We start from the raw sequence: 524,719 nt of genomic DNA, 5'->3' as shown, positions 1-524,719 counted from the left end.
GTGTGTGTGTGTGTGTGTGTGTGTGTGTGTGTGTGTGTGTGTGTGTTTCTTTTTTCAGATTCAATTTAGAGATTTCAGAAATGTCGTAAAGGTTCAGAGTGCACTGCAAAGACAATATGGAATAAAGGCGCCTACTCGTCTAAAGATAATCTGCCTGCGAGATAAATATGAGGAACATAGAATTGCACAGAATATCGTCTCGGCAGTAGCACACTAATTGTAATCACCAGTCTGTGCAGTAGCACAGTGGTATGGTCACCGTCCTCCCCCACACCGGGTGGAAAAGGCCCGGGATCGAATCCCGTCGATGACGCGAGGAACTTTAATGGGCTTTCTTCACTCCGTGGCTGAGTTAGTCGGTCTCAGGCGTAGATAGAAAGGTTTTTTCCACGGAAACTGCAGTTTTTCGTCCAGCAAACAGACAAATCGACCATAGAACACACGCAATTAACAGACATAAGACACAGCACGGCAGATGAATATAATTATTCGGGTGGCCTAAATATAATAGTTTTTTTTTGTTTGTTTTTTTAGTAATTGTGATCACCGTCCTTTCCACACCGGATGGAAATCGGCCATGTTCGAATCCTGCTCAGTGAAGTGAGAAACTTTTATGGGAATTTTTTCACTCTCTGGTTCAGTCTCATCCACCGATAGATATATACTATATCACCAACATCAAAGATGATTTTAAAACCACTAAAACTAGGGCGATCAGGAAAAGTAGAAATGCAGGAATAGAAACCGAGATGAAAGCGGACATAGATAACAATAATTGCAAATCCAAAAATTCCTTCCTTGAAACTCACTGCAGAACCACTGAAAACGAAGGATCCCTCCATATTAATATTTGATGTCGATAAAGATCTCTCACCACAAAAATTAGCTGAGGAAATCTTAAACGGAACCTCCAAGGCAACAAAGAGAGAGAGCCAGGGAGAGCAACAAAGATTGATTCAATCAAAATACTCCACCAAGACAAGAGCTGGTACAACCAAAAACTGGATTGTGAAATTAACACCACCAGCCTGGCAAGTACTTAAATAGCAGTCCACGATCTACGTCGAATGGGGAAGTCACCGCTTTAAGGAACGTGTGGCCGTCTCTAAATACAATCGTTGCTGCAAATTCGACCACATTTCCCACACATGCACCCAGGTCACTCCACTTGCGGTGACTGCTGTGAGGATTGGCATGATTTTACAAACTGCCCGAATAAGACAAAAGTTCCAATCTCTGCAAATTGCAAATCCCTGAAGATTGACCATGACCACTCAATTAGGGACCCACAATGCACCACTTAAATCAAGGCAAACAGTTTCCATCAAAAAATAATATATTATGGGGGCACGCCTTAAAAACTACAACTCCATCATGCTAAAAAATCTTCCACCAAAACTCACAGAGGGCAAGAGCAGTGGCAGAACAACTCTGAAAGAAAGCAGGGGAGGAAAATGTAGACATCTTAATCCTGCAGGAGTCCTACATGGCCTGGGTTGCATGTGCCCACATCATCAGCCCACTGGGAACATTTTGTCCTTGCCTTATACTGCCGACCGGATGAAGAAATTACGTTTGCTATCAGGTACCTCCAAAGCCTCATAGATACACTCCCAAACCAGAGAATTATAGTGGGGCGGGTGTCAATTGTCACTCCCCACATAGCACAGCGCCACCCCGCCCTTGCTACAAGGAACATCACTGGTTACAACTCCGACTGCATGGTTCACAACACTTCGACCACGTCTGACCACAGAGTGATTACCTCTCAAATACTCCAATAAACGAAAATCTTGGGAACATCTGGTGGCTGAGGCAGGGAACGCTGATCCCTAGGGGATGTATAAAGTCACCACCAACAAACTTCCCGGAGGGGAGGTTATTACCCCTAATCGGTCCCCATAGGGCGGCAGAGCCACTACATGGGATGAGTCAATTGGGAACATCTTAAATGTCATATTCCAACAAGGAGCAAACCTGACCACATCGGGTTAACTCCAACTCTACCAAAACAATGATGTTTATCACACGGACCTAGAGAACCACCGTTCACCTTTGAAAAGCTCCAGGCAGCTGCAGCATTTATGAAAAACCGCAAATACCCAGGTCTGGACCTAACAGAGCCAGATATAATTAATGATTATAACTACTGATGTTGAAATAGCACCAAAACTCCTACTCACGCTATTTAACTGTTGCCTCAAAATCGGCTTCTTCCCACCTGACTGGAGAACAGCAAAAGTAAAATTGATTTTGAAGAACCCAGCTAAACCACCGGCCAGTCCAGACTCCTATCGGCCGATTGCATTGCTCCCGGTTGCTAGCAAACTATTAGAAAGGATGTTGCACGTCAGCATTCAACTACAATATATATATGAAGCAAATCTCTCAACGTCAAAACAATTTCGCTTAAATCCGGGCCTCTCTACCATCGACGCCTTTCAGACACTTATAAATGGGGCTACAGGCGCCGGCAAGAGGTAATTTCTGGTCATATCAATCAACTTCACAGGGGCTTCGACACCATATGGTGGCTAAGCATCCTTGGTAGAAGGAGAAAAGGATGCATGCTAATCAACCTGTACAATGTCATCTAAACATACCTATCCAACAGAAAGATAGAAGTAAATGCTCCCTAAAGAAAGCTCAACAGACCTGTCTTTAGGGGGTGCCCCCAGGGCTTCATCCAAGGCCCACTCCTTTGGAACCTCATCCAAGACGAATTCCTAGTGCTGGACCTGGGAGGAGTGAGATTCCAGGCCATTGCAGATGACCTCATTCTTACTCTGGCGGCGAACTCTCCAACCCAGCTGGAGATAATGGCAAGTAGGGCACTCGACTTGTTGCAAACTTCGGCTGTGACCCATTTCCTTAGAATCTCACCCAACAAGACTTCATAAATACTGCTAAAGGAACCCTTGACCCCACGTAGGCCACCGCAGATTAAAATTGACGGTAAAACTATTAAAGTGGCCAGACAAATTAAATGCCTGGCGGTCACCTCGGACTCCCATCTCTCTTTCCGACCGCATCTAATGTACATCAGAGATAAGATTCGTAAATACTCGGCGATGGTCGCTAGAGTCTCCAGAAGGGACTGTGACCTCAACAGACGAACCCTGTCACTTTATTAGCATTAGCATTAGCATTAGTAGAGGCATTCGATGCAAGAAAGCAAGCTTATGCAGCATCAGCCAAAAAAAAAAAAAAAAACCACTTCCACTTCACCCCTCTGTTCGTTCGAAATACCTGTCCAGCTGAGCCTTAAACTTATTTAGGCTATCAACTTCCACGACAAGGGATGGAAGTCTGTTCCACCAACCAACCACCCGCTGGCTAAAGGCAAATTTCCGCACGTCTATCCTACACCTGTCTTTCCTCAATTTGAATTTATACCCTCTCAGGTGATTATTCTGAGCAAGAGGAAGAATCCCATCAGCATTGAGCATGCTCAAACCATTCAGGGCTTTATACACCTCTATCAGATCACCTCGCTGGTGCCTAGTCTCCAGACACTGTAATTTGCAAAACTTAAGCCTTTCTTCGTAAGAGCACCCCTTTGTTCCATTCACTAATCTTGTTGCTCTTCTCTGTACTCGTTACAGCAGCTCTACATCCTTCTTGAAATGAGGCCTCCAGACCTGTATACAGTACTCTAGGTGTGGCCTGACCATTGCCTTATACAAGGGAATAATCACCTCCTTATCCCTGCTAGAAAAATTCCTATATATCATTGACAATACACCATGAGCTACTCTTGCAGCCCATCTGCACTGCTCAGAGAACTTCATATCTGCCTGCACAACCACCCCCAGGTCCCTTTCATTCTCTACCACTGTCGGTGTAGTACCACAGAGTTGATACGTTGCTCTGGGGTTGCTGTTTCCCATGTGTAGTACTTTACATTTGTCAATGTTAAACTTCATTTTCCACCTCTCAGCCCATCTGCTCAACCTTTCCAGATCCTGTTGCAGCAGCATACTGTCAGTAGTGTCCTTGACAACCCTGCCTACCTTTGTATCGTCTGCAAACTTCGACATTAAGCTTGATATACCATCATCAATATCATTTATAAATACAGAAAACATTACAAGGCCACCCTTATTCCAATTATAACTTACGCTGGACATGGCGCTGACTAGTTTCTGGTTAGGCGCACGTATCCTTAGTGCTCCGTTTTTGAAAAATTTTAGTGCTCCAAAGTTCTCAAAATGGATTAAATTTGTGTCAGCTGCTACTGTGTTCCCATAACAGAATGGAGTCTACTGATGTTAAAGGTTTGAAAATCGGCAAAGGTAATGGAAATTCATGACAATTTTTAATTTTACCGATACTGGCATGCTCCGCCGGTAGTCAGGATTGCATAGAAATACATTGTTTCAAATTTATCTAGTGTTTATACTGTTAAAAATGGAACAGAAATACATATGATTGACTTTGTTAGACTCAAGACTAGTAGTACAGAAAATTGGTAAAACTTTGAAAAATTTTTGAATATTCCTTGAGGTTACCGACCTGCCTTAGTTATATTGTCAATCAATGTTGTGTGATAATTACGTTGGTAACTAGCTGCTATTGCTTCTTCCCCAGCAAGGCGAACAAAGGCCTTTGTTCTTGTTGTTTTGATCACGTAACAGTAGCAGCGTGCCGGATTTGGTGGAGGGAAACTGAGTCTGGCCATCGATACACATCCAATATCGTATAAATTTATAATTTTATAAATAATTAATGATCAATATGATAAATTATAGGAGGCCAAGATGGCTGCTTTCCAGCGCGGATGCACGTTGTATTGCTTCTTCTCCCCTGTATTCCCAGTGGAGGATAGCCCAAACGTTCTAGCGTGGATGCACATTGTATTGCTCCCCCCCCTGCATTTAGTGGTGGACAGCCCAAACTTTGATAGTGCATTTAGTGACGTGCAATTGCGCTACGGACTTGCGGCAAACACTGATCGTTCTTAAATTCCCTACGTGTGAGAGACTTACCCCAACTTGGGGATAACCCCGATAAACCGAATATGCCGGAATTAGAAACTACTGATCCAGAACCTACTACAACTGAACTACAGAGTGAAATGGAAGTCACACAGTGTGATCAAAGGACTGACGTGAAAAATAAAGGATCGACCGGGGAGCAGGAACTCACCTCCACAAGTAAGAGGAAACGTAAGTTACCTGTTCCTAGATCTGACAGGAGCATGAAGAGTGCCAGTTACACGAGCTGCCAGCGATGCGGCAGGACAAGATAGAACAACAGCCAAAACCTAATGAACCAGTCCAATTGGAACTGATGCTACCGGATGGGTTTGTGCTGGAGCAGACCCTTACCCTGCACACAGCCCTAGAAAACTTAATAAAGGACTCAAATAATAGAGTCACTACAAATCTGAGAGCTGACATCGTAAATCTCTGGTCAAAGGTGGTGACCATACTCCTCCAGACTCACATCCAGCACCAGAAAGCGGTCGCAACAATTGAGGCTCTAAACCTTGATGGGAGAAATAAAATGTCACAACGCACCCCATCTTTTGTTGATGCGCTGAAGACGACCAAACCAAGCCCTAAGACACTACAGCCACAGCGACGGAAGACTCTGCTGCCCACTCCAAATCTAGTGATACTCAAGCCTGCAACAGCTGAGGCACCCAAGTCAAGTGAAGAAGTAAATAGGACGGTAATGGCCACTCTTTCAGATGACCTGAAGCATACCAGAATCAAATCAATAAGAAAGACCCGCAACACTGGAATAATAATTGAAACTGATACAAAAGAGGATGCAGAAAAAATCATAACAAATGCCAAAATACCTACCATGGGCTTACTTGCTGAGCCCCCGCGAAAGAGAGGACCATCGATCGTAATTTTCGATGTGCAGAAAGATCTGGATACAATCTCCGTAAGGGATGAAATTTACATGTGCAACCTGCAACGTGCGTTCCCGGATACTGACCCAATAGAGCTCATAACTCCCAAGTTCCAAACTACATCCAGATCGGGCGACTCCGCCAACTGGGTGGTGGAACTCACTCCAACAGTCTGGCAGGTGCTGACACACCAAAATCGTGTATATATACACTGGGGCTCAAACCGCTTCAGGGAGCAGGTAGCGGTGCCAAAGTGCTTCCGCTGCTGAAAACTCGGTCATAAGACCCACACCTGCTCCCTGAAGGAGCAAATATGTGGACACTGTGCCGAGAAGGGACATGGCTTTGAGTCCTGCCCTAACAAGGCCAACCAGTCCATCTGTGTTAACTGCAGGAGCCAGAAGCTTCCTCACACACACACTCAATAACAAAGCCAGATGCCCTGTTTATATTAAAATGAAGAGTATGCACCAACAACGTATCAATTATGGGTACTCTCCCTAAAAAATATAACGTAGGCAAACTAAAATTCCTCCGGATCAACGCTCATCGGGCTAAAGCTGTTGCTGCCCAACCTACAAAGATTGCATAAGAGGAAAACATCGATGTCTTACTCATTCATTCAAGAGCCCTACACCTATCTGAACAAAGCTAGGGATTATCCCCTGACGTATAAAATTGTTCAGGCCCCTGGCGCAGCACCCTATGCAGCGGTTATAGTCAGAAACCCGACTCTTACAGTGACACAGATTTCACATCTATGCACCCCATGGGCTGCTTGCGCCCACATAATCTCCTCTCTGGGTGCATCTAGGCGATATCCCTTTATTGCAGGCCCGGGGACGACATCCTACCAGCAATTCATTATATATAACACGTGTTGAGGAAGCTTGATGTTCCTGGTCTGCCTCCACGGGGCAGAATGTGGACAACGTTGGAACCCTTTAGGGGTCCAGCGGCTAAATGACCAGAGGAACAACGGTACACGACACTACACATATACAAAATCCATACACATTAAACCTCTGGCTTTGACAGTGTTCTGTTTCACACCCACAATGCATACTACGCGGAATTGGGGGAAACCCCTGGTGCCGTTTGACACTAAACACACTCTACACTCTCTCTCTCTCCCTATTGACCCCTTATTTCTATTTATTCCCCCCAGTCTTCAGTCTCCCTTACCCCTTACTTTTATCTTTCACTGTGCGTAGTCCCACACGTCAAAATTTATAAACATCAAAATTTAGCCCGAATTTTCAGGCACTAATATTATCCCTTCAGCGTACAAACCCAATTTACATTCTTAAAATGAATTAATTAGGCAAAACTGAACCGCGATATACCGTATACTTTTTTTCTTTTCTTATTTTTTTATAGGTCCTTGCCACCGAAATCTCTGGAAAGTAGGTGGAAGGATCTGCCAGCGAAACAAATGAATAAATGGATACACCTGGCCGGCCTCCCCGTGGCAGAGTATGGTAACGTCGGGTCCCATTAGGGGCCTGGCGGCCAACAAGCCAGAAGAACAATGGGCACAACATATTACACAACACATGATCCACACACTAAATCTCTGGCTTTGACAGAGTACTGTCCTCGATACAAAGAACATTCGCTGAGATGGGGTAAATCCCTTGTGCCGTTAGATCCGAAAATACTCTATACTCTATAACTTATGCTGTTAGACCTTAAATACACTATACACACTATAATTTACGCCTGTCTGCGCGTGTAGCACAGTGGTATCGTCGCCGTCCTCCCCACACCGGGTGGAAAAGGCCCGGGTTCGAATCTCGTCAATGACATGAGGAACTTTAATGGGCTTTTTTCACTCCGTGGTTGAGTTAGTCGGGCTCAGGCGTAGATAGCAAGGTTTTTTCTCCAGAAACTGGGTTTTTTTCGTCCAGAAAAAACAGGCAAATCGACCACAAAATAACCGCAATTTACAGACACAAATACGGGTTAATGTATTCAATTACGGGAGACCCTAAAATAATAATTTGATTTTTTTGTTTTCGTGCGGTAGCATAATGGTATCATCACGGTCTTCCCCACACCAGGTGGAAAAGGCCCGGGTTCGAATCCCGTCGATGACGCGAGGAACTTTAATCTGCTTTTTTCACTCCATGTCTGAATTAGTCCGTCTCAGGCGTAGATAGCAAGGTTTTTCGCCAGAAACTGTTTTCGTCCAGCAAAACAGGTAAATCGACCAGAGAACACATGCAATTTACACCCATAATACATATGCCTGCCTGTCATGTAAAATATGTATAATATAATTAATTATACAATGTATAATTTTTATAATTTATTAAGACAATGATATGTATATAACTTATATTTGTATACAGTATATGAATGTGCACCGCCTGTTTAATAGCTGTAAGCGGGTGTCTCTTAAGAGAAAAAAAATAAATAATAATAATAATATATGGATATATGTAAGAAATTACGGGTGAGTCTAATATAATTTGTATTTTCTTTTAATTTCTTTTCCGCGGTAGCACAGTGGTGTCGTCACCGCCCTCTCCACACTGGGTAGAAAAGGCCCGGGTTCGAATAATGTCGATGACGCGAGGAACTTTAATGGGCATTTTTCACTCCGTGGATGAGTCAGTCGGTCTGAGGCAAAGATAGCAAGGTTACCCCCCCCCCCCAGAAACTGGGGTTTTCATCCAGCAAAACAGACAAATCGAGCAAAGAACACACGAAATTAACAGGCATAAGACACACAACACGGCAGATGAATTTAATTATTCGGGTGCCCTAAAAATAATAGTTTAGTTTTTTGATACCACCTATCTGAGAGACCTAGATAGACTTCAAGACAATATTAGAGAGACCTAGATAGACTTCAAGACAATATCAGAGAGACCTAGATAGACTTCGAGACAATATCAGAGAGGCCTAGATAGACTTCAAGACAATATCAGAGAGACCTAGATAGACTTCAAGAATGGTCAGAAAAATGGCAGCTGTGCTTTAATCCAACAAAGTGTAAAGTATTACACCTGGGAAACAGTAATCCCAAAAAAACTTATTCACTTGGTGGAGTTCAACTAAACCGAGTACTGGAGGAAAGGGACTTGGGTGTTACGATACGGTCAGACATGAAATTCTCTGAGCATTGTAAACAGGTTGCAAGGAAGGCCCATGGTGTCCTATCGATGATCTATCGAACTTTTGCAAGTAGAGATAGGGACGTGATAATCCCATTATATAAGGCTTTTGTTAGACCACACTTGGAATACTGTGTTCAAGTATGGAGACCGCACCTAAAGAAAGACATCGAGCTTCTTGAAAGGGTGCAAAGAAGGGTAACTCGCCTGGTGAGATCGGCAAAAGGGCGTCCTTATGAAGAAAGACTTCGAATATGTGGGTTGCAGAGTTTGGAAACTAGACACCTTAGAGGAGGTTTGATTGAGGTGTTTAAGGCTCTGAGAGGCATCAGTAAAATGAACGAGGACGAAATTTTCAAGATTATAAATGATGCTAGAACTAGGGGACATAAATTCAAGTTACGGGGGGAAATGTTTAGATTGGACTGCAGGAAGTTTTATTTTAGCCAGCTAGTTATAAATTACTGGAATAAGTTGCCTTCATGGGTGGTAGAGGCCGACAGTTTGGGGAAATTCAAAGGTCATCTGGATAGTACTTTCGGGTAAGGGAAGCGCATAGGATGATAGGTTTAATTTCCTTTTTATTTATATTTTATTTTATTTTTTTTTTTTGTATTTATTAATTATTATTATTTAGTTATTTATTTTATTTTTTTTTGTTTTTATCATTGTTTTGTTCGGATTTTTTTTTTTTTTTTTTTTTTTTTTTTGGCTGGTGCAGCATAAGCCATAGGCTTTCTGGCACCATGCGGCCGTTACTAATACTAATACTAATCTAAAGGATCCATATGTACCCTCCTGAATTTCACACTTGATCCGGACAACGACTGAAAACTGGAAAATGCGAGACTCCAAAGACACCTGTGACAGGCGTGGCAAACGAGATTGACGGCCATCGATAAAGCAGTAGATCGCTAAAAAGTTCATCCATGGTACAATCAAAGGCCATGGTGCATTTATCTCCAAACTCACCTACTTTGGAATCACCCAGGAGCCCCTATGTATCTGTGGAGAAGTGGAGAGTTGGCATAATCTGATATTTGACTGCGAACTCTAGGAAGACGTTATATGCATTCTCATCACAAAAATAACATACCTGCCACGAAACATATAACCGCACATACCGGACATGGCGGATGAAAATAAGGAAGGCCTTTACGGAGTTTACGCAAGCACTATTTAAGCGAAGAAAAGCACTCATAGCAGTAAACTCATAACTCCCGAAAACGACCGCCCGGCTTACGTCTGCTGTTGATTGACCAAAGGGAACTCAACAGTAAACTACTGCTACTCCAAACGCTGCACTGCCCAATGTATGAGCAGTACAACGGCCTAGACGACTCAGCAATGCCACAAGAATAGACTTCATGGACGAGACAACGTTCCCATGTATGACCAAAAAAAAATCTGACAATTCTTGGATGGGACCACACAGTCCCAGGAACTGCAACCGGACTTGACCTACTTGATTTGACCATGACATCTGCAGCTTTGCTGCCAGCGCCATTCTGGCAATCCGTACCGACTCAATTGCTCGACTCAATACCTTTACTCCTTCCCCTGGTCGGGGAGAGGAGACAGAGGCCCGTATCCCCCCCCCCCATTCTTCTTCTGATGGGCCATGTCCCTCCTGAGCTGTCTGGGGTCGCCTTCTCTATCGGGTTTTTTTTTTTTTTTTTTTTTCTGTTTTTTTTTTTACAATAGGCCATTGCCACTGAAATCTTCGGAAACTAGGTGGCAGAGTTTGCCGGAGTACAAAATATAATCTACTGGGTACCTGACCTGTCTTCTTATGTCAAAGTGTGGGCAATGGTGGGTCACATTAGGGATCCCACGGCTAAAAGATAGGAAGATACATCGAACCACGACATTACACTACAGAACAATACCCATATACTTTTTATATCTCTGGCCTCCACAGAGTACTGCGTTTCACAAACAATGCATACAACGCGGAGATGGGGGAACCCCCTGGTGCCATAAAACCATGAATACTTTACCCTTTATACCATCCAAGGTATAAAGGTGTATACAATTACACTTGATACCATCCTATGCAGGGCTAGAATTACCCTCGTTCTGGAGATCTGTTTAACATCTTTAAGGATTACTTTTCTGACCGCAGAATCATGGCTCGATCTCGTTGGGAAGAGGAGTTCTGTGTTGTAGAGTGCGGGTGATCCCCGAGTTCGATCTTCCAGCCTTATATGTAGAACATGATTTTGGACGAGTTTTTGGAGTTTGATAGGGGTAACACTTGAGCCATCTCCTATGCAGAAGTCTTAGTTTTAATTCTTGCAGATGATTCTTCGAAAACAATTGAAGACAAGATTAGTTCCAATTCAAGAACTCCTAAATTAGTCAAATTTACATAAGCTACAAATTTCCAAAATAAAAACTGTGGTTTTGCTTTTATAGGGTAAGTTGAATATAGAGGTTTACTAGGCCACTTCTTGAACGCTATGAGAATGTCTCCCTGATGTATGCAAGGTGAGTCAGGTATTTGGGTTTAGATACCTGGAGAAGCGTTTGATTTTTACAAAACATGTCAAATAATTGAAACAGAAAATCAAATTATTGTATGCCAAGCTTCAGAGGGTTACTAGGGTGAAAAGAGGAATTAAGGTCGGCCTTTAAATTTATTATTGAAAATGTTTTTGTCCCCAGAATCACTTGCCGCTGGAGCTTGGCGCGTGAAGGCTGAAAACTGAATAATAAAGAAGCATCTTCTTTCGGCCCAGAGATTCGCACTTCTGAGTATTACTCGTGCTTGAAGCACCGTATCTACAGATGCTCTTCTGTTTTGTCTTGCAAACTGCCTGCAGACCTGTTGGTCATTCGTTTTGTACTTGTGTTGTGTCAGGTGAGGTAACACTGAGGGGATATTAGGTGTTCGGTCGTGCCCGGAAGGTTGTGGGTAGAAGCTTGGTAAGGCAGCGGGTTGCAGCAGAGGGGAAAAGAATCTATGATGAGCTTGTAAATATATGGCAAACTCGTTGAAACGTCTCTGATAAAGGCAGAGAAAAGTTTATATTCCTGCCCTCCATCTGTGCTGTGAGTTACAGGATTAGACCCTGGATGCAATTCAGTTTGTACACCTGTTTCCCTATGACGGAACACAGCCTAATGTCTAGGCTAAATCAATTCAGTCTCCTTCGTCCAGCAAAAACGAAAGTCCCTTCTGGCCTTTGTTTTTGCGGGGTGAAGGAGACTGGCATTCATGTCATGCTCTACTGTCCATACTACGTCATATTATGGACTGGTAAAAACTGGTAAACCTTGGATAGAGATAATTTACCAGTTTTAGGGTAATTTAAAGATTTTTTTGTTGTTATGTAGGAAACATTTTTAAGGGAAGGTTCCGGTTACTGGACCAAGTAGAACATAATACACCTCTATAAGGTTCAGGAGGGTAATTGGTGGCACAATTTATGCAGATGGACTTGTTTTGTTTTTGTGTAGATTGAGACCACGAAACCAATTTTTTTAAAATAGAGATTGATAAAATGATTAACTGAAATTAACATTGTAAATATTGTTTAAGTTTTATGGAAATTTTAAATTTGTAATTGTTGTCAGTGCTGTAGGCTAGTGGTCAGGCACGCGGGTGCATAAGTACACGTGCCTTGAGTGACCGGGGTTCAAGCCCGTGACTACTGAATACGGTGCTGTTTCTTGTATTCTATCTATCTTGTGAACTCCTTTGGTCGTCCCGGAGAATAAACAGAAAATTTATTTATTTATTTTATTCATATGGGCTAATTTCCCTGGAGAATCTGGAAGTGGCGATACAGCAGGAAACATGCAGAATGTCAACTGACTTGTGCACTGTTCTACATTGAAGAAAGATGTCGTTTATGCATGCATGCCAGAAGATAACATTTTAAACATCTTAAATTAGTTTTTTCTTATTAAACAGAAACCAAACACGTAATTCAGGTGTTAAAACACAGTATTTAAATTTACTTTAATTTATCAGCTGAATTACATGATTGGTACAAATCTTGGGTGACCTATGGTAGTGTTACCCATGCGTTGTATGTTGAACGTTGTCTAGTGTCAAGTTGTAATCAGACCATCCGTATTGTCAAGTGGATGGTTAAGGTGGATTGTCAGGTGGATATTTGGGATCTACTGGAGAAGGACATCAAATATCATCCACGAGATCACAAACATGCTCAACTGGGTTGAGATCGGCGATTTGGTAGGACATGGGAGGACAGAAAAGAATTCATTGCCACGTACCTGAAACCAATTAACAACATGGGGCCTTGAAGAATGGTACGTTATCCTGTTGATACAGTTGTCTAGATACACTGTCTTCATAAATGTGCAATTTGTCGGCGACGATAGAAAGATAGGCGTTCCTATCGAAGCGTTGATTAATGGTGATCACAGGACCAGGGGGCCCTCGTGGATAGCTCAGTTATAGGATTACCATCCTCCCACACTGGGTGGAAAAGACCTGGTTCGAGTCCCGTCGATGATATGAGGAAGTTTTATGAGCCTTTTTCACAACGTGTCTGATTTAGTCGATGTCAGGCGAGGGTAGCATTGTTTTTCTCCAGGAAACTTGTGTTTTTCGTCCAGCAAACAGAAAATGTACATCAGAACACATGCACAGAACCAACGGCAGAAACAGTCCGCAGAACATGGCCTTCAGTCTGCCGAACACCAACGGTGTATGCAAGTACTATGAACCTCATGTGAGGTCCCAATTGCGGATACGCGCATCAGCATGATAGATGTTGGGAATGGGATTCATCAGACTAAGTGACAGATTTCCATATGTGTGTGATCCGTTGTTGTTGCTGCTGCTGCTGAGGTGCCCATACAAGGTGTAATTTCTTGTGTCTGGCAGTACTGGGTGGTGGGTTGCGAGCCAACACACGACGCTCACCTTGTGGTCGACGACACTTGGCAGTTACACGTATGCAAACTACAGCCTTTCCAAATAAGGGAGTGTTTCCTAAACTTTTGGATTGTGGAATACAAAATTTCTAAAAAGTGGAGCTCGAAGCAGTTCGAAAATGAAACGTGGAACTGTTCGAAAGTTGAATGCTAACCAGTTCAAAAATGGAATGTGGAACTATTCGAAATTTGAATTCGACACTATTCTAAGGTGTAATTGTAAGAAAGTTGAATGCCGAACTATTCGAAAGTGGAAAGTGGAAATGGTTTAAATTTGAATGCGAAACTGTTTGGAAGTGTAACTGTAATAAAAGTTTCGAAAGCGGAACATGATACCAATCGAAAGTGGAACATGATACCGATCGAAAGTTGAACGTGGAACTGTTCGAACATATTTGCAGATATCACACTGGGAAAAATGCAATGAGCTTGCATTCAATACAAGAAACATCGCCTTATTCAGTAGCCACGGACACGAACCCTGTCACTCGAAGCACATGTACTTATGCACTCTTTAGCCTGAACACTCCGCTATAGCGGCCCTAACGTTTTATCGTATTTAGTCCGCGAAATACTGAACTATTCAGATAGTTCATACCCTGGGAAAACGATAAAAAAAAAAAAAAATGTAAAACTATAAAGGAAAAATGTTTGGAAGCGGAACGCGAAACTGTTAGATTGCGATAAAATTAAATTAACTGTTCGAAAATGGAAAATAAGTGTCCGAAAGTGGAACGGGGAATTATTCGACAATGTTCGAAGAAGTGTTTGAAGGTAGAACACTGAACTCTTTCGAATTAATTAATTAATTCGAAACACTTCTATTGAGTTCCACTTTTGTGTTCCTTTTACGAACTTTTCTTTTGTGTTCCAATAACGAACTAAACTTTTCGAAAGTAAAATGCGAAACTCTTCAAATAGGTTTATACAATAACATGCGAAACGATCAGAAATGCAAAGCCATAAAGGAAAAATCATATGTTCGAAAAAGTAAAATCAAACTGTTCGAAAGTAGAACGTAGTATGATTCGAAAGTAGAACATAGTACGATTCGAAAGTGGGGCGCAGTACTGTTCGAGATTGGAAAACAAAAGTGTTCGAAAGTGGAACGTGGAATTATTCGAAAGTGGAAAACTATTCGACAGTGTTCAAAGTATTCGAAAATGAAACAAAAAATTTTCGGAAGTGGAACACTGAACTGTTCGAAATTGGAACGTGGAACTCTTCGAAAGTAGACGCAAAACTAGTCGACAGTGTTCCAAAACGAAACTTAAAATTGTTCGGAAGTGGAACGCTGGACTGTTCAAGAATTTAACATGTAACTGTTAGAAATTGAAACGTGAAACTGTTCGAAGTATACAAAAAAACGGTTCGAAAGTAGAACGCAGTATTGGTTTAACGTGGAAAGATTAAGTTAACCGTTTGGAAGTGTAAACAAAAGTTTTCGAAAGTGGAACACGAAATGGCATGGAATTATTCGAATGTGAAACACGAAGCTATTCGACAGTGTTGGAATAGTTTAGAAGTGTTTTCGAAAACGAAAGGTAAAATTGTTCGGAAGCGGAACACTGAACTGTTCGAATGCGAAACACTGAACTGTTCGAAACGAAAAGTGAACGCGGTACTGTTCGAAAGTGGAACGCGGTACTGTTTGAATGTGGAAATATTAACTGTTCCGAAGTGTCACACAGAAATGCTCAAAAGTGGAATGTGGTTTTGTCTGAAGTGGAACACGGAACTGTTTAAAAGTTGAATACAGAACTATTTTAAAGTAGAACACTAAACTGTTCGAAATTGGTATGCTGAACTGTTTGAAAGTTGAAAAAGAAACTATTTGAAAGTGTTGGACGCATTCGAAAACGAAACATGAAATTGTTCGAAAGTGGAACATGGAACTGCTTTAATTCGGAACTCAGAACACTTTTGAAAACTTGTGTTCGAAAGTGGCACCCGGAATTATTCGAAAGTGGAACACGAAACTAGTCGACAGTGTGTCAAAACAAAATGTAAAATTGTTCTAAAGTGGAACACAAAACTGTTCGAGGGTGTTGGAAGAAGCGTTCGGAAACGAAACATGAAATTGTTCAAAATTGGAACACAGAACTGTTTGAGATTGGAACGCTAAACTGTTCAAAAGGTGAACGCGGAACTGTTCGAAACTGTTTGAGAGTTCCATGTTGTCGAGAGCTGTTCGAAATAAATAAGCTTAAAAAAATTTGAATAAGTGGGAAAGAAATACAAGTTCATGCTAGTAATTTCGTTCTGTTTGGATGGGGAATAAATGGAAATGATATGTTTGGTACACAAATTATAATTTTTGCCATTCATCTGCCTTGCTGGAAGAATAGCGCATTTCTTCCACGAAACGAACATTCTTGGAAATACAAAATTGTTCCTGTTTGAAACTCCGACTCTCAGAATAAAAAATTCTACCCATTTCTTTCATTTTAATTAATTTATTTATTTATTTATTTTTATTATTTATTTTATTTTTTATTATTCTTTTTTTTTTTTAATGTGGTTCATAAAATAACGGCTTTTAGCGCTTCCTTAAACTGAATTTTCTACAGTAGATATTGTATTCTGTCAATCATTTTCGGAAATAGAAAACTGAGATTTTCTTGCTGAAAAAAAAGCCTTTGAACTGTTAATTAAATATTTAATTATTCAACTAAATATTTTTTTAAAATGTGATTTTTACACCTATTATTTTCAAAAAAAAAAAATATTCATTCTACCAAATATTAAAAATCAAACAAAGGTCATGCTCATTTTTATATAAATATCAAACTACACGATAAATTAGAAACCATTCGTAATAGGCGTCCAGTTAATTAAACTGATTAGACAGTTCATTGAAGTAATTAAACAAATTAAATAAGTTCAGATTAATACTGATACTGATTAACTGATTAATACTGTGTTCTTATTATTATTATTATTAGCCATATGGTGCAAGGAAGCTTGAGGCTTATGCTGCACCAGCCAAAAAAAATTCCCATGTTACCCTGAGAGAGAGAGAGAGAGAGAGAGAGAGAGAAGCAGAAAGGAATCACCAAGAAAGAGAAGAATGATGATATCCAGCTCAGGACCCTGGGTGTGCCAAGCCCATATTCACCAGATGTGAGTTCTTAGTCTTTTGCCCCATAAAAAAAAAAAACAAAAATCAAACCTTTACTGGGGCTTCTTAGTTGATCCACTCATGCAGAAGACATTTTTATTTTTTTATTTTTTTTCAAAAAGGTGTTTTTGTTGGAGTACGTTTAGCTAGAACAACAATTTAGAAAACAAAGAAAATCACTAATATGTCGATAGCAACCATCTCGCAAGTATAAATAAAATGAGTGGATGACGAAAGGAAAATGCAACTATAAAAGTAAGAAATGCTGCGAAGTTCCAGCGTGCAGAAAATCATTGAAATTTTCAATTTTTAAATTTAGGCAAAAAAAAAAAAAAACACTTCTTTCTGTACAAAACAGAAAGATTCGGCTGGAACTGCCGCTAAAACTAGACTGTGGAACACTAAAAAAAAAAAAAAAAAAAAAATCACGTGGCCTGATGAGTCTCGATTGAACTATCCAACCATAATTCAACTAACCATTGTGATAAAAATTGTATCTTAATGGTTCTAGGAATATTTCCAAGATTTCCAACATCTATTAGATTAACAGGACTAATATATTAACAGTAACCACTGCCAGAGGTTAAAGTGATTCTTGCACTGCTTCTATTGGAATGAGCAGCAGCCTGGAAAACAAGATGCAGGGTATTTCAGAGACTGCTGGGAGTCATTACGGTACAAGTAAACACATGCGTTGTGTTAGGGCGCTAAGAATAGGAATAGGTGCATGTATACTTGCGTATACACCAATGCTAGGAGTTTGGTAAATAAATTGATGAATTTGAGGTATTGCTCAAATCATCAAAGGCAGATATTGTTGGGATATTAAAGACGTGGTTTTACATAGATATAAGGAATACAGAACTGGAATTTGGGGAGTACATTGTCTACAGAAAGGATAGGAAGGGAGGAGGGGTTATGCTATTAGTTAAGAAACACATAAAATCCAAGGAAGTGAAGCCAGTCGACATCGCTGGACTGGCACACCAAACTGTCGAGTCAGTTTGGTGTGACATAAGCATTGGGAGATCAAAATTGAGAGTAGGAGTGTGCTATAGGTCTAATGACTCTGATGAGTATAATAAGAAACTGTACAGGGAAATAGAGTGGGCCAGTAAATCAGAGAGTCTTATAATGGGGGATTTTAATTTCCCAGACATTGACTGGAATTTGTGGGTTGGTCGGTCACTCACACACTAGCAAGGCTTTTGTGGATTTATTGGATGATTGTTTTCTACATCAGCATGTTCGGGAGACAACTAGAGGGAGTAATACTCTTGATCTGATTATCAGTAGTGATTCTTCATGCATTAAGAATCTGCAGATAAAGGAACCACTAGGTGGCAGTGATCACAGTGTGCAGAAGTGGGATTTACTCAAAGATGTAACTACCATCAGGGGTAAAGGGAAGGGTTTTTGCTTTCGTAAAGGCGACTGCAGAGTTCTGAGACAGTATTTAAATTCTATACAGTGAGACCAACTGTTGATGTTACCAACAGCAAATTCAAAATGGGAAGCATTCAAAGAAATAATCTTGGAAGCTACAAGGCTTTACATACCAACTAAGAAATATTGTTCAAGGTTTAGGCCCAAATGGATGTCAGATGAACTAATGAGACATATTACAGAGAAGAAAAATGCATGGGATACATATAAATTAATGTATGTCAGATGAACTCATGAGACATATTGCAGAGAAAAAAAAATGCATGGGATACTTATAAATTAATGGGTCACATGGAAGCCTATGATAAATATAAGCTAGTCTGTAACCAAGTCACAAAGGAGATTAGGCAGGCAAAGGCAGATTATGAGAAATCTTTGGCACAGGATGCAAAGAAAAACAGCAAAGAGTTCTTTACCTATGTAAACTCTAGACGGAAAGGGATGAATCAGATTGGTCCACTTGATATTGATGGTTCAACTGTTGATGATCCTGCTCAGGTGGCTAAAAACTAAATGAGTATTTTGCATCTACATTCACATATGAGGAGTTATTCAGGGAGGGGAATGCCAGAGGTGAGGTAAACTCTGGCAGTGAGCTAGATGATTTTGTAATAACCGAGAGGAAAGTGGAGGAGAAATTGTTGAAGATAAACATAAAAAAGGCACCCGTGGTGGATGGGATCTATCCAGTTATATTAAAGGAGGCAGCAAAGGAAGTAAGCCAACCCTTAGCCCTAATTATGAGAGCTTCTTTGGACTCAGGGGAGGTACCCATGGACTGGAGATGTGCAAATGTCCCAAATTCACAAAGGAGGATCAAAGGGCGACACAAGTAATTATAGACATGTTAGTTTAACTTCTCTTCCAGGAAAATTAATGGAGGCACTGGTTAAAGAAGCACTGCAGGATCATCTAGACATCTTCAGTTATAGCTCGGAAACAGCATGGTTTTTTTTAACAGAAAGTCTTGCCTGACCAATTTGATTGGATACTATGATGTGGTCACAAAGAAACTGGATGCAGGGAATAACTTTGATATCATATATTTGGATCTTAGAAAGGCTTTTGATACTGTTGCACATGGAAGACTGCTGAAAAAATTGGAGCAGTGTGGCATTGGAGGCAAATTGCTGCTATGGATAAAGGGATGGTTGAGCGGGGAGAAGCGTGCTCATCGTGGACTGAGGGACTCCACTAATGTTATTAGTGGAGTCCCTTAGGTTTCAGTGTTGAGTCCATTGTTGATTTCTGTATTTATAAATGATATTGATGATGGTATATCAAGCTTAATGTCCAAGTTTTCAGACGATACGAAGGTTGCCAGGGTTGTTAAGGACACTAATGACAGTACACTGCTGCAACAGATCTAGAAAAGTTGAGCAGATGGGCTGAGAGGTGGCAAATAAAGTTTAACATTGAGAAATGTAAAGTACTACATATGGGAAGCAGTAACCCCAGAGTAACGTATCAACTCTGTGGTACTACATTGACAGTGGTAGAGAACGAAAAGGACCTGGGGGTAATTTTGCAGGCAGATATGAAGTTTTCTGAGCAGTGCAGACGGTCTGCAAGAGTAGCTCATGGTGTCTTGTCAATGATATACAGGAATTTTTCTAGCAGGCATAAGGAGGTGATTATCCCCCCTTGTATAAGGCAATGGTCAGGCTACACCTTGAGTACTGTATACAGGCCTGGAAGCCTCATTTTAAGAAGGCTGTTGGGTAAAATACATTTAGGGCTAAAGCTTCAAGCTGCAAGCAAATTTAGACGTAGGATGTAGGGCTGTTGGAACGAGTATAGAGAAGGGCAACAAGATTAGTGAATGGAACAAAGGGTTGCTCTTACGAAGAAAGGCTTAAGTTTTGCAAATTGCAGTGTCTGGAGACTAGGCACCTGCGAAGTGATCTGATTGAGGTGTATAAAGCCTTGAATGGTTTGAGCATGCTCAATGTTGATGGGATTCTTCCTCTTGCTCAGAATAATCACCTGAGAGGGCATAAATTCAAATTGAGGAAAGGCAGATGTAGGATAGATGTGCTGAAGTTTGCCTTTAGCCAGCGGGTAGTTGGTTGGTGGAACAGACTTCCATCCTTTGTTGTGGAGGTTGATAGCCTAAATAAATTTAAGACTGAGCCGGATAGGTATTTTGAATGAAAGGAGGGGTGAAATGGGAGCGTTTTTTTTTTTTTTTTTTTTTGGCTGATGCTGCATAGCGTGTTTTCTTGCATAATATGCCTCTACTAATGCTAATGCTATTCTGTCTGCCTAATTCTCTAGATCTGAATCCAGTGAAAAGCGTCTGGGATATTTGGGAAAGGTCAGTTCGGCTTCTTAGTTCTCTGCTGACCACAACAGAGCAACTGATAAATATCCTGATGGAAAAATAGTCAAGTCTGGAGCTAGACTCCCCCCCCGCCCCAACATACCTAGCGGAATCCATGCGACGACATGTTACGAGCTGTAATTCGTAAAAATGGTGGCAGTACTAGATAGAGGTTCTTATTTTATTTTTTGTTTTTTTTGGCCAGTTTCTCTGTTAGTCTCTTCCATTTTTCAGTTTAAAAAACTTAAAACCTGTGAAACTTTAAACCCTGCGCATTAGATGTTTAAATAGTTTAAAAAATTAGAAATGTCTTATATTATATATATATATATATATATTTAAAAATACTTCAAAATTAGATACTATTATTCATTTGCACCCCGTGAAGTGCAAGTGAATAATGGAATTTGAATATTATGCTTGTCTTTCTGAAGTGAATATCGCCTTCGCGTTTTCGTTTTTATTATTCACAAATCTTTCGCGAAGCATTCAAATTTACATAGAACCGTTGATAATCATATGAATGAGTTTTATAAATAAATACTGTATAATATAAATTACTAGAAATAAGCTATGCACCACTAGAAATAAACACACAAATCCAAACTTCGTAGCGTGCTTAAGTCAGGTTTCCACTCTTTCTACGACTGAAAAATAGAACAAACACGGTAACGTTGACCTGCTCGAGCTATTCATGCTATAACTTTGGGAAAACGGTAACAAAAAAAAAAATAATAATAATAATAAATAAATAAAATAATCAGTCACTATGACTCCTTCTGCGTCCTAGCATCCTAAAATCTGTACTTTACCACTCGAAGGACAGTTATTAAATACAGAAAGTATATATGTGGAGGATCCAAGTTTAAAAAATAGAGAAGTTATTATTATTGTCTATCCATACATTAAAAAAGTTTTCCCTCCTAGTGATATTTATTCGAGCCAATTGGAGAAGAGAGCGAGGAAATTACGTCACTACAAATGCAATTAATTATAGACAAGTGCTTCCATAACGTTCACTGCCTCGTGCACGTGATTCTCAACATTTGATGTTCCATTGTAACGTTTTATGAATATTAATGAAATTGTATATACTGTGGTTTAGTATTTTGTAAATATTTTAAATATTTGTATAGTTTGTAAATATTTCAGTTAAATATTTTAGTCCTGTTCGTTCGGATGCAACAATATTCCTCATGTATTATGGAACCCAAAGCAAAAGGCCTTTTCCTAAGTGATCAATATAAAGGCAGGTAAATAATTACACAGTGATATTGGCTGAAGTCCAGGACAGTATACACTGGCAGGTACTTCAATGAAAGCGAGGAAGACGGCGATAATTGACTGGTGAAGGCATCTCCATTTTCTGATTGTTTTGTGTCGTCGAGGAGGGGGCTTAGCTTAGGTAGGGTGTTTATCCCTCCATCCCGCTGTTTTAAATGGGAAAACGAGTTCCCGATTTAAAAAAAAAAGCGACAAATGTGGGGAAAAACACCTAGGAGGACAGTGGGCAGGGAAAGCAGTGGCATCTGCTAATTATTGCATTGTTCATATCCGTTTGTCGAAATATGGGAGTCACAACTTATCAATAACCGCTTTCCCACTGTTTTGCTTGCAGCCATGTTGAAGGGTGTACACTGTTCTGGATTTTACCGTGCTATTTATTCGATTTTGAGAATGCCGCGCATTACAAATGCACATAAATAATTACATAGGTAATTTCCTGATTTGATATCGACGAGTGTGTTTCGACAGCTGTGTCTTTTACATAGAAAAGATTTAACTTACTCTGTATACCTCTTCATTTTACATAGAAAAGCATGCCCGGGGAGTGGGCGAGCAGGGGGAGAACCCCCCTAATTATTATTATTATGATTAGCATATGGTACAAGGAAGCCTGAGGCTTCCTTGTACCATATGCTTTTAGCTGCATCAGCTAAAAAAAAATTCTGAATTACCCTGAGAGAGAGAGAACAAGAAGGGAATCACCAAGAAAGAGAAGAATGATGATATCCAGCTCAGGACCAGGACCATGGGTGTGCCAAGCTCATATTCACCAGCTGTGAGTCCCTGGGGTAAGTTCGAGAGAAATAAAGAAGAAAGGAAAGAGGAGAAGGAAAGTTAGATACCAAAAGGAAGGGGAAAAAAAGGAAGGAAGAACAACTGTTTCATGGAAAGAGGGAGGAAGGATTAAGAAAGAAGGAAAAGGAGAATAGTAAGGAGAGGTTGGCGTATATTTTTTTTTTTTTTTTTTTTGTCTGATGCTTTATAAGTTTGCTTTCTTGCATCATTTCCACTACTCATACTAATACTCTTGCTGAGTTTAATCAGTTTTTCAAAAACAGGGATCGTAAGGATCCAGAGTGTACTGGGATCGTTCCAGTTCGTCACCGTAATCGGCAGTGTCATGTATATAGATATTATTAAATATATTTTTTAACTAGAGTTCTTTCCGTTTCGTAGAATTTTCGCGTTCGACCCTTGGCTGGAAGCCAACAGCACATGCATTTCAGTTGACCGTGGTTCGAATACTGCGACCACCGATAACACGATTAATGCTTGTAGTAGTAGTAATGGCATGTGATGCAAGAAAGCAAGTGTATGAGCTTATGCAGTATCAGCCAAAAAAAAAAAAAAAAAAAAAAAAAATTTACAAAACAATTCCCTCTAAATGTTTGTCCAGTTCCTCCTTAAATTTATTTAACCTATCAACTTCCACAACGACAGATGGAAGTTTGTTCCAGCAATTGACCACCCGCTGGCTAAAGGCAAATTTCCGCACATCTATTCTACAACTGACTTTCCTCAATTTGAATTTATGCCTCCTTAGGTTCGTGTTCTGAACAAGTGGAAGAATCCATCAGAATTCAGCGTGCTCAACCCATTCAAGGCCTTATACACCTGAATCAGATCACCTCGCAGGTGCCTAGTCTCCAGCCGCTGCAATTTAAAATTTGCAAACATAAGCTTCTCTTGGTAAGAGGATCCCTTCATTCCCCTCACCAATCTTGTGCCCTTCAAGCAAATCTACATCCTTCCTAAAATGAGGCCTCCAGACCTATACGCAGTATTCAAGGCGTGGCCTGACCATTGCCTTATACAGCGGGACAATCACCTCCTTTTCCCTGCTAGCAATTCCTATATATCATTGACAAAACCCCATGACCTGCCCTGGCAGCCTGTTTGCATTGCTCAGAAAACTTCATATCTGACTGCACAATTACTCCCAGGCCTTTTTCATTTTCTACTACCTTAAGTGTAGTACCACACAGTTGGTACGTTTCTCTGGGGTTACTTCTACCCATATGCAGTACTTTGCGTTTGTCAATTTTAAACTTCAGTTGCCACTTCTCAGCCCGTCTGCCCAAATTTGCTAGATCCTGTTGCAGTAGCACACTGCCATTACCGTCATTAACAACCCAGCCAACCCTTTGTATCATCTACAAACTTCGACACTAAGCCTTATATACCTTCAACAATATCATTGATAAATATACAGAACAACAGTGGCGCCTCCGTAGCCATGTGGGAAGGAGCAGCAGTGTGTAGCACACGCTTCTTGATTAGACCTGGGTTCAAGCCCGTCACCACCAAATACGGAGGATGCGGAAAAGACAGGAATGACCACCGCATATTCACGGAGCAATATGGCATTAGTTGCTAATGCTCCTAACAAACAAAACAACAACAAACAACAGTGGACCCAACACTTGTATTCTTGTTAATACCAGTTGTAAACTCCTCTGACTGGTGGTTGTACCGGGATATAGACAAAACATCTTAAAACTAACTATTATTCGAATATTCTGTTTTAAATTTCTGCATCTTTAAATCACAGTCCTTGAATATAGATATGCATGTTGTGCAAATTTCATATTAATCTATTTATTTTAATATTAACCCGATTTCCTATTAGCAAGTGTGGAAAAAATATGTGATTCTTTACCGTTAGCTATTTGAGTGAAAATGTGTTGTATTTGATCTGTCTATACATAAAAATACTTTTTCCTCTTAGTGATATTTATTCGAGCCAATGGAAGAAGAGGGCGAGGCAATTACATCACTGCAAATGCAATTAATTATTGACAATTTTGACAACTGCCTCCATAACTTTCACCACCTCGTGCACGTGCATCATTTGATGTGCCATCGTAATGTTTTTTGTACATTAATGAATATTGTATATTTGTAAAATAGTTTAGTATTTTATAAATATTTTAAATATTTGTATAGTTTGTGTATATTTCAGTTAAATATTTTAATTCTTCTCTTTCGGATGTAACAATATTCCTCATGCATTATGGAACCCGAATCAAAAAAGCCTTTTCCTAAGAGACCTATGTAAACGCAGGTAAATAATTACATAGCGTTATTTATTCGACCTTGAGAATGCCTCGCACTACAAATACACAAGGAAATAATTACCTAGGTCATTTCCTGATTGTTGGGTTCTCTCCCAACTCCGCATTTTTACTCTGTGTAGAATTCAATACTCTGCATAAGGCCAGAGTGTGTGTTTTGTGAAGTATTAGTGTGTCCACAGGCCACCAGGCTAAGTTCTGGCCACTTAGCCTGGTGGCCTGTGGAGAGCCACTAATACCCCAGGTTTTCGTCACAGCCCCAAGGAGGCGACCCTGGACATATTGGGAGAGAAAAAAGTTCTGGAGGGGCGAAAAAAAGGGGAAGGCACAAGAGGCGGATGATAGAAGTGGAAGGATTAAAACTATTTATTAGGGTTACTGGGAAAGTATTTCACCTACCCATGTTTATTGTATCTGTGAATTGTGCTTGTTCACTGGGGTAACCTAGGCATCCAAGGAGAGCCCCCCCCCCCAAAAAAAAAGAAATTTTTATTGGAAAGGAGTAATGGGGAGATAAGAAGAGGGTGGGATAAAACTGGTAGATAACTGAGGGGGGAAGTAGTTGAGGCACCCGCCTGATTTGAAAGGGGAAATGTTAAGGGAACCCTGGTGGGGTAAGCCATGCTTTTTTTGCAGTTCTGTCCCACACTGGCCTTGGGGTTATTCAAATGGCCAGTGTCAGCATCCCATTCCATGCCAGCTAGGAAAAGGTACAGCATGGTGTCAGCTTGGATAACCATGAGGCTCTGAGGGCCTGCATAGCCATAAGTCTGTCTGGTCAAGAGGCTAAGATAGAACATGCAATTGTTAGTAGCTCTCATTCACTCAACATTTATACCATTTTACTTTTTATAGTTTTTTCTTGAACTTTCTATTTTCTTTTAAATATTAGATTAGATATCGATCACCGCGTTTCGACAGGTGTGTCTTTTACGTAGAAAATATTTGACTTACTCCGTCATAACTCAACATATTACGTAGAAAAGCGTGCGCGGGGGTTGGCGATCAAAACGAGCAGGGAGCAGAGCCCCTAGTAACTTATTATAATTATTTTGCCTTTAACAACTTTACAGAATATGCTGAAGTTGAAATTAAACTGAAAACTCGCTAGTATATATTGGCGAGTTTGCAAGTTATTTGAGTTTTGGAATTTTTTTGTTTTGTTTATCTCCCCATGAAAGAGAAGGCGAATGAAAAAGAGAAAACATAAAATATGTCAGAGGCTATTGTCGGTTGTTCCATTTTCGTCCGCTAGAGGGCGCGATATTCAAAAAAATATATTTCTGAACGTGGAGCGTCTTAAAAATGCCGACAGTCTGAAGTGTAGTGTGGATATGCCACCTGTTTCCATATTGTAAATATAATATTCAATTCTGTAACATGCATTTGGTTTGAAGGCGGGGATTACATCCGGTAAGTATGATCGACTTTTACCCATTTTTGTTCAGTCTGTGCAATTGGCAGTCTTTGTATCAAAGTGAATATATACTATCTTCCAAAGCCGAGCATGACAAATGTTTCCAGCTGCTCGGTGCTACCGAATGCCGTAAACAGGACGATGGCCTTGCCATGTATAAACTGCTACTCTGAGTGTGACGTCGAGTACCGTTGCCGAATTGTGGGTGTCTCGTGTATGACTGTGTAGGCTGAACTCAAAATATATCTATTCATTAAATAACAGTAATCTTTCTTTACTTTTAGCCGAAAAATAAAATGGTCACTGTCCCAAATGAGGACCAGAAATTTGCACTTTAGTATTCTGTCTTTGCTAAGCGTGATATTTTAGAACCATCAGAACTGTTTTGCAACTTCCTATCAATAAAATAATTTAAAAAAATGTAAGACGTTTAATAAATATACACAACTTTTTTCAGATCAATTTCATATCAGATGTTTCCTGCTAATTCCTCTGAAAGGTGTTCGCAGGAAGAACCACCCTTTTGAAACTTTAAAATATGCTTAATGATCTCAGTAGGATGCAATTCCATAAAGTCTAGGTTCATGATCTCTAGGTGATATAAAGATTAGCTTAGAAAAAGTTCGCGACTTTGTTTTTCATCATTCTCAAAAATTCACCAAGTTATTTTTTATTTTTTTTAAAATTGTGTTACCATATTTTCCTCCTCATTCCAATGGCAGGTTATACACTAGTTCATATAATGCCCTCTGTTTTTTCTCCAAAGCATGAGGCGTCAGACCTATACTTTGGAACACGTGTGTATGTTGGTTTGCCTGCAAATTGCATATATTCTAAAGGGTTGTGTTTCGTTGGATGAAAAATCCGAATTTCTGGAGGGGTGTTACCGTGCAGTCTTTACCAAAGACCGGCTAATTCGGATACAACGTATACAGAATTCATAAAAATTTCTCCTCCCTTTCCAGTCTTGGCTGGATTCGATTCGATCCTTTTCCACGCGATGTGGAAAGACAATTGTAATATGGTTCTACTGCCAAGAGAATGAACTCAAGTCCACCTCCACACGTAGCCTATTAAGAAGTGGAGGGACTGTAGTAACATAGTGTTAACTGCCTTGCGGCACTGGGGGGTTCTCTCCCAACTCTGCGTAGTATCGCTATGATGTATATAGAGTTCACTGTGTAAGTGTTGGATTTATGCAATGTAATGTTGCTTTATGTTCATCTGTCCACTTAGCCGTGGGGTGGTTGGAAATCAAGGCACCCCCGTTTCCCCCTCACTACCTCGGGGAGATGGGCCAGGGCAGTAGGTAATTAGACGTATCAGTACTCTGGCAGGGGAAAACCCTGGACGTCGCCTGAACTTGCTAGGGAGGACCCTCATTAAAAAAAAAAAAAAAGGCCAGACGAAAGAGGAGGAAATGGAAGGGAGGAAAGGGTAAAAGGGAGATAGAAAAAGAAAAAAAATCCGAAAGGGAGCATGGGGGTGACAGTTTGAGTTTGGAAAAAGAAAGGAAGACACAGGAGGCGAATGATAGAAGTGGAAGGATTAACACTATTATTAGAGTCACTGGGAAAGTATTTCACCTACCCATGTTTATTGTATCTGTAAATTGCGCGTATTCACTGGTCGATTTACCTGCTTTGCTGGAGGAAAATCCCCGGATTCCTAGGGAAAAAACCGTGCTATCTACGCCTGAGACCGATTAACTCAGCCACGGAGTGAAAAAAAGCCCATTAAAGTTTCTCGCATCATCAACGCATTCGAACCCGGGCCTTTTCCACCCGGTGTGTGTAGGACGGTGACAATACCACTGTGCTACTCGTGCAGACAAGTGGAGGGATTAGAGAACTAGGGAAAAAAGAAGGTTAATGCAGCATTATACTGTATTTATATTATAGACCAAGTGGAGCAGTATGGCCTAAGTAGCATATTGCACAGAAATAATAACAACAACAACAACAACATAGACCAAGATTGAAATGGAATCATAATTGATCGTGCATATCATTTCATTTTGCATTTATATGAATACCTTTGTTTAACATTTAAATTAATCTAAAAATCAAAGTTCTCTAATCACTCCATCACCTCTAAAATAGACTACGTCTGGTGGTGACCTTGGGTTCATTCACGTGGCGGTGCGATTATAACTACATACAGTGTTGTGCTATTTGTGATAGTCAGTTACCTCACCGCATAAGTATACGTGTGGCTTGAGTGACCGGGGTTAAAGCCCGTGACTGCTGAATACGGTGCTGTTTCTTGTATTCTGTCTATCTTGTGAACTGCTCTGACCATATGGTCGTCCCGGAGTATAAACAGAAAATTTATTTTTATTATTATTACTTGAACAACTAAAAGTCACGGCATAGAATTCCCAAAAGCAAAACTTTTCTTGGGTCTATTCTCTCGAATAAATAGAAGCCCCCTAACTGACATACGCTTAATCGACCTCCGGGATTAATCAAGTTTCCCCTTTCCTCTTCAAAACATACTGTCTGACGCCAGAGGGGATTTAACGGCGGGCGCACCGGGCGCGCGCCCTGGGCCCCGACTTCTGAAGGGCCCACGCAAAACCACAACAAATTAGTTGAACATATTAGTTCAAAACTTTGTGATTATTATTATGCTATTATTAATTATATTATACATATATTATATTCAGATTTTATTGGAAATAAAACATTAATAGTACATAATATTTTTTTATTTATTTAAAAAATTGGTTAACATGTATTTTTATTTTCCCTGTCTCTCTCTTTTTTTAAGGGGCCCAATATTTTCTTCTGCCCCCTGGGCCTCAACCGACCTTAATCCGCTCCTGTCTGACGCCCACGGAAAGATTCTGTGTGCTGTATTTGGAGTAGAGGTTTATTAGTGAATAGATTTATTTCTAACAGATCGTCACCGATCTGTTAGAAATAAATTTTCGATTTTTGGAAAACATCTGTTGAAATCGCAGACTGTGTCGAAAAGAGATGGATATGAAGAAGAATAGCCTGAATCAAATGCAAGGCTAAAAATTTCTTAAGCAGCCACCAAAAACGTCCTAGATACAGCTTTACATTATACTGAATAATCTTGACCTAAAAGTCAACGATGTCTAAAAGTCATAGATGTTTATATAAAAAAAAAAAGTGAATAAACTATGCAGCAAAATATCATCACATTTCAATTAAACTTAACTGATTTTATGTAAATTAATGTGTATTCCTAGTGAAAATAAAATCATTAAGGTAGATATGTAAATTTATGATTTCCGCTTTAACCAACTTTCATCGATTAACCGAAACTGCCGGCATCGATCACCTCAGACAAGGGGGCTTCATTTGAACAAGTAATCGAAAATTACAGAATTAAATATTTGTATACCCATGGGGCTTTTTTTTTTTTAGTAGTTGAATATTTGAGAAACTGAAATTATATTCTAGTTGGATTAAAAACGTATCACATTTTTATTATTTAGTGTTTATTTTAAATAGTGAAACATCAGAAAAACTTATTTTGGGTAAGTGTAAAGTGTTCGATGTCTAACGACCCCAGGGGTTTTTCCCATCTCCGCGTTGTGTACTCTGTGTAGCAGAGAACACTATGAAGACTAGAGGTATAAAAGGGGTAATGTGTGTGTGTGTGTGTTAGTGGTGTTATGTTGTTCCTCTGACCATTTAGCCATTGGGCCCCTAGTGGGACCCCCGTTGCCCACACCGAGCCCCTATTAAATCTGCAGCAATCAACATCAGCTATATTAGTTATGAGAATTTGCTGTGAAATTCGTGATGCCATGGGAAAGATGTGCCTAGCAAAGTGCCTTCCATTTAAAGTTAAATAGATTAGTGACGTCATTTCCGCTTCTAGAGTTTTGTGAACACCACGAAGTCGGGAATTTAAAAAACATACAGTATACAGTATTATGAAAATTAAAAATTATAAAACATACAGTGCTACAATTTACATAACATTTTGTGCAACGATTGCTTTGCATACCCCACTTCGTGATGTTCTTAAAATTCTAGATGCGGAAATGACATCACTAATCTGTTTAACATTCTAACTCAAAACCTGTTGCTCCTACTTGAAACTGAGTGTAGACTTTTCTTCTTGTATTTTAATGAACCATTCCCTCAATAAATATCAACGTCGATTTCAAGGACATATTGTATATTCTCTTTTCTGCATATTAAGATTATTTATTTCAATTAAATGCTGATAGTGTGCTGACTGTACTTCCAAGTGCTGACCGATTCATAAAGACCTCACTAGAATGGATTGGAATGGGATTGGATTGGAACTGAATTGGAAATTAGAATGAATTCAAAAAATTAGAAAGAATTCGAAAAATTAGAAAGAATTGGAATGAATAAATTGGAGCATCTTCCCGGATGATTCGCCGATTCCTGGAATAGTAGAAGTAGAACAAGAGTTTGCTTTTTTTATTTATTCTTTCAGTGATCATTAAAAAATCTAATTTTTATATATTACGCCATTGGCGTAATATATATATGGTGACCTATAAAATAAAGTTATATATATATAGGAAAGGGTGCCATTCTGGGGACGTCATTAAATTATCTTCAACTGCATTCTAAATTATAATTTGTTACGTAATTTTATAATTTATGGCTTGTTCTAAATTTTTTAGGAACGCTTCCTTCTGCAATACCCTTTTCCTCCTCCCCCCCTTTGTGTTATATGGTATATGGTAGTTTCGCCACTCAAATGTGCTGATCAGTGTCATTAATTCAGATATATCGACAACTACCAAAGTGCACATTTTTTTCGCAAAATTCTCCCACTATTGGTTGCTTTGGCATCTTATCCGCCCCTCACCTTAAAGGGTAATTGCTCACTTCGATATAGAATAAAAAGAACTCAATGAACACACATAAACACGATACAAAGAGAAATTTAGTACATACTTTTTTTTAATGAATTTTCGTTCTCAATCTTTGATTCTACATATTATATATGGTACTAGTATATAGTACAGGGCATTTAATCGGACTATTGTCGATACCATTTTATAGCCAGCCCACTATTATGACATTCCTACGTTTCCGTCTCCTGCATTCCAGAAATTCTACATCACCTTGGGGCAACCGACTTTATTATCATTATTACTGTGAGTCACATTTCTTGTAATTCGTCTACCATATATGCACCTGAATTCAGATTAGCGAAAGAGTAATGGATTTTGTTCGGAAATGTGTAGAGTCATTTCGCTTATTTGTCGACTTTCTTTACGCTACTTTATAACACAGTAATAACGATCAAGTGACAGCTCGTGGGCTCTCGTGGGTAGCACAGTTGGTATAGTCACCGTATAGCACAGTTGGAAAAGACCTGATTTCAAATCTCGTAATAACATGAAGTGGCTCAGTTAGTCGGTGTCAGCCGAGAATGTTGAAAAGATAGAAATTGAGAGCTAAGTTTTGATCATATTAATGTTGAAAAGCTTCAGTAAAAACCGATGCAGAGCTCGGTTTTCAAGCTCTTCAACATTAAAGCTTTGTTATAAGCATTTTAAAACAAATATTTTCATATTTAGTGCCTATCGCCGAGCGATAAGCTTCTCCTCTGTGAATGTCAACACAGAGCAGAGCAGTTAAGACACTAATGGCAGTTTTCATAGTAAGGGTGAACTAGTACTTTTTTTTTTTGCCAATACAGTATTTCAAAGTGAAAGTGACAATTCCAAAAACAGCACTGAAGTAGGAACGTTTCGTTGCTTTATAAACCAATTCAGACGAAACTGGGTACATTTGGCCGTCTGATGTTTAAATTTTAAATTTAAACATCATTCATATTTAAAGTTTTAAAAAAAACTTAATTTTTTTTTTTTTTTTTGCTTCACATTGGTTGTGAAAACTATATTTTTTTATCTCAATTTCTCATTTGGTATTTTTAAAAATGACCAAAGTTTTCATGATTGCCTTGTATATTATTTATAAATACAATACAATGAAAAAACTTTCCCGTCAAAGAAAATGAATAGAAATAAACTGCTTCAATTGTGTTTTGTTTATTATAATTAAAATCACATGGTAGCTTTCTGTCATGGTTTGCTATTATTATTATTATTATTATTATTATTATTATTATTATTATTATTAGCCATGTGGTACAAGGAAGCCTGAGGCCTGAGGCTTATGCTGCACCAACCAAAAAAAAAAAAAAAAAAAAGAAAATGAATAGAAATAAACTGCTTCAATTGTGTTTTGAAACACAATGAAAATCACATGATAGCTTTCTGTCATGGTTTGCTGTTGTTATTGTTATTATTATTATTATTATTATTATTATTATTATTATTATTATTATTATAGGCCATATGGTGCAAGGAAGCCTGAGGCTTATGCTGCACCAACCAAAAATAAAATAAAATTCCCACGTTACCCTGTGAGAGAGAAAGAGTCAGAAATAGAAGGGAATCACCAAGAAAGTAAGAAAGAGAAGAATGATGATATCCAGCTCAGGACCCTGGGTTTGCCAAGCCAGATACTCACCAGATGTGAGCTCCTGTCACTTAATTCAAAATAGCAAATTTATCCTTTGCTCCATGTTTATTCAAAACCATTGGATAATATTTTAATTTTAATATTCGATTACGCAAGTTGATTTGAAGAATGTTTTTAATAATACACTAGTAAAAAACGTTAGAAAATCACAGCATGTGCAAACGATATTTGTCCATACCAATGATTGGAAGTTATCTTCAAACAATGTTTGAAATAAGTTCTGATCATTGTATGTCGAAGATGTGCAACTCAACTACAGAGAGAATAGTAATTGCAGCTTCGTCGAAAAATGAAACATCAAAAGCACAGGACATGGACATATATCTAATGTACCGTACTTGTAGGAACAGTTTTAGCTTGTAAGAACAGTTTTTGTCACCGTTGTGGTTAGTACGTGCACGGACAACAACTTTAGTATGGTGTATGGTCACCAGCAATCTGCTTTGCAACGATAAAATCAAGGTGTCAATGAATTGAGGCGTAATCAGCCACCATCCTTGTGCAATTGCTCTTTCCAGCTAATTAAGTGTCACTGGATACCCCGGAGAAGTGCAGTACGCTATGTGCGCGACCTGAATCCCATCGAGCACATCTGGGATTCAGGTCGGAAGAGTAAGCAGGTCAATCCATTCGGAGATATCCTCATCTTCTAGCATTTTTGTTGTTGCTAGAAGATGAGAGTATTGACCGGCTGTGTGTCTGTGGGGTTGAGCACTGTCTTCCATCCGACCTAACTCTTCGTCTACAGCGCCAGCATAAGGAAAACAATGGGTCGCAGGATCTCATCTCTGTACCTGCGCGCAATCAGGATCCCGTTCTGATGATGTGGAAATCTGCGACCACAGAGACCAATGCCACTTCATACCAGCTATTCGCCTGTACTGAATTGGCTGGTTGGTTATTTTTTTTTAGGTTTTAGGTGCATCAACAACTTAGTCCATAACGTGCCGTATATAATATGGCTCTAAACTGCGTGTGTTCTGTGGTCCATTCGCTGTTTGTTGGATCAAAGGCTCGTGTTTTCGGGAGGAAAACCATGTTACCCTCTTCTGAGACTGACTAACTCTGCCACGTTGTGAAAAACGCCCATAAAAATTCCTCGCGTCATTGACGGGATTCGAACTCAGGTATTTTCCATCCAATGTAGGGAAATCAGTCATTATACCAACTGCGCTACCCACGAGGGAATTGACTATTACTTGTATGTATACATAGTTGTTTGAACTCTCTCTTTCACGCTACACTATAACAACGATAATTCCAATGCAGGACTCATATGAAGAGATTGTGCCTTGACTCATGAGCTGTTCCTCAATGAAATTACGATGTTCGAGTGCCCACCGTGATTACAGCTGTTGTGCTACCGCGGAAACTGTATAAACTTCGAAGTACTGTAAAACAATATCTAATCACGTTTGGCATGCCAGTTATTTGAATTATCCTTTTTTTTTTTTTTTTTTTTTTTATCCGTCCTACTCATACCGGGTGGAAAAAACCCCAGTTCGAATCCCGTCGATGACGGGAGAAAGTTTTACGGGCCTTTTTCACAACGTGGTTGAGTTAGTCGGTCTCAGGCGAGGGTAGCATGGTTTTTTTTCTCCCAGAAATTCGGGTTTTCCGTCCAGCAAACAGAAAATACAAACAAGCGGGGAGAACATGATTATATCATTCTGCTACGAACGAGAACTAAGAGTGTATTTAAAAAATTATATTAGGGTTCCCTGTAAATGATTACATCTACTCATTTATTTTGGCTGTAAATTGCGTGTATTCTCTGGTCAATTTGCCTGTTTTGCTGGACGAAAAAAACCCAGTTTCTGGGGGGAAACCTTGCTATCCACGCCTGAGACTCAGCCACGGAGTGAAAAAAGCCCACTAACGTTCCTCGCATTATCGACAGATTCGAACCGGGGCCTTTTCCAGGTGGTATGGGGAGGATGGTGACGATACCATTGTGCTACCCGCGCAGACACTAAGAGTGTATCGTGTTTGTAAATTGAGTGTGTGTTGTATGGATGCTAGATCTTTTTTCCCAGAGGTCTCGAAAAGAAAGGTCCGTGCAACTCTCGCCATCTGAACTCGCATACTATTTATTATTATTATTAGTTTATTCAACAAATACCTCCGTACAGAAGTAATCTAGGAGGGTGGTTCATACATATTCGAACATAACTTATTAGATAGTAACATATATAGTTACATAGAATAAAATATCAGATAATACATAAATAAATTAATAAATAAATAAAGAGGAATAACTACAGTCATTTTACACATGAATTGAATATCATAGTCATTCTGTTGAACGGAATATCCTCAGTCCTATAAGAGTCTTTTGAAGACACTATAAAGCGTTCATCACAGGTTTTTATGAGTTCATGGGCTTTTGAAGTCTTTTGCAATAGAACTGTTTTTTCTTGAAATGCATTCTTCATTATATATGTATTTAGTATCTATATAATATCGGTGTAGATACACCATAGATAACTCTTAAGACATGACAACGAGTTGCCATGGTATTGCACTACCTCGAATAAGTAACACTTCGCTGATAGAGAAGGCCACTGTTACTTATTCTCATCGAGTACTACCACCCAGACGGCACCGTTTCAAAGCTATTCGCTTGTCATCGGTGAGTGGGCAGGGATCCTGGTATTGCAGACATGACAACCCAATACATTTTTAAATATTATCATATAAACCTTTTGGCATCTCTCATATTGTGTGATTATCTTCACAACTGGGTTGTCATGTCTGCAATACCAGGGTACCTGCCCACCAACTGATGATAGGCCAATAGCTTTGAAACGGTGCCTTCAGAGGGAGCTTGATATTCACGGAGTTTCCGAGAATAAGTAAAGCAATCTTCTCTACAGAGAAAGCGTTGCCTATTCGAGGAATTTATGAGCTTTTGAGTAGTGCGAGTTGAAGAGGTAACTGTCCCTTTCTTCCTTCTACGGCATTCCTTCCTCTACCTCTCCTACTATCACCTTCCTACATCTTTTTTTGCTTTCCTAAGTCTAATAGGGACAGTATGAGGATAACAGAGCAGAGATCTTTATCCCATACCATATTTCGAACGGTGCCGTCTGCGTGGTGACGATATTGTTACTTATTCTCACTGAGAATAAGTAACAATAGTCTTCTCTATCAGTGAAGCGTTACTTATTCGAGGTAGTGCAATACCATGGCAACTCGTTGAGAAGGAAGAGCACTGTTGTTGTTGTTTTTTTTTTTTTTTTTTTTTTTTCAGGAGCATTAGCAACTAAGGCCATATTGCTCCGGGGATACGTACGCGATGGTCATTCCCTGACCTTTCCGCATTCTCTGTATTTGGTGGTCACGGGCTCGAACCCAGATCTAATCAAGAAACGTGTGCTACGCACTGCTGCTCCTGCCCACCTGGCTACGGAGGCGCCAGAAAGAGCACAATATGAGATACAGAGCAAATGATGCCTCCCACATTACCATCGTAGTTTCTTAAGAGTTATCTATGGTGTATCTACACCGATATTATATAGATATTAAATTCTTACTCTTAACGTATTATGCATTTAGTTATATTTAAATATGTATTTAGTGTACAAATCCGCTGAAATGGGCTTCATGTAGGTTTGTCATGGCAGTATCTGTCCGGGTCTATTTTGAAGTCTATACTAACTCGGCCACATCATGAAAACTTTCATTGGTAGCATTGAGGTTATATGCAGCGGCGAAACTACCATTCAACCAAGCTCCCCACAGCAGGGCTGGGCGACCGAGGAGTCTGGGAAGGACGACGACTGGTTTGGTATGGTTGTCAGAGATCGTGACAATATAGCAGAGAGAGAGAGAGAGAGCGAGAATTTTTAGTTTTATTACCATTATTATTACCATCATTAGCCATATGGTGCAAGAAGCCTGAGGCAAAAAAAAAAAAAAAAAATTTCTGAATTACCCCGAGAGAGAGAGAGAGAGAGAGCGAGAGAAGAGAATCACCAAGAAAAAGAAGAATGATGATATCCAGCTCAGGACCCTGGGGTTTTGTCTTTGATTATAGAGTAACGCATATAGTGATTAGTACGTGGTTGCGCGTTCGATTCCATAATCCATAGAAAAAAGCACATTATTAACTACATGTTTATGAGGGTGATTGTAAAAACCAATCAATGAATAAAAATTATAAACTTCATATCACAGTACAAGAAAACAATTTTTTTTTTTTTTTTTTTGTAAGCAGTTACAGCTTACGAGGGAAAATCCATGGGATATTAAAATTATGATCGGTCTTAATTAATTTCACAAAATTCTTAAACTGTTTAAGCGGGTGTTAGTTCCATATTTATAAAAAGCGAGCATCCTCTTTCATTCGGGTTTTATTTTTTTTCCTTTTCTCTCTTTTTTTTTTGCCCGCTATACGGTCTGTTACCCTTCTGCTGCACCTTTTTCATCGTATGGTAATTGCGCGATCTTATCAACCAGTTGTGTTCCTTTCAGAATATAAATTTTCTGTTATCCACTTTCCACTCGCGTGCTAGAGTGACATTGAGGGCCTTGCACGAACGTTCTCTTTTACTGAAAGCCGATGCCACATGGCGTCCTATCTTTAAAGGATTGTGTTACCTCCAGCTGAGCACTTATCATCCTTGGCCCCGTTGACTGAAAAAGACTCCATAGATATTACATTAAAAATTACGCATTCTCTTAATTATTCGATGATTTTCCACTGAAGAACTCAGACCGCATGTAAAAAAACCGGCTAGTTTTTTATGTTTTTTTGAACTCTTTAAAAAAGTGATAGATAAATAAATAAATAGATACTAGTAACAGATAGTCAGAAATAATTTGTGTAATTCAAATGTTGAGATAAATCCACGCCCATATTACTTTAATTAATATTAATTTAATTCATTTTTAATTAATGTGACTTTAATTAATATTAAAGTAATATGAATGAAAAGTCTGCATCAACATGGTTCCAATTCTTAACGTTAGAGAACATGTATGCAAATATCATGAAAATTTACATATTGTATTTACATATTACATAATATTTAAATAATACAATATCTTGTTTTAGCTACTGCTAGTTGTAACTGCTGTTTTTAACCACTGTATTTTAATTATTTATTTACTGAGTGGCATCGGAATATGTAAGAAAGGAATACGATAAGTTATTTATGAGGATTTTTTTTTTTTTTTTTTTGATGATGTAGTGTGGTATATGAGTTACTTGCGTGAGTAACCCAAAATTGAAAATGTTTTATTTATTTATTATTATCATCTATTTATTATTTATCTCTGGGAAAAAGGTGGACTCACTTTATTAATTTGATCCAATACTTTTTGGTTGAGTACTTTACGTTGTCCTAATTTGACTTGGGTTAACGTAAATATTTTTGTAGAAGCAATGTAGACAGTATTATACTCACTACACTAATACTCTGATTGTTTACTTATCTATCAGGCCTTTCACCCTCTCGGTAGCTCAATCATCATCCATCCGCACAATGTGGAAAAGGCATGAGTTAGAATCCCCTCTCGATTGAAGAAACTTTTTTTATCAGCTTTTCACAAACTGGCCAAGTTCATCAGTCATCTTGTCTAGGGAAAGGGTTTAATGTTTTTTTCTCCTGGAAACTCAAGTTTTTTATTTTCAGCAAACCGACCAAAGTATTCATTTACATTTAATCTATTAATTTTTCTCATTTAATCTGTTAATACATAAAACATGAAATTATTTCCATAAAAGTTCTCTCAATTAACAATATCAGCTCTCTCTACAGCTACAAACACTAAACTATCACTTCCTCATATTTCTCTTCATGAGCAATATCAATTTTCTTCACGACAGCAATCCATAAGCTAACTTAATACTAACAATTCCACGTATTTCTCTCTTAATTTAGCAGTATTAATTTTCGTTACAATTTCAACCAATAAACCAATTCAATACTAAAAATTCCCTTATATTTCTCGAAATTTCGTCAACTTCACCTTACTCTAAAATAATCTACAACTTTATCTAAGTACCCTTTCCAATACAACACCGTTCAGAGTACTTACGTTCCTTCCCTTTTACGTAGGGTTTCTTTGTGCGGATTCCGTCCACGGAGTGCAATGAAGTCTCTCTTCTTAGCTGAAATCTGCCATATAGCTCTTCCAGTAATAGTGTCTTATTTCGGGAACAGTTCTGCGTTAATACTGAAGGAAATTACCAAAGCAGCAGCAGTAAAAGCCAGAGGGCACTATCTGACTGGCTTGTTATTCAGCTTCCGGATTAATTTCTAGGGGTGCTTACACGTAGAACGCAGGTAGACGCTCACCGGAAACCAGCAGCGACATAAAGCTGAAGCTTCTCACTGGCTATGAACACACAGAAAACAGTTGACAAGTGCAACTTCTCGGTATGCGATGAGGTAAGTTTTGTACTGGTCAGCTGCTTTCTATTGTGTTCATAGCCAGTGAGAAGCTTCACCTGCATGTCGCTGCAGGTTCCAGGTAAGCGGTTATCTGCGTTCTACGTGTATGCGCCCTAAGTGTGCTTACACGTAGAAATTGCACTGGTCAACTGCTTTTTATGTTTTCATAGACAGTAAGAAGCTTCCACTTTATGATGATGCTGGTTTCCGGTCAGCGGCTACTTCCGTTCTAAACGGCTGTTTGGAAGAAAAGTAACACCAAGAGCGAAAGAGAAAACCTAGCTTTTTAGATGCAAAGGAAGCAATATTTGTAAAGTACTTATGCGAAAGGAGACTAGAAGTCAGGGTAATCCCTAATAGAGATATGGAAATTTGCTCATATCCACCATTTTTGGCTGGATATGAGCAAATTTCCAAGCAGAAGTGAAAACACCTTTGGAATAAGAAAGTGAAAAAAGCGACACAGAACAGGAGTAAACAGGAGCACAGGTTTTAAGAACAAGTGGAGAAATACCGTTAGGACATGGAGCTTTCTTAGCATCAAGATTGTTCAAAATCCTTCTGACATCCTTTTGACGGAAGACCACGGGAGGCATTTAATGGAGTTTTCTGGGAAGTGGGAGGTGCTTTACCAAGATTATCAATACACGAGTTGGAAGGAAAATAGGATGCTAGCATGTCGGCTCCTTTGGCTAAAGTGGCAATAGAACCATCTTGTTTTGACAGAGGTGAGAACAGAGATTATTATTATTATTATTAGCTACATGGTGCAAGGAAGCCTGAGGCTTACGCTGCACCAGCCAAAAAAAAACCCGAGAGAGAGAGAGAGAGAGAGAGATTCAAAAGTAGAAGGGAATCACCAAGAAAGAGAAGAATAATGATATCCAGCTCAGGACCCTGGGTGTGCCAATCCCATACTCACCAGATGTGAGCCCCTGGGGTTTATATGGGCAAAAGTTGTGGCCAATAGCTTTTTGGCAAGATACCAGAATGCGCTCCATTTAGACAAAAAGCAAGGTTTCTACTCTTAACCTGTTCGAAATCAAGTTTGAACTGTCAAATAACTGCTTTACAAATGTTTCGAGCTTTGGTGTAAGCAGAAAATGAACCTGGAGATTTGGATACAAGCCAATTACGATATGCAACATTCTTCTCTTGAACAGCCTTAACTCATTTATTGGAAAACCAAGTAAAATAGCATTAGCATTAGCATTAGTAGAGGCATTTGATGCAAGAAAGCAAGCTTATGCAGCATCAGCCAAAAAAAAAAAAAAAAAAAACCACTTCCACTTCACCCCTCTGTTCGTTCAAAATACCTGTCCAGCTGAGCCTTAAACTTATTTAGGCTATCAACCTCCACCACAAGGGATGGAAGTCTGTTCCACCAACCAACCACCCGCTGGCTAAAGGCAAATTTCCGCACGTCTATCCTACATCTGTCTTTCCTCAATTTGAATTTATGCCCTCTCAGGTGATTATTCTGAGCTAGAGGAAGAATCCCATCAGCATTGAGCATGCTTAAACCATTCAAGGCTTTATACACCTCTATCAGATCACCTCGCTTGTGCCTAGTCTCCAGACACTGTAATTTGCAAAACTTAAGCCTTTCTTCGTAAGAGCACCCCTTTGTTCCATTCACTAATCTTGTTGCCCTTCTCTGTACTCGTTCCAGCAGCTCTACATCCTTCTTGAAATGAGGCCTCCAGACCTGTATACAGTACTCTAGGTGTGGCCTGACCATCGCCTTATACAATGGAATAATCACCTCCTTATCCCTGCTGGAAAAATTCCTGTATATCATTGACAATACTCCATGAGCTACTCTTGCAGCCCGTCTGCACTGCTCAGAGAACTTCATATCTGCCTGCACAACCACCCCCAAGTCCCTTTCATTCTCTACCACTGTCAGTGTTGTACCATAGAGTTGATACGTTGCTCTGGGGTTGCTGTTTCCCATGTGTAGTACTTTACATTTGTCAATGTTAAACTTCATTTGCCACCTCTCAGCCCATCTGCTCAACCTTTCCAGATCCTGTTGCAGAAGCATAGTGTCAGTAGTGTCCTTGACAACCCTGCCAACCTTTGTATCGTCTGCAAACTTGGACATTAATCCCGATATACCATCATCAATATCATTTATAAATACAGAAAACAATAATGGACCCAACACTGAGCCCTGAGGGACTCCACTAATAACATCAGTCCACGATGAGCAGTGTCCATTGATTACCACTCTCTGTCTTCTCCCCCTCAACCACCCCTTTATCCATAGCAGCAATTTGCCTCCAATGTCACACTGCTCCAATTTGTGTAGCAGTCTTCCATGTGCAACAGTATCAAAAGCCTTTCTAAGATCCAAGTATATAATATCAAAGTTATTCCCTGCATCCAGTTCTTTTGTGACTGCATCATAGTATCCAATCAAGTTGGTCAGGCAAGACTTCCCCTTAACAAAACCATGCTGTGTCTGAGCTATAACTGAAGTCTTGTCTAAATGATCCTGCAGTGCGTCTTTAACCAGTGCCTCCATTACTTTTCCTGGAACAGAAGTCAAGCTCACAGGTCTATAATTACTTGTGTCAGCCTTTGATCCTCCTTTGTGAATTGGGGTCACATTTGCACATTTCCAGTCTATGGGTACCTCCCCTGAGTCCAAGGAAGCTCTCATAATTATGGCTAAGGGTTTGCTTACTTCCTTTGCTGCCTCCTTTAATATAACTGGATAGATCCCATCCACCCCGGGTGCCTTTCTTGTGTTTATCTTCAACAGTTTCTCCTCCACTTTACTCCCAGTTATTTCAAGATTCTGTAACTTACTGCTAGAGTTGAATACACCTCTGGCATTCCCCTCGCTGAATAACTCCTCATGTGTGAATGTCGATGCAAAATATTCATTTAGTTTGTTAGCCACCTGAGCAGGATCATCAACACTTGACCCATCAATATCAAGTGGACCAATCTGATTCATCCCTTTCCTTCTAGAGTTTACATAAGTAAAGAACTCTTTGCTGTTTTTCTTTGCATCCCTTGCCAAGGATTTCTCGTAATCTGCCTTCGCCTGCCTAACCTCCTTTGTAACTTGGTTGCATATCAACTTGTATCTATCATAGGCTTCTGTGTCATGTGTTAATTTGTAAGTATCCCATGCATTTTTCTTCTCTGCCATATGCCTCATTAGTTCATCTGACATCCATTTTGGCCTAAACCTTGAACAATATTTCTTAGTTGGTATGTAAAGCCTAGTAGCTTCCAAGATAAGTTCTTTGAATGCTTCCCATTTTGAATTTGCTGTTGGTAACATCATCAGTTGGTCCCACTGTATAGAATTTAAATACTGTCTCAGTCCATCGTAGTCGCCTTTACGGAAGCAATAACCCTTCCCTTTACCCCTAATGGTAGTTACCTCTTTGAGTAAATCCCACTTCAGCACACTGTGATCACTGCCACCTAGTGGTTCATTTATCTGCAGATTCTTAATGCATGAAGAATCACTGCTGATAATCAAATCAAGAGTATTACTCCCTCTAGTTGCCTCCCGAACATGCTGATGTAGAAAACAATCATCCAATAAATCCACAAAAGCCCTGCTAGTGTGTGAGTATCCAGCCCCCAAATTCCAGTCAATATCTGGGAAATTAAAATCTCCCATTATAAGACACTCTGATTTACTGGCCCACTCTATTTCCCTGTACAGTTCCTTATTATACTCATCAGAGTCATTAGGCCTATAGCACACTCCTACTCTCAATTTTGATCTCCCAATGCTTATGTCACACCAAACTGACTCCACACTGCACTGTCCAGCGATGTCGACTGGCTTCACTTCCTTGGTTTTTATGTGTTTCTTAACTAATAGCATAACACCTCCCCCCTTCCTATCCTGTCTATCCTTTCTGTAGACGTTGTACTCCCCAAATTGCAGTTCCGCATCCCTTATATCTGTGTGACACCACGTCTCTGATATCCCAACAATATCTGCCTTCGATGTTTTGAGCAATACCTCAAATTCATCAAATTTATTTACTAAACTCCTAGCATTGGTGTACACGCAAGTATACCTGCACCTGTTTCTATTCTTAGCTACCCTAACACAACCCATGTGTTTACTTGTACCACAATGGCTCCCAGCAGTCTCTGAAATACCATGCATCTTGTTTTTCAGGCTTCTGCTCATTCTAATAGAAGCAGTGCAAGAATCTCTTTCACCTCTGCCAGTGGCTACTGTCAATCTATTGGTCTTTGTCTCCCCCCAAGCTAGCAGTTTTCCGACCCACCTAACACTGCCTCGATAGCATCAGCAAATATTCTTGCACCCTTTCTATTTAAGTGTATCCCATCCCTGTAGAAGCAATCTCTCCTGTTAACAAGTACAGTCCAGGCTGAAAAAAATTCTACCCCTTGAGCCTTGCACAATCTTTCCAGGGCCGAATTGATCGACAAGGCTCTCATCATATACTCCCTCCTATCGTGTCTGGGCAGAATTGCAGACACTTTCAAATTCAACCCTAATTCTCGGCTTTTGTTCAACAGTGACCTGTACTTGTTAAGTAATTCTGCCGGTCTCCTACTCTTAATATTATTAGTGCCAACGTGTACAACTATATCACCTTTTGTGCCCTTAAAAGATGATATTCGCTCTACAACGTCATCAACCTTTGCCCCTGGCAGACATAGGCTTACCTCCATTACTCCTGCAAATCAGCTGCCAGAGCAGGATTGAAAAGACGTATTGGCCGCAGCTTAGTCCGGGGCCCTATTTCGTTCTGCGGTTGTCCAATGGGGCAGGGGGAGAAGGTTTGAGATCCGAGATCAGAGGTGATCAGCCTGACCTTTCGAAATCTTTGTCCATAAACCCGCCCTTATGATTCTCGCTATATAGCATGACATGCTGTCTTGCTGATATTGACAGGATCTGAAGAAGACATTCCTCGAGGAGTGATTGTCCACATTCATGACAAGGGTTGGATGGATCAGGATGGGATGAAGATCTGGTTTGAGAAAGTTTGGAGCAGATGACCAGGTGGGCTCTTACGCAAACCTGCCCTATTGGTGCTTGATTAGTTCAGGGCACACATAACAAAAAACACAAAGAAGATTGCTGCAGAGCAAAAAACAAAACTTGCCGTCATACATGGAGGCTTGACATCCCAGCTCCAACCACTTGATGTCAGCATTAACAAACCCTTCAAAGCTGCCATGAGAGACGAATGGAACCAATGGATGAAGTCTTCTGGGGACAATTTGTCACCAGCAGGAAGAGTGAAGAAACCAACTATAGGAGAAGTTTGTACCTGGGTGAAAAGATCCTGGGATAATATCAAGATTGAGATCGTTGTCTAGTCATTTAAGAAGTGTGGCATTTAAAATGCCATAGTGTGGCATTTAAAATGCCATAGATGGAACTGAGGACGAGGCAATATATGAAGACAGTGATTCGTCATCAGACACAGATCAGGACAAGCTAATGGATGGGAGTTTTGACAGTGATGAGGAGTTGTATGAATTTTTTGATGAATAAAATTTGAGTTCAATAACTTTATGTAATACATTTTTTTTTTTTTTTTCAAATTTCGGGCCCCAAAATTAAGGTGCGTCTTATACATGGGGAAATACGGTAATTTGTAATTTTACAAGGAATTAGAGAATGTTCGCATCTACACCACTATTTAGAGCGAGTTCACAGTAAGATAAGACGTATAATGTAAACATAACAGGAGCATAAACAGTCCCAACCAGTTCATTCTTCATTTCCTGCATTCTCTTTTGTTTTCATCTGTGGGCTTCACTCAACATTTATAGGTGGAGTAATGCATTTGGAAACATATCAGTCCTGTACCTCTTCTCTGCGCAAAGCTTTTCTGGGTCTGCTTGAAGATCGTTGTAGATCTTCATGGTGTTAAAAGGAAATAATCGCTGAAGGCTTCCCAGCTGTGTGAGCGCACTACTGAGTGGAGGGGATGGTGTACTATTCGCCCACCTTTGCGTCATATGGGGCCAAGTCAGCAGGTAGTTAGTTTTCGGCGAATCGAGTCTCCCGGTCAGCAGTTTTGCAAGCGTGAGAATGTTCTTGGTGACAATTAGATGAGACCAAGGCGTGACATCCAAGTTGGCATATAAAATGGCTCTTGAGATTGTAAATGGCTGGATAGTGATCCTGTTTAACCATCTCAGCATCCAATACTCTGAACCCAGGAAAGCCTTGATGGTAGCATCTGGGGCAGAAGACCAAATCTGAGATGCGTAGAGCGGGATGGGGATGACGCATCTTAAAATATATTGTTTTACAAGGTCAGGGTTCCCGATACCTACCAGTTCCTGTCTGGAGGTCCATAGCGCTGCATAAGTTTTCTTCTTTACATGCCCGAAATGGGGTGTGAAGTTTAGGTTTTCGTCCCATTTCAGACCAAGATCAATTGTGTCCTGACTTTTTTGACCACGCTGCCATTCACGCTTATTGATATGTGGTTCTTTAATACCTTGTTGGTGAAAACCATTTGTGCTGTCTTGTGTTCGTTTAGTCGGAGCCCCATGCAATTAAGGTATTCTTGCAACTTGGCGATTTTGGAGTTTGCTTCGTTGTTGCGTTGTAAGGATGTGTTTTGGTCATTCCAGGTGATGAAAAATTTTAAGTCGTCTGCATATACGACAAATTGTTTTTGATTTTGGGTCAGGAAAGGATGCAGTGCTGTTGCAAAGAGAGTAGCAAAGAATACACCACCTTGTGGGACTCCCCTGTTGACTTGGGATGTCTCTTTGGAAATTCCATTTATGGCAGTGATGTGTCTCTCCCTCGAAGAACTCGCTATTATTGCTAATACGTGTCAGTTATATGGAACTATTCCTCCAAGATGGTAGTAATAGCCGAGATGGATGTACTGTCGAAAGCGGATGCAACGTCTAAGAAGACAATATCTAATTGCTGTCTGAAGTTAAGAGCGTGTTGTATTCGAAATAATCTCCATAAGATTCGTTGTAGTAGATCTTTGTGGTATCACTGAATGAAGATGCTCTGGTCTATGCCTCCGGTCTATGAAAAAGAAAGTGTACCATACTTGTAGTATGGTACACTTTCTTTGGTCAACTGGTATTTCCTCGCTAGCTTCTGATGTATTATCCTGGCTACCTGTTACAGTGCTCTGTAACCATCATAATGTACAAAGATGGAGTTAAACTTTCGTTCAGGCGCCGTCCTACATAAGATACTATACATGTCTACATGTCTACCTAGTGTCTGGTGTTCATTACCTGATTATTATTATTATTATTTCTCCCTGATTGGGGTTCCCACCTCGTGACGGGTATTGCTACCAAGTACACAGAGTGGTTGTTGTTGTTGTTATGTCTGGTGTTACTGTTGGACGAGGAACTCTGACTATCCTATAGGTGTTCAGGATTACCGCGGCTTTCTGGAGTTCCTTGTAGGTGTTCACTGGGAGACCTATTGCTGCTAGGCTGTTATGTAGGGGTTTTTGGCACCATACCTGTGGTTGACACAATGATCGGGATGGTCGTTACTTGTTGCATATGCCACATCTCTTTGATCTTCTGTCTTAGGATCGGGTGCTTCCTGATTTTTTCCCCATGGGTTTTCTGCAGGTTGCCAGTGTTCAGTACCGCTATGTCAATCCGATAGGTAGCCTTTTCCTTCTTATCCACTAGGGTTATGTCCGGTCTGTTGTGCGGGATTGTCCTATCCGTTATTATGGCGCGGTCCCAGTACAGCTTGTGGGTTGGGGTCTCTAGTACTGCCTGGGGTTTGTACTTGTAGTACAGTACACTTTCTTCAATCAACTGGTATTTCCTTGATAGCTTCTGATGTATTATCCTGGCTACCTGGTCGTGTCTATGAGTGTACTCAGTCTGGGTGATCACTTTGCATCCCGCGGTGATGTGTTGAATCGTTTCTGAAGCCAGAAGGTGGCATCGTCGACATGTGTCATCGAACACTCCGGGCTCCTTGGCGATATATTTTCTATAGTTCCTGGTGTTGATTACCTGGTCTTGGATGGCGAGCATGAATTTTTCAGTCTCGGGGAAGAGCATCCCGCTCGTGAGCCATGCATTGGAAGCAATTTTATCTCTGTGATCTTGATGGAGATCATTGTAGTGTCTGCCACGGAGTGTCTTCTCTGCCCATCTTTCTAGCTTCGTTTGTACCTCCTGGTTAGGGGGAGCTCCTCGCTTAGGTTGAGTGGGGTATACCACTTGTCTATCTTCCTTATGGCGTGGTGGAGTGCTGCTGCTGTGTGTTTCTGGAAGTAATCCTTCAGGTTAACTATCGCTGTCTTCTGTTGCTCAATGAGGTCCATCAGGCCTCTTCCTCCTTCTTCCTGGGCGATTGTCAGTCTCTCCACAGATTTCGGGTGGTGTTGGCGGCTCTTGGTCATCATTGTCCTTGTCTTTCTCATGATATCCTCCAGCTCAGTGTTATTATTATTATTATTAGCCATATGGTGCAAGGAAGCCTGAGGCTTATGCTGCACTAGCCGAAAAAAAAAAAAAATCTGAATTACCCCGAGAGAGAAAACAAGAGTAAGAAGTAAGAAGTAGAAGGGAATCACCAAGAAAGAAAAAAATGATGCTATCCAGCTCAGGACCCTGGGTGTGTCAAGCCCATACTCACCGGATGTGAGCCCCTGGGGCTATTGTTCAAGACTGGTTCGCGGAACATGAGAAACACTTCCAGGTAGCTGAGTGGTCAGGCACAAGGGTGCATAAGTACACGTGCCTTGATTGACCGGGGTTCAAGCCCGTGATTGCTAAATACGGTGCTGTTTCTTGTATTGTGTCTATCTTGTGAACTCCTCTGACCGTCGTCCCTGAGTATAAACAGAAAATTTATTTATTTTTATTTTATTGCCCCAGCCTCAAAATTCCAAGACATCAGTCCCATCGAGCATCTGTGGTTTGTGTTGAAACAACTCCGATCTGCGGCGTCTCAACCACAGACCTTACAGGAGTTAAAGGATCTGCTGGTTACGTGTTGGTACTAGACATCACAAGACATATTTAGAAATCTTGTAACATCCATGTCTCGCCGGGTATAAGCTGTTTTGGCTGCATGTGGAGGTTATTGTTATTTTGGTTTTTAGGAGCATTAGCAACTAAGGCCATATTGCTCCGGGAATATGCGGTGGTCATTCCCTTGACCTTTCCGCATCCTCCGTATTTGGTGGTGACGGGTTCGAACCCCGATCTAATCAAGAGCGTGTGCTACGCACTGCTGCTCCTTCCCACCTGGCTATGGAGGCGCCGCACGTGGAGGACCAACATCATATTAGGTAGGTGGTCATAATATTTTGGCTTATCGGTGTATATGTATTAATAATTAATACCTGTGTTCATTAATAATAAATTAAACATTTAGTAATGCACTAAACATTTAATTGTATTATATTTATTATTAATAATATGGTTATAATTATTATATTATATTTAAAATATCTTACATTATATTATATTATATTATATTATATTATATTATAATTATTATATTAACATAAATATATATATAAAATATTAATATAAACATTATTGTTTATATTAATCACTAATGATACCATCCGCGCCAGATGCCAACAGCAACCAACCATTGCCGACCAAATCCAGAAGCGAAGGCTCAGATGGTTTGGCCACGTATGTAGAATGGGCACGAACAGAATACCATCCACACTCCTTTGGAGACAACGACCCACCCAATGGAGCATCCAACGGACCGCGCCTAGGAAAACGTGGGCCAAGCAAGTGGAAGATGACTTGAAGAGCCGACGTCTCGACCTTCACCAGGCCAGGACTGAAGCCATGGATCGTAAGGTATGGAAGAACATCACAGAGCAAGTCCGAAACCCTGCGGCACCTACAGCAGCATACTGGTTGCGTGGCCAACCGCCTCCCCCAGCTGCCAGCTAAGGACCAAAGAAGAAGAAGAATATAAACATTAATAAAATTATATATTATATTTAAAATATTATATTATATTATATTATAATTATTATATTAACATAAATATACATATAAATATTAATATAAACATTAATAGAATTATAATTATTATATTATATTTAAAATGTTAGATATTATAAAAAAAAATTTTATTTAGTGCAATCCTTTTTGTACTGACGAGGGCACTGTTAACGAGGGCTTTTCATTTCGTATGCGTAGTGCTGATGTCGTATGCATAGTGCAGTTCCAATTTCTTGATAGTGAAAGAAGAGTTGAAAAGTTTATTTTGTGTTGAAACATTGAAAAGTTCATTTTGTGGTTCACAGGTACGTTAGTTTTTCAATTATTTTTCCAATCATTGAGTTGCTTCGATATTTGCTATTGTATCATTAAACCTGGTGTCGAGTTTTAGCACTTAAAATACTTTAGTTTAAAATGCATTCATTTTTACAAAGTTATTTTCCTTTCTTAATTCCTGGTTTACATTTTTTTACCATGTATTATTCAATAGTTTTGTATAAGATATATATGCAAATTGCTTTCAAAACCGTTCTTTGTAAAGTATGCAGCGTACAAAATTTATGTGCAGACGTTTCTACACAGTTTATCACCGGGCACCAATATAATGAAGCTGCATTAGTTGGCGCCAGCAAACAACTTCTGCTGACTATTATGGCTCTATTTCACGCCATTGTAAAAATAGCAATTAGGTGCCAAAATTTAACTCATTTTAGTACGATTTAACTAATTATTTTAGATTTTCAAACCGTTTTATAGTGCCTGTTTTTTAACCATAAAAAAGTTGTAACTAGACATCTTTTGAGATTTAGACATAGAGAGAAGTGTAAATATTCTTCTCGTTTTTAGCATAAATATACTTTTTTATAATCTATAATATTTTATACGTATTTAAATAATTTAATTATATTATAATTTAATTATTTTATAATTTACTTATATAAAATAAATATAATTAAATAATTATATTTAAATATGTATAATAATAATAATGTTTTAAAATGTCATAAGTACAAATATACTTCTCGTTTCGTGTATTTGTTTTTAACATAGCTGGATTTCGCATAACCTGAAGTTTCCCGAGAACCTGTTCGGGTGCATTGTGATTTTGTGTGTGTGTGAGAGAATGAGTTTTACAGTCTATTAATTTATTTGTTTTTATTTATTAATGTGAGGGGTAGGAAAACATAAAAGGAATCCTTGGATGAGGGTTTTTAAGTTATTACATAAACAGTATTTTAATACGAATGAAGAAATATATAAGGTTGGCCCGACGTAGCTGAGAGCACAGAGTAGTAAGATACAGTGTCAACTCCCCTAGACGATAATGTTAATTCCGGTTACACGTTAAAACGCATAGAAAGTGGCGCCACCAATTTCAGACCTAAGAAACAGGCTGGAACATTGCGAGAGAGTGCGTGCAGAATTTTCTACAGCTTTGTAATTGCGATGGACAGTATATCAATTCACCGATTATTAGTATGAAATATTCACAATTAATTATTGTTTCAATACAAAAAAAAAAAAAAAAACAGTGTAAAAGACAGAAGAATAATAAAATATAAAAACAAGTAAAAATATCGGCACGCATAAATTAACGGTTATGATAGCCGCCAGGTAACGCTAAAGGCAGTCGTTTTCCTCCTTTTCAGTTCAAACCTCTGTTTCACCCTGCTACCTTTTTCTTTCCCCCTTTTGTCTCCCTACTACCTTTTTCTTTTCCCCCCTTTTTTCTCCCTTCTTATAATTTAAATTCATTTCTCAAGTATGCATATGGTAATTTACATATGTTTTCAGATTTTTAATTTAGTTCTTTTCCTTTATTTATCTATTACATACTTTTGCTATGGCATCCTATGAAATGAACACTGCATCATATAGCTGCTAACCATAGCCACTAATAATAATATATATATATTTTTTTTGTATACTACCCAAAAATACAAAGAATCTGGAATCAATGAAAAATGTGGAATACAGTTATGTGACTAAATTTTGACTGTTGCTGAGTTAGTTATTTTCTTTAATAAAATTTAGCATTCTTTCATTTAGATCACTACAGTTTATTTGAGTTAGCTTTACAACAAAAAAAAGACAAACTTCACACTTTATTATTCAAATTCCTTTAATTTATAAAGTTTCTCATTATGTATGAAAGATGTGAATTATATGTTGTCTTCTGTAAATTGAAATAGTAATGTCATCACATGAACTGTCATATTGATTTGTCATAAAATTAAAAGCAAGACTTATATGCCCAGTACAAGCAACATAAACAAATAAATTAATAATAATAAAGCACTATGTCACAGTCTTCAATACAATCCTTTATTTTTATAATAAAAATTCTTATAATAAAAATTCAGATAATTTTCATACTGGAGTTGTAAGAAAGATACTGATACAGATAAAGAGACTGTGAAACACATGCTTAAGACTTTCTTGTGGACAGTTCACTAGACTAAAACAAGTGGGAGCTGTCATCTTCAACAATATCAGAACCTTTTTTTTAAACTATGATGCCAATTCTGAACTATTTTTTTTTAATAAAAAGGAATGGGTATTTTTCATATTTACAATAATCTTCAGGTCTGGCTTTCAGAGACATTCTGAAGATTACTTTGGAATGTCTCTGAAAACCAGAAGACACTTTGGTGGTTTGGAGTTCATCAGACAATAGAATTCCATCCAATTGAAATGAAATTGTATCTTATTTGTGGATTTGTCATGTTGTATGTAGTTCAGAATAGTCAGTTAATATTGCTTTGATACAACTGATCTCTAATAATAAAATCATGACACAATTTTTCCCTCTAGCTTTCACAGCACATGTTTAACATTTCCCAGTTACATGTGCTTAACATATTTCAAATTTTTTTTTTTTTTTTTTTTTTTTAAGGGATTTTGATGCTGAACTAGACCAGTAAGCCAAGTTCACATTTTTCACTTTTTGTTTTAACATAATTTTCAAGAAAGACTGAATAAGCACTTTTTGTATATTATCTTTGTGCTTGTGGTTCCCAATCCATTCAAGGTCAATAAAGCATATTTTTTTACAAAATTTTCCTTATGAAATACCAAATCAACTTCAGAAAAGAAGATATTTGATACACATATCATTGCATTCAACAATTCCTTTGATGACCATTTCAATCCATACTCCTCACATTAAAATCTTTAAAATACAACATTTTTTCAATATCAAGATCTTTTGGGCCTAATAGTAAATTTTTACATGTTTCACAATTGTTGCTCTTTAAAATATTTATGGCTAGGTAACCTGAGGCATATGCCAGTACATTTTCATCAGAAATATCCATATCTTCACTGTACCTGGTTGATTCTGACTCTTTCACTTTGTCAGTGAGACTTACTGGTTCACTGGCATCCTGGTGAACCAATTCAAGCAAAGTATCAGTATGGTTTAAGAGGCCAAGAAGAACAGCAACATCATCAGTTTTCACAATTAGATAATGCACTTTGTTTATTCATTGCATGCACAGTTTGTCTTTTTCCGGCATAGCTGTTATTTGTTTCCTTAAACAATTCAGCAAAACAGGGCAGAATCCTGGCTTATTAGCAGTGTTCAACATTAAATGCTTCAAGGTTTTTCTGCTTGGTAAATTGAGCATCCTTCTCAATAACTTATAAGTTAAATATGGTATAAGAAGGTATGCATTAAATATGGTATGCATGGCTGAAAAACATGGACTGAACGCCTCACAATCAGTTGAGGGAGAAACTCAGTATTCGGCCAAGAAAATTTGATAAGGTTTTCCCTTTCAGTGCTTGTAAAGCACCAATCATAAAGATGAGCTCCACACAGTCTAGCATTATTATATAATAATGCTAGACTGTGTCAAATGCTATCATACTTACCAACTGCTTTCAGCCAGTCAGTAAGTAATCCAAAAAAAAAAAAAAAGTAAAAACCACAGATGATAATTTAAAAAAAAAAGGTTAATATGAGCAGGAATGGCATATAGGCATATACAGTATATAGAACTGCACATTTTATAAGGGAAGAGTAAACTCCCCAATCCAATTATTCCTTTACATCTATAAATTTTAATTATTTGATAAACTATTACTTTGATTAATATCAATACACTATTCATATTAATGTAGCTGAATGGCCAGAAGTGGGAGTGCAGTGGCACACACTGTTTGGGTAGACTGCAGTTCAAGCCCCTGACTTCTAAATATGGTTGATCTTCTAACTAGTGCATGGCAGATTATGGTCCATTTCCCTCAATATGAATTGTTTGAGGAGGCTTCCATACTGCAGTGGATTGATAATGGCTGCTGCTTACCTCTTATTCATATTAATTAATGCAATAAGTTTGGAATTAGTTAATAATTAGCTATCCAGTAGTGTGTTTTTTTTTACATTTAATTAAATATTTCCTGGTTCTATCAATTATGATAAATTGCCTTAAATGTTCTTTTGGAAATCAGTATAATTGCACTCCAGATTTATTGCATGAGAAGCACTTCTCTTCATAATGTCAGCATGAGAGGTACTTCTCGTTCATAATGTCAGCAGACAAATACAAAAAAAAAAAAATAATAATAAAAATGATAATAATGCACAAAAATAATTATAATGACAGAAACCAAAATGCAATGAAAAATTAACTCGCTACGCTAATAATAATACACTACGCCAATAATAATACACAAATAATTAAAATAATAGTAACCAAAATGCAAAGCAAAATGAACTCGCTACTTCTTCTTTATCTTCGCCTTCTTCCCACATTTATATGGGGTTGGCATTTCCATCCTTAATTCTTTTCCTCCATTCCTCCCTATCCTGGGCTTCCTCTCTCTTTTAAATCCTCTGCCACCTTGTCCTTCCATCTCAGCTTAGGTCTCCCCCTCTTCCTCTTCCCTATCACCTCCAACTTTACACACCTCTTCCCCACATACTCCTCACTTCTTCGTTCCACATGTCCAAGCCACCTCAACCTAGATTCCTGCATTTTTTTACTCGGAGGCCCCACCTTAACCGTACCTCTGATGTAGTCATTTCTTATCCTTTCCTTCCTCGTCGCACCACACATCCATCTTAGCATCCTCATCTCCGCCACTTCCATCTTTTTCTCCTGGGCCCTTGTAATCGCCCATGTCTCAGCACGTACATCAATGCAGGTCTAACCACAGTTTTATACACTCTTCCCTTCATTCTACAATTTACTTTCTTATCACATAGCACCTCACTCATCTTTCTCCAGTTCAACCATCCACATTGCACTCTATGCTGTATTTCTGCACTTAGTCCTTCATCCCTCTCAAGGTTCGATCCCAGATACTTAAATTTCGAAACTGATGGTAGCTTTTCCTCCAGCAGTTTTATAGAACTCTCATCTTCTCCATTCAATACCATATATTCTTTGTTCTACTTATCCTCATGCCTCTCTCTCTCTTCCAACGCTTTCCTCCATTCCTCCAATTTCTTTTCTACCTTTCCTTGGGATGGTTCGCACAGTACGATATCATCTGCAAACGGCATACTCCATGGTTCTCTACTCTTCACTTCTCTCACCAATACATCCATTACCAGATCAAACAGATATGGGCTGAGAGCTGATCCCTGGTGCAGTCCAACTTCTACAGAGAACCCCGCAGTCATACTTACACTACTCTTAACCTGAGTCACTGCTCCCTCATACATTTCCTTCACAAGCCTTATGTACTTTTCTGATGCACCCTTCTCCCTCATACATCTCCATACCTCTTGTCTGGACACTCTATCATATGCTTTTTCCAGGTCTATGAACACCATATGCAACTCTACTTGCATCTCCCTGTATCTTTCCATCACCTGCCTTAAAGCAAAGACCGCATCTGTTGTTCCTCTTCCCTGCATGAAACCAAACTGTACCCCTCCTCATTCAGGCTCCTGACTTATCCTTCCTTCCACAATTCTTTTCCAGATCTTCATTGAGAAATTAACTCGCTACACTCAACGAATTAATCTTTTCAAACCAGTACCAATTTTATTAGCAATGGGCATGCGCGTTAGCACTCTGTGGATTTTGATGTTAGTTTATAGATCCGAAATAAATTTCACGATTGCATGCATAAGCATCTTTTAACGGCACACACAAATTGCAACTAACACAATTCTCGTGGAGTAACAAGTTTACGAAGCTTAAATAAAAAAAAAAAAAGGAATGAAGAGAAGATTCTGAAAATTTATTTATGTTTTTTATACGATTGAACATTTCAGTAAAGTGGAAACACATTTCACCATAATAACTTAAAAACATGTAATACCAGCAATCGGTATTTTCGCAAATGCAAGAAGATCGAGTTTACTACCCGTTTATAATTGCTTGCTGTAACAGAAAAGCCCAATAACCCGAAAAGTGCAAATTGCTTTTATCGTTTTATAGTCGTGACTTCCAGAAATGTGTTTTAGAAAAATATCACAAAGGCGTTTAAAATTGATTCTTATAAGGGAACATATGATAACGATGAAAGTGTAGTGCATTTTAATGATTTGAATTGGTAACTAATACAATTTACAAACCACGCCAACGATCTTTTATGTGGCCTTAAGGTCACGCTCGTGACCTTAAGAATGACATTTTATAGAGATAAATAGCTTAGTTATACAGTGGAAATTTGAACTTCCGAGATCTTGAAACGAATTACCAAAAAAAACAATGTATTATTGGGTTCACATTACGATATTTTAACGATACGATGGTGTCTCTGTAACTGATTAATATCGTAAAGCGGGGCACACTGTATTGTATAGCTACGCACGTGGTTTGGAATGCGCTATTTATGAATGTTTAACATTCATTTTTTTGCAATTAATGTTCATATTTTCGATTTTGTTGATACTTGATACTTGGGCAAAAAAAAAAAAAAAAAAAAAACTCGTAAAGCCGGGAACTGCCTGTATTTTTTGGACGGTTGCTCTAGTCGAGTAGTATAGAAGTACAGTCACTTTGACTGCCCGTATCTAGTATCTAAAGACTAAATGCACAGGGCATAATTTTATATGGGTTTAAATTAACTATATAATATCGGTGTAGGTACACTATAGTTAACCCATAAAATTAAATAACGTATGTAGTGCAAAGGCATCGTTTTAATTATATCTCATATTGTGGCTACATTCACAACGAGATACCGGGTATTTCTCTACTTTGAATAAGTAACGCTTCTCTAGTAGAGAAGGCTACTGTTACTTTTTCTCAGTGTATACCACCACCCAGATGGTACCGGTTCAAAGCTTTTGGCCTTTCATCGGTGGGTGGGAAGTTACCCTGGTAATGCAAACATGCTATCACAGTTGCGAAGTTAATTCCACAATATGAGAAATGCCAAATGGTGAACAGAATGATACTGCATTTAAAGACTAAATGCACAGGGCATAATTCCAATATGAATTGTCAAAATAATAGAGCAAGCTTATCTGCGAAAAGATCTAAACCTCCCAAGGACTTCCTAATTCATTTCACAAATATACGTGGTCTCAATTCCAATCTCAACGATGTCCATTTCCACTTGCAGTCTTCCAAACCCCATGTACTCTTTCTGACTGAATCTCAGTTATCAGTTGATTCAACTACTGCTCATCTCAGATGTCCAAATTATTTGCTGTATGATTCCTTTCGCCTCAGAGGTGGTACTTGTGCATATGTCCGTTCTGATATTCCCTGTCAGAGACTTGGCAATTTGGAATCTCCTCTCTTTGATCTTCTCTGGCTTAAAATCTCTCTACCTCATTGTGTCAAATTCATCTGTTGTCTCTACCGTTCTCCCAACTCCACTAATCACTTGGAGCTCTTTGACTTCCTCTCTTTGCAACTTGACTTTCTCCAGTCCAACTTTCCTAACAGTGAGGTAATTTTCCTTGGTGATTTTAATGTTCACAACTCCAGCTGGCTTCCGTTTTCTAGTCACACCGACCCAGCAGGTCGAGATGCTGAGGCTTTTGCAATTACTAATGACCTAGCACAGATTGTTCATTTACCTACAAGAATACCGAACAATCCTAATCATACAGCCAATACGCTTGATCTTTTTCTCACAAACAACCCTTCTAAGTACAAGGTCGAAGTGAGAGGTCCTTTAGGCACTTCAGATCACAACTTGGTGATTGTCTCTTCTCCAATGGAACCTTTATCTCATGGCTATTCCCAACCTCGTATTGTTTGGCATTACAAGAATGCAAAATGGGATGACCTGCGAGACTTCTTTTCTTCTTTTCCTTGGTCTGATTACTGTTTCAAAACTTCTGATGTCAACGTTTGCTCAGATCGTGTCAGTGAAATTATTCTTGCAGGAATGGAATCCTTTATCCCACACTCCACTTTAAAATCTCGTCCTTTATCTAAACCTTGGTTTTCCAACAAATGTGCTAAGGCTATCCAAGAGAAGAATGTTGCATATCGTAATTGGCTTGTTTCTAATTCTTCAGTTTAATTTTCTGCCTACACCAAAGCCCGCAACAATTGTAAAGCAGTTATTAATCAGTCCAAACTAGATTTTGAACAGGCTAAGAGTAGAAAACTTGCTTCTTGCCCTAATGGTAGCCGAGCATTCTGGTCTCTTGCCAAAGCTATTGGCCGCAACTTTTGCCCATCTCTGCTCCCACCTCTGTCCAAACCAGATGGTTCGGTTGTCACTTCAGCCAAGGATAAAGCTGACCTGCTAGCAGCCCATTTTTCTTTCAGCTCATGTATTAATGACCTTGGTAAAACACCTCCCACCATTCCTAACACGCTCCATTCAATGCTTTCTGTGGTCTTCCGTCAAAAGGATATCAGAAGGATTTTGATGAATCTTGATGCTAAGAAAGCTCCAGGCCCTGATGGTATTTCTCCACTTGTTCTCAAAACCTGTGCTCCTGAACTTACTCCTATTCTTTGCCGCCTTTTTTCACTTTCTTATTCCAAAGGTGTTTTTCCTTCTGCTTGGAAATTTGCTCATATCCAGCCAGTTCCTAAAAAAGGGTGACAAATCCCTCCCATCCAATTATCGTCCAATTGCAATTACTTCTACTCTTTCTAAAGTAATGGAGAAATCAATTAACCGCCAACTCTTAAACTACCTAGAAACTTTCCGTCTGATCAACGATCGCCAGTATGGATTCCGTCAGTGTCGATCCACTGGTGATATTCTGGCTTATGTTACCCATTTATGGACTAATTCAATGGAAAGGTTCGGTGAAACACAAATAGTTGCTCTTGACATCTCAAAGGCTTTTGATCGTGTTTGGCATAAAGGTCTTCAAACAAGCTTCCATCTTATGGTTTGCCAACTGTTTTTAGTAATTGGTTATCCAGTTTTCTCTCTGATCGCTCACTGAGGGTGATGGTAGATGGCTCTGTGTCTTCTAACTTCTCCTCTAATGCCGGTGTCCCCCAAGGTTCAGTTCTTTCCCCCACTCTTTTCCTCTTGTATATCAATGACCTTCTTCCATTGACTGGAAATCCTATCCATTGTTTTGCCGATGATAGCACATTGCATTCAACTTTCCATTTTGAGAAACCTTGTCCTGCTCAATCAGCTTCAAGTTCTCGAAAATCTGCTGCCAATTCCTTAAATGCTGATCTTCAGGTAATTCTCCAGTGGGGCAAAGACAACTTAGTTGATTTCAACCCTTCTAAAACTCAGTCTTGTCTTATATCTCGCAAAAAGGATTCTTCTGCTCCTATGCTTATCTTTAGTGACACTCCGATTTCTAGCCAAAATGATATATCTCTTTTGGGGATTGCCCTGACTTCTAATCTCTCTTGGCACAAGCACATTACAAATATTGCTTCCTCTGCATCTAAAAAACTTGGTTTTCTCTTTCGCTCTCGGCGTTACTTTTCTTCCAAACAGTTGCTCACTCTGTATAAATCGCAAATCCGCCCTGCCATGGAATATTGTTCCCACATCTGGGGTGGTGCCCCCAAAACCTCTCTCAGGCTTCTTGATTCCATTCAGAAGAGGGCAGTTAGGTTAATTAATGATTCATCTCTCCGTAGCCGAGTGGGCAGGAGCGGGAGTGCAGTAGCACACGCTCTTTGAGTAGACCGGGGTTCAAGCCCCTGACTGCTGAATACGGTCGATCTGCCAACCCGCACTGGACCAGCGTGGCAGATTATGGTCCATTTCCCTCAGCATGAATTGTTGAGGAGGCTTCCACCCTGCAGTGGGTTGATAATGGCTGCACTTTACTTTTTTTTTTTTTTTACTCTAACAGAGTCTCTCCACTCGCTTTCTCATAGACGTACTGTTTCTGCTGCATGCCTCTTCTACAGATACTTCCATGGGCACTGTTCTTCTGAATTGGCTTCGATAATTCCCGCTCTCTCTTTCAAAACAGTCCGAACACGTGCCGCCACCAGCCAACATCCATTTACTGTCCAGCTTCAAATTCACAGAACCAACTTTTCATCTTCCTCATTTATTCATTCAACTGCCGTTTTCTGGAACAACCTTCCTTCATACGTATTTCCTGAAAATTACAATCTACAGAAGTTCAAGTCCAATGTCAACAAATATCTTCTTTCGTCTTTTCAACCTCAAACCCAAGCACGGTACTAAGTACTATAGGTTCTAATACCTCTCGTGTTTGGGGTTCTCATAAAAAAAAAAAAAATATATGGGTTTAAATTAACTATCTTTAATTGGCATTTCTCATATTGTGGAATTAACTTCGCAACTGTGATGGCATGCTTGCATTACCAGGGTACCTGCTGATAAAAGGCCAACAAGTTTTGAAACGGTGCCATCTGAGTGGCAGTGCCCACTAGGAATAAGTAACAGTAGTCTTCTCTATTAGAGAAACGTTATGTGGTATCTCGTTGTGAAGGTATCCACAATATGAAATTTAACTAAAACGATGCCTTTAAACTACATACGTAGTTTAATTTTATGGGTTAACTATGGTGTATCTACACCGATATTATATGTATAGCTAATTTAAACCCATATAGAATTATGCCTTGTGCATTTAGTCTTTAAATACAGTATCATTCTGTTCACCATTTGGCATCTCTCATATTGTAGAATTAACTTCGCAACTGTGATGGCATGTTTACATTACCAGGGTACCTGCCCACCCACCGATGAAAGGCCAACAGCCTTGAAATGGCCACCAGGGGGGAGCCTGATGTTCACGGAGTTTCCGAGAATAGGTAACAACAACTTCTCTACTGAGAAAGCGATGCCTATTCGAGGAGTTTTTGAGTGGTGTGAACATTGCTGTGGTTGTAAAATTAGCGGAAGGTATACTTCATGAATGTTACGAAATGCAGAGAGTATATTTTGCATATTAATCGAATTCCAGAGGGTATGTATATGGTCTTGGTGGCCCCGAGACATTAGTCTAAATCCACTTAATTTTATTATCTGTAATATCCAAACCGGAATTGCCACATGCCTGGGAGAAAATTAAAAAAAAAAAAAACTAAAATTTTATGTTGTATAAGTGTGTGTTTATACAGGGTGTCCGTAAATGATGTTTCCGATTTTGATATATTTTTATTCAGAATTACTTCAAGCTACACTCATGAAACACATACAAGCTGAAAGATCAATTCAATAAGTTTTATGAAGGTACATAAAGTCATCGGTTCGAGTTACTCATGGTAACTCGAACGATATCATAGCGATATTCAATATCCTGCCACACACTGTGCTTCATTTCACGATCAATTTTACCTAAGGCCTCTGTGATTCGTGCCTTCACATAACTCCACAAAATGAAATCCAGATTTTGTTCCATGGATTTTACCCCAGGGGCTCACATCTGATATGGGCTTGGCACACCCAGGGTCCTGAGCCGGATATCATCATTCTTCTTTCTTAGTGATTCCCTTCTCTCTCTCTCTCTCTCTCTCTCTCTCTCTCTCTCTCTCTCTCTCAGGGTAACTCAGAAATTTTATTTATAAGCCTCAGGCTTCCTTGCACCATATGGCTAATAATAATAATAATAATAAATAATAATAAAGAGCCTTCTACAGGAAACTGGGTAAAGACGAGAAAGCAGGAAACGGACCACCCGAGAAGAAGACCAACAAGGAGTTCTGGGGAAATATCTGGAGCAATGAAGTAAGACATAACAGCAGAGCACCCTGGATAGAAGTAGAACGGAAGAAAACCAAGGACATACAAGAGATGAGAGAGTGGGAGATTCGAGAAGAAGAAGTAAAACAGTCGATCAGGAACACTCACAACTGGCGAACCCCAGGAATTGATAACATCCACAGCTACTGGTACAAGAAGCTCACCTGCACACACACACGCACCTAGCAGAGCAGTTCACTCGAATGATAAGGCACCCGGAGACAATCCGGAAGTTTCTCACGGAAGGAGTAACATATCTGAAGCCTAAAGACGAAGATACAAGAAACTCGGTGAAATACAGACCAATCACCTGCCTTCCAACGATGTACAAGGTCCTGACCAGCTGCACAACCAAGAAGATATCAGGCCACTTAGAGAGTTAGAACATAATGGCCGAACAGCAGAAAGGATGCAAGCGGAGGAGCAAAGGATGCAAGGAGCAATTAACCATAGATGCCGCAGTTATGGAGCAAGCCTACAAGAAGCACCACAACCTATACACAGCCTATATCGATTACCGCAAGGCCTTCGACTCCGTACCTCATAGCTGGCTAATAGAGACACTGAAGATCTACAAGGTCAATCCGATAGTGACAAACTTCTTAGAAGCAACAATGGCGAAATGGAGTACCACCATTAAGGTCGAGAACATCACAACCAGGCCAATCCCCATTAGAAGAGGAATCTTTCAGGGAGATGCTCTGAGCCCACTGTGGTTCTGTCTAGCACTCAACCCGCTATCCACCATGCTCAACGGCAGCAAGAATGGATATAACCTCAAAGAAGGCAGAAAGAACCTGTATACCCTCACCCACCTGATGTACATGGATGACATCAAGCTCTACGCGGCAACCGAGAAGCAACTCCACAACTACTGCGAATCACCGAAGAATTCAGTAAGGACATCAGGATGGAATTTGGTCTAGACAAATGATGCAAGACCCACACACTGCACCAGGGAAAATTAGTTGGCCAAAACTACAAGCTGGTGACTGGTAAAGAGATTGACGCTATGACAGAAGGAGAGACCTACAAATACCTAGGGATGATGCAGGCTCAGCAGTTAGAGCACAAGGAAATCAAGAAGTTCCTGACCGAAAAATATCATCAGAGAATCAGAAGCCTGCTGAAAGCAAAATTGAACGGAGGGAACACAATTAAAGCCATAAACACCTATGCAGCTCCAGTACTAACATACACCTTTGGGGGTAATAGATCGGACTAACACCGAGCTAGAAGATATCATGCGAAAGACAAGGACAATGATGACCAGTGGAGAGACTAACAATAGCTCGGAAAGAGGGAGGAAGGGACCTGATAGAGCAACAAAAAACAGCGATAGTTAACGTGAAGGATTACTTCGAGAACAACACAGCACCACTCCACCAGGCCATAAGGAAGATAGATAATGGTATACCCCACTCAACCTAAGCGAGGAACCCCCTCCCGCTCAGATGGCACAAGAAACGACGTTAGAAAGATGGGCAAAGAAGACACTCCATGGCAGACACTACAATGACCACCATCAAGATCACATCGATAACATTGCTTCCAATGCATGGCTCACAAGCGGGACGCTCTTCCCCGAGACTGAAGGATTCATGCTGGCCATCCAAGATCAGGTAATCAACACCAGAAACTATAGAAAATACAATGCAAAGGAGCCTGGAATGTCAGATGACACATGTCGACGATGTCACCTGTCCTCAGAAACGATCCAACACATCACTGCGGGGTGCAAGGTGATCACACAGACTGAGTACACTCATAGACATGACCTAGTAGCCAGGATAATACATTAGAAGCTAGCGAGGAAATACCAGTTGATCAAATAAAGTGTACCATACCACAAGTACGAACACCAGGCAGTACTAGAGACTCGAACCCACAAGCTGTACTGGGACTGCACCATAATAACGGATAAGCTCATCCCACACAACACACCGGACATCACCCTTGTGGACAAGATGGAAAAGGCTACCTACCTGATTGACATAGAGGTGCCGAACACTAGCAATGTCCAGAAAACCCATGAGGAAAAAATTAGGAACTACACAAACCTGAGGTGCCTCCATAGCCAGGTGGGAAGGAGCAGCAGTGCATAGCACACGCTTCTTGATTAGACCTGGGTTCGAGCCCGTCACCACCAAATACGGAGGATGCGGAAAGGTCAGGGAATGACCACCGCATATCCCGGAGCAATATGGCCTTAGTTGCTAATGCTCCTAAAAACCAAATAACAAACAAACAAACAACAATAACACAAACCTGAGACATGAGGTCAAGGAGATGTGGCATATGCAAGAAGTATCGACCATCCCGATCATCGTGTCAACCACCCGTATGGTGCCAAAGACTCTACATAGCAGCAATAGGTCTCCCAGAGAACACCTACATGGAACTCCAGAAAGTTGCAATCCTAAACACCTGTAGGATAGTCAGATTTCCTGGACCAGCAGTAACACCAGACATTACAACCACTCTGTATACTTGGTAGCAGTACCTGTCACGGAGTGGAATCCTCCAATCAGGGAGAAATAATATACAAATTTTTTTAACGAAACAGGCCTACGCGCTCTGGATTCATTAAGAAATTTATTATAGTTACACACAGAGCGTACAAATAAAGAAGAAATATATGAGCTTTCGGCTATATGGTAGCCTTCATCAGAATTAAAAATACATGAAGGCACATACCTGAGGACTACAGTTTATCGTAAGCCCATGTGTGCTGGCCAGTTTACCAACTTCCGGTCAGCACACGCGCGAGGCCACCTCCTCTCCACTGCCCGAACCTTGCTTACTCGCGCCTGGACACACTCCAGCTCCGCTGATGAAAGACGCAAAGAGATCACCAGGGTCAAAGTAGACCTTACGAGGTGTGGCTACCCCATTGACGTCCTCGACAGGTGTGATCTACAGACACGTGACATCGTGACGACCAGCTACAACACCAACAGTGACGAGCCATCCACGAGGGCATTTATCCCATACTACCCCAACCTGTCACAACAGATCGGTAGAATCCTAAGAACGCACGGAATAAAGTGCATCCAACTCCCAGGCAAGAAACTGCGTTCTTTCATTTCCAACGTGAAAACACCTGTCCCCACCCTTCTGCAGAGCGGTTTGGTCTACCGCATCTCTTGCCGTGACTGCACTAGCTGCTACTTTGGAGAGACTGGACGTCGACTCGAGAAACGTCTCTCGGAGCACAAAAGAGCGATCCGTTTAGCGGATACAGAACACTCAGCTATCGCCGAACATGTCTGGACAACCCACCACGACATCGACCCACACCGCGATGTCGTGGTGGTAGACAGATCCCACCATTACCTAAAGCGTACCTGGTTGGAATCGTTAAATATAAAATCTTCGGATAAATCCTTGAACAGGAACAGTGGTTGCCAAGTCAACCCGATCACAGAGTCAGTAGTTCTATCATTGGACAAACGCTGGCCACGTCATCATGCGTCACAGCCACAAACGTCAACAAACAATTAAACCTCGCGTCTCACGCACCTGGCAGTGCACATCTCCATTCCAACTGCCATTCATGTATTTTTAATTCTGATGAAGGCTACCATATAGCCGAAAGCTCATATATTTCTTCTTTATTTGTACGCTCTGTGTGTAACTATAATAAATTTCTTAACAAATTTTTTTGTATAAGCAAGCAATAATAATAAATGCTAACAGAACGCTTTCTCCAGCCCTCTTGCCATTTTACTGTTCTGGCGAATATAGCGCTTTGTAGCGGGTAGAATGCAAAACTGACAGTCGAGTGCCAATTTAAAAAAAACTTATTCAATTGATCTTTCAGCTAGTATGTTTTTCATGATAGTAGCTTGAAATCATTCTGAATTTAAAAATATAAAAATCGTAAACGTCATTTATAGACACCCTGTGTTGTATTCAGGCTACCTAGCCTCCAGCAGCAGCCGACACCTGGGCATCTGCTGTCTAGCGTCCGCCATCCGGCTCCCTGGGTGCCCACTCCAGAAAGCCTGCAAAAAAAAAACAAAACAATAAATAAATAAATAATAAAAAATAAATAAATAAAATAAGATAAAAAATAAAATATGATAAAAAATAAAAAATAAAAAAGATAATAATAAAAAATAAAGTTAAAAAATTATAAAAAAGACAATAAAAAATAAATAAAATAAGATAAAAATGAATAAAATAAATAAAGATAAAAATAATAAATAACAAAAAATAATAATAATAATAATAATAAAGAAGCAAAATAAATAAAACAAAAAAAATTCTAAACCTGCATGAGTAAAATCTAGCACCAGCTGCCTTCCCTGGTGCCAACAAAAGAAACAAAAAAAAAAAAAAAAAACTAAAACGAGTTTGTTACCTTTAGTGTGCAGAAACTGTAGAAAAACAAGTTCACAATCGGTGCACAGCACCTGAAAGAAATTAAAATAAAAACAAATAACAAAAATAAATTTTATAAAAAAAAGTGCGCGTGCGGGGGAAGAGTTAAAAAAAAACTCGCACCCCAGCACACAATAAAAACAAAAGTACAATTAATTAGCCGACATCAGTTGCTATAGGAATTCGCTTTCTTTTTGTAAAAGCCTTTCTACAAAATTCTTGTAAGGCCAAAAAGTAATCCGCAGTTAACAGTAACAAAGTTTAAGATTCTCTACCAAAATTTGGTATCAGAGATCTTAATGTACGTCTATACTCTTCATAAATGGAACAGTCATATAGTACATGATCCCACGTTTCCAGCATACTACAAATACAGTACGGTTGTTCTACTAGACCCAGTTGGAATAGCTTATTTTTAATGAGCCATGATCAGTGATTACATAGGAAGTCTCCATGTAGGGATAAAACCACCCTTTTGATTTATCGTTGAAATTATAGCTTACTTTTGGAATAGCAAATACGTTGTCCTACTAGTTACACTGTTATCCCATCTAACTTGCCACTGATCCACTAATTTCTTAATGATATTTTTCTTTTCTTTTTTAATTTCTACAGAGAGAGAGAGAGATTATTAGCAATGTCCATAAAAAGCAATCTGTCTACCTGTATTCATAAAATAACAGAAAGCTCTAAAAACTACAACTAAATCTAATGGAAGAGCCCCTGCAATTACTTGTAGGGCATTGGTTGACACTGTTTTACTCTGTATGGACAATAACTTCTGCCGAAATTTGACAACCCCTACCGGGACATACCAAAGAGAGGCCGCGTAACTCACTATAGGGATAAATATCATCTTATAATAAAGAGTAAGAATTCTTTTATTCAAACCCCAATCTTTCTTAGTAATCCTGGAGACCTTTCTCAATTTATGTTTTTTTTTTTGCAGGCATTGTAGTATCTTACACAGTAAGATACTACTAATTTAGCCAGGCCATTGTGGAGGATGTATTATTATTATTATTTTAATTTATTTTATATATACAGTATATATTTTTTATTTATTTATTTTATATATACAGTATATATTATTTATTTATTTATTATTATTATTTTATTTTTATTTTTATTTTTATTTTATTTTTATTTTTATTTCTATTTTATTTTTATTTCTATTTTATTTTGTTTAATTTATTATATATATATTTTTTTAAAATTATTATTATTATATATTTTATTATTTTATTTTTTTCATTTTTTTTTTTTTTTACTTTATTATTATTTATGTTTTTTTGCTGGCTTTCAAGCGTCGGCGGCCTGGGAGCGGGATTGCTGGCACCCACTGGTCTAGCACTTCTACTGGCGGGTGCGCGATTTTTGTGCGGCTAGCACAGAGTGATGGACCCTGGCCTGGCTTCATATGCCTGGGGACGAGCGCCTGGCAGCGGTTTTTCGGGTATTGACTGATCCGTCGCCTGAATACTACGCAAGTAATACACATACTACACTAACCCTACACAACACTCATTCAGTCCCATTCATGTAGTTTTGTTTAAATTTGACAGTGGCAGTAGGTGGAATTGGACTTAGGAGCCACCGTAAAACATATATATACATACATACATACATTCAATGGAGACCGTATATTTTTCAATTTTATTACTCAAATGATCCAAATGGGGTGTAAACAGTAATTTGTCGTCTAAAATTACCTCTAAACATTTGACACAGGAGACTAATGGTATTTGTTTATTATTAATTACTAAACGAGGCCTATTATAGTCTAATCTTCCTTTCAGTGACATCATAACTGTTTTATTTGAAGACATTTTAAGTTTATTCGTTGAAGCCCAGTCCACAAGATCATCAATAATAAGTTCCAACCTACCCTCAATGACACGCCTGGACTTACCTGGCAACACACAATACTAAATCGTTTGCGTAAGTTACCTTATGTCAATTAGAAAAATCTCCCTTTGCAACCACTGATCGAGGACCAGGTCCCAAAACTGACCCTTGTGTACATCCTCGATTAATATTCCTTTTAAAAGTAAGGTGTTGCGATCTTACAATAATTTTCCTTCCAGCGAGATAACTCTTTATAGTTAAGTATAATGACATAGGGCATTATAATGTTCTTAAAGGACACTGATACCAAACTGTATCAAATGCCCCCTCAAAATCATTAAAGAGGGCTAATACATGTTTCTCATATTTCTCGTTAGAATTTAAACTATAAGTAATCAAATCCTGAATGGCATCCTCGGTTGAACAGTTTCTTTTAAATCCGTACTGATACGGAAAAGCCAGTTTCGTTTTCTGAAACAATTCTTCCAACCTTAACAACATTAATCTCTCAAATATTTTGCGTAAGTTAGCCAGTAAAGATATCGGTCTATATCCACGAGGGTCAGTCATTAGTTTATCGGGCTTTTGTAACAACTTAAGCAGGGCAACCTTCCAGAAATCTGGAAAAATCTGGAAAAGTTCCCTTTAATAAACATTTATTAAACATATTGACCAAAACCTCAGGAAAAGGTCTACTAGTTTAATAATAAAAATAATACATTGTTTTCCACCAGAGGGTATACCCGTCTGTGTTTATATATATATGAAATATAATATTAAATCATGTTATAAGTCTAATAAATTTTGATGTTGGTGCAAAGATGGAAGTGAAAAATACACAAGGTGCCAAAAACTAGAAGGGTGAGGATAGCAGGAATAAGAAGTATTGTAGGTTTGTAAAAAGAAAGAAATAATGTGAATATCCTATATATTATGATGAATTTAGAGAATTATAGGCTGAATTGCAAAGCCAATTAGAGGTGAGGGAATTGTAAAGTAAAATGATTAATACAAAAAGGTTAATATAAAAATGGTTAAACAAATAAAATAAAATAAAATAAAAGGTGAGATAGGCATCATCAGAAATGGATGGGCCAATTTAGTTATAAGTCGAAAAAAGGGGATAGCAAAAATGCAAAAATCTGATGTTAGCTAAAGTAAATAAGAAGTACCTGGCCTGATGAAATAACTGACCATGTATCAATATTTATTTTAGCTAACATCAGATTTTTTTCATTTTTGCTATCCCCTTTTTTCGACTTATAACTAAATTTGCCCACCCATTTCTGATGATGGCGATCTCATCTTTTATTTTATTTTATTTGTTTAACCATGTTGTACTAACCTTTTTGTATTAATCATTTTACTTTACAGTTCCTTCACCTCTAATTGGTTTTGCAATTCAGCCTATAATTCTCTTAATTCATCATAACATATAGGATATTCACATTCTTTCTTTCTATTTACAACCTACAATACTTTTTATTCCTGCTATCCTCACCTTCTGGTTTTTGGCACCTTGTGTATTTCTTATTTTTTCACTTCCATCTTTGCACCTACAACAGTTTCCATTCGAAGAACAGCATTTTCTCTCCAGCAGAACGTAACATGTCAATTGGAACAGCCAGCACATGACGTCTAATGCTGTCCTTCAGATCTGCCAGAGTTTGAAATCCTTCCCAATACACCTGGTTCTTCAAAAAATCCCACAACCCGAAGTCGCATGGGGTGAGGTCCGGTGATCCGGGTGGCCAAGATGTCTGGCAACAACGGCTGATGACCCATTCGTCTGTAAAGTATTGCCTTAGGAATATTTGGACACAACAGTGGATGTGGAGTGGCGCACCATCTTGCATGAATATAGTATCCCGAAGGCACCCACGTTGTTGCAGCTCTGGTATGCGAAATTTGCCAACATGTCATAATATCGCTGTCTAGTGACGGAACAGGTGCGGGGTCCAGTCGGTGTTACCTGTTCAAAAAAATATGGTCCAATCATGAATGTGGCCGTAAATTCACACCACACAGTCACTTTTGGGGAATGCAACGGGACGGGACCTCTTGGATAACTCCAGGGTTTTCTGTTGCCCAAATGCGACAGTTATGCGTATTCACTAGCCCATTTAAGCAGAAGTGGGCTTCATCACTCAAGAATGTTCCATGGACAAGTGATATCCACTGTCATTCGCGCCAGAAACTGAAGTGCGTATGTGAAACGAATATCTGCATCACCATGGTTTAGCTGCTGTAGCATGTGCATTTTGTAAGGATAGTACCGCAACACCTGACGCATTACTAGCCTTACAGTGGAATACGGCATGTCCATTTCAAGAGAAACAGCTGGCACACGGAGATTGACTTGATAAATCCACGACAGCCATAGCCACATCTTCAACACGAGAGTATCCACTCGTTTTCTTTCGATCTCTATCTTGTTGAACACTAAGATGTCCTGTCACTTCAAATTTCCAATCATCCACGCCTTATGCGCTTCTGACGCCGGAATTCTCTGATAGCCGCAGCTGCATTGTTGCTGTTTTGATAGTACAGCTTCACTAATACGCCTTTTCCTGCAACGTTGTTGGCATTGCTGCTGTAGTGCAGGCAAACATCTACTGTATGATTTTGAAGAGACAGCTTTGCTTTTGTACAGTGCAGTAGAGCTGAGTAGTAGCGCTGTGGCAGTAACTTACGATTATGCAAATAACGTAAGTTATTTGCATAATCGTAACTAAGATAGTTACGCGCCATACAGTGACAGCGCCATACAATGACAAATTTTGTAACTAATTTTTTTTCCCAATAAATGGCGAGCGCATTCGTTATTGTACCTGTTGTCCAAATTTCTCTTCAGTACGAGCCTTAGAACTCGCCCCACAGCCCTCTACATAGGGATACTTTGATTTTAACCACCCTGTATATTAAAATAATAATAATAAAATTATAAGTATTGCCTAAGAATCAAATGCTAATAAATTTATTTTTTAATTTACAGTAAATATTTTAATATTTATTTTTTCAAATCTTTCAAAAACCAGAAGGTATACGCTATTCGCCTTTAAAAAATCCAGAGACTACAGCCATGGGTGTGAGTTGAAGGAGTTACTGCCCCTTTCATTCTTCTATACCGTTTCTTTTCTTCTTCCGCTCCTACTATAACTTTCCCTCTACTTTTCGCTTTTCTTAGTCTAATAGGGACAAGTGGATAGTAGAGTTATTATCCCACACATATACAAACAAGCTAAAATAGTGCAATACCTGGTATCTCGTTGTGAAGGTAGCCACAATATGAGATATAATTAAAACGATGTCTTTACACTAAATATGTAGTTTAATTTTATGGGTTAACTATGGTGTATCTACACTGATATTATCTAGTAGTAGTAGTAGTAGTAATGGAGGCATGTGATGCAAAAAAAGCGAGCTTATAATAGCATCAGCCAAAAAAAAAAAAAAAAAAAAAAAACAATTTCACACATCCATTCCCTCTAAAAGTTTGTCCAGTTCCTCCCTTGAATTTATTTAAGCTATCAACTTCTACAACTACAGATGGAAGTTTGTTCCAGCAATTAACCACCCGCTGGCTAAAGGCAAATTTCCGCACGTCTATTCTACAACTGTCTTTCCCCAATTTGAATTTATGCCCCACCAGGTTCATAATCTGAGCAAGCAGAAGAATCCCATCAGAATTCACCATGCTGAACCCATTCAAGGCCTTATACACCTCAATCAGATCACCTCGCAGGCGCCTAGTCTCCTGCCGCTGCAATTTGCAGACTTAAGTCTTTCTTGGTAAGAGGACCCCTTCATTCCCCTCACTAATCTTGTTGCCCTTCGCTGTACACGCTCAAGCAACCCTATATCCTTCCTAAAATGAGGCCTCCAGACCTGTACGCAGTACTCAAGGCGTGGCCTGACCATTTCCTCATACAAAGGGATAATCACCTCCTTTTCCCTACTAGCAAAGTTCCTGTATATCATTGACAATACCCTCATAACCTGCTCTGGCAGCTTGTCTGCATTGTTCAGAAAACTTCATATCTGACTGCACAATTACTCCCAGATCTTTTTCATTTTCTACCACCCTAAGTGTAGTACCACACAGTTGGTACGTTTCTCTGGAGTAGTATCGTATTTAGTATTGTAAATAGCAGTGCTTTTTTTGTAAAAAAAAGTAGGTGCCGGTACTCATTCTTTGCTATCAGGAAAATTAAAAGGACATGAAAAGTACAGTACGCTAAAAAATTATTTCCTGATATTGTTACTTAGTAGTAATGTTTTTGGAATAAGAACAACAAATTAAGTATATTAACACAGTTTATTAAGCATAAATTTATTATTCAAGTATATAAAAAAGTAAGTAAAAATTAGTAAAAAAAAGTAAGTAAAAATAATTTCATAATAAAGTTTTTATAGAATATTCCAAATTTTCATTGAGTTCTCATCCAACACACTATAAAAAAAAAGGTAAAGTGCAGCCATTAATCAACCCACTGTAGGATGGAAACCTCCTCAACAATTCATGCTGAGAGAAATGGACCATAATCTGCCACGCTGGTCGGCAGATCGGCCGTATTTAGCAGTTAGGGGTTTGAACCCCAGTCTACTCAAAGAGCGTGTGTTACTGTACTCCCACTCGGCTACGGAGGCCTATGCCGACTTCTTACTGTTTGTGTTTGTTGCCGAATGGCGTTTCCGAAGCAGCCACTAATCGACATATTTTGCTGGATCGAATCTAATCGAAAAGACGGTTTTCGGAAAAATTGAAGGGCATTTGATGAACGCTCTGCGTACGATACCAATTTCATCAAGTGAATGTGAATGAGGATTTTCACAAATGAATCACAAATGGATTTTCACAAATCGAAGTGGGTCAGCGGTGGGCCATAATTTTAAGAAACTGTTTTTGTCATCAACGAGCTCTGGTTGGGCTGACGATCAGATTCATTTGTGAAAATCCTCATTCACATTCACTCGATGAAATTGGTATCGTACTCAGAGCGTTCATCAAATGCCCTTCAATTTTTCCAAAAACCGTCTTTTCGATTAGATATTCCCGAAATGGACGAATTGTATCTCTTTCATTTAACTTAAGCCTAATTGACAATTTTCTAAATTCATTCTCACCAAATGCCAACATTTCGTGTTTAGAAGGTTTAATACCTTCGTTGTCCTCATTTTCCTTCTCTCGTCATCGATATTGTCACTAGTTCTTAAATTTGAATTTTTCTTTTTTTGAAATTGTCCAAAATGTCAGTGTCATTCGGATATTCAGCTACTGTGGCCATGTAAACAGAGATAGAGAAAGTTTACGGAAAAATGTGAATAACGCACTTCTGCGAAACAACAGATGATTATTTGTCGGGGTAAAAGAAAATCACTCCTTGGTAGGAACTAAGAGAACGGTTGTGTGGGGGGGGGGGAAGGACCGAACGTCCATTTAAAATTATCGAATACAGTACGTTGATTTCATTATGTATTTTTATCAAACGAACAAGCAAGAAACAAGCAGTACTCAATTTAATTCCTGTAATTACTTTCGTATAATTATTCAATTGCTCATGTAAAATTTTATAACAGCTAATAAAGTGTGATTGATAGATAAATTTGAAGATATACAAAACAATATATTTAGTAAGTATTATTATTACATCTGTTTATTTCTTACAAATATTTTCTCTGATATAATTTGGCACTTTATATAATTATTAGTGACATAGTGTTTGTTGTCTGACGGCACCGGGGGTCTTCCCCAACTCCGAGTAGTAACTCTATGATACTTACAGTTCACTATAAAGGCCAGAATGTGTATGTATAAGTGTGTTGTTGTGTTGTTCTTCTGGCCATTTATCGGCCGGGCCCATGCTGGGACCCCACGTTGTCTGTCACCACCACGTGGAGGTAGGCCAGGTAATAGAGAAGAATATTAACTCTCTGGCTGGAGCTGACACAGTGGCCTAAGATTTCTATGTCCAGCCCAAAAGAAGAAGAAAAAAAGCGAGAGTAAGGGAGATAGATAATTGGAGAGGAGTTAAAGTAGGTAAAAAAAAGGGAAGACAAAGAAAGCAGGCATCCTCCAGTGTGGTGGGAAAGGTTGAAGAGTTTAGGATTTACCTGGATTGGGGAGACCACAAAGACGCAGGGAAAGAAAGAAAGGTTGCAAGGCTAGAGTGCCGTGCAAATTTGAGCGCCATTTTTGCATGGGGCATCCGAAGATGTTGTTCAGAGACTGCTGAAATCCTACCCAGTCCAAGGACTGAGTTAGCAGATCCTACCTTGAAGTCAGGGTTTACATGTTGGAGGGGCTAGTCAAGGAGTCTGCAGAAATCCAGCAACTAAGGTGGCTCAGATGGGGGTCTGGTTTCGGGGGATTAGGAAGTGCACTCGTATTGTTCGGTTTCGGCATTGGGGGAAATTAGAAAATTATAGGGTGGGTCCCACTATTCTTCTTCTAATGAAGAAATCTTGCATAAAGTAGGAAAGGCTTTGTATTAGTGAGAAATTTCATCACTATTGTAAAGACGTTCCTATGCACAGGAATTGTCTTGGATCCTGGATTCTTATGCAGTCCCTACAATAGGTGCACGTAGATAGTCCAGCGAAGACCTTCGTAGCTTGGACATTCACAGGTAAGGCGGTTCTAATTCTCAGTAAGGCCGCGATGGTAGCGGAGATCCGCGATGATGCCCACGGAGGCCAACGTGCTATTGATAGAACTATGACCAGTGACAAGGAAAGTGGTGTGGAGTCCAGGGGAGACCCAAGGAGGAGGTTTTGGAAAGACCCGGGAAACATTGGGGATAAATGTCTTGATGAAGCCTTTTGGGGTCTCAGTCCATCGTGTTTTCCAAGCCTGTAGAAGGAACGTAGCAAGGCGCTTTTGCTCTATCTTAGCGTCATTTTTGGCAGGATTTATAGAGCAGGGCCGAATGGTGGCTGGAACTCCCTTGGAGAGGTGGTAATGCAATGCACGTCGAATGACCTCCAGGTCCAGAGGGACGCGCCAAGCAGAACCTCGAGATCCGGTGTGCTCACTGTGCAATAGGTGCACGTGATGGTCAAGAGGATGGCGTATTGTATGGTAGCAAGTTTCTTTCTTTCTTTTTTTTTATTTTTTTACTAGGCGTCCACTGTCAAAAACTGGTATTCCCGCCATATCATACAATACCGTGCTTAAGAGACATAGATGAATCCACTTATACAATATACACATAAATACATTTAAAACACAGCTCCAGTTAGTCCAGTTCAGTAAAAGACGCTCAGGAACTAAAATCCCAGGAGCGTATCGACAAAAGCTCTGTCACGTCGCTCGTAACAACGGCATCTCTCAAAAAATGCTAACAACGGTGGACACTTCTAGCTTCATCACACAGAGAGAGAGAGAGACTCCGGTTTGCCCTATGTGGAACTGTGTGAACCTCCTACTCTGTCTGTATTTTTCAAGAGCAAGTAAGAAATGGTGCCAAAGTTTCTGACAAACCTTTCCAATTTGTTCCTTCTTAATGACTCTGACATGAAACTTTTTCTCTTTAGATCTGTTTTGATTTATCACAATAATTAGCTCGTGCCGCTCTGTAATTAAGGAGGAAGTCGGCAAAATTTTACATACTGCAGCGCATAGGACCAATTTGCCGCGCTACAAATAACCTTGACATAGTTAGTTGGATAGGGCTGTTGTCGGCACCGTTAAAGCTTAACACAGCACCGAACATCTCAACAAGGCTAAAAGGAGCACGAAAACACTGCCAAGCAGCAGGTGAGCAGTACAAGTTAATAATATTCATCCAGTTCGTCACGAAAATTTCACCTTAACATAATCACTTTTTGTAGTAGCCACAACAGACATTATTTTCAAATCGTAGAAACACTTCTGAGTGGCAAGAAAAGGGATGCTTTCTCAAAGTAATTTCTGTAAACTTCTATTCTTTACCACTTTGTAAAACTGATTTCAGCTGTTTTTAAGCAAAAGCGTAAATATTTTGAGATATGTAATGTTTTTAAATGTAACGCTTTTGCTTCTTATTTCAGAAACCCTTTTTTTGGTGGAAATATCAATCATTATAAATATTATGTTGTTGTTTTTTAAAGGCAGCTGCTTCTGCGTGTCTGGAGAAATTATTATTATTATTATTATTATTTTTAGCCATGTGGTGCAAGGAAGCCTTTGGCTTATGGTGCACCGCCGAAAAAAATTTGACTACCCTGAGAGAGAGAGAATCACCAAAAAAGAGAATGATGATATCCAGCTCAGGACCCTGGGTGTGCCAAGCCCATACTCACAAAATGTGAGCCCCTGGCCCTACTTTTAACCGTCTGCATATTAGGTGAGAGAATTTAATACAGAGAATGTATATTTTGCCTGTATGGGTGATCATACACCGAATTTCATGATTTTCGGGATGAAAAGCCGTATAATTTCTATTCTATCACTTAAGATTGGCAAATTAAAATTATGACGGAAGGTGAAAGCGAAATGATGTTATGAATAAAAAATAAAACTAAATGATGTTATGGATAAAAAAAAATGAGGAAAAAAGGGGAGGACACAGTTATACAGAATTAAAATGCGCAGTAGCGGAATATGGCGGTATTGAAAAATACACTGCTATTGTAACTAACGGTGCCAAATCCATGATTGCATTTGTTCGAAATACAATTGTGCAAAAAGAAGGAATTAAATGTCGAATATTGCATTCTAATGTTCACCACACTTTGTGTGGAACTTTGCTGAAATTATAGTGGCGAACAAAAAAACTGCATCACTTGTGAATTTTGCAAATAATGTGTTTTGCGCTGCATTGTGGGTTGCAGAAATGTTCGAAATGCATTTGTTAGATGGGATATATATCTGTGTGAATGAAATCCAATAAGAAAACTCCACCTGATATACTTAATTGCCATAAATATCTTCCCGAAGGTAAAATGCGTAATTAATGGAAATATGCGAAATCATGCAAATTGCAATCACGACAACCAAACATACATTTTATTGCATTTACGTGTACAAACTAAAATGACAAGTTAACGTAATAGTATCATGTATTGTAAATCAGCAAAATAAGTCCTCAATATTTTGTTGTTCCTCCTCGAGCTGCAATTACAGCCTTGAAACGATCTGGCATAGAGTTAATCAACTTCTGGATATACGGTTGCCCAATTTCGTGGTACCACACCCTTACAGTGCTCTCCTGCAGCTGAATCTTACTTGTTGGCTTCTTCTGAGAAATTTTAGACGACATTATGTACCAGCAATTTTCAATAGCGTTCAAATCTGCACTGTTGCCAGGCCAGTACAACATTGTAATGCAGCATTTCTGAGGTATGGCTGCACCTTAAGGGAGAAAAACGAGGGAAAACATTGGTGTAAGTATGTTTTAAGCGTTGTGAGACAAGAAGCAAAACTCATCATTAAATCTAAATAGCATAAAACTTACCAATTTTGTTATGTGGCAAGGTGCTGAGTCCTGTTGGAAAATGCAGTTTTGGACGTTTGTGTGGTGATCCTTAATAACGGGTTTCAAGCACTCCTCCAAGATAGCAGTGTAGGTTTCTGCATACACCGTTCCGTTAATAAACTTAATTCGCCCCACCCATTTGCTTGTTATGGATCCCCAGACTCTGACTGGCGGAGAACTTTACGGTCGGTGTTATGCAATCACGATGGTATGCCTCGGATTTTCGTCTTCTGACATATCGCTTCCCATCCTAGCCATGCAGGTTGAATTTCGATTCGTCAGAAAAGATGACGGTGTCCCATTGCTCTTTTGTCCTTGAAACATGCGTTTCAGCCCAAGCAAGTCTCTTCTTCCTCATTTGTTGGGTCAACAAAGGCGTCTTCTTGGGCCGATAGGCATGAAGACCACATTAGGGTCCGTTGGATAGTTCGTGCACTTGTTTCAACACCAGAGGCCATCTCAAAGTCCAGTTTTAGATCAGGAGCACTAGCATGGAAATTACGAAATTTCAAATATCGATCTTGGGAAGGCGTGGTCACTATCTTACTGCCTGATCTAGGTCTTCTCTTCACATCACCGGTTTCACGCTTTAATTTCAGCACCCGGGATACTGTTGACTGGTGGCCGCCTATTTTATCAACGATAGCACGCGTAGAAAGCCCTTCCTGGCACAGAGCAACAGCTACACTTTTTTTTTTCTTGGTGTCAACTGAATATATGAAGCCATGTTTACACCTCCGCAAAACAGGATACTAATGAGCGTGTATACCCTTCCAACGCCATATTTATAGAAACGGCTGATGCAATAGAAGCATTATCTGACGCAATACCTTTGGTTTGCGACAAGCAAAATGACTTTAATCAAAGTGGATTGCTCCGGTGTGTGTGTGTGTGTGTGTGTGTGTGTGTGTGTGTGTGTGTGTGTGTGTGTGTGTGTGTGTGTGTGTGTGGCTGAACTTTTTGAACCAGTAGTTGTGGATGTTATCTATTCTTGGGGTTCACCAGTAGTGTGACTTTCTTATTGACTGTTCTTCTTCCTCCCAAATCTGTCTGCGCGGTAGCACAGTGGTATCGTCACCGTCCTCCTCCCCACACCGGGTGGAAAAGGCCTGGGTTCGAATACCGTCGATGACGCGAGGAACTTTAATGGGCTTTTTTCACTCCGTGGCTGAGTTAGTTGGTCTCAGGCGTAGATAGCAAGGTTTTTCTCCCCCAATAACTGGTGTTTTTTCGTCCAGCAAAACAGGCAAATCAACCATAGAACATACGCAATTTACAGACACAAATACGGGTTAATGTATTTAATTACGGGCAACCCTAAAATAATAATTGATTTTTTCCCTCCCAAATCTCCCATTCTGTCATCACTTGTACATTATTGGTTTTCTTTCTTTCTAGATCTATCCAAAGGCATGGCCGTTATGACTAACTTCGCTGCTTCACAAGTGCCTTCTGGTTGGGAGGTCCGTTGCCTTCCCTCTCCTTTTTTTTTTTTTTTTTTTTGTTCGTGTCAGACGGCACCTGGGATTTCTCCCGTCTCCGCGTGTGTTTCGCTGTATCGAGGACAGTACACTATCAAGCCAGAGACTTGAAAGTGTGTGGGTCGTGTCTGTGCAGTGTGATATGTTGTGCCCATTGTTTATCCGGCTTATTGGCCGCCAGGCCCCTAATGGGGCCCGACGTTGCCCATAACCCTGCCACGTGGAGGCTAGCCGGGTGTATCCAGTATCACAACAATTTGCTCTGCAGGTCCTGCCACCTAGTTTCCTGGGATTTCAGTGGCTAGGGCCTATTTATAAAAAAAAAAAAAAAAGTTTATGCATTTGACATTAATGCTTAATGGGATTGCTGTTAGGAAATCGCTGTTAGGGCTGAACACTAAAGAGATGTGTTAAAGGCCAAATAGGTCGGGCAAAATTTTGATGTTATTAAATTTAGACATGTAACGCTAGATAAAAGCTGATAGTGTTAGATATCTTAGAGATTTGCACAAAACCGGTAGAATTTAGACGTTGGTTATAATTTGGCGGCATTGTTAAGGGTACACCCCTTAACAATCGACCTTAACTCGGTCGATTTAGTGAGAGAGAGGGGGGGGAGATTGAAGACTGGGGAGGAAACAGATAGAAGAATAGGGACGGATAGATTAGGCATCCCCAAAGAGGTCAGTGGAGACGAGCTCCACCAGGCGAAATATGGGGGATAGGCAGGGAGGAGAGGAGACAGAAATCCGTCTCCTCCATTCCCTGCCTGGGGATGGGGGTTTTAAAGGGAACCAGGTTAGAGTACCCAGTTCGGATCGCCAATGGCGTGTTGGCAGCAAAGCCGCAGAATGTCTTCGTCGTGTCATGTCCAAGGAGTGTCGAATCCGGTATGAAGGTCCAGCTGCCATCCCGCTCTGGGGGTGGGATATGTTAGCTGGCGGTGGGGAACCTATCAGGTGAGGGGGGGGGGGGAGACACACATTTACTTCATTCGTAATGTGCATTCTCACTCTACTTGCATTCTTTTTTTTGTTTAAATTTATTTTTATTTATTTATATTTTTAATACTTTTTTTCTTATTTTTATAATTTTTTATATATATATATATTTTTTTTTTATTTATTTATTATTATTATTTTTTATTTCACTCAACTTATTCATCTTTTTCTCACACACCAGGAGGGGATGCAATGATGGGTAGCGTAAATTTAAATACTAATTAAAACCAGGGTTAGTGTGTACTTAACTTAGCATTTGTGGTTTGTGTTCTTTTCTCTCACGCTTACACTTTTATTCATTCTTCTAGCTCTCATCTCATTTATTCGACTCTTTCTTTCTGCACTGCACTCTCTGGGCACCGTAACTTATGTCCCTCTCCTTTTGTGCGATTTTCCTATAGAAGGCTCACCTTGATTTATTTTTAATATAGTTCATGTTCGAAATTATTTGCCCGCAGAAATTCGTCGAGCCAAAAACTGAAAGAAGCCCTAACGCAAATATTTTCGGCGCCTCTGTAGCCAGGTGGGCAGGAACAGCAGTGCGTAGCACACGCTTCTTGATTAGACCGGGGTTCGAGCCCGTGACCACCAAATACGGAGGATGCGGAAAGGTCAGGGAATGACCACCGCATATCCCCGGAGCAATATGGCCTTAGTTGCTAATGCTCCAAATAACAACATAGTGTGCATAGTGTTAGGGTCGGGCGCCACCTGTGGTTTCCCACATCTGCGCCATATGTACACTGTGAAGAAATACAGAACACTGTAAATGCCAGAAAAAGTGTAGTGTGTTGAATGTGTAGTTTTGTGTTGGGTTCTGTTGTATGTCCTGGCATTTGGCCGCAGGGCCCCTGGTGGAACCCCACGTTGCCCGCACACACCACTAGGAGGTAGCCAGGCTGCCCATTATTCTCTGGCAGGTCTCCGTCAGAGTCGCCTGAGCTTCCTGAACGGAGACCAATTAAAAAAAAAATAAATAAAATAAAAAAAAAATAAATAATAATAATAAATAAAATAAATAAATAAAAAAAATAATAAAAAAAATAAAAAAAATAAAAATAAATAAAAAAATAAAAAAATAAAATAATAAATAAAAAAAAATAATAATAATAAAATAAAAAATTAATAAAAAAAAAATAAATAAATAAAAAAAATAATAAAATAAAAAAATAAAAAAAAAATAATAAAAAAAAATAAATTAAATTAAAAAAATAATAATAATAATAAAATAACAACAGCAAATATTTTCAAATTTGTATGTGTCCGGTAAGCTCTCCACGCATCGAACAGAATTTGGTCTTGCTTTTTCAACTCGTCTATCGCCAACCATTTGTGTAGAATTGCAAGATAATTGATAATTTATTTGATAATTTATTAATCCCTATTTTGTGTTACAATTGTTGGGAGATAACAGCAAGAAGGGAGGGAGAATACATAAGCCAGAGGCTTTTTAGGGGGTGTTCCCTTTGAAAAAGATAACAATAAAAACAGATACATCATGAATCGGACATGTTTCTACATTCCATTACAGAGACTACGTAAACGAACCGCACATGTCGCGTGGTTAACAACAGTACTTATAATTACATTGTGAGTACTTTTACAATAACAAGTATGAAAGAAAAAAATATGAGATAATTGCGTAGAGTGTTACAAGCTTTTTGACAGCTATTCCTTCAACTTGTTTACACAATTTCCAAACTGGTATGCATTGTGGAAAGTTCAGGAGTTGAGTGGAAGGTGATTTAGATCAGACATCCCTGGTGATGTGTTCAGTCAGGAGCTTCTTGAACTTGTTTAGTGAAATGGCATTTTTGATGTTTTCAGGAAGATTATTCCAGGTTTTTGCGCCTCTGTATTTTATATTTTCTGGCCTATGGCTTTTCTGAAAAGCGGAACCTTCAGGTTCGCTTCATTTCTTAAATTATATCTTATTCCTTCTTCTTATATTGTTATAAAAAAAAGGATCTGAAGAGAGGAGGAAAGTTCGGTGTTTTCAAAGCATTGTAGACAAAGACCGCCTCAGCTTTTTGTATCAGTTGGTAGATGCTTAAGAGTCTCGCTTCCTTATACAAAGGGTACTAGGAAAGTTTTGCAATACAGCTTTGTTTATTTAATTTTTTCAAAGTAATTTCCTCTACATTCAATACACCTCTCCATCCTCCGAAACCAATCTTTAAACCAGTTCTGCCAAGTTTCACTAGGGAGTAAAGCACACTCGTTGTCCCAAGCCCGTAGAAGGTCCTCATCACTGGAAAACCGCCTCCCTTTTAGCTTCATTTTCACATGCGGGAACAGTGCAAAGTCGCAGGGAGCAAGGTCTGGCCTGTAGGGAGGGTGCTCCAGAAGTTTCAGTCCTGTAGTGGTCAAATATTCGGTGCAGGCTTTGGCGCGGTGAGCTGGAGCATTTTCGTAATGGAGGTACCAGGTGTCCATTCTTGACTTTGGCCGCAGATTCTTCGTAGATCCAATGACTTTAGGCAGGCATTGTTCAGTATACCACTTAGCTGTGACTGTCTTCTGCGTGTCCAAAACGACACGTTCCACAATTCCACTCGATTTGAAAAATACAGCTATCATTTTCTTCTTTACAGATCGGGATTTTCTGACAATTACGGGTGTGTCGTCATCATCAAAGACCCAAACTTTGTTTTGAGCCTTGGTCGGCAGATCGTAATAGTACAGCCAAGTCTCGTCACCTGTCACGATGTTGTTCACATACCGAGATTGTCCCTTATCAAACTTTTTTAACATCTCCCGGCAACAAGTCACACGTCGTGTCATCTGCTCTTCAGTCAGTTGATGCGGCACCCAGAGAGAACAAAGTTTCTTCACGTGCAAATGATCTTGCAGAATCGAACGAATTGCTGGTGCATTTAGGCCCAAAGTATCCTCTATCTGCTGGTAGGTCACTCGTCTGTTTTCGTCAAGCATTTTCCTCACAGCAGTAACGTTTTCCTCCGTAACTGACGTTCGTGGCCTTCCCGGCCTCTCAGAATCCTCCAGAGTGAAATTTCCCCTTTGGAATTCTCTATACCACCTGAATATCGTTGTACGATGTGGACAATCATCATCTAGTGCAAGAGTCATTTCTTCTAAGCACTGGTCTATGGTTAAACCACGCACGAAATTATACCGCAAAACTGTCCTTATCTCATTTCGTGACCACGATGCCATCGCAAGCACTTTACACTCTCACTACTAATGAATAACTGAGCCCATCGACTTGGCACGGCGGCTACTATGCACGTATGAACATGTCTCAACATGCAGCAACAAGCAGCTTCCTGTGATTCATTGTTGCGTCATATTGCAAAACTTTCCTAGTACCCTTTGTATCTCGAAGTCACCGATGCATTCCAGGGAAGGCCCAAAATTGAACGAACACATCGATTGACAATTGAATTGATTCTCGTAAGGTTATATTGACTGGTCGTACCCCATGAGATGATTCCATATGTGAAGTGAGGCTGTATTAAGGAAAGGAATACTAATCTGAGAAGGGAAGGAGGTACCCAGGCAGAGGCTCGGGCGAGTATTCCTGCTAGTGACGAAGTTTTCTTTCGTAAGGTGATCATTTGTTTATCCCAACTCAGCTTGTCATCTAGCCAGATTCCTAGAAACTTGGTATCATTCACCCTTTCCAGTTGTTTTCCTTTGTATGTTATTTCGAAATCAATATTTAATGGTTTATTTTTCGTCCTAGACACCATATATTTGGATTTTTCTGGGTTTAGTATCAGCTGATTCTTTTGAAGCCAACTATGCATTTCAGAGAGCAGGGCAGAGATCTTGCATTGAAGTTGGTTAGGATCTTTATCAGTGATTAGAATGGAAATGTCATCGGCATACGCTACTAGGTGGGAAGATGGAAGATGAGAGAGAAATTCATTAATGTAAAGAACAAATAGGATAGGTCCGAGAAGTGAGCCTTGAGGTACTCCCCTGGAGAAATAAGAAATGTCTGAAAAAGACTGGTTTGTTTTAACGACAAATGGCCTATCAGTAAGGTAGTCTTCAAGGAGAAGGTTAATTTTTCCTCTCAAGCCAAGATTGTTGAGCTTGTTGAGTAGGATATTATGATTTATGCAGTCAAAAGCTTTTGATAGCTCTAGAAACAGTGCTATTGCATAGTGACCCTTTTCAAGACAGTCCGTGATCCTGGAGCAGAAGTGAACAATTGCCAGGTCAGTGGATCTTTTTGAACGATAAGCGTACTGTTGTTGTTGGATAAGCTGATTGACTTCCAGGAAGCCCATGAGTCTGCCGTGAAGAATTTTTTCGAATAATTTTGCAAAAACTGAGAGTAGAGCTATTAGACGAAAATTGTTGATAGAGTTACAATTTTTCCCCTTAGGAACAGGAACAATAACTGCTTTTTTGAATTGAGACGGGAATTTGCCAGATTGAACGGAAAGATTGTAAATATACTTCAGTGGTGTTAGAATTGAGTTAAGGACCTTTTTCAGCAGAGCAGGAGATATTTCATCAAAGCCAGGGGCTCCCTTTTCTTTTAATTGATGTCCTGCTTCTAAAATCTCTTGATCTGAGAGCGGAGCGAGGAAAAAAGAGCTCCTCATTGAGTGCTTGACAGATTCTCTCGTTGCATTATCTCTAGAGTCAACTTCGTCTTTAAAACGGTTATTCACGCTTGAGATAGAGTGATTACGGAATGCTGCACCTTTTTCCTGGTCATCCGAAATGAGTACCTCGTTCTCAACTACATCTCCAACGTAGCTCTGTGATTTCGTTTTTCTTCCAGGTAGTAGCTTGTTCAAGACTGTCCACTTTTCCTTGCTTGTAATGACGCCTTTAAGTTGGGAACTATAATATTTCCTTTTCTCCGACCTGATACTGTCGGTGACTTTGTTTCTGTACGTTGTGTATTTGTTTTTATCCGCCTCCTTTCCTGTTTCTCTAGCAATTCTTGCAAGTTTGTCCCTTTTCTTTAGCATGTGACAAATTTTGTTTGACATAAATGGGCAGCCTTTTGCTTCTCCAAATCCTGAATTTCGGTTTTAAGGCATTTTAGTCTTGCACTCCACCATGTCCTTGATTTTTAAGTTTTCTAACTCCATTTCAAATTGGGCTACATGTGGGCTAAAAGTTAAAGAGCCGCATGTGGCTCGCGAACCGGTGGTTGCCGACTCCTGTATTAGGGTATTGTAATGTCATTTGTTTATTAATTTAAAGTGTTAATAAATAAATAATAAGTCAGAATTTGCTAGATTTTTTTTTATAATTTTTTTTTTGTCTCCATAATCAATAGTAACTGCTGTCAATTATGGAGACAAAACCAGGGAGAAAAAAACAGAGATTAATTGATTACCATTTTATTTTGAGTATTAATTGTTGTGCTGTATCGTTACTTAAAGATTAATTAATATATATGTAGATAGATAGACAGCATTAGTATTAACCATATGTTGTAAGAAAGTCCTGGGCTTTACTGCAGCAGCCAATAACATAAATAATTAATTAATTAAAAAACAAACTGTTACATTAGGGTCACCCGGAAAGTTAATTCATATAACCCATATGTATTGTGTCTGTAAATTGCGTGTGCTCTCTGGTCGATTTGCCTGCTTTGTAGAACGAAAACTCCCAGTTTCTGGGGGGAAATCTTGCTACCTACTCCCGAGACCAACTAACTCAGCCAAGGAGTGAAAAAAGCCCATAAAAGTTCATGGCGTCATTCGAACCGGGGCCTTTTCTACCCGGTGTGGGGAAGACGGTGTCGATACCACTGTGCTACCCTCGCAGACAATTAATTAATTAAAAAATAATAAATGATTCAATAATAAAATGAACTACCTATTGACTCCACTTCTTCATGCTCTTTCTGTTCAGCTGACCTTTGAATTTCGCCAAGCTCTCGGCCTCAATCATGTATGGAGATAACTTATTCCAGTAAGTAGCAATTTTATTCGAGTAATTAATAATTTATTCCAGTAATTAATGCTAAATAATATATAGGTAGGGGGCAATGTATTGCTCTCTGGCGAATATATTTCTAATGTTATTATTAAATTAACACGCGGCACATAGCGTCGGGACCACCATCCTAGATGTCCTTTCTAAATTTACACTGTCATTTTATTACTATTATCATTACTTCATAACCTTATACTGCTTTACGTTAGCTTGTATGTACGAAACACAATATCCCGGGTGGATTTTCACTGTTGTGGTCCCCGGATGATGTTTGCCGGAATATCCCATCTTCTTCTCTTCTCAGTACTGATGTTTAAAACTTTTTCAGCTTTCCTTGGCCTTTGAGTCTTTTTTTTTTTTTTTTCTTTGAACAACAAATTTCCTCAAAACATACGCGTGAGTACTGAGACTGTAAAGTGTATAACAATGCAGATGAAATTATCTTATATCGCTTATACTTAGTTTTTTTTCCCACCTATTTTATGTTTTCTGAAATCTCCTTTTATCATATTTCTACTTTCCTTTTTCTTTAATTCATTTAGGTTGGCCTAGGCCGCCGTAGCCGAGCGGTCAAAGTGCATAAGTACAACTTCTTTGAGTGATTGTGTTCAAGCCTTCGTAACTGCTAAATACGGTGCCGTTTTTGTGTGCCATCAATTTGGTGAACTTCTCTGACCGTCTGGTAGTATTAGTATTAGTAATGGCCATATGGTGCAAGGAAGCCTAAGGCCAAAGCTGCACCAGCCAAAAAAAAAAAAAAAAAGAGAAAGAAAAGAGTAAAATAATAGTAATAATAAAATAAATAATAAAAGAAAACGAAATAGACAACCTATGCATGTCCCTCCACCCGTGTAAAGTGTGTTTAGGGTCAAACGGCACCAGGGGTTTCCCCCATCTACGCGTAGTATACATTGTCTTGTGATACAGAACACTGTAAAGGCCAGAGATTTAAAAGTATATGGTATTGTTTACGTGTAGTGTTGTGTACCGTTGTTCCTCTGGCCATTTAGCCGCCAGACCCCTACTGAGACCCGACGTTGTCCGCACTTTGCCCCGTGGAGGCAGACCAGGTACATGAGTGGTTTAAGAAGTCACTCTGGCAAGTCCTGCCACCTAATTTCCTAAGATTTCAGTGGCTGGACCTATTAAAAAAAAAAAAAAAAAAAAGAAGCTCGCACACACGTGGAATGATCGCGGCAGGGATAGTGCTAGAATTTGAGGGGCCGAAAGTTTTGTGGGAGAAGCAATTTGGACGTGTAGGGCGTTCGTTGTTTTTACCTGAAGTTGACTCTCTTACGGATAAAAAATCTACAGTCTGGTTTAGCCTTGACTTGTTTGCCTCCTATTTGATATCAGGACATGGATCATTAAATAAGAAACTGTTTAAATTTCGCTTGTCTCCTACGGAACTCTGTCATTGTGGCGGATGGCTGTTAACTGACTGTGATTTTGTTATTGGTGATTGATTGTGAGTTTGCTACTAATGACTGCAGGACTTACTGGATTTAACCTCAACTGTTTATAAGGTTTGTGCCTGCTTCTGGGCTAAAATGCTTGTGTAAAGTTTTGTTGGCTGAATGGTACTGTTATCCTTAATTAGTTTCTTTGATCTTGTTTTTTTTTTTATTTATGTTAATATACAAAAGATTACTTGCATTGTTTACTTTGAAACCTCAAAGGATCATCTGTGTTTTCCTCAATCTGATGAGGTTATCTTGTGTACAGTATTTAATTTTTATATAGTTGTATAAGTTCCTTTTTTTTTTTTTTTTTTTACTATTTTTGGCTCGTACTTTGTTGGGCTCTTGGCGTCCCTCTCTTCTGCTACCGCCGGTTGGTAGCCTGGTCTACCTTCCCGTGGTGGTTGCGCTTCCGACCTGCTGATTCCGGGTAGCCAAACAGCCAGTTCACTTCTGGCCATTTCTGCAGAATCCTCTAATTTAAAAGTGAAACGAGGCGGAGATGAACTAACGTTCCAGGTGCCGCCCAAGACAAATACATACATTCATACATACATGACCCACACACTTTTAAATCTCTGGCTTTGACAGGGTACTGTCACCGATACATAGAACATTCGCGGAGATGGGAGAAATCCCAGAAGTCTCTAGACCCTCAATATATCTCATACCTCATATGAACCCATAATTTATTCTGGTTTGTTGGGCACTTTTGGCTTTTAGGTAAACTGGGCATTTACTATCTCTTATTGAATGGGTGTGCTGTAGATTTTGTGCCTTACAATTGGCGCAGGTTGGATCGTCCGCTTTGTTCTGGCATGTATTGTAGCCATGATCTTTTTGTCCACAGTGACCACAGGTGGGCTCGCTTTGAGTGCATGTGTGAGTCGTGTGGCCAAAGCCACAACATCTAAAGCATTTGGGGACGGCCACGTGTTCTTTAAAACGGCGGCTGCCCCAGTTTAGAAAGACTCATGGTTGCTGGTGTATTACCTGCCACGCTCTGGGGGCGAATTCCTACAGCCAGTTAGTTGTCCCTCCCGTGCGCGACTTGGTCTGGTACTTTGGTGTGACCAAGGAAGTGGGGTCCTTGTCTGGGAAGCTTTGTTGAAGATTCTTGTGGTAGAATTCGTTTCTTATTATTTCTGGTTCTGTGTCCTTTGCAGTGTCAAATATTATGATTGCCGGTCCTTTTTGTCTTGGAGGCTTAGCGCTCAGGCCCAATGTAGGGATTTTGGTGTTGTTGAGGATTTTGGCTGCGTCTTCCTCAATCACAGTTTCTATTATCACTCCCGTGTTTCTTGTTTTTCTAATGGACTTGATTTGTGTATTTTTTAGATCGTTGGATAGGTTGGTGATTATCTTGTCCTTCATCTGCTCACTTGTTTGTGGTGCTTCAGAGGTGGTCGGTTTGAGAACTAGGTGTGGTGTTGGTAAAAGAGTTTTTCTTTTTGCTGGTTGACTTGTGCTTGGTTTACTAGATGGATTCCTCAGCGTCTCGGCATATGTGGGGACGCGCTGTGGCATTTGGTTTGCCCCACACTTCATGTATGCTTGGAGCTTTGCCATCACTCGTTCGCCCTGTAGGAATGTTTCTATTAGGAGCGTATCGAGCTTATTCCACAAGTTGACAATCTGGGCTCTGAGGCCTGTAGTTACCCTGTTTGTTCCTTAAACAGGGTTTCCAGGGCAGCCTTTAGGAACATTGACTTTTCATGTACAGTGCCGGGAGGGTAGAGTCCAGGGGGATCCACGGTGGCTTGTCTTCAGTGGCATCTTTTTCATTTGTTTGGTAGTCTTGTATTTCTTTTATTTCCTTCAGCTCTGTTTGTGTTGAATGATGTCCGGATTATCGAGCCGATTCGGTTGATCGAGATTATTGTGATTTCTGGTGAAAGTGCTTGTTAAGGGATGCAGACGTCACCCGCTACAAGTTCGTAGCTTTAGTATGAGGTTGTTAATACGCTTTTAAAGTTTTGGGCTGTCACCCACTGTCACGTGGGGGGGAGCAACATCCGTACGTTAAAATTCCCCCAGAACAACTGGACTACTTCCCTATAGGGTTTCAGTGGGTGCCGAAGATGTTGGTGACATCGAAAATACTATAAGATGCACAGGAAAAGTTCACATATTACCATGGCAGCCACTGGATACGTGTTTTCTCGGTTGTATAACACAGTTTCAGCACAATTTGTTGGAGCAGTTCTCAGCTCGGGATTACACAGCCACACGTGCAGGATGATCTTGGGGGAGCAGTAACTGAACCATTTGGAGATGAAAGGGGTGTAAGGAATCGTCTTGCCAGACATGCTGTACATTGCAACGAGACACTCCTAAGGCAGAGGCAACGGCATGGGTGCTGGTAGTAGGATTATTCTGGACGGCATTCAGCACACGTTCTTCCATGGCGGGAGTTCGCGTCGAACGTGGTCTGTCCGCACTACTCCTGTTACCTCTAAATGACCCATGATCGCACAAATTTTGATGGACACGTGCAAACAAACGGTGGTCCGGTACATGTCTGTCTGGGAAGCGTTCTCCATAAATTCGTTGAGCGGCTCGTCCATTGCCCTCTGCTAATCCATACACTAGGTGCATGTCTGCCAGCTCACAGTTCGTATATCGATGCATGCTCTTCGTGCGGCGACTACTGCTTGAATGAGTAAACCAGAAATTTTTCCTCTCATGAACTGATGAACAGCGCCGTCTACCGACTTATGGTGACGTTTCCGCTTATGGGTTCCTATGCGATTCACATTCCTTTAGATGTTACCTACCTCCCCTAAACGTTTGTACCAATATTTTTGAGACACCCTGTATATGAGTACATTAGGTAACACATTATTGTTTTGTAAGTGCTTAATGACACGTAGGATAGGCAAGTATTCCTTAATTTCACTGTTAGACAGATCATAGGAGCACAAATGACCAAGTATTTCTTCTCACGACGAGGTCAAATCCATGATGGCACTCCCTCCTCCCGTAGGTAATCCAGCTGACCTTTCAATTTCCCCAAATTGTCAACCTCAACCACCCATGTAGGTAACTTATTACAGTAATTTATAACTCGCAAGCTAAAATAAAACTTCCTGCAATCCAGTCTAAAAATCTCCCTCTTAACTTGAATTTATGGGCCCTAGATCTAGAATCATTTATAACCGTGAAAATTTCGTCCTTATTCATTTTTATTTTGCCTCTCAGAGTCGTAAACAACTCAATCAAGTCTCCTCTAAGGTGCCTAGTTTCCAAGCGGTTGGAACCACATATTCGAATTATGGACGCCTTTTGCTGATCTCACCAGGTGAGCTACTCGTTTTTGGACCCTTTTCAGGAAGCTCGATGTCTCTTTTTTAGGTGCGGTCTCCACACTTGAACACAGTATTCAAAGTTTAGTCTAATAATAACCTTATATAATGGGATTATGACGTCTTTATCTCTACTAGAAAATGTTCGATAAATCATCAGTAGGACACCGTGGACCTTCCTTGCAACCTGTCTGCAATGCTCGGAGAACTCCATGTCTGACCGTATCGTATCTCCCTAGTCCCTTTCTTCCACTACTGACTTCAGTTCATGTCCACCAAATGTATAGGTTATTTGGGGGTTGCTCTTCCCCATGTGTAAGACCTTGCATTTTGCTGAATTAAAGCATAGCTTCAACTTTTCTGACCATCCACGAAGTCTGTCCAGGTCACTATGAAGAAGCTGTGCTTGGCAGTGATCATTAATTACTCTACCGATCTTTACATCATCTGCAAATTTAGACATCACGCCCTCTAACCCTTCATCGATGTAATTTTAAGAAAATCAAAAACAGCAGTGGTCCCAATACTGATCTTTGGGGAACCCCACTTCTTACATTAACCCAATCTGAAGAATAACCATTTATCACAACCCTCTTCTGCCTTCTGCCCTGAAGCCATCCATCTAAGGATTTTCCCTGTGAATCCAACCTGTTCCAGCTTATACAGTAACCGCTCATGTGGGAATGAGTCAAATGCTTTGCTGAAATCTAAATAAACAATGTCGAAATTATTCCAAAAATCCAGCTCATGAGTGACCCTGTGAAAATAGCCACCCAGATTTGTTAAAGATGATTTTCCCTTTACAAAACCATGCTGTGTGTCCTTTAGAATTCCATTTCTATCTAAATGATCCTGAATTCCACTCTTGATCATTGCCTCCATGATTTTCCCTGCTACTGAAGTTATGCTGCCCAGTCGGTAATTTCTCACTACACTCTTAGAATCGCCTTTATGTATTGGCGATAAATTGATACTTTTTCCTATCCAACGGAATCTCTCCTGTGTCCAGTGATGCTCTCATAATTAGCCTTAATGGTTCAATGTACTCACTTGCCACCTCCCTTAAAATTATAGGGTATATGCCATCAACCCCAGGAGCCTTACTAGCCTGTAGGCTCGAAAGTTTTTTCCTTAAATAATCATGTGAAATTTCGACTTTTCAATGTTTTTCAACTTCACTCCCATAATTTTCCATTGACACATAGATTTTTTCTTCTCTGAATGTAGAATCCAAGCAACTGTTGAGTTCATCTGCAACATCAGCTGGGGTATCTAATACTGTCCCACTTCCATTACTAAGGGTCCGATCTGATTTGCCCTCCTCTTCTTAGCATGCATATATATGAAGAATTCCTGATTCCTACACTTTGCTCTCTTTGGCAGCGATTTCTCATAATCTGCCTTTTCCGTTGCCCTGTTACAGATCAATTTGTAACTGTTATAGGCTTCACTAGTTTTATTTGTCTGTAACTTTTCTCTGCCGTCTTTTTCGGCTCAAGTAACCTGGCAATTCGTTATTCATCTAACTTAGAATTCTCTTCATGGATTATATTTTAATGGTATATACGCATTCAAGGCTTCTGAGATTAATTTTTTAAAGGTGTGCCATAATTCGATTGTATTCGCTCTCTGTGAGATATCTACCCAGTTAATAGAGGCCATTTAGTACCGCAAGCCGTCGTAATTTCCTTTGCCTTTAACTACTGCTATTCTCTCTTCATCGTCCACCGCAGAACTCCATGATCACTTTCTGGCTACTGGTTCCTGTACCGGCAGCCGTATTATGTTATCTCTTTCATGGGCGATAATCAGGTCTAGAATATTCTTTTCCCTAGTACTTTCCCTGACATGTTGATACAAATGTAGCCGAGTGGTCAGGAGCGCGAGTGAACCGGGGTTCGAACCCGTGACTGCTAAATACGATTAACAATTTGTATTGATTGATTTATTGTAAACGCTACTGACCTGGTGGTCGTGCCGGAGTATAACAAGAACAAATAACCATCATCTAGTTCAGTGCTTCCCAACCTTTTTCGCCCCAGGGCACACTTCGAAAATTTGTACTGCACACAAAAAAAAAAAAAAAAAAAAATAGGGCAGATTTTGGGGTGTCTATAACGACTTTGTGAAAAAATTTATTACATTTGCGTTATATTATATATATAAATACTACGGAAGATATTAAATATTTAATACTAAATTCATACAAAACTAAAAAATAAAATCTTTTTAATGAGGAACTTAAGCTTGCTTCTGTGAACATAATATTTTTATATCAGGTTTTATTCTTGAAATGGCTACGCTTTACTCCTGATCCAGACTTTTTAATAATGAACTCTTCGAATTCTTGATATTCACCATCGGCGCGGCGAGAAACTTTGCTACCACCTATTTGCACAAATAGGTGGTAGCAAATGGAAGAAGAGTATCAATTGCTTTTTCTCCGAGGGAAGGAAACTTTTTTCTCGCCGTTAACCGAAATTCGGATAACTCGATTTCTTTAAATTGTACTTGAAGATGCGATCATTTCTTAAATCTCTCTTCGTTTTCTCTCATGATAAATGTAATGCTAGAATTTCTAGGGATAATGCGAATGTATTTCGAATCCAATCAAATTTTTTACGTCAAGTACAATATTTCAAAATAGTGAAGTTTTTCCTCAGGCAAACACAGACGTTGCTTTACAGATTCTACTTTAGGATTTAAATTATAACACCGATTAAAAATCATTAGTGATCCGTTTTTAACCTCATTTTTCCAAAGTTGAATTTTTTTTCTTTGAATCCATAAACTTGGTCCGTACACGTTAGTATGTTTTCATGTGATCCTTGCAATTTTCGATTTAGCTCATTCAGGTGCTCAAAAATATCAGTTAAGTAAGCTAGTTTCTGGAGCCAGTAACTGTCCTTCATTAAATCTGAAAAGTAAGAATTTTTCACAAAAAAAAAAGTTTTAATTCTTCTCTTAGCTCATAAACCTTTGATAAAACTCTTTCTTTGGACAACCAACTTACTTCAGAGTGAAATCAAATTATTATATTACGGTTATCCGTAATTGATTACATTAACTCGTATTTTTGTCTGTAAATTGCTTATGTTCTCTGGTCGATTTGCCTGTTTTGCTGTTGAAAAAAACCCTAGTTTCTTGGAGGAAAACCTTGCTATCTACGCCTGAGACCGACTAACTGAGCCACGGAGTGAAAAAAGCACATTAATGTTCCTCGTGTCATCGACCGGATTCGAACCCGGGCCTTTTCTACCTGGTGTGGGTAGGACGGTGACGATACCACTGTGCTACCGCGCAGACTACTTCAGTGTGAAATAGCTGAGAGTAGTATTCCGATCCCATTTCTTCACGCAAAGCTAAAAACAGACGTGACTTTAACGGCTTGGATTTTATTTAAATTCGCCATCTTGATAATGTTATGTAATGTGGATTCAGATATAAACATTGATTTTTGAATGACGGCCCGCAGTCATTGTTTTTAGATATAAACATTGATTTTTATTTCTAAAAGTAAGCAATAACTTATTATACGTTTATATTTTCAGTAGAAAAATGTAACTGTAAAATGTAAACAGTAGAAAAATAAAAATTTTCTGATTGTTTTAAATCAAAAATTTTTTCTTGCATAAGAAATGATTTAAATCGTTTTTTGCCTTGCATTAAAAAGATATTTTTCAAATTTTAAGTCTAATAAAGAAGAGTAAATATAAAAAAAAAAAAAAAAAAAAGAAAACGCGGTTTTTATACTTCCAACAAAGGTCAAACTGAAGTGCTTATAAACTAAAATTAGTGGCTGGTGGAAATCGCATTCAGCTATATCCGGTTAGCGGCGCCACAATTCATTCTAATTAGACTCTAATATTTTTTCGCATAAAAAAATTACAAACCAATAAAATTTCGAACGGTTTTACAAAATTTTTTATAACTATGAAAATTTTATAAAATCAAATCTCTCGCGGCACCCCAATTGGGAAGGTCTAAAACTAGATTCTAGTTGATTTAAAATTTTTGTCCCTCATGTAGAGTTTCCTTCCCAATTGCTCCAATCAATCAGAGGCAAATTAAAATCACCCATAATAAGACATTCAAGCTTACTTGCCCATTTACTTTGCATGTAGAGGCTCTCATCATAACCTTCACAATCACCTGGCCTGTAGATTACTCCCATTCTCATTATATCTTTGCTTCCAGATATCTCACACCATACAGATTCTATAAAAGCATGCGAAACATCTGAATCCGGGAAAGCTTTCGTCGCGTTCAGACTGCTCTTAATAAGAAGCATGATCCCATCACCCCATTTATCTGCCCTGTCCTTCATTAATGCATTGTACATACCATACTGAAACTCATCATACTCTATTTCCGGGTTGGCACCACGTTTCCGTTAGCCCTATTATGTCAACGTTACTTGTCCTAACGCTGTTCGACTTCACTCATTTTATTGAAGACACTTCTGAAATTACTGGATAAGCAATTAAGACTTAGTGTTCTTGTATAGTCTAGTAACTACCTTGTCACACTCCTTGAAGTTATTTAAGCTTGCTTCCCTGGTATTAGCTACCTGCTCATTCGAAACGTTTCTGCCCTCAGAACACCTTACTAATATGATCTGTTGCGGTAACAAACAAGAACTATTGAGGTATATGCAAGCGTTACTTTTACCAATATCATCAGATAAACTTGCATCTATTACCCCCCCCCCCCCAAACTAGCAGTTTCCCTGAACCCTTAAGGTACCCTCAATATCTTGCCAAAACCCTTACACCACCTTTGTTTTAATGTATTCCGTCTCTCCAAAACAGATTCCATCTCCCTACAGGTGCGTGCAAAGCTGATAAAAATTACTCTTCCCCCCCCCGAAACCTTGCAGAGTCCTTCCAGTCTTGAGTTAATCCACAAAGCTTTCAGCATCTCTCCTATCGTTCCTGGGCAGAATTGCAGACATAGACTTTCTGACCTAACGCAGCATTTCTTCAATATGGTCCTATGTTGGTCTAACAAATCGTCAGATTGTGTGTGCTTAATATTATTAGTCCCCAGATGAATAATAATATTCTCTTTATCCTCCTTAAAATCTGACAATCTGTTGGTGACATCATTAATTCTTGCTACTGGCAGACATACCCTGGTTCACCTATCCTTATTACAAAAAAAAATTATCGATTTCCTGACAATGGCGTCTCCTAACTGAACTACATTGTATTAGGTTCTGTGGCCCGGATCTGGAGCGCATCACTTGGTGAATCAAGAGTCTTGAGTCGCTGACGAACTCCCAGTTACATTTTTCTCGAGGGCAAGCACCTGTTTTTTCAGTGACTCAGATTCTTCTAGCAATGCATCAAATTTTAACTTTAGATTGGTACACTCTGTACAACAGTGACAAAGATAAGAATCACCAGGTGGGCTATGATTATCCACTAGGTCGACCTTTGAGTACATGACACAGTTCTACAAACGATAAAATCATGATTCATCCGGAAATCGCCATTGACTATTTCTATGAGTCATGATACCTTCTGACGAAGTATTCAACGTGGATCTTGTCGCAACCATTGTTAAGTTTACTAAGCATCACTAAGCATCACAGAAATGAAAGGAACTTTTAAAAAATATTATATTTATAATATAAAATTAAATTTACAAACTGTTACAGGGAAAAAAAACTGATATCAAAATAAACGTTATAATATATTAAAGAAATTAATTAAAAGCAATTATCTAACCTCTCTAATCGTCCCAGAGTATAAACAGAAAGTTTATAATGGCCGCCGAATTTTGTGGTCAAGCGTGAGGGTACATAAGTACATATGCTTTGATTGACTGTGGCTCAAGCCTATAACTACTAATTCTGGTATTCTGTTTCTGGTATTCTCTCTCTGTCTTGTGAATTTCTCTGACCGTGTGGTCGTCCCGGAGTATAAACAGAACATTTAGCCGACAGGGCTAGCCAGGTGAGTAAAGTGCCTGCCTGCCAACCCAAAGGTAAGTGTAAGTGTAAGTGTATTTAGGGTCAAACGGCACAAGGGGGTTCCCCCCATCTCCGCGTAGTTTACATTGTGGGTGAACCAGTTGACTGGAAAAGCCAGAGATTTAAAAGTGTATGGACTTTGTATATGTGTGATGCCTTGTACCGTTGTTCATCTGGTCATTTAGCCGCTGGGCCCCTACTGAGGCCCAACGTTGCCCCACTTACGCCCCGTGGAGGCAGACCAGGAACCCAGTAGTCTGTTTCACTCTGGCAGGTCCTGCCACTTAATTTCCTGAGATTTCGGCAGCTAGGACCTTAAAAAAAAAAAAAAAAAAAAAACAGAAACGCGTCGACGTAGGGGTAGAATCGCTTAGTTTTGCTAGGCCAAGTTATGGGCGTAAGGTAATTTAGATATGTTAAGTTTTTGGGTAGGGCTTTCGCTAGCTTATAGATAGAGAGGGGGGGAGACAGAAGGCTGGGGGGAGAAAGACAGAAATATGGGGCCAATAGAGTAGGTAGCCCCAGTTTTCAGTGGGACATGCCCATGTCCCACCAGAGTAGAAGATAGAGGGTGGAGAGGAGAGGAGGACGAAAATGTCCCCCCTCCCCCCAGGGAAGTAGATTTAAAGGTGAAGGGGGCTAGAGTGCCCTCTTCAGATCGCCATATGGCTATTGGCAGCTATTGTTTCAAGTTTCTTTACTCATGGGGCAAGCTCCGTCCTTGTGCTTGTGTCCCTCATCTTTAGTTGCAGCCTTTACATTGTGCTGGCTGGTGTCTCAATAGTGGTACTTGATGTCAGTCATTGTAGATGGTGATTAATGTCCTTCTCCTGATGAAGAGGTCTTGTGCGAACTGGGATAATGCTCTATATTCATCCTCAGTATCTATGAAATGGGATTCCAATCCTTTTGGTAGGTATCTTATTTTTGTTATAAGTACCCCTCTGAGGTCTTCATATTGTGGGCACTCGTACACTATGTGATTCCAGCTTTCTGTCTCCCCGCACGTACAGTTTGGGTCCTCAGTGAGTCCGAATCCGTGCAGCTTCTCATTGTAGGGTCCGTGTCCTGTTATTAGAGATGTCAAATGGTACCCTGGGAAGTACCAGGTCGGCTGTTTTGGGTAGATTTTCTGGAGGTCAGGTAGATATCTTCTGGTTATCTCACCCTTGGTGGTCTCCGTCCATCTTCTCTGCCATAATTTTAGCAGGTGGTTCTGTAATCTAGTTTTTTCCGTTTTTAGGTTGTTCGCTGGGTCAGTTGTGTAGTCCAGATGTGTGGCCGCCACTCCCCTGGATAGCAAGTATAGCAGACCTGTGCGAACGACCTCCAGGTCCAAAGGAAGCGCTCCAGCGAGTACCTGTAGTGCTGGAGTACTCACTGTACTACACGCACGCGTCGTAGTTAAGAGTATGGTCCTTTGGATCATGTCCAGAATTCTTCTATTCACTGCCAGTGCAGTTTTTGGGAACCAAATTGCTGAGGCGTAAGTAATTGCTGGGAGAAACGTTGTCCTGTAATATAGCGTCAGGGCTCTTTTTTTGAGTCCCCAATCTTTCCTAGTAACTCTGGCTACCAGTGCAGAATAGCTCCTGATTTTTTTTCTTATGTACTTTAGGTGCAGCTGGAACGAGAGGTTGTTGTCCAGTACCACGCCTAGGTACTTAAGTTGGTTTACAAACTTAATGGTGACATTGTTAATTTTTATTTGCGGTGGTCGTCGCAATTGCAGGGTTCCTTTAAGCAGGATTGAAGAGGTCTTTGTGGGTGAAATTGTTAGCTGGTGTTTTGCGGCCCATTGCTGGAGTTGCTGCAGTGCTTGGTTTGCGTGGGTTTCCAACTGGGCCCGGGAATCCGCTCCCACTGTCAATATCAGATCATCAGCGAATGCTTGTGTCCTGACGGGTCCCAGATCCATCACTAAGAACTCATCTAACACCATATTCCACAGGAGTGGTCCCAGCACCGACCCTTGCGGACAGCCTCTGTGTACTTCTCTTGTAACCTTATGGTATTCTACATTGATCTCCACTCTTCTATGTGATAAATAGTTTTCCATGACCTTGAATAGGTTTGTTGGCACCCGTGCCTCCCTCAACCTCGCCAGGACGCTTGGCCACCAAAGTGAGTCAAACGCCCCAGCAAAGTCAACTGAGATGAGAAGCAGGTACTTGTTTCTACATTCTTGTACCGTCCTGAGTAGGTTTCCCAGTGCGTCCACTGTCGAGGTCCCTGGCTTGAAGCCATACTGATTCGCGGCATGGAGTCCAGCTTTTCCGTAGTGAGCAATTATTCTTCTGTGAAGTAGTCTTTCGAATACTTTACTTACCACCGAGAGCAGTGCGATGGGTCGATATGCATCTGGGCTTTCTGGGTTTTTTTGGGGTTTTTTTGGAATTAGTTTTAAGTTGGCCGTTTTCCATGCTTTTGGAAAGTGGCCGGCTTCCAGGCATCTGTTGTATAGGGTGAGCAATAGGTACGGTGCGTATTCAACAGTTTTCTTTAAGATTTCAGGCTCAATCATGTCGAGACCTGGGCATTTCTTGCTTCTTACTCGACTAGCTGCCACGCTGAGCTCGTCATTGGTAAAGGGGGGCTCCATTGCCTGATTGGTGTAACTGGCATTGCTCTCGCATATTTCTCTCTGTGCTGTTAGTATCGGCATCGCTGGTTTCTTGTAGATTGTGTCCAGTATATTGTCCATCGACTGCTCCCAGGTCGTGGTAAGGTTTCCCTGCCGGGTCCTGGTGGTGGCATTCACCTCCCCTCTGGGCATTTTGTTGGTGGTTACCTTATAGACTAGGCCCCAGGTGTTAGTGTTTCCTTCTGTGGATACTAAGAGCTCCCAAGAGCGTCTTTTGCTCTTCTTAATGGCATCAGTATAGCGGTTTCTTATCTCCCTATATTGTTGTCTCAGGACTTCGACTTCGTTTGCAGGCCATGATCTGCGGGCCCTCTGAAAGTCCTTCCTTGCTTTTATCGTTTGCCGCCGGAGCATGGCAATTTCTCGAGTCCACCAGGGTACTGCCCCCAGTTGGGGGTGTTTTTTTCTTATTGCTTGGTTACTGATAGTTGTCATCAGTTCCGTAGTAACTTTCTGCAGGTCGTCTGGGCTGTTCAATGGGTTCAGGGTTAGTGGGTTACTGTTGATCGCTGTGGTCAGTAGTTCTTTGAATAGCGGCCAGTCCGCTTTGGCAACTGCATATCTATGGCATCGTTGGTTGATTGTTGTTGCTCTTGTCATTGTTCTTGTTATTGTGCAAGTTATAACTCGGTGATCCGAGGTGGTCCAGGCTTCCTCCACCCTCCAGTCGGCCACGTGGTTCGCCAGGTTCCTAGTGGCTAAGGATATGTCGATTGTGGCCTCCCAGAGGGTGTTACAGAATGTCGGTAACTGGTGTGGCTGGTTTAGGACCGCTAACTGTGATCCTGTCAGGTAATTCTCAAGCTGCTGTCCGTTTGCTGTCCCTTTTCTATCATCTGTAGCGCTATACCATAGCGGGGAGCGGCAGTTTACATCCGCGCCTATTATGATTCTTTCGTTTGGCAGGATGTTCTGTAGGTAGCGTAGGTAGTTGATGGCGATCTCTATTTCTTGTCCCGGTCTACTGTATAGAGCCACCACGTAGAGGGAACCCAGTGCTGTGATGAGTTGGGCACAGGCTGCCCAAGCCGTGCGGAGTTGCGTTATTCTTGTTGCAGTAATATTCTTGTTTCTGACCAATACCGCCGCCCACGGGGTGTCTTCTTCTGTGTGGATCACTTTATATTGTAATGGGTAGCCCGCCACCCGCCTTGCATGGACATACGGCTCCTGTAATATAATAACGTCTATGTTCTCTTCATCGGCCTTGACCCGAATCTGGTCAGCCACCGCTTTTGCTCGCTGGGCATTTGTTTGTATTATTTTGATCATGGTTGTGTCATATTTCTTAATTTTTGTACCCATAATCGATTCTGTTTTGGTAGGTGCTCTTGGCTTTTATATAGATTGGGCAGTTAGGATCCCTGATTGAATGTGTATATTCGAGTTTCATTGTTTTACAATTTGCACATGTGGCTTCCTTGTCTTTGTGTGGGCATTCTTTATATTCGTGGCCCTTTTCAGTGCAATGTCCGCATGTTGGGACTGTCTGGGAACAGACGTGGCTGGAGTGGCCGAACTTACAGCATCTAAAGCATTTCGGTACTGCCACCCGCTCACGAAAACGATAGCTTCCCCATTCTATGTAGACCCTTGTCCGGTCCTTTAGGACTTGCCACGCTTCCGGGATTAGTTCCACACTCCAGCTGTTTTTTAAGCCTCCTCTCGCCTCTATGTGGAACTTTGGTGTTATCACTTCTTGTGGCTGCTTGTCCGGGATCTCGCGTTGGAGGTTTCTGTGGTAAAGTTCTTCAGCTATCTGGGTGGCTGTAATTTCTGGGCTAACGTCATAAATTAATATATTTGGTCCCTTCCTTTTGGGCGGCTGGGCCGTTAATCCAAGGGCTTCAATCTTGGGGTTTTCAATGATGCTCTGGATTTCTTGCCTCGTCTCTGTCTCTATTACCAGCCCTACGTCTCTCATCTTTCTCATCCCTTTTATTCGTGTTAGCTTCAGGTCCTCCTTCATGTTATTTATTACTTTTGCTTTGAGGTCTTCGCTTGTGGGAATTTTTCCTGTTTGTTTCGGTCTAAGTATCACCAGGTTTGGTGTTGGTAGGAGCGTCTTCCTCTTCTGGTGCGTTGTTATTGTCTGGTGCGTTGTTGTCTGTTGCGTTTCCGTTGGGGTCCTCAGCGCTTCTGAATATGTCGGGGCGCGCTGTGGCATTTGTCTTGCCCCGCATTCGATGTAGGCGTGTAGCCGTGTGATGGCTCTCTCGTTTTCAACATGTGTGTCATGCAGGATTGTCTCCATCTTGTGAAAGATGGTGACAATCTGTGATCTCAGGCCAGACGATATCCTACTGGGATTCTCCTTAAAAATGGTTTCGAGGGCCGTTTTCAGAAAGAGAGTTTTCTCGTATACGGAGCCTTCTGGTATGGTATGGTCCAGACATAGTTCTTGTTGTTTTTCATCATTTCTTCCTTTTTGCGATGCATTGGCTTCTGGCTGTTCCCTTGTTTCAACCCGAGATCGTGTTTCGCGTTCCGGTTCGGGAACCAATCGCTTGCGGGTTTTCCGCTTGGTTGGGGGGGTCCCAGGTCGGGTGTCCTCTATATCCTCCAGTTGATCAATAATGATGGGATCATCATTTTGTGTCTCTGTCAGGGAATGTTTGTGCTTGTCTTTCCCCTCCATATCCGTGGATTCCGGATTACCGGGACTGTTCGGTTAATCGGGTTCACAATGTTGGGGTTAGATGGTTTGTTAAAAATGATGGCGATTGATGCTAACCACAAGTTCGTGGGTGTATTTGAAGGCACACAGTGGACTGTGGAAGTTTTGGGTCTCCCCACAGCACTTTGAGCGGGGGGGGGAAACGCCGGATATATAAATTCTCCTAAAAGGACGGGATTACTTTCCCAGCGGGATATCTAGTAGCGGCGAAGACGTTCATGGCATTCAGGTTTCTGGTAGAAGCACAGGTGCGAAGATAGCCTCTCTCTCTCTCCATGGAGAGTTTATGGTGGGGGGGGGGGGAAACGCCGGATATAGAAATGCTCCTAAAAGGACGGGATTATTTTCCCAGCGGGATATCTAGTAGCGGCGAAGACGTTCATGGCAGTCAGATTTCTGGTAGAAGCACAGGTGCGAAGATAGCCTCTCTCTCTCTCCATGGAGAGTTTATGGTGGGGGGGGAACACATTAAATTCATATTTCTTTGGTGATATTATTCGGTAAAGGCACAGATTGATAGAGCACAACAACTGCTCAGTTTGCACTAGTTGGGGCACCTCCCCAGTCAAGGTGTCAAGTGGAAACGCGGCCGCCGTGTTATATCGGCAGCCTCTCTATAGCCCTGTTGTCAGCGACATGGTGACCATGCGGTCTGGCAACAAAGGATACAGATAAATAACGCTTCAACCTGACCAAATTCCCAATATATAGGCAAAATTTTCTCACCAGTAGAATCCAGTCCAGTTTGTCTTCAAGTGAGGATACATTTCATGGCACTGACAGAAGTAAAACACATTTTTTAAACTGAAATTTCACGGAGCGATGAAACACACGTCTGTTCACAACGGCAGCCATATTGGCGATCATGTCCAACCCAAAGGTCGCGAGTTCGAATCCTGCCTCGGGCTTGGATCAGAGTAAAGTGCCAAAACTTTGGGAGGTGCATTATGGCCACAGAAGTCGATGCGCCAACAACTAAAAAAAAACTAGAAAATTTATTTATCTCAAACACAAGAAAGACCTCAATCTACCATTTTCACTTGAAATTTTAATTTATAATTCACAATTACAATAAACCCTCGCTAACCCGGATTAGTAAAGCAAAAGATAGCCTTGAAAGAACAAAAACTTAGAACACAAATAAATGGAAAATTTAATAAATAAAATATAGGTAGTGTTGATGAAACTAAATAAAAAAAAATATCGCTGTAGAGCTTTTATTTAAAAACTATAAAAATACAATACATTTATTCATCTTTTTTTTTTTTTTTTTTCATGAAAACCCCAAACACGAGAGGTATTAGAACCTATAGTACTTAGTACCATGCTTGGGTTGGAGGTTGAGAAGACGAAAGAAGATATTTGTTGACATTAGACTTGAACTTCTGTAGACTGTAATTTTCAGGAAATACGTGTGAAGGAAGGTTGTTCCAGAAAACGGCAGTTGAATGAATAAACGAGGAAGATGAAAAGTTGGTTCATTGAGTTTGAAGATGGATAAATGGATATTGGCTGGTGGCAGCACGTCTTTGGACAGTTTTGAAAGAGAGAGCGGGAATTATAGAAGCAAATTCAGAAAATCAGTGCCCATGGAAGTATCTGTAGAGAAGGCATGCAGCAGAAACAGTACGTCTATGAGACAGCGAGTGGAGAGACTCTGTTAGAGAGGAGTCATTAATTAACCTAACTGCCCTCTTCTGAATGGAATCAAGAAGCCTGAGAAAGGTTTTGGGTGCACCGCCCCAGATGTGAGAACAATATTCCATGGCAGGGCGGATTTGCGATTTGTACAAAGTGAACAGCTGTTTGGAAGAAAAGTAACGCCAAGAGCGAAAGAGAAAACCAAGTTTTTTAGATGCAGAAGAAGCAATATTTGTAATGTGCTTGTGCCAAGAGAGGTCAGAAGTCACGGTAATCCCCAAAGGAGATATATCATTTTGGCTAGAAATCGGAGTGTCACCAAAGATAAGCATAGGAGCAGAAGAATCCTTTTTGCGAGATATAAAACAAGACTGAGTTTTAGAAGGGTTGAAATCAACTAGGTGGTCTTTGCCCCACTGGAGAATTACCTGAAGATCGGCATTTAAGGAATTGGTAGCAAATTTTCTAGAAGTTGAAACTGACTGAGCAGAGCAAGGTTTCTCAAAATGTAAAGGGGAATGCAATGTGCTATCATCGGCAAAGCTATGGATAGGATTTCTAGTCAATGGAAGAAGGTCATTAATATACAAGAGGAAAATAGTGGGGGAAAGAACTGAACCTTGGGGGACACCGGCATTAGTGGAGAAGTTAGAAGACAGAGAGCCATCTACCATCACCTTCAGTGAACGATCAGAGAGAAAACTGGATAACCAATTACTAAAAATAGTTGGCAAACCATAAGATGGAAGCTTGTTTAGAAGACCTTTATGCCAAACACGATCAAAGCCTTTGAGATGTCAAGAGCAACTACTTGTGTTTCACCGAACCTTTCCATTGAATTAGTCCATAAATGGGTAACATAAGCCAGAATATCACCAGTATATCGACACTGACGGAATCCATACTGACGATCGTTGATGAGACGGTAGGTTTCTAGGTAGTTTAAGAGTTGGCGGTTGTTTTCTCCATTACTTTAGAAAGCAATGGAGAAATTGCAATGGGATGATAATTGGATGCGAGGGACTTCTCACCATTTTAGGAACTGGCTGGATATGAGCAAATTTCCAAGCAGAAGGAAAAATACCTTTGGAATAAGAAAGTGAAAAAAGGCGGCAAAGAATAGGAGTAAGTTCAGGAGCACAGGTTTTGAGAACAAGTGGAGAAATACCATCAGGACCTGGAGCTTTCTTAGCATCGAGATTCGTCAGAATCCTTCTGACATCCTTTTGACGGAAGACTACAGAAGGCATTGAGTGGAGGGAGGTGCTTTACCACGATCATTAATACATGAGTTGGAAGAAAAATGGGATGCTAGCAGGTCAGTTTTATCCTTGCCTGAAGTGATTACAGAACCATCTGGTTTTGACAGAGGTGAGAGCAGAAATGGGCAAAAGTTCCGGCCAATAGCTTTGGCAAGAGACCAGAATGCTTGGCTACCATTAGGGCAAGAAGCAAGTTTTCTACTTTTAGCTTGTTCAAAATTTAGTTTGGACTGATTAATAACTGCTTTACAATTGTTGCGAGCTTTGGTGTAGGCAGAAAATGAAACTAAAGAATTGGAAAGAAGCCAATTCCGATATGCAACGTTCTTGTCTTGAACAGCCTTAGCACATTTATTGGAAAACCAAGGTTTAGATAAAGGACGAGATTTTAAAGTGGAATGTGGAATAAAGGATTCCATTCCTACAAGAATAATTTCACTGACACGATCGAGCAAAAGTTGACATCAGAAGTTTTGAAACAGTAATCCGAACATGGAAAAGAAGAAAAGAAATCTCGCAGGTCATCGCATTTTGCATTCTTGTAATGACAAACAATACGAGGTTGGGAATAGCCATGAGATAAATGCTCCATTGGAGAAGAAACAATAACCAAGTTGTGATCTGAGGTATCTAAAGGACCACTCACTTCGACCGTGTTCTTAGAAGGGTTGTTTGTGAGAAAAAGATCAAGCGTGTTGGCTGTATTGTTGGGATTGTCCGGTATTGTTGTAGATAAATGAACAATCTGTGCAAGGTCATTAGTAATTGCAAAAGCCTCAGCATCTCGACCACCTGGGTCGGTGTGACTAGAAAACGGAAGCCAGCTGGAGTTGTGAACGTTAAAATCACAAAGGAAAATTACCTCACTGTTAGGAAAGTTGGACTGGAGAAAGTCAAGTTGCAAACAGAGAAAGTCAAAGAGCCCCAAGTGATTAGTGGAGTTGGGTGAACGGTAGAGACATCAGATGAATTTGGCACAATGAGATAGAGAGATTTTAAGCCAGACAAGATCGAAAAGATGAGATTCCAAATTACCAAGCCTCTGACAGGGAATATCAGAACGGACATATGCACAAGTACCACCTTTGAGGCGAAAGGAATCATACAGCGAATAATATGGGCAACTGAGATGAGCAGTAGTTGAATCAACTGATAACTGAGATTCTGTCAGAAAAAGTACATGGGGTTTGGCAAACTGCAAATGGAAATGGACATCATTGAGATTAGAATTGAGAACACGCATATTTGTGAAATGAACTAGGATCTATCGATGGATAAATGTATTGTCTTTTTATACATTTATTAGGTGGCGATGGCGTAGCACGCCAACGCCACTTGATCTTTGCTATGAATACCACTTAAATTCAGCTTCTTCCAGCAACAATTCTTTTGGCTTTTTTAATTTCTGTCTATTTGATGCACTGCTTTTATCACTTCCCACGTTGAATTTTAAAGAAAACATCTTTATAGATTCTTTTTGTTTTTAATATCTGACACAGTCTATTTGCCAATATCAAATTCTTCAGCAATTTTTTTCCAGGAACACCATTTTCAAGTTGCTCCATCACTTTGATCCTGTTAATGATGGTTAAAGTAACATGTTTTCTTTTTATTCCACTCTTTTTTAATACGCTTTATAATTCTTTAGAACCCATAATTATATAAAATATGTTAACTTGTGTACATATATACGTATAAAGAAGTACGCAAATGTGAGTGATATAAGCAATAACATCCGTCCGACTCAGAGTCAGCAACGATACTGAACAACACGCAAGACAATGTAACGTATGGTCCATCTCTCTCTGCGCAGTCAGAGTGACTCATCTGCCTTTCTAAATCCTGTGTGTTTCAAAGTACAGTACTCAACTATGAACAGAATTTTTCATATTGCGATCCGTATTAACTATAACTGGATTAGCGAGGGTTTACTTGTACATATTTTTATTTATTGGGTTTACTGTACATTTTTTTTAATTTATTTATTTACTAACCAGGATAACAATCTGCACGGTTGCATTGCTCTCTTGGGATGTTTATTTATATTTATAACTGAAGATTTCAATTTTACTTAGAGGAAATTCAAGGAACATCGAAAAGGGAAATTTTCCTCCACTTTTGAGACACTAGAATTAAATTTCATTACAGATGTAACAAAATAATCTAATACCAGGTCATTGGGCATGTTTTCCTTAAGTTGAATATATAACGTATTTTTTATATGTAAAAGAAAATCGGTTGTTATTTTCAGTTTTATTTTAATGCTTGTTGCTAATAAAGAAATGACAGCACTGCTCGGATATAATTATAAAGTAAACCGTTAGAGGACGTCCCTTTCAGCTATCGAGGCCCAGAACACCAACTAACAAAAACATTACGAGCTCTCTACGCCTCCTTGCTGCGAGTAAATTATCCCTTTTATGCCTTAAGGCCAGTGAGTTCTCTATTATTAATAATCACGGCCGCACTTAAGATTTAGCTGACTGCAGAGAGACTGTCCACTGGTCGTTTGTCTCCATGCAAACTGAAATCAGACGACAAAACTAGCTCTGTCAATTGTCATTCGTGCAGGTGAGGAGAACATCCCTTTGCTTAATTAGCAGGAGTTGTTCTCTTCCTGGCAATCGGTCTGTGCGCCAGTTCGGGCCTTCGGGTGCACGTGCATGTGGTTCTGTCCAAAATAAACTGAGTCACGTAGGACTAAAAATAGCTGACGGACTTGTTTCTTAGGGAGCGGGATGACGTTCAAATCCTTTGCGCAGAAATATTACGGATTTGAATGTGCGAACGTATTTATTTTGTGTGGTCATGCCAAATGTTTTCAAGAATATGATATGATATGATTGATTATTTTAATTGTATTATTCGTGGAGTGATACATCCGGGATAAAATATTTGCTACATTTGCCCTCTTTAGGTGTGGATGCCAAGCAACATGGCGCGGAGACATACTCATGAAACTACGATTTACATCAAGCCAACCCCTTACCGGGTAAGTTCATATTTTATTTTCCCTAAAATAAATCTGCTTGATGAAAAATTTTTGAAGAGTGCAATCATGTGGACTGCATAAGTATTTGGCCTCCAATTTTTATTTAGAATTTAGAACTCCACTCCAATTTTATTATTAAAAATAGAGATTAGAGATGCTTGCGCCTTCTTTCTTGGAACTTGTTTTTTGTCATTTTAAAATTACAACAGCTGGATTGTTGTTTCATACTGATGAGTGATTTGCAACTTTCCTTGAGATTTTAATATATTTTTAATAAACCTGTTGTAAATAAAGAAGTAATTAAACGTTGCACATAATTGCAACGTCTTAATATTCGTAATACATACATTTCACTAATTGTAAATTTATTAAATCAATAAAAATATAGATATGTGCATTTTTTGCAAGCATCCTGAGTCAGTGCTGTTTCGCTATTTCCGATAAACAGTATGTGCAATTATACAAGCGTCACGTACCGTCAAGGTTAAGTACCATTTTTTTTTTTTTTTTTTTGCCCCAACTGAGTTTGACAATCAGGTGAGAGATTTATAAAAGAATAGTTTGAGTGCTGGAACCTGTATTGCTTAATTTTATGTACTAGAGTAGGTACATCAACGAAAATAGTTACATTTTTGTGATATCATTTTCATTGTTACAACACAGAATTCATAAATAATATTAATTAAAAGAATAGATAAATATTCTTTTCAAATTAATTAAAATTTAAGATTTCTCGTGATTACCTATAATACTAATGATAATACAAGTTTATATTATGAGAGTAATGTACTTAGTTGGAACGCAACAGTATAATAGCAAAAATATTTTAAGGATAAATTATTATACATAACATTTTGTTATATGTAATAACATAATATTACGCATAATTATAATACATAAATATTACGCATATAATACATAAATATTAACACATAATATTTTTGTATCATGATTAGTAGTATATTGAATATTATGAATTGCACAACGTATTGATAACGCTTCCTCTCTGTAAATGTGAGATAATCTAGCCGAGTGCAGGAATGCACTCGGCGTTTGAGTTGACCGTAATTCGAGTCCCATCTATTAAAGTACGGCAGTGATTGCATTCTTGTCAAAATTGATTAATTATAAATTCCTCTGACTTACGTCGTCGTTCTGGACTCTAAGCAAAACTTTTTTTTTTAATACTGCAGTTATTGGGGCCGAGATGATAAAACTTGGCAGTCATTTTCTGTTTATCACTGGTATTTAAATTGAATAAAAGTTATATCGCAGTTGAAATTCATTATTTCAATTGTAACTTTATATTGTGATGATTATGTAAAGTATATTTCATAAAATCTACATTTGCACTGGTAGAGCCGTCTCGTGGGTCGACCCAGTGAGGCTCGACTGAGCCAGTCGAGATCAGCTCGAGCAGCAAAATTTTAGGGCACACACAAAAAAAAAAAAAAAAATATATATATATATATATATATATATACACCTCAGATTTGCTTGTCGTTATACACAAGTTTCTCCGTAAGTTTGGACTTCTTAGTAAGGCCAAATGATGCAAGGAAGCTGATGATTTTTGCATCAGCCAAAAAAATAAATAAATAGCAATAATTCTAGAAAACGAGAAAAATTATATTTGTGCTCCCTTCTCTCACCTATGATGGTGAAAATAGACCTTTTTTCATTCATTTTACTCAACCTTTTCGACGCTTTACAACCTCAATCAGATCTTCCCTTAGATGTCTAGTTATAAAACTTTGCAGCCCATAACTTCTAAGCCGTTCTTCATATGTGCATCGACTTGCACTCATCACTAAGCTGGTAGCCAGTTTTTGAACCGTGTCCAGAATTTCAATGCTTTTTATTTAGCTGCGACCTCAACATTTGCACAATATAGTACATTATTCCAAATGTATTCTAACCATCGACTTGTGTAGAGGGATAATGGCACCCTTCTCCCTATTAAAGGTTCTGTAAATCATAGACAGGATGCCATATGCCTTCCTGGGCCCCCCACAGCTTATACATGACTGCAGGATTTCTGTTCACCAAATGCATAAACCTTAAAAGTGTTAAACTGTAGTTTGTTTTTCGGACCATATATGCAATAGTGTAAAAAATAAATAAATAAATAAATAAAAATAAATATATATATATATGCAACCATATTATGCAACTGATCCAAGTCTTTTTGAAGCATCGTGGCCTAGCTCGAATTGTTAACCACTCTTCCCATATTCAAATTGTCAGAAAACTTTTAAAGCTTTCCTCTGATACTCTCGTCATTATAACTTATTAAAACTAGAAATAGGAAGGAAACCAACACCGAACCCTGAAAGACCCACTTGTTACACTCATTCACTCTGAAGACTGGCCATTTATAAGAAACCCTCTGTTTCTCACTTTCAGTTAGCCTGCGATTCAGCATAGGATCTTATCCATAACCATCTGCCAGCGAAGGATGGCATTAACATGTCATTAAACAGTATAATGTCAAAATTGTTACTTGCATCTAACTGTTTAATGACTACATCAGTAATTTACGAGATTGGTCAGGCATGACCTCGTATATTTGACATCTTATATTTATGGAACTTGACCATTGGTATGAATTCTGTTTGTGGCTTCAAAGATAAATCAATAATATATTTGTATCCGACTACATACAGTAATTTCTCTAGTTAATCGATCCCAAGAAATATTCATTCCATTATAGTCCTCTATAATGGAATAAAATTTTGAAATTGAAGCTCTCTCGCCTTTTACCAAATAACTTTCTTTGGTAAACATACGTGGTAAAGGCGAGACAACCCGTTTTTGTTTTTTTGTTTTTTTTGTGGTCACTGCATGTCATTGGGTCCACCACTTAAGTTTTTGATACAATTGGACTCCTTTTGACGGTGAGGAGGACTTATATTAGAGTCCAATCATCCAGTTTGTTCACAAAACTTACCATGCAGTGTATATCCTGCCCATATATATGATGTATATGGACAGGATAATAAGATGTATTAATCTTTGATGCTCATCGCAGCTTAAGCAGGTAGGAATATTGACGCTCCAATAATGATATAGCCGTACTTAGTACAGTGTACTCCTCATTAAATTATCTTCATCTCGTATCTCTGAGTGGCACTTTGTCTCACTGTCCCAACTTCATCAGCCCCCAGTTGACTTTATCAAGAACTCAGATTCATTTAATTTATTTGTTTACAATACTCCTATCATTACTGTATAAACAAATTACGTTCCTTACTTTATTACTTTTGGCAAACGTGGTTATTGAAATGGCTGCTCCCAGAAATCATACAAATATAACTTTTGTTTCTAGCCGTTGACTTCAGTCGATCGTTTGCCACTTCTCTACCCCCCTCCCCCGAATTAGCAAAATCCTTTGTGCCCTTACTGTTTAAATCCTGATGCCCACGATATAAATATAAATACAGATATAAATAAGTTCAGTTGTTCGATCTTAATATACATTGAAACGTGCTCAACCAATAGATATACTTATCTAAAATCCCGCATTCCTCAATCCTCAAGGGTGCCGGATTTTAAAGCGTTTACTTATTACTGTTTACGGTACCGGATTTTAAAGCGTTCGGTAATACTCCAGAACACGGTGCCCCTTTGACAATTACGTCGAGAAGAAGAAGGGGAAAGCAGTGACGTACGGTTCGTAACTCCACCCACTCACTGCGTTCCCCCTCTTCTTCTCGACAACTGCACGTGGCGAATGTCACGCGACATAACAGTATGGCGGAACCGAAAAATAACGAAATTATCGGCAACAGTAATTTTTTCGGTGCAGCAGGCAAAATAATTGCAAATTAAACACACTAATTTCGTTCTTCAAAACGAAAAAAAAAAATAATGAGACGCAGCAAACGACCAATTTTCGACAAATAACTGGCGAAGTCCCGCAAAAAGGTAACCTACCATTTTTAATTAAACACAAACGAAAGACAATTAAAAACTTAATTCCCAATCGAAAAACGTTCTTCAAAACAGAGACGCAGCAAACGACCAATTTTCGACAAATAACTGGCGAAGCCCGCAAAAAGGTAACCTACCATTTTTAATTAAAAATGGTAGGTTACGAAAGACAATTAAAAACGTAATTCCAATTGAAAAACGTTCTTCAAAACGAAAAAGAAATAATGAGACGCAGCAAACGACCAATTTTCGACAAATAACTGGCATAGTGCCGCAAAAAGGTAACCTACCATTTTTAATTAAACACAAACGAAAGACAATTAAAAACGTAATTCCCAATCGAAAAACGTTCTTCAAAACGAAAAAATATATAATGAGACGCAGCAAACGACCAATTTTCGACAAATAACTGGCGAAGTCCCGCAAAAAGGTAACCTACCATTTTTAATTAAACACAAACGAAAGACAATTAATTAAAAACGTAATTCCCAATATACATTTTTTTTTGTATGGCCACTAATACATCTGAATTAACACGTGCAACGAACAATAAAATTGCTCTTTGCATAAGCACAAAACGGCAACATAGAATTTTTTCTTTTTTTAAAAAAAAAAACGCAACGGACACAATACTACGTTAATAATACGTGAAAATAACACAGAAACACAAGACAAGACAAACTAAACTCACCTCACAGCAGAAAGAAACAGTTTACCAGCAGGATGGAACGGGATAACGACAAACTGAAAAGCACGAGGCAATAACCAGAAAATGAAGAAGTAACAACTCACCTCCGTACGCACTAAAAACCAACATTCAAAAGAAAGAATATACGCAACGAATTTCGCATTTAGCGCTCCAGTGACGTCGTGTCACGTGACATCCACGTGAAACGAAGAGGGGACGCAGTCAGTAGGCGGGATCAAAACCTGTCAATCACTGCTTTTCCCCTGTTCTGACAACCAATTACAAGGGGGCACCGTATATTGGAGTATGGCCAAGCGTTCATTTTGGGACGAGTCTACACGTCTGGTATATGCAACCCATTGTGTACGGTACTTACCGTCCTAGGGCGGTTCCTTAATGGAAATAAACGAATAATAATATTAAGAGAAACGATAATAATACTCAATTCGCTATCCACCGTGCTCAACGAGAGCAAGTATGGATATAATCTCAAGGAAGGAAGGAAAACCACGTGTACACTCTTTCCCACCTAATGTACATGGATGACATCAAGCTCTGCGCGGCAACCTCCGGTGGGGAACCTCCGGCCCGCAGTCATTTAAAAAATATAATTATTATTATTATATATATTTTTGAATTAATGGAATTTCTGATGTAAATTTATAAAATACTCTGTGCTCGATGAAGTCTATCAGGCCCCATCCTCCCTCTTTCCAAGCTATTGTCAGTCTCGCCACGTTTGCTACCAGGACCTCTACGACAAATATCGATTACAAATAAACAGTATCAAATCTCTCATTAAATATTATAAAAATAAAATATTGCGATTTTTGTTACTGGAATCGTATTTGCATTTTGTTACTATAATTTTATTTTTGTAATTTTATCTTGAATTTGTATTTCGTTTTTCTTATTAAAAAATTAATTATATATAGTTTATGCATAAATATTACAATAAATAACATAAAACTGTTTATGACAATTTTGTCATTACACATCATTTTAATAATTCTAAAAATCGTGGAAAATTATAAAAAAAAATTCGGCCGGCGCGTACCTCACAGACATTTTATTTGGTCGGTCATTTATAAAGGTTGCCCACCCCTGGTCTAGACAAATGCAACACCCACAGATGCATCAAGGGAAATTAGTCGGCCGAAACTACCAGATACAGACTGGTAAAGAGATTGAAGCCATGACAGTAGTAAGAGACCTACAAATGCCTGGAGGGTGACGCAGGCTCAGCAGTTAGAGCGCAAAGTGATCAAGGCCCGCCTGACCGAAAAATAGCATCAGAGACTCAGAAGCCTGCTCAAAGCAAAACTGGACGGAGGGAACTCGGTTAAAGCCATAACCACCTAGGCAGTCCCAGTGCTGACATACCCCTTCGGATTATAGATTGGACTAACACCGAGATGGAAGATATCATGAGAACGATAAGGACAATGATGACCAAGAGCCGCCAACACAACCAGAAGTCATCCGTGGCGAGACTGACAATAGCTTGGAAAGAGGGAGGATGGGGTCTGATAGACTTCATCGAGCAACAGACAGTGATAGCTAACCTGAAGGATTACTTCCAGAAAAACATAGCAACACTAGACCATAAGGAAGTACAGACAAGCGGCATACCCCCACTCAACCTAAGCGAGGAGTCCCCTCTCGCCCATACGACACAAACAAAGCCAGAAAGATGGGCAAAAAAAGTAATCCATAGTAGACATGACATTACAATGATATTACAAATACATTAAATTCCGTCAAGACCACACAGATAAAATGATCTCCAATGCATGCCTCGCGAACGGAACGCTCTTCCTCGAAACTGAAGGATTTATGCTCGCCATCCAAGATCAGGCAATGAGTGTAGTGTGTTGTTGTATTGTTGCTGTTGTGTGACTGTTTGCTATCGGGAGCTGTAACTCATTGGAGAACCTAAGCGAGGTCCCGTCCCAGTCGTAGTAGGGCCGGGCTACACACACACACACACAGGAAGGCCTTGTTCGTAACTCCGTTTGTCTATAATATGAACACCACGGTCCATGATAGCTCACTCCAGCTTATATCCCTGTTAAGTCAGTTTGTTTTGTGTATATATTGAGAAATTTCTTATAAACTTCATTGGAACCTTAATACTACTTTTAATTATTTAAATATTTTCAAGAATAATTTAAAAAAGCAAAGCTTTAATACACTTCTTACTATTATAAATAAAATTAATATAAATTTTAAAATTAAATTTATATGTAAGTGTGAAAATTATACCGTGTTCAATTAATCTAAACGGCTTGCAGCAACAACTGATACTTTTGTGTTAGTAAAGAAGAAGGCTAAAATCCTACTCAATGGGAACAAAAGTTGAACATTATTCACAGGGTTGAAGCTAGTGGACATTGTAAAACATTTATCCATGCCGCCAACCTAATTGAGATCTGCGTGCAAAAAAAGCAGTGGTATTTTAGAAAGGCTACATACAAATGTAGAGTGTTGCTTCCACGAATGTCATCAAATGGACAAGAAGAAGTAATGTTATGGAAAATCGGAAAATGTTGAGCCATCTGGATTGAAGACTATTATTATTGTTGTTGTTGTTATATTATTTATCACCATCAGGGAGAAATAAAATAACAACATAACATAATACAGTAATATGACCTGATGTTATATTATTATTATTATTATTATTATTATTATTATTATACACTGAAAGGATAGAATTCATGGGATACCTGGTTCCTCGGCAATGCGAACAAGAAGAAGTAATGTTATGGAAAATCGGAAAACGTTTAGCCACTGGATTGAAGACTATTATTATTGTTGTTGTTGTTATTATATTATTTATCACCATCAGGGAGAAATAAAATAACAACATAACATAATACAGTAATATGACCTGATGTTATATTATTATTATTATTATACACTGAAAGGATAGAATTCATGGGATACCTGGTTCCTGGGCAACGCGATGCTGTCACCTGTCTCGCTAGTGGATGAACCCGCCGCTTGGCAGATGTATAGGAACGCTACATTCACGTGGACGGTAAATCGATGTCAGTATGGATAAACGTCGTGCGTTAATCGACTTTGAAAGAGAGATGATAGTGGGTGTCCAAGGCATGGTCATTCTATCGCGGAAGTGGTACAGAAGTTGCATTATCCCCGTTCGACAATATCAAGAGTGTATCGGGAATACGCCATTTCTGAAATAACACCTTATCGTGGTGGTGGATGAACGTGGCCGTCAGCGTCTGTCTCGCATTGTTTCAGCCAACCGGAGAGCGACAGTGGCACAAATCACCGCCGACTTCAATGAGAGAGGTGTCAGAAACGCCTCCACTAAGACCATCAGGCGATCATTAGCCGCAATAGGGTTAATGGAGCCGTCGACCCACCAGAGTTACATTGCTGACACCACGACACAGGACTCTACGTCTCAACTTGGCGAAAGAACTTCGGCATTAGACCTTGGATAATTGGAGATGGGTCTCCTGGTCAGAAGAGTCCCGTTTCCAGTTATTTCGAGTGGACGGGAGGGTGCGTATCTGGCGGAAACCGCACGAAGCTATGCACCCGTTATGTCAACAAGGAACTGTTCAGGCAGATGGACCGTCGGTAATGGTCTGGGGTGTGTTCAACTGGCGCACGTTGGGAACTGTGGTATATTTAGAGTCTAGATGTACACGTAACCTGGACCGTTAGAGATTTGTCTAGACTCTAGAAGCATCTCTGAACGGTCCAGGTTATGTGTCTACCCTTGCAGACCATCTGCATCCCTTCATGGTCATTGTGCACCCACAGGGAAATGGATTCTTCCAGCAGGACAATGCGCTTCCACACACACACAGCCGTTGTGATTGGAACATGGTTCGAAGAGTATTCTGCAGATTTTACCACCATGGAATGGCCTCCCCGTTCGAGCTTTGGATCCTCCAGCTAGAAATGCGACGGAATTATGAACAGCAGTGCAGTAGCATGGATGAAAACACCAGTGGAACGCTTTTCTGAACTAGTGTACTCAATGCCTCGCCATGTGAGGCATTGAGTCCACTATGCCTCGCCATGTGACTGCCCGGCGGAAGCTGGGCCTACACGTTACTAGGTAGGTATCCCATGATCTTTAGCCACTCAGTTTACTTGTGTTATTATTTCTCCCTGACGGGGATTCCACACCGTGACGGGTACTGGAACCAAGTGCACAGGATGGTTTTCACGTCCAGTTGTTATTACTGTTGGTTCAGGAATCCTGTGATTATTCGGATTGTGACTTTCTGAGGTTGCTTATAGGTGTTTTCTGGAAGATCTATTGCTGCTAAGCTCTTATGCAGGGTCTTAGGCACCATACTGGTGGTTGACACGATAATCGCGATGGTCGTTACTTGTTGCATATGATACATCTCCTTGATCTCTTGTATTAGGTCCGTGAACTTCCTAATTTTTTCCTTGTTTGTTTTCCGGGGGTTGTCAGTGTTGAGCACCGCTATGTCAATCAGATTGGTAGCCTTTTTTCCTCCTTCTTGTCGACAACAGTTATGTCTGGCCTTGTGCGGGATTGTCTTGACCGTTATTATGGCAAGATCCCAGTAAAGGATTTTGGTTTGCGGTGTCTAGTACTGCCTGGGTTTCGTATTCGTAATACGGTATACTCTCTTTGATCAACTGGTATTCCTCGCTAGCTTCTGATGTATTTATCCTGGCTACCTGGTCATATCTACGAGTGTATTCTGTCTGGGTAATCACCTTGCATCCTTCGGTCATGTGTTGGATCGTTTCTGAGGCCAGGGATTCGTGTGAAATTTTGTCGGTTGTTGTTAAATGGTACTGGTCTAGGCCTTTTTTTTTTTTTTTTTTTTTTAGGGTGGGGATTATTATCTTTAATTATTTTTTTTATCTTGTATATAACCTTTAATTTTTGATATTTGTCTTAATTTTTAAAATTAACGACATTACTTGCGTTGTTGAGTTTAATCTTTTTGTACAGTGTTTAATTTTTGTATAATTGTTAAGATACCTCTCCTTGTTTTTTTTTTTTTTTTTTTTTTTTAACAATTTTTGGCTAGAGTCTTTGGCTTGAACTTTATTGGGCTCTTGGCATTCCTCTCTTTTGCTGCTGCTGGCTGGTAGCACCTGGGCTACCTTCCCGTGGTGGTGGCGTGTTTCTGACCTGATGATTCCGGGTAGCCAAACAGCCAGTTCATTTCTGGCCATTTCTATAGAATCCTGTATCTTAAAAGTGAAACGAGGCGGAGATTAACTAACGTTCCAGGTGTCATCCTACACAAATACATACATACATACATATAGTTTCTGTTGTTGACTACCTGATCTTGGATGGCGAGCATGAATCCTTCCGTCCTGGGGAAGAGCGTTGTGTGGTCTTAACGGGGGTCATTGTAATGTCTACCATAGAGTATCTTCTTTGCCTATCATTCTAGCTTCGTTTGTGGCCTCTGGGCGGGAGGGGACTCCTTGCTTAGGTTGAGTGGGATATGCCGCTTATCTGTTTTCCTTATGATCTAATAGAGTGTGCTGTGTTTTTCTGGAAGTAATCCTTCAGGTTAGCTGTCACTGTTTTCTGTTGCTCAATGAGTTCTGTCAGGTCCCTTATCGTGAAAAAGCCACGGACAGTGGCTTTTTCACGATAAGGGACCCGATAAGGGACCTTATCAAGAGCCGCCTACACCATATCCTCCATCTCGTTGTTAGTCCAATTTATGATTCCGAAGGAGTGTTAGCAATGGGACTGCATAGGTATTTATGCTTTAACGGTGTGTTCCCTCCATGCAGCTTTGCTTTGAGCAGGCTATTAAGTCGTCTTTAATAGTACTTTTCAGTCAAGCAGGCCTTGATTTCCTTGTGCTCTAACTTCTGCGCATGCATCATCCCAAGGTATTTGTATGTCTCCTTACCAGTCTGTAGCTGGTAGTTTCGGCTGACTAATTTCCCTTGAAGAATTTCGTGGGTCTTGCATTTGTCTAGACCAAATTCCAACCTGATATCATTGCTGGATTCTTCGGTGATCCGGAGTAGTTGCTTCTCGGTTGCATCATAGAGCCTGATGTCATCCATGTAGATCAGGTGGGAGAGGGTGTACAGGTTTTTCCTTCCTTCTTTGAGGTTACCATCTCGTATATCCAGACTTGCTGTTGTTGAGCGTGGTGGATAGCTGTGTGAGTGCTATACAGAACCACAGTGGTCTCAGGGCATTTCCCTGAAAGATTCCTCTCCTGATGGGGATCGGTTTGGTTACGATGTTCTCGACCTTGATGGCGGTACTCCATTTTGCCATGGTTGCTTCTAGGAAGTTTATCACTGTCGGTTTGACTTTGTAGATTTTCAGCGTCTCTGTTAACCAGCTATGAGGCACGGAGTCGAAGGCCTTACTGTAATCGGTGTAGGCCGTGTATAGGTTGCGGCCCTTCTTGTAGGCTTGCTGTATAACTGCAGCATCAATAGTTACATGCTTCTTACATCTTTTGTTCATCTGCTTGCATTTTCTGCTGTTGGGCCATAATGTTCTGGCTCTCTAAGTGGTCTGAACTGTTCTTGGTTATGCCGCTGGTCAGGATGTGATTATTATTATTATTTTTATCAGTTTATTTATGAACAGAAACGTGGACCATCCTGGGACGGCAATGTGCCAGTCGGGTGTGCTATATAAAGGCTGAGGTACGAGGTACCACATCTACAATGTATTGCTACTAGGGTACCTGCGGATCGACTCGGGATATTCACAGAATTTTACTTATAAATAAAAGTTGAAATAATACAGAAATTTGAAAATTACACATATAGTCTTTAGTTAAACAAAATTATTTGTAGTAAGACATTATTGGTCAGGTGCAAGTGTCCATCACAGATTCACCAGCTGATAACAGGGTTTTCTCTGGAGTTTTCTTTTGTAGAGCTTATATTCCCAAGACTTGTCTGGATGGATGGATGGCTACTTTTCTAAGATCTCAAGGCTATTAGCAAGAAACATGCCCCTTAGCAAATCAAGATTGGTCAACGTTAGCCCCAGAGGGAGACAAGCGTCAGGGCGATCTCTTCTCGCCGTCTTTGGTCCGTAGATTAATGATGATGTAAGTGGAATATCTGTTCGCCCCATTATAAGCCGAGATAGCATTAGGACATTTCTTGTACTCATCAATGACTGCAGGGAGTGGTAGCCAGATTTGCTTGGAGGAGGGATCTGCAAATAGTAAGAGGGTTGCCCAAAACCCTGTCCATCCGTCTTAACAAACAATATTCCAATCCGAGTATCTGTTTAGGTATAAGGTAGGAGCAGAGGACCAAATTTCAGAAGCGTAGAGCGGTATAGGTGTAATACACTTCAGGATGTACTGACAAAGGTTGGCTGGATTATGCACATAGTGCTGTGTAAAGTCTTCTTTTTCATCCTGTCAAAGTGAGGTTGGAAAGTGAACGCTTCATCCCAGGTGAGGCCTAAGTCTGTGTAGGATGTCACCCTTTGCACCGTTCAGTGCCTACAAAGATTTGGATATCATTTTTAACTCTTTTATTTTAATCGGTATTTGAGCTGATTTTGATGGGTTCAGGTGCAGCACAATTGTTTCAAGATGTTTTTATAGTCTCGTATTATAGTCTCGTATACGCGTATTTGCGTATATCGTAAGTCTGCACTGTAGGAGAACCTTTGTAAGTACAAAGGAGCAAATACGATTCTATTCCTCTGATGAGCGGTAGCGCAGCCGCGCGGGGCCTATGCAGCGTAGTATGTGTATAGTACGCAGCGTAGTAATGAAATAATGAAAATAAGCGAATATAAACATACTATCAGGTTTTACCGCCGATTGTAAACTTGTACGTAATTAAAATTGCACATATGAAACCAAACTTGGTGTCATTAGAAAAAAGTGTAAAGTTGGGGTTTTGAGGGGTCCTTCAGAAGTCGGGGCCAGGGCGCGCGCCGTTAAATCCTCCTCTGCTGGTACAGCTTCGGCAGTCCGCTAGTCTATCCGTAAAAACAGATGTAATGTGTGCAAACAAAATGAACACTTTTTTTTTTTTTTTTAGGAGAGGGTGCATCGGGCAAAAATTTGATAAAGAATATTTTTGATTTAAATCTCGCTAGGAATCACATGTTTAGGTCTGAGGACAAATTTTTCCGCGATATATATATATATATGTGTTTATATTCTTTGTGTGTGTGTGTGTGTGTGTGTGTGTGTGTGTGTGTGTGTGTTTAAAATTCGCAGAACATTATGTAATGATTTATTTAAGTTGGATTTTGCAGTTCTAAGTACATGTGATAAATTCCAGCAGTGATTTTAAATGATGAGGAATCTTTTGAAGAAACAAACTTGGACAGAATGTTCAAGCTGATACTTCAAAAGAGTCATTTGAAGAAACAACTTGAACAGGACGATAAAAAAATTCGAAGATTAGCTAAGACACGATGTATTTCCTTTAGAAATGCGCCTTAACTGAAACTTAAACTGCAATACTTCATATAAGTATATGAAGTTTAAGTAATACATATGCACAGTTAAGTAATTACTAAATTGTGTATTTATTACGCATTCAAAAATGTGACTGTTCACAGAAAAAAAACGTTATGTGAAGTTTCTAAAAAGTTTGCCAACTTTGCGTGAGTCAGTGAAATTATTCTGTAAGCAAACGTCCAACAAGCAGGTGATTAAAGCACTGTGCTCTGCGTAGTGAACATTGCACTCCTCGTAACTTATATGGTCTCTACTCAGTGTGTGTTATCCCAATATTACTCACTTCCTTATTTATTGAACTTCTCAATGGGGTGGCTTCTAGACCTTGATATAACTCCGGATATGAGTAATTTACATCCGTTTGCTCGGAATTTCTTTTACTTAATATTTCAGTCCGGTGTAAATGCATACAATGATTCCTAGACACGTTGTAGGACCGAGGGAGGTCCTACAACGTGTCTAGGACCGAGGGAGGTCCTACAATTTTGCGACAGGTACGAGCCATAACTAAATTTAATTTATTGACATCAATTGTCGATTGGATAGTTGCTTTTTAAGAACAACCGAATTGTCATAGAATGGAATGCATGCTATCTGATGGATGGATCAAGAGAAGAATATACTTAACAATATCTTCATCAAGTGTAATTTTTCTTATATAAGTGCAGTAGTTTCAAACAAATGCTTGATGTTGTATCAGTCACCGAGATATCATAATGAACATAAACCTCATTGCAAAATATACGGTTTTTTGAAAGTGTCATTTAGAGATTTATTTATAAAAAATTGGAATGTTGATGTAGCGGGAAGTTTGTAAACAGAACTGGAGAATAAGTATAACTCTCGAATATTCTCTTTTATGAGGTTCTTTGGATTTATAATTAATACTGTAGTATTTTAATAAAATTTACGTAGTAAATATATTGCTATAGTAGCTGGTAATAGTGTAGTGTTATTACAATTGTACGTATGACGTAGCTTTATTGTAGCAGTACTTTAGTATTCAGTGTTGCATGACTGTCAGTTTGTTTTTTTTTTCACTAAAATTAGGACTAGAGCAGAAAAGTATATAATATCAATGAGATTGCCTATTCATTTCCACCCTGGGCGGGTGGAAATGAAATTGAGGTATGTGAGCGAAACTTTAGAAGATGAATTTCAAATGTATGAAATGAAAGAAGCTCTTAAATTGGCTAAGAACAAGAAAGCTCTAGGTACGGACGAGATATATGTTGAAGTGGTTAAGATTTTTGCAAAAGAATGGTGGGATATCCTGTTATCTATGTATAATGCTTGTCTAAGTGAGGACTGTTTTTCCTCTTTGTTGGAGACAGACATTAATAAGGATTTTATTGAAAATTCAGGATAAGGATGTAGCAGATCCGAAATATATAGGCCTATAACCTTATTGTCAATTTTACGAGAAAGATCTTGGAAAGAATGGTCATTAGAAGATTTCATATGAGGTATCAGGAGATTGGATTGCCTTCCGAGTGGCAGTTTGGGTTTAAGCAAGGTAGGTCTGCCGAGGATGCAATTACGTGTGTATTTGACAAGGTTAAATATAATATGAATAAGTATGCACTAGGAATATTTGTTGACTTTGTGGGAGCCTTAAACTCCTTGTGATGGGAAAGCATCTTGCGTAGGCTTCGACAAATAGTGTCTACTGAATATTTATAAGCTGATGCAATGCTACTATTCTGAGAGAGAACAGTTATGAATAACTACACAAGGGTTTTTAATAAGGTAGAAAGAGGTGCTCTACAAGGTTCAATTTTTGGACTTAAGATGTGGACATATGTAATGGATGAGGTATTAAATCAAGAGTGGCTTGATGTGGATATAGTAGCATATGCAGATGATGTGGTACTAATTGCGTATGGAGACTGTAGATTGTCAGTTGAGAGCAAAGCTGAGGCAGCATTGGAAAAACTTCAGAAGTGGGCAGGTGTGCACAAATTGAACATATTCCCAACAAAGACGAAATGTGTTATGTTAAAAGGAAAATTAAGAAACAAGAAATAACAAGAAGGCATCCCACTTTGATGACGAGAGGACTCACCATAAATGATGAGACCCAAGTTAAGTATCTTTGCGTCATATTATATGAGAAGTTGAGTTTCATAGCCCATTATTTGAGAGATCAAGTGGTTGCAAATTATAATAAAATTAGAAGAAGAATAGTCACATGTGGGTGGGAGATAAAAGGTGCAGCATTGAGAATATTTATCCCGATTGTAACATTAACATTAGCATTAGTAGAGGCATTTGATGCAAGAAAGCAAGCTTTCTTGCATCAGCCAAAAAAAATAAAATAAAATAAAAATAATAATAAATAAATAAATAAAAAATAACCACTTCCACTTCACCCCTCTGTTCGTTCGAAATACCTGTCCAGCTGAGCCTTAAACTTATTTAGGCTATCAACTTCCACGACAAGGGATGAAAGTCTATTCCACCAACCAACCACCCGCTGGCTAAAGGCAAATTTCCTCACGTCTATCCTACATCTGTCTTTTCTCAATTTGAATTTATGCCTTCTCAGATGATTATTCTGAGCAAGAGGAAGAATCCCATCAGCATTGAGCATGCTCAAACCATTCAAGGCTTTATACACCTCTATCAGATCACCTCTCTGGTGCCTAGTCCCCAGAAACTGTAATTTGCAAAACTTAAGCCTTTCTTCGTAAGAGCACCCCTTTGTTCCATTCACTAATCTTGTTGCCCTTCTCTGTACTCGTTCCAGCATCTCTACATCCTTCTTGAAATGAGGCCTCATATCGTTGTGACGCATGGGGATCAGCAATCCAACAAGTGCATATACGGATTCATCTTTTGGTAGCTCTCCTTAGGTCACGCGAGCATGTAGGACTGTTTCTAGCGACGCTCTGCATGTGTTATCTGGAGAAATTCCGATAGATCTTGTGATTGAACAGTATTATTTGAGTTATAGGACAAAAAAGAACTGTCCAAGAGAAATATTTGGCATAAGATCTTGCCCAGATTTAAGAAGGGATTTTTGGTAAGGGGGATGTGAAAACAGAAAAAATTAGAATAGAAAGAGAAATCTTACAATAATGGTAGAGTCACTGAAACAGTTCAAGTGTTGGGAGAGTGACCCATCTCTCGGTACCGAATGTAATCACAATGAGGAATAATAACAAGTGGCCAACATTAGGATTACATCAATTCAAGATCTGCACTAGACATGGGTTGAAAGTCACACTTTATGAATTTCAATTGGAACAGAAAATGCTATGTCGATGTGGAGAACCTGAAACTTCTATGCATGGTATGATGTACTGTATTGTTCGTTATATGATCGGTGTAGGCTGAGCTCTCTAGGAAAGTTGGAAATTTAGTAGAGTCTGAACAGTCGAAGCTCTTTAAGGCCAGAGAGTCGTATGTGGCTCTTTTAATGTTTGTGAATGAAGTTTTTAAAATTTTATGAGTAAATATGTTTTTAATACCGTATACAAAGTTTTAGGTGTAAATAGTTATACATTCGTTTAAATATAATATTGTTTTGTGTTTAACTTATGTGTGATTTTAAATGTATTGTGAGACAAATGTCATGTAAACTAGATGGTAGAAGACCCACCTCCCCGTAATAGGGGCTGAGTGTTCAGTCGGTGTCGGGGGCGGGGGGGGCTAAGAGGTGTTGTTGTGTGGTTAAATTATTGTTATGCGAATTGGCGTTGATGAGCTATAGCTCAAGAAACGCTTAAGTGTAATGCCACAGGAGATGGCTTTGTGTGTAGATGCAGAGAGAGAAGCGAGTAAATTAAGCGGCACTTTAACGTTTTGTTTGACAAATTTTGAGGGCTTGAAGAAAATGATCTTTGCTCTCAAAGGAATTAAATTAGGGGACTCATCAAGCACGACTGCTCTCCGTAACGTTGGAGCCTACCTTATGCATTTGGTTCCACGGCGGGATCACTTCTAGCTGGACGAGCTGGTTCCACAAGATGTATTCTTTGTAATTTATTGTCAAGCGAAGCAGTGAATATTTTATTCAATAAGAATAAGTGGAATACGACCAAGGTATTTTTGCCTGGGGCAAAAGACTGTAGAACTATTGTCATCTTTTAAGAATAAAAAATGTGATGTTATTATACATGTTAATACTAATGATGTTAAAAATTTATAGTAAAGATATATTTATCTTAGATTTTGACGATAATAATTTTCATTTAATTTAGGGCAGAAGAGGTGAAAATATGTCTGTTTGAAGGTTGTCATGGCTCTGTTTTTCTTTTTTTTTATGTAAACCCCAAACACGATAGGTATTAGAACCTATAGGACTTAGTACCGTACTTGGGATGGAGGTTAGACAAAAGAAGATATTTGTTGACGACTTGAACTTCTGTAGACTGTAATTTTCAGGAAGTTTTTATGAAGGAAGGTTTTTCCAGAAAACAGCTGTTGAATTAATAAACGAAGAAGATGAAAAATTGGTTCTGTGAGTTTGAAGTTGGACAGTAAATGAATGTTGGCTGGTGGTGGCACTTGTTCAGACTGTTTTTAAAAAGAGAGAGTGGTAATTTTAGAAGCCCATTCAGAAGAACATTGCCCATGAAAGTATCTATAGAAAAGGCATGCAGCAGAAACAGTACGTCTATGAGACAGAGAATTGAGAGACTCTGTTAGGATGAATCATTAATTAACCTAACTGCCCTCTTCTGAATGGAATCGAGAAGCCTAAGAGAGGTTTTGGGGACACTGCCCACATGTGGGAACAATATTCCATGGTAGAGCAGATTTCCGATTTGTACAGAGTGAACAGCTGTTTGGAAGAAACGTAATGCCGAGAGTGAAAGAGAAAACCAAGTTTTTTAGATGCAGAGGAAGCAATATTTCTAATGTGCTTGTGCCAAGAGAGATTAGAGTCAGGGTAATCCCCAAAAGAGATATATTATTTTGCCTAGAAATCGGAGTGTCACTAAAGATAAGCATAGGAGCAGAAGAATCCTTTTTTCGAGATATAAGACAAGACTGAGTTTTAGAAGGGATGAAATCAACTAGGTTGTCTTGGCCCCACTGAAGAATTATCTGAAGATCGGCATTTAAGGAATTGGTAGCAGATTTTCGAGAAGTTGAAGCTGATTGAGCAGGGCAAGGTTTCTCAAAATGGAAAGTGGAATGCAATGTGCTATCATCGGCAAAACTATGGATAGGATTTCCAGTCAATGGAAGAAGGTCATAAATATACAAGAGGAAAAGAGTGGGGGAAAGAACTGAACCTTGGGGGACACCGGCATTAGTGGAGAAGTTAGAAGACAGAGAGCCATCTACCATCACCCTCAGTGAGCGATCAGAGAGAAAACTGGATAACCAATTACTAAAAACAGTTGGCAAACCATAAGATGGAAGCTTGTTTAGAAGACCTTTATGCCAAACACGATCGAAAGCCTTTGAGATGTCAAGAGCAACTGCTTGTGTTTCACCGAACCTTTCCATTGAATTAGTCCATAAATGGGTAACATAAGCCAGAATATCACCAGTGGATCGACACTAACGAAATCCATACTGGCGATCGTTGATCAGACGGAAGGTTTCTAGGTAATTTAAGAGTTGGCGGTTAATTGTTTTCTCCATTACTTTAGAAAGAGTAGAAGTAATTGCAATGGGACGATAATTGGATGCGAGGGACTTCTCACCATTTTAGGAACTGGCTGGATATGAGCAAATTTCTAAGCAGAAGGAAAAATACCTTTGGAATAAGAAAGTGAAAAATTGCGGCAAAGAATAGGAGTAAGTTCAGGAGCACAGGTTTTGAGAACAAGTGGAGAAATACCATCGGGACCTGGAGCTTTCTTAGCATCAAGGTTCGTCAATATCCTTCTGACATCCTTTTGACGGAAGACCACAGGAGGCATTCAGTGGAGCGTGTTGGAAGTGGTGGGAGGTGTTTTACCAAGATCCTTAATACATGAGTTGGAAGAAAAATGGGATGCTAGCAGGTCAGCTTTATCCTTGGCTGAAGTGACAACCGAACCATCTGGTTTGGACAGAGGTGGGAGCAGAGATGGGCAAAAGTTTCGGCCTATAGCTTCGGCAGGAGACCAGAATTCTCGGCTACCATTAGGGCAAGAAGCAAGTTTTCTACTCTTAGCCTGTTCAAACTCTAGTTTGGACTGATTAATAACGGCTTTACAATTATTGCGAGCTTTGGTGTAGGCAGAAAATGAAACTGGAGAATTAGAAACAAGCCAGTTACGATATGCAACATTCTTCTCTTGAACAGCCTTAGCACATTTATTGGAAAACCAAGATTTAGATAAAGGATTCCATTCCTGCAAGAATAATTTCACTGACACGATCTGAGCAAACGTTGACATCAGAAGTTTTGAAACAGTAATCCGACCAAGGAAAAGAAGAAAATAAATCTCGCAGGTCATCCCATTTTGCATTCTTGTTATGCCAAACAACACGAGGTTGGGAATAGCCATGAGATAAAGGTTCCATTGGAGAAGAGACAATCACCAAGTTGTGATCTGACGTGCCTAAAGGACTTCTCACTTCGACCGTGTACTTAGAAGGGTTGTTTGTGAGATAAAGATCAAGCGTGTTGGCTGTATGATTAGGATTGTCCGGTATTCTTGTAGGTAAATGAACAATCTGTGCAAGGTCATTAGTAATTGCAAAAGCCTCAGCATCTCAACCACCTGGGTCGGTGTAACTAGAAAATGGAAGCCAGCTGGAGTTGTGAACGTTAAAATCACAAAGGAAAATTACCTCACTGTTAGGAAAGTTGGACTGGAGAAAGTCAAGTTGCAAAGAGAGAAAGTCAAAGAGCCCCAAATGATTAGTGTAGTTGAGAGAACGGTAGAGACAACAGATGAATTTGACACAATGAGGTAGAGAGATTTTAAGCCAGAGAAGATTAAAGAGAGGAGATTCCAAATTGCCAAGTCTCTGACAGATAATATCAGAATGGACATATGCACAAGTACCACCTTTGAGGCGAAAGGAATCATACAGCGAATAATTTGGGCATCTGAGATGAGCAGTTGTTGAATCAACCGATAACTGAAATTCTGTCAGAAAAAGTACATGGGGTTTGGAAGACTGCAAGTGGAAATGGACATCGTTGAGATTAGAATTGAGACCACGTATATTTGTGAAATGAATTAGGAAGTCCTTGGGAGGTTTAGATCTTTTCGCAGAAAAGCTTTTTCTATTAGTTTGACAATTCATGGTGTATTCAATAGTAAGAAAAAGTGGACGGGACATGCTGTATGAAGTAATGAAATTTTTGGATATGGCGTACACATGGTAAGAATATACCCAGATCCTTGACATAACGTGGCCTTGACAATGCCCCCCGCATACACACAACTCGGACTCCCTCCAGTCACTATCTGGCAGAGTAGACGTAGCAAGATTATACACTAGTTGATCCGGAAGCCTCCTAGAGAGTTGCTAATAGGTTCGGTTCGGTGTACTAACTAGCGGCCGGCCTACGAACACCGTTTTAGAGCTGTACCCTCGAAATGTAAGGAATATTGGATCTCGCCACGATGTTCATCATAACCTCAAAAGTCATCAATCATACTGCAAAATAATATTTATGCTGTAGTTAATTAGTGAGTAGATGGTGTCAGTGAAATCTTTGAAAGAGAGTTGTAAAACATCAAACATTTTAAAATCCCTGTTAAACTACTATACCTGTGTTCATAGTTTGGGTGGCATGGCTAAGTAGGACACTCCAGCATCGATCACCCTAGTCCAGTGTTCTCCAAACTTTTTTGGTCGCTCACCCTTATTTTACTTAAAAGGACTAGCGTGCACCCCAGAATAAAAAAATTAAATATATAAGATTAATATATATATATATATTTATAAATCATCTACATGGAAGGCATTATGTCTAAAATCACATTTATAAAATCACATATAATTATAAGCGATTAAATCACGTATAAGCGATTAAAATTTAAAAGACCGGGTCGCCGTAGCCTAGTGGTCAGGCGCGCCAGTGCATAAGTACACGTTCCTTGAATGACCGGAGTTCAAACCCGTGACTGCTGAATATGGTGCTGTTTCTTGTATTCTGTCTATCTTGGGAACTCCTCTGACCGTTTGGTCGTCCTGGAGTATAAACAGAAATTTTTTTTATTTTATAAAAAAATACAAAACAAAATTAAATTGAAGTTCAAGTACAAAATGCATGTACTTGAACGTGCATGATCTATGGCATGATAAAACAAAGCCGCATATTGAAGTATTAAAAAAACATTTCTCTATAATTTTTATTTTCGATTACGTTTCGAAAAACTGAAGTTTTCATTCATAATTAATAAATATCGATTTATTGGGGATTATCTCGCGCACCCCCCTTTTTTGACCACTGCCCTAGACGAACGTGTTGGAAATTTTCCATTCAGGTGGCACGTGGCGAATCACATTTCTCTTATAATAACACCGATCTGCATTTTAAGAAAAGCTATTTGATGTTTTACTGCTGACAAGAAATCTAAAGTAAATTTTAATGGAAATTTCACTCTATCACGTCAATGTTTTACAAAAAAACTCGAAAATATTGGGAGGTTCTCCTGTTTTTTTTTTTGTATTTTCACAGAATTTAAAGTTATTTTTATATAAAAATACGTACAATATCAAAGGCTAAGCTCCTGTCAAGCATAGATGTCCGCAAGATGAATTTCTTGTTCACTACGCTAGGTTAAATCTACACCTTTTTGACTTAGCCAGGCAGCTAGTTTCGGTGCCTGTTCCTCTTATTAGCATCCAGCGGTAGTCGGCCATCACATTGACAATGACATTCCATCCACATTGATAACTTTTTTCTCCATTTATTTTGTATTCTGGTGGAATCTTTCCCGCTGCTCTTCACTTAAACTACCTAAATTTTTTGAAAAATCGTTGAAACAAGAATATAGGAAGTGTATTTAATATTCGTATTAAGTACACTTAATACGAATAAGGCGTAGACAGCATACGTTAACGCTTGTTTAAATGAATTACGTTACTGGTTGAACAAAGGTAAAAAATTCGATGCCGTTTGCAATACCCGTGACATGGAGGAAGCCAAAAAGGATGGTGATTATTACTTTTGTAATATAAATGTAAATGGGTTCTAAGCGAGGAATAAGCACCAGATTGTTTATCTAAACTTGGATGCATCGATGAGACCAATCTCTCTCACGATGATAATATGACAATTGCAGTACCTCCGCGTTAGATTCTTTAGAAGACGAAATGGCATGCAATGAAGGTGCAATTGGGGGAGCCCTGATAACTTCAGCCAATCCTGAGCACACACACACACACTCACCCAACGAAGAGACATCGCGGCCGGAGCTGTTTACACAAGGAGGTGAATTGAATGCCTTCATTAAAGATCTTGCCCTCTACATCTATAAAGCCGAACTTCTCCTCTCGAAATTAAAGCAGAAACACTTCTTTAAGAACGTAAAAGTGAGACACTTTGACGTTCTTCTTAACCAAGTGTTAAAAATAAAATTGCGAAAACGAAACCAAGTTTTGCCGATATTATTTACAGTAGACAGTCTTCTCTGCTGCTGCTATGATATCAATGGAGCTTTTGGGGAACTTTCCCAAGTACACATTACATCTGATTGGCGCCTTTTCATCGGTTCCTCACAGCGAAGTTTGAAACTGTTCTCATGCATAACAGGAACTTCAAGCCATTCATCCGTTCTCTTCGTTTAAATGAGACATACTATAAATGAAGACACTGCTCAATGCAATTCAGTACAGCAGTCATCAGTGGAATATGTGCGGTGACCTCAAAGGCACTGGTATGTTAATGGCATGCAAGGAGGGTTCAAAATATTTTTTTTCTATGCTTATGGCATAGCCGTTGAGTGCAGACCATCACATCTGAATTGACTGGCTTCAAAGAAGCACATCTGGGCCAGAAAAGTGGCGTGCAGCATGTTCCATTAGTGGATCCAATGAAGATTTTCCTTTCACCTCTCCGCATCAGACTTTGTATAATGAAGAGTTTTATGAAAGTGATAGGCAAGATGAATTCGAGAGGATCTCATTACGAAAGTGAGAAATTTCCAAATGATCTGCAAAGATTGATCATAATTTTAATCAAAAAAGCAAAAAGGTATAAAATAGAAATACAGTATCCATAGGGAAAACAAAGAGCCTAACAATAGCAAAAGAGCCACTCAGATGTAAATTAGAATTAAAAGGGAAAATGTAATAAAGTTTAACTACCTAGAAATACAGATAAATAGTTCAGGAATAACTCAAGTAGAAGAACCAGCATTGAAAGTGAGTAGAATATCGGGGGAGGGGGGTAGTAATATAATTTGGAACAATCCAAACATCTATTGGGATGGTAAAGTTAAAATATATAATATAGTGAGACTGATAATAACATATTGTTCATGTGTTCATGTTCATGTTATTTCTCCTATTCACAAGGATGATTCAAAGGGTGAAGCTCGTAACTGTATACCTGTAAGTTTAACCTCTGTGCCAGAGAAAATCATGCACTCAACAGTTAAAGAAGTAATGCAAGATGATCTTGATAGGAGCAGCCATAAGGCAATTGCAGATATTTAGATATTTTAATGGGAGGTCATGCCTCACCAATCTGATTAGCTATTATGAGGTTATTCAAAGGAACTGGATGCAAAAAAAAAAAAAAAAAAAAAATTGACATCATAAAGCGTTGATCCTATACCTCATACAATTGTTGTATAAATTGGAGCAATGTGGCATTAGGGGCAAGTCACTACAACAGATAAAAAGATGATCGAGTGGTAGAAGAAAAGGAGTTCTTGATAAATGGCCATTGCCTTTTACGCACTAATGTGATGAGTAGGATTCCACTAGAATTGGTGTTGGCCCCTTACTGTTTCTAATATTTATTAATGATAGAGATGTAGGTATTTCAAGTTTGATGTACACGTATAAGTTTACTGGTGGTACAAAGGTGGACACAGTGGTTAATGATTGTAATCGGGATATGCTACTTCAAGAGGATCTGAATGACTCACTAGATGAGCTGGAAAATGGCAGTCTAGGTTTAACAGTGATAACTGCAAAGTCTACTGCATTTTGTGTAGAGTAATCCCATAATGACATACCATCTTGGTGGTTCCAAACTCAAGGTAGCGGAGTATGAAAAAAAGTTCCTGGTCTAATTGTACATTCTGACATGAGATTCTCTGAGAATGTAAACAAGCTGCTTGAACACCCACACGGCTCTGCGAATGATTTACAGGAAGTTTTCCAGCAGCTATAAATATATAATTATCCCATTTATACAATGGTGTATTATATAAATTTGGGGATGAAGCTGGTGTGATTGTACACTATTAGCGACCTTCAGCTCGATTCTTTCTCATTCTACCCGACAAGAAATGCAACCATCGATTATGCGTACAACTTTTAATAAAATAAAATGTATATAAAATCATAATTAAACTATCAAATATAGTGGACTAATGAAGCATATAAATATGTAAAAGAAAAAAATATAAAATCTGCTATGGTAGCATTTCGAGTACTAGGGGTGTTCTTCATCAACCTGGAACCGAACAAAATTTGTGAAATTTTTAGGTTTTTTAAGGAAAGGAAAGATGCAAGATGAGAAGGAATGTGAAAGGAAAGAAAAAGGATAGTACTGATGAAAGACATGAAGGATGAGAATACCAATGAACGAAGAAATAAGGATATAAGGTCACTTCTAGGAAAATCACGAAAATAGCAACCCAAATGATCGCATATCGTAAATTTTGTTTAGGCTTAGTCCATTGGATTGCCGCATTATTTATCAAATAAAGCCAAGAAACAACAACAGAGAATAGACGAAGCGCAACCATCCGGTTTTGGAGTTGTGTGCTCCGAAGAAACCCATAATGGGCTAGCCTCCACTGCCTTGCGTTCTCTACTTGATAGGCCACTATGGTCCGCGCGGGTATCACAGTGGTATCATCACCGTCCTCCCCACACCGGGTGGAAAAGGTTCGAATTCCGTTGATGACGCCAGGGACTTTAATGGGCTTTTTTTCACTCCGTGGATGAGTTAGTCGGTCTCAGGCGTAGATAGCAAGATTTCACCCCTCCAGAAACTGGGGGGATTCGTCCAGCAAAGGCAAATCGACCAGGGAACACACGCAATTTACAGACACAATACACCTGGGTATATGAAATAACTTTCGCGGGTGACCCTAGCTTATTTATTTATTTATTTTTATGATTATTATTATTTATTTATATATATTTTTTGATGGTCCACTATAATTTCGTTTCATGGTGCATATGATATGCCTTCTCTTTCTTGGTTTCATTTATAACGTCTTTTTTTTTTTTTTTTTTTTGTTACTTCTACTTTCTTCTTTCTCCACCTTGATTAAAGAATAATTAGAACTGTTAAACGTGTTACCGGAACTCACTCCAAATTTCCTTCTTACATAAGTTGAGCCGTGTAATGGCGTTGGACAGTTTCCAAATATCTTATGTTGCTTTGTTTCGACACAACTGAGTTTGATTAAATGCCACATTGCGAGATCCGTGGAGCACAACAGTTGTTAAATTCCCGCAATGAGAAGTGTAGAGGAACAGTTCCGAAAAATAAAATATTGATACAGGTACACCTGTTATAAACATCATTCATTCCTTTCCTTGTCACTTTTAAGAAGAATTAGTGAGGGTTGCCTTTGTGCCATATAATGCATGAGTAAGAGTTCATTAAAAAGTCACCATGTTAATAGATTCTTACTCATTATGCATTTTTAATTAAATGATCTTCAAAGACATTTCGATAAATGCAAAATAAAAAGATAAAGAAGAGGCTGATCATCAGGATTAATTATCCAGTGAAAAGTTTCCTCCTTTTAAAAAAGCGTTGAAAACAGTTCAAGGCTAGTGATGCTATGCAAAAGGCATGCTGGCCAAACAATAGTGAAATTAGCACTGTGTGGCAAACTTTTTGGTTTCACTTAAACAAAAGTTAAGGAATCTGAGCTGCAAACAAAAATACATTCTGCATTTGTTTAGTTTTCCGTTAAAATGGTAATCAAAGCATTCACAAAATGCACTATTATTAAAGTTAATGCAATTTTCTAAGGCTTTTAGGTAATGAAGTCACATTATTAACATTACTTTTCCATTTCTCTGTAATTTCCATTTACATCCAGAACGGAGTTAATTTATGCATGGGTACGGCACTTCCATCATTTCTACTACCCAGGTAGTATAAATGCATCGTTTATTTGTATCTCATATTGTGATCCCCTTCATAACGAGTTGCAGAGGTATTGCACTGCTTTGAATAAGTAACTCTTCACCAGTGGAGAAGACTAATTTTACTTATTCACGGCGGATACCACCACCCAGACGGCACCGTTTGCAAAATGGCATGGGATAAAATCTGTATTATCCACATACTATCCCTATTAGACTTAGGAAAGCAAAAAAAGATGTAAGAAAGTGATAGTAGGGAAGAGGAAGAAATGCTGTCGAAAGAGGAAAGGGACAGTTATTCATCACACTCACTCACCGAACAAAACCACTCATGAATCCCCCGAATAGGCAACGCTTAACCATTATGGAAGACTGTTGTTACCTATTCGCGGTAACGAGGGCCTCATCAAGAATTTGTCTAGACCAAATTCCATCCTGATATCATTGCTGAATTGTTCAGTGATCCGTAGTTGCATCTGAGTTTCCGCATAGACAAAACCACAGTGGGCTCAGGGTATCTCCCTGAAAGATTCCTCTCCTGATGGGGATTGGTCTGGTTGCGATGTTCTCGACCATAATGGTGGTACTCCATTTCGCCATGTTTTTTTTTAGGAAATTTGTTGTTGTCAGATTGACTATGTAGCTCTTCAGCGTCTCTGTTAGCCAGCTATGAGCGGAGTCGAAGGTCTTGCAGTAATCGATGTAAGCCGTATACTAATTGCGGTGCTTTTTGTAGGCATACTCTATTACTGCGTCATCTTGGTTAATTGCTTATTGCTTGCTTTGATTATCCACTTGCATCCTTTCTGCTGTTCAGTCATTATGGGGAGACCTTTAAGTTTTTTCCCGAGGTTGTTGATTACGGCAAGAAAATGGACTGGTTCAATCCTGGTTTATACGTTACGTTTTTATATACCGGTCATGGAAGTCTTAACTTTAAATTGTTCTCACTAGGATTAAGTAACACTCCTCTCTGTAGTTGTGGTGCTCAAGAAACTGTTGAGCATCTCGTCTTTCATTGTCCTCTGTACGACGATTTAAGACTAGACTTTCAACTTCTCACAAATGTGTTTGACTGCTCCGAACTGCCAAGATTGGTTAACTGTTCTGAATATTATACTGCCTTCTCCACCTATGCAGAGAAACTGTTTAAACGGAGCAAAAGAATTCTTGCTACTGAGGTTCAGTAAAATGCTAGACTGTTTCTTTGGATTACTCTTACCCGATGTATTGATCAGTCTGCTGGACTCCGAAGCCCAGTATTTATTTATGTATCATCATTGTATATAGTCTTGTACTTTTCATTGTACTTTTCATGTATAATTAATCATTATAAATTGTGCACAATGTATAGATTACTTTCAGCGGTGAATAGGGGAAACCCTGGAGCCCGCCAAAAAAAAATAATAAAATACTTTGAACTTGAACTTTGTTCAGTCATTATGACTGGTCGGACGCATGATTTCGGTGCTCAGTGTTTAGTGTACTTTTTTAGTGAGTTTTTTGATTGAGCAAGTATTTAAAAGTGTCCATTGGATTCTTATTGGGCCGGTGAGTCGTTTGTTACCATTTTTATGGCAAACTTCTTTGGTGTTAAGTTTTTTGAATATTTCAAAATTTGGGACAGATACTGACCGCCATGTGGGTGTTCATAACGGCCACGCCGCATAGGTTATGCCGTCGATATTACCTAAATTTTTAATAATGCAATTTAATGAAAATAATGTGGTAACTAGATCTAAAATGTGCATCATCAGTATTGACTATATAATGTTAAGGGCTAATTTTTTGAAGTTGAACAGCTTCTAAGTGCAGTTGTTGGGGTACAGTAGTTAGTCTACGGAAAATAACATTCCATTCGTACGGCCATTCCTTCTTTCGGGAAGTAGAAGAACAAAGGGTTTGCTCCCAACAACAAGTCATGTGATAACGTAGGATCGTTACAGCTGGCTGTTCCTTGCTGGTGACAAACTTGGAGGAAAGGAATGTTAGCAAATTACTAAATTTTCGGAATTCTATCAGAGCCCCCTGGTGGTAACTACCAAGTTTACAGAATTTCAATATTTAACCACTTTTTCATGTTTTCTACTATAACCAAATTGGTTTTTTTTTTAGTGCAATAAGTGCATTTATTTATATTTCTGGATGTAAAGAATAAAAAAAAAAAATAGCTGTTGGGCTCTGGTGAGTGAATTTTTGAGTTTAACTGTCCCCCTTGCTTGATTCTTCAATCAAGAATAACCAAAACCGTGTCCATTTTCCTTCTCAACAAGAATTGTACTGTTTGTTTGCTCTATTCCCTGTGTTAGAGGTATAAAAAATTTCTGTTTATACTCCGGCACGACAACCAAGTCAGTAGAGTTTACAATAAATCGTCAATACAAATATTTATCGTATTTAGTAGTCACAGGCTTGAACCCAAGTCCACTCAAGGAACGCGTGCTATGCACTCTCGCTCCTGACCACTAGGCTACGTCAGGCCTAAAGACAATATGAATGAAAAATCTTCCTCTTCTCATGGTGCTGAGAGAAAGCCCTCGGACTTTTCGTCTGATCATAATTCCAGACGGGTTGCAGATTTCCCGGCAAAGTCTATCCGGAAGACACGTCCCAAGGTCTTTTCAGATTCGAATCCCTGTCCCTCTATGAAGATGAATGAAAATCGAGAAAAAAAAAATAGCGAAAAGAGTCAAAAGGAACTAAGTGATTCGGCTTCAAACTACATTCAAGGTTTGTGGTCGGATCTTGAGACGGTCTAAAATGTGTATCATCAGTATTGAAGTTGCTCTGTTTGTTGAAAATGAACGGTTGAAAGTCAAGACTGCAGAGCTCCAAATAAGAGCCAACCATTTTGACAATCTTTTTTTGAGACCAGCCTAAACGAGGCACATTAGCAGATAAATTTAAGAGGTACTGTTGGTGCTGATCGTGGGCATCAGCTTCCGCAAACTTCCAGGGCCCAGACTTCTCCTCAAGAAGATAAAAACCAGCCTTCTGAGCAAATCCCTGTATCTGGTAACTCAAGATTGTACAATGCAAGGGTTAGCGACCCCAATAATATAATCATATTGAGGCCATTGCCTGAAAGCAATATCGCTTCCAGCCAAGATATTCGTAATACAGTTACTGAAAATATTAGGAAGGAACACCGTAATATTAAGATTAAAAACATCAGATTGCTTAGGAATAAGGGTTTATTGGTAGAAATCACTGATTCCAATATGATTCGAAAATCGGCTACTCTGATTGTGGCCGTCCGTTTTATCGATGGACAAACCGAGATTTCAAAACCCCACGATTCTGATATACAGTGTACCAAAGGATTACTCTAAGGAAGACATCTTAGGATCTATATATAAAGAATTTTCAAGATCAGGGTTTTGTCCGGGATGAAGTGCACTCAGGGCACTATTTTCCGTTTCAGTTCTGGCTCTGGTATCAAGACCGTAAACTGAGTTATTGGCTTTGTCCCAAAATTGATTAATTACCTTCTGCAAAACGACCACATCTATTTGGGCTTCACTTCCCACGGGTTCCGCCGTTTCACGGTGGTCACAAATTGTTTTCGTTGTTTGACCTTTGGGCATTCGGCCCAAAATTGTACCCATAAAACAGTTTCTTGTAGCCATTGTGCCAATGCGCCATATTTTTGCAGACTGCCCACACAAAGATGATGATCCAAAATGCGTCAATTGTAAAAGGAGAAATAAAGATTTCCATCATTCAATCCATGACAGCCAATGTCTGGAATATATAAAGGCTGTTGAAATTGTTGTTGTTTGCTACTTTGGTTTTTTAGGAGCATTAGTAACTAAGGCCATATTGCTCCGGGGATATGCAGTGGTCATTCCCTGACCTTTCCGCATCCTCCGTATTTGGTGGGCACGGGCTCGAACCCTGGTCTAATCAAGAAGCGTGTGTTATGCACTGCTGCTCCTGGCCACCTGGCTACGGAGGCGCCGGCTGTTGAAATGATCAACAAGGTAACCCAATATGAGTAATACGATCTACTCAAATCCTCTGCTAGATAGTATTAATTTTGAATCAACATCCTGCAAATCAATGAACAGAGATCTAGAGCTGTGATGGACGAGATCAGAGCTACAGCAATAGAGCATAAAATTGATATCATCTGCTTGCAAGAACCATTTTATTCTAGGCAGGTTGTTGGAGCAGTTAATATAGTCATGGGTTTTTCTTTGTTAGTCAGATTAATACACTCATTGGATTATCCTCCTAGGGCAGCTATTATTATCTTGAATAATGATTTTGTTGTAACTACGATTTCAGGAGATTGTGTGATGATTTCTACAATATCAACTGCCTTCTATCTAGCATCTGTACATTGTCCACCATTTGAGGAATTCCAACTGTCGTTTCATCGCCTTGACAGTATATGTTCAAAATTTTCATCTAAAAACTTAATTTTAGCGGCTGATACGAATGCAAAATCCAATTTTTGCCATAGCAGAATTATTGACCCTAGAGGCTTGGCCTTAGAGGACTTTATCCTATCTTTTAATCTTTGTGTCCAAAACTTATCCGACAATCTCCCACCTTCTTCACATCCAGCGGATAATCTGATATCGACGTAACCTTAACATCTGCTAAAATGGATGGTTTGATTGTGGACTGGGATGTAATTCCAGGACTTATTAATAGTGACCACTAGGCTATTATTTTCGGGGTCTCATCTAGATACACTTGATGAACAACCTAAAGCTCTTCGACGATTTTCTGTGAAGTCGACAAAATGGAACAAATCCATTTTGAATATCCAGTGTCAGAACGTTGTCCTGACACTGGATATTCAAAACGCCTTAAACTCAATGACAGCACTCGAATATGTCAACTTTATCCAGACTCATCTTTTCTTTGCTATGCAATACGCCAGCAAAAGAAAACAGTTCAAGAAACCTTTTGTACCGTTGTGGACGCCTGAACTGCCACACTTACGAACACAAGTCCTTCAAGCGCGGAGGAACCTTCAGAGAAATATACATCTGTCAACTGTGGATGTGCAGACTTGTAAGGAAATTTATGGCAGTCGCAGGAAAAGATACCATAGGGAGATTGCCAATTCCAAGAGCAGTTGTTGCCAAAACTTAGTTAAAGAAATAGGGAACACGGAACCGTGGTGTTTAATTTACCGCATTACAAAAAATAAAATGATGGCAGGAGACGTGTATAATACTGTTATGGAGCAAGGGCAGGAAACAAGTGACTGGATTCCCACAATAAGGTCTATTCTCTCCAATCTTTTCCCTTTGGACTCCCCTGAATTTGATACACCAGAACAAGAGGAGATAAGACACAGTAATGGAATGTATAGTGGTCCTACGGACATCGTCCCCTTTACCCTCTTGGATCTTGGTGCTGCTGCTGTTAGTAAATTAAACAATCAAAAATGTCCTGGGATTGACCTTATTGAGAATGGTGTTATTGTTAAATTTTTTGACCTGTTTGAACGTATGAACAAATCGTATGAACAAATGTCTCCTTAGGGTATTTTTCCAAACAATGGAAAGTGGCTTTGCTGAAATTTCTTCACAAGCCAGGGAAACCAACATCCGATCGCCGTGCTTACAGACCAATTTCATTGCTTGCGAATCTCGGAAAACTCTTTGAAAGACTTCTAGTCCCGAAACTCCATAAGATGTTACATGAGAAACAACTTTGTTGTAACTTACAATTTGGCTTACAAAAAGGGAAATTTATGGAGGAGGCCATATCTACTCTAACTACTTATGCTCAGAATTCTACTTCAAAGTATGTTTTGGCTGTGTTTGTGGATTTCGAGGGTGCTTTCGACTCCCTTTGGTGGGAGAGCGCCCTCGAGTCCTTAAGAGCTGCTAATTGTGATGATTATACCTGCAAGGGCTTAAGATTTTATTTCAGTGATCGTATGGTAAAGGTAATTGCAAAGCACCTGACATATAGTTCCCCTATATCCAGAGGATGCCCTCAAGGATCGGTGTTGGAGCCTCCTCTCTGGAATGCAGTTCTAGACAAATGGCTTTTGAGGATCATCAAGGTGTACTTAAAATTGCATATGCCGATGACTTAGTGGTGGCCATCGAGGGGAGATCCAGAAAAGTGCTTGAGGAGTGTATGCAACCAATTATTGACGATTTGGTAACATAGGCGAATACAAACAAATGAAAAATTTTACCAAGTAAGACGACTTTTATGACTTTTGGCAATCACTTCAACTATAACAGACCTCCTAGGATCCTTCTTAATAACATACAGATACCATATGTCTCTGAGACTAAATATTTAGGAGTTATATTAGATGACAGATTACGTTTTCAGTCGCATGTTTCAAAATTGAAGAACAAAATTCGAAATTTTACTGCCTCGGTGGTTAGGATCTCTAAGAAAGAATATGGGGTCTTACTAGGAAGACGTTATCATTTTATTATAAGATGATATTTTTGCCTGTAGTTTCTTATGCCGCCAGCATTTGGCATCAGAATGTTACCAAAGTCAAGATAAAAACAAAGCTAATATCCTTGCAAAGATCCGTCTTACTAACCATTCACCGCATTCCAAGAACTACTTCTAACGATGCCTTGCAGGTTTTGGGAGGAGTAATGCCACTTGACCTCTATATCATTTATCGAGGAATGTTGTACAATCTTAAAAAGGGACTTTCGATCACATCGTACGGAATAACAACCTACCCCGCAAATAACATAAAGCAAGAAAAGGCTAGAATTTGGAGTGAATTAACTGGAATTTGGCAACGCAGATGGGATGAAAGCCAATTTGGTCTCATCACTAGGAAATATATACAAAAGGCTGACTACCTAACATCCCCAGCTATCAACTTAAAGTTTACACCAAATATGTACACTTCCTATCTGCTCACGGGGCATGGCTCCTTACGGGCTAAGCTCTTTGAACGTGGACTCGAACCTGATCCATACTGTACATGTAATGACCTCGAAACTTGGATACATGTTCTCTTATTTTGCCCGGAATATGAACAGTTTAGACAGACTTTAGTTGGTCTTGTTCCAGAGTTAACAGAAGAAAACGTCAGTATTCTTGTTGAGTGCGCCAGTAACTTTAAAGCCCTTCAAGATTTTGCTACAAATGTTTTCAAGAAGCGTCTTTAACTAAGATCCCTGGCTCTCAGAGGATCTAATTAAGTGATCTCCTCAACTTCTTTCTCTCTCTCGCTTTCTTTTTTCAGTAAGGATTTTATTATTCATTTTTTTATAACTATTTTTATTTTATTTTATTTTTCTTTCTTTTTTTTTTTTTTTTTGCTGGCTCCCGGGTGTGGGCTACCTGGGAGCGGGATTGCGGGCACCCACTGGTATTGCTCTATCTCCAGTGGGTGCGAGATTTAATGCTTTTCGCACATCACAGGTGATAATAGACCCAGTCCTAGATTCTAGTGCCAGGGTTGGACACCAGGCAGTAGCTGTTGGCTGCTCCCTAGTGTAAAAGTGGCCTGACACAAAACAAACACACACACACACTAACATCTAACACCCAAACAATTATACTTTTCCAGGCCCGCTATACAGAGTTCCTGTACCAAAACAGAGGACAAGGTGGAGATGGGCTTTTAGCCCAGGGCCAGGAGCCACACACACACACACACACACACACACACACACACACACACACACACACACACACACACACAATTTAAATATACAGAATGTATATTTTAAATTGAGTATAAATCTTGTATAAAAAAAATTAATGTGTAAATCTTGAAAATGTACATAAAACTGTGTGTATAAATAAATGAAATGAAAAAAATAAATGAATGTTCAGCTATTATGCTCTGGGTCTCCAAGTGGTCTGATATCTTCGTTCTGCATCTGCTTAGGATGCTGTACATCGTTGGGAGACAGGTGATAGGCCTGTATTTCGGGGTTTCTTGTATCTTGTTTTGGTCTTCGACTTCAGATACGTGATTCCTTGGTCTCCACCTTCTTTAGCCTTCAGATACATGATTCGTTAAGTAACAAACTTGGGGATTGTGTCTGGGTGCCTTATTATTCGGGTGAACTGCTCTGCTAGGTATGTGTGTGTTTGCGTGCGCGTGCGTGCATGCACGCGCGTGTGTGAAAGTGAGCTTCTTGTACCAGTAGCTGTGTACGTTATCTCTTCCTGGGATTCGCCAGTTATGGGAGCTCCTGATCAACTGTTTTACTTATTCGTCACGAATTTCTCATTTTCTCATCTCTTGCACGACCTTCGTTTTCTTCCGGTCTAGTTCTGTCCCGGGGGCTCGGCTGTTATGTTTTACTTTACTGATCCATATGTTGCTCCAGAACTCTTCGATTGTCTTCTGCTCAGGTTGTCCGTTTCTGTCTTTCCCGCCTTCTCTGAGACTCCTATAGAAAGCTCTTTGGTCTTCATTAAAGATTCTGTTGTTTATTGTTCTCTGGGAGCTCTCTTTGTATCGCCATAATGTCTTGCTGAATGCGAGTAGGTTCTGCTTTAGTGTGTCCAAATATTCTCCTATTCTCTGATTTTTGGTCTCGTGTTTCCTGTGGACGCTGTCTCCCTTGAGGATGCTCTTCACTTTTTCGATCAATTTCTTACTCCTACTACTCTGTTGGTACTAGTCCTTTGGCGTACTTGTGGGAAACCACCGATGGCTTCCGCTCCCAAAACACTATGTACTATGGCCTATTTTGACTCTTAATTCTTCTACCTTCTGCTGGCCTTCTTTCCCAAGCTGGTGTTTCCTTCTTTTTTCGGTTCTTCTGCTGCTCCCTCGTTTCTCTTCCACTATTCCTAGTGGCTGACAGAACAGTATACAGCTGTGCAAATGAGCTTCACAGGATTCTGTTCAGTCTCTGCTTCGGTATCACGTTGGTCTGTGTTACCCATTCCTTCGAATTCTCTTAGGCATTTCTTCCACTCGTTTTCTGTTGTGAATATCATGACCTCGTCTCTTTCCTCTTCAGCTGCTCTGGGTTGTATTTCTTCTTGCCCTTCCTCCTCTAGTTCCCGGTTGTCCATATTCTTTGTTCTTTGCAGTTGATCGCTCATGTCCTGGTTGATTTTTCCAAGATTGCTGGAAGTATCAGGTTCTTCGTGACGATGGTCCTTCTCTGGTCCACTATTCACTGTTTAGTGACTTGAATACCCAGGAATCGTTCCAACCACTTGATATGTAGTCTCGACCTGTACTCATATCGGTCTCTAGCTTGGTTTTTTCTTAGTGTGCTTGCATTATGTACGTATTCATTTCGATGCTCCACTTCATGTATTGGCATTTTCTTCCTTTCTGGGTGGTCACTAGCGTGCTTTTGCAGGAGCCACATCCAGTTGGTTGGGCTCTATGGTCTAGCCCTTCCCATGTGGTAGCCATACACAGGACAGCGCCACTTGTTCCACTGTTGTCCTCTGCAGACCTCTAACTTTTCGAACCGGCCCCTCTGTTTAATGCCTAACGCCAGTGACCACACACGAGGCTGTATGATTACTATTTATCTTCGACATCATCCATCGATGGAGGTGACCTCAGTAGTCACTTCCGCCTTGGGGAAGGTAGGTCCGCCGAAGCGACTTATTATTATTACTTTTTTTAAACACTGTCTGCGCATGTAGCACAGTGGTATCGTCTCCGTCCTCCCCACACCGGGTAGTAAAGGCCCTGGTTCGAATCCCATCGATGATGCAGGGAACTTAAATGGGCTTTTTCCACTCCATGGCTGAGTTAGTCGGTCTCAGGTATAGATAGCAAGGTTTTCCCTAGAAACTTGAGTTTTTCGTCATGCAAAACAGACAAATCGCCCAGAGAACACACGCAACTTAGAGACACAGTACGCATTGGTATATGTAAGAAAATACTGGGTAATCCTAACTATAACAGTTTGGTTTTTTTAGTTAAACACAAGGTTTTCCCCTATACGGAAAACAAGGAGTACTCAATACAAGTTATAATGCATATATTCAGGGAAACAATACGGTCATGGCAATATGTAAGTTTTACAGATTACTCTATCAGTATCTGAATTCCCAGTAGATATGCCACACATAGACAAAATCTTTACTTTCCTGAAAGAGATACAACTCTATAACACTCTAAATTTCAACCACAATTCATATCGATAAAAAAATAGAGCCTTGAACTTTACGCTAGTTAGTCGCATTATGACCATGTTTCCCTTGCGCCGTAAAGTCAAACTATCACTATCACCTATATACTTATTTAAAATGATAACTACAAATTCAGCTAGGATTACACACAGTTTTACAGGATGTTTATATGGCATTTTCACTGACACCTCTTCTGAAAGCGCAATGTAAGCTTCCTCATGTTTTTAACACTTGTAGTCTGACAGAGTATTCTAAGTTTTTATGGAAAGTTGGCCATCACAATCAAGTGGAACCTGTTTCACATTACAGATAGGTACTGTGCTATATTTCAGTGAACTGCTAGTCATTCCGGAGTGTGTGATTCTTGTTGCTGTTGTCTTCACAAAATTCTTCGAGAGCAATATAGAGACCATTTGCGTGAGATGGGAACATGTTCTTGAGACACATAACAATTACAGTTTGTCCCACTTTGGTAGTGTGTGTTGTTCCGCTTTAACAGTTCCACATTCGACCAGCTAGAATACAGGATACGATAGGCATAATATACTAATACTGCTTAGCCTTAACTGCCCTGAAATTACTGATTGGAAGTGAAACAACGTATTCCACTTCCAATCAGCATGTTGCACTGCTCTGAAATGGAACAGTTCAAAAATGGAATAGGCTGGAAGTGTTCAAAAGTGGAATGCCATCGAAGTGTGCCTAAGTGAAAAACATTGTTCAAAAGTGGAATGCACTATTTTAAAGTTTGAACATACTGTACAAAAGCGAAACAAGCGGTTTCCATGTGGAACTTCATCCTCATTCAACACACCACCAGGTAACACGCTCCCTGAGCCGAAGTCCAACGATGTTTATCATATCTTAAATATTGTTAATTTTTCTCTTTTGATCCTTAGCCATGCTCCCTCTCCTGACAAGTGAAGCATAGGGGAGCACGTTGCTGATCCTGCTATGAGGAGGCAGATCTCTGCTATCTAACACTTCACTTTTAACTCAGCGTTTAACGATCATTAAACTTCTATTAGTTTGATTCTTTCAAACATTTACGAATCGTTCAACTCCAAGTATAACTTTAAATACAACTGTATAAATAAGACACAACTTTTTTTTTATAAATCCTAAACTTCCAAAAACATAAAACCCAACTCCAAACTCCAACTAAACACAAACTCTAGAAACTCTCTAAACTTTAAAACATTCTATTTACATATTTGCATCCGTCCCTCCCTTCCTTCGCAAGCCAGCGGCAGCTGCAAAGTTCAGGAAGACCCTATATTTCTCAATATCCGGAAGAGCTCACAGTAGCTGTATCAAATAGTGCCTGCCTTTTGTTCAAAATTGCTCCTCAATTCTTGATAAAGCACATATTGCCTCAAGATGTGCTCAGTGTCTTCTCCATCACCACATCAATAGAGGATATTGTTCTCAATCCTACCAATCTCCTTCTCGAGCCATTCCCCATCATTAAAGCTGTAGAAAACATATATACTGTTGGCTATTGCTTGTTCTCTAATACAGTGCCAGCCTTAGGAATAAACTCATAACCGACTCAGCCCATAGCAGAACTGTCACATCTCTCTCTATATATTTATTATTTAATTTTGGAACCTTTTACTTTCATCTTTTAGACCTTGCCTTCCATACTGTCTCCTTATTTCTGGACATGGTTTTATTCCAAAAAGTTTCAAACAAATGATATTCTTTGTTGTATACTCCAGTGTCTTTTTCACTATAACTAAATCTATTGGTTCTTTACCAGCTATCACTTGGAGTGCATCATTTGAGACAGTTCTGCAAGCCCTGGTCACTGCAAGAAGAGCAAACTTCTGGGCAGACAAGAGACTCCTTCAAACATGGCTATTGACAATCCTGTCACCCCAAGCCCCGCATGCATATATTACAATTGGTAAGAAAATACATTTAAAAAGAAGGTCAAGGGGATTTCCCCTTGATCCCCCCAACTCTACTCTTACAATTCTTTTGATCTTTGCATATATCATTCTTACCTTGTCCTTCAAATACTGGTCATGAGGCAAGAAAGTGAACTGTTCATCTACTGTTACCCCTAGGTGTAAAGAGTTCGTTGTCTGACGGCACCAAGGGTTTCCGCCAATCTCTTCGTTATATACTCTGTTTGTGTAACACTTCTGTGTTACACAAACTCTGTGAAAGCCAGAGATTTTTACAAAAGTGTAGGGTATTGTTCTGTCGTGTTATGTTGTTTCTCTGACCATTTAGCTGTTAGACCCTCAGTGGGACTCCCCGTTGCCCACACTTTGCCCCGAGGAGGCAGGTCAGGCAACCAGTAGAGGGATCTTTAGTACTCTGGCAAGCCCTGCCAACTAGTTTCCGAAGATTTCAGTGACAAGGTCCTATTGTAAGAAAAAAAAAAAAAAAACATTAGCGTTAGGAATAAAGTTACAGCCGAATTTGCATTTAAGTTGAAGTTTGAGTTAAGTTAAATTTTGTTGGTAGTTAAGTTAAACATTTAACAGACAGAAATATGGGGACGATATGGAAGGCTACCCCAGAGAATCAATGGAGACAAGCCCCACCAGGAGAAAGGAGAGGGGAGAGAATAGAACAGGAAACACCGTCCCAAAATCGAGTTGGCAGCAGAGTTGCAGTCATCAATATCGATGATCCAAGTCAAGTCGTGGTGGAGTCGAGTTTAGTATCGTAGTCATTCATACAGTCATGCCCAGAAAGACTTCCTGGGACAAGGCCCTCGTCCCACGTTTGTTGCTCCATTTTCTTGTGTTGGCATCACAGCCGGGAGTCTCATTAGGTGATCAGTTCTAGATTCTGTTCTTGGAGGTCTGAATCCTAGGGATCTGGAGTAGAGTCAGGGATACTCCGATCGTGAGACGGAGTTCGTTGCTTCTGTGATCATTATTTAAGTTCGACTTCCTGGGACAAGGCCCCCCGTCCCACGATTGTTGCTCCATTTTCTTGTGTTGGAGGCGCCTCCATAGCCAGGTGGGAAGGAGCAGCAGTGCGTAGCACACGCTTCTTGATTAGACCGTGGTTCGAGCCCGTCACCACCAAATACGGAGGATGCGGAAATGTCAAGGGAATGACCACCGCATATCCCGGAGCAATATGGCCTTAGTTGCTGATGCTCCTAAAAAAAAAAAAAAAAAAAAACTAAATAACAAATTCTTGTGTTGGCATCACAGCCGGGAGTCTCATTAGGTGATCAGTTCTAGATTCTGTTCTTGGAGGTCTGAATCCTAGGGATCTGGAGTAGAGTCAGGGATACTCCGATCGTGGGACGGAGTTCGTTGCTTCTGTGATCATTATTTCAGTTCACTTAGGTGATGTCACGTTCTTAAGAGCTAGGATTCAGACTTTGGGTCTGTTCCTAAGTTGTCATGTACTGGTAAATCTGAAGAAATCCAGCTGTGGTGTTGACACAATTCGGAGAGTCTGGGTCGATGCACACCTCTCTTTCAGATGTGAATCAAGTGTGCCAATGTTTGGTTGGCCAGGCCAGTGTCTGTTCTTATTGGGATTGGGTGTCAGTTTTGATTCCTGTGAGTTATGGTCCTCTTCAAGGACAAAGTCAAAGCTCGAACATGGATTCTAGTGGAGTTGCGCTAGCGGTCTTAATCAGGTAAACATCCCTTTGCGTAAATTGAAAGAAGGCCCAGTAGTGCTTTTCCTCCTGCAGCACAAGGTGCACCTGATCTTTTGGATTGAAGTGTACCTTTGTTATAAGGAGACATCTTAGGTCCCCATAAAGGGGACATTCATACATTAAATGAGTCCACGTCTGGTCCTCACTACAATGGCACAGGGGTGATTCAGTGATGCCAAAGATAGACAGCTTGGAATTGAAGGAACTGTGTCCTGTAAGTAGGAAAGTGGTAAAGATACCCGGCGAGAACCAAGCCAGCTGCCGGGGATAGACCTGTGTAGAACTTGACATCACCCAGGATAAACTCCCGGGATATGGCACTTTTAGTTGACTCTGTCCATTGGGATTACCAGGTTTGCTGAAGATGTCTGATGAAACGTTTTCTCTCTGTACTGGTATTGTTGGTTGGGTCTGGGGTGAAGCCAATGCAGATTACGGTTCTTCCTTTTGCAAGCTGGTAAAGCAGACCGCAACGGACAATCTCCAGATCCAGGGGGAGTGATATCACTAGGAACTGAAGCACATGCAAGTTAACTGTACAACATGCTCTAGTGTCCATTGTAACCACAGCAGGCCACTCCTAGTGCATGCGCACTAGGAGTGGCCTGCTGCTACGCAGCCCCATTTTCATCAGGGTTCGATGTACTGTGTGTTGTGACACATTACTCCCATCATCAGCATTCCAATTACCGACTAGTGCCACAGTCGCCCTTCTGCTGCCTTTGCTCACCTCGAGCATTGATGAGCCGTGGTCGTCCAACACCTCGCTGGTAGTTCGTGGGTTTTCCCTCCTCGGACCACTTTCGGTAGGTACTGACCACAGCTGACTGTGAGCATCCCACCAGCCGTGCCGTTTCGGATATGCTCTGATGGCCAGTCGTCTAGCCATTACAATTTGGTCTTTGTCAAACTCGCTTAAGTCCGCTGCCTTTCCCATCTGAAGAACAAGAGTAACACTGATTAACGGAGCTCAGTATCAGGTGTTTTTATACCGTGTTCCGACCTGCGCACGCGCCGTAGTTCACCTGCAATTGCTTCGATTTGCATAACGACTCGCTGGTCATAATGTTTTGGCTCATCGGTGTATATATAGGCGAGATGCTCAGCTTTTACTTACATAAAGAACCTTATGGAACGGTAGGTGCGAATGCGTGCCATCTACCGCCACATTTTGTAAAAGTAAAGTCAAATCCCTTGGTTGCGGAGGACTCCAAAGAGATGACAGTTCCATTTGGCTCTGCAGACACAGAATGGGACAGACACGGAAATATTTGTAGGCTAAGACTATGATTTAGGGCCAGTTTGGATAAACTCGACTATGTGATCATAGGAATCAAGGTCGTTCTTCAGTTGCCCTAATGGGTAACCAAAGGGGGGAGATTATTTGCCTGGTTTTTGAGTGAAAATGACATTGTCTGTGTCAGAATATAAAAGTCAAGGGTAGAGAGAATCAAGGGCCTTGTGGAGCTTTGTCCTGCCGTGAGGTGCCACAAACAAGGCGATAACCACATTTCTCTTCCTATAGGCCAGTTCAGCACCCTACACACACACACACACACACACATAAAGATGCAACCAACATCAATTTCTCCACTGTGAACAGTATAGCATCATTAATTATTTTTGTTTTGTCAAGAAAAAACTCCACAAGGCTTTCATAATTACTAATAACTTGTGTACTCACCTGTGTGTTCTCATACCCAACCTTCTTCAGAGATAGTTCAAACATAATTTGGCTAAGGGACGATTAGCCGGATTGAATGCAATGCAATGCAATCAGCATCTAATGAGATACCTATGCTAGCCTTAAATTCTTGAATGTACTCTTCAGGGTCTCTACCCTGTGTCCAGCCTGATGTTTAAGTTTTAGGAAGGTATCCATGTACTGACTGAAGAGATTCTCTTAAATTTATTGGGGAAATGTCAGACTTCGTAATACTCTAAAACTTTATAACCATGCTCTATTGCTAGGTCTAGTTCCAGGTTTGCACCAAATTCTATTGAGGGATCTGACTACATGATTACATTCGGGTGACAGTTCATCAATGCTGCTGCCACAGAGTGGGAAAACGAGTTTACCGTTGCTGGTGATGGGTAGAACGGGCATGAGAAGCTCATCGGTGGGTGTGGTGACATGCGGGCTCGGCATATACCAAAGTATTGGCCGCAGTGTGCACGAAATTATCAAAAATAATTTCAGGATGCCCGCGATGAAAAAACCGGTATTTACAGACCCAAGGGTAGAGTGAACATAAATCTAATTAATGTATCTATTCATCCCCCTCGACCTTACAATACAATTTATAGGAATCGGTTCTTCTGCCTTTCAAGGTGCTTCTCGGAATTACACCTTCGAAATGGATACTTTCCGCAATCTTATTTAGTGTAGTGTTGTTTTTCAACGTATCATCAAATCCACATTTCTAGATGTTTACTACAGTATAGCCCTCAGCGCGAATATAAGCTTCTCTGTCTAATTCTGCATTGTAGAGAGTATCCACAGTGGTGTTTTGCTGAGTTTTCAGAGTCTGCAGTTTGTAGCATTCTTTGCAACCACGATAAAAGTAGACATTGAACTCATATACAGTCTGTTGGTGAAAGCCATCAACAAGGTTTGGGCCAATTCCCATCTCGCCTCGTAAAAACCTGGCATGTTGAATTTTAATGTTCTTTTGTTGCTCTAAAAAGGTAGGCCATATTAATGCCTTTTGGCTTTGAGTATTTTTACCCCTGTAACCTGCAGGCTGTAAGATTGCGATTGTATTTGGGGATAGAAAGTTAAGAAGGAAAACTGTTACACACACCTGCAATAATTTTAACTTGATAAAAAGGGTCGATCCCTGTGGATTCCAAAAAGAGAGGGCAGAATTTCTTACAGGAACCTTTAAGTATCCTTAAATTATCAATACAGTAGGCGAGGATCTCAGCTTTAAGATTGTACTGTTCGTGTGCCTTCGACTGGTACCATGCTTCGATTTCAGATCGGGTTTCCTTGCTCATAAACTCATGCTGAAAATGACTCATTGCAGGCATGGGCCTGCAGAAATCTAGAGTTTCTTCAGTGTGGAACGAGTAGGGACAAAAACCCTTTCTTACCTCGGGCAGGTTAAACGTGGCTGGTACTTGCCACAGTGGAAATGCTAAGTACGAGAAGCTGTCGAGAAACAATGTTTAATGGCTCATGAAAAATTCCGTGAATCTTAGAACCATCATACACTACTCTTGATTGCCCATAAACTACCCTTGCAGTACTCTTGGTTGCACTATTCATTACTCTTGGTTTGTAGGATTGTCGATAAAGGTGTTGAAGTACAAAATACCCGTCAAAGCCATTAAAATTATGCGCAAGAACTCTGATGTTGGTGTACTTGGGCGAGGTGGAGTGAAGTCTTTACTATTTGTCGAGCGTTTCACTGTTTTCTGTCAAGAAAACAGTTCATCCAGAAACTGACCAACACAGTTATCATCTCAGAACACCTGCTCCTGTTCACCAAAGTTGGCTGTACGCAAAACAGCCTTACGCTTCCCATTTTTAATGATTGTCTCCGTGTCAAAATATATAATGGAGACAAGGGTAGTTGATCCTCCGGTTTTAAAGCAAAGCAGCAGCCACACTTGTGTTGTATTTTGCAGTGGTGACAGTAATCACGTAATTATTTACATATGGTTCCTTGTTGGCTGAATTGTGAACAAATGTTATTTCGTTTGGCATATCTAAGCCTTCAGCTTAGATATGCCAATATTAGATATGGGTTTTTCCAGGAATTCTACCTATATTGCGTTTTCAAGGAGCTAGATGGGTATTAGAAGGGATTGTTCTGACTGTACATGTTAGTTTGCTGCTGCTGGTGGATACTTGCCAGGGACGATTGGTTGCAGGTGACAAGAGTGGCTGTATTTCAGTTGCCTTTAGCCATAGCATCTAAACATTGGTGTTATTACAATTTCTACCGTTCTGTATCTTCTAAGTGGATAGCTCGGGTTATAATTGTGAATTTTCATCCCTGCATTCAGATGGAACCGGATTCTTGTGTTGCTATTATTAAGTGTAAAGATTGGATCTAAAATCAGAAGCTACCGTAAATGACAAAATATTTGCAGCAAAAAGAAGGCAACGAGCAAAGAATCACTTAGAACCTGGCAACAGCGTGTGCAAACGAGTTTTTGACTATTCGTTGTACAGATAATAGCGATATTCACGAGATTACACTAGACGATTTTATAGCACAAATTTCATCAAATAAACCCGCGTCCATTCAAAAACGCCTGTAGCTTTTACTAGAGGAAGTGCCTTCCTTCAAACTTATATCATAGTATCTCATTTATATCGATGCCGCAATGTTTTTTTATGAATTAATTTTTCCCCGCCACTAATTTTTTGAGCAATGCAGAGAACCCCAGGGGCTCACATCTGGTGAGTATGGGCTTGACACACCCACAATTCTGAGCTGGATATCATCATTCTTCTCTTTTTTGGTGACTCTCTCTCTCTCTCTCTCTCTCTCTCTCTCTCTCTCTCTCTCTCAGGGTACTCAATTTTTTTTTTTTTTTTTGGCTGGTGCAGCATAAGCCTCGAGCTTCCTTGCACCATATGGCTAGTAATAATAATAATAATAATAATAATAATAAATAATAATTTCCTGGATGCATACGGACTATATTTGAAGGCAATGTATCCTTACGATGTAGTTGAGCAGAAAATGAAAAATAAAGGACTGTCGTCATAATTATAATTTGTTCCCTATCAAAGTGTTCATGCTGTAAATGGTATGTTATCTGAACGTAGAAGTTCGTCGTATGACAAGACTTGTGCACATATTTATTATTAGATTCGGTTTGTAAATATTGTTCAATAAAAGAAGTTATTGAGCACTTTATTGACGTGTTCAAGAAAATCATTAAATCTGTGTCTTTTTTATGTGTTCCCTTAGTTTAGACGTGTAAAACTTATGAAATTAAACCACATGAATATTTTCGGTCAGGAAATTAAAACAATTCACTGTTATTTTGTTCGTTAAAGAAATGTTTACATACTTTATATTTTCAGTTGGGGAAATAAAAAATACCCATGAACACTCTCTTCCAATACATTATTACTTTGTTTATATAGTATCGGTGTAAATACACCATAGTTAACCCATAAACTTGAACTACGTATGTAGCGTAGAGGGCATCGTTACAATTAAAACGATGCCCTCTACGCTACATACGTAGTTCAAGTTTATGGGTTAACTATGGTGTATTTACACCGATACTATATAGTTAATTATCAAAACCCATAAGGATTATGCCCTGTGCATTTCATTTTCGAAATTATTACTTTGTATAAACTATTATCTTGTTGATTAAAAAATAATTACACCATTATTTTGTTCATTAAAAATAATTGCATTATTATTAAAAATATTACTATTATTTTGTTCATTAAAGTTCAAATTACATTCTAATATTAGCTTTTCAGTAGGATAAGTAAATGTCTTAGTAGTCCAGTGGTGGGGCACGTGTACGTATAGACAAGTTTGAATTCCAGCTAAAAAAAAAAAAATTATTTTTACGAAAAAATCCTGTGGTGGCGCCATCCAGTAACAAAAAAAGTGGCGCCCCTGGCGGTGAAAAAAAGCGGAGTAGAGGAGAAATAGTCACGCGATCGTGCAATGGATCGTGGGTGCAGGTAGCGCCCCTTTTCAGTGAATAAAGTGGAGTACAGGAGTATAGTCACGTGGTCTATGATATCGCCCCTGGGGAAGCTATTCTATGACATCTCGCACGATCGTGGAAACAAAATGTGTTCGAACTTACAGATTTATGACTTGCACTAATTCTTCTTTTTTCAAACAATTTTAAACATTTTTTCCCATACATTTCAACAGCCTCAACTGTTTTATCCTGTTAATTAATGCTTAATTAATTTTTACTTCGAGCCCTAAAAGCATGCACTCAGTTCGAGTAAACGATCAGGCATACAGTAAGCACCATTCAAAGTGTTTACTCGATGAACACACCACACACTTCCTCAAAAATTGTATCACTTTTCCAAGCCTTTAGATTAATCGATGCTACTTTCTTATCTATTTTCTCTTTTCTTCGCTACTAAATAATGGTTCAAAATCTTTTCCGTTGGATCTTTTTAACAGTTCCGTACCAATTTTAATACAGCTTAATGAAATCTTTTCATTAAGATTATGACTAAATATAATGAGATACCCGAGGCAAAAAGTGAATATGTTTGTCCCCACAGGCATCCTTCTCAATGGGGATAAATATACCCAGTGGGGATAAATATATATATAGTCACAATGCCTTGCTATCCCTTTATACTGCACTCGGTCCAGCTAAAGAGCTACGTGCGCGATTGTTTGTTTGTTATTTGGTTTTTAGGAGCATTAGCAACTAAGGCCACATTGCTCTGGGATATGCGGTGGTCATTCCCTGACCTTTCCGCATCCTCCGTATTTGGTGGTGACGGGCTTGAACCCCGGTCCAATCAAGAAGCGTACTGCGCACTGCTGTTCCTTCCCACCTGGCTACGGAGGTGCCCCATGCGCCTTACCTTCTGAATGCTGTCCTTTTTTCGCTGCCATACTGACTACACAAAAAAAAAAAAAAAAAAAAAACCTCGTATATGACTACCCGAGTACAAACTCATCTTCCTGTGTGTGTTAATATATCCATAAATTTCGAGTGTTCTCTGGTCGATTTGTTTGTTTTGCTGGACGAAAAACCGGAGCTTCCGCGGCGAAAAATTTTGCTATCTGAAATTTGAAAAACTGCTGAAACTAATTAATTCAGCTACAGATCGATAAAAATCCCATAAAATAATGGGTTCGCATCCCATAACCTATTGAAACTATTTCTTAGATTATCCCCTTTTCCGACCCCTCCGTCAGTGTCTTTTATAATTCCGCCACTTAATCTTGTCAGCAAATCATTCAAAATGCATTAGTTTTTTCTTCAAATTTTTACCTTCTCTTTTGGTATCCTCATTCTGCGTTTTAACTTCTATGAGACTAATTATGCAACGTAAAAAAAATAATGATAATAAACTGCAGCCATTATCAACCCACTGCATAATGCAAGCCTCCTCAACAATTCATGCTGGGAGAAATGGACCATAATCTGTCACGCTGGTCCAGTGCGGGTTGGCAGATCAACCGTATTTAGCAGTAAGGGGCTTGAACCGCGGTCTACTCAAAGAGCGTGTACTGCAACGTACTGTATCTTAATCCCTCGTGTGTACAATGCATCTGAAACAGATTAGTGTAGCTTTTGTTATCTTTCTTTGAGTATACAGTACTGTACTATGTTTCTTTAATGTTAATCACCCACCTTTTTTTTTTTTTTTTTTTATGTCCACCTCCGGTCTGGAGTCAGACAATCGTGAGTCCTTTCGCCGTTTGGGGCCACGAACTTGCATTTGCAAGGAGCAGATTTATTTATTTTACATACAGGCTCTTAAAAGTCTAAATATAATACTCTATATACAGTTGTAGAGTTTAATATCATGTTTATCGGATCTTAATACGTGTCTTATATGTTGAGTGAAACCATCACATGGAAATTAATAATTAAAATTATATTAAATTAAAATAACGATACTTACCGTTTTGAAAGCAACAACTATTGTTGTGTAAAATATACATTAAATAAATAAATTTTCTGTTTATACTCCGGTACGACAACGAAGTCAGTAGAGTTTACAATAAATCGTCAATACATTAATTTGTCGTATTTAGTAGTCAAGGGCTCAAGCCCTTGACTACTAAATACGACAAATGGTCCACTCAAAGAACGCGTGTAATTCACTCTCGCTCCTGACCACTCGACTACGTCAGGCATTAGTATTAGTATATACAATATACATATATTAGTGTAAAATTTACATTTGTTCGTGGGCCTCACGAATGAATGTAAAAATTGTTGCTTTCCATAGTTAACTCCTCTGACTCTTGTATCTATTCCAAAGTGTAAATGATAATTATTTATTCATTTAAGTTAATCTAATTTTAATTGCGCAAATGTTTCGTTTAACATTTTTCGTTTTCACTAAAATTCTATTATGAATGAAATCAAATCAAATTAAATTTCTTTATTGTCAGTGGATCAGCTCCCTAATTTAGTAACTGTGGTGAATGTTGACAATGAAACTTATAAAATTTAAAATGATGTGATGAAACTTATAAACTAAGAGCGACCATTTACAAATGTTTCTCTATACAGTATTTCCACAAGTTCGCAGGTTGCTTTATCTAATTTGGGGAGAACAAATTACATTGGGCTCTCATTTCCTCTCCTACAATAATAATAATAAATAAATAAATAAAAAGTTGCACATCTCTTTGCATAATTGCATACCCGTCGTTTCCTCTAGTTTACGTCATTGGCCTGCAGAAAGACGATCATACGAAACAGACACTGCCATCTAGCGAACAGAGAAATAAACATGATTGATAAACATCGTTTTCTGTGATCTCTGTGCAATTATTATTATTTTATTCTTATTGTTTTTATATAAAAATAGAGTATCGATTAATTAGAGCTCCTTTGATTCATGTTCATGGATATTTGAGGAAAAATGCAGATGCATTCAAAAGACATTTATTTTGTCAAACCATTTTTTTTTTTTTTTTAATGTTGAGGCTTCAAATCGTCACATGCTTTGTTGTATCTGTTACACTACATGGTTTTCGATGTTTGTAAACTAATAGCTATTTTTAACTCAGATTTTTACGCCGATTTCAGAAATGTTATTTGTTTTTTGTTTTTTTGTTTTTTTTCTTTCGCGTACCGGTTTTTGCACAAATCACTTAAAGTTGATGTCCTGAGTTGTACTTATTACTATTAAGTGGGAGTGAATGGTGGGAATTTGTCAATTAAATCTTCATATGTTGGAAACAGTGCTTTCAGTCATTTATTTCTTGACCTTGAGAGCTCTATGCAGCAGTGTTTATCAGTGTGAGATTTTTTTTTTTTTTTTTGAGGTTATCGTTTCCAAATTGTGCTGAAAAGTGAGTAAAATGTGTTCATGAAAGTGTTTGAACAATCCGAACTTATTTTTTTATGTTATTGGAGGTTATGTAGTCCTCAAGGAAAAACAAGATATTACAGAATTTATAAAAAAAAAAAAAAAAAAAGAATGTGTATTATACATATTTTGGAATGAAACTGGATGACCAGGGTTCAATCGGCTAAAGTTTGCGGAACCTGTGTTGAAGCAATGAGACTGTTGAAAAATGATAAAAAGAAGGCTATGCCATTTGCAATTCATGATTTGGAGGTGAGCCTACAAACCACTGTGATGATTGTTACTTTTGTTTAGTTAATGTAAAAGGATACAAAGAGTAAGAAGGGCATTGCATATCCTAATATTCCATCTGACATTAGATCAGTCCCACATGGAGATAACCTGCCGATTCCATGCCCTCCACTTATATTGGAGAATGTAGCAGCAGAGAGTCCTTAAAGTGAAGCTTCTGAAGATGAAACTAAAGTCTACACACCTGGAGACATTGTGTGCAGCCCTAAACTGTTTTCACAGCATGAACTCAATTATCTAGTAAGAGTCCAGTAATCCAGTAATTATCTAGTAATTTCAACAACGGAATCTGTAGAACCCCTTGGACTTTTTTCTCATGGTACAGACACAGAGAACGAGAACTAGTCCCCTACTTTTCTGAGGACGGTTATATGATTTTTTGCAGTAATATCAATGGCAACGAACTATTTAGTTACAACCTTACACAATGGAGACTTTTTGTTGACTCATCAAAGAGGAGTCTCAGAGTTGTGTTGCTCGACAATGGAAACAAATGTGGGTCAATTCTAGTAGCTCACTCTGCATTTGAAAGAAACATGAGAACTTGAAGTTGTTGACACATATTAAATGTGAAGAACATGGTTGTTTAATCTATGCTGACTTTAAAGTGATAGGCATGTTACTTGGACAACATTCTGGCTACACAAAAATGCCTTGCTTTATGTTTGAGTGGAACAGTCGGGCAAGGAGTAAGCAATGGAATGTCTGGCCAAAGAGGGGCAGTTTTTTTTTTGCCCGGATCAAAGAATGTAGTTCAGAAACCACTGTAGACCCCAAAACTATCTCCCTTCCACCCTTGCACATCAAACTGCGTTTGATGAAACGGTTTGTGAAATCCTTACCTCGGGAAGTCCCTGCTTCAACTATCTTTGTACTAAATTCCCATCGATCACCCAAGAGAAGCTAAAACTAAGTATATTTGTTGGATCTCAAATTTGCAAACTGATGAAAGGGAGAGAAACAGGCGTGGATTAGCTTCAGGTCTGTTGTTGAGAACTTTTTAGGCAACAACAAGGATTCAGACTACAGGAATATAATTGAAAATAATTTGGCAAACTTCAAAAAGCTTGACTGCAGCATGAGTGTCAAGGTACATTTTTTGTTCTCCTATATTGACTACTTCCCAAAAAATCTAGGAAGTGTTAGTGAAGAACAGGGTGAGAGGTTTCACCAGAACATTAAAGACATGGAGATGAGGTACCAGGGGAGGTGGAATATCATCATGTTGGCTGACTATTGCCGGATGCTGAAGAGGAACTGTAAAGTAGAATGAGCTGCAATAAAATTAAAGAAACGAAAATTTGACCCATCGTAGATCAGTTTTTAAAATAAGAGGCGAATGTTTAGTGGACTTTTTATCACACTTCCCCTTTTAATAGTGTTTTCAACATGTATTTAAATATAAAATTCGGTAAAAGTAGCATTTTGTTATAATTACAGTGCACAAATTCTGCCAAAATTAATAAAAATTTGTGAAAAATCAAATTTTCTTTCTTAATTTTTGAAGAAACCTGACGTCATGGAAACAAATGGAAGCCTTTTTTGAAATCAGTATTAGAAAATGCTGATGGCTGGAGAGGATCCGTAGTGTGTAGGCAGGCGAAATTGTCGAGGGCGCCTTATGTCATGTAGCCAAGTATATCCTTGTTATGGGTACGATATATTTAAAATTTTAATTAATTCATATATATTCCACCTCAACTTTAGTCTTATCTGCTCAACGCATCATGAATTGTCAAACTAATAGAACAAACTTATCTACGAAAAGACTGAACCTCCCAGAAACTTCCTCATTCATTTCACAAATATACGTGGTTCAGTTCCGAGCTTGATGTCCATTTCCAGCCACAATCTGCCTAGCCCCACTTAAAATTTTCTGTTTCTACTCCAGGACGACTACACGGTCAGAGGAGTTCACAAGATAGAGAGAATACAAGAAGCAGCACCATATTTAGTAGTTACGGGCTTAAATCCCGGTCACACAAGGCACGTGTACTTATACACCTGACCACTCGTCTACGGGGGCCTCACTTTTCTGACATTCAAGTCTCAAGTATCGGTTGCCTCAAAGCAAAGTATTCTCCCTAAGTATTCGCTCTATGCTTCCTTTTACTTCAAAGGCAGCACTTTGCATATATCTGCTGTGAAATTCCAAATTTGGAAGTCTCCTTGCCAGAGACTTTTTGGCCTCATCCTTCTCAGGTTTAAAATATTTCTACCTCATTCTCTCAAATTCACTCTACTAATCATTCGAACTTTTTAACTTCCTCTCTATTGAAACTCGACTTTCTCCAGTCTGACTCTACTAACACTGAGGTAGTTTTTGGCGGTGATTTTAATGTTCACAATTCCACCTGGCTGCAGTTTTCTAATTACACGGACGCAGCTGGTCGAGATGCTGAACTTTTGCGATTACTAGACCTTCAAAGAAAGCAACGCGGAGATGGGGGAAATCCCTGGTGCCGCATGACAACAATATACCTTACACCTTACTAGACCTTACACAGCTTGTTCAGTTACCTACTAGGATACCTGACAATTCTAATCACAGACCCACCACTTACAAAGTATGTGTAACAAACTCACTAACAACGTTACAAAGTATGCAGTCAACTTTTGTGGGCTTCTAGGCGCCTCAGATCACAACTTTCTTGTCTGTAAACTATAAATTTATAATAATACAAACCTGATTTTATAAAAATTCTATATTACAGTACATTACGTAATTTTGTTTTGAATCTATATAAGAATGATATAAACTCTATTTGGTATTCTCCATTAAATTAATAGTGTTTTTATTATGTTTGTCAACTGTAAATTTATAATATAAACTTGATTTTATAATGTGACTTATCACATAGTACATAACCTAACAATAGCTTAGTATGTACTGCCGTCGCATAACCTGGGAACAGTGCAACCGTTCCCGGGTTATGCGACTCTTACTCGCATCTCTTACTTTCGTGTGTTGTTTTTAAAATTAAATTTAGACTGAAATCATACCTCAAACTAGAGCAGCAAAGCAAAAAGTGCAAAAGTAGCTGGAATGCTTAGCGAGACAGTGTCTTGGGAGAGAATTGCCGACGGCTCTACTTGTCTTCTGTTTGCCGGTTTTATATAGAAGGACACGATATGGCCAAAGGGAAGGTATTTGCATGTTTTCGATGCAAAGAGTGTTAGGAGATTAAGAGCAAATCCAGCGTTTCGATTGGCATATATGAGGGCTTGAAGAACACAGTTGATGCCCTCGAAGGAACTGAAACAAGAGAACCATCAAGCACTGAGCTGCCCAACTCAATGCTAGAGCCCACGCTCGTGCCTCAGACAATGATATCCTCGACGGCAGAGAGTAATGCTTCTACAGGAAGTAGCTGTCGTCGACGAATCTGTTATCAGAAAAATGGAAAATATGCTGTAAAAAGGATAGGTGGATTAGGAACAGGTATGTCTGTCAGAGAAAAAAGATAATGTCGTTAAGCAGCTATCATATTTTAGGGAAGCAAATTGTGATATTTTTGTACAAGTTGGTATAAAGCAATGTTAAGAAAACGTAGAGTTAGGGTTAAACTTGAAAGTCTGCTTCTGCCCAGGTAGGATAGGAAGGCGTACATGATGTGAGCCTTGTCAATCTTGCCGGGAATAAATTAGGCCTTGGAGAGACCGTGAAAAGAACTTTTTACGGTCTCTCCAGGAAAGTTCTTGGAATAGAACTTTCTGAAAAAGAGCCATAAAAGAATTTTTATCGGTCTTTTTCGTAACGTAGCTCAGTTAGTCAGTCTCAGGCAAAGGTAGCATGGTTTTTCCTCCCAGAAATTCGGGTTTTTCGTCCGGTAAACAGAAAATCGACCTTAGAACACAGGCAATTTACAGACAATATACACGGAGCAATATGGCCTTATTCGTTGATGCCCCTAAAACCCTGCAACAACAACAACAACCTCGTTTTCCATGCAGTAGCCTGGAAGGCAAGGGGTACAGGATTACAAGGCCTGCTTGAAGCTCATGGGACAAGGAAATATTGGGGCTGTGTTAGGGTTGCTAAGAGCAAAAACAGATACATATACTGTATACTTGCTTGTACACCAACGCTAAGAGTAGAGTAAACAAATATAATCAATTAGAAGTATTATTTGGCACGTAATGCGGACATTGTAAAGATATGGGAATAATTAAATTCATCTGCCGTGCATTGTATGTTATGTCCGTAAATTGCGTGAGTTCTATGTCCGACGAAAAACCAGAGTTGCCGGGGAGAAAAGATAGCTATCTACGCCTGACACCGACTAACTCATCCACGGAGTGAAAAAAGCCCATTTAAATACCTCGTGTCATCGACGGAATTCGAACCTGGTGCCGAACCAAGGTATTTTTGCGCCTAGGGCAGAAAGATTTTTCGGTGCCCCTTCACCAAGGCTATACATATATATGTATATATACAGTGGCGGACAAAAAAAAACTGCACCACTAGTGAATTTTGCAATGAATATTTTGCACTGCATTGTGCGTTTCAGAAATGTATTTGTTAGCTGGAATATATATATCTCTGTGATTGAAATCCAATGAAAGACTCCACCTGATATAGCTAATTGCCATAAATATCCTTCCCGAAGGGTAAAATGCGTAATTAATGGAAATATGAGAAATCATGCAAATTGACAACCAAACATACATTTTATTGCATTTACGTGTACAAACTAAAATGACAAGTTAACGTAATAGTATTATGTACTACAGCAAAATAAGTCCTCGTTATTTTGCTGTTCCTCCTCGAGCTGCAATTACAGCCTTGCAACGATCTGGCATAGAGTTAATCAACTTCTGGATATACGGTTGCCCAATTTCGTGATACCACACCCTTACAATGCTCTCCTGCAGCTGAATCTTACTTGTTGGCTTCTTCTGAGCAATTTTAGACGACATTATGCACCAGAAATTTTCAATAGGGTTCAAATCTGCACTGTTTCCTGACCAGTCCAACACTGTAATGTTAGCATTTCTGAGGTATGACTGCACCTTAAGGGAGAAAAACGAGGGAAAACATTGGTGTAAATATATTTTAAGCCTTGTGAGACAAGAAGACAAACTCCTCATTAAATCTAAATAGCATAAAACTTACCAATTTTGTTATGTGGCAAGGTGCTGAGTCCTGTTGAAAAATGCAGTTTTGGACGTTTGTGTGGTGGTCCATAATAATAGGTTTCAGGCACTCCTCCAAGATAGCAGTGTAGGTTTCTGCATTCACTGTTCCGTTAATAAACTTAATTCGCCCCACCCCTTTGCTTGTTGTGCATCCCCAGACCATCTGACCGGGGGCGGGGAACTTTACAGTCGGTGTTATGCCGTCAGGATGGTATGCCTCCGACTTTCGTCTTCTGAAATATCGCTTCCCATCCGAGCCATGCAGGTTGAATTTCGATTCGTCAGAAAAGATGATGGTGCCCCATTGCTCTTTTTTCCATGAAACATGCGTTTTCTCCCAAACAAGTCGCTTCTTTCTCATTTGTTAGGTCAACAAAGGCTTCTTCTTGTCCGATAGGTATGCAGACCACATTCCGAAAGCCGTCTTTGGATAGTTCGTGCACTTGTTTCAACACCAGAGGCCAACTCAAAGTTCAGTTTTATATCAGGAGCATTAGCATGGCGATTATGAAGTTTCAAATATCGATCTTTAGAAGGCGTAGTCACTCTCTTACGGCCTGATCCAGGCCTTTTCTTCACATCGGTGGTTTCCACGCTTTAATTTCAGCACCCGGGATACTGTTGACTGGTGGCAGACTATTTTATCTGCGATAGCACGCGTAGAAAGCCTTTCCTAGTGTACAGTGCAACAGCTACACTTTTTTTTTTTTTTGGTGTCAACTGAACCTATGGAGCCATGCTTGCACCCCCGCAAAACAGGATACTAATGAGCGTGTATACCCTTCCGACGCCGTATTTATAGAAACGGCTGATGCAATACCTTGCAATTACTGTCTGACGCAATAGAAGCGTTATCTTACGCAAATTTGTTTGCTTTGCAGCAAACAAATTGACTGTAATCAAACGATATCTTATACATTTCACTACAAATGTTACTTTTTTGAAGGTGATGCATTTTTTGGTTCGCCACTGTATATATATATATATATAAATTTTTTTTTTTTTTTTTCTCTTGATGATTTGTAAAATTTGGCGCCCCTTAAAACATGGTGCCCTTGGCAAGGGTGATGCTAGCCCATGCCTTAATCCTGCACTATTTTCCACCTGGGGTGGGGAGGACGGTGATGATACCACTGTGCTACACGTGCAGACATTACAATGTACACAGAAAGAGCAGACAGAAAGGAAGGGGAGAGTTATGCTCTTGGTTAAGAAGCACATAAAATCTCAAGCAGTGCAGTGCAGTTGATGTATGCGGCCACTGTAATGCTGAGTCAGTTAGAAGTGACATAAGCACTGAGGAAAAGAAAAATTAGGATAGGAGTATAAGTTGAGAGAGAGAGAGAGAGAGAGAGAAGGACGTCTTTATTCCTCTTTATGAGGCGATGGTTAGACCGCATTTGGAATTTTGTATGCAGGTTGGACGACCGCAACGAAAACACGACAGCCTTATTGGGTGGGTTCAGAAAAGGGACCAAATTAATGACGATTGGAAAGCGACGCACATATGAAAAATGATTTAGAAGGTGTAGACTGCAAAGTTTGACAGTGTCTCTCCAGTGCCTCGTATTGTGTGGTAGTTATGTGAATTTAGTAGTATATCTTAATTGACTTTCAGAATTAGAGAGAGAGAGAGAGAGAGAGAGAGAGAGAGATGATGCCCTCACCAATACTAAACAAATATCGTCTCGAAGTTTATCCCTTTAATCATTCTGCTTCAATCTTTACATCTCTTGTTCTGAACTACGTAAATGTAAATATTATGCATTTCGAACAATGCAAGATTATAGGGCACCAGGTCAGTCGGGCTGCTTTTTGTTTTTTTCTTTTAACCAGTTTCTCGTGCACTACTTTTGCACGTGTTGAACGGCAACTTAATAGTGTAACTTCTGCATGACGAAGGAAACCATGGCCTGCTTTTCGCTGAATGAAATGCTGCCAAGAAATGAAGTTCCCATGTTGTGGATGCATTTTGAGCAATTTGCATCGTATCATTTCTGTATTTTACTAGTGTGTTTAAAGAAATATATAATAATAATTATTATTACTACTGTAGTAGTAGTAGTAGTATTAATATTATAACATTAAATTGTACTAGTAGGAGTAGCAGTAGTAGTATAACATTAAAAATCCATTCACCTGAATACCTAGAGTTAAAATGACATAATGATGCGAGGAAGCGAAATTATTCAGCATTCTAAAAAAAAAGGGGGGGGGGGCCTCCGTTCGAATTCCATCAATGACAGAACGAGCTTTTAGGGGCATTTTTTTTTTACATTCCGCGGCTCAGTTAGTCGGTCTCAGGCGTGAATAGCAAGGTTTTCCTCTCCCGGCAACTTGGGTTTTTCGTACAGCAAAACAAACAAATCGACCAGAGAACACACTTTTTTTTTTTTTTTTTTTTTTTTTTTTAATAAGCCAGGGGAACCTCTTTTATTTTTATTATTAGTATTTTTTTTTTAATACACTGCGGGAACCTCTTTTTTTTTTCTTTTCTTTTCTTTTCTTTTCTTTAAGACGCCGCGGGAACCCCCCCCCCCCCCTTTTTTTTTTTTCACATACGGCACGGGAATCTCTCTTTTTTTCTTTTTTTTAATACGCCAGGGGAACCTCTCTTTTTTTTTTTTTTTTTAATAAGCCGCTGGAACCCCTCTCTCCTCCCTCCCCACCATTTTTTTTCCACTAGAGTGGGCCTCCAGAGGAATCTGGCCTACCTTTTGGCAACATTAGGTGGGTCATAGTCTCGAATTGAGACATCACGAGCACTATTGGGACTGGCCCACCTTCCCGTGGTGTGGACGAGTACCCAGAATCATCTGTCCAGGTGACTGATGCTTCTGGGTAGCCAAGTGGACAGAACAGAACAACAGAACACACACACATAATACACACATATCTGGCCCATTTGTAGTAATACTGTTCTTCACAGACATACGAGGCGGAGATGAACTGACGTTCAAGGAGCCGCCCTTTACAAAAACACGTCTACATGACCAGAGAACACACGCAATTTATGGGCGCATGAGTTCTCGGGTAGCCCTAATATAACCGGGTTTTTTTTTTTGTGAATACTTAGTTTGGGTAGATCATTTTTTAAATTGGATCATCCATATTCATTAATTAAAATTATAAAACAAAACTCTTCATTTATTTCACTATGGTAGATTCAGTTATTAATTATACTTTGAATAACGCAACTGCACTTCGTCAACCGTAAATCTATTTTACAAAGAATTTTAAAGTAATTTTGAACCATGTAAATATTATTATTATTGTAAAAAATTAAAATTTAATTTACGATAAAAGTATGTAATAATTAAAGGGAATGTTAATTCGATTTCTTATAAACAATAGTTCTGTGATATACCATTTAGATTATCTTTGAATAAATATAGTAAATACATTATTATCATTATAAATAATTTATAGTTTAATGATGATTTTTTTTGAGAGGGAATATTATTTACCATGTAGCAGTACGTAATTCAGATTTTCTACAAAAGTGGAATCGAAACCATTTTTTATTTCGGGACAGGGGTTGGAATCTTGAAAATAAAATTATAGGCTATCCTACCAAAAATATTTGAACGCCCCCTCCAATAGCGATTACTAAAAAATTTAATACTTTTATTAGGGTCACCTGGAAATTTTAATTTCAACTGCACATGTGTATTGTGCCTGTAAATTGTGTGTTCACTGGTCGATTTACCCTGGTCGATCGCACTTCGCCGTGATCGATGGCCAGGAAACTGTTCAAGACGACGTTCCACAACAGTGGGCCCCGGACTGAGCTCCGTGGACAGCCCAATGGATGCTTCTTGTGAAGGTTCAGAAGGGTGCACTGATCGCGATGGATCCGTTTGTTTAGTAACTTTTGATGGTGCGGAATAAATTTCCCGGGATTCCAGCTGTCCGAAGTCTTGCTAGGACGCTCGGCCACCAGAGGAAGTCGAACACCCCGGCAAAGTCCACAGAAATCACTAAAAAGTACTTCTTGTTGCATCCTCCAACCTACTCCAGTAGGTGTTAATGGGTGTCCACAGCGGAGTAACCCCGCCTGAAATCGAACTGGTTGGGTGAGGCCAGGTCAGCCATGTCATAGTGTTATTGAAGTCGTCCGTACAGGAGGCGTTCAAAAAGCTTGCTGATCACTGAAAGAAGCGCTATTGGTCGGTATGAGTTTATTTTTACTTATGCTGGAGAGATCACACTTCGATGACAATATTTGATTGCTTTTTTTTTTTTTTTTGGTAAATTAATAACTGCTGGATGCTCTCTGAGTATATTGTTCGATTGGTGATGGTGTATGTCACCTAATTTTGCATTTCTGTATTTGTTCATTTGTAGGTACAATTTATGATAAGATTCCTCTGGTCATCTACATGCAGAACCTTAATTTTGCTGATTAAATCAATAAAGAACCGTATCATTATGTTAATGAATTGATTGACACGACACTATTATGTCACGTGGTAGATTAAATAATTCGTTATCGAAATGATACAAATTTAAAGGAATTTAATCACCTCAATGCCAAACACTTACTATGGCTACAGGTTGATTGGTTATTAGGAGTTTTATGGCGCATCAGCATCTAGGGCTATGATTGTGCGCCAAATGGCTACGGGAACTCACTGTTTCCCATCTTCAGGCCTGTGGGAGGGGAAACATTGTCAATTGATAGTGATATTTGTTTATTTACAGTACACTGTATTCTAATTATACTATATTCCTTTAGATATATATACAGTTTCGTATAATTATTACACTTTTGATTATAATTTAATTAAATCATTAATTCATAAAGATAGTTTATGAAAAATCCCTCGAGTTACTCTCTTAATTAGTTGGAAGGGCTTAACCTGTTAATGTGGAGTCTCTTGGTCCGCTTGGGGAAGACTGGGGTGGAAGGAGTTGTTTGATTGACTGCTTATATAGGTTGGAGTTGGTTACTAGGTGTAGCCAGTGGTGTAGCGTGGCAAACCTGGTGGATTTTGGGTACAGGGATATATTATGGAGGGATATTAGGATGGTACCAAGGTTAAGGAGGGGAGGTAAGTAACCTATGGATATTTCTAAACTTTTTTAATCTGTTATGGATTATTAGATCGACATATGAAGTATTTAATAATCGATCGTGTTGTACTACTATTAAAATTGATTTAAATTAAATTACAATGTCCATATAAAATTGTTATAATTATTGCAATAATGATAATTGTTATTATTTATTGCAATAATTGCTATTGCAACAAATAATAAGGTTAAGGCTTTGAAATTAAATTTTAAATCTTGCCTGGGATTCCTAGATTTTCTTTTTTCTTTTTCTTTTTCAGTTCATCTGTGTACAGAATCATAATTATATCTGATTAAATTAATAAAGAACCTTATTATTATTGTATGGGAATACGTTAATGTGTAAATCTACCCCAGTTTTACTGTGAGCTCCTGGTACCTTGCCGTGATGGATGTTATGTAAGTTCCTCTACTCCCTTTAATGCTAAACATACACGCAACGACTGTGAGAGGTGGCCAGCATTCTTGATATCTGTTGCATCTCTCCGAGACCGTTCCATTCCATCGTTGTCAGCGTCTACAGTGGTACAGGGAGAACTATTTGGGGACATCGCGTCGTGTTAGGTGACGAATCGCGTTTCTGTTTGGGATCTAGTGAAGGCCGATTCGCGTATAGAGACAAGTTGGGATAGAGGTGTAATCCAGCATGCATCATGGAGCTCACTGGGCCAATAGCCGGAATCATGGTATGAAGAGCCATCAGTTATGAAAGCCACTCACCTCTGGTTGTTAACGAAGTTAGCGCTTGCAGCAAGACTACGTTTAAACCATTCTAAGGCCATTGCATCTGTAGTTTCTTCCCTCCATCCCAGCAGGAAAATGACTGCCCATATACTTTTCACATTTTAGTACAGAAGAACAACTCACCAACCGAAGATTTTCAAACACAATATACAAGGTTTCTCAAAAATACACGGCAAAACTTCAGGAATGAGTTCCTCATATGTAGACAATAAAAATATTTTATATCAACATAGTTCCGGAAATGCTTGGTTTCCGAGTTTTGAAGGTCTGTCTATGACACTTAACTGTCATAGACAGACCCTCTACTTCAGGAGTCGTAGATCTTGGTCGTCCTCTGTCGGCAGCACGAGATGTAAAGATCCCATGTTCACAATGGTGGCGATGGATACCTTCAAACGTTTTCCTGTCTGGACATCTTCGTTCTGGGAACCTTATGTGGTACAAACGACGAGCCTCCAGAGCATTGCCGTCCGCCAAACTGTACATAAAGTGCATATCCGCTTGCTCCTGATTTGAGTACATGGTCGGAATTGAAAACCACCAGATTCTGTCAGTACCTTGTGATGAAGGAAATCACCTGCGGGAGATAAGACATTCCGGTTAATAACTCGGGAACTAAGCATTTCCGGGACTATGTTGATATAAAATATTTTTATTGTCTACATATGAGGAACTCATTCCTGAAGTTATGCCGTGTATTTTTGAGACACCCTGTATTGACTCTTCATGGCCTTTGTTATTTTGGCGGTTAATACACACCTAACCTGACTTGATCACCTATATTCCCATGGTACTTACATGATGTTGGCATGGTTATATGGGCTGCACGGTCAACAGATCACTCGCCCAGCGAACACTTTAGCGGTATAATGGGGAATTCAGTGACACCTCTCAGTTCCCCTCCCCCACCACAACCAAAAACGCCGTCTCAGACTCAGAGCGCAAGGGCAGGAAGCATTGCTCAACATTCACCAAGATGACATTCGTGCCCTTCTCGACTTCCTATTGCAAAGTTTGGCCAATTTTATTGCTTGCATGGAGGCCATGCGTCTTATTGTATGCCCGCATTTTCGAAATTAAATGCTGTTGAATTAATACACAAAGTTAATACATTTTCTACCCTAATATATGTCACTCCACTTATTTTGAGTTTAAAGAATGCACTACTTCCAGGCCAAATTCATTAACTAGCAATGTATTAAGAATTAAGTGAACTTTTATCACTATATCTTCAGCCGAGTTAAGTTTTTCAAAGTTAAAACTGACTGAAAATTCAGGTCAGCGAAGAGCTAGGACTATTGAGAGGCCTCTCAATGTACTAATTGTACTATGTGTAGAATATTAGTTGAAAAAATAAATTGATTTCTCAAATGGTTATAAAAGATTTTTGCCGTGAAAATAGTTTGATTGGTTACTTTTTAATCTGTATTTCTTTCTTTTAAAAAAAAAACCAAAAAAAAAAAAAAAAAACTAGAGATCTCGCTAAACTTCCAGGCGGTCCTGAGGAATTTATAAATAACATCTTCCGAACATAGTGCTCGCACCACCTACTAAGGAACTATACATTTTGTTGTGTGATGCGGATTCGAATCTTCTAAGTACGGAATTTTGTATCCTGCTCATTCCTTCACGGCAAGCCGATTAGCTTATAACATTGATAAGACTTCCATCGCACTTATAATTTACCTTGGAACAAAAGTCTGACTTACCGGTCTGCAGTTGCCTAATTTCACCATATCCACCTTTGTAAATTGAGGCAAACGTTTGCTCGTCCTCACTATAAACTTCAGTTGAATCCAAAGATGCCCCAATCATTATAATTTAGATTCCTGACGAATTTCGCTGCATGCTTTAATAGAACTGGATGAGTTACCTAGTTACTCATATATCTCTGCAACTAGGGACACAGTACAAATTTACGGCCCTAGATAATAGACTTATTTGTCTGTGTATAACTGCGGCCCTGCAAGTAACCTGTATACTTTTCAGGATGATAATCTGTTTTTCAGTCTTATGTTATGTTAGGCATCACAAATTTATCTGATGGTCAACAGTATATGAGGTATGAGGTATTGAGGGTCTAGCGGCTCCTGGGATTTCTCCCATCTCCGCGAATGTTCTATGTATCGGTGACAGTACCCTGTCAAAGCCAGAGATTTAGAAGTATGTGGGTCATGAGTAGTGTTATATGTTGTGCCCATTGTTTATCCGGCTTATTGGCCGCCAGGCCCCTAATGGGACCAGACGTTGCCCATACCTCGCCACGTGGAGGCTAGCCGGGTGTTAACATTGAGTCAATTGTACTCTGGCAGGTCCTGCCACTTACTTTCCTGGGATTTTAGTGGCTAGGACCTAAAATAAAATTGGAACGACCGCGGTTGATTTTAAATCACTTACATTAAAGCACTAATATGGGGTTTGACGCTGAAAGCCTGTTTCTAAAGTGCCTAAAAGGTTGGGCGAAATTTTTTGGTGTATTTTAAATTTGGACGTGTAGGGCTATACGCTGTGCAAGAAAAAGTGCTGGGAGGGGAGAGTGAAGGCTGGGCGGTGAAATAGGAAGAAGAGGGTCGATAGGGTAGGTGACCCCCAATTTTTCAGTGAGGCATGCCCATGCCCCACCAGAGGGAAGAAATGGTGTGGCAGGGAAGAGAGGCGACAGCAAGCCGTCACCTCTCTCCCCTGCCGGGAGTGGGAGTAAAAGAATTGCACTGCACAAGAGAGTGCAGAGCATAGAGCCAATATGGCTCCGTTGAGGCAGCAACTTGGAGTATAAGGTGTAAGGTATATTGATGTCATGCGGCACCAGGGGTTTCCCCCATCTCCGCGTTGCTTTCATTGTGGGTGTACCAGCTTGCTGGGAATGCCAGAGATTTAAAAGTGTGTGGGTATTGTACATGTGTAATGTCGTGTACCGTTGTTCATCTGGTCATTTAGCCGCTGGGCCCCTGTTGGAGCCCAACGTTGCCCCACCTTCGCCCCGTGGAGGCAGACCAGGAACCCAGTAGACTTAGTTACTCTGGCAGGTCCTGCCGCTTAGTTTCCTGAGATTTCGGCGGCTAGGACCTTAAAAAAAAAAAAAAAAGAATCATAATATGTATGTATATGCACATGTATAATACTCATTTCACTTGTCTGCATACACCATATGTTGTATGCCTATACACACCGCTGGGGGGTTTGATATTACATAGATGGATAGGCCGAAACTGGGCGAAGATTATTTTGAGTGTTGTTAAATTTAGTGTGTGGGGCGTTCGCATTGTATATAGATAGAGTAGGAGGGGAGACAGAAGACTGGGGGGTAAAGATAGAAATATGGGAGCGATAGAGAAGATGCCCCCAGTTGGTCAGTGAGGCATGCCCATGCCTCACCAGAGAGGAAAGGGGGGGGGGGTTCGGCGAGGGGACACAAGGAGTCTCCGCCCCGCCGTGGTAGGTTTGGAAAGGAATCGAGTCAGGTGCTCGATTCTGGTCCCCAACGAGTCTTGATGGCAGTGAAGCTGCATGGTTCAGGTCCATGTGGGCTTTTACAGATTCAGGGTTCAGTCAGTTCAACTTGGAGTAACAAGTATACCATTCCTGGTATACTCGTTATACTGTTAGACATGAATAGGCTATCATGGCTGCTATCGCTGCGATATTGATACCCGCCGACCTGGTCCGCTTCTGTCATTCCAGAATGAAAAATTAAGTGTCACATCGTTTACCCAGATACCGTAAACTAGAGATTTTCAATCTGTGCTACCACTGAATTGGTTCTGCAAGAGGATCTCAGGGGTTCCGCAATTTTTTGTTATTAATTTTTGTATTTAATTTTGCATGCACAGTATATAATATTTTTAATATATTGGGATTTCGCGGAAAAAAATTGGTTTGTAAAAAAGATTCCGCTTTAGAAAGCTGAAAAGCACTGCAACAACCACCACAAATATCTATTTTCAGTGGGAGCGGGATCCTAGGTAGGGATTAAAGGAGCTATAGCTCCCGTGATCAAAATAATGTGGATTTTTTTACTGTTATATAGGGGTTAAAAGCTTAATGATTCTTTAGATCATTGCTGATATCTACTGCATACTGAATAGAGACGTAACATCGATACTTCCGTTGCGTTCGATGAATTATCTGTCGAATATAGAAATTTCTATGATACCCACATACACGCACGCACACACAGAATTTACAGTAAATGCTAATCATTAATAAGGTATATTTCATGTACAAATGTACCTTAATTTAACCACTGACGTTGGGTAAAATGAGGGTGAGTAGCAGTTGAAAGTGACTCAGATATGTTTTGCAACAAAGAGAAAGAGTGGTGCAACCGTGGTGTGTGTGTGTGTAGTTTTTTTGAACAAGCCCCACAGTTATCACCACGTGATTAGGGAACCATCATTTGGAAGGGTTCTTCCTGCAGTAGGAAATGACGAAGCGTTTTTATTTTTCATTTCTGGGCACATTTCGTATGAGCATTACAGTGTTTTTTCGTATAGTTGTAGCTGTTTGCTTCTGCAAAATTTGTGTACGTGAATTAGTGAGGTACTGCTTTTGGCCTACTTGGTCCTCCAATAAGCGCCAAAGCAGCTGTATCAGATTTCATCCTAAACTTAGATCTAGTCGCATTTGTTTGACAGCCTGCCAAAATACAACATGAAAGGCCATTATTACTGCTATATGAAGTTGTAAAATGTGCTTGCGTCCAGAATTTATTTGCAAATGATGCACATAAGCAAGCTTATACAGCATCAGCCAAAAAAAAAAAAAAAAAAATTACCCGCTTTATCTATCCATACACTAATAATTTGTCAAAATTCTTCCTTACATTTATTGAAGCTGTATACTTCTACAACATTAGATGGAAGTTTCTTCCAACAATTAGTTACTCTCCAGAAACCGCTAAATTCATTATTTTCTTCCCTTAAATTGAAGCCAAGTGATTTGAAGAAGTCAGGGTTCGAGGCATTTTTAAAATCCTGTTCAACTGAGGCTGTAGATAGCCGATCTCAGGCCGAGGGAGTAGTGTTTTTCCAGGTTTTCCAGCCAGATCCTAGATACTAGTCGTTCCATAGCGAAGTTAAAATTACCACATTAAATCAAGGAGCGATGGTGTTTAATATAAATAAACTATCAGGAATGCTAAGCTCTTACAAGGCGAAACTAGCCGTGGGCTGAACAAAACTCAGAATATCACTGTTTTGTACGGCAAAACTAACGCTGCCACCAGCCTGCACAGTCCTCGTCATGCATGTGTGGTTCACTGCCTTTTGTCGTTGCCGCACGCCTTCCTTACATCAGAATGATATGTGGACATGTGTTGTGTCTACGTAAGGCAGGCCCCCCCTAAATGTTAGTTCATCTCCGCCATGGTTCTCTGTGATGATATACAGAACTCTGTACAATGACCAGAATTGAGTGTAGTGCTATGTTTGCGTAGTGTGTGGTGTTCATTTGTTTCTGGCCGATTTGCTACCAGGAAGCAGCGATCACCAGGAATACTACTTCCCAGTACTCGTCTACGCCACGAGGAGGCGGGCCCAACTATACACGCACTAAAGTAATATGTGATATTACTAAATGTAATGTTTCCAGCACTCACAGAAAGAAGCGCAAATCCTATGGGTGCCAATTCTGGGTACAGGCAGGTGAAAATCCCGTCTCTAATAAACTGGAGATCAGAGAATGCTGGCCCCGAAGGGGCTAGCATAAAAAAAAGAAAAAGAAAAAGAAAAAAAACTGTGCACAAAGGGACTAGCATAATTAACAATTTTAGAAAAAAAAAAAATTTAACGGACAAAATATTACGTTTCAAAAAATAAAAAATAATAAATAAAATAAAATAAATAATGATAATAATAATTAATTTAATTAGATAAAATGTTTAAAAATAATTATTATTATTAGAGAAAAAGAAATAAAATAATTAAGGGGGGGGAAAGAGACTGAAAAAGTAATAAAGGTTAACACTAGGGAAATAATGATGCTGAACTTAAACGCAGGAAGGTCGTAAGAATAGTTTTGTTGAGTACAGAAGTCAGCTCAGTAATCCGCGTCGTCTGTGAACAATGTGTGTAGCAAATTCCTGTAGAGTTGAGAAGGATTTTTTTATTTGCAATAAAATGTCATTCATTTCCAGGAGAGAAATATTATTTACTATTCTAGATAATGTTTTCTTAAATCTTGGTAAACTGAGCAAAAGAATAAGACATGACTTCAATCTTCAGAGTCTCCGCAGAAACAGGTATCTGACGTAGCTAGAGGAATTTTAGAAGACGAGCATTCAAAGAGCCGTGGCCAGTTAGAATGTATAATGTAAGAAGGTTTGGGCAGAACCAAAGCTGATTACTTTTTGAGGAAGTTAATTTAATATCAGATATAAAACATCGGCATGATACAGGGTGTTTCATAAAGGACGCAACCGTATTATAGGAATTTTGACAAATCAAACAAAAGGGAAATAACTACACATACTTTTATCTTTACAACGGAAAGAAATTACACAACCATTACAACTTGTTGGAAATGGTTTCCAGTACCTTTTTCATGACATTTGCAGCCACCTTACATAATGGTTGCTCAGTTATGGTTGCAATCTCTTTTTCAATGTTAGCCTTCAATTCGTCAAGAGTATGAGGATTATTGTGAAACACTTCACCTTTTAATTGTTCAAAAGGAAAAAATATGGAGGAGTAAGATCTGGAAATCTTGTGGGCCACAAGTTTTTTGAGATCAAGCGATCTCCGAAAAATTTCTGTAACATGGCCATCGTTTCATTTGCTGTATGGCAAGTCTCACCATCTTGTTGAAACCAAAATTCTCGTTCATTCACCTCCAACAATGCAATAAACTGTTGAATTATATCACGATAAACTTCTAAATCCACAGTTTTGTCAAAAAATATAGGCCCTATAACTAAACAACAGTAAACAGTAGTTGCAGACAGTCCGGTTTGAGAAGATAACTTCCTAAGCGATTTTCTTGGTGAGCGGATTAAACGTTCATTCAGATCATCCAGAACGTTCGCAGTTAACAGTGATGGCCGGCCTGGGCTCTTTTCGTCCTCCACACTCCCAGTCTCACGAAATTTCGCAATTACACGCAATATTGTTGACTTGTTGGGGACATTTGTCATTGTCATTGTATATAATTACCTATGCTGGCACCTAGACAAGTGTGCATCTCCACCATATATTCTGTACTAAATGAAATCTAAAAAAAAACAGGCCACTCTGCCACGAGGGGGGAAACATCCATAGGGGATGCTTGCCCCCTAGCTCCCCGTCCCTGGACTCATAACTGTGCATCAAGCACCAACTCCGCTCCCAATGGATGGAGTTCAAAACCATTGGGAGCCACCACCTCCAGGAGAGAAAAAGCTGCCCACACCAGGAAAGAGAACAAAAAATAAAATAAAATAATACTAATAATATATGAAAATGTATATAGATATATTTTTAAAAAATTAATTAATTAATTTTTAAAAAAATAGAATTAAATAAATAATAAGAATAAAAAAAAAATTCACTCATTCCTCGCAAAAAGGGACTAATACCGCATCAGCCAACTCGCTGATGCCAAAAAAAAAAAAAAAAAAAAAAAACCCTCAAGCGAGGAGTGCGGGAACACAAAAAAAAAAAAAAAACCCTAATCCCCGACCCCCACAAACTCTAGACATAATCCCACATCAGTAAATTCTCTGAGGTCAGCCAAAAAAAAAAAAAAAAAAGTCTGTGGAGGGGGAAGGTTAAAAAATATATATAAAAAAATAAATAAATAATGTACAGGAGCAATTGAAACAAGGTTAAACTAACCACAATTTAGCAAACTAGCTAATTGCCTCCTTCTCCGAAAAACTCTTTTTACAAAGTCTTGTAATAACTGAAAATACTCAGGATTAGATAATAGTATCTGTTCATTCCCTCTATGTAGATCAGGAACATGGGTACTGAGAGTTATTCTTAAGTCCTCATGAATTGGACAATCAAACAGCACATGATCCCAAGATTCTAACGCTTGACAAACACAATGGGGATCAGACTCTAATTCAAACTCACATAATTTACTTCTCAAAGACCCATGACCAGTTATTAAATAGAAAGTTTCCATATTCATGTTAAACCACTTATTTTTCTTATGATCAACATTAAAGGTCACATTAGGTATAAACATCCTTAGTCACAACTCCTGTCTCACTAATAATAATAGTCATTGCTAATAAGCAGATACCTATCTTGCCACATACTAATTAATTTAAGCATTGTATTCTTCTCAGGTACCTTCCGATCACTCCCAATATCATTAGTAATGTTCAAAAAAGTTACTTGTTTACCCTTCCTAGTATTATAGCTAAATGCCCTATAAACAATATAAAGATCTAAAGGAAGAGCCCTGCAATAACCTGCAGGGCATTGGTGGAAACAGTTTTACATGCTCTCAATATAGTTAATAACATGGTTCTCTGCAAAGAATTTATTTTATTTCTAAACTTAACAGTTTTAACCCGCCTAAACCAAACAGATGAAGTGTATGACAAGATAGGCAAAAATATGCATTTATAATACAGCCAAAGAACCTTCTTATTCAACCCCCAGTCTTTCCTTGTAATTCTAACTATGGAGGCTGTTAAATTTCTAACCTTATTTGCCAAATATTCTATGTGGGCAGTAAAAGTAAAACTGTCATCTAATACAACTCCAAGGTATTTAACTCGAGGAACAAGATACTTCTTGTTCCTCAATTATATGCAATTATATTAGCAATTAAATTATATTCAATTATATTAGCAATGACTACTTTAGGAGATCTATTGTAGTCGAGCCTACCTTTAGTAAGCATCAAAACAGTTTTATTAGTATAAATCTTCAGTTTATTGTCCAAAGTCCACTAAACAAGACTATCAATAACTATACCTATTTTATCCTCAATTTGCTGTCTAGATTTACCCTGCACCATCAACACCAAATCATCCGCGTAAGCTATCTTATGGCAATCAGACTTATCATTAGCTAATCACAAATTTAGTACCAAGTTCCAGAATACTGGGCCTAGCACCGATCCCTGAGGGCAGCACCGATTTACATTCCTTTCGTATTTCAAATGTTGTGACCTAACTGTAATTTTCCTGTCACACATATAACTTCTAATCAACTTATAAATTAAATCACTTGTTGGGGACAAACGACCTAGGAAATTTCATCTGAAACTGGTCTTGCACACGTTTATAAGATTTATACGCGAAATAAGACTCCACAATAAACACACACTCATTCTTGGAAAACGACATGGCCCACGCAACACAACGGACAGGATGCCTGACCGAGACTAATGCATGTCACGATCATTTAACTGCTTACCTCGGGTAACCTTGAGTGCATTGCGGCCACCGACTTTTCAAACTTGACCTAACATTTGCCTGCCCGTAAGTTCTACCTTCTTCATTTTAGGGTTGCGTCCTTTATGAAACACCCTGTATAAAAGGAATTGCCATTCATCCGATTATCACACGTTCTTCCAGTCTTTTGCTCTCTCACTGCAGTATTTACGGCACAATGTGTGACGCAAATGTTTGTGACATGCAGTCGGGTGGAGCTGTTGAGTAGGTCATATGCACTGATACCCCGTTCAGTGGAGAGTATGCGGACTGGTCCCCACTGCAAATTGCTCTGGACTGTCTCACATTGTACCTTTCTTTCATTTGCTCCACTGTCCTGTACAAGCTACTGAAGTTATCTCTCGCTCACTCTGGGTGAAAGAACTAGTGGTGATATCCATTGGTTTCGCACCACAAGGTTTCTGAACATTGTTTTTTTCCCCTCCATGTCTGACACTCCTGGAACTCTCGTATGATAAGTTGGAAACAGGCTACTAGAAGTGGTTTCAGTTCGTCATACGCATCGATAATGTCCTGTACGTACTTGATTAATAAAAATAAGATATTTAATTAAATAGCGTTCCCTTTCGTAAAAAATTCTATTCGATTGCTGGCTCCTAGATGTTTTGGAGATGGACTCATCTTCCCCATCTTGCACCAACAATCATGCCTCGTTGCATATTGCGATTTTTTCCATTGCTCATACATATAACACCTACCCATGCATTCACTGTTTTTCCCCGACCGAGTTTTAATTTCCTTGGTTCACTGCACTTACGTCCATTTAGGGTAGATGAACCTATTTCAGTATGCTTTCAGTGTAAAGTAGTTACTTTCTTTTTAAATTTATACATCGATGAGCCAAAACATTATGACCACCTATCTAATATGATGTTGGTCGTCCACGTACAGCCAAAACAGCTCGTACCCGGCGAGGCATGGACGATACAAGATTTCTAAATGTGTCTTGTGGTATCTGGTACCAACACGTAACCAGCAGGTCCTTTAACTCCGGTAAGGTCCGTGGTTGAGACGCCGCAGATCGGAGCTGCTGTTCCAATACAAACCACAAATGCTCAATGGAATTGATGTCTGGAGAATTTGGAGGCCAATGCTATACCTGGAAGTCTTCCACGTGTTCCGCTAACCAATCTCAAACAATCCGGGTGGTGTGGCATTGCGCATTATCCTGCTGAAAGAAGGCACCGCCAGAGGGGAAGACCATTGCCATGAAAGGGTGTACCCGGTCTGCAATGATGTTAAGATAGGTGGTAGACGTCAGAGTGCCTAGCACATGGATGACTGGACCCAGGGTATCCCAGCAGAACATCGCCCAAAGCATGACTGCCGCCACCGGCTTGTTTTCGTCCAGCATGGTCACTCGGAGCGGCCTGCGGCCGCGCAGTCCCATTTTCAGCATGGTTCGATGTACTGTGCGTTGTGACACATTACTCAATTCACCAGAATTCCAATTACCGACTAGTTGCGCCACAGTCGCCCTTCTGTTGCCACGTACCATCTGGGAGAGCCTTCGCTCACTTCGAGCATCGTTGAGCCGTGGTCGTCCAACACCTCGTCGGCGGTTCGTGGGTTCCCCCTCCTCGGAACACTTTTCGTAGGTTCACAGCTGACCGTGAACATCCCAACAGCCGCGCCGTTTCGGATACGCTCTGACCCAGTCGTCTGGTCGTTACAATTTGGCCTTTATAAAACTCGCTTAAGTCCGATGCCTTTCCCATCTGAAGAACAAGGGTAACACTGATTAACGGAGCTCAGTATCAGGTGTTTTTTATACCTTGCCCCGACCCGCAAGGCGCCTCCGTAGCCAGGTGGGAAGGAGCAACAGTGCGTAACACATGCTTCTTGATTAGACCGGGGTTCGAGCCCGTCACCACCAAATACGGAGGATGCGGAAAGATCAGGGAAGGACCACCGCATATCCCGGAGTGATATGGCCTTGGTTGCTAATGCTCCTAAAAAAACAAATAACAAGCCAGACAAGCCCTACCCGCACACGCGCCGTAGTTCACCTGCAGTTGCTTCGATTTGCATAACGACTCGCTTTTCATGTTTTGGCTAATCGGTGTACATTTTTTATACATTTTCTTTCATCCGTTCAATACTTAATTCACGATTTGTTTAAATTGTATTTTCTAGTTCAATTGTATTTTCTAGTTCAATACCCTTTTTCAGTACTCCTATTCGATCATTGTTTGATCATCTACATGCACCCTCCTCACAGGCCTGACGTAGCCCAGTGGTCAGGAGCGAGAGTGCATAGCACGCGTTCCTTGAGTGGACCGGGGTTCAAGCCCGTGACTACTAAATACGATAAATATTTGTATTGACGATTTATTGTAAACTCTACTGACTTGGTTGTCGTGCCGGAGTATAAACAGAAAATTTATTTATTTATTTATTTATATGCTGTAGTCGTCTGAGAATATGTTGAGCTATTTTCATGGATGATACTAATTTTTTAACAATTCAATTGTTCCTTTTTTTTTTTTTTTTTTTTTGTAACTTCATAAATTTTTTCGTATTAGTAAGATAACGTGCCTGATTATGTGTCCTCAGTGCCACCTTAATCCCTATGCGTCAGTCTCTTACGGCATATTCTTCTCTCTCTCTCTCTGTGTGTGTGTGTGTGTGTGTGTGTGTGTGTGTTGTATATTTTCTGTTTTGTGTTTTTTATAAGAATTTCTGTTTTTTATATATGAACAATAAAAACTATATTTGCTTTTAAAACATATATTTAGTGTTACTTACTAAAAATATGTATCCTTCCCCCCCCCCCCCCCCGACTATAACTGGGCGCATCATGTCATTAAACCTCCTCGTGTTATTAGGGCATCCAAATTTCATTATTTCAAGAAATAAGTGCAGCACTCTAGAGTTGTAAGTATATGTACTTGGCGGGAAGTTATTTGTGGTAACGGCATTTTGTTGATCAATCCATTGTTTCTGTATTGCGAGTGTTGTGATTCGAAACTTTCCATAATTATTGAAGTACTGTTTTCCTTGTCATTGTTCTCGATAAGGAATTTGTACATTGGCGAAATATTTAAAACCTATATTTAAACAACATATATGAGAATAGTTTTGTGTGTTTGTTCGATATTGACGTCCTATTATGGTATATCTATCTGCGCGGGTAGCACAGTGGTATCGTCATTATCCTCCCCACACCGGGTGGAAAAGGCCCGGGTTCGAATCCCGTCGATGATTCCAGGAACTTTAATGGCCTTTTTTCATTCCGTGACTGAGTTAGTCGGTCTCAGGTGTAGATAGCAAGAATTTTTTGGTCCGGCAAATCGACCAGAGAACACACGCATTTACAGATAAAATACATATATGGGTATATGTAATCAATTACGGTTGATCCTAATATAATAATAATTTGGTATATCTGAGAATTATTTATATGGAGTAGGATATCCGTTGATAAAGAATTTCAGATCTTGAACTTGTTATAAACGGCATCTATTGTTATCCCTTGTTATTCCAGCTTGTTGCCGTGTCGATGTGGAAACCACTCTTTTCCATTTAGCTCTATCTTGCCTCCCCCCCCCCTCTCTCTACAGCTCCTCCCACCTAACGCCTCGACTCTACACATGTCTCTTCATCTCTTCTCTGCCGTCCTCTTGGTCTTTTGCCCTCTATTTTTATTTCTAACATCCTCTCTGCCGTCCTCTTGGTCTTTTGCCCTCTATTTTCATTTCTAACATCCTCTCAGACTGTCTGTTATCCTCATTCTCTTTACGTGTCCAAACCATCTCAGTCTGCTTATTGGGTTTATTTACTTATACTGTAATTCTAGAAGAGAAAAGTGGTGTCAGCGAATCCTGTGTTTTATGTGGATATGTAAAGACTGTGCCGATATTGAGAATGATCAAGTGCAAAAATGTTCTTGACTTTTGTTCGAAGCAAATAGCAAATTTCAAAAATTGATTATTCTAATAACTGATTATTGATGCAGGAATCTTAAAGGCTTGTACCTCTTTTATAATTATTTTAATTCATTATAAAGAAGGAAGAAGAGTTTACATCTTCTAAATACAGTATTTATCACAGACATAAAATACATGAATTGGATTCCAAAATACAGATTTATGGACATGGTGCATTTTGCAATTAACGCTGACATTAATGTTTTATTATGTATTATGTTTTTTCTTAATAATTTTTTCAATGTGTATGTTGATGGAGGTTGCCATATTCCATAATTGGCAATGCCTATGTATGGGCTTTTTTTTTTTTTTTTTTGAGAATTTCCCAGTAAGTTTATGGAGAAGTTTAAGAAGTGGCATTGTTTTTCTGGAAATAATCCTTCAGGTTTGCAGTCGCTTTCTTCTGTTGCTCGATGAGGTCTACCAAGACCCGTCCTCATTTCCGCGCTATGGTCAGTCTCTCCACGGCCCACTTTGGATGGTGTTGGCGGGTCTTAATCATCATTGTCCTTGTCTTTCTCACAATATCCTCCAGCTCGGTGTTAGTCCAGTCTACGATCCCGAAGATATGTTAGCACTGGGACTGCATAGGTGTTTATGGCTTTTTCTGTGTTCCTTCCGTCCAGCTTTGCTTTGAGCAGGCAGGCAGGCTTCTGATTCTCTGATGGTAATTTTCAGTCAGACAAGCCCTGATCTTCTTGTACTCAACTGCTGAGCCTGCATCACTCCCAGGTATTTGTAGGTCTCTCCTCCTCTCATAGCTTTGATCTCTACGAGTCTGCAGCTGATAGTTTCGGCTGACTAATTTCCCCTGATGCAATCAATGGGTCTTGCATTTGTCTAGTTTAAATTCCATCCTGATATCATTTCTGAATTCTTCTGGGATCCGGAGTAGTTGCTGGAGTTGGTTCTCTGTTCTCGCGAAGAGCTTGATGTCATCCATGTACATCAAGTGGGAGAGGGTATACAGGTTTTTCCTTCCTTCTTTGAGGCTATATCCATACTTGCTGTTGTTGAGTATGTTGGTAATGGGTTGAGTGCTCTGAAGAACCACAGTGGGATCAGGGCATCTTCCTGAAAGATTCCTCTCCTGTTGGAGATCGGCCTGGTTGTGATGTTCTCGACCTTGATGGTGGTACTCCATTTCACCTTGGTTGCTGCTATGAAGTTTGTCACTGTCTGGTTGACTTTGTAGATCTTCAGCATCTCTGTTAGCCAGCTATGAGGCACGGTGCCGAAAGCCTTGCGGTAATCGATGTATGCCGTGTACAGGTTCCAGTGCTTCTTGTAGGCTTGCTCTATAACTGTGGCATCAATTGTTGATTGCTCTTTGCATCCTTTGCTCATCTTGCTGTTCGCCCATGATGTTGTGGCTCTCCAAGTGATCTGATATCTTTTTAGTTATGCAGCTGGTCAGAATATTGTACAGTATATTGTTGGGATAGAGGTAATTGGCTGGATTTCGCCGGGTTTCTTGTATCTTGGTCCTTAGCCTTCAGTTTTGTGATTCCTTGAGTAACAAACTCTAGGTGACTTATCATCCGGGTGAACTATTTCGATAGATGCTTGTGTGTGAAAGTGAGCTTATTGTACCAGTGGTTGTGGATATTATCTGTTCTGGGGTTCGTCAGTTGTGGGACTTCCTGATCGACCGTTGTACCTTTTCCTTCCAAATCTGCCATTCTGTCATCTCCTGTACGTTCTTGATTTTCTTCCTTTCTAGTTCTATTCAGGGGGGATCGACTGTTATGTCTTACTTCACAATTCTATATTATTATTATTATTATTATTATTATTATTAGCCATATGGTACAAGGAAGCCTGAGGCTTATGCTGCACCAGCCAAAAAAAAAAAAAAAATTCCCAAGTTACCCCCTGAGAGAGAGAGAGAGAGAGAGAGAGAGAGAGAGAGAGAGAGAGAAAGAAAGAGAGAAGTAGAAAAGAATCACCAAGAAAGAGAAGAATGATGATATCCAGCTCAGGACCCTGGGTTTGCCAAGCCCATACTCACCAGATGTGAGCCCCCGGGGTTAAATATGTTGCTCCAGAACTTCTTGATCGTCTTCTGCTCGGGTTGTCCGTTGCCGTCTTTTCGATACTCTGGTAGAAGATTCTTTGGTTTATATCGAAGACTCTGTTGTTCATTTTCCTCTGGGAGTTGCACCTAAGAACGACTCTCTTCAAGATGCTGTTCACTTTTTCAATCAACTTCTTATTCCTATCTTGGAAAAATTGGAAACTGTTTGACCGTTGATACTGGGTCAATTGGTCTATTTTGACTCTTAATTCTTCTGCCTTCTGCTGAAGCCTTTTTTTCTCGACGGGGAAGTTCCTTGTTTTTTCGTTTCTTTTGGTCTCTCGTTTCTCTTCCCTTCATCCTGGTGGCTGTTACGGCAGCACAGTATACGGCTGTGTAGATGGCTTCCAGGGTTGCACCGTTGTTGTCGAGGTAATGTGGTATTATTTGCTGATTTAGTTGGTCTGTGACTTGCCACAGGATTCTATTAGGTGTCTGCTTCGGTGTGGCGTTGGTTTTTGTGGAGTCCATTCCCTCGAATTTTGTTAGGACCTTCTTCCACTCGTCTTCTATTCTGGGTATCATGACCTTGTCTGTTTCCACTTCAACTGCTCTGGGTTGTATTTCTTCTTTCTCTTTCTCTTCTGGTTACATGTTCTCTATATTCTTTGTTCTTTGTAGTTGGTCGCTCACATCCTGCTTGTTTTTTTCCAAGATTGCAGGAGCTGTCAGGTTCTTCGTAACGATGGTCCTTCCCCAGTGTGCTCTTGGCTGTTCGGTGATCTTATTTTATTATTATCATCATTAATATTATTTCTCCCTGATTGGGGGTTCCACCTCGTGACGGGTATTGCTACTAAGTACATAGGGTGGTTGGTGTTATGTCTGGTATTACGGTTAATCGAGGAACTCTCTGGCTATCCTACAGGTGTTCAGATTGCGACTTTCTGGAGACCTATTGCTGCTAGGCTGTTATGTAGAGTCTTTGTCACCATACCTGTGGTTGACACGATGATCGGGATTGTCGTTACTTGTCGCATATGCCACATCTCTTTGATCTCTTTTCTTAGGTTCGTGTACTTCTGATTTTTTCCCCATGGGTTTTCTGCAGGTTGCCAGTGTTGGGTACCGCTATATCAATCAGATTGGTAGCCTTTTCTTTCTTGTCCACAAGGGTTATGTCCGGTCTGTTGTGCGGGATTGTCTTGTCCGTTATTATGGCGCGGTCCCAGTGCAGCTTGTGGGTTGGAGTCTCCAGTACTTTCTGGGGTTCGTACTTGTAGTATTGTACACTCTCTTTGCTCAACTGGTATTTCCTTGCTAGCTTCCGATGTATTGTTATTATTATTATTTTACTTTATTTTACTCTCTCTTTCTCTCTCTCTCGTATCGATTCAGTAAAATCCTGTGGCTTCCTTGCCCTATATATCGCTAATACGAGCGATATAGAGCAAGCTTCTCTGACTCTCTATGTCGCATTCTCGTAGTATAAACAGAAAATTTATATATTTTTTATTTATATTCAAGTACTTTCTCCCGTCACTGTGATAGGATACCCTACATCCCTCCCTTCTCTCCTTATAATGTAGCAATTGTAGAAAATGCGCTAATTGTTATAGGTTTTTTTAGAAGTAGAATTCAAGCTTCTATAATATTTGTCATTTTCAATCTTATACTTGTCGTATTATGTTCAAAAGCTTTGTAAATTGGGATATTGTATTTGGCAGTGATTTACGATATGATTCGCAGTATGCGTAAGTATTGAATGTTCCAATCTTATCAATACGTATTCCACTGGCCACACCCATAATGTGCTCACTAGCTAAATGAGCCGACTGCATATTCTAGGGTTAGTACAGACTTCGGACTAACGATCTATAAGTTGTTTCGTACATCATGACGTAACAAAGGCCAATGCAAATGAAGAAGAAAACCAGATAAATTTGATTGAAAGTTACGGTGAGAAATAGTTGTCGTGATTTGATTATTTATTCTTTTATTGATTACTCTTTTTTATCGAAAATAACGAGTTTGAAAAGTAGGTTACTTGACAATGATTTTTAATAAGGAGAAAAAAACAGGTTGCTCTAGGTCGCTCACTAGACTTCCCTCTCCTCACTCACTCCGTAGTGTAGATATGGCGTGCGTAAGTCTAGAAAATGCCCTTGAATCGCCTATTGTTTTCTCATTACAGCAGAACACCTGTCATGGAAAATAACCTATAAAACTAACCGCAGAACTGTTTACTTAAAAAGAAAACCAGAAAAACTTAGAACGTTATTAGCATTAGTAGAGGCATATAAATAAATAAATTTTCTGTTTATACTCCGGCACGATAACCAAGTCAGTAGATGGAAGAAAGCAAGCTTATGCAGCATTAGCCAAAAAAAAAAAAAAAAAAAACTCCCATTTCACCCCTCCGTCCCTCCGTTCGTTCGAAATACCTGTCCAGCTGAGCCTTAAATTTATTTAGGCTATCAACTTCCACAACAAGGGATGGAAGTCTGTTCCATCAACCAACTACCCGCTAGCTAAAGGCAAATTTCCGCACATCTATCCTACATCTGTTTTTCCTCAAATTGAAATTATGCCCTCTCAGGTGATTATTCTGAGCAAGAGGAAGAATCCCATCAGCATTGAGCATGCTCAAACCATTCAAAGCTTTATACACCTCTATCAGATCAACTCGCCGGTGCCTAGTCTCCAGACACTGTAATTTGCAAAACTTAAGCCTTTCTTCGTCAGAGCAACCCTTTGTTCCATTCACTAATCTTGTTGCCGTTCTCTGTACTCGTTCCAGTAGTCCTTGAAATGAGACCTCCAGGCCTCGGAGCAATATGGCCTTAGTTGCTAATGCTCCTAAAAACCAAATAACAACAACAGCCTCCAGACCTGTATACAGTATCAAGGTATGGCCTGACCATTGCCTTACAGAAGGGAATAATCACCTCCTTATCCCTGCTAGAAAAATTCCTGTATATCATTGACAAGACACCATGAGCAACTCCTGCACTGCTCAGAAAACTTCATATTTGCCTGCACAATTACCCCCAGGTCCTTTTCATTCTCTACCACTGTCAGCGTAGTACCACAGAGTTGATACGTTGCTCTGGGGTTACTGTTTCCCATATGTAGTACTTTACATTTGTCAATGTTAAACTTCATTTGCCACCTCTCAGCCCATCTGCTCAACCTTTCCAGATCCTGTTGCAGCAGCATATCGTCAGTAGTGTCCTTAACAACCCTGCCAACCTTTGTATCATCTGCAAACTTGGACATTAAGCTTGATATACCATCATCAATATCATTTATAAATACAGAAAACAACAATGGACCCAACACTGAACCCTGAGGGACTCCACTAATAACATTAGTCCACGACGAGCAGTGTCTATTGATTACCACTCTTTGTCTTCTGCCCCTCAACCATCCCTTTATCCATAGCAGCAATTTGCCTCCAATGCCACACTGCTCCAATTTAGGCAGCAGTCTTCCATGTGCAACAGAATCAAATGCTTTTCTAAGATCCAAATATATAATAACAAAGTTATTCCCTGCATCCAGTTCTTTTGTGACTGCATCATAGTATCCAATCAAATTGGAGAGGCAAGACTTTCCCTTAACAAAACCATGCTTTGTCCGAGCTGTAACTGAAGTCTTGTCTAGATGATCCTGCAGTGCTTCTTTCACCAGTGCCTCCATTAATTTTCCTGGAACAGAAGTTAAACTGACAGGTCTATAATTACTTGTGTCAACCTTTGATCCTCATTTGTGAATTGGGGTCACATTTGCACAACACCAGTCTATGGGTACCTCCCCTGAGTCTAAAGAACCTCTCATAATTATGGCTAAGGGTTTGCTTACTTCCTTTGTTGCCTCCTGTAATATAACTGGATAGATCCCATCCACCCCGGGTGCCTTTTTTAAGTTTATCCTCAACAATTTCTCCTCCACTTTCCTCTCAGTTATTACAAAACCATCTAGCTCACTGCCAGAGTTTACTTCACCTCTGGCATTCCCCTTCCTGAATAACTCCTCATGTGTGAATGTAGAAGCAAAATACTCGTTTAGTTTGTTAGCCACCTGAGAAAGATCTGTTGAACCATCAATATACAGTGGACCAATCTGATTCATCTCTTTCCTTCTAGAGTTTACATAGGTAAAGAACTATTTTCTGGTTTTCTTTGTATCCTTTGCCAAGGATTTCTCATAATCTGCCTTTGCCTGCCTAATCTCCTTTGTGACTTACAGAGGAGATTAGGACCAGCTTATATCTATCATAGGTTTCCATGTCAGCCATTAATTTATATGTATCCCATTCATTTTTCTTCTCTGCCATATGTCTCATTAGTTCATCTGACATCCATTTAGGCCTAAACCTTGAACAATATTTCTTAGTTGGTATGTAAAGCCTAGTAGCTTCCAAGATAAGTTCTTTGAATGCTTCCCATTTTATATTTGCTGTTGGTAACATCATCAGTTGGTCCCACTGTATAGAATTTAAATACTGTCTCAGACCATCGTAGTGGCCTTTACGAAAGCAAAAACCCTTCCCTTTACTCCTGATTGTAGTTACCTCAAAGAGGTAACTACAATCAGGAGTAAAGGGAAAGTTTTTTTTGCTTACATAGGTAAAGAACTCTTTTCTGGTTTTCTTTGTATCCATGTCGCCCATTAATTTATATGTATTTTTGAACCATTAGGTGGCAGTGATCACAGTGAACACACTGTGATCACTGCCACCTAATGGTTCCTTTATCTGCAGATTCTTAATGCATGAAGAATCACTACTGATAATCAGATCAAGAGTATTACTCCCTCTAGTTGCCTCCCGAACATGCTGATGTAGAAAACAATCATCCAATAAATCCACAAAAGCCTTACTAGTGTGTGAGTGACCAACCCATAAATTCCAGTCAATATCTGGGAAATTAAATCCCCCATTATAAGATTCTCTGATTTACTGGCCCACTCTATTTCCCTGTACAGTTTCTTATTATATTCATCAGAGTCATTAGGCCTATAGCACACTCCTACTCTCAATTTTGATCTCCCAATACGTATGTCACACCAAACTGACTCTAAATTGCACTGTCCAGCGATGGCTTCACTTCCTTGGGTTTTATGTGATCCTTAACTAATAGCATAATCGCTCCTCCCTTCCTATCCTGTCTGTTCTTTCTGTACACATTGTACGCCCCAAATTCCAGTTCTACATTCCTTATATCTGTGTGACACCACGTCTCTGATATCCCAACAATATCTCCCTTTGATGTTTTGAGCAATACCTCAAATTTATTTACCAAACTCCTAGCATTGGTGTACACGCAAGTATACATGCACCTGTTCCTATTCTTAGCTACCCTAACACAACCCATGTGTTTACTTGCACCGCAGTGACTCCCAGCAGTCTCTGAAATGCCCTGCATCTTGTTTTCCAGGCTGCTGCTGCTCATTCCAATAGAAGCAGTACAAGAATCACTTTCACCTCTGACTGTGGCTACTGTTAATCTATTAGTCCTTGTATCCCCCCTTCCAAGCTAGCAGTTTTCCGACCCACCTAACGCTGCCTCGATAGCATCAGCAAATATTCTTTCACCCTTTCTATTTAAGTGTATCCCATACCTGTAGAAACAGTCTCTCCTGTTAACAAGTACAGACCAGGCTGAAAAAAATTCTATCCCTTGAGCCTTGCACAATCTTTCCAGGGCCGAATTGATCGACAAGGCTCTCATCATATACTTCCCCCTATCGTGTCTGGGCAGAATATAATTATCGTCACACACATTTAGCGTTCATGTTTGTATGAACAAACATAAAAGCTGTTTTCACATGCTGCTGCATTTTATATGCTGCATTTTCTTTGTCTATATAACATAATCCAAAAGGAAATACCTTTTCTTGAGAAGAATAGGAAATAAAAGTGTAAAAGTCTGATTTGTTGATGTATGTATTCTGCCAAATGTAAAATATATGAATATATGAGAGGTATTTGGCTATTCATAGTTAAGAACTATGAAGAAAAGATGCAATTATACGACGTTTGTTATTATCAAGTAAGTTTACTGAAATGGTAACACAACGATTATATAACCACTACTACAATACAAGTACTTAACTTTAATGGCAACGTTTCAAGGTTCTTGAAATGTGCTACTATTCATATATAACACCACCATAATACATGTATATTATGGTATTGTATTATGATGATTATATAATCCTGCAACTCTTTCAATAAATTTGCTTGTTAATAACACGTACTGTAGTATAATTATGTACTTTCTTCATATTTCATTAACTATGAAAACAATATTATGTTTTCAAATTGAATGTGGCTTTAAATGTTTTCTGGCTGACTTTTTATGCTCCGATTATTAATGCATTTATTCATGGCATAATTATTTTTATTCATATCGTAGATCATCATCTTTCCTAGTTGTGGGACGCTTAACTGGTAACCAATTCCAAATCCCAAATCATAAAAGGCGTTCCGTTTAGTCACACATCAGCTTCAAGGCCAAATTTCACTAAACAAGTAGATATGAAATAATTAACGCGGTCATATAGTTCTTTTCCGCTCCTTAATTACAATTCCGTTTTATACCTCCGTCTTATTGTAACTTTCTCGTGGTTGCATATTACCCAGCGCTTCTGAATTAACACCCACTGAGGTCAACGTTTACTGTGGAAATGTGTGTTGTTCCATCACACAGTCTCTAAGAGATTAGACGAACAACTTGTTTGCTCTCTCTCTCTCTCTCTCTCTCTCTCATTGAAGCTTACTCCATCCTTGTTGGCCTTAATACCCCTTTTCCCAGCCTCTGTATGCCTCTCGTGATAGCACCAACGTGGCACTTGCATGCTGAATGCCGTTTTGCAACGTAATACGTGTGTGGGGTTGAATAAGTCACTATTTTAAGAGTTGGACGTAAAGTAGAGACGCTGTGGAATAAGAAACAGAGGGAGAGGACCTCGACTGATTTAAAATTGAGCGCATCGTTAAAGGAGCTGCTAAGGTTGTGAGTTTTATTTTCTTGAGTGAATTTCTCAGTGTAGACTACGCCCAACACACGGATGAAGGCTGCCTTTCTAGGAGTATTCAAGGGTCGCAGTCATGGGAAGAACAAACAAAAGGCAGGTACACGTGTTCGTTGTTTTGTGATACACTAAATCCTCATATTTTATTACTGTATTTAAATGAGTAAATAATTCTTAAATGCTATTCAATGCAGTGCGTGGATTTAATTTTAATTTAATTTCCTGATATATTTTGTGGCGTTCTTTCATATATGAAACGTGTTTATCACTGACTGTCGAGCTACTCCCGACAAGTTTGACTTGTCGGGAGTTTCCCTACAGAAACTCCCGACAAGTACCACGTGCTGCTAAACGTTGTGCGCCTCTATGACTATGTTGGTAACTGCTTTCCCTGTCGAGTGAAAAAGGTCTGGGTTTGTTATATGTTTGTATAATTAAGTAAATAAATAAATAAATATTGACGGCAGGAACTTTCTGTCGTTACTTTCTTTCGAGAAAAGAAAGTAACAAATCATAGGTAGTCACTTTTTTAATATTAGAAAATCTACATTTAGTTTTTCCAGTTTTACAGCAAAATTGTTGACCAAAATATACAGAGTTTATGTTTGTGCAAATATGATCCTTCAGATTACCTTGTATACTTTCTTGGCATTTATTCTGAAATAACCATCCTAGCAATATAACCTGTATAAGCATTACACATATATTTAGAAATAATTGCAATAATTTATAATATATACTGTACTAATGTAACCTTTTATTTGAATAAAAAGAACTAAATTTTCGTAAGGCATATAATTGCCAAACGTTTTGGCGACATCTATTCCAAAATACCGGTATAGATGTCCAACAAACATTACCTTATTTTAATTTGGAGACAATACAATTGTACCTTGTTTTAATTGGGAGACAACTGCCTGCTATTTTCCTGGCGAAAACTTCAGATCTTACCTCCAGTAAATTCACTAAGATAAGTCAAAAGTAATGAACAAATTACTTGTCAACGCTTTCTTATCTGATTGGTACTCTCGGAGTGACTTTTCATAGTCAACTGACCTGGTTAACTTCTTACCCTTTATATGACCTATAGATTTTACAGCCAAGATCAATTGATCATGTACATCAAGGATGAGACACAACTGTTTCAATAGAAACACGAACTGATGTAATGGCATATCCTCCGAATTTGTCGGTATCCTATTGATTCTGTATTTTATAATCTGTACAGTACTGTAAATAGGTAACGGGGGTTGCCAGAAAACCTGGGTGGGACGCCTAGTTTAATAAATAAAATAAAAATAAAAATAACTTCTCAGATGCTTTGGATTCCATGGTTAAGAACTTGAAAGTAATTATTTTATTCTTGCTGTTAAAAATAAAACTTTATACAAATGGCCTGATGTATGTAATCTTGATAACTTATAAAAAATACGATACTCGCGTATGGCTGAGAAGGCAGTAGATGTTGACAGGCGAATTATACTTACATTTTTCATGAAATGGAGCAGTCTTTCAATACCAGAATCAAATGTGTGCACAATGCATTATAAAACAGGTGGGCAGATACGTAGGGATGCTGGATGTTTACAATTCAGTACAAGAATGGAAATGAAAGATTTAAGTGACTTTGAATGCGGAATGAAACAGCCGGACAACGTCAGAAACATGATAGGCGCCGCTGTGACTTTCTCGGAATCTGCTGCTTTGCTGGGGTTTTCACGTACCACTGATTCTCGAGATTGGTCTAATAATCTAATAACATCTAGATCAGTGCTACTCGAAGTGTGGTCCGCTGACCGGCACCAGTCTTCGATGAGATAAGTACAGAAATTTAGAGTAAGCGTTTAGAAACTTTTATTTCCGCTACATCCAAGCGCGTGATCAGTGTACCCGTCTCGTTATAAAGGGTATATACCAGTTTGGGTGTTTTCGAACTCGCCTCGTGAGTCGCATGTGGCCTGTCAATGACGTGAGGAATATTTATGGGCCTTTTTCACAATGTGGCTGTGTTATTAGGGGAGGGTAGCATGGTTTTTTCTCTCGGAAACTCGGGTTTTTCGTCCAGCAAAACAGAAAATCGACCTTAGAACTGTGTATAGGTCATGCGCAGTAGGACCACGACGGATTGGAAATGAGAGAAACTAGTCCTTCACCACAGATAGTTTGAGAAGCACTGATCTAAATAACTTCGGAAATAGTTCGTGGATTAACGAAGGTAGACAGTACTTATGCAGGTTAAACGAAAAACGTACAATCAGTTAAATAACAATACAATACAATACGCTCGCTCTCTCTCTCTCTCTCTCTCTCTGTGAAGGCCTTCACTAATGGAGTATCACAGCTAACGACAGAACAGAATTCCACTCCTGTCAGTCAAACGAAGTACAGTTAGAGTGGACTAAGGAACTCCCACTCTTTACAGTGGTGAATTGGGAAAACGTTACTTGGAATGACGAATTTGGCTCTTACCGTTTCATACTGATCGGAGGAGGACCCGAATATGATTCTATGGAGCCATCCTACCAAGTATCAATGCTGCAGGCTGGTGTTGGCGGGTCTCATGGGAGAGGGGAGCGTTTTCGTGGTTTATATTGGACACTTTAATATATCAGTATAGCAACATATGGGTGCCGCAAGCTAGTGTAGAGTGTGTTTAGTGTCAAACGGCACCGGGGGTTTCCCCCATCTCCGCGTAGTATACATTGTGGGTGTGAAACAGAACACTGTCAATGCCAGAGGTTTAAAAGTGTATGGATTTTGTACACGTATAGTGTCGTGTACCGTTGTTCCTCTGATCATTTAGCCGCTGGGCCCCTAATGGGACCTAACGTTGTCCTCACTCCGCTTCGTGGAGGCAGACCAGGTACACCACTATTATAGTTATTTACTCTGGCAGGTCCTGTCACCTAATTTCCTGAGATTTCAGTGGCTAGGATCTTTAAAAAAAAATTAATTAATTAAAAAAAAAACCGTTAATAGATAGGGGTTAGCCAAAAGGAGTACTATTTATGCGAATAGATGTTATTAAGTTTTTGGGTGTAGGGCTTAAGCAATTTAACAACGGTTCATACACTAGTAATTGTAAGTTAGAGAGAGGGGTGGGGAGACTGAAGGCTGGTGGGAAAAAGACAGAGATAAGGGGTCCATAGAGAAGATGACCCCCAAATAAGTGGAGCAGGCCCATGCCCCACCAGAGAGAAGAGTGGAGAGGTGAGAGGGGAGCCCAGAAGTCACCTCCCCCTCCTGCCCGGGGAGTGGAGGCAAAGGGCCACACAAAGGAGCATGGCTAAGAAGGAAGAAAAAAAAAAAGGTCTCCTCCCCCCTGCCAGGGGCTTGGTAATTAAAAGTGAATAGGCTTAGAGCACCCTATTCAGATCACCCAATAGCATTTGGCAGCAGTGGTGCGATCTGTCCGGTTGTCCCAGACTGATCCCAGCAGGGATCAGACCAATTATAAGGTCATTCGTGGGATAAATCCCATCCGTGCAGTCCGGTGTTTGAAGTCCATCTGTGGTTTGTCAGGTCCGTGGTATTAATCTTGAGCGGGTTCCTTCTCTACCTTGACGGGTCCTGCAAGTCCTTTATTATGCTAGTTCAGTCCCAAAGGAAAATCTATCTGGGTGAGAGCCAGTTTGGTTGGGTCCAAGGATGGTTAATTTTGTTGTGATGTCTGTTCTTGATCCCTGTAGATAGCAATAAGTGTCCTCCTTCGGGTGAACAGTCCCTGGGCGAATTTTGTCAACTCCTTATACTTCTCTTGCGAGTCCAACAGGTTTGATTTCCTATCGCGAGGGAAAGTAAGTCAGTTTTGTCGTCAGGAGGCAGCGGAGATCCTCATAGTTTTCACATTATGTGAGACCATGTCTCCACTTGCCCACAGACACAGCGGGGATCGTTCACTGATTTAAAACTGTTCAGTTTGGCATTCAGGGCCCCATGACCTGTTAAAAGATACGTTGTGTACAGTCGAGGGTGAAACCATGATGGTGCTTTTGGGTATAATCTTCCGACATTAGGCAGAAATTTCCTCGTTATTTCCCCTTTTGTGGATTCTGACCACCTGTCCTGCCAGACCTGCTGCAGGTGAGGGGCGAGTTTTGTTGTCTCTCTTTTCAGGTTTCCTGTAGGGTCAATGGAGTGGCCCAGGAAGCCCTTTTGCGAGATACTGCATCATGGCACAATGCACCACCTCAAGGTCATGGGGGGTACTCCCGCCAGAACCTGTACAGCATGTGAACTCACAGTGTAGCAGGCCCGTGTAATAGAGAGGAGTATTGTCCGCTGGATGGAGTCTAGTGTCCATCTGTTAACTGCAGTAGTTGCTTTCTGGAACCAGACGGGTGACGCGTAAGTTATGGCTGGTATAAATGTCGTTTTGTAATACAGTCCTAAGGTGTGCCTCTTGAGTCCCCAATCCATTTTAGCTATTCTTGCGACGAGGCCAGAATATCTCCTGATTTTCTCCCGGATATGTTTCATGTGTGGGTTGAAAGATTGGTTCCTGTCCAGTGTGACTCCTAGGTATTTCATATCACTGAGTAGTTTGATAGTTGTATTTTCTACTTTAATTTGCGGTGGTCTACGGAGATTTAATGTTCCTTTCAGTAGCATTGAGGATGTTTTTCCCGGTGAGATCTTAAGAAAATGGATCTTCATCCAGTCTTGTAGAATTTGAATTGCTCGATTTGCCTGGGGTTTCCAATTTAAGTCGGTTGTCTGCGGCAACAGTCAGTATCAGGTCATCTGCGAATGCCTGTGAGTGGACTTCCCCCAGGTCGAAGGCTAGAAACTCATCCAATACCATACTCCAGAGGAGCATATAGATACATACCTACCTATACTCCAGAGGAGCGGTCCAAGTACCGAGTCCTGGGGGCAGCCATTGTAAACAGGACTGGTCAGTTTCTTGTACGGAGTCACTATTTGTATTTTTCTCTGGGATAAATATGACTTCATTATTTTGTAAAGGTTGATGGGTGTTTTTGCCTTCCTCAGTATATACCAGGATGCTCGGCCACCAGATGATGTCGAATGCCCCTGCAAAATCGACCAAAATAATCAAGACGTACTTCCTATCACAGGCATCCGCCGAACTCAGGAGGCTGTCGAGAGCATCCACTGTTGAGGTTCCGGGTTTGAACCCAACTGTGTGGGCATCACGAAATTTGCAGCTTCATAGTGGCGCAGGAGTCACTTGTTTTATTTTTATTTTTTATTAATAACAAGATACACAACTGTTAATGGTTACCTGTTGTGTATCTTGTTATTAATAACAAGATACACAATAGGTAACCATTAACAGTGTATCTGAGATCAGAACAATAAACATAATAACAATAATATGAAATCCAACAGGAAGATAATCATTGATATAGATTCAAACATTAAAATCATATGTACAAAAGAGGATTGCATTAAGTTAAGTTACTGGTAAAACAAGTAATAATTAATCAGTTAGAGAATAGAAAAATAATAAAACACATAATAATAATAAACTATAATAATTAGATCAGAGCTAGTCACTCTGCCGTTTAAGAGAAGAGGCAAACTTGTGGATGGAGTTCATCAGTGATTGGGAGTTGTCAAAGAAGTCAATGAGAACCATTTGCTGATTCTGTTCAGTGGACTGAACTTCATAAAGTCCGTGGTGGCAGAGTCAAGGCAAAAGTGTAAGGTTCCTACTTGTCTACAAGGAGCATTGAAGTTGATTTTTCTAAGGATATCAGATGCTTCATAAGTTGCAGTAATTACTTTGGCTAGAAGGGTGATGTCGGCAGTAACTCTTCTAGTGCAGAGAGTCCTCAGATGAAAGTAATCACACAGCGATTCATAATACACTGAGTGTTAGAATAGAGGATTACGGTACGTAAGGTAACGGACAAAATTTTTTTTTGGACTGCTTCAATTTTGTTAGTTAAAGTCTTTGTGTGAGGATTCCAGATGGGTGAACTGAATTCAAGGATTGGCAGAACAATAGTTTTATAAAGGATAACCCCATATCTGTAGTTTTTGAACTTGTATGTGTTCCGTTTGATGAATCCCAGTGTTTTGAATGCTTTGCTGGTGATTTTAAGAACATGAGTATCGAATTTAGCACTGCTGGAGAAGAGAATCCTCAGGTCGTTAATTTAGTCACACCTTTCGATGATCACAGAGTTAATACTGTACTTCGTATTTATTAGTTGTAGAGATCTGCCGGATGAGAAAGAGATTACTTTGCACTTCGAGGGATTAGCAGACAAGCCATTCAGAGATAGCCACAGAGAGAATTTATTGAGAGCACATTGTAGCTGTTGAGAATCGGTAATCTCCACTGGTGAGTAGATCTTAAGATCATCTGCATAGAGAGCAACTGTGAAGAGCAACCTTTCTTTTCAAGGAGTTTACTAGCAAATGGGAGCAGGGCAATTGGCCGGTATGATTTGGGTGGCTTCATAGTATTTTTTAGAATTAATTTGATGTTGGCCATTTTCCAGTCGGTTGGAAAGACTCCAGTCTTGAGGCATGTGTTGAAGAGGTTTAGTAAAGTCTGTGGAGAGATGTCTACTACTTTTTTAATAATTTCCGATTCCAGAAGATCTGGGCCTGGGTATTTTTTATTCCTTATTTGTTGCGCTGCCTGTTGTAGTTCTTCTTGGGCAAAAGGTGGTTCCATTTGGTCTATGTGATATGCTTCATTTCCATCGCAGGTCTGCAGTTGTTCTGGTAGTTGTGGGTGTGCTGGTTTTTGGAAAATCACATTGAGGATGTTGATGATAGACTGTTCTCAGGTGTTGGCAAATGTGCCGTGCGGGGTGCAGGTGGAGATCATTACCTCACCCCTGGGGAACTTATTCGTGGTGACTTTGCACACCCCCCCAGGGGTCGGCATTTCCAGTCGTGCTGACTAATTGCTCCCAGGCCTTCTGCTTACTTTTTCGTATTAACTCAGTGTATCTGTTTCTCACTGCTGCGTATCTTTGTCTGAGTGCTGTTACTTCCACTTCCCGCCAGGTACGTCTTGCCGTTTGGAATTGTTTTCTTGCCTTTATGACTTCTCTTCTGAGGTTCAGGATTTCCCGAGTCCACCAAAGAACTGCACCAGATGTGGGCAATTTTCGCTTCATCGCAGCCTCACCGGCCGCTATTATGGTCTTGGTAATTTTTCTCTGAATGTCGTCTGGGTCTTCTTGTGGATCTGCTTCAATGCGATGTTGCCATAAGATTCAAGTCAGCAGTTCCCCAAAGAGTCTCCAGTCAGCTTTGTTTACTGCAAAGCAGTTAAGCATCTGTTTGGCTATTGGTGTTCTATAGAGAGATCGGTTGATTTGGAAGGTAATCACTCTGTGGTCAGATGTGGTCCAGGAGTCTTGGACTGTCCAGCCAGTGATGTGTCCTGCAAGGTTTTCGGTGGCAAGGGTGACGTCAATTGTTGCCTCCCACAGAGCGTTACAAAACGTAAGGTAGATGGTGAGGCCTGTTTAAAACTGTCAAGGGTGAATTCACCAGGAACTCCACGAAATGCTGCCCATTTCCGGTGCCCCTTCTGTCTGGTGTTTTGCTGTGCCAAGCTGGGGAGCGGCAGTTTACATCCACCTCCTACCAAGATCCGTTGGCCTGGGAGAGTGTCCAACACAACCTGGAGGTATCTCGTGGCAAATGTTATTTCTTTCCCGGGCCTACAATATAAGGCAATCGCGTAGAAGGATCCCAGGGGTGATATTATATGGGCACAGGCGGCCCAGCCCCTGCAGGGTTGTGTGATACGGGTGGCAGTAATGTCTGGATTGCAGATCACTATGGCCGCTTTAGGGGTATCATTCTCAGCCTGTATAATTTTATATGCTATTGGATAGCACCTTACTTTTTTGGAGTTGGTGTAGGGCTCCTGCAACAAGAAGATGTCGGCATTTTCCTCGTCCACTATTTTTCTGAGTTCAGGCACTGCTCTGGCGTGGTGTGCATTTTGTTGTAGTATTAACAGCTTGGTTGTATTGAACTTTTTAAATTGAGGACTGATTATTGCCATAATCAGTTTATGCCAAATGAGGACTGATTATTGCTATAATCAGTCCTCATTTGGCATAAACTCTTTATCTTGTGTACGTCGGACATTTTGGGTCCCTGATGGAATGAGTGTGTTCAAGCTTTGAGGATTTACAATTCACACAAACCGTTTCTTGCTCCTTGTTTAGACAGCTGTTGTATTCATGCTCTTTGCTAGAGCAGTGCCCACAAGTTGGTGTGATCTGAGTGCATGTATGGGAGGTGTGGCAGCATTTATAGCATTTAGGCACGGTCACATGCTCCCTGAACCTGTGGCTACCCCACTCAATATAGAGTCTTGTCTGATGTTTTAGAATCTGCCAAGTGGCAGGAGTCAGTTCAACTATCCAGTTGTTTTCTCTAGTCTTTTTTGAATATCTTGATTGCACAATATTTGTCATGTCTTGATTTATCCCTTGTTGATTACGTATTACGACTTCCTCCGCAAGTTTGGCAGGTGTCACATCTTTGTTGACATCGAAAATTAAGATTGATGGCCCTCTTTTCTTGGTTGGCTCGGCAGTGATACCCAGTGTGGCTATCTTGGGGTTTTCCACGATATTCTTAATATCCTCCCTTGAGTCTGTTTCTATTATTACCCCATACATTTCTCGTCTTTCAAATTGCTTTTATCTTTGTTGTCTTTAAATCATCCTTCAGTTTTTTTCATTATGGGGGTTTTAAAATCTTCACTTGTTCGTGTTCCTTCTATCTCTGCTGGTCTGAGGACCACAAGGTTTGATGTTCAAAGCAGCAGTTGTTTTCTAGGTTGCGGGGCCTTTGGGTTTGACTGTTGTTTGGATTCCTCAGCGCTTGTGTATATGTGGGAGTACGCTGTGGAGACTTGTGTAAAAAATCAAATTACTATATTAGGGTTGCCCATAAATGATTACATTAACCCGTATTCGTGTCTGTAAATTGCGTGTGTTCTCTGGTCGATTTGCCTGTTTTTCTGGAGGAAAAACCCCAGTTTCTGAGGGAAAAAACCTTGCTATCTACGCCTGAGACCGACTAACTCAGCCACGGAGTGAAAAAAGCCCATTAAAGTTCCTCTCGTCATCGACGGGATTCGAACCCAGGCCTTTTTCCACCGGTGTGGGGAGGACGGTGACGATACCACTGTGCTACCCGCGCAGACTGGAGACTGGTATAGGTATAGGTATGTTGAGGGTCTGACGGCTCCGGGGATTTCTTCCATCTCCGCGTATGTTCTTTGTATCGAGTGACAGTACCCTGTTTATGCAGAGGTTTAAAAATAATGTATGGGTCATGTGGTATGTAGTTTGTTGTGCCCACTGTTCATCCGGCCTGTTGGCCGCCGGGCCCCGAGTGGGACCCGGCGTTACCATACCTAGCGACGGGGACGCCGGCCGGGTGTACCAAGAGACTAATTATACTCTGGCAGGTCCTGCCACTTACTTTCCTGGGATTTCGGTGACGAGGACCTAAAATAAAGGTTGGAATTATCGCTAAGTTGGAGTTATCGGTTTAAGTAAAATTGCATTTAGAAAGCGCTGCGTGGTATTTCTAGAGAGCCTAAAAGGTCGGGCAAAATTTGATGTGATTTAAATTTGGACATGTGGGGTAGTCGCTGTACAAGAGAAAGTGTTGGGAGGGGAGGGTGAAGACTGGGGGATGAAATAGGAAGAAGAGGGGTCGGATAGAGAGGTGACCCCCCATTTTCAGTGGGGCTTGCCCATGCTCCACCAGAGTGAAAATATGGGGAGGCGAGGAGAGGAGAAGAGCAAATACCCCCTCCCTCTCCCCGGAAAAAAAAAAAAAAAAAACCGCACAAGGGAGTGCAGTTTTGGGTCGATAGTAGGCCATTCAAATCATCCTCAAGTCTTGTCTTTCTGTGGTATGGTGAGTTTTTTGCTTGTGTTTTTTTTTTTTTTTTTTTTTTTACTTGTTTGACCTCCTGCATTCTTCCTAGTTGGGTTGCCTTTGGTATATTTCTATCATTGTTTTCCTTCTAGAAAATAGATCCTGGGCATATTGACTGAGTGCCTTGGTAGTCCTCTTGAGTGTCTAGCAGTCTGGGTTCTTGGTTGTCTGGGATATATTGGATTGACGTTATTAGCTGTAGTCGCAGGTCGTCATACAAATCGCACTCAAACATTAAGTATCTCCAGGACTCCGGGTTGCCACAGGGACAGTCCGCGTTATTTATGATACCAAGTTGGTGAAGTTTAGCTTTAAACGGGCCGTGTCCTGTAAGGAGGAAGGTGGTATTTCGACCAGGGTGAAACCACACTGGCGCCTTAGGGTACAGCTTGGTGACAGTGGGGAGGAATCTTCTGGTCACTGCACCTTTTTCTGTGTTGCTCCATCTCCTCTGCCAAATCTGGATGAGGTGGTCGGTGATTCTTCTCTTCTCATAGTTGCGGTCATTAGTGATGTCAGTGGTGAGGTCATACATCGTAGCCGATGTGTTTCTGGCAAGATGGTAGAGCAGTCCACAGCGGGTAGCTTCGAGATCCAGGGGTAGAACTCCTACCAGGACTTGGAGGGCAGCCGTGCTAGTCGTTCTAGTTGCTCTCGACATGGTAAGGAGGATGGTCCTCTGAATGGTTTCGAGGATCCGTTTATTCACTTCTAGTGCCGCCCTCGCGTACCAGACAGGGGAGCCATATGTGATGGCAGGGATGAAGAGAGCTTTGTAGTATAAAGACAGGGTAGTACGTCTGAGTCCCCAGTCCCTGCGAGTGACTCTAGCGAGGAGGGCCGCATATCTTCTTATCTTTTGTTTAATATATTCTAGGTGTGGCTTGAAATTTAATTTTCTGTCCAAGATTATTCCTAGGTATTTAATCTGTTCGCACAGCTTAACTGTTTTGTTCTCAATCTTAATTTGTGGTGGTCTCCTTAAGTCTAACGTACCTTTTAGCAGCACCGAATTTGTCTTGTCGGGTGCTAGTTTGAGCAAGTGTAGCTTCGTCCAATCTAGCAGCTTTTGCAGGGCATCATTTGCTTGGATTTCTAAGGAGGATCTGCTGTCAGCCTCGATGGTCAAGATCAAGTCATCTGCATAGGCCTGGGCCTCCACACCACCCAGATCCATGGCGAGGAATTCGTCCAGGACAAAGTTCCACAGGAGCGGCCCCAGGACAGAACCCTGGGGGCAGCCCCTGCGGACTGGGCGACTGAGGCATTTATATGGTGTGGTAACTTGCACTGCTCTATCAGCCAGGTAATCCTTCATGCAATAATAAAGATTCAATGGAAGGTTGGCAGCTCTGAGTCTCGCCAAGACGCTCGGCCACCAGAGGGTGTCGAACGCCCCAGCGAAATCCACTGCGATGACGAGGAAGTATTTCCTTTTACAATGGGCGACTCTAGAGAGGAGGTTCTGTATTGCTTCGATAGTGGATTTGCCAGGAGTAAATCCGTATTGCTTTGTCATGTTAGGATTTGCTTCATTATAATGCCTTGTGATTCTTGTATGTAGCAGCCGTTCGAATATTTTACTGAGGGTTGGTAGCAGGGCTATTGGTCTGTAGGAACTAGGTGTCTGGTGGCTTTGTTGGGTTTTTTAGGATCAGTTTTAAATTTGCTTTTTTCCACTGTAGTGGAAATTTACCTGCTTCCAGGCAGCAATTGAATAGTTTTAGCAGTAATTCAGGTATATGTTCTGTTGCTTCTTTTGCCATCTCCGGTTCAATTAGGTCCAGTCCAGGGCATTTCTTATTTTTCGCGCGGCTTGCTGCATCCTGAATTTCTTCTAAGGTGAAGGGGGTTTCTATTTGGTCATTATTATAGGAATTGTTTGCTTGGCAGATAGCCTGCTGCTCATCTGCTAGTGTTGTTGGCAGCTCCTGAAGGATGTTGTCCAGGATGTTCCCAATCGACTCCTACCAGGTTATGGTTAAATTTCCTTGTGCTGTTTTGGTGGCTGTCACGACTTCCCCCCTGGGGAGTTTGTGAGTGGTAATTTTGTATACCACCCCCCAGGGGTTGCTGTTTCCTGACCCTTGTACCAACCTCTCCCATGATTCTCTTTTATTTTTCTTTATTTGTTCAGTATAACAATTTCTAGCGATTCTATATTGGCTCCTGAGTTCAGTGACTTCTTGTTGCGGCCAATTCCTCCTAGCCCTCTGATTTTGTTTCCTTCTGTGTTGAACTATTTTCCTCATTCGTGTGAGCTCTGGAGTCCACCAGGGCGTGGCCCCTGCAATTGGGATTCTTCTCTTCATGGCTTTCTCTGCTGCTTCTGTTATTATTTTTGTTAAATCTTTCTGGAGACTGGTGTAGGAAGATTCGGTAGTGTCCAGCACCTTCTCAAGGATGGACGTTCTTTTCTTAAGTTCTTCGTTAGTGGCTTTTAGTTTCTCGCTGTCGATGAGAAGGGCAGTAGTAATACATTCAAGGGTGGCCCAGAGTTCCTGGACATAACTTGTCACTTGTCTGGTGAATCGACTAGTATCTTGATTGAGAAAGGTCACAAGATTCCTCTGTAAAGCAGATATTATTTGATGATGGGTTGGATAGTCTTCATCTATAGGGTTGTGAGTTGTGGGGTATGTGGAAGGTGTAGTTGCTGTAACGGCTAGTTTTCTGGATTTGGGGAGCCCTGCTGCCTCAATCTGATCTAATGCTGTGGGTTGTCCCTCTGGTTGTTTGGCAGAGGAGGTCTTAGGGGCCCCTGATGAGGTAAGAAGATTAGCTGATGGTTTGGCTGCAGATACTGTGCTAGGACTCTCGGGTAGATTGGGGAGGACCCTGAAGCTGCCTGGGAGGCAGGAGCACTTATAGCTGTTGGAGAGAGAGTGGTTTGTATTTTCCCAGTGGAGGGAGGGCTTGCCTGTGAAGATTTCAGAGTAGGAGAGGCAGGGGCTAGGCGATCTGCTACTGGCGTTGAGGTGTTAAATTCAAACTTAGATGAGACCACAGGGTCAGATTCATCAAGAGGCACTTTGTTGAGAAATTCTAGTATGGTTTGAGGAGACTGGGGGTGTCCTGGTTTTTGCTCTCGTGCTTTTCTGTTTCTTTTTCTTGGACTTATTGACTTTGGGAGGCTGGAGGCCAACTTGGTCTGAATCGTCTGTTACAGCATTCTCGTCAGATGACGATGAGGATGCTTCTCTTGAGCTCATGTCTAAGGATTGTATGGTTGGGATGAAAGACCAATAAAGTTACAATAAAGCAGTTATAAGGGGTTGCTCCTGAGAAAATTTGATTTCTTCTGAAAGGTCTACAGGAGGAGGAATAAAGCTCCCCGAATTTTGTAGTTCTAAGGAAATCAGTTATGCGGCACTATTTGTCCACACTTACTAGTAACACGTGTGCCACGTGACAGTGACGTTACAGTAGGCAATATGCACAACACACTTTAAACATTAATCAGATTATTCAGAACTATTGCGTTATAATTTCCTAATAGTATCATTAATTAATACTCCTCATTAATAATTCATTCCTCATTTTCATATTATAGACATAGAGACACTTTATTCACTTGAGCAGCGTCACTGGGTTCCGTTTGGTAAGCAGGAGTCTTTCCCAGCCACTCAGGCTGATAATGTGACTGGTCACGTGACCACACTCTGGGAACCAACGCCTTTGTTCTCAACACTGAAGGAAGAGGGTATGGCTGCCACCAGGTAACTTAATTATTGCGCACAAAAACATAGTAAGCCATAACTCCAAAAATTCTATCAAAAATTATATATCTTTAAATCTGAGGTCAAATTGAAAGTTCAGGGAACAATGTTCATTACCTAAATTGAACTACAAGGAATATATCATCAATAGAAGAAAGAAAAAGAATCCAATAATACACAACGGCCAAACCTATATGGTGTTACAACGCTGGCGTTCGTGAGTGACCACGACAACAACAAGAATTTGAAAAATAGTCATAATTTCAAAACGCCTTAGAAGTTTGGCAATATAAAGACATCTGGGGACTCACCATCACCTAGGGAATTCGAAGAACACAATTTAAGTCCAGTTTCAGCACACTTTGAACTACCTTTTTGATTAAACAAATACGGAGCACTTTGAACTACAGCCGTCTGACCAACGTCGCGACGATCTCGATCTGCCGCAAGCTATCTGAAAATTATTTCCGACGAGGCACATCCCTTCATGGTTGTAGTGTATCCATCTGCGAATACGTTCTTCCACTAGAATAATGTGTCATGTCACAAGGCCAGAATTATAGAGAGCTGCCCCGGAATATGAGAGTATTGTATGTATGTTGTGTGTATGGTGGGTCTTAAACCACCTAATGTCATTGTGCCGGTATACTGAGAATCTGTAAAGTGGGCCTGATGTGTAGTTAGCGTGTATTTGTGAAGTGTTAGTGAGTATATTGTAATATGTGTTGTTATGTCAGGCCTGTTTGCCCTTATATCCCAGTACCAGTGGACGCCAACCAGTGATCCCAAACCCCTGTACACAGATTATCCAAACCTGTGTTTTAAAATTAAAACAAAATAATAAAAAATAAATAAATAACATAACATAAGAAATATAATAAAAATAAATCAAACAATAAATAAATAATTATAAAGAAAAATAAATAAATAAAATAAAAATAACCTTATGTTTTACTCCTGTACTTGCCAGCTTAGCCAAGAATTTTTTTTTTTCTTGGCTAAGCTGGCAAGTACAGGGGTAAAATACCTTTTTTCCACCCACAGAAGCACTTGCTTCTGTGGGTGGAAAAATAATAATAAACCAGGTACCAGCAAAAAAAAAAATCTAAAACAAAAAAACAACGATCCCGCAACCCGTGGATTGGCAACAATAACCCGTACCTGAAAGGGGGGGACCTTATGTTTTACCCCTATCCTTGCCAACTTAGGCAAGAAAATTCACCCACAGAAAAGGAATTGCAATATCTGTAGAGAAAAAAAAAAAAAAAACAGCCACCAGAAAAAAATTGATCCCCCAACCCGTAGGTTGCCAACAATATCTGGTACCTAGAGAAAAAAAACTTATTGTATTCACTATATACTAACTGTTTTTTTTTTTTTTTTTTTTCAAATATCTGACTGCAAAACTTCTGAAAAGCAGATTTCCGCAGATTTCCCTTGTCTAAAACCATATTGGTTAGTTCCATCTAACCCATATTTGTTTAACTCGTGTTTTCGTGTTGAAAATAGGCCTTTGGATCTGGAGAACTCTTACTAGGTTTCTGAATTATTTTTAGTACAGTATTGCATTCTGGAAATATAAATTCCACTAAACATTTATTATACATATTAAGAAATATGCCTGGATAAATTTTAAATGATATGACTATATCATCATCATCATCATCAGCCATTTTCAATCCACTGCAGGATGTAAATCCAAGGCCTCTCCAGCAACTTTCCAGTTCCTTCTATTTTGAGCACTGGCCATCCATTTACTACCCAAAAACTCATGAATTTCATCTATCCATCTCCGCCTTTGCCTTCCAGGTTTTCTTCTAGGTCCTCTGTTATTTTCTGTTATTTTCTTCGTCCAACTGTCATCATGTCTTCGAGCTATGTGTCCTGCCCAAAACCATTTTAGTTTTGATAAGAATGTCCTTTACTTGAGTTTGCTGCCTAATCCATATGTTTATCTTCTTATCTAACAGTCTGATTCCCAATATAATTCGTTCCATTCTTCGCTGTGTAGTTCTCAGCTTCTCTTCCATTCTTTTGATGAGTGCCCAAGTTTCACTTCCATAAGTCATGGTGGTGAGTATACATTGGTTCATTATTTTACACAAACTGGGATATTGCTCTTCAGTATTGACTATATTTCCTGAATGCTATCCATCCAAAATTTATTCTTCTCTTAACTTCCAGCCATTTATCATTACTACAGCTAATAACTTGTCCCTGATAAGTATATGACTCCACATTTTCAATTACTGCTCCTTCGATCATTATTTCCCTTTCTGTGGCATACTTGTTCATCATCACTTTTTTGTTTTAGCCATATTCATCTTTAGTTCAAAATCCTTACTAACTGTGCATACCTGAATAAGATTTTCCTATAATTCTTTGGGATCGTGGCTTATGACCACAATGTCATCTGCAAATCGTAAATGGTTTAGGTACTCTCCGTTCACATTGACTCCTTTCTGCGACCAGTGTAATCTTCTGAAAGCTTCCTCAAGGGCAGTAGTAAACAGCTTCGGAAATATTGTGTCTCCTTGTCGAACTCCTTTCTCGATTTTAAATTTGCTACTGTCTTTGTCTAGTCTAATAAAGGAGATAGCACTCTCATATATTTTCTTCAAAATCATAATATATGGGGTAGCTATGCCTTGTCTTTCCAGTGCCCGAAACATTGCCTTATGCTGTATGGAGTCAAATGCCTTTTCATAATCCACAAATGCCAGGCATAATGGTGTTTTATATTCATTTGCTTTCTCCATTAGCTGTGATATTACGTGAAGGTGATCCATAGTTGAGAATCCTGTCCTAAAGCCAGCTTGCTCTTTCGGTTGATTCTCATCAAGTATTCTTTCTAATCTGTTAGTAAATGACCCTTGTGAACAACTTGTAGATGTGGGATAACAAGCTAATTGGTCTATAATTTCCAATTTCTGATTTATCTCCTTTCTTATGCAGCAAAACTATGATTGCATTATTCCACTGCTTAGGCGTCACACCTTTTTTAATGCACTTTGTGAAGAGCCTTGCTAGTTTTTGTGTTATGTCTCTTCCTCCCAATTTTAACAACTCTACAGTAACATCTTCCCCCGGGGCTTTCTGATTCTTCATTTTCTTCAATGCATGTTCTACCTCATCAGGAAGAATATCGGGTATGTCGTATGTGTTGCTACTTTGCAATCCATCTTCCCCACTGCTGGCATCATTCCCTCGCTCCTTGTATAATTCTCTATAGTAGTTTTCTGCTATTTGAATTATACCTTCTCTGCTGTTTATAAGTACACCATCGCTATTCTTCAGTTTCAGTATCATTTGTCTTTCTGTATTACTGCTCATGGCTGCTGATTTAAATCCTTTGTTTTCCCTTAATGTTTGTTCTACTTTTCTTGTGTTAAATCTTCTTATGTCCTCTCTGAGTCTCTTTCTAATGGCTTTGCATAACTCAGTATACTCAATTTTCTCCCTGTCAGTGTTTTTCTTGCTCTTCATTTGTCGTCTTCGGTTCATCATGACAAGTGTTTCTTGACTAATTTTTTCTTCTTTCGATTTCTTTTTCCCTATAGTTTTTTTGGGCTTTATCACTTTCAGAAAGTTGTAGTATTCCTCCTTGATATCTTGGTCCTGAGCAGTCTGCAGAAGCTCAAACTTGTTCTTAAGTTCCAGTACATACTGCTTTTTCTCCTCCTCTGTTATCTCAAAGACCTTTGTATTATTTATTCGAGTCAGTTTTTTCCTTTCCTTTCCTACATCTATATCAAGTGTACATCTTACCATTCTGTGATTACTTCCAACATTTACCTTATTCAGGACGGTAACATCATTCACAATATATCTTCTGTTAGTGAGGATGAAGTCGATTTCATTAGTTGTTAATCCATTTGGACTCTTCCATGTCCACTTTCTGTTCACCCTTTTCTTGAAAAAAGTGTTCATTACTGACAGTCCTTGAGATTCTGCAAATTCCACAAGTCTTTCACCTCTTATTTCTTTCACCAATTCCAAAATTTCCTATAGTTCCTCTTTCTGCGCTGTTTTGCCTTTTTCCAACCTTATCATTGAAGTCCACCATAATAATAGTGTAGTGGGTTTTCTGCTCATCTAGAAGACTCTCAATTTCGGTGTACATTTCTTCAACCTCTTCATCATCATGGCTCGATGTTGGTGCATAAATCATTATAATCTTTAGCTTGTACCTCTTAGAAATCTTGAGTATTAGTCTTGACACCCTTGGTGATGTACGTTTGTATTCCAAAATGTTGTTTTTAAAATCTTTATGGACCAGAAACCCAACTCCACCTTCACTTCTTTCACTGTTTCCGTTGGTGTACAGCAGATTTCCACTTGAAAAACTTATAAGTGATTCATTTCTTCTTCTTGTTTCAGCCAAACCGATGATATTCCAATTCACATTTTCTAATTCCTTTTCCAGCTCTAGTATCCTGTCTTCACCGATGAGTGATCTTACGTTATAACAGGCCAAGTTCAGTTTCCGTGCATAGCAGCCTGGTCGTACCCAGAGATTCTTAGTACCCTCTGCTTCCACTCTGATCCTCTCGCTGCCGTAAGAGGGAGAGTGAAAGCTGCTGGGAACTGAGGGCCATTTCTTTTGTCGTGCTGTCATATGCTGGAGGGTTTGGTCTTTTCCTCTTTACGCTGACTAGGCGTCTTGAAGAGAACCACTCTACACGTTCGTTGCCACCTAGGTGACGTAACAGGGCTTACCATCGAGAAGGTGTGCATGAGTGGATTTTACTGAGGCAGGCCAACCGGACTTCTCCTAAATCTTCTGTAATAGAGAGATATTGGATCCATCAGTGTTTTAGGCTGAGTGTCTGATAACACACAGGAACCTCATTTTCAGTCAAATCCCATCCAGGGCCCTTTTTAACTCTAATTTAGAATTAACTGTTTTTAATTCTTGTAATATAAAAAGATTTGTATCCGACGATGCGTTATATAATTTGTTGTTTGGTCTAATTTCAGATTGCACATCAATATCTTGATTCTCAACGTCTTCTTGATAAATATTTTGAACGATTGCATTAACTGAAGATGTCCAGTCTAGTGTCTGCATATTATTTACCTTAACACTGTAAAAAATATCACTGGTCGAATTTTATTTCTAGATACGTAATTTGTATATTATACCCCAAGGATCTTTATTCCCTGTCTCCTTAACTAATTATCGCCATGATTTTATTTTGTGCTCCTTGATTGCTGTATTATACTGCTTTCTTTTGTTTTTAAAATTATTCCTATACCATTCTACTTCGTTTTCCGGCCATGCTCGTCTTCTCGGATACTCCCTTATTGCACGGTTCACATCACGACGGAGGGTAGAAAGCTTCTCCGACCACCCCGGAACTGTTATTCTTCCTTTTTTCTTTTTCTTACCCTCATAGTTCATAGCTCGATATAATGCACTCTGAACGTACATAGTATACTCAGAAGCTCTTAAAGTATTTAAACGTAATCTTGTATCTTCGTTGAATTCCAGTGTCAATGTATTTATAAACCTCCCATTTTATTGTTTTCGTTGAAAATCGCCGGCGTCTCGTAGCCAGGTGGGAAGGAGCAGCAGTGCGTACCACACGCTTCTTGATTAGACCGGGGTTCGAGCCCGTCACCACCAAATACGGAGGATGCGGAAAGGTCAGGGAATGACCACCGCATATCCCGGAGCAATATGGCCTTAGTTGCTAATGCTCCTAAAAAAACCAAATAACAAATCATTGAGAATCTAATCAGGTTTTGTGATTTAGGAGTTTGGTCAGTTTCAATATTCGAATTAATCACGTAATATAATATTGCCCTGTGATTACTCTGTGTTAGGTCTGTGATTACATTCTAATCCTTTAGCCTGTTATTCATATGAACAGAATAAAGAGTAATGTCTATATTAAGTAATGGCTTCTCTGGTAAATTATGTATATTTAAATTGTATGTTAAAATTAATTCTTCTAAAAGTCGATTATCATTGACAGCACTGTGCCATAACCGAGATTTTGCATTAGAATATATGGCAATTATCACATTGGGAGCTCCAATTATATTTAAAAGTACTTCTATATAATTAATTGAATCTGTAATATCCTCATATGGAGGAAAGTACATAGATAACAAGTAAAAAGAAATAAAATTAGTAGAAATGTAGACACATGTATAGTTTGCGTACAAAACTATATAACCGTTACATTTATATCACTGTTAAAATATTACGATAGCAGATTTAGGTCTATTTTCTGAAGAGTAAATAAGCCTTGCCCTTAATGGAATACCTGTTACCTTAAACATTGACTGACTTGCCTGATTAGCATAATAAGGTCCTTGTATGCATACAATGTCACAGTTATGTTTAACAATTGCAACTCTCACTTCGTCCATAAACAAAATGGTAATCATGCAGCGTCTGAAAACTAGGCGATCTGATTGAGCTGTTCCAGACTCTGAATGGGTTGAGTAAGCTAAATGTTGATGACACTTACTCTAGCTTAAACAATGTACATAACGAGAACAAATTTAAATTGAAGAAGAATAGTTGCAGGATAGATGTGCAGAAATCTGCTTTTTTTGCATAAGAACCAACTTTCTTTTGGTGTTGTGGAAGTGGGTAGTTTGAATAAATTTAAGGAAGAATTAGACAAATTATTTGTCTAATTCTGTGTCAATCAGGACTTTCAGGGCAAGAGTTGAAACAGTTCGGTAACAATGAAAAATTTCCAGATGAAAACGTTTTTGTATGGATGCGAGTTGCACCTTTAAAAGGGGTGCTCTTCTAAACCATAGTCCAGCAGCATAAGTGATTTTAGGTGATGATAGATTTATGTAACAAGCTTAATGTTTTAATATTCTGACTACGGTCCTTGCAGTTGATGTACAAAACCGTGACAGTAAATTTCTTGATTTTGAAGGCAAGGTTTTGGATGTGAATTGGGAACTGTGAAGGAGAAACAGTTATCTAGTAAATTATCCAGACGTTTAGTGGATTGAACAAAAGGGATCTGTTTCCTTCGGTTTTAATAACTGGTTGCAATCTTATTCTTGAATATCATGAATGTTATTTTTACTGGAAAATCTTTAATTTATTAGCTGTAGTCCAGGTAAGCAAGTAGTCCAGTCAAACGGGTACCAAAATGAGTTTTGAATGAAGCAAATTTATTCACATGCAGCGTCGTCCCCTATCTCTACCACGTATTGCACCGTCACTATATAAAGGAAGGGCCTGGCACTCAGACCAGTGTTCCTAGGAAGAATGGGCCAGAGATGTGACGTAATAAAATTCGTGTCTAGCCCAGTTTCGCCACCGGGATCAATACCGCAGCTAATAACAAAGTTGTGTGACGTAACTTTGATGTCACCTCGCCTGTTTAACGTTTAAAATCTATTTATTACTGAAAGAGTAAAAATCGTAAGCTTTGTGGTTTTTCTGCTCAGTTTCATTGTTTACTGTGGACAAAAGTAATTAAGTTTAGTTAATTTTATTCTCAGAGCAACTTTGTGTTATTTCACGAAAAGTAACTACTTACTTTCAATTATTGTTATTATTTTTTTCCCATCTTACGCCACCCAGGGAAGTTTAGGGCAAAAGCCTCATTATAAGAGTGCTGTAGAACATAATTGCACATTGTACTTAATTTATTTAAAAGGATGAATGGTGTGCATTTTAAATAAATAGTAATAGTATTCGGCATATAGTGCAAGAAAGCCACAGTTTTTGCTGCACTGGCAAAAAAAAGTAGAAAAGAAAATACAAATTGTTTCTCCTCCTCACTCAGGTTGACCTTTGAATTTATTCATACTGTCAGCCTCAACTACCTGCAGGAGCAGCTTGTTTCAGCAATCAACGACTCTCTGGCTAAAAGAAAACTTCCTACAATCTAGTCTAAACCTCAACCCCTATAATTTGAATTTATGACCCTTAGTTCTGGAATTCTTTCTAACAATGAGAATTCCACCTTCATTCATTTTACTAACCACTCCCAGAACCTTATAAACTTCGATCAGGTCACCTCTGAGGCGCCTGGTTGCCAAGCTCTGTAGCCCACATAATCGGAGCCTTTCCTCATTCGGTCGTCCTTCTGCCGATCTCACCATTCAAGTTGCTCGTCTTTGGACCCTTTCAAGACGCTCAATATCTTTTTTTTCAGATGAGGTCTCCATACTTGATCACTGTAATCCAAATGTGGTCTTACAATTGCCTTATACAGTGGGATTATGACCTCCCTATCTCTAGAGGATAACTTTCGATAAATCATCGATAGGACATAATGGGCTTTCCTAGATGCCTGTTTACACTGTTCAGAAAACTTCATCTGCCCATATTGTAACTGCCAAATTCCCTTCCTTCACTGTTTTTAATTCATCCCCACCAAGTGTATAATTTATTTGTGGGTCGCTGTTCCCCAAATGTAAGACCATACATTTAGCAGCATTAAAACAAGCTGCCACTTTTCTGACCATCTTTGAAGTCTGTTCAAGTTATCCTGAAGGAGCGCTGCTTGGCACTGATCATTAACGACTCCCCCAATCGTTAAATTATCTGCAAATTTTGATAGTAAGCCGTCTAACCCTTCGTCGATGTCATTTATGAAAATGAGAAAAAGCAGTAGTCAAAGAGCTGATCCTTGAGGGACCCGATTCTTCACTTTATACTAATCTGAAAAATATCCATTAATCGCAATCCTGTGCCTTCAGTCACCCAGCAATCCATCTTAGAATCTTACCAGTAATCCCAACCTGTTCAAGCTTATACAGTAACCTCACATTAGGGACCGAGTCAAATGCTTCGCTAAAATCCAAATTAAACTTTGTCGAAATGTTCCCTAAATCCAGTTCATGAGTAACTGTAAAATAGTCTAAGTTAGTTAAGCTTGATTTACCCTTAACAAAGCTGTGATTTGTGCACTTTAGAACGCCATTATCTAAATGTCCCTGGATTGCACTCTTAATTATTGACTCTTAGATTTTTCTTACCTGAAGTCAGACTAATCGGTCTATAGTTTCCAACTTAGCTTTTAGAACAACCTTTATGTGATACGTTGTCACTTCTCCAATCCAAAGGAATCTCCCCCGAGTCAAAAGACACCCTCATAATTAACCTCACTGGTTCAATACATTCTGTCGCACTCTCCCTCAAAACTACAGGTTCATATGCAGTCATATTCCGTCAACTCCGGGAGCCTTACTTGCCTTTATACTCAATAGTTTTATAATAAACAATCATCTGTAATTACGACATCACTAATTTCATATGGCTCAGCCTTACTCGCACAACCTCTTCTCAGCATGAAGGTGTCTTTCGTCAGTAAAGATTGATGCATAGTACCTATTCAAATCATCCACGTCAGCTGGTTTATCTAAAACTTTCCCAACCCCAATCTGAGGTTGATTATCTGATTATCTTTCTTCTTTGTTGTATTATTCATATACATTAAAAATTCCTTTTCATAATATTTTATTCCATAATATTTTAGTATCAACTTGCCTTCTCATACTCAGCCTTGGCCTCCCTGACCTTATATGCGGTGCTATTACTTACAGATACAGTAGGCTTCAGTACTTCTCATCGCTCTATAACTGTCTCATGCTGAAATGTATTCGCTATCCCTCCGCAATCCGCCCAATTCACAAATGCCATATAGCACCTTAAACTGTCAAAGTCCCCTCTTTAGAAGTTTAAACCGTGTCTTTACCTTTAACTACTACAACATCTTTCTTCCTATTCCAACTGACGATTGCATGACCACTTCCTGACAATGGTTCCTGTATTTTAAACCCCGTGATGTCATCTGATTCGTTAGCAATGATGAGGTCAGGCAAGAAAGAATAATCTCACCCCTAGTACGTTCTTTAACATGCTGGTACAAATAATAATCATCTAGTTTATTTAAAAGGTTTTTTTTTTATTATTTTTATACCAAGGTTAGTTTCCTTCCCACTTATTCCAATCAGTCTGGGCAGATTAAAGTCACCCATAATAAGACAAAAATAACGTTTGCTTGCCCATTCGATCTGCTTGTATAGACTCTCGTTATATTCTTCACAATCTTCTAGTCCAGCCGTTCCCAAACTGGGGTCCGCGAAACGATCCTCTGGAACTAGTCAAATTATTCGTTCTATGTATAGCAAATTGTTGAAAAATAAAGTTATTATTAAATATTTATGCAATAATAAGAATAAAGTTGAGTTGTTTTAAACATAAAACTTTGGGTTTTATTTTCAGAAAACCCAATGTTCACACACACACACACACACACACATATATATATATATATATATATATATAGAAGGTCCGCGACTTGTTTTCATTTTTGAAGGGGTCTGTAGATTACTCCCACTCTCATTGTTCCTTTGCTTCCAGTAACTCACACCACACAGATTCTACGCTGGTAGACGTAACGTCAGACTCCGCAAAAGCCGAGTCTGAAGTTACGTCTTTGTATGTGTCCACTCAAATCTTTGTATATGTCTACTTCTTCGATAAGATTTATGATAATGAATTTTCATTGTCATAAATGAATGAATTTAAATTAATTTTTCGTTTATATTTAGTTTTGCTAAGGTAAATTTAAAAAAAAAATAATTAACGAGAATCATTACTATATTAATACCACTCATATACCACGTGAAATTAATAATATAATTTATTAAGGTAATCGCCTAAACCACTATACAATTTAAGGTGACGTTTCAGGCATCTTACCGATATCCATCATCAAACCATGCTGCTGCCAAACCCTTGCCGATGCTCCCAAACACCTGAAGTGCAAATGACACTTATTTAATTATAATTCTTCTGGCCATGTCGCTTTATGAGTAATATTGTTTCTACTACTGTTTACTACCTGTATAGAAGAGATATTTTTGAAGTGATAAAGTAATTTATTCTTTAAAGTCACTATGAACACAAACAACATACAGAAATAATTTTTAAAAAATGTTATATAAAAAGTATGGTAGGTACAAATAAAACCGTTATCCAAGACTTTCACTACAGCAGGAGGGAAGTCTTGGACGAAGTATCCACAATGGATGACTTGAGATCCTCATTTTTGTGTTGTTCAGCCTGGAAACCTTATTCCGCACAATACCAAAAGCTCCAAAACAGCTCTTTGAAGGTTCAGTTTCCATAGGCGTATTGTTCGATGTGCAAACTTTGGCTGGATGTCTCTCGATGTCAGCTTCGATGGGGTGGCTGCTCCACAGCCTAATGTTGTCGTCGATCGTCCAATATTAATTTTATTAATAATTAAATAAAATTTATTAATGTCGAAGGGGTGCTTCTGATGTTTGACCACATGTGCCAGAAATCGTAGTTTTGCCTCTGCTTATGCGCAGCTGTCATTTATATGTATAACTTTACGAGGAATTAAGATTTTATTTTCGACCAACTTGTTTGTGTTTTCACGGCGGTGCAGGGACCATGAACTGTCGTACCATGAACTGGGTATTGTGCAGTCAGAGGTATCCATACCTTAAATGCATGTTTTGATACAAAACCTTGAATGAAACGCAAACAATCGTTTATATAATGAGAGTTCTCTTTAAAAGCTGAAAATCAATTTTGGAGAAAATACTTCCACCCTCTTGAATAAAGATTTTTTTTGTTTCTATTTTATCCCTTCAAAAAGCATCTTAAGAGTTTTATTGTATGTAGATATCGTGTCTTAGAAATCAGGTGTGTGCTTATTAGGGAACTAGGACACAGTGCTACTAAATATGCAACTGTGACAATCATCAAGGTAGGTACCGTTAAAGTTGAAACGTTAAACTGCAAATAAATGGACAGATTTTTTTTTTCCAAAGTTTAATCACCCCCCGATTAGACATAGTTATTCTCTTTATAATTCTACATACTTCCAGAAGTTTAAAGCTTTGGAGCGATGTCACATGCCAATAACAAAATGTAAATAAGTGAGCCCTTGGTTTCGAGAATAATGCTATCGTTACTAATACTAATACTAATACTAATATAAAATAACACTAAAAATACAATACCACAATATAATATTATTATAATGCTAACGCTAGGTGGTAGATGGCTCTCATCAACCAGTGAAATTCCACCACCACACTTTGCTTAATGGAGGTTTGAATTGGTGAAATACATTTTTAGTCTCCAGAACAAAGTTTTCGGCACCCCCCCCCCCCCCATTTCCTTCAATCCATGCACGGTACTAAGTACTAATGGTTGTGATACCTTCATAAAATAAAAAAATAAATAAAATAAAATAAAGAGTCCTGCGGCTTCACGTTATCTATTTTTATGGAATACTTCCTCTGACAAATACAGTGGCACAATTCAGGGTACTGGGGGAAAAAATTAATAATAATAAAAAATAAAATTAAATTACCTCAGTGATACACAAATGCACAGGACGACTCGAATGCTTTTAAATATCGTGATGTTACTGGTCGATGATACAAATGGTTGTGGGCGGGTGACGCGCCGTACCGCCAGACAGGCCTCTGTGACTGTAGGGTCAAAGGAATGGGTTAATTATCTTTTGCTCACTTTCATGCAAGATGAATGTCTCTACACCCAAAGCATCATAATGCGTGTAGTATTACTTATTTTTTCTCTTTATTTATTTATTTTTCCGTTAAAGTCAGATTTTTTACAATCTCTTTCCGGTAAAGCACCTCTGTAATTGCGAGCTGCTTCTGAATCAGTTTGTTCTTTTAAAGAGTACTTATTCCTCTCATGTTTTTAACATAAACCGTTTTCACAGCTGTTTAAAGCAACACACCTACTTTTGAAAGCTGATACTGAAAAACCGGCTGTCATAAACCCTGTATCAGGTTTGACTAAATTTCAGCTTTCTCAGGTTTGACTAAATTTCAGCTTTAAGTGCTGCAATGCATTACTGGGACTTCTGAACCTTACAGATTGGTGGTAAAGGGGGGGCTTTCTCATCGGAAGAAGCCAAATGCTGTGGGGATGTCTCCCACACATACACTTGCCTTTGCATACGCACACGCGTGTTTGCAAAGGCACGTTTGTTGACTTTAAGCATGAAAATGGAAGTAAAGATTAAAGGATCTATTGAAAGATATCGCCCGGAGGACTTATATTCCTTTCTTCGGAAGTATTACACCGGGCAGTTTCTCATGATATCTTTAGTTATGAAAAAGGAAACTTTCAGAAAAAAAAATTTCTAAAAATAAATATTCCGTATGTAGCTTTTGTATGCGATGCATTTCGTAGTAAGCGTTGTTTGCTAATATCGACGTACAGTATTGAAGTTGTTGCCATACCTGTACATTAGTGCGAAAGAGAAGCTTAACCAGTTATTAAACACAGTGCCATGGTACAAATCTTGAAGGTCATTAGTAATCGGCAAAACTATGCGTGTATGAGTCTTCGGAATGCAAAGGCAAAAGACCCATCTGTCCTTTGACTTCACAACAAGAAAAGAAGGGTAATTTCTACAATATTTGAAGAACGAATGAATTAAGTAAATAAGTTGAATAAGGGAAAAAAAGCCCCCTTTTTTATTAATAAAAACACGTCACTTACAAAAAAAAAAAAAAAACTGCAGAGTGATATTAAATCTTATATCGTAACTTAACATAAAGTGGTTCTACATCTTTATTAGGGAATAAATAAATAATCATTCATAGCGAACATTACAAGCAAGTCCAGTATAGCCTTGTAGTTAGATGCAGAAATGGGCGCTAGATGCACATATTATAAACAGAATGAATAGACAGGCAGCATGCCGCCTCCATAGCCAGGTGGGCAGGAGCAGCAGTGCGTAGCACACGCTTCTTGATTAGTTGATTAGACCGGCGTTCGAGCCCGTGATCACTAAATATGGATGATGCGGAAAGGTCAGGGAATGACCACCGTATGTCCCCAGAGCAATATGGCCTTAGTTGCTAATGCTCCTAAAAACCAAATAACAAACAAACAAACAGGCAGCATATATCCGATACATAGAATTTGTAATATATTAAGGCAATATTTTATACATAGGTTAGGAGTTTGATACAGGATTTTTTATAAGTCAGTGGCATATTGCAGATTTCTGTTAAAAAGAAAGAAATATCATCTGTAGTCAGTAGCAGGTTCTGAACTTTCCAACTAAGACAGGGGTGGGCCACATCCGGCCCGCGACGATGTTGAATCCAGCCCCCTCGGTAAATGCATAAATATAGAAAAGCCATACCTGACTACACTCGCCGTAAACGTTCGGCTTAATTCGGTTCAATCGGGAATCGCGGCCAGTACAACAGTAACCAAGTGATTCTACGCAGCGTCAAAGAGTTATTTCCTAATTATTATTGTAGCATCGATAGAACGAAGTTCCTTTGGGTTTGACTTCTTATTGAAAAAAATAATATTGGTGCGAGATGTTTTATGCCTTTTCTAATTATTACAATTTTTAATTTAATATAATTTATAGCCCATAAAATGAGCCAATTAAAAAAAAAATTGATGCCGAATGCCGCATTTTCAATGATAATTGGACATTCAGATATTTTTTTTAAAAAATACATTAATAATTTGGTAATTCAAGTAATATAACATTTTTTAGGTTCTGATTTTTTTTTATTAAATCGTTCAATCTATTCCGGCCCGCATCATGATGCGAAAATTTCATTCGGCCCGCTGACGAAAAAAGTTGCCCACCCCTGAACTAAGAGATATTTCGATTGTATTACTAAATGCTGTTGATCACTTCAAATTTAGTAGAATAGCCTGTAACTTTATTATCATAATTTGTTCAGTTTTGTGAGGTAGGGTTGTTCAGTTCTTATATTTTATTGAAAAGAATGTAGTGGTTTTCCATGGTAAAGCTACTTCTGAGAGTAACTACCATGGGAGAGCCCTATTTTCCCGCTGAATCAGGAGAGTAAAGAGTTTAAGCTTGAGTTTGAGCGTTTTGTACCTCACGTCCTAGATACCTGAATAGAAATCTTAATTTTTCTTTAGCTGTCTAAGGACCAACTATTCAAGCGACACGATTTATTAATACTATTAAGGTGTAGGCACCATAAACTCCTACTAAATAGTCTGATTATATAAATCTCCACAACTACACATTTCGTAAAATTTCTCCCAGGCATTAGGGATCTCTGCTTTTAGTGAGAATGTATGGCACACGCCACCTACACGTAAGAACTATGTAAATATTGTTCTGTTTGTGTTTTAATTCTTTAGTTATATGTGTTATTAATCATGTTTATGACACTTATTTAATTATAATTCTCCTAGCCATGTCGCTGTATGAGTAATATTGTTTCTACTACTGTTTACTCCCTGTACCAGGCGCCTCCGTAGCCAGGTGGAAGGAGTAGCAGTGCGTAGCACACGTCTCTTGATTAGACCGGGGTTCGAGCCCATCACCATCAAATACGGACGATGCAGAAAGGTCATGAAATGACCACCGCATATTCCCGGAGCAATATGGCCTTAGTTGCTAATGCTCCTAAAAACCAAATAACAACTCCCTGTACCTTGCTTAGCAACAATACAGATAACACTAGCTAACAAAATGAAACTTTTGTTTTCTTTTCTAAATCAATAGAAAATCACTTTTCTAAATCATTTTTCTTCAGAAAGACGTGGATCTGTTGCACATATGGTCTGTAAAATGTAAATTTGAAGTTTAATGCTTCTAAATATGAGGTTTTACTTGGAGGACAGAAATTCAGGTGTTAGTACTTATGAGCTAAGGGAGAAAAGAGTTAAAAGTGGTTCTGGACGATATTTGCATCTGGTTATTTCAACACTGTGGAAATCCCTGCGGGCAGCCAGTCTTCAGACACCTAGTGGAGTCAATGCCCAGGCGAATAGCGGCTTTTATCGGTGGCCTCACATGGTATTAGGTAGGTGTCAGAATTAAGTAATCACTGAGTGTACATATATACAGTACATAGTGTGTATCTGTCAGCAGTACCAGTGGTCCCCCACAAAAACCAGATAAAAGTATCACTGCAAAGTAGCAAAATCTACCAAGGTCAGATGACGGTGTGATGAGTAGTGTGGGTATCGTGAATATAGTGTTGTTGTGTTGTGCATCTGGCCACTTAGTTACTAGAAGGCTCCCTCACCAGGAAGGGGTATTACAGCGTCCGTCAACGGCACGAGGAGCCTGGCCAGGTCAGTAAAGGGACGCCTGTCAAGGTCTACCTCTCCGGCCAAGAAATGAGGGAAACGACCCAAGAAATGAAGTAAGGATAGAGGGAAGAGAGATAAAAAGCGTTGAGAAATAGTGGGAACTACGCGGAGAGGGTTCCTCAGGTGAACAGGAGATCAGAAGCCGCTAGTTGAGAACACCCTTGAGAAGTAAGTAAGGAGAACAATAATGCAAGTTGGAGACAGAAACAGGAGTGAGCACTGAAAGATCAACAGGAAAGGCACTCCTTCCCAAAAGAGGGAGAGAGTGGAGGCATAGAGACATCCCACATCAGCGCAGTGGTCTGCGATGAAATCCTGCCCTAAAGGGTTTGCAATGATGTCGAGGTTTCATGCCTGATTGTGGGAAAGACTGGGTTCAGGCGGAGCCCAGATGAGAGGACTAGTCAGGAGTGGATGCAGAGGTTAGAAGGTGTCTTCTTCGCTTGAAGAGACCTGTACAGAATTGTAGGACGGCGCTGAAAGTTTCCTTGTTTACAATCAGGGAGTAGAAAGAATTAAGATCTGGAAAGTTGGTCTGAAGGAGGAGCTGTTGCCTGAGGTCAAAATGAGCCACGCAGTCTCCCAGGTGAGCCCAAGCATTATGACCACCCCTATCTACAAGAGTGGATGCATCCCACAGGAGTCAAGAATACCTCCAACCAGTGCAGCATATATAGCAACGCCACCGGTAGTGCCTGTCTCCCAAGCCCGTGTAATGGAAAAAGGGAAAGACGTGTAATGGAGAAAGGGAAAGACAGAGTTTGAACGCAGAATGATTGCGGCTCTAGGAAGGCGGGGGAAAGCTTCTCAGAAACAGCAGGCAGTGTCGGCTGTTCGAAGGTTACTGTAGTGAAGGTGTGGCAGGAATGCTCCGAAAAAAGGATACACAACCACCGAACGTACCAGGAAGGGGAGGGTTATGCTCTCAGTTAAAAGCCACACAAAATCTAAGAGAGGTGCATCCAGTTAACATGGGTGGCCAGTGAAATGTTGAGTAAGTTTGGTGTGACATTGTTATTAATTTATAGTGTTTTTAGGTCATATTGCTCTGTGTATCCTGTTTGTAATTTTGCGTGTGTTCTGTGATCGATTTTCTGTTTGCTGAACGAAATATCGAATGTTTTAATATTGCCATAGTACCATTAAAATTTTGCAAAGCACGCATAGACGATAAAACAGTAAAAAACCCCAGTTTCCGAGAGAAAAAACCTTTTTACCCTCGCCTGAGACCGACTAACTCTGCCAAGTTGTGAAAAAAGGCCCAATAAAAATTCCTCACGACATCGACAGGGCTCGAACTCAGGTTTCTTCCACCCGGTGTGGGGAGGACGACAATTCTACAAACTGTGCTGCTCACGAGGGCTGGTGTGACATAAGCACTAGGTAAACAAAAACGAAAGTAGGGGATGTTATAGGCCGAATGACAGTGATGAGTACAACGAACAATTGTACAAAGAAATAGAGTGAGCCAGTAAATTAGAATGTCTTATAATGAGTGTACTCATCATGAGGGATATTAACTGGAACTTGTTTTTTGTGGGTCACTCGCACTAGCAAGACTTTCATTGGATGACTGTTTTCTACCTCAGTGTGTTAGAGAGGCAACAAGGGAGAGCAATATTTTTGATCTGATTATCAGCAGTGATTACGAACCCCATATGCGACAATTGTGTCTGTTAACTTTGCCAGACAGTTGAAATGTCGTTTCAATACTGAACAACATTTTATAGACAGTGCTCATCTTCATCCACACGTTTGAGAATATGAACAGCGAATTCCTGTTCAAGAAACGGCACCATATTTAGCAGGCTGCTAAATACTGTGTTGTTTTTTGTATTCTCTCTATCTTATAAACTCCTCTGAACGTGTGGTCGTCCCGGAGTATGAACAGAAAAATGTATTTTATTTATTTTATATAACTAATGTTGTTACTATCCAACCAAAAGTTAATGTGGGTACTTTATTGTCGGACGTTGTATTATTGTAATTTTGTTCTATTTGGGTAAGTCCTTTCTATCTTGAAAACAGTGGCGCGTTATCCTATAGGCAAAAAAGATATCTGCCTAGGGCTCTGATCAAAATGGGGCCTCAAAATCACTGTTTCAAAAACTCATTGCTGTTTTTTTTTTTTTTTTTTTTTATGCTGGCGGATAGGGGGAACCCTGGAGCCCGCAAAAATTTAAGTTTTTTTTCTCAAGATGGGCCCCCAAAATTTCATTTTGCCTTTGGCCCCATGAACGTATAGATGAGGTGAGGCGCCCAAATTCAATTTTGCCTTTGGCCCCATGAACGTATAACGCGCCACTGTTTCAAGTCATTGAGAGGACTGTGATTCAAGCCCATCGCATGGCTACTAATACGATTAACCATTGTATTCATGATTTATTGTAAACTCCTTTGATCTGCTGGTGGTAAAGTGTAAAGTGTGTTTGGGGTCAAACGGCACCAGGGGTTTCCCCCATCTCCGCATAGTTTACATTGTCGTGTGATACAGTACGCTGTAAAGGCCAGAGATTTAAAAGTGTATGGATATTGTACATGAGTAGTGTTGTGTACCGTTGTTCTTCTGGCCATTTAGACGCCAGGCCTCTGCTGAGGCCGATCTGCTGGTGGTGCCGGAGTATAAACTAGAACAATATAACAAATCTTTATATGGAGTTTGCATTGTTTAAAACTGCGGGACGGAAAGGTTGAAATAAGCTAATCTCAGAGCAAGAAATTATGGATGTAATTTAACTGAACAGAAATAATATAATTAATTATCTTAGAATAAAATGATTCCTTATAAATGTGTTGTTGGTATTTCTGGAACTTCTGTGTTCTGTAAGGTTCAATATTTTCCAGACAATGCCTATCAGATATTTATAAGGGATAATTTTATAAGCAATTATGTATTAAGAAACCTTTCCAATTATGATACACGTGCCTGCGCATCGGAAAAGCAATAACAAAGAAAAACTAAGCGTCATCACGGTGGTATGTCGTTTGAGCACGCAGTGGTAAAGTCGGTATTGGCATGCGCATTTGTCCTTGACAGTGACTTAAGAAAAGAATGAAGAAAATTGTCTGGAGTGTCATAATAAGGAGTATGATGATAGAAATAGTGCTCTTACAACTTTTGCAAGAGTACTTCTGCTTCTGGGAAACTTGCACTTCTTTTAAAGTTTATTTTAACAAATGCACCAAACTGCTTACATGAAATATTCAAAATATAGTTAAGTTTTTACATTAATTACAACTTACAACCATTTGAATCTGGTTAATAAAAATAACATGTTAAGAACAAAAGCCAACCACAAATAAATACTGTACATATAGAAGTTAAAAATTCCAAGATTAAAGAGGCAAATTATGAACAAGGTTTATACATTTATTTTCGCTTATTTTGGTTAACGAATCAGCCGTTGGGTGTGCTAGTGTACATTGCAAAATAGGAATATGGGATTTTTTTAAATTGCTTTTCTTTCTCTTTGTAAAGTTATTTTTAACAGATTTTAAATGTCCTGTTAAACATTCCTGTTTAAATCAAATCTTTCATGGCTATAATTAAAAACCGCTTTATTAGCACTTCAGCCAAATTCTTTGTTTACAACTATATGTAAACTTCATTAGAATATTTATATTAATTTCATTCAAAATAGTAAGGAGCGTATTAAAACATTTGAAGTTAGTATTATAGAATTAATTTCTCAACAGTTTTTTTTTTAATTAATCTTGAAAATATTTAAATTTGAAGGTAACATTAAGGTTGCAATAAAATTTATAAGAAATGAAGAAACCTTGAGAAATTTTCAATAAATGCACAAAGCAAATTCTAAAGCAGTAAGACCCGATGTGAACTATTGTGGGCCTTGTGTGGCATATATATGACATCTTATACATAACAATGTAATTCTTTGAAAGACGTTGTTAATTACCTATGCACGAACAAGGATTACTTCCTGTACTTGTATAGTGCATAGCTAATTAACAACATCTTTCAAAGAATTACATTGTTATGTATAAGATGTCATATATATAGTTATGAAATTAGTTTAGAGAAGAAGAAAAAAATTAGAAATTGAAGGATAAAAGTCATAAAGAAAACGTAAAATTAGTTTAACGACAAAAGTAATAAAAGTAGGAGGAAAATAGAAAAGAGAATAGAGGGGGGAAATGATAAAATAATAATATATTAAGGAAAGATATTGATTGTTGCATAATGCGCAGCCTTGGTGATACTGATCACAGGTCAATCACCAAGATTTCAAAAAATAAACGACAATATTGAGTTCGTCTCTGTTTATGTTTTGTCTTCCAGCATTGAAAAAATTCTGTACAGTAGTAGAACATTAGGCATCTTCTTTTTCTATTGCTTCTGAAAAATCCGAAAGTATATTGGAATTCTTTCAAAAAACTAGTGTTGATAACTCACCTTTTATGGTAAGCCTTAAAACAGGAGTAGCAAAAGTATTAAAAGAGGGGCGATTGAACACTTTGCGGTGGTAATATGCTGTCCTTGTCATCTTATAAATTTGCGTATTAATTTTTAATCTTATAAGAATAAAAATATTAATTTAAATATTATTAATGTTATTAATTTGCGAATTTCAGTATTAATTTATTGAAAAGGGAGCTGCGTGTCTTCCTGTAAAAGTGAATAAATGTTTGCTGGACGTTTACTGCTAACTACAAAGACAAAAAATTACTGCCAATGGAAGACAAATTTAAGCATTATCCACATGACACCACAAAATTCGGTGATATTATTGTCGTTTCTATCTTGCAAACTCCTCTAATCATATGTTGGTGCCCTGCAATATTCCCTTTCTTAACTCTAGGACAGCCACGTATGGTTAGAGGAGTCTGCAAAATAGACAAAAAAAATTAATAATATCACCTTTTTTTATGGCGTACGTTGATTTGAGCCCACAGCTTGAGTAATTTTCACGCTGCCTACACTGTTTAAATTTTCGCTGAAAAGTTATTCTGTTTTATGAATTTTTGTAATAGAACTTTCTAATAAGCATTACCGAAAAACTGCCTCTTCTTTAAACAACCATTGAAGTCTTTATTATCCTGCCAGTCGGGTTCTTTCGCAAGTGCAGATATGTAACATTCCAAAGCACAACGTCAGTGACTTCCGTCAAGATTCATGCTAACTACACCACTGCTTTTTTTTCTTTCACGTTTTCTTTTCCTGGTCACATTTATGATCACTACGTTCACGTCTTTTCAGTTTTACTAAATATTCGAGGATTTTATTCTTATTCTTTCGCTTTAAGTTTGACCTCACCATACAGTGATTGCAGAGCTTACATCAATAACAATAGGAAAACACAGGTGGAGACCCTTAGCTATATGCAGGTCGTGGGCGGATGACCTCGGCTAATCTCTGACTCAAGGACGCATGGAAAGGCACGATCGTTAAATTGAAAGAAGCATCCCTTTAACCATAGTAGGGACGCTCCTCCCTGGAAAAACAATGACGGGGGGGAGGACACGAGGCCTTCGATCAGCTACAATTATACAGCCTTCACACCTGTCACGATGAACTCCTTTATATACAGTTCTCTTTTTAATACAAGGGTATTCTACCTTAATGATATACTAGTTGAAATTTCTTCGTTTTCGCTTTATCACGGTGTTCTTTTGAACGGTTTCATGCTTAGTTTGATAAAGTTTAAGTGTAATCCTTTAATAAGTTTGATCTTTCCTCTGACTTGGGATAGTCTATATGTGTCGCAGGTATTCACGTTGAACTTTCGTATCCATACACGTTACCACGATAGGGCATTGCTAACTGATCGCTATGGTCTGATTGTCCTAACAATGAAATCGTAAACCACTTTGTTATTGGATGATATTCCTGGATTTAAAAGGAAACATTAATATAAGAGTACTCAAACTTTGTCGTAGAAAGAAACTAGACGATCTGATTGCTGATATTTGATACACTAAATATTTGAAGTGTATTAAAAACGTTGAATAGAATAAAGGACGCCTTTATTTCTGTAGGGCATATTAATGTTGTTAATGTTACCTACATTTGTTACTGCTCTCCAAATGCTTGTAAGCATTTTTTTAAAAAATGCTTTATTAAGTAATGCTAAATTATTACTTTCTACGTCCTCGCTAGTATTATCAGTATGATCTAACCCAGTTTACAGATATGTTAACTATGCACTGACATTGCAATGGAAAAACAATTGTTTAGTATAAAAGTCAAAAAAAAAAAAAAAAAGAGCTGTAGGATTCTTCTTCAGTGAAAATCTTTGCAGTGAGAAATTCTTGCACTGCAAGAATTTTCCACGTGGCCAGATGTTGAAGATTCATCCGACTTTAACTGATATATATCACTGGGATTATAGATGAACGAAGAATACTGCGTTGAATAATCATGCATTCAAAGAACACTTATAGTCGTAGATGCAACTATAAAACAGTCTCGAGTGTAAAGCATGTTTTCTCGTACCTTTTCTTTAAATGTATCTATACCTTGTTATTTCATAATTTAATTACTTTATTATATATCGTTTCGGATAAGAGCCGGTGAATTACACACTCATCGTAATACTTCAAAAGAGTAAAAAATATCCCAACGAATTCTGCTATGTATGCGGCTCTTACATAACTAAATCACCACGGATATTCGAAAAATTTGCCGGTTATAGTTGGTTGTTCTCTAGATGAATGACCAGAATAAGGTGTTACTGAACAAATGAAAAAGTCGATGTCGTTGGTCCTGGCCAAGATATGGCGGGAGCCAGAAGACCACGGTAGTGATTTTTACTTTTATAATATGAATGTAATTGAGTTGTCAGCGAAGAATAAGCACCAGATTGTTTATTGGTATCTAGATTCAGCGATGAGACCCATCCTTCATCCCACACGATGACAGTATGTTAGTTTCGTATCATGTCAGCATGAACTAGATTCTTTAAAAGATGAAATAGGATAGGATGAAGGTGCACTTGGCGAAGACTGAGACCTTCAGCTACCCTGAGTATACACCAGACAAAGATATTGGAGCTCAAGCTGCTTAATTAAGACGAGTTGAATGGCCTCATTAGAGATCTAGCCCTCTTCAACGATTAAAGTGTATTTTGCATAACAGGAACTTAAAACCAACCATTCCAGTTTCCCACTCTATTCAGTCTGCGCGGGTAGCATAGTGGTATCGTCACCGTTCCCTTACATCGCGTGGAAAAGGCCCCGGTTCGAATCCCGTCGATGATGCGAGGAATTTTAAGGGGCTTTTTTTCACTCCATGAACACACGCAAATACGAATATGTATATGTAAAAAATTACCAGGTGACCCTAATATAATAGGGATTTTTTTTTTTTTGCTCATTCTGTTCGAAAGAAGACATACTATAACACAAAGACACTACTTGAAGTAAGTAATTTAATACAGCAGGCATCAATGGAATATCTGCGGTTATCTCAGAGTCATTGGTTTGTTAATGGGTATGCAAGGAAGGTGCACAGAATATTATTTTTCCTCTGCCTGTGAGACAACCGTCAGATCGTTACATCAGACTTTTGCCGACCGGGCTAGCCGAGTGGGTAAAGTACCTGCCCGGCAACCCAAAGGTCGCGGGTTCGATTCCCGCCTCGGGCTTGGATCAAAGTACTGCAAAAACCTGGGGAGGTGCAATATGGCCACAGAAGCCGATGCGCCAACAACTACCAAATCAAAAAAAAAAAAAAAATCAATCAATCAGACTTTTAAAAGCCAGTCAAAGAAGCTGATATGTGATTCTGCTGTTTGACTGGCCTCAAAGAAACACATATGAGCAAGAAACAAAAGTAGTGTGTAGTATGTTCCATTAGTGGATAGGATGAGAATTTTCCTTTCACCTCTCCACTTTAAACTTGGCCTAGTAAGGAATTTTGGGAAAGCGATAGGTAAGATGAATTAGAATAACTTCATTGCTTAAGTGAGAGATTTCCAAAGATCAGTGCTGCGAAATCTGTAGGCTATCTGTGGGCCTCCTGTCAGAAAGCTTCTGCAAGATGAAATGCTTTTTAAAATACCTCCAATGTATTAGAACTAAAAGCATCTCAGGTTTCTTCCAACTGGCTTTATGGAAATTTTTTCGGTAACCACAGGTCTCCCGAGTTCAAATACTGCTCGATGCATGTAAAGAAATGGGATGTCGTATGTCGCAGAAAATTTCTTGCATTCGCATTTAGATTTCTTTCCCGAAAACATTGGCATGGTGAGTGACGAGCAGAGGGAATTCTGTCAAAAGACGTGAAATCAGTGGATTTCGTCATGACATTAAATCAGTGAAACAAACAATGTTGTCAGAGTACTTCTGGATGTTGTACCGTGACGTTCCTGACGAAGTGTACCGAAGGAAGTCATCCGTAAATTTAAAAATTTTACGTATCTTTTTAACAATACTGCACTACATTATTTTAACTTTGTGCATAAAGTGCACTGGGTTTAAACTATAAAAGTGATAAAAATTTAATTTTAACCAATCTCATGTGCTTTGTAATGAAATCGTCTTAACTTGTGCTTGATGCTGATATTATCAGCAATTGTATCACGTGCTAAAAAAATGAGAACATTTTGAAATCAACGCAAAAAACTGGTTTAGAAACGTGTTTACATCTTTGATGAAAATAAAGAACTCATTTTGTTGACCAGCATTATTTAAAATCGACCTCCCTTCCCTCAAAATTTGAGTTTCAAATGAAACCCTCTAAAATTCCTAAAGTAATTTCTTGAACACACAACTTGGATAAGTACGAAGTTTTTTTTTTTTTTTCTGTGTAAAGTTGCCCCAAACACGGGGCATCTTTACTCATCCTGTTTTTCTTTCTTCTTTTAATCGAAACTTTTGTAACTTATATTTTCCTTCCTTCCTCCTTGTATAATATCAAATCAATGTGGCCTTCAAAATTTACAGAAACGTGATTATGCCACATACCATGTGATGTTGACAGAAGTCCGATCTAATAAATCTCGGTCTTAATAAGAAAATAAGACTTTATAGAAAAGTTTGGTTTAATGAAAAAAGAACTTTTTCTGTGAATAAGTATTTAAAATTAAAAACTGCACGAAAAGGTTCAGAAACTTGGCGGAAAGTTACAATAATTAGTTAACTGTGATTTATTCCTTGGTCTTTTGTGAATTTTGGAACTTTCCTAAGTCTGAGTTACGAATAACGTTAAAGTAATACCGTTGATATTTGAAAGAGACTTCATTTCTCTCGATATTTTTCCGTGGCACACCTCTTGCTAATATCAACAGTATTAGTTTTAGGTTATTCGTAACTCAGACTTAGGAAAGTGAATTTCAGGAAAGCTCCTGAAATTCACAGAAGACCTTGGGAAAAATCCACAGGTAATTAATTATTGTAAATTAGTATTGAATTTATACTGCTTTCTGGGAACAGTAAACGATGATAGCTTAATTTAATTTATTTATAACCTCATTTTCTGTTAACTTTTAGAAATTTGGTCGAGTGACTAGTGGCCGCTGAGCATGAGCAGGCATAAAGTTGCTAAAAAATGCATTTTTTAGGGTTTTTTTTTTTTTTTTTTTTTTGAATGTAAACCCCAAACACGAGAGGTATTAGAACCTGTAGTACTTAGTACCGTGCTTGGGTTGGAGGTTGAGAAGACGAAAGAAGATATTTGTTGACATTAGACTTGAACTTCTGTAGACTGTAATTTTCAGGAAATACGCATGAAGGAAGGTTGTTCCAGAAAACGGCAGCTGAATGAATAAACGAAGAAGATGAAAAGATGGTTCTGTGAGTTTGGAGTTGGACAGTAAATGGATGTTGGCTGGTGGCGGCACGTGTTCGGACTGTTTTGAAAGAGAGAGCGGGAATTATAGAAGCCAATTCAGAAGAACAGTGCCCATGGAAGTATCTGTAGAAGAGGTATGCAGAAGAAACAGTACGTCTATTAGACAGCGAGTGGAGAGACTGTTTAAGATGAATCATTAATTAACCTAACTGCCCTCTTCTGAATGGAATCAAGAAGTCTGAGAGAGGTTTTGGGGGCACCATCCCAGATGTGAGAACAATATTCCATGGCAGGGCGGATTTGCGATTTATACAGAGTGAGCAGCTGTTTGGAATAAAAGTAACGCCGAGAGCGAAAGAGAAAACCAATTTTTTAGATGCAGAGGAAGCAATACTTGTAATGTGCTTGTGCCAAGAGAGATTAGAAGTCAGGGTAATCCCCAAAAGAGATACATCATTTTTCCTAGAAATCGGAGTGTCACTAAAGATAAGCATAGGAGCAGAAGAATCCTTTTTGCGAGATATAAGACAAGATTGAGTTTTAGAAGGGTTGAAATCAACTAAGTTGTCTTTGCCCCACTGGAGAATTACCTGAAGATCGGCATTTAAGGAATTGGTAGCAGATTTTCTAGAAGTTGAAGCTGATTGAGCAGGACAAGGTTTCTCAAAATGGAAAGTGGAATGCAATGTGCTGTCATCGGCAAAACTATGGATAGGATTTCCAGTTAATGGAAGAAGGTCATTAATGTACAAGAGGAAAAGAGTGGGGGAAAGAACTGAACCTTGGGGGACACCGGCGTTAGTGGAGAAGTTAGAAGACAGAGAGCCATCTACCATCACCCTCAGTGAGCGATCAGAGAGAAAATAGTTGGTAGACCATAAGATGGAAGCTTGTTTAGAAGACCTTTATGCCAAACACGATCGAAAGCCTTTGAGGTGTGAAGAGCAACTACTTGTGTTTCACCGAACCTTTCCATTGAAGTAGTCCATAAATGGGTAACATAAGTCAGAATATCACCAGTGGATCGACACTGACGGAACCCATACTGGCGATCGTTGATGAGACGGTAGGTTTCTAGGTAGTTTAAGAGTTGGCGGTTAATTGATTTTTCCATTACTTTAGAAAGAGTAGAAGTAATTGCAATGGGACGATAATTGGATGGGAGGGATTTGTCACCCTTTTTAGGAACTGGTTGGATATGAGCAAATTTCCAAGCAGAAGGAAAAATACCTTTGGAATAAGAAAGTGAAAAAAGACGGCAAAGAATAGGAGTAAGTTCAGGAGCACAGGTTTTGAGAACAAGTGGAGAAATACCATCGGGACCTGGAGCTTTCTTAGCATCAAGATTCGTCAGAATCCTTCTGACATAGTTTTGACGGAAGTCCACAAGGGGGCATTGAATGGTGGGAGGTGTTTTACCAAGATCATTAATACATGAGTTGGAATAAAAATGGGATGCTAGCAGGTCAGCTTTATCCTTGGCGGAAGTGACAACAGAACCATCTGGTTTGGGCAGAGGTGGAAGCAGAGATGGGCAAAAGTTGTGGCTAATAGCTTTGGCCAGAGACCAGAATGCTCCGCTACCATTAGGGCAAGAAGCAAGTTTTCTACTCTTAGCCTGTTCAAACTCTAGTTTGGATTGATTAATAACTGCTTTAAAATTGTTGCGAGCTTTGGTGTACGCAGAAAATGAAACTGAAGAATTAGAAACGAGCCAATTACGATATGCAACATTCTTCTCTTGAACAGCCTTAGCACATTTATTGGAAAACCAAGGTTTAGATAAAGGACGAGATTTTAAAGTGGAGTGTGGGATAAAGGATTCCATTCCTGCAAGAATAATTTCACTGACACGATCTGAGCAAATGTTGACATCAGAAGTTTTGAAACAGTAATCCGACCAGGGAAAAGAAGAAAAGAAGTCTCGCAGGTCATCCCATTTTTCATTCTTGTAATGCTAAACAACACGAGATTGGGAATAGCCATGAGATAAAGGTTCCATTGGAGAAGAGACAATCACCAAGTTGTGATCTGAAGTGCCTAAAGGACCACTCACTTCGACCGTGTACTTAGAAGGGTTGTTTGTGAGGAAAAGATCAAGCGTATTCCAAATCAACATCATAAAAATTAGAAATATCATTTGATGTTGCCCAGTGGTGCGGATGACTATTCTCTTGAGTTCTTGTGCCGTCACGGCAAAACCGGTCGTTTCAAATATGATGCTTAATTTAGACATTCGTGGCACTGGTACAGTCTCCGTCAAACCGGTATATATCGCCATTTTAGTAATTACCATTTAATTCACAGCTCATAACTTGACTTTCATAATTTGAACGTACCAAAATACTGCGAAGAAACTAATATTCTAATTTGAACGTACCAAAATACTGCGAAGAAACTGATATTCTAACACTTCATTATCGAGGAATTGGATTTCATAATAATAATTAGATTTCGCTGCTGTTCTTCGACTTTAACTTTTCTATTACCATAATTTATAGAAAGTGTCTTATTATGAAATCATAATTTACAGCTCACTGTGTTGCAGCTGCAAGACTAACCATGCGTCCACCTGTAAGATTAAGCACGGGGTTATCGACTCATAGTCTGGCGTTGGTATCGACCCGCAACTTCGTGTATATGTCTTTGCCTTATGATTATTTATTTATTTATATTTGGATTTAGATTATGAGTTCTATTCTGTGCATTTTAGATATAAGAAAATACTCTCTCTTTTTAATTCGCAATATTCTAACATACTCCTATACTAACAAACTTCAATCTAAACCTTAGCATTAAAACATATTTTTAACCTTCTTTTCATCTGAAAAATTCCCATATCAACTGAAGAAAACTGTCTTTGTCCCAGTTCCCAAGGCTACCAATATGACTGTATTGCCAATTTCCTTAATTTCAACATTCATAAAATTACTTGAAAAAATTCTTCAGCAGAATAATGTTATTTTTACAGAAGAACCAAATAATTTGTCCACAACAATATGCCTACAGCCTAAAGAAATATACTGACCTAGCAATTGCTGATTCCTGCTGGCCGTGTTCCTTGATCTTTCAAAAGTCTTTGATTCCATTAGTCATCAGCTGCTTCTGTCTAAACCAGACAGAAATAAGTTTAAGAAGAAATAATAAGTTTTACAGGAAATATCAACGAGCTCCTTTACGATTTCCAATCTGATCGTCATTTCGCCTTCAAAAGCAACCACTCCTCTTCTAACATCAATAAACCTTACAGAAAAGCTCTTTCCTGAGACCGGTTCTTTTCATTTTGTTCATCATTGAGCTGCTACACATTCTTCCAGTAACTTACCTAGTTGCATACGTAGATGATATCTCAATTTTATTAATAGACAAAGATTCCTGCTCACTATATTGGTGGAGTGGGTCAATAAAAATTAGCTTACTTAATCCCAGCAAATTAAAGTAGATGATCTTCAGGACGAGAAACAAACCCGTAGAACTTGACTTCAAAATAAGTTACACGAGTAATACGCTGGAAATGGTCAAAAATATAAAATCTTAGGGCATCTGGCTTGCCTGCAAACTAACCTGGAACAAACAAATAAACACCTTTAAAAACAAAACGGGGATACTGGGCAGAGATACTCTCCGTTCAGCAGCCTGGGTAAACTCGATCCTCTTGAGGCAAGCCATATCTCACATGTGTCATTCTTGAATGGGGAACAGCAAGCCAGATGAACAGGATTAATACCATCTTAAATCGTTACATCTCCGCTCTAGTTTCGGTCTTCCCTGGAATGCGTTCCTTTCCATAAGGTATAATGAGGCAAAGCTCCTTAATATTCAAAGCTGTTAATGAAATCTGCGGTTATCTTCATGTACAACTCTCTCAAAAAAATAGGCTTCCCATTACTGTTTAGAATTTTTTTTTCTCACTTTGGAAAAAGGTTTAACTATTTCCAAGGTGAAAAAATTTTCCCACCTTGTAAATAGTTTGAGGAAAGCATCCAACTTCAAGATATCACTGTACAGAAAATCAGTTGGCCAGAAAAACCCTAAATAAGTTTCGAGGGGTAAAAACTTGGTGTTTCCCCTCCTCACATAAAGTCCTGAAAGTCATTGAATGGGTTTAAGAGACTTGTACGAATACTTAATAATATCCAGTTAAAATACGATGATGTTAAACAATAATAATGAATGTATAAATATGTATGTATGGCAACATATGCATAATAATGTAGATATTTATATGATAACATATCTATGTATAATTTTTTTATTCGCTTCTTAAAATCTTAGGCTTACGTACCTCCCCCCCCCCACTATTGTTACTTCCCTGTTATAACAATTAATGGAACAAACTATTATTATTTTCTCCTTGTTATTGGATTTTTCCGCCCCTTGACGGGTACTGATACCAAGTGCATGGGATGGTTGGTTGTGTTCTGTTACTATTATTATTGTTACAGTTGGTCGAGAAACTCTTACTATCCTGCAGGTGTTCAGGATTGCTGCTTTCTGGAGTTCGATGTAAGTAGTCTCTGGGAGGCCTATTGTTGCTACGTTATTGTGGAAGCTATTTGCCATCATGCCGATGGTTGACAGGATGATTGGGACAGTCATTTACTTGTTCCGTATGCATTATATCATTGACTTCCTGCCTTGGGTCTGAGTACTTCCTGATCTTTTCCTCGTATGTTTTCTGGTGGTTTCAGGTGTTGGGCGTCGCTATGCCGATCAGGTAGCCCTTTCCTTCTTGTCAGTGATGGTTGGCTGGCCTGAGGCTCGTACTTGTAATACTGTAAACTTTCTTTTTCCGACTAGACTTACATTTGTCTGGGCCAAATTGCACCCTGATGTCAGTGCTGTACTCTTCGATGATCCGGAGTAGCTGTTGGAGGTGAATCTCAGTTGCAGCCTAGAGTTTGATATCATTCATGTACATCAGGTGAGAGAGGGGGAAACTGTTCTTCCTCCCATCTTTTATGGAATATCCGTACTTGCTGTTGTTGAACATGATGGACAGTGAGTTGAGTGCTAGACATAACCATAGTAGGCTCGGCATCTTCCTGGAAGATTCCTCTTCTGATGGGTATCGGTCTGGTCGTGATGTTCCCGACCTTGATGGTGGGCCTCCAATTTGCCATGGTTGCTTCTATCAAAGGTGTCATTGTCAGGTTGACTTTGTAGATCTATGGAGCACGGAGTCGAAAGCCTTGCGGTAGTCGATATAGGCCGTGTACAGGTTGCTGTGCTTCTTGTAGGGTTGCTAGCGTTAATGGTCAATTGCTCGTGCATTCTTTGCTCGGCTACGATGTTCTGGCTCTCCAAGTTGTCTGTTGTCTTCTTAGTTATGTAGCTGGTCAGGATCTTGTACATTGTTGGGAGACAGGTGACTTTGTCGGGCTTGTGGCGCCTTTGTCTTCAGGTAGATGATTTTTTGAGTCAGAGACTATGGGATTGTGTCAAGGTGCCTTATTATCTGGATGAACTGCTCCACTGTGTGCCTATGTGTGCAGCTGAACTTCTTGTGCTAGTAATTGTGGATATCTATTCCTGAGGTTCACCAGTTGTGGGACTTCCTAATCGACCGTTGTACTTCTTCCTCCCGAATCGCCCAGTCTATCATCCCTTGTACATCTTATTCTTCCTTTATAGATCTATACAGGTAGGAGGCACGGCCATTATAACTAACTTTGGAAAGTTAGTTATAATTCCTCTAGTGCCTTCAGTTTGTGGGATCATGTTTGGGAACGGTCACTGAGGCGTATGGACATGCAATTGTAGTCTATTCCATTGTGGAAAGCCTTGTAGGCAGCATGTCTGCAAGTCCCCGTGGACGTCTTCGGACATCTTGTGGAGTCAATGCCTAGGCGAATAGCAGCCGTTATCCGTGCGAACGGTGCCCCAACACGATATTACGCAGGTGGTCATAACTCAGTGATCACTGAGTAGAAACGTATTAAAAAAAGATTAACGCTCTTCAGTGTTATTTCCAATTAAATATTATTTAATATGATATCCGCGCATTAATGGAAATTATTAAGGTTCATGCCTTTCGTGAACCTGTTATGTATTAACAAGGTCAGCGAATGTATTTTATCAGTAAATATTTTTTGACTTGTATGTAAACTTTATTGTATTCTATTCGATTATTTCCATCCTGTTCATTGATTATTATTATTAATGCTATTTGATAACTAAATATCAAGTTGATGCTATGCTGTCCATTTTGTTTTTGTAAAAACATGTGAAACTCAGAGATCGATAGACAGTAAAAAGGTCATCGTACTGTTGTACAATAATGATCGTTTGTTATTAACACACTGTGCCTAACACCTCCTCTTTTTAAAATTACTTATTTGTTACTTATTAAATTATATCGTGCGCATAACAGTAAAATTTAAATAAATACTTATTTCCTGTGGAAAGATTTTTTTCTTCAAACATATAGCTGCCCTGACTCGAATTCCTTCCTTCCATTTTTTTTTTTTTTTTTGTTCTTCCTCCAGTCAGGAGTTGCATACTGAGGTATTCTTGGAGTACATCAGTATACTCCAGTAATAAGGTCCCATTCCACATTAATTTGTTCAATCATCTCATGGCAACTGATAGCCAGCATTCATAAAACTACTCGTTATTGTACTGACCGTTTTTGACCTCCGTTCACCTCTCCGAGGTGACTATGAATGGCACATGTTTCGGCACGCTCGATACGCCGTTTGTGTTATCTAGACTTTGCCCGCCAAGGAGAGTGGCTTTAACGCCCATCAACCGTGCACGTCGCATGATAGATTGGCTAGCCAGCTACATACGTGATGCGCGACAACGTCCTTATTTCCTGCCTGTCAAAACAGACTTTTTGTCTTTCTGAAGGTGAATACCTAATTGACGTTTACTAAAAACCAGAAAGTGGGATTAGACCGCATGGCAAACAGATGGGGAAAAACCAACCTCTGTTCTGTCAGAAGCCTCCGCACGTTTCCTGAGGTATGTGCTGTTACAATACGTTCCTTCTTGAAAATTCTTCAGATTCATATGATGTCATGCTCTTTGATACTTTTGGAACACCGATTAAAGTGAAAATTACCGTACATGTCGAGCCGAGTAGCAAAACGTTAAATGCAATTTTTGAGGTACGAGTTGTTGTGAACTCTTTTCGGTCACTGAAAATATACCATATCGTCTAATGTAATTATTATCAGTTTTTTTATCCCTCGGCCGCCCTCTTTCCTACCAGTGGGGCCAAGAGCCGTAATTTGCAGTGCACTTTCTTGTGCCAATTTATTGCCTTTTTTCTTTTCTTTCTTTTTTTTTTTTTAATGAGTGACAGTCATCGATTGACAACCGCTGGGGATAAATTTTTATACGAGTATCTACTTTTACATTTTGTATCAGCATGCGATGACTGTATCAATGCTTAGTTTTCAAAGTTAACAGTATTGTGCCCGTTAATCCTAATTTTCGTTGAATAACTAGGTATTCTGAGTAGAAAAAAAAATTAAAACATGTTTTGAACAAAAGTATACTTGTATTTAAATAAATATGAATAGCTAAGTGTGAAAGAAAGCGGACTTTTTCTGCTTCTGCCAAAAAATGAGTAATCATAAAAAATTACACCTACTTTTCTCATCACCCCCTCCCCAAAAAAGGAACCATCCAATTCTGCTTTGATATTTCAAAACTCTCCACCCAAGCCGCCTTCGATAGTGATTTATTCCAGTGATCTATATCACAGTGTCTGAAGGTAAACTTTATGAGATCCAGCCTTCTGTTACCCCCACCCCCCAAGATTTTATATTTGTGCTTCCGTGCTCTCTCTCTCTCTCTCTCTTTCTTTCTCTCTCTCTCTCTCTCTCTCTCACCAGCAAGAATATACTTCCATCATTAATTTTGTGATGCCCTTTAGAGCTTTATACACCTCAGGCAGGTCCGTCCTAGTCCTGGCGTAACCAAGTAGTCAAACGTGAGGGTACCACGCGTATTTAAGTTCTGTGTTTGAGCTCAACTGTCTGCTAGATACGGCGATGTTACTATTAACCATTGTTATTAAGGCAGATGAGAAACAGAAATTCCCCTGAGGGACTTCACTTGCTGCTATGGCCAACCGTGAGGAATGTCCGATTATGACTAACTACTCTGTGTTTTAGCCAGCCTATTGTAATCCCAATTTTCTTCGGTTTATATAATAGTTTTCCATGGAAAACTGTGTCAAAGCTTTAATGAAGTGAGAGTAAATAATTTCAAAGTTGTTTCTTGCATCCAACTGTTTTATGATTTTGTCATAATGATTAGGTGATCTATAACCCATGCTGTGATCTATTAAAGTTTCTGTGATCTATTATGGTTCTGTATCTAGAACCATCTAGTGGTTCTAGATACAGAACCATAATTATAAATCTATTATATGAATTAATAGATTATGCAAGCTGATTAATTCGATTATTGATAGTGTTAGTTATTATTAAATCAATTTATTACTTAAAGTTAATGATCTCTCTCTCTCTCTCTCTCTCTCTCTCTCTCTCTCTCTCTCTCTCTCTCTCTCTCTCTCCCTCGGGCGCCTCCGTAGCCAGGTGAGCAGGAGCAGTAGTGCGTAGCACACGCTTCTTGATTAGACCGGGGTTCGAGCCCGTGACCACCAAATACGGAGGATGTGGAAAGGTCAGGGAATGACCACTGCATATCCCCGGAGCAATATGGCCTTAGTTGCTAATGCTCCTAAAAACCAAAACAACAATAACAACTCTCTCTCTCTCACACACACACACACACGAGAGAGAGAGAGAGAGAGAGAGAGAGAGAGAGAGAGAGAGAGAGAGAGAGAGAGACCGCATCTGCCGAATTGTCGATTATAAAATGTCTTCGTAACCTTAACCACATACGCCATGATCCACTGAAATCAAACTGGTGTATAGTTAACTATCACGTCTCGTACCTTGTTTGTGGATTGGAGAGACATTAGCGCTTCTCCAAGGCATGGTGATCGTCCTGATGTCTCTAATGATGATATCATTAACAACTCTAACATGACGATGCATTCACATGCAGCCTTTTTTACCTTCACTCCTAGAACCTTACCTTCACTCTGCTTCGTAGCTTTTCCAATGGACTTTTCTCCGATATCTCTGTATCACAGCAGTCTGCCTTCCTGTCCCTGTTCCTTTGTAGTTCGAATGGTCTTTTAACTGTAAAGATAGTTGCAATGTACCTATTCAACTAGTCAGCAACTTCTGCTGGTCTTTCTATGACTCTTCCACTTCGACAAAGTAGGGGACCAAATATATTCACCAGTAGCAAATCTAATTTGCTCATTGAATGACACTATGCCCTACTTATCCAATGATGTTTTATAACCCATTGGAAATTATCGACCTGTCAGTCCGACTTCAGTGGTAGGAAAAATCATGGAGGCAATGATCAAGGGTGGAATTCAGGATCATTTGGATAGAATTGAAATTCTCAAGGATACTCAGCATGGTTTTCTAAAGGGAACATCATGTTTAACAAATCTGGTTTGCTATTTCGAAAGGGTCACTCACGAGCTGGATTTAGGGAATAATTTCGACATTGTTTATTTAGATTTCAGCAAAGCTTTTGACTCAGTCCCACATGAGCGGTTGCTTTATAAGCTGGAATAGGTTGGAATCACTGGGAAAATCCTTAGATGGATAGCAGGATGGCTTCAGGCCAGGAGGCAGAGGGTTGTGATAAATGGCTATTCCTCAGATTGGGTTGATGTAAGAAGTGAGGTTCCCCAAGGATCAGTATTATGACCACTGTTGTTTTTAATTTTCATAAACGACATTGATGAAGGTATAGAGGGCGTGATGTCTAAATTTGCAGATGATGTTAAAATTGGTAGAGTGGTTAATGATTACTGTCAAGCCGAACTTCTTCAGAGAGATCTAGATAGACTTCGGGAATGGTCAGAAAAATGGCAGCTATGCTTTAATCCAACAAAGTGTAAGGTATTACACCTGGGAAAAAGTAATCCCGAAATAACTTATTCACTTGGTGGAGTTCAACTAAACCCAGTACAGGAGGAAAGAGACTTGGGTGTTACGATACGGTCAGACATGAAATTCTCTGAGCATTGTAAACAGGTTGCAAGGAAGGCCCATGGTATCTTATCGATGATTTATCGAACTTTTGCCGATAAATTTTGATAATCCCATTATATGAGGCTTTTGTTAGACCACACTTGGAATACTTCCGACCGGGCTAGCAGGGGGGGGGGGTAAGTGCCTGCCTAGCAACCCAAAGGTCGCGGGTTCGATTCCCGCCTCGGGCTTGGATCAAAGTACTGCAAAAACCTTGGGAGGTGCATTATGGCCACAGAAGCCTATGCGCCAACAACAAAAAAAAAAAAAAACTTGGAATACTGTGTTCAAGTATGGAGACCGCACCTAAAGAAAGACATCGAGCTTCTTGAAAGGGTGCAAAGACGGGTAACTCGCCTGGTGAGATCGGCAAAAGAGCGTCCTTTTGAAGAAAGACTTCGAATATGTGAGTTGCAGAGTTTGGAAACTAGAGGAGATTTGATTGAGGTGTTTAAGGCTCTGAGAGGCATCAGTAAAATGAATGAGGACGACATTTTCAAGATTATAAATGATGCTAGAACTAGGGGACATAAATTCAAGTTACGGGGGAAATGTTTAGATTGGACTGCAGGAAGTTTTATTTTAGCCAGCGAGTTATAAATTACTGGAATAAGTTGCCTACATGGGTGGTAGAGGCTGACAGTTTGGCGAAATTCAAAGGTCACCTGGATAGTACCTTCGGGTGAGCGAAGCGCATAGGATGTTAGGTTTAATTTCCTTTTCGTTTATTAATTATTATTATTATTTATTATTATTTTTTTATATCATTGTTTTATTCGTTTTTTTTTTTTTTTTTTTGGCTGGTGCAGCATAAGCCATAGGCTTTCTTGCACCATGCGACCATTACTAATACTAATACTAACTCTTCCCCCTAGCATGAGGCTTTGTCCTAAATTCTTGAGTTTTCTTTATCGGCTGCATTATCTCGCATCTCACATATTGTGGATATATCCGTTAGTGGAAATTTTGTGGCATTCTTCTTTCCGTCTCTTATTTGCCTTTCTTCTACTCTTTGAGAGCATAGCAGCAAGTGTCATCCTGCATATTTATGACTCATTTTTTTATTATTATTAAATCAATTTATTGTGCTTTGCTTCAATCCTTGAACAGCTTTTACGAGCCTCTTCGTCCCCTAAAAAGCCTCGTAGCCATTCAGGGGGCGAAGAAACGCCCACGACTATTAGTACTTTGTAACACGTAATGTGATAAACTTACACATGATACATAAAAGTAATATATATATATATATAAATTGCGATTTACATCAGGTAATCCAAATATGCAATATTATATATAAATAATTATACTATTAATGCATACATAGAATACATATGAATAATTTCCAACAAAGGCTTTATTATGCATGCAATATAGAACAACAAAGAAAAGCATACAGTGCTTATTGTAATATATAAACATAGCATATCTATTGTATACGTGTCATACGTGCAGGTAACATAATATACATATTACTAATTACTATAAAAATAGCAGTGAAATCATCATAATTTATCCGAAATAAACTGCAAAAGTAGTATGAATCGCATCGGTTTAATTGTAGCTCATATTGCGACTATTCCTTCACAACGAATTACCATGTATTGCTCTACTTCGAATAATCGACGCTTCACCAATTGAGAAGACTGTTGTTACGTATTCTCAGGGGTTACCACCATCCAGAAATCACCGTTTCTAGGCTAGTTGACCTATCATCGATGGGCTGCAACACCCCAATGTTGCAAGTTTCCGAGAAGTAAAACCGTGCAACCTTCGCTTGGGCCGACTAGCTGAAAAAAAAAATGCCCATACAATTTCTTGCTTTACTGACGGGATTCGAACTCACGTCTTTTGCAGAAAGAGGAGGATATATCCACTATTAGGGAGACCCGAGAACACACACAATTCACAAACATAATACACTTGGGTAGCTGAATTGATATTCCGAGTGGATCTAGTGACATATATATATATATATATATATATATATATATATATATCCACTATTATGTAGGTGGTAATAATATTCTGCCTGGGCAGCGTATTTGGACGGCAATTGTAAATAGCAAGTGGTCTTGATAGTAGGTAGAATTATACTAAGTTAGCAGCTTCTTTATCGTTAATATCATACCAATTACCACGAGCTTTAAGAAATTTCGTTACATAAATATCGCATTACGTTCCATGTAAAGAAAAAGTTATAGTATATTGTGGGTATCTATAAACAGAGTTATGATCACAATAACATCCACTACTCAAGAACCACGGCAGCGCTGTGAACTTTTTTTTTTTTTTTTTTTTATTAAAGAATGCGATAACTTGCCTGGCAACCTCACCATCTATCACAACACTGTACAGGTAATTTCTAGCATAAAATGTATACTACTACTAGTTGATTATCATTCCTGGCACGTGGAGACGGCCAGGGATTGTTTGCCAGTATACGCATGATACCAAAACAGCATCAGTCATCTACCAGCATGCTGATAACATAATACACAATATCAATATAATAGCCCCACTTTGGATGGTATATCAATTCATTAGTTCATATATCAATGAAACAGCTATATCGCACTAAAGCTGATCATGAGTCTGCTGGTCTTGATTAGAGGATGTCTTTCTCATGAGGAAATATTTAACTGCTTAACCGCACCACAGAAAGTCGACTTTGCATTCACTACATAAAATCACTATCAGGATAACTCAAGAACTTTGATCCGTTGAACACGATCCATTATAAAGCACAGGACAATATCCCAGGACTAAGAACTAACAACACAACAGCACAATTAGCAGCTACTAAAATCCAAGGAAGCATTATAGAACTAGAAAATTAATCAAAGCTATGTGGGGAAATATCATGAATTTTCAAAGACGAGCAGATCAGCATTTTAAACTGCATATGTAAGGCCGTACCATGAACTTCCGAGAAGAATGTAACTGCAACGCAACCAATTAACTGCAACCCGAATCCGATAGTTGGAAGAAGCAAGGGTGACACTGAAACACCAGTGACGTGGAGGTAAAAGTGGATATCTGCCAAAATTAAAGAACAGAGTACCTCATCCTGTCTGCTCCCATACAATCAGGTCTACTGATTGTATGGGAGCAGACAATTAGGATTGTCTGATTGCCATACAATCAGGATTCCTTATATATAGGATGAAACACTTATTCCAAACTGATAAACAACAAAAACGCAGGTGAAGAATAGAGGACAAAGAAGATTTTTTCATGAAAACCCCAAACACGAAAGGTATTAGGATCTATAATACTTAGTAATACCGAGCTTAGGTTGAAAGTTGAGAAGACAGAAGATACTTGTTGACATTAGACTTGAATTTTTGTAGATTGTAATTTTCAGGAAAGACTTGTGAAGGAAGTTTGTTCCTGAAAATGGAAGTGGAAGGAATAAATGAGGAAAAAGAAAGGTTGGTTCTGTGAGTTTGAAGTTGGAAAGTGAATGCTGACTGCTTTTAGCACATATTCGGACATGTTCAGAATAGAGAGAGAGAGAGCGAGCGAGAGAGGTCGATGTCGATTAAGTGCGTCATATGAACCGTATGCGACGAACTTGCAGTATTACATTTACCGGTTCTCACCACGAATCGTGTGCCGCAGGCGGGAAGGAACAGCTGTTTGCTAACGGAAAGGGATGGTGATAATGGTTTGGCTGGACAGTGTTTATTAGTTTCTTTTCAATAAAGATGACGTTTTCAGTTTTAACTGTTCCACTAATACCGGTGTTCCCCAAGGTTCAGCTCTTTCTCCTAAATAAAGTTTCGAGATTTCTTTCTCTTTTTTTTAATGGTTTAGTTTTGAGTTTTCCGTTTCAAAATCGATTTTTTCATTATAACCAGGCCGCGTCAAAACTAGATGTCCAGTTTGGGTCACAGAAAATCCGATTACTTTAGCCATCGATCAAAAACGTTGTGATGCATCGTTTCGCTTCTGCTGTCTTCTTATTTTTACCTTTCCATTCACGTTAACGCCATCAGTAAGGCGACATCTAAATTTTACCGTTTTTCGCGGAACAAGCAAAACTTTATTAAGCGTTTTTTTGTTTTTTTTCTTTTGAGCCATCATAATAATAATTATAATAGTAACTCTCAGTATAAATATTCATTTATGCTGAGAACATTGGACGCCGAATAACGACATCTTTAAGCCAATTTAAGTTTTTCCCTGTGGTTACAACTAGGTTAGTTGGGTGGGTAAAGTGCCTATCTAGCAACCCAAAGGTCGCGGGTTCGAATCCCGCTTAGGGCTTGGATAAGAGTACTGCATAAACCTTTGGAGGTGCACTATGGCCACAGAAGCCGATGCACTAACAAAGAAAAAAAAAACAACTAAGTTATTCCTTGGCTGTCAAGGGGTGTAAACTACTGTACAATATTTGGAAATGTACGTGGCGCCATCTGTCAACACGTATTGCAAACTAGTACAACGTGCGAAAGAGCAATTTTTATGCAACACATAATTTCAAACAAAGTTTAATAATGTATATACCAGAAGGGAGTGATGCTATCAGAGTATATAACTCTTGTTACTTGCAAAGTTAAAATGTTACCGGTTGCCACAAATGACATTGATATATTCATTTATGAATCTCAAATGAGCCAGGAATGGCGGCGATCCGTGAATGGATTTGGCTCACCTATGGCTGATCTCCGCAAAACGAAAATACGAAAAAAAAAAAAAAAAAAATGGTTAATTCCGGAAAAGCAAAAAATAGGCTTCTGTTACGTTGCCAAGAAATTTAAAACAAAATGGAAAATCGTTTCCCAAACTGTGTTCCTTGAAAAAATCGTAATTAATAAAAATCTTTTTATTATTATTATTTTTTTTTTTTTTCAGTTGAAATTTTGCATATTTGAAATGTACAACATTTTCTTTATAAGTATAATTTAACGTTATTTTTTTCCGGTTATTGAATAACGTACTGGATATGACATATTCACTCAACACGTTTGTATTTATATATATATATATATATTTATTTTTTATTTTTTTATTTTTTTTTTTTAATGTAGAGCACAATTGTTAATTTTGAATGGATTTTTAAAATACTTTATTGTGCTATATTTTATGTTCTTATTTTGATTTTGTCTTCAAAAATAAAATATGTAAGCATTAATCATGTATATTTTATTTCAAAAACCAAATAGCCACAAAAGAATATAAGTATGCTGTAAATATATTGTAAGATAAAATGTGTTCCGTGACTAAAAAAAGTTTGGCAAAACGCTGACTTTGCCTAAACTGTGATTGTTATATGTAGGACCACTAGAATTACCGAAGGTCATCTCACTTTTCATTTAAATAATGTGAAAAAGTTTGGTTATCTGTCCTAGTCATGAATTTACAACACGTTTGCCCTTCGTGACTGAATAGTGGCAAATTATACAGACGTGGTATCCGAGTGATACGTCGGATACCACTTCTGTATAATTTGCCTTTATACATGTATGTAGACTGGAAGGATTCTTAAAAAGAACTTTTCAAGGTAGTAAGGTTTTTTCAGTAAGTTATTCTGTGTTTTTCAGCTCGCAGAACATACATATTGGCCCACGAACATATAATTGTACTGCATAATTATACAAGTGTATGTTCAACTGTTGTTCAATAATTGTGCAACTTGAAAACTATTCGGCTAGCAGGGAAAACACTGAATGTTTGCCTTCCTAATCGAATGGCGTCAAGATTGGAATAAACAATCAATAATATTCATAATATTATTACATAGGTACACTTAAAAAATAGACTGTTACACAAACTTAACAGAACAAAATATTTTTCATGAATACCTTATTGTGAACAGAGTCGCAGAAGGCGAATATTTGATATAATAGGCATCCTGGCATGCAAATTCCGAGTATCCAATAGAAATCGATCTGCTTCCTTACAGAGCCTCACATTATGCAAATTATTTATGCCTATAAAATCACGGATTGCGACTGCATCACTTCATTCCCGTTTTTTGCCTTGCTCAGTGGGATAATCACATCTCCAGTACGCAGGATGACAAGTCATCTTCGTTTAGATGATTCTTTGAGATGGTGGGCCGTTGGACGACATGAAGCCGGGCAGTCGCAGGCGGAGGTGGCACGTTATCTTAATGTGTCATACAGTGTCGTCTCGGCACTATGGAATAAGTTTCAGGAGATAGGAACGATTACAAGAAGCGCTGGACAAGATTACCCAACCAGAACAGACTGCTATCTGGCTCTAACAGCAAGACGGAACCTTACGATGTCCTGTCATCAGCTGTCTCTTCAGGTTGCCGCGACCACAGATGAAAACATTTTCAACTGGACTGCGTTAAGAAGGTTCAATCAAGATAGCCAACTCCCTGGTCACTTGGTGAGCGAGGTCTGCCCTGGTGGAAGAAGGGCATTTGTTGTCACAGAATCTTATAGACACCCTTATATCGAGCATAGTTCACCGCTGTCAGGCCTATTTAGCCGTTGAAGGGGATCATACACGATACTGATGTAACGTAACCATGTTTTCGAGTATCTTGTATCGACTTCTGTAATCTACGTTTTTGGTAATTCTTATACAACCCCTATAAATGTCCCGTATTCCTGTCCGAAATTTCTCGCTGTCTCCTCATTTTATCGTTATTCTATGGTACACCACCATACCAGTTATTTTCCGTTTCATCGTAAGCTGCACGAGTTACACTACGCTTTCTATATGTTCTGTTAATTTTGTCGAACAGTGTAATTGATTGTTAGCTACTATGCAACCATGAATAATTTGTATAACTTCAGAGTATGTATATAATTTCAATCGTTTTGTATATAAGTGAACATCTGTGTACTTTTCTCGGGTTGAGCCCTCATTGGTACTCAACATATAATCGGATGTACATCTGGTACTTCACACCTCAGATTGTAAATAGCATACCCCTTCTGACACATAGCCGTCCCAGAGTGGTCCGCATTTCGTGGACAAATAAAAAAATAATAATAATACTGGGACACACTGAAGCAGAACCTCCTCGCACTCAGCAAGAGACTACGCCGATACAAAGAGAGCTTCCAGAGGAAAATAAACAACGGAATCTTCGATGAGGACCGAAGAGCCTTCTACAGGAAACTGGGAGAAGATGAGAAAGCAGGAAACGGACCACCCGAGAAGAAGACGATCGAGTAGTTCTGGTGAAATATCTGGAACAGTGAAGTAAGACATAACAGTAGAGCCCCTGGATAGAAGTATAACGGAAGAAAACCAAGGACATACAAGAGATGAGAGAGTGGGAGATTCGAGAAGAAGTAAAACAGTCGATCAGCAACACCCACAACTGAACCCAGGAATTGATAACATCCACAACTACTGATACAAAAAAGTTCACTTACACACACACACACACACACACACACACACACACACAATCCCGAAGTTTCTCACTGAAGGAATCACATATCTCAAGCCTAAAGACGAAGATACAAGAAACTCGGCGAAATACAGATCAATCACCTGCCTCCCAACGATGTACAAGATCCTGACTAGTTTCATAACCAAGAAGTGATCAGACCATTTAGAGAATCAGAACATAATGGCCGAACAGCAGAAAGGATGCAAGCGGAGGAGCAAAGGATGCAAGGAGCAATTAACCAAAGTTGCCACAGTTATAGAGCTAGCCTATAAGAAGCACCGCAACCTATACATGGCCTACATCAATTACTGCAAGGCCTTCGACTCCGTACCTCATAGCTGGCTAATAGAGACCCTGAAGATCTACAAGGTCAATCCTAGGGATGATGCAGGCTCAGCAGTTACAGCACAAGGAAATCAAGATGTGCCTGACCGAAAAATATCATCAGAAACACGGAAGCCTGCTGAAAGAAAAATTGAACCGAGGGAACACAATTAAAGCATAAACACCTATGTAGCTCCAGTACTACCATACTCCTTTAGGGGTCATAGATTGGACTAACACCGAGCCAGAGGATATCATGTAAAAGACAAGGACAATGATGAATAAAAGAGCCGCCAACACCACCCGAAGTCAGCAGTGGAGAGAGACTAACAATAGCTCGGAAAGAGGAAGGAAGGGGCCTGATAGAGCAATAGAAAATAGCGATAGTTAACCTGAAGGGTTACTTCGAGAACAACACAGCACCACTCCACCAGGCCATAAGGAAGATAGATAAGTGGTATACCCACTCAGCCTAAGCAAGGAGCCCTCTTCCGCAGAGGGCACAACAAACGAAGCTAGAAAGATGGCCAAAGAAGACACTCCATGGCAGATACTACATGACCTCCATCAGGATCACATCGATAATATTGCTTCCAGTGCTTGGCTCACAAGCAGGACGCTCTTCCCCGAGATTCTCGAAGGATTCGTGCTGGCCATCCAAGCCCAGGTAATCAACACCAGAAATTATGGAAAATATATCGCAAAGGAGCCTAGAATGTCAGCTGACACACGTCGACGATGTCACCTGGCCTCAGAAACGATCCAACACGTCACAGGGGGATGCAAGGTTTATCACCCAGACTGAGTGCGTTCATAGACACGACTACGTAGCCAGGATAATACATCAGAAGCTAGCGAGGAAATACCAGCTGACCAAAGAAAGTGTACCATACTACAAGTACGAACCCCAGGCAGCACTAGAGACCCCCAACCCACAAGCTGTACTGAGACTGCGCCATAATAACGGATAAGACCATCCCGCACAACAGACCTGACATAACCCTTGTGGACAAGATGGAAAAGGCTACCTACCTGATTGACATAGCGGTGTCCAACACTAGCAATGTCCAGAAAACCCATGAAGAAAAAATTAGGAAGTACACGAACCTGAGACATGAGGTCAAGGTGATGTGGCATATGCAAGAAATCACGACTATCCCGATCATCGTGTCAACCACCGGTATGGTGCCAAAGAACCTACATAGTAGCCTAGCAGCAATAGGTCTCCCAGAGAACATCTACAAGGAACTCCAGAAATTGTTTATTCCATAACAATCCTGAACACCTGTAGAATAGTCAGAGAGTTCCTCGACCAACAGTAATATCAGACATCACAACCACCCTGTGTACTTGGTAGCAGTACCCGTCACGGAATGGAATTCCCCCAATCAGGGAGAAATAAATTTAAGAGCAACAATAATAATAATGGGCACTTCACTAAAGCCTTTATTAAAGTGAACACCCAATATAATTAATACAGGACACTATATTATAAGAAAAAAACAGAATAAATAATCCTCTTACTATAAATCAAATAAATAATAACAACGAACAGTGCACCAAAGTTTCAATCAGTGCGCTCGACCACTCCATAATATATTTTCAAGCACTGGTATAATGCTAATTTTTTCTTCATACAATACACTAGGGTCGCTATTCAACAGATGTAAAGACGCATATAAATACAATATTCAAGATATAAATAATATAATATACCTTATTAAATGTCAGCACAGCTGTAATGCATGCATGCTATATAGGCAGTACAACCGTTATGTTCGGATCAACCAGAACAGCAAATACCAGAGCTTATTATCACAATAATATGAAAAGGCTGTTTAAGCATGGGTAATGCCTCTCCATCATTTCTACTACCCAGTTGGTATGCATGCATCGTTTTATTATATCTCATATTGTGAATATCTTCACAACAAGTTGCCTAGCTATTGCACTACTTCGAATAAGTAACGCTTCTCTGGTAGAGAAAACTACTGTTACTTATTCTCAGATGGGCACCACCACCGAGACGGCACCGATTTGAAGCTGGTTGGCTTCATCATCGATGGGTTCGAAGCCAACCAGCTTCGAAACGGTGCCATCTGGGTGGTGGTGATACCCATCTGAGAATAAGTAACAGTAGTTTTCTCTACCAGAGAAGCGTTACTTATTCGAAGTAGTGCAATACCTAGGCAACTCGTTGTGAAGGTATTCACAATATATAAAAAAAAATATATATGAGATATAATAAAACAATGCATGCATACTATATGGGTAGTAGAAATGATGGCGATGATTAATGCTTAAACAGCCTTTTCATACTCTGACATTTAGTCAATAAATATATTTAGATCACAATAATAGTCGCCAGTCAATCTATTCCATAACAAAGCTCAGCCAACGTGCAGAATCTTGCAACCATACCCCGTCTAGTAGATTCAGCAATAACTTTAATTAAACTAAGCTCTATCATAAATTAATATGAAGCCTTAGTGATTGAATGGCAAAACTCACCATATCAAGTTCTGAACGCAAAATTACCAGCAAACTTTTCGCCAATATGGCATCTGACACGTATAAAATTCCCTACACGTGATTCAACGATACATCCTGGGAGTTGAGTTCACTATAAAAAAAAGTCCACAACTTCTTCTTTTCACCATGTAGCCAACTGATGTGTTCTCGAAAGTCTCGCGTCAAGACTTGGTTTTTAACTTATATCTCCGCTTATTTATGTATAACAACCTGGAAAAAGAGTCGTGCACTTGCACTTTTTAAACTTTAACAATATTTAATTATTTTCACCTTACTTGAATCCACATCTTTAACTTTACGGGAGGTGAGTACTGAAAATAAGTAATAACTAAAAATTTAATGAAGAAATAGCGTTACTATAAGTCGTTGCTAAAATTAAATTACAAATAGCACTTTATTTAACTTTCTTGCATATCCGAAAGTTCTTTAGTTCGAAAAATATTTATGAATGAATTCAGTTTAGAACTGCTGCTGCTGCTATTGCAAAGATTCTTAAATAAATATTTGTAAGTTTTGTTCCATGTTCTTTTTTTTTTTTTTTCCTAACCCCTGTCACTGTATCCCCATCCTTTTTGTTTTTTTGTTTGTTTTTTAATTTCTGTATTTATGCTCTTGACACGAAAATGAAATGCGAACGAAATTTTTAACGCGGTGTTTTCTTCGCCAACAATAATAAAAAAAAAAGGGAATCGTTAGCATGAGGACAAAAGCTTCTTTGTTTGGCAACTCAGACATTTTCTTCCAAATCTAAACAGAAAACGTTTTTCATCATAGTTTTCTTTGTAAACAAGTTCAGCTTATTTTCGCTTGGCCATCCACTTTGGAGCAATATTTAGTCTCTGAATGCCTGTGTTCTTATTTATTTCTTTAGATCAGCTAGTGGTAACCATCCGACGCCAGTCTCTGTAGTAGACAATGACAAGCTGTTGTAGTGAATATAACATTTAATAATAACACAAGGGATTACATCAAGTTGTCACTTAATTTGCCCATTATCTTGATGCACAACTTGCGTACCGCAGGTCGTAAGGTCCCATGTGGTTTCTTTCTCCTTGTCAATTGTGTCATTTCTCGGATATCCTGGGATCAAATAGCGGACCAGGGACAGAGGGAATTTTTTCCCTCTTATGATGCCGTAAATTTGTCGTTAGGTACGTTTTTATTAGGATGCTCTCCCGCCCTCTCCAAATGGTGTTAGTTTACCGTAGTTCTCGTTAGGGGGCCTGCAGATCGCTGTCGGTGATAGTGCGTAAGCATGCGAAGAAAAGAGACGGTTGTTTGACCGGTCGCTGCCTCTATAGTGGTGGCGCCTTCACTGTACATCTATTTCCAACGTTCGCAAATACTCGGAAAACGATCTTAAGTGCGAAAGAATACAAACCTTAATCTGGTGCACATGCTCGATATTCTATGCATTTGAGAGAAATAGTTAATGTTGTGAATATCTGCTGGTGATACATGATGATCAAAGACCCTTTCATTTGGAAAGAGACGGTAAAAAATTTATTAGAATACTGTAGACAGCTCTGACCGGACGAACGCCTCGTGCAACAGTTGGTTGCTGGAGCTACTTGGCTTCTGGGCTATTTCTTCGTGTTGTTTGGTAAGTAACCAGGATTATTATTATCGTATAGATTCAGCTTAAGTTTGAAAAAAAAAAAAAAAAAAAACTGGAAAACTAGCCTAAGCATCAGAATTTTATTACAGAGGCACCCTTTCAAAAGAACAAACTTTTACTCCCTTCTGGCTTATAGGTTCTCGTTGGCAATGAAAAGTTGCTTTATCGATTAGTCCTCTGCAAAATTTTCTGCTGATGGCATATATATATTTTTGAATTACTGCACCTTGTCTTTAGTTGTGAGAAGTTTGTAAATAAATAAATAAATGAAAAAAAATAAAACAGGTGATTTATGTATTCATTGATTCACTGCTACTAAAAACATTGATTCACTGCTACTAAAAAAATACAGACGCAATGAAAAACTTCAGCGGTTTTTCCTCAGATTATGTGAATTAGTGTTAGGAGTTAGACTAGAAATATTCATGTACTGTATTAGATATTTCCATCTCTAACGTAGCCGAGTGTTTAGCGAGGAATGCAGTAACACACGCGTTTGAGTTGATTGTGATTCGAACCCCGTGTATTTTATTTAATAAAATGTAATTTTACTTGATAAAATCAAATATGACGTTGGACACTATTTTAAGGGCCAGAACATATTAGATCAAGGGAGCTGTAAAACTGCGCACTACAATGCAAGCTCATTTCATGACTCGTATAGGTTTACTCTTTTCATAGATGTGGATGACTCCTGGTCAAATTATGGTAAGCTGACTTGACCAAAACGTCACTAATGGTAATTTTAAAATTATGGCAAAAAGATCTAGAAGTCAAGTTCAGGGTCTGTGAATAGTTACGCAGCAGTATAACTACTAGTTGGCTCTAATTGCAAGAAGCCACACAACAGGGACATAACATGCAGACAGCTGTCTCCCGAACTCTTCAGCTGCCGTAAAAACTACAATTTCAGTTGAAAATAATTGCAAAACTACAGGTCCTCTTTCCCGAATCCCTCTTCGGGAAAGTTTAATCTATGCTCACGCTTTGGACCGTCTATGATCCTGGCGACCCATGTGGGCTACTTCACTCTCTCCCTCTAACCCTCCCTCTCATACGAGTCCACTTGACTAAGTGAAGTCAATAGCTTCTATGAAGCCAAGTTCTGTGAGCTAGTGTTCTCTTTACAGATAAGTCGAGCTTTTAGTCCTGAAACTGATTTCGTATTATGTTCTCATTCTCCCCAGACCACTATCACTACTGTGTGTAGGTCTAGTGGTCTATGGAAGCATTAGGATAAACGACCGCATCGATCTCCAAATTTTCATGGACGATTATCCTCTTCCACATTAGGTCAATTTGTCGACAAATTCTTCAAAATGGAAGATATTTGTGTTCGGAGATTTGAATGTCTGAGTTGCGTTAGGGAGAAGTGGAGAATTTTACTCCTCAGATGTCACCATGCACTAATGCCTGCTCTTATAGAAGAGTGGGATTTATTATCACAAAGTCTAATAATCAGGGCCTTGCCTGGAAACTTTAACTCCTTGGCCAAGCAGTTCATACTGCGTCCCAAAAACTTAAATTTATTTCATTTTTGCATCCATAACAGAAATGCACCCGGGAACAAGCGCTCATTCGCCGATTCACAGGCACTGTCTTGCTTATAATCGGAATTGTAAATAGCATGAGTATTCATTGTGAGAAGTGTTTGATTCATGAAAATACATCATAGAATTATCAGATAAATAGGTATTTTGATATCTGACATTTTTATTTATGATTGTACCTTAACATTTGGACAATGTATACATTGCATCGTGCCGTGCCATACTATTCGCCGTGCAGTACAAGGAAGCCACAGGCTTGCAGAAAAATAAATAAATAATAATAACCAAGTAGATAAGAAAATATAAATTATATGCTTCCCTCCCCACACAAGTAACTATCCAGTTGACCTTTGAATTTATTCAAACTGTCAGCCTCAACTGAATGCGAGGGCAACTTGTTCCAACAATCAACGATTGCTGACTAAAAGAAAATTTCTTGAACTCTAATCTAAACCTCAACACCTGTAATTTGAATTCATGGTCCCTAGCTCTGGAATTCTTTATAACAGTGAGAATTCCACCTTTATTCATTTTACTAATCCCTCTCAGAACATCATAAACCTCAGTCTGGTCATCTCTGAGGTGCCTGGTTGCCAAACTCTATAGGAAACTTTAGGAACTGGCTGGATATCAGCAAATTTCCAAGCAGAAGGAAAAACACCTTTGGAATAAGAAAGTGAAAAAAAGGCGGCAAAGAACAGGAGCTCAGGTTTTGTTCTGGAGCACAGGTTTTGAGAACAAGGGGAGAAATACCATCAGGACCTGGAGCTTTGTTAGCTTCAAGATTCGTCAAAATCCTTCTGACATCCTTTTGACGGAAGACTACAGAAGGCATCGATGTATTTTTTTCGGTGCGATCTCCATACTCGGACAAGTACATTTTTACAATTGCTTTATACAGTAGGATTATAATCTCCCCCAGCCCTGCAAGGGAATGTTTTTCCAACATTCCCTTGTGGAGGTGTGTGGGGGTCATGATGTGCAAGCCCTTCACGGCTAGAAGAAGACAAGGTTTATCCCCTGGCCTTCTGAGGTTACCAGTTTGATGCTGCTCAAACCAAGATTGGATACATCTAGCTATGTGTATTGAGCATTAACCTCTTGAAACATGATCTTTCTGCCAAGATTGGATATATCTGGCTATGTGTATTGAGCATTAACCTCTTGAAACATGATCTTTCTGCCAAAATTGGATACATCTGGCTATGTGTATTGAGCATTAACCTCTTAAAACATGATCTTTCTGCTAAACAATGTTTGCATCATGGGATGAACCCGGTCACTCAGAATATCAAAGTAATCAGTGGCAATAATTCGCCCATTCAGGGCGATGATAGGACCTAAAGAATACCAAGATATTGCTCCCAAAGTTTGCATTGTTAATCGTCCTCCATGCTTGACGGTTGGCACAATCAGTCAGGATAATGCGCTGCCTTTGGAATTCGCCAAACATAAACTGACCCTGACTTTGGGAAAAGTATGAATGATGATTCTTTTGATAATATGACGTTTCCAATGATCCAGTGTCTAGTTTTTGTGCCTTTTACGCCACTGTATCCCCTTTCTAACATTACAATCAGTAAGAGTGCCTTGGCAATAGTGGTCCTGCCGTGAATTTCAGCTCGCCAAACTATTTTGCTATAAACTGGATTGCTGAGTCTGAGACTCATATTAAGTTCTGTAGTTAGTTTTATGTTTTCGGGTCACAGTCCGTTTTCAGTGTCCGGTAATCTCTTTCCTCAGCTTCGATTTTCTGCCACAATCCGTTCTATCAGATTTTGTTTTTCCTATATTTGGTAAATGCAGACATCGCTTTCGATACAGTTGCTTTGGATACATTAAACAAATCAGCAGTTTTAGTCATTGAAGCCCCTGTAAATATGCAACAAAAATTTGACCGCCTTAGAATTCAGACAGATTGGTCATATTCTTCATATACTTTTTAATATCACCTCTAAGTAAACGTCAGCTTTTATCGTCTTTCCTTCACAGTGCTGCCTGCAAGAAACAAAAAATAAAATAAAAATAAAAATATATCACTGCGTGTTAATAAATACGTCATACAGCATTGCAAAAACTACTACTCTCATATCAGGTTTTTCCATTAATTTATCCAACCCTATAGGTAATTTCAACAACGCATAATTTTATTTAATTTGCCCAGTAACAAATTATTATTCAGACGTAACTAACGCAACGCGTGAATAAAGAAGGAGAGATGTTCTTTTCCGTTTTCTGCTTTCTCGAGGTCACCTGAACGTACAGAAGTTTCATTCATTCATTGCGGAGACAAGAACTTTAAGCACACACACACACACACACACACACACACACAAAAAAATAATCGTGTGTTTTTCTAGGTGACGCCCTTCACTCATTCTGTTACAGTTGAAAGTTGTCCTTGTAACAACAGACACGCCTATTCTTGCTGTGTGTATTTTCAATCCTCGTAATGGCCCCTTCAAGCAAAATATGCATAAAACTGGCTAGATCACATCTTAAACGTTCTTGTTTTCTACGGTGAATGTAGTTATTAACTTGTAGGAATAATCTTCTGGTTATATAGAAGCGACTTGTTCTCGAAAAAAAACATGAATTTAAATTCAGGGTAATATAAATGAATTCGGCTATATGTATTTGATATTGTTGCAATATATATATATATATATATATATATATATATATATATATATATATATATATATATATATATATATATTTATTTATTTATATATACACACATGTATATACATGTATATACTTGTTCTCGAAAAAAATATGAATTTAAATTCAGAGTAATATAAATGAATTCGGCTATATGCATTTGACATTGTTGCACTATATATATATATATATATATACAGTATATATATATATTTTTTATTTTTTATTTTTTTTTTTTTAAACCATGTAACCTGAGATGTGTTTTAAACCAGCTCGGTAGGGTTTACGCTAATAATTCTTTATAGTCTTTTTTTTTTTCTTTTTTTTTTTTTTTTTTATGATAACCACAAACACGAGACTGTAAGAACCTAATAATAGTATTTAATGCCGTAAATGGGTTAGAGGCGGAGAAGTAAGAAGATATTGGACTATAAATTTCGCAGTTTCGGGAAATATATGCGCAGGAAAGTTGATCCAGAGAACAAAAGAAGGAATAAAGGAAGAGGAAATGAAGTTCACTGTGAAGTTCATTTCTTCCTCCTGTGCACTGTGAATTTTGAATGGATGTTCACTAGCTAAGGCAGTAGTTTAGAATGGACATAGACATGTGTTATGTCTTGCGTAGGTAGCTCGGAAACGTTAATTCAACTCTGCTGTCGTACACTGTGATACAGAAATCTGTAAAAAGGCCAGAAATGTGTGTAGTGTTTAGTTGTTTCTGGTCACTTTGCTACAGGAAAGTAGCGATCACCAGGGAGGCTGCAGTACTCTCCATTAGAAAAGTTGGGCCACACCTATACGCGTAGTGTTCTTAGTGAACTAAATCCCGTACTCATAGGCAGTGGTGCCAACATTTCCGCATACAGTGCGGAAATGTTGGTAATAGTGCAAGATCTGCTTGTGCCAGTAGTCCCGTACCATTGGGGCCCCAACCAGTGCATACCAGCAAATATTTCATCTCTAGTTCAGAACTGAAGGGCCAGCAAATGCACTCCCTAAGAAGGGGAAAGGGGAAAATAAAGTAGAATAAAACAAATAAAAATTAGACAAAAATAAACAAAAAAAAAAGAGGAGGAGGAGAGAACACAAGAAGAATACATTCTTCATGGAACTGAAAAAGGCATAAGAACATCAAGCACGAAGTCTGAAAAGTCTTATCCGTTTGCCAACGCGATAGTCTCAGATAAAGTAGTGGAGTTAACTGGTCAAATCAAAAGTCCAAATTCAATAGACTTTCAGAAGAATCATTTTCAAAGAGCGTAACTAGATAGTTTGAAACTGTTGTTCAAAAACTTAAGTAAATTATCATTTTTCATAAAAGAAGAATCCATAAAAGCATCAATGCTATGTCAATTGTGGAAGTTGGATGTCCTATTCGGCTCTCGAATCCAGGCTATTCAAATAACATAATTAAAGCAAATAAAATCCAGTAAATTAACCAATAAACAAACAGTCTAGCCTGCCGATATCAAGGAGTCCATATCTTATAAATATATACACACTTATTTAAATTCCATAAACGTAAAATGAAAATGGATGACAACTTGTCATTGACAAGTGAGGTGAAGAATATGATTGTGCAGAAATTACAGACAGGAAAGGAACAATTACATCACAAGAAAAGGGCAACTACAGACAGTCACATGGTTCCGATTTGACCAGGTGTTATAGGAGGATAGTAACAGCCACTGACAGGATAAGACGGACTAAAGCTGATTATAAGAAGGCACGAGCAAAGAACATGGATAGGAAGCACTTCTCATATATGAATACAAAAAAAAAAAAAAAGAAGAGAGTAAATCAAATAGGTCCCTTCATTAGTTGCAGTGGTAGGTCCATAGAAAGCCCAGAAGAAATGGCAGATGAGTTGAACAGATACTTATCGATGTTTACAGCCAAAAGCAATCTCGAAACACTAGGGACTGTTAAGGTGTCGGACTACTGAAAATAAGTGATGTATTTATTGCGGACAAGTTTGTTAAAAAAAACTACTGAGATTAAAAGAGGGCAAGGTCCAGGGGAAGAGAGGAACTTTGGCTGAAGGCTAATTTTTGCACTACTCTGCAATCAGGAAGTGTGTTGCAATAGGGAAGGCTGCTGGAAGAAGTCAGATCCTACACTGGATTTCAGGCTGGCTAAAAGAGAGGAGACAGAGGGCTCTTAAATGTCCCTCCTATTTCTAATTTTCATAAATAATGATAATATAGAAGATAAACTATCAAAGTTTTTTGATTATTTGAATATATGATACAAAAGAACATATAATATGTTCTTTTGTTGTTATGAGTATAGTTGAAAGAGTCTGTCTGGACTGGGTGTTGAAATCTTTAAAGTTTGCGGTTATTTGGTCTGGTGGCACTTAGTTGAAAGTCAACAATACCCATTGCCTAAATACCTTTTCCTCCCCCTAAAATTTCTTGTTACATTTGGATATTACTCTTCTGGAGTGATTTATTCTGCTGACTATTACCTGCCAGATTGTGTTTCGTTTACATTTTTTATTGTTATTGTTATCTTTATTTCTCCTAGGAAACACCCGGTTACAGCCACTAAGGGGGGGGGGGGTGTAGATACATATTCTGTGTTATGCAACAGAGAATAATATTGTATACAATTTTACATTATATATAACACTTATTTTATCCTGCTGCGTTTAAAGCATGACATCACCATATTTACATTAGCACGGATATTCGGAGCAGAACAGTATACAGAAAACAATATAATACAAAATAAAAAAGCGTAAAAGTTCATTTTTACTGGTTTCAGCAGTCTATTTCTTCTGTGGGAGTAGAGTGGAGTAGGTGAGGCATATCCAGGAGAGTGTTTCCAGATGAGGTCGGGATTCCTGTCAGCTACTGTATGGTGGTTCTTAGTGCTGTTTATGTTTTCTTACATCTGTATCTGCAGGTAGCAGTTTTCGAGAACTTCTTTTCTGTATGTTTTGCTTGTGCAGAGCTTTTCAGGGTTGATTTTTAGGGGATTTTTAGAGTGTTTGAGGAGGTGGTGGCCCGCTCTTTCTTGTAAATGTGATAGTCAGCTGTTAAACGTTTTCCATTTCCGGAAGGATTTTTGTTTTCTGCTGACTTTTCGGCATTGAACCATGAATAATTCGAGGCCAGTTATAACCCGCATGCCCTCAAAATGGCCTCCAGTCTCTTCCAAACATGGATTGGTTTGAAAGATAGTGGTGGAATTACAGATGCCAATTTGGTGTAACAGTGCTGGAGGAAATCAGATAAAACTGATCGCCTAAGTGTCAGAAAGCGGGGAAAGTTTGTAAAAAATGTGTCATTAATTAACTTGATTGCCCTCTTTGAATAGACTCGAAGAGTCCAGCTGTTTAGAAGGAAAGTAATGCTGAGAGTGAAAAACAAAACTTTTCTTTTTTTTTTTTTTTTATGCAGAGGAAGCAATATTTGTGATGTGTTTATGCAAAGAGTATTGTTGCTTTTTAGGCGTACAATATATGGCGAGAACATATGACTTAGAACATAGGCCTGACGTAGCCCAGTGGTCAGGAGCGAGAGTGCATGGCACGCGTTCCTTGAGTGGACCGGGGTTCAAACCTGTGACTACTAAATACGATAAATATTTGTATTGATGATTGATTGTAAACTCTACTGACTTGGTTGTCGTGCCGGAGTATAAACAGAAAATTTATTTATATGGCGCCATTTTGTATTATGTCCATACAAGTGTGTGTTCACGGACCGATTTGCATATTGTGCCGCCGAAAACCCCAGAATAACTCACTAAAACTGTACTCCCCTCAAGCAGTGCAGCCATGGCAGTGACAGACTTTTGAGCAGGCGCGTTGACCTGGTGGAACAACACTCCTTTCATGAGTTTTCCTCAGCGTTTGTCTCTGATGATTTCACGCAAAAGCCTCGCAAGATCTGCGTAATATGCCCTTGTGATTGTTTGGCCTTTCTGAAGGTAATTCACTTGCAGCACTCCATCAACATCCGAAGAAACCGATGCCAGCAGAAGGTTTTCTTTGGAGGGGAGAGAAGAACTGTGTTTCCACTATTTCGACTCCTCCTTTGTCTCTGGCTCGAAGTGATGTACTATAACCTTCTAAGGAAATTTGCTGGATCTGCTTGAAAATGATGAGAATGACTTGACAACTCTTGTGAGTTTTTGATCTGTTGTCAACAGCTTTGGGACCCATCGTGCTGACACCTGTGTAATAGCGAAAACTTCTGTTATTATCTGATACACACGTTCAGATGAGATGCCCAAGACGCTGGCATTGTAACGAATTATCACTCACCACCAGATTATGCACACTATGTCAACGACTTCTGGAGTGATAGACGTTGCAGTTCTTTCACAGCGTCGGACATCTTCCAGGCTCTCCCTCCTTTAAATTCTGCTGCTGCTTTTGCTAAACATGGAATAAATAGGAAGGGGAATTCTCCCCCAACGTTGTAACAAATCCTCATGAATTGCCTTTGGCGTTAGTCCCCCCCCCCCAATATTGGATGGCTGCACGTGTACAAAAATTATGGTGGTCCTACAGTCTCGAAACTTTATTAGACAGGCGAAGAGACAACTTTAGTAGTCGAGACCCGCTAATTTTCGTAAAGTTTGTTGACTTCAGAACTTGTCATAAAAAAATAAGATTTTATTGAAACTGCATGCAACTTGGTGGGTTACTGTTTGAAGCGTTGTACATCTAAGTACGTAAGTTTTTAACACTGTACCACTATCCTTTCATATTCACACTATGAATGTTTCAAAAAAACCCTCGTATAAAACAAGATGTTCATTTGGAGCAGGGGAGGGGTTCCGCGCTGGATCTGTGTCGTGGAGACTAAATTACAACTAGTTGCACAGTAGCGTACTCTTAAACTCTATAGATGGCAGTGACGTATTCTTGTTAGCTTTGCATAAATATCAACTCACTTCGCTAGCATGTTTCCGGCTTCAAGGTTGTTAACTTTGGAACCTCTCCGACTAATTTTTCATGCATTATACATGGCTTCTTAATTTCATTCAGTATAGAGGCACCTCCGCTTTTTTGCTAAATTTTGTGAAAATGTTAACTGTACACCGTACATGATTAACTTGGCGAAGGCCATCCACTCTCAAATTTCTTGCCGACCCCGCCATAACAATGGCTGTACCGGGTAGACAAAACTGTCACCTCAGGGTGTTAAGTTACTCACGAGGCTCCACACAGCCGGATAAATATAGTTCAGCCGTGAATTGGCACGTAGCCTTTCTGCATGCTGCACTTTCGACCAATCACAGTCCGCTAGTTGTGCCAGGCAGTTTCTTTGATGAGCGAGAACAGGCTTTCAGTCAAGGTACCTCGTACACGAATGAACTGCAGCTGTTCAGAGTAGGTAGAAAAGCACGTGCCATTTTTAAAGGTAGTCCGTATGTATTCTCTCAAAATAGTAGATTTTTCTCGAAATAACTGACTGAGTCATTACTAGTGAATGAGTTAGGGCTGTTTTCGTGTAGGATTTTGCCTACGTAACCACCAGCGAGTGGTTACTAACATTTTACAGGTTCTTCCAACTCTAAGCTGCATTAGTAATCACTCAGTCTTGTTGTTAATGGAAATCGAGCTACCTGTGCGGCCTGTTTCTGCCAAACGTTCCAGACTTTTCTTCTGGAATGAGTCAAGTCTTATTACGTAGAATTCCATTTCGTCAGACCTTGTGACGAATAGTTTGCTATCTTGAAACTGTTTCAGGCCAACCCACTGTACAGTCTTCTAGACGGTAGAAAGTGGAAGGACTATGTAGTTTTGACAGATTATTAGAGAATAATTCAACCCGTGTAAATATTAGAACTTTTCTGACTATATACTGTGTATTCCCCCGATAACTTTTTGCGTGTGGAATGGCACGAGAGGATAGCACATCATCCGAAGATCAGGTTTGTATTAATATTAATCTAGCTTCGTGTTAACTGTAGTGTCACAGTCGCTATACAATACATACCTAATAGTTACTCAAAGTGAAGCCAGTTTTTTCTAAATATTTGAAAAATAATATTCAGTTCTAATGGCAAATATATACAGTAATAACAAACCGATAACAGTATACGCAAATGATAGCACGCTTATGTGGTATCAATACACATAATAAACAGTAAGCAAAATTCAGTAATGCAGCCAAGATATAGATGGGAACAAGGATAAGCATAAGCTACAGATAGGAATTCCGATAATCATTGGAGGAATGATTATCGATTCTGAAGGTTGTTCGGACAGACCATCTTTTCAAAAGAATATTATTCATTCAATTTTTCGTCTTGCAAGGGTCATCAGTATTGCTTAGTGTGGAGATCCCTACAGATAATATATGTAGATGTAATGAAGAACATATAGTTCTAGGAATATTTTCTTCGTATTTTTTAAGAACTCCTTGTCGGCACGTGGGTGATAAGCGACCCGTATGTAGTTAAGTATTTTATTATTGCTCTCTGACACATCTCTGGCCCTTTTATCGGGAAATAATGGCGCTGGCCCCAAATTGCAAGGTGAAGGATAAACTGGAAATACCTCAGAATTAAGGATGCTCGTATTCCACTAGCTTTTAATAAAGCTGCAGAATGAAAGAAAATATTTTTATTTTGGTTATATGCGCCAGTCAAAGGTGTCAATTTATTATTATGATATTTACCGAGGAAATCTGTTTTGGGGTAAAGAGCCTTTCATCTAAGGGCAGTTAGATCTAGTTTACAGTTGTTTTCTTTTTATTCCCATTGAGAGAAAAAATTTTGTTCAGACATACATACATAAGAACAAAAGAAATGTGATTATGCCATGTGAACTTTTGCACTTAAAGAAAACTTTATACAAGCAGTATGAGGTTATGTCTATTATTTGTGCTGAATCTCTTCAACTCTAAATTTTAACACCTTGCGCATGATGAATTAAGTATTGTATCTAAATCTTAAAACTGAGTAAGGAAGAGTGGGAAAAAGTACCGTTCAGCTCTGTTTAATTTTATTTATTTTTGTTTAGGAAGGAGCAGGAAAAAAACCCATTTTTATCATAAGGCCAGGTTTGCATTATCAGAGCGTTTAGTACATGTATTACTATTTATTCAGCTTTACATCGCGGAGCAGCAAAATCTACTAGTAGGGTTCACATTACAGTGTAAGTTACAAATGATATTTACAAATCACAATTAATTTTTAAAATAAATAAATAAATAAAAACAGTTTACATATACAGGGGGTATCCGAGTATTCATTATCCGACGCCCCGCAGTTACGAGGATTTGAAAATTAAAGAATTAAAGGAAACCCTTGAGAAAATTGACCAAGCACTTGAATATTTTTGTGAGAATGGCCCTCTTCGTGATCGTGCAACAAAAGTTAAGCGTGAAGTTAAAGACATAACTAAATGCTACGACACAATTTTATCTGAAAAAATACGGCCGAAAAGAAAAAACCCTCTGGATTCATTCTTTATTCGTAAAACTGAAAAATAGTGTAACTTCAATAAACTTTACTTAACCTTACATTGTTCATCAACATATTATAATAAAATTTTTCTAATAAAATAATTGTCTCATTTTTCAGTTTCTTCAATCCATTTTTTACTATGTACAAGAACATAATACACATTACAAAAATTTGTTCCCCATTTTAAGTGGAATTTTCTGGAATCAATTATCATCTGATAACGAGACCCTCCCCCTGTAATAAGAACTTCGATTGATGTCTGTTTAATGATGTAGATATCAATAAGTAGACTGTAGATATTTATAACTCCAAATAGTCAACTTCGGAAAAAATCATTTGAAAAACAAACACACTGAAGATCCTATTTTACAGAAGCACATATGTGTCATACCAAAACTCCAGGCCATTCACTGTAATTCAAGTGAAAATTACTATTTTCAAGAACTGGATCAATCCCAAGAGACAGCATCTCTGTGTAAGTACGAGACCTGAATGTGATCCTGGGCAGCTTTGGAGTATCCCGAGCATATTGAATGATATCTGCTGTGCCATTTTGCATCAGTAGAGTTCGACTAAGATGGTGATGTGTCAGGATGCTAGTTCTGTAGCTTCTGCCCGTGCAAAGTTTTTCGGATCAATTTTCAAATCGTTATATTAGCGTGTAACTATCGTATTAGTGGGGAACATGCAGGATATGTTGGTCGCCGTAGTATGCTGGCCTTTCCTCTTCCTGCCGATTGCGATGATTTCATCTATGATTTGTAGAATCAAGTGCGTTAGTAAATGCTGGCCGAATGTCACGATATCGCAGGCCAGCTTTAGGGGACTTCCACGCCATAATATCGGCTAGAATATAATTGTGACCTGGAAATTGCAAACGGTTTCCTTGCACCCCAGTTTAGCCGTCTCACGAACTAATATTCCAAATTTAGGTGCCGCTTCAGATGAGATGTGTATAATTCTGGTTATATTGGAGTGAATTCAATGAAATTCTGGGCATATTACAGTGAATTAGTGAAATAATGACAGTGATGGAAGGAAATCAAGCTTATACAGCATCGGCCATAAAATAAAATACAGTAAATAAAATTATCCACTTTGTGTGCCCAGTCTTTCTAATAATCTGTGAATCGTTTGTATTTATCAAACTGACTACTCCACAACACTACGTGAAACTTTATTCCACCAATCACGTGGCTCTCTGAAGGCAAATTTCACACTATTCGGCAATCAAGAAGACTGCTGTAAAAACTGTAAAATAATAAAAAAGAAAATAAATACATTTTCTGTTTATACTTCCGGGCAGAAGAATTAACATTAGAAAATGCGAGAAACAGCATCGCATTTAGCAGTCATGGGCTTGAACCCCGGTCACTCAAAGTACATGTACGTATGCACCCTCGCGCTGACCACTTGGCTACGACGGGTGCAGGTAACAATTTTGACATGTATCTTGAGATTGGAAAAGCTTTTGATCTCGTCTCTCTCTGTCTCCTGTGAGGCTGCTATAGAACTGGAAGAAGTTGAAGTTACTGGTAAGATCCTACTTTGGATTGCATGTAGCATTTTATAACCATCGCATTTCTAGCCACATTGGACAGTGAAATAGTGACAAAATGATGTCGCTATTTACTGAATTCAAACTACCGACTTACACAACACTATGTGCCAGTTTATTCCAGCAATCTGTTTCTCTCTGACTGAAATCAAATTTTCGCGCTATTCTGCGATCAGGAAGGCTGCTGTATAAACTAGAAATTGGTTTCATTGGTAAGATCCTTCTCTGGATTGCAGGCTGGCTGAAAGATAGGAAACAGAGTGCTGTCTCCTATATTTTAGCCAGGCTGTCATAAATGTCAGTCTTAAATATCCCTCCTATTTCCAGTTTTCATCAATAATATTGACGAGGGTATCGAAAATAAACTGTCAAATTTTTTTGATAATTTGAAGTTGGGAAGAGTGGTTTACAATCCGAGCTAGACTATGTCGCTTCAAAAAGACTTGGATCGATTGCGCATATGGTCCGAAAAATGGCAACTAAAGTTTAATGCTTCTGAATGTAAGGTTATGTATTTGGAGAAGAGAAATCCTGAAGGTACGTTGGGGAAGAGAAATCCTGAAGGCACGTAAATAGTCGGAGTGGAGTTAAAAGTGGAAAAAGACCTAAATGTTGCGATTCAGTTCGACATGAAATGTTCCATGCACTATAAAACAGGTAGCTTGGAAGGCAAATGGTATCATGTTTGTGATATACAATCCCTATCACTGATATCCGGACACCCCTCTGTTTGATGGTTAGTCACATCTTTGCCAAGTACCACATGTCAGAGAAAACTGTAAATATGCTTCTAGGCCTTCGAGGAAACAGTGGTACGATTGAGAATTTAAGATGCAAGCGATCGATGGAGTTAATAGACTTCCAGTGCGGAATAATAATAAGGTTCCACATAAGGTCCATCCGTGACATTTCAACAAATGACAATCACTGAATAATCCTTATGTTGATGATTGGTGATGTGATATGCAAATGAGCGAACTGATGCCGAAACCATGACGAAAAACCTAAAACTCGAAAACCTACGAAGCTGACGGAGCGTGACAGGAGAGCCCTACAAAGCATCATCAGCTCGAAATGTGGGTCGACGTTATCGCAGCATATATAGGCCGCCAGTGAGATGATTGGAGCACATTTCAGCACCAGCACTAGTAAAGCGGACGGCTGTAAAAGCAGCCGTCCACAAGCCACTAATAATTTCGACTAATGCCAGATGCCGTATAGCTTGGTGTAATGCCCTACGTTCTTGGACGTCGACCATTGGAATGTCGAGTCGCAGTATTTGAGCTGTCACTCTGATCATGCCTGGGGGGTGTTGCAGGTGCCCAGGGAAAGCAGCCTATCGGACTATATCGTGAAAAATAGCTGGGTGAGGCTGTTTTTCATGATTTGGTCTGGAACCATTGGCGCCTCCGTAGCCAGGTGGGCAGGAGCAGCAGTGCGTAGCACACGCTTATTGATTAGACCGGGGTTCGAGCCCGTGACCACCAAATACGGAGGATGCGGAAAGGCCAGGGAATGACCACCGCATATCCCTGGAGCAATATGGCCTTAGTCGCGAATGCTCCTAAAAACCAAATAACAACAACTGTTAACAACTGGGACCATTGGTTTTGGACAAAACTACGAATTATGAGGTTTATCTTGATGTCCTGGACAACAGTGCGTTACCTACTTTGTGGCATCACGATGAAGTCCCATACCTGTAGGACATCACACAAATAACCTTTATTTACAGGAAAACTAATGTTCTTAAACATTTAGCCTTTATGACAGCTAGTCTCCGTGGAACTCCCTCCACCATATTTTTTTTCCTTTTATATAATGACCTCTGATATTTTCCACCATTCAGCCTTCAGAGGGAGGCTGTGTGTTCAACTCTGTGTTTTGAGCTATCTCTACGATCCAATTCATCCTAGAGATTCTCTATAAAATTGCAGTCAGGGATCTGGACTGGCTAGTCCAACTTTTCAATGCTCATGTCCTCAAACCAGTCTGTCAGAACGCGAGCAACGTTACATGGAAATCGCATCTAAAAAATACATAACTTCTGAAGTTTCAGAAAGGGGCGACCATACTGATAATGAGTGCAGAGCGAATGCAGATATCAACTGTTTAAAAGGTATGGACTGCAAACGATAACTGCATATCTAAGGGAGATCTTATTAAGGTGTATAAGACACCGAAGGGATGAGTAGTATGAAATGAAGTCTGTTCTCCCTCGTAGGTGAGACATGAACTAGGGGACACAACTATAAAATTTCAGGGAATTACAGATTAGAACGTGGCGAAGCCAGAGTCTAAGTTTAAAGCGGAATTGGGTGATTATCTTGTGGAAATAAGAACAATATGAATATCCTATTTTTATATTTTTTTATTCATTTATTTATTTTTTGCTGATACCCTTATATGTGTTGCCAGAGAAAGAGTAAGCATACCATCACCATTTAGTTTACTTAATCCACTTAAATTTTTAAGCACTTAAAATCAAGTCTCCTCGCAGGTGTCTATTTTCCAGCCGCTACAATATACAGAACTGATACTAGATGCTGTCTGGCTTGGTGTAACGCCCGCCATTCTTGGACCGATGGAAAGCTATGCTTTGGAATGTCAAGTCACATTACTTGATCTACCAATCTGACGATCGCGCCTGGGTTTGGCAGATGGCCGAGAAAGCAACCTATCGGACTGTATCGTCCCGTACATGAAGTTTGGCGAAGGCAGCGAAGTCTTTCTTGGTAATATTTCCTTCTTCTGCCCCTGACTAAGCTTCTTGCTTTTCCCTGCACTCTTTTCAATAGATCTACGTCTTTCCTAAAATTATTCTTCCAGACCTCTGTGTGTAGTACTCAAGATGCTACGCAACCATTGCTTTGTACAAAGGGTTAATCACCCCTTTTCCCTGTTGCTAAAGTTGGTATATCAATGATAGAACCCCATTAGTTGTCCTAGCAGCTTGTCTACCTGCTCAAAGAACATTTTTTTGGATTGTACAACTACCTGTCTTTTTTAATTGTTAACCGTCTAGAGTTTGGTTCTGCCCCCCCCCCCCCCTACCGAGTAATTCCTCAGCAAAATGATGGATGGAAGCATTACCCAGCACTTATTCAGAAAGCGTAACTTTTACGAACATATCGTAATGAAAGATGGTAATGGAGAAATTAGTACTTTGACAAAAAATAAATTAACTTACTTTGTCCTAATTTCCCCCTCCTCGCTTGTAAAAACTATCTCAGAGACTCACTATTTGAGATATTATTCCAACCGCATGTGGACCTCTGACAATTTTAAAATTACTAGAATCGGTCTTATTTTGCATCATAAATCTCTGCAATTACTTGAAGTATGAAAGGTAGTAACGAACCAAATGGGAAAACAATGCAAAAAAAAATGCTATCATTGTTCCATTGGGTCATTTCCTACTGAAGCATCTCACACACACATTAAAATGATAATTCATGCGTAGCACAATAAAAATTTGCTACCTGACTTTGCTATCAGGTGCAAACTTTTCTAGGGAGTGTGTCTGAAATCAAACAATACTTCCTAGAAATACATCACCCTCTGTTCTAAGGGATTTAAATATTCCCCAAATACGGACACTTCCGGGATTAATGTTATGTTTCTTTAACTTAGCACACCTTCAAATGATGCTGGTAGGCGGACCTCAAGGTCGTTAGGCGTCGCTTTCTAAATACAGTATATTGTTTTATTATTCTGTATGCTAGTACTACTAGTTACCAGATATTTATGAAATCTGCCATCGAAATTTTTGCTTAGCTGTTATTTTTGTATATTGAAGTGTCAAATGGCATTACTGTATCCATATGGGCAGAGCTGAGTTCCGGAGGGGGTCGGTTATGTTATGTTGTTATTTAGGAGGCCATATTGCTCCGGGGATATGCAGTGGTCATTCCCTGACCTTTCCGCATCCTCCGTATTTGGTGGTCACGGGCTCGAATCCCGGATGTTGATTCATTGCTGAATTTTGCTTTTGTTCGAAAGAAAAAAATAATAATAATACACACACACACAGTTTCTCTCTCTCTCTCTCTGTCTTTTTTCTCTTCTTCAAAATTAACGATCCTATTGGACAAAAAAATAACATCTTACCACTATATATGGAATACAATGATGCTACTTTTCGGAAGGTATTCTGAAATTAGAAAGACGGACATAAGTAATTAAATCCTGCCCCAACAACTGATTTGTGATAACGCTATTTCATATTTGTATACCAAAGTTTTGCAATTAGTGTGTGTGTGTAAAGTGTTTAGGGTCATATGGCACCAGGGGTTGTCCCCATCTCCGCGTATTTTACATTGTGGTTGTACCAGTTGAGTGGAAATGCCAGAGGTTTAAAAGTGTATGGACTCTGTATATGTGTAATGTCATGTACCGTTGTTCTTCTGGTCGTTTAACCGCCATACCCCTGCTGAGGCCCGACGTTGCCCCAATTTCGCCCCGTGGAGGCAGACCAGGTACCCAGTAGTATATAATTCACTCTGGCAGGTCCTGCCACCTAATTTCCTGGGATTTCATTGGCTAGGACCTAAAAAAAATTGATTTTAGTTTGTTAAATTTTTGAAAGTGTTGGGCGTACGCAGGGGGGATGATTTGTCTTCTTTTTTTTTTTTTTTTCTTTTTTGGTAGTTGTTGGCGCATCGGCTTCTCTGGCCATAATGCACCTTCCAAGGTTTTTGCAGTACTTTGATCCAAGCCCGAGGCGGGATTCGAACCCGCGACCTTTGGGTTGCCAGGCAGGCACTTTACCCACCCGGCTAGCCCGGTCGGCGGGATGATTTGTAAACTCTCTCCTTACCGCAGTGTTTCCCAAACTTTTGTCACTTGAGTTAGTTACAGAACTACAGTCTGTCCTCTCAGTACGTTCCCCAGAAGTATTTTGGACTTAATTTGATACAGCGAAACGTGGTTTTTTTTTTATTTTTTATTATTGTATTGTCAACTTGATCTCCTTCACGTTGTGTAAATGGAAAATGAAGTTTACTATGTGTGTGTTTTTTTTATTTATTTTATTGTCATTTTTATTGTTTTTCACCTGTTTTCATGGGACCTTGGTATTGTCAAACGTAGTACTTTTCAGAAACTTTATACCTCGCGATTGGCGAGGGATTACTGCACTTGCAAAGGTTTCATAAATGATTGAGAGTATCGTTCCTGTCTCTACACTGCTTGGTAAACTTCGTATTTCATCATATCGTAAATCTAATTAAACTTGAGAAAGATATCATAAATCTAATTAAAAAGACATTACGTGGAATTATTCCTGAGTAGTAGTAATTTAGTAAAGACACTTTAACACTTGAAGTATTTAATTAGATTGCAACTAGAGAACAATTATCAAATAAACTCAAGCAATCCCAACAGCTAAATTGGCTACGTTTCGGATTTTCGTGTTGAAATCAGTCTTCAGGTTTGGATTTTCGGTTTAGGACAAGTTTATAATTCGACCATGGAAGACCAAACCAGGGACACCAGGGTTTCTCCGATGGCATAGCTTGGTATCTCCTGCGGCACACAATCTATAATCAAGCAGCTTGAAAATCAAATCGCAAACTGTGAGTTGAGCTTAGTCTAACTCAACCTTGTTTTAAATCCCCCCCCCCGCAAGTTCACAACCGTGGGATTATTTTTCTTTCCCTGAAACCATCCTCGATATCCAACATGATCAGGAAAACCATCAGAAGTGAACTCAATATAAATGTACAAGTTCAACAAATAAAAGTGAAAATTACGTCTCGTTCAGGATCTAATGTTACTGTTCAGATTAAGATCGAAGCAACAGCAGCATATGGGCCTTAGGCACAACAATAAGATTTTTCTCGGGAACTTGAAACTTCAGCTGCCAATAACCCCGTCAATAGCGATCACCCACAAACCACTAGATGACAGCTATACGGTCCCTAAGAATCCATTATCAGGCAGTAATCCTACATTCTCGTACTCTGCGTTTAAGGAAAACACCAATAAAACACACTTGTGTGTTTGACGGCTGTCACAGATAATTGCTTCTTGGGTGCCAGACTCATATTAACATGGAGGATATGATGTATGAACTATTCCCCATTCAAGTGCCTTATATCATAATAAAAACCACGGCTACAAACGCGGCTGGCCGAGCGTGTTAGCGCCATTGAAACTCAGACAGCAACAAACTTACCCACTGTAAATCACCAAAAAGAATCTCCATGGGTCCCGGTCATGATTCCGCAACATAAATGGCCAAGAGTTTCCAAACAAAACGTCTTCAATATGTAAGCTGGATGTGCTTAAGCAAATACTTGCTGCCAAGGACGAATTTCTGCATTACAGAAATCTTGCTTGGTCATGGATAGGAGAAACTGCCTGTGCTGAAACTGTTGGTTAAGTGACTTCATTCACCTTCAGATGCGACCTCAGGGGAGGGGAGGGGTATTGCAGTACTACTTAAAAAAGCAAATGCCAATATGTACACTCCAGATCCAGCTAGTTTCCGTTGTTCCAAGCACTGCTTGTGACCATAAAGGTAATACCACACTGGTAATTATTGAATCCATTTCTATTCTCACAAAGCCGAATGAAAAAAGCCGTCAACACTGCAACTGGATGGCTTACGAACCAACTTCATGTACAACGGAAACCAGCAACAATACACATTGTGTCAAGAGCTATTAGTAAATAAAATCCAAACCATATGTCTTAAATTCATTAATGGCAGCCCAAAAGGAGGTCTGAACCGGCCGGATCTCATCATCGTCACGTCAGTGCAAGTTTCATTACACTCCCGAGACTGTATTCACATCGGTTCACGACCCGATTAGCTTCTATATACCAGTCTGATCTCCTAACTTCACAGTTCCTAATATTAAAATAAAAATAATGTATAAGATGGATGTGCTTAAGCAAATACCTGCTGCCCAGAGCGAGTATCCTTTCTAAATTCGTGGGTGAAGTTAGAAAAATTAAGCTGCACAGAGAAATGCCTTGCGTGAGCTCAGAGCATTCCTTGGTCTGTACTTGAATATTCCAACCTGATCTTGCAGTGGATCTAATCACAAAATGGATCAATGCAGAACACTTCCTCAAAAAAGGCCACCATCACACCGAGAACATGTGCTTCTTAGACACCAAATTAAATCAGAGCTTCACTAATAAGCAAACATTCCATGAAATCTTAAGTAAGTAGGTGATTAAAACGAGAAAATCGCATAGTCATGAACGTTTTTAACAGATTAAAAAAATCCCTTAGATTCAACCCTGCGGAGAGACAAAAAACGTTTTATTGTCATTCAGGACTGTCCGCTGGAATATCTGTCTTAACTACTAACAGTTAACATTCATCGAGAAGTTTAATGAGGACGTAGTTAAACCCTGCAACTCCATAATGCAGCTCGTAAATGTAGACTTCCCTGAGTTCAGTGAGATTTCTATTTCGTACTTCTTAATAAGTGCTGTTAATGTCATAAAGTCATCAACCACAGCAGGATGGATGGGATACTGCACTTCATTGTTAATATAGATACGAGGAATATGCCATTAGGCCAATCAAGAAGATGCAGGCACCCTTGCCGATGTTTTCGACTAGTTTTTTCAGCATCAGGTGGTCAGTGGAAAAGCTATGCTTCCTGCACTAAGACACCACATCGATCACGTAGGTACCCTGACTACAAAACCCTTCACACCACGAAGCCAGTGGTTAACAAGCGGTAGAGATGCTATCTCGCCAGAAATATACAGGGTAACATATAAGAGCTATAATAAAAATAAAACATATAGCAAATTAATTTAAAAATCCCAATGTTCAAACAGATCTGAACTGGGACATGACATGACGCTTTCCTTATGTTCTAACCACCGCTTTTCGCATTATTACGGCTAAATTTTTATGTAAAACTCATAAGGTTAGAGTATACTACGCTGCACGATTAAAAAAAAAAACCTTTCTAATACACAAAACTTTATAAATCCAGCATCCTCGGGTATATAGCGCGTTCCGATTTTTTTGAAAGTTACATATAACCTAAATTATTCAGGGATAATTCGTTAATTTTATTAAATAATTTTGTTAGTGATGCTGAATAATTGTTATACTGGACAATATGCAACATTGTTATTTCTGTGGTATCTTGCGTACATGTGACTTGTTTCAGAGCGCTCTGAATATAAGCATGTCTGATTTCATTGCTTTATTCCAGAGTCTCTCAAGAAATTTCGTCATGCGGGCGTACGCTATTCGCCACCAATCTTAATCATCTCTCCGGAACAAAGTAAGCAAAAGGTAGGGCAAGTTTTTCTTAGAAAAGAATCTGTCAGAGACCTTGTAAGGCATATTCAGCTATAACAAACTCCAGGTTACGTAACTTGACGGATCTTTGGTGGGGGGGAAGGGTTTCGGTACAGTTTTAAAATGTGGGGATTACCGCGTTAAGCTTTCCTTGGTGGAGTCTGGCAGCTACACGTGATGACTCATAACTAAGGCGTAATAGCCAACCTGTGTGTCAGAGACCTCTGGCGGTTCACTGATCCTTTTTTTTTTTTTTTTTGACAACGCTATTTTTCTGACCTGTTCTTGTGTTCTGTTCAAGCGGACACATGATATTACACGGCTTCCGATATTAGACAGCTTTTAAAGAAATTTTTGTCAATGAAACCAACTCGCAGGGAGTATAAGGTGAGGTTTTAGTTACATGAAGTCTCCTGTAAATTTATATTTTAGCTGAACAGCTTAAAATATAAAGTTATATATTTTGTAGGTATGTTCATTATATCAGATGCCATTCTTGTTTTTTGTTAACAGATTCTAGTTTAGATGGACGTCAGTAGCATATTCCTCTGCTGTGCTTAAATGAACTTATTATTAGCACTTTTTTTTTAGTAGAGCTGCTTTTCATAAAAGAATATTTAGCATCTTAATACTGCAGATTTCTGGTTGTTGTAAGGCATCAGTATATTTTGTCTGTAATTATGTGTATTCGCTGGTCGGTTTGCTAGAAGAAAAACCTACGTTTTCAGGTGATAAAACCATGGCGTCGACTAAGACCGACTAACTCGCACATGGGAAAAAAAAAAAGCTTAAAAAAAAAAGAAAAAAAGTCCTACCGTCATTTACGGGATACGATGATTTAGGAGGACGATCAGTCATTATAATTATCTTCTTGTTAAATGATTCTACATAAATTATACTGCCCCTTATTAACTATCCTCTTGTTACCGCGCTTCCGTAGCCAGGTGGGAAGGAGCAGCAGTGCGTAGCACACGCTTCTTGATTAGACCGGGGTTCTAGCCCGTCACCACTAAATACGGAGGATGCGGAAAGGTCAAGGAATGACCACCGCATATCCCGGAGCAATATGGCCTCAGTTGCTAATGCTCCTAAAAACCAAACAACAAACAACAAACCTCTTGTTACTGTGTCTTGTTCTTGAACGTTAACTCATCTCCATCGTAGTACTCTACGATGATTACAGAACTCTGTAAAATGACCAGACAGGAATGAGGTGTTAGGTTTGTTTTGTGTGTTTGCGTTCTTCTGCTATTAAGTTGTTTCGTGCCATTTTGCTACCAGGAAGTAGCAAGCACGAGTAAAGCTGCTTCCTAGTCCCCGTCCATGCCATGAGGAGGCTGGCCGCAATTGTGCACTTGACCAGTCCAAAAGGATTAATTTAAAGATCTTGCATCCACTGGAAAGTAGAAGCCATTCACCTGTGAATGCGGTACCGTAGAAAAAAAAGAAAAATAAAAAGAAATGAAGAATAATACTACAATACAGCAAAAGAAAAATAATAGTTAAAAAATAATATTATTATGAAAGTATGAATTAAAAAAAGAGAAAATAGCAGAAAAATGATTAAGAAAAAAAAAGTAAAATGCTGCTCTGAAACAAGGCTACATAGATCCTGCCACAAAAAGTGATACAAGCATAAAAAAGGGGAAAAAATTTATATATATATATATATATATATATATATATATATATATATATATATATATATATATATATAAACTAAAGAATGAATAAAATAAAATGTAATAATAATGGGAAGTACTGTATTAGGATTAGCAATGACCACATGGTGCAAGGAAGCCTATGGCTTATGCTACCCCAGAGAAAAAAATATAATAAAATAAATAAATTAAAATAAAAAATAAATATTATAATAATAAGAAGAAGATTTAAAATAATAATAAGAAGAAGATTTAAAATAATAATAATAATAATTAATAAGAGAAAAGGAAATGGACAACCTATGCGTTTCCCTCCTCCTGTAGGTAATTTTCCAGCTGACCTTTGAATTTACTCAAACTGTCAGCCTCTACCACCCATCTAGTTAACTTATTCCAGTAATTTATAACTCGCTGGCTAAAATAAAACTTCCTGCAATCCAGTCTAAACATCTCCCCCGTAATTTGAAATTATGGCCATTTGTTCTAGAAAGGATAAAGATACAGTAGTCGTAAATGGAATAAGGAATAAAAAGGAAGGAGACTGCCAAAGGCTCTGGAACTATAATTGCATAATCTTATGCAATTATAGTTCATTTACAAAAATATAAAAAGACAAAATATCACGGTTTTTTGTTTGTTTTTTTAAAGAAAAATTACTTATAGCCAAGCTATGTGACTATACCAGCCCTGGAGAACTGCTCACCAAGTTTTTCATTATCAGTTATAACCAGTAAGATGTCCTTAGTTGTTAGAGGACACAGAAATGACTTCCGTCAAGTAACTAAAGCTTTGGCGTTATCTTGAAAATGATGGAATATGTTTGGATCTTCAATGAATTTGTGCTCCTGACCTGTAAAAAATATTTGCAGGACAGAATTCACTTGTCTTAGATCTCCACAGATGACCCATGTCCAGTGATGATATAATTTGTAAAAAGACTTGGTGTGAACCATTTTCCTCGTAGAACTTATTTAGAAAGATAACATTGGCATGAACTGCTTTGTTACCAGCTCCTTTGTGCTTGTCTTTCCATCTATCTTGCCATCTGCAAACCAAAAGCTGTAAACAGCGTGCCTTCTCTGACTTTGGGTCACTGAAGTATTTATAGTGATATCATCAAATTCGATTGGTCTTTTTATTTCTGATATAGAAAATCAACCATCCTCTTGAGAACTTGAAATTTATATCTGTATATTGTAGTCATAATTAATTTCTCTTCATGTGGCCTCTTGAAAGAACAGCCACTTTTCCTCGCCGGGCGCCAATATTTTGTTATCAGATATATAACGGAATGACACATTATGCATAATTAAAGGTGGTAAAATAGCACCATCAGGAATAACTTCAATGAAGAAAAACATTCTATGTGACTTAGCAGCGAAGCTTAGTGTTGGCTGCTAAAACGATTCACAAAACATTTTAACACGATTTGTGAATATTGGAGAAATTAAATCACTATAAGATTCTTCAAGATAGAGCTGCTGCTTTTTAACTCTATCCACACATGAAAGCTAGCTGTCGAACTCAAAAACAAATGAAAGATATCAATATCCAGTGCAAAATTCAAGAAATTGTGCTTTTAGTAGTTCAGGCTAAATATTAGTTGCCTTTTTTTTTTTTTTTTTTTTTTGTCCATATGAAGGAGACATATGAAATTAATTCTGGAAGCAATGAAGTACAAAGACCAACAATGGCAGATTTGTGGAGACCTGAAGGTGATTGCAATACTACTAGGCATGCAGTTGGGACACACGAAGTACTGCTGTTTCCTGTATGAGTGGATAGTCGAGCTAGGTCCTCACAATACAAGAGAAAAGTCTGGCCTATAAAGGGAAATCTGTGCTCCGGGGGAAATATGTTCAGCACAATCTCTCGTTGATCGAAGCAAAATTCTTCTGCCCCCTTTACACATCAAACTGGGACTCATGAAGAACTTTGGTAAGGGGTGAACCAGGATGGACAAGCTTTCAAGTACCTGAAAGGATAATTTCCACTGTTGAGTGATGCTAAGGTTAAGGAAGGAATCTTTCTTGGTCCGCAAATTCGTGAACTTTTAAAGGATGAAAACGTTGAGCGAGTCCTCCAGGATAATTAGAACGCAGCTTGGGAAGCCTTTAAAAGTGTTGTGCATGACTTCCTGGGAAACCGAATAGCTGGAAACTATGTTGAGACTGAACAACCGTCTAGAAAAGTATCATCAATTAGGCCGTAACATGTCACTGAAAATCCACTTTCTGAACTCTCATCTGTACTTCTTCCCTGACAACTGTGGTGCAGTGAGTGACGAGCACGATGAGCGATCAGGGTAAGTGGAACGCTTAACTGCTGTTGGACAGTAACAAGGGATGCCCCGAAGTGGAATACAAGCGAAAAGAAGGCGCTGTCATGAATAGGCCACATTTTGAGAAAGTACTTTCGGTTCCTGTGCAGTTTTCTTGTTTTTTTTACGTTTTAATTAAAAACAACTGTGATTTATGTTGTATCAAGGAAATATAAATATGAGATTGTTTTAATATTACTTTTTACTCCGACTACTACTGAAATTACTATATTCTTAGACCATATCGAAAGTACTGTATCTCAAAAACTAGAGCTAATAAAAAGTTTCTGAAGTTATATTCGTTTTTCTCGACCCGAAATTAGTAAAGTTTACCTATTTTAAGAAAGGAAACGCGCATTTATCTCGCTAAGAAATATAATATTTTATATTATATTTCTTAGACCTTTTTATGTCACCTTTACTATTTACCTCAATATTCCACACCCGTTGCCTTAGTATTTTTCTCACAGACAATTGTGGTCTGTCTGTGGCCACACCCTTTAAAGCACTAAGGCCCATATTGCAGTATAACTGTAAAGTGATCGGAAGATCCAAAGAGCTTAGTTTTATATTTCTGTATACAAATGATGTGTATGTCTCTAAGGAATTTGATGCGGACATAAAAAATAGTAAATAAAAAAGTCAAACTATTTACAGGTATATACATAGTGTGTGTGGTGTGTTCGTGTCTAATGGCGCCAGGAGTTTCCCCCATCTCCGCGTTGCTTTCATTGTGTAGGTGTAACAGTCCAAGGCCAGAGATTTAAAAGTACATGGATCATGTATATGTATAATGTTATTTATCGTTGTTCCTCTGGCCATTTAGCCGCTAGACCCCTGCTGGAGCCCAACGTTGTCCACACTATGCTTCGTGGAGGCAGACCAGGTACCAAGTAATTTTAAGTTTTCACTCTGGCAGGTCCTGCCACCTAATTTCCTGAGATTTCAGTGGCAAGGACCTATAAAATTAAATTAAATCAATAAAAAAATAATTTAATACTATTGGGAAGTAGTCGCTGAAAGGTTAGGCCGAGAGGGGTTTTCGTATGCAGTTGAAATTTTGACAATTTTGACATTGTGTGGGGCTGGTGTTTATGCAGAGTGAGGGGGAGACTGAAGACAGGGGGAAAAGTCAGAAATATGGAGTCAATAGGGAAGGCGACCCCAGGTCAGTGGCATAGTGTTTGGGTAAGGCGCCACCTGTGGTTTCCCACATCTGCGCCATCAGTACTGTTGTGATATTTACAGAACTCTGTAAAAAGCCAGAAAAAAGTGTTGTATGTGAAAAGTTGTGTTGGGTTCTTTTGTAATATTCTGGCTTCTTAGCCGCAGGGCTCATAGTGGGATTCCACGTTGCCCACCATCACCACTGGGAGGTGAGCCAGACTTCCACAGTACTCTGGCTGCTCTCCGTCAAGGGCAGCCTCAGCTTCCTGACGGAGAACAACAAAAAAAAAAAAAAAAAAAAAATGGTGAGAATGAGTGGAGAAGATAGTACGAGAAATGAAATCAAAGTGGGAACAAGGAGGAGGAGGAGGAAGGAAGGTATCCTCCAGCGGAGCAAAGAGGTGAGAAGCAGGAGTGGAAATCATCCGGGCATTGGGAGGCCACCCATTGCCAGGGTAAGGAAGACAGTTTACAGACAAGGGAGGCCTGCAAATGAGAGCTCCATGTTGGCATACCACATTTGACAAGCCAGATTTCAGCTGCACCCGACCAACTCAAAGGTATTCGGGTGCAAAAAGAGAAAAAAGAAAAAAGTGCGAAGAGTTAGTGTCATCAGTTGGGTTGTCCTGGAATTGGTAATGTGTGCCTCAAGTGGGTAGAACGCCTTCTCTAGAATACATCTTGGGCGAACTCAGTGAGAGCTGTATAGAAGTTATAGAAGTTTTCTTCCGTGAGGAAAGGGTGCTCAGAATTTCGGGGATTTTCCTATATCTTCGTGAATAGTCTAGTCCGGTAGACGTAATACTGCTGACAGAGATACATGACATGTTCCCAGTTTTCTTCGTGGCCACAGAGACAGAATGGGTTTTCTTCAATTCCAAGCATGGTTAATTTGTCTAAATGGGCCATGCCCTGTAAGCAGGAAGGTGACCTGGAGCAAACCGGGGAGGAGACTTTGGGTAAGTCAGTGTTACAGTTGGAATAAATTTTTTGGTAATAGGACCTTTTGTTGTCGAATCCCGGTGATCTTGCCATATTTCACGCAGTTTGTCTGCTGTCCTTCTCTTTTCTTGTTTTGGGTCATTTGCCATATCAAGCTGAATGCCATCGACTATGCAGGGGATCCCTTTTCTGAGTTTATGATGTAGTCCGCTCTTGATGACTTCAAGTTGGAGAGGCATAGAGCTAGCCAGGACCTGGAGAGCGAGGGTGCTTACGGTGCAACAAGCTCTTGGGATGGTTAAAAGCATAGAGCGTTGGATAGAATTCAGTTTCTGCGATTTCTGTCAAGGATAACTCTGTGACACCACACAGCTGCCCCGTAACAAACTATGAGAAGGAAGATAACTCTGTAGATGAGAGAGAGGGCCCTCCGTTTAAGCCCCAGTCCGCCTGGCTGATGCGTGTAATCATGGCTGTGTACTTCTTTATCTTAGAGGCTAGGTACTGCAAATGGGGAAAAAATGTTAGCTTTGCGTCTATCAAGATTCCGAGGTATTTAATCTCAGAGTAGAGCCTGATTGGTCTGTTTGCGATCTTGATTGTTGGAAGTCTTGAAATCTGCAAGGTTCCCTTCAACAGGATTGACCTGGTCTTTTCTCCAGAAATGGGGAATCGATGTAAGGCAGCCCATGTTCCTGTAGTTTTCTAATTGCATGGTTGGATCTGGATTCCAGCTGTGCCCTAGTCTCAGCATGGACTATCAGGATGAGGTCATCAGCAAATGCCATAGAGGAGGCTTGCTCGAGGTCCATCCCTAGGAACTCGTCCAGGAGAATGGTCCCAGGACAGACTCCCGAGGGCAGCTCTGTGAAATCTGCCTGCTGAAGTGCTGAAACTTTGCAGCAACAGTAATCTTTCTGTAGGTTAGGTATGACTTTGTATAAGCTGGTTGGGATGTTGATCTGACGGAGCCTCCTAAGGATCCTGAGCCACCATATTCTATCGAATGCTCCCTCGAAGTCAACAGTTATTGCCATGGAGTACTTGATATCAATGGTTGTAGCTGTAGAGATCAGGTGGTGAATTGCGTCTACTGTGCTGATTCCTTGCTTGAATCTGAATTGGGTCGTTGAAGCTAGGTTTGTAGCTATGTAATGGCTGTTGAGTCTATAAAGTAGCAGTCTCAACATTAATTTAGCTAGTACGGGGAGGAGCGCTATCGGATGGTACGATTTCGGGTTTTCTGGGGCTTTTCAAGTTTAATTTAAGGTGAGCATTCTTCTAGGTTGAAGGGAACTCACCATACTCGAGGCACCTATTGAAGGTGGCGAGCAGCCGCAGAGGGTAGTACTCTGAAAAATTTTTAATGGTATCTACCTCCAGTAGGTCATGGCCTGGAGTCTTTCCTTCCTTAGTCTTGTGGAGGGTAGCTTGTAGTTCATCCATTGTGAATGGTTCTTCAACGTTGTCTGAGTAGTCATTGTTCATGGTGGCAGTTTCTGTTAGGTCGGTGGAGTATGCCCATGCCCCACGAGAAGGGAAGGAGGAGAGGAGACAGGAGGACCGTCACCTCCCATGTCGCCGGGGTTTAGGGGAAAGCAGACGTATACTAGGCAAATACAAGCAGGTGTGTCACAAGGGGGAGTCCTGTCTGGAATTCTTTTCGCACCCATAATTAACCCGCTAGTACACAACAGACCAGATATGTCATCATATGCGTATGACTTGAAGCTCTTAACAAAAATAAAATCAACCGAAGAAGCAATAGACACAACAGCAACCATCAACAAGACTTTATCAATAATAAAGCAGTACCTCATGAGATTTGACCTGAAAGTTAATCCTGCAAAATTCGCCATCATGGTCTTCTCACTGAAACCCACACCAACCATAATTCAACCTGCGATAGACGGAGTCTTAATCCACTACGTCGAAAAGCAGAAAGACCTGGGTGTGACCTTTGATCGAAAATTAAGATTCCATCATCACGTTAAAGAACTCTGTGCAGAATTCAACAGAAAACGGTGTATTGCCAAGCAGCACTTGCTGCATATTCATAACACAAATCTGATAAGAACGTATATCAGGACGATGATCTTCGGAGGCATACTGTATGGGGTAGAGTTGTGGGGCTCGGCCGCAGACACAACAATCAAACCATTGAACGCCGCAGAATACTGACTCCTGAAGTGGGTTACCTGGAAGTGTCATTTCACACAACACCGATGGCCAAAGCAGTGAATTTAACCAGATTCACAGCCTTAATGAACGAAAGTAGACTAATCTTCACCATCAAAATGATAGCTGGAAGAATCTCAGCGCCCAACATTTGGGACACTGTGTGCTGGAGAATCCCTCAACCAGCACTCCACTCCCAAGCTTCTTGCTCTTCCGTCGAGGTTACATTTTAAAGATCGGTTCCTCCCTTATCAGAAGCTTCATCTAGCTCAGTCCTTGGACGCCGACCTGTGCAAAATCGTCGATGACAAAAAGTACAGACGGTGCATCCTGGATCTGCACTTCTATTCCACAACCATCAACTGATGCAAGATCGCTCCGGCTCGGCAAGAATTTCAGGGAAACTTGAATTCAAAAAACTGTCATGTGTTATTTTAATTTATTTTATTATTTTAATCTGATGTATTATTGTTATTGTATTTTATTTTTAACTAAATTCATTTTTCTTCCTCATTTAAATTTTCAAATATTTTCACCTTCTTTCTTTCGCCATAAAAAACTGTTAATTAGGTTACAATGCAGCTCAATTACTAATCTAAATCGATCATAATCCATCTATCAGTTTAAAATTCTGAAATTCCAACTGATTTGCTATTATTTATCAACAAATAAATTTTCATTTTTCACATACAACTCAGTTCCGATTACTTTTAACTACCTGTGAAAACGTTCTTTCCAAATACAATTATTTCTTGTTCCTTTTAATTTCTTGTATTACTACACACCTCATTCTTTATTCATTTCTTTATTATTCATATTACTTCATTTATGCGCACGCACATACACAGACATGCTCATTATTATCTCATCTAACTTCCACATCCATTATTCACTCTCCAGTACGTTTATGAATTTACTAAACATAAATTAGCTAGTTCTGTTCTTAACTATTTTAGGATAGTTCTAACATATTATTGTTCTGAAAATACATGATGTGGGAAACTTACATTTACCGGAATTTTAAACCTAGTTACATAGCTAATGCTATTGAATCGAACCACAAAATAAATATAGCAAATCAATTAATACTGTTATACAGTGGTATCCAACCTTTGGCCCGCGAATAATTTTTATACGGCCCGCGCGGAAAGTGAACTGAAACAGCATTTTAAAGAGTCGCTCCACTGCGTGTTCAGGTATGCAAGCTCGACTGTATCAAACGTGTACACGTAGTCCAGTGCAGTCATATGTACGATAAATAGTTTTGTACGTATCAGTATTTTCATGTTGTGAAAATCTACTAGTTTGAAATAACTTGTTCATTGTATTGAATTAAAAAAAAATCATCCTTAAAAATATTCCGAAAGAGGAAAGTCGATTTGGAGTGTCGTGTGTTTTAATCAAAAGTGGACTGAAGACCATTTTTTCATTGAGTACGACGAAAAAGCAGTGGGTTTGGGGTGTCAGGTTTTAAAGAATATAATTTAAAACGACACTGATTCCAAGCATAAATGTTATGATCAATATAAAAGAGTGTTGCGAAAAGAAAAGTGTTCAAAGTTACAAAACGAAGTAAGAAAACAACAAAGCACACTGAAAACGTATATCAGTCAAGAAATTTATCTGCTGTAAGTACTAGTCATTAAGTTGCACATTTGATTGCTTTTGAAAGTAAACCGTTCAGTGATGGTGAATTTGTTAAACATTGTTTGTTAGTTGTGTGAAGAAATTTGTCCGGAGAAGCGAACAATGATACAAAACATTAGTTTGTCTCAACAAAAAATTGTGCGAAGAGTAGATGATATTGGAGAGAATTTGTTCCAACAATTTTTGGAAAACATAAAACAAATTAAATTTTTTAGTTTGGCTCTGGATGACAGTGCTAATGAAAATGACACGGCCCAACTCCTTATCTTCATACGTGGAATTAATGATAATTTTGTACCAGTTGAAGATTTAGCTGATCTACAGAATGTGCACGGAACAACTACAGGTGAAAATCTTTTTGGAAATTTTTGCCAATCTATTAAAAAATTAGGATTAAACATTAAAAACTTAGGAGTCACAACTGACGGTGCAGAAAATATGATTGGTAAAATGATAGATATCGGAGCTGAAACTCCAATTGGAATTTACTGCATTGTGCATCAGGAAAGTATTGTAACTCCAACACGTTATGAATGCAGTTATTTCAACTTTAAAATGTATAAGATCATATGGCCTTAATCATCTTATGTTTCAACAGTTTCTTTCAGAAATTGAAGCTTAATACGAAGATGTAAAATTTAAGATTTTGCATGGTGCAGTGAGACATCTTAATAGTGTCCAAGTGTTATATCGTTTCTTTAAACTGCGTCATGAAATTGATATTTTTATGACAGTAAAAGGGAAACAGTAAAACAACTATCAAATATGGAGTAACTGATCTTGCAATTCTTACAGACATATCTAGTCATTTAAATGCCCTTAATTTAAAACTACAAGGGAAAGGAAAATTGGTCTCGGATTTGTATGGTGACATCAAATCATTTCTGAATAAGTTATTATTTAAATCCCAAATTGGGCAAGACAATTCAGTTCACTTTGAATATTGTACCGAGCTAAAAGATAAACATATTTCCAAAGAATCGTTGCCTCTCGTTATTACAATTACTTTTTGACGAGTTTGAAAGTTGATTTGCTGATATAAGATCCCTTGAAAAAGATATAAGCTTGTTTGAGAATCCATTTACTTCTGTGGCTGGAAACTACAGTCCCAGTTGCAACTTGAAATTATTGATCTTCAAGCCAAAACATGGTTCAAAAATAAGTATGTGGACTCCGAAAATGAACTACTTGAATTCTACAAGGCTCTCCTATCTGAAGATGTTTCGCTAATAAAAGAAAATGCAATGAAAATAGGCTACTGTGTTCGTATCAACGTATGTTTGCGAACAAATTTTTTTCACACATGAAATCAAATCAATATTTAAAAAGAAACAGAATAACAGATGAGTAACTTCATTCCATATTGAGAATTGGCGTCACAAATTTTCAACCAAATTTTGAACAATTATCCAAAAATATCCAGCCTCAGTCATCTCATTAAATGTTAAGTTTTGTTCAGTAAATGTTATTATGTATTGAACGTAATAAAATTTTCTAATAATTTCAATTTTAGGTGTATCATTATATTTATTTATTCACCTTAATATTGAAAGTGAAAATTTACAACCATTTAAAAGCAAAAGTAAGGTATTTTTTTAAAAAAACAAAAGTGAGACATATTTTTATAATTTTAATAAAATCTAAAAAATAAATCACTGACATAGATTTGTTGCGCCATAAAAGTTGGAATTTTCATTTTTTTAAATATAGCCTGAAAATAAAAAACGGTAAAATGAAAATTGAAACTGACTTTTACATATAATACATATAACATACGGGAAATGTAACACAATTTTTCTCGAATCACTCAGTGCGGCCCGCGAAACAAATCAAAGGTGATATTGTGCTCCTATGAACTTAACCACCCCTATATCAAATAAAAATAAATAAACATAAAAATTAGACTAGTAAGTCCGGTAATATAGTGGAAAAAGAAAAAGAGATGTATTGCTTTCAGTCAGCTGATGGAGGAGTAGACAGGGGCCCGATTCCGCCTTCAAGGATACCAATGATGCTCACTGAAACTGAACCTGCAGCGTAGTGGCAACACTCGGATTTATGGCCGCCTAGTAATGCACAGACTACTGTTCCCATTGATTGAGAGGAGATTATCAGTTTCCGTATAATTTAATCATCATAGGAGAATACCAGTGCTCAAAACACCCTCAGTAAACAAAAGAATTTACATATACATAAAATTTAAAGGGTTTACGAATGGGACAGACTGAGAAGTGACAGCTTCACTGGACTAAATTTTTAATGAGAAAGGCGGAGTTGATAAATGCAAAGGTGAAATATAAATAAGTTTTCGTTCGGAAATCGGAAGAGAGAGAGGCAAAGTGTATTCAGTGTCAAACGGCACCAGGGGTTTCCCCCATCTCCGTGTTGCTTTCATTGTAGGTGCACCAGTTCACTGGGAATGGAATATTGTATGAGTGTAGTGTTGTGTATCGTTGTTCTTCTGGCCATTTAGCCGTTAGACCCCAGCTGGAGCCCAACGTTGCACACACTCTGCCCCGTGGAGGCAGACCAGGTACGCCAGTATTGAGAAATTATTTACTCTGGCAGGCCCTGCCACCTAATTTCCTGAGATTTCAGTGGCTAGGGCCTATGGGAAAAAAAGGGGGGGGTGATGGACGCTAGAATCTAGTTAGGCCGAAAGAGGTTCACGTATGCGGTGAGAATTTGGACACTTAAAAAGTTTTCATTGTGTGGGGCATTAGCTGAAGATATAGGCAGAGTAGGGAGGGAGGGAGACTGAAGACTGGGGTAAAGACAGATGTATGGGGACGATAGAGAAGGCGACCCCAAGGCAGAACAGTGGGGCATGCCCGTGCCCCACCAGGAGAAGAAATAGGGGTTGCGGGGAGAGAAGAACTGTCGCCTCTCCACCGCCAGGGAAGGGATTGAAAGTGTGTTGGGCTAGAGCCTAGCACAGGTCGTCAATAGGGCATGTGGCAGCAATTGCTGCGGTTCAATTCAGTTGTGATGTTTGGGTTTCCAGTCCACTTGGTTGCCTTATGTTTCGTTTTCTCAAAGGTTATTTCAGTCAATTTCAGGATCAAACTGGTTATCTCAGTTCTAGATATGAGGTATCAATATGTTTTAATTAAGAAATGCTGAGGTTCTAATAAAATATTTAAATTTGAGATGATTTGTTCTAAATTTGATGATATGAAATAAATTGTTACCTCAAAGGCCTAGGTGGACAGTTAAAATTAATATAAGAGAGGAGCATTGTGGCGCATCAATTTGCCTTGAAGTATAGAGTGTAGTAGATTACAATCAGCCACATTTCTTCTATCTTTCAAGGTGGGGAGATTGACCAATCTATGTAACTGTACAAATAAAAGTCTAGATCTGATTTATAAGCTAAATACCTGATGAGAGATTTTGCACCCGTTCTAACATATATTTTTTTTCCAAAGGGGTCCACACCTGTGTTGTATATACTCCAGAATTGGTCGAACAAATGAAATATAAGCCAATTTTGGGATATCAGAGCCAATAAAATCAAAACAGAGCATCTAGAAGGCTTGGCTCTTTTTATTAAGCTAAGCATTCTAGATGCTCTGTCAGTTATTTCAATATGAGAGGTATAAAAACCATTACTGGTTCTTAATACCCCTAAATCCAAAATTTCGTGTATTCTTTTAATAAGTAGTTATTCCAAAGTATAATTATAACAGATAACTAATGTTTGTGAGAATCAGTTATGCTAATGGCATGGCATTTATCAATATTCAGATAGGCCATACCTTCTAATCCAATTATAAATCAACTGGACGCCCTTTTGTAATTCCTCACAGTCCATAGACTGGTTAATCTCTCTGTATATTTTCATGTCATCAGCTAAGTAAGGATACGGAACTTGGCTTTCTGTAAACATAAATATACATCATTCAAGAAAATACCAAATAATCAAGGACCTAGAGATAAACCCTGTGGACACCTCCTCTCTATATTAATGTGATCCGAATAAAAATCATTAAAACAGATTATACGTTTCCTATTTTTAAAATAGTCTTGAAACAAGGTTAAAGCTAGTCCCATTACATCCATATTAACCAACGCTGTAATGGGATAAAGCTAGTCCTATTACAGCGTTATACACAATATATTATTATTATTATCTTTATTTTCTCCTAAGAGACACCCGCTTACGGCTATTAACCAGGGGGTGCATATTCATATATACAAATATAAGTTATATACATATCATTGTCTTAATAAATTATACAAATTATTCATTGTCTAATTAATTATATTATACATATCATTGTCTTAATAAATTATACAAATTATACATTGTCTAATTAATTATATTATACATATCATTGCCTTATTTTACATGATGAAAGAGAAGAGATGGCAGATAGAGAGAGAGCATAAGCATAATTTGCAATTTTACAAGGAATTAGAGAATGTTCACATCTGCACCACTATTTACAATGAGATAACAGAAAGACAAGACGTATAATGTAAACATAACAGGAGCAAAAACAGTCCCGACAAGTTCATTCTTCATTTCCTGCATTCTCTTTTGTTTTCATTTGTGGGCTTCACTCAACATTTATAGGTGGATTGTTTGTTTGTTTGTTTGGTTTTTTTTGGCGCATTAGCAACTACGGCTATAATGCGCCAAGACTAGGTAATATTTAAATAATTTTTTTTTTTTTTTTTTTTTTTAAATTCTCGGTGGCCTAATTAGTAAGGCCACCATGTCCAGATATATAATAACAAAGATATAAAAAATAAATCAATAAAGAAGAAGAAGAAGAAGAAATCTTTATTGTATACAAAATGCATATGCCGTACACAATACCCTTCACGGCTAGAAGCCAGGGGTTTACAGTAAGGGTTAACACAAGGTAAAAGTCTAATACAAAGGTTACAAAGGCTAATACACTGCAATAAACAAGGATGAGATAGGAGAAAAAATAATCTTATTACTAATTATACAAGTGTAATGAAATGAAAGCAAATAGAAAATTTACATATGAACGTAAATATACAACAGCATGTTATCATGCTAATTTATCCTCCAGGGAGCAGTCCTCTTACAGTGTTGGAGTCATCTGAGCAGGCGCAGAAAGTTGGAGCAATGTAGTGAGGGATCCATGGGAGTGATGGACAGGTCCTTGGGAGCAGGTTCTAATGCCCTGTGACATGGTCCTGAGAAGGAAGTCGATGGAGTAAGTTCTGCCTGTATTTTTTATCCAATGCGAACTTGTAGAGGTCGCCATCCAAGGAGTATACGTACTGCAGCATTTGCACGGGTATGAAGCGATCGGATAACTTTAACCGGTTTGGGGTGGCCTGGAGGACTGGATTGGCCCGAAGGCTTGGGACCGGGATCCTCCAACCGCAGTTGGCCCAGAAGTCTGGGTGCGAAATAATGCCAACCATCATTTTTACAGAAAAGACGAGTCTTCTCTCATGGATAATGGCAGGAAGACGTCTAATGTTTAGAGATGCTGCCATCTGGGTGGTCCTTCGTGCAGGGGGAAGTCGGAATTTCCATATGGCCCACTTCAATAGCCAAAATTCGCCCGCAAAAATCCGTCTTAGATGCGTTGCGGCAGTTGAGGTCCAGACTTCTGCTCCATAAAGAATGACCGGATAGACACACGTCTTAATATACCTGCACCCAACGGCCTGGACGTAACAATAACATAAATTAAATACAATTAAAAACTTTTATTGATTTAAAATAGCTAAAAACAGCAGACACGTTGTCATTGTCGGATAAAATCTGACTGAGTGTATACGGCTCAGTCAGATGGTTAAAAGCGGTAAAACGGATATTGCTAAAATCTGGACAGTCAATTAAAAGGTGTCTAATCGTTAAAATTGTGCCACAGGACACACACATAGGAGGGTCATCAGCCCTCAATTATAGGTGGAGTAATGCGTTTGGAAACATTTCAGTCCTGTACCTCTTCTCTGTGCAAAGCTTTTCTGGGTCTGCTTGAAGATCGTTGTACATCTTAATGGTGTTAAAAAGAAAAAAGCGCTGAAGGCTTCCCAGCTGCGTGAACGCGCTACTGAGTGGAGGTGTCCCATTCGCCCACCTTTGCGTCATGCGGGACCGAGTCAGCAGGTAGTCAGTTTTCGGCGAGTCGAGTCTCGCGGTCAGCAGTTTTGCAAGCGTGAGAATGTTCTTGGTGACAATTTATGTGAGACCAAGGCGTGACATCCAGGTTGGCATATAAAACAGCCCTTAAGATTGTAAATGGCTGCGTAGTGATCCTGTTTAACCATCTCAGCATCCAGTACTCTAAACTCAGGAAAGCCTTGATGGTAGCATCTGGGGCAGAAGACCAAATCTGAGATGCGTAGAGAGAGAGATGGGGATGATGCATCGTAAAATATATTGTTTAACCAGGTCAGGGTTCCTGATACCTACCAGCTCCTGTCCGGAGGTCCATAGCGCTGCGTAAGTTTTCTTCTTTACATGTCGAAATGGGGTGTGAAGTTTACGTTTTCGTCCCATTTCAGACCAAGATCACGCTGCCATTCACGTGGTTCTTTATTACCTTGTTGGTGAAAACCATTTGTGCTGTCTTGTGCTCGTTTAGTTGGAGCCCCATGCAATTAAGGTATTCTTGCAACTTGGCGATTTTGGAGTTTGCTTCGTTGTTGCGTTGTAAGGATGTGTTTTGGTCGTTCGAGGTGATGAAAAATTTCAAGTCGTCTGCATATACGACAAATTGTTTTTGATTTTGGGTCAGGAAAGGATGCAGTGCTGTTGCAAAGAGAGTAACAAAGAATATACCACCTTGTGGGATTCCCCTGTTGACTTGGAAGGTCTCTTTGGAAATTTCATTTATGGCAGTGATATGTCTCACCCTCGAAGAACTCGTTATTATAGCTAATACGTGCCCAGTTATATGGAAATATTCCTTCAAGATGATAGTAATAGCTGATATAGATATACTGTCGAAAGCGGATGCAACGTCTAAGAAGACAATATCTAATTGCTGTCTGAAGTTAAGGGCGTGTTGGATTCGAATTAGAATCTCCATAAGATTATTGGTAGTAGATCTTTGTGGGATCACTGAATAAAGGTACTCCGGTCTATGCCCGAAGCAGTGATGGTTGATGGTATTTAAAATGGATTTCTCAACTATTTTTTGAAACGAACATCCAATTGCAATAGGCCTGTAGTCTTTGGCGGATTTAAGATTGTTATTTTTAGGAACTGGTTTAACGAAGTACGTATTCCATATCCTCGGAAAGTGGTTTTCACTTAAAATTTTGTGGAAGATGTGAAGGAGCAGATCTATAATGTATACACTGCTGATCTTAATCACGAAGAGCGGGAATTTATCATACCCAATTGTGGTTTTATTCCTGAGGCTTTAATGTCATCTCTAGCGATATTGATTTGAGACAGTTCAGCATAGACCTCTGTCTTCAGTTTACTGATTGCTTCACGGATTTTCTCTGTGTTGGCTTCACTGTAAACTTGATTTTCTGCCAGAGGAGTTCCAAAGGTGGCTTGGGTCCATTCTGAGAAGATGTGCTCGGGCATTATATCCGTACGCCTTTTCTTATTATATATCCTGCTTCCTTTCTTTAAATGTGATCGCACCATGTCATAGTGAGCTTGACGTTTCAGTCGAATGAACCGTGCTCTAGCTTCTTTATATTGAATATAATCAGGTGGGTGTTCAGTTTTTTTTCCATTTTCTGAAGAGTTTTTGCTTTTTCTTGAAAGCATATTTTACTTGTGTACTAAACCAGGAATTTGCCCAATCGGAAATTTTAATGCGTTTTGATGTCCCCTCAAGAGCAATAAAGTGTAGTGTATCCGAAAGTGCTTCTAAGGCATCGTCTACGGGGAATTGGAAGAGATTCTGCCAGTTGAAATTCATGAGCCGTTTCAAAATTACGTCTCGTTTTACATACTTGGTTGAAAAGATAACATCAGTGTTGTTTTCCCACCTCCAGTTCTCTTTTTGTCTATAAGTTTGACTTCTTAGGTTGGATTGAAAGAGGGATGTGATCAGAAGCGGAGCGAGTCGTGTTGTTAGTTAATGTGATGCCTAGAGTATTGTAGTATACCAGGTCAAGGCTCTGTGTGCCTCTTGTGGGGGGCGTTTCAAGTTGTTTCATCGAGAGGGTTTCCATAGTACCATCCAATTCGCTCTTTGCATCTTTGTGCTTAGGAAGAGGCATGTTCGAATCTCCCATCACGATAGATTCTACATTTGGGTTCAAGTTTGCGACGAGCCAAGTAAGGAGTTCATTTCTGGTTTCGCTGTCATGGTTGGGTGGAAGGTATAGAATACAAATTTGCACATTCTTTGTACCTTCTCGGAAGGTTGCTGAGACGGCTTCAAAATTTTCCGAGTGTGACTCTTGGTTTTTAATTACAGAGAAATTATTCTTAAAGAGTATCATTACTCCTCCTCCTCTTTTGTTTTCTCTTCCTCTTGTAACGCATTTAAAACCAAAATTGTCAGCCAGAGCATCTAGCTGTCTATTATTTTGAAGCCAGGTTTCTGTCAGGCAGATGAATTCATATTCCTAGCTTAATAGAAGGTTCTGCAAGGTGAAGTTTATTGGCTATACTGCGCACATTTTGAAGAGAGAGACTTGCATATTTTCTTTCGAGTCAGATGAGGAATTCCTTAATTGTTACTGCGCTACCCTAGTTGAGGGCCTCGAAGCACGTTCCCCGAAGCGTTTAACTAGGGTGCCACTGGGCCAAATGGTTTTGTCTAGTAATCGTGCTTCGCAATTAATAGGGCATGAGATAGTGAAGGAGGAATATGCCGGATGTCTTGTTCGTACTTGTCGTACTTCTACGTCGATACCCAACCCCTCTACGCACATTTCTTTGATGACGCTCGGTGTGATACTGGGTTCAATCCACGATACAAATAGCTTTCCTCTTGTTTGAACTGAGGTGATGCTGTAGCTTTCTGAAAGACAAGGGTGAAAATCAGATGGCTGGGATGTTGGAAAATGATCAGTAGGATTACCATTTGTCCATATGGCATGTTGTTGCTGAAGGGCGTTTAGGTGGGGGGGGGGTCCTTTTTAGTGGAATTTGAGAAACTGAATCAAAAGCTTTTTGAAAATCTAAATAAATTATATTCATCTGTTTGTTGTTATCAAGTGCCTAATATCATGCTATATAGTCAATATCATGCTATATAGTCAATATCATGCTATATAGTCAATATCATGCTATATCATGCTATATAGTCTATATCATGCTATATCATGCTTCCTAATATCATGCTATATAGTCAATATCATGCTATATCATGCTTCCTAATATCATGCTATATAGTCAATAAATTTGTAACTGTCGACCCACCTTGTATAAAACCATGATGAATGTGATATATTTTATTATGGAAAAAAAGTAGTTATTTGTTTATATACTACGTATTCCATAATTTTAATCAGTGAGCTTGATAAGTGGATTGGTATATAAGAAGCAGGATTACTCTTATCACCTTTCTGATATAAGGGACAAATAGAGTCCCATTGAAAGGGTACATTAAAGTCTCCCATCACTATAATTTTAATATCCATATTAACAGAATTAATAATTGACTCCATGCATGCTTCTAGTTTATTTAAAGTAAAAACCAATACAGGTGGAAGTAAATATAATAAAAGTAACAATATGATACTTTATATGCTTTCAATTTTACCTTTATTCCTCCAAATTCGAATTCTGCAGTGTAATAAAATTTTTGTCTATAAATAATGCTATTTCCCCCCCCCCGCCTTTCTTCTATTTTCCCTCTACCCCAAATCTTTCTCTCTACCCGTTTTACAACTCAAAATTTTGAAAATATGTCTAAATTTAGGAATTATTAATAAACTAATGTGTTTTGTTAAGTGCTTTCTTTTAATGGATCTGCAGAGTGCAAACGCTTTTCTGTGAGGACGCGGGCTTTTTTAAGTCATTAGTAATTTTCTCCGGGTTAGCCCTGCAAACCGAAATGCCAGATGCGCTATTGCATATATCTGCGTGTTAAGGTACGATATGAATTAGGCGCCACAAACGTTAGCGCCGTTCCTGAGCAGAGAGAAACTTGAGAATGGAGAGTGTTGCAGTCTGGAGACTTTAAAGATGTATTTGATAAGTAATGAGTGCTGTCTCGAAAAAAAAAAAAAGAAAAATGCGTAATTGAGGAGTACGGAAATAGTATGTTTTTATGATACGTAATCTTGTTTTATTCCCCTTCTTCTACGCATCTGGTTTGAGGAAAACGAGGTTTCACAACTTACCTGACCATTCCAGAGTACCTCTCAGTGGTCATTCCAGCTTGCCTCAAAGGTTGACAAGCTGGAATGACGAATTATAGCTAGGCTGGCCCACTTTGACTGTATTAATTGCATCGCAGGAAGATTGGCGCTAAGTTTAGCTGACTGCCTGTCATGAACAGATCCATAGTCTTCCACTGATTCTTGTGGAAGACTGTGAACAGTTCCATAGTCTTCCACAAGAATCAAAATCATCTGGCGTTTGAGCCAAAGATGTGCCTGTATGTTGGTAATTTAATAAAAATCAATTTTTTCGGCATTTCTGATATAGGAATAGTTTTGAGAAGTGGGTGTATTATTGTAGTAACTACCCTTCATTCCTGAAAGTGATTTTAGATTTCTAATTACTGTACTTCTGAATTCCAGACAAAAAGGACTATTATTAAAATGAAATGGAAGTATAGATTTCTGGAGGAACATAATGCTGCATTTACATTAAAAACAAAAAAAGCTAAGACGACATCGGAAAAGAGTTTCCACGGTGAATTTGTAATTTTAATCTTACAGTACGAGTATTCGAAAGGTCTAAAATTTACTTTTTTTTTTTCTTTTCCTCTACGCCGCTTATAAGTTTGTCTCTATATGAGTGATGGTAGAACAAATTCCCCAACTTCCGCTACCACAGTCCCATCATCTGACAAGAGGTTATCGTACACTGCGCTTCGTATTGAATGACATGCAGCAACGGCTAACATCCGCCTACTCACTCAAGCTTATGCTTGAAATGACATAAGTGATGTTTCCGTGAGTGTCATTCCTCGGATCCGTCTTTTGACGGTGCCTCTTGCACAGTAAACAGGACTTTGTTGCCCTGTTACACTTCAGAGTGGACTCGATGAATTAACTGCAATCATATTATGCGAAAAAATATGTTATGACACTTTAAACGTTTTTCTGTACTAAGTCAGATCATTGTTATTATGATAATCGGTATCTTTGATTGTGAAAGATGTTTGAATTTGAGCATTTATTTCTGTATTCATGTATATAATTATTGCCGTACCAGAGTTGGTCACGCGTGAGGGACCCGTGGCTGCTAAATACGGTGCTTTTTCTTGTATTCTCTCTATCTTGTGAATTCCTCTGACCATGTGGTCGTTCTGGAGTATAAACAGAAAATTAATAATTTTATTTTTTTATTCAAATTGTCCTAAAAGTAACGTCATTTACATGACACTGGCTTTTCAACCTTCTGCGGATCACGAGTTTTCGCAAATGTTTAATTTAATTTTATTTATTTGAAATTTAATACACCTAATTTTTAAAGATATTAGGGTTCTACGGAAATTGTCTGTTTCCAGAAAGTGTTCCGTATCCAAAAACGGGTAAAATTATTGACATAATTCGCCGTTCTTCCACACCTTATAGAAAAGGTCGTCAAGTGTTCTCTTTTACAATGAACTTTTATGATCCTTTGTTTTTTTTTTTTTTTTTTTCCTTTCTTTTCCTCATACCCTGGCGAGTTCTTCAGCGAGGGTTGCATGGTTTTCCTAATGAGAACGGTTTTTTTTTTTTTTTTTTTTTTCCATCCAGCCACAGAATACACCCAATTTATAGACTTCTTATTTTGACGCCTCCGACCTTTGAAGTACAAAAATACGTCTAAAATGTCAAGGTCGACTTACACGCCGAATGTGAAATCCAAACTTGAATTTACACACATGGTTTGACTTAGAATGTCATGAATACCAGTACATTCAATTTATTACATACATTTTACACAAATATACGTGACTGCTTATATTTTAAAACATAAGGATTTGTTCGTCTTCTACATCAGACGAAAACATTTCGTAGAATTCTTCGGGAGTTATGTTTATATTTCGATATTGTCTATCTCTTATAGTAAACGTCCTTCCATATTGAGGCATTGTTTACAGAGAAACTGGTTTTCATTACAGTATTAAATAGGCCACAAGGAATGGCTTGGTTACTTAATCAGACTCCCATGTACACATATAACACCACGAAGAGCGATGTCACATCGTCAACTTTGCCTGTACGTTTTGGTTTTGTGACTTTCTGTATAAATACCGTACTGTGAACGCTTACCGCTTTCTTTACAATTTAACTTTAACAGTGTAAGAAAATGCCACAGTGTGAACTTGTAAAGAATGGAAATAGACTTAAAAAGTAGACAGTAGGTCAGGTCTTAATTTTATTGTAATACTACCGTTACATGAGGTGCGAAAGATGACTTTAAAAAACCGGGATGGATCGACTTATACAGCGAATATATGATTAAGCAAGGATTTAAGGCGAAAAAATAGAAGTCAGTTTATACTCATATGCACTATTTGCATTAACAAAAGGTGAAATTTATGTTTCTGGATTAGCAGGAGTTTAACTTCAGTTAGGTGGCGAGTCATTTTTGCATGTGAACTCTGAAAATTCATCTTTACAGTGTCTGAAAAGTAAAATGACACAATTTGTATAGGCTGAGGTGGATAATGGCAATATTCAGTTGTTCCTTCTAGTGTGGGATGAAATCCTATGTAGTATTGTTATTGTTATTTGGTTTTTAAGAGCATTAGCAACTAAGGCCATATTGCTCCGGGATATGCGATGGTCATTCCCTGACCTTTCCGCATCCTCCGTATTTGGTGGTGACGGGCTCGAACCCCGGTCTAATCAAGAAGCGTGTGCTGCTCCTTCCCACCTGGCTAAGGAGGCGCCAACTATGTAGTATGATTGAGCTCATTTGAGGTTATGATGGACATCATCCAATCTTCCTTACATTTCCAGGGAACAGCTCTAAAACGGTGTTTGCAGGCCGGCCGCTAGATAGTCCACCGTATCGAACCTGTTGGTAACTCTTTAGAGGACTTCTGGATTAGCTATTGTATAATCCCGCTGCCTCTACTCTGCTAGATGGATGGAGTCCCAGTAGTGCGCGGGGGGGGGGGCATTGTCGAGGCTACATTACTCAAGGAGCTGAGTATATTCTTGCCATATGTAGGCCATACCCAAAAATTTCATTACTTCATCTTGGCCCCCTGCTTTGGAATATAGTCTTCGACGACTTCCTTGACACCAACTTGGGGGAAGTAAAGTGTCAAGCCTTCGCAGATGACCTTGCACTGATGGTGGCGGCAGACTCCAGGACCCAACTGGAGATACAGGCAAACCATGCCCTAGAGATCCTACAACAATGGGCGGAAGAAAACTTCCTACAAATTGAACCGACAAAAACAACGTCGATCCTTCTCAAAGGATCATTAAATATCAGAAGACCTCCGCAAATTAAAATAAAAGGAAAAACGGTAAAGCTTACTACCCAAATGAAATATCTAGGTGTCATCCTTGACAACAATCTCTCCTTCCAACCTCACCTCAAGCAACTAAAAATAAAAATTATAAACTACTCTGCACTGGTCGCCCGTGTTACAAGGCGTGACTGGAGCCTGAAAAAGCGAACACTCTCTCTCTACTATAAGGCTACATTTATACCAGCAATCTCATATGCTGCTCCAATCTGGTTCCACAAGGCAGCAGTGGCCGTAAATAAAAGAATTCTTGATTCAGTCCAGAGATCAATCCTTCTAACAGTAACCCGCGCATGCAGGACTGTCAGTACGCAGGCGCTCCAGGTGCTGGCGGGGTTTCTCCCGCTGGACCTGGAGATTGTCAGGTGTGGCCTGTCATACTATCTACCTAAAGGGATGCCCGTCACATTCATGGGGTACACCATCGAACCTACAAATGACAGAAAGACCGAAAAGACCCGATTATTGGGGCATCTGAAGCAAGAATGACAAACCCGCTGGACAAACAGCACCAAAGGAGAAGTGACAAGGAAATTTCTTCCGGACATACACAAAGTTTACCCTAAATCACCGCCTTGGCTCCACCCAGGACTGTACTCCACTTACCTCCTGACTGGTCACGGACCTTTCAATGAAAAACTTGCAGTCTTTCGGCTTGTGGAGGACCCACATTGTCCATGTGGGCAACGCGAGAGCTGGCAACATTTGATGCACCAATGCCCACTGTACGACGACCTACGTGGAATCCTAATCACCAGACTAACTTACTTTCCTTAAGACCGGGAACACCATCTCCTGGACAGCTTCGATGAATATAGTGCCCTCGCCAAATTTGCACAAGAATTATTTGCAAGAAGGAGAACACAAATTTCAATCAATAATGCAATCAATAATTACTGTATTTAATAACTACTCTTATACCACATGAAATTAATAATATAGTTTATTATGCTTATCACTGACTGAGCATCCTAACTGACTGAGCATCCAAACTGAACCAGACTATGGCTGTTATGGTGGGACCTCACTCTCTCTCTCTCCCAGGATTGAACATCCATCGCAAAGGATAGACGATCCGTCACCATCTATGTGAACTCCTACTAGACAATGATCTCTCTTTGGACGGGACTCTTTCTCCCATGTGTGACGCAATGACTGGACATGACCACAGCAGCTCTGCTGCAGCATGCCGCCTGGCGTTCTGAACTGGGCACCTTTGCCCAGTTCACTTTTAAAACCCCATCCCTAGGCAGGGAAGGGGAAGAGATGGGCCTCTGTCTCATCCCCTCCCCTGCCTCCCCCTTTTTTCCCTGGTGAGGCTTGCTCCACTGACACTCCTGGGATCGCCTTCACTTTCGTTCCCATACTTCTACCTGTTCCCCCCAATTTTCAGTCTTCCCCCACTCTACCTTTACCAACCGACCGTGAATGTCCCAACTGCAAGCTGCTAAACTTCAATGTGAAAAATTAACCTAACCTCCATTTAAAACCTATCTCGGCCTTACCTAAACCTCTAGCGTCTACCCCATTTTTTTTTTTTTTTTTTTGTTACATAGGCCCTAGCTACTGAAATCTCAGGAAATTAGGTGGCAGGGCCTGCCAAAGTAAATAATTGTAATACTGGTGTACCTGGTCTGCCTCCACGGGGCCAAGTATGGGCAACGTTGGGCCTCAGTAGGGGTCCAGCGGCTAAATGACCAGATGAACAACGGTACACGACAGTACACATGTACAATATCCATACACTTTTAAATCTCTGGCCTCAACAGTGTTCTGTTTCACATGACAATGTATACTACGCGGAGATGGGGGGAGCCCCTGGTGCCGTTTGACACGAATACACTTTACTTTACTTCATATAGCGTGTCCTCTCTGTCTTTTCTTACTGCTGAATACATCATGAATTGTCGAACTAATAGAACAAACTTATTTGCGAAAAGATCTTAACCTCTCAAACACACTTCCTCGTTCATTTCACAAATATACGTGGTGTCAGTTTTTATCTCACTGATGTCCATTTCCACTTACCGTCTACCAAACTCCATGTACTCTTTCTGACAGAATCCGAATTATCAGTTGATTCAACCCCTTACCATCTAAGTTATCCAAATTATTTTCTGTATGATTTCTTTCGGTTCAATGGTGGTACTTGTGCATATGTCGGCTCTGATGTTCCCTGTCAGAGAATTAATAATTTAGAATCTCCTCTTTTCAATCTTCTTTGGCTTAAAATCTCTCTACCACATTCCGTCAAATTCATCTTGACTCGATCATTTTCCCAACTCCACTAATTGAAACTCTTTGACTTCCTGCCTTTGAAACTTGACTTTCTGTAGTCCAACTTTCCTAACGGTGGGGTACTTTTCCTTGGTGATTAATTGCGTTAATGTTCGCAATTCCAGCTGGCTTCCGTTTTTTAATTACACTGACCCATCTAGTGGACATGCTGAGGCTTTTGCAATTACTAATGACCTCGCACAGATTGTTCATTTACCTACCAGAATACTAGACAGTCCTAACCAGCCAACACGCTTGATCTCTTTCTCACAAACAACCCTTCTAAGTACACGGTCGAGATGAGTGTTCCGCTACGCACCTCATCTCACGACTTGGTGATGGTCTCATCTCTAATGGAGCCTTTCTCTCGTGGCCATTCTCAACCTCGTGTTGTTTGGCATTCAACAACACGAGAACATTTGGCATTTGGCGAGATTTCCTACCTTCTTTTCCTTGGTCGGATTACTGTTTAAAATCTTCTGATGTCACTGTTTGCTCAGATCGTGTCAGTGAAATTATTCTTGTAGGGAGTCTGCGCGATAGCACAATGGTATCGTCATCGTCCTCCCCACACCGGGTGGAAAAGGCTCAGGTTCGAATCTCATCGATGACACGAGGAACTTTAATGAGCTTTTTTCACTCCCTGGCTGAGTTAGTCGGTCTCAGGCGTAGATAGCAAGGTTTTTACCCCAGAAACTGAGGTTTTTAAGTCCAGTAAAATAGGAAAATCGAGCAGAGAACACACGCAATTTACAGACAGAAATACGGGTTGATTTATTGAATTACAGGTAACCCTAATATAATATATATATATTTTATTCTTGTAAGGATGAAATCCTTTATTCCACACTCCACCTTAAAATCTCGTCCTTTATCTAAACCCTGGTTTTCCAATAAATATGCTAAGGCTGTTCAAGATAAGAATGTTTCATATCGCAATTGGCTTGTATCCAAATCTCCAGGTTCATTTTCTGCCTACACCACAGCTCGCAACAACTGTAAAGCAATTATTAATGCGTTCAAACTAGATTTTGAACAGGCTAAGAGTAGAAAACTTGCTTCTTGTCCAAATGGTAGTTGAGCATTCTGGTCTCTTGCAAAAGGTACTGACCACAACTTTTGCCAATCTCTATTTCCACCTCTGTCAAAACCAGATGGTTCTATTGCTACTTCAGCCAAAGATAAAACTGAGCTGCTAGCATCCTACTTTTCTTCCAGCTGTATTGATGGTCTTGGTAAACCACCTTTTACCATTCTCAGTGTACACTGCATTCGATGCCGTCAAAAGGATTTCAGAAGGATTTTGAACCATCCTGATGCTAAGAAAGCTCATGTCCTGATGATATTTCTCCACTTGTTTTCAAAACGTGTTGTTCTGAACTTACTCCTGCTCTGTGTCGCCTTTTTTCACTTTCTTATTCCAAAGGTGTTATCTCTTCTGCTTGGAAATGTACTCATATCCAGCCAGTTCCTAAAAAGGGTGACAAGTTCCTCCTGTCCAGTTATCGTCCCATTGCACTTAAAAGCAACCTCGTAAAAGGTTTTCCTCCCATTTTCTTCTGAAGATATTTTATGTTATAAACATTCATTTATTATGATTTTTCGTGAAATAACAAAGCAATATATTATCTTTCTAATTGCAACCATTACAATCTTATGTGAATAAATAGTATGCATATAAAAATGTTCTCTTTAAAAAATTACGTGACGTTCAAATTGGTATTATATAATATGATTATATAATTCCGCCTACTACTAACAAGCAGTTCTTACCCCTCCTCCTGTCCCAACCGCCTTTATTTGTCTCCCAGTTCTCTCACGGAACTCGTGTATAAACTACTTCAATTATTTGGTGCAGCTCTGGCTCCGGCCTGAAGAAACTTTCATTATATGTGGCGCCAACCAAAAAAAAAAAAAAAAAAACTGAATGGTAGTGCTGCACGAAGTCCCATGCTAGTGAATAATTTAATTACATCCTACAGATTAATGCTATGACTGCAGCAGCTGCTACAAACAACTGTATAAGTTGCATTTCGTCGGGAAAACTGGTTTTCGTAAATTGTGGGTTGGTGCGAACCGCTGAAAGACAGTATTTTGGTTTGAATGGTAACAATGAACAGTTGGCCAGGTAGGCTCATATTTGTTTCTTCACTGAATGAGCTTAATAAGTTAGAAATAAAAGTACTGTATAACAAAAGTATATATAAAAAAACATTACTAGCAGCTTTTTTCAATTTAACTGTGCTTGAATATTAATTACTGTATTTAATAACTACTCTTATACCACATGAAATTAATAATATAGTTTATTATGCTTATCGCCAAAATCTTATACTTAAGGTGACGTTTCAGGCATCTTTCCAATACCCATCATAAGAAGCCTGAAACGTCACCTTAAATGTATAGTGGTTTGGGCGATAAGCTTAATAAACTATAGTATTAATTTCACATGGTATAAGAGTGGTTATTAAATATAGTAATTATTCTTCGTCGTAAAGTCCTTCCCTAACTATACTAGATATGTGCTTGAATGTTTCAGTATACGTTTGGCTTTTATAAGTAGGAGTTGTTTAAGAGTAAAGATAGTCCAATCTTTGTGTTGTTGGCTCCACGAAATCCTTATTTAACCGATCCATCCATATCTCTGTTTTCTGATTTGTTCCTGCTTTTTTATTTATTTATTTGCTAGTAATACTTAATTTGATTTCGTTGCTTTAAAAAAACGAGCAAAATTTTTCGTAAAAAAATAAAGAGAAAGGAATATAAAAACTAAGAAAAGGAATCTTTGTTACTTTTAGTTGCTTGATGCACAACCTTTGTTATGCAACTTTTGCCAGAGGCATAATTATAAATTCTGCACCCCCCCCTCCCCCGCCGCTTGTTTGCACTGCATAGAGAATTTCACGTCTGACTGAATCGTACCCTAAGTCTTTTTATTCTGAATCATTTTTAACGCGTCTTTATTTAAATTATATACGTATATAGCTTATAAGTATTGGAGAACGCAAAAAGACCTGGGGTAATTGTGCTAAAATGGAGTTCTTTGACTGTGTAGACAGGCTGCTATAACAGCTCATGGAGTTTCTTTCAATGATGTATAGTGATTATCTGTTATATAAGGCGCAATGGTTAGGCCACATCTTGAGTACTGCATACAGATGTGGAAGTCTCATTTTAAGAAGGGTGTGGATCTGTTGGAACGACTGCACATAAGGATAACGAGATTAGAGCGACGAACAAGAGGCTACCGTTACCAGGAAAGGCTTCAGTCAGTTCTGCAAACTGCAGCGTCTGCGAGGACATCTCATTGAGGATTTGACTGAATTGAGTATCTAAATTTTGACAGCATTCTTCCTCTTGCTCAGACTACAAACACACACACATACGAGTACTTCTACTCTCTCTCTCTAAAGTAATGGAAAAATCAATTAACCGCCAGCTCTTAAGCTATCTAGAACCCTTCCATCTGATCAATGATCACCAGTATGGTTTCCGTCAGTGTCGATCCACTGGTAATATATCCTGGCTTGTGTTACCCATCTATGAACAAATTCAATTGAAAAGTTTGGTGAAACTCAATCAGTTGCTCTTGACATTTCAAAGGCTTTTGATCGTGTTTGGCGTAAAGGTCTCCTAAATAAGCTTTCTTCATATGGTTTGCCAGCCTTTTTTGTAATTGGCTATCCAGTTTTACTTTTGTTTTGACCACTCACTGTGTGTGATGGTAGACGGTTATCTGTCTTCGAACTTCTCAGTAATGCAGGTATCCCTTAAGGTTCAGTTCTTACTACAACTCTTTTCTTCTTGTCCACCTTTCAGTTTGAGAAAAATTTACCTTCTCAAACAGCATCAACACTTCTCGAATATCCACTACCAGTCCCTCAATGCTGATTTTCAGGTAATTCTCCAAGGACAAATGTTAACTTAGTTCATTTCAATCCCTTTAAAAGTGAGTCCTGTCTTATATCTCGCAAAAAGATTTCTTCTGTTCCTATAATGACACTCAGATTTCTAGACAAGATAACATATCTTTTAGGGACTATCTTGTCTTCTAATCTCTCTCTTGGCATACGCATGTCACAAATATTGCTTCCTCTGCATCTAAAACCGAGTTTTTGTTATTTTGTTCCAAACGCCTGCTCACTCTGTACAAATCGCAAATACATCCTACTATGGAAACCTTGGTATTGTTCCGACATCTAGGGCTTTGCCTCCAAAACCTCTCTCGGGCTTCTAGACTCCATAGTACGGTTAGGTTAATTAATGACTTATTTTCAACAGTCTCTCCCAGACTAGTCCGAACATGTGCAACCAATCAGCATCCTTTTACTGTCCAACTTCAAATTCACAGAACCAACTTTTCTTCTTCCTCATCTATTCCTTCAGCTTAAGTTTTCTGGAACAAACTCCCTTCATACATACTTTCTGAAAACTATAATCTACGGAAATTGAAGTCTAATGTCAATAAGTATATTCTTTTATCTGCTCAACCCATGCGCACAGTACTAAGTACTATAGGTTCTAATACCTCTCGTGCTTGGGATTTTCATAAAAAAAAATTTTAAAAAAAATAAAAAATGAGGGGGTATAAATTAAGGAAGGATAGGGGTAGCATAAATGTGTGGAAAACCGATCGGGCTAGCTAGGTGGGTAAAGTGCTTGCCTGGCAACCCAAAGGTAAAGTGTAAAGTGTGTTTAGGGTCAAACGGCACCAGGGGTTTCCCCCATCTCCGCGTTGCTTTCATTGTGAGTGAACCAGTTCGCTGGGAAATGCCAGAGATTTAAAAGTGTATGGATATTGTATATGTGTAATGTCATGTACCGTTGTTCATCTGGTCGTTTAACCGCTGGACCCCTACTGAGGCCCAACGTTGCCCAACTTTCGCCCCGTAGAGGCAGACCAGGAAACACCAGTAGACTAAGATTTACTCTGGCAGGTCCTGCCGCTTAATTTCCTGAGATTTCGGCGGCTAGGACCTTAAAAAAAAAAAAAAAAAAAAACCCAAAGGTCGCGGGTTCGAATCCCGCCTGGCGCTTGGATCACAGTAAAATGCAAAAAATTTGGGAGATGCATTATGGCCACAGAAGCTGATGCGCCAACAACTGACCAAAAAAAAAAAAAAAAGAAAAAAGGAAAAAAAAAAAAAAGTTGTGTGGAAATTTGCCTTAAGCTAGCGGACAGTTGTTTGTTGGAACAAAGTTCCACCTGGTGTTGTTGAAGTGGTTAGTTTGAATAAATTCAAGGAAGAACTTGAACTATTAGAGGGGATGGACATTTATCTGATAGATCTGTTCGAATAATAGAGAATGGTACTACCTTTAGAAGGCGTTTGAACAAAGAACAAAACACTTCCAACTCCAGAGATCATCGTTGTGTTCTCGGTTTCTTTTTAAGGTATATTAGCGAGGTCCAGCTGCATCATTGAATTTAATGTCGAACTGCTTCTTGCTGACGATGTGAAACTGATCAAATACGCCTCGTACTTCAGGGGTAAAAGTTGATGATAGTTCACGATGCAGAAGGCCTTAAAGAGCACGATGTGAAACTGTTCAAATACGCCTCGTACTTCAGGGGTAAAAGTTGATGATAGTTCACGATGCAGAAGGCCTTAAAGAGCACGATGATTATACTGAGAAAACACGTGATATCAGGAAAACCGAACATACTATACTTGAAAGTCATGCCTCCAGTTTACAGTGAGTTTACATCATTTGACACATCGACAGAGATTTTCATGCGTTTGTCTGTCTCTACTTTGTTTAGGTCGAACTCTAGTAGTTGAATGTTTGAATGATCGAAAGAGCTTGTGCCGATATCCCAATGCCGTGGTCCCTGGCATTTGATACCAGCACAAGCTCTTTCGATTATTCAAACACTTCAGTATCCAATTTTCGAAAAAAAATATTTGTTTCTTCAAAGTGGGGACAGCAGAAGCCCATATTTCTGTTCCGTACAGTACTGTAGACTAAACTACAGATAGAAGATATCTGCATGTAGTTTGTACGTCGTAGACATAAGGAATCTTTCTTTCTTTGTTTATTATTATTATTAAACTTGAACAATAAATATAGTTTCTAAGCGAAATAATCTATTTACATTCTATCTATTACAATTAAAATAAAGAAACTTTGGAGAGAACATTTCCGCTTCGGAAAATAAAGACAGTTTCTTGGCATTTGATCAGTCTCTTCTTAAGGTCACACGTTGAAGGTGATGGACTTTTCAGTAATGAAGAGGCGACCCTCACTGTTCCATTCTCTATTAAGGTGATTGAAAACCTTTGCTCTGTGGTGGTGGAATTCGAGCAGAATTCTGTTCTGTAACTTTCTCCGTAGGCTCCATATGAGGTGTTGTCAACAGGAGGCATGTCTGTTTCAAGTATAAGTTGTAAGTGACGGCCTTTTCAGCAATGAATAAGAAGATGCACGTTTATATAATGAATAGTTTTCTATTAAAACCGATGTACCTCGCCCCCCTGTGAAACCATGTCCCAGCAGCATATATCATTATGGGAAGACATACTGCATGATAATAAATTGGTAGGGTTTTGGTAGAAAGTTCCTACCCAGCTCTTGAAATACGAAAAATAGCACTAATAAATTTCTTAACATTTTCTGATAGATGGGAAAGATGTGAGTAAAAATTTAACTCATGATTTATTATAACTCCTAAGTATTTAGCTTCAGTCACCAGATGAAGTTGTTGATCATGAATTTTGATCTGTGGCGGTCTATTAAAATCCAGTTTATTTTTGAAAATAATCATTTTAGTTTTTGTAGAGCTGATATAACTTATTTTGAATAGTCCATTCATACAAGTCATTTAAGACCTGATTTGTAATAGTCTCAAAGGCACTGCGAGTACCTCCACCGACCAGAATAGTGATATCATTTGCGTATACCATTATTTTAGTTTTATCAGAAGAACGGGCTAACCGGTATTGGACAACATTGTTCCATTTAAGTGGCCCTAGGAACGTTCCTTGAGACTTTTGAAAATTTAGACTAAATTTTAATAAATGAATAAATTGTATTACGAAAGCATGAACAGCACATTACGATTGTTTAATTTATTATATCAAAGAAGCAGATATACGTGTTGCATTTTATGCGCTATTGATTATAAATTATTACAAAACTTGGAATGAATATTACGTTGGGAAGTATGTGTAGTAAAGTGAAAACAATTACTTCGATTTATTATTAGTTAATCAATTAGTAATCAGTTGGTAACCAGATAATTAGTTATTTATTCTTAATTTGTTAGTCACAGAAAAAAAAATTGATTTATTTAAGAAGTAGAAATTTAAGGCTCCTGAAATGTAATGCACTACGTACATGAGTTAATTTGTTTTTATAGTTGTTCGTTCTATGCGTACCATAATTCTGTTAGCCGTCTCTCGAATCAGCTCATTAAGGGTACCTTTCCGATTTCAGAGTCATTGATGGTGATTCTGCCTAACTTCGGTGAGTCGTTTTATCTTCAGTCTTCACTTGACACAACGTGTTTCCAACAGCTGATTTTTCGGGTATTCCACTCTTTCTGCTATATGTCGAATAGACATGCCAGCTATGTGGCGACCTGTTCTTATACCTCTCATGAAGGTATCCAGGTCCTTTTCATGTTCCATTCCATACCACCTACCATTGGGTGAGCATGCTCTTTGTATCCTACGTTTAACTGGTATTGCTCTCTTCCTGTCATGGAATTAACATACTCTCCAGCAGTAAGGCGTCCCAATACATATATGCGACACCTCAGTATTTAATTATCGAATATCATTTATATATCATATCGCTTGTCGTAGACCCTCCGTGACAGTATGAGTTCGCAAGATTGGGCTCTTCGAAAGATTGGGTTCTAATTCCAAGTTAGAACCGTGTAGGGCCTCTCCCTCCCTAGTTATTCTCTCGCACATGGAAATCTGCCGTTGAACACACCTTTACGAAAAATAATACACGATAATGATCAAAAGAAATAATACACGATAATGATCAATAGAAGTTCACGCCTATTACCATGAGGAACTACCAACAAATCAGTCGATGCTTCAAGCAACCAATCATTTAAGAACAGTATACTTTTTTAATTTATTGTATTTATTTATTTCCTAAATGAATACAATCAATTATTGAAATTGTTGAAACTTTCCCTATATTAAAATTTTTTAACTATTTTAAAAATGTATCTTAATCTGAATTTGTTCAAAAATACCAAAGTATTTTTCAACAAATTCATTTCCCCCTTTTTTAAATGTCAAGGAACGAAATGCAGTCCCCCAATTTTCATTTCTCTGTGATTCGTTCGTGTTAACAAATCTTGGTTATGATCACGTCAACGGAAGAATAATGACTTTACGGAAGTGAAAGCCAGGTGATTCGAGCCGACATTCCAGAGGAGAAAAAATGTTGCTTAGCACATTCTTTTCAGTGGAACGCAAGGCCACCGGTTGAGGTTCCTACCAGTAGAAGTAAATAGTGACAAAGCACATGTCATCCCTTCCCTCGTGATTCATTTACATTTCAGCGATATGCAAGCTTACCTTACTTCGATGACGTTTAAAGGTTCGGTGTGTCATTCATTAAACAAAGGAATGACTATAGCTTTTCATTGAATGAAGTTATATAACCAGAAGCAATGCAGAAATTCAAAGGAGAAAGCGCCTGATTTTGGCCACTAATGAAAACTGTGGTTAAAGAGGAAATGGAGGTTACTTTTACGTGACGACTTTCTTTGCATTGGTTAGAAAAATAGTACCCTAATCAGCTAATCTCGATATAAAAGTTAATTAATCTTTCTAGGATTAAATTATTATTTTTCGATAATTAATTTTCCTCCAGTCAGCTTTCCTCTTTCATTTCTCTGGCATCTGTATTTTAGCAGTTTCAGAAGCATTTCGAAATAAAGTTTTCGTGGATAATTTCGGGAAAAAGGCTCTTTTGCTGCCCGGATTGAAAATGATTTTTCAAAGTCTACGGCAGGGTGCAGCTTTCTATTATTTTGCAGTTCTTCAACAGTTCATTCCTGTTTCTGGCTTTTATATTTGAGTCGTGCAGTTAGAGCAACTGTTTCAGCATTGCTTGTGTACAGGAAGCAAGTTTACCCATGGTGTGCCACTTCCTTACTCTTAACTTACTGTACATTGCACAATATTGTATCCCATGGCAGTTAGACTATTAATACCTTGTTAATCATTATACTACTTACCATAACGTGCAAGCTTAAATTATCTTCCAAGCTCATTAAGAATGTTAATTTGTCTATGATCCTTGATTTTGTTTATTTATGCAGGACCACTATTACTACTACTCTTGCTTGTGTATTTAACTCTGATTATTTGTGTATTTAAAATAAAATTAAATTTTCTGTTTATACTCCGGGACGACCAAATGGTCAGTGGAGTTCACAAGATAGACAGAATATAAGAAACAGCACCGTATTTAGCAGTCTTGTGTTCAGAGTTGTGTATTTAACTCTGACTATTGTAACAATGCTGTATCCAGGTTGTCTTTTGCAATAGTGCTGATGCGCCTAACTCATGCTCGTTATCTTTATTTTTCTATTAGAACTTTATCTGTAATTAATCATGCATGACTTAACTGTTTGTTTTTGTAGTCGTTCCAATTAAATGGTCATTGTTATCACCACGGAACTTGTGATTTTGACAATTTTCTATGTCCAAAGAAACGGAGTTTATTCAGTCACACATATGGATTGATCACGTAAGCATTCGGCTCTGAAGCAGTTCCTTAATTATAAGGAACTTCTTCTTCAGAGCCGGTTAATATGGTGGTTTTATACGGTTAATGTGGTGGTTTCCCATTGCCTTCCGTGCTCGTGTCTGTGGCCGCGTGTGTCCAAACCTGATTTTTCTGTTTGCGAGGAGGGAAAATCCCGATATAACTCAGGAGAAAAATTGTGTAATTAACTGCTCGACTAAATAAAATCCACCTGAAAAACATTTTAAAAACCCTCCGGCTTAAGGCACGATTCAGACTCGGGCCTTTCCCAGCTGATACTAAGTGACTAAGCAACTATGCTAACACGGTCTTCGCTTGAAATAGTCCCTAAAAAGGAACGTTCCACAGTTATTGTGGGTTGTTATCGATCAATCGTATGATGTAACTGACTACACTAGCGGAATCATCTCAGGTTAGGTGATAGTATTTTTGGCATTGTCCTTTAAAGGAAACCAAAAGTCATTTTATGGCGGTTAAAAAAAAAAAGTTTGTTTTATGGATTGCTTAATATGCATTCCATGGTAGATCCATACGTTTGTGAACTCCTTTCCTCCCTCCCTACCGTTCCACCGCTATAAAATCTCTTCATATTTCTATTCCCTGAAGCTGGTAAGTTTCTAATCATCATTATGAAAATCATTTTTGTATTTTCAACATTTGGAAACTGACATAAGTTAAGAAGTATTAGAAATTAGAGTTTACGTAAATTAACCATTAAACATTAAAACATTATGTAAACATTTGATTTCTATTAATATGACGTATACAGCTGAAAATCGAGGGCCCTACCCTTCAGAGTAGGCAAAAACATGTTCTTGTTTATACTTCGGCACGGCCACCAGTTTCCAGAGGAGTTTACAATAAATCGTAACTATAATCGGTAAACGTATTTAGTAATCACGTGAGCTTGAACCACGGTCTGCTCAAAAAGCTTGTGATACTGCACTCTTTCTTTTGACTACTCGGCTACGTCAGGCTTAACTAATCGGAACTCCCGATCACTTTTACGAAACATATTATAATTTAAATTTCGGTACGGTCACATGATATTATATATTAAGATGTTTTGTTTTTTCTGCTGTTTATGAAAGTATTGGGAGCCCTCTCCATTTTTTTAAGGCAGGCAGCAATTAATTTTTAAACTGTTGATCTCTCAAACTGATCTACCACCACGAGTTGCCTAAATTGTACTTTACAAATGACTAGCAGTTCTCCAAAAGAGATGTATAATGCTACTTATTCGTAATGTTATGCCACCAAGATGGTATTGCGGTGCCTGTTGGCTCCGATGAAGGGTCAATAAGCTAGACTCATCAGTGCATCATCCGACAAATAAACTATTTTGGTATAGCTTGTTTGTCAGATGCTGCATTTTTAGTCTCAATTTAGAAATAATTATTATTCACTGCCAAGATAAGAGCATTTAATAGGTGACATTTGATATGTTATCATTTAATAGGTGACATTTGATATGTTATCATTTAATAGATGAATAATTCGTGCAAAATGCTAGCAGATTTCAATTATTATTTGCAGTCTAATGACGCTTGGCTTAAAATTGATCAAAAAACTCAGCAGTATGATCACAGATTTGACCACTTGGTTTCTCACACTTTCCTTCTCTGACAAAATGTCAAAAATCTGTGATCTACACGCATTCTTTTATACTGTACAAGACACTTAACAAGACAGTGTTTAGAGTTTGTCTTGCACGGTGATACGCCAAGTTCTGTGATAACTTATAAGTTTTAATCCAGATTCGCTATGTAACAAATGGACTTGGACATGTGTTTTTGTAAGGGGCGGCTCCTAGAACGTGAGTTGAGAGGGCCAGAAATGTTGTTGTTTGTTTGTTATTTGGTTTTTAGGAGCATTAGCAGCTAAGGCCATATTGCTCCGGGATATGCGGTGATCATTCCCTGACCTTTCCGCATCCTCCGTATTTGGTGGTGACGGGCTCGAACCCCGGTCTAATCAAGAAGCGTGTGCTATGCACTGCTGCTCCTTCCCACCTGGCTACGGAGGTGCAGCCAGAAATGTGAATAGTATAGGTTTGTGTGTGTTCTGTTGTTATGTTCTGGCCACTTGGCTACCCAGAAGCATCAATCACCTGTGCAGATGATTCTGGGTACTCGTCCACACAGTGGTGTAGCTGGCAGTGGGAGGGGGGAGCGGAAGGGGCTGTCCGCCCGGGGCGGCACTTTTCACGTGAGACACAATTTTATTTTTCGACGATTCTTTATTTATGTTAACTTAGTGATTTTTATTACTTAATTAATAATTAGTTTTTAACAACTATACTTACAACTAAAATAAATTAAATATAACAAAACCGTTACATTTCCCTATCATACTATGATTCAAATTTTTAAAAATAAAACAATAAAACGCATGGCACGGCGTTTGCTTTATTGCTTATACCGCGGCGGCTGCGTCTCAGCAGCGGCACCGCACAGTCAGTACACATTTTCGAAAACATTGTTTTTCTTCTAATTTTGCGTATAACTAAGGCCATCGACAGGATTTTAGGTCCCCTGTAATAATATTTCTGCGGGCCCCTATTATATTAGGTTCTTTGCTTAACCCTTTCGATGCGTTTATGCATTGTATAAAAATTAAAAATTTCCCGCCCCTCTCAAATTGAGAGGGGCGGCAAAAGCTCTAACTACAGTACTGCGTCCACACCACGGGAAGGTGGGCCAGTCCCAATTGAGCAGGTACTGTCTCGATACGAGACTCTGACACACCTGATGTTGCCAAAAGGTGGGCCAGATTTCTCTGGGGTCTACTCCATAGAGGGGGAAAAAATATTCCCGTGGTGCAAAAAATTAAAAAAAAATAATAATAATAATAATAATGAATAAATAAAAAAAATTCCCCATGATAAAAAAAATAATAATAAATAAATAAAATAATAAAAATAAATAATAAATAAATTTAATCCCACACCCCGGCTACAGTGAAGAGGAAAAGATAAGTCGGGGTGCCAGCAGAGAAAGAGAGAGAGGAAGGATAAGAAGGAAAAAATGAGAGAGTAGTTTTCTATTCCGCACGAGACAGAGTGAAAAAGAAGAAAAAGTGAGCCAAGAAATGGACCAGTGTAACAAATGGACTGTGTTATGGCAGTGTCTATATTTAATATGCACGTGAAATTATAAATACAGTAGTCCGCTAAATTCGAAAGAAATGCGTATAGTCGTCGAAGTTGCACGAATGTCACGAAAAACGTACGTTACTTTAATTGAAATTTGGTATTAATTTCAATTTATAGTAAATTGAAAAATACTATAAATTTTTATACAATTTATACTTGCCATAAACTGGAAAACACGACATGGTGTCATACTATATTTTACTGCATCTCCCAAAAGGGGAAGTAGAAGAGCTTGAAATTTTGCTGTGTCGTGTACAGGCAGTGAAAACTGACTAAAGCTTATTCGGAGTCTGAATAGCTCTCAAGCGCTCTCGCTGTAGTTTCTGATGAATCCCAACCGTTGTCTGGCTGCTTCGATAGCTGGTGGAGAGTGACGGTCAGGAAATTCCTGGCTCTATGGAAGTAAAAATATGTCTGACGTACTCAAATAGTTTCAGTTGGCACTTCGAATTCATGTGAATGCTAAATACGGTTAATAGCTATCAAAGTGTTTAGTCGTAATAGTAATAGAATTGGCCATATAGTGCAAGGAAACCACAGGCTTTTGCTGTACTGGCAAAAAAAAAAAAAAAAAAAAAAAACAAATAGATAAGAAAAAAAAAAAAATTGTGCGCTTCCTCCTCGCACAAGTTCTTTGAATTTATTCTAACTGTCAGCCTCAACTACCTCTGAGGGCAACTTGTTCCAGCAATCAACGACTCGCTGGTTAAAAGAAAACTTCCTGCAATCTAATCAAAACCTCAACCACTGTAATATGAAGTTGTGGCCCCTATTTCTGGAATTCTTTATAACAGCAATAGGTTATGGGAGCCGCCGACCCACCAAAGTCCCATTTCTAACACCACAACGCAAAATCTGCGCCTCAACTTGGCGAAAGAACATCGGCACTTGAATGATTGGAGACGAGTCTCCTGGTCCGATAAGTACCGTTTCCAGTTATTTCGAGCGGACAGGAGGGTGCGTATCTGGTGGAAAACTGTGCACTCGTCATGTTAACAAGGAACTGTTCATGTAGGTGGACGGTCGGTAATGGTCTGGTGGGTGTTCAGCTGGCACACGTTGGGATCTCTGATACGTCTAGACAATGCGCCTCCCCCAGAGAACCATGGTGACTGTGGAAAGGTCCGTTCGAGCTTTGAATCCTCCACTAAGGAATGCGATGCATGGATGAAAATACCTGTGGAACGCTTTCGTGAACTATTGGACTCAATGCCTCGCCGTGTGACTGCCCTTATCCGGGCGAAAGGTGGGCCTACCTGTCACTATGTAGGTATCCCATGAATTCTGTCCACTCAGTGTATAATATATGTCATCACACATAAGTTGTTTCCAGTCCATACTGAGTATAGAAATCAGTAATGAATGAATACAAATCACTGAATTAGAATTGTAGAATTTTATTCACCATGGTGTAGTGCAAGGAGCTGCATCATAAAGTAGTTGTATTATATTCTCCAAATTGCAGCACAAGAAACTGCACAGTGCAACATATGGAACTGCATAAGAATCTATTACAACTGATTATCAATATGCACAACACAGACTAGATAGCCTCATTTCTTTTATTAAGAAGTTTTTTTTATAAAGAAGTATTAAAATTTTTCTTGATTAGGATAAGTCTTCTTATTTTCCCGCTTTCTTTTGTAGAAGTTTTATCATTAGTTCAGAATTGTACTAGTTCTGATTCTGAACTAATTAGAATTAGTTCAGAATCTTCACCACGGGTGATCGATTGGTATGTATATTCCTCTCGTACTCATGTGTTGCTTATTTTGTCAAATAAACAGATTCCAAGAAGAGAAAAAGAATGTGTTTATAACAAAAATCTGCTTTTCTGGCTTTCTCCTTTATAAACTATGTTATCAAAAATATTGGAATACCAAGAGAAATCCAACCAAGTTAAAATAAAATTAAGCCCGAAAGAGAGCAAGTAGCACACACGGCAAACCTTTTACCCATTTTAAACATTTCCATTAAACATTTAATGGAAATGTTTAAATAAACGTTCTTGTTTATACTCCGGCACGACAAACCACTCACAGGAGTTTACAATAAATCATGACGCAATTATTAATCGTATTTAACAATCACGAGTTTGGACCACGGTACACCCAAAAAGCGTGTGTAACTGCACTCTCACTCCTGACCACTAGGCAGCGTCAAGGCGTTGCATCATTCCTCACATAGGAAGTTTCAACGCAGCTTCTGAAATCGGCCTCTGTGTTCGATTTCATACATGCCTCCCCAGAGATGCTCGGTATCGGGACTCTGAGCTTCAACTATTCCACTTGTATCAGGTCGGTCTCTTTAAACCAGGTAATCATACATTGTGCATTATCAGGAAGCATTTTCCTGCCGAAATGAGTATGGTCTCTCATCGTTAAGTTCCACCAGCGCAACAAGTACAGTGGGGCCCCAACATCCGATGGTAATTCGTTCCACAAAACTCATTGTACGTTGAAAATATTGTAAGTTGAAGCCAATAATACATTGATTTCCTGTAATTCGTTCCCTAACACATAAAATAGGTATTTCTTGCATGTTATACTTCATTTTTACATTAAAAATGAGATTTTTTTTTATAAAGATTGCTTAATAAATAGTCATAAAACATCTTCGAATAATAAAAAAAAAAAAAAGACTTGAAGTGCAGAGCTGATTAAATCAATGGTGGCATAGTGGTGGTGGTACTATATCAAGCTTCACGCGTCTTTTCAGTCTTTTGTTGCTACTGGCAACGAAACTGTCCAAATGGACTGATTTTGACAACTTTTTTATAGCTTCCTGAAGTCCAGTGTCACTCTCCGTAATTTGCTCCAACTCTTGTAGCTCCTCTGTTATTAGCTCACACCAATGAGCGTCAATAAGGTCCTCCAGACCAATTGATTTACCAAAAGTGACAATATCATTTGTCAAAGCATCATCAATTTCAAATCCGTCAAGGTCATGAATAATTAAAAGCCAGATCTTTTTCCAGGCTGAATTTAAGCACCTGGTGGAAACATCATTCCAGGAACTTAAAATCAGCCTCACACAGTTCAGCATGTTGAACTTTGACCTCCAAAAATCTTCGAGGGTGAGAGCATTTTCACCAGAGGCCGCTGCAAAGCAACTTGCGCCCATTTTCATGGCGTTAGATTTTCTTCAAGTTTTCAGCCACTTGCTGGTTTGGTTGAAAAAGAGGAGTGGTGTTGGGTGGCAAAAATTTGATTTGAACAAAGTCAAATTGTACCTGAAGAGATTGAACAAGGTTGGGATCGTGGCCTGGCGCATTATCCAGCAGGAGCAGTGCCTTCACAGGAAACTTATTTTTCTCAAGGTAACTCTTCACTGAAGGACAGAAAACTTCAAGCTCCCATTTATTGAAGACATCCTGTAACCCAGACCTTCTTGTTATTGCGCCAAAACACTCCCAGCATGCGTCGACCTTTTGTTGTTTAAATACTATGGGGGGTATTAGAGTGATACACAAGCAAAAGCTTCAGCTTAAAATCTCAAGTGGCATTGGCACCCAACAGAAGAGTCAGCCTATCTTTCATAGGCTCGCCCAGGTAAACTAGCCTCATCCTTAGAGATGTACATGTTCCTGGGCATTCGCTTTCAGAAGAGGCCGATTTCGTAAATGTTAAAAACCTGCTAGGGAAGATTACCCTCCTGATCAACTAATTCTTGGAATTCAATTTTAAAGGTCTCAGCTGCTTTATTGTCAGCACTGGATTCCTCCTCATGCCTTTCAACACATTTGATATTCGCCCTTTTTTTTTTTTTTTAGCGCTCGAGCCAGCCTCTGCTGGCTTTAAAGTCTTCAAAGTTCACAGTACTGCCACTGTTTTATGGAGCTTGAAGTTTCAGATCGTCATAGATCTGAAACAATCGTACGAGTGATGTTCCACGCGCCACACGTTGAACGATAACGTTGTTGAACAATAACAAAGACCCTAATTGGTTGAGAACAATCGTACGAGTGATGTTCCGTGCACCACGCGTCTGAAAATCTCCACCCATGTATCGTTCCAGCTATATCGGAAAGCCATCAGTACCTGTAAATATCATCGGTCCTTAAAATAAAAGATCGTATGGATGGTATATCGGTTCCTGAGAATATCGGATGTCGATGTCATCGTAAGTCGAGGCCCTAATGCACAGCATTATCTAGAATAAAGGACAAATGGTCGATCGCGATCAACTAGTAGGTTACAAAGCGTAGTTTTGTGGATTTTGATGCACAGAAATAAAAATATGGTATAATTGTCTAAAAAACATTAATGCCGGAAATCTCATTAATTACTTGTCTGATTTAGTTTTTGAGTTCACTTCAAAATTTTATATTCCTACCTAATTTGGGGGGTGGGAATTGTAATAAAAAAATAATAATTCTACAACCAGAGTATTTTGTATAGAGATACACTTGTAAAAAGTTGTTATAGGTCGATCTCGAGATTTTGTTTATTCTTAATGTAGCTCACATGGTGGTGATAGTCTACACGAACGGAATGGTTGTCCGTTCGTGTAGACTATCATGATAGGACAATCCATTCACTGTACCGTCTACAAAAATCAACAGTCAAATGCCATACTCTGAAAGTATCCTTGTGTGTGATCATGAGTGTGATCATGAGTTTAGGCGCCGGAGCTCGCCCATAAAAACCATCTCGATGCGTATTGAAACCATTCTGACAGTCTCTCCTGTACGCATTAAATCTGATCAGGGATATTCATGTGTTGTTGTGGCTGACCCCAAGCTTCTCCACCATTAGCTACTATTGTACTGCTTGTGTTGAAGTTTATGCCAAAACCGACCTTTTGTGTGTTGGGTGTGTACGTGTAAGTGTTATGTTGTCGGCCGGTGGCTGGCTCTTATCCGGTGGGAAGCAACAACACTTGGTCACTACGTCCCACCCCCATCCCCGCCACGTGAAGGCTGCCAGGATCTACTATCTCCTGCTGGTCACGCCCAGGGCATAAGATCCGAGAGCGCCCGAATAAGAGTGAAGTGGAAAAGGAGGAATATAGAGGAAGAAGTTTGGAAGCTGGGGAGGTAAAAAGATAGAATAGAGGAGGATAAACAGAGGGACCCTGTTGCCCACTCTTCGCCCCGAGAAGGCAGGTCAGGCATAGAGGGACCGCAGTAGAAGTTCATACTCTGGCAAGCCCTGCCACCTAGTTTCCTAAGATTTCAGTAGCTAGGGCCTATATATTAAAAAAAAAAATAATAATAATAATATTAAGCCCTGGAAATTAGGTTAGGGCGGAATTGTAGTTTAAGTTAGGGCGGAATTAAATTTAGTCGCTGAGTTTCATTTAGATTAAGAGCAAGCGCGATGGTTGTGTAAGTTAGAGCAGGGAAGAAGACTGAAGGCTGGGGGAAACAGATAGAAGTATGGGAACGATAGGGAAGGTGGCCCCAGAAATATCAGTAGAGATAAGCCCCACCTAGGGGAAAGAAGGGCGCGTAGGGAGGACATAGAAACCCACCTCCTCCATCCGCCAGGGGAAAGGGAGTAAAGGTACCACGCAAGGGAGCGCGATACTGATCTTCAAATGGCGCTGGCAGCAGTGCATGTTGTTTGGTGGGGGTGGAAGAGACATTTACTTCATTCATAATCTGCATTCTCACTCTACTTGCATTCTATTTTTATACTTATTTTTTCCTACATTTTATAATTATTTTTTCCTACATTTTATAATTTTTTTTTCCTATATTTTATAGTAATTTTTTTTCTGTAGTGTAAATTTAAATACTAATGCATAATAATTAAGCTAAATAAGTAAGAATATAAAAGATTAAAACCAAGGTTAGTGTGTGTACTTAACTATAGCAATTATGGTTTGTGTTCTTTCTCTCACACACTTGCACTCTCGTTCATTCTTCTGGCTTTCATTTAATTTGTTCGACTTTTACTTTCTGCACTGCACTCTCTGGGGAACTCAGCTTACTGTTATTCTTCGGTTGTTGTGCAGGCCTAGCGCAAGTTTTCGCAGGACAGGGGAGAATGCAGTGATAGTGTTTGGTTTGTGTTTGTTAGTATAGATGGTCGTCAAAAAAGGTGTTCGTGATTTCCCTTTTAATTATCTTCGGAAATATTTGATTGATTGCTGTGATCGTAGCAACAAGCAATATGGTAACCCACTAAGTTTTAATGACCTTGGCTGGGCCTTGAGTGTGCGCAGAATGACTCCTACGCGCACTGCCACGGTCAGTGTTAGTAAGATGGCGACTGTGCAACAGAAAGCGCAGTGTATGTTGTGGTACGCTGAATTTAAATCTGTCATAACAGTGCAACGTCAATATCGACGTACTTACAGACAAGATGCGCCAAAAGACAAGACTATAATACACATTGGTTTAATCAGTTTAAGGAAAAACTGGCAGTGTAGACATTAAGAAATCTCCAGGCCGACCACCAACGTCTGAAGAGAATGTGAAATGCTTGAGACAGTCTTGCTTACGTAGTTCCAAGAAATGCATCGCTCGTCGCAGCCTGGAGCTCAGCATTCCAAAGACGACCATTTAGAATGTGCTTTATAAACAACTGAGACTGCATGTATACAAGATTCAACACTCAAACACTAAATCAAATCTGAAGACCGTCCCAGACTTATTTAATTTGCTAGTGCCATGTTAAATGAGATTGACAATGACGAAAGTTATTTAAAACGCATTTTGTTTAGTGAAGAAGCAACCTTCCACATAAATGGGTGTGTTAATCGTCACAGTTGTAGAATTTGGGGGTCACAGCAACCAAATGAAGTATAAGAAGAAGAAGAACTCTTTATTGCATACAAATGCACGTATGTACGTGATACTCCTAAAATAAACGCATGGTGTGGACTAATGCATGATCGTTTGCTAGGCCCATTTATGTTTTCTGAAAGGACAATAAATAAAATAAATAAATAAATTTTCTGTTTATACTCCGGGACGACCAAATGGTCAGAGGAGTTCACAAGACAGACAGAATACAAGAAACAGCACCGTATTCAGTAGTCACGGGCTTGAACCCCGGTCACTCAAGGCACGTGTACTTATGCACCCGTGCGCCTGACCCTACATTTAATCCAAATAAATGTTGCCATAACTGGCAACATTTATTTGGATATGCTTCAGCTTTATGTTTTCCCCCCAAGTTGAAGATATAGAAAGAGAGAAAGGAGTTTCTGTGATTATTCAGCAAGATGGCGCACTGCCTCATTTCATCCGTAATGTGCAGAATGCCCTAAATGACAGGTTTGCTGATCATTGGATCGGAAAAGTTGGACCTGTGCCTTGGCCACCAAGAAGTCCTGACCTGACACCATTTGACGTGATGTCAGGTCAGGGGTTACCTAAAGAACATCGTCTCTCTTAAATGGTGCGATCTGCTCCATTTAAGAGAGAGGATTACAGCTGCAATAGCAACCGTTACTCCAGAAATGATTGAGCACACATGGACAGACATCGACTACCGCTTGGATGTTTGCCGATACTGAAACATACTAAGGTATGAAGTAAAACTTGAGATATTCCTGTAGATATTAATAAATAAATCAATTGATTGATGTCAGTATTTGCGTTGTTATTTTATCATGAAATCATGGACACTTTTTTTCGATGACCCTGTATATAAAGTAATGTAAATTATTATTAACTTTGGGTTCTTTCGGCCAATTACATTTGCTCTTTCACCCAACCCCATTCACCATAACACTTATTCACCCACTCTTTCTCTCATGCTCGGTCACTCTCTCTTTCACCAAAACTGACATTTATTCCCTTTTACCATAATTCCTAATTCACTCATTCACTTAGTGCCTAGCCCATTCATTCTGCCTTTCATTCTACATTGCATCTTCTTGCAATGTAGCTTACTTACAAAATATTAGCTTAATAATATTTTTCAGCTAATCTGCTTCCCTGGCTGCCTATACATCTCCCTCCCCTACATGGTTATTTGGTCCACACCAAATGTGGACCAAATAACCCAGGTTCCTACACATGACAGGGTAGTCCTGGGGGGGGGGTACCCAGGTCAATCCGGTTTTATCATGTCAGGTTTCTCCCAGGGCGCAAAGTTCTGCTATCCTGACAGTTTTTAAGTCATCGTCTGGGCGTGGTGGGAGACGTGGCCGATTTTAACTATTGATTATTGTTTAATTGCTGGGGGCCCTTCTTTGGATAGTACTGCGCATATCGTATACTTTCTGTGTGAAGGTTGTAAAGGCTTTATAATTTTCCTCTTCTGTGATGAATAGATGTTCTTCTCTCCTCGGAAGAGGAACAGTCTGTGCTATTAGCGGTGTTCCGAGAATGTCAGAAATTATACACTCATATAGAATGTGTGTCCAGACTTCCCTCTTGCCACAGGTGCAGTTTGGATCATCAGTCAGCCCCAAGTAGGTTAGTTTCACCTTTAGGGAGCCAGGACCTGTCAATATTAATGTTGTAGAAAGCCCAGTGGCATACCACTTAGGTGGCTTTGGACTAACCATTGCCACCCATGGCAGAAGCCTTTTGATAACCAGACCTCTGGTTTCCTGCTCCCAATTTGTTTGCCATAGCTCATGGAGCTTTGTGGCTATTCTTTTTCTTTCAGCCTTGATAGTGTTGGCTGTGACAAGGGTTATCCCCAGAAAATCTGTGGGTATAACCTTTTTAAGTCTATAATATAAGCCTCTCTTTTGACTACTTCCAGGTAAAGTGGGAAAGCTCCAGCTAGCACCAGTAGCGCAAGTGTGCTAACTGTGCGACATGCTCTGGAATAGTGAGAACTATTGTCCTTTGTATTGATTCTAATTTATTCCTGTTTCTTACTATAACCGAGCGGGTATATGCGGGCTATGTGCAGTATGTACAAAATCCTCTTCAGAATATACACTATGTACATATACGTCCATTCCATTTAAGTCAAGGTAATGCCATAATACATAAAATACATACAAGGTTTGAGGGTTAAAGCAAAAGTACAATACATGTCCAAGAGAGGTCCAAATATGGTTCAAATTCTAGATGAGATCACATTAAGCAGGGTTCTAAACCGTGAAACTTTAGAATACTTCTTGCGTAAATACGAGCCCTAAGATAGTCCAAAAAGTAGTGATCTAAGATTATTATCCATGACAGTTAATAACAGAGTTACTAGGAGAGGTCTCTAATGTGAAATTTCAGTGTGATATTCACTCACAAAGATAAATTAATTAAAAAAACTCTAAAACACTAAAGGCCAAATAGTATCTCGATGAATAGAGCAAAATTCCTTGTGCAGTAGATAACTATTCTGCTGAAAACAATTCCACATCAAGTACAAGTTTATTATAAAATCCAGGCAAGCGTAGCCCTGAATAGTACTAATCATTTGCAATCAAAGATGAGAGATATTTCTTTCCTAGTCCAATAAAGGATCCAAGAAATCACCGGCACAGCAAAACTAGGATATAATTTCATTTCTTATTTTAAATGCACGAGAAGAAAACACATTCAAGGCATTAAAAGCTGTCTGAGATTCAACCAAAATTTTATTGTTGCTGGAGTCTAAGTTAGGAACCACACTAAGTAGGTCACGTCGAAGATCGTTATAATAATGACATTGATGAAGAATATATGATGTTAACAGTTTCTTCCTGGCCACGCAAACAAGTTGTTGTTGGTGAAAGTCCCAGTTTGTGAAGTTTAGTTTTTATACTTCCATGTCCAGTTAATATAAACGTACCATATAAGCCCGGCGAAACCTCATTAACTCCTTTTTAATTTCCCTTGCTGCAAACAGAAAGTCCTTTGTGACTAAACCAATATCAGACGAAGACCACTCCTGCTGCCATTTTGCAACAAAAATTTGCCTTAGCCTTGTCTTCTCAGTCTTAATTGAACCTCATCATAGTGGCATAGTGTTTGGGTAAGGCGCCACCTGCGATTTCCCACATCTGCACCATTAGTGTTCTTGATGTATACAGAACCCTGTAAAAGCCAGAAAAAGTGTAGTGTGTTGTATGTGAAAAGTTTTGTGTTGGATTCTTTTGTAATATTCTGGCTTCTTAGCCGGAGAGCCCCTAGTTGGACTCCACGTTGTCCGCCACCACCACTGGGACGTGAGCCAGGCTTCCACAGTACTCTGGCTGCTTTCCGTCAGAGGTAGCCCGAACCTCATCATAGTAGCATAGTATTTAGGGTTAGGCGCCACATGTGGTTTCCCACATCTGCGCCATATGTACTCTGTGATGTAATGCAGAACTACTGCATAAGCCAGAAAAATGTGTTTTTTTTTTTTGGTAGTTGTCGGCGCATCGGCTTCTGTGGCCATAATGCACCTCCCAAGGTTTATGCAGTACTTTGATTCAAGCCCGAGGCGGGATTCGAACTCGCGACCTTTGGGTTGCCAGGCAGGCACTTTACCCACCTGGCTAGCCCGGTCAGCAAAATATGTAGTGTCTGGTTCATGCAGTATTCTGTTATGTTCTGTTGTTGTGTCTCTGGCTACTTGGCCGCAGGGGCCCCTAGTGGGACCCTACGTTGCCCGCCACCGCCACTGGGAGGTGAGCCAGGCTGCCCTCATACTCTGGTTGATCTCAGCCAGAGACACAACAACTGAACATAACGCAATATTGCATGAACCAGATATTACACTTTTTTCCCTGAGCTTTCTGGATGGAGACCAAATAATAATTTTTAAAATGGGGGGGGGGGGGTGGAGATAGTAAAAGTGGTGGAGTTAGGCAAAAGCCTGAACCACATCAGTGATTATTTCCTGCAGCTATACTGGTAATCATGTTTGGGAACACGATAATGTTTCTAACGATGTTCGTGGGATCTTCATTTTCGGGGGAGGGCGTGGGATCTCGCCCTCCCCCAAAATCCATGTACCACTAAGTTCTACAATATGGCACACAACTACTCGTCCACAATGAACTACGCTTCACTTGGTATTTTTCTTCAAACCGAATGACGTACATTCTATTCAATTTCAACTTCAGTTTATACTCAATCTCTACTACAACCCTCTGTATCACTAAAATGTTCGGTAGCTTACATATCGTGTGATTATGCTATGGTAGCGGTTCCCAACCAGTGGTTCACGAAAGTGTTGCAGGGGGTTCGCACTAAACATTCTGTAATGACGCCTGATTAGATTTACATAGGTATGTTATTGTAAACAAAAAATATAACCAATAAACTAAAATAAAATTAAATAAAAAAGTAAAGAATTGCCAAAGAAAGAAACCATATCTCTCATAATTCCTTATAATTACTTACAGTATAAAATATTAAATATGTTTTCCATACTAAATTTTTTTTCATTCTCAAGGATCATTGTTATGTATAGGATTTTTTTTTTTTTGTTTGTTTTGTTTTAGAACCTATAGTACGTAGTACTATAGGTTCTAAAACAAAACAAAAAATAGTACGTAGTACTATAGGTTCTAAATCGTAGTACTATAGGTTCTAAATCGTAGTACTATAGGTTCTAAACATCCCTTGTCGTGGAAGTTGATAGCCTAAATAAGTTTAAGGCTCAGCTGGACAGGTATTTCGAACGAACAGAGGGGTGAAGTGGAAGTGGTTTTTTTTTTTTTTTTTTTTTTTGGCTGATGCTGCATAAACTTGCTTTCTTGCATCAAATGCCTCTACTAATGCTAATGCTAGTACCGTGCATGGGTTGAAGGTTGAAATGATGAAAGAAGATACTTGTTGACTTGAACTTCTGTAGGTTATAATTTTCAGGTAATACGTGTGAAGGAAGGTTGTTCAAGAAAACAGAAGCTGAATGAATAAATGAGGAAGAAGAAATGTTGGTTCTGTGTGTGAGATTGAAATTGGACGGTAAAAGGATGTTGACTGGTTGCGGCACGTGTTCGGACTGCTTTGAAAGAGAGAGCGGAAATTATAGAAACCAATTTAGAAGAACAGTGACCATGGAAGTATCTGTAGAAAAGGCATGCAACAGAAACAAAAAAATCTCTGAGTCAGAGTGGAGAGACTGTTTCAGATGTGACATTAATTAACCTAACTGCCCTCTTTTGAATGGAATCTAGAATCCTGAAAGAGGTTTTGGGGGAACCACCCGAGATGTGGGAACAATATTCCATGGTACACCGGATTTGTGATTTCTACAGACTTAACAATTGTTTGGAAGAGTAGTAACGCCCAGAGTGAAAGAGAAAACCCAGTTTTTTAGATGCAGAGGAAGCAATATTTGTAATGTGCTTTATACCAAGAAAGATTATAAGTCAAGGTAATCACCGAGGTCTTGCCTAGAAATCGGAGCCTAGTCGAAGATAAGCATAGAAACAGAAGAATACTTTTTGCGAGATATAAGGCAAGACTGAGTTTTAGAAGGATTAAAATTAAGTTATCATTTCCCCACTGGAGATCAGAACGTAAGGATTTGGCAGTGGATACTCGAGAAGTTGAAGCTGTTTGAGCAGGGCAAGGTTTCTCAAACTGGAAAGGGAATGTAATGTGCTGTCATCAGCAAAATATTTGTATAGGATTTCCACTCAATGGAAGAGGATCATTAATATACAAGAGGAAAAGAGTGGGAGAAAGAACTGAACCTTAGGGAACACCAGCATTAGTGCAGAAGTTAGAAGACAGAGAGGCGTCTACCATCACCCGCAGTGAGCGGTAGCGGTCAGAGAGAAAACTGGATACCCAATTACAAAAATAGCTGGCAAATCATAGAATGGAAGCTTATTTAGAAGAATTTTATGCCAAACACGATCAAAAGCCTTTTTGAAATGTCAAGAGCAATGGCTTGAGTTTTACTAAACTTTTCCATTGAATTTGTCATAGATGGGTAACATAAGCCAGAATATCACCAGTGGAACGACATTGAATCCATACTGGCGATCGTTGATTACATGAAAGATTTCCAGATAGTTTAAGAGTTGGCAGTTAATTGAGTTTAACATTACTTTAAAAAGAGTAATGGTAAGTACAATGGGACGATTATTCGATGGGAAGGATTTGTCACCCTTTTTAGGAACTGGCTGGATATGAGCAAATTTCCAAGCAGAAGGGAAAACACCTTTGAAATAAAAAGCCGACACAAAACAGAAATAAGTTCTGGGGCACAGGTTTTGAGAACAAGTGGAGAAATATCATCAGGACCTGGAGCTTTCTTACGTCAGATTCATCAAAATTCTTCTGAATCCTTTTGACGGAAGACCACAGGAGGCACTGAATGGAGTGTACCGGAAACAGTTTGAGGTGAGTTTTTTTACCAAGATCATCAATACATGAGGTGGAAGAAAAATAGGACGCTAGCAGGTCAGTTTTATATTTTGCTGATGTGGCAACAGAACTATCTGGTTTTGACAGAAGTGGGAACAGAGATGGGCAAAAATTGCGACCAATAGCTTTGGCAAGAGACCAGAATGCTCCGCTACCATTAGAACAAGAAGCAAGTTCTACTCTTAGCCTGTTCGAAATGTAGTTTGAACTGATTAATATAACTGCTTTACAAAGTATAAAAAATATATTTTAATTTAATTTAATTAAAATATAATTTTAATATATTTTTAATATAACAATTTTAAATTTAATTTAATGCCTTTTTAATTTAATTTAATTTAATGTCATGGTTTATTTGTCATAGATGTTTTTATATTACCCCAAACCTTGTCAAGCCCCTGGCCGTGGCGGAATGAATTGTATCTTTATTGTACAATAAAGATTTCTTCTTCTTAATACTTAATAATAATTTTTAAATTATGCAATGTCACTTATAAAAAAGTAGTACTGGAAATATTGTATAATAAAAATTCAGTAATATTATACGCCAACCCCAGGGGCTCACATCTGGTGAGTACGGGGTTGGCACACCCAGAGTCCTGAGCTGGATATCATCATTCTTATCCTTCCGTCTTGGTGATTCCTTTCTACTTCTCTTTCTCTCTCTGGTAACTCGAGATTTTTTTTTTTTTTTTTTTGGCTGGTGCCGCATAAACCTCAGGCTTCCTTGCACCATATGGCTAATAGTAATATTAATAATAACTTCAGAAAAGATAGGCTTAGTGGTTCGCGATAAAAAAAATATAACGTTGAAAGGGGTTCGCGAGTCAAGAAATGTTGGGAACCGCTGCTGCTATGGTATCCCAATATTTTTGATAGTGTAGTGTACTCTATTTTTTTAAGCTGCATAAACCCCATTTTTTTGCAGTTTTATGGCTATTTTTATGTATGTTGCATATTACATCTTTCTTTAAACAGAAATCACGAGTGATATTCTGTTTAAAGAAAATACTGAAAACCAAATTAGCATTGTTCACCGTAACTGATTTTTAGGAGACCAACATACCAGCACTCACATAATTAACAATGAACCCTGCTTATTTTTATTTATTTTTATTTTATTATTTTAATAAAATTAAAACTTTAATTTTACTTAATTTTTATTTATTTATTTTATTTATTTATTTTTATTTTTATTTTATTTTTTTTTTTTTTTTGGAGCTTACGGAGCAGATGGCGCAAGTTGCATGCATATATGACCGTGGTCAGCTCTTAATATCACATTGTCGTTCATGATGATTTGGAAACCGCTGTAAAAACCACTCCAGACATTAGATCTCACCACAAAGAATATTACGTTAGTTAGTTATCACCTTTTATAATTATTATACCTTTGTTGTCAAGCTGTTGGCAGTGTAAACCGGCTGTAGTGCGGTAAGGTATGTCTCGCCATTATCTAAGAACAATCTATATACAGTAGTATTTCTTTCTGCGTTTGATCACTACTTGACTTTCTCGCTTGAACACAATAAAATGCCTTGTAAAGAAAGATGCGATTTTCCTTTCTCGCACTCATCCTTTGAGTTGATTGGGAGAATTCCCCGAAGCGGTTATCCAGCAAGCGTGGATGAGGAGCTACCACTCCTAAATATTTCAGTTCAACACGGAAATGTTCAATACTTTATAGTTAGGTTAAAACTTCCGCTCTAAAGTAGTGTTATGGCAAACACGACGGAGCTAGAGGGTTCAGGAAGTTCTCGACATAAATAGCGAATGATAATTGAGCATTTTTACCGTGCGCGCATATTTGCAGCAAGAGTGGAGAGAACAGTTAAAGACAGTATTTTTGCTTACTGGCATCCGGTAACCTACAGAACCTTCTGAACTATACGTCGAGCAACGAATGAAATTTTAAAAATCTAGAAACCTGCTGACGGTAAGTGAACGAGTGATTATTTCGTTAGCAATGGCTACAAATCTATTTAAAAGTAAATCTTAGTGTTTTCTTCAGTTTTAGTTTCGAAATACAAGAGGTCATTACACATATCACACTTTTTTTTTCTCATTTTTCTATAGTTATAAATAGTATATGAATAGCGCTTACCTGAATGTCTCGTTCTGTTTCTAAAATAATTTGGTCTTGAAAAAAGTATCGTCCCGAACTTATCTGTTCTGCTCTGATAGTCATTTTATCACCATCTAATGTTTGAATATTTGTAATAAGATTCCATATCGAAATGTAGTTCAGTGAGCACCTTTTTGATCACGTTAATAACATTGTTCACATTTGCTTAATTATACATTAAGATTACAATGTTTACTAAGTAACTCAGTAAATATTAAGATACGTACTTATTAAGAACTTATTATCACTGTGATGTATTTTCTTAGGTGAGTTTCATAATTTAATTCTATTGCTTTCAATTGCAGATGTCTGACTTCCCAGCAGACTCCGGCGAGCAAAAAGTAATGTCGGCCAATGGAGAACTATCGTCAGTGGTGGAAAGCTTCAATAAGAAGTCTTTGTTGAATAAAATGAACAGCTCTTCTTCGATGACCACTACCTCCGCGTTCAGTTCAAGCACTGAAAAGTTGACTTCGTCCCAAATGCTAAAAAGTTCTGCTTGCTCTACTTCATCCAGTACAAGCTCATTGCTTAGCAAGAAAGCTCAGATCCTGCACTCCATGTCCAGTCAAGAAATGAAACAGCAACAGCAGCAGCAACAACAACAACAACAGCAGCAGCAACAACAACAACAACAGCAACAGCAACAACAAACGCAGCAACAAAATGAACTTTTCCATGAAAATCGAAACTTCAGCCGTAGTGTTAGTCTCACAAGTTCCAGCAGCAGTAGTAGTACTAACGACTCACGCCTCAAGATGATGACACAGCGTGGCTTTTCTGTTGAAGATCCACTGAATGAAGAGGTAGAAGTTCGTGAGTCATCGCCACAGGAGCTAAAGTTCGAGCAGAAAAGAATGACTTCATCTTCCAAGGTAAAAGTGAGTACGGATAATTTCACTGCCGAAAAGATGGCAGCCAGCAACCAAGAGCTAAAGCGTATGCAAGCAGGAGATATGAGCTACGAAGAGAAGAGTGCTACTGCTGCAATGAAGCAAAGGCTTGAAAGTGATGGGTTTTCTGCTGAGAAGATGGCGGCCGTTCGTCAGGACCAAAAACAGCTTAAAACGGGAGATACGATACAACAACAACAAAGAACAGCGATGGCTGCGTCGATGAAAATGTCGACTGAAGATTTTACTGCTGAGAAAGTCGCGATGGCCAAACAAGAAGAGCGACACATGTTCTCGCAGGGAATGGTACAACAGGAGAAAAATATGTCTAGCAGTTCTTCAGCTAAAGTCACCTTTACATCTAAAGGAATTACTAAATCATCCCTCTCCAGTCAACATGCCCACCAGGTGGAGTTCGGAAATATGTCTTCATCACTCGGAATGCCATTTGCAATGCAGTGTGCTGGAAGAGATCCACTTGCTCTTCCTACTAGCCAGAAGTTAGCCATAACCCAAGGACTTGAAGAAGATCTTCAGATCCTGAACTATTCTCCTACAGCAACAGTGGAAGTTGAGAAAGCTATTCAACGGTTCGGGAGTAGGATGGCTACATGTGTCGAAAGTCTAAAGGGGGCAAATGACGAAGAGTCGACTACACTCCTAACAGCCATGAATGAAATGATGCATAAAGCATGGGCCGTTCCCACATTTGGGCACGACCTAGGTTCGAGCCTCTGCAGCATTTTAAGAAATAACGGAGGACTTGATATTTTAATGGACTCTTGCAGCTCTGAAAATGCTGAACTACAGTTCAACAGCGTACAGCTACTAGAGCAATGCATGTCCACCGAAAACAGAGCATATGTAGTTGAAAACGGTCTGGAACAAGTTGTAAATATAGCTTGTTCTTGCAGCACTAAGAATTCAGTGCTTCATTCTCGTGTTGGCACAGGAATTTTGGAACACCTCTTTAAGCACTCGGAAGCAACCTGTAGTGACGTCATCAGGATGGGAGGTCTTAAAGCCATCTTGTTTGATTGTCGGACAACGGATGTAGAAACCCTTCGGCACTGTGCCACAGCTCTAGCTAATGTGTCCCTGTACGGAGGTCCAGAAAATCAACAAGCAATGATAAAACACAAAGTTCCAGTTTGGTTATTTCCCTTGGCTTTTCATAACGATGATCACATCAAGTATTATGCATGTCTAGCTATCTCTGCATTAGTAGCGAATAAAGAGATCGAAGCGGCAGTACTGAAGTCGGGTACACTGGATCTGGTAGAACCATTTGTTACAAGTCATGATCCAGAGGAATTCGCCAAGACTACAGTAGACCATGTTCACGGACAGACCAAAAACTGGTTGCTGCGACTTGTCCCAGTGTTGGACAGCAAGAGGGAAGAGGCCCGCAGTTTAGCAGCTTTCCATTTTGCCATGGAAGCAGGCATCAAAAAGAAACAGGGAAATACACAGGTGAGTGTAATTAGAAAAATATAAAATATCTAGTGATTTTATAGAATCCTAACAACATACACGTAAAGGTCGATATATCTATATAAGACAACAGTTCTTCTGTTAGGTAGGGAAAGTTTCCAACTCTAGTCTCATAAAATCCTCTAAAACAAATCTCCTAAATGAATCGCATATCCTTCACCTCCTAAAAACATTTTTGGGTATCCCTACTTAAGAGGAAAAAAAAAAAAAACTCTCGTGACCTTCAGCAATCCTTAGTAATGTTAACTGCTATATTTTATGGAAGTAAATATATTAGTTATTAAAGTCCAGTTAATAATCGACTAATGAATACTTTGTCAATTATTAGCTTTTATAATTGGATAAAATTATTATATATTTTTTTAACTTTTCATAATATATTAATAAAATATTGTAATTAATAACTAATTATTAATTTATAATGTGTTGCTAATTTCGAAATATTTAAAGCCAGCCAATTACCATTACAGAAGTTGAACTGTTTCATTTATTCGATTCAATAAAGGATAGAAATTAAATTATTATAATGTGTTCTTACATGAAATTCAGAACGGTTTTGTTATGTTATAAATTTTAAAAAGATTCCTTTTAATGACTTAATTCCATTTTAGTTATCTTAAGGTCACTAGGCTTTAAAGCAAAAATTCTAAGGTACAAATCATATGTGTTTGCTGTTGCACGTACATGATAGACACAAAAAAAAAAAAGAAAGAAAGAAAAGTTTAATAGGTTAAAAAAAAAAAAACACTGCGATGACGTACTACTACAATTTAGAAACAAACCGACGTAAAACGATAGTGAAAATCACTTTCCCCAATTTGCAAGTTCAGTTATAGTATTTCGCTAAGATTTTAAATCACTCCATGAAAGAAAATTCATGAGATAATTTAAATCACTCCATGAAATAAGATATGATAAATTCATTGTAACACGTATAATGCCCTCGTGGGCAGCACAGTTGCCCACGAGGGCACAGTTGTCCTCACTGGTGTGAAAACCTGAGTTCGAATCCCGTAAATAAGGGGATGAATTTTTATGGGTATTTTTCACAAGGTGGCTGAGTTAGTCGGTTTCAAGCGAGGGTAGTATGGTTTTATTCTCTCGGAAAGTCTGCTTTTTCGTACAGCAAACAGCAAATCAGCCACAGAAGACAATTTACAGACATATTATATACGGCGTAATATTGCCGAAGCTGCTGATGAGCCTAAAACCCTATTACAACCAACCAACATAAATAGGAGTAATAAAACTAGAGTACTGTAAACCAACAGCCTTTTATGTTTCTAATTACTATATCTAAGAAAAGCTTTGACTCCATGAAGAACTGTTAAGGTCTTGCTTATTCACGGCTAAATTTATGCAAAAAAGTTACTGCAATTTTTTTTAAAATTGAGAAAAAACACCAGTGGAGATCTTATGTACATGCTATTTTCACGTTAACTATACATTTTACTGTTTAATATTTATTACAGAAGCTATCGATAAACTAATATTGAGATGCTGATCGCTGATACAGAGAAGCCCTACTTAATTAAGTTTCCTCGTATGCTTGAAATACATAAAAGAAAAAAATTTATTGATATCTGGTCTTGAAGATAACTACCAAATTTCCATTATATATCCCTATGAGCCTTGCCACCCGGTGTGAGGAGGATGGTAACGATACCACTGTGCGGGTAGCGCAGTGGTATCGTCACATGCAGAAGGCAGTTAATAAATACGTATACTCATTATCGATACATATGACGAACCGAAACGGCATTCCGGATGGATTTCCAAGGCTCGGAATGGATGCCGGAAAGCATGTTTGGACTCCACTTGCCTTTCATAGACATGAGGACAGAGGACCTAAGAAGATTTAACACAAGAACAGGGACAGGGACAGCTAACAGGGACCGACACCAGACAGCGGGATACATTGCAAACTAGCTGCACAGGACGCAGGATATCGAGGTTTACTGTGGCCAGGCGACTCCACAAAGCTGGACTGTTTGCCCGATGGCCAGTACGCTGTGTCCCTTTAACACGTGCCCATCTGAGACACCATTACAGTGGTGCATCGAACACATATGGGACGTTCTGGGGAGACGCCTAGCGGCACGTCCATACCCACCAGAAAATGTTCTCCAGCTGAAGATGGCGCTGACAGAGGAATGGACGATGTTACCGCAAGAACTTATCAATAACAGTGTTCTAAGTATGGACAGGCGGTGCAAAGCCTGCATCGACATTAGGGGTGGCCATATCTCCTACTGAGGACCACCTCTTCCCTTTGTTCCATCTTTGGCAGTGATGCATCTGTATAATGGCAGCCAGTGCTATGTTGCCATTTTTCAATAAAGTCCCTCTGTACCGTTTTGTTTCTGTTGTTGTGTCGGTGTTGTGTCCTTCATTTCTGTACCTTAAAAGGTTCCTTTGGTATGCTTTTTCCATATCCAGGCCACTCCTGTGAGAAGCTACAGGTGAAAACCTGACTGGTCCTTAAGTTTTGCACCCCAGTGTCCAAAACCTCGTACAACGTTATGAATGACAAAAATTTGACCACTCACAAGTGACATGCCATCCATGATTAATTCCTTGAATGCTAACCAGCTAGAAGTATGCTGTTATTAACATCATCAGTTGGTTCTATTGTATAAAATTTAAAAACTGTCTGACACAACTGTAGTCGCCTTTACGAAAGTAAAAACCATTTCCTTTACCCCTAGAGCATCATAGCCTAAGTCGCTTTTGCGCTAGTAAAATCGATATCCAACCAACCAAAATATTGACCCCTGATGGTAGTTACATGTTTAAGTAAATCCCATATCAATACCTTTAGCTGCAGATTCTTAATGCATGAATAATCACTGCTGATAATCAAAACAAGAGTATTACTACCTCAGGTTGCCGCTCCAGCATGCTGCTGTAGAAACAGTCGTCCAATAAATCCACAAAAGTCTTGCTAGTGTACGAGTCACCAATCCACAAGTTTAACTCAATATCTGGACAGTTAAAATCTCCCATTATAAGACATTCTGATTTACTGGCCCACTCTATTTCTCTGTACAGTTGTTGGTTGAGTCATTAGGCCTACAAAACGCTCCTGATTGTGTACTTATAAGTAGCAGAGAAGGCATAATTCAAATAGCAGAGGACTACTATAAAGTATTATATAAGGAGCAAGGGAATGATGCCTATCAGTGGAGATGGATCACAAATTTGCAACACATGCGACATACCCGATATCCTTCCTGGTGAGAAAGAACATGCATTGAAATAAATAAAGAATCAAAAGTCTCAGGCGAAGATGAAGTTTCTGTAGAGTTCTTAAACTGGGAGGAAGAGACATGACAAAAACTGGCAAGACTCTTCACAAAATACATTAGGAAAGGCTTGACCTCTAAGGAGTGGAATAATGAAATCATAATTTTTCTGCATAAGAAAGGAGGCAAATAAGATATTGGAAATTATAGACTGATTAGCTTGTTGTCTCACATCGACAAGTTGTTCACAAAGTCATCACTAACAGATTAAAAAGCATACTTGACGAGAATCAACCGAAAGAGCAAGCTGGCTTTAGGACAGGATTCTCAACTATGGATCGCCTTCACACAAATGAATGTAAAACACTACTATGCCTGGCATTTGTGGATTATGAAAAGGCGCTTGACTCCATACAGCATATGGCAATGTTTCGGGCATTAGAAAGACAAGGCATAGACACCCATTCATTATGATTTTGAAGAAAATATATGAGAATGCTACCACCTTTATTATTCAGAGGTTCCCAAAACTTTTTCGGATCACGGCGCCCTTAGTGTCTGAGTAATTTTTTCACGGCGCCCCTAGGCCAAAAGAAATACCAAACAGTTACGTTTATTAAGTAGTTAGGTCCAAACAACCTAATAAGTAATGTTGAAACTGTGACCTACCTAGAACTAGTAGTTCGCATGGTGTCGAGTATCGCTGTGTTTTCTTCGAAATTTTAAAATATCCCGCGGCGCCCCTCTGAGTTCGCTGCGGCCTTCTGGGGCACCGCGGCCCACAGTTGGGAACCGCTGAACTAGACAAAGACAGTAGCACATTTAAAATTGAGAAAGAAGTTCGACAAGGAGACACAATATCTCCGAAGTTGTTTACTACTGCTTTTGAGGAAGCTTTCAGAAGATTGGACTATTCGTAGAAAGGAGTCAATGTTGAATGGAGAGTACCTAAACCATTTAAGATTTGCAGATGACATTGTGATCATTAGCTACGATCCCGAAGATTTAGAGGAAAACTTTAATCAGTTACCCAGAGTTAGTAAGGATTTCGGACTAAAGATGAATATGGCTAAAACAAAAGTAATGATGAGTAGGTATGTCACAGAAAGGGATTAATCGTTAAAGGGGTAGAAATTGAAGAGGTGGATCCATATACTTATCTTGGACAAGTCATTAACTGTAACAACGTAAAATGGCTGGAAATCAAGAGAAGAATAAACTTCAGGTGATTATCATTCAGGAAATATAGGCGCATACTGAGGAGCAATATCCCAATTTGTGTGAAACGTAAAATAATGAATCTATGTATACTCCCCAGCATGACTTGTGGAACTTACCAAAAGAATGGAAGAGAAGCTGAAAACTACACAGGGAAGAATGGAACGAATCTTATTAGGAATCGGACCGTTGGATAAGAAAAGAAACATATGGATTAGGCAGCAAACACAAGTAGAGGACATTATTATCTAACTAAAGAACTGAAATGGACTTGGGCAAGACACATAGCTCGAAGACATGATGACAGATGGACTAAGAAAATAACGGAATGGTACCCAAGAAGAGCTAAAAGAAAACCTGGAAGACAACAACGGAGACAGAAAAATTCAAGAGTTTATGGGTAATAAATGGATGGTCATTGCACAAATCAGAAGAAAAAAAACTGGAAAATTGCTGGAGAGGCCTTCATCCTGCAGTGAATTGAAAATGGCTGATGATGATGAACACACTCCTACTCTCACATTTGCTTTCCCAGTGCTTATGTCACACCAAAATGATTCAATATTGCGCTGTCCATCCATGCAAACTGGATGCACTGCCTTAGATTTTGTTTCTTAAATAACAGCATGATCCCTCCTCCGTTCCTGTCCTGTCGGCCCTTTCTGTACACAGTAGGATCTCCATATTCAAATTCTGCACACCTTATATCTGTGTGACACCACGTCTCTAATATCCCAAGAATGTCCGCATTTCATGTCTTGACTTCAAATTCATCAAATTTATTTACTATGCTCCTAGCATTGGTGTGCATGCAAGTATTCGTGCATCTGTTCTTACTCTTAGTTACCCTATCACAGCCTATGTATTTACTTAGTTCATGATGATTCCCAGCAGTGTTTGAAATTCCTGGTACCTTGTTTTCCAGGCTGCTGCTCGTTCCAATAGAAGCAGTGCGAGAATAACTTTGCCTCGGTCTGCAGGTATTGTTGATCTATTAGTTTGTGCATCCTCCCAAGCTAGCAATTTTCTTATCCACCTAACACTGCCTTGATGTCATCAGCAAATATTCTTGCACCCTTTCTATTCAATTGTATTCCATCTCTATAGAAGCAGTCTCTCCTGTCACCAAGCACAGGCCACTCTTAGAAAAATTCGACCCCATGTGCCTTGCACAATCTCTCCAGAGCCGAATTGAATGACAAGGCTTTTATCATATACTCCCGCCTATTGTGTCTTGGCAGAAGTGCAGACACTTTCAAATTTAATAGTTTTTTTTGAACATTGAATCGTTGAAATCGTTTTTTTCAACATTGAATTGTACAAGTCCGCAGATCTCCAGTTTGCTATATACTCTCTTTAAAATAGTTGAAGCTTGCTAAAAAAAAGGGTATAACGGCAAAATATATGTTGTTATCGTGAGTCACTAAGCGAGTTAAAAGAGAATTTTAAAGAAATGTATGTATGACCACCTAGGAATGTTTTCCAAAAGAATATTTAACAGCAGAGATAAAGTAATCTGAACGTCATTTCCTTACCTTCAAACGTACGCACTATTCTTCCATTTCAGGCCTTTAATGTAAAGAGAAAATTAAAATTAAAGAATTGTCTAATAGAGAGATAAACGTAAAGTTAATCGATTAAAATTATAACGTTTTATTTTAATGATATTTTAGTTATCTGTATTTTCGTAACAATATTATGTCTACTAATTTCCCTGTTAATATCTGCAGATTTTCCACGAGATAGGAGCCGTTGAAGCGCTTCGAAAAGTTGCCAGTTCTCCCAACGCCATTGCTTCCAAATATGCAGCTCAAGCCCTACAACTGATAGGAGAGGAAGTGCCCCATAAATTGTCCCAACAGGTGCCATTGTGGACAGTGGAGGATGTTAGGGAGTGGGTCAAACAGGCATGTATCTCATTTCTAGATTTACGACTAGGGAATGCTCTAGTAATGATATGATAGTAAAATGGGTATTTTTTGTACAGAGGCATAAAAATTAATAACAGCACTTTATTAGACAGCATTCTATTACACTTTCAAAATTATGAATTAGTGAGCATAAATGTTATCTAAAATAAAAATTTCAATTAAAGGTTTCCATCTCGGTGAAATTAACAAGTACAGATGAGGCAGAGAAACGAAATTTTAAAAAGTCAGTAATTGAAGTACACAGCATGGTTTATTTTTTGAAGATGATATCCTGGATGTGACCTTCTCTGCGCAGACATTCCAATCTTCGACGCATGTCCTGTGATGCAGAATAGCATCACTAATGGAATTCTGGAAATTTCTTCAAGAATGCTCTCTTTCAGCGCTTCAGTATTGTGTGGAAGATGAGAGTACACTTTGCTTTTCAAGTACCTTTAAAAAAAGAGTCACATGCTGACAGGTCTAGCGACATTGGAGGAGAAGAAAATTCCTGGAGATGATGTGGTTATGAAAAGCAGTTGTATGGCTTCCATTGACACCCTGGTGGTATGAGACGACGCACCATTTTGTTAAAACTAACTAGCTTATTAACTTGAAGAAATATAGTAGCTATATCATCGGTCAAAAAAGTTGTGATCATGTTATCATAGCTGCTTGAAGTCACAGTTATTATTCTTCCATTATCACCTTTTAAAAATAGGCCGATAAGCAATGAAATGAAATTTCACACCATACTGTTATCCAGTTGCTGTGCAATGGCTGATGGAATTGGCAAGGAATCCATCCGACCAATAGCGAAAACTTTCATCTAAAAAAACTGCTTAGATGAAATGAGCTTCATCAGACATCCATAGATTGTGAATGAAGTCTTCATCATGCTCCATTTCAGTTAGCATTGCTTGACAAATTTTTATGGATAAGGAGATGGCGAGGTTTTAATTCTTGTGATACCTATACCTTGTGAATATCGAAATTTAAGTCCTGGTTCAATATTTGTCGTATAAGCTATTGTATAAGTTCAACGACAGTACATGCCAACGTGTAGAATGCCTTGGACTCCGTATGAGAATGATCCTGACAGATGCGATGTTTTCTGGTATACGAGGGCTTCTTATTCCACCTGGAAACTTATTTTTGATCTCAGAACCAGTTTATTCAAACTTACATACCCATTTTTAATAGTATGAGCAAACTGTACAGGATCTTGACACTTAAGCTTAAAGTGAAGCCCTCGTTGTTAGTTCAGTTGGTAGGTTCGCTGTTCTTCCTACACCAGGTGGAAAAGACCTAAGTTCGAGTCCCGTCGATGACGGGAGGAATTTTTATGGGCCTTTTTCTCAACGTGGCTGATTTAGTCGGTTTCAGGAGAGGGTAGCATAATTTTTCACCCAGAAACTGGGGTTTTTCGTCCAGCAAACAGAAAATTCACCACGAACACACGCAATTTACAGACAATATACACGGAGCAATCTGGCCTTCGTTGCTGATGATCCTAATACAACAACAAATTATTTATTTCGCGTTCACTTTAAGTTAACGCGAAATAAATGTTGAGTGGCCTTGTAACTGTTGTTATTTTTATAAAACGCATTGACGGCAAAAGCACGTTGTACATCACTCCACTGTTCCATGGTTACTAAATAGCATGATGTGGACAAGAACGAATATGTCAGATAAACGCAATCCTCCCCAACACCGGTAGCCTCAGAAAACCGGTTTTTAAAATCGTCCGTTTCCCTCCCCCAACCTGTACAAGTATACGATATAAAGGAGTGCCAAATACACCGAACATACTGTTTTTTAACATCTCTGCTTTGCATAATATTTCAATTTGTGATTTGTAACTCATTTTAACTATGTAATTTATATAACAATGACAGTTCGAGTAGTAAACCGAACTAACATTGTAGATATTTAGGGTCCTCGTGCAGTTTTAAATTTTCATAACCTTTGTTCTATACGTGATAAAATCAATCTGTAAAAAGGAAGTGAAAGAATTTATTATAGTTTTACTTACATATGTTCGTGGGATTGTTAATTCTCAACATGACTTGCAGTAAAGGATTGTTCTACAGATGCCGCACTTTGATCACTTACATTTGGCCTTCCGGATCGTGGTTTATCATTGACGGAACCTGTTTTTTAAATCTTTTTCATCCAGTTAGTTATGGAATTCATGTATGGTGCATCTTTGTTGTAATGGGCTCTAAATCTTTTTTGTAGTGCGATTACAGACTTTAACTCGGCCAACCACAGAACACAATTTACTTTCTCTTCTATTGAAGCCATTTGGTCAAGCCTATTTCTGAAAAAAAAAAAAATAATAATAATAAAATTTTTGTTAAACTACAATAAAATAAATGAATCACTCTACATACTAGACTTCACTAAATCACAGTTCTAACGTTTTTTTATAGACTGATTTTAGCATGTATAGAACGGAAGTTAAAATTGAAAATTTAAAACTGCACAATGACTTTATAATAACCCTGTATATACAAGAGTTCAGTAATGGAGAAGTTATTGGAAAGTATACTCAGAAAATATTTTATGTATACCAAAATAATTTACCTACAATGAGTGAAAGTGGCTCTGTTATATAACTTGTGAAATGCCCACATTGTCGAGTATGTTATTTTATAGTGAGAAGAAGCGGGATGGGATCTCGGAGCACAGGGTGGAAATTAGCACGGCTAATTTTTGTCATTCTGCTCTGGTTGAGCATTATTGGTGTGAGCAGCATGCTAACCTTAATCTACACTGCGACATTGAAATAATTGACTTTTCGCCACCTCTCATGAATATATATATTATTCACCAAACTCTAGTTTTCTTCTTTTTTTCTCGGATTCTCTTCGTTTCTTTGTTTTTTTTTTTTTTTTTTTTTCAGTCCCCTGTTTTTCTTCGTTTTCTCATCCTTTTTTTTTTTTTTTTTTTTTTTCTTCTTCTTCTTCTTCTTCTTCTCCCTCTGTGGTACATGATCCTCATCGGAGTTTGCTCCCCCTGTATTGTACCTGATTATCTTGCTGTTTAAAATAGCTGTATACTACGAATGTTTTATTCTTTCCAATTTGATAATGAAGCACATAGCTGGTAAAACTCTTTGCCTTGTATTCTAACACTTCTATTATTTAAATCCTACCAGTTTATCTAGTCCCTACTTAAGCACAATCGGACCTCTATATAACGAAGTCGATCGTTCCCTTGAAAAAATTCGTTATACAGTAATTTCGTTATGAAGAAATATGACCTTTTCAACAATGAAAAATGCCGTAAATTTAGAAATATAGTAAAAGATGGGAAAGAAGTGGGAATGAACAAATTTTCTAATATTTTAAAACAATTTATTAATACGTACATATTACAAATGAACTCATAAAAATTCGTCAAGAACAATTTCTCCACTGATCAAACCTCGCTTGGAACCCTTCCCAAGATTGCTCGATGTCTTCTAGTAGTTCATCCCTCTCATCTCTGTTAATTAGCATTTTAGCCAAACCTGCTATTGCTAAACAATTCTTAATCGTTGTGTCCGTCACATCCTGACTCCATACTCTCGTCAACTTTGATATGCACATCACAAATCTATAACAGAATCCACAATTTTTTTCAGTATGCGCCTTCGGTAGTTCATATTCAAATTCTTGATAATGCCTTAGTCCATTGGCTGCAGTTAAGACGAATTATTCAGAAGGAAGAAAACAAATTTCACACTTGTAATTTTGGAAATTACCGAGTGGAAGTTGGCAGGGCAGTTGTCGACAATCAACTCAATTTTTCTGTTTTCTTTCGTCATCTTTCTATCTATCAAAATTTAAAATCCACTTCTCAAAAATTTCGCTTGTCATTCAAGGTTTTTTATTGTAATTGTAGTCCAACTCTAACGACTTTACTCCTTTGAAACACCGGAGTTGTTTACTTTTGCTTATTACCAAAAGCATCAGTTTTTCATTACCAGCCATATTTGCAACCAAGAGGGTAATTCTCTCATTATTTTTACCACCCAAAAATTTATCACCTTTAAAAGTCAGTGTCTTGTTCTGCAAACATTTAAAAAAATAGACATGTTTTATCAACTTTGAATATGTTTTTGGACTCGTAGTCCTCCATAATTTTTTTCAAAACTGTTTCTTTTCAATGGGTATAGTCTTCTTCGATTGCAACTCCACTTTCATCAGAAATAACTTTTTCGAGTAAGCCATCATGACGCTCTTTAAATTCGTTCTGCCAACCAGAACTATCTTGGAATGTTTTGTGCCCCAGAAAAGATACGTACTCCATAGCCTTTTCTTTTATTAATAGCCCTGATATCGACATGTTTTGGTCTCGAATCAACTTCGTCCACTTAAAAACTGCTTCATTTACATCTTCCCAAAGGCATAATTTCGCACCCTTCCGACTGTAGCGTATCCAGAAACTCCGTTTCTGGATACAAGTTATATTTCTTTAAAAAAATACCTTCCCACTCTGTTCCATTTCCAAATGACTTCCCCCTCCCCCTCCAGCTCCTCGAGCTGAGGTGCGGCTCTACCGATTCTCCTTTTTTTTTTTTTTTTAATTAGATTAAAACTGGTTCTTCACTAAAAAAGGTTGCCGACCCCTGCTATAAGGGAATCAAAAATATATATACACTGTTGTTCAAAGAAAGTGCATCATCCCTTAAAATTGTAATTGTCGTTCGAATGAAGTAAGTATATGGCAATATTTCTTACAGATTGCATCAGATAAGATTGACATGCATATGTGATGACGTAATATTGCATCACCTAGTAGTAGTATAGTATCTTATATAGGACGGCACCTGAACGTCAATTCATCTTCGCAATATTACATCAGCTGTTACTTACAGCTATATAAGCACGCTCTGCAAGAGTTGCAGTCATTCCTTGCTTGTGTCAGGATGGCGAGTTACGTGCAGTTAACGCCACGAAGAAAGAGTGCTATTGTTGCTTTACTTGAGGAAGGATATTCCTCCCGTCATATTGCTTATAGAGTGTCTTGTAATCAGTCGACAGTGAGTAGATTTATTTCCAAACTCAAGAATGCTGGTTCTTCTGATAGGATAAAAGGGAACCGGACGCAAACGAGTCTCTTCGACAAAACAGGACCGCATTTTGAAACGCTTATGCCTTAAAAACCGTAAAGCTTCTTCGTCTGAGCTGAAAAGAGAATAGGAAAAACATACAGGAGTGGTAGCAAGTGCAGTAACAATCATAAAACGCCTCTTCAAAAATGGACTTGTAGCCCGTCGTCCTAAGAAGAAGCCCCTCCTCACACAAAAAATGAAAAATGCCCGATTAACATGCTCTAATAGTTGGCAGCAATGTATAAGCCCTAATGCATTACAGCAATGCAGAATTAGTTTCTGCATTGCTGCCAACTATAGAGCATGTCCAATGAGCAGTGGAAGTCAGTTATTTTCTCGGATGAGAAGAAATTCAACCTGCTTGGCTCTGATGGGAGACAAACGATTCGCCGTAGATGTGGTGAAGAATACCATCCAGACTGTATGGTGTCTACAGTGAAATTCCCTACCAGCCAAATGATATGGGTATGCATTTCGTGTCGCGGAGTAGATCACCTGCAGTTTATAAAAGTTTCCCTAAATGCCAATGGATACCTGGCTATATTGGAAGGCAAATTGCTGCCAACTATTAGAGACCACTTCAATCTGCCAAGTAACTGCATCTTTCAGGACGACTCTGCTCCTTGTCATCGGGCGAAAAGTATAAGCAGACACTTCTGTAGTAACTTTAGCTTCATTTCTGCATTAGAGGTTCGACAGTAATGTGTTTACATTTGTTACAGGTGAAAAAATGGTTGGAAGAACAGTTCATTACATCTCTTAGCTGGCCAGGAAACAGTCCGGACCTGAATCCTATAGAGAACTGTTGGCATCGTGTGGATCTGCAATTGCCAGAAAGAAACCAAAGACCCTTCGTGAACTTGAGGAAGCCATAATTCATGTTTGGAACCACGAACTATCAGTTGATTATCTTCAGAAATTGATCTTGTCAATGCCTCGACGATGTGCTGCTATCATCAGGTCCAGAGGCGGTTCAACTAAATATTAGTTTGCACCTGGTGAACTTTTCATTTTGTTTTCCATTAAAAATGATAAACTGAAGCAAATTGAGGGCTTTTGATAACATTTCAGCGATAATTGTCGTGTTTACCAAAACTGTTGTATAAAGGTTGCAAATGATCATTTTGGAATATTTTGAGAGCACCTGTCAAATATTACTTAGCTTTGCCTTAACTATTAATAAATATCTTTTGTTTATATTTCTATTTGTGATGCTAGTCATTAATGTAACATATCATCGCGAAAAAATCGGGTGTGGCTATGTCCGGGCACGGCCGGAGGAGTTTTACGTGAATACGTCACGACATTCCATTTATTTGTACACACAATTATTTACAAATTATATACAAAACTTACAAAGAAGATATACAGGTTGTCTCAAAAATATTGGTACAAATGTTTAGGGGAGGTAGGTAACATCTAAAGGAATGTGAATCGCATAGGAACCCATAACCGAAAATGTCACTGTAAGTCGGTAGACGGTGCTGTTCATCAGTTCGCGAGAGGGAAAATTTCTGGTTTACTCATTCAAGCAGTAGTCGCCGCACGAAGAGCATGCATCGATATACGAACTGTGAGCTGGCAGACATGCACCTAGAGTATGGATTAGCAGAGGGCAATGGACGAGCCGCTCAACGAAGTTATGGAGAACGCTTCCCAGACAGACATGTACCGGACCACTGTTTGTTTGCGCGTGTACATCAAAATTTGTGCGATTATGGGTCATTTAGAGGTAACAGGAGTAGTGCGGGCAGACCACGTTCGACGCGAACTCCCGCCTTGGAAAAAAGTGTTGAATGCCATCCAGAATAATCCTACTACACACGATAATCCTAATTAATAATCCTACTAACAGCACACGTGCCGTTGCCTCTGCCTTAGGAGTGTCTCGTTGCAGTGTACAGCGTGTCTGGCACGACGATTCCTTACACCCCTTTCATCTCCAAAGGGTTCAGTTACTGCTCCCCCAAGATCGTCCTGCACGTGTGGCTTTTGCGCAGTAGTTTCTCCAAGAAAGTGTTCAAGACTTGAATTTTCCAGCCTATGTTTTGTTCACGGATGAGGCTTATTTCCCTCGGGAAGGCTTATTCAATGAGCACAATGCTCATGTGTGCGCCCCCATGCGGCACAACATCGCTTCGCAATAATTGTGTGGGCAGGTATGGTCGGTGACTGCTTAGTCAGCCCATACCTGTTACTATCCCGCATGAACTCCGCTAAATATCGGATCTTTCTTGAACAAGTTCTACCAGGGTTACTTGACGATGATCCAGCAAATGTGAGACGCAACATTTGGTTTCAACATGACGAGGTGCCTGCCCATTATGGAAGGTGTGTTCGTGACCATTTGAACAGGCGTTTTGGGCGTCGATGGGTTGGCCCCGGGTGGACCCGTTGCCTGGACCCCACGCTCACCTGATTTATCGAGCCTTGATTTCTTTCTGTGGGGGGGCCCTCAAATCTATCGTGTATGAATCGCCTGTGGAGACAGAAATGGATCTCGTGGCGAGACTTGTCTGTGCTGCTGCTACTGTCAAAGAAACTCCAGGTGTGTTCGACCGTGTCCGCCAATCCATGCTGCGTCGGTGTCACGCAGCATGGATTGGCGAGAGTGCCGTGAGTCTCACGGCACTCTCGCCACCGCCTATGGCTAGAGTCACTCAACATAGTAAACAATCCAAAGGCATTAAATCGCCAGAAAGGCATACGTCTACATCCCATCCTGGAGACAACCGTTTTATTGCTGGATGATCTGTGGCGTAGAAAGCAGCACACGTCCGCGCAACAACAATGACGCATGATTAACGTGCCTCACTCAGCTCGTTGTATTGTATTAATTTTGTATTTAATTTGTCAGTTGAGAAAGGGACACGCGTCCCGAAAGCTACTGATTTTTTGTTAATTTTTTGTTAATACTTTGTTGTTTATACAAGTGATTTTGTTTTATATAAAAAAAAATATATATATAATAATAATAATCATAATAACTATATAATAATTAATAGATCAAAGCAAAGATGATAATCAGAATGTAAAATGAATGAAGTAGTAATTACAGCGAAAACGGACTACAAGTTGAGCAGAACATGAAATGACATCGGCTAGCTAAGATCGGCACTTACATAAATGTCCTTTACAAACAGCAAGATGGGCCAAGATGCCATCGCGATATATTTGTATAACTGGTTTATAACTAACTTACGTGTATATTAATATCTAAATGTTGGGAACATGTTTTCCCAAATGTTTCCTAACTTTCTTAAAATTGATTACTTTTCTGTAAAATTTAGATACTGTTATCAAGTAAAACTGGATACCAGTGCGAATGATCTAGTGATGGACCACATTAATCAATTGTATGGATCTGTTGCGAATTTTGAGTGTAAATGAAACACATTCCCAGTATTTAAGATACTGAACGATTGCCTATAAATGTGGAGTCAGGTGTTACTTATTCTCACTGTATTTTAAATAGACTCGCTACAGCACTTACTCAATACTCGTCATATGGTATAAGACCATTGAGAAAGGTGCACTTTCCTATATGCAGTTTAATTCTGGCTAGTTTTATTGTCCACTCCCCTTTTAATCAATCTCATTCATTAATACATAAGCAGTTGAGTTCTGGTATTTTAGGTTTCCGATTTCTTTTTGTCATTTTCACCTTGGAACTAAAGGATTATCCATAATATAAATATAGACTATTTATATTCTAAAAAAAAATCTCCTCGTTATTCAATTTGTCAAACCTTTTACAGCCTTGAACATCTTGGGTAAGGTTGTCATGCAGCCATTTGGTTTCTAGGCTGTACAACCCCAAGGATTAATTTTCATGTTAGGAATACTTTTTTTATGCCACTTATTCGCACACCTGTTCCAGCAGATCCACATCCTTCCTAAAATTGGTTGTCTCTATACCTGTAAACAGTGCTTAAAATGTATGACCTATGCAAGGCAATCCAATTAGTATGCAATCATTTTTCAATTACAACAGTTTAAAAAAATTTTTAAAAAAAGATACACATCATTTAATTAAAACTGTGCAGAATGTGTTAGAAGTGTCCATCTTGATCGTGCAGACATTCTCTCCCTGTTCTCACTGTTTTCTAATTTATCCAGAGCGTTTGGGTAGTTTATGCGAACCGTATTGTTGAATGCACCTTCATGTTCTTCTTGAGAAAAACTAGTGTTATATTACGCACCTTATTAATAAATGTTGCACTGCCTCTCAAATACCAATGCTGTCTCGGTGAAACTGCCTGTTACTGTGATCTGTCTAAAATATCTCGCACTATATGTGATGCCCTAGTTACGTCGATACACGCCGTTGACCAGTGGATTGCGTGATAAAATTAATTACTTAGTTGTTGTAGTTTTTTTTTTTTTTTTTTCATTATTATTTTTTTTTTTTTTTCGGCGTCAGCAACTTAAGCCATATCGCGCCGTATATAATGTTTGTAAATTTGCTGTTTGCTGGACGAAAAACCAAAGTTTCCGGGAATAAAATCCATGCTACACTCTCCTGAGGCCGGCTAACTTAGCGACGTTATGAAAAGCCTCATAAAAATTCCTCGCGTCACCGACAGAATTCGAATTCAGGTCTTTTTCACCGTGTGGGGAGTACGATGGTTATACCACTGTGCTACCCACGAGGACTTCTATGTAATGGAACAGTGCATATGCAGGAATCTACATATTAGATATATTTTTATTTTTAAAGCATTTTAGGCATTAGTAAGTTCGTAAATGTCATGCTGTCTTAGAAACATGTAAGCTATCATTAGCTCCGCTTTGGTTTTTTGAAATTACTGTACGCATCTACTTATTTATCGCTTTTGCAAATTTTAGTTAACCGAAAAATGCGCATTTTGTATAGCAGGAAAAAAAAAAGAAAAAAAAAAAGAAAAGAAAAAAAAATTAAAAATTCACAAAATTACGTTATATAAGGCATTTATCAAATATCCTGTATAACGAAAATACAATATCTCTTCAAATGACTCTTTTGTTATAGAGCTGTTATTCTTCCTCGTTCATCAACCAATAAGTTTTGTTTCTGTAACAAAGTGTTGAAGACATCTGATAAGGCACGAAATTCAAAATGTTTCATTTGTGAAAACAAACTTCGCAACCATTTTGCAGAAAATCTTATGCGGCTCTGAGTATAAATGGAAACCTTTTTAAAAGTTATTTAATTAAAGCTCCTTTTCAGTGTTTTTTTTAAATTGCAGTTTTGCTCACCTTGTTATTCAGAGTAAATCCCAATAATCTGTAATGGTGAAAAGTGAATTGAAAGGCACTTCAGTTAGAAATATGTTTAAAAAAAAATAAAAATAAATAGAACGGTGGCATGTGTTTGTGTTGCCATATAAAACTGAAATTAACTGTAAAAGATATTTACTGTGACAGAGTAAGTATTTTCTGAGACAGTCAAATAAACCTAATTCACACAATTTTTTTAAATTTTTTTTATTATTTATTTATAGATTGGATTTTCTCAGCACATCAATGAATTTACCAACAGCCGAGTAGATGGAGATCTTCTCTTGCAGTTAACTGAAGAAATGCTCAAAGATGACATCGGTATAAGAAATGGAATTCTTCGGAAAAGGTACGGGTAATTTCATTTGCACTTCTTTCTAAAAGTATCTTCAAAAACACTACCTTTTTATTACACACACACACACACACACACACACACACACACACTCTCTCTCTCTCTCTCTCTCTCTCTCTCTCTCTCTCTGCTGCTCAGATGCCATAAAAATAGCATTCTCATAGATGTTGGCTTCATTTCTTCCTCCATTTTAGTAATTGCATATTTAGGATATTCGATTTAAGTTATTAGACGCATGCAGGGACGGATTAAGGCTACCTGTAAATTTCTCGTGAGGCCTCTGCCTGTTGATCTCAAGCAGCAAAACCTATTGATTTATTAATATATAATCTCATGAATTTTAAACTTCGCATATCTTACTTGTTTATTAAATTTTACATATACTGTATCGTGAAAATCTGCCCACTAGAAGGCCAGCTACGCGGTAAGGATAATACTCTTTTTATGCACCATTAAAAAGAAATATGTCCAAATCAATTTATTGTTTTAAAAATATTCAGCAACAGATATGATTTCGTATGAAATACGAAAATCTGTCAAAAATTTATTGATCAATGAAAAGCAAAATGTGAAGCCGTATATAATGTCTGTAAATGGCGTTATTGTTCTGCGATCCATTTGCTATTCTGGGCGAAAACCCCGAGTTTCCAAGAATAAAAATCATGCTACCCTCGCCTGAGACTGACTAACACAGACACATTGTGAAAAAGGCCCATCAAATTTCTCGTCATTGATAGGATTCGAACTCAGGTCTTTTCCACCCAGTGTACGGAGGATGGTGATTATACCAATTGTGCTATCCACGAGGGCATGCACTCCACAAGGTGCTGCAGGGTGTCCTGTGGTACTGCTATCCATGCATTCACAATGTGTCCAGTAATGCTTGCACATTGTCAGGTGGATAGTTGTTGCACCGAATATCCTTTTCCTGTAGGGCCAAAACATGATCAGTTGGGTGATCGAGTGAGTTGGTAGGTCATGGGAGGAGACGGAGAATTCATTGTCACGTTTCTGAAACCAGTTAGCAACCTTCCGGGCCTTGTGGCATGTGCCCTTGTCTTTTTGATAAACGTCAGAGTTGTGTGTATACAATGCCATCATAAAGGTGTGTACTTGGTCGGCGATCAAAGGTTCCTGTACATACCACGAAAACTGTCCCCACACCATATTTTTTTTTTATATTTACTTTTATTTTATATTATTTTTATTTATTTTAAAATTTTTTTTTTTTTGCTGGCACCTTGGGTTTGGACTGCTCGTGGTATGGGTTTATTTGCTGGTACCCACTGGTCTAGCACTTCCCCCAAGTGAGTACAGGATTTTATTTATTTATTTATTTTGCTCCGTTGTTAAGGCAGTAAGAACTGTAAAACATAAGTTGCAGCCACGGTATATGCGTGATTGGGGCCCACCTCCCCGTGCTGTAGACAGACACTGGGCAGTTTTTCCAGGTGATCGCCTTCCTATTACCGAAGTGGCCAGAGGCAACTAAACAACAAAAACACACATACACTGCACAAACATAATATTACACACATTTCTAGCCTATTAGAGAATTCTGAATTCATCGCAGTGTGCCAAGGTGGAGTTGAACTGATGTTCGGGTGCTGTCCTGCATAAGACACTACACATTTATACATGTATATGCCATAACACCAGCAATTTCTTGTCTCTCCGTGAGCATTGGTACCCGTGACGGCTGTTGACTGCCATAGCCAATAGGAGCTAATGTCCAGTCTAGTACAATATCCACATGGGTTTTTCGCCAATGTGGATATTGTACTTGGTGGTTCCTAATGATTTTGTAAATTACGATATATTATTCGTACCGCTGTTGTATTGTGATTTGGTGCGAACTAGTAGTGCGGTGGAATACTAGGGTCAATTGTGATAAATAAGCGGCTCAAAGGTTCTAATCACATGTTAGCATTTTTTTTATTATTTTTATTTTTTTTTTTTTTAGCTAAGAAATTTTACTTTTTAGTAAGGATTTACTAATTTAAAGCTGCGATCGTAACGGTATAGCATCCTGAACGGTATATCTTGAACTTGATAGCGTAAGGTAAAACATGATAGCTTAATACGCATCACTGCATTTAGGAATTTATTAGCTTAGCGTAGCATTGTCAAATAATCAATTATATTGCTTAATTTTATTAATTTTCATTGTTGTTCAATTAAATTGTATTTAAAAGGAAATCGTTCCCCAGACTAAAGTAGCAAAGCAACGAACACAAGTAGCGTGAGTGCTATGGCTCGACGGAGAACCAAAGGGGGTGATTCTCCTACGAATCACGGCCTTGCAAAATGTGCAACTTGCGCAGTGCTCTTCCAACTTTCTGAACAGGGCATGATACAGCCAAGGTGGATGATGTCTTTGTGTTTTCTTTGCAGAGAGTGTGAAGAAATTAGATGCCAACTCAGTGTTCTGATGGGCATTTATGAGAGGTTAAAAAGTAGGGTAGATTCCTTCGAAGGAATTAAAATGGGGGCTCATCACTCTCTCACTTGCCCAACTCAACGCCAGAGCTCACACTTGTGCATCAGGAAACACAATGATAATCTCGAAGGTAAAATGCGCTGATCCCAGAGGAAGTGGTTATCATTGGTGACTATTATCATATAAACGGGAAATATGTTGTGCAAGAAGGATAGGTGGAATAGGATCAAGGTATGTCTGCCAGGGACAAGCAAATATTATCTTTTAAGAGCATAAAAGGTGATATTGTTATACGCGTTGACACTAATGATATTAACAGTAAGTGATCTGAGGATTTACTTAACAAGTACAGGGCAACGTTGGGAAAAAGTCGCCAGTTAGGATTGAATTTGATTGCGTCAGCAATTCCGCCCAGACACGATTGGAGGGAGTACACGTTGAGAGCCTTGTCAATCAATTCAGACCTGGAGAGAATGCAAGGTCCATGGGATAGAATTTTTCACAGCATGGGCTGTGCTTGTTAACAGGAGATTCTCTTTTTACAGGGATGGGATACCCTTAAATAGTAGGGGCGCAAGAAGAATAATTATTGATGCTATCGACGCAGTGATAGGCGAGTCGGGAAACTAGCTTGGGGGGAGGACACGCAGAATAATAGATTAACCAGCGACACAGGCAGAAGTGAAGTTGATTCTTGCACTGCTTCTATTGGAAATTTTTTTATTATTTTTTTTTATTTTTTAGTTTTGCTTTGTTTACTGGCATCAGTAGAATTTACCGATGCGGGATTGTTCCCTGCAGGCTGGTTAAAGGGAGAATTTGGGGGGGAAGATTTTTTTTTTTTTTTTTTTTGCTGGCTCCTGGGTTTGGGCAACAAGGAGACGCTGGCACCCATTAGACTTGCACTACTGCTGGTAGGTGCAGGATTTTTGTGTTATTTACACAGACCCACGTGTCAGAGACGGACACCGGGATACGGTTGCCCTGGTGGTGCCTGCTCACTGGTGAATAAGTGGTCTTCGTACTATTTTTTTTTTTTTTTTGGATGCTCCATTTGGATACACGAATATAGGTGGAGAAGACATCGGTCTGGTTGCCACCAGAGACAGGATACAGAAACTGAACTGAACTGAACTGCTTCTATTGGAAAGTGCAGCAGCCCGGAAAGCAAGATGTCTGGGAATACATGGGCTATGTAAGGGTAACTAAGAGTAGGAACACGTGCATGTATACTTGCATGGACACAAATGCCTGGAATATTGTAAAAAAACTTGAATTTAAAGTACTGATTAAGTCATCAAACGTAGACTTTTCAGAGACATGGTGTCACTCAGACATAAGTGATGATGAATTTGAATATGGGGAGTAAAATGTATACAGGAAAAACAGACAGGCGTGGAGTGGTTATGCTGTTAGCTAAGAAGCATATTAAATCTAAGGCAGTGCATCGAATCGAATCGAATTGTGTGATCAGTGCAATGTTTAGTCAGTTTGGTGTAATATCAGCAGTAGGAAAACAAAATTGAGAGTAGGAGTGTGCTATAAGACTGATGAGTATGCCAAACAGATATACAGAGAAATAGTTAGCCAGTAAATCATAATGTCTTATAGTGGGGATTTTAACTTTTCTGATGTTTACTAGAATTTGTGGATTGGTCGCTCACTAGCAAGATTTTTGTAGATTTCTTGGATGACTGGGTTTTTTTTTTTTTTTTTTTTCTACAGCGGCATGTTAGGGAAGCAATAATCTTGATATAGTTATCTGCAGTGGTTCTATATGCATTCAAAATCTCAGGTAAAAGATCCGTTGGGTGGCAGCGATCACAGTGTGTTAATATGGAATTTAATTAACGACATAACTACTGTCAACAGTAAAGGGAAATGCCTTTGCTTTCGTAAGGGTGATTATAAATTTATATTGGTCTCAGACTATTTTTAAATTCTACACACTGGGACCGACTGATTTACCAACAGCAAATTCTAAATGAGAAGCATTCGGGGAAACAATCATAGAAGCTACTAGGCTTTTCATACCAACGAAGAAACTGTTCAAGATTTAGTCTCAATAGTTCATGTGACATCCTAAATGAATGTCACATGAACTATTGAGAAAAGTGGAAAGAAGAAAAGTGCATGCAATGCATATAAATTATCACGTGATTCAAAATCCTCTAGTAGATATAAATTAGTCTGTAATCAAGTCACAAAAGCGGTTAGGAAAGCTAAGGCAGATTATTAGAAGTCTCTGTCAAAGAATGCAAAGAAAAGCAGAAGAGACATCTATGCTTATATTAACAGTAGAAGGAAGGAATTGAATCACATTTGGCCACTTGTCAATGAGTTAACTGTTGATGACTCTGGTTGTTGACAAAAATGAATAGGTATTTTGCGTCTACATTCGCACATTAGAAATTCTTTAAGGGAAGGGATCCCGGCAGTTTATCAAGGACTGAGGATGTGTGAATGTATCCCCAATTCATAAAGGGGATCAAATACGACTGCGTAATTACAGACCTGTTAGCTGAACATCTGTTCCAGGGAAAATAATGGAGTTCCTTGTTAAAGAAGTCACTGAGTGGACAGAAATCATGGGATACCTACCTAATAACGGGTAGGCCCACCTTTCGCCTGGATAAGGACAGTCACACAGCGGTGCATTGAGTCCACTAGTTCACGAAAGCGTTCCACAGGTATTTCCATATATGCTTGCTGCACCGCTGTCCATAATTCCGTCGCATTCCTTGGTGGAGGTTCCAAAGAGGCACACGTTGGGACCATCTGCAAGGCAGATGGTCCCAACGTGTGCCAGCTGAACACACCCCAGACCATTACTGACCGTTCATCTGCCGGAACAGTTCCTTGTTGACATGATGGGTGCATAGCTTTGTGCGGTTTCCACCAGATACGCACCCTCACGTCCGCTCGAAATAACTGGAAATGGGACTCATCGGGCCAGAAGACCCGTCTGCAATCATCCAAGGTCCAATGCCGATATTCTTTCGCCCAGTTGGGGGCGTAGAGCCCTGTGTCGTGGTGTTAGCAATGGGACTCTGGTCGGTCGGCGGCTCCCATAACCTGTTGCGGCTAATGATCGCCCGATGGTCTTAGTGGAGACGTTTCTGGCACCTTCCTCGTTGAAGTCGGTGGTGATTTGTGATACTGTTCCACATAAAATGCTGCTGTATAAACTTGAGCAATGTGGCGTTAAGGGAAAGTTATTGCTGTGGATAAAGGGATCGTTAAGTAGAAAAAGGCAGAGTGGTTATTAATTGACACTGCTCTTCGTGGACTAATGTTATCAGTGGATTCCCCCAGAGTTTAGTGCTGGGCCCATTGTTGTCTTCAATATTTATTAATGGTATTATTGAAGGTTTATCAGGCTTAATGTCAAAATTTGCATATAATACGAAGGTTGGTAGGATGCTTAATAACCGTAATCAAGATGAGCTATACCAACAAGATGTAGGAAAATTGAGCCAATTGGCTGAGAAATGGTAGTTGAAGAGTATCCAATGCAAGGTACTGCATACTTCTTCTTCCAGTCACATAGCTCCTGAGAAGCTGTTGTGGCCACCAAAAAATTTCTCCAACTGCATCGATCACGTGCTATACGAGCAGCATCGCAAAATGTCACGCCCAAAAGTTCACTGTTCCCATCCTTCCACTTAGTTGCAGGTCTTCCTCTGCACCTCTTCCCCCTCGATTTTTCCTTCCATTATATTCTTCAACAGAAAGTTTTTCCTCCTTACTATGTGTCCAAAAAATTTAAGTTTTCTTTTGTTAATGCTATGAAGAAGAATTTTAGGCCTGCGTATTTTATTCGATACCCACTCATTTGTTCTTCGATCAATGTAAGAAATACGCAGTATTCGTCTGTAACATCACATATAGTAGTAATTCCAGAGTAACTTATCAACTGTGTGGTACTACACTCAGGATAGTGGAAAATGAAAAATACTTGGGGGGGGGGGGTAATTGTACAGTCAGATATGAAATTCTCTGATCAGTGCAGACATACTATCAGGACAGCTCACGGTGTTTTGTCAATGATATACAGAAACTTGCTAGCAGGGATAAGGAGGTATTATCCTTTTGTACAAGGCCGCATCTCGAATATTGTATACGTCTGGAGGCTTCACTTTAGGATGAGTGTAGATTTGCTAGAACGAGTGCAGAGAATGTCAACCAGATTGGTAAAGAGAACAAAAGGGTGCTCTTACCTAGAAAAGATTCAGTCCTGCAAATTGCCGCTGACGAAGACTAAGTGCGTGCGGGGTAACCTGATTGAGCTGTTTAAGCCTTTGAATGGGTTGATTAAGTTGAATGTGAATGGCATTCTTCCTCTTGCTGAGAATACACACATGGGGAAGCATAAATTTTAGTTGGGGAAGATAGACGTACAGATGTTTTCCTTCAGCCAGCTTGTTGTTGATTGCGGGAACAGGCTTCCATCTATTTTTTTTAAGTGGATGGTTTGACTAAATTGAAGAAAGAAGTAGACAAATTCTTGGAAGGAATGGATGGGTCAAGTGTGTGTGTAATGTTTTTTATTTTTTTATTTCAGCTGATGCTATATAAGCTTCCTTTCATCATTTTCTGCTACTACCACCACCACATCCAGTTCGTGCAGAACACGAACAGTGCATCCAAGTACCATGGTTTCATGTTGCTTTCTCAAAATGCGGATATGCACATCAGTATGATGGAATTGGAAACAGCCCAAGCGACAGATATATTCATTAGCCCAAGTGACAGATATCCACATGTCGGAGGCCCTTAGTGACATCGTGTTTTTGTCTGGTGGAACCAGGGGTTCCCCCGAACTCTGCGTTGTTACTCTGTGTAGAATACAATACTCTGTATAAGGCCAGGGTGTGTTGCTGTTACTGTTATTATTGGGTTTTGGGAGCATCGGCAACTAAGGCCATGTTGCTCCGTGCATTTTGTCTGTAAATTGCGCGTGTTCTGAGGTAGATTTTCTGTTGCTGGACGAAAAACCCGAGTTTCCGGCAGAAAAAACCATACTACCCTCGCCTGAGACCGACTAACAGCCACGTTGTGGAAAAGACCCATAAAAATTCCTCCCGTCATCGACGGGATGCCAGGGTGTGCGTGCTAGTGTTGTGTTTGTGAGGTATTAGTGTGGGCTGTGTTGTTCTTCTGGCCACTTAGCCTTGGGGGCCTGTGGAGAGCCACCAACCCCCAGTTTCCGTCACCGCCCTAGGGTGGCGGGACAGGACCATAGGAGAGAACAGTTCTGGCAGGGCCAACCATGGCGTGAGCCAAAAAATAATAATAAAATAAAATAAAAATAATAAAAAATTTATTGGAAAAGAAATGGAGGAGATAGACAGAAGTGAGATAAAGAGGGACTGTAGCAAAGGAGCTCGCCTGGTTGGAAATGGGTGACAGTAGGGGACCCTCTTAAGCAGGAAACCCATCCTGCTACGGGGAGGGGGAGTAGAAAGGGGCGGTGGGGTTAGCCACCAGGCAAAGGGTTGGGCAGTTAAGAGTGAGATAAAGGTGGGAGAGGAAGATAGATGGAGCTAGAGCAAAGGAGTCTGCCTGCTAGGAAAGGGGTGACAGTAAAGGCTTCTCTGGAGCATGAATCCCATCCTGGTCCTGGGGGAAATGAATGTCGTTTTCAGTGTTAATTGTCTTTGGTCCAGTGTTGGTGCCTGCATACCCATGTAAGGAGCAATTTCTTGTCTCGCAGTGAGCATGGGTACCTGTAAAGGTGGCCGAGTGCCATAGCCAGTACGAGCTAATGTCCAGCGCATAGCTCATGTGGATATTGGTCTTTCTGTTCCTTTGTTGTACTGGGTGGTCAGCTGGACCACTACAACACATAGAAACCAATAACTGTTTCGTACACTAAGTAAAGTTCTAAAACGAAATTCTTACATACGAAGTTGTTGCCAGTTATCGATACCAAAGACTGAGTAATGAAAAAGATCTGGATCGTTCCTATTTGCATTCTAATTATTCCTATTTATTCATGTACATTGACACGAACTTTACCAGTCTGAAGATATGTTCCATCACTAATGCAACACATTTACAACAGTATTTACAATACTATTATAAATGTGTATAATTTACAGTACTTTACCGGTTACTGATGCAACACATTTACAATAGTCTCTTCAAGTTTTCTTCATCAGCGATCGGTCTCTGGCAAGGGTTTAATTGGCTTTCTCTCGAGTTTTCCATTGGCAAGCTAGTAAATTCATCCCTATTTGCAATTAGAGATAAGGAAGTAATTATCCCTTTGTATAAGGCCATGATCAGGCTACACCGAGGCCTCATTTTAGGAAGGATGTAGAACTGCTGGAACGAGTACAGAGAAGGGCAACGAGATTGGTGAGAGGAACAAAGGGTTGCTCTTACCAAGAAAGGCTTAAGTTCTGAAAATTGCAGCGTCCAGAGATTAGGCACCTTCGAAGTGATCTGATTGAGGTTTATAAGGCTTTGAATGATTTGAGCAAGCTCGATTCTGATTAGATTCTTCCTCTTGCACAGATTTCGCACCTGAGGGATCATAAATTCAAACTGAGAAAAGACAGTTGTAGAATAGATGTGCGGAAATTTTACTTTAGCCAGCGACTGGTTGATTGGTGAAACAAACTTCTGTCTGTCGTTGTGGAAGTTGATGGCTTGAATAAATTCAATGAAGAACTGGACAGTCTTTTGGACCGAATGGATGGGTGAAATGGGAAGTTTTGTTTTGTTTTGTTTTTTGGCTGATGCTATATAAGCTTTCTTTCTTGCTTCTTATGCCTCTACTAATGCTAATGCTAAAACTGATAATAGAATACACTTAATTTACACAGCTTGATTCCCTCTGGTGGGAAAGTGCTCTTGATTGATTGAGGATGGCAAATTGTACTAAATAACTGTATCTCATGATTAGGAATTACTTCAGCAAACGCAAGGTCCAAGTTTTATACAAGCACTGTTCTATTTAAGAACTGTGGCACAAGGATGTCCCCAAGAATCCATCCTGGGACCCGTCATATGGAAAGCTGTTTTGGACGGGTGACTCATCAGACAGTTCGAGGAAACACAATATCGCCTACGTCGACGATTTGTTTGTCGTGGCTACTGGTAAGTCACACTCTGCGTTGGTACTGACCGCTAAGAATATTATGTCCGATCTTTCCAACTGGTTTGCTCTGAAGAAACTGAGCATTTCCTCTACTAAAACGAAAATGTCGATCTTTAAGGGGAAACTGGTCTACAATCGTTATTGTAGTCCAGTTTCCCCTAAAATTATTAAAATCAACAATAAATCTATCCCTTTTGTTCCCGAGATTAAGTATTTGGCCATACAGTCTCACTTTTATTTCATACATAAATAACTTAACTGTCAAGATAAAAAGAAAAAAAAAAAAAAATTAGTGGCGCCCTAATTAGGATCTTCAAACTGGACTGCGCGCTTAATCACAAAACACTCCAACTTTATTACAACGCAGGTTTTTTGCCCATGGCCACGTACGGGGCTGGTGCATGGTTCCATAGGGCAACCAAATCCACCTTCCAAACCAAACTGTCATCTCTTCAGAGAATGATGTTACTCGGAACTTCTATGGCTTTCAGAACAGTTTCTACTGATGCGCTTCCGGTTCTGACTGCAAACATGCCTTTGGGTCTTCATCTGGTTTATAAAGGTTTAACCTACGGACTAAAACGTAGAATGCCCACTGATTTCCTTGGAATTGCACATGACTTAAATGCTGACACTAAGAGCGAAAATTTCAGATGCTGGAACGAGTGCCTCGGCATCTGGCAAACTTGCTGGGATAACAGTACGAAGGACGTGTGACCTGTTCTTTTCTCCCTGATGTCACCTTTACAATAAAGAAATGGTTCACACCAAGCTTATGTACATCATATTTATTAACTGGCCAATGGCCCATAAATTATAAACTCTTTCACTTTCGACTTGTTACTACAGATGTGCATGCAGTGGTATTGAAGATTGGGAGCATATAATTTATCACTGTCTGTTTAACGAAGACTTTCGTTTTCCGCTGATTTCTAGTTTTGGAACGATCTCCCCTGGGGATGAACAAAGGTTCGTGAATAATAAAGATGCCTTTAAAATTCTTCAGAATTTTGCGTCTTCCTTCTTCACAAGTAAAAAATCTTCTCCAGAAATAGCAACAAATACAGACAATGCAATGGTAACAACTACTTCTAACTAAAGAAGCATCCTTCTCAATATAAGTCTTCTACGAATCACTCAGCAACGTAGAACGATTTTCACGTAAATTAATCAAGACAGCTCATAAGACAAATGGCTCCGGATGTAACTGTACCTGATAGGACTTCCTGAACTTGTCTATCTCAGATTTCACCAATAGAGTATTTGCCTACAAACTGGACAAGGCTGGCTGGGACCTGTGTTTGGTAGTGACGTGACTCTTACAACCCCCATCTTCCTATCCTTCTATTTATTTATTATTTATTTGTTTTTATTTATTTATTTTATTTTATTTTTATTTTTTTCCCTTCCTGACTGGTGCGAAGAGGCAGGATGTATCTATTAGTTTTTCTCTTATTTCTTTTTTACTTTTATCTTTTACTTTGATTAATTTATTTTTATTATTTTGTATTATTTGCTCATTAGTATTTCATATTTTGAGACTCCTCTTGGGGACAGAATTTGCTGCCCGCTTCATGATTCTGAAGAATGCGATTTTTTTTTTTTTTTTTTATATTTACCTTTTTTATTTTTTAGCGAATTGGATTTGATTTGCTGGCTTCTTCAATGCCGTGAAGAGGCGGGATGTTATTTTTATTGTGATTATTTTTCATTTTTATTTATTTTATTTTATTTTTTATTGTCTGCCCGGATATAGCAAGGTTTTTTCCTCCAGAAACTGAGGTTTTTTTTCGTCCAGCAAAACAGGCAAATCGACCAGAGAAAACACAAGCAAATTTACAGACATATTACATAAATGGGTATATGTAAGAAATTACGGATGGCCCTAATATAATAATTTTATTTTTTTATTTATTATTTTATTTATTTATTATTTATTTATTTTTTTTTGCTGGAACTCGTGCTACAGGCGGGATTTGATGGTGCTCGGATTTGGGCTCCCTGGGTACGGAATTGCTGTCATTGTAGATATCAAGGTCCGCCACGGTTCACGCTTAGTTGTTTTGTCCTCGTAGTGTAGACGGGCAAGCTTTCTAGGTGATTGCTTTCCTGGTGGCAAAGTGGCCAGAAAACAACACACACACACACACTGCAAAAACGTAACATTGCATACACTTCTGGCCTTTTACAGAGTTTTGTATTCATCATTGTACCAAAGTAGAGTTGAACTGACGTTCAGGTGCCGCCCTACGTAAGATACTATAGATGTCTACAAAGCTTTATACGAGATTTTTAAGGCGAGTTACGGTACATACTTAGTTGTGATCCACCTCCTCGCGGTGTAGATGGATACTAGGCATGCTTTCCATGTTATCGGCTTCCTGGTGACTAAGTTTCCAGAAACCACTGAACAACAGAACACTTTCATTGCACAAAGACAACATTACACACTTTCTGGCCTTTTACAGAGTTTATATCATCCTGTGATGATACAAACTCTGCAAAAGGTACCACATAAAATGTACCACGGCGGAGTTGAACTAAATTCTAGAGCCGTCCTTCATAAGATACTTTACATGTCTATATAGCTTCATACTGATGCTTCATAACTACAGCCGCCGTAGTGCTTATTTCAGTAATTAACGAAGTGTTTTTTTTTTTTCTTTTGAAAAAAAAAAAAAAAAAAAAAAAAAACATCTGTCACAACATCAACTCTCTGAAAAATACACCTTAATTTCGTCTGATGGGGAATAAAAACTGTTCAAATCAATTATAAATTATGCAAGCATCAATACTTCAATTTTTAAATGTTCAGAAACTGTGGACTTCTGAAAACTAGCTTTCGTTATCAGTCAGGCTAACAAACTGATTGGATTATTAAAAAAGCATATCTCTACGTTTATATAATTCATGCTTTGTGGTTATGCTGCTTAAGATACTTAATATTCTCCAAAGTTGAATAAGCCACGTCTATCTGGATTTGTCATTATTCTAACTTCCAGAACAAATCGAACAGGTTCAGAAATTATTCAACAGACGCCTTACCAACCGCAACCCAATTGTTATTTGTTTCTGCGTTAAAGCAATTAATTATAGCTATGAGGCAGCAGTGTATTGATCACAATGATTGATCAATACAATGATCGCAGTGTATTGGTCACAAAGGACTCAGTGTGATAGTGATCAAGGCGCCGATAAAGGTGCTCACTATTTCTGAACAGTAAAATATTAATCGTGGTGTATAGAGTGTAAGGAAATTGAATTGATCCTGATGAATAACTTTCACGAAGAAAACGACTCGTTCAAAGTCATGATTAAAATTGTTCGATTCTCGGCAATTTTGATTTTTTCAAAAGTGAGGATTTTATGTGGGTCGATTTAAGGAAAAATTATTTTTCCTTAACCCAAACTAAAACAATATTATGACCGTCCGTTTTTATTTTGTGAGTCTATTTCGTTTTATTTTGTGAGTCTACTCCGACAGATAAGAGGTTTAATTGTCGTTGAACCTTATAATTTTTGAATTATTGTCGAATTGTTTTGGAATTTGGTACAAAGGTAGATTTTGGTTACTTCCAACATACATCGCTATCTTGAAACAACGTAGTGACCATTCATTATTAATTTATTATTATTATTTTTTTTTTCAACTATCTACCAGTTTCAAGTAAATTATGGCAAGATGATAGGAAAGATCTATCACAGGAGTTAATTTTGTCGTCTTGAAGCAGAATGAACATTTAACTTTTAACAAATCCAAATTAAGATATCTTCTGATAGATTTTCAGCAAAAAGTAAGGAAAATTTTTATACCTATATTCCTATAGGGATTTACGATTACGTAGTTTTCAATAAAATATTTAAGAAAGTGAGCGAAGGACGCTTCCAGGACAAAAAAAAAAAAAAAAAACTGAAAACGAACTCGCGTGTATTGTCAAGAAAAAAATTGATAAACTTTCACGCATTATATCATTCAATAGTATAACAAGATTATTTTTAAATTCATGAACTCATAAACGTGCAAATATCGCTGGGTATATTCACTTTAGTCAAGAAAGTAAAGACAAGGGCATTAAAACACATTTTGTTCTTAAAATCTGGTGGAGTTGCAATGCTGACATTTCGAATGGTAACTAGCTTTTTTCTTTTCTTTTCTTCTTTTTATTTTATTTTATTATTATTTTTTTTTTAAATCTTATTCGATATATTTATTTTCCCTGAGATCAGATGAAATAAACTGATGTTTACCAGCTCCGTCAGCCCAGCAGGTGGGCGGTAATTAGCGTCATTCATAAGTTACATAATGAAGATCAGGTAGTGAAGTAAAGCAATTTTAAGCGTCCAATTGGTCGAACACGACTAGTAACAGGGATCTGGGTCAATGAGAAGGTTGTTCTTGCTTAGTTATTTGTGTAAACAGCACTGAAGACCCTGGCCTCATTATACGGCAGCTGCAAGAATGGATACCGGACGAGGAAGATGAACAAAAAAAAGCCAGTATACAGCCGCATTCGCAGATTAAAGTAATTAATGCAAGGATGCACGCCTGTATAATTAAGGTCAACTCCAACTGTACAGTAGTGTTACGTGTCAGAAGTTTGATTAAAGTTTCCCGTGTCCTTCCTAGTTTTAATTGGAAGTACTTTTGGGATGGCTGTTGGCATGTCTAGGACTATCTTTATTTACGTGACTTTGGGAAAACTGGTGAGAGCGAGAAAAACCGACTTTGAACTTCATGAGCGGAATGAAATTTTAACAACAGCTTCAACATATAAAAACTTGAGGAATAATATTGCGATAAATACCATTACCATTCCAAGTTACATTTGTCGAAGTGAAGAAAATGAAAAACATAGTATATGTCTGATGAATGGCGGCACCTGGAACGTCAGTTCAACTCCACCGTGTTTGTAGGTACAGAAACAAAAGAAACCATTTCAGGTTAAATTAGGAATTCAATTTGAAGGAAATTTTGTTTAAAGTTAGATTTTCTTTAAAAATAGGGGAACCATTTAGAGATAACTAACCTGAAATTGTTAACCACTCAACTGTTTGCAAGAAAAAAAAATTAGGCCGCCGTAGCCTAGTGGTCAGGCGCGCGGGTGCATAAATACACGTGCCTTGAGTGACTGGGGTTCAAGCCCATGACTGCTGAATACGGTGCTGTTTCTTGTAATCTGTGTATCTTGTAGACTCCTCTGACCGTTTGGTCGTCCCGGAGTATAAACAGAAGAAAAAAAAAGGAATTATACAACTTTAAACAAACAAACCATTTGCAAGAAAAAAATTATACAGAAAATTTACAAAATTGCACATACAAAATATATAAAAATGTAGAGAATTTTATAAATAATAATACAAAGGAAATTAATACATATTCAAAAAAAAAAGGAATTAACCGCTAAAGTTAATAAATTTCCAGTCCAATCAGTCTAAGACATGAATAGGTAGGTGTTCAACACAATAAATTTTACAAAATAATGATATAAATTATGTTATTGTTCGTGGGATTTCATTGCGTTCAAGTTTTGATTAGAATCAAATAAACATTGAAGGTGGTAAAGAGCATACTTTACCACAAAATCTAAAGAAAACACATGTGTTATTTAAACTTATCACTATTTTCAGTATATGAACATATTTACGAAATGTCAATTTTCACGGTAAAAGAACAGTATAGGTATTAGCATTAGCATTAGCAGAGGCATATGATGCAAGAAAGCAAGCTTATTCAGCATCAGCCAAAAAAAAAAAAAAACCCACTACTCCCATTTCACCCCTCCGTTCGTTCGAAATACCTGTCCAGCTGAGCCTTAAATTTATTTAGGCTATCGACTTCAACAACAAGCGATGGGAGTCTATTCCACAAACCAACTGCCCGCTGGCTAAAGGCAAATTTCCGCACATCTATCCGACATCCGTCCTTCCTCAATTTGAATTTATGCCCTCTCAGGTGATTATTCTGAGCAAGAGGAAGAATCCCATCGGCATTGAGCATGCTCAAGCCATTCAAAGCCTTATACACCTCTATCAGATCACCTCGCCGATGCCTAGTCTCCAGGCTCTGTAATTTGCAAAACTTAAGCCAATCTTCGTAAGAGCAACCCTTTGTTCCATTCACTAATCTTGTTGCCCTTCTCTGTACTCGTTCGAGCAGCTCTACATCCTTCTTGAAATGAGGCCTCCAGACCTGTATACAGTACTCAAGGTGTGGCCTAACCAATGCCTTATACAAGGGAATAATCACATCCTTATCCCTGCTAGAAAAATTCCTGTATATCATTGACAAGACACCATGAGCTACTCTTGCAGCTCGTCTGCACTGCTCAGAGAACTTCATATCTGCCTGCACAATAACCCCCAGATCCTTTTCATTTTCTACCACTGTCAGCGTAGTACCACAGAGTTGATACGTTGATCTGGGGTTATGGTTTCCCATATGAAGGACTTTACATTTGTCAATGTTAAACTTCATTTGCCACCTCTCAGCCCATCTGCTCAACCTTTCCAGATCCTGTTGCAGCAGCATAGTATCAGTAGTGTCCTTAACAACCCTGCCAACCTTGGTATCATCTGCAAACTTGGACATTAAGCCTGATACACCATCATCAATATCATTTATAAATACAGAAAACAACAATGGACCCAACACTGAACCCTGAGGAACTCCACTAATAACATTAGTCCACGTTGAGCAGTGTCCATTGATTACCACTCTCTGTCTTCTGCCACTCAACCATCCCTTTATCCATAGCAGCAATTTGCCTCCAATGCCACACTTCTCCAATTTGTGCAGCAGTCTTCCATGCGCAACAGTATCAAAAGCCTTTCTAAGATCCAAATATATAATATCAAAGTTATTCCCTGCATCCAGTTCTTTTGTGACTACATCATAGTATCCAATCAAATTGGTCAGACAAGACCTGCCCTTAACAAAACCATGCTGTGTCTGAGCTATAACTGAATTCTTGTCCAGATGATCCTGCAGTGCTTCTTTAACCAGTGCCTCCATTAATTTTCCTGGAACCGAAGTTAAACTAACAGGTCTGTAATTACTTGTGTCAGCCTTTGATCCTCCTTTGTGAATTGGGGTTACATTTGCACATCTCCAGTCCATGGGTACCTCCCCTGAGTCCAAAGAAGCTCTCATAATTATGGCTAGGGGTTTGCTTACTTCCTTTGCTGCCTCCTTTAATATAACTGGATAGATCCCATCCACCCCTGGTGCCTTTTTTATGTTTATCCTCAGCAATTTCTCCTCCACTTTCCTCTCAGTTATTAGAAAATAATCTAGCTCACTGCCAATGTTTACTTCACCTACGACATTCCCCTTCCTGAATAACTCCTCATGTGTGAATGTAGATGCAAAATACTCGTTTAGCTTGTTAGCCACCTGAGCAGGATCCTCAACTGTTGAACCATCAACATCCAGTGGACCAATCTGATTCATCCCTTTCCTTCTTGAGTTTAAATAGGTAAAGAACTCTTTTCTGTTTTTCTTTGCGTCCTTTGCCAAGGATTTCTCATAATCTGCCTTTGCCTGCCTAATCTCCTTTGTGACTTGGTTACAGACCAACTTATATCTATCATAGGCTTCCATGTCACCCATTAATTTGTATGTATCCCATGCATTTTTCTTCTCTGCCATATGTCTCATTAGTTCATCTGACAACCATTTAGGCCTGAACCTTGAACAATATTTCTTGGTTGGTATGTAAAGCCTGGTAGCTTCCAAGATTAGTTCCTTGAATGCTTCCCATTTTGAATTTGCTGTTGGTAACATCATCAGTTGGTCCCACTGTATAGAATTTAAATACTGTCTCAGACCATCATAGTCGCCTTTACGAAAGCAAAAACCCTTCCCTTTGCCTCTGATGGTAGTTACCTCCTTGAGTAAATCCCACTTCAGCACACTGTGATCACTGCCACCCAGTGGTTCCTTTATCTGCAGATTCCTAATGCATGAAGAATCACTACTGATAATCAGATCAAGAGTATTACTCCCTCTAGTTGCCTCCCAAACATGCTGGTGTAGAAAACAATCATCCAATAAATCCACAAAAGCCCTGCTAGTGTGTGAGTGACCAACCCACAAATTCCAGTCAATATCTGGGAAATTAAAATCCCCCATTATAAGACTCTCTGATTTACTGGCCCATTCTATTTCCCTGTACAGTATCTTATTATACTCATCAGAGTCATTAGGCCTATAGCACACTCCTACTCTCAATTTTGATTTACCTATGCTTATGTCACACCAAACTGACTCGACACTGCCCTGTCCATCAATGTCGACTGGCTTCACTTCCTTGGATTTTATGTGTTTTTTAACTAATAGCATAACCCCTCCTCCCCTCCTGTCCTGTCTATCCTTTCTATACACATTGTACTCCCCAAATTCCAGTTCTGCATTCCTTATATCTGTGTGACACCACGTCTCTGATATCCCAACAATATCTGCCTTTGATGTTTTGAGCAATACCTCAAATTCATCAAATTTATTTACTAAACTCCTAGCATTGGTGTACACGCAAGTATACCTGCACTTGTTTCTATTCTTAGCTACCCTAACACAACCCATGTGTTTACTTGTATCACAATGACTTCCAGCAGTCTCTGAAATATCCTGCATCTTGTTTTTCAGGCTTCTGCTCATTCCAATAGAAGCAGTGCAAGAATCTCTTTCACCTCTGCCAGTGGCTACTGTTAATCCATTAGTCTTTGTCTCCCCCCAAGCTAGCAGTTTTCCGACCCACCTAACACTGCCTCGATAGCATCAGCAAATATTCTTGCACCCTTTCTATTTAAGTGTATCCCATCCCTGTAGAAGCAATCTCTCCTGTTAACAAGTACATTCCAGGCTGAAAAAAATTCTACCCCTTGAGCCTTGCACAATCTTTCCAGGGCCGAATTGATCGACAAGGCTCTCATCATATACTCCCTCCTATCGTGTCTGGGCAGAATTGCAGACACTTTCAAATTTAACCCTACTTCACGGCTTTTTTTCAACAGTGACCTGTACTTGTTAAGTAATTCCGCTGGTCTCCTACTCTTAATGTCATTAGTGCCAACGTGTACAACTATATCACCTTTTGTGCCCTTAAAAGATGATATCTGCTCTACAACGTCATCAACCCTTGCCCCTGGCAGACATACCCTGGTCCTGTTCCACCTATCCTTTTTACAAAGCATGTTCCCCGTTTCCCTGACAATAGAGTCACCAACAACTACTAGTTCCTGTGGGACCAGCGCATTCTGCCTTGGGGGCTGCCTCTGTGTTTCAAGATGACCAAGTGCAAGCTCTGGCGTTGATGTGGGCAGCTGAGAGCTTGATGGGCCCCTCAATTTATTTCCTTCGAGGGCATCCACCCTGTCCTTCAAGGTCTCATATAGGCCCATAACAACGCTGAGTTGTCGCCTAATTTCCTTGCACTCCTTGCATCGTGCACACACAAAGACATCCCCCATGGCAGTATCATGTCCCGTACCCGATTGCTCCGCAAACATCAAGCAAACAGTGCATCTTAAAAAGCTGTGATTCAGAGGGCTACTGCCCCCCTCAGTTCTCCCCTGAGTCACAGCACTCCCATTAGCTTGTGACTTTTGCTTTGCTGCTCTGGTCAGAGTCATGATTTCGATTTAAATGTCAGTAAAATTACAATTTCAGAACAAAATTAAAACCTTAAACTTGTATCTTAACACAGTTATAACGCTATATTTATTTTACAGTATCGAGTGTTATCTACGAGTTCCCTTTATATAACTTCCGTATCAAGTATGTATTAAGTATTTGTTACGTTTGTACTCTATGTCGTTATATATATATAATTAAAAGAACAATTTAATTGACAATGAAGTTTAACAAGATTAAGAGATCTACTGATTAACTGACAATATTATATTATGCACTATACTATACAAAGCTAATGCTATCGAATTCCGGATATGCTGTATCGCGTTTCAGTAACGAGTGTTATCTACGAAGTCCCTTTATATAACTTCCGTATCAAGTTATGTATTAATTATTTATTTTTACTTATTATTTATGTTCCGTAACCTAAGTGGTTATATGTATAGTTAAAAGTACAATTTAATTGCCAATGAAGTTCGACAAGATTAATAGATTTACTGATTAATTTTCACGTAACAATGGCGGCTGTTTATGAACGGTAAACACGTGTATTTGATACCCTTTCCGATACTAAGTAATACCTACAAATCTCTATCTAAGTTACTTTAACTTTAAGTACCGTAAATAGGAATATAAAGCTACTCTAGAAATAAGTTAATATGTCAATTTAAACTAATAAAGCAGAAAATAAATCAGAAAAAACTTCTCTATTCCAAAAGCGGCAGAAAGGCACGTCCGCACAGGAAACTCTCGTTCTCAAACTCCGATCGATATTGATCGATAAATAAAAAATAGGTTTATAATTCTGACATTAACTATAGGACTGAAAGAAAGTAGGAGGGGAAATGAAGACAGATCCTGACCGGGAGTGACAGACAGTAACTGTGAACGAAATTCATCGTAAATAGGGCAAAAGAAAAGAACGTGGGTAAAATCCTCAACAGAACCGCATAGGCAAGTTTAAAATTTAAGGAACCACTAAGGAAGAAGTCCAGGGCAGTACCTTATAAACAGGCACATTGAGATTAAAAAAAATTGAGATTACAGAGCCCCCAGGGGGGCCTCTGTAATACCATTTTTTTTTTAAAGTGATTTCTTCTTTTCTTTTTTTTTTTAACACGCTATGGCCCACTTACCTGTACCTACCCTGTAAACAGAAATAGGGGAAATTTTACTGAACGTGTGGATAACTCTCAACTCCCATCTGTGAAACAACAGATAAATTTCTAGGATAAAGGAAAATCACTCCCTAATTCTCTAATAAGTTGCTTACAGTAGAACACAGGTTGCCCATGGCGTATTGTCCTCGTCGGGAATATGCCATAAACTGGCTATGGACACAAGAATGCAGTCGACCAGCGCGACTTCTCGGTAGAGTATGTGGGAGAGCGGTTGTAAATGTGTTATGGACACCATTAAATTGCGGAAGGTTAATCCCTTTAGCTCTTAATTCGTGCTTTCTACAGCGGCAGCTCTATTTCCTAAAGGCTAGAGGTGCGAAAAATGCATACCCAGGTCTCTCGAAATCCGTTCGTTATATGGAAATTTTATTCGTTCTACGGAAACTATTTTAATTGGATCACCACTGGATTTGAGAATCAATATAAGCTAAGATCCAAAAACTGTAAAATTTAGTTTAATTTAGTAGTTGATGTGCAAAGTTAAAGTGTGTTACATATTTTTAAAAAATCTTATCTAATCATAATTTTCTTCCAGTGGAACAATGCAGAATATCTTGAAAAAATCATTTTAGACAAATTATCTAATTATTCATAGATATCGAAAAATGCAGAGAGCAGAGTTATTATTATTAGCTACATGGTTCAAGGAAGCCTGAGGCTTATACTGCACCAGCCAAAAAAAAAAAAAAAAAAAAAATCCCCGAGTTACCCTATGAGAGAGAGAGAGAGTCAAAAGTAGAAGGGAATTACCTGAAAGAGAAGAATGTTGATATCCAGCTCAGAACCCTGGGTGTACCAAGCCCATACTCATCAGATGTGAGCCCCTGGGGTTATGACAATATTGCCAATATGGCTGGGAAATATTCGAATAAAGTGTTAGATAGACTAAATGCTACTAGCAAATTCTTTCAGGACCCAAAAGAAATTTACTAAAAAGCTCGAATCTTTTAAAATCACTAAAAGAATTTATTTTAGATGTTAGAAATAATTTTGCAACAATTGAAGACGAAGCTAAATTGTTAACTTACGAGACTGAATATAGAGATGAACGAAACCGAATAAAGAAACATAAAATTATATACGGCGGAATAAGAGACGATGATGTCATTGTCTTCATTATTCATCGTTAACACCGTTAATGCTGTGTGATACGCTTAATGCTGAAATAAATCGCCGATCTGAAATATACACCGAGATATTAAATATGTTTGCTGGGTTTTTTTTTTAAATGATACTACGGGGGAAAACTAGTTTGATTCGTGCATTGACATTTTAGTGGATGTTTATAAAAATGACATTGATATCAAACAATTCAAATCAGAAATAGTGCAATTTTTAAACTATGCCAAAGAAGAATATGTTTCAAATATTGAGTATATGCACAATATTATTAATGTTGGACTCAGATCGACATTTCCGAATGTTAAAACTATTCAAATATATTTCTCACAATGTCTGTAACAAATGCAAATGCTGAACGGTCTTTTTCAGCACTAAAAGAATAAAAAACTATTTATGAAATAATTTAATGCAGGACAAAATGTCCGATTTATTTTTTATCGAGTCTGAGGTAACGAACTCTATAAATTATGACGACATAATTGATAAATTTGCTAAAATAAGAGCAAGGGGAAAAAAAAAAAAGACAAAAACATTTTAACCGAATAGGAAATAGGAACCGGCGTTAGACTCCGGTGAAGTTTAAAAATAGTCCGGTCTGTATATGGGTTGCAGATAGCCTGAGATTTTTATAAGGCTGGACAGAATATATTAAAGATTCTTTGTTCTTATTTAATACTGTCTTAATATTTGGTAACACCATACAGGTATTGTTAAAACTATTATTCTGTTAAACTCTTGTATTTTATATAATACTTGTATATAATTATTATGTTTTATATAATACTTGTATATAATTATTATGTTAATGTAAAAAAATTATTTGGCAATTCAAAATTTTTATTGTCATACTTTATCAATAAAAAAGTTCAGGGACCTCAAAATAATTTTGGGCCTCAAAACGCGTAAGTACGGCCCTGTCCTGTTAAATGAAAGCTGGAAAACAAAATTACATACCTAAAAACTATATCTCTGTTAACACTGGTTTTTATGGTACTTTCAACAGCCATGTTTACGAATTGTGAATATTTCTGGTGTAATTTGACGTTGTTGTTATTTGGTTTTTAGGAGCATTAGCAACTAAGGCCATATTGCTCCGGGGATATGCGGTGGTCATTTCCTGACCTTTCTGCATCCTCCATATTTGGTGGTCACGGGCTCGAACCCCGGTCTGATCAAGAAGCGTGTGCTACGCACTGCTGCTCCTGCCCACCTGGCTAGGAGGCGCCTGTAATTTGATGTACCTTTATCAATAGTTACTGTGGACTAAATTTACCAGAATTGAGATCCTCTAACATTAGTAACTAGTAAAGCATTTGCTATATACGAAACCAAAATAATTATACACCACAGCAGTTTATAAAATACTGTTTTATAATAATAATAATAATAACACTGAACAACAAATTTTGGACCATATCCTGTGTTACGGGCATGAACGTAAGTTTACTTTATAGATTTTACGTGCTAAACACGGAAATAGTGCATAAAATGGCAGATCTTGTTTTCGAAAAAAGTAGTTTTTTACATTTATACAAGGTAATTTTTATTTTTATGGCAGTAAGATGTAGCTAGTTGTGTGTGTGTTGTTTCTGGCCACACTGTCACCAGGAAGGCGATCACCTGAAAAACCTCCCCAGTGTTCGTCTACACCACAGGGAGTTGGCCAACCTGGACTATCATTCACTGAATGTCCAAAGCGATTTTGAAACCATTCAAAAGAATTCCATGCTGGCACCAGTACGCACACAGACACAAGCACAAAAAGAAAAAAAGAAGAGAATAACATAAAAGGGAAAAAAAAAGAAAAAAAAGTGGAATACGATAAAGGATATTGCACAACTACTTCTTTATCCAGAGTAGTCCACAAAGGGTAGAAGTCTTCAATTGAATAACTGCAGTAAAATTATCTTAAAATAAGTACAGCAAGGCAGAAACAAGTTTAAAATGTAAATATGTTAATCTGGAGTAGCATAAGAAGTCATTAATTGATGATGGTATTACTGTAGAGAGGAAGGATTGTGTTGTAGAGGGGCTTAATAAAGGAAGAGCCTGAAAATTGGAACCTGTTAAAAACCTTCTTGGCATGTTCTTGAAAAACCATCAAAAATTTTGTTCACGAGGTCATCAGTACGACAGATGAGGCAACAGGTTACATTTACATTTATGATGTGTTTTCAATTTGATTGCTTACATTGATACTGAGGTTGAAAGCCTTCATACGATTAAAAGCAGCATTGAAGAAGGTTTGAAGAGCTTGGAAATTATTCATAGATATCTAGGAGACAAATTTGGGACCGTTGCCTGTAGAGCCGATCTTAAGCCTCCTGAAGAGAGCATACAAAAAAGACATGAGAAGAGTCTTTGGGTAGCCCACATCTACAGGAGACAGCATTAGAAAGTCTAAATTAGTAGTTTTGCACATCCAGTTAGTATATAGGAGGTAAATAGAGTGAAAACCATTTTCTGGTGGATAATACAGGTTTTTGGAAAAGATGTCTGTGATTTCATGTTAAAATAACAACACAAATACATCAGTCAATCGATTTATTTGTTAATATCTACAGGAATATCTCAAGTTTTACTTCATACCTTAGTACATTTCAATATGAGCACCGTTCGTTGCTCGGCAAACATCCAAGTGGTAGTTGATCTCTGTCCATGTGTGCCCAATCATTTCTAGCATGACAGTTGTTATTGCAGCTGTGATCCTCTCTCTCTTAAATGGTGCAATCTGCATCATTTAAGAGAGACGATGTTCTTTAGGTAGTATCCCCTGACCTGACATCAAGTCTAATGGTATCAGGTCAGGACTTCTTGGTGTCCAAGGCACAGGTCCACCTCTTCCGATCCAACAATCAGCAAACCTGTCATTTAGGGCATTCTGCACATTACGGCTGAAATGAGGCGATGCGCGATCTTGCTGAAAATCACAGAAATTCCTTTCTCTCTTTCTGTGTCTTCAACTTAAGATAAAACATAAAACTGAAGCATATCCAAATAAATGTTGCCAGTTATTGACCTTTCAGCAAACATAAATGGGCCTAGCAAGTGATCGTGCGTTAGTCCACACCACATGTTTATTTTAGGAGTATTATGGACTTACTGATGAACTTCGTTTGGTTGCTGTGACCCCCAAATTGTAGAAACAATTGTGACGATTAACATGTCCATTTATGTGGAAGGCTGCTTCGTCATTTAACATGGCACTAGCAAATTCAGTACGTCTGGGATGGTCTTCAGGTTTGATTTGATGTTTGAGCTGAATCTTGTATGCATGCAGTCTCATTCATTTATGAAGCACATTCTGAATGGTGGTCTTTGGAATGCCAAGCTCCAGGCTGGGATGAGCGATGAATTTCTTCGAACTATGTAAACAAGACTGTCTCAAGCACTGCACATTCTCTTCAGATGTTGGTGGTCGGCCTAGAGATTTCTTAATGTCTACACTGCCAGTTTTTCCTTAAACTGATTAAACCAACCTATTATAGTTTTGTCTGTTGGCACATCTTGTCTTATAAGTACGTCGGTATTGACATTGCACTGTTATGACAGATTTAAATTCAGCGTACCGCAACATACTGCACTTTCTGTTGCACGGTCGCCATCTTACTGACACTGACTGAGATGGTGAACGTAGAAGTCATTCTGCGCATACTCACGGCACAGCCAAGGTCATTGTTGAGGTGTCAAATAAAACTTAGTAAGTTACCGCACTATTTGCTGCTTCACACACAATTTGCCACATAAATCGATCAAATATTTCCGAAGATAATTAAAAAGGAAATCACGGACACTTTTTTCGATGACTTTGTATAAGTAGTGGGTAGTATGATCATAGCAATTGATCAAATATTTCCGAAGAGAAATCACGGACACCTTTTTTGATGACCCTGTATAAGTAGTGCTCCCCGTGGTAGCACGGTTTGTAGAATCACCATCTTCCCCACACTTGGTGGAAAAACAAGAGTTCGAGGTCTGTCAATGAAGGGAGAAATTTTTATGGGCTTTTTTCACAATGTGATTGGGTTAGTTTGCCTCAGATGAAGGTAGCAGTCTTTGCTCCTGGAAATTTGGGTTTTTTTCCTTCAGCAAAGAGAAAATCGACCACAGAACATGCAATTTACAGCCAGTATATATGGAGCAATATGGCCTCAGTGATGCTCCTAAAACCCTACTACACTGCTAGATATTAACAGAACAAAATATTTTTCATGAACATTTTATTGAGACAGTGTTGCCAAAGGCGAATATTTAGTATAATAGGTATCATAGCATGGAAATTCCGAGTATCCAATAGAAATCGATGTACTACTTTACAGAGCTGCACATTATGAAAATTATTCGCGCCAATAAAAACACAGGTTGCGACATCACTTGATACCTGTTTTTTTGGTTTGCTCAGTGGGATAACCACAACACCAATACTCAGTATGGCAAGTCATCGTAGTCTAGCTCATTATGTGAGATGGTGGGCCATTGGACGACTTGAAACCAGGCATTTGCAGGTGGAGGTGGCACATTGACTTAATGTGTCTCACAGTGTTGTGTCCGCACTATGGAAGCAGTTTGAGGAGACAGCAACCATTATAAGATGAGCTGACCGAGGTCGCCCGAAGGCTATGTCAATCAGAACAGTCCACTATCTGGCTCTAACAACAAGACGGAACCCTACACAATGTCCTGTCATCATCTTTCTCCTGAGGAAAACATTTTCAACTGGACTGTGTTAAGATGTTAAGAAGGCTCAATTCAAGTAGAATCTATGCTAGGAAATCATTGGTTCGTATCCCTTTAACCCTGAACCACTGCAGAGCTCTTCAAAACTAGTGCCATGAACATTTGACTTGGAGCCCTGACAAATAGGGTAGAGTTCTGTTCTGATGAGTCCCATTTTAGCATACAAAAATATTCTAGACATTATTTCATCAAAGAGTTCTTTACTTAATATTCTTTACTTAATATACAAAAATATTCTAGACATTATTAAGCAAAGAGTTCTTTACTTATGTAAACTCTAGAAGGAAGGGGAAGAATCAAATTGGTCCACTTGATATTGATGGGTCAACCGTTGATGACCCTGCTCAGGTAGCTAACAAACTAAATGAATATTTTGCATCGACATTCACACATGAGGAGTTATTCAGCGAGGGGAATGCCAGAGGTGTATTCAACTCTAGCAGTAAGCTACAGAATCTTGAAATAACTGGGAGTAAAGTGGAGGAGAAACTGTTGAAGATAAACACAAGAAAGGCACCCGGGGTGGATGGGATCTATCCAGTTATATTAAAGGAGGCAGCAAAGGAAGTAAGCAAACCCTTAGCCATAATTATGAGAGCTTCCTTGGACTCAGGGGAGGTACCCATAGACTGGAAATGTGCAAATGTGACCCCAATTCACAAAGGAGGATCAAAGGCTGACACAAGTAATTATAGACCTGTGAGCTTAACTTCTGTTCCAGGAATGTTAATGGAGGCACTGGTTAAAGAAGCACTGTAGGATCATTTAGACAAGACTTCAGTTATAGCTCGGACACAGCATGGTTTTGTTAAGGGGAAGTCTTGCCTGACCAATTTGATTGGATATTATGATGCAGTCACAAAATAACTGGATGCAGGGAATAGCTCTGATATTATATACTTGGATCTTAGAAAGGCTTTTGATACTGTTGCACATGGAAGACTGCTACACAAATTGGAGCAGTGTGGCATTGGAGGCAAATTGCTGCTATGGATAAAGGGGTGGTTGAGGGGGAGAAGACAGAGAGTGGTAATCAATGGACACTGCTCATCGTGGACTAATGTTATTAGTGGAGTCCCTCAGGGCTCAGTGTTGGGTCCATTATTGTTTTCTGTATTTATAAATGATATTGATGATGGTATATCAAGCTTAATGTCCAAGTTTGCAGACGATACAAAGGTTGGCAGGGTTGTCAAGGACACTACTGACACTATGCTGCTGCAACAGGATCTGGAAAGGTTGAGCAAATGGGCTGAGAGGTGGCAAATGAAGTTTAACATTGACAAATGTAAAGTACTACACATGGGAAACAGCAACCCCAGAGCAACGTATCAACTCTGTGGTACTACACTGACAGTGGTAGAGAATGAAAGAGACTTGGGGGTGGTTGTGCAGGCAGATATGAAGTTCTCTGAGCAGTGCAGACGGGCTGCAAGAGTAGCTCATGGAGTATTGTCAATGATATACAGGAATTTTTCCAGCAGGGATAAGGAGGTGATTATTCCCTTGTATAAGGCAATGGTCAGGCCACACCTAGAGTACTGTATACAGGTCTGGAGGCCTCATTTCAAGAAGGATGTAGAGCTGCTGGAACGAGTACAGAGAAGGGCAACAAGATTAGTGAATGGAACAAAGGGATGCTCTTACGAAGAAAGGCTTAAGTTTTGCAAATTACAGTGTCTGGAGACTAGGCACCAGCGAGGTGATCTGATAGAGGTGTATAAAGCCTTGAATGGTTTGAGCATGCTCAATGCTGATAGGATTCTTCCTCTAGCTCAGAATAATCACCTGAGAGGGCATAAATTCAAATTGAGGAAGGACAGATGTAGGATAGACGTGCGGAAATTTGCCTTTAGCCAGCGGGTGGTTGGTTGGTGGAACAGACTTCCATCCCTTGTAGTGGAGGTTGATAGCCTAAATAAGTTTAAGGCTCAGCTGGACAGGTATTTTGAACGAACAGAGGTGTGAAGTGGAAGTGGGTTTTTTTTTTTTTTTTTTTTGGCTGATGCTGCATAAGCTTGCTTTCTTGCATCAAATGCCTCTACTAATGCTAATGCTAATCTAGAGACAATGAGGATTGCAGTACCATCCCTTCAACATTAGAGAAAGGAACACTTGCAGTGAAATACTGACCAATGGCTGCACCCCTCTTCGGGTTTTTAATTACTGTAACTGTTCAGATGTAATGAGAGCAGATCCTATGTGAAACTTTTTAGGGGTGCAGTTGGCCCAGGTTTTTTCATACATGACCATGCCACTACACATAGTGCTCGATTGATGGTGGAATATCTTGAAACTGAAGATATCCAACTGCTGTGACCAGCATGATTACCAGACTTAAATCTGATCGAACATGTGTGTGATGCCTTTGGTCATCGCATTGCTCGCCAACAGCCAACTCCTCATCACTTAGAATTAGCATTAGCATTACTAGAGGCATATGATGCAAGAAAGCAAGCTTATGCAGCATCAGCCAAAAAAAAAAAAAAAAACACACTTCCACTTCACCCCTCCGTTCGTTTGAAATACCTGTCCAGCTGAGCCTTAAATTTATTTAGACTATAAACTTCCACAACAAGGGATGGAAGTCTGTTCCACCAACCAACTACCCGCTGGCTAAAGGCACATTTCCGCACATCTATCCTACATCTGTCCTTCCTCAATTTGAATTTATGCCCTCTCAGGTGATTATTCTGAGCAAGAGGAAGAGTCCCATCAGCATTGAGCATGCTCAAACCATTCAAGGCTTGGTGAGCTTAGGTCTGCACTAGGGGAAGAATGGCATTTGTTGCCACAGAATCTTAGGGTTGCCCTTATATCGAGCATGGTTCAGTGCTGTCAGGCCTGTTTAGCCTTTGGAAGGGATCATACACCATACTAATATCATGTGACCATATTTTCGGGCATCTTGTATTGATTTCTCTAATGTGACCTTTTTGGTAATTCTTATACACTCCTATAAATGTCCCTTATACCTGTCCGAAGTTTCTCACTGTCTCATTTCATCGTTATTCTATGGTACACCACCATACCAAATTTTGTAATGCTTCATCTCAAGCTGCATGAATTACACACATTTTGTTTTCGACGTGTCCTGTTAATTTTGTTGAGCAGTGTATAACAACAATTGAAGTAGTACAGTTATACTGGAAACGAATTTTTTGTTGATGGACCAAGCACCCCGAAGTGATAGACTACACATGCTGACCATGTCGCCTTGCCCCAGAAATAATCCAGCACATCACCATGAGATGTATGGTTATCATGATCACCTAGAAGCAGTATACTCATAGGCATGACCAGGTTATCAGGCTATACGAGAAGCTAGCAAAGAAATATCAGTTGATCAAAGAAAGCATACCATATTACAAGTACAAATCTCAGTGCATACAAGAGACCTCTACCCACAAGTTGTACTGGTACACTCCATAAGAACAAAGAAAGAACAACAGACCAGACATAACCCTCACTGATAAGAAAAAGACTGCCTATCTGATCAACATAGCGGTGCCCAACACTTAACAACCTCCAGAAAACCTATGAGGAAAAGATTAGGGAGTACAGGACCTCAGACAGGAAGCCAGATGTGGCATGTGCAACAAGTGATGACCATCCTGATCACCAGATCAACCATCAGCATGGTAGTAAAGAGCCTACATAAGAACCTAGAAGCAAATAGTCCTCCCGTAGAGCACCAACAAGGAACTTCAGAAACCGCGGTTCTGAAAACTTGTAGGATAGTCAGAGAGTTCGATAAGCACCATCTAACACTTCTAAATGATGGAACACCTGCATGTGTACTTTTACCTACTGGCACAGTAATAAACCTATCTATATGCAGTTCAAAGATATATCTGCCTAAAAGTTTTGAATCACCTTTCATTTTTCTTCATTTTCAAAGTTTTCATTAAAATAGGGCCAACTTGTTTACCAATTTTTTATTATGTATAGAAATAAAACAAACTTAAATAATGTTTAAGAAATATCTAGCATATTCGAGAATATTCCAGAAAAGTGTACAAGACTCCTGAATGTGGTAGAACGTCATAGCTGATTCTAGAATTTACTAGAAAGTGGGCGTATTGTTTTTATAGGAAAGAAGATTGTAGATAATTTTAGAGTGTTTTGCAATATCAATTGAGGAGTATGAGTTATTACTTATAAAATTGAACACCCGTCATTCAGAAAGAGTATTTGGTGTAAGTTTTATGTGTTTCATGATAAACATGGCAAGAATTAAGGAATATGGTGAAAATTCTTCATTTCTTAATTCTTCATTTCAATAAGAATTAAGGAACTGAGTGTTGAAAAAAAGTGCTATTATAACTCTTCATAAAGAAAGTTATTCCATGAGAAGTGTTAGCAAAAAACTAGTTGTTTCCTGTAAAGGCATAGAAACTACCATTCGACGATTCAGGGAGACTGACAATTTAAAGGACAAACAACGATAACGGAACGGTTAGGTTCTACCAGTTCCGTTTATTTAGTATTTATCTCCTAACAACTTAGCAGCTGTTTGAAAAAATAATACACATAAAAATTGAAAGAAAAAATAATATTTTTATTTCATTCTTAAATAAACACAATTACTTCCTAATGAGATGTGTACGCCTGTTGGGCACTGCACAACTTTTCAAACCTTGGAATCAGATTGGACACCACCACCCTCATTTCCTGTTCCACATTGATTTTCGCAGCATACTTTTTTTTACCACAGCAACCACTGAAAGCCCAGCTTTGCAAAGATATGAAGTCGCAAATCGAATTAGGATTCACTTAGCAGCGGATATTCATCTTTTGTTGATATCCAAAACTCAGTTAGTTCCACGCTGCCAAATTTTGTTTTTTGTTGACAGGAGAGACTGCTTCTACAGGGATGGGGTACACTTAAATAGAAAGGGTGCAAGAATATTTGCTGATGCTATCGAGACAGTGTTAGGTGGATTGGAAAACTGCTAGCTTGGGGGGATCAGGGACTAATATATTAATAGTAGCTGCTGGCAGAGGTGAAAGTGATTCTTGCACTGCTTCTATTGGAATGAGCAGCAGCCTGGAAAACAAGATGCAGCAGACTGCTGGGAGTCATTGTGGTACAAGTAAACACATGGGTTGTGTTGGGGTAGCTAAGAATAGGAACAGGTGCATGTATAGTTGCATGTACACCAATGGTAGGAGTATAATTAATAAATTTGATGAACTTGAAGTGCTAGTCAAGGCATCAAAGGCAGATATTGTTGGGATATCAGAGGTGTGGTGTCACACAGATATAAGCAGTGCAGAATTGGAATTTGGGGAGTAGAATGTGTACAGGAAGGTTAGACAGGACAGGAAGGGAGGAGGGGTTATGCTGTTAGTTAAGAAACACAAAATCTAAGGAAGTGCATCCAGTTGATTTTTGTGGACATGCAGTGTTGAGTCTGTTTGGTGTGAAGTAGGTGCTGGGAAAGGAAAAATTAGTATAGGTGTATGTTATAGGCCTAATGAATCTGATGAGTATAATGAGCAATTGTGCAGAGAAATAGAGTGGGCCAGTAAATCAGAATGTCTTATAATGGGGATTTTAACTTTCCAGATATTGACTGGAACTTGTGGATTGGTCACTAGTCATTGGCACACTAGCAAGACTTTTGTGGATTTATTGAATGACTGTTTTCTACAGCAACATGTTCTAGAGGCAACCAGCGGGAGTAATACTCTTGATCTGATTATCAGCAGTGATTATTCATGCATTAGGAAGTTGCAGATAAAGGAACCACTGCGTGACAGTGATCACAATGTACTGACGTGGGAATTACTTAAAGATGTAACTAACATCAAGGCTAAAGGGAAAGGCTTTTACTTTCATAAAGGTGACTACAGAGGTCTCAGACAATTTTTAAATTTCATACAGTGGGATCAACTGATGATGTTAGCAACATTGAATTCTAAATGGGAAGCCTTCAGGGACTTAATTTTGGAGGCTACTAGGCTTTTCATTCCAACTAAGAAATACTGTTCAAGGTTTAGGCCTAAACGGATATCAGATGAATTAATGACGATCGTGGCAGAGAAGAAGAATGTATGGGATGCATATGAAGTATCAGATGACACAGAAGCCTATAGCAGGTATAAACTGGTCGGTAATCAAGTCACAAAGGAGGTTAGGCAGGCGAAGGCAGATTACGAAAAATCTTTGGCAAAGGATGCAAAGAAAAACAGCAAAGAGTTCTTTGCTTATGTAAACTCTAGAAGGAAAGGGATGAATCAGATTGGACCACTTAACATAGATGGATTAACTATTGATGATCATGCTCAGGTAGCTGATAAACTGAATGAGTATTTTGCATCTACATTCACACACGAGGAGTTATTCAATGAGGAGAGTGCCAGAAGTTTATCAAATACTAACAGGGAGCTAAGTGATTTTGTAATAACTGAGAGCAAAGTGAAGGAGAATTTGTTGAAGCTAAATATAAGGAAGGCACCTGGGGTGGACAGGATCTATCCAGTTACATTAAAGGAGGCAGCAAAGGAAGTAAGCAAACCCTTAGCCATAATTATGAGAGCTTCCTTGGACTCAGGGGAGGTCCCCATGGAGGTGTGCAAATGTATCACCAATTCACAAAGGGGGTTCAAAAGGTGACACAAGTAACTACAGACCTGTCAGTTTAACTTGGGTTCCAGGTAAAATAATGGAATCACTGGTTAAAGAAGCATTGCAGGATCATCTAGACAAGACTGCAGTAATAGTTAAGACACAGCATGGGTTTGTTGAAGGGAGGTCATGTCTGACCAATTTGATTGGATACTATGATGTGGTCACAAAGGAACCGAATTCCAAAAATAATTTTGATATCATATACTTGGATTTCAGGAAAGCTTTTGATGCTGTTGCACATGGAAGACTATTGTACAAATTGTAGAGATATGGCATTCAGGGTAAGTTGCTACAATGGATAAAAGGATGATTGAGTGGGAGACAACAAAGAGTGGCAATCAATGGACACTGCTCTTTGTGGAAAAATGTTATTAGTGGAGTTCCCCAAGGTTCGGTGTTGGGCCCATTGTTGTTTTGTATATTTATCAATGATATTGATGAAGGTATATCAGGTTTAATGTCTAAGTTTGCAGGTGATACAAAGGTTGGCAGGGTTGTTTTGTTTTTGTTTTTTTTTGTTAGTTGTTGGCGCATTGGCTTCTGTGGCCATAATGCACCTCCCAAAGTTTTTATATTTTACTCTGATCCAAGCCCAAGGCGGGATTCGAACCCGCGACCTACGAGTTGCCAGGCAGGCACTTTACCCACCTGGCTAGCCCGGTCGGTGACAGGGTTATTAATGACAGTAAGCTACTCCAACTGGATCTAGATAAGTCTAGATAAGTTGGGAAAATGGGCTGAAAAGTGGCAACTGAAGTTTAATGTTGACAAATGCAAAGTACTGCATATGGGTAGCAATAACTGAATAGAAACGTACCAGCTGTGTGGTACTACACTCAGGGAAGTGTAAAGTGAAAAAGACCTGGGGGTAATTGTGCAGTCAAATATGAAGTTTGCCGAGCAATGCAGGCGGGTTGCCAGGGCAGGTCATGGAGTCTTTTCAATGATATATAGGAATTTTTCTAGCAGAGACATGGAAGTGATTATCCCGTTATACAAGGCAATGGTGAGGCCACACCTAGAGTACTGTGTGCAGATCTGGAGGCTTCATTTTAGGAAGGATGTAGAGTTGCTAGAACGAGTACAAAGAAGGGCAACAAGATTGGTGAGGGGAACAAAGGGGTGCTCTTACCAAGAAAGGCTTCAGTTCTGAAAATTGCAGTGCCTGAAGCATAAGGCCTTGAACGGGTTGAGCAAACTCAATGCTGATGTGATTCTTCCTCTTGTTCAGATTAAGAACTTGAGGGGGCATAGATTCGAATTGAGGAGCGACAGTTGTAGAATAGATGTGCAGAAATTTGCCTTTAGCCAGTGGGTGGTTGATTGGTGGAACAGACTTCCATCTTTTGTTGTGGAAGTTGATAGCCTAAATAAATTTAAGGCTGAGCTAGACGGGCATTTGAAACGAATGGAGGGGTGAAATGGGAGGGGTTTTTTTTTTTTTTTTTTTTTTTTTGCTGTGCTGCAAAAGCTTGCTTTCTTGCATCATATGCTTCTACTAATGCTAATCCAGTGGCCACAGCCTAGATTTCAAGCTAACACTAGAAATCTAGCATATTTTCCATGCACTACGCCCTGTGGAAACTCGGAAAGGGGAATTCTGGTGGTTGAAGTGCCCATCTTCAGTACATGATGAAGATGGACCCATTAGCAGGTGAACCATGAGAATGCCATGCCTCTACCCTCAGAGTCCAAGGAACAGGATTGAGGCTGTCAGCAGTTGTGGTTATAGTGTCTGGGTAACCCTAGTGTTCCCAATGCTGAGCACATTTATTGCTCAGGATTGAGAACACTAATTTATGCTCAAAAGGGATGTCCACTACTCGAAGTGTACATTCCTTTTGAGCTCTGTGGCAGGCGAGGAATTTTTCCATTGAAATAAATAAAATAACCATGAATCCTGATAATATAAACTCTTATTCTGGGACCTGAACAAGGTCCTACTACATAATGCTACCAATGATATGGATAAAGTTAAGTCAGCTAGGAGACCCAGAACCAAAGGTATATCAGGTCCAACACCTCAATACCTGATCATACATTCAGCAAATGAAAAGTCAATAGGAAAAAATATCACTATTCTTTATATATAAGAGTTTGGAAGGGCTGGCAGGTGCTCCAAAAACAGTCAAATGGCTTCAATATAGCAATATCCTTGTTTAGACAAGGATGTCACAAGAACATAAGAAAAGAGCAAGAAGCAGATCCTCCAAGCAACATCCACTGGAGGAATACTAATTGTAGTAATACCCCACAAGAAACTTAACTCATCCTGAGGTGTAATCTCTGAATTTAACCTTCTTGAAGTGTTCAAGGAGGATATCTGTTCAGACTGAAAATGCAGGGAGAAATAGTTGCAAAATGCATATTTGTACATAGAAACCTCATCCTTACCTTTAATTCACTAACATGTAATTCAACCAAGGCTGACTATCTAATTTGCCCAGTATATGAATATGTACCAATCCTTTAAGATACTTTTAAGTGCCAGAAATATTTACATTCACAAATGGTCTGTCATGGTGCCTCTTGCACTCACTCATTGTCATGCAAAGGACTATAAATTACATCATGTTCAGCTACAAAACCCACATGCAAGCATACTCGTGACAATGCAGACGTGGAAGGAAAAAAAAGAAATATGTTGACTTAAGGCAGAGCAAACCATGTCATATCAGGAGGGAAGAATCAATCTCCTCTACATTTGGCGTGCTGGCCGATTCACCTTATTACACTTCTATCACCTGCTTATGTGATCTCAAGGGTCCCAAGTATACTCATCAGCCAGAAACAGTGTACAGTGATCCCTTGCTTTTCCCGGTTTGAATAATTCGCAGAAGCCCTGCCACCCACGCAGAGCTGCTTGGGATCTGTCTTATTATTATTATTAATATTAGCCATATGGTGCAAAGAAGCCTGAGGCTTATGCTGCACCAGCCAAAAAAAAAAAAAAATTCCCGAGTTACCCTGAGAGAGAGAGAGAGAAAGAGAGAAGTAGAAAGGAATCACCGAGAAAGAGAAGAATGATGATATCTAGCTCAGGACCCTGGGTTTGCCAAGCCCATACTCACCAGATGTGAACCCCTGGGTTTGCATGAGTCATGCTTCTAGTCTGTTTCCTGTGTACACACTGTGCTAACTGCAGGCACACACTGGTCTAGTCGAATTTTTTTAAAAGTTACGAATGGTTGCGAGATTGTTAGTATGGCATTCGCATGTTGTCTCCTTTGAGCACTTCTTTTTTTATCCTTATCTACCAAAAATGGGACCTAAACGTGACAATTTTTGTGAAACCAAGAGAAGGAAAAAAAGATCTCACACTGGCAGAGAAAGTGGAACTTTTAGATAAGATTAAAGATCTGAAATCTTTCGCGGCCATAGGGAAGATATACAGCATTAACAATGCTGTACATTTATAAAAAGGAGAAGGAAATCCGCAGTTATTTTGCTGCCAAAGAGTGTGAAGATTGCTTCTCGTGTACATGAAAAAACGGCCGACCGGGCTAGCCGAGTGGGTAAAGTACCTGCCCGGCAACCCAAAGGTCGCGGGTTCGATTCCCGCCTCGGGCTTGGATCAAAGTACTGCAAAAACCTTGGGAGGTGCAATATGGCCACAGAAGCCGATGCGCCAACAACTACCAAATCAAATCAAATCAAATCAAACATGAAAAAACATTAAGTAAAATGGAAAGAGTGCTGATTGTGCTGATGGAAAACAGTATAAAAAAGGGATTGCCAATTGATTCAACAATTTTAAGAGAAAAAGCGAAATCTCTTTATAACCATTAGCATAAGGAACAAGGTGAAGGATCATTTTCTGAAAGTTCTACAAAAACCTTCACTGCCAAGTAAAGGTAGGTTTGAAGGATTTAAAAGAAGTTTTTCTTTAAGAAAATTAAAGGTGATTGGCAATGCAGCTTCTGATGACAAAGAAGCAACAACGGTTTTCCCTAAAGAATTTTGCAAAACAGTAATTGAGGAAAAGGGGTACATGCTGGAACAAGTCTTTAATACAGATGAGTCTGGGCTTTACTGGAAGAGAATGCCTAACAGGTCCTACATTACTCAAGAGGAAAAATGGATGCCAGGATTTAAAGCAACTAAAGATAGAGTGACACTTTTATTTGGACAAATGCAGCAGGCAATATGATCAAACCCGCTATGCTTTACCATTCCCGAAACCCGAGAGCTTTAATGGGAAAAAACAAAAATGAACTCCCTGTCTACTGGCAAAGTAACAAAAAAAGCATTGGTAAATTGTGCCTGGATTGGTTTAAGCACTGCTTTGTACCTGAAGTAGAGAAGTACTTGAAATTGAAAAATTATGCTTATCCTGGACAATGTACCAGGACATCCAGAGGAATTGAAACATCTAAATAAAAATATAGTCATCTTTCTGCCACCTAACACGACTTCTCTCATTCAACCATCAGATCAAGGTATAATTCAGATGTTCAAATTTCATTACATAAATTTGTCTTTTCATCAAATTTTCAATGCAGTAGAAGAAAATTCAAATGTTGGAGTTATGCAGAGCTGGAAAAAAATTGCATTGTCACGGTTAAAGAAGCACTGAAGGAACTAAAACAGGACTAGGTCAATGCATGATGGAAAAAGTTATGAACGGAAGCTGTGAAGAATCCACGAAAATCCCTTCTGCTGACCAAGAAATACAAGAAATTGTTAACATGGCACATTGTACTGAAGGGGAAGGATTGTCTGATATGGTACCTGGGGAGGTAGAAGAACTCTTACAAGAGCCAAATTATGAGTTAACACAAGAGGATCTTGATGAGCTTATAGAAAGTTCAACTGATGTAGAAGAAAAAGCGGAAACGAATGTGAACCAATGGACACTAGAGTCTTTTGCGGATATATTTAAAGACTAGAAATTTAAAGCACAAAATCCATGAATTAGATCCTTCAATGGAAAAGAGTATGAAATTGCTCGAGAATTGGAACAAGCATTTGCGCCTTATGCCATGCTGTACAATGAAATGAAGCAAAAAAAAAAAAGAAGCAGATACCTATAACATTGTTTTTTGTAAAAAAGATTAATATTTTTCCTTTATGTTAACTAATAAGATATGTGTGTTGATATACGTAGGATAATTAAAAATTCTTTTTTTTTAGGTTTTTATTTAAATGCATTGACAAATTTAATAATAAATCATTTTATCGATTTCTCTTATTTTTATTTTATTAGCATTTACAAGAAGAAATTATCCCTTAAAAAAAAAGGTGTGGAAGAAATGAGCCACTGAACTTCAATTGAACACTGACAGTTGGGTGTACATCTACTTTTAAAAAAATGTGTTTCTGAGAGGGGAGTAACCAGTGAGGGGGCATCAATTATTCGTGGTAAGTCTTGGAATGCACCCTCCCCAAATATCGAGAGAACACTGTACTTTGATAGCTGGATCCCATCCAGCATCAGATGATGCATATTGCTACCAGTGCATCGAACAACCTCCAAAGCCTGTATATTGAAGCAAATGAGCCACCATTATCTCTTCAATGGAAATAGTTTTCTCTACAGTATGCTTTTAAATTGAAATTCCTGCCAGACCATCCCACACGGACATCTGTTTTTGAGCCATGCTGGAAAAATCTTAATAACACTGATTAGACTGCCAACTGTCCATTTGGTATTCCTATTCAAGAGCTACTTAGAGATTTACCGTTCACAGTAGAAAAAGTTGCCCCTCCATCCTGGCACGCTAGTGTTTCAGCCTGTGATTTCCATTTAACAACCAGGGGAAGGCCAACACGTCATCTTCTCTCTACCTGTAGCTCTACTCTGCACACTGAACCAAACATTCTGACTTCTTGCCAATCTAAACAGATGGTTCGAAGTCAGAACTGATCATAGAATCTGGTGGTCTTGCCAAGCACTACAACTTCTGATCACATTCTCCCTGATTGCAGTATATTTACTGCAGGGTTGCAGGCTCTAGCTTTGGATCACATGCAAACCCACCACCACCAAAAATGTATTATGCATACCAGTTGTCTCAGTTCATTTCAGGCCTTTTCATTAATGAGGTTTAAACCTCATGTAGTCCTGTCCTGGGTGCAGCAGAAGCTTCATTTCCTTCTTGAATCTGAATTTTATATTTGCACCATCTGGATCCTCAGCCACATTGAGATGAAGGGAAATGATCTGTCTGATATCACAGCCAAATTGCCATCCAAAAGAAACTGGCTTCCCAGTGGCAACGTTCATGGGCAGATTGCAAGCAAATTATATGAGATTAAACAGTTCATCAGTGAGCAGAGGAATTATAAAAAGGAAATTGTTCAAGCTCAGCTGTGCTGAGGGCCGATGACCCTCTTATGTGCGAGCACTGTAACACCATTTTAACTGTCAAGCATATCGTAATCGAGTGTCAGGATTTTGTAAATACATGTCTTTTATCTTTTTGTGCTTTTAACCATCTGATGATTGCTCCTTTTACACTCAATCAGATTTTATCTGACAAAAATGATATGTCTAAAATTTTTCAATTTTTAAAAATTATAAATTTGTATACACATATATAAATGCTTTTTAATAGTCACTGTATATACTTCTGTCTCTTTACCTGTTTTTACCTCACTTTAACTTATTTTAGCTATCCTCACTTTAACATGGTAACTTATTTGTAGGTTACTGCTGTTTTTGATATATTTAATTATTGGACTTGGTACATCATGGCCACAATTGCTTATGGTCCAAAAAAACCTCAAATCAATCACTCATTTGCCCAATATATCCCCAGTCCATATTTGTATAATACATATCTAATAAATTATAAATATATAGGTATTAACTGATGTCTTTCTAACCTTAAGCACATGCCTTTAATTCAAGCTTAGTATTTTATACTTGAGTATAAGTCGACCCTCAAATTTCAGACAGTTTTTAGCTTAAAAGGTCAACTCATACATTGAAATATATGGTGCACAGCTCCAAGTGATTTTAGTTTTATACAAAATTAATGTGTTCAGTTTTAAAAAAGTAATAAGAAGAAAATTAAACTAAATAAAAGAATTCCTAAAAACACGATATTATATATTCATTAGTGCATGCTGCAATTAGGAAAACAGCTTCAGATGAGAATTCAGACGTCAAGAATATTTTTTGCAAATGAAATATTGAAAAAGTACGATTGTACGAATCAGGGATAATTAACAGCATCAGTTCGGTATATTATATCCTCGTGTATAATCATATCATTATATACTGCTGATCAGTGAAATTGGTCCACCAGAAGGATTTGAGAGAGAGAGAGAGATTGAAAATACATGCTAATCATCTGTCCTCACCTGAGTTTGCTCAGGTTTTGTAACATGTGCTAAAGACACTTTAAATAGAAGGAATTCCAAAAGCACTGATACTTAGCACACAGTCTATCAAATCTAATTCTTACATATTTATACTAGAACATTCATGTATAAGAAATTTGGATAGTCAGCCCCATAAATTGCACCTCATGTGAACATGTGCTGCAGGAACAGTAGCAAGGGTTTGTAGAAATAGGTACAGGTTATTAGTTACATTCACTGTTTGAGCTAAATATTGAATTTCTTTCAGTGGTCAATTTTACTGAAAAGTAGTATAATTTCCAGAAGCTGAATATCTTCAAAACATGTTTTAACTAGCTTTTTACTTTAATAGGTTTCTTCGAGAACTGAACCAACTGAAACGAATGGCAGACTACACTTCTTGTGATGCCACCTACCTCAACCAAATATTACAAACACTGGGTCCAGAATTTTGCCAATATACTTATCAAATGCTTCAGTGTGGAGTACAGCGGGACACCTTTCGATATATTACAGAAGACCAACTTTCCAAGGAATGCGGAGTTGATAACAGCATCCATCGATTACGGATTGCACAGGCAACAAGGGGTAAGTTAGTATCTTGGTCTCCTTGCTATCTAAATATATATTTGCAGTATAATATATAAAGAAAAATGTATGTTACCTTTGTCTGTGCAAAGTATATAACTCTTATTTCAAGAGCCTGCTATTTGTTATATACTGTACCATACTGAAATGTTTGTGTAAAATGACAAAAGGGACAATATGCCATTCTGTAAAAATATTCAGAAGACAAATTTTTATAATCCTTTGTTTTGAACCAGCTCTTTAAACTCTTCGAGTATCCTGTTATATTTCACAGAGAGGAGTATCGTTATTGTTATATGAGGGATGCCGCTTACATCAAATAAGGGCCCACCCTCTGTAATAGTATAGTGGTTTCAACACTTGTAACTCATTCCTTGGAATGAGTTACAAGTGGTGATAATTTTAAATTGTTCAAGTGGTGACAAATTTTAAATTCTTCAATCAAGAATGTAGTTTGCCAATCTCGGGCCGAGGGAAAATGGTTCCCCCATGAGTTATTCCACATTTTTCAGGCAGTGCAACATGCATATTGATTCATGAATCGGCCATCTACAGACATAATACACTTAAACAGATATAAGTTATGCTTGAGAGCCATTAACATAATAATAATTGCAATTACATTATCTATAAGAGACTGGTGTGTTTGGCATTCGTAGGTTGCTCCATTTAACTGTCTCTAATACTTGAAAAAGTTGTGTTTTTGGTGTACCAGCAAACCTAGACTTATTGTGCCATTGTGTATTATGTAATGCCAAAATATGGTCCAATATGATATTATGTACCAGTCTTCACAGATCAGTTTTCATGCTATGCTGGCTGAAAAACCTGGAATAACTCAGAGGGGAACCTTACTCTCTCCTCCAGGGATTGGCTGATTACATACCCGATTGAAGAAGTTGTTAGAAATTCCTCCAGTTTATGATGGGACCCAAACATAGATCTCCAAACGAGTGACAAGTGTGTTTCCCCCGCTTGTCACTCATTTATATTTTATATTGTCACAGAGAACTACTCGGGAAATATCTGAGCGATTCAGTTCTTGATGTAGACTAGAAACATTTTTTTTTAGGGTTTTGTTTACCCAAGGTTATATGAAAACACTAAAGCCTGCATATTTTTGTGGAGAAAAATATTTTCTCCACAATTTTCTCCTCGATTTTCCTTGAACATGCCTAAATCTACATATTTTGAAATAGTAGTAGTAGTAGTAGTGGCGGCATGTGATGCAAGAAAGCAAGTGTATGAGCTTATGCAGCATCAGCCAAAAAAAAAAAAAAAAAAAATCACACCATTCCCTCCAAATCCTGTCCAGTTCCACCTTAAATTTATTCAACCTATCAACTTCCACAACAGATGGAAGTTTGTTCCAGCAATTAACCACCCACTGGCTAAAGGCAAATTTCCGCACATCTATTCTACATCTGTCCTTTCTTAATTTGAATTTATGCCCCCTTATGTTCGTAATCTGAACAAGTGGAAGGATCCCATCAGAATTCAGCGTGCTCAACCCATTCAAGGCCTTATACACCTCAATCAGATCACCGTGCAGGTGCCTAGCCTCCAGCCACCACAATTTGCAGAACTTAAGCTTCTCTTGGTAAGAGGATCCCTTCATTCCTCTCACCAATCTTGTTGCCCTTCTCTGTACACGCTCAAGCAAATCTACATCCATCCTAAAATGAGGCCTCCAAACCTGTACACAGTACTCAATGCGTGGCCTGACCATTGCCTTATACAGAGGGACAATCACCTCCTTTTCCCTGCTAGCAAAATTAGCATTAGCAGAGGTATTTGATGCAAGAAAGCAAGCTTATGCAGCATCAGCCAAGGAAAAAAAAAAAAAAAAAAAAAAAAGCACTTCCACTTCACCCCTCTGTTTGTTCGAAATACCTGTCCAGCTGAGCCTTAAACTTATTTAGGCTATTAACTTCCACGACAAGGGATGGAATTCTTTTCCACCAACCAACCACCCGCTGGCTAGAGGCAAATTTCCGCACGTCGATCCTACATCTGTCTTTCCTCAATTTGAATTTATGCCCTCTCAGGTGATTATTCTGAGCAAGAGGAAGAATCCCATCAGCATTGAGCATGCTCAAACCATTCAAGGCTTTATACACCTCTATCAGATCACTTCACTGGTGATCCTATAATTGTTATATATCATTGACAAAACCCCATGACCTGCCCTGGCAGCCTGTCTGCATTGCTCAGAAAACTTCATATCTGACTGCACAATTACTCCCAGGTCTTTTTCATTTTCTACCACCTTAAGTGTAGTACCACACAGTTGGTACGTTTCTCTTGGGTTACTTCTACCCATATACAGTACTTTGCATTTGTCAAGGTTAAACTTCAGTTGCCACTTCTTAGCCCATCTGCCCAAATTATCTAGATCCTGTTGCAGTAGCACACTGCCATTACTGTCATTAACAACCCTGCCAACCTTTGTATCATCTGCAAACTTCAACATTAAGCCTGATATACCTTCATCAATATCATTGATAAATATACAAAACAACAGTGGACCCAACACCGAACCCTGTGAGAGTCCACTAATAACATTAGTCCACGAAGAGCAGCACCCATTGATTACCACCCTCTGTCTTCTCCCACTTAACCATCCTTTTATCCATTGTAGCAACTTACCCTTAATACCATTCTGCTCCAATTTGTACAATAGTCTTCCATGCGCAACAGTGTCAAAAGCTTTCCTGAAATCCAAATATATGATATCAAAATTATTTTTTGCATCCAGTTCCTTTGTAACCACATCATAATAACCAATCAGATTTGTCAGACAAGACTTTCCCTTAACAAACCCATGCTTTGTCTGAATTATTGCTGCAGTCTTGTCTAGATGATCCTGCAATGCATCTTTAACCAGTGACTCCATTATTTTACCCAGAACAGAAGTTAAACTAACTGGTCTGTAATTACTCGTGTCACCCTTCGATCCCCGTTTGTGAATTGCTGATACATTTGGACATCTCCAGTCCGTGGGAACCTCCCCTGAGTCCAAGGATGCTCTCATAATTATGGCTAAAGGTTTGCTTAGTTGCTTTGCCGCCTCCTTTAATATAACTGGATAGATCCCATCCACCCCAGGTGCTTTTCTTATGTTAACTTCAACAATTTCTCCTCCACTTTGCTCTGTTATTACAAAATCATTAAGTATCCTGCTACAATTTGATAACCTTCTGCCATTTTCAAACCTTAATAATTCCTCATGTGTGAATCTAGATGCAAAATACTCATTCAGTTTGTTTGCTATCTGAGCAGGATCCTCAACAGCTGAACCATCGATGTCAAGTGGACCAATCAGATTCATCCCCTTCCTTTTAGAGTTTATATAAGTAAAGAAATCCTTGCGGTTTTTCTTAGCATCTTTTGCCAAGGATTTCTCGTAATCTGCCAAAAGCTTCTGAGTCGCTTGATAATTTATATGCATCCCATGCATTTTTCTTCTCTGTTACGAGTCTAATTAGTTCATTAGATAACCATTTAGGCCTAAACCTTGAACAATATTTCTTAATAGGTATGAAACTTTTAGTAGCATCCACGATTAATTCCTTGAATGCTTCCCACTTAGAATTTACTGTTGGTAACATCGTCAGTTGATCCCACTGTACAGAATTTAAAAACTTTCTGAGACCACTGTACTCACCTTGACGGAAGCAAAAACGCTTTCCTTTACCCCTGATATGGTAATTAAATCTTTAAGTAAATCCCACATCAGTACACTGTGATCACTGCCACCTAGTGGTTCCTTTATCTGCAAATTCTTAATATACGAATGATCACTGCTGATAACCAGATCAAGATTATTACTCTCTCTGGTTGCCTCTCGAACATGCTGCTGCAGAAAACAATCATCCAATAAATCCACAAAGTCTAACTAGTGTGTGAGTGACCAACCCACAAGTTCCAGTCAATATCTGGGAAGTTAAAATCCCCCATTATAAGACATTCTGATTTACTAGCCCACTCTATTTCTCTGTAAAATTGTTCATTGTAATCATTCAAGTCATTAGGCCTATAACACACTCCTACTCTTATTTTTGCTTTCACAGTGCTTATGTCACACCAAACTGACTCAACAGTGGACTGTTCATCTATATCAACTGGGTGCACTTCTTTTGATTTTATGTTTTTCTTAATTAACAGCATAACACCTCCTCCCTTTCTATCCTGTCTATCCTTCCTGTACTCATTGTACTCCCCATATTTCAGTTCTGCATTCCTTATATCTGTGTGACACCACGTCTCTGCTATCCCAACAATATCCGCCTTTGATGTCTTGACCAACACTTCAAATTCATCAAATTTATTTACTATACTTCTAGCATTGGTATGCATGCAAGCATACATGCTCCTATTCACCCTAACACATCCCATATACCCACCTATTTCACGATGACTGTTATCCGTCCCTGAAACCCCCAACACCCCTCGCTCCAGGTCACTACTTATTCTAATTGAAGTTGTGCAAGAATCACCTTCACCTCAAATTCTGTTAAACTATTAGTCCTTGTATCCCCCCCAAGCTAGCAGTTTTCCGACCCACCTAACACTGCCTCGATAGCATCAGCAAATATTCTTGCACTCTTTCTATTTAAGTGTATCCCATCCCTGTAGAAGCAGTCTCTCCTGTTAACAAGTACACACCAGGCTGAAAAAAATTCTATCCCTTGAGCCTTGCACAATCTTTCCAGGGCCGAATTAATCAACAAGGCTCTTATCATATACTCCCTTCTATCGTGTCTGGGAAGAATTGCAGACACTTTCAAATTTAACCCTAATTCCCGGCTTTTTTCAACAGTGACCTGTACTTGTTAAGTAATTCTACCAGTCTCTTACTCTTAATATCATTAGTGCCGTATACAACTATATCACTTTTTGCGCCCTTAAAAGATGATATCCACTCTACAAGGTCATCAACCTTTGCCCCTGGCAGACATACACTGGTCCTGTTCCACCTATCCTTTTTACAAACATGTCCCCGTTTCCCTGACAATAGAATCACCAACAACTACTAGTTCCTGTGGGACCAGCGCATTCTGCCTTGGGGGTTGCCGCTGTGTTGCGTGATGACCAAGTGCAAGCTCTGGCGTTGATGTGGGCAGCTGAGAGTCTGATGGACCCATCAATTTAGATCCTTCGAGGGCATCCACCCTGTCCTTCAAGCTCTCATATAGGCCCATAACAACACTGAGTTGTTGCCTGATTTCCTTACACTCCTTACATTGTGCACACACAAAGGCATCCCCCATGGCAATATCATGTTCCATTTCAGAGAGTTCGGCAAACATTTCACAAGTTGCACATTTTTTTAGGCTGTGATGCATTGGAGAATCGTCCCCCTCAGTTCTCCCCCGAGTCACAGCACACCTGCCACTTTGTGCCCATTGCTTTGCTGCTCTAGTTTGGGGCATGGTATTTTAAATTAATAAGATCAATAAATTAAATTAATTAAATGTCAATAATGTCAGTATTAACAATACTGTTAAATGTCAATTAAATGTGGAAAGCCAGTTTTTAAAATGTGTTAGAAATATTTGTTTGTGTGTCATATTTGTTTATTAGAATAATAACATAAAATGGCATTTTATTTTGGGATCTGTGGGTAAAAACTATGAAACAAAAGAGATCCAAAGACAAAAAATGTTTCCATGAGACTGCCCTTAAGAATGAGTTTAGAGCCGTAATTGACCATAAGCAAACCTTTAATTCTTTCCACAGTATGTGGAGCCATATACTATGAATTTTTACAAAAGGGTTAAAGCCCATAATCCTTTGACAACAATGCAGATGCACACCACTGATTGGTATAGTGCAAGGCACACTTAACATGGACTGTGAATCAGTCTTGTGAGCAACGAGTCACACTACACACTCTTCCAAGGGTCCAATATTAAGCATTTTATGTGATGGATGATATCTTTCAGCATAAACTGCAGTTGCCCTAGACGTTCCCAAAATGTAGCTCGTAGTCCTAGGAGGCGGGGGGAAGTTACTTGGGATTTTTGTGGTAGTGTGTTGTTATATGAAGCATTTTTTGACAAAATATAACAAACCATCCCACTAACCAGGTATAAAGCATATTTTATTTCAGTCTTTAAAATTAAATGTATGAAAGTTTATAATGTGGTAACTCCTCCACCTATATTTTATCTCAAATTTTTTATTTTTACTTGTTCTGGAAGGAGAGACATGAAATTTATGAAATCTTTTAAGTGTGTGTTGTGTGTGTGTGGGGGGGGGGGGGCATAAGATATAAAAGTTTGGGAACCTCTGGCTTAGAGTGATTACACAACAGTACAGTTCTAGTTCTTAACAAATTTCCTTATTTGATAGCAGCTTTTTTTTCAAAAAGTATTTGAAGAAAGAAAAAAGTGAAGCTACCTTTCTTAATTTTTAATACTTTAGTTTACTAAAATATTAAAGTAATTTTACTAATCTTTCCTTGGCAACATTGGCACTACTCCTGTCTCCCCACAGCGGGGCTGATAACCCTTGGTGAAAACAGATCACTCAAGGCCAAAAGGTCAAGCTACTGTGGATGCTGACAGATTTCATTCATTAGAGCCTCCAAGCTTGATATAGAATATGACTCCGGTCATTCAAAGAGAGCATAGACCAAAATACAAAATCATGACACACCAACTTTTCTTGTGATTGATTGGTCTGTGTTTTATTGGCGCATTAGCAACCAAAGCTGTAATGCACCAAAACCAGGTCATATAAAAGAAAACAGTTAAGCTTTCAGTGACCTAACAAATTAGGTCACTATATCAAAATATATAACAATAAAGAAATAACAATAAAAAGTTAAATTTTAAATATGAGTAAAGAGGTTTATCGATTTTAAATAGCTAAAAACAGCAGACACATGCTCATCATCAGATAAAATCTGACTGAATGTATAAGGCTCAGCCAGATGATTAAATTCGTAAAATATAAAACACAGTCTAGTCTAAAACGTGGACACTCAGTTAAAATATGACTAATGGTAAAAAGGTGCTACAATTCTCGCACATAGGAAAGTCATCTGCTCTCGGCAGTAATGCATGCATTTGATGACTTTGTCCTATGTGGAGGCAAGTTAGAACAGCTTCTTCTCTAAGATTCCTGTGCAGACTAGACTGCCAGTGTTGTATCAAATAAGATTGTTGCCACTGGGAGAATAACCTACTGCATATTACTTGCCTGTAGCCTGTATAGGGATTAACAGGCTACGATTGTTGTGAGATTTCAGCAACCTGGCTTTAGTGTCGGCCAGTTTATTACCCTTGATTCCAATGTGGCTTGGGATCCAGCAGAAACAATATTGAAAGCTTGCTCAGAAAGAGATTGAAGCATTTGCTGGGCTCGGGTAAGGGGTGGATGAGAATTATATCTCATTGCCAATAAAGCCTGTAGTATACTTAATGAGTCAATATGTACTATACACTTTTGGTAATTGTGGGTTTTAATGTGGTCCAGGGCTAACTCGCTTCAGCTGTGTATCTGCTGCATTTGTGGGGAAACTTCCCAGATATAGTGTTATATGGGAAGATGGCAGCAGATCCGACAGATAACACTCTGACTTCGAACCATCAGTGAAGAAAGGCAAGTCAGAGTAGTCAACTTGGTGGGCAGCATAGAGTTGTTGGTAGAACGAAGTTGGATGGTGGCCTTACCCCAAATTTACATGGAGAAGTCACATGATGGTATTTGAGCATGCCAAGGTAGAAGCAGTTGCTGTCATGATGTGGTAACATAGTTTACCATGATGTTTAATTCTCTTTGTATCTCCTGGACAAATACCAAAAGGATTGTTGGCAGTCTGGCAGGTGTTATACAGATTCTCCCATCGTGGCTCAAAAATGGATGTCCACATAGGTTTTCATTTTGAAAGTATACTTTAGAGAAAATTACTTTCGCTGAAACAACAGTGGTGGTTCAGCTGCTTCGACATATAAACTCTAGACAGGGGATGTTTGAAATGCTCCAATAACAATGTGGATGGCTTGATGGTGAACTAGGTCTAGCCATCATAGTTTACTGTTTCTTGCTGATGCATATACTTGTAACCCATAATCTAATTTACATCATCAAATGGATGATAAAGGCAGAGTAAAGTGCACCAGTCTGCTCTCCATTTGTGGGATGAGTTGGCTCAGAGAAGGTTCAGCCCCCTTGTGCACTTTGTCCAGAGTTGAGAGATGTGTGTTAAAAATGTCAACTTATTATCAAATACAAGCCCCAAGAATTTTGTCTCAGGTGCTACTGGAATGATATTTTGTCCAAGCTTCGGTTCTGGTTCAGGATAACAATTTCATTTGTGACAAAAGTGTACACAGATGGTCTTCTGAGGTGAGAACTGAAACTGTTAGCCATTGCCCAAGATTTGATGTAGTCAGTGGCATGGTGCAGTTGTTTTTCAGTAACCCAGTTGTGTTGTGTGACTGGGAGAAGTTAAAGTCATCAATGAAGAGGGCACTATTTACAGTTGGAGGAAGTTGTTCAGTAATAGAATTAACTTTGATAGCAAGAAGCGTAACACTTAGAACTGATCCTTGGGGATTGCCTCCTCTTGGAAAAAAGATTGAGAGAGAGAGAGAGAGAGAGAGAGAGAGAGAGAGAGAGAGAGAGAGAGAGAGAGAGAACAGACCCCACATGAAATTGGAATGAATGGTTCAATAAAAAGGGCTAGATAGCTCGTAAGACCCAGATCACAGGTATCATTTAAAATTTGAAATCTCTGAGCCATGTCATATCAAATAAAAATTGATACCAGATGCTCACTTTTGAGGAAACATCTCAAATAGTTTCTAGTCATTATTAAATGATCAAGTGTTGACCTGGTCCTTCGGAAGCCACATTTACTTTGGGAAGGAGGTCATTTGCTTCCAAATACTACCACATGAGGCAGGCATTCACCATCCTTTCCAGGACCTCTCACAAGCAGCTTGTGAGAGCAATTGAGCAATAATTATTCAGATGCAATAATTATTCAGATACTTTCCTGGCTTTGGGAAGTCAAGCACAATTGCCTTATGTCAGGAGTCTAGAAATTTGTCTTCAAGGTAGATTCTGTTGTGCGAACAGAGCAACCAGTCCATAGATTTAGATGAAAGATACTTAATCATGTCATAATGGATGTCATCTGCTCCGATGGCACTCACCTGGAATAATGATAGTGTCACTTTCATTTTCCATTCTGTGAAAGGTTGATTGTATTCTTCACAGTTATTTGAAGACAATTTCAAATGCTGCTTTTCAGCATCATGTTTGAGGGCCAGAAACTCAGAGGCATGTAAGATGTTTTGGTGGACACTCACAAATGTCTCCCCAAGAGTGTTCGCAATTGTGTTTGGGTCTGCAGTTGCACATCCATTATGCTCTAGGACTGATGAAAGGGTGCAAATATGTACCTGCTTCATTTTCAAGACTTTATCTCAGACAAGCTTAGGTGATGACACCAGGTTCACGGAAGATGTGAAGTGGATCCAAGATTCCTTCTGACTCTGACGTCTAATGTAACGTGCTTTAGCACGTGCATGTTTCAAGGCTGTTGGGTTATCTATAGTGGGATAATGGTGAGATGTCCACCACATCTTATTATGAACCTTTCTTGCTGCTTTGCATTTATTATTCCACCACAGTTTTGGAAATTGTGGAAGCCGAGTCGATGTCTTTGAAATGCAATTGCCGCTGCTTGGACAATACTGTCTGTGATTTGCTTTACTGTGTCATTAATTGGCTCTTTGCCAACAGTAGTGGTATCAAATGATGCCAGATCTTTGAAAGCATTCCAGTCAGTGTGATCCGATCTTCCACCATAGTATCCTAGACAGGTGGCATGGTCTCTCATTGCAAAGGGTGGATATCACAGGGAAGTGATCACTACCATAAAAGTTTTCTTGAACCTTCCATATACAAACAAGGAGAGAGAGAGAGAGAGAGAGAGAGAGAGAGAGAGAGAGAGAGAGAGAGAGAGAGAGAGAGAGAGAGAGAGAAGGGGAGCATGTGGAAAGATAAAGGTAAAGTGCAGCCATTATCAACCGACTGCAGGATGGAAGCCTCCTGAACAATTCATGCTGAGGGAAATGGACCATAATAAATCACAGTAAATGTACTGGTAGGCATGTGGAAAAAGGTGTTATGTCCCACGTCTAAAAGAGACAGGTCATTGTTTTTGAGCATGTGCTCAATAGTCTGACCCCTTCCACTGATGTCAGTACTACCCCACAGAGTATTGTGTCCACTGGAACCCTAGTAACAGAAAAGGGGAAGGCAATTGTCTAATGAGATCATTGAGGTCTGCCTGTGGGATGTCATTCCCATGTAGCAAATAGATGGAGCAAACAGCTAAGAGAAACCCTACTGATAGACTAACTGCTACCACCTCTAAAGTGGTGTAGCTTCAAAGGAGGTATTTGTTACCACAATGATGGTGACTCCTCTATGGACAGGTCCATTCCCAGCTCTGTCTTTGTGAAAACTTGAACAGTCACGCAAGTAAGGGTCCTCATTTGCCTTTAAATATGTCTCCTGTGAACAAGTTGGCTCATGCATACACAGGAGGGCCTTGATGTCATCACTATTTTGATGGAATCTGCAGCAATTTCATTGTAAGAATTTAAATGTTGCGATTCTTAAGATTTGTTTGAGAGCCAGAAACTCAGAGGGGTGTAAGATGTTTTGCAGACACTTTCGCAAATGTCTCCCCAAGAGTGTTTGCAGTTGTAGTTGTCTGCAATTGCATATCCATTATGCTCTAGGAGTGATGAAGGGTGCAATGTGTATCTGCCCTTCATTTTCTGGACTTTCATTTGGTGACTTCCAAAGGGATGAGGGCTTTGTTTTCTGAGTCCTGGATTTATCTCTGTTTGGAAAAAATAGGGGTTGGCCTGTATCCGTTTCTTCTTTTTTTGCAGAGTTCCAGGATAGATTTGTCCTGTACCTCCGTAACTTCTACATCCATTATTTCTTGCATTGTCGGTGGCTCTTCCAGTTGTTTTGGAGTTTCTTTACCACTGTATTTTGGAAGTGGTGGAGCACTAGGAGATGCAGATATAGGAATGGTAGCTGACTGTGATGTTTGGGTGGGCTTTTGTGAACTCAATAAATAACACGCAGTTGGAGTGAATGACCCTTGGTGGAATAGGCATATCAATTTGGATTCCGATGGTACTCTTCCCAGAAACTTTCCAGGCTTATGAAGGCTTGGTGCTATTTATTGGTTGGATGCGTTTTCTGTCCTCCTGATAGGAGATTTTCAACTCTGTTTTTAGTTTTTGGATTTTTTTTTTTTCATCCTTCCACTGCTGGCATGCTTGAGAGTATACCAGCAGTGGAAGGATGAAAAAGAAATCAAAATTGCTCTGCTTGGCAGTTAGTACAATTTGGCTTAGAAGTTAAACATTCCTTGCTCTCTTGGTCTTTGGCACTACATTGATCACAGGCAGGGGAGCCACAACAGGCTGTTGAGAGTGGCTGTATTTTTGACATTTAAAATACCAAATAAACATAAATCATCAGTAGGCAGTTTAAGTAGCCTGCCTTGATAGAACTTGGATGCCGTGAAATGCTGAATGCAGTGTCAGATAAAGAATGGTGCCCCTGCCCAAGGTGCCATTCTTTAAGGGGCACCAAATTTTACAAATCTTGAAAAAAAAAAAAAAAATATATATATATATATCCTTTGTAAAGGGGCACCGATAAATCTTTCTGCCCAGGGCACGGAAATACCTTGGACCAGGCCTGGTTGAATGTGAGGATGAGAACTTGCATAGGGACAAGATTACCGTTCCTTTGCATTGGATTCTCTTGACAGCTGTCACCTGATCACCTGACAGCTGATCAAGGTGTGAACCTTGATCTTTTAATTCAGAGCAGAGCTCTGCTTCAGAGACATGAAGATCCCATTCTGATATGGCACCATGTGAACAGTCCAGTGTTTTACAAGGGATTACAATAATAGGTATTCTCCTTATCAGTGTGGCTTTCAGAAGTTGCTGTGCATGTTTTGGACTTGTAGCTACAACTAGAATGTCCCCAGAGTGTAGTCGTTTGATGGACTTTGGAGAAACTGCAAACTTTTCTAATCCTTTCTGGTTGAAGAAAGATGACATTTTCCCAATTATCTGCTCTCCAGTGGAATGGAGAATTAGCACTAGCAGTGTCATTGATGGTGATCTATCAAAAGTTCTGGGTCTTTTTGTACTTATCACTGTCGTATGATCAGTTAGGTAGGAACCTTTTTGGGGGCCCCAGAAGAAAATGGATTTAGATTCCTCATAGAAATAAAATAAAAATTTTGGATGCCCTAAGTACCTCACCTACCACAGAGCCCTAAGAAGGGATGCCAAGTTCGCTTCAGAGCATCATACCCACATTTCCAATAAACAGGACATGATCAAGCCAAGCTGACAAACTGAATGAGTATTTTGCATCTACATTCATTCATGAGGGATTCTGTAGGGAAGTGGAGGCAAGAAGTTTATCAAACTCTTAACAGGGAACTAAATAATTTTGTAATAACTGAGAGCAAAGCGGAGGAGAAACCGTTGAAGTTAAACATAAGGAAGGCATCTGGGATGGATGGGATCTATTCAGTTATATTAAAGGAGGCAGCAAAGGAAATAAGCAAATCATTAGCCATAATTATGAGAGCAATCCTTGAATTCATTGAATGCATTCTTTACTGAATGGTATATTGCACTTTACATAATGGGTTTCATAGATGGGTTTTATGTATGATACTGTTTGGATTTCTTTTTTCATTTTGGCATCTGACTTCATTTCATCGTGTTGGTTATTTAATTTTAGTCAATTTATCTGCCAATATTATTTGGATTTTCAATAGCAACTTCAAGTTGTTAATATTTTTGAATTTCCTCCCCTGCCTCAAAATAATGCACAGTTAAATCAATTTTACTGCTAGTTTGCATAGCTCTACAATGACTCTACATTTGCATTTGTCTTGGTTAATCACACCATTTGACTATTCATGATGCATTCGGTAGAAAAAGAAAACTTGGGTGGGGAATGTGTGAATTAATGAAAATTTGGATAGAGCATACACATAGCACAAATGCATTCAGCTCCTTTGACATAAGATGGCCTCAACAGTGCCCACCCCATATACATACAATTCGGACTCTCTCCAGGTAGAGTAGAGGCAGCAAGATTATACACTAGCTGATCTGGATACCTCCTAGAGAGTTACCAATAGGATCAGTCCAGTGGACTATCTAGCAGCCAGAAAGTGGTGGTATTGTACCAGATAATGAGCCATCTTGCTTCCTTGCATAATTTAAACTACTAATACAAAAATGGCCTGAACCAAACCAAATGAAAGAGATATCTCCTCGGAAATCTCTTGAATCGTCAGTTGTTGATCCAATTGAACTATGACATGGATTTCATTGATGTTTTAGTCATTTCAGGATGTTGATGGCTGATTCTTTCTTCATCTTCAGGCAAAATATGTGGTTAGCATCGAGTCCTCATAATCAGGCTGCTGATTTCATCAGATCAGCAACTTCTGCTTTTTTTTCAAGAAAGAACTGTTCAGAGACCAGCTAACATTAGAACTGGCTAGCAGAAATAAAATTGGAGAAAAAAGTACTTTGAGGAAAGTTGATATTATATTAAATAGACTTCCTTTTAATCCTGTCAAATGGAATTTTAACTACAGCCATTATCAGTCCACTTAATATATAAAAAAAAATTAAAGCATGTGTGTACCCTGTATGCACGAAAGATGTTTTATGTGACAACATCTTTGGAAGATGTTGTCAACATCTTTGGCTTGGAAGAGGTTAGGTAAATCCATTTGTAAAATGGTATGATTGTGACATCGAGACTACATCAGCACAATAATAAGGAAATATGATTGCGATGTCACAATCATACTTCCTTAGTATGATTGTGCCATCACAGTCATACTTCCTTAGTAGTATGACTGTGATTATGTATGATTTATGTATGTTTTATGTTCACACCCGCTACTTATTCTACCGAACCAACATTAGTGACTGAGTTAGCGTCATTTAGGATGTGACATTATTTCTGTCTCATATTTCCATTACACTTCCATCAGATTCCATTATTAGGTGCTGCTATATATGTTTTCACATCAATAATCTCTTTAGTTTCTTAATACTTGATATATGAAGGCATCTCCCTAGCCAGGTGGGAAGGAGCAGTAGTGCGTAGCACATGCTTCTTGATTAGACCGGGGTTCGAGCCCGTCACCACCAAATACGGAGGATGCGGAAAGGTCAGGGAATGACCACCGCATATCCCCGGAGCAATATGGCCTTAGTTGCTAATGCTCCTAAAAACCAAATAACAAACAAACAAACTTGATATATGTGGAAGAAATGTGATTAATAATTTTTATCAAAGGATTAAAATAATGAATAGTAATTTTAAAAAACTTGTCCTATAAAATTTTTTTCTGTATATTCGTATCCAGGATTAGCAGAATTGTGTGATCATGGAGAAGAAGAAGATAATAGCAATAAATGTCTTGATGTATTTGTTAGTTACAGAAGATCAAATGGATCACAGTTAGCAAGGTAAATATTGTTTACAGATATGTTCAAAATAATCATTAAAAATGTGTGGGCTGCAAAGGTAAAGTATTGGATATTAAAAAATATAAAAGAGGGATAATCACACTAGCAAAAATGAAATAAAAAAAATTACTTTTATTTTCTTAAAAATGACTCTCAGTTTTCTTTATTATTCTGTTTTTTTTTTTTTTTTTTTTTTTAAGGAGAAAACTGGAGTAACCCTCATAGCTTAAAACCAGTAATAACTTAGAAGTGAATAGAAAATGCCTCAGAAATGTTTCCAGCACTACTGACTTAGTAACCTTGTAACTTTTGATTCTGATTTTATTTCGTTTATCAAGTGTATGATTTTATTTAATGAAATCAAGTATAATCAAATGCCTTTAAAATGGAATTTAATGAATATTGATCCTGTGAGACCAGTTTAAAAAAAAAAAAGCTTATTTGACAAATAAAACCAACAATATTTTAACATCAGCACATCCTTTTCACAGATCAAATAATACCAAGAATTATTAAGGTCTTCATTGCACCATACTTATCAAAAATAGCTCTGGCACTAATGCTATAAATATATCAGTGGATTAGTATTAGTAAGGCCAAATGATGCAAGGAAGTGGACTTTTCTGCATCAGCCCAAATAAATTAAAAATAATCACAACAAGTATCAATAAAACAAAATATTCATACTACTAATTCCACTTTAAACTTAGTAACACTGACCCTGCCAATTTGGGAGGCAGTATATTCCAGTGCCCAGCAACTGGCTGCCCATAGGTGAATTTCATAAATTTGTCTTTATTACCTGAAATTTTATATTTGTGCCCCTTCACAGTTCTTGTCTGACTAGGAGGGAGGGTAGACTTTCCTCATTCATTTTATTTAATCCTTTCAGTGCCTCATATGCTTCGATCAGATCTGCATCTTCGATGTTCACTTATAAAACTTTGCAGTTCACACTTTTTTTAAAGTTGTTCTTCATATGTGCTTCGATTTTTACTCATCACTAATTCAGTCACCCTTCTTTGAACTTTCTTCAGAAGTTTTATGTCTATTTAGGTGCCATCTGCAGACCTGAATGTAATATTTCACATGTAGTCTAACCATCACTTTGTAAAGAGAAATAATTATGTCCTTTTTTCAACTAGCAAACACTCTATAAATCATAGACAGGAAACCCTTGGCTTTCCTGATACATGATGTTATTTATGTATCATGATAAACTTTACAAGAAATCTTTGGCAAAGAATGCAAAAATAAGTAACCAAGAATTCTTTGCTTATGTTAACACTAGAAGGAAAGGGAAGATTACATTGACCCACTAAATATGAATGGCATAACTATTAAGCAAAGAAAGAGATAAGCAAACACTTGGCCATAATTATGAAAGCATCATTGAATTTGGGGAGGTCCTTATGAATTGGAGATGTGCAAATGTCTCCCCAGTTCACAAAGGGGGATCCAAGGATGAAGTGAGTAATTACAGACCTGTAATCTTGACTTGCGTTCTAGGAAAAAAAAATTGAGTTATTGGAGAGGTAATGCAGGACCATCTAGACAGGAATGCAGTTATACATCAGTCACAGCAGGTATTTGTTTAAAGTTGATCTTGCTTAACCAATCTGATTGGATAATATAGTGCATGACAAAGGAAATGGATGCAAAAAATGATTTTAAGGTTGTATACTTAGATTTCAGAAAAGCATTTGATACTATTCCACATTAAAGACTGCCATACAAATTGAAGCAGTGGGGCATGAGGGAAAAGATACTGCTGTGGATAAAGGGATGATTTAAAGCCAGAGAGTGGTTATCAATGGGCACTGCTCTTCTCGAACTACTTAGGGGTATTCTCCAGGGTTCACTGCTGAATCCATTATTGTTTTCATTATTTATTAATGATATTGATGAGATGTCATACACCCTGTTAACCTTTGTGTCATCTTCGTGCAGATGACACGAAGGGTGTCATCTTACACCCTGTTAACAGGGTGTATGCTCAAAATTTAAAATTAGGCAGCTGGCCTAATTTTTCTAGATATTTCTGGATGGCCTAATCTAGAATAACATATTGATTGTGTACTACCACACTGAAGGCTGTAGAGAAAAAAAAAAAGACTTAGGGTAATTATGCAGTCAGACATGTAGTTCTTTGAGTAGTGCAGACTGGCTGCTAGGATAGCTCATAGGGTTTTGTTAATGATATATAGGAATTTTGCTGCCATGGATAAGGACGTATAGTAAGGTCACAACCTGAGTATTGCATACAGCTCGGGATGCCTCATTTTAGGAAGGATGTAGATTTATTGGAACAGGTGCAGAAAAGATCAACAAGATTAGTGAGAGGAACAAAGGGGAACTGTTACCAAAAAAGACTTCAGTTCTACAAATGGTAGCATTTGGAAACTAGGCACCTCTGAGGAGATGTGATTGAGGTGCTTAGGCTCTGAATGTATTGATTAAGCTGAATATTGATGACATCCTTACTCTAGCTCAGACAACACACACATTGGGACATAAATTTAAAACAAGGAAGCATTGTTACATGATAGTGAATGTGTGGTAATTTGCTTTCATCCAGAAGGTAGTTGATTGTTGTAACAAACTTCCATCTGCCATTGTGGAAGTGAGTAGTTTGAATAAATATAAGGAAGAATTGGTCAAATTATTAGAGGAGAGGGACAGATGATGTGGAAAGTTTTTCTTCCTTTTTTTTGGCTGTTACTGTTTAAGCCCACTTCCTTGCATCATTTGCCAATACTAATACTAAAAATATCCTCTTCATTGAAAGTCTGAAACAGCTACACACTCTGCCTCACTGATCCAGTTCTGAAATGTGTACAGATGGTTACAAAAATTACAACAAAATTGGTGTAGCCAAACTTACAATGACACAACATATAATTTGTTGAGATGTGAATCCTACAACTAGCCATAGGCCATATCCATCAGTTATTACTTCCACAGAGCATAATATATATAGGCTCACAAAGTATATTTCTGACTTTGCAGGGAGGGTATGCATCTTCACACTTTCTGCTAAATAAAATAAAGATTACCATCAGTAAACTTTAGAAAAAACATCAGGTTGTCAAAATATGGCATATTCCAGGTGATATATTGGAATCAATGGAAATAAACATGCTAATAAAGCTACCAAAATTATAACTAGTCCTATTGAAGCAGCCTTTAAAAATGGTTAATTTACAATGATTATAAGTCGAAATACCATGTGCACATAAACACATCATCATTGATAAAATCTACAGTAAATCAAACCAGATCAAATTCCTACTCCAAATCAAACCAGAATTGCAATAACCTAACTCTTATAATCAGGCAAACACACAAGAGGAAGTAATACTTTCGAGACTCCTTATCAGGCATGCATATCTTACTCATTATATATATCTGCTTGTTCAGAAAGACCCTCCAACATTTTGCTGCTCTCTACAAGGTCTGTCCGGAAAGTATCCAGCCATGTAATATAAAAAAAAAAAAAGTAATTTACTTTTGGCACCTTAGTCCCCTTCAAAGTACTCCCCTTGGAACCTCACACACTTATCCCAGTGTTGCTTCCACTTTTCAAAACAATCTGCAAAGTCCCTTTTTTGGGATCGTCATCAGCTACCTCATTGGATTCTCCTTAATCTCATCCGTGGTCTGAAACCTCCTCCCTTTCAACAGCGATTTTAGCTTTGGGAAGAGCCAGAAATCGCAGGGAGCCACATCTGGACTGTAGGGGCCTGACAGACCTGGGTGATGTGATGTTTTGCCAAAAAAAGCCTGCACGAGAGCTGAAGAATGGGCTGGTGCATTGTTGTGATTAAGCTGCCAGTCACCACTTGTCCACAGCTGCAGCCGTTTTCTTCTTACTGCATCCCTCAGCCAGCGAAGGACTTCGATGTAGTACTCCTTAGTTATTGTCTGGCCTGGAGGAGCATATTCGTGGTGGACAACACCTTCATGATAAAAAAAAACCCCGTTAACATGGCCTTGATGTTTCTACGACTTTGCTGTGCCTTCTTCAGATGTGAAGAATCAGGCAACTTCCATTGTGAAGACTGGGCTTTTGTTTCAGGGTCATAGCCATAGACCCATGACTCATCTCTCGTTATGACCTTTTTAAGGAAATCTTGAGTCATTGTTAGTGATTTCAAGCAAGTCCTGTGCAACTTCAGCACGAAATTCCTTCTGCCCTTGTGACAGGAATCACAAAACAAATTTTATGGCCACACGTTTCATGCCAAGATCCTCAATCAAAATCTCTGAAACAATAGTCTGTGGAATCCCCACATCTTCTTCTAATTCTCTCACTGTCAATAGTTGATTTTTGTTGATTGCAGCTCGCACACATTCAACATTTTCGGGTGTTCTGCTTGTTATTGAGCAATTAGACTTCACACAAGCCGGTATTTAAATAAACAGAATTTTCAATACTGCAACTAAAACACTTTATTTACGATAAAATAAAATAAAATAAAATTACAAATATAAAAATGGAAATATAAGTTAAAACTGATGTGGTTTAATTTACAATAAAATAAAATAAAATATAAAATGTGAAATAAAATATGATGATAAAAGCGATAAAAACAGTGAAATAATATACTAAAATACCGTAACAACTGTAGCTTTCGGAGATGGCGATCTCCTTTCTCAACAGCATACTTCTGCTGTGCAGCACATCCTTAAATAGCAGATCCCAGCACTCATCACATGGTTACTCAGGAATATGGTTGGAATTTCCCATTTACACACCGGAACTGGAAATGGCTCGGGAGCGCGCTAGCTGAAACCGTTCATCTCGTCCAAGAACAACGGTTTCAAAGAGGGGATGTAAGCATACACCCCTGTCTCTATTAATGGTATTGCTAGCTGCCCCAATACGTAAACTCTCAAGCCATTTACGGTCCCAGTACCCCTGTGCATGATGCGTGTTGACAGCATCCTCCGGGGAAATTTGATGTTGCTTCTCCCAGAAGTGTTCTGCCACGGTAGACTTCCCGTAATTTGCAGACTTTATTGCATTCATATGCTCCCCCAGACGGTCTTTCAGTCGTCGCCCGTCTCACCCACATAACACACCCCACAATCTGGGCATTTAATTTCGTATACCACCCCACTGTTGGCTTCTTTCATTATGGGGTCTTTGACACGGGATATCACTGTGTGTAACCTCCGTCCCGGGAGTTTCACACAGCGTATCTGACACCCCCGAATTATTCGTGCAATGTGGTCTGAAAAGCCCGGATAGTAGAGAATGTATGCAGTACTCACAGGAGTGAACGGCTCATTACGGGTGGACTCTGCTCCTCTAATAAATCTGTCCAACACCCTCTGGGGGTAGCTGCATTTCTTGAGGTCTGCCGTGACACGAATAATTTCATTATCTTTATCCTCGGAAGTGCTACAGTGGGACCACACCCTATCTATTAAAGCCTTGACAACACTATCCTTGTGTTGGCTGGCTTGTGCTGAGGTATAATGGGTATATTGACCCCGGCACATGGGCTTTCTAAACACCTTGGTCTTGAGCCTACAACCATCCCTAATTACCAACACGTCAAGGAATGGTAGGGTCCCCTCTGCTTCCACCTCCAAAGTAAATTTGATAAAAGGGGAGAAGCTATTAAGTTCATCAAGTACCTGGTCCTCCCTCCCCTTTGGTATAATGGTGAATGTGTCATCAACAAATATTTTTCATTTGTGCATGGGAAATTCCAAAGCCTCAAAAATTCTGACTTCCAATTCTTCCATAGCTAGGTTAGCCACTATGGCACTAATGGGGGGGGGGGAACCCATGGCTGTACCATGGACCTGCCTATACATGACGTCTTGGAAAACCATGGTGGTGCTGGATAAACAAAAATCCACACCTTCACAAATATCATTAATACGTAGAGGAGACCTAGTACTTAACAATACATCCTTTTCTAATGCCATTCTAACACAATGGACTCCAAATTTGATAGGAATACAATTGAACAGTGATGTAACATCGAAAGAAATCATAATTTCATCTTCTCGTATAGTCTGTCCGTTTATAAAATCCACAAACTCTTTGCTATTCTTGATGACAAAGTTGAAAAGTCCTACTATGGGTGCGATCAACTTAGCTAGGTACCTTGATAGAGCGTACGTGGGACTATTTATGAATGATACAATTGGCCTGAGTGGTATGCCCACTTTATGTATCTTAGGAAGCCCGTAGAATCTGGGTAAGCGGCATCCAGCAGCATGTAATGACCAATATACCTGCTTGGATATCCATCCTGACTTATGCCAACGCTGTATAAGGTTATTCACTTGTCGCTCCAAACTAACCAACAGATTTCTACGGGTGACTTTATACGTAGTAGTATCTTGCAATAGTTCCAAGGCTTTATTAAAATATTGTTCCTTGTCTAAAATAACTGTAGCTCTACCCTTGTCAGCGGGCAAGACTATGATTTCGTCTTCTTGTTGATCCCGTATTCTTGTTGAACGTGTGGCAAGTTTGTTGTTTATTAAACTACACAGTCCACCATTAGAATTGTGGAATTCAAATTTTTAAGTCCGAACTTGGTTGCAGTCTCATCGTTCTGCTGTTGACCAACAAACAAAAAGGGCAGTCACACAAGAATACATAATTGATCCTGTATGGGAATTTCTATGATTCTTCTGAACAGTACGTTTTATATTATTTTGGAGTTTTTGTTTTTGTTTTTTTCTTTTCTGATTTTTAAAATTTTTTGTCTTTGTTTTTTTACTTTTGAAATTTTTATTTAATAGTTATAAAAAAATACTGAACAAATATTCTAATCTTTGATTTATTTATTTTTGCAAATGAAAAAAGCATACGTAACTATTTGTAATTAATCGACAAGCGTTCTGGTACTATTTTTTTTAGCAATACAGCTCTGTTACAGAATGATGAATATTCTTGTTGCTGCCAGCCATACAGGAAATATAACTATTTTTAAATTATTTAAAAATCATTTAAAATTTTTATATTTTGAAAAGAAGGAAAACACCGAAACCAGTTTCACTGGTTTCGACGTTTTCCTTCAGTTTCGGTGAAGTTTCAAAGAAACTGCAAAGAAACACACCGAAACACACTGGTTTCAGTGTGTTTCTTTGCAGGTTTAGTTTCCAAAAATAAAAAACTACAGTAAATAGAAGAAAATTTCAGAAATGAAAACTCTGGATAGCTAATGAGATTATGTATCTCCTTGACTGGCATGCACCAAGAAAGATAATTGCCATTCAGGGAGATTGGCAATTATCTCCTTGGTGCATTGTCTTTGGCTTTCCAGGGTTTTCACTTTGGCAATTTCCTTCTTTTTACGGTAGTTTTTCATTTTTGGAAAGCCTAAAGCTGCAAAGAAAGACATTTTACTAGTTTTAGTGTTTTACTTCTTTTCAAAAAAATTAAAATATTTAGTAACATTTCTTGTCTAGCCAGTAACAATAAAAATATTCATCATATTTCATTCTCAACTTCTGAAAAGGAGAACTTACTGATATTTCTGACGTCTTTCTTTTTTTGAACGTATGCAACATTTCAGTCAAATTCAGTAAATGAAACTGAAAAAGATCTGTAAATCTATTACCGTGCAAAACTAAAGGCACAGTTTCCTGACTTTTCTGCTATAGGATCTCTTTTCACCTATAAACTCAAAACAATATAGAGACATCACCTGGCCCCAAAACAATCCATCATAGTGACTTATCTTTTAAATAAATGGTAAACTTTTTTACAGTGCCATTTGTGTAAAAATAGTGTAATACCAGAAACTTCTTGCAAAGATAGCTTTGTTCTGATGCAAGTGTTACAACCGCTGTATTTAACACAAGAAAATCCTCCAATTTTCTCTAATTTTTATCTTTAAGTTTGTTTTCACATATATATATATATATATATATATATATATATATATATATATACACACTAATTTTTCTTTTTACAGCCTTTTGAAAGTACACCTACAGTTAAGAGGATTTTCTGTCTTTATTGATGTAGAAAGACTAGAAGCAGGAAAGTTTGATAACAATTTACTCAACAGCATTCGGCAGGCAAAACATTTTCTTTTAGTTCTCACTCCTAATGCATTAGATAGGTGCACTGGAGATACAGAATGCAAAGATTGGGTCCATAGGGTAAGTTGCATGTAAAATTTAAACAAATCTGATTTTTAACAATGAATCGTTAAAATTTTACAAAACTGGAATGATTACAATAATATTTTCCATTTTTTATATATCTAAAAAGTTTATAAAAATAGTACTTTTTTTTCTCTCTCTCTCTCTCTCTCTCTCTCTCTCTCTCTCTCTCTCTCTCTCTCTCTCTCTCTCTCTCTCAAATAGTTGAATACAAATTCCATTCCCTCCATATGAAATTCTTTGAACTGTGTATATTTACAATTCAAAGAATTTGTGTAGCACAAGAAGGGAATGGAATTTGTATTCAAATATTGTATGTATGAATACGTACAAATATATCAATTAACACAATTGCTAGTAACGTAAACCCTCCAAAATTGATCACTAGTGATTCATGAAATGGAAGCATGGTAGTACCACTACTGTCCAGGTCCAGCAAAACACAGGAATACCACAGAAGCTCACTCCACATGACCAGAGGTCATGTGGAGTGAGCTTCTGTGGTATTCCTGTGTTTTGGTATTCTTGTGGTATTCTTGCTACACCCTATTCTGATCAAATAGGTTGGTGTGGAGAATGTCTGTTAATTAGAGTGCATTGTGCCAACAATCAAGTTCATAGGCAGTGAAGTTATGGTGTGGGGCTATTTCTTATGATATGGCTTAGTACCTTTGGTGGTTGGGGGAGGGACCATTTGACACCTACCTTATCATTTTAGGAAATTTAGTGCTCCTTTTGATGTGGCAGTTGTCTGGTGCACATTCCTGTTTGTTTCAACAGGATAATGCACCATGCTGTACTTTTGAGGCTGTTCAAAAATGGTTAATTGACGTGAATGTACAAAAGTTAGAAGGCAAGTGCAATCCCAGTTTGACCCCTATGGAACACCTCTGTGATGAACTGGAACTTTGGTGAGGGTCATTATGTCTCACATTGGTGTTAACTGGAGACTGTTCTATAGGAGGAATGGAGCAATAAAGCAGTGATCATGTAGAATGGCACTGCAATGTGAAACAAATATGTCTGGATAATATTTTGGATGATAGGATAGTGTATGTATACATAATGAAGAAGTGAATTTTAATAATTAGCATTGCATGTCACTAATGTATTTCTGTTTTGGAGGAATTGTTCTTCCTGAAGCAATTGTAGCAACCGACAGATCCTATGGAATGATCTAACTATAAACTACAGTTGAAAATTCGTACAGTTGAAAAAATGAACCTCTAGCTTAAGACCAAACAGACAAGAAGAGATCATTCTTGTGGATTACAGATTGAATATACCTTTATTACCCAGTCATACTTATTTAGATCTTGAGACCCACCTCAATGCTGAATCTGTCATACCACACAAACTGCCCAACATTTCATGATCTCTTGCATCCAGTTTGAATAAAGAATAGCACACAGCTTTCATCAGAATTCCCTTAAATAGCTGTGGAAATATCACACTTCAAAATACCTTCCAAAAAGGAGAGATTGCTTCTACAGGGATGGGATACACTTAAATAGAAAGGGTGCAAGAATATTTGCTGATGCTATCGAGGCATTGTTAGGTGGGTCGGAAAACTTCTAGCTTGGGGGGAGACAAAGACCAATAGACTGACAGTAGCCACTGGCAGAGGTGAAAGAGATTCTTGCACTGCTTCTATTAGAATGAGCAGAAGCCTGAAAAACAAGATGCATGGTATTTCAGAGACTGCTGGGAGCCATTGCGGTACAAGTAAACACATGGGTTGTGTTAGGGTAGCTAAGAATAGAAACAGGTGCAGGTATACTTGCGTGTACACCAATGCTAGGAGTTTAGTAAATAAATTTGATGAATTTGAGGTATTGCTCAAAACATCAAAGGCAGATATTGTTGGGATATCAGAGACGTGGTGTCACACAGATATAAGGGATGCAGAACTGCAATTTGGGGAGTACAACGTCTACAGAAAGGATAGACAGGATAGGAAGGGGGGAGGGGTTATGCTATTAGTTAAGAAACACATAAAAACCAAGGAAGTGAAGCCAGTCGACATCGCTGGACAGTGCAGTGTTGAGTCAGTTTGGTGTGACATAAGCATTGGGAGATCAAAATTGAGAGTAGGAGTGTGCTATAGGCCTAATGACTCTGATGAGTATAATAAGGAACTGTACAGGGAAATAGAGTTGGCCAGTAAATCAGAGAGTCTTATAATGGGAGATTTTAATTTCCCAGATATTGACTGGAATTTGGGGGCTGGTTACTCACACACTAGCAGGGCTTTTGTGGATTTATTGGATGATTGTTTTCTACATCAGCATGTTCGGGAGGCAACTAGAGGGAGTAATACTCTTGATTTGATTATCAGCAGTGATTCTTCATGCATTAAGAATCTGCAGATAAATGAACCACTAGGTGGCAGTGATCACAGTGTGCTGAAGTGGGATTTACTGAAAGAGGTAACTACCATTAGGGGTAAAGGGAAGGGTTATTGCTTCCGTAAAGGCGACTACGATGGACTGAGACAGTATTTAAATTCTATACAGTGGGACCAACTGATGATGTTACCAACAGCAAATTCAAAATGGGAAGCATTCAAAGAACTTATCTTGGAAGCTACTAGGCTTTACATACCAACTAAGAAATATTGTTCAAGGTTTAGGCCAAAATGGATGTCAGATGAACTAATGAGGCATATGGCAGAGAAGAAAAATGCATGGGATACTTACAAATTAACACATGACACAGAAGCCTATGATAGATACAAGTTGATATGCAACCAAGTTACAAAGGAGGTTAGGCAGGCGAAGGCAGATTACGAGAAATCCTTGGCAAGGGATGCAAAGAAAAACAGCAAAGAGTTCTTTACTTATGTAAACTCTAGAAGGAAGGGGATGAATCAGATTGGTCCACTTGATATTGATGGGTCAACTGTTGAAGATCCTGCTCAGGTAGCTAACAAACTAAATGAATATTTTGCATCGACATTCACACATGAGGAGGTATTCAGCAAGGGGAATGCCAGAGGTGTATTCAACTCTAGCAGTAAGCTACAGAATCTTGAAATAACTGGGAGTAAAGTGGAGGAGAAACTGTTGAAGATAAACACAAGAAAGGCACCCGGGGTGGATGGGATCTATCCAGTTATATTAAAGGAGGCAGCAAAGGAAGTAAGCAAACCCTTAGCCATAATTATGAGAGCTTCCTTGGACTCAGGGGAGGTACCCATAGACTGGAAATGTGCAAATGTGACCCCAATTCACAAAGGAGGATCAAAGGCTGACACAAGTAATTATAGACCTGTGAGCTTAACTTCTGTTCCAGGAAAATTAATGGAGGCACTGGTTAAAGAAGCACTGCAGGATCATTTAGACAAGACTTCAGTTATAGCTCAGACACAGCATGGTTTTGTTAAGGGGAAGTCTTGCCTGACCAACTTGATTGGATACTATGATGCAGTCACAAAAGAACTGGATGCAGGGAATAACTTTGATATTATATACTTGGATCTTAGAAAGGCTTTTGATACTGTTGCACATGGAAGACTGCTACACAAATTGGAGCAGTGTGACATTGGAGGCAAATTGCTGCTATGGATAAAGGGGTGGTTGAGGGGGAGAAGAACAGAGAGTGGTAATCAATGGACACTGCTCATCGTGGACTAATGTTATTAGTGGAGTCCCTCAGGGCTCAGTGTTGGGTCCATTATTGTTTTCTGTATTTATAAATGATATTGATGATGGTATATCAAGCTTAATGTTCAAGTTTGCAGATGATACAAAGGTTGGCAGTGTTGTCAAGGACACTACTGACACTATGCTGCTGCAACAGGATCTGGAAAGGTTGAGCAGATGGGCTGAGAGGCGGCAAATGAAGTTTAACATTGAAAAATGTAAAGTACTACACATGGGAAACAGCAACCCCAGAGCAACGTACAACTCTGTGGTACTACACTGACAGTGGTAGAGAATGAAAGGGACTTGGGGGTGATTGTGCAGGCAGATATGAAGTTCTCTGAGCAGTGCAGACGGGCTGCAAGAGTAGCTCATGGAGTATTGTCAATGATATACAGGAATTTTTCCAGCAGGGATAAGGAGGTGATTATTCCATTGTATAAGGCAATGGTCAGGCCACACCTAGAGTACTGTATACAGGTCTGGAGGCCTCATTTCAAGAAGGATGTAGAGCTGCTGGAACGAGTACAGAGAAGGGCAACAAGATTAGTGAATGGAACAAAGGGGTGCTCTTACGAAGAAAGGCTTAAGTTTTGCAAATTACAGTGTCTGGAGACTAGGCACCAGCGAGGTGATCTGATAGAGGTGTATAAAGCCTTGAATGGTTTAAGCATGCTCAATGCTGATGGGATTCTTCCTCTAGCTCAGAAAAATCACCTGAGAGGGCATAAATTCAAATTGAGGAAAGATAGATGTAGGATAGACGTGCGGAAATTTGCCTTTAGCCAGCGGGTGGTTGGTTGGTGGAACAGACTGCCATCCCTTGTGGTGGAGGTTGATAGCCTAAATAAGTTTAAGGCTCAGCTGGACAGGTATTTTGAACGAACAGAGGGGTGAAGTGGAAGTGGGGTTTTTTTTTTTTTTTTTTTTTTTGGCTGATGCTGCATAAGTTTGCTTTCTTGCATCAAATGCCTCTACTAATGCTAATGCTAATGCTAATACCTTAGGTGATTAACAGAATGTCATGGAGTATTACCTCCAAATAATTAATTATTACCACCAAATATAATAATAATGCAAGATATAAAAGTCCTAAATGTTACTAGCTTTACATACAATAGTTTCATCAACAGTAGTTTCATACACAAAAAACATCATATATATCAACTTATGATCATAAGTTTGGTGCATTATAGCCACAGAAGCTGCTGCACCAACTCCAATATAAAACAAATGCAAATGCCTTTTGTTATACCTTAAATATGGAGTGAGTCCACAAACTGTCATGATGACTGCCACTTTTGTATGGTGATTATATCAAAGTTTAAAAAGACCACAGATTGAAAAGCTGTAGTGTATCCTAAAATATTATCTTCTGTTGCTCCATTGCTACACAGTGAAGCCTGTCAATCCAAATCTACCTTCCAGAGAAGGTAGATTTGGATTGACAGGAACTGGATGGTGAAGCTGGTGAACAGGATAATTAGGATTACATATCAGAATGTGCTCAGATAAAGTGCCACACACATTTCTGTAATCATCAAGAATTGGATGACTTAGTGAGGTACTTTGGACTAACCAAATCCACTGCAAGGCTCCTGACATCTCATTTAAAAGAGTGGAACCTACTGGATCCCAGATGTAACTTCTACATAGAGAAAAAAAGACATATCACTTATGCATGTTTTTACACTTTTTCAGAATCCTTGTGCTACTATTTGATTTGATTAGTCTTTCTAAAGAAATCGATATTAGTTGCAATCCAGAGGTATTGATATTAGTTAATATAATTGATATTAATTACAATCTTTTCATAGTTCAAGTAAATGTTTGAAAGCTATGTTGCTTCCCAGTGGAAATACACACCCGTTGATTCCTGTTGCACATTCTTATTAAAGAATACTGTGGAAATGTGGAATGTGTTAGAGATCAAGTATGACCAGTATAAATGAAATGTGTGTGTGGATCACCTTGCAAACCCAGAAGGAGCCCTTCTGGGTTTGCAAGGTGGCAGAAAGAAAGAAAAGGAACTCAGTGAGTTCCTTTGCTTTCTCAGCTTGTGGGACAACAGGGCAGTAGATCATCATTACAGGAGAAGAAAATTGTCTGCCAGAATTGAGCTGAAGCCTGGTACACACAATGTGGTAATTATTCCTTGGTTCCAAAAAACAAATTCTACTTTTCACCATTCCATATCAAGTTGGGACTGGTCACACAATCTGTTAAAGCATCAGATCCTCAAACTGACACTTTAAAGAAAATATGAAGTGTTTCCAAAACTGTGTAATTCAAAAGTAAAAGGTGTATATTTATTGATCCACAAGTTAAGCAGGTGTCTTCACAAGAACTGGAAAACAAAATGACTGATGCTGAGTGAAAGGCCTGGAAGTCATTTTGCCTTGTAGTGAAAGGTTTCTTCATAGCATAGCAGTGAAAATTATAAAGGAATAGTTGACAAGTTGATTGAAAATTACTGAAAAATGGAATGCAGAATATCAATCTGGGTGATGTTAGTGAAGAGCATGGGAAGAAATTACACCAGGTTATACAGTCAGTGGAGAAGAGGCAACAAGGAAGGTGGGATGAAGCTATAATGGCTGATTATATCTGGTTCAGGATGATCACACTGACCCAAAAAAAAAAAAAAAAAAAAAAAACCTAAAGATTATTTGAATATATATTTTTAAAGAATTTTTGTTTGATTAACCCCATGCAGATTTCTAATTTTTACTTTGTGATTTTTTATAGCTTATTCACTTGTAGCAATGACTAATACTCCATGAATAAAGTTACACTTTGTTCATAAATCTTATACAATCTTATACTGAACAAAGTTACACTTTGTTCAATAATGCCACAAGGTATATAGCAGAAAAACTACATGGAGCTAAGTGGAGGAGAAATTGTTGAAGCACTGGCAGCACATTTCGAATGTGCTGCCAGTGCAATAAAACAAAAACAAATATTATCAAATAAAGATATAATGGTTGGCGGACAAGAGATTGCTTTCTTGCCAAAAGAAAGCTTGGAACATTTTCTGCCGAATTCATAGGAAAGCAAAACAGGATCATGGATTTAATTCACTTCTACCATCTGCAGAAACACTGACCCCAGAATAATCTGGAGAAAGATCCACATCCTCAGTGGAAAGTGTCAGCAAACTTCGGCCCCAATCCTGTGTTGGAAAGGAATGGATATTTCTTCTCCAATTTATATTGCAGAGGCATTAGCTGAAACATTCGCTGCCATCTCATCCTCTCAGTCTTATGAAGACTCATTTAAATACACAAAACTTTCTGTGGAAAAATATAAAATTAACTTTGATACAAGCCAATTATATTCTTATAACCTTCCATTCACTATTACTGACCTCAACAAAGCTATCCAGAATTCTCGAAATAGTTCTGCTGGACCAGATGATATTTACTGCATAATACTTTGCCACCTCAAAAGCTACACTACTGAAATTTTACAACAGAATCTTTGAAGAGAATGTTTACCCTGATATATGGTATCAGTCAATAGTTGTAGCTATAAAAAAAACTGGGGAAAGATGCTTCCTCCCCCAAACAGTTATTGTCCTATATCGCTGTTTAGGAAAAATACTAGAAAAGATAGTTCACAGGAGACTCATCTGGATTATCGAAGATCAAGATGCTATAACATGCCACCAATTTGGATTCCACCATAACAGGTCTACAGCTGATGTTCACATAAAACTTGAAGTGCACATTCGAAATGCTTTTGTTAAAAAAACAACACATGGTAATGATAACTTTTGATATTACCAAAGAATTGGACACAACCTGCAGATATGGAATCCTCCAGGTTGGAGGATTCCATGGACTTAAAAAAAAAAAACTTTGGATTGAGAAGTAACCTGTCTTGATTCATTCAGAATGAGCTGTCCACAATTCACATGCAAGGAGTACCTCAAGGATCAATTTTAAGTACCACACTTTTTGCATTACATACCAGTGGCATTACTCAAGACATCCTAGTTTTGGTAGAAACTTACATATATATGCAGACAATCTTGCTATTTCCTGTCAATCATCGATCATGGCTACCATTGAAAGACAACTACAATTAGCAATAATTAAAAAATCGAAACTTGGACAAAATGCAATGGCTATTGATTAACCGAGGGGAAAACTACAGCAGTATACTTCTGTAAATTGCAATTGCTTCATCCAGAACCTGTATTGAAACTGAAAGGCAGAGAAATACTGACAGTTTCCATACTACTATTGGGTTTGATTTTAGATACCAAACTAAATTTTCATAAACATATAACCTCCTGCGAACTATGTGCCTCCAGAAATTAAACATCCTCATGCAGCATCCTCAACAACTTGGGGTGCTGACAGGCAGTCATTGCTGATTTTATATTGTGCTATAATCTTGTCACGATTAGATTATGGAGCTATAGTATATGCTTCAGCTTAAGGCAGCATCTGACAGTCTCTGAACACCATCCAACACAGTGCCCTTCGATCTACACTAGGTGCCTACAGAAACTCGCCAGTTCAGAGCTTGTATATGGAAAAGGAAGCACATAACCCCCCCCACACACTTTACCTTATATGTGTAAGCACATGCCCCCCCCCCCCACACACACACACTTTACCTTAGAAGACCAAGCCTACTCTGCCAATACGCTGCCAAAATAAGCTCATAGTTTGGCCAACACTATGAATCCAAGCCTAATGAACCCAGGCCTGCTAGGATATACCTTCAAGAAATAATACAGAAATGGAAAATTGATCTCAACAAAATTGAGGAAAGTACAAATATGCCTTTACCTCCATGGGACAGACATGATTATGACATTGTTCTATACTTTGCTCAGTGGTCAGAAAACACCATTCCATCATTTAACATCCAATGGCTACATGCCAACCATACTTCGGAACACACTGAGAAACTCAATCTATACAGATGGCTCTAAGTCCCACTCACATGTAGGTGCAGCAGATTTATTCCCTTCACACGTAGTCTCAAAATCGCTTCCACTTGAGTATAGCATACTTTCTGCAGAATTATATGCCAGCCAGCTTGCATTAATTGAAATATGTTAGCAGTCATCACTTTCCTGTCCTGACATATTGTGATTCATTCAGTGCTGTCTCAGCCATACAAGGTAAACAATCATTCTCATCATCCCATTCTACAAGAAACTGGCTTTCTAATCAACTTCTGTCAAAAAAAAAAATACCCTAAAATTACTCTTTGCTGGATCCCAGGACACTCCAGAATAGAAGGCAACGACAAAGCAGGTAATGCAGCAAAGTCAGCATCAGAACTACCAAACAAAACAATGATCAAAAAACTTCCATTTCACCTCTCCGTTCATTCGAAATACCTGTCCAGCTGAGCCTTAAATTTATTTAGGCTATCAACTTCCACAACAAGGGATGGAAGTCTGTTCCACCAACCAAGTACCTGCTGGCTAAAGGCAAATTTCCGCACATCTATCCTACATCTGTCTTTCCTCAATCTGAATTTATGCCCTCTCAGGTGATTATTCTGAGCAAGAGGAAGAATCCCTTCGGCATTGAGCATGCTCAAACCATTCAAGGTTTATACACCTCTATCAGATCACCTCACCGGTGCCTAGTCTCCAGACACTGTAATTTGCAAAACTTAAGCCTTTCTTCGTAAGAGCAACCCTTTGTTCCATTCACTAATCTTGTTACCCTTCTCTGTACTCGTTCCAGCAGCTCTACATCCTTCTTGAAATTAGGCCTCCAGACGTGTATACAGTACTCAAGGTGTCGCCTGACCATTGCCTTATACAAGGGAATAATCACCTCCTTATCCCTGCTAGAAAAATTCCTGTATATCATTGACAAGACACCATGAGCTACTCTTGCAGCCCGTCTGCACTGCTCAGAGAACTTCATATCTGCTTGCACAATTACCCCCAGGTCCTTTTCATTCTCTCAGATTTTGGGCCAACTATTATTAGAGCAAGTGAAGACGAATGGGGCCAGATATGGAGAAATGAAACTAACAATAAACTACAGGAAATAAAACTGAATCCACAAATATGGGGCTCAAGCATCAGAAAAAGTCACAGAGAAGAAGCAATGCTTGCCATACTTCAAATTGTCCACACTCATCTTATGCATTATCATCTATTAGCTAAAGAAAATTCCCCTCTCTGTGTTCAATGCCAAGTTTAGCTTTCAGTAAGACACATTCCTTTGGTATGCCCTTGCTTCAGAAATTCCAGATCCTTTGCTTCCAGAGTTTATGCAATAATCAGAATCCACTTACCTTTCAACAGATATTAAGTAAACTCTGCAAATCTAGATGAACTGTTTGATTTACATTAAAAAAAAAAAAAAAACCTAGAAAGACACATCTTGGCCTTTGATGCCCTTGTGTCCTAAAACTCTTAAACAACCACCACCTCAGGAATGCAACGAATATAGCATCTTTTAATTAAAATGTGACTCGGTGACAAAAGGTTGGGAACCACTGGTGTATTTATTTACAAGGAAAGAAAAATTATAAATGCGATTGTGTACCCATGGGAGGATTCCCTTAAAACAAATTAAAAAAATGGATGTTTTCAAAGTTGTGGCAAAAGAATTCATATAACACAGAGATGATTATCTCACTGTATAAAGAAATGATTAGGACACATCTGGAATATTGTATACTAGTTTAGAAATCTGATTTTAGGAAGGACATTGGGCTGTTGGAAAGGGTGCAGAGAAGCGCAATAAGATTAGTTAGGGGTTGCAAAAGAATATCCTTATCCAAGAAAGACCGGGGTTTTGTAAATTGCAGTCTATGGAAATTAGGAATCTTTGTGGTGACCTAATTGAAGTTTAGAAGGCTTTAAAAGGGTTAAGGAAACTAAATGCTGATGGCATATTTACTCTTTCTCAGATGACACACACAAAGAGAATGGTTGTAGAATAGATGTGCACATTTGCCTTTAGCCAGAGAATAATTTATTGTTGGAATAAACTTCCACCACTTAATGTCATAGAAGTTGGTAGTTTGAATAAATTTAAAGGTTTGAACGAATCATCAGAAGAATGATCAAATAAAGTGGGATGATTATTATATTTTTTTTTAACTAGTACTATATGATACCATCATTCTTCTCCTCCTTGGTGATTCCCTTCTATATAAGCTTTTCATCAACACATCGTTTTCTAATACCAATTGAATTAATAGAGCAGGAAGTGTAGGAAGCCATATACACAAATTTGTTTGAAGTAAAGTTGAAATTAGGCAAAAAAATAAAAAAAAAACTTTATAACATGGAAAATTTGGTTTTTAGGCCATAGAGCTGAGAGCTAGGTGAGAAAAAAAGGAATTAATCAGAAATGAGAATCATAAATTTAAATGGAACTACAACATGGAAGAATGAAGCCACATTACAAATAACAAAATAAAAAAAAAATTCTTAACAAATATCTAGTCAAATGTAGTAGTAGTAGAGCCATGCAATGCAAGAAAGCAAGCTTATGTAGCATCAGCCAAATTAAAAAAAACTATTTCACACATCCATTCCCTCTAAACGTTTGTCCAGTTTCTCCTTGAATTTATTTAAGCTATCAACTTTCACAACAACTGATGGAAGTTTGTTGCAGTAATCAACTACCTGCTGGCTAAAAGAAAATTTCCACACAGCTATTTTACAACTGTCTTTCCTCAATTTGAATTTATGCCCCCTCTGGTTCGTAATCTGAACAAGAGGAAGAATCTCATCAGAAACGAGTCTGTTCAACCCATTCAAGGCCTTATGTACATCAATCAGATCACCTCGCAAGTGCCTAGTCTCCAGATGCTGCAATTTGCAGAACTTAAGCCTTTCTTGGTAAGAGGACCCCTTGGTTCCCCTCACCAATCTTGTAGCTCTTCTCTATACTCACTCAAGCAACTCTACATCCTTCCTAAAATGAGGCCTCCAGACCTGTATGCAGTACTCATGGTGTGGCCTGACCATTACCTTATACAAAGGGATAATCATCTCCTTTTCCCTACTAGCAAACTTCCTGTATATCATTGACAACACCACATGACCTGCTCTGGCACCCTGTCTGCACTGCTCAGAAAACTTCATTTATGACTGCACAATTACTCCCAGGTCTTCTTCATTTTCTACCACCCTAAGTGTAGTACCACACGGTTGGTACGTTTCTCTGGGATTACTTCTACCCATATACAGTATTTTGCATTTGTCAATGTCAAACTTCAGTTGCCACTTCTTAGCCCATCTGCCCAACTTTTCTAGATCCTGTTGCAGTAGCACACTGCCATTACTGTCATTAACAACTGTGCAAACTTGGATATTAAGCCTGATATACCTTCATCAATATCATTGATAAATATACAAAACAACAGTGGACCCAGCACTGAACCCTTGGGGAATCTTCTTATAACATTAGTCCACGAAGAGCAGCACCCATTGATTACCACCCTCTGTCTTCTCCCACTCAACCATCCTTTTATCCATTGTTGCAACTTGCCCTTAATACCATACTTCTCTAATTTGTACAGTTGTCTTCCATGTGCAACAGTATCAAAAGCTTTCCTGAAATCCAAGTATATGATATCAAAATTATTTTTTGCATCCAGTTCCTTTGTAACCACATCATAGTATCCAATCAAATTTGTCAGACAAGACTTTCCCTTAACAAACCATGCTGTGTCTGAATTATTACTGTAGTCTTGTCTAGATGATCCTGCAATGCTTCTTTAACCGGTGACTATTATTTTTTCCGGAACAGAAGTTCAAGTAACAGGTCTGTAATTACTCATGTTAGCCTTTGATCCCCCTTTTGTGAATTGTGGATACATTTGCACATCTTCAGTCCATGGGGACTTCCCCTGAATCCAAGGATTCTCTCATAATTATGGCTAAGGGTTTGCTTACTTCCTTTGCCACCTCCTCTAATATAACTGGATAGATCTCATCCACCCCAGGTGTCTTTCTTATGTTTAACTTCAACAATTTTTCCTCCACTTTGCTCTCAGTTATTACAAAATCGTTAAGCTTGCTGTTAGAAGTAAGTGAAGCAAACTTAAGATGATATAGAAGCACACCAAGAGGAAGGTGGATTGATGGTGTGAAGCTAGCATTAAAAAGAGAGAGAGAGAGCTTACTCTAGCTTTGGCAATCTAACAGGAAATAGGAGAACATGGGAGAAAACTCCCATGCTGTGTCTGAATTATTACTGTAGTCTTGTCTAGATGATCCTGCAATGCTTCTTTAACCGGTGACTATTATTTTTTCTGGAACAGAAGTTCAAGTAACAGGTCTGTAATTACTCATGTTAGCCTTTGATCCCCCTTTGTGAATTGTGGATACATTTGCACATCTTCAGTCCATGGGGACTTCCCCTGAATCCAAGGATTCTCTCATAATTATGGCTAAGGGTTTGCTTACTTCCTTTGCCACCTCCTCTAATATAACTGGATAGATCTCATCCACCCCAGGTGTCTTTCTTATGTTTATCTTCAACAATTTCTCCTCCACTTTGCTCTCAGTTATTACAAAATCGTTAAGCTTGCTGTTAGAAGTAAGTGAAGCAAACTTAAGATGATATAGAAGCACACCAAGAGGAAGGTGGATTGATGGTGTGAAGCTAGCATTAAAAAGAGAGAGAGAGAGCCTACTCTAGCTTTGGCAATCTAACAGGAAATAGGAGAACATGGAAGAAAACAGTGAATGGAAGGTTGATAGTGACCTCTACACTTTCTGGATAAAACAGATTTGGACAGTGATGATTATGGATGCATCTGCTTTATAAAACTCTCACGAGTGACTTCTTGCTGTTGTCATAACGTCTTGGTCTACTTTTGCCATTATCTATTTATTTAATTTCTTTTATTTATTTCTTTGCTCTAGGTTTATAACTGAGTGTTCTCCAGTGGGTATACTAAACCTCCAGGGAGGGGATTACTATCTTCAAAGAAAAACAGTAAAGACTTCTTCACTTATGTAAACACCAAAAGGAAGGAGATGAATCACGTTGATTCACTAGATATGAATGTTTTAACTGTTTGATGATCCCACTCAAATTGCTGACAAACTGAATACATATTTGCATCTGCATTCATACATGAGGACTTTTCTAGGGATAGGGATACTAAAGTATATCAATTCATGATTAAGTTAAACATAATTACATACACTTGTTGATTGATATATGACATGTTGAGGCATTGATAGAATGATCTTTACTGCCATGCACTTTCCTCCAATCAGTAATGCTCTCTGGTTTTGTGATATTGAAGCAATGTCTGGAATCAAAATGTTGACATCTGCACTTCACATTTCATGTAGCCAGCATTCCTTCTACCAGCATGCTTTTGTCTAATCAAAGCATGAGTTGAAGGGTGCATATTTTAAATTTGCATTCACTTGCCGACAGGTCGGAGGGAAGTTTTAATTTTCCAAAATTAATTAAAAATATGTTTTAATATAGAACATGAAATTTTCACAGTTGTGTTCAGAAAAGATTGTAAATACAGTTGGCATCAAAAAAAAAAAAAAAAAAAAAGAGAGAGAATTTTGAAATATTTTTTGCTGATATTTCAAATTTTTGCATGCATGCACAGAGGAATTTCAGGTTTTATTATTATTATTACCTATATGGTGCAAGGAAGCCTGAGGCTTATGCTGTACTAGCCAAAAAAAATTCTCGAGTTACCCTGAAAGAGTGTGTGTGTGTGTGTGTGTGTGTGTGTGTGTGTGTGTGTGAGAGAGAGAGAGAGAGAGAGAGAGAGAGAGCAGAAGGGAATCACCAAGAAAGAGAAGAATGAAGATATCCAGGTCAGGACCGTGTGCCAAGCCCATACTCACCAGATGTGAGTATGGGGTTAACATTTTCCCATGACTACTTACTAGTTTAAGGAAGCAGCAAAAGAGATAAGCAAACCTTTAACCATAATTATGTGAGCATCCTTGGATTCAAAGGAAATCATTATGAACTGGAGATGTGCAAATCTATCCCCAGTTCACTAAGGGGATCAAAGGGTGATATAAATAATTATAGACCCAGTAGCATGACTTCTGTTCCAGGGAAAATAATGGAGTTACTGCCAAAGAAGTAATGCAGAACCATCTAGGAAAGGATGCAGTTATAGCATAGATTTTTTAAGAAGCAAACTTGTCTGGCCAATCTGATTATATGCTATGTCCAGTAACCAAAAACTGGATGCAAAAAATAATTTTAGCATCATAAACTTTGATTTCAGAAAAGCTTTTCTTAGTGTTGCACATAAAAGACTGCTGTACAAGTTTGAGCAAAGGAAAAGTTTACTGCTATGGATAAAGGGATAGTTGAATGGGAGAAGGCAGAGGGGTTATCAGTTATCACTTTTGTTCTTGGACTAATGATAATAGTTGGTTCATCAGTGCTTGGCCCAGTGTTCTTTTTTTTTATATTTATTAATGATAGTGATGAAGGCATATCAGGCTTATTGCCTAAGCTTACATGTGATACAAAGGTTGGTAGAATGGTTAATGGCAGTAATCAGGATATGCTCCTTAAACAACATCTAGAAAAAATTAAGCTAGGCTGAGAAGTGGCAATTAAAGTTTAATACTGACAAATGCAAGGTACTTCATGTAGGTAGTAATCGCAAATTAACTTAAGAACTGTGTGGTATCACACTCAGGATAGGGGAGAATAAAAAAGACTGATAATTGTGCAGTCAAATATGAAGTTCTCTGAGCAGTGCAGACAGGCTGCCAGGTCAGCAAATAGAGGTTTTGTCAACAATATACAGGAATTTTACTACCAGAGACAAAGAGGTGATTATCCTGTATAAGTGGATGGTTAGGCTTCATCTTTAGCCTGGAATGAGCGCAGAGAAATGAGCCAAGAAAGTCCCAAAGTTAACACATTTTGAAAGTGGTGGAAAGTGTATGCCCATTCTTCTTCACAGACTGAAAAATTACCAATTCTTCCATTCGACATGGTGGAGAATTATCTAATCCTGCAAATAACTCAGAATTATCTTGGCAACCACAATGTGTTCTTCCAGCGAGATGGTATACCCCTTAAAGGTCTGGTTCAGTGGCCAGCCTGCTCACCACACCTTATATCACTGATTGCTACAAGCAGTCAACACAGTTTACCAACCATGTTACAGCAAGTCTGGCAAAAGATTAACTGCCATTGGGATATGTGCCACGTTACTCCTGGAAGTGATATGAAAATTTTTATGTAAATTTTTATGTAAATATAATATGTATGTAAATATAATTAGCATTAGCATTAGTAGAGGCATATGATGCAAGAAAGCAAGCTTATTCAGCATCAGCCAAAAAAAAAAAAAAAAAAAACCCACTCCCATTTCACCCCTCCGTTCGTTCGAAATACCTGTCCAGTTGAGCTTTAAATTTGTTTAGGCTATCAACTTCAACAACAAGTGATGGAAGTCGGTTCCACCAACCAACCACCCGCTGGCCAAAGGCAAATTTCCGCACATCTATCCGACATCCGTCCTTCCTCAATTTGAATTTATGCCCTCTGAGGTGATTATTCTGAGCAAGATGAAGAATCCCATTGGCATTGAGCATGCTCAAACCATTCAAAGCCTTATACACCTCTATCAGATCACCTCGCCGGTGCCTAGTCTCCAGACTCTGTAATTTGCAAAACTTAAGCCTTTCTTCATAAGAGCAACCCTTTGTTCCATTCACTAATCTTGTTGCCCTTCTCTGTACCCGTTCCAGCAGCTCTACATCCTTCTTGAAATGAGGCCTCCAGACCTGTATACAGTACTCAAGATGTGGCCTAACCATTGCCTTATACAAGGAAATAATCACCTCCTTATCCCTGCTAGAAAAATTCCTGTATATCATTGACAAGACACCATGAGCTACTCTTGCAGCTCGTCTGCACTGCTCAGAGAACTTCATATCTGCCTGCACAATTACCCCCAGGTCCTTTTCATTCTCCACCACTGTCAGTGTAGTACCGCAGAGTTGATACGTTGCTCTGGGGTTACTGTTTCCCATATGTAGTACTTTACATTTGTCAATGTTAAACTTCATTTGCCACCTCTCAGCCCATCTGTTCAACCTTTCCAGATCCTGTTGCAGCAGCATAGCATCAGTAGTGTCCTTAACGACCCTGCCAACCTTTGTATCATCTGCAAACTTGGACATTAAACTTGATATACCATCATCAATATCATTCATAAACACCGAAAACAACAACGGACCCAACACTGAACCTTGAGGAACTCCACTAATAACATTAGTCCACGTTGAGCAGTGTCCATTGATTACCACTCTCTGTCTTCTGCCACTCAACCATCCCCTTATCCATAGCAGCAATTTGCCTCCAATACCACACTGCTCCAATTTGTGCAGCAGTCTTCCATGTGCAACAGTATCAAAAGCCTTTCTAAGATCCAAATATATAATATCAAAGTTATTCCTTGCATCCAGTTCTTTTGTGACTACATCATAGTATCCAATCAAATTGGTCAGGCAAGACCTGCCCTTAACAAAACCATGCTGCGTCTGAGCTATAACTGAATTCTTGTCTAGATGATCCTGCAGTGCTTCTTTAACCAGTGCCTCCATTAATTTACCTGGAACAGAAGTTAAACTAACAGGTCTGTAATTACTTGTGTCAGCCTTTGATCCTCCTTTGTGAATTGGGGTTACATTTGCACATCTCCAGTCCATGGGTACCTCCCCTGAGTCCAAAGAAGCTCTCATAATTATGGTTAGGGGTTTGCATACTTCCTTTGCTGCCTCCTTTAATATAACTGGATAGATCCCATCCACCCCAGGTGCCTTTTTTATGTTTATCCTCAACAATCTCTCCTCCACTTTCCTCTCAGTTATTACAAAATCATCCAGCTCACTGTCAATGTTTACTTTACCTACATCATTCTCCTTCCTGAATAACTCCTCATGCGTGAATGTAGATGCAAAATACTCGTTTAGATTGTTAGCCATCTGAGCAGGATCCTCAACTGTTGAACCATCAATATCCAGTGGACCAATCTGATTCATTCCTTTCCTTCTCGAGTTCAAATATGTAAAGAACTCTTTTCTGTTTTTCTTTGCATCCTTTGCCAAGGATTTTTCGTAGTCTGCCTTTGCCTGCCTAATCTCCTTTGTGACTTGGTTACAGACCAACTTATATCTATCATAGGCTTCCATGTCACCCATTAATTTGTATGTATCCCATGCATTTTTCTTCTCTGCCACATGTCTCATTAGTTCATCTGACAACCATTTAGGCCTAAACCTTGAACAATATTTCTTAGTTGGTATGTAAAGCCTGGTAGCCTCCAAGATTAGTTCCTTGAATGCTTCCCATTTTGAGTTTGCTGTTGGTAACATCATCAGTTGGTCCCACTGTATAGAATTTAAATACTGTCTCAGACCATCATAGTCGCCTTTACGAAAACAAAAACCCTTCCCTTTACCTCTGATGGTAGTTACCTCCTTGAGTAAATCCCACTTCAACACACTGTGATCACTGCCACCTAGTGGTTCATTTATCTGCAGATTCTTAATGCATGAAGAATCACTACTGATAATCAGATCAAGAGTATTGCTCCCTCTTGTTGCCTCACGAACATGCTGATGTAGAAAACAATCATCCAATAAATCCACAGAAGCCTTGCTAGTGTGCGAGTGACCAACCCACAAATTCCAGTCAATATCTGGGAAATTAAAATCCCCCATTATAAGACTCTCTGATTTACTGGCCCACTCTATTTCCCTGTACAATATCTTATTATACTCATCAGAGTCATTAGGCCTATAGCACACTCCTACTCTCAATTTTGATTTCCCTATGCTTATGTCACACCAAACTGACTCGACACTGCCCTGTCCATCGATGTCGACTGGCTTCACTTCCTTGGACTTTTATGTGTTTCTTAATTAATAGCATAACCCCTCCTCCCCTGTCTATCTTTTCTATACACATTGTATTCCCCAAATTCCAGTTCCGCATTACCTATATCTGTGTGACACCACGTCTCTGATATCCCAACAATATCTGCCTTTGATGTTTTGAGCAATACCTCAAATTCATCAAATTTATTTACCAAACTCCTAGCATTGGTGTACACGCAGGTATACATGCACCTGTTTCTATTCTTAGCTACCCTAACACAACCCATGTGTTTACTTGTACCGCAATGACTACCAGCAGTCTCTGAAATATCCTGCATCTTGTTTTTCAGGCTTCTGTTCATTTCAATAGAAGCAGTGCAAGAATCACTTCCACCTCTGCCAGTGGCTACTGTTAATCTATTAGTCCTTGTATCCCCCCCAACTAGCAGTTTTCCGACCCACCTAACACTGCCTCGACAGCATCAGCAAAAATTCTTGCACCCTTTCTATTTAAGTGTATCCCATCCCTGTAGAAGCAATCTCTCCTGTTAACAAGTACAGTCCAGGCTGAAAAAAATTCTACCCCTTGAGCCTTGCACAATCTTTCCAGGGCCGAATTGATCGACAAGGCTCTCATCATATACTCCCTCCTATCGTGTCTGGGCAGAATTGCAGACACTCTCAATTTCAACCCTAATTCACGGCTTTTTTTTCAACAGTGACCTGTACTTGCTAAGTAGTTCCGCCGGTCTCCTACTCTTAATATCATTAGTGCCAACGTGTACAACTATATCACCTTTTGTGCCCTTAAAAGATGATATCCGCTCTACAACGTCATCAACCTTTGCCCCTGGCAGACATACCCTGGTCCTATTCCACCTATCCTTTTTACAAAGCATGTTCCCCGTTTCCCTGACAATAGAGTCACCAACAACTACTAGTTCCTGTGGGACCAGCGCATTCTGCCTAGGGGGCTGCCTCTGTGTTGCCTGATGACCAAGTGCAAGCTCTGGCGTTGATGTGGGCAGCTGAGAGCTTGATGGGCCCCTCAATTTATTTCCTTCGAGGGCATCCACCCTGTCCTTCAAGCTCTCATAAAGGCCCATAACAACGCTGAGTTGTCGCCTGATTTCCTTGCACTCCTTACATCGTGCACACACAAAGACATCCCCCTTGGCAGTATCATGTCCCGTACCCGACTGCTCCGCAAACATCAAGCAAACAGTGCATTTTAATAGACTGTGATTCAGAGGGCAACTGCCCCCCTCAGTTCTCCCCTGAACCACAGCACTCCCATTAGCTTGAGCCTTTTGCTTTGCTGCTCTGGTCAGAGTCATGATTCCGATTTAATTCTATAAAATTCAAAACAAAAATTAAATCCTTAAGTTATATCCCAAAACAGTTATAACGCTATATTTATTTTTTCGGTATCTAGTGTTTTCTACGAGTTCCCTTTATACAACTTCCGTATCACGTGTACCACTATAGTTATGTATTAATTATTTGTTACGATTAAGTCGTTATTTATATATATATATAGAGTTAAAAGTACAATTTAATTGACAATAAAGTTTATCAAGATTAATAGATTTACTGATTAATTGACAATGTTATATTATGCACTATACTACACTAAGCTTATGCTATCGTAAAAATGGCGGGAAATCACGAACGGTATTTCCACGGACTCGCAAGTATTTACCAGCTTCCAAATCTCGCTATCTCAATTTAGAATAAACTAAGGATCCTGACTAGTCTATAATCTACTTATAGAAGACAACTTGATATAACAACCGGTCAATAAATCGACTAAATTTGGTTAAAAAAAAAAAGACCTCTCGTTCAATTTGCGACACATGTAAATATGTATTTACATATGTATGTAAATACATATTATATTTATTTTTTTTTCCCTTTATGTAAATATATTTTCCCTTTATTTTTTTTTCCCTTTATGTAAATATATTTTCCCTTTATTTTCCCTTTATGTAAATATAATAAAAATTTATAAGGCATCAAACATGTGATGCTAATTTTATCTTATCCTGTATATACAGCAAACTCCTGTTATAATGTACCTATGCAAAGAAGCAAGCTTATACAGAATCAGCAAAAAAAAAAAAAACTTTCTCACATCACCTGTCCATCCCAAGTGCTTACTTCTCTTTTGCTGTTTTTTTTTTTTAATATATATAACTGGATAGATCACATCAGCCACCTTGCCTTATTTACTTACTAGCTTCAGTAATTTCTCTTCCACTTTCTTCTATTATAACAAAATCATTTAGCTCCCAGTTATAACTTTGTGTACTTCTTGGTGTTCTCATTTTTAAAAACTTCTTCACTTGTGACTGTAGATGCAAAATATTTATCATTATTAATATAATAATATTTTTATATTATCCCACTTTTAACTCTTATTTTCTTCTCATCTCCTGGTCAATCGTATGAAGTACCATGCATTTCTTAATAACTATAGCATTCCTGTTTAAATGCTCTACTTGCTTATATTCCTTTTTTTTTAAGGTTCCCAGAAGGAATAAAGCCAGATATAACTCTCCTTCCACTTGATTTTGGGAAAGGTATGAATCATAGGAATCGTGAATTTTTTTTTTTTTTTTACTTTGTAGAAATTGTTTCTTGTTTAAGTCTCTGGCACAACCACCAGGTCAAAGGAATTTACAATAAATTCCTTTGACAATACAATATATAATTATCAATACAAACATTCATTGTATTTAGCAGTCACGGGCTTTAACCCCGGTCCACTCAAAGAGTGTGTGTTACTGCACTCTCACTCCTGACCACTCAGCTACGTCAGGCCTGGTGTAGATGCCATTTATTCTATATTTAACTCAAACCTTCAAAGGTAGATAGGCCATTCTTTACAACATAATTGTTTAGTTATTCGTTATTCATTAATGCATTCAGATGCTCTCCTCAGCTTTTTATAAATTCAACATTATTCATATGCTCTCCTTGCTGGTACAGTTTGCATGTGTTCAATATGGCATCAATAAATTTCATTAATAACAGCACTGTTATTATTATGTTAATATTACATTGTAATGTTTATACAGTAATACTCCAGGTAGATTAAGTTTAATTTAATAAAATCTTTTCAAAAATTTTCATTTTTTTTTAAGCAAAAGAATCTGAATGCACCAAAAAAGGTAAAAAGTCAGTGTTATCTGCCAAAACATTGATGGAAAATAAAAAAAAAAAACCTTCAAAAAGGGGGCTGCTCGTAGTGCTCTTTGAATTCAGTCCCTTTGAACACACACTGCATATATTTTTTTTCTTACTGTTCTCCAATGTGTACATCCATAATATGATTTATAAAATAAATAAACCATAACAGTAATAGACAAAAAACCATTTTATATAATAAGTTAAACATAAAAAAACAGTGTCTACTTTCTTTAGAAGTGGCATTAATCCTTCACTTGGAAGAAATATACTTGTTTATTCAAAGCTGAAAACAATAACTAAGGATTACAGAGAGGCTGTGAGATCCTTTTCACATATAATTCTGAGAAAACAATAGCATGCCACTTCCAAACCTGCTTTTCTAAAGCTGTTTGCATCATTATGAAGGTGGACAGAGTTGCAGCCTCTAGTCTTCAATAGGCTGTTAATGCGTAATAGATATTTCGCTGAGGGATCTGCTGGTTCAGTGCATGCTGCATTAATATGCAGCATGAATTTAATTAGTAACTTCAATTCATGCATAAATTCAAAGTGGGAAAATAAAAATGCAACTTATTTTTGTCAATATTATTATTTGTTATATTATTTGTCAGCATCTTCATGTTAAACATTAAAATGTTATTTTTTTCTGTATTCTAGGAAATTGTAGAAGCACTTCAAAGCCAATGTAATATCATACCTATCTTGGATAATTTTCAATGGCCAGAACCAGAAATGTTACCAGAAGACATGAGAGCAGTATGTTACTTCAATGGAGTAAGGTAAAGTCTCTAAAATGTGTCTATTTGTTACATCATAAATGAATTAGTACATCATCTGTACAGCTATATCGCAATTGGGATGCTTGCAAATACAAGTATAATGATTTTGCTGAGTTTGTTTTAATTTTTCATCAAAGTTCTTTATATATAAAGAAAAATGGTAAAAAGGAATATATGCCCTCCAAAAAATATTATTGTTATAGTTAGGGAAGGACGTTACATGGTTGTTTTCAATTAAGATTATTACTATATTTAATACCACTCTTATACCATGTGATATTAATATTATAGTTTATTAAGCTCAGCTTATTCACTTAAACTACTATATATATTAAGGTAACATTTCAGGTATCTTACCGATACCCATCAGACCATGCTGTTGGGGGATCAAAAATAGAAAGGATTACAAATTTGAATACAATTACAGTTATCAATATTACAATTACCATTATTACCATTACAATTACCAATATTCTGATTTTACAATTACAATTAAGATTTGGAAATAAACAATTCTAAGTTTGGATTATTGTTACAATAGAACCAGATATTAAATTAGGTAAAATAGAAATACTCTTCTATTGCATCTCCAACTGAGTGGAGAAACTGGGTGGTTACGGTAATTATTCACTGAAGAGTCCTGTTTTGTTTATAAAAATTACCTTAAAAAAAAAACCAAGAAGAATCACTGCCTTTAGTCCACTATACAGCCTACTGGCAGGTAATACAAAATATATTTCACTCCCAAATGTACCTTCAGGTAACAAGTTATAACAGATTAAACGTATAATCCACACATAGCAGTCTAGTCTGTGGAGAAACTGTAGAGCGAAAGTTGTTCTTACTCGCCTCCACATGGGACATAGTCATCTTACATTATTTTTTGCTGAGGGCTGATGACCCTACTATGTGTGAAGGTTGCAATGTCATTTATCTTTTACTGCTTTTAGCCCTCTCAATGAGCTCTGTACACTCAGTCAGATACTGTACAACAATGAACGTGAGTGAGCTGTTATCTATTTAAATTTATTGAACCTTTTTAAACTTGTGTAAAAACTTACTTTTAATATTTATTTTATACACTTGTAATATTTATACATATTTATGTAATTCTTGCCTTGGACTTATGTATTTATATAACTTGCTTTGGATCATATAAAAGCCCACCAGTACAATACCAAAGGTGCATGTTGTATACAGACTCTCTTAGCACATTACAGGCATCTATTAGAGATGAGATACACTCTCATACAATATTGTATTGTGTTAAGCAAATGGTACACTTTCCTTCAGAGTCGGACTTGGATATTTACTTTTGCTGGATCCCAAGCCATGTCAGAATCACAGGCAATGATTTAACTGATGCAGCAGCCAAATCAGCTATGCCTCAGTATGACATCCACTAAAGGCATGTAATCCATAACAAATTACTTTACCAAATCAAGCCTGTGTAATTATGCCTTAGCAATCTAGTTAGAGAAGGTCACCAGGAGAGTGTAGTACTTGCATTCACACATTCCTGCCTGCTAAGGGTGGATGGTTCTACATGCAGATACTGACACCTTTTTAACAGTTCAGAAAATATTTTCATTTAAGCATTTTTGTAGCTGTATCTTTTAACTGTTTTATATTATATTAATGCTACTCTGTATTAATTAATTATACCATTATATTATATATTTTTATTATACCATTTCACTTAGCACACTATTGCCTTAGTTATAAATGCACCATCAAAACCATAAACAATCAAGCTTGGTGCAATCAGCAGTGCACAAGATGACACAATCTGGAAATCCAAGATCATTCTTCCCGACTTACCTTCCCACAGGTAGAGCCTGGTCTTTGTATCTCATTTAATTGAGTTTTGGATTTTTTTTTTTTTTTTTAATCTTTGTTTCTTTGGCAGACAGTGATATATTCCTCTGATTTAACCTTTCATCTATCTCTTTCCATACACTGAAGGAGATTTTCAAGGAGGGACTGTAACATTTAGTTTTATAGGCAGGTATCACCAGAGTTATGCAAGGTCAAGGTGCATATTTTTATGCATACACAAATTGTATTCAGCTCATTTGTCAACTCAGAAAAATGTACCTAAATATACATATTCTTTGAGTTGACGTGAATCCTTTAATTGATATGCTACTAGAACTGTTTCCTTTTTTTAGAACTTTACTGTGTGTATTCATATTAAAATGTTTAGAATTGCAAGTAAAAATAAAATAATAATAAATAAATAGAAATGTGCTGAACACCTGTGTTCAGGCATCAGGCAAGTTTTACTGTCACAGAGTGCATGCATACTGATTTTAACCTTTGGTTTATTTATTCTTAATTTTTATTGTGTCCTTTATAGTTTCCATGAGTTAAGTACTCTGACAATTCTAAGTTTTGTAATCGTTCTTGTTGAAATTACAACTGTTATTTTTGCATGATCATTATTACTGTATTTAATACATACAGTATGTATATATCTGTATATAATACACATGACTGTATATAATACTATAATACACATGACTGTATATAATACTATAATACACATGATTTTTCTGTGTAATTACAATCATATACGATTATAATCACACAGAAAATACATAACCCCAGGGGCTCACATCTGGTGAGTATGGGCTTGGCACACCCAGGGTCCTCAGCTGGATATCATCATTCTTCTCTTTCTTGGTGATTCCTTTCTACACTCTCTCTCTCTCTCTCTCTCTCTCTCTCTCTCTCTCTCTCTCTCTCTCTCTCTCTCTCTCTCTCTCTCTCTCTCTCGGGGTATTAAAAAAATTTTTTTTTTTTTTTGTTTTGGCTGGTGCAGCATAAACCTCAGGCTTCCTTGCTTATAGCTAATAATAATGAGTAGGAATGTTTTTTCATCTCAAGTGACATGTGTGCATTATATTAAAATATTGAAAAATTACATTAAGATTAAAATGATAAAACTTTGGATTTCACTTGTAATCATAATAAAATATATTACTTTTGATTCATTGTTATTCATGTTTTATACAGGTGGATTCATGATTATCAAGATGCCTGTGTGGACAAGCTTGAGAGGTTCATGAGGGGAGAAATGAATGTTAGAAGTGATGGACCTCTAGGACGTTATGTTGGAATGGGAGGACCAGGTACACCTAGTACACCAAGCACTACATTGGGACGAGGAGCTCCTATATATCAACGAAGTGCCAGTAATGACAGTGCCAAAGGCAGCACATGTTCTGATAAAGAAATTAATGGAAATGGACGTGTAAATGAAGTATCACACTAGCACACAATTGCCATAGATAATTAGTGCCTTGTGATATGCAGCTAGAAAGAACTTACGTCCTTAAAGTGATATTGAGAATCCAAAGGTTTGCTGCCCTAGAACCAAATAGCAGTGAATAGTAAATTCACTGCAATATCAGACAGAGACCTGCAGAATAGTGAGAATCACTGACTGCATAAACTCCTTTTACTATTTCCAGTTTGTGTTCCAAATGAGTCATTATAATTTCCATTATAGATATTTGTAAAATGGTATAGAATGTGGTACTTCCTTCTACTTAAAAAAAAAAAAAAATCCAGAATACATAACTTTGTTAATGAGACTACAGAAAAATGTAGCCCCTTCCACCAGTTTGCTGGAATATTTTTGCGATTCAAAACATTTTGTTGTAGCATTTGCAAATTTGAAAAAATAATTGTAATTTCAAGAAATTCCTGAAATGCCACCACACATTACTGTCCAAAATAGAAATATAAGTATAGTGCCAGAATAGATTACGAAATATTCCAAGTACAAAAAAAAAAAAAAAATACCTGCTGAGATGTGCCGCCCCTTTCAGCTTAGTCCTCATCAAGAACAGCAATGAAAGGTATGAATATCTAAAAATAAAACAAAACATACCTATGAATTTGTTGAAATAATGACATAATCAAGAATAACCAGAAGAAATTGTAGGTTTGAAAAACTCTAATTAGAAAATAATTGTTTCAACAGTCTTTTTTTTTTTTTTTTATGCTCGTAGTGTTTCTTAATTTCTTTATATTTCTCTTTTGGTCAATGACACATCCAAAAATTATACTTAACCACAGGGCCTCCATATAATTCAAGGAATACAGTAATTTTAGATATCTTAGTCTACTGTGAGCACAATACAGTTGAAATTTTATACCCATTATAGTAATCTTTAGTGAAGGCCCAAAATTGCATATTAAATTGCAATACTATTTAAAAACACACACAAGTATATATATATCAATTTGTTTTGAAAAAAGGGGGTTTTTCCCTATTCTGGGATTAAAAAAAAAACCTGTAATGAATGTTGTTCATGATCTGTTTCAAGGTGCAGGCGCCTTGCTGTTTATACCCTGATCTATGTTATGTAGTGTATGTTGTTTAAGTAACTTGGTCAGTTATGCCGTATTCTGTTTGATTTGCCAAATAAACAGTTGCTTCATAAATCAGAATATAACTGAAATGTTAAAATGGATACAAATTAAATTAGTTTTAATTATAAATACTGCTTTAGAGAAACAATTAGAAATTGCTGTGTAATTATTTCATTCTAAAATTGTAGGGAAAAAAAAAATGAATTCACATTGCAAATTTATAAAAAATGAGGCACACGGAGAGAGAGAAATTTTTAACTGGTGAATCTCATTAATTTGTTGGAAGTTACATGAAATCATATACAAGATATTACCAACTCTCTATCCATTTTCACTAGTTAAGTTTTTTTTTGGAGGGGGGGGTTAGAGTTGAAATGATCCTCATACAACTACCAGTAGATTCATTTGTATATTCCATTACCAGTTTGAAATATAGTAACTCAGTTTTAATTCAAGAATATGAGCTAAATTAGCAGTTCTCAAACTTAGTGTGCTTAAGCTTTAACTAACCTCTAAGTTTCACTTACATTAAACAAAAAATACTAAAATGTTTAAAAATCTTTAAAATTAATTACATAACCAGTTAATTATAATAATAATTAAAATGTTTTTGTTTATACTCCAGCATGACCACCAAATCAGCGGAGTTTACAATAAATCAATCAATACAAATGTTAATCGTATTTAATAGTCACGGGCTTCGACCCCAGTCCACTCAAAGAACGTGTGCTACCGCACTTGTGCTCCTGACCATTCGGCTACGTCAGGCCTAATTTTCTGTTTATACTCCGGGACGACCACACGGTCAGAGGAGTTCACAAGGTAGAGAAAATACAAGAAACAGCACCGTATTCAGCAGTCACGGGCATGAACCCGGGTCACTCAAGGCAAGTGTACTTATGCACCCGCGTGCCTGACCACTCGGCTACGGCGGCTTAACTATTTATTATTATAACTAGTTAATTAAAACATAATTACGTAGTTAACCACTGAATGGTTAACTGTGTAATAGTCACCCCTTAAAATGAAATGTGAATATGCTTAGGAATGTTTAATATGAGAAATACTGTTACACTTTAATGCCTAAATCTTAACTCTCCGCCAATAAAATTAAAACCAAACCAAACCAATCTTAACTCTCAAGTGTTGATAAAAATAATCGACCAAAAACAAATTTTGGTGAATTTTGCGTGAATTTTTGAAAAAACATTTCAATTTTTGGCATTCCTCATGTATGATATGTCCTCCCACCCAGCAGCATCTTTAATTATTTTTTAGTTCAAGAGGTATAGCCATAAAAATTTCTTTAAGGCACTCTGTTTCAGAAAAAAAAAGAAAAAAAGGTAGCTGCCCTGCCAACTGTTATTTTTCCATAGACTTTGCAACCCTGAAATATGGCCTAAAAAGTTTAATCTTAATGATATTTTGATTGTATGTAATATAGTGTTAAAATTAAGAATAACAATTAAGAATAAATTTTTGAAGTTCCCATATCCAACTATTTCTTGCCATTTAAAAAAACCTACATCATTAATTATTTTAAAATAGTATTTCGGTTATCTGTGTTTATATATGTAGTTTAATTTTTTTTTTTTTTTTTTTTACATTTAATAATTAAATATGAAAATCAAACAATTATCACGCAACACTAATAACATTCTTATTATATGTTTTATGTATCTTCCTCAGTATTTTACAATATAATGAATAATATTGTAAAATATTGAGAAGATACTTAAAACATCATATAAAAGCAATACAGAAAAATTGATTATTACAAAAAACAGATATTTTCAAAAGTCAATGTGAAACTATATTTTGTAACATCTTAGTTTTAACTCAGACTTAGAGCTACCTATGTGCTGTGCAATGTAAAGGAATAGACTTCATGCAGACCTGGATTGAACACCCTCTTGCACTAAGGTTAATTAGTGCATTCTTTCAGAAATTACTGAAATTTTGAAAAATATTTGGTGTAATATTAAGAAAATATATTTCTTTTTGATAATGGCATACAATGCAGATTGCTGGTTTTTTTTGGTTTTTTTTAAAAATTTATATAAAATAAATATATATATTATTTTCCCATCTGTCATCAAGCACACAAGACATATCTTGCTTCTGTGAAGCAGAGGATTGTGATGTATACATTTTTTTAAAAATGTATCCTGAAAGATTTTAAAAATACTTTAAGTGGAGATTACAATGTAGTTTCCACATCTATAAATTAAAATATCCAATTTAATAGACTATTTTAATTATTGTACCCACAATCTGCATTTAAAATTTTCAAGTAAAGGTTGTAGCTATGGGTACCTAATCAAGCAAGTTTGTTTTATTTGAGGAGGCAAAGTTAGAGTATAGAATTACTAATCTGCATGAAGATCATTAACAGATGAGAGAAACTGTAACCCTTATTTCTCAAACTTGAAGTCTGTATGTGATGTACTGCATCATAACAGAAAATTTTTCATCAAGCAAACAGAATGCATTATTGATGTACTCAGTTGACAAACTGTAATGATACATACTAACAGAACTATATTTTATAATACTAATTTATTATTTATAATAATCAGTGCTACTGGAAGTTTGAGCAATGTCGATCTTTCTTTTACCTCGTCCAGCACAAACAGCTTCAACTTCTTGAATATCCACTGCTAATTCCCTAAATGTTGATCAACTAACACCAGGGGCTCAACATTCATATTATTAAAACAAGTGAGAAATGTAAAATATGTTTTACTATATCAAATTTCACTCACACAGCTTCAACCTCCATGAGGTAAGTGTGAGAAAACAACGAATTAATGAATTTATTTTGTGGTCAAATAAAGCACAATGTAGACACTCATATTCTTATTTTTAACTTTGAGGGACCTCAAAATTAAAAAATACAAAAAGAGGGATGGTTTTTTTTTTTTTTTTTCTTTTAACAGCCAGATCAACGAAAATATTATTAGGCCCAATTTTTTTTTTTTTTTTTTTGTTAGTTGTTGGCGCATCGGCTTCTGTGGCTATAATGCACCTCCCAAAGTTTTTGCATTTTACTCTGATCCAAGCCTGAGGCGGATTCAAACCCGCGACCTTTGGGTTGCCAGCAGACACTTTACCCACCTGGCTAGCCCGGTCGGCATTAGGCCCAATCTGTTCTTTTTGATGAACTGACACTTGTTGTTGTTATTTGGTTTTTAGGAGCATTAGCAACTAAGGCCATATTTCTCCGGGGATATGCGGTGGTCATTCCCTAACCTTTCCACATCCTCCGTATTTGGTGGTCACGGGCTCGAACCACGGTCTAATCAAGAAGCGTGTGCTATGCACTGCTGCTCCTGCCCACCTGGCTACAGAGACACCTGAAGTGACACATGAAGTGTAACATAAGGAGAAATTACAAATAGCTGAAGTAATCCATTTAAGTAATCCACTATTTGCTATGAATATATAGGATATATTATAATCATTTCCTATTTTGAAATGCTTTCTTTTTTATTATTATTTCTGTACAGATTTTTTATTTAAACTTTAAATAATACATCATTCAATGAGGTGTAGTATCAGTATTTTATATAAATTAATCAATGATAGCCAGTATGAATTCCGTCAATGTCAATCAACCGGTGATATACTGACTTTTTGTTACCCATCTGTGGGCAAATTCAATGGAAAGGTTAAGTGGTACATATGCAGTTGCTCTTGACATTGCTAAGACTTTTGACTGTGTTATGATAAAGGTCTTCTAAATAAGCTTCCACCTTATGGATTGCTAACGTTTTTGTAATTAGGTATCCAGTTTTCTCTCTGACTGCTCGCTAAGGGTGATCGTAAATGGCTATGTCTTCTAACTTCACCACTAATGCTGGTGTTCTCCAAGGTTCAGTTCTTTCTCCCACCCTTTTCCTCTTATTGTGTTATTAATGACCTTCTTACATTGACTGGAAATCCTATCCAGATTGCAATCCAATTTCCAGTTTGAGAGACCTCGTCCAGCACAAACAGCTTCAACTTCTTGAATATCCACTGCTAATTCCCTAAATGTTGATCAACTAACCCCAGGGGCTCACATCTGGTGAGTATGGGCTTGGCACACCCAGGGTCCTGAGCTGAATATCGTCATTCTTCTCTTTCTTGGTGATTCCCTTCACTCTCTCTCTCTCTCTCTTAGGGTAACTTGGGAATTTTTTTTTTTTTTTTTTTTTTTTTTGGCTGGTGAAGCATAAGCCTCAGGCTTCCTTGCACCATATAGCTAATAATAATCTCCAGGTAATTTTCCAGCAGGGCAAAGATAACTTAGTTAATTTTAATCGTTCTAAAACTCAGTCCTGTCTTATATCTCACAAGGATTCTTCTACTCCTATGCTTATCTTCGACTGGAAATCCTATCCACTGTTTTGCATTGCAGATGAGATTTTCAGTCAGTCAGTCAGATTTCTAGACAAGATCACATATCTGTATTAGGGATTATCCTGACTTCTAATCTCTCTAGGCATAAGCATATCACAAATACTGCTTCCTCTGCATATAAAAAACTGGGTTTTCTCTTTTGCTCTCAGTGTTATATTTCTTCTAAACAGCTACTCACTTTGTACAAATCGCAAATCCATCCATAATGGAATATTGTTCCCACATCTGGGGCTGGTTCTGCCATAACCTCTCTCAGGCTTCTAAATTCCATTCAGAAGAGGGCAGTTAGGTTAATTAATAAACCATCTCTTACAAAGTCTCTTCATTCTCTGTCTCACAGATGTTCTGTTTCTGCTGCATGCCTTTTTTATAGGTACTTCCATGAGCACTATTCTACTGAATTGGCTTCTATAATTCTCCCTCTCTCTTCCAAATCAGACTAACATGTGCCGCAAACAGACAGCATCCCTTTTTTGTCCAACTTCAAACTCACAGAACAAACTTTTCTTCTTCTTCATTCCATTTTCTGTAACAACCTCCCTTCATGTGCATTCCTTGAAAATTACAATCTTCAGAACTTCAAATCTAATGTTAACAGGTATCTTCTTTCATCTTCTCAGCCTTCAACCCACACACGATACTAAGTACTATAGGTTCTAATACCTTTTGTGCTTGGTGTTTACATTTAAAAAAACTATTTTTGGCAAATTTTTTCAGTCAAAGTAGTACCTCATTTTCACCATATTCCAGCTATCTGTGGGGACAGCAGAAGGTACAGAATTATTCTTGCTTCCAATTCATTCAAATTCTTTGTCCAACCTCACAACATTGCATCAGTCTGAGAATGCTACATGAATATTATCCAACAAGATAGACTTAGTGTGAGAAGTGCCTACCTGCAATCTAATCTCACACTGTGTGACATTTTCCTCTGGTGTGGACGAAGGAAAAAGTTTCCCAAAGAATTTGAATAAGCTGAAACTAGAATAATGGCTTCCTATTGCCATCTACACAGATATGTCACAAGCAGTAGTTGGGAGTATACCAGTTTAACTGTGAAAGTGTGCTGAAAATGAGAGTGCCTATGTGGAATATTGAAAACTTGACTAAATGTATCATTTACAATTTTAATCATAAAAATTGGTACCATCAAAAAATCATAAGCATTTCAAATAGGGAATGATTTGTATACCCTTAATATACTGAATTTCATTCTGAGTGCTCTTCATAAAGCAGTCTTTAAATTCCAGGGAAGACCAACACACTGGTTTCACAGTGCCTTCTGTGCCTACACACATGTACTGGTCTACATTATATAGCTGCATGTACCCAAGGCCAGTGTTTTCCTGCATGTCAGATACAGGAAACCTTGCACTTCTGCTTGAGTTGCAGTGAAATCCATGTTAAATTTACATCTGTGAGAGTACTTGTATGGTTCAGTCACCCATTTTCCAAATGGGTGACTGAACCATTTAAAATGATGTGGAGATCATATATTCAGATATGTCCATCTAACTTTAATAACTACTGATAACGTCATTATTTTTTTTGAAATATTTTAAAGAAATACAAAGAAATGTTCTCAATACGTATTGAGAATGCAAGTGAAGAAAGGTTATAGTGTACCTACACTATTATATGAGACTGATACATTAAGTAGCAAATCCAGTTTGTTCATTGCTATGTACAAAACAGTCCTTTTGCTCTAAACTTGCTCTTGAACAATGGGATAATCAGCTCTTTAATAAGGCTTGCAAAATTCCTATATCACTGACAGAATCCCATCAGCTATCCCAGCAACCTGTCTGCACTGCTAGAACTTCATGTTATACTGTAGTTACTACCTAGTATTTTTCATTATCAAATACCCTGAGTGTGATATGACACAGTTGGTATGTTACTCTGATATTACTGCTACAAATGCAGTATCCTGCATTAACCTGTGCCATTTTTCAGCCCATCCAGATAGTTTATTTAGATCATGAAGTAACATACCCTGCCCACTTTTCTATCATCAACAAATTTAGGCACTAAACTTAAAATACTTTAATAAATATTAAAAACAGTAGTGTGCCCAACACTGAATTTTTGTGATGTCACAGAGGCAGTAACTATTTATAACTACTCTTTGTTTCCTACCACTTTATCCATAGTATTAACTTGTCTGTGATGTAATATTGCTGCAATTTATACAAGTCATTCGTGTAGATCTGTATCAAAATCTAAAAAGTTAATTTCAAAAATTATTCTGTGACAGCCCCATAGTAGCTAATCCCTCTGCCCTTAACAAATCCATTATGATTACCTTACAGCCCTTTCCTGTCTAGATGTTCTCATGAATATCAAAAACAGTTGATTAAAAAAAAAATACAGCAACCACTAATTCAAGACTAGCAATTAGGTTGCCACATTAGTTTTTTTAATCAAATTGCTGAAGATATAAAAACCATTTCTCTCCTTTATATACTACAAACTAGAAATACCAAAAACCATTTGGGTAATTTTTATAAATAACCTTTTGCAAGTAACATACCAAGTATTCAATGAAGGCATATCTTTTATATTCTCAACTTTTACTATGAAGCAGCTGTTTTTATATGCTAGTTGAAAGTTGTGGTTGAATTTTTCCTAGGAAACTGCAATGAAATTTTCTACCCTGAAGGGATGGTATAATTAATTTGTGTGAATGTAAACAGACAGTGTCCTTAATAAGCTGAACAGTAGCTTTTTTATAGTTTAATTACTTAGAATTAAGTGTTACTAAATGTGCAAAACTTTAAATAAACTGTGACATTAAAAGTTAACTAATTTTTACATATATTTTGTAGAACAGATTTGTAAATAAAACTGTTATTTCTCAGATCTTGATTTAGTTACTTGTATGCAAATTTTTATTAATATTCAGAGTATCATATTGTTTTTGCTACCCCTCTAAATTACACTAAGTAACATTCTGAATAAATCTTTCCAAGTTTTATGCTTTTCTGAAATAATTTGAGGTTTAGAAATGAACAGCTTTCTTCATTTTACCACTGACTGTTTAGTTCTACAATTCTTGAACTCTTTCCTTCCATGCCACCAAAGATATGCAAGTCAGTATTCTAAATTTGAAATAATTTTCAACAGCTGTATCAGTAAATGTGATTTTTTTTTTAATACGGTTGTAAATGCAGAACCTCAACATGATCTTTTCAGCTTGCAGCAAGATAAAACTACAGAATATGGCAAGAATATTTAAATCAGGAATTCAATGAATGATGGATTTAGAAAGTAGCACATGTGGCTGTGCTAAAACCCATGCTTGACAGAATGCAATAATCCAGTACTGTTTTTACAGCAGTTATAACCTTTCATGTTGAGGAGAACAAATAAATTTTCCTGCACTAAGAACAAAGCTATTTGAATAGAAGTGCAAAGGGATTTTGTAGCCACTCTGTAGGATGGATTAAGAAGTCAAGGCAGATTACCATTTTCCCCCTACAAATCTGGAGCACAAACTAGTTTCAAAAAAATTAATGTATATCTTTAATTAATTAATTCTTCAGGCAGAATGAAATAATAATTATAAAAAATAAAATAGATAATAAAATAAATTAAGGATGTTTGCTGCGTGGGATATTGTGAAGAGGACAGTAAGAAAAAACCCAGATATTGAAACTACTGAATTGATGACCTGCAAATTTGAAGATCAGGTGTTAAGTTATTTCAAGAACCTTCAGAGAAAGCGCCATAAGCAAACAACTTTGGACAGTTTTTATACCATAAGTAGCAAGAGGCAGTGATCGGAAAGAACACCAGATCCTGAAGTTTGTCCTGATCTCTTGATGGTAAAAGTTTCTCTTCCAGCTCCATCACCACGCCACCATTGACACAGCTTTTTCAATGTAAGTTAAATGAAAATTATGATTTTTGTTTTTTTTAATGTTTATAATTATCAATTATCATTTTAAACATTTGGGGGGGGGGGGGATAATAAGTAAAAATGTGTAGCACCATCAGCATTTTTTATCTTTTTTCTTTTTTTTTTAATTTGTATCATGCTCTACTGTATTTATTCCAGTGTATAAGACGCATCACAATTTTAGGGCGAGTTATTTTTAGATAAAAGGTGCGTGGTATACACTGGAAAATACGGTATTCAGTATTCTATATAAAACTAATACAATTTCTGTTATAAAAATCACCTTTCACAGAGATAAATAGCTTAGTTATATAGCGAAAATTTCATCTTCCGAGGACTTGGAACAAATTATCAAAAAACAATGTGTTATTGGGTTCATATTACGATATTTTCATGATATGATGGTGTCTCTGGAACGAATTAATATCATAAAGCAGGGGTCCACTGTACTGATGCAATGGGAATAATTGTTAAAAAATGGTCCTCGAAACTAGTTCCTACATTTGAATGTAGTTTTTTATTTTTGTTGCAAACTCTTCTGTAACTCAGACATTTTTCTGGCAATGGCAAGTTCTAATAATGACTGGCAAAATTTGCATCAGCATTTGAAAGAACACGAAAGATCAAAAAATCATTTACACTTGTTGACAACTAAGATAGAATTGTCAAATAGGTTACATTCCTGTACAACAAGCAATATAGCACAGCAACATCTACTAAATTCAGAAATTCTACATTAGCAAACTGTGTTGGAACATTTAATAGCAATCAATTTCCTAGCTGAACAGTGCCTCACATTCCTTGGATCCTCAGACATTTTATATGATAACAACAATGGAAATTTCTTGAAATTGGTTGAGTTACTGCCAAAATTTGATATATGCTGAGTGTGTACAAAGAATGAAAGCTGAAGAAAATCGACCCATTATTTGGATAAAAATACCAAAATGAGATAACAGAATTAATTTCTAGTGGAGTGCATAATAAAATTTTATTGGATTTGACATATGCCAAATATTAATCAATTCTAGCTGATTGTACTCAAGATTGAGCACACCATCAGGCAACTCTCATATTGTGGAGTTATACTTTGCAACTGGGTCATCACCATTGTAACACCAGGGTACCGCCCACCCACCGATGAGGAGCCAACAAGCTTCGAAACAGTGCCGTCTGGGTGGTGATATGCGCTGAGAATAAGTAACAGTAGTCTTCTCCACTGGTGAAGCGTTACGTAGTAGTTGGCTGCATGCTTGTATATCACTACAATTTAAGGTGATGTTTCAGGCATCTTACCGACACCCATCATCAAACATTGCTGCTGTCGGACTTCTTGTCGATGTGCCCAGAAACCTGAAGTGCATTCTGGGAGGCATCGGCAAGAGGAGTCTGACAGCAGCATGGTTTAATGATGGTTATCAGTAAGAGGGGAACAGGTATTCTGTGTGTTATCAGACACTCAGTGGATCCAATATCTTTCTATTACAGAAGATTTAGGAGAAGTCCGGTTGGCCTGACTCCCTAAAATCCACTCATGCGCACCTTCTTGATGGTAAGCCCTGTTACGTCACTTAGGTGGCAACGAATGTGTAGAGTGGTTCTCTTCAAGACGCCTGGTCAGCGTGAAGAGGAAAAGACCAAACCCTCCAGCATATGACAGCATGGCGAAACAAATGGCCCTCAGTTCCCAATGGCTTTCACTCCCCCTCTTACGGCCGCGAGAAGATCAGAGTGGAAGCAGAGGGTGCTAGGAATCTCTGGGTACGACCAGGCTGCCATTCACGGAAACTGAACTTGGCCTGTTACAACATAAGATCGCTCATCGGTGAAGACAGGATATTAGGAAAAGGAACTAGAAAATGTGAATTGGAATATCATCGGTTTGGCTGAAACAAGAAGAAGAAATGAATCACTTATAAGTTTATCAAGTGGAAATCTGCTGTACACCAATGGAAACAGTGAAAGGAGCGAAGGTGGAGTTGGGTTTTTGGTCCATAAAGATATAAAAAACAACATTTTGGAATTCAAAAATACATCACCAAGGGTGTCAAGACTAATACTCAAGATTTCTAAGAGGTACAAGCTAAAGATTATAATGATTTATGCACCAACATCGCGCCATGATGATGAAGAGGTTGAAGAAATGTACACAGAAATTGAGTCTTCTAGATGAGCAGAAAACCCACTACACTATTATTATGGGTGACTTCAATGCTAAGATTGGAAAAAGACAAAACAATGCAGAAAGGGGAACTATAGGAAATTTTGGAATTGGTGAAAGAAATAAAAGAGGTGAAAGACTTGTGGAATTTGCAGAATCTCAAGAATTATCAGTAATGAACACTTTTTTTTCAAGAAAAGGGTGAACAGAAAGTGGACATGGAACAGTCCAAATGGATTAACAGCTAATGTTAATCTGTTAACCTGAACACCTGTAGGTTAGTGAGAGATTTCCTCGACCGACAGTAACACCAGACATTACAACCACCCTGTGTGGTTGTAATGTCTGGTGTTACTGTGGTAGCAGTACCCGTCACGGAGTGGAATCCCCCAGTCATTGAGAAATAATAATATAAGAGCAACAATAATAATAATAATCTCCTGATGACCCGAAAATAAGAGTTTAATTTACTTTTTTTTTAGCCACGCTTGGATCTGAGTATAAAAAGAAACCACGCAGTCGCAGTTCCCACTGTGTTGTTAAAGATGGTTTCTATTGCTAGATGAATGAATCCGCAGTTATACCAAACAATGCCCAACTAGTGTTGAGCAAGTCGCATATCTGCTTCAAAATAGACTTTCACCAACAATAAGGTGATTGCATTGTCCTCTCTGATGTCATCAGTTTGCATCTTTTTTCCATTGCAGACCGAGGAAGATGCATATCGAAGAACTGGTGGAGTGTTGTTGTTGGGGAATCCTTGCACAAATGAGTCCGATCGTCTGTGGGTTTTAATGTCTAGTTTCTTTTACACCATCCATCAAGATTCAGATAGTGTTTGAAGCAGCATTTCCATCAATCTCCGACGTTTAATTCTCACTAAACAGACAAGGACAATCGGAAGATACTGAGAGGGTCTTGCGCACAGCAATCGTGTGGTTCTTTACGATGTCAATGGGGAGACAATCTCTGATCATGGAGGGTACTGTGAGTAATGAAAAATTTTCTTTACTTTTTAAGAAAGTATCCGGTGTACATAGAAAGAGAAACCCGAAAATATTAGGATATTCCAAGCGACTGAAATATATTTATTTTATTAAACCCTCTTTAATAAAGAAAATCATATTTTTCTGCCATCTTTAATCAAAATGGCACCCATTGAAATTGTGAGCATCATCTTATTCGAAGTCAACTGTTCACCGAATTACTCTCACCTCAGTTTAGGAAGCACATTTTAGCGTTTTTAAAATAGGGTGGCCAGAATTTATAAAATAAGGCACAAAAGTACACCAGATACAAGCGTGTCTGGTGCGCATGCAAAATACATCACTCGCTAAAGTTATTTCAGAAACGTAGAGAGACTTTTAGTTAAATGTTTTAACATGAAACTCCATCATTATAAGATGACTTTCTTATAAGATCGAATGTTATCCATAGGAGAGATTGAAGGTGATTTCTTCCAAACAATGTGACCGATTATTAAACATAAATTTCAAAAATACGAAAAACATAGGCTTTCTGAACTGTACCTTGTAATAACAGTCCCTTTACAACCTTCGTGGAATTACAACACCCCCTCGGTTTCTTAAATACCAACTTTTGCTTTATTTTAAATCTTTTCTCTTTTTCGCAGACATGCAAGAAAGTTAAAGTTGCTGAACAAATCCAACTGCGTGGTTTGGAAACAAATGGTAGTTTTTATGAGATGCCCAGCAGTGGGAGGGAAATCTTAGTTATGATTAAGAGTGCAATCCAGGGATATTTAGATGGCATTCTGTACGCTGGATGAAGTACGTTCATGAGCTGGATGAAGGTAACAATTTCGACAGAGTTCATTCGGATTTTAATAAGGCATCTGACTTAGTCCCTCATGAAAGGCCACTGTATAAGGCGGATAATGTTAGTATTATTGGAAAAATTCTAAGGATTCCTGGGTGGCTGCAAGGCGGAAGACCGAAGTTCTGATTGATGGATGTTTTTCAGAATGGTATTAAGTTAGAAGCGGGGGGGGGGGGGGGGTCTAAGGGTCCGTTCTTGGAACACTGCTCTTTTTGATTTTCATAAACAATATCGGAGAAGAGACAGTAGGCTTGATGCTGCAACATTCGTAGATGACATAAAGATTGGTCAATCGTTATTGATCAGTGCCAAGCAGCACTCCTTCAGAGTGACTGCTTGGCACTGATCTCAAAGGTGGTCAGGGAACTGGCAGTCGTCTTTTAATGCAGCTAAATGGAATAGCTTACACTTCGGGAATTGCTGCCCCAAAATAAATTACACGACTTGATGAAAAAACAATTATGGGAGTGGTTGTTACGACATGGGCAGATAGAATTTTTCTAAGCAGTGTAGACAGGCAGCCAGAAAAGCTCATGATGTTCTTTCGATGATTTATCGAACGTTTTTTTGTAGAGATAGGGTGTTCATAATCCCATTGTATAAGGCAGTTGTAAGAACATTTGGAACATTGTGTTCAAGTATGGAGACCTCTTTGAAAAAAAAAACAAAACATTGAGCTTCGGGAGAGGGTCCAAAGAAAGGCAACTCGAATATTGAGATCAGCAAAGGGCATTGGTACGAGGAAGGATTCCGATTATGCTGCAGAGCTTGGTCACCAGGGACCTCAGAGGTGACCCGATTGAGGTTAATGCGGCTCCAAGCGGGATTAGTAAAATGAATGAAGGTGGAATTGTCATTGTTATAGAGAATTCGAGCAGTAGAGGTCATAAATTCAAATTCCGGGGGAAGAGGTTTAAATTAGGGTGTGGGAAGTTTTGGTTCAGCCAGCTACTCGTTGATTGGTGGATCAAGTTGTCCTTGCAGTTACTCGAGGTTTGCAGTTTCAATAAATTGAAAGGTCTACTAGACAGTAATCTATATGAGGAGGGAAGCATATAAAATGGGTTTTTTTTTGGTTTTTTTTTGCCATTACAGCAAAAGCCTGTTCCTTCCTTAAACTAATCGGCGAATACTATTACTGTTACCTGGCAGATTTATATAAATATTTGATTTTTCTTTAACCTTCGTAAAGAAAGCAGATTAAGACGGCAGCCGTACCCTAGTGGTCAGGCGCGCGTGTGCATAAGTACACGTGCCTTCAGTGACCGGGGTTCAAGTCCGTGACTGCTAAACAGCGGTGCTGTTTCTTGTATTTTCTCCATCTTGTGAACTCCTCTGACCGTTTGGTCGTCCCGGAGTTATAAACAGAAAATTTAATTTAATTTTAAGTCTTGCATTGAACGAACCAATGAAATTACATTAAATTAAATAAAGAACAAAAAGAAACACCTCCTCACAGTTTTACAGATGACAGTTTTATGATTTTTTAAAAAACATTTTCTTATAATCATACTATTTTGATAGTACCAAGTTCTATGGCAAATAATAATTTGGTATTTTAAACTTCAATTCAACTTTTAAAATTACTACTGCTTACAGAACATTTCTTCCATGTCATCATCAGATATAAAAATGCACAGATTTCTTGGAATGATATGTGGATTTGATTTGAAATTGCTTCAACAAACTTTGCTTATAATCGTGTTATTTTGATGGCATAATTCGCTTTCTATTTATTATATTTACTCCCATTTGAGCTTAAATTTCAATATTTTTTACAATTTATATTCGAATAGCAGCCTTTCGTTAATTTGCAAGCAGTATCTTTCACACAGTTATGTAAATGAGATTATGTACAGTAGAACCCGGATAAGAAATTCCCGCATGAGAAGTTTTCCCTGTACTAGGTTCGGTTTCTTAAGTCCCGATTTCAACTCTACATGTTATTATTCTCTCACGTAAGAAGCTTCTCGGGTAAAAGGATTTTCCCGCATAAAAAGTTCGTCATCACGTTTTTTCATGTTCAATGTCTCATATTGTGAGACATTCAACATGAAAAATGTTACTTATTCTCGGTAGAAACCATCACCCCTGGGGGTGGTATCTGCGAGAATAATTAAATGCAAATACCTCTCATATTGTGAATGCCTCCACAACTCGTGAAGGCATTCACAATACGAGATATCACCAAAACGATGCCATTTCACCTACTTTGGTACGAACTAAAATGATGCACCCATTTGTTCCATTAGTGAATTTTGCGCAATCTGAGGCTTTCAGCGCTAAATCCTTTTTGGTATTGGCACGAAACAGCCTCCCGGCGCAATCCCCCCGTGTGATGGGGAGCACTTCAGAGACTATAAGGTTAGTGGAGACGGGTCCCGCGGCGTGGCCTAACCACAAGATTATCAATTTGAGGGCCATCTAAACTTCCAGTGAGAAGTTGTGCAAGAATGCAGATGTTACTCATGGTTACCCTTTGAATCCACGGAGCTAAGTTTGCAAATGGAATTGCTTTTAAAACTGTAAAGGTCTTCCTGGCAATCCTACTCAACCACCGGCGCACCCACTATTGCAGGCTGAGAAATTCCTATTATGGGTATTTGGGGCAGAGGACCAAATAATTGAGGCAGAGAGGGAAACAGGAACAATACATCTTTGGTTGTATTGGGTGGTTTTGAATCCGAGTTATCTCTTTTCTTACAGCCCAAATGTCAGCGAGAGTTATTGTTCTCCACAGTTCTCTTTCTATCTCATTTAAATGAATTGCACGAATTTATTAGACAGAAACCCCTTTATCCCCCTTTTAAAATTTGAAAACAATGTTGCTTTTAATTTGCAAATGTAGTTTTAAAGAATGTCTTTCACTCGTGATATTTGCCTTAAGAAATTCAATTGCACACTGCTAAACGTGGAGATTTTAGTTCCACTTTAAAAATGGTGTTCATCTGAACAGGTTTCACACGAATGGTGGTTTTTACCGGGTACCTAAAGACAATTCCATAAACGGATTAACCCAGACGCATTTTGTGGTGAAAAACTGAATTAAATCCTCCCTTCATTAAGGCCATCCCATCGTGATCCACCTTCTTCTCATCCCACTTTTCTGGCTCCTTCTGTTTGTCACCTCCGAAATATTTAGTGGCTGTGGTGTTCTCACACTTCATCCATCCATGTTACGTCATGCTGCGTATGCAATGATTATGCGGCTGCGCATAAACAGCTGCGTAGCCAGGGAACCGAGGCCATGTAGCTCCGAGATGAATATGCTCAGAAATTCCTGAAACTTCTCTATGATTTTTATTTTTTTTCAACTACCACTCGCGCGAAATTCCATCCCTAAATAACATCGGCCCCTGTATTTTAGGAAATTCTGAGCAATATCACATGAGCGCAGAGGAGGGTTAAATATGAGCCATTGAACTGTCCCACACTGAAAGAGTGTGAGTTTCAAATCACGAGTCATGCTCGGTTCTAACGTACTGATTCTTCACAGGCACACTTTCGATATTTATTTTACTGAGCTGATGGAATGCGCACGAGAGTTGTTAACATCCGTTCACGATAATCGTGGAGGAAGTCAATACTTTTGGCAACACGATTTACACTGTGTTAACAAAAGTAAGAGGACGATATTGAAAAAGAATTTTTTGCATATTGTAAAGTTTAAAGTTTAAATTCGTAAAGTATATTGCGTACTGTAAAGTTAAACAAAAAAAAATAGTAGACTTTTAAAACATACATATCAACTCACCGCATCACAGAGAAGGTATTTCTGGTGTTGTAACCAGAGTAACGAACAGTGTAACGGAGCAAGATGGCTTTCCTCGCTGACAACACCATTCTGGTGTTGTCAACAACGAGTCTGGTGTTGTTACGGCCGCAGTTGCCTGACTGAGTCAGGAGATATATTGATTCCTCATAGCCACAGTTGCCTCAATGAGTCTTCTGAAACTGAACCAGTGAAGTACAGTTAAGATGACGAAGAACCGCAAGTATCAAAATGCAGTCTCTTGTACACTGAACGGACAACAAAATAGACCCACCCGCCAAATGCTGTGTGGCTTACAACGGTGCATTCGTGGGTTGCACAGTTGCTACAATAACCATCCTCCCCACACTAGTGGACGGAAAGAATTTCTGTGGGCCTTTTTTCACAACTCCGCTGAGTTTGTGGGTATCACGCAAGGGTGGCATGCTTTTTGTCTTCAGGAAACTGAGGTTTTTCGTCTAGAAAACACGCGATTTTCAGACATTACGTACGATGCAATGGTGCCTCTCATCGGTGGGAGGGTAACTGCCCTCCCACCGATGAAAAGTCAATATGCTTCGAAACAGTGCCCTTTGGGTGGTGGTATCCGCCGAGAATAAGTAACAGTAGTGTTCTCCAGGTGAAGCGTTACTTATTCGAGGTAGTGCAATACAATGGCAATTCGTTGTGGAAGTTTGTGTGTGCATTGCCCAAGACTAAATAAACTCATTAATCCTCTTAGGCATTTTATAGTTGTCTTTTCATCTCGTTTAATAAACCGTACTGAACTTTTCCCATTTTTCTTTTACTATTCTATTTCTTCTATCAGTTCCTAATTCCTTTTGGGTCTCATTCACAAATCTCTTTCTTTCTGTTCCCATTTGAGAAGCAACCTTTGGTGAGTTCTTTGAGTAGAAGAAGACCCGTACCCAATGAAACTCATCTCAACTAAGACTTCTTTTGTTTTCCACAAACTTGAAATATTCACACAGCATTAAAAAAAGCTTCTGAAAGGAATATATTTTCCAGGTCAACAAAATGGATAAATTTCGCTGAAAGGTATCTTTATATAATTTAAAATCACTTTCGTATATTTTTAAATCTCTGCTTTGAATTTTTATATTTTACTAGCGCAATTCGCTTACCATTTTATTTAATAAATCTCACTCATTTCACTCTAACGTAAATCATTTTAATTAATGTTTCTTCAAATTTCAATTGTACACACATTTCTAATTTCAATTAGCAGTCTCACATGTAATTGTTCTCCTAACTTAAGAGGGTTGTTGTGAAATCTTGTATGTCTCATCCATCCATCCATCCCTTGTGCAAAATACCAGAGTTCGAATCTGTGGACGGCCGGTGGAACTTTTTTATGGGTGTTTTTTCAGAACGTGGCTGAGTTAGTCGATCTCAGGCCAGAGTAGCGTGGTTTTTCCTCCCAGAAATGCAGGTTTTTCGTTGAGCAAACAAAATCAACCATTTCCAAACAATTTAATAGAAGCAATAGCGCACTAGTTGCCCATGCTCTTAAAACCCTACTCCTACAACAACAACCACAGTTCCACTGACAGCATTCGCTAATTCACCTACGCAACGAATCCACTACATTTCTGAAGATGCATATGTACATCTGAAGACACGTTGTCTTCAAAGCTCTCCAAAGTGTCCCAATAGATGATTTTCATGTCCATACACGTCACTTCCTGTTAAGACAGGAGGAGTTGTAAATCCATATTTACGGAAACAAATTAGATTTCCCCCTCCCCCTCATCGCACTTTACGACAATCATTTTCTTTACGACATGGTCAGGCGGTGTAAGGTGTATTTAGTGTCAGACGGCACCAGGGGTTTCCCCCATCGCCGTGTTGCTTTCATTGTGGGTGTACCAGTTCACTGGGAAATGCCAGAGATTTAAGTTTGTGGGCTTTGTATCTGTGTGATGTCGTGTACCGTTGTTCATCTGGTCGTTTAGCCGCTGGACCCCTGCTGAGGCCCAACGTTGCCCCATCTTCGCCCCGTGGAGGCAGACCAGGAACCCAATAGTTTTAGTTTCACTCTGGCAGGTCCTGCCACCTAATTTCCTGAGATTTCAGAGGCTAGGACCTAAAAAAAAAAAAAAAACTGGCGCGCCCTTTTATATGCACGTACGTACAGACAGATACATATATCCATCATCGTCGGTTTGATGATCGTTAGGTGAGGGGGATAATGCTTGCATAATAAAGGCCGAAAGAACGGGCGAACGGGAATTTTGACATAATTAAGTTTTTGTGTGTGGGACATTCGCTAGCATAAAGATAGAGTGGGTGGGAGACTGAAGGCTGGGGGAGTTAAGGCAGAAATATGGGGATGATAGAGTAGGCAACCGCAAAAGTCAGTAAGGCAGGCCCATGCCTCAACAGGAGAAAGTAGGGGGCGCCGGGGGACCGTCCGACCACCGGCGCAGGGGAGGGGGTGGAAAGGTACCAGGCAAGGGGGCCTGGTGCGATCGCCAACAAGCGTCTGTAGGAAAACTATACAATGACCCTGTTGGTGGTGTCCAATCTGGTGTCAAGTCCGAGTTGTCATCCTTGGGACCTGGGTCCCGTCCATGTTAGTCCTTTACCTTAGTGTGGTTTATTTCCTAAGTCTTCCAGTTCTCAGGAGTGTGTCTTGTTCACATAGACACAGCTGGTGGGGTGTATAAGTTTGGTAGTCATCTCCATTTGTCTTTCATGGGACATGGGTCCCGTCCATGTTATTCTGTTTTGGAATAGTTTGTTTCCTGAGTTTTCTAATTCTTTGGGGTGGGTCATTTCTGGTGTCCCAGTCCTAGCGAGCTGAAGAACAGATGTTCTTTGGTTATAATGGTAGTGAGTTGTGGGCTGCGGCCATTTGGTTTCTCCTCCTCCTCGCGAACAGTGCCTGTGCGTAATCCGGTCAGGCAGTGTCTCAAAAAGGTTCGAATCCACCTCTAAAGCAGTTTAAGACCGGCAGAAGGAGCCTAAAATGGCCGCTATTGGGTACTTAACGAACGCTGACCAAACGCACACACTGGAACTCATACGGAAGCTTTATATGCGATTCATGGGAGGACAGGGAGCAATTCTCCTCCCCTTCCTCCCCACACAAACGTGCTTAAGTTGCATTTTCAATCCCCACAATTTTTCTTAAAGTCGCCATTGACAACTGTAAGAAAAGGCACTTAAGCAAAGTAGTTGTTTGTCTGACGCATATCTACAGGTCCTTCCTGATTTAGCTAATAAAGTATCGGGTTCGAATCCTGGTTATGCCAAGCATTTTCAACCTTATTCTTTTTAGTAAGGATTACCATGAGTAAGCTAGAAACACTGCACCTCCGACAGAATCCGGCTAATTCAACCCACTGATCAACGCCTCAAACAGGTTCTTGTCGTCATAAGTGGGACTGGGATTCGGGCTCGAATTCGGTTGATTTAAAATCCAAATCTCTTCAGGTGGCGGTCATTATATTATTATAGAAGGGGTTAGTTTGCCTTGGTGGGAGTAGACAGTTCCCCTCACCAGGAATGTTTTATCTCCAAACAGACAAACCGACCTTTAGAGCACACTCAAAATTTCGGACTGTTTCTATACACGTCATGATTAAGTTTCCTTTGTTGGTAACAACTTAACCAACTGGTATCGTTATTCACATATCTGTTTCCTATGCGTGTGTGTGGGTGGCTTACAACTGAATTTCCGTCCCCTATCCCAAAGGGTTCAACCCCTGGGAAACCTGGTTTTTGAAGCTTCTCAGTTCTTTCACCGTGAACACAAAGTCACGGATTTAGATCTGCGGATGGACAAGACCTTTATGCGGAAAAACGAAGTTCAAGAGTAGTGGAGACGAAAAATGAACGCCTACCTGACTACAACGAACACCAAGTGGGAAAAAAGGGTATAAGAAGGAAATTTAGATAATTAGACAAAATATGAAAATAAATAAACGGAAGTTGACTTTCTAAGATGGCAAAGAACCCCTCTATGTACTATGATCCTCAGGATGATTGCTTCAAGACGAGGAAAAGCATAATCTTTCGCTCACCACTGTTCTAAAGGTCGGTTTGTCTGTTTCGGAAGTGGAACCCCACACTCGAGTCTGGTTTCCTGAACCCCGCGCAACAAATTTCTCAGTTAGTTGGACTAAGTTGGTATCGATAGTTTAATGAAAGAAGCGCACGACAACCAAATCAGAGTTTCTTCAGTTCTACGCCATAGAAAGAAAGAAGAAGACACCTGTAGTTTCAAGAAAGAAGACACCTGTAGTTTCACAGATGACGTCTTTGGAACATGCACAGTGTTTTTCGGAACCTACTACCTTGGAGAATTTGGATCTTTTTAGAAGTCGACTAAGGCTTTTTGTATCAGCTTTAAATAAGCCTAGTGCATATGATTTGGACATAGTAATGTCGTATTGGGATAAAATGGCTGAGTTGGCGCAGTCTTTGGCTGTTCAAAATGTGCTCCTTGAGACTAAGTTGAGCACATTGATGGAACAGAAAGGAAAAGAAGTGGCGGATCAAAGGTCATACGCGGAGGCCGTTAGTGAGGTAAAGTCCAAGAATAAAATGATTATAGTGAAGGCAAAGGCGGACAAATTTAGTACTAGTGACCAGGTTAAGAGTGAGCTGATGGGACGAGTTGCTCCAGTCTTAACTAACGTCAAGATAGTATCGGTATGACCTATAAGAAATAAAAGGGTAATGATCGAAACTTCTTCTGAAGTCGATATCAAGAAAATTGAAGAGTGTACGGAGGTACAAAAGCTTGGGATGGAGGTTGAAAGGCCCCTTCGTCGATTGCCAAGATTAGTAATTTTTGATGTTGATTCAGGTGTAGATCGAGAGTCCCTAATAAACGAATTGTGGGAAAGAAATTTGGTTGACGGATTCGCACGAATTTAACGTTTCCTGAATAACTTGCACGAATTCAAAACGTCGATTATGCTAATCTGTAGTATTATTTGAGGGAGTTTGCTACTTTCTTAACTTCCAAAAGCAGTCGGTTATTGAGCGTTCTAGCCTGTGGAAAGTTTTCAAGAATATACCAACAACCCACCAAAGCTTAATAGACAATTGCCTTTCCTCTAACCCTAATTAATATTCCGTTAGTCAATAAACCGTTATCTAATAACGAAAAGACACTTTAATCGAATAATAACCTTAATCAAAACGCCATTAATAATGCAATGTCGTTAGAAATAAAAATAGTCTTTGACATTGTAACCGAATTACAGCGAGAATTATGTGAACTTCTAGAAACAAGCTTGTTGTGTGAGTGTTTTGCGCAGTAACATGTAGTGTTCAAGTGGAGCTTTAACCTAACACCATTGTCAGTGTTGTTGAGTGTCACTTGGTTCCTCATGAGTAAATATTTCTCCAAAAAAATCGGATCTATAGAGAGTATGTTGAATACGTTAAATCAAAGTGTGAGTTTATCTTTTGTTGAATATTTTCATTCATAATTATTATGTCATGTTAAGTGATTAATGATGTACACAAAAGAAAACAGAGGCGCGTTATTTCAAGAACCAATTACATCACTTTTTGTCAATGACGTCATTGCAAGAAAACTGATGAAATAATTATGTCTGGAATGATAATGAGGATGAAGGGAAATTTCTGGGAGCTGAATGACATTTGGGAACTCTTATAATTCACTGTTTTCTTCCGGACTTAAAGGAAAAATAAGCAGCATTAATCATTTGCTGTAAAGTATCTTAAAATATTAATAGGAAATTTTGATGAGAATATAATTCCAATAAAGGTAACATAACAATGGAAACTCTATTGCAATTAGAGTCCTTTGATGATAAAATCACATTAAAATTATTCGTAGTCTTTATGATTGCATAGTTTCTGTGGGAGAATTTACTGACGCCCCGACAACAGCAAAATGGTAAGACGTGTGCATTAAACACCAAAGTAGCTGAAGATATGAGGTTTCAGTATACCCAGTCTTTATTTGCGCGAATTCTTTTGATTTGTTTGCTGGATGAAAAATCCAAGCTTCCAGGAAATAAAACCACCTGACCCTCGCCTAAGATGACTAACTCAGCCACGTTGCGAAAAAAGCCCATAATATTTCTCGCATCCTTGACAGGATTCGAATTCAGTCTTTTCTCACCCGATGCGGAAGCCAGTGATTATAAACACTGTGCTACCGCGATGGGGCAGTAAAATGGAAAGCTAAATGTCAGTAAGGTCAATTGAGGCAAGGATGTAGTTTCCACTGGAGTACTAATTCCGCTTCCTTGCACGAAACCATTTTCAAGGAAGCGTACTTTTCTACATTAGCCAATAATAATAAATATTCAACAAGGAGCGATCATCGTGTCAACTACTGGTATTGTGCCAAAGACCCTACAAAACAGCCTAGCAGCAAGAGGTCTCCCAGAGAACACCTGCAAGGAAATCCAGAAAGTCGCAATACTGAACACCTGTAAGATAGCCAGAGAGTTCCTCAACCAACAGCAACACCAGACATAACAACAACCCTGTGCACTTGGTACCAGTACTCGTCACGGGGGTGGAATCCCCTATTAGGGAGAAATAGTATACAAATAATCATTTTTGATAATAATAGCAAAAACCATGAAATAAAACTGAATATCCATACTGTTCCTATTCCTCCAAAGTATGTACTGTGGCTTCTGTCAGGCGGCCCCCTAAAGGTTATTTAAAAGAAATCATCCATTTTCGCTTTGACCTTAACCAGACCTGTGCCATCTTGAAAGGCAGCTTATTCCACTGTTCGACAAACCCGCTGCCCATAGGAAAACCTATTGAGATTCAATTGACTGTTACTCCCTCTGATTTTGAATTTGTGTCGTCCGGTACTTGACTCAGCTGAGAGGGAGAACAACCCTCCCTCATTAATTTTACTCAATCCCTACAGTACTTTATACACCTTAGTCAGTCTCCCATTAGATGAATGGTTGTAAAACTTTTGTAGACGCTTTCTAAGCTGTTGTTCATGTGTACATCGATTTATACTTGTCAGTAATCTGTTGGCCCTTCTTTGAACTTTCTGCAGAAGTTATGGTTTGTTTTTTTAGGTGCAGCCTCCTGACCTAAATACAATATTTAAAATGACGTCTTGTATAAAGAGATAATGGCGTACATGCTACTACTAACATAGAGCGTATAAATCTCTTGTTACCACTATTTGTAAAATTTCATGCAAGATTGAATCGTAACAACTGTTGTTTTCTCCTTGAATCGTTTCACCTTCCCTCCCTCCCCATGTTATATGTGACTCCAAGATTTCTACTTCCCCAATTCATAACTTTATATTTAAAAGAATTAAACTTTAGCTGACATTTTTGGACCATGTATGCAATCGATTCAAGTTTTTTTAAGCAACATGGCGCTACTCAAATTGTTCCATCCTTCCGACCTTCAAATCATCAGCAAACATTGTCATCTTCCCTTGAATAATCTCGTTAATATCATTTCTGAAAATTAGAAGAGGACCAAATACCGAGCCCAGATATGGTAGCCTTTTATGTATGACTGTATCAGAGGTTTACGAATGATTAATAGTTAATGTAAAAATTGTTTACCTGAATCCAAAATGTAAAATGATTACGTCAGAATAATTTACCAGGTTGGTCAGCATTGCCTATCCTTTATAAATCCAGGCTAGGATCTATTGAAGATACGATTAGTTTCGAGACTGTTCTGAATTGCATTCTATGACCTTGCCTGCCACAGAAAGCAAACCGAATGGTCTTTAGTCAACGAATTTCTCTTTGGTTCCAGTTTGGGGGATTCAGATGATAGCACTTCTCCAGTCCAAGGGGATTTCCTTGTAATATAATTATTCACTCATTTAACATTCTCGATGGTTCGTACACTCATATACAGCATTTATAATTATAACTGAAGTCCACCTTCTTTTCCTGGAGCCTTTCCGTCCTTAAAACTGTGTAGCTTTTCTAACAGATGCTTCTCTGAGGCCATCGTGGGTAACACAGTTAGTAGAATCGCCGTCCTCCCCAACACCAAGTGGAAACGACTTGTTCGAGTCCCGTTGATGACGTCAGGAATTTTTACGAGCCTTTTAACAACGTGGCTGAGTTAATCAGTCACAGGCGAGGGTATCATAGTTTTTCTCCCGGAAACTAGGGATTTTCTTCCAGAAAACAAAACATCGACGACAGGACATACAGCTTACAGCCAATGTATATGGCGCAACTTGGCCTTAGTAGCTGATGCGCCTAAAAAGCCTACAAGAAACAAAGCTTCTCTCAGATCATCATATCACTCTTTTATAGCAATATGACTCCTTAATATTACGCAAAAATTGGTGCGTTCCACTTTTAAGTCATCTGCTATTTCTCTGGACTTTCTATGGACTTTTGTCCAGGTTACGGGACCCGTTTGATTTACTCTCTTTTATATTCACATATTAGAAAAGCTCCTTAGCCTTGTTCTTAGCTCTCTTTGGTGGTGTTTTCTCGTAATCAGCCATCGTTTACCTCGCCATATTAGTGGTTTTGTTATATCATCTTAAAATGCTTGCAGAATCGTAATTACAAAAATTAGCACTGGGCCTAAAAGGTTCGTGGCTTCCTGAATGAATCCCTTGAATATTGCATATTTGTACCGAACAGTGTATAGTAGTCTTTCCAATTAATTGAGTCCACTCTTGCCTTTACCTTTGACCAGGTTTAGATTTATTTGAGATATGATCCATGTTATTGTATTGTGGTCATTGCCTACTATTATTTCCACCACTGTCATATTTTTGATTAGGCTCCTTAGAGAGAACCAGATTTGGGATACTAGACACCTTGTAGGTAGGAAATCGTGTGGGAAAAGCCATGATATACTGTTAAAAGACCGATAAACATTTTTGTTATTTTTTCTTTTTAACTTTACGTCCGGGTTACCTCTAGCGCTGCTTGACTTTAGCTGACTTGGCGGTTGATACATTTCTTTGAAAACCCAACTGCAATTGAGCTGAAATTAATGGAGCATATCAGCGTGTATATCGCCTTCTCCTCTAGCTCTGTGTAGTACCCTACCTTTCACATTGAAATATTATGATGTGGCGTTCAGGTTATTGTTATTGCGAATCATTGGTGTTATTTTCGATTATTTCAGCGTGCTTTACACCAACGCACACTTAAATAGTCATGTAATTGTATCAAATTTAATCCGTGTATTCGAATCAAATTTAATAAATCTAATCTTAATCATACTTCGTTAATGCTTAGCCAATACGGAATATAAGTTTTATCCTACATTTAAGCGTATTTAATTAATGTTTATTGTAAAAGGGTTTATTCCAAGCACATAGGCCGCTTTGTGTACTCTCATAATAGTGATTTGACGGTGTGTTCTAAACAAAAGAACCTGGGGTTCTCCAGAAACTTTCTTCTTCTTCGCTTTAAGCCACCAAATACATCCCTCCTTTCCGCCACCAAAGCAAACTCATTTCGACTGCTCTGTATACACAGACGCCCTCTTCTCTTTCCTCGCATCCTCTGTTTCTCTTTCTTAGAACCTTTCCTTTGTTTACCTTTTCAGCACAAGTGTTGGTTCCCTTGGAGACAGCATTTTTTGTTGTTTTCGTTAAACTTAAAGTTGACTTCCCATAACTCACGTGGACCTTTTCTTCCTGACGACAAACACTCGTTCTGAGATGGGAACACTGCTGGGAAGTAGGGCTCCTACATCTTCCACGCTCCTATGGTCCAATTTCTTTTTTCTGAGAAATTTAAAGTGTTTTTATTTTACCTTCTGTGTTCAATCCATGATCATCTTGAGTAAATACTTACGACACAATCTTGGCTACTAATAAGTGTGCAATTATTAGCATAAATTATGGGATTTTATACATTTTTAAGGGGTCATTACATTAATCACAAAAAAAGTTACCATCTGAGTAGGTAGCGACTTTTTTTTCTCTTTACTTACAGTTACAGACGAAATTATCGAAAAATAAAACGGCAGCTATATATGCAGATTCACGCAATTAAAAAAACAGTTTTGCGAGCACGAAATTTATAGAAAAATGTGATTAAATTACATGAGCATTTAATTCGTTTATTGCGTCATTAAGTGCTTTATTTACATATAATTACCAGCATTTCTCTTTTCATCGCTTTATGTAAATGTAAATTAGCACTTATGTAGTATATATATATATATATATATATATATATATATATATACTGTATATATATATATGTGTGTATTGAGAAAATACAGGTTGTATATGATAATATGAGAAAATACAAGTTGTGTTATAGAGACGATTAAAAAGGAGTGTCCTGTAAAAATAATTAAATACGAATGAAAAATAATTAAATCAAAATAATAAATAATATCAGAATAAAAATTAAAGAACCTTCATTTTTGGATTTCGTTTATGTATCTCGGCCTCGAGTGCCAAGCGATAGTGACAAGCGATTTTTCCCTGCGACTTATAAAGTGATCTTTGAAAGTGATATAGTTCTATTTTTGTGTGTGCGATTTTCTTCTGTTTGTTCACTTAAAGTGGTTCTTTGCTTAAAAAATCTTACGTAAGAACCCAGAAAGGGAATCTACCTTTCTTCTTTAGTATTTATATTAAATACCAACTCACTCTACTAATCTTAATAACCGCTTGGTCACTGGTGGCACTGCTCCTGCCTCCACGTGGCCGGGCTGGTAGTCTGGGAGAAGAAAGTCCTTCTCCCAGGGCTAAAAGGAGTAAACATGGATACTAATGATTTCCCACGATTAGAGCCAAAGAGCTCGCATCATGACAACCACGAAACTGATCATGACTTCTCATTGTCGAAAAGACTAAAAAAGGATGCAAACAAGCAGGAAGCTCCAGCTTTCCTGATGATCCATTCTCTATCTTCACAACCTGTCAGCAAGCTTTCGCCTTTCATCATACAACGATGCCTTGTAAATTCAGCAGCATCTCCAAAAATGGTGACACGTCTTCAATCTGGTGACTTGCTAATAGAGACTTCTCTTCCAAGACACTCTGACCTCCTGTTAAAACTTTCATCTTTAAGTGGAATTCCAATTCGAGTCACTCCACATAACACCCTGAATTCTTCCAAGGGAGTGATCAGTGAATGGGACCTATTGAACGTTTCCGAGGAAGAAATAATTCAGGAACTAAAGGATCAAAATGTAACTCAGGCCAAGAGAATCATGATACGAAAAGACGGCACCTTAGTCCCAACCCGTAGCATAATTTTAACCTTTAGTTCGCCGAATCTACCATCCTCAGTGAAAGCAGGCTATTTAAACTGTCGTGTTCGGCCCTTTATCCCGAACCCTCTGAGATGCTACAAATGTCAGAAATTTGGCCACTCCCAGACAGCATGCCGTGGAGATTCAACATGTCCAAACTGCGGTTGCAAAACTCACACTCAATCTGAATGCAAGGCACAAACTCCGCAGTGTCCTAATTGCAAGGGCAATCATCCAGCCTACTCCAAAGACTGTGATCTTTGGAAGTTAGGAAAAAAAATACAGAAATACAAGACTGAAAATAAAGTATCTTTTCAAGAAGCTAGAAGACAAGTAAAATCAAGTATTCCAAAAACTACTTATGTTTCGGCTGCCCATAGTTACAAATCAGTAGCATGTCAGACAGAAGTGTCAGTCTCTCCAGATAAATCGATCGCCGACTGGGCTTGATCAGTACTAACAATTCAGCCTACATCTGAATCACAATTAGTGGACCAAAGTAATAATACGCCACTCACAATTCCAACTCAGAACATATCCCACAATACAGTGGCAGAAAAATTGCATAAATCAGATAGTGTGGAGGTGAAACAACCAACAAGCATGGATACTGATGATATGCCCAACCAAGAAGATTTCCTTGAATTATATGCAGATGGAGATATGGAGGATAAAAATGATTCAGGACGCCCTAATTTTCCTAGAAAAGAAAAATCTAAATCTGACCGTCACAAACAACCTACGCATAAAAAGCAGACAGATTCATCTTCCTCTTACAAAACCAAATAATGCAACATATTATCCAATGGAACTGTAGAGGTCTTCGCAGTAACATAGACGATACACATGAAATAATTCATCACTATAAACCTCTTGCAATATGCTTGCAAGAAACTAATTTGACATCACTGGTCTCAGTTGCAATCAAAAATTACACTGTATTCAGGCAAGACAGGGCTGTCTCCAATAACGCTCATGGCGGAGTAGCGATACTCGTGGATTCAAGCATCCCCGCCAGACGTATTCCCTTACAAACATCCTTAGAAGCCGTTGCCACGCGTGTTGTTAGTGGTATTACTTTGACATTGGTTTCCATTTATCTTCCGCCTAAACATCAGTATACTATTCAGGAACTTGAAGATCTTGTTATGCAGTTACCATCACCGTTTTGTTTACTAGGAGACTTTAATGCACATCACCCATTATGGGGTTCCCCCACCTCAGACAGACGAGGTAAGCTTATCGAAACGTTGATCGATAGGCAGAATTTAACATTACTGAATACTGGGTCTCCTATATATGTGCATCTCCCTACTGGCTCAACATCTGCTATAGACCTTTCCATATGTTCCCCAATACTCTTTCCAAGTATAGATTGGATACCTCTGAGTGATCCTTATAGTAGCGACCATTATCCATTAATCTGCAAAATTCAAACATCCTGTTCATACCCAACAGAAAGTCCAATTAAATGGAAATTTTCAAAGGCTGACTGGGCAAAATACAGATCGCACATCTCATTTGACAACGATATCATTCAGACCGATTCCATCAATAGTGTTACTGAGCACATCACGACTCAAATCCTGGCAGCTGCATCAGTCACCATAGCTCAATATCAAGCAAGAAATAGACGAAAAATAAATTACTGGTGGAATGAAGATTGCAATAATGCAAAAAAAGAGAAAAACAAAGCATGGAATCTTTTCCGCAAAAATCCTACCAGCCTCAATTTTATTAACTATAAACGGCTCAGAGCTAAAGCTCGCTACATCAGACGCAAAGCAAAAAAAGAAACTTGGATTAAATTCGCCACATCAGTTAATAAAAATACCGATATCAGATTAATCTGGAGAAAAATAAAATGTTTAAACAATAAATTTCCACCTCTATCCACCCCGCTACTAAACTGGAATGGACAAGAAGTCTCTAATCCCACAGATATATCAAATGCACTGGGAATTGTATTTTCTCTGTTGTCTTTTTGTAATGCTTATGATCAATCATTCCAAAAACGTAAAACAGTTGCAGAGAGATCCAAACTGAATTACACTGACAATTCTGCTTTATCTTATAATCAGCCATTTACCATGTTCGAGCTACAGCAAGTTCTTACCAACTCAAGAAACAGTGCTGCTGGCCCTGATGGGTTATATTATGTAATGCTCCAAAATCTGGACCAAAGATCACTCTTTTCGCTGCTCATATTTTATAATCGAATTTTTTCTGAACATACCTTCCCCAGCTCCTGGAGTCATTCTTATGTAATACCGATTGCAAAACCCGGTAAAGATCATTCAGTTCCTCAAAATTACAGACCGATATCACTCACCAGCTGTCTCAGCAAAACTCTTGAGAAAATGATACATCGCCGTCTCACCTGGTTCCTCGAGTCTCAAAACTTGATAAGTAACACACAATTTGGATTCCGAAAAAACCGATCTTCATTAGATCTTATGATGAAAGCCGAGACAAATATCAGAAATGCTTTCATCAAAAAGGAACATCTCGTCATGGTCTGTCTTGACGTTGAGAAAGCCTTTGACACTACGTGGCGTTTTGGAATCTTAAAGGATCTATATTCTCTTGGCCTGAGAGGTAATTTATCATATTTTATCCAAAATTTTCTTCAACGGAGATCCTTTCAAGTTCGTTATCGGGGAACCCTCTCTAAAATCTTTATCCAAGAAGAAGGAATTCCACAAGGATCTGTTCTCAGCGCTACCTTGTTTGCAATGAGAATAAATCATATAATTGAACTCATTCCGAAAACTGTGGATTCATACCTATTCGCAGATGATCTCTCGATTTCCTGTCATTCCCAAAACATGCATTACATTGAACGTCAACTTCAAATATCAATGAATCGCATCCTGACATGGATGACTCAAAATGGTTATAGACTATCCAGCCAGAAATCTACTGCCATACACTTCTGCTCCAGACGAAATATGCATCCTGAACCTGAGCTACACTTGAATAACCATCCTCTTCCCATAGCTAACTGTACTCGTCTACTAGGATTGTTCTTTGACAATAAGTTAAATTTCCAAAAGCACACTGACCATCTCCGCACTACTTGTCAAAAAAACTGAACATACTAAGAGTCTTATCAGCCACAACATGGGGAGCAGATCGCCAAAGCCTGCTACATTTATACAGGGTGTTTCAGTTTGTGGGGGTGGCGGTTGTTATGATGAAACAATCTATCTCTATTTATCCCTGGCTGGGTCGCCAATTGTGGGGGTGGTGTTTTTTTTTATATATATATTTATATTACTTTTTATTTTGTTATTATTTGTTATTTATATTCCCCACTTTGCATCTGACTTGTTATCTCACAGAAGAATTCTGGTTCTGAGGGAATTTCTATATTAGAGCACTCCTCCTTTGGGCTTTGCTGTGTGTTCAGAAATGACCAAACACTATTTGCATTAAGTAAAATACAATCAGTTTATTATACATACTTACAAATAAAAGATAAGACAAATCATTACACATTATTCACTTCATATATAGGTACAGGGCATGGATCACGTTCCTGGTCATTAGGCTCTCCCATCCATCATCTTCTTCTTACTATAGGCCCACTAACATCTCGTACAATCAGTTTAATTTAACTCTTTCTTAATTACAATTGACATTTATTATTTATTTATTTATATCTTCCTTTTTCATACCTATCTAGCACAATCCTACATTCTTCTTCATGGTTGATACAATTCTTCTTCTGGAATTAAGTCCACTCTACAAACTATTCTATTCTATTCTATTCTATTCTCTCCCCAGCACTTTAAAGTTACATGTTAATGAAATATACATGGGATTATTTATTTCTTCATTCCCTCAGGTAAACTCCAGCATTTAGCGACTAATTTCTCTACATCAGTGACATTATATAAGTAACATACATCTGTACCTGCTCTATAGGCTAACCCGTCCAAAATTATTACTTTTACTCCATTGATTAATCAGTAAATAAATCATAACTGTAAACCATCCTTCATTAACTATTTCTATGATATTTCCTTACTTATCTATACCTTAACTTAACTCTTTACTGTATGCTTCCCCTAATCTCACTTAATATTTATCTATCTTCCCTGCAGACCTTTGCAATTACATAGAGATAAATTCGTTGTTTAACCACTTACTTCTGGGGATTTGGATCTTACCGCTAATACAACGTGTGGCCAGTGGCTTTCTGCTCTGCATCGGGTCCTCCTTTGGTTTGGGAACGTTCATCTGGAATGCTAAACTCTGCCAGGGATACTTTTCGCTTTGCCGATCATACTGGTCTCGTATCCTTCTTTGCTGTGCCGGATCATTCAGTAGGGGTCGCTTCCCATCGCTTTATTTCCACAGGACGGTACGGTGTTCTTCTCGCTGTCCTCCTTTCAAATATATCTCTCGGTGGACGCTTTCGGACTTCTGTGATTCGTCTCGAGAAAGTTCCCCTTTCTGTAACTCATCTATACTTCATTAAACTTATCAGAATTTAGTGAACTCACCATAACTGGTTCTACTGGTGGGTCGCTTCCGGGGACTGTTTCCTGGGCCTATCTTTCCAAAAAATCACTCTCGAAGAAAACTTTATCATCTTCCGAAAAACCTTATTATCTCCAAAAAAACTTTATCACATCTCGAAAAATCATCTCCGAAAAACTTCATCACATATCTCAAACATCTTAACACATTTTTACCCCCTCTCGTTTGCGCGCGCTCTTCTCCTTTTATTTCCCAAAATTTAGTAACGCCCCTCCTTTCCTCAACCAATCACTTCTATCTGACCATCATCGTCCCCTTCCGGTGTAGAGAGAACTTCCGTTTCTATAGAATTCTCGAATATTCTGGAAAAGACCAGAATTTCGGAGCTCAGACTCCATCCGGAAAACACCTGCGTCCATTTTCTTGATTCGTCTCGCCTTATTATAAAATGACCACACCAGCTCTGTTTGTAGTAAACAAGAGCGCCCCCGCTGGTACCCCTATTGTCATCTCTGGACCAAACCGTCCCTTGCCATACTATCAGTTGACCCCCCACTGTTCCGTCTTGCTATTTTCGCTTGCTGTTTCCGGTGTGGGCACTGATCGTATATCTGTTTCTAATGTTTTTCTTCAAGGTATATTTGCTTGTACATTAAATTTAACCTTCTCTTAAATTAATTCCATTAGGGCGAGACCCATTATCTTAAACAATATTAGTGACTTTAAGTGTTTTCTTTTGTGGTTTACAATATCACTATCTAGCGTTCTTTCTTAAATTATATTTAAATTTAACTTGTAAGACTTTGTGTCTTACAAGTTAAACGTTTCAGAACTTCTAAGAGGGATAGGGTACATCCTGACAACTCGAAATCATATAGCAATGTGGGGTCGGAAATGCTTTCCTGAAGCGGTGTTGTACACAGAAGCACCATAAAGAAAAGAGACCGTAAGTGAGAAATCGTTTTAATAATACATGAAAAGAAGCAAAAGGTACATGGATTAAAGTAAGGGCTACAATGCACGCCTCACATCTCCGACGCATGGACATCCGAACATTCTGGAATACTCCAGGCGAATTTCGAATTTCTTCGGCAGCTACTGCGATTCTTGCAACCAGCTCCTCAGCATTGTCAACAGGGGTGTCATAAACTAGCGATTTCATATGACCCCAGAAATAAAAATGAAGACATGATAGGTCGGGTGACCGAGCAGGCCAACGCACGGGAGCACCACGTCCGATCCACTGTTGACCAAATGTGACATCCAGGTAGTTACGAACATCTCCGCTATAATGGGCAGGGGCTCCATCGTGTTGGAACCACATTGTCTGTTGCGTCGATGCAGAAATCTGTTCATCTCTCAAAAGTTGTGGCAATACTTGCTGCAGAAAGATCAAGTAGATAGGTCCGGTTAGATGACACGGTAACAGGTAAGGTCCGATGAGGTGATCTCCCATAATACCGGCCCATACATTGTCCGAAAATCGAATCTGTGCTGCACGACGTCTTATTGCATGCGGGTTCTCGACCGCCCAGATATGGTCGTTATGCGTGTTGAAAATTCCTTCCCTTGTGAAGGATGCCTCATCGGAAAACAACACTTCAGCAGGAAAAAGGGGATTTGTAGCACATTTTCCAAGGTACCACTGTGCGAAAGCAATACGAGGTTGAAGAAACTTCGAACACTTACTTTAATCCATGTACCTTTTGCTTCTTTTCATGTATTATTAAAACGATTTCTCACTTACTGTCTCTTTTCTTTTTATGGTGCTTCTGTGTACAACACCGCTTCAGGAAAGCATTTCCGACCCCACATTGCTATATGATTTCGAGTTGTCAGGATGTACCCTACCCCTCTTAGAAGTTCTGAAACGTTTAACTGAAACACCCTGTATAGATCCATAATCATATCTCGACTAGACTACGGTGCCCCTGTCTTCGATTCTGCTAGGGAGAGCGCTTTATCCCTCAATCCTATTCAACGTTCAGCTCTCAGAACAGCACTAGGTGCGTTCAGAACATCTCCAGTGCAAAGTTTGTATGTTGAAGCTCATGAACCTCCCCTAAATATCAGGAGAAAGATGCTGCTACTGAATTATGCAACCAAGATCCAAAGCCAGATGGCCCATCCTAATTGGCCAATACTCTACAATCCACAGTTTATGACCTTCTATAGAAACAAACCACAGACAGTTCGGCCTGCTGGTATTAGGCTAAAACAGCTAGCAGAAGATTGGGATATACACTTCAATAAAATCTTACAAGATCCTATAGATCCTGATCCTCCATGGTCTGTCATCATGCCATCTTGCGGCAATTATTTCTACCAGTGGGGTAAACACTCTCTATCAGATATTAACATCCAACAGCTCCACGTAGCGCATACTCAACGTTATCCTGACTTCGCTAAAATTTATGCAGATGGATCGAAGTCTGAGAGTGGATCAGGCGCAGCAGTAGTACTCCCTGATACTATCATTTCTCTATCTCTCCCAACACAGTGCAGTAGTTGCACGACTAAATTATATGCCATAAAGCTTGCTATAGAAAGTATTTTCCACATGTCAATTCAAAAGAGCTTAATTTACACAGACTCGCAGAGTTCCTTATTAGCCTTGCAAAACAACTCCCCGTCTACTCACACTCTATTAAAGCTCATTAGAACAGAGTTGATACGTCTGAGAGAGCGCCAACAAAAGGTTATTTTCTGCTGGATACCTTGCCCTACTGGAATACCAGGAAATGAAATTGCGGATGATGCTGCCAAACATCCATCGAGAGCAGCCCCAACAAATTCCTTAGTACCGTTCACAGATTATAAAATGAAGAACCGAAGTATATGTAATGGACTCTACAGTGGCAAGCACAAATTCATAATAAACTTTTTCAAATTAAACCTGTACCAAAATTATGGGCTTCTAGCCTCATTGCAAACAGACAAGAAGAAGTAATATACACTTAAGTTAATTATAAACCAGTTATACAAATATATTAACAAAAAAGAAGTAATCCTAACCAGAGCCAGAATCGGTCATACTCATTTAACTCATTTGTTCCTCCTGTCAGGGAATGACCCTCAGTGTAATCATTGTCATACACCACTTACAGTCAAACACATACTTCTAGAATGTACTCTATATCATAATGCTCGACTAGTGTCATTCAGTTCTTTAGCAAGCTTAAAGGAACCTTTGTCACTTAGCCATATCTTAGGCGAAAAATCAAACATCGCAGAATTCTTCTCCTTTCTAAAACGAATAGGACTATATAGCCGTTTCTAATTGCTTCTACATGAACCAAACAGGCAGTATGAACCACTTTTCTAAGTGCAATATGGCCTAAGTAGCCATTGCACTTAAAACCCCATAAACAACAACAACAAGAACGGTGCTAGGGATGGGCACCAGGAAGCAGCTGCCCATGTGTTGGCTGCACCCTGATGGCAAAGTTGCCTGACACAAAAACACAAGACACACACATTAATATTTATACACTTTTTCAGGCCCGTTATGCAGAGTTTCTGCGCCATAACAGAATACAAAGGTGGAAATGGGCTAACGCCTAGAAGCCACCCCGATATAACACACACACCTCCTCGCCATCCGTCTTTTCGTTCCGCTGGGGCATGGGCATGCCCCACTGACTGCCTGGGGTCTCTTCTCTACCTTCCCCATATTTCTGTCTTTCACTGAAGACTGCCAGATTTAAAAATTTCAAACTACTGTGTACCTGGTCTGCCTCCACGGGGCTTAGTGTGGGCAACGGTGGGCACCAATAGGGGCCCAACGGCTAAAAGGACAGATGAACAATGGTACACAACGCTACACATATACATTACCCACACACTTTTAAATCTCTGACCTTCCCAACAATGAAAGCAATGCGGAGATGTGGGAACTCCTGGTGCCTTTGGCACTAAACACACTTTACACTTTATCCAATTATATTAAGGGAGGCGGTAAATGAGCTAACCAAACGATTAGCAATAATTGTGAGGCATCCTTGGATTCAGGGGAGGTTCATATGGACTGGACAGGTGCGAATATATCCCCAGTTTAAGGCGACTTAGTTAATTACACACCAGTTAACTTAACGTTAAGTTTGTTGCAGGGAAAATAAGGGAACCACTGGTTAAAGAAGTAATGCAGCAAGATTTGGAGAGGCATGCAATTATATTGCAATCGCAGCATGGATTTGTTAAGGGGCTGTCTTGTCTAATCAATCCGAGAGGTTACTTTAATGCAGTGACCAAGGAACTGGATGCAAAAAATAATTATTTTCACATAATATACTTGGATTTCAGAAGCTTTTGATAATGTTGCGCATAAAAGACTGCTGTACAATCTGCAGGTTAATAGGGATGGTTAAGTGGAACAAGGCAGAGTGGTTATCAATGGGCACTGCACTTAGTGGATTAATGTTATGATTTGAGTTTCTCAGGGTTCAGTGCTGGGGCCGTTGTTGTTTCAATATTTATCAATGATATTGATGAAGGTAAATCAGACTTAATCTCTAAATTTTCAGGGGACACAAAGTTCGGCAGGATGGTAAACGACAGTCATCAGCACGAATTACTGCAATAAGATTTAGGAAAGATCAGTCGACGGGCTGAGAAGTGGAAGTTTACGCTTAACATTAAGAAATGAAATGCAAGGTATTGAACACGAGTAGCAGTAACCGAAGAGTAACTTATCAAGTGGGAGTTACAATTCTGAGGGTAGTGGGGAATGAAAATGACCTGTGGGTAATTGTGCAATCAGACATTCTATGAGCAGTGCAGATATGAGACCAGGACAACTCACTGGGTTCTATTAATGATATACAGAAACTTTGCTAGCAGAGATAAGGAGGTAATTATCCCTTTGAACAATGCCGTGGTTAGGCTACATCTTGAGTATTGTATACATGTCTAGAGGTATCGCTTTAGTAAGGATGTAGAACTGCTGGACCGGATGCAGAGAAGGGCAACTAGTTTGGTAAAGGCAACAAAGGGGTGCTGTTACATAGGAAAGCCCATGCGGGTAGCAAAGTGTTACCGTCTCGGTCCTCCATACACACCGAGTGGAAATGACCCTGGATCTAATCTCGGATGACGCGAGAAACGTTTTTTGCTTTTTTTACGCTCCGTGGCAGTTAGCCGTTATAACGCGTAGATAGCAAGATCCGCCCCCCACGAAAACTGGGGGTTTTCGTCCAGCAAAGCAGGCGTATCGACAAGAGAATACAAGGGATTTACAGACATAAACGCATGTGTAGTTGAAGGGACTTTTAAACGTGATCCTAATATGAAAGTTTTAATAATTTTCACCTAGAAAGGTGCAGTTTTGTAAATTGCAGTGTGTAGAGAACATGCATTTGCGAAGTGCCTGAGTTTATAAACAGCTCATTGAGCTGTTTATAAAGCCTTGAATGGATTAAGTAAGCTGACTGTTAATGGCATCCTTCCACCTGTTGGGACAGGCTTCCTTCTGTTTTTGTGCTTTGAATAAATTCAGGGGAGATGTTGGACAATTTCTTGGTGGGAATTGATGGGTGAACTCTGTAGGATTTCTTTTGGCTGATTCAAAATACTTTTTTACCAATTGAATAAACTGTATACAGTATGAACATATGCCATCAGTACAAAGAGATAGTCACACGTTTACACGTGTGACTTCAAGCATTTAAGAAAGTGAGCTTCAGTAAAAGTAAGTGGTTGGTGAAAAACAACGGATTGGAAGGAATGCGACCAGCAGTTTTGAACTTTAAACTTGGAATTATTTACATTTTAGCCCAAAATGCGATAAACGTTATACATCAGCTTAATAAAAATTGCTTTTTGATCCGTAGAGTTTCTGTTGAACAGGAAGAACTGGAACTGGGATTTTAGCCAGACAATGGAGGAACCAGAAGTGGGATTTTAAAAAAAAATTAAGCATATTTCAAGAAGCCCCTTCTTTTCTTTTGTTCAATGAGTGTATTGTAGGTGGAAGTAGACAAAAAATCTTTAGTAATAAAAATCTCCAGTGCCTTTTTATATCCTTCGTCCAGTTGATCAAAAGTGGGGGACCAATGCTGATTTATGCAAGGAAAAAAAGTAATTAATTCGACTCGAATGTCTTGTGCATAAATTGGGGACGTGTAGTATTGGGGAGACAGTAGGGGATTACGGTGGACGAAGTGGTTAAGTGGAAGAAGACAAAGAGCAATCGCAAAGGTGCATGGTCCCGAAATGTAGTAGTGTTACGAATAGGGTTCCGTTGAGTTCTGCGCTAGGGACCTTGTGATTATTCTTTTATTTTCAATAATGATATTGAGAATGGTATTACAAAGTCCATACCAAAAATTAAAATCTATTTTGTGCAATCGCTCTTCGTCTAATAATGTGCTGGAAACCGATATGAGTGAAATACAATGTGCGGCTAAACACGACATTCGTTGCTTACCAGCACCAAGGCCAATCGTGTTGGAAATAGTCCCGTAATTTATTTAGCCCAACAAGCTGGTTATTTCCCTTCGATCTGATTTAGGTTGTCTCTACTTCATTTGCAGTACGGAATACTAGACTATTGAGCACGCTACTGACAAGTTGTGCTCTCATGGCCTTACATGCCTTGGCATTTAACACACACATTGTATTTTTGCACCACGTGAGAAAGTTATGGGTGTGCTGATTAGCCCTTAAGGCCGCAGGGGAATCCTCCATTCGCAGGTATCCCAGAATGGTGTTGCAATTATGCCTGTTGTCATGTTGACTGCTGCTACGAGGCATTGGTCGTTGATTAAGGTGGGAAGCCGTGGAATCCCGGGAAAGTCCGCAATCAGACTCTTCAAAAGCAACGGATATATGAGAAATACTGTACAACAATCTTCCTTTTACTCCCCCCCTTTCAAAAGCAATTGCCAAACAGTACACTTAACGTCATATTCATCTTAAGAAGCTCCACTGGACTTTTGCTAAAAGTGGAAATTTTAACCCCACTATAAAAACAGTGTTCGCTTCAATGATTATGAAATGAATGGCGGTTTTGATGGGGTGCCGAAACACAATTTCATATACAGATCAACCCCGACGCATTCTGTGGTGAAAAATTGAATAATTAAATCCTTCTTTCTTTAACGCAATTCCACCAACTTCTCATATCCAACTTTTCATTGCTACTTGTTTTTTCCTGTACGCGAAAAAACAAAGGCTCTGTCAAAATTTCTTTGCAATTTTGACAGAGCCTTTGGACATGAGAAAGGTGCGCGCGCAAATGGTTCGCATTGAGAGACTTTTAACGAAAAACAAGATCACAACACTGCAGGACTCGCCTTATTCACCAGATCTGGCACCGTGCGACTTTTTTCTGTTCCTGAAAATTAAAATCCACCTTAAAGGAAATAATAAATGATTTACAAACATTTCTCGTTTCTTCTTATCGGCATCTTCTAGGTTTTGTTGATAAGGGTGTTTGCAGGAACTGGTTTCGATGCGAAGAGTCCGAGCGTAATATAATTTGTATTGTCTTCTGATCGTCGTACTTGATTTAACTTAAAATCGTCCTTTTAGACCGACGAGGAAGTAAAAATTATTTTTGCTCACCCATAATTTCAATAGTTTCGCGAATGGGTAATGCAGAGTGTTCCGATTCTTTTGAGAATTTAGTGTATACAACCTTGCAAAGATCCGTTACCACAGGAGAATTTCATAACAGTGTTCGTTAGAGCCACCATCGGTTCCTTCCGAAGAATACTGTGTTATCTGAGACACTTATTATGGGAATTAATTTTACAAAATCCAAGAGATGATTTTGACCCCAACTTCAGCTGAAATTCGTGTGTAGAGAGCCCGTTGTTAACCAGTTAGCAGCACACACCCTTATGTGTAACCTTCAGTCAGTTTACAGTCTCCTGAACGAAAAACCCGAATTTCCAGATGGTGGTAACGATGCAACTCTCGCCTCAGACCTGTTAATTCGCCCTCGTGGGAGCACAGTTGGTAGAATCGCCGTCCTCCCACACAGGGTGGAAATGACTTCAGTTCGAATCACATCCATGACATGAGCAATTTTTATGGGCCTTTCCCACGACGTGGCTAAGTTAATTGGTCTCAGGAATGGATAGCGTGGTTTTTCCTCCTGGAATCTCGCATTCTTCGTCCAGAACAAAGAAAATCGACCGCAGAACACGCGCAAATTGCAGACAATATCCACAGAGCAATACGGCCCTAGTTGCTAGCTCCTCTAACCCAACAACAACCGCCCACTAATTTCATCACATTGTATAAAAGTCGTACAATGTTTCATTAAACTATCTCGTCAACCAATTACAAACATTCTCCATTGGACTCAGATTTGGAACAGCTGTGTTTTGTCTGTTCTCTGGTTCAGGCGGGTGGCCCGGATGGGTCTCCTGTACTTGGTACCTCTACTGCCTCACTCCTCCAGTGATCTTGCCATGCACCTCAGCTGTCCTGGACTCCTTCGCCCTGACGGTATGCCGTCCTTTTGGCGTCCTTCAACTCCGCTCGGGTTCCCTTGGGCCCTTTCTGTGTGGGAGTTCCATGATTGCCTTGAAAACACTATTTAGTTTTCTCCGCCTCTCATCCTTTTACTTTGTTTGGAAAAAAAAAAAGTAAAAGGATGTCTATCCCACTCTTCTTCAGGGCTCCCACCTAATTTAGGTTCACTTGCCAGGGGATGCCTTCCCTGTTCGGATGGAAATGGGTCGTCCTTTCAGTAAATTCAATTTTTCAGTCATTTGCTGAACAACAAAATGTAGATGGCATCTCGATGAGCGGTTACAGCACCTATGGGAGACATCCCTCAAGAGCGCATCACATATAGTGATGGAAAGGTAGTGCCTGTCAGTATGATGCCTGCGCAACGGGGAATCATTTGTGCCGTTAGAAAATAAGTGAACTTTATTTTTTTCCATCTAAGATTTACGATAATTAAAAAGCACAATAATTTTTATTTAATTTCTATAATTAAACTTCTTACAATGTTTTGTAGTCGGTTTTAAAATATTTCCCAAGGAGAAAACAGTAGATTATTTATAAAGATGGCGCACTTAAAAACTGCATACAGATATACCTGCCAAGTGTGAGTTTGTGGGTGCTCTATAACTGCTGTAGCCACACTGAAATTGGATTGGAGTATAAAAAAAGAAACTGCGCAGTCGCAGTTTCTGCTGCATTGTTGAAGTTAGCTACCATTGTTAGATAAATGGATCCTCAGTGAAACCGGACAATGTCCAACAAGTGTTCAGCAAGGTCGCGTATCTGTTTCTAAAAGGAGTTTCATCAACAATATGTTCACTCCATGTCTTCTCTGATGCCATCAGATTGTGTCTCTTCACTCTGGACTACCGAAAGATGCATTTTCAAGAACAGCCCACCTTGCACAAGTGAGTACATCCGATTATCTTTATATATATTTAAGTACTAGTTCCTAGGTGAGATCTCGTTGGAGAATGGAATCCGTACAAAATACAAATGGGCCTATCAGCCAGAGCTCAGATCAAACCTTGGATCTCATAAAATACCTGACAAATGTATTTTATAAACGTGTAACTCCCGAAATTTCCTTAAACAGACATGGGTTCGGTTTTTTTATTTTTTTTATTTGTTTCCAACAAGAGAGTTTCTCTTAAATTAGGCCCCGGGTGCCAAGCGTTTCCGTGGCCAAGCGATTCTCGTGCGATTAAAGAGCGTTTTTTGGTAAGCGACTAGGTTCTCTTTTGTTTTCTCCCTTACTTATTAAACCTTTTCGTTAAATAGCTTCATTTTCTTAAAAACACTTAAGAAGTGAGCCCAGAAGAAGGAAAGTACCTTTTTCTTTAATTTAGTACTTCTACTAACTAAACTAACCTCTACGCTTGGCCACAAGCGGCACTGCTCCTGCCTCCCCGTGGCGGGGCCGGTAATCTGGGTGGTAAAGGTAAACCCCCAGGGCCAAAAGGAGCTAATATGGATACAAAGGGTTATCCACCTTTAGAGCCATTGAGCTCAAGACAAGAGACTTCCGAAATTGACCATGACTGTGTTCACCCAAAAAGGCTTCGAAGAGAAGCAAAATGTCAAAATGATATACCGAATTTCTTGGTGGTACATTCGTTATCTGCCCAACCTGTAGGCAAGTTATCACCATTCTTGATACAAAAGTGTTTAGAGTCTATTGCAGGGTCACCAAAAATGGTGAAGCGACTACAGTCCGGAGACCTCCTGATCGAAACAGCCACCTCAAAACATTCTGAGCGGCTGTTAAATACAACATCTTTTGGGGGGCTGACAGTATCAGTTACTCCCCACAGAACCTTAAATTCATCAAGAGGTGTGATCAGTGAGTGGCACCTAATTTCAGTCTCCGAAGAAGAACTACTCCAAGAACTTAGTAGTCAAAAGGTAACAAGTGTAAAAAGAATCATGACTAAAAAAGATGGGAATCTAACTCCAACTAGAACCATCATTTTAACATTCAGTACTCCAGACTTACCATCCTCAATCAAAAGCTGGCTATTTGAATTGTCGTATTAGACCATACGTTCCGAATCCCGTTCGTTGCTTCAAATGCCAGAAATATGGTCATTCACAACAGGCATGTAGAGGTGACTCCATTTGTCCCATATGCGGATCTAAAGAACATACTCAAGCTGATTGCTCAGCGGCAACCCCTGCGTGTCCAAACTGCAAGGGAAGTCACCCTGCCTTTTCCAAATCTTGCGAGTTATGGATTACAGGGAAAAAAATTCAAAAATATAAAATAGAAAATAAAGTTACGTTTCCTGAGGCACGTAGGCAAGTTATGTTGAGCATGCCTAGCAGTCGATCCTACGCTGTTCGCACTAGAAACTATGTATCTACTGGAGCACAAACAGATGTATCAATTCCGCCTAATACCTCAATGGCTAATTGGCTTAAATCTACTCTTTCAAATTCAAAAAAAGAAAATCCTCAAAATAAAACTAGCGAAGCTACAAATACCCCAATCAGTATCCCTAGTGATACTCCATCGGTCCCATATGACACAGAGCAAACGAAATCTGACACAGGTTCAAAACAAATGGAAACTCCTACCAACAGTATGGAAGTAGATGAGCGTTTAGATAACGGGGAACCCATTTTGGAACTCCATGCAAATGACACCATGGATTCTGTACGCCCCTATTTCCCGAAAAAAGATAAAATAAAACAAGACAGATCGAAATGCTCCACTTCTAAAAAACAGTCAGACCAATCGACCACAACTAAACTCAAATAATGTCTAATATCATACAGTGGAACTGCAGAGGACTAAGAAGCAATTCTGACGACATAAAAGATTTACTGATTAAATATAATCCGATAGGAGTATGTCTACAAGAAACTTTCTTATCAGCTCAAGCTTCACCAAAATTTACAAACTATAAAATATATAGAAAAGACAGGATTTCGGAGTCTCCTGCTCGCGGAGGAGTAGCTGTGCTTATAAAATCAAACATACCGTCCAGGCACATTCAATTACAAACTAGTCTAGAAGCTGTGGCAGCACGTATTTCAATCGGTATATCAATTACTCTAACTTCTATATATATATCCCCTTCTCAACCATTTTCAAATACAGAACTTGATAATTTAGTTATGCAACTACCATCTCCAATCTGCCTTTTTGGTGACTTCAATGGCCACCATCCATTATGGGGATCGCCTGCGATTGACACAAGAGGCAAATTAATAGAAACATTCATGAATAATAACAACCTAACTATACTAAATTCTGGATCTCCCACTTATATTCACCTATCTACAGGATCTACTTCTGCAATAGACTTGTCAATCTGCTCACCAACAATTCTCCCAAGTATGACATGGTCAGTGCTAAACTATCCTCTAAACAGTGATCACTTCCCAATCCTTTGCTCATTACAAACACGGGTAACTGCAAATCTCGAGCACCGATCCACCTGGAAGTTCAAGAAGGCAAACTGGGAGAGCTACTGTACCCAGGTCCAGTTAGACAGGAGTTATGTTCAGCAACATCCAATTGAAGACGTAACTAACTACATTACCAATCAGATACTAAATGCAGCAAAAAATTCAATTCCGAAGTCACGACCTCACAAGTGCTCCCACCATAACAACTGTTGGAACACAGATTGCTCTAATGCCAAGCGTGAGAAAAACCGTGCTTGGAACAAATTCCGTAAGTTTCCTACAACCAGTAATCTAATAGAATACAAAAGACTTAAAGCCAAAGCAAGGCAGATTAGGAGAAAAGCCAAGCGTGACTCATTGATCTCATTTGCCTCAACTATCACCAAAGACACTGACCCACGATTCATTTGGAGAAGAATTAAAGCGCTAAATGGAAAATTCACTCGACCACCCTCTCCAATACTCTGTTGGAATGGAAAAGATCTCTCGGCACCTAAGGAAATCGCCAATGCGCTAGCAGAATCATTTGCTTCAATATCTGCTTCTGCTTCCTACTCCATCTCCTTTCAGCGCATCAAGGCAGATGCAGAACGCCGCAAAATTAACTTTTCCACACGGCTCTCACTTCCATACAATCAACCATTTAATATAACAGAACTCATAGAATCCTTAAATAAATCTTCAAATAGTGCTGCCGGCCCAGACGACGTACATTACATCATGCTAAAACAATTACTTCAAGAGGACTTAAGTATCCTATTGATCTTCTATAATCGAATCTTCTCAGAAAATGATTATCCACTTTCGTGGCGTCATTCTCACATACTTGCCATACCAAAACCAGGCAAAGACCCTTCTTTGGTTAAAAATTATAGGCCAATATCTCTCACAAGCTGCATGGGGAAAATTTTTGAAAGAATGATACATACGAGGCTTACCTGGATCTTAGAAGCAGAGAACCTTTTAACAGATCATCAGAGCGGCTTTCGTAAGAACAGATCCACTCTTGATGTCCTTATCAAAGCTGAATCGAATATTCGCAACGCCTTTGTCATGAAGCAACATCTAGTCATGGTCAATTTAGATATTCAAAAGGCATTTGATACTACCTGGCGACATGGTATTATTATGGACCTTTATCACCTAGGACTAAGGGGTCATCTCCCTCAGATAATTCAGAATTTCCTGCGTCACCGCTCTTTTCAGGTCCGTTATCAGAACGTACTGTCTACACCCCATATTCAGGAAGAAGGAGTACCACAGGGATCTATACTCAGCGCAACATTATTTGCAATTCGAGTCGACAGCATAACTAGAGACATCCCCAAAACTGTGGAGGCTTATATGTACGCGGATGACCTCGCCATCTCCTGCCAATCTCAAAGCATGAACACCATTGAGCGTCAACTCCAACTTGCCATTAACAGAATTGAATCCTGGATGTCACGCAACGGATATCGACTAGCTGAACAAAAGTCTACCACCACTCACTTTTGTAAGAAACGTGCTATCCACCACCATCCTGAATTACGGCTAAACAATTGTCCAATACCAGTAGAAAACAGCATCAGATTTCTCGGTCTGATATTAGATAGTAAGCTTAACTTCCAAGCAAATATCACATATCTTCGAACTACTTGTCTAAAACAGTTGAACATGCTTCGATCAGTCTCATCCATGTCGTGGGGAGCTGATCGGTACTCCTTACTTTACCTCTACAAATCTCTGATCCGTTCACGCTTAGATTATGGTTCTCCCGTATATGACTCAGCTAGGAAAAGCACATTAGATCGGCTAAATGTCATCCAGCACAGTGCCCTGAGGACTGCTCTGGGCGCATTCAGGACTTCTCCCATGCAAAGTCTTTATATTGAAGCCCACGAGCCTCCATTACATCTTCGTAGAAAAACATTATTGCTTTTCTATGCTTCTAAGATCCAGAGTCTTCCATCGCACCCCAGTTGGGAGTATCTTTATCACACTCGGTGGGATTCTTTTTATGAGAATAAGTCACATGAAAATCGTCCTGCTTCACTCAGGATCAAAGATCTTATTCAGAGTTGGAATATTGATTTAGCTGATATTTTTCAGAACACAACTGCATCTGTTCCACCCTGGACGTATGTTTGTGCCTCACATGACACACATTTTCTCCAGTGGGGGAAGAATGTCATACCTCCCAATAACATGAGACAGTTGCACTCAGCTCATGCTACCCTTAACTCCGATGCCTGTAAAATATATACCGATGGGTCGAAAACTGATAGTAATGTAGGTGCTGCAGCTGTTTTTCCTACATGTACAATTTCAGCCACACTACCTTTATCATGCAGTGTCTTCACTACTGAACTTTATGCCATCAAGTTAGCACTTGGTAAGATTATTGAACTTTGCATCTCACCCGCAATAATTTACACTGATTCCCTCAGTGCTATCTATGCTATAAGGAACAATTTCTCCTCTTCTCATCCTACATTGAAAGAAATTCATTCCCAACTATTTTCCTGTAGTGCGTCCAATCAGTCAATCAGATTTTGCTGGATCCCTGGCCATTCTGGCATTCCGGGAAATGAAAGTGCAGACTTTGCCGCTAAACATCCTCAACCCACTCTCTCACAACATCCTCAGGTCCCATACACTGATTACAAGCCTGTAATTCGTAAAGCATGTTACGACAACTGGTCACAGATATGGAAAAGGAATACTAACAGCAAACTTTACCAAATAAAACAAGAACCAAATAAGCGATTTGGTTCTTGACATTAAACATAGAGAAAATCATTAAAGCATGGAACTTAAATTTGAATCACCCTGTACAAAATTTCACGGATATGTCGTGCAACAATTGAAGGTATATTGTTGATTTTTTTTACATGGCAATAAGCATTCAAGAAATTTATCTTGGAGTCTACTAGGCTTTTCATACCAACTAAGAAATACTGTTCACGCTTAGAGCTAAATGGGTGTCAGATGAACTGATGACACTGTTGGCAGAGAAGAAAAATGCGTGGGATGCATTTCAGTTATCAGGGGACACGGAATCCGGGGGTAGATATCAAGTGGTCTGCAACAAGTGATAAAGGAGGTTAGGCAAGCCAAGACAGATTATTAGAAATCTTTGCAAAGGATGCAAAGAGTTCTTTACTTATGTGAACACTAGACATATCATGGGTTTGTTAAGGGGCAGTCTTGTCTGACCAATTTGATTGGATACTACGTCACCATATCGTATATGGTGACAAAAGAACTGGATGCAAAAAATAATTTTGATATCATATACTTGGATTTCAGGAAAGCTTTTGATACTGTTGCTCATGGAAGACTACTGTACAGGTGGAAACAGTATGGCTGCTATGGATAAAGGGATGGTTGAGTGGGAGAAGACAGAGTCGTAATCAATGGACACTTCTTTTCGCGGACTAATGTTATTAATGGAGGCCCCAAGATCGGTGTTGAGCCCACTGTTGCTTTGTATATTTATCAATAATATTGATGATGGTATATCGGGCTTAGTGTCGAAGTTTGCAGATGATACAAAGTTGGCAGGGTTGTTAACGACAGTAATGACAGTATGCTACAGCAAGAGGATCTAGAAAAGTTAAGTAGATGACCCGAGAAGTGGCAACTGAAGTTTAACATTCACAAATGCAAAGTACTGCGTATGGGTAGCAATAACCGAAGAGAAACGCACCAACTGTGTGGTACTACACTCAGGGAAGTGGAATGTGAAAAAAAACCTGGGGGTAATTGTGCAGTCAAATATGAAGTTCGCTGAGCACTGCAGACGGGCTGCCAGAGCAGGTCATGGAGTCATGTCAATGATATACAGGAATTTTGGTAGCAGGGAAAAGGAGGTGATTATTCTCTTGTATAAAGCGATGGTCAGGCCACACCTTGAGTACTGCGTACAGGTGTGGAGGCCTGATTTTAGATCTTCGGAGGCTTCGGCAATCAAATGTTTCCAACAACCTATACAACAGTTTAAGGTCATATTTAACTGGTAGAAAAGTCCAAGTTACCAACAGATTCCAGACAGTGACTAGGTACATCGATCGACGCTGTCCGCAGGGCTCTGTGTTTGACTCATTCCTCTGGTCTATTGTCCTGGATGAGTTCCTGGGAGGTGTTGGGCCCTTGGCCTTCGCGGATGATCTTGTCCTTTTGGTATGTGCGTAACACCAGGGCGACCCTGTGGAAAATGGCAAATGGAGCACTGGTAAAACTCCAAAACTGGGCAGCCCTGCACAAAATTACCATTTGAGGAGAGAAAACAAAATCCATACTCCTTAAAAGGCAGGCTACAAATCACAAGACCACCTACAATAAAATTAAACTTTACACCCATACGGCTGCACACCGAAGTCAAGATCCTAGGTATCTTTAGCATTAGCATTAGCATTAGTAGAGGCATATGATGCAAGAAAGCAAGCTTATTCAGCATCAGCCAAAAAAAAAAAAAAAAAAAAAAAAATCTTCTTAGACTCGGGGCTTACCTTCCACCACCACCTAAAGTATCAAGCCAACAAAATTCAAAGGTACAGTGCTATGATAAGGCGGGTCAGCAGGGCAGACTTGGGGCTGAAGCACCAAGCTCTTACTCTCATATACCAATCGGTATACGTGCCAATTGTGTGTTATGGTGCTTCCATCTGGTACCGAAAAGCCATTCTAGCAAGAAATAAACGTAAGCTGGATTCAATCCAGAGGTTCATGCTCCTTTCAATTTGGAGGGCGTGCTGCAACGCCAGCACCCCTGCTCTGCAAGTGTTAACTGGATGTTGTCAGTCACTATACTTAGAAGTGGTTAAAACAGGGCTTTTTTTATCATTTAATGAAGGGAATTCCAACCCAACTGCTTAATTTTCAATTTGACACCACAAACGGCACCAGGCAGGAAAGACAACGGATAACCCAACATCTGCAAGAGATATGGCAACATGACTGGGAATCCCAGACAGCGGCTTAAAATTTTTACTTTACTAATATAGAATTTTTAATTATCTATAATTGTTTTTATTTTATTAATCATTTTATTTATTTATTATTTATTTTTTTTTTTATTTTATTTATTACTATTTTTTTCTCATTTTCTCTTCGCGCTCTGCACTACCATTTTTTTTTCTCTCCTCATTCACTCCCCCCCCCACTCTCCACTAGTGTAGTTTCTCTCTTTCTTTTTTTTTATTTCTTTTTTTTTCCTTTTTAATTACACCACGGGATTTTTTTTTATTTATTATTATTTTTATTTATTTCTCTCTTCCTCTGGAATGGGCCCCCAGAGGAACCTGGCCCACCTTTTGACAACATCAGGTGAGTCAGAGTCTCTTTTGAGACGGTACGTGTTTTACTGGGACTGGCCCACCTTCCCTTGGTGTGGACGAGTACCCAGAATCATCTGTCCAGGTGACTGATGCTTCTGGGTAGCCAAGCGGCCAGAACACAACAACAGAACACACGCATAATACACACAAACCGACGTCACACACATATCTGGCCCATTTGTAGTGATACTGTTCTTCACAGAGATACGAGGCGGAGTTGAACAGACGTTCTAGGACAGTGATGGCGAACCTTTTTGAAGAGTGGGTCAATTATTTTTATTTCTTTTTTAAATACTAGCCCGTGAGTCATACGTTAGTGGCCTCAATTAAAAGGGGGGGGGAAAGGGTGCCAATTATTTGGAAACATCAAACATTTTGTTAAGAGATAAAGTTGACAGTTGAATCTTTTTGGTTCTCACTTTTGAAATAATCCAAAAAAGGTTTTAGTTTCCTTTTTGATTTATAACTTTAACTTTTGCAAGTGAAGAGCTAAAAAAAAAGTAAATATCGAAGCTTGATTTGATACCTTGTACCGCACCAGGTGACATCATGACCAGTATTGCCTCTGCACAAAGTATTTGAATGAGCAAGGAATAAAAGAAAACGCTTTTATTTTGAAATATTCTTCATTAATAATTAACATAATTACAGATACAGTATGTGTAATAAAGTTGATAAAAGTATATTTAATGCAAAATTTGTTGTTGCTTACTTTCAGACAGTTTCTTAATATTAGGTACATACTTCCTGTTCATTACTTGAATACATTTTGCAGTCAATTCATTTCCAAGTTTATTCCTGTTGGAAGATTTAACAAAATTCATTGAGGTAAACAATTTTTCACATGAATATGTAGACCCGAACACTGTGAGAAGAGCGTTAGCCAGTTTCCTCATGTATGTAAAATTGTTCGGTAAAGAATACCATGAGTTTAATATAATATTTTCAACTTTTAGTGTGGGATCTTCATTAGGCCTATCTGCATTACTTTCTGAAATTTTTCCTTCTACTTCAAAAATCAAGTTTTCAAATTTATTTTTCCACACTATGCTGCTTTGGAATTCAATTAATTCCATTTCTAAGTTAGTGATACCTAGCCACATAAAATCGTTTAGCTGCATTGTATCGTACTCTGCTTTATGTGGGCATAAAATAAAGCGAAATGTATTTTCCAAACTTTTAAATTGATTATATCTCTCATGGAAAGCTTGTTTTATTTCTTGCAAAATGGTTAAATATTTTTTAATTGCATTTTCTTGAATGTCAAGAATATTTTCAAAATCTTTAGTGTTTTGAAAATGTTTTTGTATTTGAGGAAAATATTTCATGGTGCTCATTTCCAAATTTTTAGTAAAGATGTCAAGTTTTTTCATAAATATTTTGATATTTTCAAACATCATTAATGCAATTTGTCCATGTCCCTGAAGTTTTTTTTTTCGGTTCATTGAAATGCTGAGTGATATCACATAAGAACATTAAATCATTTAGCCAATCTATATTTGAAAATTCGTCATAACTATTGTTTTTTTCATTTAAAAAGAGCTTTATTTCGTCTAATAAAATGACAAACCGATTAAGAACTTGGCCGCAACTGAGCCATCGAACATTGTTGTATGTCAAAATCCCAGAATATTGGCACTCAATTTCCTCTAATAATTGTGCAAATTCTCGATTATTAAGACCTCTTGCGTTTATAAAGTTAATAACTTTAATTACAACTGGCATTACATTAGAAAATGTTTTTAAACCTTGCTTCGCACATAGAACTTGCTGGTGTATTATACAATGTTATTTATTTGTTATTTGTTATTTGGTTTTTAAGAGCATTAGCAAGGCCATATTGCTCCGGGATATGCGGTGGTCATTCCCTGACCTTTCCCCATCCTCCGTATTTGGTGGTGACGGGTTCGAACCCCGGTCTAATCAGAAGCGTGTGCTACGCACTGCTGCTCCTGCCCACCTGGTATTATACAATGAAATTCTATCAGAGAATATCTAATATTTTGCTTAAGCTGCTGAATAAAACCAATGTTTTTTCCCACCATATTGGGAGCACCGTCTGTTGTTACAGAAACAATTTTTTGTATGTCAATTTCCATTTTTTTAAATGTATTATCAAATTCTTTAAAAATATCAAGACCGGTACACCTTCCTTTCAATGTTATTAGTTTTATTAACTCTTCTTTCATTATATTGCCTGCATTATATCGAGCAAAATCTGCTAGTTGTGCATAACCATTTACATCAGTACTCTCATCTAAAGCAATCGAATACATTTCTACAGACTTTAAGTCGTTATGTATTTGAGAAGAAATATTTCTTTCTAATTCTATTACTCGATCTTTAATAGTATTGCGACTTATTGGTAACTCATTTATACGGTTTATAATCAAGTCTTTTTCTTTAAAATCTGAAAACAGAGTAGCACTACATTCTAAAAATGCTTGTTTTACAAACTCTCCTTCTGAAAGAGGTTTCCCATGGCGAGCAATGCAATGGGCTACTTGAAAACTAGCAGCTGTAATGTTATTTTTCGGAGTCAAAGTTTTTAAAACACTCGTTTGTGAATTATTCTGTTTTTTCTTTTGTAAAAAATATTCTCTCCTTTCTTCGTCTGTTGAGAAGACGAGATTTGAATGCAACTTTTCAAAATGTCTTTTTACCTTGAATGTATGAGAGGTGACTTTTTCGTTACAAATAACACACAGAGTTGTTTTATTCTTTTCAATCACACCATATTTATCAAACCATTCTGTTTGATATGGTCTGGAGCTTGTACCGTTAGTTTTCATTTTTTTAACCACTGACATAGTTCAGGGCTATGCTTGCAAAAAATATATATATTATATATGTAGGATGGAATAATTTTAGATGAACTTTTATAAATGTAGGCCCACTTAATATACTTACATCGGTTATGTAGATGAGAAAATTCAACAATAGAAAAATTAAGTTATAATCAATTTATTATTAACACTTCTAGACGCGTACGTCAAGTCTGCCTCTTAGTCCAATACTGCGAGAGTGCGAGCTGGTAACTTTGTACTAGCCCGATACGCATCCGTTCTTCAATGCAACGACAAATCGCGCCAAGTTTATGTCACAATGTGTGAGTCATCCACACGCGTAGTTTAGTACAATAGAACACTGTTTGCCGACGCGCTACGTCCACATTTCACTTGGATTTTTGTTATTTTTTATTTATATATTTTATTTTTATTATTTTTTTTTTATAAATCTGACATTACATATTTATATTTTATAATTGTTTAATATTTTCGATTATCTTTTCTCTCTGTTATAATTAAAAAAAGTAGACCAATATTACAATAAATGCGTGCGCGTGGGTTACTTACAAAGCCTTCGTGGGTCAGTATCTGACCCACGTGTCATAGGTTCGCCACCACGGTTCTAGGAGCCGCCCTTTACAAAAACATGTTTTGTTTTGTTTTATTTTATTTTATTTTATTAATAGCAAGATACACAACAGGTAACCATTAACAGTGTATCTGAGATCAGATCAATAAACATAATAACAATAATGTGAAATCCTACAGGACGATAAACATTGATATAGATTCAAATATTAAAATCATATATACAAAAGAGGATTGTATTAAGTTAAGTTACCGGTAAAACAAGTAATAATTAATCAGTTAGAGAATAGAAAAATAATAAAACAAATAATAAACTACAATAATTAGATGTGAGCTAGTCACTTTGCAGTTTAAGAGAAGAGGCAAACTTGTGGATGGAGTTCATCGGTGATTGGGAGTTGTCAAAGAAGTCAATGCGAGAGTCATTTGCTGATTTGCTGATTCTGTTCAGTGGACTGAACTTCATAAAGTCCGTGTTGGCAGAGTCAAGGCGAAACGGTGTAAGGTTCCTGACTTGTCTACAAGGAGCATTGAAGTTTATTTTACTTAGGATATCAGATGCTTCGTAAATTCCAGTGATTACTTTGGCTAGAAGGGCGATGTCAGCAGTAACTCTTCTAGTGCACAGAGGCCTCAGATGAAAGTAATCACACAGCGATTCATAATACACTGAGTGTTAGAATAGAGGATTACGGTACGTAAGGTAACGGACAAAATTTGTTTTGGACTGCTTCAATTTTGTTAGTTAAAGTCTTTGTGTGAGGATTCCAGATGGGTGAACTGAATTCAAGGATTGGAAGAACAATAGTTTTATAAAGGATAACCGCATATCTGTAGTTTTTGAACTTGTATGTGTTCCGTTTGATGAATCCCAGTGTTTTGAATGCTTTGCTGGTGATTTTAAGGACATGGGCATCGAATTTAGCACTGCTGGAAAAGAGAATCCCCAAGTCGTTAACTTGGTCACACCTTTCGATGATCACAGAGTTAACAGTGTACTCCGTATTCATTAGTTGTGGAGATCTGCAAGATGAGAAAGTGATTACTTTGCACTTCGAGGATTTAGCAGACAAGCCATTCAGAGATAGCCACAGAGAGAATTTATTGAGAGCACATTGAAGCTGTTGAGAATCGGTAATCTCCTTCACTGCTGAGTAGATCTTAAGATCATCTGCATAGAGAGCAACTTGAACATTGGAGGTGTAGATGAAAGAAGGAAGATCATTTACGAAAACAATGAAGAGAAGAGGACCTAAGGGAGAGCCCTGTGGTACTCCGCTTAGTGGTATAAAACAGCCTGAGTTCACTTGATCGATGATAACGCTCAAGGAACGATGCGTAATATAGCTGCGTAGCCATGAGAGCAAAGGGTCACGGATACCATATAGCTTAAGTTTTTCCAGAAGTTGTTCGTGCGGAACTTTATCAAATGCCTTAGATATGTCTGTGTAGACTGCATCAACTTGTAGGTGGTTATCAAGAGCTTCAGAGGTGTATTGCCAGAAAGGAAGTGCATTTGTGACTACTGACTTGCCACTGCAGAAACCATGTTGATTCTGATCGATGAAAGGCCTGAAGAATTCGAAGAGATGTTTGTGTACTGCTGTGTCGAAGAGTTTAGCCAGGCTGTTTTGCAAGGTTATGGGTCTGTAATTAGATACGTCATTTTTATCACCTTTTTTGAAAATAGGAACTATATTGACCTGCTTAAAGTGCTTAGGATACTTCCCCAGCCTGAGAGACAAGTTGAAGATCCGCAGTATGAGGGGTTTTAATGTAGTGGCAGTCATTTTCCAAAATAAGCCTGGAATGTCATCTAGGCCTCTAGTATAGTCATTTCTCATGCTTTTTAATGCCGAATTTAAATCTTCATCAGGATATCATCTTTAACAGGTGTGAAGTCAGGAAATGAGGCAGATCTCAATGTATCATTTGTTTGAATTCTAGAAAAGTGTTTGGCAAACTCTTGAGCAATACTGAATTCGTCCGATAAGAGAATTCCATCTGCGTTATGGAGTTGTAACTTTCTACTGGTTATGTTCTTATGCTTCATGAAATTCCAGAATGGTTTGATATCTCTGTGAGTAAGCAGACTATTCTGAACTGACTCTGTATACATATTGTAAGAGTTTAATATGAGCGTTTTCACTTCTTTGCGGAGTTGGCTGAATATTTCGTAATATTGGCTGTCACCTGATTGCTTATATTTGTTTCTATAAAATTCTTTGGATTTAATTTTATGTATTAATTCGCTGTTATACCAGTGCGGGTAGGTAGAGCGTGTGGTAAGATGGGATTGAGGAACAATGTCAGATATAACTGAATGGACACAGTTAATCAGGTTGCTGGTGAGCACATCGATGTCATCCATAGCGTCAGCGAGCTGCTTGTCTACGTTTCTTAGAGCTAGGTTGAGCAGAGGCCAGTCAGCCATTCTGAAATTGAATCGTGGAGAACGGGAGCTGCATTTGAAGTTATGAGAAGTCACTGTGATGTCAAAGGTAATTGGCGAATGATCCGAGTGAAATATAGGGTTGTCATTGTGAACATCTATATGAGTAGAGGAAAATATTAGGTCGAGGTAGGCATTTTCTCTGATTGGAAAATTGCAAATTTGTTCAAGACCATAGCTGTGAAGCATATTAAAGAGAGCCCTAGTCTGCAGTGATGGAGAAGATGATCCTAAATTGGCCAGTTGACAGTTAAAGTCACCCAAAACCATTGCTATGTCGGCAGATTGAATTAGTGGGAAGATAGATTCCAGCGAGCTTTCTAAGTACTGGAGGTCGATATTAGTTAAGGGAGGTGGGAAATAAAGCAATACTATTAAAACTTTTAACTTGCCAAGATGAAGAAGGCAGTATACTGATTCAATATTTGTGAAAGGCCTGAAGAATTCGAAGAGATGTTTGTGTACTGCTGTGTCGAAGAGTTTAGCCAGGCTGTTTTGCAAGGGATGCTCCTAGAACGCCAGATACCACCGAATCACCGATCCTGCCAACATGTCCACACACACAAATGTCCATGTTGGCCGAATAGGTGGTTCAGTGGTATCTGTTGGCAGTTTGAATGAGTGAATAAATTATTTATCCTTATGTATAAGAGAAAGAGGGGATGTGGTTCTTTGTCAAATTAAACAACATGCACAACGTCAAATCTCCTTATGTTGTGCACAGGCATACAGGCATACCCTTGCGCATGCGCTAATAACAACTAACAGCGGATCGTGTGCGGCGAAAGGAAAAAAGGGAAGGAAAAGAAGAAGACATTAACAGTTGCCCTCTGTGAAAATAGCAGAGGGTGGTGCATGCTGGCCGTATTGTTCACTCGCCATTTCTCTTCATGATGTCGAATGACGGCCTCCATAATGGGATGTATGCGGGTCCCCGCATTTCGGTTAATGTTGGGATTCGTCACAGCTATATGGAGAGCTTCTTCCAACCATGACAGATGGCTGGCATGATGAGCACAATCCAAAATTTGAACATTGGTTCGCCGATTATCAAAAAATGCTGCTCACACCAATAATGCTCCACATTGGAAGAATTATTGGTGCGATTAATTATTATTGTGTGATTAATATTAATAACGATCCGCTATTTAATTTAATGCAATATAAATTATGTTAGATTTATATATTAAAAATTTAAAATAATTTATTTATATAATAAATTATATTATTAAATTATGTTAAAATACAAGGTGTCACTAAAAGAAAGGAGAAATATTTTTAAAATCATTTATTATTTTAAATACAATTTCAACGCTTATCCCTTAAAAGTACTGTCCACCTGCACCTATGCAGTGCTCTATTTGTTTTCCTTTCACGTGGATTTTTAATTTTCGGGAACAGAAAGCACCATGCGCCAGGTCTGGCGAATAAGGCGGCTGCTCCAATGTTGTGATCAATTAATATCAATACTTCGCTCTATATTACAATCACTCATTTTTTGCGGAAGGGTTAAAACACTGGTTCACTTAAAGAACAACGGATTGTAACGAAAAAGAGTGATCTGTACAGGAGAAAACAAGCTACAGCACGAAATGAATGTCGTTGACATGCGCAGTAGTAAGGCATTCCTAAATAACGACTCGTTTTATTTTAGTCGCACTTTGTGATTAATGTTACTTTAATATAACACCTACCTAATACTGTGTGGCTTCCAACGAATTCCTTCATGGATTGCACAGTTGGTATAATCACCCTTCTTCCTACAACGGGTCGGAAAAGTCCAGGTTTTCCCTCTTCTATTGAAGAAACATTCTATTTTGGTTTTTGGAACTGCTTAAAGGAATTTGAGAAGGACCTCTGTCTTCCCTCTTCATATCGCTCTTCATGGCTGGAAATTGTTGAATAGTCATTATTTTCGTATATCCTCTTTTTTCTGACATCTAAATAGTTTAGGCCCATTTTTTCGTATTATTCTATTCAGGTACGGTGGTCACACTATTTGGTACACTTCTTTTTCCATGAACTCAATGGTCTTTCAGAAACGACAACAATTATACGTACCTAGTGGTGCGCAGCCTTTCACCAGGTCTGCGAAAATGTCTTTTTTTTATTTTTTTATTTTTTACGAAACTCCAAACAAGAGAGGTATTTGAACCTATAGTACTTGGCACCATGCTTGGGTTGGAGGTTGAGAAGACGAAAGAAGATATTTGTTGACATTAGAATTGAACTTCTGTAGACTGTAATTTTCAGGAAATACGTATGAAGGAAGGTTGTTCCAGAAAACAGCAGTTGAATGAATAAACGAGGAAGATGAAAAGTTGGTTCTGCGTGTTTGAAGTTGGACAGTAAATGGATATTGGCTTCGGAATGTTTTGAAAGAAAGAGCAGGAATTCAGAAGAACAGTGCCCATAGAAATATCTGTAGAAAAGGCATGCAGCAGAAACAATACGTCTATGAGACAGAGTGGAGAGACTCTGTTAGAGATGAGTCATTAATTAACCTAACTGCCCTATTCTGAATGGAATCAAGAAGCCTGAGAGAGGTTTTGGGGGCACCACCCCAGATGTGGGAACAATATTCCATGGCAGGGCGGATTCGCGATTTATACAGAGTGAGCAGCTGTTTGGGAGAAAAGTAATGCCGAGAGCAAAAGAGAAAACCATGTTTTTTAGATGCAGAGGAAGCAATATTTGTAAGGTGCTTGTGCCAAGGGAGTTTAGAAGTCAGGGTAATCCCCAAAAGAGATATATCATTTTGCCTAGAAATCGGAGTGTCACCAAAGATAAGCATAGGAGCAGAAGACTCCTTTTTGGGGGATATAAGACAGAAGGATTGAAATCAACTGAGGTGTCTTTGCCCCACCGGAGAATTACCTGGACATCGGCATTTAAGGAATTGGTAGCTGATGTTCGAGAAGTTGAAGCTGATTGAGCAGGGCAAGGTTTCTCAAAATGGAAAGTGGAATGCAATGTGCTATCATCGGCAAAACTATGGATAGGATTTCCAGTCAATGGAAGAAGGTCATTAATATTCAAATGGAAGAGAGTGGGGGAAGGAACGGAACCTTTGGGAACACTAGCATTAGTGGAGAAGTTAAGACAGAGAGCCATCTACGATCATCCTCAGTGAGCGGTCAGAGAGAAAACTGGATAACCAATTACAAAACACTGTTGGCAAACCATAAGACGGAATCTTGTTTAGAAGACCTTTATGCCAAACACAATCGAAAGCCTTTGAGATGTCAAGAGCAACTACTTGTGTTTCACCGAACCTTTCCATTGAATTAGTCCATAAATGGGTAACATAAGCCAAAATAACACCAGTGGATCGACACTGACGGAATCCATACTGGCAATCGTTGATCAGACGGAAGGTTTCTAGGTAGTTTAAGAGTTGGAGGTTAATTGATTCCTCCATTACTTTAGAAAGAGTAGAAGTAATTGCAATAGGACGATAATTGGATGGGAAGGATTTGTCACCCTTTTTAGGAACTGTCTGGATATGAGCAAATTTCCAAGCAGAAGGAAAAACACCTTTGGAATAAGAAAGTGAAAACAGGCGGCAAACAGCAGGAGTAATTTCAGGAGCACAGATTTTGAGAACAAGTGAAGAAATGTCATCAGCACCTGGAGCTTTCTTAGCATCAAGATTCGTCAAAATCCTCCTGACATCCTTTTGACGGAAGACCACAGGAGACATTCAATGGAGCGCGTTGGGAATGGTGGGAGGTGCTTTACCAAGATCATTAATACATGAGTTGGAAGAAAAATGGGATATAGCAGGTTGGCTGAAGTGACAACAGAACCATCTTGTTTGGACAGAGGTGGTAGCAGAGGTGGGGCTCGGATGCAAAGTGTTTGCGTGGCCAACCCACAAATTCCAGGCAATATCTGGGAAATTAAAATCCCCCATTATAAGATTTACTGATGATTTACTCTCTGATTTACTGGCCCACTTTTAATTTTTCTGTACAGTTGTTTATTATACTCATCGAAGTCAATTGGCCTATAACACACTCCCACTCTCAAATTTGGGGCTCGGGTGCAAACCGGGTTAAGGGGTCACGTTGATTTATGTTGATACTGATGACTCCGTCGAAAAACCTTACTATCTACCCGAGACTGACTAACTCAGCCAATGGAGTGAAAAAATCCCATTAAAGTTCCTTGCATCATCGACGGGATTCGAACCCGAGCCTTTTCCACCCGGTGTGAGGAAGACGGTGACTCCAGCCACTGTGCTATCCCTCTAGACGGCGATTGTGGTGTGGAATTAGTGTATAAGGAGTTCGATACCAATCCGCCAACGACTGTTTATCATGACAAGTATTAAAGTTTGCTGTGCAAAAAAAAAACTTCCGAGAGAGAGAGAGAGAGAGAGATCTGTCCGGGTTGCTATTGGCTTATTATGTTTTATATACGAGCCACCCCGGTAGCACAGCGGACAGCACTCCGTTTACCTCACTTTGGCCATGTTGCAATGGCACCAATGAGCGTCGCATGGATTTATCTCCTGGAAAATTGGGGTTTTTTATCCAGCAAATGGGAAACCTTATGACGAACATACATTGCCTATCATTAATATCCGCACACCCTTCCATGGATGGGGAAACAAGTCCTATGCATGATGCTTGTCACTGAACCTGCTATAAATATGCACACTGGGCTTCGAACGGACAATTGCAAAAGTGTACATGCAAGATGACACGTTTAACAGACTTTCAACGTAGAATGATAGTAGGATACCACATAAACAAGCATTTTGTACGAGACATCGCAGTCATTCTGGGGATCCCTAGGTCAACGGTTGGTGACGTCATATGCAAATGGAGAGGAATGGGACTGAATCTGCCAAAAAACGGCCTGGTAAACCGCGAAACCTAACAGAACGGGACAAGAGAATTCTGCGAAGAACTGTGTGCCAAATCGTAATTTGCCAGTCAAAGCCTCTGTGAGAGCATTGGGACTAATGTCAGCACTAGTACAGTACGAAGGACACGCCATAATATGGGTTACAATGGTCGTGCAGCTGTTCACAACCCAATGATCACCTTAACAAATGCTAGATGCCGATTAACATGGTGTAAGGAGCGCAAATCATGGACTGTAAAGCAGTGGAAAACAGTCCTATGGACAGACGAATCGAGGTTCGCACTCTACTAGTCTGATATCTGTTCCTGGGTGTGGCTAATGTCAGGGGAACAGTTCCTTCCTGATTGTATCCTCCCAACAATGATGTCTGGTGGAGGCAGTGTATATGTGTATATATATATATATATATACATATATATATATTGGGAAATCTCCGTGTTAGGTTCTGTACTGTTGAACTTGCCAGGATATCCAAAAGGTTTAAGTCATCCAAACTTGAAGTTATGTTCCTACCACAACTTCTTTAATTAGATGAAGGCATTATATCTACCTTTGAAAGTCATTATATCAGAAAATCTTTACAATGGATTTTGGAAAACATTGATTCCGAATTGAATTTATTAAAAACTGAAGTGATGGAGGCATGGAAACAATTTTGAATTGTGGACTGAATCGGAATCATAGCTTTACTGCTCAAAGAAGTAAAACTGTCAACATTAAATGCGTGTTGGAAAAATGTATGTCCAGAGTCAGTTCATTCAGGAAATATGGTCGAACAGACAGAAAATGGAATCCCTGCGGTAATAGAACATGCTAAGTCGGTAGGAGAAGGTTATCATGATATGACTACTGAGGCCCTCGTGGGTAGCACAGTTGGTAGAATCGCCGTCATCTTACCCAAGTAGAAAAGACCAAAATTCGAATCCCATCAACGTGGCTGAGTTAGTCGGTCTCAATCGAGGGTAGCATGGGTTTTGCTCCCGGAAATTCGGATTTTTCATCCAGAAAAATAGAAAATCGACCTCAGAACACACACAATTTGAAAAGTTCATTTTAAAAAGTTCAAAAAGGAGCTTTTGAACTTTTGAAAATGCTCTAGTTCCATACCATGAAATTTACAAAGATCTGTCAAGCAAAAGCAAAAACAAACCCAGATTACTATAACTATATATGTATTTGTAAACCCAGATTAATGATTTAAAGAGAGCAGAAGATACACGAAATGTAAAATGGTGTATTTTGTTAGCTCTTGGAACGTAACCCCCTTTTTATACTGGTTCTTAGTCCCGTATAGCACGGTTTCGCACTAAGCGAGATTTTATAGGAACCAAACTGCCGCGTCATACGACAATCACCTGTATTTAAAATTTTTGAACTTTTTCAGATACTATTTAATTGCTTCGCTGTTTTAAATTAAATTAAAAATTCTAAACAAAACAGATGCAAACATATTAAAATTTTACATTGTATTAAAACAATTAGAAATATATACGATAGCAGTTGGTGTAAATTGTGTTCAGTTAGCTGTTCTCAGGCGCCACAGCAAGGTTTTTTATCCCAGAAATTCCGAGAATTTTTTTTTTTTTTTTTTTTGTCCAGAAGAACAAGCAAATCAACCAGAGAACACATGCAATTTAGACACGTAATATACACGCGTGGTTAGATGGATGAGCTGGATATCACCATTCTTCTCTTCCTTGGTACTTGTTTTCTACTTTTGACTCTCTCTCTCTCTCTCTCTCTCTCTCTCTCTCTCTCAGGGTAACTCGGGAATTTTTTTTTTTTTTTTAAAGTCATCTGCTGATCCTTTTTATATATAGGAATTACCTTAAATGAAAGTAAATTTGTAGGATAGCTTCCCGACTCTAACATCCGTTCTATAATCTCCACCAAGAGAACAGAGAACTGTTCTTTATTTCTCTTCACTTCGGTTACTGTAATACAGTCCAATCCGTAAGATTTCTTGTTCTTTAACTGTTTTATAATCTTAAGAATCTCAGTATGTTGTGGAGTTAAGACTACACAAGAGTTCACTACCTGAGGAAAGACTATCTTGTTGATTAAAGGAATTTTGGCAATAATGAATATAATACAGTATCTACTGAGATCTAATACAGCTTTGGCAAATCAATTTGCAGCCTCATATTGTTTGTTTGTACCAGAGATCTGTTCCAATAATGTTTTAATTTGATTTCCCCTTGATAATTTATTTCTTCCTTGTACTTAACAGGTTATTTATAATGCTCCATTTATCCTTTTGAGTTATCTGCTTATCCATAGAAAGTTGATTGTAATAAGTGTTTTTTCGTTTTCTAATCATACCTGTCAATTTATTTCTGAGTGTTTTATAATTGTGATAATGTTCTATCTTTGATGGACAATTTCTATACTGCCTGAAGTATTTATCCCTTTGTACCATTAATTCTTCTTTTTCGTTAGTCATCGAAGGTTTCTTAAGCTTATTCCTGCTACTCCTAGAATTTATGTTGCAAGGCTGAGTGATTTACTTTTCTCTCTGTATTAAATCTCGAATTGTTTATCATTTCTATTATCTTATTTCATCCCCTTTTACGTTAACCTAAACGAAATAAATTCTTTCATTGCATTTATATATTACAAGAAGTTAAACAATTTTTTTCTTAATGACCGGCTATTTAGAGCTACCAGAAAGAACTGATTTGTAACTGAGTTTTTACTAATTGTTTTGTTTCCCAAAACAACTGCTTGGGGTGAGTTGTTAAGTGGTCATTTATGAAGATTGGAATATTGCTATTCTTCTGATAGACGTCATTTGACGTCAGTCGGATCTCCTTTGCCTAATCCATTTTTCCTTTACCACACGATTTGAAAAATTCACAATTAGTGTAGCCTTGTCATTTTTTTTTTTCTTATGTTAGGTATGTAATAATGTACTACCTTCTGCTTTATTGTGCTGTAGCTTCAATGCAAGTCCTAGATGCTATATAATAATAATACTAATAATAATAAATCATCGTGTTATTTATCATTTATAAATCATTTATTAATAATAATAAATCATTAAATATAATAATAAATCCCGATCATCGGTCAACCACCGGTATGATAACAAACACTGTACATAACAGCCTAGCAGCAATAGGTCTCCCAGAGAACACCTACAAGGAACTCCAGAAAGACGCAATCCTGAACACCTGTGGGTTAGTGAGAGATTTCCTCGACCGACATTACATTACAACAACCAGACATTACAACCACCCTGTGTGGTTTTAATGTCTGGTGTTACTGTGGTAGCAGTACCCGTCACGGAGTGGAATCCCCCAATCAGGGAGAAATAATATAAGAGCAACAATAATAATAATAATCTCCTGATGACCCGAAAATAAGAGTTTAATTTACTTTTTTTTACCCACGCTTGGATCTGAATATAAAAAGGAAACCACGCAGTCGCAGTTTCCACTGTGTTGTTAAAGATGGTTTCTATTGCTAGATGAATGAATCCGCAGTTATACCAAACAATGCCCAACTAGTGTTGAGCTTCAAAATAGACTTTCACCAACAATAAGTTTGAGTCTGCTTCAAAATAGACTTTCACCAACAATAAGGTGATTGCATTGTCCTCTCTGATGTCATCAGTTTGGGTCTTTTTTCCATTGCAGACCGAGGAAGATGCATGTCGAAGAACTGATGGAGTGTTGTTGTTGGGGAATCCTTGCACGAATGAGTCCGATCGTCTATGGGTTTTAATGTCTAGTTTCTTTTACACCATCCATCAAGATTCAGATAGTGTTTGAAGCAGCGTTTCCATCAATCTTCGACGTTTAATTCTCACCAAACAGACAAGGACGATCGGAAGATACTGAGAGGGTCTTGCGCACAGCAATCGTGTGGTTCTTTACGATGTCAATGGGGAGACAATCTCTGATCATGGAGGGTACTGTGAGTAATGAAAAATTTTCTTTACTTTTTAAGAAAGTATCCGGTGTACATAGAAAGAGAAACCCGAAAATATTAGGATATTCCAAGCGATTGAAATATATTTATTTTATTAAACCCTCTTTAATAAAGAAAATCGTATTTTTCTGCCATCTTTAATCAAAATGGCACCCATTGAAACTGTGAGCATCACCTTATTCGAAGTCAACTGTTCACCGAATTAATCTCACCTCAGTTTAGGAAGCGCGTTTTTAAAATAGGGTGGCCAGAATTTATAAAATAAGGCACAAAAGTACACCAGATACAAGTGTGTCTGATGCGCATGCAAAATACATCACTCGCTAAAGTTATTTCAGAAACGTAGAGTGACTTTTAGTTAAATGTTTTAACATGAAACGTCATCATTATAAGATGACTTTCTTATAAGATCGAATGTTATCCATAGGAGAGATTGAAGGTGATTTCTTCCAAACAATGTGACCGATTATTAAACATAAATTTCAAAAATACGAAAAACATAGGCTTTCTGAACTGTACCTTGTAATAACAGTCCCTTTACAACCTTCGTGGAATTACAACACCCCCTCGGTTTCTTAAATACCAACTTTTGTTTTATTTTAAATCTTTTCTCGTTTTCGCAGACATGCAAGAAAGTTCAAGTTGCTGAACAAATCCAACTGCGTGGTTTGGAAACAAATGGTAGTTTTTATGAGATGCCCAGCAGTGGGAGAGAAATCTTAGTTATGATTAAGAGTGCAATCCAGGGATATTTAGATGGCATTCTGTACGCTGGATGAAGGTAACAATTTGGACAGAGTTCATTCGGATTTTAATAAGGCATCTGACTCAGTCCCTCATGAAAGGCCACTGTATAAGGTGGATAATTACTGGAAAAATTCTAAGGATTCCTGGGTGGCTGCAAGGCGGAAGACCGAAGTTCTGATTGATGGATGTTTTTCAGAATGATATTTATTTAGAAGCGGGGGGGGGGGGTCTAAGGGTCGGTTCTTGGACCACTGCTGTGTTTGATTTTCATAAACAATATCGGAGAAGAGACAGTAGGCTTGATGCTGCAACATTCGTAGATGACATAAAGATCGGTCAATCGTTATTGATCAGTGCCAAGCAGCACTCCTTCAGAGTGACTTGAACAGATCTCAAAGGTGGTCGGGGAATTGGCAGTCGTGTTTTAATGCAGCTAAATGGAATAGCTTACACTTTGGGAATGGCTGCCCCAAATTAATTACACGACTTGATGAAAAAACAATTAAGGGAGTGGTTGTTACGACATGGGCAGATAGAATTTTTCTAAGCAGTGTAGACAGGCAGCCAGGAAAGCTCATGATGTTCTTTCGATGATTTATCGAACGTTTTCTTGTAGAGATAGGGTGTTCATAATCCCATTGTATAAGGCAGTTGTAAGAATATTTGTAATATTGTGTTCAAGTATGGAGACCTCTTTGAAAAAAAAAAACCTTTGAGCTTCGGGAGAGGGTCCAAAGAATGGTAACTCGAATATTGAGATCAGTAAAGGGCATTGGTACGAGGATGGACTCCGATTATGCTGCAGAGCTCGATTAGGGCTGCAGAGCTTGGCCACCAGGGACCTCAGAGGTGACGCCATTGAGGTTAATGCGGCTCCAAGCGGGATTAGTAAAATGAATGAAGGTGGAATTGTCATTGTTATAGAGAATTCGAGGAGTAGAGGTCATAAATTCAAATTCCGGGGGAAGAGGTTTAAATTAGGCTGTGGGAAGTTTTGTTTCAGCCAGCTAGTCGTTGATTGGTGGATCAAGTTTTCCTTGCAGTTACTCGAGGTTTGCAGTTTCAATAAATTGAAAAGTCTACTAGACAGTAATCTATATGAGGAGGGAAGCATATAAAATGTTTTTTTTTTTTTTGTTTTTTTTTTGCCATTACAGCAAAAGCCTGTTCCTTCCTTAAACTAATCGGCGAATACTATTACTGTTACCTGGCAGATTTATATAAATATTTGATTTTTCTTTAACCCTCGTAAAGAAAGCAGATTAAGAAGGCCGCCGTACTCTAGTGGTCAGGCGCGCGGGTGCATAAGTACACGTGCCTTCAGTGACCGGGGTTCAAGTCCGTGACTGCTAAATGCGGTGCTGTTTCTTGTATTCTCTCCATCTTGTGAACTCCTCTGACCGTTTGGTCGTCCCGGAGTATAAACAGAAAATTTAATTTAATTTTAAGTCTTGCATTGAACGAACCGATGAAATTACATTAAATTAAATAAAGAACAGAAAGAAACACCTCCTCACAGTTGATGACAGTTTTATGATTTTTTAAAAAATCTTTTCTTATAATCGTACTATTTTGATAGTACCAAGTTCTATGGCAAATAATAATTTTGTATTTTAAACTTCAATTCAACTTTTAAAATTACTACTGCTTACAGAACATTTCTTCCAGGTCATCATCAGATATAAAAATGCACAGATTTCTTGGAATGATATGTGGATTTGATTTGAAATTGCTTCAACAAACTTCGCTTATAATCGTGTTATTTTGATGGAATAATTCGCTTTCTATTTATTATATTTACTCTCATTTGAGCTTAAATTTCAATCTTTTTTACAATTTATATTCGAATAGCAGCCTTTCGTTAATTTGCAAGCAGTATCTTTCACACAGTTATGTAAATGAGATTATATAAAGTAGAACCCGGATAAGAAATTCCCGCATGAGAAGTTTCCCCGGTACTAGGTTCGGTTTCTTAAGTCCCGATTTCAACTCTACATGTTATTATTCTCCCCCGTAAGAAGCTTCTCGGATAAAGGATTTTCCCGCATAAAAAGTTCATCATCACAGTAATACACATTAGCCAAAGCAGCTTATGCGCCAGAAAACCCCCACAACAACAACAACAACAACAGTAATACACAGTGTATTACGGTAATGACGTTTTCCCACTTAATACGTTTTTTAAAAAATACAAATTCTTTATTTTTAATATTAAACAATACGAACATTTTCGTAATGGGAGAAAGTTATTGCAATCATCATTTTAGTTGGTAGGAAATCACCGAAGTAGGTGAAATGGCATCGTTTTTCATGTTCAATGTCTCATATTGTGAGACATTGAACATGAAAAATGTTACTTATTCTCGGTAGAAACCACCACCCCTGGGGGTGGTATCTGCGAGAATAATTAAATGCAAATGCCTCTCATATTGTGAATGCCTCCACAATTCGTGAAGGCATTCACAATACGAGATATCACCAAAACGATGCCATTTCACCTACTTTGGTACGAACTAAAATGATGCACTCATTTGTTCCATTAGTGAATTTTGCGCAGTCTGAGGCTTTCAGCGCTAAATCCTTTTTGGTATTGGCACGAAACAACCTCCCGCCGCAATCCCCCCGCGTGATGGAGAGCACTTCAGAGACTGAGAGTAGTGGAGCCGGGTCCCGGGGCGTGGCCTGACCACAAGATTATCAATTTGAGGGGCATCTAAATTTCCAATGAGAAGTTGTGCAAGAAAGCAGATGTTACTCATGGTGACCCTTTGAATCCACGGAGCTAAGTTTGCAAATGGAATTGCTTTTAAAACTGTAAAGGTCTTCCTGGCAATCCTACTCAACCACCGGAGCACCCACTATTGCAGGCTGAGAAATTCCTAATATGAGTATTTGGGGCAGAGGGCCAAATAATTGAGGCAGAGAGGGAAACAGGAACAATACATCTTTGGTTGTATTGGGTGGTTTTGAATCAGAGTTCTCTTTTCTTACAGCCCAAATGGCAGCGAGAGTTATTGTTCTCCACAGTTCTCTTTCTATCTCATTTAAATGAATTGCATGAATTTATTAGACAGCAACCCCTTTATCCCCCTTTTAAAATTTGAAAACAGTGTTGCTTTTAATTTGCAACTGTAGTTTTAAAGAATGTCTTTCACTCGTGATATTTGCCTTAAGAAATTCAATTGCACATTGCCAAACGTGGACATTTTAGTTCCACTTTAAAAGTGTTGTTCATCTGAACAGGTTTCACACGAATGGTGGTTTTTACCGGGTCATCATCATCATCAGCCATTTTGAATCCACTGCAGGATGAAGGCCTCTCCAGCAACTTTCCAGTTCCTTCTGTTTTGAGCACTGGCCATCCATTTACTACTCAAAAACTCATGAATTTCATCTATCCAACGCCGCCTTTGTCTTCCAGGTTTTCTTCTAGCTCATCTTGGGTACCATTCTGTTATTTTCTTAGTCCATCTGTCATCATGTCTTCGAGCTATGTGTCCTGCCCAAGACCATTTTAGTTCTTTAGTTTTGATAAGAATGTCCTTTACTTGAGTTTGCCGCATAATCCATGTGTTTCTCTTCTTATCTAACAGTCTGATTCCCAATATTTATAATTCGTTCCATAATTCGCTGTGTAGTTCTCAGCTTCTCTTCCATTCTTTTGGTGAGTGCCCAAGTTTGACTTCCATAAGTCATGGTGGGGAGTATACATTGATTCATTATTTTACGTTTCAGACAAACTGGGATATTGCTCTTCAGTATGTGACTATATTTCCTGAATGCTATCTATCCAAAATTTATTCTTCTCTTGACTTCCAGCCATTTATCATTATTACAGCTAATAACTTGTCCCAGATAAGTATATGACTCCACCTTTTCAATTACTGTCCCTTCAATCATTATTTCCCTTTCCGTGGCATACTTGTTCATCATTACTTTTGTTTTAGCCATATTCATCTTTAGTCCAAAATCCTTACTAACTGTGCATAACTGATTAAGATTTTCCTCTAATTCTTTGGGATCGTGGCTTATGACCACAATGTCATCTGCAAATCGTAAATGGTTTAGGTACTCTCCGTTCACATTGACTCCTTTATGCGACCAGTCTAATCTTCTGAAAGCTTCCTCAAGGGCAGCTGTAAACAGCTTCGGAGATATTGTGTCTCCTTGTCGAACTCCTTTCTCGATTTTAAATTTGCTACTGTCTTTGTCTAGTCTAATAAAGGAGGTAGCACTCTCATATATTTTCTTCAAAATCATAATATATGGGGTATCTATGCCTTGTCTTTCCAGTGCCCGAAACATTGCCTTATGCTGTATGGAGTCAAATGCCTTTTCATAATCCACAAATGCCAGGCATAATGGTGTTTTATATTCATTTGCTTTCTCCATTAGCTGTGATATTACGTGAAGGTGATCCATAGTTGAGAATCCTGTCCTAAAGCCAGCTTGCTCTTTCGGTTGATTCTCATCAAGTATTCTTTCTAATCTGTTAGTAATGACCCTTGTGAACAACTTGTAGATATGGGATAACAAGCGAATTGGTCTATAATTTCCAATTTCTGATTTATCTCCTTTCTTATGCAGCAAAACTATCATTGCATTATTCCACTGCTTAGGCATCACACCTTTTCTAATGCACTTTGTGAAGAGCCTTGCCAGTTTTTGTGTTATGTCTCTTCCTCCCAATTTTAACAACTCTACAGTAACTTCATCTTTCCCGGGGCTTTCTGATTCTTCATTTTCTTCAATGCATGTTCTACCTCATCAGGAAGAATATCGGGTATGTCGTATGTGTTGTTACTTTGCAATCCATGTTCCCCACTGCTGGTATCATTCCCTCGCTCCTTGTATAATTCTCTATAAAGTCTTCTGCTATTTGAATTATGCCTTCTCTGCTGTTTATAAGTACACCATCGCTATTCTTCAGTTTCAGTATCATTTGTCTTTCTGTATTACTGCTCATGGCTGCTGATTTAAATCCTTTGTTTTCCCTTAATGCTTGTTCTACTTTTCTTGTGTTAAATCTTATGTCCTCTCTGAGTCTCTTTCTAATGGCTTTGCATAACTCAGTATACTCAATTTTCTCCCTGTCAGTGCTTTTCTTGCTCTTCATTTGTCGTCTTTGGTTCATCATGACAAGTGTTTCTTGACTAATTTTTTCTTCTTTGGATTTCTGTTTCCCTACAGGTTTCTTGGGCTTTATCACTTTCAGAAAGTTGTAATATTCCTCGTCGATATCTTAGTCCTGAGCAGTCTGCAGAAGCTCAAACTTGTTCTTAAGTTCCAGTACATACTGCTTTTTCTCCTCCTCTGTTATTTCAAAGACTTTTGTATTATTTACTCGAGTCAGTTTTTTCCTTTCCTTTCCTACATCTATATCAAGTGTACATCTTACCATTCTGTGATCACTTCCAACATTTACCTTATTCAGGACGGTAACATCATTCACAATATATCTTCTGTTAGTGAGGATGAAGTCGATTTCATTAGTTGTTAATCCATTTGGACTCTTCCATGTTCACTTTCTGTTCACCCTTTTCTTGAAAAAAGTGTTCATTACTGACAGTCCTTGAGATTCTGCAAATTCCACAAGTCTTTCACCTCTTTTATTTCTTTCACCAATTCCAAAATTTCCTATAGTTCCCCTTTCTGCGCTGTTTTGTCTTTTTCCAACCTTAGCATTGAAGTCCCCCATAATAATAGTGTAGTGGGTTTTCTGCTCATCTAGAAGACTCTCAATTTCGGTGTACATTTCTTCAACCTCTTCATCATCACGGCTCGATGTTGGTGCATAAATCATTATAATCTTTAGCTTGTACCTCTTAGAAATCTTGAGTATTAGTCTTGACACTCTTGGTGATGTACTTTGGAATTCCAAAATGTTGTTTTTAAAATCTTTATGGACCAGAAACCCAACTCCACCTTCACTCCTTTCACTGTTTCCATTGGTGTACAGCAGATTTCCACTTGATAAACTTATAAGTGATTCATTTCTTCTTCTTGTTTCAGCCAAACCGATGATATTCCAATTCACATTTTCTAATTCCTTTTCCAGCTCTAGTATCTTGTCTTCACCGATGAGCGATCTTACCTTGTAACAGGCCAAGTTCAGTTTCCGTGCATGGCAGCCTGGTCGTACCCAGAGATTCTTAGATTCTAACCCAGACGCATTTTGTGGTGAAAAACTGAATTAAATCCTCCCTTCATTAAGGCCATCCCATCGTGATCCACCTTCTTCTCATCCCACTTTTCAGTCTCCTTCTGTTTGTCACCTCCGAAATATTTGAATGGCTGTGGTGTTCTCACACTTCATCGATTCATGCTGCGTACGCAATGATTATGCGGCTGCGCATAAGCAGCTGCGTAACCATGGAACCGAGGCCATGTAGCTCCGAGATGAATATGCTCAGAAATTCCTGAAACTTCTCCATGATTTTATTATTTTTTTTCAACTACCACTCGCGAAATTCCATCCCTAAATAGCATCGGCCCCTGTATTTTAGGAAATTCAGAGCAATATCACATGAGCGCAGAGGAGGGTTAAATATGAGCCATTGAACTGTCCCACACTGAAAGAGTGTGAGTTTCAAATCACGAGTCATGCTCGGTTCTAACGTACTGATTCTTCACAGGCACACTTTCGATATTTATTTTACTGAGCTGATGGAATGCGCACGAGAGTTGTAACATCCGTTCACGATAATCGTGGAGGAAGTCAATACTTTTGGCAACACGATTTACACTGTGTTAACAAAAGTAGGAGGACGATATTGAAAAAGGATTTTTTTCATATTGTAAAGTTTAAAGTTTAAATTCGTAAAGTATATTGCGTACTGTAAAGTTAAACAAAAAAAATAGTAGACTTTTAAAACATACATATCAACTCACCGCATCACAGAGAAGGTATTTCTGGTGTTGTAACCAGAGTAACGAACAGTGTAACGGAGCAAGATGGCTTTCCTCGCTGACATCACCATTCTGGTGTTGTCAACAACGAGTCTAGTGTTGTTGCGGCCGCAGTTGCCTGAATGAGTCAGGAGATATATTAATTCCTCATAGCCACAGTTGCCTCAATTGGTCTTCTGAAACTGAACCAGTGAAGTACAGTTAAGATGACGAAGAACCGCAAGTATCAAAATGCAGTCTCTTGTACACTGAACGGACAACAAAATAGACCCACCCGCCAAATGCTGTGTGGCTTACAACGGTGCATTCGTGGGTTGCACAGTTGCTACAATAACCATCCTCCCTACACTAGTCGACGCAAAGAATTTCTGTGGGCCTTTTTTCACTACTCAGCTGAGTTTGAGGGTATCACGCAAGGGTGGCATGCTTTTTGTCTTCAGGAAACTCAGGTTTTTCGTCTAGAAAACACGCCATTTTCAGACATATTACGTACGACGCAATGGTGCCTCTCATCGGTGGGAGGGTAACTGCCCTCCCTCCGATGAAAAGCCAAAATGCTTCGAAACAGTGCCCTTTGGGTGGTGGTATCCGCCGAGAATAAGTAACAGTAGTATTCTCCAGGTGAAGCGTTACTTATTCGAGGTAGTGCAATACAATGGCAACTCGTTGTGGAAGTTTGTGTGTGCATTGCCCACGCCTAAATAAACTCATTAATCCTCTTAGGCATTTTATAGTTGTCTTTTCATCTCATTTAATAAACCGTACTGAACTTTTCCCATTTTTCTTTTACCATTCTATTTCTTCTATCAGTTCCTAATTCCTTTTGGGTCTCATTCACAAATCTCTTTCTTTCTGTTCCCATTTGAGAACCTTTGGTGAGTTCTTTGAGTAGAAGAACACCCGTACCCAATGAAACTCATCTCAACGAAGACTTCTTTTGTCTTCCACGAACTTGAAATATTCACACAGCATTAAAAAATCTTCTGAAAGCAATATTTTCCAGGTCAACAAAATGGATAAATTTCGCTGAAAGGTATCTTTATATAATTTAAAATCACTTTCGTATATTTTTAAATCTCTGCTTTGAATTTTTATATTTTACTAGCGCAATTCGCTTACCATTTTATTTAATAAATCTCACTCATTTCACTCTAACGTAAATCATTTTAATTAATGTTTCTTCAAATATCAATTTGTACACACATTTCTAATTTCAATTAGCAGTCTCACATGTAATTGTTCTCCTAACTTAAAAGAGGGTTGTTGTGAAATCTTGTCTGTCTCATCCATCCATCCCTTGTGCAAAATACCAGAGTTCGAATCTGTGGACTGCCGGTGGAAATTTTTTATGGGTGTTTTTCAGAACGTGGCTGAGTTAGTCGGTGTCAGGCCAGAGTAGCGTGGTTTTTCCTCCCAGAAATGCAGGTTGTTCGTTGAGCAAACAAAATCAACCATTTTCAAACAATTTAATAGAAGCAATAGCGCACTACTTGCCCATGCTCTTAAAACCCTACTGCTACAACAACAACAACAACAACAACCATAGTTCCACTGACAACATTCGCTAATTCACCTACGCATCGAATCCACTACATTTCTCAAGATGCACATCTCAAGACACGTTGTCTTCAAAGCTCTCCAAAGTGTCCCAATAGATGATTTTCATGTCCATACACGTCACTTCCTGTTAGGACAGGAGGAGTTGTAAATCCACATTTACGGCAACAAATTAGATTTTCCCCTCCCCTCATCGCACTTTACGACATTGTCAGGCGGTGTAAGGTGTATTTAGTGTCAGACGGCACCAGGGGTTTCCCCCATCTCCGTGTTGCTTTCATTGTGGGTGGACCAGTTCACTGGGAAATGCCAGAGATTTAAAAGTGTGTGGGCTTTGTATCTGTGTGATGTCGTGTACCGTTGTTCATCTGGACCCCTGCTGAGGCCCAACGTTGCCCCACCTTCGCCCCGTGGAGGCAGACCAGGAACCCAATAGTTTTAGTTTCACTCTGGCAGGTCCTGCCACCTAATTTCCTGAGATTTCAGAGGCTAGGACCTAAAAAAAAAAACGCGCGCGCTCTTTTATATGCACGTACGTACAGACAGATACATATATCCATCATCGTCGGTTTGATGATCGTTAGGTGAGGGGGATAATGCTTGCATAATAAAGGCCGAAAGAATGGGCGAACGGGAATTTTGACGTAATTAAGTTTTTGTGTGTGGGACATTCGCTAGCATAAAGATAGAGTGGGTGGGAGATTGAAGGCTGGGGGGGTTAAGGCAGAAATATGGGGATGATAGCGTAGGAAACCCCAGAAGTCAGTGAGGCAGGCCCATGCCTCACCAGGAGAAAGTAGGGGCGCCGGGGGGACGGTCCCACCACGGGCGCAGGGGAGGGGATGGAAAGGCACCAGGCAAGGGAGCCAGTGCGATCGCCAACAAGCGTCTGCAGAAAAACTATACAATGACCCTGTTGGTGGTGTCCAATCTGGTGTCATGTCCGAGTTGTCATCCTTGGGACTTGGGTCCCGTCCATGTTAGTCCTTTACCTTAGTGTGGTTTATTTCCTAAGTCTTCCAGTTTTCAGGAGTGTGTCTTGTTCACATAGACACAGCTGGTGGGGTGTATAAGTTTGGTAGTCATCTCCATTTGTCTTTCATGGTACATGGGTCCCGTCCATGTTAGTCTATTTTGGAATAGTTTATTTCCTGAGTTTTCTAATTCTTGGGGGTGGGTCATTTCTGGTGTCCCAGTCCTAGCGAGCTGAAGAACAGATATTCTTTGGTTATAATGGTAGTGAGTTGTGGGCTGCGGCCATTTGGTTTCTCCTCCTCCTCGCGAACTGTGCCTGTGCGTAATCCGGTCAGGCAGTGTCTCAAAAAGGTTCGAATCCACCTCTAAAGCAGTTTAAGACAGGCAGAAGGAGCCTAAAATGGCCGCTATTGGGTAGTTAACGAACGCTGACCAAACGCACACACTGGAACTCATACGGAAGCTTTATATGCGATTCATGGGAGGACAGGGAGCAATTCTCCTCCCCTTCCTCCCCACACAAACGTGCTTAAGTTGCATTTTCAATCCCCACAATTTTTCTTAAAGTCGCCATTGATAACTGTAAGAAAAGGCATTTAAGCAAAGTAGTTGTTTGTCTGACGCATATTTACAGGTCCTTCCTGATTTAGCTAATAAAGTATCGGGTTCGAATCCTGGTTATGCCAAGCATTTTCAACCTTATTCTTTTTAGTAAGGATTACCATGAGTAAGCTAGAAACACTGCACCTCCGACAGAATCCGGCTAATTCAACCCACTGATCAACGCCTCAAACAGGTTCTTGTCGTCATAAGTGGGACTGGGATTCGAATGGGATTCGGGCCCGAATTCGGTTGATTTAAAATCCAAATCTCTTCAGGTGGGGGCGCCTCTGTAGCCAGGTGGGAAGGAGCAGCAGTGCGTAGCACACGTTTCTTGATTAGACCGGGGTTCGAGCCCGTCACCACCAAATATAGAGGATGTGGAAAGGTCATGGAATGACCACCGCATTTCCCGGAGCAATATGGCCTTAGTTGCTAATGCTCCTAAAAACCAAATAACAAACAACATCTTCAGGTGGCGGTCATTATATTATTACAGAAGGGGTTAGTTTGGCTTGGTGGGAGTAGACAGTTCCCCTCACCAGGAATGTTTTATCTCCAAACAGACAAACCGACCTTTAGAGCACACTCAAATTTTCGGACTGTTTCTATACACGTCATGATTAAGTTTCCTTTGTTGGTAACAACTTAACCAACTGGTATCGTTATTCACATATCTGTTTCCTATGCGTGTGTGTGGGTGGCTTACAACTGAATTTCCGTCCCCTATCCCAAAGGGTTCAACCCCTGGGAAACCTGGTTTTTGAAGCTTCTCAGTTCTTTCACCGTGAACACAAAGTCACGGATTTAGATCTGCGGATGGACAAGACCTTTATGCGGAAAAACGAAGTTCAAGAGTAGTGGAGACGAAAAATGAACGCCTACCTGACTACAACGAACACCAAGTGGGAAAAAAGGGTATAAGAAGGAAATTTAGATAATTAGACAAAATATGAAAATAAATAAACGGAAGTTTCCTTTCTAAGATGGCGAAGAACCCCTCTATGTACTAAGATCCTCAGGATGATTGCTTCAAGACGAGGAAAAGCATAATCTTTCGCTCACCACTGTTCTAAAGGTCGGTTTGTCTGTTTCGGAAGGGGAACCCCACACTCGAGCCTGGTTTCCTGAACCCCGCGCAACAAATTTCTCAGTTAGTTGGACTACGTTTGTATCGATAGTTTAATGAAAGAAGTGCACGACTACCAAATCAGAGTTTCTTCAGTTCTACGCCATAGTTCGGTTGGAAATGGGTTTTCCTTTGACCAAATTCGATTTTTTAAGTCACTTACTGCAGAAAAAAAACTGAATGGCAGTTACATCTTTATGAGCGGTCACAACACCTATAATTATCGTCATCGACCGGCGCAGCACATATAGTGACGGGAGGGGTAATGCCTGTAAGTTCGTCAATAGAAAACCTCTGAAACGGGGAATAATTTGCAGCGCTAGAAAATAAGAGTACTTTTTTTTTCTTTTTTTTCCATCTAAGATTTATTATAATTAAAGACCAAATTAACTTTATTTCATTTTCATAATTAAACTCCTCACATTATTTTGTATTCCGTATTAAAATATTTTCCAAGATGGCAACAGTAGTTTATTTATAAAGATGGCGCATCCATTAAACTGCACATCGATAACCTCTCTGTTAGTGTGTGGCTATCGTTTTCAGTATGTGGGTGGTCGAAAACTAGTCTAACCACACTGGAAATGGATCTGAGTATAAAAAAGAAAGCACGCAGTCGCAGTTTCTGCTGCATTGTTGAAGATGGCTACCACTGTTAAATAAATGGATCTTCAGCCAAACCAGACAATGTCCAGCAAGTGTTGAGCATTGTCGCGTACTTGTTTCTAAATGCACTTTCATCAACAATATGTTCACTCCATTGTCTTCTCTGATGCCATCAGGTTGTGTCTATTCACTCCAGAAAGATGCATTTCGAAGAACTGGTCACCTTGCGCAAGTGAGTACGCCGGATTATCTTTTTTTGAATACTAGTTCCTTCTAAACCTTTCGTTAAGATTCAGATATTGTGTTGGAATCAGCATTTCACCAAACTGAGACATTCAATTCTTACCAAACAGACAAGGGCAATTTGAAGATACCAAAGAAGATCTATCATACAACTCAATGTGGTTCTAACTGGAAGATTCTCTACGTTGCCAATCGGGAATTGATCTCTGATCTCGTAGGGTACTGTAAGTAATCAAAAACGTCCTTTACTATTTAAAAAGATATCTCACAATGGCTACCATTATATTCGAACTCAATTATTTACCGTCTGATACGAAACTCAACATGCTTTTCATCATAAATATACTAATTAAAAATACACTACCCATCGAAGAGTATTGGGCAAATGTCGATTTCACACTGATTCCGCTGCCACTTCTCTCAGTAGCGGGTCACCGTAAGTCACTGTGACACACATCCTCCTCCTGGGTATAAGCCTTAATCTTTCCTGCAGAACAACAACCAGTTGAGGTAATTGATGTGGACAGCGTTGGTGTTGCCCTCATTCGACGTTCCAGGCCATTCCACAGTTGTTTCGTGTTCCGTTTAAATCTATCGTTAAGTTTCATACTGGGCTTCAATCAGCATTTTCACCAAATTCAGACGTTCAATTCTGTCCAAACAACCAAGGACAATTTGACGATAATAAGGTCTATCACACAATATAAGAGACTCTCTAATCGTGTAGGGTACTTTTGAGTAATCAGAAACATAATTTACTTTTTAAGAAGATATCCCACAATGGATCCCAATAAAACTGATAGTATCTCCCTAGTGGAACTCAACTACTGTATTTTACCATCGTGCTTTCACCGTACTTTTCATAAATTGAGCTACTTAATGAGGAAACTGTTGGTGTGGCCCTCTTCTGCCGTTCCAGGCCATTCCATAATAGTTTCGTAGTTTACCATTCGGGACCCATTACAATTATAGCACTGTCTTCGGACAACACAAAGTGGTGCTTATTTCGGGTCTTTATTCAGAATTAGTGGTGCTTTCATCAGAATATTGATGGTGCGTATCTCCATCATCAATATTCTGCTTTCGGTAAATGGGACTCGTTCGGAAAATTTCCGGTTCGGATTTCTTTTGAAAATGGACTCGTTCTGGAGTCGGCACAAAACACAAACCAGCGTGATCTCAGAACTCAACTTAGTCTCCTAAAATATATCTTTGGAATTACACCTTAGAAAAGATGTAACTCCCGAAATTTCCTTACACAAACATGGGTTCCATCTGGGCTTCTTTTTGTCTCTTTCCAACAACAGTTTTTCTTAAACTGTGAAAAGAATTCTAGCTAAAGTTATTATATTCAAATACTAAATAGCAAAAAACAACTAAAGATAGAAAAAGCCCTTGGAACGTGAACTTTAATTGGAACCACCCTGTTACATATCAATACAATCTTCACAGATGTGTCATTTTCAAATTAAACATAATTATATTCTAAATGGGAAGCATTGGGGGCAGTAGTCATGGACACCAACTAATAAATACGATTCCATGATTAGACCGAAATGGACATCATATGAACTGTTGTCATATTTAGCAGAGAAATGGAATGCATGGGATCCATACCAATTGTCATTTAACACTGTGGTAGATATTTTTGCCTGTGGTAGATCAACTAGTCTGTAATAAAGTCACAAAGGAAGTTAGGCAAGCCATGGCAGATTGAGAAATCTTTGGCAAAGATGGAAAGAAAAACAGCTAGGCATTCTTTACTAATGGAAAAATACTAGAAGGAAGGCAATGAGGAACCTTTACAGAAGGGGATGGCTGAAGTTCATCGCTCTCTAGCAGGAAGATCACTGATTTTGTAATAACTGAGAGGAAGAGAAATTGTTGAAGTTAAACATAAGAAAGGTAACTGCGGTAGTGGGATCTGTGCAGTTATATTAAGGGAGGCAGTGAAAATAGTAAGCAGTCCCTTAGCCATAGTTATGAGAGATTCGAGTGAGGTCCAAGGAACAGAGATGTGCGAATGTATCCCCAATGCACAAAGGGGGATCAAGGGATAACACGAGTAACTACAGATCTGTTAGTTAAAATTCTCTTCCGGGAAAATAATGGAGTCACTGATTAAAGAAGCATTGCATGATCATCAAGACAAGACTGCAGTAATAGTTAAGACCCAGCATGGGTTTGTTAAATGGAGGTCTTGTCTGAAAAATTTGATTGGATACTATGATGTGGTTACAAAGGAACTGGGTGCAAAAAATAATTTTGATATCATATACTTGGATTTCAGGAAAGCTTTTGACACTGTTGAAAATGGAAGAATGCTGTACAAATTGGAGAGGATGGCATTAAGGGCAAGTTACTGCAGTGGATAAAGGGATGGTTGAGTGGGAGACGGCAGAGAGTGGTAATAAATGGACACTGCTCTACGTGGACTAATGTTATTAGCGGAGTCCCCCAGGGTTCGGTGCCTGGCCCATTGTTGTTTTGTGTATTTATCAGTGATATCTATCAACGTATATCAGGCTTAATGTCTATGATTGCAGATGATAGAAAGGTTGGCAGGGTTGTTGATGACAGTACGCAACTGCAATAGGATCTAGAAATGTTGAGATGGGCTGAGAGGTGGAAACTGAAGTTTAACATCGACAAATGTAAAGTACTGCATATCGGAAGCAGTTATTGTTGTTGTTATTTGGTTTTTAGGAACATTAGCAACTAAGGCCATATTGCTCCGGGGATATGCGCTGGTCATTCTCTGACCTTTCCGCATCCTCCGTATTTGGTGGTCATGGGCTCGAACTCCAGTCTAATCAAGAAGCGTGTTCCGCTCCTGCCCACCTGACTACGGAGGCGCCTATGGGAAGCAATAATCCCAGAGTAACATACCAACTGTGTTTCTACACGCCGGGTAGTGAAAGTGATAAAATACCACCGGGAGAGTAATGCTCCAGTTAGGTATGAAGTTTACTGGCAAGGATAAGGAGGTGATTATCCCCTTGTTAAGGCAATGATCAAGCCACACCCTGAGTACTGCATACAGGACTGGAGCTCTAAGTTGGTTGGTTGGTTGGTTATTAGGATTTTTATGGAGCATCAGCATCTAAGGCTGTAGTGCGCCAAGGAGGTCTAAGATAGGATGTAGAGTTGCTGAACGAGTACAGAGAAGAGCAACGAGATTAGTGGGGGAAGAAAGTAGTGTTATGAAGAAAGGTTCTGAGTTCTGAAAATTGCAGCATCTGGAGACTAGCACCCACGAGGTGATCTCACTGAGGTGAGTAAGGTTTTGAATGGTTTGAACAAACTCAAGGGCAATGGGATTCTTCCTCTTGCTCAGAATACGCACATGAGGAATAAATAGAAATTGGGGGTAGACATTTGTAGAACAATCTGTGAAAATTCCCTTTAGCCAGCAACTGGTTTATTGCTTGAAGGAACATCGCTCTGTCATTGTGGAAGTTGATAGCTTAAGTAGATTCAAATAAGAAGTAGCCGAACTTTTGGATGAAATGGATAGGGGAAATAGGAAAGTATTTCTTTCTTTTTTCAATAATGCTGTAGAAGCCTGCTTTCTTGCATCCTAGGCCACAACTACTTGTAATTGCAATGAATCACGTTGCACTAGTGGACTCAATGCCTCGCCGTGTCTGCTTTTATCCGGGCCAAAAGTTACACTACTCGTTACTTGTTAGGTACCCCATGATTTCTGCCCACTCAGTGTACATAGAATTGCTGACAACACGCATTTTTTGGTATAATTTGAATTTTTTTCAGGACAGAAAGCTGCAATCTCATGTTTACATTTCAGTACCAACTTTGGACACGTGTTTCACTGCAATCCCAAGGGGTGTCAGGACGTGAGGACTCAACGAAACCAATTGTTTCTTTTGCAATAAAATTAGAAGACTTTTTGCCTTCCAAGAGATAAATAAATTTTTGTTTCATCACAGTAGGAAATACTTTCATTTAGGTCTTCCACCATCAATAGAATGAATGAATTCCACAGAATGGTATGGTTATCTAATTTTAAATCAATTTCATATTTTTAAAAAACTTTACTTTCATTTTTAGCATAATTCACCTACTATTTCATTTAATAAATTGTATTCATAAAATATTTAAAAATATTTCATAACTTGTATTCATGTAAAGGTTTAAAGTAATGTTTATTAAAATTTCCATTTGTGCACTCTTTTCTAAATTACATTTGCTCGCGGTCACACAAAACACGTAAGACTCGTGTTATTGTCCTTATGCATTATCACAGGTTTGTTTTGTGAATTTTCCCTCCCCATGAACTACTTCAAATACACTGCATTGCCACTTTATTAGCTACACACACACATTGAGGTAGCGAGCTCATGGCTGCTGCTCATTAAACTGGCTTTGGTGCTAACGAAAGGCATATCCTGGAGTGAAGAATATGAGGTCCACCCTGGGTGATCTTTCAGTTATGACCTCAGAGGTGTTCCGCCACTGTCCGCAAGAATAACATCGCGAATTCCTCCAGGCTCCGATTCCACAAGGTGTAAGAAAAGATGTTTTCTGAAAAACCTCTTTCCACAGTTTACGATTTGATGACAGTTGCGTGTACATACGACTCACTTCGTGTTGCAAAATACGTTTCAACTGGATTACTGAGGTCAGGAGAATCTGGACACCGATTAAGATGGTTGATACCTTCACTGCGTTTCTTCAACAACTACTCGTGCACACTGGGCCTGATGACAGGAGCTATTTTGTACGGGCCTTTTTCTCAACGAGGCTGAATTAGTCGATCTAAGGTGTAAGGTAAGATTTAAGGTATGTTTGTGTCTAACGGCTTCTGGGATTTCTCCTATCTCCGCGGGTGTACATTGTATGGGCAAGAGATTTGAAGGTATGTGGGGGGGGGGGGTCATGTGCTGCATATAGTGTTGTGCCCTTTGTTCCTCCGGTCTGTTAGCCGCCGAGCCCCTAGTGGGACCCGAGGTTACCACACCGTGCCACCGGTAGGCTGACCGAGTGTACTACTGATGCTATAGTACTGTGGCGGGTTCTGCCACCTACTTTCCTGGGATTTCAGTGGCTAGGACCAGTTGGGGAATGAGATGATCGCTGTTCCTTGAGCAACGGTAGTAATTTTAACAGAGCGCAGAGTTGTTCGCTGATAACATTTCTAGGGCCAAATAGGTCGGGCAGTAATTTTGATGTATTAAGATTTAGACCTGTGGGGCATATATATTATATATATAAAGAAATAAAATAAAATAAACAAACCAGTTGTGTAAGGGAGGAAGGCAGAGGACTAGAGGGTAGGAAACAGAAGGAAAGGGCCGACAGGGAAGATGGCCCCTGCTGACAGCGTGGTATTCCCAGTGTCTTACCATAGAGAAGAGTGGGACTAAAACCCCCACCACAAAAAAGCACTGTATAGGAGAAAAATAGGGGGGGGGGGAGATGGGGTAAAACACTGTCAGTAGAGGCCATCTTACGATAGGTAGATGGCATCTCCTGACAGTGTGGCATGCCCAATGCCTCACCAGAGGGAAGAGTGAGTTGGAGGGAGGGGAGCGAACAACCACCCCAAAGAAAAAAAAAGGAAGAATCGATCTAAGATGAGGGAACGACGCTTTTTTGTCCAGCAAATCGATCCGACAAGACGAGCAATTTATAGACTGGAGGGAGGAAGCAATATGAATCGCTGATGCTCCTAAAACCCTCCTACAACAAGAGTGGGCTCGACAAAGGCGCTGTATGAGCTACCACAACATCATAATCGCAGCAATGCCCATTAAGAGAGGTTTCTTGTGAGCCTCTTAACTCTGTTATCCGAACCTAATAACCAGTTTGCATACACTGGCGACAGGTTTATAGGTAAACGTTGATATTAATGAGCTGTTAGATGATTGATATCAATTTGATTTTGCTGCTGAGAAAGGAACACCCTGGACTAAGAAAGCGAACGCAGCACTCCTCGCTATGCACATATTTGACCGTGCTGGGGGATCATTTAAACACAGTCTGGCTTTTTACTTTTGATGAATTTTGGACGGCGACGTTGAATGTAGGTATGTCTTCCAGCTTCTTGATTAGACCGGGGTTCGAGTCCGTCACCACCAAATACGGAAGATGCGGAACGGTAAGGGAATGACCACCGCATATTCCCGGAGCAATATGGCCTTAGTTGCTAATGCTCCTAAAAACCAAACAACAATAACTGTGATGGTTGCACTGCTCTGTACAAGGCCAGAAGTGTGTGTAATATTCTGTTCGTGCAGTGTGCGTGTTTAGTTGATTCTGGCCTCTTTGTCACCAGGTAGGCGATCACCTGGCAAGCCTGCCCACGGAGAGATGGTAGGCCACAAGTACGCATGTTTTCCCTTATACAGAGAGAGGACAATAAATCAGAACAATCTGCATGATGCTGAGTGCGGTTTCATGGGTGCATTCTTGAGTTGCACAGTTGCTATAATTACCATCCTCACTAAACATGGTGGAAAACACTCGGGTTCGAATAGTGCTGTCAATGACGTCACCAATTTCTGTGGGCTCTATTTTTGACAACTCGGTAAATTTGTCTTTATCACGCGAGGGTAAAAAACATTTTTACTTCCGCAAACTACTTTTCGGTCAGAAATCACGCCGTTTTCAGACATTATACAATGTGGCCTCTCATCGCTGGGAGGATACCTGTTCACCCACCCACCCACCCACTCACCCACCGAAGAGAAGCCAATACGCTTCCAACCGGTACCGTCTGGGTGTCGGTATCCGCCGAAAATAAGTAGTAGTCTCCACAGGTGAGGGTTACTTATTCGAGTGCAATACCACGGCAACTCGTTGTGAAGGTATTCACAATATGATATATAACTAAAACTTCGGTATAAATAGAAATGGTGCGCGTGTGTGTGTGTGGTACCCACGCGTAAGTAAACGGCTTCGTCTTCTTGGACATTGTACAGTTGACACTCAATCCCATTTAATACACCTGTATTAAAGTTTTACCCCACAATAAAATTAAACCGTTTTTCTTCTATGAATTCTTTCAGTTCGTTTTGGGTCTCATTAAGAAATCTCTTGCTTTCTGCTCCCATTTCACAAACAACCTTTAGTGACGTCTTTTAGTAGAAGAAGATTGAAGCTCGGTGGGTGACCAAGGCCCCCACTATTATAACTCGTCTTGTAAGTGGTGGCTCGTCTTCTTTAGGCACCTCGTACGCATTTCTGAAGTGCTACAATTGGTTGTTTGTTCATTTAGAAATAAAGTTCGATCTTTCAAATGAGAATTCATTTCGTGTCTCATTAATGAATCGCTTTCTTTCTCTTTAAGCCCATCTTTCGCTCTAAGATATTATACAAAAGTGGACCCTTAAGAAAAGTCGTCTCAACGAAGGGAATTCGTTTTCAATTGAAATTAGAAGACATTTGTCTTCCAAGAGAGAGAAATTGCACCATCACACTGGACATTGTGGGTCTAGCATAATAGTAATTTGTTTCAGGTCAACAACATGATAAGCTCATCTTTCGCTGTAAGATATTATACAAAAGTGGACTCTAAGAAAAGGTGACTCGACGAAGGGAATTCGTTTTCAATTTAAATCAGAAGACATTTCTATCTTCAATTGAGAAATTTCTATAGATTCTGCACTAGTACGAGTCGGCTTATAATAACAGTAATTTGTTTCTGGTCAACAAAAGGGACAAATGACAATGAAAGGTGTGTTTATATAATTTTAAATCGCTTTCATGAATTTTTTAAACATTGATTGCAATTTCTTCATTTTATTAACATATTTCACTTACTATATTATTTAATAAATTAATATCATTTATCTTTTAATATAAAAGTGTAAATTAATTTTGATTAAAATTTACAAAAATGCTTGATTTTGTGCGGTGAGTATGTTGTAAAAGAGTTTGGATGTTATATTGGTGTTTATCTCAATTTGTTTCAACCTGCTATTGCAACTTCTGCTAGTAGTAGTAGCGCAAAGGGAAAAAAGGGAAAGTTGTGTAATTCTTCCTTGAATCCATCCCCTTCCACAACGACAGATGGAACCCTGTTCCAAGGAACAACCCCCCGCTGGCTGAAAGCAAACTTCCGCACATCGATCCCGCCCCCACCTTTCCACAACTTGAATTGATTTCCCCTCTTGTGTGCAGTCTCAGCAAGGGGAAGAACGCCTTTCACATTCAGCTTACTCAATCTATTGAACGCTTTATACCCGTCAATCAGTGTTCCACGTAGGTGCTTGGACTCCAGACGATGTTGAATAACAGACGCCTTTCTAGGTAAGAGAACCCTTTTGTTCCCTTCACCAATGTCGTTGCCCATCGCTGCACCCATTACAGAAGATCTACATCCTTCTTAAAGTGACGCCAGCACACTTGTATACAATACTCAAGATGCGCCTAAGCATGGCCTTATTTATACAAAGGGATATTACTGCCAACACCCCATGAGGTGGCCTGGCAGCATGTCTACACTGCTCTGAGAATTCTAATGTCCCACTGCACAATAAACCCCAGGCATATTTCATTCTCCACTACCCTGAATGTTCTACCACACAGTTGGTACGTTGCTCTGTTATAATTGATACCCGGATGCAATATTTTTGCATTGGTCAATGTTGAATTTCAACTGCCACATCTCAGCGCATCCAGCAGTTTTCATGGATTCTGTTGCAGTTAATGAGTTATTTAGGGAGGGGAATGTTTGCAGTTCATCAAAATCTATTTTGTGTTAGATATGCTAAAAGACCAAGACTCCTGCCCTGATTTCATAGAAGTTGGGAAATACAGGAATGCTGAACACAGCAAAAGGTAATTAGTGTTTTGAGGTGAAATCCTCGTGGTTTGCATTAGGTTCAAAGATTAACAGGGACATGCGACGGAGCATTATCGTGATGAAGAAAACGTGTATAAGTAAGAATACATGTACGTCATCAGAGCGTGGCATTAGATAAAAGGCAGGCGTTGGCATTTATAAGCCAATGAACACCCACCAATGATGCTACACCATCAGAAACAGTGACGCAACATAACCATAACCCAACATCCTCCGAACTTAGTTGTTGGCACAAGGCACAACAATAACAACAGATATTATTCCTACATTAACCACACCACAACCCAAACCCTGCAGTAATAATATGAAGAATATGTGAAGGAGTATAGATTTGGGGTACTACTAGTTAGAGCTGAATACACCCAACGACCATAAATAAATATACACTGGTGTGCAAAACGTAAGGTCCAACACTATTTCTAAATGTTACAACTACATAATGAAACGAATTAGCCTGTGGCGATTTACGTAACTGTCGCCGTTTACTAGAAAAACGGTGCACGGGCAAAACTTGAATCGTGATGAGAGGACTCACATAAACAGATAAAAGTAGCACTTCAGCAGTTTCTTTATTTTTTATTTGGTTTTTAGGAGCATTAGGGACAAAGGGCATATTGCTCCAGGGATATGCGGTGGTCATTCCCTGACCTTTCCGCCTCCTCCGTATTTGGTGGTCATGGGCTCGAACCCAGGTCTAATCAAAAAGTGTGTGCTACGCACTGCAGCTGCTGCCGCCCACTTGGTTATGGAGGCGGGAGCAATTCAGAAATTACCGACTGGTGAGCACGATTGGTACAGACGTTCCAATGGTACGATTCATATATTGCTACAGACAACGTCTCGATAACTGTACCCGGGGTGGTTCGAATATTTGGGTAAGTCGAAGTGCGAGGAGTGTGGCTGCAGAGTTCGGTATCGCACATGGCATCGTCTAACATGCGTGGTCAGCCTTCCCACAACGACAGGTACAGCTTTTTGAATGGCGAGTGAGTGTTGCTGGTTGACGAAAAACAATGCCGAACGATGGCCGCTATATACTCGTACATGCGAAGAAGGACACGACACAGCTGGAACCATTGAAAACCAGCTGCTCAGGAGCACAAGACGCAGAGGCCATCGTGTTTTACAGTGGCCAGGCGACTGTACAAAGTTGAACTGTTTGCCCGACGGCCAGTACGCTGTGTCCCTTTAACACCTGACCATCAGACACATCGTTTTCAATGGTGCCTCGAAGACAAGGACTGGACAGCAGCGCAACGGGATAAGGTACATAGATAAGGTATTCATTACTGATGAGAGTACATTAAGTCTCAGCAGCGATTCTGGAAATCATCTGGTCTGGAGAGAGGTTGGCACATGGTTTCACCCCGCAAACATCACTGAAAGGGATCGATATGGTGGTCGGGATGTGCTTGTCCTGTGATGCGTTATCTTGGATGGACGTACACAACTGCAGATACTGAAAGGCGGTACGGTAAGCGGTGAATGCTACTGTGCTGAGGTAATACTTCCCCATGTACGTGTGTTCGGAGGTGCCATTGACCGCGAGTTCGTGTTTATGGATGATAACGCCACACCCCATCGCACTGCAGCTGTCAATATGCTTTTCGAAAGTGAGCACAATGTTCGTATGGATTGGTCTGACCGTTCAAGACGATTTAAATCCCATCGAACACACGTGGAACGCTCTGGGGAGATGCTAACTGTACCTCGACACCCACCAGAAAATGTTCACCAGCAGAAGATGGCGCAGACAGAGGAATGGGCGATGTTACCGCAAGAATTTGTCAACAACATTGTTCTAAGTAAGGACAGGAGGTGCAAACCCTGCATCTACATTAGGGGTGGCCATATCTCCTACTGAGGACCACCTCTTCCCTTTGTTCTATCTTTGGCAGTGCTGATCGGTATCATGACAGCCAGTGCCATGTTGCCATTTTTGAATGAAGCCCCTCTGCACCATTTTGTTTCCGTTGTAGTTTCCTTCATCACTTCTGTTGTTGTTACTTGGTTTTTGGGAGCATTAGCAACTAAGGCCATATTGCTCCAGGAATATGCGGTGGTCATTCCCTGACCTTTCCCCATCCTCCGTATTTGTTGGTATTTGGCTCGAACCTCGGTCTATTCAAGAAGCATGTGCTACGCACTGCTGCCCCTTCTCACCTAGCTGTGGAGGTGCCATTTTCATCACTTCTGTACTTCACGAGGTTCCTTTGGTATGCTTTTCAAATTTCCAAGCCACTCCTAAGAGAAGCTACAGGTGAAAACCTGACTGGTCCTTAAATTTTTCACATCAGTGTATAACTGTAAGCGATAATGATTTCAAAGTGGATAGGGGTAGTACCATCAACTGTAGGTTAATAATGCAATTCGAACCTGTAAAATTAAAAAAAAAATAAAAATAATATTAAAATTGTTGATGCTACAATTTCAATGATTTTAACGTCGTTGTCAAAGGCCAACCGTCAAAACCAAGAAAAAAGCGGCAAGAAGTAAGGCCTCCGTTTCTAATGAAAGCTGCCCACGATGAGATCTTATTCTGTAAGTAGCGTATTCTCGACACTCTGTGGATCGAGGATAGTGCAATTT

The 524,719-nt window shown here is 39.0% G+C and overlaps 1 protein-coding gene across 2 annotated transcripts; it reads left to right on the top strand.

Moving 5' to 3' along the window:
* The first annotated feature begins 107,470 nt into the window (after positions 1-107,470).
* Positions 107,471-436,090, top strand: Sarm (sterile alpha and armadillo motif). 2 transcript variants are annotated; one of them, XM_090374247.1, is made up of 9 exons: positions 107,471-107,596; positions 327,459-329,519; positions 335,734-335,910; positions 346,504-346,628; positions 387,151-387,386; positions 401,860-401,962; positions 409,912-410,101; positions 432,446-432,567; positions 435,586-436,090. In XM_090374247.1, exons 1-9 carry the CDS (start codon positions 107,528-107,530, stop codon positions 435,842-435,844), a joined length of 3,342 nt encoding a protein of 1,113 aa, XP_090230373.1. In that variant the 5' UTR covers positions 107,471-107,527; the 3' UTR covers positions 435,845-436,090. The 2 variants fall into 2 exon arrangements, with proteins under 2 accessions (XP_090230373.1, XP_090230374.1); XM_090374248.1 differs by lacking the exon at positions 107,471-107,596 and adding an exon at positions 261,562-261,797.
* Positions 436,091-524,719: the final 88,629 nt, after the last annotated feature.

The sequence above is a fragment of the Mastigoproctus giganteus genome, chromosome 5 (assembly GCF_048544385.1).
Source record: "Mastigoproctus giganteus isolate SK-2022 chromosome 5, ASM4854438v1, whole genome shotgun sequence".
Taxonomy (NCBI): domain Eukaryota; kingdom Metazoa; phylum Arthropoda; class Arachnida; order Uropygi; family Thelyphonidae; genus Mastigoproctus; species Mastigoproctus giganteus.
The sequence above is the reverse complement of the archived record's forward strand: the minus strand, read 5'-3'. Positions and strand labels throughout refer to the sequence as shown.

Excerpts from the sequence above, each read along its gene's own strand:
- Sarm (XM_090374247.1), top strand. The coding sequence starts at position 107,528 with ATGCCAAGCAACATGGCGCGGAGACATACTCATGAAACTACGATTTAC. Across the intron at positions 107,597-327,458 it reads TCAAGCCAACCCCTTACCGG|ATGTCTGACTTCCCAGCAGA; the intron begins GTAAGTTCATAT and ends TTTCAATTGCAG. Across the intron at positions 401,963-409,911 it reads AATGGATCACAGTTAGCAAG|CCTTTTGAAAGTACACCTAC; the intron begins GTAAATATTGTT and ends TTCTTTTTACAG.